Source organism: Hippocampus guttulatus, chromosome 1 (genome assembly GCF_054856545.1).
Source record: "Hippocampus guttulatus isolate MCC_2025c chromosome 1, RoL_Hgut_1.0, whole genome shotgun sequence".
In the NCBI taxonomy this organism is placed as follows: domain Eukaryota; kingdom Metazoa; phylum Chordata; class Actinopteri; order Syngnathiformes; family Syngnathidae; genus Hippocampus; species Hippocampus guttulatus.
In genome coordinates this window covers 4,579,670-5,131,289 of record NC_141261.1, presented here as the reverse complement: position 1 = coordinate 5,131,289, position 551,620 = coordinate 4,579,670, and the positions used below count along the sequence as shown (strand labels likewise).

The window sequence follows — 551,620 nt, the reverse complement described above, 5'->3', positions numbered from 1 at the left end:
TATTATTATTATTTGTTTTTAGGAAGACAAAAACATGTATTGACTTCAGATCAAGCCATTGACTTGGCCAGTGAAGAGTACCGTTATTCCATTTATTTGCCTTCAGAAGGGCTTGAGTTGCTTTGATTTTATATTTTGGGTCATCCGTCTGCCATATCCTCCATTCGACCGTCTGCTTATCGTCACAAGGCGTGCTGGAGGCTATCCCAGCTGTCATAACAGTTTTTGTAGAATTGGAATTACAGTGGTACCGCTCTACTTACGAACGTCTCTGAATAACGAGATTTTCTAGTTACGAGATGCCTCAACAGGAAAATATTGCCTTTTGTTACGAAAGAAATTTCCAGATACGAAAGGTAAAAACTCAGCACGGGCTCCTACTCGCAGCTCCGAGTTTCCTGAGTGCAACATACTTGTAGCTGCTCTGCCATTGGCTATTACCGAGCATCATCCTGGCATCCCATTGGCTAAGAGGGACCTCTATGTTGATAGACAGATCTGTGTCTATGCGGCATCCTCGTCACTCGCCCCTCGGGCCATGAGGCGTTCCGATAGTTTTACGTAAATGTGAATCGCCCAGAGAAAGTGTTCACCGGTCGGGCCATCGTTCACTATGCTGATGTTTGCCTTTGACATTTTCAAAGGATTGACAAAAGCCGACAAAAGCTTGGATCAGTTTCTTTACAAAACGCCAGGCAAAACCCACTTCTGAGAGAGAACATGAACTAAAGAGCGCAAAAAGCAAGTAGGACCCAATTAAAAGTTAAATGACTATAATTTTTATTCTTTATTCTTTGTTTTTTACATTATGCACAACTCTCATTTATTGTGCAATAATCTAATTGTAACATGTATTTGTTACATATTTTGCTGCATTTTTATGCTTTAGGAAACATTGACAATATGTCTGAATTTTAGGGGGCTTGGAACAAATTAGGGCATTTACATGGAAAACGCGTCTCTACTTACAACATTTTCTACTTGAGAAATTTCTTCCAGAACCAATTAATTTCGTAAGTAGAGGTGCCACTGTAACATTTATCTTCTGTCAGCTGATGAACACCAGTGAGCCTGTACGACTAGTGTGTAAAGAACTGCGGGATCCAGAGAGGTTAAGCTGACATCTGCTACTACCTCGGTAAGATTGAAGAGGTACTTGAATCTGTGAGCCAAGCTCTCGGTCTAACCTTGATTTCACTGAGGCACACAGTTATAGAAAATCTTGAACAGAAGAATTGATCAATCTGGCAACTCTGCTTGACCCATGCTTCCGCATTGAATACGCTTGTGAATGTGAGAACAAAGTGGCCCAAGCCAGAGGCTCTTTCTGAATTGGAATTCCTTCTATCAAAGCAAAGTCATAAAGCTGCGTCCGATCCCCATCTTGAAAGAGGAGTAAAAACCCAACAGTTGCACTCAGCCTCCACGAGACCAAAGACGACCCCTAGTTGCTTTTTCAAGAGCAGAGCAACAGAAGACCATTATTTCAGACATCACTCAAGTATTTTGAAGGCTACCGAATAAAATATTCTTCCATGGTCTTACTCTAATCGGTGGCCTCAGGTCAAGTTATCAGTATGTGTGTGTGTGTGTGTGTGTGTGTGTGTGTGTGTGTGTGTGTGTGTGTGTGTGTGTGTGTGTGTGTGTGTGTGTGTGTGTGTGTGTGTGTGTGTGTGTTTAACTTTGTGAATTCAGAAAGGAAGCAGCAAGTCAAGGTGGCTGCAGTGAAGGGCTGGCAAAACAACTCCAGGGAGAAATGTCACAATTTGGTGACGTCTATTGGCTGCAGACTTGAAACGCTCAGTGACTGAATTAAAATTGGCCATAATGGTAAAGTTGTACAGTACTTGGTCTTCTGTTCAAATGGCAAAAGTACATAGATGAATATCGTAGTAATTTTCTTTGCAAATTGATCGATAGCATGTTAAAGCAACCAGCCAACATTAAACTCAAAAAAAAAAAAAAAAAGAGTGGCAAGAACCTGTTCTTAGTCGCGGTGGCAGCCAGTTTAAGGCAACTCCTGAACGTACAGTAATTCTCAAACAACGACATTTTAGTCCACTAGGTGGCAGTATCGCACAGCGTTTTGAGGTCCCGGGGATGAATCCACCAACGGCAGCGTCTTTGGCGAGTTGCAATAAAATGTGGACTCTTCATAAACACAAATAATAACATGAATTGAGTGCTTGTCTTCCTGAAACATAAAGTGAAGACAACAACAGCAACAGAAAACATTCCAACGGCCAGAATGATGGGGGTGAAACAGCTTTGCTGCTTCACATCATTACATAATTACAATTCATATTCGAATCACTGGGCTCAGATCCTCCATTTTGTAAGTTGTATTAGTGATTGGGTCAAGCGTAAAACATTTTGTGAAGTCCTGAATATGCTTTATAAATGAATATGAGTGGTGTGTTAAAAACATGTTAAATGTGTTGTGTTCACTTGTTCTGAACTGTTTAAAAATGTTCAAAATTTGTTTTTATTTGATCAGAAATATCCGTTCATTTTCTGAACCGCTTGATCTCACTAGGGCTGGAGCCTATCCCAGCTGTCTTAGGGCAGTAGGCGGGGGACACCCTGAATCGGTTGCCAGCCAATCGCAGGGCACACAGAGACGAACAACCATCCATGCTCACATTCACACCTAGGGACAATTTAGAGCGTTCAATCAGCCTGCCACGCATGTTTTTGGAATATGGGAGGAAACCGGAGTACCCGGAGAAAACCCACGCAGGCCCAGGGGGAACATGCAAACTCCACACAGGGAGGCCGGAGCTGGAATTGAACCCGGTACCTCTGCACTGTGAAGTTGACGTGCTAACCACTGGACTACCGGGCCGCCTTAATCAGAAATATTCCGATTAGTATTCGTATAGTCGTTTTTTTTTAAATTTCATGCACCCTCTAACCTGATAACATGATAAGCTGTCCACTGTAGTAACCGCTGTCCCTGAAAGGGATAATACATATAAAAACAAATTAGAAATTGTTTTTTAGCTTTCTGCTTTTATTTCAGCGCTTTTACGGATATTTTATCTTTTTGCCGCGGTATATTTTCATGTATTATTAACAACTCTATTTTGGTACAAAGGTTAAAGTGACAAAAAGTATCGGCTAGGTTTTGCTTTTAATCAGGTGCACTTTGTTGTTCATAAACTATGGTAATTTGTAAATCTAATCTTTCATGATTAGATTGTAATTACATGAAACTGATTTGGGTTAGCAGTTCCTTGCATGTTTACGGTTTCAACTGCTGTATTAATGAAGGCACTTATTGAATTTCTGGGTGTTGTCAGTTACTCTTGGTTTTTTGCTATTCGTGCTTGTTGTGTGGAGCTTGGTTCCTATCCCCTGCGAATAACTAAAACAATTTTTAAATGATATATTCCGTGACGAAAGGAATGCTATTTTTCAATTATTTAATTATTGTTTTTTGTCATTGTAGAATTGTTTATTGATGTATTTATTTGTAATTTTTATTAATGTATTTATTTATTTTTGTTTGATCAATGCACAGTATTCATCCAGACAGCTGGTGCCCATAACACCAAAAATACACAATAGCAGGTGTTTCCTGATGGGTGCAGTCAAAGTGGGATTTTTCCACCTTGACTTAGACAGCCATGTCCAACGTCTTTTAAACAGCATTTGTCTGTCGACATCTTCAACTGGTTCAGCACCAGTTTTGGAAGAAAATCAAACAAAACAAATATGGCTGTAGTGTGTCATTTTTTTTCTATAACTAGATATGGTTATAAGACCCAGCTTCTATAATCATCGAAGAGAACCAAATGGTTTAAAAGCTCAGCTTGACGCGAATAAATGTGTTTTACCTGCCGAGACATGCAGACAAGACACATGTCAGCATAGACGGCAGCTGCAAGGACACGCGTCCGTTGCTCATTTATGCAAATTTGGTGTGAAGCGTGACGCCGCAAATAGTCCTAAATCTGCTCCCTTTCTATGACACCCCCTCCAGGAACCACCACACTTGCCCTCATTACAATTGGAGATGTTGCTCCATCTCTCTTGGGGAAACGTTGACCAGACGTCCTTTCGCTTCTCTTCTTTGTTCATCTCTTCATTTTTTTCTGACAGGAGGTATGCCGGATTTGTCATGGAAATCAATTTTCTGTAATGTTTCACCTCATTAGAGTCACAGGTGAGCTGTTGCCTATCCTAGCTGACTTTGGACAACAGGCGGTGAACGCTCTGGACTAGTCGCCAATCAATTGGAGGGCATCTATACATTGGCAAAAGTAAATGTGCTTTCCACTACTCCACCGTGTTTCACCTCATTTAAATTTACTGTATTTCATTTGAACCCTTTCAATGCCAGCCATTTAAAAAAAACAACAACAACAACAAAAAAAAAACAATGAGTACCAGCCACTTTAGAGCTTTCTAAACGGATCTTTCAAAGCTCACAGAGTTTTGTGTTTTAATGACAAAGGAAACAGAAACCGCCACTTTGAAGATTAGTCTTCTTTCATCAAATGAACAAAGTTTGTTTCTCCCTTATTCTATATTTGTGCAATCAACAATAACGCATCACTTGGTTTTACCCACATCAGCAATTCTGGACCAAAAATGCAGAAAACAAGCTTTTTGTGAAAAGATATATTTTATGCACAGCAGTGACTTTTATATTATAATTTTTGCTTTAGTGACACCTCAAACATCTGAACAGTATCTTCTATAAAGTACCAACTACAACAATGAAAATGTGCTTTTGATGGCAAAACAATTTTACATTTGACAAACTGAACAAACTATTTGCACACTATTTAGTATTGTGTGTGTGTGTGTGTGTGTGTGTGTGTGTGTGTGTGTGTGTGTGTGTGTGTGTGTGTGTGTGTGTGTGTGTGCATTCATTATGCCGTGTGCATGTATGTACTTAAAGTCGTCGGTTGTACTTCTAATTTGAAATAATTTCACCTATTCTCTTTTGTGACACCCTTTGTAGTCGAGTTGTTGCCAATCATAGAAGTGGGGGGAGGGGACTTCATTTGAATAATGTCTGTCATTTACATTTTCTGTATGCAATGGGGAAAATCAACTCAATTTGGAAATTGATTATTTTTGGGAGGGGGGGGGGATCATTATGAATAATTATCGAAAGGTTATAAGACCCAGCTCTAGATAGACACAAAAAAAAAATGAATGTAGGTCACAGGAGGTGACTTGTGTCAACCTCCTGAGTTTCATGTGTCCTTCCTGCGGAGTGTGCACCTTTTCTGCATGTGTGTATTTGTATGAATGTGTTGGTCCAATACTCTTGCCGCCTTGAGGCTTTGTGCGTAAACTGGGTCATCCTCCCCATCACTTCCACACTACCGACGGACCCCGCCGCCCTCCCCCTCATTCGCCTCTCTTCCTAATCGTTCCTCATACTCCGCCACATTCGGCTCTGCTGCTTTTGTCTCGTGTCGGTGGGCTCTTTAGCCCGCCCCCCTCTTTGGCATCCACTTATTGACATACTTGCATGACTACGAATGAAAGAGACAGAGAAAAGACAGCGCCAGCGTTAGCTGCGCATGCATAATCCTCAATCATATACAGCCCACATGGTGAGGTCGTCTTTTTCCTGCTGTGCCTCTTTCACTTTTCCTACCTCCTAATTGGCTTCGAGTGGCAGCAGCTCCGGGCTACCAAAAGCCACCGTGTGCTTTGCTTTTGAAATGTCTCCCCCAAGGTCTTCTTGGATCTGATTGGCTCCTCCAAGTCACTCCTACAGTGGCCATGCAATTATTGCGTCAGTTACATAATGAACAGCATTTGATGCAAATATTCAAAGCTCGGATTTGTCTGATCATCTTTTGTCTTTTTTTGGTCATCATCTTTTTTTCCCCCCTTTAGACCGAATGTAAGCATTCATTGTCTTTACCAAGTACCGATACTCGGTAACCTTACATCTTGCAGTTGTGATGAAAACGTTTTTCGTTTTTGTTTTTTGCAAATATTACTCAAAACGGCGTGGTCGACGGTGATCGAGTGGTTCGTGCGTCGACCTCACAGTGCTGAGGTCGTGGGTTCGATCCGGGCTCCGGCCTTCCTGTGTGGAGTTGGCATGTTCTTTCCGTGCCTGCGTGGGTTTTCTCCGGTTTCCTCCCACATTCCAAAAACATGCATGGCAGGCTGATTGAACACTCTAAATTGTGAAGTGTGAGTGTGAGCGTGGATGCTTGTTTGTCTCTGTGTGCCCTGCGATTGGCTGGCAACTTCTTCAGGGTGTCCCCCGCCAACTGCCCAAAGACAGCTGGGATAGGCTCCAGCACCCCCCGCGACCCTTGTGAGGATAAAGCGGTTGGTTGGATGGATGGAAATTACTCAAAACAAAGAATGAAACCATTTTAAAAAATGCGGCACAAGTTTCACTTCACAAAAATACTTAAGAGTAACAACATGGCTTAATTCTCTCTACCTGCCCTGTTACGCTGCAGCGCGTCGCCCATCGAGCCTGACTTGCCTCATGACTATCTCCCTTGGGCTCTATCCCCCAAGTCCGCAGTCGTTGACACCCCCAACACCTTACATTATCAATCTGTGCATTGAAGCCCTTGTTCATGAATGTGTGGGAGGGCGTGCACTACCACCAAGGGCAGTTACACACTATGGATGTGTGATTAAAAACCACCAGAGACCAGCCTTGTGACATCATGCTAAAAGTAAGCTGGTGAGGCGGTAATGGAAGGTCATTTCTATCCCCTCTCTTCCTCTTGTGGGACCCTCGCTCACTCTGGTGGAGGTGCTGAGGGGCAGCTGCATGTCTGGCTGTGAAGCGAAGTGAGCTGAGTTAGGAATCGGTGAAAGGCGTGGCCTAGAGGCAGGGGGGAAATATTGATCGAGTGAAAGGCGTGGCCTAGTGGCAGGGGGGAAATATTGATCAAGTATATGAGTTTTTCGTCACCTTTGATACACATTTGCATAATCAGCAGTCTTCCAAATGTGCAATTGCAGCTGTGCACTGATTTTAACAGCAAATGTGTGTCGATTAAACGATGGACAACGTATATGACGCACTTTTATCAATGAACCCTTTCAGGGACAGCGGTTACTACAGTGGACAGCTTATCATGTTGTCAGGCTACGGGGTGCATGAAAGGGTTAAATTCATTCTAAAAATTCACAACTGAAATAGAATTGCCAGCATAAATCTGATCATGTTTCCTCGTCTCTCTACTTTCTAGAATTGCATCGTCACTTGTTGCAAGGAAGTCAGTTTTGTTATGCTTTGCAGTTTGGGTCAGAGACAGTGGCAGAAGTGGTAGAAGATGAAATTTATAATTGGCAAGACGGTCCCCGCTTTTGTGTTATATTACATCCAAGTAAATGTAAATGAACATCTATTCATGATGAAGCCCTCATTGAACCCAATCGCCTGTTGTCGAAGCAGGTAGGGGGATGAAAAATCTCCCTTAGGTTAACAAACCATCATCTTTAAAAGACATCCAATAATCTCACTTTTGCCGATTTGGATCGCAAGGGAGTGAAAAGATCCAAATTTGTCGGGATTGGTGGTATGTGTGTGCTTTTCTTCAGTAAATGAAACAAAAATCGCGCAATGCACATCCACTTTGCGATTGAACACCTGCTCTGTCTTCAAAATAAGATGCATGCTGGAAAAACAGCCCATTTGCTGAATCTCCTCATAATGATAGCATTTTGCCATGATGTGCTATTGAGGCAAAACAAACTGCTGAGCTAAAATGAAATGAATGGAAAGAGAGCCAACATTTTGGTTTCTCTTTCAATAGCATGAGAAATGATCGGAGTTAATACTAGTCCATCATATTTTAACTGAATTTCGCTCCACTCACATCCATGAGGATATTTCATCGCCAAGCTAGCTTCTTTCTTCTTCTTTATTATTCTTGTTTTGGTACGCTGTAAGGTCAGCTCTTATTGCTCTCCGATCATCAAAAATGGGTGTTTTTTTTTTTTTAAACCAGTTGGTCTGGGCCCAGTACCCTAGGGAGCGCCCCCCCCCCCACCTCCCATAGGGAACCTGCTGGCAAACGGCTGTAAATCACCATCTGTCTCCAATGTGTCCTGAACTTGTCACCCTTGACCTTTAGCCATCCGCCCACACATACGCAGTCCTGTTAGCCTCACATGCACCCCCCTACACACACACACACACCTAATTTATAAATATGAAATGTAACAGGAACAAACGACGTACCGGTAATGAAATGTGAAATATGTTTGAGATACGTGATTTTATTTGTAAAGCCGAATCAAACAATTCCACGCACGATTCCATGTAATTTTGAAAAACCCTTTTCTCTGTTCCAGGCTCAAACACTTGCTCGGTTAACCACTGTTAATGGAGGGGGTGGGTGGGGTTGGGGGGAATAAAAATCTACCTGGCCTTTGAGTAGCAACGTGATGACAAAAACAAAACATGGAATGTGCACTTCAAATGCCTCAAATGTCACCCATGACAGTGAAATTCAAATTGCGCTATTTAAGTCAAGGTTTTTGTTTTATTTATTTATTTTTGGGGCAAGTGACACAGTTTGAAACATCCATCCATCCATCCATTTTCCGAACCGCTTGATCCTCACTAGGGTCGCGGGGGGTGCTGGAGCCTATCCCAGCCATCTCCGGGCAGTAGGCGGGGGACACCCTGAATCAGTTGCCAGCCAATCGCAGGGCACACAGAGACGAACAACCATCCACGCCCACACTCACACCTAGGGACAATTTAGAGCGTCCAAGCAGCCTGACATGCATGTTTTTGGAATGTGGGAGGAAACCGGAGCACCCGGAGAAAACCCACGCAGGCCCGGGGAGAACATGCAAACTCCACACAGGGAGGCCGGAGCTGGAATCGAACCCGGTACCTCTGCACTGTGAAGCCGACGTGCTAACCACTGGACTACCGGGCCGCCCCAGTTTGAAACATCATAGTAATATTAAGAAGTCCAATTGGAGAGTACCTTGGAATTTCATCCTATATGAGCTTATCTGTGGATATTTATAGGTGGGGAAAAAAAAGGTCCCATAAAGTCATTTATTTGCAAAACTGCTCCACAAAGGAAAAAAAAAGTTATAGCCTTGTGATTGATTCAGTCCTACAATACTTCACCCCGCCCCCCCCCCCCCCCGGTCCCAACCCTTCAGTGGTGGCAGACGCTCACTGAGCTGAAGTCTCAGGAGATTTGCTGACATCACACATGAAAGTGGTTTGAAAGTTTTTTTTGTTGTTGTTTTTTTTTTTAAGGCATTCATGTAATTCCAAGAACATTTTTGGTTAAATTACTCCACGCGTTGGGTCAAAGGAGATGCTTGTCACAAGACAAGATCACAGAAAGGCTGATTGTAATCATTTAGCAACAACAACCCAAAAAAAAAAAAAAACGCAGCCATGTTTTTCCAATTTTCTCACATTCCACAGAGTGGAGGAATTGTAGTTGTACGCTACTATTATAAGATCCCCAAAGAACGCTGTGGTTGACTCTGCTGAAAGTCTTGTCTGCTGCCTGGGCCATTGACTCTGTCAAAGCTAACCACACTTATACTGATATTCTAGCCATGTTTCCCCAACTTTTTCTGCCATACTGTCACTTTGAGCACCACTTGTGCCACGGAGAGTTGTTTTATGATTATATGAATTCCAAAGAGAACAGTATATAAAACAATAGTTTTGAAAAAAAAAAATACACCTACAGCACTTTGTGTGTTTGTGTTTTTATGACCACACTGTGACAAATAGGAAGTGGGCAGTCGATCTCAATAGATGGCCACAAGATAGAGAAATTGCGGTCTTGCTAGCGGACATTCACTTCCTATTGCAACATCATGTTGCTATTAAAACATGACATAAGCCAACGTCAATGCAGTAACATTCATCGAGGGGCATAACTAAGGTGACAGAAATGGAAGTCGTACCTCTGATTTTCTTACTTGCTGCGACTCGCCATACATATTACAGTGGAGCCTCTCACGGAGCGCACAATTCATTCTGTCACGCCGGTTGAAGTTGAAATCGTTCTCATTTCAAAACCATTTTTTTCTCCATAATATTGTAAAGTGAATGACAGTAGTTCCAATTTTGGTCGTCATTTATAAAACCTGTGTTGAGCTCTTTATGTTCATTTCAACGCAAGCTGCGGTTGAGATTTTTGCCCTCAACATCAGAAATCTGAGGCAGATGTGCTTGCTACTCGTCCACTGTGCTCTCCATCTACACCGTTATAAAGTGGTACATTGATTTACTCATAGCAAATACATTTTTCCCATTGAAATTGATTGAAATGCTATTGATCCGTTTCAGACCGCCCCAAAAAAACTTTTTTTGTTACCTGTTAAAGAAGAAAAGAAGCACTGTAGTTTAATACAAAGCTTCCAACATAGATAAAACACTGTCAAGAAATAAACAATTTTTATGAGGTGTAATTAAGCTGAAAGTCACACACCCCCATGTAGTGTGTGTATTGGTACGTCCCTTTAAAGGGCGTGGCTAAGTGAGTGACATCAAAAGCTGACTCCAGCTTTGCTTTTGGCCATTTACAGTTGTGGAGCATCTTCTCCATGTTCATTGCACATGTTCATATTTTATAGTTGTGTGTTTGACTGTTTGTCGCGTTCAATAAAAGGGAGGGGGGGAAAAAAGTTGCTAAGCAACTCTGAAAAACTCTTTTAATAGTAATGATGCTTCTACTCGATTTCTATGTCACTGTCTTCAAGTCAAACATTTTCATTTTTAACCGTGTGTCATATCCAATCATCAAATCTGGTTCCTTCACTCCTCGCTGTATTTTTCTCCTTAACTGCACAACTGAACCCAGATCAGACAGGAAATGATGAGAATGGTGAGTGTCCTTCTGAACAATTTCCTTCTGTCAGAAGTCAAAAGAGCCCCAAAGTGGAAGCCCTTGAAAGCCGTTAACAAAAGCCTGTTATTTTTTTGGAGATGAACTTTTTATTGCAAAAATACATTTCCCGGAAAAAGGAGAAGTAGTTGTTGAGTTACGTAAGTGGGCAAGCAGCACTGTTTATTAAAAGACTTAATGTTCAAAGAGCTTCGCATTAATAGATAATAAACGTTTCAGAAGTGATATAATTCTGTTCAAGAGAGCAGTGCATTATTATTATTATATACAGTATATATATATTTTTTATATTTCCAAGGCCGGGCAGACAGGGCTGTTATGCAACTGGACTAATGAGGACCCCACTGCCTCAACGCATCGATATGATCCTGGCTATTTGTGGAAGACGTTATAAACTCTTAAGATGCTACACCCGCATACGTGAACGCTTAAGCATGTCTTGCATGCAAATATTCTTTAGTGTTATTTAAAAAACAAAAAGTGTGTAGAAATAAAGCCTCCGATAGGCACCTCTACCATGCGCAATTGAATAACACCTCTATTTGTAGAACGAGGTACTCTAATAGCAGCACTATGATAAAACAAAGGAATCCTTACTCTTGATGAATTTGTTGTTTTGCACCGCAGCGTCGTGCTGCGTTACTGCCTGGAGTTATCGAGTAACAAATCCAAAAGAGCCATTTGGAATGGGCACGGAACGCAGGCTGGGAATCTTGTTCCTGGGAGGTGAGATTATCATATTGTTATGTACTGATCTGGTGCCACTCTGCCAGTCTCATGAAGGCAAGCGGAGCAGACAGCTCGCTGGTCTGTGCACTTCCACATGATCACAATTGAACAAAGAGGAAGCGTGAATTGTGCCAGTCAGTCACGCACTAAAACAACTTGATCCTTGAAGTTTCCCACTGAGCAAACATTATTGGACAGGAAAAGGGGGCAAATAACGTCTTATGTGACCGGACAACATTGCCTCACAATTTATGACTATAACAGTTTTCTTGGGTGATTTTCAAAGGTTTCACATGGAGGCGCAAGGCTGTGTTAACATTCCCCATTGACACAACATCCCAAAAAAAAAAATACAGTCAAACCTCGGTTTTCAAACGTCTCGGTTCTCGGCCAATTCGGTTTTCGACCAAATATTTCGAGTTTTTAATATGCTTCGGATGACGAACAAATTTCGGTTCTCGAACAAACTGAGTGCACTTGAATGCACCATTTGACTCCTCTCGCCATCCTTACACGAGGAAGTGACGCTTCCTCGTGTTGCTTTCCATTGTGAGCAGACGTGCTCAATAAACATTTTTATTTTAAAAAGAGCGTGGTTTCAGTTTTTGAACAATTTCGGTTTTTGAACAGCCTTCTGGAACGGATTATGGACGAAAACCGAGGTTTGACTGTACTGGAAGGTGAAATGCCAAACCCGTAGTTGGGGATGTCCCTTTGTAATTAAATACTTGTGACCAAAACTGTCCTTGCCTCTTTCTAGTCCTTGTTTCTTTCTAATGTAATGTAAGTGATTGGATGTTGGGTGAACTAGCCATTTAGTAAAATGTACAATGTGATGGCCATTCATGTGTTTTAGTTGTGACATCCTTGCAGTTACCGTATTTTCCGCACTATAAGGTGCACCTAAAAGCATTAAAATTTCTCAAAAGCCGACAGCACGCTTTTGAATCGGATGCGTCATATATATGGATCAAGATTCATATTTTTTGGACGTAGTATTTTAAATGTTCTGTAAAGCGCTTTGTTAAAGCTGCAGCAGTTGCGACAGCTCGATATAAATAAAGCTGTATTGTATTGTATTGTATTCCCTTTAGCTTAGCTCCATCTAGTGGCTGCATAACATAAACACAGCCATTACTGTAGCTTCTATTCTATGCACCTTATAACGCGGTGCGCCATATATGTGAAAATAGGCTTCTCATTGAAGTTACGCGTTATACTCTGAAGCGCCATATAGTGCGTAAAGTACGGTATTTGCAATGAATGTGCATGTGCAACGATTTTTTTGTTTTATTTTGTTTAAAAAAGGGGGTGGGGGAACCACATTTCCACAAAGCAGTGCAGTTCGATTTCGTTTTCCGCATTTGGGTTCAGCTCGTTAAATTCAGGATGCGGTTTGTCTAGCAGCGAAGGCGATCGGTCTCCTAATTATCAACATGGCTCCTCTGAATTAAACTAAGACGAAAAACCAAACTTGCTGCACGGCAACATTCCACCTGCTGCAAATAAGATACAAAAAATGTTTTTAAATGATATTCACCTGATGTGATAACTCAGATAGTAACCAGCTCTTTTGTTCATCACATAACGTTAGCATTTTGTATCATGGCCTCACGACTGCAGAACATTACATGATGGATTAAACATTCCATTACATTGAACCCATACCTTAAAAGAACAACAAAACATAGGTGGACCTCAGTTCACGACAGTCCTGGTATACGGCAACGCAAAGTTACAAACGGTGCACGACGAATTAGTTGGCTGATGCGTCACAAAAAGACACGCTCGGTTACAGCCGTACATTGTTTCCCCATTTAATTGTTCTTACAGCAAAAAGGCGTAACTGGGGAAAGCTGAGTATGTCATTGAGGCGTGTGACTAAATGGACCAATCAGGAGAGAGGATATGTGATGATACGATACTTGATTTATGTGTCGCATCTTTGACATTTAAAAATCGGTTCAGATCCGTTCAAAAATTGTTACGTGTATACTGCACCTTGTGACTGTTTGGAAAGCGGCTTTCGGCTCTTGGCCGTTGTTGTGTGGTCAAATAGCCCAAACTCTCTGCTTTTCGTGACGCTGTATAAACAAAACCTCAGTTCACACCACAAGCAAAATGAAGTCATGCAATCCAATGCAAATGGTCTCATTGTACTTTTTGGGAGTCTTTGAATCTTGATTTAGACACGCTAGCTTTGACAATATCCATCTAAAGATGATGCAGGGACAAAAATATCTGCCCCACGCACCACCGGGGGCGGCTGTTTGTAGCGTGCCAAGCGCACTTATTGCATCACCTGGGTCTTATCAACACCTATCCAGACAGTTAGGCTCCACTATTTAACACACAAATGAGGACATGCTGAGCTAAAACACTTGCGTATGTTCCCATGGGAAGAATGAGAGGCTTATAAGTGCCGCATCCTCTTCTGTGTGGTGAAAGAAGCTGAGGTCACGCTGAAATAGTGAATTAAAACAACTCGTTGCCAAAACATTAGCTCATCATTCCCCAGCTTGTTTTGCCATTAGCCAAACCCGAGCCCCAACATTGGCCCCCTCGTGCAAAGGGTGAAATTTTGAGGGAAGCAGAGAATGTATTCATTTTATATTGCAGTAACTGCAGTGGAGATGTTATTTTCATTTTTGTCTTTTGCTGCTTTTTCCTCATGAACCCTTTAAGGAACAGCGGTTACGACAGTGGACATCTTATCATGTTATCAGGTTACAGGGTGCATGAAAGGGTAAAAGTCGTGGGTGAGCTACAGCTTATCATCCTTACCATTCTGAACCTGTCGTCAGTCAATCGCAGGGCACATACATGCAGACAAACAACCAATCACGCTCACATTCATTTCTACCGATGATTTAGAGTCCTCCTAAAATATATGTTTCGGAATGTGTGCCCTCCGAAAGCCCACACAAGCAGAACATGCAAAGGCCACACAGGAAAGCCGGATTTGAATCCCGGACATGAGAACTGTGAGTTGGATGTGCGAACTACAAGGCGACCGTGCTGCCGGGCTGAATTCAATTTTGTGCAATTAGTCATTTTTGTCATATACTGAAAATCAATTCTGTGTTTTTCATCATTCATTTTAATCCCAAGGTTCATAAAAACAGCAAATATTAAGGCATTAAGTTAAATCTGCATATGCAGTTAAAAATACCTCCTCAAGGACTGTACAACATGTGCAGTATACTTGAGAAATATGTTATCAATAGGGATTTCCGAAACCACTTTTTTTTCAGACTGATACCAGGCATATATTCATGGGGAGGTAGTCAGTGATACGGAGAACCGATACTTCTAATACTTTTGATATCAAATTTAATTCGCTAGTAGCATAGCGCCAACTACTGCCAAGGAGGACTTACTCAATGTCAGATTTTTTTGTTCTGTTTTTACAAAAATGTATTTATTTGTTTATTATTTTATTTTTTTAGCCTTCCAGCGGTTGGTTTCAGCAGCGTCCTCAAGTTCCCCGTAACCCTAAAATAATACTGGCCCGATACTGACACCTGGTATTGCTACTCACCCATCCGAGTAGTCACGATGTTAAAAACTGTGACATGATGTAAAAAAAATCTTTTTACTAAGTGTAAAAAAAAAAATGCAAAATTTGTCTTAAAATGCAAACATTCAGCTGGCTCTACCCTAGCTCAGCAAAGATAAAAAGTTGAAACCAGCACTAAACAAAAATTGTCAGCCCCACTCAAATTTACTCAAGTAGCTATCTTACTTGAGAAATGACGATAAATGTAGACTACAGCTGTGTAGAAAAAGCTTCACAATATTCATGGATTCAGTGCAGTGTCTAAATTACCAGACCAGAGGCAGAAAGTGCACACATCTGTCGCCTCATGTCGTGATCGTTCAACACAACACGACAGTATCTGTACTCGGTGACACAACTAAGCACAATCATCAAGTTTGTCCAGTGGTCAGATCCGCACCAAAATGTAATTTCCACGACAATTTTTTCCCCCACTTCTTTCAAACCATCAAACTAAGTAACTTTTTTGTCTAAGACTGTGCACACAAAGCTTTGTCTCAGCTTTAAATATCCCGAGTGGTTGCTAATAACCTGTGTTGTGCGATTGTCGCATGTTATACGTGAGTCTCTGTGTTAGTGACACAGACATCCCATTCATCCAGTGCAGTTGCTGCTGCTCTCAGTTTTCACAATAGACTGTTGAAAAAAAAAATCAAAAGTTGTGTTAACATCGCTGACTGTTGCATAAAAGAGGAAGTCCACCTCAGCATCACATGGCGTCTTGGTTGAAAGGTCACCCAAAGCGTCACTGACTGGCTGTTGATGGACACGCAGGCCACAACAGAAGGTCAAAAAATTATGTTGTGTGCTTTTGCAGCCTTATTGCTAAGTCTTTGGCAGAGAAACAGACATTTTTCTCACTGACACATTTTGATCAAACATCGGGCAAACATCTAAAAAATGTCCTTGGTTGTCTTTTTTTCATGCTTGGTGGGCGAGGAGGCTCTCTCAACACACAACTGTTTGTACACAAACATTTCTTTTCTAAATATCTCCTTAAGATGCTTTTGTCTCGTAGAAGATTGCATGCATAGTGACGGAGAAGGGCCATTTATCAGCAAAGTGTTGTTAATCTGAACCTAGAAGTGCAATTCGCCTCCACCACTTGAAGCTGAACACTTTGGAAACACACTCTTGAGCTGGCTGGTGTCTGAAAACAAAAAGCACACTGAGGATGTACAAGCTGCTCACCTTGGGCAACGCCACCTTGTAATTTGGACTCGTAATCATTTCCAGGCTGCAAAAGACTTTCCATGTCAGCGTGGACTCTTTTTATACGCTCGGGAAGAGATGGAAAACAACCAGTCCAACGCCAACAGGACCTTGCAATATTTACAAAGTTTTAATGGAAACAACACGCCACTTCAAACCTTAATAACAGTTTTTGTCCAGGCATGTGTTACATGACTGCCTACTGTAATTTGTTGCCATCTGTTTTGTAGCTTAGCTAGAGAAATTGCTCTTACTTAGTTATTTACTTGTGTGTGCGTGTGTACATGCTGCACATTCACCCACGTAAAAAGTGTCACAAGGCTATTAACTGCGTTTTGTGATCACAATTTTGGTAGCCACGATTGAATTAAACAGCTCGTCAGCGAAATTTACATTTAAAATGCGAGCCGCACTGCAAATCTAATCAAGTTCTTTCTCAGTCATTAGTCCGCCAACCAGAAGGGGGCGATCGAATTTTTAAGGCTTCATGAAGGTGCCTAAATAACAAGTGAGCGCAGTCTGCCGCGGGAGCCGAAAATCATTTGGTGGACCGATGACAGACGAGTCACATTGAGAGAAGAAAGTACAGAAAAAAAATTGAGATGAGGAGCATCAAGGTGAGCAGCTAGTGCCTCGAAAGAGATCACATTTGTGTTTTGGGCGTGTTTTGGATTTAGTAATGTGAGCATACTTATTCAGTTAGCTTTTGGCCGGTTTTAAATTCCAGGGGGGAAAAAATTACATTTCAATTGCCTGTTACATGTGTGCAGATGAAAAGGTTGTCAAAACTGGCTTGTTCAGATATATCTGGAAATAAAACGATTGCAAACGCTGTAATATGCATGCCAGGCCAGTAGTTGGTGAATATGAAAAAAAAAACAGTGTGCATGAACAATGACTTGTTGTCCTCACACGTGTTTGTACTTACATATTGAAGACACACGGGCATAGTAGTAGATGTACACTTGGCCGGAGGAACACGGCAAGTACAAATGCTACATTAGCTTTGTGTTTTGCCATTGCTGTTGTGAAAGAAGAAAACAAAAATACATTTTTGCTTGCTTTAGTTTTTGTTTGAGAAAGTAACCATATCCAGTCCGGCTCCATTGGTCTGTTGCCCGTCTTTATTTATGTCTCAGGGTTACTTCAGGTTGTTGCAATCCAGACTTTGGAACATTAAATTACTTCATCCTGACGTGCTGGCGCGTTGACTTGAGGAACCAACCACTGTGGCTAATGCTAAGATGTTTTGATGTTTACTTGAGAGTTAGCCCAGGAAAAGATGCTCATTTTCCTACCAAGTCTGCATACGGCCAATCCAGGCAAGAATCTGTGGCCACGCATGTTGTTCCCCGTTATCTGTTGCACCAGAATAGGTAGACATTTCTAATACAAAGGAACATCTTCAGGCAAATGCTCAACCAGCAATTTAGGTTCTGGGTGAAAATCACCCTAAAAATTGCCCTTATCCCTCTTTCAGAGAGATTCTCTGTGAGGTGGGCTGTACGGGAACTTCATCAAAAAGCTAAGTACCAAATGAAGGGTTTCACTGGAATGTAGTATGTCCATCAGGTTTGTCAAGTGTGTTGCAGCTCATTTTGGGCAGTATGTGCATAATAGAACAATCACACTAAAGTGTATGTATGTATGTATGTGTATACACACCCACACCCACACACACACACACACACACACATTTGAACAGCTCCTTCCCTCTTGCCATGAACTCCATCCTTCCCAGCGTGAGTTAGACTCTGGCCTTTGCCGTGAGAGCCCAGAGCTGTTTTTAGGACACTATTTACCAACATGCCTCTGCTTTGACTGTTATTGATCCGACCACGCGTCAAGCTGGACCGACTGACCCACTGACCAGAAAACTCAAATAAATAGATTTTTTTTTTTTGGGCCACATTCTGTGTTGCAATGTGTTTATGTGCAATAGAAACACATACATACTGGTACAGTATATCTTAGGAGGGCTAAGTTAAAAGGACTTAAATATGAATCGCTGATGGGTTTTTTTTTAATCCAGTTTCTGATTTTAACCTGTTTATTTCCCCTTCACTGCAAGCAAATGAAAGTGACATTAGTCAAAAGGTGCTTTGCTTTTGTGTTTTCCTCTTTTAGAATGTGCTTTATTTTTCTCAATACCAAGCAAGCTTTGAGAATTAACTTCCATTAATTTAACAACAGACACACATTGCCGCTTTGGGCTGAGCCCAGCCGGGTCCCACAGGTGTAGGCCCAGCGAGCCCCACCTCCAGTGCCTAATTCCAGAGGGGGCTTCCGGTGATCCGTGCCCAGACAAGAGAAAACTGAGTCCAATATTTTTATTTGTCATAAGGCATCTGTGAGCCGCGCTTTGTTTGGTCCCTCACCTCGGATCTGTTTGCCATGGGTGACCCTGCCAGGGGCATAAAGCCCCAGACAACTTAGCTCTTAGGATACACAAACCCCCTCCACCACGGTGACAGTTCATGATGGGCCTGAAAATAATTGATAGGAAAAAAAGTTCTGAAAAATAAGCTTTAATTAATTGATGAAATTGATTAATCACCCAGCCCTAATTCGGGAGTGACTGAATTGTAAGATGGTGCCACTGCATAAAGTAGCACCGTCGTTTAAATACTCATATTCAAACCACTTCTCTTTTCTTTCCAGATGTTTTTACTCAATATATTAAATTATAAGACGGCACATAATTCCATCATCTGGTGACGAATGACAACGTGGGTTGGAGGTCGAAAGGGTTTAAAACATTTTCATTTGGAGGGGAAGATTAGACCACAAAATATGGTTATGTAACGATAGATTACTGAAAGCATGGCTGTTTATTTCCTTTGCATTTTCCCGGACCGACAACGTTGTCTCAAAGATCTCCGTTTACACCAACGCTGTTCTAGACTTGCCAGGGTAGTTGGCGCACCCTTTGTGGGCGTATATGTGCAATGTGAATGAAAATGTCGGTAAGGTAATGCGACTCAGTTGGATACAGTGCAGTCAAAGTAAAAGCTTGTTCGTGCTGTATTTTGGTTGTGATGTTATCCGTACATATCTCATAAAAATGAACACGCACGTGTATCCCCCGTTTTTACAGACAGCTCTTCTCGGAGTCTACACGCGAGTCTTCAGAAAGTTTGACAACCATTTTCCAGTGTTTCCACATTCAGGAGCCAAAACGGCATTGACAACCAACACACCACCACCACGCACACACATTTTTTCCCCTCTTTTTCAGTTGAAAACGGTTTCATACCCAAAGCCCCGTGGGGACAAAAATAGTCATTAAAAATAGTCAAACGGTCAAGTGTGAACAGAGCCGTGTTTGTGCTGCTTTCTCACAGAATGGTTTACTTATCTGCTGAATATGTCATCGGAGCGGCCCGAGGGGGCTTAGAAACAAGTCACGTGGTGCCCTCAAGAACTCTTAATGTTTAAACAAGCCCAGAATATTTGCTCGGCTCACTTGCCCCACATTGAAGTATGGGAATGTCAACATAGTCATCCTAAACAGTGTTCGGCAAAAAAAAACAAAAAAAAACCGAAAATAGATTTCATTTTAAACAGGCATCCTCTTATCACCATCGATATAATCATCCAAGTCAAATTGGCAAAGCGGGTGACCGAAATGAAGCCTGTTTGGGCCTGAGTGAAATGTGAGATGTAACGTGAGGGTTGTTGCACTCGTGGAATGTGTGTATGTCGGGGTGTGTGTGTGCGTGTGTGCATCTGTGTGTGTGTATATATATACCAAGTAGTGGCACATGATACGAGAGAGGTGTTCTCGATCTGCAGTGATCTCATCCGCCTCACTTCTTGGCCGTCTCCAGATGAAGGCTCAGAGAATCTAATTGGATCCTGGAGTGTTTGGCCTAAGCGGCGAGCACCACACACTCCACGTAGCCTTCTTAATCCACCTGCCGCTTCCTTTTTGTGGCTTCAATCCAAGGTGTGTGCTCTCATGGGGCCTGTGTTCCCACCGCCTAAGGGACCAGTTTGGAGCGCACACAGGGTCTTAATGTCGAGAGGATTTTCCCTGGGCAGTGAGATCGCGTAGCATGCAAATGAGGTGAGAGTGTTGTTGTGAGCTTTGGGACAAAAAAAAGTGGGAAGCCAGCTTGGAACACAATTGTCAGCAGCAGAAGAGATGTGAGGTTAGAGCTGTTTGCGAGAGGGTCGACAGCATAGGAATGAGAGAGTAGCTTGCGTTGTCAAAGTATTTTATACGTGATAATTATGATACAGCGGCCCGGTGGCCCAGTGGTTAGCGCCTCGACCTCACAGTGCAGAGGTCGTGGGTTCTATCCTGGCTCCGGTCTTCCTGTGTGGAGTTTGTATGTTCTCCCGGGGCCTGTGTGCGTTTTCGCCGGTTTCCTCCCACATTCCAAAATCATGCATGGCAGGTTCATGGAACACTCTAAATTGTCCCTGGGTGTGAGTGGGGATGGTTGTTCGTCTCTGTCTGCCCTGCGATTGGCTGGCAACTGGTTCAGGGTGTCCCCCGCCTCCTGCCCAAAGACAGCTGGGATAGGCTCCAGCACCCCCGTGACATAAAGCGGATCAGAAAATGGATGGATGGATAATTATGATACAAAGGTGATGTGACAATTAGATTCAAAATATATTTATTTAATAATGGCTATCCCATCTTAAGGTATACCCCTGGCTTGGTCCAATTTTCAATTATTGTCATTTTCCTTCTGCACTGCCGACAGTTTTCTTTAATTGATTCTTAAATAATCTTTGTATGGATTGCTGTTGCGAAATTGTGATCACAAACTTGTACAGTGGTACCTCTACTTATGAAATTAATTGGTTCTGGATGAAATTTCTTAAGTTGAAAATTTTGTAAGTAGAGACGTGTTTTCTATGTAAATGCCCTAATCCGTTCCAAGTCCCACAAAATTCAGACATAAACGTTTTCTAAAGCATAAAAATGCATCAAAATATGTAACAAATACATGTAACAATTAGCGCAATAAATGAGTGTTGTGCATAATGTACTGTAATTTAAAAACAAAGAATTGAACAAAGAATAAAAATGGTCATTTTACTTTTAACTGTGTCCTCATCATTTTTTTGCCCTCTTTAGTTCATGTTCTCTCTCAGAAGTGGTTTTTGCCTGACGTTTTGTAAAGAAACTGATCCAAGGACGTTTGCTTTTGTCGGCTTTTAACAATCCTTCAAAAATGTCCAAGGCAAACATCAGCATAGTGAGCGATCAACCAACTGGTCAACACTTTTTCTGGGTGATTCACACGAATGTCGAATGATGAGGATGCTGCATAGACACACATCTATCTATCTACACACAGAGACTCAGACGGTAGAGGTCCCTCTTAGCCAATGGGATGCCAGGAAGTTGCTAGGCAATAGCCAATGGCAGAGCAGCTTTCAGTATGTTGCATTCAGGAAACTCAGAGCTGCGACTAGCGGGCCAGACTGTGTTTTTACCTTTTGTATCTGGAAATTTCTTTCGTAACAAGAGGCAATATTTTCCTGTAGAGATGTTTCGTAACTTGAAAATTTCGTATGAACAGATGTTCGTAAGTAGAGGTACCACTGTATTACAGCGCACCGGTGAAAGTCCAACACACCATCTTCCACAAGGTTATGTGACTTTTTATATGTCGGGATTTTGAGTTAAAGCTCTGCATTGTAACGTTGCCGGACAGACAGGCTGGCGTTAATAGTGTCGTTTTTTTGTTCTTCAGTTTTGCAGCTGGTAGTAACAGGCTTATTTATGAAAGCCCAAATTGATTACAATTCCAAATTTTGATGGGAAAACTGTCTGCCGCTTTGCTGACATCCCATGAGCCAACCGTGAACGGAGTAAATGCTGCGCAGCTACTTAGATGTCAGTGTTCAGTGAAAGAAGTGTTTTCTTCAAGAACGTGTGGTGGGTGCGTCATATGCTGCTTGCTTCTCTGCCCCACTGAGGGAAAGACGACGACAAATCGAGGCGATATTCTGGCGCCGTACGGTCCACGTGGTTATGTCACCTCACATGCTCTGAATTGCTATGCTGGGAGTCACATGTTGCTTTGTGATTGGGAGCAAATAAGAATAGAGGGGATTGAAATCGCTTTCCACCTCCACACATGCCATATTTAAAACCAAACGACCTCTCATACTATTTCTTTTTTGTTTGGGTTCTTTTTGTACCATTCTTTTCCCTTGAAGAATTCTGGCTTTTTGAATTGCTTATGTTGTGACTCTCAGCTCGTCCCATCAGGGGTCACCACAGTAAGTGACTCGCCTGATTTGTTTATTACGGTATTTAGGTGGGATGACCTTCCCGGCACAACCACCATTTTTTTTTCAATCCGGCCTGACCTGTGTACATATTAAAATGCTTTTTGGGGGGGGGGGGCATTGTTCTCTCTTTGTTTCTGTTTGCCTATTCTTTTGTCGTTCACCCCATACCTTTTCTTGCCATGAAGTGTTGACCTGTTAAGAATCAAAGAAGCAATGTGATTCCTTTCGATTGCCTACCGTCTCACCAAAAGTAGACATTGCTATCTTTTTCTTCACGAAGTGAAAGTAGAGTGGAGGCACGGATGTTTTTGAAGCGAGATTGAGACTTATTCTCCTTTGGAGATGAAGATCATGATGCTGTCAGAATTTGTTGACCCGCCGAAATATTTATTGGGCGAGTCATGTCCGCTGGTTCATTTTTGACCCCAGAGCTACCAGTCTGAGTCTGAGAAGTCCCGGTGGAAGTCCACTCGCTCCCTGCCGCGACCTCCAGAGATTGACGCACCAACGCCCGGCCAGCATGTTTGCCTTCCAGACCGTGCATGTGTGCGTGCGTGCGTGCGTGTGTGCGTGCGTGCTTAATGTGTTCACTGTGCACCACAAGAAGGCTGGCATGGTGCACCCCACCCCGGTGCACCCTTTCAAAGCTGTACGCCTGCTCATGTTTGCATAGCGAGAGTGTCTCAGCCAACACGTGCAAGAAATAAATTACATATGGCCATGGAAACAAATGTCTTTATGTATAATTTCCCTTTTGGCTTGACATGACCGTGCAGCCTTTTTCAAGCTGTTTCTGTTGACGTTGTTTCTCCAACCATGTTATGACAGGATATCCTCGACTGCACCTACTTTATACTGTGGATGTTATCACATTTCCCCGAAACTTTCTCACTCACTGGCATGCACCCTTCATGATCGTTAAATAATCTCTTCATTTACAGTTATATGTGGAATTACCCAAAATGATACAGGATTAACCCAACGCATCTATTTACATGACTGGCAACACCAACCGTGCGTAAATCTTGATAGATAAAAACAAGTGAATAACGCTCACAATATTTTTGGTATCACAGAGCGTGCCTGAGTTCCTTTTTATCTTGCTTTGCTCTGATTTTTTTTTTTTTTTTTTTTTTTTTACTCGGATGTGCAGAACGGCAAAATGTAAGTCATCAATTAACCACGAGGACGGAAGAAACATCGGGTCAGGACCGCAACACACTTTAGAAGGCGTGTAACCTCACTATAACTTAATATCCTTTCCCCTCTGTAATGATCTGTGAATGTCTCCCCTATTGCTGTTTTGATTGAGCACGAGTCATTTCCATGACATCGGGCACGCACTGACACGGTATCACCGAGCTGACCTCTCGGGTTGGATTTAAACAAGTGATTCCCTACATTTCTTGACTAAAACTAAGTATTTTACATTGGAATATGTTCAATGCACATACGGTACTAAAATAATGACCTTGTGTTAATTCACTCACAAATGTATTGACCTTATGGGAAATCTAAGCCAGACTTGTTGAAGAAAAGTTTGATTTACTCTCAGAAAGCCACGACTTATTCTGTGAATGGTATGAAGCTTAATTGTACTACTCTGTCATCGAGCAAATTAACATTTCATTATTCGGTCTCTGGTATAGACAAATGAACAAAAATCCACTATTTGTTCTGAAAAAAATATGCACATACGCAGATGCATTTGTGGAACTGGGAGTCGCTGCTTGGAATTGAAGCGGATTTACATGGCACTGGAGATGTGAGCCAACCTCTCTTTTTCATCAATGGACACTACAGCTTCTTGTTTGCTTTCAAACTTAGCTTGTAGCAGACATTTTCAGCATGACGTCTCTGATCCACTGGTGAAAAGGCACTTTGATTCTTTCCTCTTTCATCGATAACTGCTTCAAACAACAAAGTGCATGCAGGAAAAGTGATTAAGATTGCATGACTCTCTGTGTCTTATGTGTTGTGTTGTATTATTTTGTTATTTTATGTTAACCCTTCTGTAAAGCTCTTTGTTACAGCTGAAGCTTTTGTGAAAGCGCTACATTAATAAATATGTATTGTATTGTATTGTATTGTCAGGGAAGCTTATTGAAGATTCTAGATTTCAGCTATTTTTTTTCCCCCTTTCTGAAGTTTTGAACTGTCCTGACACCGTTTTAATATTCACAATTTATTTGTGTCCATTCTGTACACAAGCTTCGAACTATTTTCTCCCTGGTGACATCTCAGCCCAATTCGATGTGACCTTACCTTGAATCTCAAAGGGTTGTGATATGGACTACATATATTAACACTCCTCCCCAACAATGTGTCCATTCCCGGTTAATGCCAGTGTGTGAGATGTAAATGCCAAGGAAAAGAGCAGCCAGGATGACCTATGACAAATTCTTGAAACTTCTCATGACAGAGCAAACAAAAGCTTCCTGCCCCCCTCTCTCAACCTCTCTTCCTGGTTTCTGACAGAGTGGGTGGAGCCTGCCTGACTGTGTGGGAGGAAAAGAGAATCTCATCCTTAAAGAAGCAGAAGGAAAAGCAGGTTTGCCCACACACCACCTGCACCGCCGCCGCGCTTGGTCGGAGCCGCCGCTGCCTCCTGATCAGCTCTCTGCGACTCTTTGGAGAGCAGAAGTCGCTTTCGGGTAGCTTCCCGGTCTTCCCGAGAGGTTGGGACTTTGTCGCTGAGCCGTTGACATCCCGTAAGTAAACATGAGCTTTTGTCTTCTGTTTGGACACAAACTGGTGTGTAGACAGAGGTTGTGCATGTGTACTTTCAAGGAGGAGGGTCCAAGTTAAAGTTACTGTTTCTGTTGCTAATCATGTCACGTGAGTTAAAAACAAAACGCACATCCCTGCTGGAAGAGATGCATCTGTTCCTGAGTTGGAATGCCAATCTAAAAATATGATTGAAACATTTAGCATCCGTGCTCTATTTTCATTCCCGCTCAGCTGTGACACTTTTATATATATATAGCTGCATTACCTTAAAACGCATCTGATGTTTCGAATACCACTTGAGGCTGTTGGCAAGATAAACACAAACTGGCTTTTTCAAGACTTTTCCTCAGGCTCCAACAACTTTATTTAGCAATATTTAAAGCGCAGGTGCCAAACACAACTCCAGGCGCTCATTTTCTGTTGCCCGCTAAAGCAAATCTGTGTTTCTTGCTCAAATCTAGAGCAACATTGCAAATAGTCTTAAGAACAAGGAGAAAATTGACTGAACAGTGCTTGCACAAAAATCTTCATTGACATTTGATTTGAATCCATCGATTTGGGTACAGTTACAGTTTTTAAATTCAGAACTGCCACTTGGTCAATTTCTATGTTTTGCGCTATTTTGTGTTCGATGCAAGTTTCAGATAGGTCACGGCTCGAGTGAAGTGAAAAATAGTATATCTGTCTGTTTGTATTTAATCATATATATATATATATATATGAACCTGGATAGCCATTTCATGTGATTAACTTTTAGCACTGAATTAATCAATCCCGTAATGGGGAAATTCAGTAACAATGTGGAAAAAGTAAAAATCCCCCATGTCCAACTTTACAAAATTCGGCGATGAGACTGAGCTGAATAAGAGCAGCGGTCAGTGTGAGTCACTTGTCCATGAAGAATAAATGATGTAATATGTTAGATACAGATGGGAATGTGAACAGCAGCAATTGTATCGGCATACTAAAAATGATATACTGTACATAATTTTTTTTGTATGACTGTATGTAGCGCAATATTAATCAACTCGATTTGGGGATTTAAATAAACAACATTGTTAATCGTTTGAAGTGGCCTGAGAACTACAAATGAATTAATATCAACACAAAATACGTGCTACTATACTATGCAGTTGTGAATGTGAACAAAAACAGCAAGGGCATGAAGTGTCGTTGTAGATGACGTCCCCCGAATAAAAATATACCGGTAAGCTTTTCTCAGCAGTGAATGAATGACTAAATATCACCATCGCTATCAAGCGTAGTATTGTTGTTACAGCAAGTGTCAAGGGAGTGGTCAGGATGGACGAAATTTCATCACTTTTTTTTTTTTTTTTTTTTACACAAAGGATTTTGTTCTGGTTTGCCCATACATGCTAATGACGTTACCTTGTTTTCTTCGGCCACCTGCTCCATTTTGAAACCTACTTTGTCACAATCCTCTCCCTGACAAACACAGAAAAATAGAGGTCCTCGGGGGGCAGGCGTGCAACAAAAATTAGATCAGACCTGCAGCCTGACCCGTGCGTGGCTATCTAATATTTCTCGGGCCCACAGACGGTGATTGTGTATAACGGAGGGAGTGAAGAGGCCAGTGGTGGATGGAGGTGATAGAGCGGGCCTGGGGGGGAGAGGGGCATATGAAAATGTAATAACAGACTGTTCACGGTTCACTGCTCGCTCATGCAGTTGACTAAACCCTTGTGCAAAACAGTTGCATAACTCTCGTAGTCCAGACATTGCACAGTCATTCGTGTGGGTGATGTTCTCCACCCAGCCACGCACGGTGGGAGCTGATATCTTCAAAGCCAGTGCTTTAAGGGTGAATCCTGTTGAGTCTCTTGCTTTCCAGCTTGCCCCCCTGTCTTCATTAGCTTTACTGGCAGATCCCTAAATCAGCCCTGAAAGGGAGCGGCTGATAACCTTTTGAACTCTGCCTTCAAGCTCCCTTATTGACTTCAAACCGGAAGCTGCGCTGTCCTGGGGCGATTACACTGAGCCCGTGTTGCATGCTCATAAACCGATCGATGTCTCCTCAGCTTTTTTTTTTCCTAAGTTGAGACTGTGAGTCAGCCAGCGAATGTGTTGTCACAAACTCCAAAGTAATGTAACTTTACATGCGTCACAGTAAAAGTTCAGCGTCTGTCCAAACAAGCAGAGAAGCTACTGAATCTTAAAGAAGAGAGTTTAATTTAATTTATTAATTTATATATATACAGTATATAATTCTTTTTTTTTTTTTTTTTTTTTTTTGCTTGGTCTATTGCAAACAATATGTGAAGGCTGTTGGGATACGAACGCTGCCTTTCCTTAATCATTAATCAAAACATTTAAGTCAAGCACAGGAGGTCCTCGGTTTACGATGGTCCCAAAACATGACATTTTGAAGTTACCGTACATGCGACACGCGGCATAAGAGTATGTACGTACAGGTTTAGTTACACACTGTACTCACCATTTTTTTTCATTTCATTCATATTTATGCCCTAGTTTTATTTTTTTCATACAAGTATTTACTATAACGATGACACTTGAAGGTGACACTTGACGCACACAATGAACTAATTAATGCAGTAGCCTATGACCAATACTGTATCGCGAAACACAAGAGGTCAAGCTCAGCTCAGGCCGTGCGTCCTGATTTTCATTTGTTTTAGATTTATGGTCTGGAAGTGTTTTTCATATTAAATATTTCTTTTAATGGCGGCCCGGTGGTTGCCTGTTTAGCGCGTCCGCCTTACACTGCAGAAGTGTACATAATGTAGAGCAATATTTATCCAATAACATGACACAAACATCACGCATTAAAAAAACAATAATAATAAAAAAACGTCCTACTCAGCAGAGATCAGAAAGGATTTTAAATTGGACCGTTTAGATGTGTAAAATATAAGGTACAATTCCAGAAAATAACACGTTTCCAATGCTTGGAGCTGGAAGTTATTTGTGTACGCTCTGATAACTTGACTTGTACTGTAGCAGACGGAAAAGTCCAGGAAAATAATTTCAATAACAGTGGCAACCCTGCCATTTCTTCCCACAAATTTCCCATTTCGAAGGATGGCTCTTCTTTTAGGCAGGCTCTGTTGTTTTTTTGTGTACAATCTGTGGGCAATGTCCTGTGGGATCACGGCCGCTGTGATACGACAGGACATCCTGCGTCACAGAATACACACACACACATGTGCACACACAGATGCACGTGAATGCACTTTGTTCATGTTTGGCAACGTTTATTTGACGTAGATGGATGGTGTTTCCCGTTTTCGTTTTTTTAGCACTGTTTCTTCACTGTGTTGCTAGTGTAGCTATAGTTGGAGGAAAATATGAATTTCTTAACATTTCTGCATCAATTGGTCAAAAGTTAGTCTGATCTTCATTTAAACCACAAGAAAAAACAAACAGGGTCAGTCGGCCTACACTAATACCACACAAACAATTATGTTTTCATATTCTTACGGAGCCTAATGTAAACATTCACAGGACCAGGAGGAAAAACATAAGCCAATCCTTGGATGTAATGATTGCTCTCGTCTCCTTTGGCAGCAATAACCTCAGCAAAACGTTTCCTGTCGTTGCAGATCAGACATATTCAACAATCAGGATGAATCTTGGACCACGGTTTTCAAACAATTTACAATTCAGCAGGATTCCAGGAACTGTCTAATGCCTCTTGAGGTCATGCCACGGCATCACAATCAGGTTGAGATCAGGACTCAAGTTCTTCTGCAAAATATCTTGATAAACTTGTGAATTCATTTTGGCATTGATGATAGCAAGCGGTCTGGGCCCTGAGGTAGCAAAGCACACCCATACAGTTACGCTCTCGCCACCAATTTTACAGTTGGGATAAGGTGCCGTGTCATTTTTCCCTCCAGATGACATTGTGTGTTCCTCCCAAAAAAAATGCAACTTTTGTATCATCTATCCAAAGAATAATTTGCCAGTCGTGCTCTGGAACATCCGAGTGCTGTTAAGAAAGCTTCAACCATGCAGCAATGTGTTTTTTAGACAGAAACGTCTTTCTTCTTGGTGTTCTCCCTTAAACCGCATTCTTGTTTAATGTTTAAATTTGCCAACATGTGTCAAGTACCTTTTATACGTCTTCAGCTGAACCCCCCAGGCCTCTTTTCTTACCTCATTGAGTATTTTGCACTGTGCTCTTGCAGTCGTCTTTACAGGGCGAGCGTTTCTTGGAAGAGAAGCAACAGAGCGGAGTAGTTTTCCGTTTATAAACAATTTGTCCAACCACGGACAGATAAACATCAAAACCTGCTAAAGTCCTTGAGATCCTATAGCATGACCTCAGTGGAGCAAAATTGCTGCAATTCTTCTGAGCTGCAACTACAGGAAACATTTGGTTGGGGTTGCTAGCAAAGGCTAGCAACTAGACTAGTTATTAAATCCACGGTTTGTTCTTCCCCCCTACCCCAACCCATGTTCCATGAATGTTTATACACACCGGTAATTTAAAAGGAAAACATGAAAACACAATTGGGTGGTATTGATTGTGCAGACGGATTATTGAAATTATCAGACCATACTTTATAACCAATATATGCAGAAATTGAAGAAATTCCAAAGGGTTCACATACGTTTTCCTCCCTCTCTATTTTTTCAGCCGCCCTCAAACTAAAGTGTGAGAAAATATAAAGTGGCAAAGTGTTTCCAGGCCCAAGTTTCCCTTTAATTACTCCTATGCAGGCTGGCCAAAATCAGCTGCGCACCTCACGGATTCCTTTCAGTTGTCCTGTACAGTACATGTCTGGTCATAGACATAATTGTAAGTCATATTCTCCCACATGAATATCATCGTCAAAAAGTAACATTAAAAAAGGTTCATCATGGTGGTTCATCATAATAGCATGGCTGAAGAATTGTGCAAATTTCCGTGATGAAATGTCATTCCTCGGTCTGAGACTGTGGTGGGTTCCTGTGGCACGTTTGTCATTTTTGGAGGCGTCGTCTGTTGTAACTGCAGAGGCAAACATGGACTGGCAGACAAACGGGGGGCGGGGGGGGGGGGGGGTGGTTTTGTTTTCTTGGTTATTCATAGTTCTGTCTAGCTTCCACACAAAGACCTTTTGACCTGGAGAAATGCAATTCAGGAAGTTCGCTTGATGTTGGGAAGTGATACTTTTAAACAGTTACATGATTCACCTGGAGGACTGTGCGCTTACATGTGATAGTTGCACCAAGAATAAAGTTCCAGTATTTCATGCCTGGCAACTCTAGCTGGAGCCCTCTTGTGTTTACTCCACTACCTCCACCAAAAGCCAACAGACTGCCCCTATTCAAACGATTGAGAAGGTGAACGTTGCGATTGCGCACTCGTTTTCCAATGAGCTGCCCAACCGGGAACGACGCCTATTGAATGACAATGGCTCCTTTTCACATTCCTATGTGACAATATTTGCATGTTGATGGCTTCTCTAGTTAGGAAGATGTCTCCATTGTACGTATGTATAGATTTTTTAACCCTCGCCGGAGGCACACACCATTTTTTAATTAACTGGAATGTGCCGTTTTGGGGGGATTTTGGACTGAAAAATAATAACAAGAGTGAACCACAGTCCCAGATAATGAGTTGTTCTCCAGCAGAGGGTTTTGTATTTACTGCACCACTCCAGCATTCAGTTGGGGCATGTCAACAAACAACAATATCGAATCAAATTGGAAATTCCAAAGGATTTCAAAAGACACTTTTGACCCCAATTGCATGCAGTTGGTGCGTATTGTTTCTTGACAAAGTGCTGTCACTATCCCCTGCTATTTCCTGCGTATTGCAGGGTTCTCAAGTCATTTTACAGGTACATGTTAATGGAGATTGTTCTCACACTCTTTTTACTGACTGCTGGCCAGCTTTTTATTGGCGGCCCCGATGGATTTGTTTACAATCGTCAATGCAAGGAGGTCTGCTGTTGGACCAGTGTTGATGAGGACGTTGAATGACAAGGCCCAAGGCTTTGTATAACACGCTGAATTACGATCTCTGCCAAAGAATTCGCATCGGCTTTGCGACCAGTGAAAAACACTCAGCAAATATGCGCCATTCTTCTGAAGTAAAAAATGTCTTTCTGGGGGGGGATATGAAAATATGGCCCAGATAGGGTGCTTCTTTTTAAAGGTAAATGGCAAGGTTGTTTTACCTGTTTGTACTGATATAGCAGCCTAATTTACAGTTTTGAATCTTAACAGAATCATTTGTTTTGTAACACTATGCCTCTTAAAGTTAGCCAAACAGTCCTGTCTTTTACAGTCCTCGAGACAAATAAAAGCTCCAGGTCAATCGATACTTGTGAAGAGACGACTGCAAACATTATCGCACACTTCTCCGCAAAGGCGGCACATTGAAGAGAAAAGACAAAGACAACATTGTTCATCAACCCCACAACGAGCCTTGCTTCCTTGTTCGACCTTTACCGGAATCTTCCATTGCGCTGCTATTTGCTGTCAAGCTAGCCAGCTATTAGCTCTAATGGCTAACGCTAGCTACTCCTCCACTAACATGGCACCTTAGAAGGACCAGGACATTTTTGGTGCCCATCTTCATTCCAGAAATAGTGAATAGGCAGGGGTCCGGTGTTTCTTAACTCAGGTTGCATAATGAAGGTGGTCGTTTGATCTGGTTTTCTCCTTCTGAACAGATGGAGGGTGGATTTGAAGGGAAGGTGTGCGTGTGTCTAAGCCCTTTGATTGGCCCAAGGGCAATGCCATCTCCTCTGTGTGTCTTACCAATTAGACGCGTGATTGTCAGCAACTGAATGTTTGTAGTGGACGATTGAAGTTGAGATTATTCCGTTTCTAAATCAAATTATGCAAATCCTTTTTTGCTTCCCACCTGTCTTTGTGCGCGTGCCTGCGTGCTGTCAAGCTTGGTGGATGCTCTTTCTGCTGTTGATGATGATCTCGCTGTGAGCTTAAGACTTGAGAGAGTCACGTGTTGAGGAAGACGGCTGTTAAAAGACTCATTTAAAAAAATGTTTGATTGATCTTTTGGAGGTCAGAGGACGGGGGGGGGGGGGGGGGGGTCATGTAACCCAGAGTGGAGTGCGGCGAAAAGAGTAATGTGGCGCAAGGGATTTTGTGAAAGGTTTCAACAGAACCAGGCAGAACGTTTTAATACAAGTAGGCAAAACGGCTATTTGCAGCTGCTTTTGCCAGTTGACACACACACACACACACACACACACACACACACACACACACACACACACACACTTTCTCCCTTTCAAAGAATCATTTGAATGAAATCCCTCCCTCAGTGCACTGTTGTTCTCACATGGGGGTAAAGGTGTGATTGGTCAGCATCTCATATGGGGTAAACCAATGAATGCGTGACTCCCGCCCCTGACTCCGCCCCCTGTGTGACGTCGACGTCCAAAGCGTGGCGAGTGATTGGAGGGCTGGTGGAGCCAGACGTGGTATTAAGTGCAGTCCCGTCTGCTCCACTACAGTACTGAGGAGAGTCCCGACTGGCTGCCAGAGTGTGTGAGTGTGAAAGAGAGAGCGATTCTGCGCGTGTGGGCGCATGCCTGGAATAGACTTCCCAGAGTCATTTGATTCGGGCTTTTTTCCTCCCACTCATCAGGGTTGGACTTTGTACCCGATCACATCTGGACACGTTTTCTTGGGAATGTTGTTGTTCGCCAGCTGATCCACCTCAGCTGATCTCCGCTTGAAGAGTCTTACCAGTGACCCCGATAGACGGCTTAACCCCCCTCGCCCCCATCTGGGTCACCGCCGAGCCCGACAGCGGTGTCCTTGCTGGGCCCGATGTGGAATTTGACCCAGAGGGACCCTGTCCTCCAGGAAGCCATTCACTGAGGCCAGACTAGGGGTAAAAAGGGGAAGAAAGATAGAATCGGAAGAGGAGTGAGAACATCAGCATAAGAGAGCGGTAAGCACGTTGAAAGGGCTTGGACGGGGGAGGGGGGGGGGCTTGCAAGAAAAGACAAAAGTACAAAAGAGTGATTTTCAAACTGAGAGAGGACATGTGGGACCTTCTTTGTCCATTTAAGCCTCCCGTTTTGTTTACTGACCCCTTCTGTTTGTCACGACAAGAATCTCGAAGCAACATCAAAGCCAAACGTCTCCTCTTATTGACATGATGTACACGTGCATACATGACATTTCACCTCTGCAGCTCAAGGGTAGAATTTGGTTATGTGTTTTGGACAAAAGCAGAAAGCAATACACGGTATAGTTTGGCAGCAGCACAGTGGACTCGTGGTAAGCACGTCAGCTTCGCGGTTGTGAGATTTAGGGTTTGAATATCAACTCGTGTGTGGAGTTTCCATGTTCACTGCCTGCTTGCTTGGGCTTTCTCCAAGTTCTCCGTCCGGGTTCCTTCCGCATTCCAAAAATGTGCTGTTGGGTGTTGCGTGTGGGGTAAATTGACTTGACTTCAACCTGTCCCGAAGTGTGAATGTTTACTCGTCCGGATGTGCCCCAGCGCTGACCCAGCGTCTCAAGGCTCGAGCGCACCTGTGGTGATGACCTGGGCTAAATAAAATGGATGCTCGGTGTTTTCACTATTCACATGTTGCGCTTGCTGTTGACCACAGGAAGACGACAAATGAAAAACGGAGTTCAGTCTTTCATCATCCATTTTCGAAAGTCCTTGTCCTCATGACTGTCATTGATGGGTCTCATCTTATGTTAGGTCGGGGGCGGGGTGCACACGGGACGAGTTGCCAGCTAATCTATGTAGACAAACAACCATTCATGTTCACGTTGACATCAATGGACAATTTAGAGCAGGGGTGGGCAATTATTTTCCCGGGGGGGCCAAATGAGAAGCAGAAAATATTGTGGAGGGCCGGGCCAAAAGTTAGAAATAGAAATAGAAAATAAAGAAGATAGCACAATGTCTTTGTATGCCAGTAATAATGTAACATTCTCGTCCACCATCACACTCGGCACCGGTTCTCCTCAAGGATGTGTACTGAGGCCCCTGTTGTTCACGCTCTACACATTTGACTGCTCTCCGACTCTTATTAGCGATCCAGTTTGCGGAAAGTTTTTAACATGATAACAATCAAACCATTCTAGGAAATGTTCATTTACTCGAGCCACAAGCAATTCACTCTGAGCATGGAAATTGCCAGAATCGGACTGAGTAAGAATCGCTTCCTTGTTTTTCAAAGTCTCGTAGATTTGAGTCTTTCCGACTCCAGGCGTCTCCTGAATGTTTCGTACTTTGTTACCCGCTTCGTTTAATCAGATAGAGTACATATCACTTTCCCTTCCATGGTCATTACGCTCTCCCTCTTTCTTCGTCTTCCCCTCCCTCCCTGTCCTCTGCAACTTGAAGTAACTGCGCCACCTGGTGTTGAAATACCTGTCATTACAAGTCCAAATGAAATGAATGCAATCAAACCTTAATTGTGCACCAATCTTCGGCGGGCCGGATTAAAAAGACCAACGGGCCAGATCCGGCCCGCGGGCCGTAGTTTGCCCACCCCTGATTTAGAGTCTTCGGGGAAACCAACAAGCATGTTTTTCGGGGTCTACTGTTTGAGGAAGCCAGAGTGCCTTTGCTGAAACCGGGATTCGAACCTCACACCCGTGACATAAATATGCCGTTGTGTCTGTTCTCTTTGTTTTGCATGATGCTCGAAATCAGCCCGTGATTAAAGCCAAGTCTTCTTGCTATCTCGCAGCTCCGCCAGTATGCCTGTGGAGACCCTGCGGCCCTCCGACGGTCGCCTGACCGGGGTTCCCTTCACCTCCGCCATGCCCTTCAGGATACTCACCAAAGGGCCAGATTACTTTCGGCGCCCGGCCGAGCCTGCTACCCGCAAGTTGAGCGCCGTGGAGCGTCTGGAGGCGGACAAGGCCAAGTACGTCAAGAGCCAGCAGGTGGCGTTGACGCGGCAGGCGCCGGTCAAGCCGCCGATCATCCGCAAACCCCTCGTCCCCCCGGCCATGATCCTGCAGTGCCACATGGGCGCTCCCCCTGCCCGGAAAAGTCCACGCTGCCTCACTAGCGTGGGCAGCGGCAGCGTGAGGGAAGGACCGGGAGGGAGACCGGCTCTCAATTTGGATATTTTGAACAACCTCATCAATGATGTACGCGACGGCCCACTGCCCTCCTCCCAGTCGTCGTCCTCCACCTCCCCCTCATCCTCATCGCCTTCATCGGGAGCTAAAAGCATCGGCAGCAGCTTGTCAGCGGACCACGAGAAGAGCAGCCGACTCCTCAACAACCTCAAACCGCGGAGCGCCGCCACATCCTCATCCGCCTCGTCCCGCACGTCCTCCCCTCTCAACCCCATCCATCGTCCTCCCCCCGTCCCGACACGGGCGCCCCGCATCTTCGTCCCGTCGGCCTACGTCTCTCCAAATACCGTCACGGTACGCAGGGTGGACGTTCGACCTCATGCGGAAATGAGGAGGCCCCAGAGGGCCCAACTCAGGCCCCGACAAACTGCCCACGGTCAAGTGGCACACCCACAGGTCCCCCCGCCACCTCCGCCGGCCCTCCAAAACTCACTTCAACAGCCCCAAACGAACGCCACCACACGAACCGCCGCCTCACCCCCTTCTTACTTGCCGCCCAGCCCCATGCTGGTCCGTGCGGGGATGATCCCGCCCGCCTCCCCCGCCTTCACCCGCCTGTCCAACGCCAGCTCCAAGGGCTCCGCCCGCAAGCACCCGTCATTGCACCGCTCCAAGTCAGACCTGAGCGACCGCTATTCCCGGGCCACGGCAGACCTGGAGCGCTTCTTCAACTACTGCGGGCTGGATCCCAACGAGGTGGAGGGCATGGGCGGAGTGGAGCGCTTCACCAGGGCCAACTCGGACATCGTGTCCATCTCCAAACTCCGCAGCGTCAGCACGCCCAGCTCAGAGTGCGGGGACGAGGCCGACAGAGGGCGGGAGGATTGCGAGGACGACGACGAGGACGGGCCCGCCGGAGGCAACCAGCGCGTCCCCTACGGCATCTCCGTCATCGAGAGGAACGCCAGAGTCATCAAGTGGCTCTACGGGATCAGACAGGCACGGGACGCTAACAGCGCCGTTTCGAACGTGTAGACTAAAACTCCACTTGTGGGGGGGATTGTATTTATCTGAAGAAGGGAAGTCAGTCTTTTCATCTTTCGTGGCCTTACGTCCGCCATTTTCATCACTTTCCGAAGGAGACTCACATTTCACATTTGGAGACTTTTGAGGAAGTTAGAACGTGCTCTTCCTTTTTAACTTGAACAATGTTACATTGTATCTGTAAGCAATAATAGCCGAGGATGGTTCCTCATGCAAAGGAACGGTACTGTCTCGGTGTGAATCTGCGTGTGGGTGTAGCACAGAGAACCTCGCTAATGCTGTGAAAGTCACAAAAAAAAAAAGCTTCGATGAACAGGTTTTGTACTTTTGAAAATCACTTTTGGCCGCAAGACTGTTATCGTCGTCATTTCTGTTGGCATGCAAGTGGAACGTTTATGTACATTTGGCACTTTATGTCAACAAAGCACGCATGTACTACGAACTTCGTCGCACCAACACACATTTTCAAGTCAGTTAGCATCAACGTGCTTGCAGCTTATATTTGTGTGTGTCTGTGTCAGATCTAACACACACGCACATATACACACACACACACACGCTCATTTTTGGGATTAGTTTGCAGGATAAATCGTGTTTACCTCGCATGTCCCAGCACAGAGCTGCTAAAAGGAAGAACAAGTAGCATGGGAAAAAAAATTCCCTTGCACACAAAACGCTTCGATTGGGGGTGGGCGACCAAACACCTGCGAGAGATTTCTTTATGCCGTGTGCGAAGCAATTCAAAAAATGGATCAACCCTCAGAGGAATTGTTGTAAAAAAAAAAAAAAAGCCTCACGCCATTTAGGACACAAATATTCACAAGACTGTAATATATAAGAATGAAGTCATCCCCCCCATAATCCTTCAAAGGATTTTAGCCCACCCCTGTTAAGAGTTCACTCGTGGATTTTAAAACAAAAGTGTCTCAGGAAACATAATATTTGGCATACTAACACAAATGGACCAATATTTATTTGGATTATTTGATTTAATATATTTTTTTTTCAACACCGTTGTACGGAATTCAATCTGAAGTGCAATCTATTCGTATTCACCACAACAGTTACGCTGGATGAAATTTAGAAACACACACCCAAACAAATACAGTGCAACAATGTGTGAGAATAATGAAAATGTCATTGAGAGGGCCTCTGCATAATTTTACCGCAAAGTTTTGTTTTTCCAGGACATTTCTCCTTTCATGTCAATAGCCCGGAAATGCGGATGCCCAAAGAGGTCTGAAAGGCTTTTAAAAAATTGTGTCTTTGAAACTACAATTAAAACACAGTTGAAGAATATTCACATTGTCTGTGTTGAAAAGAATTTTTTGGGGAAACCTCAATTATTTTTTTTCAAGCTAAGTTCGAATCTCAGCTCTGGCCTGTCTGTGTGGAGTTTGGAAGTAATTGTTCATCTGTGTGATGTTGGTGTGAATGCTCATTTGTCTCGTTGTGCCCATGCGATTTGATGGCGACCTGTCCAGGGTGTATTGCAGAAATGGTTGTATAAATCAATCTCAGTTTAATTTACCATAGGAGAATAATGCTCACCACCAGCCAGCAGCACCTATTAAGGGGCCCTGCACGAGGGATTTCTCCGCATGTTGTTGCAGTGTCTAAACCAGTGCTATATTTTTGTTGTTGTTGTTGTCATTAATAGGGGCCACTGTCCGTCATCTCGGCTAACCTCGGCAATTGCCTCGGTTGCCTGCCCTGTTGGGGCATCTGGGAGTTGGAATCATCTGCTCGCATCAGGAAACCGATTAAAGTGTGTAGGTAATGTTTTAAGCAACATTTTTTAACACACTTGACTCAAAATGCAAAATGAAGACCATCAATGTCAATCTTAAAATCGTCAGCGTTAGCATAACGTTGATTAGTGAGGACCCGCATGGTGACACCGGAGTCATGATTCCTGTGTACGTATAACTTTGTTTGTTTTTTGTTCAATTATTGTTCAAGTGAGTGTGTAAACAGAGGAGCAAAATTATTACAAAATTTCAACATAATTTATTACACATGACAATTTGGCATTTATTTTAGCAAGCATCATGGAAGTTGACACCCACAATTTGCTTTAGCGGGCCATATAAAATGACATGGCGGGCCGAATCTGGCCCCCAGGCCTTAAGTTTGACACCTGTGTTTTAACCCCTTGTTGAGGTTGCTCCTAGCTGTTCAATAAATCAACCAAAAAACCCTCTAGAGACTAAAAAAAGCAGTTATACCTTGTTACAACTTCAGCTGTTATGACAATGTTTTTTTTGTTGTACCGTCGCCAATGAGGACTCAGCAGTTTTTCACTGATGTTTACAAAATACCGCCAAAAATCTTTCCTGCCCAAATCTGGGCACCGTTTTCCCCCATATGACAATGACACACACACACTTTCCGATACATAGAACCGGCCTCCCCAGCTTCAGCAGTCTTCCAAAGAGCTTATCGAAAGCTACGCTCATTTCCCACCATGACATCATGGCACACGTGATTCCCAACGTGTGGTTTTGATCTAACAGCCTTCGTGACATGCGAGGTTTGATCATGCGGCTGCTGCGGGGCGCCTTCACTCCGTCTACTGCCTCACACTGGGCATTGGGACAGGTTTTTTTTTTCTCTCCTGTTACCTTCTCCAAGGGGGTAATCTTTTTGTCCGTGTGCGGTAGGAGGTTAGCGGTTAGCATCTTGAACTATGTTTTTCATCAAAATCAAAGGCAATGTACAGTCATCAGCGTCATTGGGTATTTTTGTAAATTTTGGGAACGTTTTGGACCTGAATATAACCAAAAATAATTTTTGTTTACATCAAAGACAATTTAGTGTCTTTGAAGAACCTAATCTAACTTTTCATGAAGAGAAATTCAAATCCCTGAATGATCATACCTGGGGGGGGGGTTTTAAACGTAAAAAAACGCTTGAGTCTTCGCTGAACCCACCGTACTTTTATTTGGTAAGCGTAAAAGAAAAATATGAGTTCACTGAGCCGAACATGTTTTCATTCACATCCATCCATCTATTATCCTCAAGAAGGTCACGGCCGCGCTGGAATCTGTCACAGCTGTCTTTGACATCGAAGACAAATTTGAATATTCATTGCACCAAACACACTTTTTTCCCCTTTAAACATTAAACACTGTTATTGAAGCTTTAATCAACCTTACATGCATGTTGGCAACATCACAAACCGTTGAGTTTATGTACCTTGTCTACATGAACTTTTACAAACATTTCAAGCCTACTTAGCCAACTTAATGGACAATTTTTATTAATACCAAATTTGTTTTAAATTGACCCATTGTGTTTTCATTATCATAAAAGACAATGCTTTCAATATCACTGCACCTTTATTTCACTCAATTCAGAATTTAATTTTCATTTAGCCTATCATACATTGCCGCCCCCCGCCCCAAAAAAAAAAGCTGTTTCAAGTCTTCATTGATCCTAACGAGTTTGTGAAACTTGAAGACTGATTTTTTTTGCTTCACTTCATATATTTTCAGACACTTTTGATTCTTCAATAAACCTAACTTCATAGTTTTTGGATACACCAAAGGTCTTCGGCGACCCTCACACATTTTTACAAAGTGCTTGATGGAGCCAAATAAATAGTGAACAATAGCAGGATTAAATGAAAAGATGCAAATCCAGACAAAATTCCAAAATAAAACCATGACAAATGAAAAGAAACAACAGTAACATGACAAAAAAAACCCCCCACATTATCTGCAACTGGCTGGCAACCAGTTCAGAATGTCCCGAGCCTTCTGCCCGAAGACAGCTGGGATGGACTCCAGCATGCCCGCAACCCTTGTGAGGAGAAGCGGATTAGAAAATGGATGGATATACATTTTCAAGCTTTTGAAAAGCCTGAGTCAGCATTGAAACCAAAACATGATTTCTACAAGGCGACGTTGCTATCCACTGGAGCTCCCTATCAGGAGCTGTCAGAGATACAAAGACAGATTGCTTATGTTGGAGCCATTTGGCATAACGCTGTGGAAAGCATAAGCTAATTCCAATGTTTTCACACCGTGACAGCGTCCCAGTTACATAACCGCGAGCGGACTCGTCTGACCCGCCGGCTTTTCGGTAAGACGGAACACATGTCCCGGGACGTCTCCGCCTGCTGTGCTCTCCGCGGACAATGCGCTCAAACAAGCATCAACGTCAGCGCCGTGCACTCATGCTTGCTCTCCGGCTGACCGACCATATGTTCATATTTACTGAGAGATCAACTCAGTCCTGGCATGCAGTCAGAACACTCACGCGCTGCCTGTATGCGCTTTGTGGTGTTTATCTGGCCAACTTTGTTGTGAGCAGCCTCTGCTGTGGACGGACGGGCCTGTTATATTATTTCATGCTTCAAATGCTCCGAGCGGCTCGTCATTTGTATGCACTAGGGCTGGGTGATCATTCAATATCAATATGTATCGCGATAGACGTGAGCGATTTCAATCGAAAATGTTTAGGATAAATTGTTCTTATTAAAGACTAACCATTATATGTTGAAATAAAATGACCCAAATTCACCCTTTTTCGCTGAAATTGCCCAGCCCAGATATGGGCAGTTGAGCCAAGCTACCTCGATTGCTTGGTGTAGATTGGACATGCACTGAACGCTGGAAGCTATGCGTAATAACCTGGCTCAAAAAACAGGAGGGGTCCAATTTTTCGAAATAATCTCAGTAGTTTAATACAACTCCAGGTATCAGGTGTGTCTTGCCTGAGTTATCAGTCGTGGGAATGTGAGTGTGTGAGAATGGCGTGGCGCAAAGTAGTTGAAGAGTCTCTTGACTAAGAAAATGGAATAAAAGGCAAATGTGCTCAAGTATCGCGATCCAGGAACAGAGCACCCCATAAGTCACTGGAAGCCAGTACAGCCACAGAGCCAACTTCTCTATATTTCCTTGACAGTGCATGACCACGACCAGCACCTCAGAGAGAACAGATGTTACAGATGTCAGTAGCCCCCATGTTAATCCCACCCGGGGCGGTCACATCTGTAGGAATCAGGACGAACAATTTACGCGCTCACACTTTTGGCTTTTCGGCTTAAATCCCGTCCTGCCCGCATGCACAGGTCGGTGAAAATACCAAAACTTAGTCGATCTCACCCCTATGCAGATTTAGACCACGCCACGGAACAGTCTTGCACTCGGCACAAAAGTTAGAGCCCGTCATGACAACTTGGAAAATGTGTTCAAACCCCAAACCAAGTTGAACTGCTGAAAATAGTGGGCAGCACATCGCACTGTTGGCTGGAGGAGCGAGCTCCTCGTCTTTGAAAATACTTGTTCTGTCCCATTCCAAGTTCCATTCCCATTTCAAACAACTGCCGGGCAAAGATTCTAACGTGAGCCAACTGCTACTACAGTTGACCGTATTGACTTTTTTTGTTTTTTTAGTTGCTGTGTGCACAAACACATATCAATGATCACAATTGGAATGTTAAGATCACCTTTCAATTGGTGCTGATTGCATTTGGGCTAACATGGGTACATCTTAAAACTGCAGTTTCAATAAAAATAGTGATCAGGGTCTGATTTTGGAACCAAATGCTGTCTCCACAGTACATATAATGTATGTCAGGGCTTCCTATTGACATTCTGCATGTGATAAGCTGATTAAGGCGCTAAGCCAGATGGGATCTCAGTGTTTTTTTACTGTATTTGTGTGCGAGTGTATGTGTGTGCGCGCGTGTTTGTTTGTGTTTGCATCTCGTGGGAAAGCGAAAGTGGATTGTCCGTGTTAGCTTAGCGCGCTGTTGCAGCGCGTCACTCGGCCTCCGCTTATCTGTGTTCATCTTTCTTGCCATTGTCCTCCTCATGCCCGTCCATCAAAATCATAGCGGAGCTGGCCTCTCAATCGCGCTTTTAAAATATGGTCGTCCGTGTGCGTAATTACAGGCATGCACTGTGAAGAGGCAAAAACCACACGTGTTTTGATTTGTTCTCTCAGTAGCGACGGTTATTTCCCATGCTTGACAGTTATGACACGACAGAGGAGGTCCATAAGAACAATGTCAACTCTGCAGACTCCGCTTCTGTCTTTTTTTTTTTTTTTTTTTTCCAGGCCAACCCAAGTATTTCTGCTGGAACCCGAACATTTTTTTTCCATCCTTCCTCCGGCACAATTTTGCTGACAAGTCAACGCTGCGGTTGAAGCCATCCAGGACGCTGAATAGATTTATGTTTGAGAAGATCATCTGCGGCCTTTTTTCCCCCCCTCCATGAGTTGAACTGCAGCTTGTATTTAAAACTACTGACATAGGCTGAAATGGGTAGAGTAAAGGGATGTTGACATGTTTTTGTTTTTAAACTGGGGACAGCAGGGTGGATTAGTGGTTTGCACACCTGCCTCACTGTTCTAAAGTTTGCGGTTGAAAGCCTTTTGGCGTGGAGTTTGCTAGCTTTTCCTCTGATACTTCCTCACACAGTCCACTGGCTAAATTAACAATGCCACAGATTTTATTGCTTTTGCCGCTGTTGTTGATTGTTCATTGAAAAGCATATGCAATTCCAGTGGATTCTTAAGATGCTAACCTGTAGTTGAGGGGCGAACAATTGCGACTGTTGGCGAAAGTGGAAAAATGTGCGTTCACGTCAGAGTTCGTCGGGGTTCGTTCAAGGTTGCAAATTGTTCACGAAACTTTCGCCTCATCAGACATTCGCCAACAGTTTGAGTGTTTTTTTTCTTGTCGCAAGGAAATTATTTACAGTACTTCCGGTTTTATTTATTATCTGTGATTGAAAAATATTTAACTTTGAAAGTGACTGGTTTCTCTTTGTTACATCAATCTACAAAAAGACTCTTGACACATGTCAGGATGCTAATTGTCTCGGGCGCGTAACGCTCATATGAAACCCACAAGCTAGCAAAACGTGTTTGTTGTATGTTTAAGCTTTCCCGTGGTGACCATGTTAACGCGTTATTATGGTGTTGGTGCTGCTAGTAAAGGCACATGAAATCACAGTGGATTCACGTTTGCTCTTGTAGCATTTTATTTATCAGCCAACATGGTGGGCCTTTTCTTCAGTGTGTGTGAGACAAGTGTTTCAGTTCCACCTCTGAGATGATTTCAATTATGTGTGAGAGCCTTTCAGGCGTCTGTGAGTGTGTGTAATCCTCAATTGTATCTATATATGTTTGTCCTCTGCCTTGTTTGTAATGTAAATGTGTGAGTTTTTTTGTGGAGGGTTGGAGTACAGCTGGCACTCGGTGATACAACAGCTGTCATTTCAACTGTGGGAAAGTATCTGGAGGAGGCAACCACATCGAGTTGGTTATGACATCATGGAACATTGTAAGAAAATGATATGATAGTGATTATCTTACAATAATCCCCGCCTATTATGGGAGCGAAAGAACATATTTGTGGACGCAGTTTGAGTTTTTCATTTATCATTTATTCTCGGCTGAACAGAGCGAGAAAAAAAGAACAAGTTCAACTGCAATAATGGAGCTTTGTAGTTGACACTCTGGCAGGTCAATATGTCATATGAGACAAGATTTAACAATTAAAATCGAAGCAAACAACATCTGCAAAACATTGTTTTTGTTACCCTCCTTTCATGGTGAGCCAGGGGCACGAAACAATGGAAATAGAAATGATCTGCCCAGGGGTTAAACTGTCACCACCATAACACATTGATGATCCGTACAAGCAATGTTTACATTATTATAAACAGTTGCCAGGTGGCGGCCCGGTGTTCCAGCGGTTAGCGCGTCAACCTCAGAGTGCAGAGCTCGTAGGTTCAATTCCAGCTCCGGCCTCCCTGTGTGGAGTTTGCATGTTCTCCCCGGGCCTGCGTGGGTTTTCTCCGGGTACTCCGGTTTCCTCCCACATTCCAAAAACATGCATGAAAGGCTGATTGAACACCGAAGATGTCTGGGAGAGGCTCCAGCACCCACCGTGACCCTTGTGAGGATAAGCGGATGGCAAAATGGATGGATGGAGTTGCCAGGTGTCTGAAATTCCCTAGAGAGTCAAAATAATTTTGACGCACCGCGGAGAAGAGTGTTGTTCATCATCCTGCCAAATGTGAATGATTACATTTCAAAAAGTAAGACATTATACAGTAAAATAGGGCTTGAAAATTGTGAAATACCAAGCCGTCGTTTGTGTTCTCAAACGCCGTGGGCATGTCTACTGCATGTGCTGAAACCACGCCCTGCTGTTAGCTGTCAATCAAATATCGCTACGTTTGGCATCTCTTGACCACGCAGATCTCATGTTTGCAAAAATAGATCTGTGTGAAGCTCCCGTCGGCTGGAATATTGTATCCCAGCGTGTGGTCACAGAAATTTTGACGGCACAACGAGAAGTTCTAGCCACCAGCTAGCTTACACGCTAACAGGCTTCTGGATGGGGAAAGTAATGCTAAGTAGCTCACAGTTGCGCCGAATAACTGCAGATGTGAACGAAGGAGCTCAGTTCTGATCGTGCGAGAAGGAGGACTCATGCTGGACTCCAAAGTGTGTTTTGCAGCCATGCCCCCCAAATTTTTTGAAATGTGTTACCTCAACATTGATAACAAGTGACAACGCATGAGTCCTTGTGCTCTGTTCTATTTCTCGCATATGTCTTTCTACACTTAACCGTGTCACAAAAGCTTATGTTGATGACTTCTCATGACATGGTTAAAATTCATATTTTCCTCACAGAATTTGGAATTTGACAATGTCAGGGGTGTTGGATGTGTAGTTAGCCACAGAAGCATGTCTACATCGGAGAAAATTGCTCTGTATTTTCAGCAACGCCTCTTGATTTGCTTCGTGGTTTTCCTGATCTGAAAAAGAGCTCCGGGGTAGCGAAAAGATTAAGAATGGACTCCAAATACACCATATAGCCCACTTCAGGCCGCTGATAGAAAAGAAAAAAGCTGCCTGCACAAAGCTGAGGCGGCTCAGTGTTTCAGCTAAGCAGCGCCACGTCACTAATGTGCTGAAGCCGCACGGCACGCTTGTGAGGAACGCACTCTGATGTCGGGGATAAAAGTGACATGCAATCAAATATGCGCTTTTAATAAGCAAATGTGCGTGCGCGCATGTGGCTGAGTGACAGAAAGTGTCTCGTGGTCTCCTTTAGGAATCTGCTTTGTCTAATAGCAACACTTTAGCTCTCCCTTCGGATCATCGAGATTTTAAGGTGATTCTATTTTAATGCTGAATCTATTTTTTTTATGCTGCAGCAATAACGCAATATGCTGCTGGAGGCACGCACCACTACATGAGTGCAGCCAAATGAGAACTAGAGCAGTGTTCATATGAAATAATGCGGCATTAATGTCTGTCACCACTCATCAAGATTTCAGAGGCACCCTTTGCATGTTTTACAACCTTATTTATGCCAATTGTGACCGAGGGTGTTTAATAACACAAGTGCAGAAAGGCGGAAAAGGCTTTTTTTTCCCAGCATTCCATATGTGGAATTTGTATGTTCTCCTTTCAATTTGTCGATCTTTGTAATTCAATTCTTTTCACTTAATTCATTGCACGATACCAGGGGCGTCATTAGGCCTATTTTAGTGGGGCTGAAGCCTCCCTAGAATGTTCTTGAGGACCCCCCCCCCCCCAAATGTAATTGGGCACTTAACTTAACTTTTGGATTTTTTTTTTCTCCCAGGAATTTTTGTCAGCTCTGTTTATAACAATATCCATCCATCCATCCATTTTCCGAACCGCTTAATCCTCACTAGGGTCGCGGGGGGTGCTGGAGCCTATCCCAGCTGTCTTCGGGCAGTAGGCGGGGGACACCCTGAATCGGTTGCCAGCCAATCGCAGGGCACACATAGACAAACAACCATCCACACTCACATTCACACCTAGGGACAATTTTAGAGAGTTCAATCAGCCTGCCATGCATGTTTTTGGAATGTGGGAGGAAACCGGAGTACCCGGAGAAAACCCACGCAGGCCCGGGGAGAACATGCAAACTCCACACAGGGAGGCCGGAGCTGGAATTGAACCCGGTACCTCTGCACTGTGAAGTCGACGTGCTAACCACTGGACTACCGGACCGCCCTTTTTATAACAATAACATGCATGAAATCATGACGTCAATGACTAAACATTTTTCCAAACATTTGTCCCTCTTACTGATCGGCTGATCTCCTTGACTTGTCGATGAGATCTCTGGTGGGAAGAGCTTGCATGTCAGCAGAGTGACTCCAGCTCATCTGTGTGACCCTAGTGCGGACTAGCGCAAAAAAACAAACAAAAAAAGAACGGATCTTCCAAAAGGAGGAGCTGCCAACGGGTGTTAAGAGAGGAAGAACAACTATTCAATGCATCGTTTTGCAGACACGCTTGAACCATATCAGCAATGTTGCCACTGTGAAGGGAAACGCTTGAAGATGTGAACAATGCGGTGGTAAAAGGAGGTGTTTTTACGTGAAGTGCGGCGTGCCTGTTCGTATTTAAGTCTTGTTGAGCTTCTGTAACCGTCTTGTCATGCCGCGCCGCACGCTTCATCTTCAAAAGGAAACGAGTCTCAGTGGCTCAGAGGCAAGGCTGTAAAACTAGGTCGCCGCCATGAGACAAGCACATTTGCAAGACAAGACAGAAAGTTTGTGTGTGAGGGAGCGGGGGGGGGGGGGGGGCAACATTGTGCATTATCAAAGGTGTCATGCCTGAAGCCTGAAATCCTGCTATGATTTATTTGTATCTAAGACAGGTTGCACACACATACTGATTTGTATTGTCCTAAAGGTGAATCATGTTTAAAAAAAAAAAAATCTTGACAATAATATGTAATGTATATGTCATCGGAATCTGTAGTAATGTGTAGCAATCGTCATTTCACGGTCACGGTCACGCGACTTTCGCAAGCTGAGCCCTTAGGGACTGTGACGCCATTTTCAGTCGTCAGCAAGTACAGTAGCAAAATGGCCGCTCGCGAGACGGGTGGATGAATACCGTGTTTAGCGTCATTGGGGTGCATTAAAACTATTTTTGTAAAGAACATTTTTGACTTGATTTCAATCACTTGCTGTCTTGATTGAGTTCCAGCTGCAGCTGGAGCGAAGGGCGTTTCCCTCCAGCAGGTGCACCTGCGCCTCGTTACCCCATCAAGCTTGGCTGTGTATTTAAGAACTCCAACTTCTGCCACTCCTTGTCAGATTACAGTATTGACCTTGCTTGTTGTTGCGCTTCAAGTGTGATTTCCGAGACCTCTCGATACAATTCCTAGTTGCTCCCGTTTGTTCATAGTTTTTATGAGCAGGTTATCAAAAAAAAAAAAAAGTGAAAAGGAAAGAACTGGACATCTCCAAACAAACCCAAATGCGAGTGTCCTACAAGGATGGCTGCGTTACTGGGCTTGGAAAACACATCGGCTACGTCACCGTTCTCACAGAGTTGCCAAGTAAGTTTGTCACGGCTGAAATATTTTTAGTTGATTTTACATAGCAAAAAAATAAACCATGAAATGAGAACATTTCATGTTTGGGACCAAAGTAGCAGTTTTGGCTAACGTTGGCTGGTATACACAGTGCATGCTGTACGTGCAGTGCAGGTTATGTGTTCAGAGTTTTGCTTATGGGACACAAGCATACATTCGAGCAGGTTGAAAACTCCCAACTTCTCTTTTAATACACCATATAACACAAGATGATCTTTCAGAGGTATCCCAAAATTGGATCTTTTCTGTCCCCTATGGGAAAGGAGGGAAAATGCTCAACTATTGCAAAATTTACAGAACGCCAGTTAAGGTGACAAATGTAGAGTGTGTGAGTTGTATTATCCTACGTGACATACGCATGCAAAGACAGCCAAAGAAAATATAAAAAGCCCCTTGAAATCGTCAGACAAGGGAGACGGGGATGATCGGCTGATTCCAAGTGTCTGTCTCGGTTTACATTGCTCTGGTTTTGCTTGACGTTTGTACCGTATGGAAATATGTTGGTCTGACTTGACTAAATTGATGTCCTTTGGTAACTCCATGAGGGAGCTTAAGATCACATGACAGATACTGCCGACGACTGGCCTGACTTGCAATTTCTGTTACGATGTCTAAAGCGAGGCGCGCATAACAGATTTATAAAATGTGAGACAAGACGTGAGTAAAACACTGGCAAGTTTGTGCTTATTTCTCTCCAAGTGTGTTTCCTGTCGCAATCATGGAGTTGAAGACTATATCACACTTTGGTGTTTGTTTTTTTTTTAAATGGCCTGAGCTTGAAAAGTCAATCGGTGAGTTTTTCAGTTTAACAGAATAGTCCCCCCCCCCCCAAAAAAAAATCTGCAAAAAGGCAGCAAATGTCCATCTGCAAATGAGTGGGGGTTGACTGCATTTAAAAAGCAAATGAGGCAGCTCTATATGTAAAAAAAGGGCAACTTGTGATCAAGCTATCCTCCCCCATCCTATCCATTGGAGGTGTTAGACCCCTTTTGGCAAACTGAGGTTTATTGAGCATGGTTACTTAACATTTTAAATCAAGTGTGTGCGAAAGAAGCAATACTTTACATAGAGTTCATGTTTGTGTTTGACCTGGAGTGGCTCAAATGGACTCTAGTGTGTGTGTGTGTGTGTGCACACGCGAAAGCGGTAAATCATTGTTGTTCTAGTTGCACCATTGTTTTGCCAGCCTGCATGGCCAACTTATGAAATATGTAAACATGCTTCTCTAAGTACATTTGCCGTGGAGCTTGCCCTCCTTTTTTTTTTTGGCATGTTGTCTATGGTGGTGGTTGTGGAGTAGTCAGAAAATAAATTATACAGAGGGTCTGGCTTTTAAAGGTAGCTGAACTGTACATTTGGCATTTGACATTCTTGAACGCGCCTTCACTCCCGTAACTCCGTTGTAGTGAGATCCCCTGCCGTATGCAATCGACACAAATCAAGCCATCTAATTCTACATCTGAATACGAGCGAAAATCGAGTACATCATGAACTGGCCACCAACCAAACGCATGGCACATCTACAAACATATTGTTGCATTATGGCCGGAAGAGCATTTACACGGGATTTTGTGTATCATGTTTTGATTGTTCCTTATCTTTGTGTCAGAAGCAGGCTTGGACACTGGACACAGTTGCAGAGTTCAAAGTTAAAAAAAAAAAAAGAAGCTATTTCGTGGTTCGTTTATCGCGGCTTCAGTGCATCGCAGATTTTTTCAAACATATTCATTAATAAAAAAAAATTTAAATTCCATATACATGGAGTACAGTACTGTATATGTTGCTCTATGTGACTCGCTGTTGTTTTGCAGCTTCTCGCGGACTTTACTTTTATTATTTTTTTACCTGTACTGCATATATTTATTGGTCGCTACTTCGCGTATTTTCGTTTATCGCAGGTGGTTTTGGTCCCCATTAACGGCGATAAACGAGGGATTGCTGTATTTGGGGACCGACGACTCAAAAAGGCAGGGCTGTGGAAACAAGGCAAGGGCCGGTCAGATCTGTGGCAAGAGGCTGGAGTGCACGCACAAAGACGAAACACACTGGCACAGGACAAGGGTGGGGGACAAGGACCATTTAAACACAAGGTAAGGGGCAGCTGGGTATTTAAAGAAGGAGTTTACAATAGATTTAAAACTAATCCAGCGTTTCTTTAGTTAAGAATCTCAAACTGCTTCAAACAACAAAGCGTGTGACGGAAAAGTGGTTAGGACTGCACGACTGTCCATGTTTTATGTTATGTATTGTTTATTATTTTACTTTAACTGTTTCGTGAAGCGCTTTGTTACAGCTGCTGCTGTTTTGAAAGCGCTATATAAATCGGCATGTATTGTATTGTAAGAATGTTTAACACTTGCAGTCAATCAAAATATTAAATTTTACAACGCGGCAAAAACCAACCAACCGGGCCGAGAAGTCATTGTTTATCGTACCGTACACAGTCATTGTTTCATGAAACGATGATCTCTTATGGCACACCTCTGTGCTACAGAACCCTGGTCTTTTCACGGGATGGGAATCGTTAGCTTTAAAAGTTACACTGCCACTACTGGCCTGGCATGCGTACTGCAGTACAAACTATCGTCTGTCAGTCAAATGTCCGGAGAAGGTGCCGAGTTTATGTATTTCCGTGCACCAACTGGATTCTACAGCTCCAGATTGATGTTCACTTGGTTTGGAATTTCTGCTCAGTTTTGGCTCGGCATCGACGCGAATGCTTGTGGTGTTGATAACGGAACAAAATACTCCCCGGTTAATGCTCCGACCGCAGTTAACTCAAAGGCTTTGAACGAGGAGCGATGCGAGTGGAAAAAGAGACATTCTAGTGGTCGCTCGTGCAGGAAACCTCAAACTGCGCTGTTTAATAAAATAAGATCGTATTGCAGACACACATGCGCTGTCTGGGAATGGAAGCCAGATCACAAGAACGGTGCTCTCGTATGACACCAGTGCACCAGCAAGGCTACTTGCGGACACGATTTGTTTCACGATGTGTTTGGGTTGGTAAGGGATCATCGGTTGTTTTCAAAAGGCCTCAATGGCTGACAATTGCCGCGACACAGCAAAGGAAAAAGAAAAGATGATTTGACTAAAGCATTACACAAAAGCCGAGGATGGCAAACTAAACTATTTTGGCAGATTATGCTTTTTGTTTTCAAGTATAAAGCTGCTTGTTGGCGCTCAGCTCTTTGTTGATCATGTGATCAATCCTCTTATTCAGCTCAAGCCGCGCTATCGAATCTTTCGATAAATATACAAAGTTTCTTTCAAGCGTTAGCATCTGGACACCATCTTTGCACAGATGTTCGGGCCGTCTGCATTTTAAGGGTGCGGTTATATGGCAGATACAGTCGAACCTCTTTGTTTGTTTCCTACCTTATGACGTTCACGTTACAAAGTCCCAAGTTCACGTAATTCATTTTCCATTTGCTGATTTTGCTTACAACGAAAACCTTTTTAAAAAGTAACCTTCATTATGAAGACCCGATTTTTAAATTGTGAAAAGGCCCTCGTTATAACAAACCATGGGAAGCTAACTGCTGCCGCGACGTTGCTAATGAGCAAAAATGTACAGCGCGGGATTCCCCTCCGTTGGTTTACAACGCTACTGTCCAACTCGTACGTTGTTAGACGTCTGGAGGAAAATGCCTGATCGATCAAAGCACCGCAAAAATATATATGATCATCCGTTTTCGAATACCTTACCGGGACAAATAAAATTGAAAGAAATAAAAATACTTGAAGGGGCTTTTTTTATTGAATGAATTCAGACCTAATGGCAGCCCGTCGACTTCACAGTGCAGAGGTACCAGGTTCAATTCCAGCTCTGGCCTCCCTGTGTGGAGTTTGCATGTTCTCCCTGAGCCTGTGGGTTTTCTCCGGGTACTCCGGTTTCCTCCCACATTCCAAAAACCAAGCATGGCGGGCTGATTGAACACTCCAAATTGTCCCTAGGTCTGAGTGTGAGCGCGGATGGTTGTTCGTCTCTGTGTGCCCTGCGATTGGCTGGCAACCGGTTCAGGGTGTCCCCCGCCTACTGCCCGAAGACGGCTGGGATCGGCTCCAGCACGCCCCGTGACCCTTGTGAGGATAAAGCGGTTCAGAAAATGGATGGATGGATGAATTCAGACCTAATGAAATGACTAATGGCTTCTTTGCGTGTGCCTTCCTGCATGTTTTATGCAATGAAAACTCTTCACTGTGGGTTGAACTGATGCAACTTGCTCATGTGGAGCTAAATGTACTCAGCAAATTGGGCCTGGCACATGTACACCAAAGTGGTACAATTCCTTCTTGTAGGAAAACACACACACACACACACAAAACTAGATGCAATGTCCGGTGTACTTTCTGTTCATGTGTCAGTGTCTCTCTTCATCATTTTGCTGGTTTTACAAAGGTAGTCTTCTCATGTGATCCTCCACAGACGCCCTGTTGTCTGCGTTCTGCCATCAGCAAAAACAATGTCACAAATGTTGCAATCGGTGTGCACTAGGCGATGCATAACTCCCACAGATAAGACGTTAGATACGTCGGATGCCTCCCCTGTGCAGACAGTGATGAGAAGATGAAAACACATTTCAAAGTCCCTGATGTACTGTACACATCTACATGGCGCACCACCGTGTAGTGACAACCGTGTGCTATTTGCGCTTATGGTGAAATTGCCTAATGGCCTCTCTGCTTGTGTCTGCCTGCATATTTTATGTCATACAAAAAAAAAAAAAAAAGCTGTTCATTGTGGTTGGAATGCTGCTACTTGCTGATGTCGAGCCAAATGCACTCAGAAAACTGTCCAATTACAGCTGCTAATCCAAGCACAGGAAGAAGCATACGGGTGGGCACACACATACACAGATACACAAATGAGATAACTGTATCGGACGCCTCTTGGGGCCTTCACTGAAAAATGGATGTTGTGATCTTTTGCTCTTTGCTGTCTTCACTGAATATTTCATCAACAATCTGACTCTTTGTACATTAGCACCGTGACGTCGCCCTGGCTATGTGGGACAGGAAGCCGGCCTCCTCTACTTCCGCTCTGATAACGCCAATCTCTTGGCGAGTGGCAGGAAACCGCACAGAGGATGAGATTAAGACGAGGTGTGGTTGCATGATGACTGCCAGGTGATAGAATGCCCCCTCAAAGAAAAAAAAATTGGTCGAAAATGGGAGAAGAGGATGTTAGAAGTGTTGACAGAAGTGGGACCATCCGAAAGTCTTGTGGTGAGAAGACAGTGAGACCTAGACAGCAACAACGAGGGAAGATGGCATTGGACCCAAGGATATGTTTTGTCTTTGAGAGGAGCCAGAGAGTGTGTGTGTGTGTGTGTGTGTGTGTGTGTGTGTGTGTGTGTGTGTGTGTGTGTGTGTGTGTGTGTGTGTGTGTGTGTGTGTGTGTGTGTGTGTGTGTGTGTGTGTGTGTGTGTGTGTGTGTGTGTGTGTGTGTGTGTGTGTGTGTGAACATAGAAAATGCGAGGGCAATCCTGCTCATCCCCCTCAGAATACAGAGATCACAATTTACAATAGTGGGATGCAACCATCAGAATGTGTGACCTCAGTCTATTTTCAACGTGTTCGATCTTAACCCCCCCCCCCCCCTCCCCCAAAAAAATATATACAGTATATATATATATAAAATCTCCTGCCCTTTTGACATCCCCTCACCTTCATCTGGACTCAAAAATTCTCAAATGCCAAAAAGTGATGAAAAGACAGGACTCCTATAGAATTATTATCCTTCTGTACGTGTCTGTCTGTGCTTTTCTTTCTTGCTGGATCTGCAAATCTGGGATTTGTTTCACCTTTTGTGGACCAAAACCTGGAATTAACATGCATAAGCAACGCATCCCTCCAACCATCCATCCTTTTTCCATAGCTGTTGTCTTCATTAGGATTGTGGCTGAGCTGGAAACCTGTGCCAAGAGTATCCCAACACCCGGAACAAGTTGCTGGTCAATCGCAGGCCGAACAGCAATTGGAACTCACATGCACACTTTGACAATGTAGAGCAGGGGTGTCATTTTTGTCGCGGGTCACTTTCTAGTTACGATGTTCCCCCATGCCGTCATTCTGATGGTGAAACCAATTGAATGTTGAGTCGACTCACCATTTACGCTTTCATACACAACAAGTTGATTGGTGATTACTTTCGAAGTCAAGGGAAGTAGTTTGTTTTATCCATCCATCCATTTTCCGAACCGCTTGATCCTCACTAGGGTCGCGGGGGGTGCTGGAGCCTATCCCAGCCGTCTTCGGGCAGTAGGCGGGGGACACCCTGAATCAGTTGCCAGCCAATCGCAGGGCACACAGAGACGAACAACCATCCACGCCCACACTCACACCTAGGGACAATTTAGAGCGTTCAATCAGCCTGCCATGCATGTTTTTGGAATGTGGGAGGAAACCGGAGTACCCGGAGAAAACCCACGCAGGCCCGGGGAGAACATGCAAACTCCACACAGGGAGGTCGGAGCTGGAATTGAACCCGGTACCTCTGCACTGTGAAGTCGACGTGCTAACCACTGGACTACCGGGCCGCCCTAGTTTGTTTTATCACACTGGGAAATAATTTGAGGGGGGAAAAAAAATCGGTTGAGTTAAATTTTGCTGACGATGAAAACTGATATCGTCATGCTGATTCCAAAATTGCAGTTAGGTTTTTTTCTTTTTCAGCATGTCAGGTTTTCTTTTCCGTAGCTTACCAAAGGTCACAAAATTCCATTGATAAGTCGTCATAAGACTCGCCAGTTGATTTCTATTGGTCTCATCGACAGCCATGTGGCTACTCGTTTGTGAAATTGTCACAATTGAGACACGGCGCTGAGAGGTGTGTGCTGCCAATAGTTCAGTCCTATCAATATCTGCAAACGGAAAGCCAACATCGTTGGAATGAAGAGGATTAGTGCTGGCTTTTCTTTTAACCTTGTAACCATAAGCCTACTGTTGTAAATTCGCTTTCATTTTATGCAGTCGCCCCCCCCCCCAAAAGCTTGTAACTATTCCATCTTAGTGTTTAATTTACATACCGTAAAAACCCAAAATATAGTCCAAAACAGCTGCCAGCTGGTGTGGGATGAGTCTTTTTGGAAGACAGGACAGACAAGAAGCGTTATGCACCTGTGTGTGTGAGGGGGGGGGGGGGGGGTGTGATTGATTGGAAGGCCTCCAAGGAGAAAGAAAGCAGCCAAATCAGCCTACAAAAATCCTTTTCATGTGTGGCTGGAGCTGTACTTCTTTCTGTCTGCCGCTTATCTCCCCACACGAGACGCTGGTATCGTTGTCTCGACAGTTCTGACCATGTAACCAACACCCGGCACTACGTCACCAATGGCAGACATGCTGACATGCGACATGTATCTACCTACCGAGACCTTTAAGCGCAGCTCTACTTACCATTCTGTAAACATCATCGGGTTCGCGTTTCTAAAGTTGCCACTCGTTGAGTTCTGAGAAGGAGGGCGTTTTTGGCCACTCAACTGCAGATGGGTTGGGGGTCTTCATTGGGGGTTGGCCTTTATTTGTGCGAACTCATTTTTTAAAAAAATACTGTAAAATTCAGACTTATAGGCCATAACTTTTGTTCTCACAGCTTTTAACCTTGACTTCATACCCTTCACTGTAGAAACACTCCTCATCATGTCAGTCATACAGAGTTTTAGTTTTGTTTTACATATTTGGTTGCCGCAGAAGATTTTCACTTCTGTGTCCTGTGTGCTGTTTCCGCTTTTCTCCAGACTTTGTTTTCTCTAGAATTTGTGTCTATTCTGCTCTCCATGAACACACAAAAAGCTAACAGTTTGCCAAATTAGAGGCAGTGTTTTGTTTTTCCATTTATTTGTCAGAAATATAAATTCCAACAACACAGCATCATGACTGTTAACTTTAGCCTAATATAACACACACAGAATAATGCTCCCAAATGCCATACACGCTAACGAATATTAGCATTGCTATTGCAGATAGTTTTTTTTTTTTACTTGTGCAATGTGATGGCAGTGAACTCAACTCAAGACACTTTATTTATTAAAGTAGTAGTTTGCAGAAATTCGACAAATAGTGAACAAGACATGAAAAAAGTGGCTTCAAGCAATTTACTGTCAAACTAAACATACAACAAAAAGAATTACACGTAGAATATCTAAAACGACCTTACCAGTTAATTCCACTACCTTAATGCTAATTAGCATACATGTTCAATTTAGGCAATAAGAAAAACTTTGTATTATTAAATGTGCTTTTTTTCCTTCCACAAATTCACACTAAATCTTTTTTTTGTTGTCAGTTTGCTTTTACGGAAAGGCTGGAATGGATTTGTGCATTCCCATTCATTTCAATGCGAAGAGATGATTTGAGTGCTGGGACTCGCGGAACAAATTCAACAAATTTCTCCTGGCACAACAGTATTTCAAATTGTCCAACAATGTACATGGCAATAAAATCCAAATGGAAGATTCAACAGTGCCTACAGTCATATATTCTCTCTGTTCTCTGGAAACAATTAAAACTGCCGCAGTTTTAACTTTCACTGTAGTTTCGGGTGATGACAATGCTACAGTAATACTTATCTGCACAACTTAGTGAACTGCTCTCAGCTTCGTCAATTTGGAGCTTTTTCTCACAGGATCAATCTCACTTCCTCATTGCTGCGACAATGCAATGCATCTTGAGGGTGGAAGAAAAGTAACAGTGGTTATGATATAGATTTTAAGGATTTAAACTGTGCGTAGATTAAATTAAAAAAAGGCATCAAACGGAAAAGAGAATTATTAATATTTAGACTGTTGGATTGGAATGTTAAAAGGAAAACCGAGACTCAGACTTTGATGCTACATATGAGACATCTCCCCCCACCCAGAGCAAGCTTTGATGCATTCAAAGGCTCACGTTGGGCTAAAGGCAGAAATAATGAATTTATTTGTCATAGCATGGGTGGCCCCCGCCCCCCCCCATCTGCAGACGTACAGTAAATAAAGGCTGCCAAATGTCAACTCAGATGTGGGGCAGTTTCCTCATGGGCACATGAGGTCCTGCATCCAGCTGAGTGTGTGGTTACCACGGCGACCCTTGTCTGACTCCATCACCACCAATAATAAAGAAGAGGCTGGAATGCTACAGGGGGGTTGGGGGGGCCGCGAGGCATTTAGCGGAATGTCATGTGGTATTACCCAAAACACTGAGTGCACTTGTGTTGTTTAGCGAGCATACCATGTCACAGTGGCGTCATTTAATTTTTTATTTTTTAAAGCCTTGAATGAGGTCTGCAGTCTTGTGTTGCCATAAAAAAAACACACACATAGAGGCATGATTGTTTTAACACCCGTTTATGGGCTCTTTTATCAGTGCTTGATTTTGGCTTCAGTGGCGATTAACAGCAGCGCGCAGCGCCCGGGGACCTTTTTGCACTGTTGACTGCACAAGCTCACTGACTCATTGACACGGTCCACCGGGAAGGCTTGTTTTAATGGACACATGTGGCCCGCATGCCACTCATTGTGTATGCTCACGAAATGCCATTTCGCCGGCCAACGAATATTACACTCCCTTTTACACGTCGATGCAAATGATAAGTAGCCCTTTTCACTTGCAACAACCCGATGCTTCAAAGGATGCTTTTGTTCCCTTTGATTCCTTCTTCTCCCGTCTCCGTGTGACGAGAGATATTTTTAGGGATTTGTCTCATCTGCGTTCTTGCAGTTCGAGACTCTCTGCAATCTGCATCGTGAAAGTAATGAATGGTAAACAGGCCAATCCATAAACATCAAATTTCCATTGTTCACATTTCCATATTTGTTCACCGAAAGATAATGTGGATGCAAAAAGGGAAAACAGGAGATTAATAGCACAGTACTTGGTATTTTGATTTGAACCCTCATTTACGCCAAACAATGGCCTAATTCAGAACTCTACATTAACCCCAACACAAAACAATTTCAAACCGTGACCCCAAAAACAAGATTTACCTCCTGCTAACACTCTTGTATTATACTTTCTTTTTTTTTATGCTAATGCTGGATCTACTTTTGTGTTGAGCCAACACATTTGCAATTGTGCAGGATGGGTTCAATTAAATGTACTGACTGAAGGCAGTGTTGTAATGGGAATTATTTCCATTACAGTGTTTCTTTTCTTTTTCTTTTTTTTTTAATGCATACTCGGAGGGAAATTTGTTTCAAAGCGCTGTGTCAACAATTTCTTTTTATTTTATTTTTTTCACTAACTCTAATCCTATCCAACCCTTACATAGCCAAACCTAACCCCTAAACCAGGCATGTCAAACTCATTTTTGTCTCCAGACACGACACAATGTTTGCAATATCTTCACTCAGTAAGACTGTTTTAAATTTTTGTACACATTTTAGCAAGGATAATCAAAGTTGTCACACTTGACATGCTTTGGCGAGCCACGTAAAATGATGTGGCGGACCGAATCTGGCCCCTGGGCCTTGAGTTTGACCCAGGTTCCCGAAGCCTAGTTCAAAATCGAACCATTATCATCACCACATCCAAACCACGCACCAAAATTCATTTAAATCTGTTTCCCACATTTTATCGTGATTTTGTTATGTGCATGGCTCAGTATCAGTTCTTTGTGGTGAACAAAGTACAGTTGTGTGGAACTGATGGATTTAGAAAGTAACATCACCGATTTGTGAGCGCTTGCTCCGATATAATTGAAAGGAGTTAACATGCCTTCGCTTTCACACTGTCAGCATTTTGAGAGAGAGAGAGACTGAGACTTGTTGTCATTTTGACGCCCCTCACCTACAATGAAGTAATGGTTGGTGCTCTTTGTGACCTTGGATGGCAAACTAGGAAATACACAAAATAGACTGGACAGGAAAGAGGAAAAGGGTGCATGAACAGACGCAAGGTGTGGAAAAAAAAAAGAGTAAGATGGGATGGATTGATGGCTGGATGGATAGGGTGTTGGGTCAAAATCCTGATGGCAGTAAATATCCCATCGGGAATGGAGATGTCCAGATTTATGGCACCCTGCAAGTGAGGAGCTAAGAGACAGATTGAATCCTTTTCACTCTCGCTCCTCATTGTTTTCTAGTGTCTGCACTCAATATCACATAAAGCACTTTGACGCTCTACGTTGACTTTTACACGCTATTGCTAACATTCGCTACACTATTTAAGACATTGTGGCATACAGTGAACGCAGCTACCCGCTACATAATTTGCTGTCACTGTCTCTGAGGCAGTGGCGGTTCTGGGGGGGCAACGGGGGCCAGTGCCCCTGTAGCACCGATTCTGGCCCCCCCCTGTGGCCCCCCCTCCGAGCGCAGATTACGTAGTCGTGCCGAGTCACCGACGCGAAAGGTGGAACCAAAGTGCGTGATTTAACATTCTAGTCGGACCCTTTAGTGCGCTGCGCCATTTAAAAATGAGCGGGAAAATGAGAAGCAGTCCGCAGAGAAGGAAATTACCACGACACGAGTGCTATTTGCGTGTGTGCGCGCGCGTGTGTGTGTGTGTGCGTGCGCGTGCGTGTGTGTGTGTGTGTGTGTGTGCGCGCGCGCGTGTGTGTGTGTGTGTTTGTGTAACTTTTTTAGTCTCCCTTTTTATTTTAATTTGTATTTAACAGGATCAATATATAAGACATTGCCTTTTAAAATTTGGATAATTATATGCATGTAAAACATCTAGCTTCAGTGTATTTGCAATTTTTGTCCCCGGCAGGCTGGTACCATATCATCCCCTGCCTTGAATATTATCAACAGATGGACACGGCGTATTGTTACGCTTGCAGACATTTTAGCCCTCCTAATACTGTTTTTTTCTCATCACTGTAATGTTATGACTACAATTTCAAAGTCTGAAGAAATAAAAAGTCAAATAAGATTTCGAATCTGTCTTTTTAGCCCTGGGTTGAATGTGCCCCCCCATCAAAACCCCTGGCCCCAGCCCGGCCCCCTCAGTGAAATTGATCCAGAACCGCCCCTGCTCTGAGGGGGCAGTGCCCTGCCAGATGGTGTTGTTTTTCTTTCTTTCCAGTATGCATTGTATACAAGGAGGCCTCCGTTTACATCTGTTCGAGATAAATTGAGTTAAATAATCTCTAGGTGACCTGAATAACTTTCAAGATTATTTAATATTCTTCCAAGTAACGACAACCATGCAGTGAAAGCATTGTACACAGTGCTCTTAGCTTGTCTTTTATACATTTGTCAGTCACGCCCCGTTCTCTTCACGAAACGTGCATTGTGCTGTATCTGACTGCCATTGTCTTCACATTTGCCTTACTTTTTCATCCACTGGATGAGTCAAACAGGAACTATCGTCACAATTATCTATCAACTATCATTTTTATCGATCACACATTTTTTGTTATCTTTTCTTTTGATGGCGGCGCAGACACCCGCAGCGGCTTCTCTTGTTTTATGTTGAGAGGGAAGAAATTTCATCACATTTGACAATAAAGTTGTATTCAATTCAATTCAAATTCAACAACGACAAACATACTAATGGTGTATTTAGTCATAAATCAAAAATGACAGCAACTGGGCAAATGTGACACAGTATATAAAAATGTACAGAAATCATTTATGATTTCAAACTTTTTTTTTTTTTTTGGAAAATAAATTAACAATGGGTTCCATTCTCATTAACCCAAATTTGTACTGACTGTAAGTTGGAAAGCGCCGTCGTCTTATCACAAACCTATACCAACAGTCTTGAAGTAAGACGCATAAAAATAACGACTGGAAATATTAGCATATGATCGATTCACGGCAATAAATGCAAAACAATCGAAGGAAAAGCGGTCGCTAAGCGTGCTTTGTGACGCTTCGCAAACGTGTTCGTTATCGCGCAGGTTTGTATCCTTGAAATGTATTTGTATAAAACACACTTTTAAGCCCCATTTAGTAAACAGCCCATTGAAAAGCAGGACGTGCTGTGGGAGGCGAGCGCGATTTGTTGTCGCTGCATGATGTACGTACAGTATTTTTGCATCGCTTGCAACTCATAACCGTGAAATGAGCAGAATGAAATGAATTCAAAGGAGTGGTGCTCGAAGTGACAAAGCTCTATTAGAACCTATTCTTGGCTGCACTAAGGTTGGCTGTTCTGTGCATCTGTGGCGTGGCTTAGCGAATGGTCACTTAGTCACTAAGACATGGAAGGAAAAAAAAATGTTTTGAAAAAATATACTTTGGTGTAATTCCAGCCATCCAGAGTTATTCAAAGATAAATTGGAAGGAAAAAATGGCACATCAAACAATAAAACAGAGCTCTGCAGGTTTCCCTAAATTATTGGTGCCTAACCAATACCCCCCACTTCCCGCCCATGTAAAAACGTTCCTGCTTCTGCCAACTGTGTGGAGTGATTGTCTGCTGCCATGGAGATGCGCCCTGTTCCATTTGGCCCAAGAGATGTAAAAGTATCCAAACTACCGGTGGAGCGAGGATAAGAGATAATGAGCCCCTTCCTCCTTTCCCTTTTCCTGTTGATACGAGCAGTGTCTCTATCTCACGGTCTGACCTAAGCGAATAAAATTCTTCTGCATTTAATCTCCCAAATATTGTTTGTCTAATTGTCTCGTTTTGTTTTAATTAAATTGACAAAGTATTTGATATTTTTGTTGTATGGAATAATAAAGGATACGCACAAATTGGCTAAATGCAACAGTAGCTTTAAAAAAAAAAATTCAATGAAGACGGAAGATTGAATCGTGGCTTCAGTTCTTACTTGAATACATTACATTTGAATACACGATTTTAAAATATCATCCTAAATAAAACATTAAAAAAATACATTGAACGATACTATTCACATTATACATTCTTATGTTGCACTGAAAAAGAGACAGAAAGAGAGAGAGTCTAGCGGAAAGTGCGGTTTAGTTTTCTTTCGTTTTGTAGTTTCGCAGCTCCACGCAATTACAAATGGTCATTTGCGCTGTTGTGGGGGTGAACATTGCGATTTGATAAGTTACACCATAGTGTATGTGGAAGATTGATTGGACAAAATTCACATTTACAGCTTTTGCTGTTTGTCCTAAAATTTGCTGACCGACCATCTCATCGTGATATCGACTGACACAGATGTGAACTTTTAAGGATTTTGGTTAAGAATTAGCTTTTGCAGGGGAACCATGCTGTTTTGCTACTATTTGGAGAATTATACTTACCGGTACTCTTTGGCAAGTTTCAATTCTGATCTGAGAAAAGGACCAAAGTGACACAGAAAAACTCGCCGTTGATCACCTTCCAAGGTGTTGAGGGCAAAAAAAAAAAAAAAGAATGAGGTAATGCAGTTCAGTATTGTGTGCACTTGTGTATTGTGTGTCTGACGGTTTGTAATTAGAGTTGGTCCAAACCTGAGATTGACAGTCTCCCTCAAGGCAGCCATTGTTCTCAACTTGTGCTCCTATGCTGGTGACTGATCCTTAAAAATTCTTTCACAGGGACATACCAAGGCCTGGGTGTCAGTACATGAAGAATGTCCCTTCAAACAATTTGATTAATCAAGAATTTTAATTTGTTTCCTTTGGAGAGCAGTTGTGATAGTTAACCCGAATACATGTATCTCTCATTCCATCAACAAATTGATGAATACTGTAACTATTTTTGAAATCAAAGGAAATGAACAAATATTATTACATTGATGTTAAAATGGGCGCTGCTTTATTACAATGCTTGCAATATCGCAACATTGTTAAAACTGAAGACAGTTTTCAGTTGTTATTTTAGCGAGAAACATGAAGTTGATGAACATAAGTTGCTTTCGTGGGCTACATAAGATGATGCGGCTGGCCAAATCTGGCCCCCTGATAGACAAAAATGCTACATGACTGCAAGGAAATTCACAGTTTAAGCGTTGCCTTTTTTTTTTTTTCGAATCCAGCGACAGCTCGCATCCTAAATCACTGCTGAACGCTCTGATGGCATTCCGTGCCCTGTAACTCTGCTGACCTTTAGCCGGGCTGTTAACTCAACACAAAGTTTTGACCCCCCCAGAAAGCACTGTCACTATTGGCTGAGGAGAGTTACGATACTGACCGACCCCCGAGCAAGAGGAGTTTGACACCCAAAGCTGATTTTATTAATTTGGTTCCAGGTTACAACAAACACCCCAAATTCATATGAAAACATTTACACATTACCTCAAAATATTTGAAATAAAGAAATTAGGTAGGTAGGAATTGGCCTTTTGGAATGTATTGTCTATTCCTTTCCTATCTAAATGAGTTTCACTTATTGAATTGAACTTCTGCAATAAATGAACTTTTCTAGAATATTAAAAATTGTGATGCACTTATATAGATAGATACATGCATTTATAGTAACAACATCCCAGTGCTTCAATTCCCTGAGACTTAAGTAATAAAAAAAACTTGTGCCCAGGGAAAAGAGAACATAAGGTCACGACATAATGCTATTTCCCCCCTTAGGCCTCTATTGATTGATAGTTCCTCTCTTTGATCTATTCATGGCTTTGCTTCTTTGGCTCATCGGCATGTATCTGGGTGCTATTGCCTCACTGTGTCTACCCTCAAGGTGGAATATTCAAAATGGAGAACGTTATAAACACCGCTGCTGAATCTCATTGTAATGCATTGGGGGGGGGGGGGGGTGTCCATTACCGCTAATGCCATTATTATGTATTTTCCTTTTTTTTTTTTGTGAGTACCATATTTATACCTTTTGTTATTTTAAGCTCTTACTACACTTACCTTTTTTGAGTGGACTGTACCTTGTTTAGTCAAAAAGTGACGATCACTTTAATCTTTGCTGTGCCCAAATAAAAAGCTGGATGTGTGCTCTTCTTCCAAAACTGAAAGCTGAACCTCAAAAAGACGCCACAAGGTGGCTGTACTTACCTTTATTCTGGGCAACAGTGACGACACTGACGACCCATCCGACCCACTTTTATTTAGCATTGTGTCACTGGATTGGATTTCTTGTGCTGTGTTAAAAAGGGCTTCCAGCAGTAATTTACTCTCTTTCATGTGTCAACGAGGTGAGTTTCACATTTAAAACGTGACGGGGGGGGGGGGGGGGGGGGGGAGTCACAATTTGGGGGATTCCAAATTGTGATCAAATGCGGAATTAGTGAGGATTTGCGTTTTAAGAAACCATTACATCTAAAACCGAGATCGATACAAGAGGTAACGTCAAAAACATCCATATGCTGCATTAATTTAAAGAGTTTGCAATTAAACACACACACGCACACACACACTTTTTGTCATATTTGTAAAAAAAATTCAGTACAAACCCATTCGTGGTAGATTTAAAAAAAACTGTGAACCCCTCCCATCCCTTGGCGCCATCTAGTACCCTTAACTTGATTTTTAGTCTCACTAAGTCCGAGGAAAAACAACAAGAAACAAAACTTGTGCCTTGGTGTGCGAAAGTATCCAACTTTTGCCATCTTGTGGGCATACCCCTGTTACCTCATGATGACTTTTTGAGATTTTCTTCAACTATGGCAGAATATCTACCTCCCATTGGCAATAAAATTTAAAGAAGTAATTGGACAGACATGAAGGGGGGGGGGGTTGCCTTTCAGAGGCGGGGGTGCCAGAGTCAGTTTAGAGTATTCAGAACTAACGTAAAATTAGCAACATTTCTGCTTGACGGATTCACCCGTTGCAAAAAATAAAATTTCAAATATCTTGTCTGTCTGTCTATCCATCTTTCTGTCTGCCTGAGATGTTGTCTCCAGGGATCGTTCAGAAGATAAACGAAGGGATTGAGCAATAATTTCATTAACCCATCAGTCGGGTAACTACGTCACAACCATTTGATTTTAAAAAAGTGTTTAAAGTAATTCTTTATGACAACACTTTCAGACGAGGGTCGTTATGGTCTCCTTTCTTGTGAGGACACACTACCATCTCGTGGTCAAATTTATGTTTGCAGCACAGAAAAATGAGATTGGAATAACCAAAGGCGAATTGTTTTAATGACAAATATGAATGTTGTAGTTTTTGCAGTCAATTATTTATGTTTGTTTACATGTTATTGCGACGCGTGGATTGGAACCAAATAGGAAAGGACGTATGTGGCTTGTTTCTGAGCCGGAAGCGGAAGCAGTGCCGAACGAACAAACAAAAATGGCGAGCCAAGAGGATTCTGTACAGGAGTTCATGGCTGTTACTGATGTCGACGAGGAGAGGGCCCGCTTCTTCTTAGAGTCTGCTGGTTGGAATTTGCAGGTACGGGTTTTACACGGATGATGCTCTTGGTTGAGATGTTCTGCGGAATGTAAAGTCAGCCAACATAACTGCGAGCGAGTTAGCACCCCGGCTAATGTTAGCGTGTTTTGCCGGTAATTTCTGCAAGTCACTGACTGACAATAGCCGCGAGTGTTTTTCTGTCAAAAGCGCTGCGGCTGTTAAAAAAGAAATTGGTAAGTGTCGTATAGATATGGATTCTCCAAATGTCACCCTTTTGTTTTTTTACAATTTGTCAAAATGTGGCACCAGTTTCTTACGAGCCCGTGTAGCTCGTTAGCCTGCGATAGTAGGGACAAAATCGTTATTTTGACCGTTTAATGGCTGCGTTTAAAGTACAGATGACGTCAAAAAGCTGAGGCGATCGTGCACTCATCACAACAGAGAACGTATTTATATTATAAATGAATTGCATTCCCCTCTCAGAGAAGCCCTTACTGCCTGGCTCTTTTGCCTTTTAATCCAAATTTCGACAACACTTGCTTGACAAGTAGACAACGTTGTTGCTTTTCCTAGTCTTATTACATTGGTGCGATGATATATTGGTAGGCAGGCATCAAAGCGGCCTATACGTTATCCCCATAAAAGTGTTTTTCCTCTAAACTGCATTCAAGGAATGCCAGTTTTCTCCATGTATTTATAACAGGTTTTGTGTGTGTGTGTGTGTGTGTGCGTGTATATATATATATATATATATATATATATATATATATATGTATATCAATGCAACAAATTAAAAATAAATACATGAAGGTGCATGAAGCTCACGTATTCATTCAAGTATGACTAGTGACTACTATTTAACCAATTTAAGTCCTCATTGGGTCATGCCATTAACTTGCAATTTCAAGTACGAATCTGTCACAGGTCTTCCAGTCCATCTATTTCGATGCAAAATGAGTGCCTTTTTTCACACTGTCACTCAAGAGATGCCAAAAACCTCTCTAAACAACATGAATTGTATCTTGAAAGCAAATCAATCCTCGAGGCAATTATAATTCTACAACTTAATTTGTTCCTGAATGGTGTTCTCTCTTGCCTTGTCCCAGCTTGCGCTTGGTAGTTTCTTTGAGGATGGAGCTGATGATGACATCGTGGCTCTGCCTCACCCTGAAGGAGGTTCCTCAATGTCCAGATCCATTGCACCAAGGTTGTTATTCATTGTAATATATGGTGTGCACACTATTGATTGGGCCTTGGTGTAAAATACCTGCATTTACATGAGAGCAAAAAATGATCATCTCAATTAAATTATAAATAAGGTGAATCCACGCGGGTCCACTGTATCCTTTATTTCAATCGGAGGGGAAGAGTCTGTCTACGCAGTCTCAACATGAATTAAAATTTTGTATTCCATGTATTTACACTACGAGTCAAAAGTTTGGACTAATGTCTAATTTTACTGACAGTTGTAGAGTAATTTACATGCACCGTAGCCCTCTACTGATGCAAGATTTTCATGTGTTCCGTCAGTGTAAACAAAGTCACCTTCACTATGTGTCACTTGAATTACACATTGAAATTGGCAGTAAAAAAAGTCAAACAGGAGTTGGGCACTTGAACCTGAGTGTACATTGCATTTAACATACAGTAACTGTGCCTTTTTTTCCCCCTCATCACCAGTTCTCGGCACCGAGTGACGTCATTCAGCGACTTGATGCACGAAGCAGATGACGACAGTGATGAGGAGGAAGGTCAAAGGTCAGTCAGTAAATCGGTAGAATTTATTTTTAGTGTGTGAAAGCAAAAATGAGTGATAACATTGTGCCGGTTGGTATATTCTTCCACTCGAGCAAAATACAAATTTCCAAGGAAGATTAAAAACAAAAAAGCAGAGCTCTTGCAGACGGCTGCCAACTACGGCGCCATCTTGATTGATCGTCAAAACCCTGTCAAATGATATCATTATAAACTTGTAACAGTCAAGTCAAGTCAAGTCAACAGTATTTATAGAGCACTTTCAAACAGCCATCGCTGCATACAAAGTGCTGTACATGGAGCAATTTAACATGCACAATAAACAGTAAGACAAATCGGTAATAAAGGCGGTAGAAAGCACCAAACAGTAAAACCAAGAACAAATCAAGTCATGCTGAGTCGAATGCCAAAGAATACAAGTGAGTTTTGAGGAGGGTTTTGAAGATTGACAGCGAGGAGGCTTGCCGAATGTTCAGTGGGAGGTCATTCCAGAGAGAGGGACCAGCAACAGAAAAGGCTCGATCCCCTCTGAGCCTCAGTTTAGTTCTTGGTACTTCTAATAAGGTCTGGTCCACAGACCTGAGGCGCCGGGCAGGTGTGTAGGGGCGGATGAGCTCAGAGAGGTAAGGTGGCGCGAGATTATTCAGAGATTTGAAAACAAATAAGAGGATCTTGAAAATAACTCTAAAATGAATGGGGAGCCAGTGAAGGGATGCCAGAGTAGGAGTTATGTGCTCCCTCTTACGAGTACCAGTCAAGAGGCGAGCAGCGGCATTCTGGGCCAGCTGAAGGCGCTTAATGGAGGACTGGCTGACTCCAAAGTAAAGGGCATTGCAGTAATCGAGCCGGGATGAAAGGCATGAATTACTGTCTCAAAGTGTTCATGTGAGAGGAGAGGTTTTATTTTGGCCAGCTGTCTAAGGTGAAAGAAGCTGGATTTAACAACGGCACCAATTTGCCGATCGAGTTTGAAATCACTGTCCAGTTTAAGGCCCAAGTTTGAGACTGTTGACTTAAGATAAGGAGACAGGGGGCCCAAGTCTACAGGATGGGATGTACAAGGGCCACTGGGACCAAACAATATCACCTCTGTCTTCTTTTCATTGAATCTCAAGATATTTTGTGCCATCCAGGTTTTGATTTCTTCCAGACAGGATAGGAGTGGCCTTAATGAGAAGGCGTCTTTCTTGCTCAGTGGGACATAGATCTGGCAGTCATCTGCATAGCAGTGGAAGGGAATACCATGTTTCCTTAAGATGGAACCCAATGGGAGCAGATACAGCGAGAACAGCAGAGGCCCCAGAATTGAGCCCTGTGGAACACCACATGACAGGGGAGCAGTGCGTGATTCAGAGCAGCCAAGGCTGACACAGAAGGTTCTGTCAGCTAAATAGGACCTAAACCACTCAAGAGCACTCCCACCAATGCCCACCAAGTGCTGCAAACGAGTCAGCAGAATACTGTGATCCACTGTATCAAATGCTGCAGTTAAGTCCAATAAAACTAGACACACGTGGTCTCCGGAGTCATTTGCCAGGAGGATGTCATTAGAAACGCGTAACAGGGCTGACTCCGTGCTATGCATCGTCTTGAAACCTGACTGGAAGACCTCCAAGATGTTATGTTCATCCAAGAAAATTTTCAACTGCATGTGCACCACTTTCCAGAATTTTGGAAATGAAAGGCAGTTTGGAAATGGGCCTGAAATTTGACAGCACATCTGGATCAAGACCAGGTTTCTTGATCAAGGGTTGGACCACAGCATGTTTAAACTGTTGGGGAACTACACCAGAAGAGAGGCTGCTGTTGATGATATCCAAGACTGATGCGCCAACACTCGGGAGAACCTCCTGAAAGAAGTGCGGGGGAAGAGAGTCGCAAGGGGAGCCAGATGGCTTCGTCTGGCGAACTACATCCTCCAAAAGCGCCATGGACACAGTTTCAAAATAATTTAGCACAGCTGAACATGGAACATGGACAGAGGGGTCAGATGCGGTATTTGAGACCGGAGTCCTAGCTGTAGAGACCTTATCAATGAAAAACTGAAGGAATCTGTTGCACATCTCGGGTGAAGAATCCGAGCAAGTAGGCAGAGGGGGTTTGAGTACAGAATCTATCGTTTTAAATGGTGCGCGTGGGTTGTGACGGTTAGCTTGAATAAGGTCAGATATGCTCTTTTGGCCTCTTTTACTGTGAGCTGGTAGTCACGCCAGCAGTCTTTCCAAATTTGATAAGAGACATGCAATTTGTCATTTTTCCACTTGCGTTCGGCTTTGCGACACCCCTGCCTAGCTGCGCGGGTAATGTCGTTAAACCATGGCTCGGGTTTAGGTTTTGGGAGCACAGTTTTTGAAGGAGCCACCAAATCCAGGATGGCACGGCATGATGAGTTGAACCAAGAGGTGAGTTCCTCTATGTTAGACGAGGGTACGCAAAGGTTATTAAAGGCATCAGAGAAACGACTAGCAGTGCGAGGGTTAAAAATTCGGCGTTTAAAACTAGGAGCGGCAGATTTCACAGCAGCATGCGATAAGACTACGTCAAATAAAACTGCCATGTGATCAGAAATCCCATTTTCAAGGACTTCCAGATTTGACACCGGTAGACCATAAGCAAGGACAAGGTCTAAAATATGTCCTTGTTCATGTGTCGGGCTGGTCACATACTGCACGAAATTAAAAGAGTCGATAAGGCTTAAGAAGTCCTTTGCTAGCGTTTTTTCCGGACAGCACACATGGATATTAAAATCCCCCATTAGGAGGATATGATCATATCTCAGCCTGATTTCCGCAAGAAAGGTTGAAAAGTCGCTTAAAAAGTCTTTGTTGTATTTAGGAGGACGGTAAATTACAGCACAGAGCACCGGGAAAACACAACCGACTTCAAAGAAGGTTGCTTCAAAGCTGGTGGCCGATGTGGTGAATGTGCACCGTTTACATTTAAAATTGTTCTTAAAGATGCTCACCGTTCCTCCACCACGGCCTGATGTCCTCGGGGTATCGAGGAAACCACAGTCAGGTGGCAACAATTCAAGCAAAGCGTTGTACTCACCAGTACCTGCCCAAGTCTCCGTCAGACACAGGAAATCCAAGTCATTGGAAAGGAAATACTCCCTCAGAATATGGGTCTTGTTCGTCAGCGACCGGGCGTTTAACAACGCGATCCTTGTGGGAGTAGCAACGGGAGGGATTGCCTCTTCCGATCGCCGAGCCTGGGGGAATTCCCTCAAAAGCTTTCGCTGGATTCCTCCCCGAGAAAGGCGTGGGGGGTAGAAATGCCGTGGCGCGATGGGAGAGCCAACGACTGTTAGCAAGCACGAGGCGACGGGGTCAAGGGCACACCACGCCGGAGCGATCGAAGTGTGCCTCAGATCCCGTTTTAGCTTCACGAGCTGACCGCTACGTTTGCCGCAGCGACGGCGGCCGCGCTTCTGTGAAGGGGGCGAGCGAACGCGGAAGAGATTAGCCGGCAGGTTAGCCAAGAACGGAGGTAGCGTCTTTTCACCACCGTCTTGCCAAAACGCGGCCGAATCTCCGACGTGTTGTTGAATCAATAACGATCGGCGATCATAAACCAACCGAGACGCTGTTAGGGAGGTAACAAGCATTGCGAAAAGTAAAAAAACCCGAAATGGCAGGAGCGTCGCCGAACACACTGGCGCACAAGCGGCCATCTTGGGCATTCAGCCCAAGGTTCGCTATGCAGCATCTTCAAACCTGACTGAAAGACCTCAAAGACTGTATGGTTGTCCAGGAAAGATTTTAACTGCATCAAAAAAATTTAGCACAGCTTAAGACGGAATATGAAGAAAGGGGACAAATGTGGTATTTGAAACAAGTCCCAGCTCTAGAAACTTTGTTAATGACAAACTGAAGGAATCTGTTGCACATTTCGGGTAAAGAGTCTGAGCAAAACGACTGAGTGGGTTTAAGTACAGAATCAATAGTTTTAAATAGTACATGTCGGTTTTGCCGGTTAGCCTGAATTAGGTTTGAGAAATGTTCTCTTTCGGCCTCTCTAACTGTGATCTGGTAGTTAGCAGTTCTTCCACATTTTGTAAGAGACCCTTTAGTCCGGTAATCAATGATGTGCCTCCCTTCAGGTTCTTTGCAGGCGGGTCAGAACGCAGTGGGCAGCAAATCGTAGGGCCTCCAAAAAAGAAGAGTCCCAACGATGTGGTGGAAGATCTGTTCAAAGGGGCCAGAGAACACGGCGCTGTGCCTCTGGAGCGCAGTGGGAAAGGGGCAGGAGAATCTAGCAAAGCAAAAGTAAACGAAAGAAACACTTTGAACTGTTTTTCAGTTTTTAGGTTTGGATATTTTTGTTTCATTGTCTCCTCATGTCCTAGGCCTTCGACGGAGGCGGTTACAGGTTAGGCGCAGCTCCTGAGGAGGAATCAACATACGTTTCTGCTGGGAGACGCAATCCCAATGCCCAACAGGATGTGAGTAGCGCGCGATGGTGATTTATATATTTATTTATTTTATCATAGTTGCTCTTATTAACTCACTACAATGTAGTCCCAACATGCCACCCACCCACATTTATTTTTGTAAAGTGCTTTGAGCACCACATGGTGTGGATTAAGTGCTCTAGATGAGCACTATGTGGTGTGGATAAAGTGGGGGGAGGGTGGATATCTATGGACGGGCGCCTTGCACATGAAGCACACAAACTTGTATTGAACATGAATGACGCTTCAATGTTTTTCAATGGTAAAAGCACAATACATTCCTAATTGTATTTCTTTTTACCATGTTAGGTACACGTTGTGCTGAAATTATGGAAGACCGGTTTCAGTCTGGATGACGGCGAACTCCGAAACTACAATGATCCTGGAAATGCTCACTTCCTTGAGGCAATCCGCAGAGGGTAACTATTTCTCGTTGAATGAATATGACATGTTAATGTTTTGGTTGTGGCACGCTGCAACTGTGTACAACACACACATGCACACACGCGAGCATATGCTGCTCCACCTTGACGAATGTTATTGTCATACTGCAGGGAGATTCCATTAGAGCTAAGGCAGCGTTCACGTGGGGGCCAAGTCAATTTGGACATGGAGGACCACAGAGATGAGGACTTCACCAAACCCAAAATGGCCTTCAGAGCCTTTGGAGGAGAAGGACAAAAACTAGGAAGGTGAGATTTAGGAGTGCTTCTTTTATTTTTTCATTCACATCTTTTTATATTGTTGGTGGACCAGAATCTTATTTAAATGACAAAAGTAGCTCAGTCTACACTGCCGTAATACACATTTAGAAAGGGGATTTCAACACTGTCTTCCTAACAACAGAATTCTTTTCACTCGTTTCATGTGATCAGAGAAAATGAAAAAAAAAAGTCGTAAATAAGACTTGTCCAATTTGGGATTTTTACATGCCAATTTAAAATTGAAAGAATGATTGATAAGCAAATTTATTTAGAAGAAGTTTAATGTGGCTTGGTGCTGTTCATTTTATGCTTGTGTATGTTTTCTTCTCCCAGTGCCGCCCCAGAGTTGGTTTCAGCCCCCACCCCCTCTCAGAAGGACCAGGAGGCGAACGAAGCCCAGGCCAGTGCCTCCGTGAGCCTGGACACCTCCCAGCCCATCACCAACATTCAGATCCGACTGGCAGATGGCGGCAGACTGATTCAAAAATTCAACCATACCCACAGGTACCAGAGGGATCTCATAAAAGCAACTTTGGCTACTTCGGATGGAGGCAATCATCCAAATTGATTGCTACTCAATGCTGAAGACATCAGGCTTGAAGGTTTAGCTTTTGTGATGTCAGCGTGCTTTCTCTGCACCCACCAGGGTGTCTGACCTGCGGCAGTTTGTGGTGGCGGCCCGGCCCACCATGGCCGCCAGAGCGTTCGTCCTGATGACCACCTTCCCCAACAAGGAGCTGTCAGACGAGAGCCAGACACTTCAGCAGGCCAACCTCCTCAACGCCGTCATTGTGCAGCGGCTACAATGAGACTGGAGGTGAAGACCACCGCCCAACCCCGAGCGGCCCACCTTTCCCCCCTCCTTGACATCTGCTGCTCCTCCCTGAGGAGGAGGAGACACAGACTTCTGTTTGGACCTCTTAATTTCTCATTTTTGTTTTCTAAAAGGAATTATCTCTAGCATTGATCTCTCGTTCATGCTGACAGCTGAAGAAGAGATGTTGCCGGTTTTCTAGCCTTGACAGCTACAGTACATGGTGCCCATCAGTAAAGTAGCCGAGTTCACACTCTCATTTGGTTCTAAATTCACACGCGCCTACATTGTTGCTTATGTGGAACAAATGGACAAACCACAAAAAATCAATTTTGGTTCAAATTAGCTATGAGTTTTCTTGTTTTGATTTACAGTATATGATGATTATCCCAGCTAAACTGCAGGTTTGGCTTTCACGTGGCATCACCGATGGTTATTGGTTTATTATTAATATGAACTGATTATTGAGTAATAAGTGTTCATCTTGTAGATTGTAAACACTGGCTTGTAGCTGTGGAAGGTGGACATCTATGCATCCTGGGGCAACATGGGAATATGTTTGGACCTCCTGAGGAAATAAATTCATTTTATGGTCAATGTGTAGAGGCGGGCTCTTGTGTTTTCCATGTTATTAGGGAAATACATGCAGATTTCTGGAAATTGTCAGCGTGATTATAGAAATAAATGCCGTACTGTATTTTGGATTCATCTTGATATGTCCGTCTATAAAAATGGGAATGCTGTGAACACAGGATAATATGCAACTTCCTGCTTAGTTTGTCTGCAAGATTTAATCCATTTCAGTTTGGGTGTGCAACCAGATATTGGTATCCAATGTGGGTTTTTATATGGTCATTTAAAATTTATTTTTTAAAATGAACAACCAAACTACTTTTAGAACAGTTGTTTGCTGTTATGTGTGATATTATGTAAATGAGCTACTTGGACAGAGGGAGCTATCTACCACTTTGCAAATTCAAAGAAATGGTGTCCATTTGTACGTTGCAAGAGCTGTCATGTCTTGACATGTTGAAGACATTTGTGCTTCCAAGCTCCAAATATTTTACCTAACCTGTACTACTATAAAGAGGCTTACAGCTCAGTTTATGACAAAGTGTTGGAACATTTACAATAAGTTATGAAAGATGGGTTTGCATACACATTATGACAAAAGGGCCATCATTTTTTTTTTTCTTTTACAATAGGAACCACTTAGTTTCAGAAAAAAATATATGTTCATTATTTCTATTGAAGTTATTACTTGGTAAAACAGTTGCAAAGCTTGTTTGGTATCAAGCGAATAGCATAAGGGGAACCCCCCCAAAAAGCTTGGTTTGGAAAAAAAAAACACATTTGCTTTTTCTATAGGGGTGTAAGAATCGACGGAAAGTTTCGTGAGGGGAAAACTGATTTGATTTTAGTAGAGAGAAATTGTTTCAACATACGGTACAAATTGTTGGTCAAAAAGCCTCACTCTTGGTTTCTGACATTAGAGTTGCTAACGTATTTTCAATGATTTAGTGTAAATTCTGGACTTGGTTCTGTGTAGGATAAGCAGCATGTTTCACGATATCAAGTTCTGCTTTCACTTGACTGTGGTGGACATCAGCGTTTATCTCCATGGACATGCCCACACCAAGATGATTATCCGCTCTTGTATGGAGCCCTCAGCACAACGCCCACGTCAAGTACTGAGCTGCAAATCAACAGTGAAGATGAGTCAGATAAAACAAAAAATAAAGGAAGAAATGATAGAATTAGATATGTTGCGCTACACGTAGGGCAGGTAAACATTTTGATTCTTAACAATGGACATATGGAACAGGTCATTCTCATAATAAAATGTAACCCCAATAGCTTTCATCAATATCAAACCAAATGTTACAGAGTTGGTTAATAATCAACTGGATGAACATAACAATTTTGGCGTGGTTCACAAAGGAGGAATACAAGTTGTTGCTAGGTGCTCATCTCCCCCAAATCCACTGACCTCACTGGCAGAAACGATTCTAGGATTTAATGTGTGAAGGCTGAATAAATTCCAAATATTCTGTTTCCCCCAAAATTGACATTTTTCTCCGAAAAATGGACATATAGACCAGGTGATTCATAAAATTTGTTCATTCCCAAAAAGACCCGAGTTTTTCTTGAGTGGCTGTCTATCATTTTCAAAATAGTGTTTTATACTAGTATTTGGGGTTCAAACTAGGGATCAATTTTCAATACACAGTTTAAAACTGAGGTTCGGGTTTTAGTATCCTGGAAAATTTGTAAGGACCAAACTTGTCTTGAAAATGATTTATTCTTTTTTCCCCCTCCGGGATAGGCACTCCTACTCACAAAAAAAAATATTTTACTTTGAAGAATGAGACCGGAAAAGTTGTGCATCATCAAGGCGACAAGCTACTGTCCACCCAGACTAGTAAAGGCTGCTTGAATGCAGCAAGTGCAGTCTACCGACATCCACCAAGAAGAGGTACATGCACTGTTGGGCCGGTCTTGCCTAGTCAAGATAGATTACGCGACCAGGACATGGGAGTGGAAATAGAAACCATTATTCCCGGCGACGGTAAAATAAGTTCACTTTTTCTTTCCTCTTTTAAAAAAGCATTTTATTATTTAACAAAAGGATGTAACTGCAGCATTCCTATGCCATGAATTACATGACTATTCGTTTCCATAGGAAGAACCTTCCCTAAAAAGGGGCAGACCTGCGTGGTGCATTATGTTGGTAAGCATTATTATTGATTTCAATTAAATTTTGTGAAACCTATCCTCCTTTAATCGCGAAAAACTACTACTATTCTCGTTTTTGTGCTCTCTGGAACACTCTGAGATGCCACAAGATGGCACTAAATCTCCACTTTACAGCCAAAGTCCTGTCTTGGTGCCAAGTAACTTTGTTGAAGTTAACATATCTAACAGGAGAGACAAATCTAAACATTTTAGAGGGAAATGAATTACTCACGTTTATTTTTTGTTGGGGGAGGCGCTAGTCGCGACGTGGCTCAGTCCGTATCTGTCACTGTTTATTTACTACATTGCAATCCTTTGTACATTTGTACATGTACGACTTATTTCGTGATTCATACATACGTTTGTACATGTACGACTTAATTTCGTGAATCATACATACGCCAACGTAGGTTTTTCACAAGTGTGTTTTGGATCAGACCAGAAAGGACGGACTCTTTAGTTCGACAAGTTGACATCGCCAACTACTGGCTTGGCATACGTATTACAGTGCAACGTTATCGATTCTTGCTGGTCCATGCAGCGATCAGCCATTTTGACAACAACGTTATATGTATGTGAAACATTTCATGGCTTAATGTGTTATGCGTGCACTGAACATTCAATGGAAGAATGGCCAATATATTGCTGGGCCACGTTTGGCGTGCTCTGTTTTTTCATTTCATTTCTTTTTTTTTTTCTGTCCAATGAACGTTTACACGATAACTAATCATGTGATGTTGATTCCATTGGTTTACATTTTTCTCCTAAAATTGTTTAATTAAAATTATTATTTTTTCATTACATCTTTGAATTATTGGTTGTTTAGTTTTTATTATTTCAGATAATAAAAATTGCAAATACAGTTATAGATTTTATACACGTGTAACCTTTTAAAAATGTACACTAAATCATTGCTAATTTATTCATAAATACATTGATTATTAATAATACAAATTTTAAAAAAGAATTCTTTATTATTCTTTTATTCAAATAAAGTATTTTAGACATTTTCATACAAGTTTTAACAATTTATTTTACCCATATCTACGAATGACCTGACCCAACTGTCCGTTTTAAAAATCAAATTTAGCCAAATCGTGATGCTTGAGCTGCTTACTTCATATAAATCCTTGTGTGTTGTCTTGTTCTTCACTTCACTTTCTTCTCTGAACACCCCGTGTTAAGGCTGCGTATTCTTTGGTTTTGCTTAAAATAAATAAATAAATAAATAAAAAGACCACTTCCATTCTTCAAATGCCCTTATTCGTCATTCATTTAAATTCTTGGCAAATGTGATCATTAAAAACTGGTGGGTTGTGTTGAATTGTTCTCATTGTGTAGATACTCTATTTTTTTGCAACTGTTCCAGTTTGTAGGAACTGGGCTAGCGTTCTCACCTCCTCCCACTACACAAACGCCTCTTTGCTTTAAGATGATGTAACATGGCCCCATTTGTGCTGCCTTACCCCGTTTTGGGCTTCAGAAAGATCATTCCAAAGCCTCTGCATTTGCCTTTTTTCATTCTTTTTTTTCTTTTATGTAACACAAACGTCATCATATCCTGTGTGGTTCCTCGGCTTTTTCAGGAAAACGAAAGCAACCTTGAAATTCAGCATGAAACAGGATATTCTACTTCATGAGCCTCTCGTGAATGTGAACACCCATAATGAAGTTCAACAGAACTTCATTAGAAGGAGGAAATTCATTCGATTGTATAGACAGGTGCCAATGAGCTCGGTGTAAAAATGGGTGCATCTTCATTTTCATGCCGGTCTAGTTTACTGCCTTTGGTAATTTGTCAGACCGTGTTACACCTCACTGGACATTACAGCAGATAGAGCCTGACTATTTGGCAACAGAAAGAAGAATGCACTTCATTTGTGGGCCGGGGAAAATCTAGTTTATAACATAAGAAACCCTTTCATTGTCTCACGAAGGAGAAATTCCCAATTTACAGCAGCAAAATTATGAAAGGGAGAAGTCGAAGAACAAAAAGTATAGAAATAAACAAATTTAGCCTGGTTGTGAATCTGGTAGACCACGCTACACCTCAGTAGGTGTTATGGCATATTGTATTGCACGCCCCCAGTGTACATGACCATTTGGAGATCAAAAGTAGACTAGAGTTTAGACTACCGGTACCTAAAATGAGGTCTAAGTTGTGGCACAGATAGTGTAAGGCAGTTGTGGCGGATATGGTCAAGGCACAGGCCGACAGATTCTGAGCTTTGTGGACATGTGTGGTGCATGTCATTGTATTTCATTCATGAATATGACAGATCCCGCACTGTCATATTCACTGCAGAAATCAATTCATTGAATGAATTATAATCATTACCACCTTAAAGCTATTATGACCATGCGGCACAACTATGGGTGGTGATGGAGTTGGGGGTGGTGGCACCATCACAGGTACAAGGCAATCTCCAAGTGCCCACTCACAGCGGACAATTTTACATAATTCGCAAGCGGTGATCTTTTGGGGGGTTTTTTAGGCATTTTGTGCACGCCGATCTCCTGCATAGACTCCAGTGACAAGGAGGGAGAATGGTGGTCCAGACTCTCGCGCATTCAAATTCCATCCATTCCTTCCCTGTATTTGATTATTTACAATTTAGTTTGATACTTATTTAATGCATAAAATAATAAATAAATACATTAAAATTGAGCAATTTTTGGAAAATTGTATCGATGAATCAGAGATGTAATTCAACTAAGAATTCATACTGATGTCTAATACATATGTTTAGGCAGCTGCTCTGCACCGCGATGCTGCGTGTTGTATAACTGACTGTATTTGCAGGCCTATTTCCAGACGGACGCAAATTTGACTCATCCCGTGACAGGTCCAAGCCCTTAAGGTTCAAAATGGGCATGCAGGAGGTCATCCGAGGCTGGGACGAGGGGGTGGTGCAGGTGAGATGTGTGTGAATCAACCAACTCTTTTTACCAAGAGGAATATAACAATGCGTGTCTATATGAGGGCGGCCCGGTAGTCCAGTGGTTAGCACGTCGGCTTCACAGTGCAGAGGTACCGGGTTCAATTCCAGCTCCGGCCTCCCTGTGTGGAGTTTGCATGTTCTCCCCGGGCCTGCGTGGGTTTTCTCCGGGTGCTCCGGTTTCCTCCCACATTCCAAAAAACATGCATGGCAGGCTGATTGGACGCTCTAAATTGTCCCTAGGTGTGAGTGTGGGCGTGAATGGTTGTTCGTCTCTGTGTGCCCTGCGATTGGCTGGCAACTGATTCAGGGTGTCCCCGCCTACTGCCCGAAGACGGCTGGGATAGGCTCCAGCACCCCCCGCGACCCTAGTGAGGATCAAGCGGTTCGGAAAATGGATGGATGGATGGATGTCTATATGAAACTTGTATGTCATTCAGCACTTAACCGTATGCTACAGAGCGCTGCAAGGGAAATAGAAATCATTCAACCAAACAGATGCGTAGGAGTAGTAGTAGTCGTTTTTTCACTCTTTTAATTACAAAGCCACACAGTTGTAACACATGCAGAATGTGGCTTAGCATTGTCTTCCTGAACAGGTAATTGCTCAGGTGGCAGCATATATTGCTCCAAAATCTATATGTACCTTTCTGCATCAATGGTCCCTTCATAGATGTACCAGTTAACCTTGCCCTGGGCGCTAGCTAACACATCCCCATACCACCACATATGCTGGCTTTCCAAAAACAATTTGAAATGTGGACTCATCAGAGCACCGCACACACTGTACACTGAGCAATGTTCTTCTTAAAACTGCTGGATTATTTTATCACGCAGTTGTGCACAGAGTGATGAACCTTGTCACATCCTTGCTTGTGAGCATCTTAGCCTTCTGGGGATGCTCGGTTTCGACCCAATCATGACACTCACCCGCTTTCAATAAATCTGTTCATGTGTGGAATGTTCCACATAGGTGTTTATAATCCTCAACTTTTCCAGTATTTTGTTGCCTCTGTCCCAGCTTTTTGGGAACATGTTGACGTCGCCAAATTCAAAATGACCATTTCAGTAGCAGCAACATATTTGCAAACAAATGTCTTGTCTCTGTAGTGTATTCGGTTGAATATAATTTGAAAAGGATTTGCAAATCATCGTAGTCTTGGCCACAACATCATTAATTGGTCCATTTGCTCATATTCAACAATGTTCTGACACATTTACCTTATCTATCATTATTCATCTGACTGCACTGCTTTTTGACAGCAGCTGAGTGTAGCATGGAAGAATCTAATTTGATAAGTCCCCAGTTTTTGTCCTATTGTCTTTTTTATTTTTTTTTAAATGTCTGCCTTCCCCTCCTCGCTTCCAGATGAGTGTGGGCCAGCGAGCCAAGCTGACATGCTCACCTGACTATGCTTACGGAACCAAAGGCCACCCGGGCCTCATCCCTCCCAACGCCACCCTTATCTTTGATGTCGAGCTCCTTGGTCTAGAATGAGATGAAGGCACAACTTTTTTTTTTGTGTTGATTTTTATGTAAGTACACTATGGGATACTTTTGGACACTCTTTAGAGACATGTTTTCTGCCAGGAATATACATGGGATCCTATGTTCATGACCATTTCAGTATCAGCAACATAACCCAAGTTTGTACGGTACCTATAGTCAAGGTAGTCCATCACTAACCTGTGCTAATGCAGTCAGAAAATCACAATTACATAATTACATTACATATTTGCATGAAATCCACTTTGTTTTTTCCTCATGTGCAGTACAAGTGGAGGAAGCAGAATTAGAGTATGGTTGGTTACAGTTTCATCAAACCTACAACAATTTGTCAGGTGCTGACTCTGCATGAGTATGCTAATCGCTTACAAAGGAACAATTAGCAGTGATTGCTTCAACAGTGCTATCTTTAGAATGATATATATTTCATCACTACAGTTTTCTTTATTTCTTATCAGTACAGTACTAACTGAATTGAATGTTAGTTAGGGGTGCAAAGTAGAGCCAATTGTTATTTGTAAATGTGCTTTTTCTGTTTAGTGCCTGTACGTTGACCTCCAACACTCACCCTTGCCGAATTTGCACACAAAGCCTTTCATTTTTTTTGTCTTTGTCTTCTTTTTCTAAATAATCTCAACACATCTTTCAACCCCCGTTTAGAGCACAAAACAAAACAGAGTTAGAATACAATTTGGTGGCATTCACTAGATTTTTAGGGGGGAAATGCTTGAAATGTGACCTTCCCCCTACTATGTTTTTGCAAATGCCTAAAATTGTGTACCGGTAAGTTTTTTTCAGGTGATAGGTTGTTTTTTTTTGTGGATCAGAAAATGGTGAGATCCTGGTGATTATGTATCCAACAATAAATGTTTTAAAAAAGAAAGGAGTATAAGTGAAGAAGGCATTGGTTGTGGTTGCTGCAACTGGTGAAGCAGCAGTCCTCCTCTGTACTATGTGGTTTTACGCTGATATGTTGTATGTAAATGTACTATGTAGGATCGACAAAGAAATAAAAATGAAAGTACTCACCAACTTATGTTTTTCCCCTATCTTTCCTCAAACAAGTAATCATTCGCGTTTTAATATGATTTTTATTTTTTTTTAGTTTGAGACTTTTGGGGTGAGCGTTGGGCTTTTTTGTGCTTGTGAGAGATTTTTGGTGAGTATGAGGCTTTTTTTGGTGAATGTGAGTTTTTGTTGGTGTGTGTGAAAGGTTTTCAGTGAGTGTTATCATTTTTATGGTGTGAGTATGTGTGAGAGTTTTGTGTGAATGTGAGATTTGTTTTTGTGTGAGTGTGGGTTACTTTCTGCCTATGGGAGGTTATTTGGTGAGTGTGAGAGGTTTTGGTGTGGTGAGAGGTTTTTCCATTGCTCTTTCGTATTTGCTGACAAAGGTGGATTCGAGGCAACTGAAATCTTTGGTGGGTTCTTTTTGTTTTAATTTTTACTCCCAAAACATTAAAAATAACAATCATCGTCGTCCTTATTATTATTTATTTATTTTTAAATAATACTATTAAAGGGTAACGAAATGCATAAAAGTCATGTGACACACACACACTGTGGGCGGGGTTTTGAACTTACGTCACTTTCCAGAATCCCCCTTCAAGTCGTCGAAGAAGCGTCGTGAGACCCTGAGCAGTGACGTACTGTAATTCCAGTCTGGCCGACGCCTCTGCCTGAAACTCTTTATATTTTTATACAACAAGCCGACTTCCAACCTCGTCGATACAATACAGGTGAGTCTGTGGTTTTACGGAGTTGATGAGAAGCGCTCCCTCACATCCAGCCTGGCTTCTCTTGGCTAACGGTAAATGCTAGCTACTGTGTTTGTGCGTCATTATTTAGGGACAAAGAAAGGCATGCGATTTTTTTTAGCTAAACGTACACGCTGTTACCCCCTACTAAATAACAACATAATTGCGAAGTGTTTCGTCGAACGAATGTGCAAAAATCGTCCGTCGGTAATTTGCAGCAAAAAGATGAAACTTGTTATCATATGACCCGGACAGCGTTTCTTCCGCATCAACCCACGGCTTTATAAACCTTATTGTATATTGTCATTTGGTTGTCGCAAAGCGATTGTTGCCATGTATGCTTAATAAACCTTATTGTATATTGTCATTTGGTCGGTGTAACGAGATTGTTGCCATGTATGCAGTATTTCATCTTAATCGAAAGACTTCCTATTTGACTTTCGCATCATGTCTCACAGGAATACTGGCCCCTCTTGTTTGCAAAGTCCTTGACATAAAGCGTATGTCGGTTAAAGTGTGAAATAAGCGTCACTGACCCTGTGAGGAGACAGTCTGAACAGGGTTGGGTTGTTTTTGAGAATTACAGTCACAACTTCCGTGCCCATTTCCAGCCCCTCACCCCCATCCGTTTTCCCAGGAAAGCTCTCAGAAGGCCTCCGTTTTGTAACAACCCACATTATGTTTGGGTTTACCGACGTTAATCCTCTTTTACCCTTTTTCTTATAGTGGAACAGTAATGCCAGTTTTAATGTTGTTTCAACCCCCCCAACCCAATCTGTTTTACTTCTGTAGCGGCCAAAAAGATTGTCTCCGAGATGAAGCAGGTTGAGAGCCATGTTTGCTTTTATTGCTGTTTCTACCAGGGCCCGTTTCAGATTTTATGAAGTTTTCAGAGCGCCATACAGACTCAATTTAAGAACAAATATCGTGCAACGATGAGTTAAAAATGTTGTGGGCATTTTAGTTCCTGGATCAAAAGGACTACCGTGCTGTGTATGGCCCATGGACTGCAGGTTCCCGACCTCTGCATTAACACTTGCACAAACTCTGCCAGCAATGGTTAAAGGAACACAAAGCCTCTCTAAGAAAACAAATTACAATTTTGCAAGTTGGCTATCTGCCATTAAAGTAACAGCAGCAACCTTCGCAGTGCATTGTAATCCCTGAGAATAGTGGGACGTATGCAGCCATGTGTAAAATTTTTAAAAGTCCTCTCAGTATATTTTAATAAGTTTTTGTCTGTGATTATTAATAATTACCTGAAAAAAAAAGAGAAGAAACAAGAAATTACTCAAGAGTGGTTTCCCCGTAACTGCTGAAAGTTTGGCAAACTCGACCTCGGATGTAAAAAAAACAAAAGTTCACTTTTATACCACTGTGGTCGTTATTGAAATTGATGCAGTGTAATTAATTAATTGCTGGGTATTCATGCACTTAAATAAATAACCCACCTTAAATGGGTCTCGGGGTGACATCATAGCACGAGGATGTTGTGTACCTTGCCAAGGAATTCAACAAAGTAAAAACACACGCACACACAACATTTTCTGTGACCAAGGCACACAAACGTCTAATCTCATGCAAGGTAGTTGGAGCGTTGCCTCTAAATGCAAATCGAAATTTAATGCGAGGCGGTTACACATTCCAATATGATTGTCGCACAGAAGTTGCAAGTCTGTGATGACCAATCACAGGACAGCGTGCCTAAGAGCTACCATTACCTGTTTTTTTTTTTCTTCAAAATACAGTAAAGGCATCCCTCAACTGAAGCCTGGTATTCTCCCCTATCGGATTGATCATCACTCGTTGCAGCCTGTAACTATTTGTGGAAATAAAGTATGTTTTGATGAATATCGCATGGCCTCCGAGTCGACCGGCCATCTTCTAAAAGACACAAATGTAGATGATACCATCCAATGACAACAACAACAAAAAAAATGCTGTTAATACTGCTAATAACGGTTATAATCAGGATAACGGTGGCTTTATGTTGTTTGTTTCATTTCCATTTTCAAACACAAGGGTTGGTAGTCATCCTGAAGCTTACAAATTATTGTTTGGTCGTACAGGGAGTGTTTATAGATGCATTATGTCATCATAAAAGACAAGCAGCCAAAATGCAAAGTGCATTTCCTCTATGCATTTCCCGTATGGTGCACTTATCCAATAATGGAGGTGGGTTTCAAGTGGGCAAACATAACACAGCTCATGGAAAGTAAACAGTGAGCTGTCTTCAAATGGGCCTCTCTCTCGGCCAAGACAATGCTGTAGTGTGTAAGAGGACAAAAGTCAACGGTTGCAATGAGTGCCTGACCTCGCAGACACTGTTGTGATTGTGGTCGAAATGATGCACTTCATGTAAGGACTCCATGCTTTGGTGATTTATTAGGTTTGCCACTTTTCTGGAGAAATGATTTTGTCACATCTCGTGATTGTGATGTTTTGACGGTGAGGAATTAGTCATGCTTCCTTTTTTTGTTTGTTTGTTTTTTTGCTGCCTTTTGTCAGAAACAGACTGGAGGGGAAGAATCAAAAGCCCAAGCAAAGATCTCATCCAAAAAATATATTCCCAGAAGCTGTTCTGCCTTTTTTTATTTGTTGTAGTTTGCAAATTAATTTGGGAAATAGTGATGATCCTGTCCAGGTGTCGAGACCGTAAAATATTCCGAACTCCTGTATTTCTGTCATTGTTGCATTGAGCTGATTTACTCCGCCTGAAATAGTTGCCGTCGTGTGAGTCTGCATGCGTGTCGGCCTTTGCTGATGTCATTGTTGTTTTTCAGTCCAGTTAGTTGAGTCCGACTCACCAACACCTCTAATGGCCTTCACAGGTTTTAAAAGTACTTTAATGGACTTGAAAGAATTATTTTCAGATTACCAGTTGGAGAAAAACACCGATCAGGCTTTTCATGTATTTATTTTTCTTCTCGTTGGGAGTAAACATTGCTGCTTTGTTACATAAATTAACATCCGCGTTTAACATGCAAATATTCCTGCTCGTTTTTGTGGCAGTGATTGTGGAACCCTTTGAGTGGGAAAAAAAAGATAATACATTTTTAAAACATATGGTTCAGAGTGTCATCTATTCCACCATTCTTTCCCTGACACTGAACATCTGTTTTGTTTTTTCTTGCTTGCGACTGCACGGCGTGCCTCTGCCTGCCCTGTTGTACTGCATGTAATGTTCAGCCAATTGACTGTTTACTTTCATTTCCTCTTTTCATGTCAGTGCTTTTTTTTTTTTTTTTGCGTGCTTGTCCCGCCCGTATTTTATTCTCCATATGCAGTGGCGGTTCTGGGGGGGGGGGCAATGGGGGCCAGTGCCCCTGTAGCACCGATTCTGGCCCCCCCTGTGGCCCCCCCTCCGAACGTAGATTAAGCAGTCGTGCCGAGTCGCCGACGCCAAAGGTGGAACCAAAGTGCGTGATTTAACATTCTAGTCGGACCCTTTAGTGCGCTGCGCCACTTAAAAATGAGCGGGAAAATGAGAAGCAGTCCGCAGAGAAGGAAATTATCACGACACAAGTGCTATTTGCGTGTGTGTGCGTGCGCGTGTTTGTGTGTGTGCGCGTGTGTATGCGTGCGTGTGTGTGTGTGTGTGTGTGTGTGTGTGTGTAACTTTTTTAGTCTCCCTTTTTATTTAAATTTTTATTTAACAGGATCAATATATAAGACATTGCCTTTTAAAATTTGGATAATTATATGCATGTAAAACATCTAGCTTCAGTGTATTTGCAATTTTTGTCCCCGGCAGGCTGGTACCATATCATCCCCTGGTTTGAATATTCTCAACAGATGGACACGGCGTATTGTTACGCTTGCAGACATTTTAGCCCTCCTAATACTGTTTTTTTCTCATCACTGTAATGTTATGACTACAATTTCAAAGTCTGAAGAAATAAAAAGTAAAATAAGATTTCGAATCTGTCTTTTTAGCCCTGGGTTGAATGTGCCCCCCCCATCAAAACCCCTGGCCCCAGCCCGGCCCCCTCAGTGAAATTGATACAGAACCACCACTGTCCATATGCTGACATTTTGACAGAATGAGAGTGTTATTTTGTCCTTTCGATACAACGTGTAACCAAAGCGCAGACACTCAACATTAAAGTGAAGTTCAAGTGTTGGAGCCGATTGAAATAACATAACAGCTGACGCGATTCATTCTGACGTGTACGCGCAGCACATCGATGTTCGTACACTGACACTTTGCTCATGCTAAATTGTGTTGTCTGGAATAATTGCCTCAAGATACACGAGCTCCTGTATCTTGGACTAACGTCATATTTATAGCAACAGATCACCAACCTATTTATGTAATGCTGCACTTTGACTTGGGTAATATAACCATAATGCAATACAGTTGAATGATGTTTTTTTTTCCAATGCAATGCTCATGTCATTGGTTTCTAAGTATAAGTAAATGTGGAGAGTCATTAAGTGAAGCCGGTAAACATTTAAAAATGGAATAATCACCCACATTTGCTCAAAACATTACACTCATTATCCAGTATGGCCTTTTGCAGCCAATCATTAAAAACATGTTTCGATTGGTTGTTGAAATACGTTTCGTATTAAAAAAAAAAAAAAAAGAAGAAGAAAACAATGGCATGGAGGAGCATCCTGATATTTACTAATCTTACCTGCCATTTAGTTTGCAACTGTACATATTTAGACATAAGACAGTAACTGTTGCCATCTGTTTGATATTTGTGTTTATTGCTGTACTCTGAGAGATAGCGTTGCAGTGGCACAATATCATTACTTTATTCCTACCCTTATCTTTTCACCATCAAAGAGCCTTGAAACATTCACATTTGGCTTGCTTGCTTGCTCCTTTGTTGTCCCATAACATGTGTGTCGCCCATCTTGTGTTTTCCCAGGCAGGATGTCTCTGTATCCATCCCTCGAGGACCTAAAGGTCGACAAGGTGATGAAGGTAAGCTGCGCATCTTACAATCTCTGGGACCTGAGTATAAATTGGCCCAAATGGTTACACAGCAATTTTTTTTTTTTAAATCTCAAATGTGATTGAGCCGTGGTTCCAGCAAATGGGTCAATGTCATGCTCGGTGCTCCCAATGCTAACACGAATCTTCTGGCGGAGACGTGAGTTTGAAGCCAATGAAACGCACTCAAGCCTTTTTAATAATGTATGACTTGTTTTGTGTTGTTGTTGTTTTTTTTTAGACGTCCTCACAGTGTTCCTCCTGTCTGACACATCTGTGCTCTCGCTCTCCATATCTCTGCACATTGATGTTAACTGACCCATAATTGCAGAGTCCGTCGCCTCACTGTCTGATGACAATCATGTGATGATTTGGGCTTTTGAACGTAATGCAACCTCTGTGAACTCTTAAGCTACACAGTGTCAACGGGAGGAGACCTCCTGTCGCAACACTGAAGCCAAACGGCCAGTGAAAACCAGTTTTATTTGTGTTCCATGTGTATAATGTGTTTGTTGCTTGTGAATTACAGTATTGGACCGAATATGAGACGGTGTTTTTTGCATTGAAATAAGACTGAAAAAGTGGGGGTCGTCTTATATTCGGGGTCTAGACATTATACCCATTCAGGACGCGAGATGGCGCCAGATATCATTGAAGCGAATGCTGAACTTGACTTCCCAGGCCAAAGTGAACCCCTGCCACGAAGAATAAAAATAAAAATAGCGGTAGCACGAAGAAGAAAAATAAAAAACTGTGGTAACAAGGAAAAGAGAAGAAAATTATAGAAGAGATAACAGAAAATGGAGAGAAACGTAGCGACAATCTGGAGAAAAGTTGGTCAAAGATCGGCCACGTTATAACCGGCAGCTGAGAAGTTATGATGTAATTTACATTTCAAAACCAGAAGCCATTCAGTTACGAATGTGATTGCACTTTAGTTTACATATTTAAATCTTCAGATATTAAGATTTGAATGAGGCAAAATAACATGCTTTTTCTCTCAAATATATTGTTAGAATCATTTGTCTCAGATGTCCTGTAATTATTTTCTGTATAAAAATTAATTTGGTGTTCAAAAAGTCTTTTTTTCAAACTTGAGTCTTGAAAAAGAGGGGGTCGTCTTATAATCAGGGCCGTCTTATATTTGGGCCAATACGGTATGTGTCAATCAAACACACTACAACAAATTGTCGGCAGGTCCCTTTGTTTCCGAAAAGGCAAGGACGTCATGACTGGATCCAGACTCTGTTTTAATAAACCAAGCACACATAACTTTTACAAATTAAGTCCTCGCCAGTTTATGAATTGTCATTCACAAACTCACACTCTCAAATATATATTTTTTGGTAGAACACAACTAAAATGCAAAATCGAACAGTAACACGTCGCCAACGCGGTAAGAAGGCCAACTTCAAAATAAATCTTACATTACCAAATGATATATGGACATCAATGCCTCGGTACGCTTTTATTTTGATGCTGTCCCCGGCAGCGTGTCGCGTTGTGATGGCTGGCTGATTCATCTTCCTGACTGTGTTTGTGCCCTCCACAAACTGTTGTCATTGAACACCTAGAATATCAAATGAAAGTTTAGCATTATTCCATGACCTGACTGCTCTCTCTGATTACCATTCAGGCCCAGGCCCAATTCGCCCACACCACCACCAACACTGCTGCCATGCCAGCCATCACCGAGGGAGGTGACCAGCAACAGCCTGCCACTGCTGGGATGCCTTCATCCTGTAAGTTTGATCTTTTCTTTCAACTTGAGGATACGGCGCAACCTCCAAATTTAAATCATGTGAACTCGTGCGATTAGAGTCAATCACAAAATTCCCTGCACAAAAACTCTGAGCTTGAAATATTAACTGCTGGGCTACAATCTTCTTTTATTTTATTTTATTAACCATGGTTGCCATTTTATTATAATTTTTTTAAATTGAGTACATAAAAAAATGAAATCATTATTGACGGTTCATACAAAGTTCAGCAGTTCTCTGAATGTGTTCAGTGATGATATACGATCATGAAGTAAGTTCTGTGATTTGCTTTTTCATTTGTTCCACTCATTCCCTTGAGTCCTGTGGGCATTGGGTCTTTTGTTTTTCACCTCCGCTAGCTGCGCGTCCCCATGGAGATGGGCCCACTGTTTTGCCTTGCTGGAATGGCGCACGATTGAATAAAGAGAGGGAAGTGGAGTGGAGGATTCAAAAGAAGGGATAGATGAAGGGGCTTGCTGAGGGTGTAAGAGGGAGTTGGAGGTTGTTCAGGCGCGGCTGGTTTTCCCCATGTGGAAGAGGAATTCAAACAGGAAGCGAAAGCGACACATTCAGACTGACATCAATCATGGTCAGACATGCTAATATCGAAGAGTACAGTCGATGTATTCTCATCAACTAGCATGGCTTGTGTATCAGAACAAGGATATATTCAAAATTATAGAAGAGAATGACAGGAAAGTAGCAACTCCACTTTTATGCAAGAGCACAACAACCTGGATGATGACCAGTGGTGCGCAGGTGCGCATGCGCTGTGAATATTCATATCCATGCCAGATTTGATTGCGTCAGTGCGCATTGGCTCAGCCGCCAACGGGACTGTGGTCAAGCCAGCCCCCAGTCGGAAAACAGGAAGTTGAGCCAGCCGCAATATTTGCTGCGAGGGCCAACTTCAAAATGAGCCTAACAAGGCATTGATTTATGTGCCAGTATTACTTGTTAGGTGTTCGTTTTGAAGTTAGTCTATAATGCACCGTATTGAAAAACGGTTGTGGTAGCTGGCCTAACTGACAACTGCAGTCGAGCATGTGCAACACAAGAGACGTATATGGTACGTGCTGTCACAATTGCGCATAAAAAAATTGTCACATTAATTAAATTTACATATCTACACATATTAACATGAAATCATGATTTAATCCACTTTCACCAAAATTATGTCTACAGTCGACATGTTTTTACAGTGTCCTCACAGTAACTTGAATTCTGAGTCTCACAAACCGCTTTTAGCTGCTCTTAGGACTCTCAGAACAATCCCACGGCAAGTTCCGCGCTTCCTTTGATAGAGCAGGAAATAACAATGTTGCTAACGTTAGTACCACAATTGGCTTTGGCGCTGAAAATAGTTGCTAGTGTGGTGGCAAAAAAATCCATTAAATATGGCGACAATATCCCTAAGTTGGCAACACCGAAGCCAAGTCGCTGCTTGTGTTTGCTGACACGCGTGCACATAAAAAAATAAAAACAGCGCATATTTGACGTTTGCTTTTGACTGCATAAAAGCTGCGGAGGCTGGTCAGAAACTGTCGATGGTCCGGATGTGGCCCGCAGGCCCTACTTTGCTTAGGTATGCCGTGAATCAAAAAAGTTCCATTCTTCGATTTGGCCATTACCTTTCCTGTTACTGTGCTTCAAGTGACACAAACACAATTGACCTGCATCTAACTTGTCCCTCCTTGTAAGTGCTGCAATGAACCTGATCCACCCACTGACCAAATGAAATAGCATGCCATGAACGATTTACTTCATGCAAACCCTGACTGTGAAGGTCCAAAGTGATTGGGGGGCTCCGTTTGACACAGTTGAGAATGGCTGCAAAGTGGGACAAAAGTTCTCGAACATTGTAGTCCATAAAGTAATTTTGTGGCAGTTTTCATGGAAATCTATTAGGAATTTGGAATGAATTTGCAATGCTTTTTGATTAAGGCCGGTGTAGTTGAAGGATAAAATATAGCAATTAGGAATCGAGGTGCTAATGTGCCCCAATCATGAAAATCAAAGCTTTCACATTGATGTCTGACAAAACGACCTTTGTGATTTTTAGTGAGACGCAGTTGGAATGGTGTCCTTTTCAAACATTTAACCATACTTGCATATATTTGTTCTGCCCCTTTACAGGCTTGTACCCAAACCTGGAGGAGCTGGGAGAGTACATGGGCCTGATCCTCAACAGCGATGAGGTGCAGAGGAACTTGGCCTTGTTGCCCGCAGCCAACAATGTAAGCGTGAGGCATGTTTTGTCGCTCTCCAAACTCCAATTAAGTCCATTCTTTACTCAACAAGGAGTTTGCCCTTATGGCAGGTCGTTTTCATGTCAACATTCTTCATGCAGCCTGAAACAAAACAGGTCGAATGTTTGTGTATTTGACATTTTGAAAACCACAGCGTGGAAGTTGCAACATGAGCGCTTAACACAGTTGTCCATGAAACTGGCAGACAAGCTCATGGGTGTTAAGTATTCCTCTGGGGCATGTGTGAGTACATGACAGTTAAAACAACAAAGTAGTATTTATAGAACGACTCACTCAAAGAGAACATTGACTGCATTTACGATGTCCGGCTGAGTGACGTTACTTGCACAATATGTTACATTTTAAACCGATATATGATGCTAAGTTCTTTTCTTTCTGGAAGTCAAACAATGCGCATGCGTCAAGTGTTTCCCAGCAAAGTACAAGGCTGACATATTATTGACTTAGGTAGTCGAATAGGTTTTGGAATTGATGAATAATTGTGGCTTCAGTGTCATTCAAATTATGATTTTTCTTTTATAATCTCCCAGCCCTGTATGTGGAAGTTTAGTGTTGGGAAAAAAAAAAACTAGAAAAAACCCCCAACTCTAATCCTTCCTCACCTGCCACCTCCTTGATTTCAATCTCTTCCCCCCCCACCCCCTCCAGCAAGTGGCGGTGCCCTCCTACTCAGGTGTCGGGGGGATGGTGTGTCCAGTGACGGGGACGGATGTCGGCATCAGGAGAGCTGAGGTTCGCCAGGGGCTCCGGGAAATTATTCTCTGCAAGGACCAGGACAGTAAGGTCGGACTCCGCCTCAGGGCAATTGACAACGTGAGTCAGCATTGATCAACGTTTTGATGGCCATTGGAAATCATGTTGCTTTGGGTTACACACATTTGTGTTATTTCTACTTTGTGGTCAGGGTTGTTTATTTCCTCAATTGCAACCATTGACCAATCTTTTTTTAGAGAAAGGCAGGAGTCCTTAATTTGTATGAAGCCACAATTTCAGGAACATTTATTTGCATTCCAAATAGTAGTTCGCGCAAGATGCCTGTTCTTCTCTCCCTTGTGGTCTCAGCCGTCTCTGCATCCATTCTCTCGTTTCCTTGGGCTTATTTGTATTTGCACTGCTGTCTCTGCATTTTAGGGAGTGTTTATCCAGCTGGTGCAGGCCAACTCCCCGGCCGCTTTGGCTGGGCTGCGCTTTGGGGACCAGGTTCTTCAGATTAATGGCCAGAACTGTGCAGGGTGGAGTGTTGATAAGGCCCACAAGGTCCTGAAAGCTGCAGCAGAGACCCGCATTGAGCTTATTGTCCGTGACAGGTGAGATCATCTCTTTGGCTACATTCGCGCTGTAGTAGAGCAATGCCCAATGTGGATTTTTATGTACCGTACTTGTTGACATTACAAAAACAGATATGACTTCAAATTTGAACACAACGCTTTTGTAATATGAGTAACTGTGCACCAAAAAAAATGACATCACGTAGTGCAGTGCTGAGAAATTTAAAAAAAAAAAGATTTCTTGCAAGTTTTCGGGAACCGTTAAAGTCTGAGTCTTATTTCTATTTTTCTTTACAGCAGCTCCTCTATTTTCATAACTTTGCTGCTGTAAATTGGGAATTTCTCCTCTGTGAGACTAATAAAGGGTTTCATATCTTATCTTAAATGTACTTTGGCTCCCTCTGCTGGCTGGTTAAAAACTCATGTCTGTCTCACTAGGCCATTTCAACGCACTGTCACCATGCACAAAGACAGCTCGGGCCACGTGGGCTTCATCTACAAATCTGGTAAAATCACATCGTTGGTCAAGGATGGCTCTGCAGCCCGCAATGGCCTGCTGACTGACCATTACATCTGTGAGATCAATGGACAGAACGTGATTGGACTCAAGGTGGGTCGCACAATTCCATTCACCGGGCCCTCCATTTTATTTGTCTGAAAGCGTTCACCACTAATAACATGGAACATACCCTGTGATGCTTTACATTCAGCTACTTTACCATATGGTTTGGATAATGTGGTATACGTGCCTGTGTACTATTGTTTAAATCCCTTGGATGGTGTAAAACTACCAACTGTACGCAGTGTTAATGACGCACTGTATTCCCCTTCTGAGATGCTGGATGGTGGACCAAGATTTCATTGAAGCCATCCGGAAGTCATTTAACACAGCCACACCGAACTCTTCCCATGCTCGAGTTTTTGCCTCGGTGAATGCCAAGGCTGCGTTTTACTCAGCCAGCCGTTACCCATCAGTTGCCTTCACACTCCCAGAGGCCAAAAAAGGCCTAATCGGACTCCTTCAGCTTGACAACATTCTTTAATTGTCCACCAAGGGGTTCAGGGGTTGCTGCCATGACAGGCCACACAATTCTGGTCGTTCACTATGACTCAATGTTTGTCCACATGTCATCTGATTGATTGTTAATTAGTTACTAGTTCACCCGAAGTCAGCCCGGATAGCCCCCAGTTCACCAGTGACCCAGAACAGATCAAGTGCTAAAAATCGGGACAAATGGCGGATGCATATTTTTAATTGCGGAACCTACCGTATGTGTGGTATTTCCAGGATTCCCAGATTAAGGATATTCTGAACACATCCCCAACCGCCATGACCATCACCATCATGCCCAAGTTCATCTACGAACACATGATTAAGAGGTAAGAAGGCAATTCAGAATGCTGCTGCATGATTACTCTCAAGGCCCAAAAAGCTCAAATCTCTGATCCACCGCTCGAGTGTTTTTTGTTGTTGTTGTTTTTTTTCATGTAGTCATGCATATTTTATGCTGCAGGCATACATTTTTAACTTTGATTGTTCTCGCCATTTTTCAAATGAGTTTCTGAGAAACCCCATTTTTAATCATGCCAAAAAGATGCTGTGTAATCAAAAAATTCAATGTAAAGCACACTCAAGGCAACTTTGTCCGAAAGTTCCATTAGAAGGTTTTCACAGTTTCCCATACTTCCCAACTCATGAGCCTTGTTGTTCTTTTTGTCCACCAGGATGTCCACCAGCCTGCTGAAGTCGGCCATGGATCACTCCATCCCAGAGGTGTGACGGTCAGGAACGGGACACCAAGATCTCTGTCTCTTCACTTTTCTCCTCTCCTTCGTCTGTCACTTTCTGCCTCCTGTATCATCAACGCCTTCATTTATCAACATAAACTATCAACAATGCCTTTGTTATATCATTCAGTAATTTTATGTTTACAAATCTCTTCCTCCGCTGAAACACGTAGTTCTTTTTTTTTTTTTGTAATTTTTTTAACGTTCTCCTTGTAGTCCAAATGGCGACGCGTGTTATTTTTGTTAGGTCCGAGAGGTTTTTTTTAATTTCAAATTTGCAAGTCCAGAGCTTCCTCCGCGCGATGGAGACGATCGTTCATTTCATTCACCATGTCGTCCAAGATGCTGTAACAGTCAGCCACCTGAGCCCCACCGACTGTGCGCACTCGGGATCTGTGCTCACTTAGCGTTGTCCAAAGCGTAGGCGTTCTTCTTTGGTCAGTATGGCTCGCGGATTTTAGCGTGTTGATTTTAAGGGTTTGTCATTTTATCTGTGGGGGGGGGGGGGTTGGGGGGAGGGTAGTGTTGACACTGACTGTGATTGCATGGACAATAAATGAATACAGACCGGATTTTGGGAACATTGGGAATGAGATTCAATCTCCTAACAACGAAAAAAGATCCCATTGTGAGCAAGCAATAAACAGGTTTATGCTGCATTCTACGACAGCTTGGAAATTTGAACTATCCCAATTGAAACCCCGGTGTAAAGTCAACAACAAAAAAAAGTCTTCTTCGTATAACCCATTGTAGTTCTGCTGGAAAGCTCCCGCTTTGTAGATCTGCCAATAACAAACTTTCTTTTTAAAATTTACATTTACCAAATTACTTCAGAGAGAACAATAGGAATATGCATTTAGACGAGTTCCCATTGATATCTACAATCACTAATAATACAGATACCTACAAATTAATCTCCGAATGCTTTAGCAACGTTCCCAATTGTGTAAAACCTCGTCTTCAACACGGTGCGTTTCGATTTCGGTGGCATTTTGTGCCGCTAGTGTATCTTCAAATGACACCGTGGGCTCCAGCTCCAATTCGACTCTGCTCAGTTGTCCGTGGAATCACAGCCGATGGGATGAGAGCTTCTTTTTATGCTGCTTGGATGAGCAAAGAAGTCAAATGATAATGGCTGCAGCCTCCACCGTATTAGCGTTAGCCGTGCCAGCAAAATTGTTCACGTTCCATGTCCAAATCCGCACGTTGTAGGCTGGATCATAGCGCATCGTGGGGTTGGCCATCACAATCGTTTCATTTGCTCCTTATGATCATTTCAAGGGGTGGGGCCGGGTATGTGCTGGGTGGACCCACTAAGTGCACTTTCCACCGACTTTTTTTTTTTTTAAATAGATATTATCTTTCCTGTTTCAATTTCAAAAGCTGTTTTGTTGTCGTCGTTGAAATTATTGTGCGTGTGGTGCCTCTTGTCAACAAAACGACCCTGTAAAACGTTCCCTACAAGAAGCTGCTCATGTTAGATGTTGAAAATTTACCTTTTTAATTGATTAGAAGGGTACAGCTACCCTCTTGCCTCCCTTCCCTTCCCCTGCTGTACTTTTTCCAAAAGATGAGCACAACAAAACCGGGGCAGCGTTCTTTTTTTTCATTTTCTTTCTTTTTTTACTTTGGTCAAGTTGCTCCTTTTTGGGCACATGTATTCTTTCTGATTTTCTGGGTATGCAATATGATAGAAATCCTTCACATTCTGTAAAAAAAAAAAAAAAAAAGTTTATATGAATGTAACCAAGATAATGCTAATGTGAAACAAATAAACAGTCTTTCTGTTCACATTCTCTCAGTAGCTGTTGTTAGTGTTAAGAGTACCGTAATGGAGCCCTGGCCTGCTGAGAATATCTTCAACTCCACTTTTATCCCCAACAGTCTTGAACGGACAACCATTTGTCATCTTTGTATCCTTTTTTTCTTGTTTGAAGTTCACCTCTCTTGCAGTTGATGATTTTGTGACATTTCCGTCAGTACAATGCTGACTCTTGATGGCGCAAATCCTCCCTTATCTACTTATGCTGCAAAATACCAAGGAGCCGTAGTGGTAAGATGGGGGAAAAATACTAATAACAAAAGACAAGGTTTAAGTTAAAATATTATCCGAATAAAGTTGTATGTTTTTGAGAAAATATCTGACATTTTTGGGCAAACAGTTTTGAGCTAAAAAGTTCCATTTTCAACATTAAAATAGGAAAGGTATGATCATGTCGTTGTATATTTTCGGGGATAAATTTGTATATTTTTGAGGAAAAAGTAGCAGCTTTTCCAATTGTATATTTTCAAGAAAAACAAGTTGTCAATTACAGAAGTTGTACAGTTGTATTTCTTTTCGAGGTAATTTAACAAAAATAATCATAGTTCTAAAAAAGATGCATACATTTGAGATGCAAAGTCTGTCGCGTATTTTCAAGGTCGGTTATATAAGACGAATCAAATATTTCTGAGGGAGTGAAGGGATGACATCAGAGGAGCAGTTTGTGCCAGGCAACAATGTATTCACGGAGGAGCTTGTCAAGTAAATGAAGAAAAGAATAAGCAGCTTTACTGTCATGAACACATGCATGTTGAAATTTATCCTCTGCATTTCAACCCACCGCAGAAGGTTACAACACACACGAGAGCAAGGGGATAACTTGGTGCCCGGAGAACGATTTAAGGTAATGATATCTTGCTCAAGGACAACGCAGGGAATGTCGGTGTTGGATGGTGCATCGTCAAATCCTCTCCAACTAGTCCACATTTGCTGATTTAAAAATTTTTTTTGGGCTTCTGCCGGTTGATGATTTGCACCAGCATCCGTATCCCCACCCCACCCACAGAATGAAAAGGATCACGCTCACACAGGGAGACAACAATTTCCTCCATGCCGTTTTAATATCCTGGAGCTTTTGGCCTTCATCGTGAGTGTTGCCAACCCATTTTGTTTGTTTGACTGTACACACTATTGCAATTCAAATATTCTAACGTTATATACGTTTCCAATATATACAGCATTGATGTCCCGATGCAAGGCCATTGGATGTCCTCGGTGGCATGATGTGAAAAGTACGACAGTACATTCATACGGGTACACACATAAATAAGCACAGCGTCGGATAAAAAAAACAAAACTAAATAAAATGACAGTACACATTTATAATATCGACAAAAACACCCTGCTCTAATCTGTCCTCCCAAGAAATGATATTTATATCATAGGTGGTATATGTTATACCGTGGCGAATGGCACTTGAGCAAGGCCAGATGCATTGTGGGACAAAAAAGAGCAAACGGCCACGCTGACGTGTGAGGATAGAGCGAAAGGAAATAGCACATGGTGAATATGAAAATAGTCGATTCCAAAAAATATATTTTTAAACTTAGGGGAAAAAGATCAATTTCAAAGAAGTGCTTGATTTCAAGAGGCATTATATGGCAAAATGAAACTTAACTTCCCCATACTTGAACATCACATCTTAAAGCCATTGGATGATTATAGATGTTTTCAATTTTTTAAGTCTGTATGAGGCATATTGTCACTTGCAAAGCAGAAGTCAACATACACCAAAATAGATTTGAATATAAGTTGGATCAACAATACTCAATTGTAATATTTTTTGTTTAACAGACAATACCACTGCATGGACCCCAAAGTTTTAAGTACATAAAAAAAAAAAGGGAGATACCAATTATGTTAGTGTCTGCTGAAGTACAGTATACCGTACAAGTAGGAGTGGTATTTTCTTGCCGTACTTGAGAGGGCGCCATAACACAGGTAAGCATCTGCTTGACGGCAGAAGAAAAGATGTGACGAACCGACACAATGACATTCATTCTGATTCTATGGCTATTAAAAAAAATATATATATTTTTTGCAACATCTTTCAACTCCATAACCCACATCACCGAGTGGTTTTAGTGCATGTATGTATAAATGTTTGTGTGTGTATACATATACGTATACAGTATATATACATTATATACAGGTATATATATATATATATATACAGTATATATATACTGTATACTGTATATATACCTGTATATATATATATATATATATATATATATATATATATGTGGCTATGGGGGGGGCGGACGTTAATAAAATAAGACTCTCAGCATTGTTGCTTTATTATTAAAAGCAAGTGTGGTGCAATCTACACAAAGGCTTTAATTGTGACTTTCTTTCCATAACTATTGCAGTTCGGCTTCTTTTTACACTTGCCTGCCAATTAAGAGTGTTAAGTGCTATGTTGGGCATTACATCGACATAGAAGTTTAGACTTATTTGTTAAGTGCCATTATGTTGTAATGTATTATTTATTATAATGCTAAGATGCAGCACACGGTTGTTTTATACGCAACACGCAACATGTAAAGTCTCTTTGTATAATGGTTTTCGTGTGACTGCTGCTTGTTGTGAAATGAGTTGAGTCACAACCACCATAAGCGCTCATAACTCATATTTTTACTACATTTTTCAATCAGAGATGCAAGTAAACGCTTCTGGATAAATTATTTGCGCTGATTCCTAATCCACCCTCATTATCCTCTAGCGCATAGGTGTCGAAGTCAGGTCCTGGAGGGCCGCTGTCCTGCATGTTTTCCAAGTCTCCCTGTTGCAACACACCTGATTCAAATGATCAGATCATCAGCAAGCTCTGCGGAAGCCTGACATTGAACCTGTTCATTTGAATCAGGTGTGTTGCAACAGGGAGGCTTGGAAAACATGCAGGACAGCGGCCCTCTAGGACCTGCGTTTGACACCTATGCTCTAGCGCAGGGGTGCACAGTACGTCGATCGACTGCTCGCTTGCGGACTGGTCTCAAGTCGATCTCGAGGGGTGGAGATGGGGAAAAAGACAACCCAAACATTTGTGTGTCTGTGTGCGTGTTATTACTATGATATATTTTTGTGTTGGTGCACACTGAACCCTTAGCATCCTATTAGTCTCACTTTAACAAAAAGTATTAAAAAAAATAAAATAAAAAAGCAGGTCGACTTTAACCTACGGTGGCCCGTGACCTGCATCACCGGAAGTTGTTCACGGTGAGTAGTCTGGAATTGCAGCTTGCAATCAGAGCTGTTGCGCTATATCTTTTATTGTTATTACGGTATCATTCTCATTCAGAGTTTGTTTCATGTACAGTTCATCGAGAGCACGGGCAAAGAATGGGAATCTGGAGTGCCGGGAGAAGCATTTTAAAATGGTACACGTGAGCTACGATCGTTAACACGCTGCTAAAGTGCGACCCGTGTCTCCACATCAAGTCTCTATTAAGGTAGGCAGTGATTTAGTTTTGTTTATTTTAGGGGCCGTCGTGGCTGTTGCTCATCCGGGCATGCGTGTGTATGCGGACGTGTGCGGTAACGGGATGATCGCGGGAGGTTGGATGATCGAAAAGTAAATCTTTGGTCAAAAAAGGTTGGGCACCCCTGCTCTAGCACATCAGGTTTTCGTAATAACAATAATGATCATAACATATAATGTATAACTAGAGTAAGATATTCAGCTATGTTTATGAATGAAGGGTTCAACAAGAGGAGGAATTTTTGGAAAGGTCATAGCTATAAATGAAAATGCATTGTACTTTGTATAATCGGTATTGTGCAAGGTTTTATAGCACAAACTTAAAAACAATACAATTTAAGTACTGTATCTCAAAAACATGATGTGCTAGAGAAAAAGCAAAGACATTTTAAAATCAGCATCAAAAACGCATTTAGGGGCACGTCAAGAATATCTCTGATTAAAATTTGCCGTTGAGCAGTTTTATTTGATATTTTTAATCTCAACAGTGTACACTTTGGAATGGGAAAATGTTGCATTGTCGGTACATTGTTTGTACAGTTGTAGCTCCAGTTGAGCTCGAAAGTTAAGTATCCTGTGATTTTTAATTCTTGGTTTATTTTGATGTCACATGCATCTTTAAGTACATTTGGGAATTGTTTTTAATTGCCGTGAATAATATGTCTCCTTTAATGGATGATGGGTCTTTAACTTCAATTCAAGAATGGATACATTTAATATGAAATGACAGGTTGATGGCATTTAATTACCACTTCCACCCATCCAGTGCATTTTAGTGTTCATTCATTGATGTCTTGCACAAAGCCCACGGCATTGAGATGCCAGATAATCATGATTGTCCCCGATGCCTTTCACAATTTTTCATAGTCATTGCTCCTTTTCCACCGTTGCCGTACACGTTAGCATCCCAAAATGTAAACTGCATAACCAAAACTACGAGGACACATGGCCATTCCATTTACCGTATTTTAAGGCGCACCTAAAAGTATTCCATTTTCTCAAAAGCCGACAGTGCGCCTTATCATCCGATGCTCCTTTTATATGGATCAATATTCTGATTTCTTGGACGTCGTATTTTAAATGTTCTATCACGCGGTTTGTTGCACCTGCAGCCATTGTGAAAGCTCAATATAAATAAAATGGATTTTATTGTATTTCCTTTAGCGTAGCTCCATCCAGTGGATGCATAACGTAACCGCAGCCACTATTGTAGCGGTGTGCCCTACATATGAAACCAGTTTTAAAATAGGCCATTCATTGAAGGTGCACCTTATACTCTGAAGCGCCTTATAGTGCGGAAAATACGTTAAAAGACGTGATAAGCAATGACAACTGTGAAGTTGTTTCGCCTTTTGCAGCCGGAACTGCTTGACTCGGAAGACTTTCGTCGATATTTTGCAGTATGTCTGTAGGATTTTTGTTCACCCATTCATTACATGGCTCTTCTATGTCACGCTCCTCCTTTGCGCACTAAGGGGAGAAATGGCCTTATTTCCCCAAACTGTTCCCACAAAGTTGGAACACATCTAATCTGTCCAAACTGATGGTGATTCGGAAGATTACTAAAGAGATGTGCCTCAATGCTTTTATTCATTTAGTCTACGTTTCACTCACTTGCACGTTGATTTGTGAAAGGCTAAAATGATCACACAAACGATGTATGAGAGAAGGTTCTACATTTAAATACACAGAACAATCAGTTCCACTGCATATACACATCGCACAGCCGCAGTAATTCAAGTAATTGCTTGCAATTTATAAAGTGAACAATAGTGCAAATCAAAAGGGAAAGAAACACATGTTGCTTATTCTGTCTCCAAATTACATTTCACTAGGTCCAAGACTGTTCTGTTTGGCTTTTTAGTTTTTCTCCCTTTCCCTTTTTACATATTTACATCGTCACAAATAAACACATTCACAAGAGCAAAACAAATCACACGTATAACCTTCTAACTTCCTTTTCGAAGTTCTGCTTCAGCAACCTTCGGAATGCAAACGGTTTGGTGGTTCAACAACTCGGAATTCGACTTTAAAATGCCAAGACAGAGGCAATTGGACGAGCTCACCTCCTAGTATGTATTTTGCAAGTCGTTTTTGTGTGTATTGTTTAAACTTTGAGAAGGGCATCAGGACTGCCAGTTAAGAGTGAAAATGGTAATGATGACGTATGCGGTAATAAATGAACTCGGGTAAGGTTTGTTACATCCACATTTGATTGTTTTAGTATTTATTGTAAGTTTTACTCTTCACATGAGTGATGAAACTTCATTTTGCACAGACAGTTTGAAATGTGAACAAATGGAATGTGTTCCACCTCCGAGGGTACGCCGTATAGAAGTGCATTGTTTACTTTTATTCTATGGTTAGTAAGATGCATAGCAGAAAACAATTGCCCTTGAATGACTGACTAGAGGGGATATATGGTCCAGAGTGACAATTGAACAAGACAAAAGGAGTTAAAAACTGTACAGCAGTGTTTCATAGGAAACAAATTGAGCCAGTGAGTGATCTTCCAGCTAGCTATTATCTCCACTCAGTTTGTTGTAGAGTGAAAGGCTTGAAGAGTGAAAGTGCAAATTTGGTTTGGAATGAAAGCATTTGGGCACTGTGACTAATCTGCAACCACTTCAGGATGTTCCCCGTCCAATCGCGCAAAGTCAGCTTGGATAGACTCCAGCTTACCCGTGACTCTCATGCGCAGAGGCGCTATCGAAAATGGATGCACAGATGAAAGCATTTGGGTTGGAAGGCTTAATTTAGTGACACTGAACTTTTATCCAAAGACACAAATGTCTTCTTGTTATCTGGACATGTAGAAAACTGGATACTTGAAGTTTGAGGGTGCTAACCAGCAGCAATGAAAGACACATACGGGGGGGGGGGGGGGGGTCCTCAGTTTACAAGTGGCGTGCCATTCCTATTGACCAAATATTGATATGAAAGAAGCTTCCAAACAATAAACACAAGCAACTGTATGAAAAACAGCCTGAACGGCCGTCACTAGGCCTGTTTTCTTGTCCCACATGACAACGTATGCTTACATCGCCGCACAAGCTACTTCAATGTGCCAGTGTTCATAAACTGAGGGCCAACTGTGTACTGAAATAGACACTGGACGTGACCATACTATTTATGAACCATTTAACCTCAAGTAATGGCCTCCACTCTCGTTGACGCTGGCAATTTACTGCCAGGCGTGACTTTTTCTTTTAGGTGCTAATGCTAGCTAGTTAGCTGTCCAGTTAAATGTGAGCAAGGAACCTGCCCTGTATTGTTGATAGGAACCAAGTATAAAAGACACGCAACAGCGTGAGCCAGTTTACATTCCATTTCCAGGTAAAACTGAGGTAACAATCCTCCGCTGACCAATCAATTGATAAATAAAGGCCTACATACAAATGAATGCCTAGCTTAAAATAATAAATGCCCAGTACTGGTTGCAGTGCTTCAAATAAACGCAAACAGCCACTATTGGAGGAGATAGGATGTTTAGAATTCCAATTTAGAGGTGTGTGAGCTATCATCTAGCATGTTGTATTTGTCTCTCTTAGAGAAGGGACTTTCTAGAACAGTCAAAATGTTGTTAGTATAGGTTGTTAGTTTAGATTTAACAGCATGAGGACAAGCAGAGGTGCAGAAAATGTACGCAGATGTCCAAAAGCCACAACAGATGGCACATTGAAGGCCTATTTTCTACCAAGAAGTAGAGTTAAGGTCAGTTCAAGGAAGATTTTTTTTTTTATTGTTGTTGCGAACACTTGTAAAGGATACCTACAACTCCCTCCAAGGCCCCAAATATAGTAATATACGGCAATATCGTTTCAGAATCCTTGGTCAACCTGACTCTGACCGACCCACTGGAAATATTGAAAAACGGTCGCCTGGAAAAATTCCTTCCTGGGTGTCCTTTAGCAAGACAACAAGAATGTTGGGAAGAAGACTGCAAAGCATTTTCATAATAACACCCCCCATCGCTGGAAACACAAGACACTTCTGGATTTACTGTCCCTAATGGTACCACTGTGAGGTGAAATGGACTTAACTAGACGGCTTGGTGAAAATGTAGCTTGAGTATATCATTTGCAATGGCTTCATAGTGTTTTGGTTTTTGCAACCTTGTTTAGGATAATATATGTCTGCCATTTAGTGTGGAAAGAGCAGAGTGCATGATACCTGATAATGAATACGGAATATTTCAGGACTTTAAGGACAAGGGAGACATGCCTTTTGAATTGACCCAACGAATGGATTTTAGTTTGTCCACCAGAGACAATTTGGTTCACAACATACAACATACACTAATGAGTACATATCCAACAAAGTGCTGTAGTTCCAGCCAACAGTGAGTCGGCGATGTTGACCAAAGAACAAACCTTGAAGTTTTCCCTGCATTTGAAAACGAAACAATCAGCATTGCACATCCAAGTAGTGATTATTCAGTTCAATCAGCACATTCAGCCCGTAGCCTTGGACCAGCGGTTTGGTCAATCCAGTCACTTCACTTCATCTGTAATGCACACAAACCTGGATCTTTTTTTCTTTCTGAAGTTATCCTTCAGGACAGGATGCCGATGATATTCCACCAGATTTTCTTCAATTAAAAGCCATCTAGTGTTGGCCAAACATCCGAAGCGAGAGATTTTAGGAGAACCTTTGTTCACATCTGAGATCCACCAAGGTCCCCCCCGCCCGCGGGGTAATGCCTCAACCCCCCTCCCCTGCGCAGTGAGTGCAGAGCCACGGTGCAGCAGCCCCTCAGCAGTGATCCAAAGTGGTACATGGGCTGCCTGTCTCGAACCGGACCCCGGCACAGCCACGCCACTGTCGGCACCACGGGGATCGCCACTGCCAGCAGATCCACGAGGAAGTGACGACTCCAGTAGCTTTTCTGTACCGGCCCAGAATCGGAAGTGGAATCCGCTTCCTCTGCTGCTGCGCCGCTGCTTTTGTCGCCCTGCTCTTCGGTTTCTGATTTTTTCTCATCCTCCGTGTCATGCACCCCTACAACGATGACACCATCTACCTCCTCGTGGGAAATAAATCGTTTTGGCTGGGAGGTGTGGGGTTGCTCTACACCTTGTGGGGATTCACGGCTACATGGGCTCAGAATTAGGTCGTCTGCTTGCTGGATGTCCTGACTGATGGCTGTTTTCGGCGTTTTCCCAAATGGTCTGTCCTCTACTATCCATGGGCCTTCGTTTCTGTCTTCTGAAGTGCGAAGTGCTACCTCCTTTGAGTCTTCCTGATTTCTCACTAGTTTTGCTGGCTCCATCTCCAGCTGTACTTCTATCGGTTGGCCGACTGACATTTCTCCCTGATTGTCCGTTGCAGCAGGTTCTTCCTCCGTATCTTCCTTCGTGACCTCCTTCCTTTCACACAAAGGGCTTTCCATGGAACAGGCCACAGTGGCAGAACGCGGAATGGAATTCACCCGTGGCAATTTGGAGAATGGAATCGGCTCCGTGGCTGCGCTCATGACAGTTGATCTGGTGACAGAAGTGGTCGTGGTCATGGAGTCGATATCGTCTTCTCCTTCGTCAGACATCCAAGTTGAAGTTGGGCTGCAGGCCTGGGATCTGAAGGTACGTTGTTCGTCAATGGTATCCAAGTCTGATGGGCAACCCGATGTTGCCGGGATGGGACAGCTCTCGGTCTGAATGCCCGTCTCACGGAGGGGATGTAGGTAGAGGTGATGGTGTGATAAGCAGGGGTGGCTCAAACAGCCGCCGCCTCCTAAGCCGCAACGAACTGTTGACATGCGTTCACCCGAGCACAGCTTTTCGTAGGTGGCCGAGTGCGGCATCGCGTGGGGCACCGAGTGTGACGGGTTGTGAGGGAACGAATGAGGTAAGGTTTGGGAGTAAGCGTGAGGTAAAGAGTTGGGTGTGGAGCGTGAAAAGGTTTGCGCGTAGGAGTTGAGCAATGAAGCTGTTTCCTCTGAGAGGAAGGCGGCCTCGAGGAGCAAGTCGGCCCGACTCGGGACACTGCTGCTCTCCCCGCAGCAAACAAAGCCACTGTCCTGAGTGCCATCAGCTGAAAGACAAGGAAAATCCACGCCATTGCCATTTCGGTTTGCTGCTTGATCGCTCAGTTTGGTGTAGGTGGAGCTACGGGTCAGAGAACGGGCTGGCGAACCATCACAAGAACAAGAACCCTTTCCTCCTATTGCTGGTTTTGGTATTCCTCCTGGACTTTCCCCAGACACGGACGCTGGCGCCGAACCCCCAACTCGGGTCCGGCGGCCTGCTATGGCTTCCCCCTCCTTGGCTAATCCCACCTGAGCTAATTCCATGTTGAGCAACAGGCTCTCAAGCTTTTGGTTTTGAGTGTTGATGTCCTGAAAGTACTTTTGGACCCCGATGTCCCCGCTGAATCCCCCGGCGTCACTCAACCTCTCGCGGACCGTGTCCACCGCCTGTTTAAGTTGCTGGATCTCCAGTCGCGCTTCCTTAAGGGCCAGCTGAGCCTCCACGCGGTGGCACTCCTCCTCCACCCAGTCCTCCTGCATTTTGTAAAGCTTCTCTCTCAGTTCATCTATCTCTGTGTCCCTATGGGGGTAAAATGGAAAAATGTCACCACAGAAATAAAGAAATTGAATGAATATAGTGTAAATGGAGAAAGAAAGAACCCGGGGAAGATTCTAACCGCTAACCTGTCTTGCAGTGTGTTGATGGTTTCTTTTAGCCTGGCCCGCAGGTGACGGATGCACACCTCTTTTTGCTGCAGAGGTGTGAGGTACTGTTCTGGTGGTGGGGGCCGAATACCGTGGTTGTCTGTACATGATATGTACTTCTGGTGACGTCTGTGGGACAGAAAATGATCGGAAACAAACTTACTACTGACTTGCTACTGACTTAAAGTCTGATCGGACTTGTTTGGGCCAAGTGTTTTTGGGCCAATTTTTTTTTTCCAACAAAGAAATATTTTTTCCTATATCCTGGTTATCGTGGCAGCGGTCCAAGCAAGGGATGCCCAGAATTTTCAGTCTCAGGCCACCCCCTTTAGTTGCAATGGGGGTAGTGCTGTGCAGTCAGGGCCTTCTCTGCTGACCTACACACTATCAAAAGCACTGACCTACATTTACAAATTACTTGAATTTGTATGAATCTTTTGTCTTTATTTCATGCATGTGTCATTGCTATGTAGCTTGCAGTTATTTGGGGGTCAGATTTGAGCTTCTGTGTTGCCATGTAAATGAAATCTACCCAGGGGCTTCAGAATTATCTGGAGTCGGATGGTTGATGTGGATGGTTGATCATAAATAATGAGCATCTACGGTGACGATGTTATTCAAGGTTTTAGGTTTTAGTCTCGTTATTGATAAATAATGACTGTGAACTGCATATGTTGTACAGCTGCATAGAGGTTTGGACTTATTTGGAGTTGATGTAACTCTCAATTCCCCATTGAAGGCCCACGTCCGAAAGATATCACCCACTGCGGAATAGTCGTATATAATTTCTCAGCAAGCTGTAAGAAACAGTCCCTTGGTTGGACACTTGGTTTATAATGTGACAATGTAGTCCGTATATGAAAATATCTTCTTACCCTTTGGTTGGGCTACAGTCGCTGCCTTTACAAGAGCCGGAGTTGCTGCTACTACTGAGGGAGGCATTGCCATAAGGATCCCTGTTACTGGGGCCCGCAGGTGACCGCCTGCTTCCAAAAAGAAGAGGAGAAATGTTGTTACCTCCTGGTAAAAACACCCTCCGGACAAACCGGTGAAGGTCAACTAAAAGCTGTTGACAAATAAATGAAAAATAAGACCCAAAAAAAAGTGCCAAATGACAATTGACAGTGCCAAGTACACAGAAACTCATTTATAAGGTTAGTGCGGCGACGAAACCGCATTTGTGCATTGTAGAAATAAGGATGAGTTGGTGTCGTGAAAAAGTCAATCAATGCGTATTGAAATGGGCTCAAAACAAAAATCTCACTCGGTGGAATACACTGGACACTCGGTTTTCAAAGACAAGGCTGTTGGGTATTTTCCCATAAGAATAGAAATGAACAGTAATTAATTAGTTGCGGGAGTTGAACTTGTACAACCCGAAAAGTAGCAAATTGTTTTGCTAGTGCCAAACAAAGTCAAATCGATATACTTTTTTAGTTCTGTCATGGCTATGGATCATTTATTACGGTTTGACTTGTATAATCTTTTTTATTTTTATTTTTTAAACCTTGGAATTTCTAAGAGACTAGATCGCAGACGCATTCCTGTTTCCGAGGATCCAGTGTAGTTTGGAAACTCAATTGATGGGGGTTGCAAATGAAGGTGAAAAAACACATCAGACCGGATACAAGGGTGTGATAACGCCTTCCACAATGAATCATTCACACAGTACGACGTGTCACATCATTCCCATGCTGCGGAGTGTGGACCACAGAGAAAGGGGATCTGGACAGACCGGGAGCGAGGGGTAGAGGGGGAGTTTGATGGACGGCTAAGGCGGTCCGGGGACTTGGTGGAAGCGTGTCCTTTTGCAGTGGATGCATAGCCTTTAGTCGGGCGCATTGACACCATGTAACCTGTCTCCATGGGAACGTAGTCTAGCTCTATGAACCTGCAATAGTCAAACCTGACACACCAGGCAGAGATAACAAGGTGTTAGGTCACACATGAAACTGGACCATGTCTAGGACACAACGATTCATTTGGGTTGTGTCCACAAATACACAAAAATGGTTTTATTTACTTCACGACAGAACCACAGTCTAAAATCTCAAGAAAATAAATCTTGTGAAAATGTGTTTGCAGGCATAACAAAGCAGTGCTGTGAAAGGTTTGCAATGTGGTCGGCAAGTTGTTTGTGGAATCTGGAGGTCCCAGTTGTAACCACTTTAAGTAGACTCTTAACGGTTTACACTGACAATCAACATAATATTCACCTTTATCCCAAATTGCATTGGACGCTAATGGTTTCTTTCATAGCCTGTGTTTTGGAGAAACCGTTTAATCGGGTTAATGTCAGAAACATCCGACATCCACACACATACTTGTTTGTCTCTGAATGTGCCCTGCGACTGACTGGCGACCAGTTCAGGGTGCACTCTGCCTTCCGCCTGAAGTCAGCTGGGATAGGCTCCAGCAACTACCGCAACAACGAAAAGGCTTTTGTTTGGCAATCTCCGGCAAGTGACGTCATTTACAGAATGCCGAGTCGCCAGTCAGCCATTGTAATGCCCTACTGATTGTCCCGTTAACTGCTCTTTGCCATTGTTAGCGAGTTATTCGGCAAAATGTCTCGGTGCTGTGTGGCGATGCACTGTTAACATACAGGAAAACAGATGTTTGAGTGGCTAGAAGAAAAGAATAGGGCATGTAAATGGACCAGAAAATTGCCGATATCATGTGCGGAGTGGCCGACAACACAACAGAACTACCTAAGCAATGACAATGTAGGACCAAAGTATTATTTGCTGGTTTTGTTATTTCAACTGTGATTTTGTCTGCTACTGAGCATGGCTCGTTTTATGCACCGATAATATATACAGCCAATTTTATTTTGGAGGAAATTTTTTTTCCCAACTACTAATGCAAATATGAAACGCGAGGGGTTCAGTGCTTCCAACAAGGTTAAGAACCACTGCTATCAATATAGCTATATCCTGGCTAGCAAACTTATAGATGCATCATTAGTGTATGGTACAATGCATTATCTTCTTTTTTCCCTATCGTATTACTTTACAGCATGTTTAGGTATTAATATTTCATGACCTGCTCATTGCCTTTACATTTGACTTCACGCAATTGATATTCGTGGAAATTCCAATGTAGCCACATTTAATAATTCACCATAGGTGTGGCCAGGAGCGTGTAGAAGATTATTACAGAGGATCCTGATCATGTCTATCCATATCGGTAGCATTTTAATGCTTTTAAGACATCGGCCATGCCTATATCGAGAAAGAGTATGAATAATTGTGGGCATATAATCTCAGTAAACATTGCGACCAGGAGCACATAGTAAACCTCCTTCGCTCAACTGGCTAAACATCCTAGCCCCGCTGATAATAATTGGGTTTCACATTCTTAGCCCAATTTTGTTGAACCTTTAATTTACTTTTAAAAGTCAAATAAGTTTAGACAAGTAAAAAACAAAAAAAGAACCCTAAATGCACCAGTGGATTCGAGATCAGTTGAGAATGCTGAAAACGCTACGTCAACATGTCCTTTGTAATGTTGAGTACTTAACTAGTTGTTGTGACTGCTGACACTTTCGCTTTTAAGAAGAAGTCATTCAACGAGCGAAGCGAGCCGAGGGCCGCAAGGGTTGAAGATGTGAGGCAGGGTACACCCTAGACTGGTCGTCAGCCAATCACAGAGCAAATATTAGACAATCATTCACGCTGACATTCAAACCTATCGACATTTTAGAGTTGTCAATTAACCTGACCTGCATGTTTTTCACATGTCGGAATAACCTCATGAAAGCACACGGAGAACAGGCTAACATCCTACGAGGCGCCTACAACTGAGATTAGAACCCAAATCTCATAAATGAGAGGCAGTCGTGCTAACCCCTATTCCACTGTACTGTACAAGACACAGGGTTAGAAAAAAAAAAAAAGAAAATGGAAAAAATGAATGCCAATCCCAACGCTATCATGCAAAGAGACACTTTACAAGTCATTTGGTGTGTCACCGACTGTGAGCAGAGTTGACTGGGCAACTTTGTTGAACCGGTGATCACTAGCAGTGGCGTTTCTTTAAATGAAAACAAAGAGCTTAGCTTCAGTATTCTGCTTAGTAACATTTTCTGCCAAAATCGCCACTGCGCACTCGTGATCACAGTTTTGTCTTCACGGCACAAGAGAGCTGTGCACGAGCCGCTCAACACAAACATGATCGATATGCTTTTGAGCATTAACGTGCAAATCTACCTCGTGCAGATCAACAGTGAGAGGCTCAAGGTTTCCCTCATCGTAGTTCTTGCAGCACAGCACTCGGGAAGATGAGCGTCCCAATTTGTTGCTACTGTATCTCCATTTTAATTTTTGCACATTGGATACTAATGATTCAGAATTGTAAAAAAAGAATCTGCATCCAATCAGTATAGTCTGAGGGGGAAGGAGGCGGCGGGGGGGGGGGGGGGGGGGGGGGGGAAACCCTGATCCTAGATCAGCGCGGCAGCACAATTAGCGTGGTAGCACATGTGTTGTTTTTGTTGCTGTTATTGTTTGAGCGGTTACAACACATGCCACAGCTGCAGCAGCTATGGCGCATGCTTTCTAAGAGGGTAACCGAGGTGTTTCTCACGCAGGGGGCGCCGGCACCGGAATGGCTACCGGCGCCGTAGCAACCCGTGCGGCCGCCCCCGACCCGGACTCCGGCCTGCGGGCCGGGACGGGTGAGGAGGCCAGTATTTGCTGCAAGCGACGTTTGGGTTGCAACGCCTTCAGAGGGTCGAATCTGAGAGAGAGCAGACGAAAAAGAGGAGGACACCAAAGCCACACGTGTTGAGCCATCTGTAGATGCTTGTTGCCATGGCAACACCACCGCGAGTCCTGCATTGTTGTCACGGGTGCGCTACACACAGCTCCTCGATCCACATGCCATGTAGACAAATGTGCGACGGCGAATAGAGAGAGAATCAGGTTTGAAATGCGTAACCAAACAGCTGCTGCAGTATCCGCTTCCAAATGTTTGCCCACTCCGCATCTATTGCAGCCTGGCCATCATAGAAAGGGGGATTCTCCCCTCTGCGGCCCTTTCTCATGTTTCTCATTTTCCCCCCCAGATGTCTTTTTGTTTGTTATTTTTTAGTTTTCCCGTGCCCTCCTAAGGGTTAAGGTCAGGGGATGTCATGAATATTTGTCAACTGTGAGCATGTGAAGCCCTTTGAGACTGTTTGTGATTAAGGGCTATATAAATAAATGCGACTCGACTTGACAAACGTTGTCATACCAAGTAATACATGAAATGAGGTCAATTCAATTTGAATTAAATTACATTTTAATGAAATAATTGATTTGCATTTTAAGTGGTTTTAACTAATTAATTGCAATTAATTAGTAAATAAATGAACATTTGATACATGGAACATTGTTTTATTTTTATTTATTTAAAGTTTTTTTAACTAACATTTACACTTTATGAAAGAAAATAAATGCCATTTGAACAATACCTGTAAGAAAAACAGGATTATAAAACAAACTTGCCGTTTAGTGATGAGCAAGTGGGAGGTGTCTGACCACCAGACAGATTTCGCACTTGTCATCACATTTTCAAAGCCTCAGCTGACACGATAAGACTGGGCAGAGACAAGTCAAGTTGGACCAACCGCTGACTCAATCAAAGAAAGACAGACAGAGAGCTGAGTCAGTCTTGTGGCCGACCCGCTAATGAAACACGTCAAATTAAATAATGCTTCTTCTTCATGAATAGTTGAAGGATGCATTAAAGTCACGTTTAGACTGCCAGAACTGTATTCGTAACGTTGTATGTATTCCTTCCTCTCTGAATTTGCAGTGTTTCGTTTGGCAAATAAACTGTTAGACAAATGACAACCAGATTTCTTGCTTCAAGCTGTTTATTTGTAATAACTGGGCACTGGGACTCTTCCCTCCTCCCCCCGGTCGCGATCATATTTGAACTTTGAAGTCAAGATGGCGCCCGAGTAGGCAGCCGTCGGCAAGTGCTCTCATGAGCCTTGCTTTTTTTGTTGTTTTTTGGTTTGTTTTGTCACTTTGTGTTTGTTGTTACATCGTGTGGACCTGATGTGGACTTTTTTCAGCATTTTTTGGCCACGACATTCATCAAGGAGGAAACTCTGTGCTTGGTGGTTGCGCCTTCTTGGCGGCATGGGTGTACCAGCACTGTTTTTGCCTGGGAGGAATGTCGGCGCCATTTGACTGTCGTTGCTGGACAGTCCGGGGGCGCTTGTGTCTTGCGCCTGTTATGGGCAGCATTTTTCACAGCCCCACTTTGTTCAGCGGAGAGATCGGTGCTGTTGAACGGTCTGCGGCTGGATGGATGTAAGGCTTGAGGTGCCGACGATGAGAAGAAAGGAGCGTTAGCGCGGAGCGCCGATGCGGATGTGGAACTGGGAGTCACGGCTTGGAATTGAAGTGGATTTACATGGGACAGGAGATGTGAGCCAATCTCTTTTTCGTCAATGGACGCTATAGCTTCGCGTTTGCTTTAAAAACTTAGCTTGTAGCAGACGTGTGCACATTTTCAGCATGACGTCTCTGATCCACTGGTGAAAGGACACTTTGTTCCTCTCCTCTTTCATCTATAACTGCTTCAGACAACAAAGTGTATGCAGAAAAGTGGTGAAGCTTGCACGACTGTCTGTGTACTATGTGTTGTGTTGTGTTATTTTTGTTATTTTGACTTCAAAATGGCGCCGCGTGAGTGGCTGCCTTTCCAGCAGCTCCTATATTTTGTTGTTCTACTTCTTCCTTTCATAACTTTGCTGCTGTGAATCGGGAATTTCTCCATTGCGAGACTAATAAAGGTTTTCTTATATTATCTTATCTTATATAGACAGGATCAAGGCTACGTTCATGCTGCAGGGCATGATGACCAATTCGGATATTTTTGTTAAATCAGATCTTTTTATGCGCTTGTTCACATGGAAAAAAACAAATGCAACTGCCAATGTGCAACCTCACATGCACAAGGGCACGACATTGAGTGAGTTGGACCAAAGACGATGTCATTTGGCAGTGTTTATGGAAGTAAATATGGTCCCGTGTATAGGGGCTCATCTTTTTATCATCTCGTCTCTATAGACGAGTGATGCGGGAGGAGGTAGAAATATTTTGAGGAAATGAGGCGTTCGATGTCCTCCATTCAAGGAGACGTCGACTAAAGAGGCCCTCACGTCATTGTCGCTTGGTTATGAATGAACCGTTTGTGTGGCTGAATTACTGCTATTGATGGATGAAGTACGTTTACAATATCCAGATCAATTGAATAATTAACGCTTGTTCTGCTTCAAACCCATAGTTGGGTGAAATAAATCTGCCCAAGTGGGGCAAAGAGAACATTGATGTTAATTATATTATAACCTCCAAGTTTCAGTGTGTTAGTTTTAAAAATCATCTCCTAAAATAATTCTTTCTTAATTATCACATTACAGTCAAACCTCGGTTTTCGAACCTCTCTGTTCTCGACCAAATCGGTTTTCGACAAAAACAAAATTGTTTTTTATGCCTCGGATTACGACCGAAAATTGGTTCTCGACCAAACTGAGCGCACTTGAATGCGCCACATGACTCCTCTTGCCTTCCTTCCACAGGGAAGTGACGCTCCCTCGGGTCGACGAGGAAGTGACGCTTCCGCGTGTTGCTTTCCATTGTGATCAGACGCGTTCAATAAAGTTTATTATTATTATTTTTTTTTTTTAAGAGCGTGGTTACAGTTTTCGAACAAATCGGTTTTCGAACGGATTATGGTCGAAAACCGAGGTATGACTGTAATTTGCTTTATGACGGGTCATTTTAGGATGTTTTTTTAACGCCTGCAGAAAATCAACTTTCAAGCCGCGGCGTGAAGAATTGCTCTCCGGAAACTCAACACCTTTTCTCCGCATATTCCTGGGGGTGCTAGATTATCAATAGGCTATCATGGGTCTATTAGCATAACGCGAAGATATAATAGTGAAACTCCGCGCACTCAGCTACGACTAGCAATTCATTGTACCCCCCCGAGGTACCCAGGTACAACACAATTAACTTGTAAAATGCCCATGCCTTTAATTAATTGCATGCTAATGTGAGCAAGCTCATTTAAAGCTGCATTGGTGACATCAAGTCTGCTGACGACCTACCGGCGAGAGCCCGATGCAGATCTCCGACTGGCTGGAGCAGGGGCAGACATGAGGCCAGGCAGTATTCCAGTCAAGCTTCTTCGGTTCTCACCGTCCTGGTATCCAGCCGGGTGACGAGAGCCTGGTTGAAAAGGAGAAGACGTGAAAGAAAAGTCCCAAGACTAAGCGTTGGTGCGCATGGTTAAAAGTGGTGCCCACTGGGTGAGTCAAATGTCAGAATTTTGAACCATTCATCGCCCCACCCACCTCCCCAAACACACACACACGCACACTGATGGTCACTCTTTTGACTGTGATTAGTTTTCCCCCCAAATATCATTAACAGCACAGGCAAATATTGTTCTGATATCAACCAAATTGGAATGGCTTATAGTGGAAGTTCAAGGTTACCACTTTAATAGAATTGGCTGAATGCAGCACTTTTCTCTCATCAGACGGAAACGATGATGAGTCATTCTCCGCACAGACTGCACTGTCAGTTACACCCTTCGTTTTTACGATAGGTTCTCTTATTAGCTTTTCAAAAATGTTTCGTTTGGCTAAAATGATGAAAGCGTCATATAGTATGTTGCCAATGCATCTGCCATACGTCCAGGTCCCGACCATAATTGCCCAAAAAAATATAATAATAATAATTCACGTGTGGGCCTGAGCCTAGTCGAAACACCCAATGTCCGTCCCTGGTTACGGTGTTAACAAAAAGTAAAAATTAATCTCCATTGGCAGTACAGAGTGGCTGGGTGTATAGTGGCTCATTTGAAAGAAACGGTCACACCCCGCCCCGCCCCAAAAACTAACGAAAACACGAGAGGCCTCAAGCAGAGTTTTACAAGTGGGCCTTAAGTGTATGTTAATTCTTTATATGTGTATTAGGAGCAATTAATGACATCGTCCTTTTATTAAGACACATGGGAACTGTTAACTCATTCACTCCCAAAGACGTTTTTAAACGTCTTTTCAGACTTGGTCTAGAATTGGCTGGTACTGAATGAGTTAAAGGGTGAGAAAAAAAAAGAAAATATTTTGCCTGTGAATCCTGAGCTTGCTGTTTTACAAGTACACAACACTGCCAGTCACAACCACTTATGTAACATGACTCACATGTCTAACTAACAAGGTCACTCAGACATACCGTATAGCGATTAATGAGGTCAGCGACAGGCTGTAGGCTACACGGTGCAGGCGACGTGAACACATTACAGGGATGTGTGGACTAAACAGGCAAAAAAATCCAGACAGGAAATCAATATCCTCAATCCCGTAAACATCCCGTGGGCGAACACTGCACGTGGACGCTTTTCCCTTCATCTGTCATCATTCAGCAAGAGACTATTCATCTTTCCCAGATAAATCGTAGAATGACACAACTTCTGAGGAAGGAGTCCCCCTTTGAAACAGACGGAAGGGTATTTCGCCTGCTTCAGTTGTTTGGAGGACACATTTTATGGTTATCGCTTCACTTGCCTCCATCGATTAGTTTTTTTTTTGTTTTGTTTTTTGTCGTGTATTTTGCATGATATTTGGGAATTTCGATGGAATAGATGAATGTTAATAAATGAGAATATTGTAGAATAACTGGTGCATTGGGTTTTCGTTAGCTGGAAGTTATAAGTTATAAGCCTCAATATTCTAAAGCATAAAGTCAAGAAATATTTCCCTCTCTGTGTAGTGAATCTGTATTTTGCATCAATGTTGTTGGTTTGAAACAGTTGTCTTCAACTGTTATTTTTAACAATTAAAACTGAAAATAGCCTGAGAAGTTTTACCATAAAATGTTTAATAACACCCCAAAATGCATTAATGATTACATTTTGTGTGTGTGTGGGGGGAGGGGGGTATGCTTTTGGAGATGTGAGGATATTAAATGTATTTTGTGTATTAAAATGCAGTAGTGAAATAAGACAAGCTTTCTACGATATTCCAATTTATTGAGATGGACCTGGATATATCAGGGGCATAAGAGGGGTGCAAGTTATTTTTTAATATGAGTAATATGACATTTGAACAATATTACTGTTGTGAAGAGGTTAAGTGCATTGGCAGGAACTGGGCGGAACTCATGAGCCATATACCTCCCTGCAACATATACATTGCCGCCTACAACATTGTGGAGTGACCACGCGTCTGAGTCAATTGCAATATTAATTGCCAATGAAGACGTTCCCAAATAAGAACATTTGCGATGGGAAACTTTCATAATGTGTCTGGAGAGTCAAACTCAGAGACGGAAAAAGAAACAAGCAGCCTTCCACCGCATGTCTATGCTGCTCACGGCCACTAGGGGGCGTAATTTCCTTGCCATCTGGATATTGCTATGATATGTTTGGATATAATCAGCAGCAATGTTTTTGCTCTGTTTTTGTTATTTTGCCTCGGTAAAATCATCTCGTCCATTCATATCACAATTTGTACTCATTCTTAGTGTCTTAAAAACAATTGGTGTCAGCCGTCAGGTGTTGTGTCTCTGGTGGCAGAAATACTGCAAGGTCAAACTGCTGCGCCAGGAAAACTGTCACGACCTGAGGGCCTGCTAACATGGACGACGTTCGGTGTGCGCCGTGCATGCACGAGCGCAGCACTGCCACCAAGCTTCCTCGCCAACCGCTATATTTGTATAATGGTGTTGAGGTTGAGCTTGAACATTCATGACAGTGAGTAAGACATCTCACTTTCAAAATAAACTGACAAAGCTCGAGTGCCTTTAGGGGCTTCCAAAATAAAACATACAGCTCGATGTGCACACTTAAATCGTGTCCTTGATGCACACACGCACACACATGCACGCAGACACATCCATTTTTACTGCATCCGCTGGTGCTTTAAATGTGAAAATGTTTTTTAAAAATGCATCAGGGCTTCTTACCAGCTGCCCACCCCCCTTCTGCGTACGTTTAGTTAGTCCTCCCTAGGCTCCAGGGGCTCCATTTTTGCGGGATGTTTTCCCGTGTCCGAGAGTTCTGCAGGATGCAGAAGGGATGTTAGCACAGGAGGAGGAGGAGGGGGAGGAGGGGGAGGAGGAGGAGTTGTGGTCCAAAGTGGGAGAGGGGAGGAGGCGAGAGGTGCACCGGCTTGCTGGATGCAGACAGCACAAGGAGATTGTGGCTGGAGACGATTACGTCACGCCACGTCACATTATTTAAAGGGCAATGACACTAAAATGGTGCCAGTTGAGCGTTTACTATAATTTTGATATTATTCTTTCAGCCATTTCTGATTTCCTTATTATTTAATAGTTATTAATTTAGTTAACTAACTTTTCTGTCATTACTCTCCGTTTGTTTGTGTTTTAATATGACGTAAAGCTTTTGTTATTCATGACTCCCTGAAAAGAACACCTCCTTATTGAAAAAATGGGGCAAAACCATTTAAATTTATAACAACGACTATGAATTGTTTTCTGTTGGGGTTTTTTTTCATCCGGCTGTTCATGCAGCACTTATTAAGGTTTATTTGTATTCTAGTGTAAATCTCACAGAACAACACTGCAAAACGACAAACCATTTGGCCCGGGAACCAAAAAAAAAAAGGCAATTCATGGACTTTTGGGGAGTGAATACACAACGTGGCCAAAAAAATTATTTATTTTAGTAGTTAATAAATAAACAAAAAACCCCGACATGAATTTAGCATACACAGGCAATGAATGAAATGCTAAATATAGCTAGACCCATTATTAAAAAGGCTTTTTGTCTGCTAATACACTCAATCAGTTATTACATCGCAGTGACGCAATGACCGCCCATGGCTGTTCATAATTTTCATTTCATTCTGGATACATAGAAAAAGAAATTGCCTGTGCCCTCATCCAGTGGAAACATTGAAGTGTTTCCTTTTAAGAACAACAGATGTAAAGCGTAATTGGGCCAACAGAGGTCACTCATGTATCATTTTCCTTAAATGACTGACTGCACTACTGATAATTATTAAATGATCAGTTGGTACATATACAAAGCACAGACAGATTACGTCCAATTCACTAACAACAAATTTCACCACTGATTTTATTATGTTTGTTTTAAAGGTAACTGGACTGCTCATTGGCATAATTTGTGAAGGTAACACGTTCCAGTATGAGATGTCTTGATATATTGAATTCAGTGGTGTTCCATCAGGGCCAGCAAGGCCTTCTCTGCTGGCCTAAACATTCTGAGAATAACATAAATTTAATTTATGTTATTTTATTTTCATAAATATGTAAACAAAATTATTCTCTGTATTCTTTACGTCATATTATTTCCACTTAGTCGAGTGGCTTTCAAAGTTATTTTAAAGAACATTGAAAGCCACTCGATAAATAATTTATTTATTATGGTAGAGTTTTTAACCAATCATATTTCAGATAGCGTGTGTTGCCAGGTAAACTAAACTTGCTCGGGGCCTTCAGATTAAACAGAGCAGGCCCCTGTGCGCTGTAAATGAACGGGCACAGTCAGCTTGCAATAGCCAATCAGATCACGAGTCTGCGTAGCAGGGCCAGCTGGAAGCGTTTACGTCGACACTGGACGTGCGCTTTCGGTGATTGGATTAGCGCCTGTAGAGGGAGCTGTTGCTGAATTTTGACCCAAAATGGCCGAAGGAGAAGACTTGATCTGGTTGCAGGACTACTTTCCACACAATTTTCAAGACGGACCTTCCACTGGATTTACCAATTTAAGTTGTTTTACCAAGGCAGCAAGGAAACATCAGAGCATGGCTGGGCACTTACAAGCTACGGTGCGTTTAAAAACGTTTGGGGACACTCGCGTAGATCTGCAGCTCAGTGAACAGGCACTACATTGGTGAGTAAATGAATTTTATTTTACATTTCTTCTTGTTATTTTATTTCGTTAGTATTAACGGTAATGAAATAAAATGACAAAGATACAAAAATGTATCAAATAAATCATCTCACCTGCAATTTATAATGGCGCATTGTCATCAGCTTCGTGCACTAAAATTCGTTCAATCTCAGCTGCTCAATATTTTCAGTTATTTGCTGTTGTATAGCCTATTCTCAAAATGCAAATGATCTGTTAATTTTATTTTCAAAGAATAGTTTGTTTTGTTATTGTGTGTTTGGTGTCCTATATGAAACTGCGACATTGCACAATTTAATGGACAGACTTGTTTATGATCACACAGCGTAATTTGGGTGGCATTTTATTTAGTATTTTTAAAATCTTTTTATTTTTGACAATACCTGTACATTTAGTTTCCTGCTCTTAATTGTGAATGCATACTTGATGGTTTTAAATGCTCCTGAAATTAAGTGCTGCCTGACGAGCCTATATAGTATTGTGTTAATGTATGTGACGTCACTGAAGGCCTAAGGTTGAAAATGCATGGCCCGCCACTGGTTGAATTATTTTTCATCAAGTATAAGGACATTATTACGGGTGTATAGTTGGTGCAAAGATGTTGCCCCACCCAAAAAAAAAATCCCTTTGTAGTCATGCTTATGAACTGGTGTCACTAAGTGGGCCTTTTGATTGTGTGTTGGTGTAAATTCCCTAAATGGGACATCGGGAATTTAGGTGAGAGGTGTTGGATTTACCTGGGACTTTAAGATGGGGCGGGGCTGCCAGTGACAGGTGACCAATTCACTTGACGTTTAAAAAAAAAGCAGCGGTTTGTTTCAGTCGGAAATCACTCATTTCGTCGTCAGCATAACCCCAATGGTAAGCTATGTCTGCTTTTCTTTGTCGGATCTTTGGAACTATTTTGTGGATTCGGTCATGCTTGCTTGCTTTGTTTGTCTTCCTTGCTTTGTGTCACTTGTGTTACTTGCTGTTCGCAATCGGCTAGTTTAAAGAACGCCAGTAAAAGTTATAACGTTAAGCCTTGTAATTGCAGTGGTGTCAATGCGTGGCTCTATTTTGGTGGAGTGTTGCCATGTCATGTTTGTCCTGCTGAACTGGAAAGTTTGAATGATGATTTTGCGGTACGGCGAGAAGTAATAGTACCGGCGCTTTTCTTCCGTGTTTGACCGCTGGGATTTGTAGTTCTTTTGTTAGGTTCCACTTGTCTGGTTTCTCATTATGTTTCGACGGTGAAGCTTGATGATATTATAAATAAATGTGATTACATATAAAACATTACGGGTAATAATGATGACAATGATAATACCTCATGCTAAAATCAATGGGTTGTGATCCAATCATGGTTGATAAAGTTATTGTTAAGATAAAGCTATTAAGTTAATGAATTCATGTCTATTTTTTAGTGTGCCGCATGAAGATAGCTACACGTTGTATTCAAGTTTACTTTTACATTTTTACCTGCCGTGTGCTTCAATGAATGATCAAAGAGTACATAGCAGGTGATCCTTCGCTGCTGACCATGAAAAAACGGAAATAACTGAACAATGTGTGCTTTCAGCATTATAGGTGTCTTCATCTGGTAGTCAGTCAGTGAGCCTATTTAGAAGTTGTCACTGTGGGGTTTGATTACATGGTTAGTACCACACTAAACGGGGACCAAAACTGAAGCACGTTAACGGTAAAGGCTGTTTCTACCTACCTACCTCTGAAAAATTGCATGCCAAACAATTAAATAAAATGACACAAAAAATGTGTGTTGAAGTAATGATCCTGTCCAATTCACCCACAACCTTGACACTGTTAGGCCTATATGCTAACCAGTCGTCCAATGTGCCATCCTGTTTATATCTACCTTATATTTGGTAGGCCTATGTTCATTTTTGGAAAAATTTAAAGGGAGAATTTCTCATGGTACACCTGATAATCTCTCACAACGCAGTGGTTGGGAATCACAGAATGTATATCTGTCTGTTAATCTGTTCATCTGTCTATCTATCCATAGAAGTATTGTTTTGTCACAACAACATCGCCCCATGGCAATAAAATAAATAAAAATAAAATAAAATAAACTCATCTGTAAATTAAGGTAAAGCGTTTGTCGTTATGTGTACACTGCAAAGTAGCCAGCAAAGAATGTGGGTGTTTTATTTAAGTATCCAGATGGTGTTGCAGATCGTGTTTTTTATATTTTTGTTGGTGTGTAAAATAAAAAGGTGTGTATTGCGCATGCAACATGTCCTCCTCAATCAGCGTTTGCAGAGTGGGTGCTGGCTCCTTATTGTCACCATATGTTGCATTTTGACTGTGTGAGGTGTTGTGTTTCATAAGTTTAACAGAGAATATCACTTTTGACACAAGTAAAACTTTGTTTTTTAGTACCCTAACATTGCACTATTTGTTAAAAATTCAAAAACTATTGCATCTACCTGGTATGCAAATGGATAGCTTGTTGCTGTTGCTTCTCGAGCATTAAAAATCCAAAAAGAAAAATAGGTAGAGAAGCAACTGAACATTTTTACAATGTAACTAGTCCAAACGACTTTATTCCATTTAGGCAAGGAGACATGTACAGTATAAGGTCAATAACATGGAGACATTAGTGACATTGCCAGCCTCTTGAAAATCCTCGAAAGGTCATTTGTGGCTGCTCTATACAATCGCCTATATTGTGCACACACAGTAAATTGTGTTTTTGTCAACCTCATGTTTGGAACCAAACATATGTTGTTACACACGGTTAAGAATTTTGCTCAAAATACCAGGGGTTTCAAAGAACTTGGCATCATTTGAAAAACTTGGCAAAAAATCAAATCAAACGGGCAACATGTTGAAAATGGAAGATTTTTTTTTTTGGGGGGGGAAGGGGGGAGCATTCCAAACTTATTTCCATTTGACCTATTGTTGAAAAAAAGAGAGACTGAGAGAGAAATGCCTTAATACAATGTGGGCCAACTGCGAATACTATTTCCACAACGTTAACTGGATGACAAATGGTCACATTTCAGAAAAATGTTATAAAACGTGTTCAGTGGTTAATGCACTGAAATGTGGATGTCGTTTTTTAGAGGAAAGAAATTGAGAGGGCAGTCGCTTGAACATTTCTTAACACTCAGGAAGAAAGATTAAATGAGCTCGATGTTACTATGGCGCACGTGTGAAGTGGTCAATACGTCAAACTGGAGTCGATGAGGTGACGCACCAATAAATCCTCCTCACTGTCTGGATTGATTGATTTGATAGATTGATTGTCTTCACTCATCTTGCAAAGTGATGAACAAACACACACAAATACCACCCCGGATATTAATTTCGACTTTCTTTTGTTAACATTTGGTCGAGGTGGAGCTCTGTCACAATCCAGTTGCATGTGATCATTACAGAAGTAGTTGCAGTCCACTATTGTCTATTTATTTAGTTATTTTTAGCAATAACACAAAATCTGGAGGTGCCTGCTTTTCAACAAAGGATATTGTAATTGTATTCATGTGTAGGAGGCCTAAATCCGCCTCCATCACATGTTCAGGTTTCATGATCGGCTATTCGAAATATATATATATTTTTTTTTAATAGTTGGTCTCACTGGCGTCTATTTGTGGTGTAATTCCATTACTGACCACTAGACTAAAAATCCCACAAACTACTTTCATATGGTGTAAATTTGATGCTACAGAATTTTAAGCACAATTTAGTTTCTGTTGAAAATTATCTGTATTAGCTGTAATCCTCAACTGTATTTATAGAGCACTTTCCAACAGCCATCTCTGCATACAAAGTGCTGTACATGGAGCAATTTAACATATATAATAAACAGTAAAACAAATTGGTAATCAAGACTGTAGAAAGCACCTGCTGGAAAGTAAGCTCTCCTGTACGCATTCGACCATCACGGCAAATGTAACGTGGTTGTTCCTAGGCTACGATGCAATGTTCCGCGACGGTCAACGTCAAAATAAAAACAAAATAAGTAATATTGTACTGTACTTGGACACCAATGTCTTCATTCGCTTTTATTTTGAAGTTGGACCTCAGAAGCAATTGCTGTGGCGGCTTGTAAATCTTCGAATCCAGGGCTGTTTGACCTTTTTAGTGCGCAAAAGCACGATAACGTTCAATTTCCAGCGCTCCTGGCCTATAAAGAAAGTCACAGCTTAATTTTATAATGTACATCTTGAGGCATGATTATTGATTTATGTCTCCAGATGATACGTGAAGCTTGTTCACATATTGCGGGGATGGTCTGGAACATACCCACCGCGATGGGTGCGGGGATTACTCTACATATGCACGTCTCCTTCAAACACGGTCATGATACAGTGACGGCGTCCTAAATGTGGTCTCAATGACAACGCGCGGGCACCAACACACAGGCAATAAAAGTGAGACATGAGATTGAATGCAAAAGGCCACCTGCATCCCACTTAGTGTCTCGGGCTGACATAATCAGACAAAGGACCAAAAGATCAGAGTGAAGAACATTCATTCATTATTGCGCTTTGTGTGACTGGAGCTGCTGCCGCAATCTAAGGGCTGACCAAGTCCATTCAGGTAACCATCTTCTAAAAGTCTGTTGATTTCTTTTTCTCCCCGCCTTCGGTAGCTTGTGGATATGCCATCAAACGAATGTCACATAAAGGTTTTCATCTAAGGCCACTTCATATTTTCTCCAGCTTTGAATATCATCAGCCTTTGAAAAATACCCGAAGCCCACTTGGAAGTTTGCTGCATTCGCTTTAATCTAGCAGTGCACACAATCTCAGCTGCCCCTGCGAGCGCTGTTCTATAAATCAGCGATGATGCACAGTACAATGCGGAAAATATAGATCAGCCAAGACACTTCACCTGAAAAAGATGAATGAACTGTGTTGTTGAATCTGGTCTTGATTAAAACCATAATTGAAATCGAAATGCTCCATCTTCCAGTCCAGGGCAAACATAGTGGGGCTCAGACTCATACCACTGATGTTTGTCTGCATTGCAACAAGGGCTCACCTGTTTGAATTTAAATCCAGATGATCAATAAACACACAAAGGCACACTTGCACAATCGAATGAAATCAAATAAAAGAACTGTCACAAATTCTCAGTATTCATATCTGCTCTGCTTGGAGCGCACGCCTTTCATCATGCCGAAATGACATCTTTTTGTATTTGGAATTTGTGTTTATTTCTTACAGTAAAGTCGGCAGTTTTTTCCCCCCCTTTCCTATTTGCATGTGTTCTTCTGTAGTTTATAAATCTCCTCTTGAATCCCTGTATCACATTACTGCCACCTTCAGGCTAAATTGTGCCAACCAGAAGCACAGTACAGTACTGTAATTTGCGTAATACTACATGCAGGGTATGTTGTCTGCCCATTGCTCAAAAAGTTAGCTAGAATGTGCTCCAACTGCCTGGAAACCTGAATGTGTGGAGGGATAATCTGCAAAATGATCCAATCGTAAAGCAAGCATGTCGCTTACTGTGCTAATTGGAGTTGTTTTGACAAATCGTAATGCAAGCATGTCGCTTAATGTGCTAATTGTATTTTTTTTTCCCATGACAAATCCGCCTCAGGTCTGTTTAATGATGTTACTCAGAAGCAAAAGAGTTCATCAAAGTAGGAGATGTATGTTTGGGAGGGATAAGGCTATCTCTGTTCTGCTTGGATTCATTTTTATCATGCAATGAAGATGAGAGCTGATAAATGAGTTGGCACAAGGAAATCGGCCGCCTTTCAAAAGCTTGATGTGAAAGGACAAGCTCTGCACTCTCAATTAATCGGACATTGAAATCTGAAAAAAAAATGAAAGAGCACATCCCGAAAGTAAATTTATGCAGACAAACATGATCAAACAAATTTAAAATCGAGTGACATTAAATGAAGGTCACTGATTGCGTAATGACACTGTGGGTTCGGTTCCCATTCAGTGATGGCGTGTCAACAGCTGGTGGTGTCTGAAATGTGCAATACGAGTGGCGGCACAGAGCGGAAGATGGAAATGCACCACCCCCAACCCCCACAATATGACCTGTTAATGATGCGCATTTGCATGGGGAATCGGTGCTCACTTGGGGAGTTTCTCCCTGAACAGAAGACCCACGGTGACACGCGATCTTCCAACATTCTGAGTGAATGAACTGAATAGGATCAACCCCTGAACTGATTTGAACTGACTCTGCGTGTCCGAATGATTTATTCTCTGCAGATGTATGACATTTATCACTCCTGGCGAAAATACGCTTTCATTGGCATCCGTTTCTCGAGGCTAATGACTATCGGAGTCAAGCCACTCGAAAATGAACGCACAGATTTAGAGTAAAGATCGAAACCAGAATAATAACGAATGTGTTTATACATACAAATAAAACGGTGGACTCGTCAGACCACAGGACACTTTTCTAATTTGCATCAGTTGATCTGAGATGAGCTGCTGCCCAGAGAAGCCGGCGGTGTTTGTGGGCGTTGTTGGTAAATGGCTTTTGCTTTGCGGAGTAGAAGTTTAAGTTGCACTTACGAATGCAGCGCTGAACTGTATTTACAGAGATCAGTTTTATGTGTTCCTGGGCCCATGTGGTGGTATTACACACTGACACATATATCTCAATCTCGGTTCTTGGTTTTTGTCCATACAAAGCAGGAAATTGTCGGTTCTCGTCTCTGTTGAAATTTCCAAACTGATACATGCCAGTTACTTCAGTCATCATCTGTTCTTGAAAATCTTTGGAATGTGGCATCTTTTTTTTTTTTTTTTTTTTTTAAGTGTTTTGAGATCTTTCGGCTGACTGTATTTTGTCAGAAAGGTTCATTTTAGTCTGATGTCTATGTTGGTGGCAAGGACCGACACTGAACGTTGGTGTGAATGATCAGCTGCCTCGATACGTGTTGTGGTCTGGTGTTGGCTGTGGCCAATGGCTGTGAAAATGAGAAGCGTTTACAGAAAATGAATGAATGAATGGATGAGACTGTAATAGGTAATCTCCTCAAAACATAGAAATGACACATAATTACATTTCATCAACATCTGAAGTTAATTGCCCCTCTGTTGTGATCATTTCACTTTCGACAAGATTTGTGAGTCCCTGTGTGATTTTCCTTTTTTTTTTTTTGTCCTTTCAACCAACGTCGCCAGCTTTTGAGGTTCCCTTTTAACTGATATGTGGCCAAAGCTCTTTTTTTTCCATTGTCTTTGGGTGAAAATTTAAACCTCCTGTCTCGAAGGTATAAACATTGATCTTTTCTGAGAGTCATGAAGCAGGCTTTATTTATTTCATTACAACTTCAGTCTTTTTTTTTTTTTTTTTTTTTGACTTCCAGACTTCCCTCCGAAGCAACAAAAAGGCTGCTGACATCCATTAACACTCGAGACAGTTTCTTTTTACGTCACCACTTAATCTTCACAATCTGCGGACAAAACTTGGGACCGTGAAATGCCAGTCGTCTCATAGTAGAGTGATTTGGGGTTTGAATGTTGGTCAAGATGTTTGTACGACTTTCTACGTGCACCACTGTACATTCGGTTAATTCACCCACATTTTTCATTACAAAATGCTCCATTTAGTCATTGGACTGAAAATCGACAAATGCCGGAATAACATTTTATGACTTCCCCGAAGTAATTTGGCATTTTAACCTGATCAGCTGCAGAGCAAAATGTATTGCGTTGCCATTAGTGAAGAAGCATGCCTGCCATAATGGACTCTCCATCATCATCCGTTCCATCAAGTTGATGTTGTTTGAATGCGGGCGGTCTTTTCTGATCATTTGTGACTTTTATTTATTTGAATCCGCGGTGTTCTGAGTTGGACATTTTTTCTGTATGTGCAACGACCACGCGACGCAATCCATTGCAAGTCATCATTGCCCGGTTTATGTAGCATACTTTTGAAACCGGGAGGTTAACCATTTCACATCAGGAGAGGAGACTTTGGCTTTGTTAACGATTCATGTGATGTTGCTTCACCAATTTAATTCTAGCCGTGTGTACCATTTGCATGCCGTCAATGACATGCTCAATGTCGTTGACTGCTCGGTTTATTGTGATTTTCAGTATCCACGTGTCATGGCAGTGAAAAATGCATGGAACCGCATAGCCTCAGATGCAAATCACACCTCTATCAAAGGTGGAAATAAATCTGGTATGAATGTTCCGCTTGCCAATGAGACAGAATGGATATACCCTGCCAAGGCAGAATAACGTCGGAATCAGAATCAGAATCAGAATCATCTTTATTGGCCAAGTATGTAGAACACACAAGGAATTTGTCTCCGGTATAACACGCTGCATTAGTATCATCGTAAACAACGAATGAAATGCGTGACCCTGAATCGGATGATTTCTAGATGGTTACCGTATTTTCCGCCCTATAAAGCGCACTTAAAAGCATTCCGTGTTCTCGAAAGCTGATGGTGCGCCTTATATATGGATCCATATTCTAATATCTTGGACGGAGCATTTTATATGTTCTGTAAAGCGCTTTTTTACAGCTGCAACGGTTGTGAAAGCTCTATTTAAAATAAAACTATATTGTATTGTATTCCCTTTAGCGCTGCTCCATCTAGTGGATGTATAACACAACCGCAGCCACTATTGTGACTTCTATTCTGTGCGCCTTATAATCCGGTGCACCCCATATATAAAAATTGTTTTACAATAGGCCATTCATTGAAGGTGCGCCTTATAGTCCAAAACACCTCATAGTGCGGAAAATACTGTACGTTATTACCTAGGTGAAAAATATCAGTTTCAAATTCTGGAACATTTGGAATGGAACAGTCGATTTTCACATATTCAGCAAGGCTCATAATAATTTGTTCCTATAATGAATCTTTCGTCTCCCAAGCCATACATGGCCCAACGCTCAGTCACAAATATCACTTTGATAGCAGCCTAAAACTGCAGAATCAATCTTTTCCCCCCTTTAATTTCCAGTTCAGTCACCTGGAAAATCTGTCACCAAATCACAGTAAAAGCCCACTAATGAGTTCAAACTATCAACATGTTTCTTTACACGCCTTGTCAAACTTGCCTTTGTCACACTGGCTGTTGAGAAAGTGAACTTCAGACAGGAATGGAACCCCAGCTTAAAAAAAAAAAAAAAAAAAAAAAGATTTTCAAAAAGGTTTACACGAATCACATAAAACAATGTACACCAAAATGAAAGGAAAATGACAGAGGCTATACAGTAGCAAGAGAAAGTATGTCAACCCTTTAGAATGAAATGGAATGCAACATACATTGAGCATAAAATGAGATCCAAGTTCTGAACTGATGTCACACATCCGATGATATAGATTGCAGTGTTATTTCAGTTGCAGCCAAGAAGTCGTGCCAACACTTTGTTGCATTTTGTGTCCACCGCTTAGAATGAGCTTCGATTCTCTCTCTTTGCAACTTTAATTACATCCCCTCTTGTCTCGCTTCTTATTGAACATTTGAGATGTTTGTCATGGTTCCCTTGTGTACTAAATGTGTGTCGCTCAAACACAGAGTGGCAAGTACTGGCAGTGGTTATTGACCACAAGCTAACTTTGACTTCTCTCGTGTCAACCTCACAATCCACCTCCATTGATTTCATGCCTGTCTACGTTTGCCGAGATCGACTGGTTGTTGTGAGTTGTAAACAATGATCCCGAATTGTTCTTTATGCAAAGGCGGTCCAAAAAGCAACCACAGAAGTTCCATGCTGACTTTTGCTTTTACTTAGGTATGTTCCGATAAGGGTTTTGTGTGATTGGGCGACACCGATCACGTGGATTGAGTGTAATATTTTTGTGCTTTTAATCGATTCATCAATTTTTTCCCCCCCATTTGATTGATTATTGGCATTGACGTCGTTCTGAATATGTGTACATTTTAGATCAACCCTGACTGTATACGGCATGATAACAACAGATGCACGCAAGTATGGTCGCTTGTCATGTCTTGTCTGTTTGATTTTGTTTTCAGCCTCAGCTGGAGGGAAGGGCGGTTCCCTCCAGCAGGCGCACCTGTTCCGCGTTTACCAATCAAGCCTGCCCTGTATTTAAGGACTGCTAAGCTGCCAATGCTGATTACCTTGCTTGTGCTTCAAGTGTTGTACTCGAGCCCTCTCGATACCTTTCATGGTCGCTCTCATTTTGTCAGAGCGCTTTCATTATTTCTTTTGATCCACCCTGAGCTTTGGTTTCGCGTGATTGTACTTGTGATATTTCGTTTGTGTATTCTTGGCGTTGCCCTTGGAAGGGCTTTTTTGTTTCATGCATTGTTTTCCTGGCTCCTTGTGACCAGCAATTTCAGCTGTACTTTGTCGTTGCGCTTTTCTGTCATAAATATTTTTGGAATTGGCACTTTGTCTGAGCTTACATTTCTGGAATCCGAAATATTATTAGTTTCGATTTAGAATCTGACGGTCACCCCTCCCCTGAGGTGTTGGGTCACCTTGGCAACCCCACTAAAACATTTCTGGCTTAGGTCCGAGGGACAGACGGTATACGCCAATGGCTGGATAAATGAATCGGGACCAAAATGTAACTAGCAACTGTTAATATGAGCTAGCTGCTGGAGCTCATAACGTCTGCACGCTTCAATGCTAAAATAAAGTTCATGTACACAGTAGTTGTTCATTTTTTGCCAATGCTGAATGCTGTCATGTTCATGTTAATAACTGCTGTGTAATGTTTCACCATTTCGTTTCCTTGTTATACGAACAACACTCCCTATCGGCACAAGTAGCATTTTAATTAAAAAAAAAAAGACAATTTAGCCTTTTCCATAAAGTCACAGAATTCATATTTGAACACAATTGTGATTGGCTTCTAAGTGTGGTCCTTGACAACCATTCCAATTTCTCACATGGCCTCTTCGGAAAATTAATTGCCTGCCCCTGATTTAAACGCCGCTGGCGGTTATGCTGCATTAGGTTCCAGCCAAGGCTACATAATTTTTGCAGTCACCACACCATTCATGATGCTTTATTTTTATCTGCTGGTGTTCAAGCATTGCACTGACAAACAATTTCATCATTGAATTTGGAGACTGGCGTCATTTCTGCGTTCTGTGAATTGGCAGGAGGTTTTCTGTCATGGAGTTTGCATTGCTGACTGCAAATCATAAATCCTTTTTTTTTTTTTTCCCAGCACCATTCAGCCTTTAAGCCTTTTTGAAAGATGCACTTCTCCCATTAAAATGAAGAATAGTCATGCCAGCAGTGATGATGACTTTTTCAGTCATCAAATTATATGATCACTGCTTCTTTAAATCAAATAAATCATACCTTCAGCCAGTTTTTCACTGTTTAAAAATGTTTTTGGAAGGTTAATACAATTTCTTCTGAACTGTCTACAGGTGGAGACAATTTGATTAGAAATTCATGCCCAAATTGACTCAAACTTTGAGGAACGGTTGAATCGCTTCCTTTTTTTGTTTTTTCTTTCACCATGGAGGCCTCCTCCCTGGACCACAATGTGTCAACTTTCCCTCCATAAACTATGAAGTAGTCTGCTAATTTTTCTAATTTCCGGCACAATGATAACATTCACAGATGCAGCGAGTGACGTCAGTCACTGTCACTTATCACTGGACAATATCTGATTTATATTAGATTTGTAACTCGTTTTTGGGGAAATGTCTTGAGTCGCCTTGGCATAATCTGAGACCTATTCTATTTGTTTGTTGTTGGATTAGTGAAATGAGACTGCGCTATCTTCAGGGTGGTCTGTTTGCAATGTTCATTTCAGTTAAATGTCTTCCAAAGACTCTGACCATTTTGTAAGAGCTCTTATATGGGGGCACCGAGAGATTTGCTTGACCTTTATAGTCAACAGTCAGAGGTGACAGCTTAGGTTCCTGTGTTTTGTTGTAAACACAAAACATCCTGAGAGCTCGGGGTTGGGGGAAATGGGGGATCAGCATGGCACCTTGCCCACACTGTCACTTAGGTGCAAGATATTTTGAATAGCACACAAACATTGGGGGATAAAGAAAGACACTTGGTGTGTGTGTGTGCGCAGTGATCGTGACTGTGTCGTTTCAGTTTACAATACAGGTGTTTGATGCAGACGTATTTTCATAGAACCATGAAAATAGAAATGAATGACTCGGTGAAAAGGTGGTTAGCGCGTTGGCCTCACAGTGCAGAGGTGCAGGGTTCGATTCCTGTGTGCAGTTTGCATGTTCTCCCTGTGCCCACGTGGGTTTTCTCTGGGTACTCCGGTTTCCTCCCGCATTCCTAAAACATGCATGGCAAGTTAATGGAACATTTTAAATTGTCCCCAGGTGTGATTGTGAGCGCAAATGGTTGTTCGTCTGGGTGTCCTGCGATTGGCTGGCGACCAGTTCAGGGTGTCCCCCGCCTACTGCCCAAAGACAGCTGGGATAGGCTCCGGCACACCCGCGACCCTCGTGTGGATTAAGCGGATTGGAAAATGGATGGGTGGATGGATGGATGGATAATTAAAACGCTTCCAGCAGATTTGTTGGCGTCCGAACAAAGACATGTACAATAATGGCTTCCTATGACATGCACATTTTTGCGAGTCGTTCATGCTTGTCTGAGATGACAAGGACAGCCAGCAAGGCAATGAGTCTTCTTCTGGTTTTCGACATGAAGTGAATATGACACGGGTGGATTCGGACAGGAAGTACACGTTTGAAAGATGGCAGCCAGTGCAGACACTGTATAAACAGAGGGGTGTAAAACATTTGGGGGGGGGGGGGTTTGTTTGTTTGTTTGTTTGTTTAGGGTACACAGTTTACTCCTACTGCAGCACAAGTAAAGGAACAAAGAAAATCTTATGTCAAAAAGTCCAATATCACTAGAAAGTGGATTTATACAAAGAAGGCTATCATTTTTTGACATCACCTTTGTCTTAACCAACATCACATTTTCAAAAGATGTATATCTCATTCGAGACCAATATACAGTATTCCGCACCGATATGAAGTTGAAAATCGGATCAAAAAGGGACGTGCATGGGTTACACTCATGAATCCTATCGATGGTCATCATCTGGGGTAGGTCTTTCCAAACTGAAATCAATCAGGCTCCTGTTTTGACAGTGAAACCCAATCTCTGCAACATTGTGGAAAATTTGTGATTTGGCTCGCCGCTGAGGTGAAGCCTTGAAAACTGATAAGCTGCTTGTGTGTAGCCTTCGTAAATAACCACCAGCCATTCAACATCCTGTTTCTCATTGCGGTGGTGTTTACTGATAGAATCAGTCGCAACACATGCGCTGTAATGAATGGCACCCCAGATAGGAGGATGTTGTAACTCGGCACCATGCTCTCATTAGATTTTTGAGGGAAATTGTAAAAAAGAAAAACAAATAGTTGTATACAAGCACTGTATTCACATACACAGTTCCTATTTTTATTCCCGAGTGGTATTAAGAGCAACATAATCTGCCAATAGAATCTATCCACTTGACTTGTGTCGTGAATTTTGTATGGTTTTGAATAGATTTAGCTTTCTTCCCGACTGACATTGTTCAGGTCTTGTCTGCTCATTTACTTTTTTTGATTCCATCTGTTCTTGTCAGCCATGTTCCCTGTGTCTGCCAATCAGCCCCCTCCAGTCTCTGTCTCTTATCCGGGTGTGCCTCATTTTCCCGGCAATTACTTTCTTTCAGTGTACGTCTGGTCATTGTTTTTGCGGTTCACGGTTGTTTACCTAGTTTTGCCATGTTTCCTGTCGTGTCTCTTTTTTTAAATTTAAATCTTGATTATATGCGGACTTTGCTCATCTTAGTATTTACATTTTGCTCAGTGCGAAATGTAAAAATATTTTGCCACAACTTCACCATGCAAACCCATCTACCTGCAATCTCAACAATGTAGCAAAATTTGTCGTAACATGTAAAAAAAAAAAAAACTTGTATAACTTATTTTTTCGTACTACCTACAACTATGGAATTATGTCATCACCAAAAATAACATAAGTTTTGTTACCCTATATATTATTATGGATCCTGAAGAGCCATGTATCATTGTTTTTTGTTACTATAGTGACAGAGCTGCTTTATTTTGTAAAGTAAATTTGTTATGTGAAAGGTACACTTGATGTTGCGTGAGACACTTCCCTTTTTACGTTGTACAAGGAAGCTCCGAAAGATGGCCTGCAGCTTCGTGGTTTAAGCCAAGCACAGCCTGTAGGTTTGTATTATGTAAATGTATGCCATATTATTAATTAGTGGGGTGTGTTCACTGTAAATTAACATTTGAAAGGCGTTGCAGTTGTTTACGGTTAGCATTTACGTGGAACGGTTAGCACATTAGCTCGCAAACATTAGCGATACTACCGCAGTCACGCGGTAGTATCGCAAGTGGGGCACATTGTTTTGCCACGTTTTATTTTGCAACAGAATCTAAGTGGTTTTATGTGTGTGTTACAGTTTGACACCTTCTTGATTCGCCTCCACAACATTTTGACTTAATTTGCTCTATTAAATCTTGGATTCAAGTTTTTGCACTGCAATTGTAAGACAAAGCATGGACCCATCTTTTCCGGTATTCATCGTTAACTGCGTAATAATTTTGACCAATATTAAACTTGGCAGTTGATCTCGTGTATGTTAACACACTTAAAGATCATTCAAGGAATGTTATTTATTCTTACGTGGTGTTTCTATCTGACCGCTTTTCCCCATGTCGGCTCGACTGCAGCTAATGAGAGTGACGGCACCCTCGTAGAAACCTGTGGGAAAGCCATCTCTTAAGCTCCTGTGCTGGCTTTCAAACAATTTATTCTGCAAATTCCCAACGACTAGATTTTAGTTTCCTCCTGTGTTGGTTTATTCGCCCAGAGTGACTTGGCTGTAGCATGCTGTTCACACGCTTGACCAGGCCTTGCTCTTTCTCTCAACCCTACAGAAATCCATTTTGGAATGCTGCTGGATGGACGATTTTGTTGTTGTCGTTGCTTTTTTTCCACTGTAGAGAAATATGGAAATCAAAGTAATTTGTTCCACGGTTGAACTGTGTTTCCATTCTAAAACCTCGACTATGAACTGTACAAGCAGTTTTGGAAGTCATATTTTTATTCGGCTATATGTGCCCTGGGATTGGTTGTTAGCCGGTCCACAGTGTCCCATGCCTCTCGCTTAAAGTCAGCTGGAAGGGTTCCAGCTCACCTGCAACTTTGATGAGGACCAGTGGTGACATAAACGAATGGATTCAATGTGCATATACTCTGAAAATGGCTGGCGAAGTGTCCAGAGTGCTCCCTTCCACTCATCATCTCCTCTACAAATCTGACAGCTCCAGATCAGTGTTATGGATCAGCAAATCTCCACAGACCAGCACATAATAAAATACATGATGAATTCCAGTCGTCATAAGGCAGAATCAGTGAGAACCCTGAGCATGGACTCCATGTAGTGAAGCAGATTTGGGTGATTTGGATTTGCAGTTACCACATATCTTACATACATACAGTATATAAACAACATAATATCTATCTATCCATCCATCTCTTTTGTTAGATCAATTATCTTTCTAACACTATTATTTGTTTCTAATCCTAGATTATGGAATATTTCCCTTCACTCTAAGGGCCCTATTTTCACACCCAGTGCAAGTCTAGCGAAAAGTGCAGTCTAACTTTGTGCATGGATAGAGTGTTCTTTCTTTTGGTATTTTTGTAGACTGGCATAGGTAGAAAGGGGCGTTTGCGCCATTGTGGGCGTGTACACAATCGACTTGTTTCCCAATCAATGGAAGGGGCTGCGTTGCTTTTAAAATTCAGCACAGGACTGACGCCACACAGTCTTTGACATTGTGCAAACAGAAATAGAGCCACTAAGTCCACAGACAATATTTTGCCCCTGCCTGGTCGGCACTCTTTTAGATTAATACTACTGACCCTGAATTTCACGTACTTACAGTACGTGTTATTACACATTAATGTGTGCAGTCCAGTGGGTGAACCCTGTCTTCACTGAGGGCTTGAAATTTGTCACGGAAATTGAAGGTTCGGCAGCCACCTTCAACATGGTTATTGAACCGACACGTATGCATGTAATATTGATTTGAGTGGAGAAATGTTGCCCGTGGCTAGGTTTGTCTGTTGCTTATGAGCCCAAAATGAATAGCTTGCAGAGAAAAGCGAAAATGAGTGAATGGGTCTCCTACTCATGGTCCCCTACTCAGAAAGCATTAAACAAAAATGTATATGTATATGTACTGTAGGTCTACACCAAGGGTGGGCAAACCTTTTGGCTCAGGGGCCACATTGACTTTTAGGTCAGCATGAGATATGGTACATTAAAAAAAAAAAAAAACATTTGTTGACAGTCCATATCAAACATCAACAGAACAAAAGCATGAAAGTACTGTATTAATATACTTTTTTAAAATGAGAACAGTGTTGTTGATCACCTATTTTAGCCAGTGCATTGCTGCAGATGGGTTGTGATCAGACCAGTAGAAGTAGAGCGATACAGAGGTCCAAAGGTGGTAAATAAGATCTCTTTCCCTCCGTCTCCCCCCCCCCGCCCCCCTGTGCTCAGCAACTTCATGTCAATGCGCCACCTGGCGTTGAACTGCCTGTCTTTACAAGTCCAAATGAAATGAATGCAGTCATTCACATCGAACCATAATTGTGTACCAACTATTGGCGGGCCGGATTAAAAAGACCAACGGGCCGGATTGGGCCCGCGGGCCGTAGTTTGCCCACCTCTGGTCTACACAGTACATGTTAAGTGTGGCGCATCCCTAAACTTGTTTTTCAAATCCAAACTACACAGTGCAAGTTTCCAAAACGTTTTTTGACAAAACAGAGACATTTGTCTTGCCTGATCACAGTGGTCAATAGCTCAGTACCCTTATCCATTAGGGCTGGGTTTTAAAAAGTGATTCATCAAATGGAATCGATTTTTCCTTTTTAAAATCCCAAATTGATTCCTAAAACCATAAACTATGTTCCTTTGAATATGTCTTTTTCCCCACAAATTCATGACGTCTCACGTCGCACTGAGATCTCGCATGAGACTAATGTATCAAAACTGAAATCCGTGCCAACAAGCTTGAAGGCAGGTGTGTAGAAGTTTTTTTTATTTAAAAAAACAAAAACACAAACACACACACAAAGACGGCAATGTGGTGTAACATATTTTGCTCCAACTCCAGTGAGGCCGCATCTCCTAGATAATATTTCACATGCGTCTCATATTTGACGACGTTTTGAAGCTAATCTTAGAACGTTCAGTTTCGGCACAACAGGAGCATTCAAATGTTTGGGTCATCAAATGCAAATTTGAAAGGACGCATGGTCAAATGAGAACCTTATTAACATACAGTAGCTTAAGGTTATTTACAAGGACTTCATGGAAATTAACTTTCTCTTCATGCGAATTCTGTTTCTTGGATAGATGAGTTCCGCCGGGTGGCAAAACCAACAGCCTGTTAGGCTGCGATGCATCATTACCAGTGCGATATCGCTTTGTCTGGTAGAAAACAAATGGTGGAGTATGACTGCATTCTCCCCATGAGGCATCTTTGTAAAATGACAATGTTCGCTGTGATCAGCAGACCAAAAATTTGTGTCGACAATGAAATAATCTTTGGATTATACCAGCTGGCAGCTCTGTGAACTGCTACATGTGATCATTGGGCAGAACAATACCACATTGTGGCTGTCAACTTTTTGTGTGCCATGCACCCCTAAAAAAAGTTAAAGAAAGAAGTTTGCACAGCGACTATAATAGCTTATTACTATCTGAAGTGGTCACTTCAATCTCGACTTCATTGAAGAAAAACATCCAATCCAATGAAAATCCTGGGTTGCCCACTTCCACAAACATGACTTCAACATTAAAAAAAAAAGTCCCTTGTCTTTAAGAAGACACTTCCTGCACCACATTTGTTTCAAAGATGAATAATTACTTTGTTTTAAAGACTCAAGAGAGCCCCTGGGTGTCTTGAAGGGTGCTATATAAATCTCATTTCTTATTTTTATGAAAGAAAAACAGGCCTAATAAGCATTTATGGGGAGGCTTATCAGTGTGATATTTTCAGAGGTTAAAGTGCACGTAAGTAGAGAAGTCGACATACCGTTTGGTGCTAATCGAGCCCAATTTTTGGACATTATATGGGATGTACGTTCAGTGGTTTGGACTGGACAAATTGTTTCATTTAGTACGCTGACGTCACACCAAGTAATGTGGGGAATCATGGGGGCGTGTCCATTTTACTGAGGAAAAAGAGGTGTTTCAAGAGTAGTTAGTTATTTTCTGATTTGTGCAAAAAAATTAGCTAAAATCGAAAATGCACTTTAGTTAAAAAATTTTCTGATGAAAAGACCGGTACAACTGTTGGCGAACGTCTTTGCGGCCGCGTGCGACCGTGAACGAACTCTGAAGAAAACAAAAACATTCGCTACGTGCGCACACAGTCGCAAAGATGCGCCACTCAGTGAGATACATGCTGAATGCTAACATACAATAGGGAATGCCGAACATGGGCTAACAGAAAACACTAAACGGTCATTTTAAACCATGAGACAATTGTAGCATTAGCATAAACACGACATGTAATAAATGGAATACCCAAGTAAATCAAATGGTTACTAATTTTTCTGCTGTGTAAAAAACTAAACAAAATAAAAAAGTATGAACTGCTTGAGTTTAGGTTTAGCTTTTGTTTAGTTTGCTGACCGGCTTCTTCTTGACATCATCAATAAACGCGACGTGTCCTTCTGCTACATCAGAGGAGCAAGTACAGTACGCAGTTTATGAATCAGTGTTTGCGTTAAAAAAAATTTTTTTTAAAAAGGTTGAACTTAGTTTTTGGTTTGTGTTTGCAAATTGTACATAGGTGTGCCCAACAGACCAAATTTTAATCCCTCAGCACATGGCTGCTGAAGAGCTGCATCCATGGGCTTGCTGAGTGCAATTCTTCTCTTAAGACCACTGCTATCGGTTGTCAGGAGTGTATGCCAGAAAAGGTCACAGCCTGCTGTGCTCTAACTGTGGGTTTGTACACCTTTCAATGTCCGAACTGCCGATGTGAACGCTTGCGGGGGGGGGGGGGGGGGGGGGGGGGGATCTGCAGAAGAGGCACGGTTCATGCCCTTTGCTTGCTCATTACGAAATGAAATCAAACTCCATTTATACGGCTGTATGAGATCGTTAGTGGGCGACCGATGGTGAATCATCTGATGGTGAATCATCTGAAAACAATTTCTTTCATATGAGTGTACTAAAACAATGGCGGGACACAAATGAAACTATACTGCACTTCCATAAAACAATTTGTTTTATTTACCGCGACTAACAGATTGTTACCACCAAATACTCCATGTCTGTAGATGCTAAAATTCAGATATCAGCCTTTTTTTTTTCTACTTTCTTCCCTCCAGATTTTGCTGCTGTAGATTGTGAATTTCTCCATTGTGAGACAGTAAAGGTATTCTTATCTTATCGATATGTTCTGCAGCCATATCAAAATAAGAATCAGTAGTGCCGACTCAAACTATATTAGCAACGAGACGGTTAGCATGACACGTTAGCATGCTCCTGTCCACTGGTTGGTCAGAGCAAGACAAATTTGACTATGAAAACACGTCTGTAGCAATCTGCACACATTAATACACTTATCAGTTTCATTTAAAATGTTGTATGTTTTGTCATGTCTGAACTATTGCAGATGATGTACAAGGGAGGAATATTGTTGAGAAATATTGATGGTTTCTATAAATGTGACATGATAGTGTTGGTATCAAGAGGTGGATTAAGTAGGGCTCTTCGGCCCAGGTATAAAAATCTACATCTCGCCACTGAATTGTACCCTTAATAAATCTCCAGCATCACAGTATGTTTTTATTAAAATTCACATTTAACTCATTCACTCCCAAAGACATATTTATGTCTTTTCGGACTTCACACATTCAATCCCATGGATTTAGGTATTCTTTTTTCCTAGCTTTTTATTTCCAAGACTGAAATTGTTTTTATTTTTTTTTAATGGGTCTGAAAATGGCTGGTACTGAATGAGTTAAGGTCGGGTGTTCTGTATCCCGATATTGTACAAATATGAAATAAAGATAAACAAATAAGTATAATTTCAGAACCCAGGTAGTACTTGTCACCAGTAAAATGTTTTAAAAAATAAAAGCCCGGACATGGTTTGGTGAAAAACGATCTCAAGTTTACTGTGATTTAAGTCAACAGCCTTTTTGGAATAACCTCATTAATGAAAAGGTCAATTTGTGAATTTCTATTCATAAATAATAAAATGACACAAAACAATGTAGGGAGACATCAGTGAATACATTAAACATAAATCATTTCAATATACTACAGAGAGGCAACAACAGTAAATTGCACTTTTGATTCAGTATGGAGTCAGAGACACAACAGGAACACACATTTATCTACCGACCCCCCCCCCCCAAAAAAAACGTCATATTTGGACAAAACTAGACAATCATTTACACTGTACGGCAACAAGCAGGCCTGCATAATTTTACATCGGTGCAAATTTGTGTTTACAACATTTGCATTTCATTAATAGGACATTTACAGCCTTCTTTTTTCTTTCTTTTCACAAAGAATAACATCTTAACATTCAGTATAATTATGTAAAAGTAATACGCCCAGTATATAAGACTGCTTCACTCCCAAAAGATGACAGTTTTTATTTGATGGGTACCAAAGTGGGGAAAAAAGGTGAAAGGTGGCAGGAAGTGGCAAGCGTCTTTTTTTCCCGGCAACTAATTAGTTGTCTTGCTGTTTGAGTTTGTGTGTTGAGTGAGCAATAACTTTACAATGTACAGTGGAGAGGGTTGTATTATGCACTACTTTGACATGCATGTATCATTCCAGAATTGGAGGACATTTACTTTACTGTTATTTTACTCATATTGTCCCAAAAAGACATCACTCATTGTTTTTCCTCTCATTTTATCAGAAAGCTTTTGAATAGTTAGCATAACAGCTGCCACAGCTAGCATGTGCTTATTAGCATTGCCTCAATCCTGTGACTTGAAACTTTTGTTACTGGTAAATGGAGAAATACTGTTTATATTTTAAAATAAAATGTTACTTTATATAAAGCATTTACTCATGTTTCAAACATGCTTTTCGCGTGCTTGAGTTGCGTCAAACAAAAAATATGGCAAATAAAATGGGGCAAATCAAGCTCTAAAAGGTTTTTTGAACAACAACAAATGCTGTCTGTGTTTCAAAAGAGATCCTTACAACTATGTAATTGTTTTATTTTGATGAATGTTGAAAGCAACGTACCGTTGATTGTGACCCGTTTCTGTAATTAACGGTACGTATGATGGTTCATCTACCACAATGTGTATTAAATGTCATAAGATATACATTGTGTATTGTGTGTAGATGCTGTATTGTATTGGAATGAAAATAACGCCTCTGTTGTCGCAACTCCTTGATCTTTGACTTGATTGACTTCTTGTATATAACGGAGACCAGCGGCTATTATATTAGCATAACTATCATCGCTGAAGTTCAATTGTTAGCAACACACACACAATCAGATGTTTATGTCACAATTTTTGTCACTGAGGGTCCAAGTTCTGGATCATCTCCAAATCTATGCACATAATCATAAAATGGCAAATGGTGGTGTTTCAGCTTTTGTATTTTAACGCACTCGGATGGAATCAGTAGGCTGTCTCCTTGATGATGTTGGTGGAGAGAGTGTGGTTGCTGGAGATGCTGAGAGAATGTCGAGTCAGAGGGCCGGGGCGTCTCCTGGGGGAGTGATGGCATGGCATGCAGAAGTGCCGCAGCGTGGAGAAGAAGATCTGGCGGAAGGGGGCTGAAACTAAGTTGTAGAGGACGGGGTTGATGGCCGAGCTGACGTAGAAGAGGACGTTGGTCAGCATGTAGAAGTAGTGGTAGAAGTCATACAGGCTACTGGAATCATACATAGAAGGATAGGAGTTAGTTACTTTCTGGATCACCCCGACACCCCATTTTAAAGGTTCTACTTTACGTGAGAATTAATACAATTCGGTCTCCCGTCTCATTGCAACTCAGCCCATCTTTACATTCTGTCATTATCCAGAAACAATGAATGCTACCCATCCATCCATTTTCGATACCGCTTATTCCTCATTAGGGTTGCAGGTGATTTGGAGCCAGGACACATTCACACAAACAATATTCATACTCACATTCACACCCATGGGACATTTAGGGCTCTATATTTGCAACCCGCACAAGTCTGTTGCGAGGCGCAGGCTAAATCTGCGTAACAAATTTGGAGTGAATTAATATTCATGAAACAAGAAATTTGTTAATTCATTTATCAGTCCAGTCCACAAATAAATACAAAGCTAAAACTCGCTGCCAAAATTGCAAAACAATCTGCTGGATGATAACGAGAGCTCTGATGGGTGTGAGCTTGTCCAGGCTTTTATTACCCAGGAGAAAGTCATTTCCAACCTTTACGACCCAATCTCCAGCAGCAACTAATAAAATGACATTGGTTCATATGGAACAGATACTGTACTCCAAGCCCCCCCCACCCCCGCCCCCCAAAAAACCCATTATAGCCTTCTGCGCATATACAAAGTGTTTTTTAAAAGATTTCTGTGAATTGGGAGTTAAGGGATCCTGCCTACTAATTACGAAATGATGAAGTGAACATTGCGGTGTTGAATTTCTTCCAAAATGTAAAATATCTTACTATATTACCAGAGGTATTAAGTACCTCAGTAGAATTTTTGGTTATCTATACTTTACTGGAGTAATTATTTTTCAGCCTACTTTCACAAATATCTGTACTTTCTACTCCTTGCGCACACAATAAAAGCATCCTTACTATTTCATTTAGGATTGTGTTCATTGTCCATGACAACAATTTACAGGTCAATGGTTGGTATTTTTGTTTTTTTATTTAATGTGCTGTTCAGCTCAATGACAAATAAACAAAACATATCTGACAAGTAAACTTGCTCTGCTGAAATTGACCCCAAAAATATAAGGTGTCTGCAAATTTCAGGGTAACAGGAGGGTTATAAATGTTCATCATTCAACATGGGAGAAAAAACAAGAGCCTGGTGGAGAATTTTAAACGGAGGTAATCCAATCGACAACATGAACTGTCTCATTGGCAAATTCTCTCAACTGATGGCCTTCCAAGATGTGCCGACAGCCGTTACGTGCTTATATATTGGTATGTAATGTGGTCACGTTCAGGCATGCAAAGCTTGCTAATACACAAGGAGAAAAAGAGCCCATCACTCACTCGGACCAGTCGGAAACGTAGCAGAACATGAGGCGGCGGGCGTGATAAGGCAGCCAGCAGACCACGAAGGCTATGACCACCGCTCCTAAACATCAAGAATGCATAGGAAACACCAAACATTTAAGAGAGAAAATGTGACCAAAAAATAAAAATAAAAAATCATGGGGGATACTATTGAATGTTATGCATTTCATTTTATTGTTGTTTAACTTATTAGACCTGAAACAATTGTCAATGTAATCAACACGCAATTGAGAACGGCTGTCTACGTTAGCGTTTTGAAATTAACACTTGCACACGTATAACATGTCAAAGCAGTCTAGTGACACGATTCTGTTGCAAATTCATTTTATCCATCCATCCATTTTCTGATCCGCTTCATCCTCACAAGGGTGCTGGAGCCTAGCCCAGCTGTCTTCGGGCAGTAGGCGGGGGACACCCTGAACCGGTTGCCAGCCAATCGCAGGGCACACAGAGACGAACAGCCATCTGTGCTCACACTCATACCTAGGGACAATTTAGCGTGTTCAATCAGCCTGCCATGCATGTTTTTGGAATGTGGGAGGAAACTGGAGGACCTGGAGAAAACCCACGCAGGCCCAGGGAAAACATGCAAACTCCACAAAGGAAGGCTGGAGCCGAAATCGAACCCGGTACCTCTGCACTGTGAGTCAACGCACTAACCACGGGACTACTGGGCCGCCCAATATTCATTTTAAGTGCCACAAAATATGGAATCATTTTCAGTCATGTTAGGATGTGAAAAGCAGTCTGACAGCCTAGCAGATGAAACCAAATGCTCCCAATGTACCAATGTTTTTTAAGTTGTCGATTCCTGAGTTTATACAAACATTCTCCAATCCAATCCGTCAACAACATACTGACATTTAAATTTATGAATTATATTGTGTTTTTAGAAACCCCTCACTAATCATGTCAACACTTGAATGTGTAACCACAACTCCATGAGTTTGTGTGATCCACCTTGCGTATTTTTGCCAAACCTGTTTTGCGCAGACATTGATCTTCCTCGTGGTTTTTAAGCACAGCCTGCTGAACAAATAAACACAACCTAATACCTCAATGAATGACTGCCGCCACGGACCGCGCCTGAAGTGGAAAATCCATGACACTCTATTATAAAAAATACATGAAAATGAAATGAAAGGCAGCACGGGTGAAATAAGCTTAAGTAAGAATGAGCTGCTTGGCATTAAATGCAAATCGATTATTTGAATCACTGAATGGAACACAAGCTTGTTGTACCTCGAGGAAGTAAATCGTCGGTTGGTCAACTGTCTCTCCCTGATGAGTAAGATATGTTGCATTGAAAACCCCTCAAACGTAATTCACCGTGCAAAAGGGGACCTCAACTGAGTTTTAAATGTGTCTGGATTGTGTTTCCTGGCCTCCCCGAGGCAAACGTTCATCATGACGCCGAGGGCAGGTGAGAGGTCTCATTTGTCTGCGGCCTTTTGCAGAACGCCGGCTAGCTGCACGCTCAGATTCTCCCGATTCTCACTGCCACTCAGTTTTCACATTCACCCACGCCATCCTCTCCTCCTGCAGAAGACTGTTACCTTTTTTGGGGCGGGGGTTAATTCGAGCCGTGAAAAGAACATGCGTAGGAAGTGAAGTTGTGACGGAAGCAGTGTAAAGACGCAAGGCAGCATCACCACAGGTCTTGTCGCTCGTCGCAAATGTCGCGATAAATGAGATGCGTGATGTACAACTGCGAGTCACGTTGATATCGGCCTCATAATGCAGAGGTGCAGGGTTGGATTCCGGCTCCGGACTTCCTGTGTGGAGTTTGCATATTTTCCTGGGGCCCGCGTGGGTTTTGTCCGGGTACTCCGGTTTCCTCCCACATTCCAAAAACCTGCATGGCAGGTTAATGGAACACTAAATTATCCCGACGTGTGATTGGCAGTGTCAGTGGTTGTTTGTCTACGTGTGCCCTGCGATTGGCTGGCAACCGGTTCAGGGTGTCCCTCGCCTACTGCCCGAAGACAGCTGGGATAGGCTCCAGCACTTGATGAGGATGAGCGGATCAGAAAATGGATGGATGTATGGATATTCTTCATTTTGGTGCAATGACGTGTGATCACACAAGATTACTGCCTGGTTGGACTCACTTTGACATCGGTGGTGGAAAAGAGTTTATGTGTAGCTGATTGGTTGATAGATTGAGTATAGTGTATTTGGTGCACGCACAATAGACGCCACAAGAACATTTCCCGTCACTCAGTCAGGGATGGCAGAGGATAAAAATGCAGTAAAGTCAATATTGCTTAGTTTAGTCACTAGCAGTTGAGGTACAAGACAACCTAAGGAGTCCTGGAGGTTCAAGTATGCGCAAAACGGATATCAGTACGTTCCCACCCGATCCGTCACGGAATGAAGCCAAGACTTACGAAGAACAAGAACCCCATGGCGAAGTGACTGAGCTCGATTGGGCTCCACCGAGACGTTGAGCATGGTGGGATTGCCGCCAACGATGCAGACACGGTTGTCTTGCTCGGCCTCATGGAACATTCGCAACAGATGATTGGCGATGACCCCGTTCAGTGCCGAAATTGCCACCATGGGCACCACAAAGGACAAGAAGGCATTCACCTGTTCAGAAAGACACAAGAACAAACATATTAGGTCCTTTTTTTTTTTTTACCATCTGTATTTTACCTCCCAAGAAAAATAATCTGGATTGTCCCCAATGCTGTACGCCTTTTGAGACACACATCCAGATTGAGGGTGTGAAAATTTGGTGCTTTGCAAGTCTAATTTAGATATTTCTTGTTTGCTCGGTGTCCCTAAACAAAGTTTCTGATGCAGATTTTAAAAATGCCTTTTACTAATTTTCATGCCCATCAGGTTTTTTCCTTTTGTGTTCTTGAGTTTGACCTGTAAAAGCTTGCACAATACAGATTTTGCCGTGCATTGTAATTCAAGCCACCTGTTGCCGAACCTAATCTTTAATTCATAAACGTTGCTCAATATATTTCGATATTACATATTACTGTTATCTTATTATATGATGTTTCGGATCAACCTTTTTGGGTAAGCTTTATATTTTGGTCGGGCTTGCTGACTTGCAACTGTAGCGACAATGTGGAAGACCGCATGTGACCGATGAGGGATGTTGATGCAGGCAGAGACCACGCGGGGTTGTGATGCAGGGAATCATGGATGAAAAATGTTAATGGCTTTAATGAACAGGAAGGCTGTCTTGGAAAGGTTCTCTGACTCCAAGATGGTGAAGATTGATTGAAGCTGAAAAGGGGGAAGGGGGTGAGGGGGGGGGGGGTGAGGGTAAAGCTAGAAGGACAAATGCTGGCGTTACAATGAGATGGAACCTCAGGTTTGAAAGGAATATTTACAGTCCGCGGCAACAGTAGGGGTTTAGAATAACGAATGACCTGCTGCTACTTGAGTGACATTGCTTGAGTGGCTCCGAAAAATGGCGCCGAGCACTGGTGTTTGGGGTGGGGGACATCAAATCAAGGTTGAGTTGCACTTTCATACCCGTCCCAATTTCACAGGCTTCACACATGTTGATCAAGTGCAGAGGTCCAATTTCTCTAATTTACCTTCTTGTCTCTGAAGATTTATGACTGACCGCCCGTGGCTCTTCGATCATGTGCCAACTCGGATAAAAACACACTACAAGTTAAATGAGAATTTTCTATTGAGGTACTTGGAGTAATGCAATTAAAGATGAGTTCTGCAGGACACGCTTGTTTTATTGTTGTTGTTGATGTGTTGACTATTTCATTAGGGCCTTTTGTTGACTGCCCAGTTTTATTCGTTGAAAACTTACTCCTAAAGTGAAAAGATCTATTGAAAAGAACATTGTTGTCATTTACCGGTACGTACGGAAGCGTGCGACTGCCATTGCGGAGTAAACATTTTACTAGGTTCAAACGTATTTGCTGGAATGTTTAAACATACTTGCACCTATGTTTAAAAGTATTTGTCGGCTAAATGTTAAAATCTTGACACCCCCTCCCCCATCTTTCCCTGCTGCAACACACCTGATTCAAATGATGAAGGTCGTTATCTAGCTTCTGCAGACCATACTCGTTATCTGATCACTTGAATCAGGTGCATTGCAGCAGGGAGAGATGGAAAATTGACAGGACAGACGCCCTCGAGGAACAGGATCAAAGGTCTTCATTATACAGTATTCAATACATTTGAAAATGTAGTTAAGTACATGTAAATATTGTTGATTCATATTTTTTTTTTTTTTGGATCAGCAGAGCATGGTTTCCATTTGGCCCACATTGCCATGTGGCATTATGGGAAATAAAAATGCAGAACGGAAATCATCCACGTCCCGACCTACCCTGGAACTGATTCGGGGATTCGACGTCATTAACGTCGCCATCACCAAATTTACTGTATGCAAGCAGCAATAAGTTCTGAAATGCTCATGGCGACATCAGCGATCACATGATTGCATGGCTAGGAATATTTTCAAATACTCTCCGTCATAAGGTCACGCCTGCATTTATTGTCGCTTCGAACGTATATGCATTAACTCATTCACTCCCACAGACGTTTTTAAACGTCTTTTCAGACTTGGTCCAGAATTGGCTGGTACTGAATGAGTAAATGGCAGGAACAACTGTATCACTCTTAGCGTCTTTGTTAACGACTGTCTATAAATTGTATAGATCATGTGTCACAAATCAACATGTATGAAATACAAATTCATTCCAACTGCCGTAGTAGTTGGCAGTGTTAGACCAGTACTTACTGCAGCTCTAAGTATGATATCTGTTGTGGCGTCTGAGACAAGTGGCATCAATTTTCACAAAAATCAATGAAAACACCCTATCCAGCGCGGAAATAATTTGAAGTTCTTCATTGTTAAATATTGCTGCAGAATATTGTTGTACAATGTTTTGCAGAAGATGTATGAAGCAATTTAAAATAGAAACAGGAGCTGTTGCTCAGAAACGCTGGCGATCTATAATTGTTCTGTAGCCCAAAATCCTGGGCAATTTTGGTCCGAGTACGTCCCTGACCAACAGTCTCTGCTCATTCACTTTTAACAGGTTGCACAAAGTAATTAGAAGCATCATTTTAGTATGACCTTTTTTTCCGATGTGGTCTTTGCCTTTTATTTAAGATGACTGTGAATGAAAGGATTATGATCCATATATTCCAGGTATGAGCCTGAGCTCGATTTGGGTTCACTCAATTTATGAGGCGCTTTCAGAGTAATCCAACTCCCTCTCCCCACACCCGCCCAAACAACAAATCACGGTCGGGTTTTTTTTTTCCTCCTTCCCAACTTCAATACTTTAGATAGTTAAAAAAAAACATTACTTTTATACTTTGTTTTATAAAAACAAAACTGGAATTGATACGTCAACTTCTACTAGTATTTTTTTGAATTCCTATATCGGTTTGTCTACTTGAACAATGAACATGAATGACTTTTGACACCTCTGCAAATATATAGCTAAGCGCAAATTATAATATTATTGACAGTGACGTATAATGATATAGTAAGGACTTATAATAATACACCCAATACGTACGGTCTGTGAAACTATAGATTTGTGTACAGTGTTATCACGTTAAATAATCCCCTTGGCCTTCTTCACTACACTGTGAAGGAAATAAGGATGATGCTAATATTTAGCAATACTGTCATCTTTTTTGCTGGTCTCTTTTTTTGAAATAATAGTTGCAAGATGAATTGGAAAATGCTCTTAATAGAGCAAAACCCACTTGGTGACGCCACAGACACAAGTCGTGGCTCTTGCTCGCTACCTTGCTTGCACCCAAGTCCACACGTGTGCACATAAAATAAAAGCACAACTTTCACAATAAAGGAACTCCATATTTTATTTCTTCATCTGTCACGTTTCTTCGGATGTGTCGCCCGGGCCCTACTTTGCCCATGTCTGCCCTAAAGTATAAACAGAAGTGTTTTTTGCAAACACCGCCACTAAACACACAACTCGTATATTGATCCTCAAGTCCTTTTGGACAACCTCCCATCGTACATGACCCCTGACGCCTGCTGCACATCCTGATACAGATTTGAACCTATTGGGTCCGGATGACCTCTTGATACGGAAGCATTGCATATGTACATATAAAGCGTGTATATATCTGACATTGGCAAGCACCCTGACAACATCCCGCGGATCTGTTGACAAAAGCTGCCAGAGGCCGGCACCCCCTTCTCGACCTCCACATGCCTGTGTTGATCACAGCCATTCGCACCTTCTTTCGACGTTGCCCTCACTCAACTCTTCTTTCACGAGCTGACCACTATCATGGGGGGGGTTGCGTGCAAGCTCGGTGTGAGCTCACTCGCTTCCATGCCTCTGAGGTGTCCGTCTGGACGGAGCTGTGTGAGTATCAACACTCGGTGTTGAACAGCCGGGAAATGGGTGCTGACGCAGACAGCTTCAGGGGGCTTTTTTCATTCTGTTAAATGAGTCATTATGCAATCGGAGCAACGATTGGGGAAAAATGTGGAAAAATCTCATCTTGCGTGTACTCTTGACGAAACCTATTACATACTGAATGTAGCCCCCTCGTAAAGCACGACGGCGCACAGTGAGGCGCATGTTGCAGAGACAACATGTCTTAGTCGACAGAAGTTTCGTGTCTTCACAGTCCGACATGTTTACGTTTTTCTAATACATACAAATGGTTGGTAATTTACACGATTCCTGTTTCCATCCCAAATCAGCCCAAAAAAGTGATGATTATAATCGTATTAATGTTCAAATGAAAGTATGGTGCAACGTCATCTTCACACTGACATGTTGTCACTCTTCAATAAAAAGCACGTATCTTGTTTTGACATCTTAACATTGTTTGCGAACATACAAATGCACTTGTGTGTATTTTCATTTTATTTAAATACTAAATGAAACCATGTTTGTTTTGGGGTTTTTTGTTTTACACTTGCTCAACTTAAAAAAAATGTGTACAATATTTAGGGGGAAACACAATCCATTTTTGGTTTACGGAAGTCTATAAGCTGTGTTTGACATTCTTGAAATACAATACAGTAAAGCCTTTCGATTGCCTTCGACCAAAATGTGTCTTTCATTTGTCTTTGATTTTGAGCAAAACATGTCTCTTAGGTTATTTGAAGAATACAAATGATCTTTGATGTTTACATCATAGTTGGCTCTTTGAAAACTATAAATTGTATTTGCCAAACGTGTCTGTTATTTCAGTGATTCCCAAATAATGCGCGTTGGCACTCTGGTGTGCTGTTCGGCGTGCCACGGAAAATGATCCCGGTTTAATTTGTCCAAAAATGTTTGTTTTTTATTTGTTTGTTTGTTTATTGAACATAAAACATATATACAGTAATAATTTGACAGAAAATAAGGTAGATAAAAAAAAGTAAAAAGAAAGAAATCAATCTTCATTCAACACAGTTATTATGTTCAAGGGAGTAGGAAGAAGTAAAAAACCTATCTAGTCCTACCCCGTTATCTAATAAATAATTTTTATATCAATCAGAAAAGAAAAAAGTAAGAAGAAAGAAGTCTCCATTAAGGCTCATACTTTACCCTTAACCGTGATATTTTTACAACTTTTGGTTTGTATCGGGATTATATACGTCCACACCCTGACACTCTTGTGTCAATTTTCTCTTGTATTCATAATGGATATTTATATACCTTTCTCTATTTATCAACTTAGTTCTGATTTATCATTATATTTAATGTTTTGAATTTATCATTTTAACTCTGATTGATGTAGGTTGTTTGTACTATTTTTTTGAATTTGTTTTTGACCTCGGCAAGCGATTTTCTCATTTTCAGGTCCGTTTCGAGATTATTCCACAGATTAACACCTTTGATAGATACACTTCTTTGCTTGATGTTTGTTCTTGTTTTGAGTTTTTTGAATAAGTTGGTACCTCTTAAATCATAGCTGCTTTCTCGAATTTCGAAAAACTTCTGAATGTTTTGGCAGAGCAGGTTATTGTGTGCTTTGTACATTAATTGGGCGGTTTTAAAGTCAACCAGGTCATAAAATTTCATCATATTTAATTTGATAAATAGTGGATTTGTGGGTTCCGTATATTTTGATCTATTAATAATTCGAATTGCTTTTTTTTGTAGGTTGAGAATAGGGAGTGTGTTTGTTTTGCAGGCATTTCCCCATATTTCCACACAGTAGGTCATATATGGTAATAATATCCATCCATCCATTTTCCGAACCGCTTGATCCTCACTAGGGTCGCGGGGGGTGCTGGAGCCTATCCCAGCCGTCTTCGGGCAGTAGGCGGGGACACCCTGAATCAGTTGCCAGCCAATCGCAGGGCACACAGAGACGAACAACCATCCACGCCCACACTCACACCTAGGGACAATTTAGAGCGCCCAATCAGCCTGCCATACAGGTTTTTGGACTGTGGGAGGAAACCGGAGCACCCGGAGAAAACCCACACAGGCCCGGGGAGAACATGCAAACTCCACACAGGGAGGCCGGAGCTGGAATCGAACCCGGTACCTCTGCACTGTGAAGCCGACGTGCTAACCACTGGACTACCGGGCCGCCCATGGTAATAATAATGAAGTGTATAATGTGTACAAAGATCTCTTATTTAGCAAATGGCTATTTATTAACTCGGAATACATTTTTCCTCCACTTATCTAGCTGTGCGATTAACATAGCGTGTAAGGCAGAACAGTTCAATGGTTTTCCATTTGTGAGTAAACTGATGTGAGCTTATCATTCATTTTGGTGGTGGTGCGAGATTTTTCCTCATTCTTTTCTTTCTTTATCCTTACAAAATGCATGCCTCGCCTCAATCAAGGTTGGGAAACCGTTTGATGAACCCAAATTTTCTCTGATGTTTACAAAGAAGTTCCTCGACGACTGCAACACTTTGGATGTTTCCAAAAATCGGGTTACTTGAAAAAACTAATTAGTATTTCAGGCGTACGAAAACATATTTTGTCCTGAAAAGTCAAAATTGCTTCAGTCAGTCGATATTTTAGAATAAAGTTGCTTTCACGTTGAAAAAAACAAAACAAAACGCCAACAACCCAAAAAGGTAATAACAGGCAGCAAATCCCCCCCTCCCCTCCCCGCAGTCTGTGGCAAGCCATTCCCTAAGCCTGAGCCATCCCTACTCTGTCCCCACCGATTTATAGTCTAAAACGATCATTTAAAGACACTATGAAGCTGAGACCATGCGCCCCTCAGGATACCCCCATTCCATTCACATGGTTTTTCGCCTTCATAAATGCATTAAATGGAGGAAGGGAAAAAAAGAGAGCGCAGTTCTGGCTGTAGCTGTTTTTTTTTTTTTTAAACAGTTTTGACTTGAAAGGCACAGCATCAAATAATTGTCGAATAAAAGGCATACGAAAGGCATCCAAAGTCACCACATAGCTGGGGAAATTGATTTCCTGTTCACCCTGCCATCAGAATCATGAATTCTACCACACATTTGTCTTCCTCCTCTGCATGAGGCGTAAAAAGTGAAGCGTGGCTGAAAGGAAAGCAATTGAGATCGACTGTACTCGGCCAGCACAGACCAAACTGATGCAGTTAGAGGCGTCTGCGCTCTATCACTGTTGCGTGAGGCCAGGCAGTTCACATCGTTTGGGATAATATTTGGAAGGTGTCCATTAGTCACAGTGTTATTTTAAAGGTTTCCCTGGACAAAGCTGATAAATTAGGAGACTCTAACATGCCCACGGAGGCCCTACCTTGTAAAGTTTTACCGTGGCTTAAGTATTCCATTTTGGTAAATGTTTTTTTTTTTTTCTCTGTTCTTGTTCAGATTTGTCGTAAATGATTCCTAAATTATGCTCCGGAACCACACTGCTATCTCTACTGACTGTAGATGCCTTCATATCTTTAGCCAACAACAACAACTTGAACAACAATTGTACTGCATCACTGCAATTGTACTACGTAGAATTATCATTAGTCCCGTCTTTTTATATTTCCATCGAGCCCTTTCACACCATTTTTTTCTGTTGAGTACAGGTGATGTGGGGACTATCCAAAATGAGTTTGGGCTGGGGTAGATAATAGACTGGAGCTAAGATTCAAACCCAGGACAGCTCGACATTGAGGCGGGCATGGGTATCATAATCGATTAATCGATCATCAAGAATTTAGGCTAATTGTTTGTTGACTGAGGAGATATTATGGGCGGCCTGGTGATCCAGTGGTTAGCGCGTCGACCTCACATTGCTGAGGGGCTGGGTTCGATCCCAGCTCTGGCCTTCCTGTGTGGAGTTTGCATGTTCTCCCTGTGCCTGCGTGGGTTTTCTCCGGGTACTCTGGTTTCCTCCCATATTCCAAAAACATGCATGGCAGGCTAATTAAACACTCTAAATTGTTCCTAGGTGTGATTGTGAGCGCGGATGGTTGTTCGTCTCTGTGTGCCCTGCGATTGGATGGCAATCAGTTCAGGGTGTTCCCCGCCTACTGCCCGAAGACAGCTCGGATTAGGCTCCGGCACCCCCCGCGACCCTTGTGAGGATAAAGCGGTTCTGAAAATGGCTGGATGGAAATATAGTCAAATGCTCTTCCCTGTCGAAAACATTTTATTGTACTGGTAGCTTTTGAGGTTAGTTCTCATAAGACGCACTTGCTCACTAGAAGGGGGCTCGCTATGGAGGAGGCCATTTAGGAATCGGAACGACTCGTGATAAGAGGCGTGATGAACGATAAGGCACAAATGGGTACCGTCAAGGGCGTGGTGAGACAGTGAGGTGGATTTGTAGAAGCGCGTCAGATTGGTGAAGGTGACGGGTGTGCAAGCAAACCTCTGCATTTGGGATTTGCTGCTTGGGACTTCACATGCCTTCAAAGAAGTCAATGTGTGTTAAAGCGTTGAAAGCTTCCTCAGTGCAATGACTCCTTGAGCTTCTTGTGTAATGAAGAAATATTCCTCCAGCTAATCTCCATTAATTGTCTAACTTCCTGAGTGGGGGTGTTTGCGTGCTCTCAACAACCAGTTGAGGGCCTATTTATCTTTTCCTGCGGCAGCGTGCTCTCATAAATGCGCTGGCCCGGTTCTTTTTATCCAAATAAACATCGATCTCACTTTTAAGCAGGGAGCAATGCAAATATTTACACAATGTGACATTGCTTTTACAAAAGGCTCCCCGCAGACGATTAGAGAACATCGCATGTAGTGTTTTATTGTCACGTATGGAAGCAAGACCTTTGTAATTGCATCTGGTTGTTGGTGTTGTTGGCTCTCCCAGATTTGTGTGGAAGCAGCGACATTCACCTCATTACTGTCATGTTTTAAAATACAATGGGTTGACATATTCAAAGTCTCTAGCTCTTTGGAGAGTCTGCCCTTTTGAGAGACTTACATTTGATTTATTGGTTGGAAATCAGTTTTGTCATTTTGATCAGGGACTGGCGTGACGACACGTTTCCGTGACAGCGGAGACGATGATGACTTTACTTTTTCGGTGAATGTCTCCCTTGGTTTGGAAACGATCTGAGTGTGTGACAAATGATGATCACATTTAACTGCAACCTCGAAATGACTTAATTCCTCACACTAATTAAACCCCAGCAATCTCCCTTTCCATTTGGTGATCTCAGTACTGCTCGGATACAAATTCGTTTATTCTCCAACCGTTTCTGATCCCAGCGCTAGATTAGTCGGCGGGCTGATAGCTCGTAGCATCTACTTCTGTGCATGTGGTGAACAGCATTCGGTGAAGGATATTGATGATAACAATTCCTCGGTTTATTGGTGCCTTTCAGGGCACTCAAGGACACCGTACAAACAGAGGAAAAGAAAAATGAGCAGTACAATAAAAATAATTGGACATAAAATATCAATCAAATTAGCAAGTGATTTGGACCACAAAGTGGGCAATGATGAATGACTGATGCCAGAGTGAGTGGGCCGTCAGGAATGGGTGTGATTTAAGTCTTGATCTGAAGAGGTTTAATAAGTCTGCATTGGGGATGTCCTGAGAATAATTTGTGAGAGACACTTTTTCTGTCATTTATTGCCTTTGATATGGATTAACCTTGAAACCTTTGGACAAAGATGACACTGTCGACACATGAGCTCTGGATTTGCGGCCAGTAGAAGTCTGGCATGAGGCGCGGCTGCTGGATAGGACTCAGTCTATTTTTTAATCCACTTATCCTTATGAGGGTTGTGCTGGAGCCTATCCCAACCGTCTTCGGGCAGTAGGTGGGGGGCACCCTGAACTGGTTGTCAGTCAATCGCAGGACATATAAACACGAACAACCGTTCATACTCACAACACAATCACACCAAGGGACAAACTAGAGCAGGGGTGTCAAACTCATTTTTGTCGTGGGCCACATTTTAGTTATCGTTTCGTTTGGAGGGCTGTTATAACTGAAACCAAATAAAAAAAGTCAATAACGGTTTATTCAACCATTGTTTAAGAGGGATTTGGTTACAAGAAAAATGCTTTCAAAATGTCTCTTATTTATTACATTTCAGAATTTTAAATTTTGGTGGAGATTTTAGCAAGCATTATGGAAGTTAGCATGTTTGATTTGCTTTTGCGGGCCACATAAAATAATGTGGCGGGCCAGATCTGGCCCCCGAGCCTTGAGTTTGACACTAGTGATCTAGAGTGTTCCATTAACCTGCCACGCATGTTTTTGGAATGTGGGAGGAAACCGCAGTACCCGGAGAAAACCCACACAGGCACAGAGAGGAAATGCAAACTCCACAAAGAGAGGCCGGAGCCGGAATCAAACCCTGCATCTCTGCACTGTGAGTCTTGACATGCTAACCAGTCGACCAGCGTGCCATCCTGCAGAGGACTCATTTTTGTTATTTCTGTAGATCCGTGGTGCAGCATGACACATTTTAAACAGGCCGTTTTGCGCCAAAGTGCGTGTGAACACAGCAGACTTTCGCTGCCAATCAAAGCAGCTCCTTTCACTCCCTGCATACGAAGCGCGCCGTATTGAAAACATACACAAAGGAACTGCAAGCACATCTCCATGGGTGGGTGAGATAAAGTTGATTTGTGCACTTGGGAGATACATTCCACCTTGATCAGATTTGTCCCCAAACCAACCGCCACACCCCACATAGCTGTGCTGCAAATTTCAAAAGATATATCATAAAGATGGTAACGATAACAATACTACCAATATTTAATTCACCAAATTGATTTCTGCAATGATTCAAAGGATGGATGCTTGCTGTTGTCACATGCCATGAAATACGATGACATCCTCCACACAGCTTCTAATCGTTCTGCCTCTTGGGTTAACGTGGCAATGACATTGATGTTATTCTCCTCCTTACAAGCCAGTATAGCATCCACCACGGTTATGAAACGGTTCCTTCTGGCAACAATTAAAATGAATTTGAGGGGATTCATCTGTTTTGCTTGTGATCCAACAAGGTCTAGTCGGGTTCCTGTTAAGGTTAACCACACACGAGGCGACCGGACGTCATGCAGTCAGGAATGATGTTAACACCCACATTATGCACTCGCAACAAAGGAGATTAAGTGTTAGCAGAGGCTATTAGTTTCGGTGACTGTGATGTTTATACACTCTACAGGCACACATGTGAAGGGAAGTATCTGTGATTGTGTTCATAATTTGAATTCAATTTTTTTTATTTTTTTTTATTGAAACGGCTGTTGTGTGTTGTGGTAAACAATTCTAAACGTGTGTTCTTTTTGAATGACTTTCTAGGTGTGTAGGTAGTATTCAGCAGGTGAAAGCACCGATTACTGTATCTCAAGCTGTTATTCCACCTGTGAGCTGGGTCACACATTTGACACCTCTGGTCGTGTCGCCAACGTGAGCTGCAAATCATCAATCAGTCAGTGCAACTTGGCCAATTGGACTGTTGACCTGATTCAGAAAGATTGCAACTATGGATTGAGTATCTGAGGAGGTGTCTTGGTATCTCAAGCCGTTATTCCACCTGTGAGCTGGGTCACACATTTGACACCTCTGGTCGTGTCACCATGTGCTGCCAACGTGAGCTGAGAGCAAATCATCAGTGAGTGCAACTTGGCCAATTGGACTGTAGACCTGATTCAGAAAGATTGCAACTATGGATTGAGTTTCTGAGGAGGTGGCTTGGGTGCAAAAGGGGGAGTGTCGCTTCCTGTCAGTGACAGATGACAAGTCATGGAAGCTTTCCAGGAACGTGGGCGCACGTTAAAGTAGCAGAGTATGGTACTCGTAGCTATCAGTGGTTTACACTCATTTGCATGCTCCTGATGTTCACATATTGTGTCCCCTGTCATGTACCGTATTTTCCGCACTACAAGGCGCACCGAGAAGCATTCAATTTTCTCAAAAATCGACTGTGCGCGTTATAATCCGATGCGCCTTATAAAAGTATGGATCTACTGTATATTCTGATTTCTTGGACGTAGTATTTGAAATGTTCTGCAAAGCACTTTGTTACAGCTCCAAGCGTTTGGGAAAGCTCTATATAAATGCATCTAAATAAATAAAATTGTATTGTATTCCCTTTAGCGCAGCTCCATCTAGTGGATGCAAAATGCAACCGCAGTCACTATTGGAGCGTCTTTTCTATGCGCCTTACAATAAGGTGCGCCCTATATTTGAAAACAGTTTTAAAACAGCTCTCAGTCTGATGCCATACAGTTGTACACCAATGCAAGTTACAATAACATCCAAATTGTAAAATTGATACCTCTGGTGTCGATCGAAACTGAACATTATTGACAAAATATTTCTTCTATTAAACGTCAATAAATTCTGCGGGTTGAATTCATGTTGTCACCAGTGATTGTGCATATCAATATAATATTGTATAACTATTCTATGTGACCTAAAAATAACTACGAAGTTAATTACGGCTACATTGGCATACATAATACTAATAAATTAGATTATTTCTACTTAGGATGGGTCATTGAAGGGCTGACATTTCCAAATAGAAACGGATGTTCTCATTAACCGTGCCAAAATCCACAATGGTAATTCTGATAAGAAAGGTAAAGAAAGATGACTGTTTTCAGGATTGTGGTAAAACAGTCATTGCAGCACATAATATAATACACTGCTTGCCACCAGAAATTAGATAATTAGGACAGAAAGTGCCAAAATCTGCAGAGAATAGAGAATGCACGTTTGAATCTACTGTATATGGTCCTTATGCTTAATGCGCTTACAGCTCCTCTTGTTTTGAATTGGTACTGGACACTTAAAATTTAAAGTCAAGGGCGAATACACGAGGGTATACAGTAAATATCGTGGTATTGGATTTTGTCAACACTTGACATGTGCAACCATGTGTCAAAACAAAACAGACATTTTAGCAAGCCATAAAAGCAATACCTAAATGTGTTTTGCAATTGAAATTCATACTTTTGCACAAAGTGAAGTGAAGTGTGTACACAGCAGGAGTCACTCAGTGCAATAACAACAAACCTGAAGGTGGGCAAGCCTTTAAGTGCACACGGCGGTCCTCGAAACGCACTCCACGTTAAATGGAAACATCATCTGACCATTTTCGATAGCGCATATCCTGCTCAGCGGCGCGAGGAGCTGGAGATTAGGCCAGCTGACTTCAAGTGAAAGGTGGTCAACGCCCAAGTCTGGTCGCCAGTCAATCACAAGGCACATACGGTACGGAGACAGACAACCACACACACACACGCACACACACACAGTCACACTTTCCCTGAATGGGAAATGAACCCACACCGCCTGCAGCGAAGTCAGGCGAGGGAATCGCCACGACACCATCACTGTCAAAATACATTTGAAATAACTTAGCTGAGTCGACAACACTGAGTTGAATCCATTTTAGTTTCTCAAATTGATATTATGCTGTAATTATTACTCATTCTATTCAAAAGAATACTTTTTTTTTTTTTAATGACAAAAGACCTTGCAGGTCCCATAATACTTCACGAGAGCACAGGAGAGCAAGCAGCAATGGATAAACATTTTTGCTTTGGATTGGCTTTTTTGCATCACCTTTTCCGAGACGAAGGAGCAGCCTCAGCGAGGGGTGTGAAGAGCTGAAAATACACCAGGGGTTGAATGACATAAGTAGACTCGCCTTTTATAGCTGGAAGACTCCAGTGACGACATACGCGTCTTAACCTGTTGTGTTTAATTGCTTTTATGTTTTGCGTGTCTTTTTCCATTTGTGTGACAGCTAAAAATGTTAAAAAGTGAGCTGCGTGAAGTCTGACCAAAATCATATTTGCATTAATTAGAGTAGACCTAAGTTTTCTTGTTTTGCTTGTATGACAGTCAAGAATGTTGAATTTTTGCTTTTACCTGTAGCCTAAAGTTTGAAAAATAATGTTTTCTGAAGGTGATAGTTTGCCCTGAACATATTAAAACGAGATCATTACCATGATTGCCAATTGGTAAAATTATTTAGCAGTCAACCTGTGTTCCAAAATGGATTGCTTTGGACAACACAATTAGGGCTGAAAACAAGTGTTATTTATTTTTGACTTATTGCTCTTGTTCAGTAGCATAACATTTTAACGCTTCTGGAAACTACCTTTCTAAAGCTCCGCTGGGTTTGCCCTTCTCTTTACTGTTTTATTTTCAAGTGCTCAAATGCGGTGGACAAAGATAATTAAAAACATAATTCAGACTTTTACACCCTACTGTGTCTGCTTTGTGAGATAGATAGACAGACACCTAGCTAGCTAGCTAGCTGATAGATGGACAGCTAGCTAGACAGAGTGGGAGGTGTGTCAGAAAAATTCCAGGAATCGTGACAAAAGACGGACTGTATTTTAAACCCAAACTGCAATTGAGTTTGCCTCCTCAATGTGAGCCCAACAATCAAACCAGCATTTCTTCAAAGTGCTCCTGCGGCGTTTGGTTTGTTCGAGAAGATGAGAGACGTGGAAGGAAAACTCCTGCCTGCTCACAATGCCTTGAGCATCCCACACTTCCTGATGGGAAAATTAACATGGCGGCGTTGGAGTAACCTCCTTACTTGCAAAACCTGCATCGCCCTGATTTTTTTACCCCCCTCCTCTTTCCCAAGATGGAGGTCTTTCGGGGGAAAATTTTTAAAGATGTGGAAGACATCGAAATTGTTGACGATCAAAGATTGTCTGAGCACATCTATTGTGTTAAGAAGGCAGCAAAGGTTAATGGTCTTTTGAAGAGTTTTTTCAATTATTTATGTTGCCTGCTGCCTTTTCACCTGCCCATAGTTGAATTTTCCCCCACACAAGGCTTCTCTGACCTCAGTGTCAATCGAGGTTGACGAAACATGCTTTGGGGGGGGGGGATCGTACACCAGCTTACACAGCATCCTCTCTTACTCATTTATAAAATGTTATTGCAGCGATTTGATCACTTTCTGCTTGACACCACGGTCCAATAGCCGAATGTCCTCAGCCTGGAATGAAGCCCGAGAGATTTTATATAGAGCTGTTGGACATAACATCAATGTTCATTTCCATTGCATGAAACAGTCTTGTGTGGTCAAAAATGACTCCCTTCGGGTAATGGCAATTTGCTGAACCCAGTGGCCTTCGTAAAAAGCATCGGAGGATAAAAAATGGTTCGCCACTATATTAGGTCAGTGGAGTGATGAGCCGTAGCAAGTTCACATTGAGGTTGTGCGTGTGGGGAAAAAAAAGCTTGTAGCTTTTCCAAGTGTATGGATGTTTTTGTGAAATTATGTACGTCACAAAACATGTCAGCACAATTTTGGTGTGTTTTGTGGAATAAAGTGCTGAGTAGAGCCGTGCGATGATTCATCATCAATATGTATCGCGATCGACAAGTGATCGATATCAATAGAAAATACCTGCGATAAAATTTTCAAGACAAGAAAGTCACAACATCAAAAAAAAGTCCAGTTGGGCCCTCGGCATGACTCTCTATGGCACGTTCGTGATTACTCTCCGAGCGTGCATGGTAACTGCGACCTTTTAGAAACTCAGTTGCAATGCTCAAAATTGCCTTTCGGTTGTTCAGAGTGTCCCCAAAAACAAAGTGCCGGTACTTGCACTAGGCGCTCCGAGTGGATCTTAGTTTTACTGTTTTGTGCTTTCATTGAACTATCGAGGGTACTATCATACTGCTTTGGGGTACTCCGGCAAATAAGATTTTTTTGCAGTGCTCTGCATGAGGAGAAACTTTGCACATTTAACTAAATTACAATGTGTACAAAAACAGTTTTTGTTTTTTGGGTGGAGTCATTTTAAATAAGTTTTAAACAATTTATAATTCTCAATATTAGCTCATATGAAATACTTTTTTCAGCTATATTGCCTAGCCAGAACATTTTGTGTGACGAGGCATATTATTCCGACAAATGTTTGTTGAATTCCAAATCATACATTGACATTTGACTTTAGACTTTTAATTGCGCCTCTCTGTATGGTTTGGTATACCAACATTCAGGAGTAGCTATTCACCTTTTCCATTTATGTGCTCATTGTCCTACCTACCAGTTGTATGAGAGGAAAACAACAGCAATCACAGATAAAAATGACACTTGAAGAACAAACAAACAAAAAAAAAACCCTACTGGAGTAGCAAACCCGAAACGGATGACGGTGATGGAAAGCCCCCTCGACGAACCATTTGGCAGCGATCCTGCGAGTTAATGTCCCATCTCTTTGCCCTCTCGCCTCATCCCAAGGCTCCAGCTGGGTGACAAAGCCCCCACAGAACAAGTCACCTCATCGTTACTTCCTCACTTATCACAAATCTAGTTGGGTTCCTGAGTCGATGTCAAGGGTGTGCACTGGAAACAATATCAGGGAAATTGGAGCAATCATTTCGACACGGCTTCAACGTGTACCAAAGGCACACAATGGCATTGAGAAGGGCCTTGTTTGTTTTACTCGAACGATTGCAGAATGCGATGTGAGCCAGAGAGTGGTATCTACTGTAAATAAAATGCATTTACATAGCATGTAAAAATATGCAGCATGTTATTGGTAGTAAGCCTCCGGTTAATTCCCTGAAGCCCTCGGAAGACGCGACGACGTTAAGGCTTTTATCGAATAAAGGATTAAGTGTAATGTAGGCTGACATGAGCTCATGTCCATTGCGCTGCATTTTTTATTTTATTTTTTATAATTAATGTCTCAATGAATAATTCAACAATCTTGCTGGACAAATTTGAGCATAGCTGCAATATGAAAGTGTCCAGCACATTGATGATCCGAGTTAGGCCTTGGCAGGTGTCTGTGCTCCACTGGGAGTTATTTCTGTTTAGTTACTTAACTGATTTCCCTAAAATGTTAAGGAGGGACCGGGAAGGAACAAAGTCAAAGAGTTCGATTGTTATTATCGTAGGCTAACAACACAGTATGTGAAGTATAGATTTTGAAAATGGATAGCTATGGATCCATTGGTGCTTAATTGTATTGTCACTTCAAGCTTGGACAATTTGGAGTTCAAAACATGCCTCTGAAGTCGGAGCAAAATTTTGGTTGGAGGTCTGACTTTTGACATGCGATGTCATGTGAGGCGCCAGCTGAGTGAGGCGACTGTGTATAAAGTGTCACTAACGGAACGAGAAAAAGGGGCTGCCCCACAGTGAGCTGTCTTTCTGTGGTGCGACTCGCCTCTCAGACACGGGACGGTTGTGCGGGTGAAAGATTTTTCTGATTGACGTGTACACAAATCATTGGTTGGGTATTCTATTTTTTACATCTGAATTCAAGTTAAGAATGTTAACATGTTTACTTGCACATTGCTTAAGGCCTGGTACACACATCAAGACAGTCAGGCTGTTTTTGTCCCGATTTTGCCGCTTTCCGACGTCAAACCCCCTAAATTGCTCTATAGGGGCCCTTAGACAGCTGGGATAGGCTCCAGCACGTACGCAACCCTCGTGAGGATAAGCATTTCAGAAAATGGATGATGGATGTCCTATAAGATTATCTTTTGGACTCAGGTGTGTTGAGGGTGAATTTGCCCCAATAATAGGGTCCGAAAGTAGTCAAGGCTAGCACTCTTAAATGTTAAATGTGTTCAATATGTATAACCAAAAATCTTTTTGTGCGGGGAAAGCTGACGACTCTCAAATCATTCGATGCCATTAAGTGTGACGTGAACGAAATTAAAAAAAAATTGGCCCTACCTGATCGTTTTTTTTTTTTGTGGTGGAGGGTAGTAGTTCCATAGACAGCAAGACGTATTTTCCAAAGCAAGTCTTTTGTTGCCGACGTCGCTATCTTACAACGGTCTTGCCTTCGGTCAACTTCGGAAGGAATTATCAACACATACCCTCAAATGTCGACTTGTTTTCGTGTTCGTGAGATCTAGCAAGAGCCCTCCCTCGGAGTTTGAGATTCTTGACCACTTGTGGAACAGAGTCTTCATAAAAGTGGTGTTCTGTGTCGAGTTTATTGGAGAATACCACACACAAGCCGACGAAAATGGTGAAATACCCCCCCCCCCCCCCCCCTATACCAGATGTGTGGTGTCTGTCACAGATTTTAAAAAAATAATAAGATTTGAAAAATCCTTCTGTGTGTACCGGGCTTTAGAGTGAAATAATTGTAATGTGTAAATTTAGTGAAAATGCCAGGCGGCAAAAGTACTCACACACTGTACAAAAATGTTACTCCGGTAAAAGTAGAAGTACTGTACCGATTCAACTCATTTACTGATGTAAAAATATTAAAGCATAACTCTCAAATGTTTTTAAACGCATTTTTTAAATAAAGGTTAGACAGTGCCTATTCAATTCATACCAACGACTCTGAACACAAAATATAGGTTCCATCCATCCATTTTCCGATCCGCTTTGTCCTCACAAGAGTCCCGGGGGGTGCTGGAGCCGATCCCAGCTGTCTTCTGGCAGTAGGCGGGGGGCACCCTGAACCGGTCGCCAGCCAATCGCAGGGCACACAGAGACGAACAACCCTCCGCGCTCCTGCTCACACGTAGGGACAATTTGGAGTGTTCAATCAACCTGCCGATGCGTGTTTTTTGAATGTGGGAGAAAACCGGAGTACCCGGAGAAAGCCCTCGCAGGCCCGGGAAGAACATGCAAACACAGGAAGGCCGGAGCCGGGATTGAACCAACAACCCCTGCACTGTGAGGCCGATGCGCTCACCACGCACAACCGCGCTGCCAAATACAGTTTCCTTGATTTATTAACTTGCAATAAACGGTTGCCCTGGCAACATGTCAAGTCTTATAAGTAAAACAAAACATCAAAACAAAATGCGAAACGGAATCAACACGTATGAGCAAATGAAAATCTTCTTGCCGTTAACTTTGGTGGTCAGAGAACCAAATAACCAACATGCCAAACCCACGTCAAATTAATCCATAACAAAGCACGCGTAGCCAGATAATTGAAATGTCACGCGGCACGACCCACCTGGAGCACCGTCTTCATGGTGACGGGGGCCACGGTGGCGGTGCAGATGTTCTCGTCCTGGCGCGTCTCCTGGCCCATGATGAAAAGCATCGGCGTGGACAGCGCGAAGGAGGCGAGCCACATGCCGCTGATCAGCTTCTTGGTGCGGCTACGGGACATGATGCTCTTGGCTTTGAACGGGTGGCAGATGGCCATGTAGCGCTCCACGCTCAGCGAGGCGATGTTGAACGCCGTGGCGTACGAGCAGCTGTCGCGCAGGTAGTAGTAGCCTCGGCACACCGCGTCCCCGAACACCCACGGGTGGTGGAACCAGATGAAGTTGTACAGCTCGATGGGCATGGAGAGCACGAGGATGAGCAGGTCGGACACGGCCAGGCTGGCCAGGTGGTAGTGGACGGTGCTCTGCAAGTTCTGCAGACTCTTTTTGCTCAGGAGGGTGTACAGGGTGATGGAGTTGCCCAACGAGCCCACAGCGAACAGAAGCAGGTAGATGATGGTCACGATCACTTTGGAATAAACGTCCGTGTTCACTTCCAAGTCCTCCCTCTCCTCCGGATCGAGGTCGGTGGTGCTATTGTAGAAGACGGAATGATTCCAGAAAAAGATCTGCGCCAGGGCGCCGCGGTGCGTTAAGTTGAAATCCATGTCTCGCCCCTTTTGCGCATGCAAGAATCTCGAACTGAGCTTGTTCTTGAAACTAGGCGATAACTGAAAACGGTTGCCACACATATCAGAGGACGCGGTCCGGTGTGGGGAGGACAGCGTAGAGAGGAGCGATTATATTTTGCACCCAGGAGGCGTGCACCATGCAATTGGGCGCTGCTTTGATGACGCAAGGGTGGAGTCTTGATTATTTGCACTTCTTTCCCATTCAGGACAAACTTCATTCACAGTGCAAAACTAATAATAATCACAAAAAAAACATGGTATTTGTTTTACCCCGCCCCCAATGTAAATGGAACTCTATATTTTTAAAATATATTGAATCATGAACAGCCTACAGCAATGACAACGATTATTTAGAATTCAGTGTGTGTGTGTGTGGGGGGGGGGGGGGTATTTAAGTAGTAAAATTCTGCATTACACAAATGCAGAAAAGGGAAGCTCATTGCAATAATAAACATGTGAGCTGAGGTGGTACATGACTGTGCAACATCTTCAGCGGCGGAAATTTCTGCCCCAATATTTGAGTGATCTGATCTTGCTTCCAAATACAATATCGGTTTGACAGGAAACATGCTTGGACTGAATATGTCAATTAATATGTAGTTAGATGTTACTAGCTCAACTATCTATACAGGAATAATATCAATAAATAGGAAAATGGAGGACTCGCATACCAACATTATTTTTCATCTAAGCACAACTTTCATTTCAACCAAAACACAAATATATTTTGTATTTGAGGGCGGCAGGGTGTTTGACTGGTTAGCATATCTGCTTCACAGTGCAGGGGTGCAGGGTTTGATTCCGGCTCCGGCCTTCCTTTGTGGAGTTAGCATTGTTCTCCCGGTGTTTGCGTGGGTTTTCTCCATGGACTCCCGTTTCCTCCCCCATTCCAAAAACATGCGTGCCTAGATGTGACTGTGAGCACAAATGGCCGTTTGTCTACGTGTGCCCTGCGATTGACTGCCAACCAGTTCGGATGTACCGCGCCTACTGCCCGAAGACGGCTTTGTTAGGCTCCAGCATCCCCCGCGACCCTTGTGAGGATAAACGGATCGGAAAATGGACGGATGGATGAATTTTATTTGAACACGCATGCTAGCAAGCGGCTAATCATGTTTTTTTTCTTGTGAGAGGGTATCGGGAAGTGTATTACATTTTTCAAAAACACGTAAACATGAATGTATTCTCCTTTAGGACCACTTATTATATTTGAAATTAACTTCCTGCTGAGATGTTTATTTTTGCAGTTATCTTAGTCAGAAGCTTGGTCATGGACGGCTAACTTACTCTTTGTCATGATCACGTTCTGTTCGTGTCCAGCAGGTGACAGAGGCGTTCCCGGTTTTCCTGCGGCACACCAGTTTTCTTCTTCACCCCGCCCCATTTTTTTTTGGTCTCCTGCCTCTGCTTATGTTCTTCGTTATTCAAATAAGTAGTTCTTGGTGCGTTTCAGTGTATCCGCGGTTTGTTCTCCACGCAGTTTGATCTATCTTATACTTTTGTTCCAAGCTATTTTCGTTGGTGTTTTTTTTTCCCTTGCCTTGTTTGCTTCACATTATTCCTGGCTTGTTGTCCAGCGTCGTTATTTGTACTTTGTCGGCCTTGCACCTATTTTTTTGTCAAGAAATATTTTTGTTCGATCAACTTTCCTGATTCTACATTTGTAGGGTCCGGTACCTTCCGGCCGCCTTATCCTCTTACTCTTTGTAATGTACTTTGATTTATACCCCAAAAAATGAACTTTATGGATGCATCATCTCCAGGTTTAGCGAATGGAGGTGTAAAATTTACTCAAAAACTGAACTTGTAAATGTACCTAAAATTTATGAGTCAAAAACAGTTGCCTTTTTTTGTTTTTCCATTATGTATCATTGCTTGGGTTTGCATTACTTCTTCGAGGACAGCCTTACTAAATATCTTTGATGATTTAAATGCATAACTACCTTTATACAGAGATCCTTTCTTTTTTCACATCTCAATACTTTTCTCACTGTTTGCAATTATGTGATAGGCTGCCAAAATGATTGTGTCTTTCATACAAATGAGCATCTCTCGCTGTAAAAAACGATTAGAACAAAATGGATGTCTTGCCCGCACTTAACACTGCTGCTCTGAAGCAGCGTTACAAATTTGTTATGGAGGTGCCCTCACATTAGTCTGGATGCGCTTGTGTATGAGAGTATCAGGATAAATAGTACCGGTACATATTTTTTTTAAAAATCAATTTTTGTTTCGAACTGGAGATTCCTATATACCCAGGCAGGAAATCTTGATGATGAATCCAAACAATACAATGTCATTTGCCGCATAAAATAACCACATCACGACATCTAAAATAGCAACAAAATAAAGTAAGGCTTTAACTTTCATCAGGACATTCGATAATTTAAAACAGTCTTAACATGTCTAAGACATGATTTTATCAAAATTCCCCAACATTCAAGAATTATATGACATTTTATCAAACAGTTGTGTCACGTTGCGAGGTGGTGGTGGACCCCAAAAAGCAGGCACGAGAGAGGAGCAGGTTGTACTTGAAGAATTGTATTAAAACTGAGAAAACTAAATCCCAAAACAAAGTCCTAAGAACAAAACAAATCCAAAGTAACAAACAAAACCATGGCAGAAACTAAAAACTCTCAATAACAAAAACATGGCCGAAACATGACTGAACAAACAAGAATGACAGCAGCAAGGAAACAGCAACAAACAAACATGACAGTAGCCAAAAGCAAACACAATGACCCGACAATCAGTGGTCGGGCAGGAGTCCTTTTAAAGAGCTCTAACCAGTGGTTAGCACGTCGGCTTCACAGTGCAGAGGTACCGGGTTCGATTCCAGCTCCGGCCTCCCTGTGTGGAGTTTGCATGTTCTCCCCGGGCCTGCGTGGGTTTTCTCCGGGTGCTCCGGTTTCCTCCCACATTCCAAAAACATGCGTGGCAGGTTGATTGGAAGCTCTAAATTGTCCCTCGGCGTGAGTGTGGGCGTGGATGGTTGTTCGTCTCTGTGTGCCCTGCGATTGGCTGGCAACTGATTCAGGGTGTCCCCCGCCTACTGCCCGAAGGCGGCTGGGATAGGCTCCAGCACCCCCCGCGACCCTAGTGAGGATCAAGCGGTTCGGAAAATGGATGGATGACCTAACGACCAACAGGTGTGCAGCTGCAGGGAAAAGCCCCACAGTGCCACCTGTTGGTCACAAACCAAAACATGACAAGTTGGTTCCAACCAAGCAATTTGATTGGACCAAAGTCAATTCCATGAGTGATGCTGTAGAGTACAACAGCATTGTGGCTTTTATTTTTGTTATTTTGACTTCAAAATGGCGCCGCGTGAGTGGCTGCCTTTCCAGCAGCTCCTATATTTTGCTGTTCGACTTCTTCCTTTCATAACTTTGCTGTTGTGAATTGGGAATTTCTCCACTGCGAGACTAATAAAGGTTTTTCTTATCTTATCTTAATTTTACTTATAATCCACCTCACGGGTATTCTAAAAGGTAAATTTGACCTACACCAACTTTCAGTGGTTATCTAGGGCCCTATTTTCATAGACTGTGCACATGTACTCACAATAAAAACAGGTGCATCCTCATTTTGGTGCCAGGTTAAGTCTAGTTTACTGTGTTTGACAATTTAGAAGCCCCTCGCTGAGTGCCCCGGCACACTGAGGGCGTTTTTTATAACACGCCCCCGGTGCATCTGAAAATTTGGTAACAAAGTAGACTAGATGTTAGACCAGGGGAAAGTTGAGGCGCAGTACACTTGTACTCGTGTTCATTCCACATTGCTTTCCTACTTCACAAAAGGTTCAAGTTCATGATTATCACCACACTTGTTCTCCTTGGCCACTGATACCCTATCAGTCATTTGATTGGCCAAAAATTTCTTGAGGTCTCCTATGACGTGCTTTCTGGAGTAATGTTCTTTAGAATCATATTTTTCCCCAGAGCTTTGTTTGTCAGGATTCCCAATTACACTTCCTCAGTGGCATTTGGCTTTAGATGTTCCACTTGAATTGGTTATTTGTGACAAAGATCAGCGCAGAAAAGCAGATGTTGGTGAAAAGACTCCATTGTACATGCATTAGATTGATTGCTTCGGTGTTGGAGGTGTGTGTGTGTGTGTGTGTGTGTGTGTCAAACACCATATGGACTTTCATCAGCTCACTGGCAATGAGGGAGAGAATTGAAAATGTGAAATGCCACCTGTGCTGTATACATTCTATATATATATATATATATATAATTTATTTTTGTTTAACGTGCAGGCAGAGATTAATCGCAGCTGCCTCTCATGGGTTCCTTGTACCACATCCTGATGCATTCAGATTCTTGACGCATGGCCCTATATTTAGCTCCAAAGAATCCAATGTCAATACAGTATAAGTCCCATTATTTTAAATTGTTGAACGATGTGTGTTGCGTTTCTATTGCCTTTGACAACCTTTCCACTTAATTTTATCCTTGATTCTTTTGAAATAAGAGTACCGCCCCCACCCAAAGTAGCGCGTCCCATTACTTTGCAACTAGGCTGCACAAACCACTACCTTTTCCAAGCGACGGTCAGACTCCACAGAAGAAAAGCCACGTTAAAGGCAAAAAAAGTAGCAGTGCTACGTATAAATTAGCAGAAGCGTTGTCAGCATTAGCTTCTACTACGCTAATTGCCAATGGATCTTCAGCAGCTTAGTAATCAACCGCTGTCTCCAAAATGCAGCTAATGCTTCTACGTCACCTGTATCAGGAGTGTCACACTAACATTTGCCACTTTGTAAATTTGGTTTCCCTCCGAGGGCCGTTATAACTGTGAGAAACATGAAATTGTCATTGTATCATCACAAACTGAATTTGAAATCATGGAAATTTGGTACTATGCAAATATAAAAGCGTAGCGCTATTTTTCAATTTATACTAAAAAGGGATTTGACACAAAAAATGTTTGTAATGTCTGTTAAATTTGAAAGCTTCAATTTCAGAAAAATATTTTCTGCCAAAATGAAAAGTACAAACTCGGCAAACTCTGGGCTTCCCCTGGCCATCCCTGGTAAGAAAAACTGTACTAGGTATTGTACAGTTGAGATCGGTGAACGGGTTCGAGAGTGCTTGATAATTCTTTACCCTGTTGACTGAAGAATTTCAATCACATTTTATTCGATTTTAGCTCGGGACGCTTTTATATCGAAAGAACAGAAGAGTAATCATTGTCCTTTAAGAGAGACGAGCTCTTTACAGACTGCCTATCAATGCTCCTGTGATCTTTTGTCAGCAGATTAATCAAAGTTTGAAACCAAACGAGGACCACAGTGGTCTTCCCCCCAAAAAAGAGCTGAAAAAGGTCAAATGTCACCTGTACTCATGCTGTACATGCTCAAAGCAGTTTAGCTACTGGAACACGTTCTCTTTTGAGTACACACTGCACATCACTTCTCATATTTGCTCTCCCGCATCACATTTACACCACTCTCAATTATTGATAAGTTATTGGAAATTACGAGGCATGTAAAGAAACGACTGGCAGCCGCACTCATAACTCAACTGGCTGCTTATGTAAAACTGATGCATAACATCGCCACATAAGACCCTTCTTGCTGACGTCAGTGTCACAAAAAGTAAGAAGTTGAAGTAACTCTGCACACACACACACACACATATACACACACAATTAGTTTGTGTTCATTTTTTAATGGTATGAAACAGCAAGTCTCTTTTTGGCTTAAAAAGGAGGCTGTGTTGACTAATCATTTCATTTCAGAGACCGACTCGACTGCAGAATAAAATAACAAAGAAGCCGAATGCAACAGCTGAATCACCACTCGACAGCAACAACCAGGCCAACAAATAACAATCTGTTTTTACCACTAGCCACAGGCGTGTTCTTTTATTGTTTCATAGCCTGAATAATATGTTTGAAAAACATGGTGACAGAATTTTATCTCGAAAAAAAATGTAGTACTGTATTGTCATTTTGTCACACAACATTTACTTACGGAGCCTTCATCTGTCAGAAAAACAATTATACTGCCAGACAGTACACTATAAAATCCCAAACTGCCAACTCAGCAAATATTCAACCCTCTCCAGTTGGTTTGTCTGATTCGCCACCATCACCATTGCAGACTTTTGACAGCATCGGCCATTTTAGACAGCCCCGTGTGGCATTTGGACCAGGGTAGACGGTAGTCTGAAGTCATATCAACTTTTTCATCTAGGACAGTTTCCTAACATATTAACCAAAATTGGATTTTTTATTGGCCTGTGTTGAGTTTTAGAATGTGCTAACTATGGCAATGTCCTTTGCTCTCGTTATTACCAAATGCATACATATTTTACAGACATGCATTGCCACATTACACAATGGCACACACACACACACACACACACACAAAAACACCACTAACAATCACATAATGGCCACGATAATTTTTTTTCAGAGCTCCGAGCCTTAAATTGAGGGGTGTGTGCATCTTAGCGGGTGGGCATGGTCACCTCTGACCCACCGGTAGAATTGGGTCTCTTTCACCGGTGCTGCTTGCTTCTCCTCATGGAAGCAAGATCCGTACATAGAGCAGGTGTGGCCACTTGTTTTTATTTATTTATTTTGATTTGAATGTTTGCACAGTGTTTTGGATCTACCAAGTATTCAAATATCTGCAGTTGCCCAATAGCGAGCTAACCGCATGTGTTCATCTGGCATCCGGAGTGTCATTGTTGATCCTTGAGGTTAAACTGCTGCGCAACATAATGACTCCTACACCGTTGATGGATGTCACCGATTGCATCTGGAGTGTTTCGTGGAAGCTCTCCATTGAGACGCTCCACCGTCACACACCTTCCATTGTGTGTGTTAATGAGCTTCGTGTCTCAAGTCTTAGCTCATCGCTTAAATTTGTCAGCCCTTTTTTTCTGGCATGATGAGAGTTACTGTCTTTACGAGCTTGTGCTCAGGCTCATGTTTAATTGGTAGTGGCCATGTAATTACACAAGTGTCATGGGTGCTTTATGTTTATGTTTCTGCTATAACGTGCTGCCTGATTGCGTCCATCAAAATGCTAATGAAGTCACTGATTTTTTTGTGAATATTCAAACCCTTGGACTGACTGGCAATCAGTCCACCTTGTACACCTTTTGCTCAAAGTCAGCTGGGATAGGCAGTATTGAATGGGAACAGCGACGAGCATGTACTCTGAACAACCATTAAGTAGAAATGAAACCTCTTTGTTTTGTAATTTTGTTGAGGATTTTATTCAGGTTGAATTTACAACAGTGGTCCAGATTCCAATTATGATTCGATGCTTTTATCTGATTTTTGTTGTTGTTTTTTTTAAGCGGCCATTTAAATTTATGTATCAAGTGAGACAATGCGGCTTTGTTTACATTCACTGGACACATGAAACAACTCGTGTGCAGACACAAATTACACTTAACTCCTAAAGTGTCAACACCATGTAGGAGCAACACGTATTAAAAAATGATAAACAATATAAATATCAAACGCAAAGCCTGCGATTGGCTGGCTTGAATGGATGGATGATTGTATCAATGTGTGTCATGTGACATAGTCGTGCTCTTCCCATAATCGCTCGTTTTATCTGCCTCCGCGTGCTTGCTTGACATGTCTTCAATTCCAAAAAAATTCCCAAACAAACTACTTTGAGTTATTCCTGATTTCATGTGGGTGCTTTTCTGTAGCCTTTGGGGCCGCCTACCTCCACGAGTCATGAAAGAAGGAACCGATAAAAGATGCATCCAGCAGCAAGCACTTGCCGCCCTCAGGCTGCCTGCAATTCACCTTGTCTGCCATTTATCAAGCCTTCCATTCCGTAAGACCGCCTTCTATTCTCTTTCTTTCCCTGGAACATCTTTTCCAGTGCTCTCGAGTGTTCAGTTCCTATATGCTTAAATCGATTTTGTTGATTCCCATTTTTTCAGGGCTGGGAAATAGATTTTTGACCCATAAGCTCTTTTGCTAGTCTCCAGATTGTTCCCTGTATATCCCCTTAATTCTAGGTTGTTTCTGATGCATCCTCCTATGGCACGTCACTGTTTCTGCCCGAGATTGTTATTTATCTATTGATCCATACCCATTTCCAGTCTTGTTAAGTTATTTTTGATTATTAGTGTGCATTATAATTTACATGATCCATGTTATCATTAATTGTCATCATCCTGTTCTTGTGTGTCTCCAGCAGGTGGCAGAAGAGGGCCTTCCCTTCAGTGTGCACACCTGCTGCCAATTTGGTCATCAAGTTAGCGAAGTAGCGAAGGACTGCCAAGATCCCTTGTCTGTGGGATTATTGACCTTGTTTGCTGCTCTGGCTCAAGTGTTATTTTCTAGACGTCTCGAACTAGTCATTGACGTTTTTTGCTCTGTAGTCTCTCGCCTTGTATTCATATTTTTTGTTGCTTGATCTTGCTCTGTTTTTGTTTCGTGCAATTGCACTCTAGCCATTTTGTTTATATCCTCGAATGAACAATTTCCCTGCCTCTGCAAGCGTTCTTTCTTTAAGTATGTTTTTTCCTGATTCTTGTTGACCAACGATTTCTGTTCCTACATTGTCGGTACATTTTTGTGTTTTTGTTATTAAATAAATATTTTTTGTACGGATTTTATTTGTGTCTACGTTTGTGGTATCCGATCACCATTCAGTTCCTTCCGAACTGTGTCAATAATATATAATCAAATGTCATTTGATAAAATTTGTTATTTCACAAGTGCGTATCGAACTGCATTAATTTGTTTCCAAGAAGTAGCTCCTCATTTGAAAAGGGTTGATGACCCCCTGCTTTGCATTCTATTGTTGCTCCCTTGGAGAAGATAAACTAATAAACATAGCACCAGACAAAAGTGCTCTTTAATTATGTTATTTAAATGAGGGGCGGTGTCAGTGATGATTGTTTGGCAATGTTCTGGAGGCGAACGTATAACAATACCCTCAATGGGCCAATTTTAATCCTGGTTGCAGTCAGAGAGGTGAGGGACCATTCAATGAAAAGAAAATGGCGACACAAACGGTGTGCGATGCAGACAGTTGTTAGAGTGTCTCCCCCCCCCCTCGGATGCTGCTGCGTGTCCACAACCTGTAGTCACGTTAATTCCCGGGGTCCTAAGTAACGTTAATTCCCGGGGTCCTAAGTAATTTTATTGATTACACAGTCATGGATTGATGACGCATTTAATTAAAGGAGAATGTAAAGGCGTGTGCTCACGTGAGCGGCAGCTCATTTGAATTAATAGTATTCGATGTAACATGCCATCGAGCACAAGGTGCCCAACATGAATCATCATGTGATATTTCTTCTTGGCTCTTGCTCGCAGATTTATTTCATGCACTGGTCGGGATCAGCTTTCAGGCGGCTTGATAGGAAATTAATTGAAAGTGGATTAAATCAATAATGAGTTGAACTCCTCAGCCAAGACGTTGCATTTGCCAGTTTAGACACCTCATCCAACCTCTCCTGTCCACTCTATGCAATCACCCTCTGCAAGCATAACCGAGGGCAGTTTTATTTGTACAATCAACTCAGATGTCTGGATAACACTTGAAAACATGCCGATTATGTTTTGGGACTTCAAATTTATTGTTGTGCTTTTCGTTTCACATGAGTTGTCCATATGGATTTTGTGAAATGGGCCATGTGGCGTGTCAAGTTACGACCTTAGCGCAAGTCCAATGGGTTAAAAAAAAAAAAAAAAAAAAAAAAAGAATCCAAACAAAAAAAGGGTGCAAAGAAGGTATGAATGCCCTGGTTTGTATTTTTAATCATGTCAACGTAACACATTACAACTCAAAAGTCATACAATGTACTGTACAATAAGTCAATAGTTTTGTTGTTGTGATCATCATGTCTTTGGATCAACCAATATACAACTCTTGTCACTTTTACATTGCAGCAACTGATTGCATGTGAGCTATGTTCCACAAAAAGAAAAAAAGAAAAAAAGCAAGACTTATTGCTTATTGATATTACTTCCTTTCTCCCGAGCACATCATTGAAATAGTCATTTGTGTAGCTGTATGACATCCTGTAAGCAAATACACCTGTTTTCACCTTTTTTTTTTCTTCCAGAGGTGGCTGTCATCGCAAGTTATACAAATAAAATGATCTATGCCAACAAACAAACAAAAAGACCAAAGGCTGGAATGCACAACTTTAACATTGAACTCAAAATATAGAAAACTACATTTGGATATTGTCTATCAGACAGTACCCAGTTTCTTAATCGGAAGCAAAGAGATGGGACAGAAAGTGTGGAAAAAACCCCCCCCAGCAACAACATTATTTTTATTTTTTTTGCATACACCTGCTAGTTAAAAGGAAGTGTGAGGATAAGTGCATCCCTAGCAGGTGTAGCTTGAGGTCAAAGAGCCAAACGTGAAGTCGAAGAATACAACAGCATCGCTGAAAGGCAAAGAGCCATGTCAGAATGTCCCTGTCAGTGAGACGTTCATAAGGACCGTCCCCAAAACAAGCACTTGGAGCGATTCCATTCAGTGAAACGTGTACCTTCATTGACTATTAAGTTGAGGAGCGCCTCACGTAATTGTCATGTCATCATCATTCCCATCTCTTTTCGATGCTTATCATTCTGGGGAGGGTCTCAAAGTCCTTTTTAAGTGGCAATAATACATTTCTATTGTACTAGCGTTCACAATGGTGTCCTAATTAGCGGGCAGTGTCAGTTCTTTTCATTATTGCCACATACGGAGCCACACCTCCAAATGAGATGAGCCAAAATGGTTCCTTAATTTCTGACGAAGTACCTTCTACCGCCAAAGGGTTTGAGTTGACGCCATTGAATCTTTAATCAAGCTGTTTTTTCACGGGGGTCCCATTTTGAGTGAATAGGCTCCACTCCCCTTTGTAAGTTTGTAAGTGCTGACAGACGGATTGTGAGTTAAAGGGCACTTTTGTCAATACGGCACGACTCGAATATGTGGCATAAGAATAAATGAGCTTGAAGTGCTTTTTTGTTTTGTTTTGTTTTTTGCCTCCTTTTTTTTCTCAATTGTATTTTTGAGCCCTTCGGCGTAAACAGTATGCTGTTGTGTTCTTGTAGCACTTGCCTGGAGAATTAGATCGGGTACATTAATGATAGAAGGCTTATCGTCAGGGAGCGAGTTTGTAGGAAAAAAGGGGTTTCAATGTATTCAAGGTTATTAGTGAAAAGTCTATCAAAAATACTGTTACTCTTTTCTTTTTCTTTTTTTTTTTTCTCTCCCAGAAGAGAAATACACAAATGCTGATAAAAGTCTACACGTTAAGCTAATGGCACATACATATACAGGTTCAATACAAAATTTAAAAACCATATGAACATATAAGCTGAAACTTTAAAAGGAAAAAAAATACTCTTATTTAAAATAAAAAAAAAAAGGTTGAAAGTGCTAGAACTCAGATTAGCTCACAGAAACCCAGGGAGGACAAACTTAATACATGCCAAAAGCTTTTCACTTCTTTTTTTTTTTTTTTTTAATATGTAGAAGGTGTTTTGAGTTTTTTTTTTAATCTTTAGAAATATTTGTTACAAAACTAGAATATGTTTAATTTGATTGCTACAACATTTGGCTTAAGCCAAGGTTTTTTTTTTCTTAGAAACAACCTTTTTATTTGAATCATCACACAGCTCAATTTAGAATCTTGCTTTATTGTTTTGTTTTTGTTTTGTTCCTCAAGACATATTGTCTTAAATACTCAAAAAGGTGCCGTCAGCTAATTCGTTTAGGATTAATAAATCGCGCCATGACTCATTTACAAGAGCCAGTTTGAGAATAAGTACAATGCAGGGGGTAAAAAAACCAAAACCAAAAAAAAAAAAAACAACCCACTTCAAATCAAATTCCGAAGTCGAACGATGAAATCATGAAGGGATGAACTAGTGACAACTGCGGGACAATTATTCTGTGTGGAGCAGCCTGGTGCTTTCATTTCCTCCGGTAAAAATGTCGGACAGCACGTAGCATCTCATGACAAGCGATTGTGCAAAAGTGTAGTTTCTTCTCCCCAGGTTTTGGTAAGAAAAATAAAAATGAGGTGATGTGTTGTGTTTTTTTTTCTCTCGAGGTCCTTTGTACAAACAGACAACAATAATATCAACAAACAGACAAAACAAATAAATGACCAAAAAAAAAAAACAATACCCCGCCATTGTTTTAGACTCCTTTTTCTGTTTTACTCTACTAAGCAGCCGAGAGAAAGAGGGAGAGGGAGGATGGGTTGTGTGTGTGTGTGGGTGTGTGGGTGTGGGGGGGGGGCTGAGGCTTGAGGAGCTGATGTATATTTAGTCAGTTCGGGTTGGTTGTGCGTCCTTCTGTCCATTTTGCAACAACATAACAAACAAATAAACCAGAAAAAAAATCATCTAGTGGTCTACAGTTGTCTGCAACCGTAGATACGAGCAGCAAGAAGTATTTGACTTTTTATGTGCTATGTTTTTTTTTTTTTGTGTGTGTGTTTGTTATTCATCAACAGCTCAACAGCCTGAAGTGGGCGTGGCCTTCTCATAACTCATCGCATGAGGTTGGCCGTAGCTTTAAATGAGAGTACATATAGTGGATAAAGGAATCGTGAGTTGATCAATACGTGAAACAACCAAAACGATCGTCGACACCCTAAAACGTTGACATTATGGGGCCTCCTTTTGCTTTAATGACGGGTTGACCGGGAGCCTTGCAGCATGCTACATCTTCACCGCTCGCTTGTTTTGATTTGGATGTAAGTTTTGGCTTGTTGTCATGATGAAAACTCTCGATTGTTTGATGCAAGATCCCCCCACCCCCCGAAACAAAATTTCTTCCGACACTTTTTTAAAGTTATGTGGGAAATGGGTTATTTGTCTAAAGAAGGTTAAAGTGTGACTCTATTGCAAAAAAGTATGCTTAGTCTAAAAATCCAGTCCTCAAGAGGCCCTATCAAGCCTGTTTTAGATCAGTGATTCCCAACCAAGTGTGCCGCGAGAGCTCTAACGCTGTGCGGAAACGAATAAAACTTCACTTAACTGGTAAGAAAAGTATTTTTGCAAAAGCATCTTTGCCCGGTTATCTATGCCAGCAACTTATAGTGACAGAAAGAACAAATAAATGATCTTGTATCTAATTGACATATGTATCCTCTTTTTGTGGCAATTTTGTTTGTTGGTGTGACGTGCGATTTTTTTGAACTTAAAAAATAAAAGTGCCTTGGCTAAACTAAATGAGGACCCCGATTGTTTGACTCAGGCGCGTTGGAAGAGGGAGACATCGAAAACAGACCGGAATAGGGGCTCTCGAAGCGCAGACATGGCGTTTGGTCTAAAACAAAAGCAGTGGAAGCGTATGCCCACAGTGCGGCATCATGAGGCTTCGAGGCTGTTTTTCTTCCGATTTAGCAGCAGCCTTATAAGTCAAGGTGGAAGCACTTACGAGCGGGTCCAAACAGAAATCAATTTTGACAGAAGAGCAGGCAAAAATTGCCTAGTTAAGATGTCTCATGCTGAACGACCCCATTAAAGCAAAAGGTACTAAAACAAACTTTTTTTTTTTTATTCCTCTCTACTAAACGATTTCCTCTTGTATTTTTCCTTAGTTTCGTTTGAATTTATTATTATTATTTTTTTGTGAGTTCTCATGGCCTAAAACCACATTTCTATATCCACTATATGTGGCCTTTTGAGGCGTAGGGTTAATTTTGGGCTCAGGTTCCTATAGGCTGGCGGTGAACAGGATTGAAAATATCCGGAACAATGACCTACGATCGCGCGTAGTCGGTTCGTCCATGTCAGCATTCTTATCGACACATTCTAGCTAGATCAAATCCTAAGCGATACCTTCGTGAGCCTGCTATAAATATCGCAGCATCCACAGTTCTGATTCCGCTCTCGTAACTCAAGTACATGTGAAGGTAATGACTGGATATGAGAGAAAGCTTAAGGGAAAAAAAAAAAGAAGCTAATACTTCATCCATTGTTTCAGAGAGAGAACGAGAGGCAAGATCAACACAAATGTAAACCTGCCGGACAACCAAAAAGAAACATCATCACTTTGTTAAACTAAATAAAATACGCATTTACTGAGATAAAAGTGTTTACGCTAATCATTTTTGAGATATTTCGTACACTGCAATAACATTCTTGAACACATTTTTTCCTCGTCTGCCTCTGTAACTCTTTTTTTGTTTTGTTTTAAGCATTCACATATGTCAGGGATCCTCATGACATCTTTTCGAAAGAGACGGCCCAACCTAAAGCGGCCGATTTTATGCGCCGTGACATACGAGAATTTAGTCAGAAAGCAGGATTTTTTTTTTTTTTGGAACGGGATCGCGGTGATGTACTCCAGACAAAAAACAAGTAGCATGTCGTCCACTGCGACAGACGAGACATGCCGCTGCGCAAAAAAAGGATCGTTTGCCAATAACAAATGTTATATTTTGGAATTTGCGTCAGGGGGGTGATGGCATATATTTTGATAACATTCAGCGTTGAAAAGAAAAATGCCAAAGCTTTTACAGGGCGAAATATCCGTTTTTGACGTTCCTTGCAAATCCCTACTAAATTCTCGCAAGTACAGGCTCTTTTTTTATGGGCTAGTGAAGAATCCTCCACAAGAACACTTTTTAGCATAACTGTTGGAAGGACGTCGATTCTGGGCGTTTGCGACCTCAAAAGTACGATCATGAGGGATGAAACAAAGCCGATTCCTAAAGATGGAAGTGCCTTCGGCTAAAATAAAAAAGTGCTTCTCTTGATGATTTTTTTTTTTTTTTAAATCTGCATCATGTTTAAACCAACATTTTTCACATTTCTTTCTTTTTTTTTCCCCTTTAAAATGCCAGATGCTTTTTCCGTTTTGCATTCAAACGTGACTGTGACGGACGCCAAGCAATAAAAAGGGGCCATCCGCCAAATTTACAGATTGCGAAAAGAGCACTCCCCCCCCCACCCCCAGAAGGATCCCATTTGTGCGATCAAATGGGAGAACGTTTGAGGTAAATTGTGGATTCCGTAGCTCTTCTTTTCCCTCTCAAGTTGAGACGTTCTACTGTGGTTCAGGGAAAAGAAAAATTAAGTCAAACAAAAATATCCATTTCAAACGGTATATATTTTTTTCTGGGTCACAACAATAAAGATCGTCACTAAACTTTGATATATGTGTCCTATTGCTTGAGAAAGAAAGCAGTACCGTGACTCTGCCTGCTACACTACTAAATGGGGATGCAAATATAAGGGGACATAAATGGCAATGGAGAAAAAAAAAAGCGTTAATACATCATTAAAACTAGAGGAAAAAGGAAAATAAAATCCCAAATAAAAGCAGCTTCCTTTTCTTTTTCACCCCATTTTTCCAAAAGGGCCTTTTGTATACTTTTAGGGATAAATTCCAATCTTGTGTGTGCTTTCATTTAAGGCATCTAAGTTTTCTCGCTTTTTTTTTCTTCTTTTTTTTTTTTTTTTTTAAATTCAAAATCTACTCACTTGTATGTTTTAATCTAGCTTTGAAAACGCTCACTGAAAAGCCTGGTGGAAGCGAGGCAGTGTGGTGGTACTAAGGCTGGAGCTGAATACTGGTGGAAGAGGGTGCAGAGGTCCAAGTCCCAGACCCCCGCCGGAGCTCTGATGCTCCTGAGGTTGTGGTTGCAAAGAGGTAAGAGGCGCCATGGCGGCTGCGGCGGCAACTGCTGCGGCGTGAGGCTCGGCAGCGTGCAGAGATGAAGAGGAGGAGGAGGAGGAAGACGAGGAGGTGGCAGACGAAGTGTAACCCATCACCAGTCCTCCCGTGCTCATGGGGGCGCTGTAGGGAGGGAGGTTGAGCGGAAGGAAGCCCAGCAAGTGGGAGAAGTCCATGTTAGCAGCAGAGAGAGACTCGGCGATCACCGCGGGGCTCTTGGACAGCAGGGGATCTCCGCACAGTTCTTCTGCCAGGCCAGCAGGAGGCTCCAGTCCATCCTTGGGGGGCGAAACAGCAGCGTGAGGCTCCGCGGAGGGAAGCGGGCCTGGCAAGCCACTCTGCAGATCCATGAGGAAGCTCTCCATCTCCACCTTCAAGGGTTTGTCCAGCAGGTATGAGGTAGATCCCAGCTGGTATTTGGGGGCTTGCTGGGAATGGTGCTGCTGCTGGGGGACCGAGGGCTGGTGGTGGGGCGGGGGCGCCGGAGGGGAATGGTGGTGATGGTGGTGGTGGTGATGGTGGTGGTGGTGATGGGAGTGGGGGTGCAGGGATCCAGTGGACTCCATGTGGCAGCCCATGCCCACGGATAGGGGCGCGGACATCAGGGGCGGGTGAGGGTGGGTCACTCCGGAGTTTGACATGGCCTGCAGGTGGTGGGGGTTGTACACGCCCATGGGGAAGGGGGCCCCGCTTGGGAAAGGCTTGCCCATCATGGGGTCCTTATTCGGAGCCACGCTGCACATCATGGGGCTGAGCTCCTCCTTCACGGTGCAAGGAGGCGACCCGGAGGCCAGGAGGCCCAGCATATCCGGGGGCTCGGTCTTGATCTTCAGAAGCTCCTGCGAGTGGCTCTTCTTCACGTGACGCGTCAGGTGGTCCTTCCTGCCGAAGCGCTGGGCGCAGTACTGGCACAGGAAGTCCTTTCGGCCGGTGTGCACCACCATGTGTCGCCGCACGTCCTTCCGCGTGTAGAAACGGCGATCGCAGTGGTCGCACGGGTGTTTCTTCTCCTTGGCCCCGCCGGATGATTTCCCCGAGTGGCTCTTGAGGTGCTCCAGGAGGACGGGCGTGCTCTCGTACCTCTGCATGCAAACTTTACAGGTGAGGTCCCCCGCTGTGGCTGAGTGCATGGCCACGTGGCGCTTGTAGCCCAGTTTGGTGTTGTAGGGCTTGCCGCACTCCTCGCACTTGAAGGCCTCCTTGTTGGGGTCATGGGTCTGCAGGTGGTTCTTCAGGTGGTCCTTCCGGTGGAACATTTTCTCACAGAACGAACACTGGTGGGTCTTCTGTGGAGAATGTGTGGCCATATGCCTGCGGAGGACCAGATTTGATTAGCGGGCCAGAGGAGATTGCACTAACCGCATTCGTGTATGACGTCAGTACAGTCAAACCTCTGTTTTCGAACATCTCTGTACTCGACCAAATCGGTTTTCGACCAAAAACTTCGAGTTTTTTTAATGCCTCGGATGACGACCGAAAATCGGTTCTTGACCAAACTGAGCGCACTTGAGTGACTCCTCTCGCTTTCCCTACACGAGAAAGTGACGCTTCCTTGTGTAGGGCTTCATTGTGAGCAGACGTGTTCAATCATGATTTTATTTTATTTTTTAAAGTGCGTGGTTTCCGTTTTCAAACAAATCGGTTTCCGAACAGCCTTCTGGAACAACCGAGCTATGGCTGTATAGCTAAGTTTCTTTTTCAAGGTAACGGTGGCAACACCGCATCATATCATTACCATTTTTCAAAAATGAAATTAAGAGAAGAGAATGAACATACGGTATACAGCACAAGTAAGGAATAAATACAACATAGCAAAGGGAGTTTTTGGTACCAGTGAAATTCATGAATTCAAAGCCTTAATGGGAGCGGTTCGATGGCTTTTCCGGTTACCCGATGAAAAAATACTTGCGCAGTCTGCTCACTGAGTGACAACTGCCAACAGACAGACAGCAACCTCAATTTTTAAAAAAAGTAACCTTTCAGCTCCATTTTGGTTTGCAAGACAATTTGGGTTGGAAATGCCCATGATGCCATTTTCCAAGCTATTTTTGTTGGGCTTTACTCCCTCCGGCATGTAAGACAGTCGTTTTAGTCATAAACATTTATTATGTAAAAAAAAAAAGCTTTCCTCCGATTGGGTCACTGTTCTCCTTAATGGGATCAGGAAAACACATTTATTCTGATTGGAAGCTTCATCGTGTTATCGGTGTTGAAATTGAGTAGGCCGGAATTGTGGCCAGCCATGATGCACTCTGGGGTGGCCACGGCAACGCGATGGCCCAGTTGCACTCGAAGAAAAAAGCAAAAGGCACGCTGAAAATTCAGATTTGTAAACAAAAACGGTATGATTTGTCAAGTCATGTGGTTCGAGTCAAAGTCAAGTCGAGTCTCATGAGACGTGTGCAGTCTTTCGTAAGTCAGGAATCTTAAGTTGGCATCTGTCATTTGACTTGGGTCCCTCACTTCTGCTATTCTGTGTCTATATTATGACCTTGACCTATCAAGCATGTGATAAACGCTCTGAGTACCTGAAGAGTTTGTATTTGGAGCTGAAGGCCTTGGGGCAGTGCGGCTGCGAGCAGTGGAAAGGTTTCTCTCCCGTGTGACTCACGGCGTGCAGCCGGAGCTTCTCCTGAGAGGCGAACAGAGCCCCGCACACCAAACACTCGTTCCCTCTCCCCGCCTCTTCTTCCTCGTCTTCTCTCTCTTTCCCCCTCTCTCGCTCTGTGCGTGGCAGCGAGCCGGCGCTCCCAAACAACTTGACGGCAGTCCGTCGTCCCTCTTCCTCCGGCGTCAGTGCGGTAATACGGTGTGAGGCATCGGCGGCAGCAGCTGCCATGGCAGCCCTAGAGAGCCGCTGCCATGAAAGTCCACTCGGGGTTCCCCTGCCTCGCGGGCTCAATGTCGGAAGTTGGAGGACCGACGGGTGGTTTGGGTGGCAAAGTGGCGGCTCAGTAGAAGCTTGAGTGAAACATGGAGATGAGCGAGAATCTGCAATGAAACACAAGGACGGATGTTAGTCTGCATTCTGACCACTGTCGAGGTGCCGAGTGGTACCTCTTCTTACGAAATTAATTGGTTCTGGAAGAAATTTAACTTGACAAGTTTGTACGTAGAGACGCGTTTTCCATGTAAATGCCCTAATTCGTTCCAAGCCTCCCCAAAATTCTGACAAAAATGTTTTCCACGACATAAAAATGCATCAAAATATGTAACAAATACATGTTTCAATTACATCGTTGCACAAAAAATGAGTGTTGTGCATGATGTAAAAAACAAAGAATAGAGTAAAGAATAAAAATGTTCATTTAACTTTGAACCGAGTTCTCGGTTTTTGCCCTCTTTCGTCCATATTCTCTCTCACAAGTGGTTTTGGCCTGGCATTTTGCAAAGGACTGATCCAAGGACGTTTGCTTTTGTTGGCTTTTAACATCCATCCATCCATTTTCCGAACCGCTTGATCCTCACTAGGGTCACGGGGGGTGCTGGAGTCTATCCCAGCCGTCTTCAGGCAGTACGCAGGGGACACCCTGAATCAGTTGCCAGCCAATCGCAGGGCACACAGAGACGAACAACCATCCACGCCCACACTCACACCTAGGGACAATTTAGAGCGTCCAATCAACCTGCCATGCATGTTTTTGGAATGTGGGAGGAAACCGGAGCACCCGGAGAAAACCCACGCAGGCCCGGGGAGAACATGCAAACTCCACACAGTGAAGCCGGAGCTGGAATCGAACCCGGTACCTCTGCACTGTGAAGGCGACGTGCTAACCACTGGACTACCGGGCCTTTTGGCTTTTAACAATCCTTCGAAAAGGTCCAAGGCAAATATCAGCATAGTGAGCGATTGCCCGACTGGTGAACACTTTTTCTGGGTGATTCACATTTACATACAACCATCAAAACACCTCCTGGGTGAATGACGAGGACGCTGCATCGACGCCTAACTATCTACCTACACACACAGACACATACGGTAGAAGTCCCTCTTAGCCAATGGGGTGCCAGGATGGTGCTCGGTAACAGCCAATGGCAGAGCAGTTATGAGTATGTTGCGTTCAGGAAACCCGGAGCTGCGAGTAGTGGGCCAAACTGTATTTTCACCTTTCGTGTCTTGAAATTTGTTTCGTAACGAGAGGCAATATTTTCCCGTTGAGGCGTTTTGTAACTTGAAAATTTCGTATGGAGAGACGTTCGTAAATAGAGGTACCACTGTATTTGGTCTAATACAAAGTATCCTACTTACTAATCCTGCTGTCTGTCTTTATTTCCTTGACATGTGTTGCACTTTTCCTCCTCTCACGTCTCCTCCTCACCCAGTTCCAAGAGCCACGCTTGGCGGCGAGTGCCAAATACTCTTCTGCATCTTGACTCTGGGAGGAAAACAAACAGAAAGTCGAACATGACAAAGTTGTGTCAACATGGCGCGATAGATATTTTAGAAGATTTTATTACGATTATCGTCTTGATGAATTGGTTTCTCTTTGCTTTTGAATTTTTTTTGTACATGAAATGTGCGATACAAGTGAACTTGCGTTGCGTTGCTGCGCTGTATTACTTTAAAACAGAAAAACTGTTGCATGTAGCCTGCCATTAAAAAAAAGTTCTCAGTGTGATGCGGTGCATGTCAGTGGGTCCGTGCTCGCTCAAGAGCGTCTCGACAGAACTAAAGAAAAAAAATCACATTTGGAAAGTTTCCACGGAAATTAATAAACTGAAGGTTGGCTTTTAGGGTATTTAGGTAGAGTTGGGAAAAATAATACAGGTCAAAAATGTTGAAAAAATGATTTCATAATAATAACAAAATACTACAATAACAATAATATGTGTAATATAGTAAATAATCGATATTTTTCCGCCTGAAATGCCATAGCTGTAAATTACATCACATGGTAAAATCCACATTGTGCACGCTTGTAAAGGTTAAACTTAAAAACGACAACAAGAGCAAAAGGAAATATCTCAAAAACCTGATGTAATACATTTTTAAAATCAATGTTAAAATTACGTTGAGGGGCACATAAAGTCTCTGATTACAACTGGTGTTGACCAGTGTAATTATTTGCTTGAGTCTGATTAAAACAACCAGATTCCATGCAAGTACGCAATCAAATACACATGGAATTCTTCTATCATATGCACAGATAATAAAGATTCTGGAATGTAGATTTCTTTGGAGAGGGGCTCTTTTCATCAAACAATTTGATACGAAATTTGTTGGGATTTTTGGAAGGGAAAGTGCTTTTTTTTCGTTGATTTTTGAAATAGGTTTTGTTGGGGTTGAGTAGTGTTTAACTCAACATTTATTTATTTATTTTTGTTCTTCAATGAAACAATTCATGCTGCAATAAAATCATCCAAACTTGATCAAGTTTGGATAACAAATATATCTGTTACATTGGCCTTGCTTTTTAGTTGTATTATTTTTGATGAAGTTCTGCTTAGGACAAAACAAAATGGTTATTCTAACTAAACATTCCAGAAATATACTACTAATTGTGCACCTCCAGTCAAGATTCAGTCTCGCATTTCTCCAATGACGAGTTGTCATTTGACTTAATCTACAGTGGAACTTGGACTGTGACCCTCTGGTTTAAGAACTGCAAGTAATTTCCAGCCTAAACTACTTCCGCTCACTAGAGGTCGCTGAATGACAAGTGTGACAAGATTACCAAGAGTGTTTTTATGGCCATAGCACTCCATTACATACGTGTGTGTGTCTGTGTGGGTGTGTGTACATTTGTGTGCGTGTAAATGTACAGGTATGTACTTGTCATGAAAGTGGGCGAGGACGCTTAGGAAAGCACACACATGGCCCAAAGGTTGACAACGACAACCCGAAATTCAACACCAAAACGGATGCACACTTTGAGGTCAACGAAAACAACAACCCGCCTCAAAGTTGAGCAGTCCATCCTTAACCCCATCACCCCTCGGCCATTACACATTCCTTTATGCACCCCGGCTGACCTCTGCGCCCTTTGCCACCGACTAACACGACAGTTAAGTCCAAGGTTGAACGGACACAACAACGGCAGTGCCAGGTACCACGTGAGTCCAGAGCGTCTACTTGAAACCGTGTAAACACGTGTGGAACAAAACACACACTAACTGGCACACTTACACACTCGCACGCTTTTTCTGTGTAAGAGGTCACCGAGTTGAGAGTGACAGATAATATGATGGAATTTGCTGCAAGTGTTTTGACAGATGCTTCGGATGTTGTTTACGTGTACACAAACGCGTCTTCATGTCTCTGCAGGCGTCGTGTTTTGGCGTGCACAGCGCAAAACATGCACGCGCGTGCGCTTACAAGTGTACGGATACACACAAGAAAAAGTGTCTTTAAAGCTCCATGAGGACCTCATGAAATAACCTCTTTGAGAGGGTCACCACTCCCATTTTGACTGCTATGGTACATAGTGCATACCGTACACATAACACACATACCTGTAAATGGTGTATTATTTATATACTGTATGTTGGTTAAAAAAATGTAAAACAAATGTGACACAGAGAGAGAGAGAGAGAGAGAGAGAGAGACGTTTTTTGTGTAATTGTTAATATACATGTATAGAGAAGCTCTTTAACTCAAATATTTTTAGTGATAAAATAGAAATATTAGTTACCCATTAATTACAAAATAATTACCAAAAAAAAGGCAAAACAATATTTCTTGATTCAGATGTCAAATTATACTTAGAAAAAAATGTTTTCATGATTGAATGTTGAGTTTGTATTGTATTGTATTCCTTTAGCGTAGCTCCATCTAGTGGATGCATAAGGCAACCACCGCCCCTATTGTAGCTTCTATTCTATGCACCTTATAAATGCATCCATCCATCCATCCATTTTCAGAACCGCTTGATCCTCACTAGGGTCGCGGGGGGTGCTGGAGCCTATCCCAGCCGTCTTCGGGCAGTAGGCGGGGACACCCTGAATCAGTTGCCAGCCAATCGCAGGGCACACAGAGACGAACAACCATTCACGCCCACACTCACACCTAGGGACAATTTAGAGCGTCCAATCAGCCTGCCATGCATGTTTTTGGAATGTGGGAGGAAACCGGAGCACCCGGAGAAAACCCACGCAGGCCCGGGGAGAACATGCAAACTCCACACAGGGAGGCCGGAGCTGGAATTGAACCCGGTACCACTGCACTGTGAAGCCGACGTGCTAACCACTGGACTACCGGGCCGCCCCTTATAAATGCAGCGCACCCTATATATGAAAACAGTTTTAAAATAGGACATTCATTGAAGGTGCACCTAATACTCCAAAGCGTCTATGTTATATATTATTTACTCACAGTCAGTCTAGAGGCAATATATTAACCTCTTATCTCTGGGCTCCACTGTACATAACACACACACACACACACACACACTAACTACAGTGCGATATTAAAAAAAAAAAAAAAAAAAGACTGTGAAGCAATTTTGTGAATTTCAAATGTTATGTCATATAGTGAAGGTCATGTGTGTGCTCTCCTGTGTATGTGTGTGTGTGTTTACAGTGGTGGATAAGAGGACCTGACAGCTGTAGCATTGTGCAGTGATCATCACCCAGCAGGGAGGGTGCAGGGGGGTGACACCCATCCCATTGACCACCCTCAGGGAGCCCGGCTCCATTGTTGCAGCCTACCCACATCGCACATTCCTGGATTGAACCATGCCGTGTCGTACCGCCGCACAACAGCGACGTGCAACGTATTTAGCCATAAGCTTGTGCAGCATCACACACACACACACACACACTAAAACACAGAAAAACCACATATGCACGGACGTACACACACACGTATATACTCCACCCATATCCCAAGTAAGACTTCCGATTTTCGAATAAAATTTCTAACGTTGGCCGCAATCTGTAATGATAACATTAGGCTGTCATTAAAAAAAGAAAAAAAAAAGATTTGTATTTGAGGAACGGCATTTACCTCCTGAATTTGCAATGAATGTTTTCACCTCATAGATTCAAGCAGCATACACACACATCCCCATCCGATACCGAATTACAGGCCGCGAATTATTTCCTCATATAATAAACAATACTCTCCAACACAACAATCCAAATGTAGATAGATCATCTTCAGATAATACACCTTCAAAGATATTGACAGTATTGTCATGGCCTGTAAGTTCCATGTGCCGTTCACAGGAAAAAGAAGGCACAAGTTGACACAAGGAGGTACCAAAGTATCTTTTTGCCATGATTTAGTTTCTGTTCGGCTCCAGCAGGTGATCGAGGTGTTCCGGTCTTTCCAGCTGCTCACCTGTAACCCATCATGCTCAACAAACTATTTCAGGACTTCCAAGCCGACAACCGACTGTCGGATAATTCGCCTTGCTCAAGCTATTATTCATGTACAACTTTCTAGACGTTCCAGACTTTGCTCAGCTTTTCTCGTTCCTTTTTAATTGCTTTCCATTTTCTTGTAGTTTGTTAAGTTATTCTCGGTTTGGTATTTGTCATGATTTGTTTCTTCTGTCCTTTTGGGACGAGCAATTTCCGTTTGTATTTTCCTTGCCTTCTGCAAGCGCATTCACCCTCACACTCACACCGAGGGACAATTTAGAGTGTTCAATCAGCCTGCCATGCATGTTTTTGGAATGTGGGAGGAAACCGGAGGGCCCGGAGAAAACCCACACATGCTTGGGAGAACATACAAACTCCACACAGGGAGGCCGGAGCCGCGATCGAACCTACGACTTCTGCACTGTGAGGTCAACGCGCTAACCACTCGATCACTGGGCCACCTTAAGATAATTAGTTGCTTTAAAATGGCAGATCTGGGTAAAAGTTGTGTTTGGGGGTTTGCTGTTGCTGAGCCATGGAAAGATGTAATACCAATGTTAACCACAGAATGGCAGACATCGCTCACCAGGTGCTGTAAAACGCATCAGAGAAGAAGAGGAGAGTGTCATGGCCACCGTAACGTGGTCTCAAAAATACACAGACAACAATGATTTAGTTTTTCCACATCACTGAGTGTTGGTTGGGAGTGCAAGAAGAGTTAATTTGATTTGTGTCCTCCAAAAACAGAGATGGATTCAACGCTGAATAGTGTGACAAACGCACATGGTCAATTAATTGGAAGAGCGGCTGTTGTGGTGGACTCTCCTTACCAAGGGCACCCATCGGGGAACAACATGACTGCCCTACACTGTACTCCATTCACACAGGTGAGTGAGGCAACTTATCAATTTGAGCATGTGATTGACATGCATGTACAAAAATACGGTAGTATAATATTAAAATCTTTGAGTGGTGAATATGACATTTTGTCTTGAATCTGGTTTCGAAGTGTACCTTCCTATGTGGCCCCTAATTAGGGCTGATGAAAAACTGTGCCCCCCTCCGCTGTTAAAGTTGCCCATCCCTGCACTAAACTATTGACATTGCTGAAATTCTAACACTAAGTAATCTTGGTTTGAAGTTGACTTTATTTTTGCTTGACTTTTAGAATTGTTGGCATCTTGACATTGTGTTGGCATTGAAGTAAGAGGAGTGTCAAAGCACAGGCAGTTGAAGAGTTTCAGCACAAACGATACAACTGCGACCGTTCCCACCGTCCAATGGCACAAGCCTCACTGCACAAATCATAAAAGCTGAAGCAGGAACTTTGCTTCCAAAATGGCTTCGATGCCCACGTACGTACGTTTGCTGGAAGCGCCGCTCACTTCCCCTAATCAGGAAGGCTGAAAGCAGCATTGAACCGCCACTTTCCGCCTGGGTGTCTTTGGTTTCTGTCCTGGATGAAAGAGCTTCCACATTCCTTTCCAGCAGGGTCAGAGGTCATCCTCTGCACTGCACCGCCTGCCCGCCCGCCACAGCTCCCGCATGCTGAGTGACTGCTATTAACCCCACTGATGCCGGCCCTATCCATATGCATGTGAGAAGAGCAGCGAAATGTTTGTCGGAGGCTTTGTAATGTCGGTGACGTCTACAAACGTAGCGGACGAGGCCGGGTTGGTGCGGGCGAAGCGGCGTGGACCAAGAATGGCGGCACAGTGAGGCGAGAGGCGCTGCTCGACTGAACTTTACGAACAGCCTAAATATAGAGGCTGAGTTCACCATGTGGAGTTTAGGTGACAACAGCCGCTCTTATGAGGAGGGGGTAGTCAGGCAAAGGGGGGCGGTTGGTGGTGGTGGAGTCGCAGAGAGCAGGGGGTGGGGGCTGTGTCGTTCTCTGAGGAGGTGAACGTGCTACACAAACATGCAATTTAAACACAGTCATTCGATTCGACATTAACGTCGCTGTCCAATCTAATGCATCAAGTTCCAAATTGCGTGCGTTTATTTAGTAACAATAAATGTTTATACAAAGTACATCACATGTTTAAAGGGCAATTTTTACAACATTTAACATTCTCAGGAAATTGACTTTGGTTGAACCGTGTTACTACTTCATTTGTTTCATTGTTTTTGAAAAAGCGATTCTTTCATTGTTCACGTTAGAGTAATTTCTTCTATTTCTTCTATATTCTATCTACTACTACTCTTCTTTTTATTATCTGGCAGTCTAAATCAGTGGTGCTCCCCTTGCAGAGCGATCAGCACCCCAAAGGAAAACTTGGCATAATCTTCGGAAGATGGAGCTAGTTTGACAAGAGAAGTTCTTCCCATCATTTTTGCGGCTGTATGTCCAGAGCAACGCGGAGGAGGAAGCCGTCATGCTAGTAGGTCAACAAAAACAAAGCAATACAATAAACCTTTTGAATTATTTGAACAAGTGGCACCAAAGTGTTGAAGTGGAAAGCATAAAAATGCCAGCAGAGTTAGCGCAGCCTGCCCGCGTCGGCATTAGCAGATTAGCCGCTAATAACTAGCCGGCAACCACCGGACAAAAGCATCAGTAAAGCGTGTCATCTTTTGATCAGGCACATTTGCAATTAGCAATGATTTAAATAGCGTGTGTGGGATCATAACTTTAAAATTATATTTTGATGAGTCTATTTTTAGTAGTTCACAAATTCACAAAATTTTGAGATAAAGGGTTTCACTGGACAACACTGATAACTGTTTTCACATTAAATTCAGATGTCAAATTCACCATCATTTTACTTACATTCAGAAATGTTTCACTTTTAAAGTTTAACAATGTTGACGAGCCACGTTTTTTTTTTTACCTTAGGCAGCAAAGCAGCATTTTGGTCCTGTTTTTTTAACAGAAATCACCATCACGAATGATAAAGACACTTTCAACTTGGAGATTGAATGAGAAAAATAGGCGACAAACTTGCAGAGAAGCTTTTCATTGAACAGCCACACTTTGGTGAGATATAACTGAATACAGGAAAACCCATTTTCGTATTTTGTATGAAACAAATCTGCTCCCTTTCACGCTGAAATCCACATGGAAGTCCTGTTGAAAACTAACATCTTTCATTCTTTGTTGAAATCATTATATTTTCTCAGTGGATCACCTCCAACCCCCCACCCCAGAATCATGAATAGTATGGTCCCGTTTGTTAATTAGCAACATTATGAGTCGCCCTCTGAGCCAGTAAGTACTTGCTAGTTAATGTACAGAAAAGCAAATAAACTTGGCAGTGCATCATTTGCTCACCATATATTTTTATGCCCGCGGTCAGACCCAACACAAGCTGAGCGTTTCTCGCAGTGCGTTTCCGTATATAGCCAATGCGGTTTGCACGGTCAGGCACGGTTGCTTGCCGGGCGGTGCATTCGAGGGGAAAATTTTTGCTTCTCCGCCCATTTCGCCGTGTTTGCTGATGTGAACTTTTGGTGGCATCGAGAACATACTTACTACGGCCTGTGGAGGCACAAGCAGACACACAGTGTAAAAAAGAAAAAAAAAGTATATAGACGCACAGTGTAGTGAAAGAAAAGCAATGTGGGACAATATCATTGCGGTCTGTGGGACCGAGAAGCACTGTATCCAGCACAGTCAGCTCCCAAAACCAGCAGAGACTGAGCCAAAAAAGGAGCGAGACAGTTAGCGTACCTGGTGATGGGACTGACTTCTTTACAGCTATTGAACTGCAGTGAAACTCCTCTACAGTGAAATCATGTTTGCAGCAAGAAATTTTTCACAACAGGGCAGTTTTCACTGTAGCAAATTTGATCTCAGATGTAAACACACACACACACACACACCCTCCTCCTTTTCTCCACTTAAACCAACTCCCGTGTCGTTCCCCCTCGGCCCGGTCATGCTGTGATTGTGGAAACTTGCCCCGCATCAGTATCAAAAGTGATACGTTAGTGTCCATGAACCAGAAAGTAGTGTCTATTCACATAATAAGGACGCATTATTTTTTTTCTCATCAAATTGTCAATTTACTACAAACCAAATGCATACAACAGTCACATTTTCAACCCATTGACATACTAAAAAAAAATTAGTATTTCGAAGACAGCTTCAGCTGTTGGTACACCTGTGTACAGTATATGGATAGCGTTTCTTTACGAGGGGACATTGCCACCTGCTGGTTTGGCATACATATTAGATGTTTTGGGACATTTTTTTTGCAGCTACACAAATATTGGTTTGCAATTTTTGCCTTATTGGGTTTGGATTCAATTCAAAATATACAGTCGGCACACGGACTAAAAGGGCTTAGTGTGGAGCCGAAGCATGCAAACAACAGTGGAAATGGGGGAAACTTAGAAACGCATAAAAAGGAGGGAAAACAGGAGTTGTGTGCAGCGGTGGAGTCAAGGGTCTTTGCAGCACTCAAATAAGTCTAGTGTGACAGGCGAGAGGTCAAGCTTTGGTGAACCCATTGAAAAGGAGCAGCCACCTAGGAGGGGGAAGGAGATCCGCCATTGGCAGTGATCCTTTGACCTACAGGAAGGCTTTCTTTTTACAACTGCACATTGCACCGCTCACACATAACAACACAAGAATACAAATGCATATTTGCAATATATTTTGCCCTTTTATCCACAGGGGAACTGCAATGTTGCTCAATTATTCCAAAAGAACACTTTTGCCCTCTAAAAGATTAAGATTAAGATATCCTTTATTTGTCCCACACTGGGGAAATTTACAGTCTACAGCAGCAAGATTGTGGGTAGAAAGAAGAAAAAAAAAACACCGTTCAATTAAGTGCAATATAAATACAAATATGGATAAGGTCGCAGTGCTATTTACAATTGTTTTTCACATCATTTAATTTTTTTTTATTTTTATTCAGCAGTCGGTAGGAACTAGTTCCGTTATTTCCAACGGGAACACATGTTTCAAAACTTAACCATTCCACTGTAACTTGAAAATGATGTCATCCATCCACTTATCCAATTTCTAATTCTAATTCTTATCTTCACGAGGACGTGATGGAGCCTATTCCAGCCGTCTTCGAGCAGTAGGCGGGGGGGACACCCTGAACCGGTTGCCAGCCACTCGCAGGGCACACAGAGATGAATAACCATTCGCGCTCACACTCACACATAGGGACAATTTAGAATGTTCCATGAACCTGCCACGCATGTTTTTGGAATGTGGGAGGAAACCGGAGTACCTGGAGAAAACGGAAAACATGCAAAATTCCACACAGGAAGGCCGGGGTCAGATTCGAACCCACGACCTCCGCGCTGTGAGGTGGACGTGCAAACTGTGTAGCCAAAATCATCTCAATATGCTCACATTTTTTTTGGATTATTTCTTTTTGCAGGAAATCCTGCTTAATTCTCATTTTGATTTCCGAGACAGAAGTGGCTCCATCTCTCAAACAGCGTCAATGCATTGAAAGGTGAACCATTCAGATTTTCTTTCATAAATATGACGTTGATTCATTATGAAAGGACAACGTGTACATAATCATGACATTTAATTTTAAAAAGACCGTCGCTAATTATAAACTCGAGGGCAATGTTACTATTTTGATGATTGTTGAATGCAGTGAGTCGTGTTGTTAAAAGTAGGAAGTCAGCAGTGCACAGAGGTCTCTGTATTCAAGCCAACAATGTAGCCCCCTCCTCAGCCAGGTTTCACTTCCTCTCCCACTTACATCCTCTGACCCCGGGTGGCGCTCTGCACATGGAGGGGTGGCGGCCAAGAGGAAGAGTGTGCGGTTGTTCCTTGCCAAACTCTGAATAGCCTTCCTACCGGTCGCCATGAGATGTGGCTACTAAAACCGTTCTGGCTTAAGCTAGTCCACCACGCTGTGGTCTGACCGAGAGGGGGTGTGGCAAACTGTCACAGTGGGACACTTCCGCCACAAGCCCGCCGCGCGCTTCCTGACGTCAGCCCGCTGATGTGTCCCAAAATGACCTTCAACTTATGTTGTTTTCGCACTGATGATAAGAATTTACTCAACTTCAAATGGATTTAACCCACGGCGTCAACAGTGCACATCTGGTCCAAAAACATCGAAATGAATTTCAGCTTTTTCTTGTGAAAGTTCAGCAAGGAAAGAAAAGATTTAAAAAACAAACAAACAAAATAAAAACAAAAAAACAGCCTTATGTGTCTGTCTATGCACGCGTGTGTGCATGTGTGCGGGAATTCTCGGGAAAGCCCTGGCAGGGAGTCCCGGCCATGACATGGAGCGCGGCGGCAGCCGGAGATGTGGGCACTGTGCCAGCGGGCGTCACGCCAGTCGCACGACCCTCCTGCACCACCGCCCCCCCCCCCAACCCCTTCTTGTCATGTGAAGAGCAAAAAAGTGCAAACATGCACACTTTCACCGCTGCTGCCCGTCTTACTGGCCCTTTAATATTTAAATCACACGCAGTGTGTGGAGTCACCTTTTTACAAACGAATAGCCGCCGGTAAAAATACAGGGCACTCCAACTGTCTGATGTGATTCTTGTTTGGCTTACAATTTCTCCTTCGGCATCAATATCAAATTGAAATTCAATATATGAATTCATTGTCAATGAAAGTAAACATCATTCAGTGTTAAACTGAATTCTGGCAAACACAGTCGTTCAATTGAAAAGAATTATTTTTAGTGGCATGTCACATGCTGCTACGCGGACAGCAATGGTAGCAAACCCACCTATTTTTTGGTGTTTGTTTGTTTGTTTGTTTATTGAACATAAAACATACATACAGTAATAATTTGACAGAAAATAAGGTAGATAAAAAAAGGAAAAAGAAAGAAATCAATCTTCATTCAACACAGTTATTATGTTCAAGGGAGTAGGAAGAAGTAAAAAACCTATCTAGTCCTACCCCGTTATGTGTTTATATCTAATAAATCATTTTTATATCAATCAGAAAAGAAAAAAGTAAGAAGAAAGAAGTCTCCATTAAGGCTCATACTTTACCCTTAACCGTGATATTTTTACAACTTTTGGTTTGTATCGGGATTATATACTTCCACACCCTGACACTCTTGTGTCAATTTTCTCTTGTATTCATAATGGATATTTATATACCTTTCTCTATTTATCAACTTAGTTCTGATTTATCATTATATTTAATGTTTTGAATTTATCATTTTAACTCTGATTGATGTAGGTTGTTTGTACTATTTTTTTGAATTTGTTTTTGAACTCAGCAAGCGGGGAAAACATTATTTTGGATGTAAAATGTGAAAACATAATTTTGAGTTATTTCAATGTCATTTTCTGGTTATTTTCATTTTCTGGTTATAATGCACAGTCAATCAAATAAAAAACATAAATTTTTAAAAAAAAATGTGTGATTTCAATAATAATCAGTAATAACAAAAACTAGAATCAATTTAGCGCGTTGATCCGATTCTCTCCCATTCTGTTGCCAATACTTCATCAATGCTTGTGTAACATACTTCTAAGATTTTCCACAATGACAGAACTACTGCATATGGCTCAGCTGTTCGTACAGAGGTGGATACGCACTCCTTCGAGTGATTGGTTAGGAACCACCGCTCTGAGTGGCAATCAAAAGCACGGCATTTAAAAAAATTTAAAACCACATCTTAGTACACAGTATAATCCTTTGTAGCACCTTTTTATGAAACTAGCGTTGTTGGCGTCTTGATTCATGAACTTACTTTGGTCAGATATATACAATATAATCACATAATACATCCAGCTAGTCCTAGAATTAATCAAACGATTCATTTTATGCTTTAAAAATGTCATCAGGTTTGTTCAGTGGTCTACCACTTATTGCATTAGGTGACTTTGACCATTCAAATTACAATAACAGGCATAGGATTGAAGTGAAACATCCACTCCTAGCTCTGGCAATATTCATGCACACAAAAAAGTCACATTAAACTGTGTGCCAGAAAACATCTTTGAATAAATACAGAGGGGAGAAAAATTAACTGCATTTGATTTATGTAAAGGTTTAAATGGTCATTCCTTTATTGAGAGCGGAACGGAGGGAAGAGAGGAAAATGGGGTTCGCAGAAGGCAAAGTTTACGCCGTCGCGCCAGCTTTCAGTGAGCTTTCTGTCTCGCAAGACACCCTCATCGTGGACGTGTGTTGTGTATTTTGTGATCTTTCGGCTGCCGTTGTGTGTCAAACCGTGTGTGTGTGTGTGTGTGTGTGTGTGTGTGTGTGTGTGTGTGTGTGTGTGTGTGTGTGTGAGAAGGTGTCTGATGGCTGTCGGATGTGTGCCGCTGCCGAAGTTATAAGGATTGACTTTGATTTATGGGTCTGCAAAGTTAAAGCGCACACACGGAGACGAGAGCGTGCGGCTACTTGAGCCATGACAAATCAAAACAAATTCGTGCAAAGTTGTCAAGCGGTCAAACATTAAGAGGATGAATTTGACCCCATGCTTCCAACCAAGAGACAGATTTTCTTTTTTTTTTTTAAATGATGAGACACTGAGGTGTAGGTCATGCCTGCTGCCGCTTATTCATTTTTGAAATACAAAGATATGACATAAATCGGCATTATTCTACTTTTCCTACCTGTGAGCGTGTGTGATCTTAATGAACGCTTCATTTGCCTTTACCTCAATATTCTGTCATGCATCATATATCTGATATTGTTTATGTTTTAGATGAGATTAATTATTAAAAAATACTTGAGAAAAGGACTTTGGGAAAAAAAATGTCAATCGAATCACAATCGTAATTTTGAGGAAAATAATCTCAATGACATCATTTCCCATAATAGTTCAGCCTGAAAAAAAAAATGGGGGTAGCCAGTATTTTAAAAATGTACTGTACTGCCTGATCACATGTGTAAAAATTGAGTGTGTGGGCATGTGACATGTTGCATCGAGCGGCTGCAACTGACTTTTGTTTTAGCGAGCTGCTTGCTGTCTGTGTGTGTGTGTGTGTGTGTGTGTGTGTGTGTGTGTGTGTGTGTGTGTGTGTGTGTGTGTGTGTGTGTGTGTGTGTGTGTGTGTGTGTGTGTGTTTCACATGGGGTCAGCAACAAACAATCTCCAAGTTTGGCAACGTCAGCGTCGCTTAAAACAACAGGCATTGTTCAAGCCGCTTCGCTTGACACAAATCAACAGGTTGCAATACATTCGCGCAGCCCTCTTTCATATTCTTTTGCTCTCTTATTCAAAATTTACTTTCCTACTAACTCACGTACGAAATCATTCATTGGGTCTTTTCAAAGAGTGAACAGAGTATCCACGTGTGTGTGCTAAGGGACGCATTAAATTTGAGTCGACATGAACTGGTCGATGATAACGGCATTCATACTTTTTTTAATAAAGTACCGAAGCGTATTCTCAAACCATGAAAAGACGAGCTGTGGTTGATCAACAACCTCTTTGTTAAGACATTGAAGAATTCCTGTCAATCATAACCACACCTCCCCAAAAAACCCCAAACATTTAACTAATTGCCTGCTCACCTGTCTAAAACGCAAAACACTCGTGAAACAATGTCGTTAACGCTAAAACGCAGAACTAGTGATGAGTCAATTTGCATAAAACGGGCCTTTAAAAAAATTGGGCAATAGGAAGCCTGCATTCCTTGTTATTTCTTTGGGGCGTAATCACGTGCTGTGAATTGGAGGCTGGTAACGAAGGAGGAAGATGAGCAGGCACTTGACCACCTTGCATTATATACGGAACAGTCAGACAAGAAATCCACAATGCGCGTGTCCTAAAAGGAATGCGATCACTTGAACTATCAGCATATTGTAAGTCATAAACCGTGTTCTAAATTTGTTGGCAGGGTTTTATTGCAAATTTATAAAATGCATTATTGAATGGCATAAAAATCAATATTTAGTCATTGTCTCATGATGAGGAACACAACAGACATTACATTTTTATGACCCCTCCTAAAAAATAACCAGATCCTCCGATGTTCATATTGCAAACATTTAAAAAAAAATAATTTTTTTTTAACCACTTTTAAAAACAAATGAATGAAAACAGTGGTTCAACAAATTGTTTCCTCAACCTCGGATTTCAAAATGATTACCGGTAAGCATTTTAAAACTTTTTGTATCTGTGATAATATGACAAAGCAACCATACATTCAAATGATTTCGTCATCGCGGCCTTCTCACGCCAAACAAGGCGCAGCATGCCGTCGACGAACCAATTTAACGTGCATGTGATACCAGGGCACGATAACGGAATGCCTCGAATAGAAAAAAGTTGTATTTGGTAATGTTCGAAGGCCCAGCCTACAGGAAAGTGGCTTGAAGATTGAGCACTAACAATAATATACCAACGGTTGGGAAAAGCCTCCCTGTTACTTCCTGTGCACGTCTCAGTGCATACAAAGTTGATCCTTCACCTTCTTGGGTATGCTGGCAGAGTTGTCTTTCACTGCCCCCCCCCCCCCCTCGCTAATGGATATGAGCAGGTGCAATGCTACTAATTGATATGGATGATGTGATCAGGTGTGGTAGCGGAATAGTTTTTATAATGTTGTCCATCCGAGGTCAGGAAAACACCTTTTTTATGCAAAAGGATGCATTTGTGGTCTTATATATATATATATATATATATATATAGATGTGAGCCAATCTCTTTTTCATCAATGGACGCTACAGCTTCGTGTTTGCTTTCAAAACTTAGCTTGTGGCAGACGTGTGCACATTTTCAGCATGACGTCTCTGATCCACTGGTGAAAGGACACTTTGATCCTCTCCTCCCTGATCTATAACTGCTTCAGAGAACAAAGTGTATGCAGAAAAGTGGTGAAGCTTGCACGACTGTCTGTCTCCTATGTGTTGTGTTGTGTTATTTTTGTTATTTTGACTTCAAAATGGCGCCGCGTGAGTGGCTGCCTTTCCAGCAGCTCCTATATTTTGTTGTTCTACTTCTTCCTTTCATAACTTTGCGAGACTAATAAAGGTTTTCTTATCTTCTTATATGTATATATATATATATATATATATTTTTTTTTTTAATCGCTTCCCCCCCATGGTAGATATTTGCCCACAAAGGGTACAAATCGTAACAGTCCGAATATGTACACTGATTAAAGGGTACAGCAAGTGTACCCTTGAGGGTACTGCCTCATTGCAAGCCACTGGAGCCTTAAAGGTACAAATTTTGCACCTTTTTTTGTGATAGTGTAGGGACAATTACTTTCACCTAAAACTTGTGCCCAAAACATTCCCTTGATTGATTATTTTTTCAAGGCCTACAAAGGCCGTAAAGAGTTATTCATGCAGACGTGCAAAAGTGACTCATAAACATACACAGAAGGTCAGTCGTTGGCTACGGAGCTTTGAAAAGAAACACCGAAGCACACATTGAGGTATGTCGCTTAAGTGTCTCCACTGATTGCAATAGGATATGTGTACTTTGATGGAGAAGGTCTATCAAATGTATTAGCTACAATTCTGATGGGTTGTTGCTTTCACCCCACGCTTCACATCGATTTGCAACGTTCTTTGCCGCTGTTGGTGCTGACACCCTCTTTTTCAAAAACTTCTACTTTGAGACCTATTTACAAGTGCTCCAAAATGCGATGTAAAAAATGGACCAAGGTTTAGTTCAAAATGGCTTTGTGTAGGGTTAAAAGTTCATTTTGTAGCTAGCTCCAATTTGTTTGAGATGGCTGCCCCTAGCGAGTGTCATTGAAATGTTTCGACTTTTCACATATGGGTCGTCTTTTATCAAACAGTCAGCAAGTTAGGAATCCATAGCTGTACCTTTGTAAATGCTGCACTTTGTTGCAAGTTGAAGGGGTGGGGGGTTTCCATCAAAGCTCCAAAATTGTTTGCATGTGCTTTCAATTACAGTTCGCAATAGACCAAAATTGCAATCGGCAGGTTAGACTGGACTAGAAAATTGGAGCGCAAGAATCTCAACATGGCGGTACAGGCAAGCGTCATGTGCCTGAAAAGGAACTTACCAGTGACAATACACTGAACAAAAACATTATCAACAAGTAAAGATTGTATCATTGGCATTTATGCATACATACATACATACATAAATCAATAATGTGGTTGATATCATAATGGTAACAGGGGATTAGGAACACTGAGGGTATATTGGAGATACAGACAGCAAGATACTGCAAAGTCCCTTGAGGTCTATCCATACAAATCCAAGATGGTATATTTACGAATGTTATGCATTACATCACTAGTTAGTGTCATTTGAAATCATCCATCCATTTTCTAATCCGCTATCCACACGAGAGTCGCGGGCGTGCTGGACCCTATCGCAGCCGTCTTCGGACGCTAGGCGGGGCGCACCCTGAATTTGTTGCCAGCCAATCCAAGGCACACATATGGATGAACAACCATTCGGAATCACACTCACACTCACACTCACACTCACACCTCGGGACAATTTAAAGTGTTCCATTAACCTGCCATGCATGTTTGTGGAATGTGAGAGGAAACCGGAGTACACGGAGAAAAAACTCACGCAAGCAAGGGGAGAACATACCATGCCGTCCGTCCATGTGAAATCAATTGAAGTATAATATTATCCATCAATTTTCTATAGCGCATGTCCTCATTCATGTTGTGGGTGAGCTCAAGTCTATTCCGGCTGACTTTGTGCGAGAGGAGAGGTACGCCTTGGACACAAAAAAACAATAGAAACAAACAACCATGAGCACTCACATCCATAACTGTGGACAATTTAGAGTCTTCGATTAACCGAAAAGGCATATTTTTTTGTATTGTGGGAGGAAGCCGCAAGACCTGGAGAAAGCCCATGCAAGCAGGGATGTGACAAGAATATCTCAAGATTGTAGCTCAGATCATGTCAAGTGTCAAGCAGACGTGCTAACAATTACTCCAGTGTGCTGCCTGTTCCAATTTCACTATCGTCACCTCAACCGAACTTAAGCGTGTCACTAAACTTGAACACATTGATGGCTTTTCCCATGACATCAATGCCACAATAGATTGCAATTTATAGAATTTTTTTTATATGCTTATTTTCCATTTGTACCTTTTTCCACTAATTCTATTGAATTGAAGATTACCTTTGACTCAAGTCATAATTCATTCAATTCAACATTTGACACAAAATAAACTATCAGGTCACTGCAAACAAGAACTCAGGAGGTAATTATCATGTACACACAATAGTAACTTTGTCACCAATCATTGGCGCTCCACTTCCCAATTATTGCAAACAGGGACTGAGAGTCTAGCTCAGAGGTGGGCAAACTACGGCCCGCGGGCCGAATCCGACCCGTTGGTCTTTTTAATCCGGCCCGCGGAAGGTTGGTACACAATTAAGGTTCGATGTCAACGACTGCATTCATTTCATTTGGACTTGTAATGGCAGGCATTTCAACGCCAGGTGGCGCAGTTACTTGAAGTTGCAGAGCATAGGGAGGGAGGGGGAGACGATACGGAAGCCCGCAGTAGCGCCGAGTCAAGCAAATCCCGTTCGATACGACGGTATTTTCTATCATTGGATCCAAAACAGCGACATGCAAGTGACTCTTTATTGCAGTGAGTTTTACTGGAATAGCGAAAATTTTTATGTCCTGTAGATCATGGCATCCAAACGAAGAGGAACAGTAATGGCCGCGGAAGAGAAAGTGAAGTGTATCTGATTAAACGAAGAGGGTTACAAAGTATGAAACATTCAGGAGACGCTTGGAGTATGAAAGACTCAAATCTACAAGACTTTGAAAAACGAGGAAGCGATTCTTGCTCAGTCCGATTCTGGCTGTTTCCATGCTCAGAGTGAATTGCTTGCGGCTCGACGGACAGTCAAGTAAATAATAAACGTTTCCTGGAATGGTTTGACTGTTATCGTGCGAAAAACTTTCCGCAAACTGGACCACTAATAAGAGAGCAATCGAGTTCCATAAGCGCTAAGACTTCGAAGCGTCCCGTGGCTGGGTTCAAAAGTTCGTTGCACGACATCAGCTGAGCAACGCTGTCTTGTGTGGTGATCGAGGGGAGGTCAAGTTCGAGACAGTGAGTGAGTGGAAAGAAAGCCACCAGGTCTTTTACTCATCTCATTTTGTAGCAAATAGTAACTAAATCTGTTAGATTTTGTCATATACCTGTACTGTATGCTGCAGTTTTTGGACAATATCAATACATATCAGTTTTTGGACAATATCAATATATTGCACTTTGTTGCTTGTGTTGTCACACATGTATGTTGTTAACATACTTGGACGTTCATACAGGACATATACCATAGTTGTTTCACTGTTCTCATTAAAAAAAAGTATGGTAATACTTTAATGCTTTTGTTCTGATGATGTTTGGTATGGACTGTCAACATATACAGTTTTTTATACGTACCGTATCTTGTGCTGACCCGGCCCACCTGTCAAATTTAGAAATCAATGTGGCCCCCGAGCCAAAAGGTTTGCCCACCCCTGGTCTAGCTTGAAGGTATGTTGAAACCAAGAAGACAGTAGTCAAAAAAAAGTGCAACAACACATGCACAAACCATTTTTTACATCACGGCCCGGACACTTTTTATCGGTCCCAAAAAGTGGCTCTGTCTGTCTTGCAGAAAAGGAATGCCATTGTAATGCAGTATTATCTAATATAACTAGAACAGTAATGCCTGACATAAGAGCATCACAGAAAAAAAAGTCAAAACTTTTTGTCACACGTCGCTCTTAACACATTTATAGTTATTGGACTTTTTCCAGCGCCAAATATAGAATACAGAATATGCTGCAAATCCAACACTTAAACTTCAGAAACCTAAAGTGTTAAACGTGTTGTCAGATATGATCAAAGTGAGGCAGCAAGGATGATGATGTTATTTTGGGATGGACGTGATGCAGACATTAAAAATGTTTCATGTCCAATTATGCCGAAGTACAAAAAAAAAAAAAAAACAACCAAATAAACAAGAAACTGCCGTCGTTGCACATTAACATAGCACTTTCCTTCTCAATTCGATAAGACAACATTACCAGCACCACCCCTTCCCAAAAATTAAAAATCACTCATTGAATGACGGGGATTCCAAAGGGTGGTCTTCCACTTCAGTCCCTCGTCAACACTTCAATGTGTGAGTGTAGGAGGGGGGATGCAAGGCGCTGTGCGAGTCTCTCAGGAAAGCTTTAGGTTTCAAGATGGACAGTCAAATGGCTTACAGATTGTCCAGCATCCGTCCACGGTTTTCCTCAAAATCTCAACGCCCTTCTGTGTGCTGCGAGCCATGCAACCAAAAATTAGACGGCCAATATCCTCTTGTTGTACATATCATACTACCATCATATACTGTATATTTATGAAATACATTGATTGGATGATTGTGGCCTTGCTTTTAGTCAGTCATTATTTTGGATTTGTTTATTTGTATAACATGTTATACCAGTACTCATTTACTTAAATAAAATAAAATATTTGTAACGCTAAATTCATATTATTTTTGCTCTCCATTACTTTTCGAATTGTACTGGTTTACGAAAAAGGCTAAAACAAATCTAAATGTCAAATTACTATAAAAAATAGTTGTTTTGATGGATGAATGTTATACTTTAATTAATTTCTCACTTCTCAGAGAAGTCTACTGAGCTGACCCAAAAAAGGACTAAAAAGGTCAATTCAATATGAACTTCCAATAAAAGGGCAAGATTGAACTGAAATCGAAATAGTCCACACCTGAAAGATGTTCCATGTCCTCTCAGACAAATAAGTGGTAGTAGTTTGAGCTCATCCGTGACAGAATAAGGCCAGTTTGAAATACGGAAAATTTTATACAATGTTCATCACACAAGCCATGTTGTATCGTTTGGAGACCGCAGCAATGATCAGAATTGCTGAGAGATCACTGAAATTGAGAGTCCAAAGTTGGATGGTCTCATATGAAAGAAATCTGAAGCATTCTGTATGTCAACAAACGTGTTGTTTTGACCTAGCCTGCCTGGTTAATTTTGTAAATACATCATTTCCATTTTTTCATATGGGGAAAATGTATTTCAAAAATAGTTGATGGAAAAGTTGATGGATCTCAACATTTGTTTCTCTCATGTATCTGTCGTCTCACACGCACACTTTGTTTTAATAGGCATGTCCAGGCCCACAAACAAATGCACGGTCCAATAGCCGATGCCGAAAGATGCTTGCTGGCAGAACGGAACAAGCCAGCCAACCCGAGCAGAGCGCCGAGTGAGCCTGTAATGTGACAGGATTGGCCCAGCTCGCATTGGGCTTTGGGAGAAGGGGGTGGGGGTGGGGTGGGGGGGGGTGTGGGGCTGGTTCAGAGAGCGGAGGTTGAGGGAGAGGGTGTCACGTGACCGAGTCCAGCAGAGAGCGTTATAATAGGCCCCCTCTCGGAGCTGAGAGGCAAAGGCTGCATGTTAACCAGAATCCCTCTACCACACACAGGCAGGCCATTGTTGCCTATTCACTGCACTCCATCTCGGGCCACTTTATCATTCAATTAGGACAGCTTTCACAACGCACACCACAGAAAAGAGGCCTTCAATCAAACTGAAAACTTTACACTGGCCTCGGAGGGGACGCCGCAAAGGGGACTCGCCGTTGTCGGCCCACTTTCGCTTCTTCAACTTGTTGTTGGCGGAGCACGGAGTGAGGGAGGAAGAAGAGGAGAGAATGGATGCAGAGATGTGAGGGATGAGTGGGAGAGAGGAGGAGGTGGTCCTGGACACGTTTGGTACCACGTGTGTTTATGAAGCCAGTGGAATGTGTGGGTGAAGGGTTAAATTTGGTCATCGCTATGGGGTAGTGGAGGGGAAAGGGAGGGATGGGGGGAACAAATTAAAGCTGGGGAAGAAGAATGGCACAGAGGAGCCCTCTCGAAGGAAGTAATGAGATACAGAAATATGCTTGAGAAACGAGGCAAAAGTGATCAAAACATGGGCCGGGTCCATATACACCTCAGAGAAACAAATAACTAGCAACTAGGGATGCGTACAGAAAATGGTACTTCTTTTAGTTTGGATCGGCACTACTGAGCTCTAATTCATGCGAAATCAAACAGTGCCATGTTTGGGTTCCAAAGCGCAGCTTTCTAAGTTAGGAATGTGCAAGAGGCAAAAAAGTTGTGGATTTTCCATGCCGTACTTGAACGCAGCACTGCAAACACACCAATACAATTCAATATACCGTAAATTCCGGATTACAAGCCGCTACTTTTTTTTCCACACTTTCAACACTGCGGCGTGTAATATGAAGCGGCTTTTTAAATTTTTCTTTTCCATCGTGGGAAAAACATGGACCAATAAAATGAATGAGTCTTTCACTGAGGTCCAATGAGATTGTATGACTAATCACAACTTCTGCTCTTTTTGCCATAGCGGGGGAAAAATGTGTTACCCGGCAACAGTCGGCCAATAAAATGAATGAGTAGTACACAGGGGTCCAAAGAAATTGTATGATTATCAGTAATCACGACTTCCTTATTTTAATCTTTCTTCTAATCCTGATCAACATGGAGAATACCAGACGAAAAGCATATGATGCAACTTTTAAACTAAAAGCGATCACTCGGGCAGTTCAAGAAGGAGGTGGGCCGTCGTGGTGTTATAGATTCATGAAATGGAAGCCTGTCTATTCGGGCACGTACGACGTTATGTCAGCAGCTCCCTCCCAATTACGAGGACAAACTTGCTTCGTTCCGCACATTCACACAAACAAAGATAGCGGAGAATTCCATCAGCCCAGATGAAATAATAAATATGGACGAAGACCCTCTGACATTTGATTTGCCTCTCACTCGGACTGTCAATAAAAAAGGTGACTCCCGTCATACTGAAAACAAGCGGCCACGAGAGAACACATTTTACCTGTGTTTTGAGCCGCGCAGCATCAGGCCTAAAGCTGCCAACGATGATCATTTTTAAGCGGCTGACTATAGAAATAATTTCATATATCTTTTCCCATTTATATGATTTGCATTATTCTATTTAAAGCCTAGTGGGCTGCAGTATTTCTCCTCGTAATTACGCAAATGCGCATCAAGATCTCTCTTTGTCTGGCCTCTTATTATGTGTTTCAGCGTAATTTCGTTGTGCAAATGCATTTATCATGCTCGTAGAAATATGGAGATTATTTTCACCGTATAAGAAATTTTGCGTCTTTTTTTTCTGCGGGGGTTCAGAGGCGGGGGTTCAGAGGCGCTCCACGGTGGCAGGGACGCAGAAGCAAACCCCTGCCTACTCATTGGCCAGCGGTTTATAGTACGGTGCGGCGCATATATTTACAAATGTGATTTTTCTTCATAAATCTGAGCATGCGGCTTTTAATCAGGTGCGGTCTGTAGCCCGGAATTTACGGTAATTAATCTTTGTTAATCTAGCGCTTTCGCAACTGCAGCAAAATGATTGATATATATACGTGTGTATAAAAATATATTACAGGGTTTAAAAGTGAGCGAGATTTGCCAGCTACTAAGCCAAACAAATCCAGTTTATGAAGTATGTTGTAGTGACGGTGACGCTTCGCAATTCCGAGCATGCTTTGCTTGAGCATGGAGGTCGACTTCTCGGTGCCGGCGTCGAGCGGTGGCTGGCAATGTCCTTGTTTCCCCGCAATCGGGCTGAACGGAGATCGCCATTCTCTGACCCGGCACCGACACCGAGAGGTCTGTCTTCCGGGTCAAATTGAATCATGGTGGAAGAACAATACTAATCTCATTTTGTATTCTGTAAGATGAATTTGTTTATACTTTATGAATAGTAAAATGTGACAACTTTATTTTTACTCCATACCCTGGCTCATTTGTTTTAAATTAATTTCGCTATTCCTCAAATCTTATATATTGAACATATGTTACAACCAACAACAGAATAAAAGTACAGAAAATCGAAATCGGTACTACTGAGTACGGTGTCGATTGTGAGAATCTGAACCAGACCGATTCAAATGTGTTCACATATCTGAGCTGACCTCCACCAAGGCTTAAACATTTGTTCCCAGAAAAATAAATGTTTTTTTTTTTTAAGCTCTTTATCCTTTTCAGATTTGCGAGCAAGCAGCTGGGTACAGCCTGGGATGGTCACCAGTCAATTTCAGGCCACACATGGACAGACAACCATTCACAATAATTTCACACGCCAATGAAACTAATACGCATGCTTTTAATGTGGGAGGAAGCTGAAGTACCAGGAGAAAACGCATGCAAGCATGACAAGAACATGCACACACACAGACCTGAGCCAATATTTGACTGTGATGCAGGCTCGCTAGCCTCATGCAACATCATCCTGCAAAACCACCGTGTAGGATATTCAGAGCTAGAAAGTGGTTCTGTTTTTCATCAAGTAATCTTTTATTCAGATTTCACACATCAAAAAAAGATTTTCTGAAATATATACATTACATTTTTTAAATTGAATCAGTCCATCCATCCACCCATCCATTAACGGAACCACTATCATGTCATAAAATCAAGCCATCGGCAGCTTAGCCTTTGTTAGAATAAATCTTGATTCATCCAGTTTGCGTTCCAATGAAAATGCATGGCAATAGCCTTGAAAGAAAACTCCATCATAAAACCTCCAGCTTGCTCAAACACAATCATTTGACAGTTGAAACTGATTTTTATATTTGTCCCAAAGTAGTCAAGAGGTTATTGGGTTGAATCTTGCTCGTTCTCCCCCGTGGAGGTTTTCTGTTGAGTATTCTCCATGAGTGTTGATGTGAGTGTGGATGCTTGTTTGACGATGTGCCATGCGATACACAATTACTCGATTGCAAATATTTTATATCGTCCTTAAAATGATCTTTTGCATGCCAAGAAGCAGGTTTAATCCAAACATGCAGAATACCGGGACGTGTAGATTGAAGAAGCTAAATTTAACACGCGCAATGTGATTCACCAAACCCGAGACGAATTATGGCAGCGGATTTTGCGTTTCTGAATACCGCGACTGAAAGTCAGCGCTGTGCGTCATGACTGCGGTTTACTGCGGCCGGGACGAGGCACAAACAAAATGAGAGGTGACAGGTACAACTGATCTTTTCCATTTGTGAAAACATATCTGAAATGCCAGAAACAGAAATCTCCAGGACACGGTGTTGATCGGGAAATGCGGTTTTGGAGTTTCAAACTGATCTATGGACTGACTTGAAGCCACTCACCAGGAGTCATGTCATATTACCAGTGACAAAACTTCTTTCAACTTTACAAATCCGAGCATCTGTGTGATTTAAGCGCGTGGTGACAATCCGTGCTGGCCTCTCCCGGAAAAGCATCCAATGATACATCCAATTTCCATGCACTCGAGTGTGCAGTGAAACAAAATCAGCACGATAGATTTTTCTTCTCTAACTCAGTAATATGTTTGTCTCTTCCACTTCCAGTTCCAATTCCATCACTTCAAACTTCATTTTGAACTTGTTGGGCTCCCCTAAATGCCCATGGAGGAGAATCCATCAGAGCTTGGTTAAATGCAAAACCTTCATTTTCACTTTTACATCTGTTGCCAATCGCGAAACGAGCAACAACAGCGCCGCGGCCGCTATTTGAAATATTAGAACAGTAAATCAGACCAACGCAGTGAGCACAACTGTTAACAGTAACATTAGCACACATGTGATAACATAGCATGACAATTTGCCAGAACCACTAAAGACGGTGCCACGAGGATCTCATTTAACGGTTGGATGTAATTGCTTGTTAGCTAATGGAAACGTAACACTTCCTATTTTTGGCTCTTTTCACTTTTGAGTTGATTTCGGCTAGGATAAGTAAAAAGGGTATTTATTAAATTGTTAAGTTGCTTCATGAAGAAATATGTCCAATGGCTTTCAGGAAGTTGTGACACCAAAGGGTTTAGAAATAGCCTACAAGTACATATCTTAGTCAGTGAAAGAAGTTTTATTTTATGAAGTGCAGGATGGTGAGCAGGGCGGGGTGGCCAAGACGTTCATAAAAAATCACTTCCGAGGAAGGAAGAAGGGATGTGGTATCAGACATGGAGGCAACATTCCGCTCCCCTCATATTTTTACACAGCTTGCTCTTATTCTGCAGGACAGCAGTCACTGGACCCAACTATGTGCGTGAATGTTTGGGTGTGTGTGTGTGTGGGGGTGGGTGTGAGTCATGTGTTAATCCGTCTATGTATCAACTTTCATTCCAACTTAGCTGAATCATAACTCAGCATCTCCGCTACAGTAGCGGGCATCCACATAAATGGGTGCTGAATCACATCTTAAAACCAAAAAAAGAATCTTCAAAGTCCAGATGTTTGAGTCCTACACGTGCACCAACATCAACCACTCACTAGGCCGCCAAACACAGATTTTCACATACTTTTAGGTACAGGTTCCTCGGATGTCAAATTTGAGTACATATTTTCTTTTCGCAAACTTGAAGCATTAAACTGTGAAATTGCCTGTAGGAAGCAAACAGATATAAAATCCCAGATTGTCAGGGTGAAAATACAGTACTTGCAATAATATTTTCTATGCGCCTCCACTAGTCTAAACGCGGCAATCTGATTAATATTGTGTTTGTGGAACATGAGTAAAGCAGCAAAAGCCCCCCTTTTTTAGCCATTTTGCCACTTTTTGTCGAGTGCAAATGACATCTGAAGCTGAGCCATGTGATTGTTGTATGTTTCCTTGTTGTTGTTGTTTTTATTGGGATTGATCAAATATAAAATATTCAAATGTTTAAAGTGATTTTGTATGCTATCCGTACATGTTTGGTGATTTGAGTAAATTAATAAAATAAGCTGGTTAATCATAAAATAAGTATATCGCTTGATCCTCATGTGTTCTAATAAATTAGACAAAGACAAATACACAATGTTTTTTTTTTTTTCAGCAACACAACATGAGAAAGAACCAAGATGGGGATATTCAGATGTCCACCAAGGCTAAACAGTTCCAGTTTGGATCAACATCAAGAGTTTGGCTCTCAAACTGAGTAATCCACCACATTCAAAATCGGAACACTTCTTTGGAATGATTTGCGTGTTGTAAAAATTCCTAATGCAGTTGTAAACACAACCTCCCCTCCTAATAGTTGCACTAATAAAGCTTAAGTCAATTAACTTCTTTGAATGAGGCCAATAAAGTCAATTTATAGCCATGTATTGATCCAATTCAGTCATGTACACTGTAACCAGGACAACAAGGTGCATGCGACGGTATGATAGCATCGCTTTTCAATTTACTTGCCAAAGTGCTGTCTGGAAGTTAGTCTCTTGTGCTTTTTTCTTTTTTTTCACTTGGAGCTAAGTGACATATTATCTATAATTATAAAAGCAACAACAAAAAGGACAAAAAACACAGATCAAGTGAGAAAATGTTTCGGGGAATATAATGTCAAAATTTGGAATGACAAAAATGAAAAATTAAAATGAATTACAATTATTTTATTTTCAAGACCTTTGAATACATGATTTGTCATAAATGCTTACACAGATACACATCTAGGCACTATTTAAATTGGGTATTTCTAGGGTTAAGATTATGGATTACTGTGTAATTGTAGTCGTTGATGATGAAGTGGGAGACTCGCCGGACTTGTGTGCGGGCAGCGTAGGATCAGTTTCCACTTAGTGACGGTGTGCATGTGGCTGTGAATGGTGATTTGTCTCGATATGTGCCCTGTGACTGACCGGTGACCAGTTCAGGTTGTAGTCTGCCTTCCGCCCAAAGTTAGAGGCGACAGGCTCCAGCAACTCCACGCGACTCTGTTCAAGATAAGCGGTGTTGAAAATGAATGGGTGGATGTCTAATTGTATAGATGTATGAATTTTTTGGAGTGTTTTTCATAAATCTGCTTGAATTGGGATTTATCTTTTTTTTTTTCCAGGTCACTGTTCTGCCAAACTGCTTTAATCCATCCATCCATCCCTCCATTTTCTGATCCGATTCTCCTCACAAGGGTCTCGGGGCGTGCTGGGGCCTATCCCAGCTGTCTTCGGGCAATAGGCGGGGTACACCCTGAACTGGTTGCCAGCCAATCGCAGTTAGTCCATACATATTTTGTAAATTATGTTAAAGGCTCTTGCGGTTGAACCAAGGTGTGAAGGTTCACACCCAACACCAACATGGTGCTTACGGGCGCCAGGTAGGCTCCAAGGACCACATGAATAGTCCACGTGCCTCCTCTGAAAATAGCTTCAAGTAAATACTTGCAGATATTTTAGGCAAATAAAGAGCTGCATATCGAAATCCGACTTTACGCTATTCCCTTTCATACAGGCCGTCCTGCCTCTGCTACCTCAGAAACCAGGAAATTGCCCATTTACAGTATGTGTTGGTACTTTTCTCACAGAATTATGTCATTGGTAATTAAAAAAAATATAATAATATAATTTTAAAAAGGACTTTGACGGTTAGGTGTGAAGGGCCTATTTGATGAATTTCATGTCATGATCGACATACTTTGGGTTGCTTTCACTACTCTCAATCCAGTGAAAGTGACTCACACCGAGAGCTCTTTCTCCATTGCCCACGTTAAGTCTGAGTTTAAGCCGGTCCTAACCTCTTTAAACTTTAGGTCCTAAAGTAGCGCTGCACTTAGAGCAGGCGGCCTATTAATAAATGTGCTGCAGACAGCCTGGCGGAAGTGGCCTCGGGGGTGTAAACTTAGCCTCGGAAGAGAGGGATGCATGAAGGACCAAAAACAGAAGGACTGGATGGATTGACTTCAACGATGTGGAAATGGACTAAAAGATGTTGATGACTTTGGGTCATTAGTGGAGCTATGACTTTTGTCAAGGTGCTTTTTTTTCCCAACATGGCCCCTGGCAAAGGGGGCGGGGGTTATTTTCCTGTTTGTTGGCCAATTTACATTGTAATTTAAACCTTAGAAATGTGGGAATGGTCCAAATGGAAAGCTTTCCATGGGAAATATAAGATTTGAGAGTTGAGGATAATTTCATTCGAAGATATCTAATTCAAGCATCAATTCAAACATTTTGTTTTGTCATAAACAGACATCAGGCAAAGTAGACAACTCTCCTTGCCCACATGTGAGGGCATTAAAGTACCTTAATTGTACCTTTTTCTTATTGAGTGGCGGCATATCTGAAGCTTGCTAGTTCCTGAAAGTTTGGCTGGCAACATAAAACAAAAAAAAATGGCCAAGTACCAGTTCATAAATCCTAAAAACATTTTGTTTAAACTCCAAAGTTGGGTCACTCAGAAGTACACCTTTGACATGTTAATTTACTGGTATAGACAAACAAGAGTAGCACATTGTTTAAATGTAATAATCTCCTGCAAAAACACTTTTATCCTGCCTGCTTGAATGACTGGTCATAACAAAATTGGGCTCGCCCACTATCTGGTTCATGAAAACAGACACAAGATAATTCTGAGGCGAGCTGTTTCATTTATCCCGTAGGGACTCAAAAAACCCTCAATGAAAAATCGATCAATTGCACCTTTATGCAAGACGAAATTTGAATTTGAAATAAATGTATGGGTTGCTCCCTGGCTCAATCGCTATCTCACTACCAAATTTAGAGTGAATCCGTCATCAAGGGATTAAGTGTGTGTGTGTGTGTGTGTGTGTGTGTGTGTGTGTGTGTGTGTGTGTGTGTGTGTGTGTGTGTGTGTGTGTGTGTGTGTGTGTGTGTGTGTGTGTGTGTGTGTGTGTGTGTGTGTGTGTGTGTGTGTAGTCCTGCGTGTTAGCAAACAAACGGGAACTATGGGTTATCAAACTAGATTGTGTGACAATAAAAGGGAGATAGTCATCATCATATTCTCAAATACTGCAGGTCAGTTCCTTAAAAAGAAAGCATGTTGGAGGGAGGGGTTTGCTCCCCAACCCTTCAATGCCAGCCACATCGGCCTGGACAATGAGTGAACATCCGGAATATGTAGATTGGGGTAAAGCAAAGGTGGCGCTTGATGGATGGAGGTATGTTCTGAAAAGCCACAGCTGCCAAGATCTTCCTAGAAATAGAGCCACAAAGAAAAAGTGGCAGTATGCGCTTCAAGCATCTAACATCCTCTTACTATTTCTGACTGGCATACTGCAGGGTACGGCAGAATGCAGGCTGCACCAAAAAAAAAAAAAAAAAAATCTGTGTTGTTGTGAAGGATTTTGTATTATTGAGTAACCAAATAGTTGCCTTTCTTGGAGAAAACGACTCCACTTCTCCAACTTAGTCACCACGATTAATTACAAGCTTCACAACTGAAATCAATTTGAGCTGGAAAACGTTAACTGTTACATAATTGATCAGAGTCGCAATACTGATTGACATAACTAGCGGTACTGGTTGCTAGAGTTTTTGTGGACAATGTGCATTTGATTATTTGGGCGCCCAAATATGCCAGTAACACCCACTATGCCGTCTCCTTGGCAACTTCAGACAGAGGGGCTCTGCTGCGTGTAGGAAAGGACAGAGAGAAGTGGCAGAAAAAACACAGTGAGAAAATTACACTCGCCCCTTATGGACTGGCCACAAGATGGTGTTTTCCCCCTTTTTCAAATAATTGCTCAAATGTCTGTATGAAAAACACTTCTAGACCACTTCTAGAATGTAAAACTTTAAAAAAATTGTTTTAAACAATCCAATGAAAATTCTGTGAAGTGCAAGATAACACACGGATGGATAGACGCACTCAAGAAGAAGTTGTCCACATGCTACTACATCATCCGCAATGGAAGATCTTGCAGTTTACCTGTATAAACGCATTTTGCCCGCCTCTATCTCATGCACAGACCCCACGGAGTCAATATCTGCTTGCACAATGTTCAAGTTTGTGTGCGCCTCGACTGCACTGATATTAAACAGAGTGAGGGGAGCAACTTCGATTGATCGGGAATCGGCTAGGTTCCGTCCCACAGCGGCACAAAATGACATAAATGCCCTCTTCCTCCTTTGCAAATGGATGAAAATCCAACAGCATTCTAAAATGACCACCCTGACGTGGTTGTGTATGGGGGTCTACTGTTTAGCAGCCATCAGCCATAAGTTTCCTAAAATGATGACCAAAGTGGGGGTTTTTTTCAGAAAAACTGAACAAAATATTTCTTACAATATATAAATGAATAATTTCATCTCAGGGGTAGAACTGAATGATCTGTTTAACTAAGGATGTAGCTAGTGTTCAAGTTAGCATAAGCATCTAGCTTCATCGCTGCTCAGCGCAGCCTGTGATCGTCCCATTTTGGGCCTGTACCAGATCTTCAGCTCAGTCTTGTATTTCTTTTTTTTAATGTACTTTTTTACAGCTTTGGACACATGTATTACAATATGTCTTACAGGTGATCTCCGATAATCGTTAGGAATAGCAGCCACAAACATAGCCCGCAAATAGCGAAAATCTGTGTCATTTTGACGGCAATTGTTTTTTAGTTTTATATATCATGATTTTACCGATCCGGACCATTTAGGAATAGGTTTTCCTCCATTAGGCCCTGAGCTAAAATGAGTTTGACACCCCTGGCTTAAGCCATGAATCTAATCGGGTGGCGATTAGATTCACACAATTATGTCACTTCCAAAGGCAAAAATTGTAAGGCACTTTAGCTTGTCATCTATCATTGGAGTTGCACAGTATTTAATAGACATATAGCAAACGTACATTTCAATCTTAGTAATTTCATAAATCCCTCAGGCTAGCAGGTGAAAAAGTGGTGGATATTTAACTCGAAATAATTCCATTTTATTTGTAGAGCACTTTTTAAAAAAGCAGCTGAAACAAATGGCTGAACATAGATTTTAGTTTAGATTAGTTGCTCCATGTACAGCACTTTGTATGCAGCGATGGCTGTTTGAAAGTGCTCTATAAATACATGTACAGTTGAGTTGAGATTTAAAAAAACGAAATCTGGAATGAAAAGAGCACAATGACAAGTGTAAAAAAAAAAAAAAGTGAACATTAGTCACTCAATAGTAGTCTCTGGCAAAGTTGAACAATCCTAATTTGGATCAGCAAACAAACTGTAAACGGCCAGAGTGCCCTCCAGCAATGCACATAGTTCAACAAAAATAAGGGACGTGGCTTTAGTGTGATGCTGCTATGAAAATAAAGAAGCAGCCACAAACATAACCTCATAAGAGAAGGTCAAACATGGTTTACAATTCTTGACTGTCCCATGACACAGAATACACGCGTGTAAACACTTAAACCAAATATGTTCACAGCACGAGTCGACAAACTCATTCTGGGATGCAATCGCTGCTTCTCGCTGCATATTCCATTTCACTTCTTCATAAACTTCCCGTGTGTGTCGCCGTCGTGAGAAGACAACAAACACCAACAATCCTCTTGCAGCCTTTCAGTGAAGAAAAAAACAAAACACAGATTCTCACATGAACCCGTTGTCCTTTCTTCCCTTGGCCACCTCTTTTGCTCCGCTCTCCCCCCCCCCCCACCCAACTCCCCCCACCCCTTCTTTCCTAGCCCATCCCGGCTCGCAGAAGGTGAAGCAGTGCAAAGAAAAGGGATTGCAGCTTTTCCGATTCTTCGCTGTTATTAACTGCCATTTGTCCCCACAGAGGGCCGTCCATTCCATTAACCCAACCGATGCTCTTTTCTCATGGAAATCAGCCTGCTGTTGCCTCTTCCACCAGCAGCCACCACCACTGCCCCCAGTGACAGCAAGGAATTGTTGGGGATTTTTCAAAGACGAAAGACCTCCCTCCATCTCAAAAGCAGCTTTAGCTCAGACACAAACACGCGAACACATTAGCAAAAGTGCCGCGCACCATCCATAAACACGGGTGAGATCTCAAAAACGCCCGCGTCACGAGCTTGCAAAGTTCCGCCTCCGACCACACGAGGCAGACTAGTGCAGGATGCAACTTAATTAAATGCAACTTACAATAGATGCTTTCATATTTGTCCGAAACAGTAAACGCAGGTTAGCATTCGTTGCTAAGCTAGTCAAATTTGTGTTTATTATATGAAAAAAAAAGGAAAAGGAAAAAAAGGGAGGGTACCAACCAAATTTCTTATTTGGCGTTCATTTCTAACGGCAAAGGGTAAATTATTACTCAGTTTGAGGGCAGACTTGGTCCAAGCGTGACATATTCGGTAATTTCATTAGTCACAGGCGATGTGACTATGGGTAAGTCTATTGACGGCTTGAAGCTCGTCAGTAAAAATTAATATATAAACAGCGTCAAATTCAAAGTTAAGTTAAATATTTATATATTTTAAATTCCATTTGAAATACAATTTAAGACTGACTGTCTTGTGTTGTCCCCAATTTCTGGAGTCCACAAATGATATATAATTGCGTTCGAGTCCCAACTCAAAACACATCACTAGTTTGTGACATTGTCGCGATTGTGTGATGTTACCACAAGAGTCATTTGGGGTTTTTTTCTTTCCTTTTTTAAGAATGTTAATTTACTTCGGAGTTTGAAATTATTTGCCATAAACAACTAATGGAACTGAACTTGACATCACAGTGTAGTAGAGTGCAATGTTCTAATCGCAAAAGGCCGCAATTTCAGAAAAAAAACAAAAAGAATGCTTCCTTTCGAACAACAAAGTTGTTGATACACTGTCAAACTGGTCTTTACCGACTGACTGCTTAACAGTTGAATTTTATGCTCATTAGCCTGCCAGTTATTCCCATTTCCATATTCGAACGCTTCAGGGGGTTGTGTTTGAACGCAGTGCTTTCCCCGCGTCCATAGATTACATCGAGACGTGGGTGCCAGTCAAACATTCCTCTGTGACAATACAAGCGTAATATGCAATGACCCGTTCTGACTCGGATCTGAAAATTCTCATTTGGCGTTCATTTCTAACTGCCAATTTCCATCGCAATTTGAGTCACCAACCCTTTGTGCGCAGCCCTAATAGTAATACAGATTAATTTATTCCTTGCACTTCCTGCAAATATATCATATAAATAATATGACATCACAAACGTGGAATAAAAATTGCAATTTGGTCATTCTTCAAACTTGTTCAGTCCTACTTTGTACAATAATGTCTTGACATTCTTTGAGACTTTTGAAATCTCAATTTAAGACCTTTTCATGCCAATTAAGGCCTTGTTTTTAGATTCATGGCTTCACTGCCTGTGACGACGAATCTGCAGCAACCCTTGTGGAGTAACAACGACCAAGGCACTGTCTTGTAATAATAACTCACTTCCATTTCCTTATTTTGTCACTGCAGGCCTCAACGTGAGAGGAGCGAGTTAGAGCAACTCTAACGCCCCTCATCTTTATGCACCTCCACATACTGTTAAAGCATACCATGTCAACATTTTTAGGGAAGTGTTATCGTTTTCCTTTGGATGCCATCAACCAATGATATATACGCAGTCATGCAGCTTGCTTTGAATTGCTCGCAGATTAGATGGCTCTGTCTTAACTACCTTGCCTTGACATCAGGAGATTGGGCATATTTATGGAAAGAACTACAAGTTGCACATTCTGTCGACAGGCCAGAGCAAGTGTGCGCGCATACGTGCATACATATGACGGCCATCTATGACTGCATTTGCAAAATGGTAAATATCCTCTCTTTAGGAGGAAAAAGGGGCCCAATATTGCCGACAGTGAAGAAAATGTGAGTAATTGATCCCCCCAATCCCCCGACGATAATGTTAAAAATTACTCACATAAAAATGATCCCAAAACACTTGAATTTCATTTCAAAATTATTCTTACCATTAAAAAATGGAAGGCTTAATATTTGATTAAAAAAGAGGCACTGGATTGCACATATATTTGCCTTTGCAACTTTGAAAAAAAACAGTTGTCAAACAATAATGAGACCTTTGTCGTTTGTTCAGAGTGTACTTTTCAAGAGCAAAAAGATAGAGAGCACATTCAAAGCCTCTCTGGAATTTCCAATAACAACCCAGACTAACCTCAGCTCCTCACTCAAAGATCTTAACAGATGAGATGATCTGTTCGACAGTAAATCTCCCTTCATGTTGAGGGTATGCGGTCCCGGTTATTTCACTTTTTTTCTCCTCTTTTTTTCTAAGTGTTATTAATTTTGCATTTTCATCATTTTGCATCATCATTTTTAGTTTAAATCGCATGCGTCATGAAAAGAATATCCAAATGTACTGTTCCAGCCAATAAGAGTGTCGTTTTGCCAGCCCCTGATTGACAGTTGTGTTCTGTCAGTGGACCACCAGCCCGCTGCTCACCTTGCTGGTCACTTCAGCGTTTCCCGTGCTATAATGTAATGATAGCAGAGTGGTGTCCAGACATCTGTTGTGCACCCAAGTTCCAAAACAGCATTAATTGAGTCACCCAGGTATAAAAAAAGAAGAAAAGCAGACCTTCAGCAGGCATGTTCAAAACAAAACAAAACAAAAAAAAAACAATGTAAAAGGCCCGAGTACATGTTAATGGTTAAGGCAATTTCATACTATATGCTTAAGAGACATTTTCAACACATGATGATCAAGTTTGTTTAGCATTGAGCATTTCAGCATTGAAATGGCAATATACTGAATTACGGCAGCTTCATCAACGTCATCGTCGCTGTCGTGAGGACACATTGTTGTGTTGGTGGGTTTGTGATTCATTGATCTTACTTTCTCAATATATTATAATACTGTATATTTTTTTTTCAATGTGTTTTTGTATTGTTTTAATAGTGTGTTTAAAGATCTTTAACAAGTCTACCTGTATTCCTATGTCACAGTTTCTGGAACATATCTTTTGTGATGAGGGGATTTACTGTCCTCTACTTCTTTGAAACCAATTCCTACTTTGCTTTCACCAGGGACGATGACGCCATCTCGTGACCTCTTTGGCGTTTCAGAAAGAGCACAAAAACTACGAATAAGTGAGTTTTTCAGCAAAGAGTTGGGATAGGTTGCACAGAAATAACATTTTAAATAGGGGAATTTATGAGTAATCGCGAACAAGCTGGGATTTACTGTACAGTTGTGAAATACATAATTACAGGTTGCATAACTTAAAAATATTGTCATTACTCCTAAAATCCCAAGTAACATAAACAAATTTTATTTTAGCGCATCAATAATTGTCATATGAATGGACAGAATATTTCCATATCCACAGTGATAGATTACATATGAATACAAAATATAAAAAACATTTCCAAATATGATCTAATTGTGGTCAACCAATGCCCTGGAACAGACTGTGTTCAACCTTTGGGAAAACTTTGTTAAAAATAAATAAATAAAATGAAAATGAAAAGCTTACATTGGTTTAAGTGGTTGCATAAACGTGTAACTAGCCATATTATAAGCAACATCTCAGTATGTATGTAAATATGTAGCTTGCAGCTACAAAAATAAACATGTAGAACTGATACAATAATACTGCAAATGACTACTGCACTGTTAAGACACCCTCCACTTGTTCTACTTCCAAGGAAAAAAACACCGTCGCGCACACGCGCGTGCACGCGCAGGCCAAGGGAACAAAAACATCCGAGGAGCCACAAACATGACACAAGCCACGAGGAGGACAGTTACATACGTGTGGTCCACATATCTTTCCAAGCTTAATGAGCAGCGTGACAAGTGAACGCACCATCACCACAAAATAAATCCCACACTTTAATAAACTGCTACCAACGAGCCTCAATTAAAATCCACTTTTAACATACTTTTACACCCTCCCATAATCTCGAAAATGCACGGAGGGACCTTATATTCCCAAAATGGCCTGAAACTCAACAACTTGACGTAAAATAACAACAATAAAAGGGCTCTACTAACGTGCCCCAAACTTGTCGCGATCACTTTTTAGCAACTTTAGCGCTGTTGTTAAATGTCTAGTCACACGCACACACACAAATACGCCACAAATGACGCAAAGGCCAATGGCGCTTATTTAGTAATACCAACACATTCATAACAAGGCAATCGTCGCGCAAGTCGAAGTGCACGTCAGCTGGACGCCGTCAAAAGTTGCGTAAAAGGTTTCCCAAACACGCACAAGGACAACAACGTGCAAACACAATACGCGAAGGAGGGGTAAAGGGGGAAAAAAGAGGCAGTTTACCCACCAAAAAGTTTCCAGCACTGCATTAGTCAACTTTCACTTGGAGCCCCGGTTAACGTCCATCCCGAGTAGAAAGCCACCATGGGAGAGACCCACGCCGCCAACTCCACGCTCTCTCTCTTCGATGTCTTCTTTACTTGTTTATAAAATAATTTTAAACGACTTTTCCCCCCTCCCAATAATTTAGATATTCGGGGCCTGGGAGTGAGTGTGTGTCACTCTCCTCAGGCTGCAACCGAGTTAGGGGGCGGTAAGCATTGTGGGAGTGTGACGTCAGGCCACTTTCACAAACTTTTTTTACACTCGGGGATAGATTACTGTGTTGCTTTTTTAACACCCACCGGCAGACAGGCTCGCGTACGATCTTGTCAGTTAAAACACCTGCACATTGTCACCGCATTCTGTTTCAAACAATACATTTGTAATAAATCGGCAGCGTTAAAACTCAACACAAAATTAAAATTCATTTTAGGAATCACTTGACTTCAGACCTCAGTCAATCCACACGAACGTATTTTGAAATATTCCAAATATTCCGATACTTTAGCCATGATACAATCATCACCGGCCAATGACAAGCATGCCCAGTATCTCAAGTTATTAACAAATTATCACCATGTGCGTCAGATAAAAATAACAGTTCGCAATTACATAAGCAAGCTTTGTAATAACAATGACCTTTACTACCCACACTTTTAATATATATTGTATACTGTATACACACGTGAATTAATCACCTACCAAATTAAGCATAATTACGGATTTATTGGAGTACCATTTTTAAAATGTATGTTTCAGAATTTAAAATAAAATATGTAAATAATAGCTGATAGGACACCATAGAGGCTTCAATTTAGTTTAAACTAAAAACCAATTTTAACATGCAAATCTTTCACCTGCTCATTGTCTTTGCATTGTGTCTGAAATTATATAAAATGTCACCTTCCCAACAGATCAATAAACAAGCAAAATAAATAGACTCACTATGGTTGAATTCAGAGTGCAGAAAAATCACAAGGAATGCTGGAAAATTGCTCGAATTGGTCTTTGAGTAGATTGCACTGAAATGTCTGAGATTATTGGATGAAAGCATTAACATAACCAATCAGACGTTGTAATAATGATCCGATTTATTTCTATTACTATTTAGAGACTTTCACATTTCAAGGCTCTTGTGTTTACATTTTAATTAATAGTAATGAGTAATGCATGAATTAAAATCAATTAACGTGCTGAGCCCACATTTTGTCCCACTTTGCCTGCATAATTCTTGTAGTTCTTCAGTGTACGTCAGTGCATGTGTCGTGCGACTGTGTTGTAGAGGGGGTGGGGGATGGGGGGGGGGGGTGAAAGAATTACTTCCAGGGCACATCAACTCGTTTCCTCGTCACCCCCTCCTCTTCGAAGCCCACCACAAGCTGATGGAGCCCGCAAGGGGAACATGTTTGTGCAGCCAGGGAGCGTGGGGGTGGGGGAATCTACTGTGATGCCTTCAGGCTCCTCCAGTTTACGCAAAATTAAAATCCATTAAAAAGATCCATTAATTAAAAGATTTCTTAAAAACAATTCCACCCACTTGCGTTTTATATGTTCACGTGTATTTTTCACACATTAAGCGCAAATAACCGAGTCTATACTCTGAGATTAGAATCTTATTTGATGAGCAAACATTTCTCTCTTTTTTTTTTTTAGAATTACACCTCAGACCCAGATTTCTGCCACAGTTAGACACCTTCATATTTCTTCAGCATACGAATAATAAATATATTCGTTTCATATTTGTCAGATTCATGTCTTTTTTCTTTTCAAAAATCATATGAAAATTTCATATTTACGACTGTTATTGAAGGCACCGGAGGCCTCTTTCTCTAGTAGACACGCCCCCAAAAGCGCGACAGCCGTACCTGGTGCTGGCAACTAAATCCTGCTTTTTCACGTAAAGAAGTGAGAGAAAACAGTGACCGTAGTCAGTATTTGGGACTTAAAATGTACAGGTATTGTTTTAATGGATTTATTCTGTATTTCTACTTATGGAGGGGTTGTTTTTTGTTGTTTTTTAAAAATCGGAAGTCGTGTTAAGTGGTTCAAAGTTTTCGTTCCGTTCCTATTTAATATACAATAGAAGAAACATCAAATGAAAAGGCATCTTCAATTACCACAGTGATGGAGTAAAGACGTTTTAGAAATTTTGAGGATGGTAGTTGGATTGTTTTAATGTTATTAAAAAATCAGATTTTTGATAAACTGATTTTGATTAAATGGAAATTAAGAACATTTTAAAGTTGAACACAGGATGGAATCTTTGTTCGATTGTGAGAATAATTCGCACTCAATTTAAAATAATATTTTTATCAAACCAGATTATTTTTACCTTTTCAAAAATGGAATATTAACAAAAACATATATTAAAGTGATTGTTCATACAAAATGTAAAGTGTAGGAAATAAATGTTGAAATCTTCAAATGACAAATACAATCATATTACTCATTTCCGGAATTCAATATAATGACATCACCATTTGACGTTCAACCTTAAATACATTTTTGCAATAAGTTCTTTTTAAGGAAATCATTTAAAAAACAATAGATGAAAAGGAAGACATTAAATGCATGACATTATTTTAACACAAAATATACAAAGAGGATTTTTTCTGATATGAAAGGAAACCAACAAAGTTTTGAAAACAATATCATGACTAATTAATTTGGCTTTTGAAAAGTCAAACATATAATCCAAAACTTGCTAAGATTTTGGAATGTAAATGACATTATACAGTTAAATCCTGGCTCTAATTTCTACTTCTAGTCCAGTTGCACATGGACATTTTCATTTGTCCAAGCAATCCTCCACGACTAAATTATTCTTACGCCATAAAAAATGAACACCTCCTCATATATCGGACTTTCATTACAAATAATTCTGCATTAATGATTGAGAAATAACGGAAAATGTAAAATTCAAATTTCCCCCTTTGATTGGCACAAAGTTTCAAATAGTTTCAAGTAGTTTCTACCTGTGTGTGTGTGTGTGTGTGTGTGTTTAAATATCCTCCTATGGTGGAGGTAACAAACAACTATTGTGGACAAAAATAATTGGCAGGGAAGTAAAAGAATACATGTATTTGTTTTTAATTACAATGCTGATATCTTCAAGGTGAAACTTCCATTCTGCTGAAACAGTCTATTTTGTTTGTGTTGCACATAAAGATCACAAACACGTAGGCATGAGAGGAGGGATGTCAGAGTTGGGTGGAGTCCAAAGAGTGCTGCCCCGCTGTGAGCGACAGAGAAAGAAAACATGTAGAATTTATTCGACATTATTTCATAAAGTAGCTGTGCGAAATAAAAGTACAGTATATGGATCCAAAAAGACGCTTGCGACCATCATGAGGATAAGTGGATGGATGGATGGATAATGGGAAAATTGGCTTTCTGGCATTTTCAAAAAACAAATAAGGGTTTACAGGCCTAATTATTCCTTCTCTGGTCCCCGAACTCAAAGATATAAGTAAAAAAAAACAACAACAACAACTCAGCTTTGTTGTGCTAACGAAAAGTACTGTTTTGCCCGAAAAAATACAAATTGTTTTTTTTGTTCTCTCAGCGTCTGACCTCTATTGCCTCGTTCTTTTCAGATCGCATGTTGCTGATCGAACAGTGTCGTTGCAATCACACAATCAAACACATTAAATGAATTTTAGCCGGCTTTTTCTGAAGAGTTCAAACTTGGCAAAAGGACTGTGCTCGATTGTTCTTTTTGTTTTTCCACTTTGTCATATTCTTGTCACATCACTTATGTGTCTTCATGTAGTCTAACGGCACTGATGTCAGTGCTGAACTGAGGAAAAGCGAGACACACCCTGCTCCAGTGCTGTCGTCACTCGTCAGAGGTATTAAATGTATTTAATCCTTCATTACATGAATATTCTTGTGTGTGATGATGACAAAGACAATTCTTCTCCTTGTCTGACAACTTTCGGCTATGCAACCGGCAACATAATGATGGCACTGAATTTCTGTTCTTCTTCGCTGCAGCTTCCACAGAAGCTCCTTCCCTCCTTCACCTCTCTACTGAGCAGGTCCTCATCAGTCGTGATGTCTTCCAAGCAAGTCCCCCGATAGGAAAGCGTGGTGAGCTCCCGAAAAATAAAGCCCTCACGTCTGTGTCTGTTTAAGGTGACTCTTCCTCCTGTGTCATTCCATCTCACCTTTGTCCTCGTACCGGCTTTCTGCACGCGTCTAACCGTCCTCATAAACACACACAGGTGCACGTCGCCGCACTCAGCCCCTCCTTTGCTACAATTAGGTCACATCTGGAGTTTGTTTGCTCGCCAGCAAAATAACCCGCAATGCCCTCAAAATGAGGACGTGTATGTGCGTGTGTGTTTTTGTTTTTTTACGAGTTTTGTTTTGTAAAACAGTTGGGTGGCTTGCTTTAATGGAGACTGGGTGATGAACAGCCACTAAATGTTGGTCAAATGCTGCGGTTACACGAGGAGGGATTGGATGTCACTGTTACATGTATACTCTATGGACAAAACTATTGGAAATGAAAAGTGAAAAAAACCTTTTGTGTTGTTCTCCGTATGCATTTTCAACAGCTTCCACTCTTCTGGAAAGTCTTTCTCTAAGATCTTGGAGTGTTTCTTTGGGAATTTTTGTCCACTCGTGTGGTCAGTGGTACAGATGTTGAACATGAGAGAAGCTTTGTACGCGGAGAAAACTAAAGGCCTTTCCGAAACTGTTCCCATTAAATTGGACACATCGATCCATCGATTTTATATAACGTTTGCTTTTTCAGTGTCACAAATAGACAGTCTTTCACATTCACACAGTTGCAAAGTTGCAATGCAGCCTGCGTAGTTTTCACAGATGAACCAATACACTATCAGGGACAATGCCGGAAGCACACAATAGTCCAAAGTTGCTTGCTAAGATCAAGAATTAAGACCCAAGGACAACTGACTGTTGCAGCCCATAATTGTAATTCATTGATTAAATTTAATTTACTGTGATTGGATGGCGGCCAGCCCAGCGGGTACCCCATCTCGCTCCGAAAGTCAGCTGGTATAAACCATAACGTATCCATGACTCAAATGAGGATAAGCGTTAGAGATTACGGATGGGTGGATAAACTAAGCCAAATAAAATTAACTTCAACAAAAATAAAACATCCAAATAGAGGACCCAAACAAAGAAATGACACATGGCATAGAGTATATACAGTGGTTCAGTTCAAAATGTACAGTATTATTTGCACGCTGTGTAAAACACAGTCAAAAGCTTGCGAATTTTTGATAGTTATTTTTTTATTATATTTTTATTCATTTAATTTTGGTTTGTTTGTGCAGCAAGGCAGAATAATGGTGAACACGTCTTTGTCATTGTTGAGAGGTCCTGGATTCAAATCTTGCTTCAAGTTCAGCTCCTTTAAAGTTCGACCAAACTTAACCTCTCATCCTTTCAAAGAGTAGAACTGGCCCGTACGCAAGCATTACACAACAGGTAAAATCATACAGTAGCCTAATGGCTGCTGACGCGTGAGCATCTGAAGTCTATCTTAGCCCAGCACCGTCTTTTCCGTCATGAGGTGGACCATCAGGTTTCATCGGGGGCTCTGCAGCATGTTGATAAGGATGGGTGGAACGTTTTTATGGGTTTAGTCCTGCCGAGTCACTAAAACGCCACCTGCTGGGTGGTAGATGACCAGACTGGATCACCATTAAAGCTAACAATAGCCTTTTCATCCTTGAAGAACACATGGAGGGAATACCACGGACAAAAGATACATCATAGTGTCGTGTTAGCCTCTAAATCCACCTGTCTAGCTAGCTTATAACTCATTTATTTGGAACATTTTTTTTTTACTCCTGAGCTCCACCTATTGTTGCCAAATGTCGCTTAACCCACTGTTGTCTAAGAGATGAAGGATCGAGGCAAAAAGAACAAAACTGGTGTGTTGTGATGTCATGCCTTCAAAAAGACTCGCTGAACACGTTGACGTTAGCACTGATACTCGTGCTTAAACAACATGACTGTCTGCTGTGTCAGTCGGCTACTATAGGCCAATTAAGTGGGCTGCAAATGGTTCCCAGTTGCTTTCCGGTTGCCACTAACATTGTCAATATGGTTGTTTGCACTGATAGACAATTATCAGCTGATATTTGGCATTTTTGCAGCATGTCGGTATGATCAGGCTTTTGGGAAATTCTAACAGATGGTCAGAGATCAATTAAAAACTGGATTCTTTTGGCACTGCATCAGAGCCAACATGCTGGGAACTTCCTGCACTTTGTTTCTTTTGTTTTTCACTTAAAAGATTAAAGATGTGAAACATTAACATTTCCCTTAGAGTGAAATTTGAGGGTGACACCATGGCTAACTAGTTAGCACATCCACTTCACAAGGTCAAGGGTTCTCCTTGCGCCTTTGTGGGTTTTCTATGGGTACTCCGGTTTCCTCCCACATTCCGAAAACATGCATGGCAGGTTAATGCAACATTCTAAATTGTCCCTCGGTGTGATTGTGAGCGCGAATGGTTATTTGTCTACATCTGGCCTGTGATTAGCTGGCATCCAGTTCAGGGTGTTCCGCGCCTACTGCCTAAGGACAGCTGGGATGGGCTGCAGCACGCTCGCGACCCTCGTGTGAATAAGCGGCTCGGATAATGGATTGATGGACTGGTGAAATTTTGGAAAACATATTTAATCTTGAAAGCTGTATGGGGCCATTTATTTTTGGAAGTATTCATTTAGCTTTCTAAGATGTGCTGTTGTTTATCTTTGGGTTTCAAACAACTATTATTATTATTATTATTCTCAAAAAAATTAACAATCACCTTTACAAGTTGAAATTCTGAAATCCTATTTAACAAACTGTATGCTTGAATGCGTACAGTATACTGTAATCACATTTAATTGTTGAAGTTTTGATACGATTCAAAATCACTAGCGGTGACGATTTAGCACATTTTACTTTGTACATGTTGCTCATCCTGTCAAATGAGGCGTCCTTTAGTGGTGTAAAAATGTATTGGTTAAAAAAAAAAAGCCTTGGTATAGCAGAGAAATCGTCTGCCAAATACCATTGTTTGTTAGTAACTCCAGTTTAAGGCATTCAGCGTATAGACTACAATAGTGATTTATTTGCATTAGTTTTTTTGGGTCGTTAATTCACCTGAAGAAAACTGCCCGCTGCTGCCCCCTAAACTCCTTTCAAGAAGACTGAGAGTTACGTCTCTCTGCATTGTTATCACTGCTGTCATCTCAAACAATGAAAAACAGTGTGTGTTGCAGGGGTGGGGGAGGAGTATGCACAGGAAAGGAGGGAAAAAACAGCCAGCTGCCGAGCATCACAGAGGAGGAAAAACAAGAGTTATTGAATGCAAAGAAAGAAAGAGAAAGTTTGACGCTGGGTCATCATGGATTGCATTCAACTGCTTTCAAGTCAACCAAACCTATTTGATGGTATCACACTCAGGTCTAAATTGAGTCACTCAACATAAAAAGCAAATCTATCTATCTATCTATCTATCTATCTATCTATCTATCTATCTATCTATCTATCTATCTATCTATCTATCTATCTATCTATCTATCTATCTATCTATCTATCTATCTACCTACCTACCTACCTACCCACCTACCTATTTATTTATTTATTTATTTATTAGGGAACCTCATCTATCTGTTAGGCTGCTCCCATTTAACATTCCGGCCATGTGTTGCCATGGTTATCCAGCATAGTGAGTTTGGGCATTTTGAGGACGCATACGCAGATGTGAGGCAAGAGTAGCTGGGAACGAACTACCATAGTCGTATACTCAAGGCGGTGCAATGCAAAACAGACATTTGATGTTGTTGTTTATTGCATTTTGATTTCTTCTTATTTTGTAATGTGGAAAGGAGCACAATATATTATAGTTTTGGGGTGGACGAGCAAAAAGTACAGTACAGGACAGCGCATTAAAAACGATGAAATCAAAGAAACAAATGAACAACAGGTTGTTGTCATTATCATTGATTGGTCACTGGAAAAAATACTTGATTTTTGGGGTGGGGGGGATTTTTTTTTTCTGGTAAAGTTTGTATTATCTTGCAACACACTGACACATGTATTCCCAAAATATCAAAAAGGAAATTTTGAAAGGTTGTTTTGCTCAACCTGACCTTAACAGTAGATTAGTCGACAATTCCTGTAATTTACAGGAGCAATGTCCATCCATGCATCCATTTCCTATAGTCATTGTGAGCTGCAGCGTCTCTCAGCTGACTTTGGCCAAGAGGCGTGGCACACCCTGGACTGGTCGCCGGGCCATCACAGCTGCTGTATATTGAATATGAGAAAATACAATACAGGAAAACCGTGGACTTAGTAAAATGACCACGCTCTCATTTCAGTATTTAGTAAATATACTGTATTTTGACAGAAGAAACTAAGATATGAGTTTAACTAGAAATAATAGATTGAATACAATATTATTTTAGTGAGTTAAAGTCACAAATGAATCCGACTGAGGTTGTTTGTTTCTGCCTGTTTTCTCACTAATTGTACTTGTAATTGATGAATGTTTTGTTCAACCACACTTGTTTTCATGACAGTGTGTAAAATTGAATCAAAACATCTACAGTACTGTATACTTTTTTTTTCTCCGTTTACAACGGAACCAACAGTATGCTTTCTGGCCTGCAGATGGCAGCACATACCTTAACAGTCTGAACCGTCTCCACACCATCAACCAAACAAAGATGTAAAATGTACGCATTGCATTCTGGGATATGTTTTGGACTACAATGGCGCTGTGGAAGCGACAGACTCACCCTCTCACGCTGGCCGGTTTTCTTTGTTCATTCTTTCAACAAACTTGTCTGGCGGCTACCCGAGAACTGCAGTGGGATGATAACGGATATGTCTTGTACTGTCCGTGCATGGGTAATAAACGGTTTTAATTTAAGGCAGTTTTTTAACTGGACACCATTACCCATCATAGTTAAAACCTATTGTAAGGACAGAACTTTTTGGGGGAATAAAACAATTTTTTGTAACAATACATCGAGGCCGAAAGTTACATTTTAGTTCCACTATACATTTTACATTCAATAAAACAAAATATTCCGCGAACATTGAAACGTGTTTCTGTGTTCAGGTCGCTTTGGGAACCAGGCAGACCATTTCCTGGGTTCTCTGGCTTTTGCGAAGATGTTAAACCGAACACTGGCAGTCCCTCCGTGGATTGTTTACCGGCATCACAGCTCGCCTGCCACTAATGTAATTCTGTTCTCTATTTGCTGTCGTGTCTGATCCACGTTATGGACAAACGCACTTGAGTGTAAAAGACAACATAAAGAGACAAGGAAATATGAAGTTGGGAGAAATGATCTTGCCATCGCCACAATTATTATTTTTGCTTGCTTTGTTTAATAACCTTTACAATACATATACATTCATGAACAGTTGGAGGATGACTTATGGGATACCTTTGTAACAAGCCACGTAGGCTCTACTACCTTGTACCTCTACTTTACTTGGGGCATTCCAGTTTAAAGAATGTCTAAAAATCAATTTTGTGCATAATGTCGTGAGTTTTATGATCTATGATTTTTTTTCAATGACTTTTCATCTAGGTCCATGTTCCATACAGCGAGTTCTTCAAACTTGAGGCCTTGTCGGCCTACCATCGCGTGGTGGCTTTGGAAGTCTTCATGAAGGAGCTTGCTGACAAACACTGGCCTATAGGACAGAGGAAAGCATACTGCTTTGATGCAGCAGCTCAACGGAGTGCAGATGGACGATCCTGTCCCATGAAGGTGAGGAGGGTACAGTGGAACGGCAAGCTTGTGTGTTTAGGTGTGGATGAGGAGGGATCCCAAAATGGATAGCATGGCCGACACACAAAGCTGAATAACCCTTAACCCTTAAAAGAGGCTTAAAATGTCACATGACAATAATGTTCAATCAATATGACTAAAAGAAAACAGCACATACTTAATAATATCTCCACCAACAATCAAGTCAAATTACTTCTTATGAGGATATTTTGAACGCTAATTCATTAAAACCTAAATTAAGACTCTCGTTCCCCAACCAGAAGTAAAACAGATTTTGCACTGACCTGTGAGAGACAACATGGTCCCATGGGCAAATAGAGTAAGCAGTCGTAGAAGTAAAAACTTCAAATAACTCTCTTGTAAAGTGACAAAGAATGGAATGATCCCACTCAAGTTTTAAGGGCTTCGTTTCAAAGGTGGGGACAGAACAGGGCTATTAATGGTCCAAATTATCTTCATGTTTACTGTACGTGGTTTCTGAGTGAGTCATTTGCTTTGGCATTTTGTGAAATGGAGTCCAACGCTGCCCTCTAGTGGTCCGTCCATCACCTCACATATCACTCAGCCCATCCTCGTGCTTCTTTCAATTTTCCTGCCGTACGACCGCGTGACTTATTTAATTGTGTCGATGTTAACATGTGGAAACACAATTATCTACCTTCTGCCATCTAGTGGAAGAACATTTAATTGTTCGGCTTTTTATTTCATTTTGCAGGCAGTCATAGCTACAAAAAAAGAGTCATACATAAAAGTTTTTGAACCATTGAAGAGAATTTGGATAATGTGCCACGGCATAGTTGTTAGAAATAACTGCCCCAATGTGTGTGGATGGTTCTGCTCTTTTCAGGATGGTAATCCATTCGGTCAGTTCTGGGACTATGTTGGCGTGGAATTTGACAAGTCTGTGTTATTTAGTGGTATTTCCTTCAGTGCATACCACCAGCACCAGTGGATGGAGAAGTGAGTAGGCCTTTTATTTGACTTTCATCAATGTTGTGAGCCGTGATGGGAATTGATGAATTGTTCAATGAGAACTCTTGTCACTTGTTTAGAATTCTTTGTGATTAATTGTGCCTTCAATCAAGTGAGTGGTTGACTTGGCTGCAACTAGCAAAGGTGCTGTTGATTTATTTTAGACAAGAAACTTGGTGCGGGTGATATTGTGTAAATCTGCATAATTACAAATGGCTCTCTAACAGACACATTTTCAGACAGATAAAAAAACAAAAACAAAGATTGATATGTTTAGATGAGTTATGTTGTTTAGGTTAAAAGTTGATGAGTAGACAGCCACGCCGGTGAGACGATTTTAACAAACACCTTTTTCATAGTGTGTAGTACCTGTCAAACCATCTATTGATTTTTATTTTCCTCATAGTCAAGCATGACAACTAGTGAAATGTTCATCCCGTGCTTTAATTTCTTTGTTAAATGCTCCTTAAGTGTTGTTCTCAATTAAATTTGTCAAGGTTCCAATATAACCCTTCCCCTCCATGGTCTGCTAGGTTCCCACCCAACAAGCACCCAGTCTTGGCCCTGCCCGGAGCTCCTGCCCAGTTCCCGGTGGTGGAGGAGCACGTTAGCCTGCAGCGTTACGTAGTTTGGTCCGACAAGATGGCGGCAGAGGGACAGGAACACATCGCTGCCCTCCTGACTCGGCCCTATGTTGGCATTCACTTGAGGATTGGCAGTGACTGGGTGAGATGCCGTTTGAGGTTCGGCTCCCACGAGCATTTGACTACATTGTACAATGTTCTTTAAAAAATAAAAATCACTGAGGCTACGTTTACATGATGATCATCTGAACAGAAGACGCAAAAGTGGCGTCTGTTTTCCACTTTTTATTTTACATTTATATGAGCCTTCATCATTGAAACTATGTATGCATACGGTGTTTTGGAAGGTTGCTATAAACACGGATATGTATCATCATTCTTTGTGCTCCTAAAGCAAAACGCCTGCAAATTGCTGAAGAGCGGCGATGCGGGGCCCCATTTCATGGCCTCCCCTCAGTGTGTGGGCTACAAGCGGCAGACGGCGCTGCCCCTCACCATGACCATGTGCCTGCCCGACTTGGCCGAGATCCGCAGGGCCGTAAAGCTGTGGGTGGAAAGGACTTGGGCTCGCTCGGTCTACATCGCCACCGACTCGGAGTCCCACCGCAGCGATATTGAGAAGCTCTTCAAGGGCAAGGTGATGAAACTTCCACTTTCTCATTCCAACTAGCTTACAGTATGTCTGTCGCACCGCTTTCTGGAATGATTGTAAAATGTGTACATAGTAGTTGATCATGTACATGTTCCACAACTGAATCCAGCCTTAAATGAGGCACACTATGCATCATTTTCCACAATTTCAAACTATTGCTTTGAATTTCTTCTTGGGGGATTCAATAAAAATGTTGTCATCTCTCTGCAGGTCAAAGTGGTGAGTCTGCGGCCTGACTCTCCCCAAGTGGATCTGTACATTTTAGGCCAAGCGGACCACTTTATTGGGAACTGCGTCTCATCATTTACTGCCTTTGTGAAGAGAGAAAGGGATGTGCACAAACTTCCCTCCTCCTTTTTTGGCATGGACCAATCTGGGCATGGTGAACCAGTCTGCACCAGTACTCAATCTGCATCAGAAATGCTACGGCAACACCACTTGGACGAACAATATTGCGGCAATCCAGAACTGCCTCTGTCCTCGAGCTGCAGCAAAGACGTGAACTAAATACAGCCGTATTAAAAAAAAAAAAAAAAAAACTCTGCGGAGAAATAAAAGGGAAAACCACTCTCAATAGACACTACACAGGGGAAAATTGCTACGAGGTCAATACAAACGATCACAACAGAAGTAAACCCAAAGATAAATATGACGCAAATGGTGCGCCTGTTTTTGAAGTGGATCTACCGCGTGCTCGGTTGAGCATTCAATAACAGCTCAACAATAGCTTGACACTTTAAACTAGTGATTTCCAACCGCTGCACCGCGGTGAAAGAGCATCACGCTTTTTTAAAAAAATGATCCACTTTTCACTTAATTGGTCTGATAATTATTCACACATTCCAAATACTGTAATGTGTCAGTGTTCCGCTAGCTGTGTGTCTTATTAGCATTTTGCGACAGGCAGAGCAATTACATGCGCTTCCTCTAGATGGCAGACAATATAATTAACCTGGGGATCCACCTGTTGCCGTTTATTCAACAGGGCCGTCCAAATTTTTTGCTTCGGAGGCCGCATAGGGAAAAATCGAAAGTGGTAGGAGTCATTTTGATATTGTCGTACAGTATTAAACCATTAATACAATTAATGAAACGATTGTGTATTATAGTTATTTTAGCGTTTTTGTTGTCGTTTGCTTTTGTTTAGTTATTTTTAACACCCGTTAAAGGTGTCAAGGCCCACATCCCTGAGGAACTGTTTACATTCAGAACCAAATCAAGAAAAATTGGTAATAAAATGAAAAATTTTAAATGAGTGTTTTCTTGAGGACCTTAGTTATTAATTACGGTAGTCATTACCCTTGACACAGAAAGCAGAATGTGGAGGAGTATTGGACTTATGTCCTGACGATCACGTTTCATAATGTGTTATGTTTAACACGTTTTACAATAATAGTCTTTTTTTTTTAAACCCCATTTAAAATGTTGCCAAACAAGTTTGAATATTTGAAATGCCCCACAAAAAAGTACATCGTATTTTCTTTTTCCACATGTGACGCTTCATTGCACAAGCGGACGATGAGTTCCAGTCAAATCTGACTTGAAAATGAATAATAATAATGATGCAAAGCTTGATTGACACTGTCCCAGAGGTGTTAACTGACCAATACGGAGCAAATATTGTCGTTTGAAATACATCATACTGAGAGCTGTTGCTCAGTACAGTAGCTCATATAGCTAAATTGATGGCAAAAAAAAAAGACCATTACAATTATACATCACTGCAAACTAAAAACATCAATAAACATTGTATATAATGCAGGTGTATCTCAACAAATTAGAGAATGTGTGTGTGTATATATATATGTATATATAAAACGATTAAAGCTTGCAGCTAATCCCCTAATCATCATTTTAGGAAATTACATCAAATGTGACTCACCAAAATTAGGTAGAAATTGCCCTTCTGAAATGTTTTCCTATTCCTATATAATAATGATTTACACGTTTTAAATTGACTTTCTTATGGTATGAACACGAATTAAGACGCACGTGATAACACTTGATTACAAAAACAAATTATGTATTATGTACATATATGGCCACTAGAGGGCATCATAAGCCCACTTGTGTTATTCCGCCCATCAGGGGCCTAATTTCTTGCAGCACAAAATCACATACATTCATATCTGACTTTTGGATTGATCGATAATATATACAACGAATATTATGGTAAAATAAATCCACCAGTATTTACTATGGTCCGTGGTTGAAGCCGAGGGAAGCCGCCGCTGTCTGAAGTGTTGCTGTGGGCTCGTCTGGAGACGTTGGAGACGTCCACATCAAATATTCATCCCCTACAAACTCAAGCCTTCAATAATTCTCAAAGAAGTGTGCTCAGAGAGATCCCCTTTCATCCCAGGCAAACAGCATACCTGGACAATGGAAGCAAGAGAGCGTCAAGAAGTGGAGGGGAGGCGGGGTGTTACTGTGGGTAGACGAACATTAAAAAATACCCCAGAACATTCTTCATGAGCTTGCTGGCAAACGAAATCCATGGAAACTGGAAAAAAACACCGTGTGGCTCAAAGCAGTGGCAAGGGCTCTCTTCCATTAAAAATACAATTTAAGGACGGCACAAAACTTCTGAACAAGAAATAAACATGAAGTGCATGACGTGTGAAGCGCCATAAAGACACCTGTGCCATCTAGTGGTCATTGATGATATCTTCCTTCCGAACCGCTTTATCTTCACTAGGGTTGCGGGCGCTGGGAGCCTATCCCAGCTGTCTTCGGGCAGTAGGCGGGGGACACCCTGAGTCGGTTGCCAGCCAATCGCAGGGCACACAGAGACAAACAACCTGCACGCCCACACTCACACCCAGGGACAATGTCGAGTGTTCAATCAGCCTGCCATGCATGTTTTTGGAATGTGGGAGGAAACCAGAGTACCCGGTGAAAACCCACGCAGGCACGGGGAGAACATGCAAACTCCACACAAGGAGGCCGGAGCTGGAATTGAACCCGGTACCTCAGCACTGTGAAGTCGACGTGCTAACCACTGGACTACCGGGCCGTCATTGATGATATTTTTTTCATATTTCAAATTTTTCACAGGTTTTTGGGATTTTTTTTGGTGTAGTATACTGTAGCTTAGTATTTGTGTACGTGTGAAGAACTAGAATGTGCGGTTTTACTACCAAATTAGTCCATACTCACAACACTGTCAATATGAAAAAGTTCACTACAACAATGCTAGAGGTAGCATCAGACTTGAATGTTTCCATTTTTAAGAGGCAAACTGGAAACATAGTCAGGGCCAACTTAATACATACATCCTTAACATGTCACAGCTAAATGTATTTGTATCAAATTATTTTGATGATCTAATTCAAACGTTTGATTTCATCCCAATCCAAAGTAGTACTTTTTGCTTTAGTGAACATGTACACGAACAGAGGGCAAAAATATAATTTACTCGAAAAACTATTTGGTTCTTTTTTTTTTTCAACTGCTCCTTTTCCACTTTGAATCTAATGTCCCTATCCTTTGTTCATTTATCCCCTTTGGTCCTTCCAGTCGTTCTTGTATCTTTCTTATTTCCTGAGACGGGATTCAAATCCACAACCTAGCATTATGTGGCACACTTGCTAACCACGCAATCCCGGTGCCCTCCATCTCTGTTTCCAGAGTTTTCATCATTGATACCTTTCTTATTTCCTTTTCTCTTTCTTAACTGGAAGGATCCAAATGCAATGACGGCCACATCATTGACGATGTCATACTTTAACCCCTGTGGATGTGACAATGAATGACTTTGCCGCCTCTGGTGAGTTTTTTGGCAGGTGGTGTGTCGACATGACAGGCCCGCCCTGTCCCGCCCTGCCCCAGCAGATAAAAGCTTAGCATGGAGAATCAGACAACGGCGAGCAGGAGGGAATGAGCCATGAAGGAAATGGGAGGTGATTATCTTTTATTGTCAGCCGGGGGAGTAAGTGTGCAAATGACGACTTGCGAGGGTGGGCATCAGGGGTCCTTGGAAGAGAGGCGTGTGATGCTCAAGCTGTCGTGGCATCCTGCTGATTGGCCTGCCGGTAATTAACATCTGCATATGCAAAGGAGTGATTCAGCTTGGGAAATATGCCAGGATTTCTCTCCTGAGCCCCGAAAGCAGCAGTTAAATTGATGAGTTTAGGTGCGAAGTCAGTAAAGGTATCTGGCCCGGATTCGGCATGAAGCTGGCACAGCTGGCCTTGAGTCGGCACTGGCATAATGCATGTGGGCCGAACACGGCCCAGGAGTGGCAAAGGAGGCACTGGCTTGACTCTGGCAAACCAGATGAGGGCCAGTTGTGGAGTGAAGTATTTGGGCCAAAAATCAATTTACAACTCCGGCCCGTATATGGCCAGCCAGTATTGAGCCACCCTTAAATGCAGTTTCAGATTTATTTTTTCAACACACAGCCTTGTTTTACAATTGCACACCGATGCGGAATTCCATTCATCACACACACACACACACACACACACACACACACACACACACACACACACACACACACACTCGCGCGCGTTTAAAAATGAAAAAAAAATGCAGAAAAGACAGAATGAATATTTTTAATAAGGTGTAATTCATTAAGTGTCCGCTAGGGCACACTGTTTTGACCAGAGAAGAAGACAACAGCAGCCTCAGTCCGCCACTGAGACAGACCCATGTCAGCAGACAATATCAATAGCCCTCTCACATTTACACATTTAATAGCACTCTCCTTAGTTTGTAAGGTGTAGGCAGGGATTACATTTAGATTTTATATGCACGTGTAAATGGTTTAAAACTTCCTTTCTTTATAAATCTTGTTTAATCATAAAGTGTATTACTATATTTTTCAATACCAATTACTTGTTAAAAGTTTGTACAATCAATGGGATCAGTTGCAATGCATATATGTGAATGATTAAAGTAAATTGCACATTTGTTGAAGGAAATGTAAGGTGCTTCATGAAATGTTTTGTAAAAGATACGTTCACTAAATTTCAACATTTTCCAAATGTTCTTGTGCTTCTATACCAAAACAAAGGAAATAGATATTGTTTTGGTTGTTTATAGCAAAGTATGGTATCATTTTAATGGTCCGGCCCACTTGACATCTACCGAGGCCGTATGTGGCCCACCATGTGAAATGAGTTTGACACCAGTGATGTATAGTAAGGCGTTTTTAGACAAAAAAAACACCACCATGTACAGATAGGCGTTTTTAGCTGAAAAAAACGACCATGTATAGTAAGGCATTTTTAGACGAAAAAAACGACCATTTATAGTAAGGCGTTTTTAGACGAAAAAACGACCATGTATAGTAAGGCGTTTTTCGACGAAAAAAACGATCATGTATATAAGGTGTTTTTCACCGAAAAACACCGACCATGTCTAGTAAGGCATTTTTAGATGAAAAAAAACAACCACGTATAGTAAGGTGTTTTTAGCCGAAAAAAACGACCATGTATAGTAAGGTGTTTTTAGCCGAAACAAAACCGACCGTTTTGTTTGTTACTTTGGACTTTGTTTTGGATTTAGTTTTCTTTGTTATAATTACAATTCGTCAAGTACACCCTGCTTCTCCCTCCTGCCTGCTTTTTGGGGTCCACCACCACCACGCAACGTGACAGAATGACCCGACCACCTGGACCCCGCAGGTACTAAGGACTGGTCCCTATTCCACCATGTGCCTGGCGCGTCTGCGGCCGACACACCTTTCCCTTTCAGGCAGCGCTGGTGATGCGGCTGTCCTGTTTTCATCTCGTCAAGCCGCTTCTATGGTGGGCTTAATGAAAAATCGTTTTTTTCGGCTAAAAACACCTTACTATACATGGTCTTTTTTTTTGTCTAAAAACGCTTTACTATACATGGTCGTTTTTTTTCGGCTAAAAACGCCTTACTATACATGGTTGTTTTTTTTTGGCTAAAAATGCCTTACTATTCATGGTCGTTTTTTTCGGCTAAAAACACCTTACTATACATGGTCGTTTTTTTTCGGCTAAAAAAGCCTTACTAAACAGGGTTGGTTTTTTTCGGCTAAAAACGGCTTACTATACATGGTCATTTTTTTCAGCTAAAAACACCTTACTATTCATGGTCGTTTTTTTTCAGCTAAAAATGCCTTACCATACATGGTCGTTTTTTTCGGGTTAAAATGCCTGACTATACATGGTCATTTTTTTTCAGCTAAAAACGCCTTATTATACATGGTCTTTTTTTCCGTCTAAAAACGTCTTACTATTATTGGTCGTTTTTTTCAGCTAAAAACACCTTACTATTATTGGTCGTTTTTTTCAGCTAAAAACGCCTTACTATACATGGTCGTTTTTTTCGTCTAAAAATGAATTACTATATACGGTCATTTTTTTTCGGCTAAAAACGCCTTACTATCCATGGTCCTTTTTTTTCGTCGAAAAACGCCTTATTATACATGGTCTTTTTTCCGTCTAAAAACGTATTACTATACAGGGTAGTTTTTTGGGGCTAAAAACACCTTACTATACGTGATCGTTTTTTCGGCTAAAAACGCCTTACTATACATGGTCGTTTTTTTTCCAGCTAAAAATGCCTTACTATATAGATGGTCGTTTTTTTCGGCTAAAAAAAACGGGTGGGTGTGTACACACAAAGAGCTACGTCTCCCAACCTTTACTGAGAAAAGGCAATTATTTGACATTAGAAACGACAAAATGTTGTAAAAAGTGTAACATGGATGATTTCTAGGAAATAACATATTTCGGACCCAACTGTTTTTTCTGGAGCTCGCGTCAATGGAAGAGACGTGCCCTTTGATGGTCAAGAGTTGATGTTAGCGAGCAGGTTAGTGGTTACATTTTGCGAAATTACTTAAAGACAACCCAAGAATTTTTTTTTACAGATGCACTTTGTACAACTATTTCTGATGTTCACTTAATTTAGACTCTTCACCAATAGGTAGCCTGAACCTCAGAACTGTGAGACAGCGATGCTAACGGCTTGTATTAAGTATCAGAAAGTGATATTTGAGTAAAATTACAAGGATCTTAACAGAAAATAACTTGGTAATGGGAAAAGTCAACTTGTAGAATATTAATTGGGTAAAGATCTTTAAGTATCTGTATTTAATACAAACCAACAGTAATTTTACAACATGAAATGTCCTTTCATTTTGCAAGTAAAAGTATTGTTAAAATGTGAGTGTTTAGAAATGTCATTATTGTTCACTTTGCTTGAACCTTTTTTTTAAACTTAAATAATGGTCAGTCGGTAAAGGTCTGTTTTGGCTAATGAGCTAAGTTAGCTAGCACACGTCAGCATGGCCGTCACACGAGTCATACGCCAAAATCAACCAATCATAACGAAAAGAGCATTGCCATTTTGACTTCAACAGATTCATAGAAATGAAAGATATGCTTTTTCAGGTTGGCTGGGGAATTTTTGAAGCTTCATAAATGCCATTCAGTGTATGAAAAGCATTTCTGTTAACACGCCCCTCGGTGTGTAACGTGATCCTCGTTATCGCCACAAGAGTTTCCATTCTAGATGTTTTGGTCGCCATCTGCTTGCTGGCGGTGTTGTGTGAGCAGCAGAGTCAGCGGCAGGTGCTTTCATCTTATCAGTGCTCTGCACAGGTAATTTGCATGCCTGGTCCTGGACAGGCAGGCAGGACTACTTTTTTGCTTAGTGCTCTGCGGGCAGGTAGGCGGGTTACACCCTGAACTGGTTGCCAGCCAATCGCAGGGCACACAGAGACAAACAATCATTCACGCCCACACTCACACCTCGGGACAATTTAGAGCGTCCAATCAGGCTGCCATGCATGTTTTTGGAATGCGGGAGGAAACCGGAGCACCCGGAGAAAACCCACGCAGGCCCGGGGAAAACACGCAAACTCCACACTGGAATTGAACCTGGTACCTCTGCACTGTGAAGCCGACGTGCTAACCACTGGATGACCGGGCCGCCCCCGGTTCAGGCATTTAGGCAATTAATAATTTCTTGATAAAATGATTAAGGGAAGTGTAACTGGGTGGCAGAGGGATCGACTGGTTAGCACGTCTGCCTCACAGTGCAGAGTTGCAAGGTTCGATTCCGGGGCTGGCCTTCCTGTGTGAAGTTTGCATGTTCTCCCCGTGCCTGTGTGGGTTTTCTCTGGTTACTCCGGTTTCCTCCCACATTCCAAAAACATGCGTAGCAGGTTAATGGAACATTCTAAATTGTCCTGACATGTGAGTATGAGCGCAAATGTTTGTTCTGTTACGTGTGCCCTGCGATTGGCTGGCAACCAATTCAGGGTTGTATCCCGCCTACTGCCCGATGATGGATCGAAAATGGATGGATGGATGAATGAAAGTATTATGGATTAAAAATAGCCTGCACTTTTTATTGAGGAAATGTATTGGAGTCAAAGTAAACATTTCACGAAATATCAACAATGAAGTATAGAATAGGTAGAGGAAAACCAAAGTACAGTAACAAAATATTTTATATTCTGTGACATTAGGTGACTAGAACTGTATTGCTCCATCCACCTTTCTGTCTGGTGTGAAACACCAGGAGGCCATCAGTCAACCTGCCTGCCTCATTTGCATATCAGGTCGTCACGATGAGTCCGAGCAGGCAAGCGAGACGACAACCGTCACACTCGCCCGCTGAAAGGTCAGCGGAGCTCAGCAAAGCACGAATAGCTTGTCACCAAATGTCAGTGGAAAAGTTTCCGTACGCTTGTATGCATTATGGAAACAGCTAATTAATGCCACTAGCGCAGCTTACTGTCACAGGATTTTGCGAGATTGCCGCTTACGTCAGCGGCTCCAAGTTGTTACCAAGGTGACTGAGTGGGCTCCCAATTCACAGCGATAAGACTCGAGCTACACCATACGTCGCTTGTTAGAAACGCTAAGGTACATGCTTATTGGGTTTACATTTTAGTGACTAATTTCTTTTGGCACTTGTGACACAAATTACCATCATTTGCCGTGAAAGTTTTGGCAGTGGTTAGAACGGTTGCCTCACATTTTTGAGGTTGGGGGTTTGAATTTTGGGGCTCCGTTGATGAGTTTTCATGTTCTCCACATGCTTGCGTGCCTATTGCATATCCAGTATTTGGTTTGGTTAAGACTCTAAATTGTCCACAGATGTGAACGTAAGTGTAAATGATTGGTTGGCTCCTGTAAGCGTCGTGCGATTGATGTAGAACCGGTCTTGGGTGTTCGGTACTTCTCACCCAAAGTCAACTGGGATAGGCATCAGCCCAACCGCAACCATATAACGAAGATATGCGCTACGGAAATTGGACGTATGGATGGTGAACTCAAACCTCGTGTTCCCAGCTCGTCAACATAATTAATTTGAAATTCGCCAAGTAATCGGCCTAAGGATTCAACCTAGAATAAATGTAAATGGCAATGTCATCCTTTTGTGCTGACTGCTTGTGAAGGCATTACAGGGTGTTAAGTCCCCCCGTGGATTTGAAGTGGTCTCAGTGGAACAGGATTAGAAGCAAAAGGGGATTTGAACCCCTCTTGTGGAAATATAAGAGAAGCGGGAGAAATGAAGTCAAGACGTAGAATGCAAAGGGTTAAGCGTGGGAACATTACCCAGCTACAAAACTTCTACTTTTCAGAATTTTATCGGGTAGATCCCAATTTATGTCTTTTTGTCGATATATTTAAATGTCACTTGAAACAAAGTGACATTTACAAAAATAAAAACAGGGTCATTACAAATGCTGTTTATTTCGTGCCACTCTAGCATATGTCTAAACATGGTAAGAATCGCCTGCTAAGATAATTAGCTTCAGAAAAAAAAAATCAAACAAAAGAATATGAATGCACTTTTTAACCAGCAAAGTTTATTCATATATAACAACGGTATAAAGTGAATCCTTGGCTTGCAAAATAGGTGTGCTTCATATTTACAATAGGTACACAATAATATATTATCAGAAAAATCAAAGCAAGTAAAAAAAAAAAAAAAACGAGAGAACAACCGCTTTTAAATACCTTGATTTCTTACAATTTTCACAAGACCTTTATAAAATAACACAGACAAACAACCATTATTATCATTGCCAGTAATTATTTTTGTACAGAACTCCAGTGTCGACAAACATTTCTTTTTATTTATTTTTTTACAAGGTGTGTCAAATCTTTTCTAACTTGGGAGTACGACAATGAGCGATCTATCAACAAACTGCAGAGAAACGTGTTGTTTGGCGGACGGAATGACAGGAGCTAGCCAAAAGCACAACATCAGCCCTTTGACAAACCGAGAGAGTAAAAAAAAAAGTGCGCAAAACATCTTTTTTGAAGCGAACAACTCCGGGTGGACTTGTGAAGCAACAATCCAGATCTTACGTGAGCATCGAAAAAGGAAGAACAAAGCAAACAAACAAACAACCAAAAAAAAAAACATTCCCCGCTTTTCAGTGTAGCTTGGATCCAAAGCGAGCAAGGAAACACACTCGTTGAATAATTACAACAAAAAAAGAAATCTCTGAGCGGATAGGTGCATTCAGCTATTGTATTTTTTATTTTTTTTTGTGGGTTTTCAGGAGGCGCAGATGGAGCAGCGGGCCAAACCAAAAGCATGAATTAAAAACACTCGCAGCTGACAATCTCAGGAGGATGAGATGAATCGAAGCCTCGGAATGCATTGAGACGAACGTTTCATCCCTTGGAAGAGGAGAAGGCATTTAGGTCCTGTTTCGAATGATAAAAAAAGCATGACTCTGTACAAGCAACGTGAGGTATGAGGAGGATACGTTTCGTATTTGCTGAGGTCGGGAAGACTGATTGACTGATTCTAGTTAAAAACAAGAAAAAAAAATTGGAAATGGATCACGATCTTTGCTGAGCGATGTCATTATTGTTTCTTCAAGGACACATGGATAAATTCGTTTTTAATTGCTCATATGCAAAGATTTGGGTCTCTGGATGGCCTGTCCACACATCGAAGTTAATCTTTAGTGTGTGATTTCTGAAACTGTTTAAGTGAGCTAATGTTCAGAATTTCTGCTCCGCCGTGATGCAACAGTGGCCGAGTTACATAATAGCCACTCCCACACCGAGTTTCTGCGCCCATAACTTGGCGACCAGGCTGGGCAAAGCTCAGTGAAAGATAGCCGAGATTGAAAAGCCTGAGCGCTGGCACTTAGTCGCCATGGTAGTAAAAGTTGTACTCAGCATTGTCAGGAACAGGCAGGCAGAGTGACCGTGTGGATCTTTTCAATGCAAGAGAATTGTTAAATGTACATTAGATAGTTAGTTGGGCATGGATTCTTTAGCCTTTCTGTATTTTGACCCAACATGTGAGACCGTTTATTAAAGTGGAAGTCACGTCAAAAATTATCTTCTTTGCGGCCCCATTCGTCTAAACATGGCATTAATATTGCATTTGTGGAATATGAATGAATCAGAAAACCTTGCAAACATCACATGACCAAGCCTGGAAAACAGGTGAGCCGTAACGGTCGTTACCTGAGCCCTTCGGTACAGGGATGTCATTTTCAGTTGACAGCAAGAGGCAGTACAACTTGTACTGCCACTTACTGTACTTAATGAGCAGCCATTTTGCCTTGTTCTGTACAAAATGGCCGCCCCCTGAGATGGATAAAAACAGTTGGATTTTGCTGCTTAACTCATTCAGTACCAGCCAATTCTGGACCAAGTCTGAAAAGACGTTTAAAAACGTCTTTGGGAGTGAATGAGTTAATTCGAATTCCACAAACACAATATAAATCAGACTATTGTGTTTCGACTAGTAGGGCACATAGAACAGATCATTGGAGAGATTTGTTTTTTGGGGGGGGGGGTTTGACTTTCCCTTTAAATTGTGAAAAAAAAGCAAATATTTCTCCTTTAACGTTCAGTAGAGATGTTCACTTAGACAAACGTATGGAGCAATGTTGACAGTTTTAGCGCATTTGAGCCTTTACACACTTTGCAATATTACTTTTATTGGCGCTACTGTTTTACGAATAGGCCTTAACGTATTTATGGATAATGTTACGTTACAATTACCCGAGGGATTTCTACATGGTAAAGCAAAGAATGTAGCGAAAGGACCGCATCACAGGTTTATAATGAGAAATGAGTAACCATACGCAGAGGAAGACATCAATGAGACTTGCGAGAAAAAGTGTGCCAAAACAGACAAACAAACAAAAATGTTAGCATGCAGGTTTTTGATAGTTTGTCAAAAATTCAAATCTAATAATTAGAAACAACCAATACCATCAAGCCAAGTTTAAAGGTATTTACAGTACATTGGTTTGAATATTTATTAATGTACAAGGTCCCTTTTATTTATTTATTTTTCCTTTTTTTTTTTACAAATAAATACATCCAAATAAATATAAAAATATATATGAAACCTAATCAGCTGTGGTGGATAGCTGGTATCCAGTATGACGGCAGCATTATTTTCACATCGTTTGAAATGATTTCTTGGACCTATTATGAGTTTGGTGAATACATTTGCAAAGATGTAGAGATACAGGACTCCGTATTCAAACGGAAGTTGTCTGACATAGCAGAGAAGAAGAATGTCGCCACATAACCCATGTGCGCCCCCTACTGGCAGGCCATGGCCACAGCATCGCAGTCATCGCCAAGCCCTGACTTCCTCTTGCCTGTTAGCTCTTCAGGTCCGGCGCAAAACCAGCAAGTCTGATCAAAGAGAAGCATCAAAGCAGGAGCAGGAAGATGAAGGGGAGTCTCCCGCCCATCCGTTCCCTCCTTCCCCATCATTATTCCCCGACGCCTGCCTTCAAACGGTGAACCGGGCAACGTCTGCCTGAACCTGCCCATGCTCTTCTTCACCTTTACTTTGTTGAGGACGAATGATATTGAAAAAAAAATGGAGCAGGATTATATCTAAGGCCACCTTTCATAAGTGATGTCAAGACTATGTGCCATGAGCAAACACATTCAGCCCTAACACCAGACTAAGAATAATCCAAATTTTGCCTCCTTGAATTTAAATTAAATGCTTTAAGTCGGTGATTGTAAACGACTGTACACATGGTTTGAACATTAAGGTGCTGTGAGACATGATGAGATGTGCCATCGGAAATGATCCAATTCATTTTAAAGTGCTCTATAAATACGGTTGAGTTGACTGGAGCAATTGGTCAGACAACAGCAAAGGTATTTTTGACACCAATTAAAAAAAAAAAAGTCTTTGTTTTCGAACATTTTTTTTTTTTGTGTGTGACAGTTACTGATAGTGTAGCTTGTCTCAGTCCTGTGCGGGCAGCGCGGGATCGGTTCCCACTCAGTGACGACGTGGGTGTTAATTGTTCTTTGTCAATATGTGTGCCCTGCGACTGACTGGCGACCAGTTCAGTTCAGTTGTGTGTGTGTGTTGTAAGTAAATAAGAAATGGTCATTTTCTTTATATGTGCCTTTAAGGCGATTCTGATTCCGATTCCCTCAATACGGGTTGGGAAATTCTACTTTCAGCCATTTGATTTGCAAAGTGGAACCTTAACTCATTCAGTACCAGCCAATTCTAGACCAAGTCTGAAAAGACGTTTATAAACGTCTTTGGGAGTGAATGAGTTAATAGATTGGACATATTCCAGTGGATTCATGTTCTTTACACATATCTGTTTTATGTTTGGTTCCTAGTGTATGGGGGTTAAAGTAAGTTATTTTCAACTAAAAAATAATTGTGTTTCTGTAGGTTGATGCATCTGCGTTAGTGCGTCAGTGGACAGTCTAATATGTTTTCAACAAAGTGAATAGGAGGGTTGGTAAAGCGCTTTGGACAACATATATGTATGTGTATATAGGTCAGACAATATACCGGCAGATAGGAAGATTACTGTTGCCTTGTTGACTATCTGGAGTAATTCTACAGAATGAGTCTGATGTTCTGGTTTCATGATTATCTCCTTCCTTTGATGTCTTGTTTCGTACCTCTAGCATCACATCTCTTTACGCTAGCAAACCTTGGCGCAGTTTGAAGTTCCACTTTTAAAGCATTAACCGATTTTTGAACAAGAGTCTTTTGGCACTCGGTCAAACAAGACCCACACATCTTGGCTTCTTGCTGCAAAGACGACGGCGGAGGTCCTATCGAGGCCTGCGACCGGTCAGCTCAACGTGTTGGCACTTGGATTGATCGTTTGAACAGCTGACATATGTGATGTGGCACAGTATGCAAACAAACCACGATATGAAAACAGGATGCAAACGGAGGATTTTGGCTTGGTATGAGCAGCGATGCAGGGAACTGCTTAAATCTTGGGTTAGCTGAAAAAAAGAAAAAAAAACGTCCTGCAAGCCCACTTCCATTCGTCCTTCAGGGAAAAAGAATATTCTACATTCACATTGGCCTTATCAACACTGCTACATTTACAGATGCATGCCGTCTGCCCTCTTCCTTCGCTCCTTGGTCCTGTACACTGTCTACGTCATGTGACTCTTTCATCCGAAGAAGAGTGTTGGACAACACCAAAATTTAGCGGTCCCCAGGTGCTGATTCCAATGATAACTGATCATATTTAAAAGTCAAGAGTATAAAAATAAAATCTGAATGCAGCAGCCTAGCATGAGATCTCGACCGCTTTTCTCCTGCGCGCGCACAAACACACGCACACACACACACGCACACGCACACAAGTTCCATTTGGACAATGTCCCAGGCGATGACACCAATAAATAAATAAAGTCCTGTTGTGGCCTTCCATGCTGGCATCCCTTTCCAGGTGAGGGGCTCAGAGTTCCAGGGTCATGTGCCATGATGGCGGAGTCTGAGACACAAACTAAAGCAAGCGTACGCCCGTATTGCACGACCGGTCGAGAAAGCATCGCTCCACAAGTCCTTGTCTGATGCTCAGCTCTCGAAGGACATAGCGGCGATGAGCTGCTCCACCTTGTAGGCCAGCCTCTGCTTCCTGGCATGGTCGTCCTGGTCCAAGGCTGCCGTGATCTGTTCGGAAATATAAAGAGAAGAGATCTAGGTCCAAAAAAAATCGTCACAGAAGCCAAACCGTGTTTTCCATTTTCCAGAAGTGTCAGAAAAGAACCCCCCCCAAAAAAGCTGCTTTGTCTTTGTTGAGTATTATTTATCTATTAGCCGTTTATTTTTTATCCTTTGAGTGCTGTCGTGTAAATGCGACGTTTGTCAAGGTCCAAGCGTCAGCTTGAGACAAGCGCTGTGTTTGGTTCTCTCATCTTTCTCTTGCCTGTCAGGAGGAATCTCAATCAAGGTGACGGCAGCATTCAGGGCAAAGGGTAAAAAACAAAGCACAGAAGTGCGAATAGTCTTCTTTTTCTACATACGTTGATACTTCTTGTCACTTGTCACTGGGGAAACTTTTGTATTAATAGAATCGTTTTTATTCTTATTCCAATTACATTTGGTTAACTTAACTGTTGAGAGGGTTCACATCTTGGCTCACACCCTCTGTGGAATCTTGGCAACCAATCATTGCCCTATCACAGACTATAATGTATTTCTAATTGAGTACAAGTATTCTGTCCCTGGAGCTTAACATCCATGTACTGTATAATACAACGCAGCACAGACAACAAACATGAAGGGCCAAGATGGTCAATCATCTATTCCAAAACTTTGGTTAAAGGTCAAGAAATTCTTAATTGTAACTCGAAGCATTATTGTATACAATTGAATTCTTTGCACTTCTCACTTCAATCGTTTCTATGCAAAACAGGCATTGAGTGAACAAATGGAAAAATGGTAATAGAACATTGCTGTTAATTTTGCACAATTTTTTTGAAGGAAAAATGCTAGATTGGAAGATATATAGGTCTTACTTTCAGACTACTTTTCATTGGTTTAATACAAATTGTATGTATCTACTAATAGTGCTTATGGTATCGGTTACTTAGTATCCGTGACGGTGAGTACTAAAGAGTTGAGTACTCATACTGAGATCCATCCATCCATTTTCCGAACCGCTTGATCCTCACTAGGGTCACGGGGGGTGCTGGAGCCTATCCCAGCTGTCTTCGGGCAGTGGGCGGGGGACACCCTGAATCGGTTGCCAGCCAATCGCAGGGCACATAGAGACGAACAACCATCCACAATCACATTCACACCTAGGGACAATTTAGAGTGTTCAATCAGCCTGCTCATACTGAGATTGTTCTGGGGAAAAAAAAGTAGCAAACATCGCTAGTTTTGACTGAATCTTGTAAAACATGCCGCATGTTTGAATCTGTTGCTCAGAAGCTGCAAAACTCAACGTTAAGTGATCCGTCGAGAGCAAAGGGGCAAGCCGACTGGATAATGGACGCAAAGAGAGGAGGCATACAAGGAAGGAGGACGAGATAGAGCAGTGCGCTGTTCCAACGTAAAGGTCAGACTCCCAAAGGAGGAGCTGACATTAGAAGCAGTGAACGTTCCCATAAATGCTCCCTTTTCTCTTTCCTCCCTTTTATGCTTCCTGTCATCCAATTTGTGTGTGTGTGTGTGTGTGTGTGTATTGCCTGTGTGTAATCCTGCTCCTGCTTTGTATCCACATGATGTTGTGTAGTTGCTATCTCTTAAAACACATTGAGTCATAGAGGAACAGATAATTCAAACCCAAACAGTGGTGTTTTTTTTGACCCCCACTTAACATGGACCAGTGAAAACAACTGGAAACGACATGCCAAGATTGAACGTGAATAATTATGTGTACTGTAAGGCTTCCGTTTTCTGTTTGTTTTATAAAAGGTCCACTCTGAGACCTGTTTCCAAATGCTGGCCACAACAGGAGAGTTTTTGTTTGCGAGGCGGTTTTCAGCAGAATGGTGTCGTTACTAATGAGACGCATTCATCCCAACCACCTTGTCACACAGGCAAGCGCCGACGTACCTCCTCGCTGTACTTGCTGATATACGAGTAGATCTCATTCAGGGCGCTCAGCATGTTGAACTCGCTGGAGTGGAGTCGAGCCTGTTCGGCCAAGTAGGCGTTCATGTCCTGGTCGCTGATGGCTGGCAGCCTGTTGATGTCGGCGTAGTACCTGCGGGACAGCACTTGTCATCGTTTGCAACTAACAAAGTGAACTCGACCTCAACTTTTAAGGTCCCAATTTCAGAGGCCTTAACCGTCAAAGAGTGCATTTCATGAGTCGTCGCGCACAACGACAGAATGTGAGATGTGTAGGCCAGCAAAGAGAGTCCAAGTTTGATGTATCCAAGAAGACTTTAACAAGAACGCATTGGGAATGGTGTGTGAACTATAAAGCTTACCTCTCTACCCAGCTCTTGTAATTGGGGATATCTTTAGCGTAGAGGAGCTTATTGGATGGGGAGTCTTTGCCCAGGCGGTGTTCAGACGTGGAGCAAGAATCCATGAATGTCTGAGCAACCACAGACAGACAGGCGTCCGTGATGCTGCTCTTATGGATGTCAAACACAAACTGTGGGTTCTTGATCACGTTCACCCAGAAACGCAGCGGAAGGCTGGAGGATAGACACAAAGGGACTGGCTAAGTGCGATGGCTGCTCACTTTGTGGGCAAATTCTCTGTGTTCTGATTTCACAATACAAAAGGTGACTTTTAGGGCCCTCGGTCTGCTCTCTTACCAGTTGCTCTTCCACGTGTGGCGGACATCCGTGTCATATATGCCGTGCTTGTCAGCTTGTTCGTCCAGGAAGTCGAACATATACTTGATGGCTAGTGGCAGCGTGCTACCTCGGTGAACTGTACTGAACAATGTTTCGAACAGGTCGTCAACAAATTTTTGGAGCGTTCCCTGCGGGGGATATGAGAGCAGTAAGATGAATGATTTGCCTTAAAAGATCAGCCATCTAGTACACCCCCGCCCCAAAAAGAAAGAAAAAGCATGATCTCTGGGTTCATATATTTTCAGTGCCTACTTTGGTAGCGAGTAGCCTGGTCAGGTAGATCTCCGAAACCATCTTGCTGCCGCGATCTCCTTCCTTTTGGTCTCCGTGCTCATGGTTCTTCACCAGGTGCCACACCTTTACACCACTTTCCAGATCCGGCGTGATCATGGGAGCGCGAGAACGCAGGCTGTCGGGACTGCCAGTGTAACGGAACGAAGAATCTATTTGAAAGATTAAAACATTCAGCAGTTAGATATGTCAGTGCTATGCAGGTCACCGGAAATGCATGATTTTGTGATACTTTATAGGCAAACCCAAATAAAACCATTCAGAAGTGATGACTTGGCGTGAAACTATAGTTACTGGTTGGCAGGATTCCGAACTTCTCTTATGGGTTACGAGAGTGAGTTATGATTCTTTGTCACAGGTTTTGGACCGCTCATTGTTATTTTACCGTATTTTCTGCACTATAAGGCGCACCGTATTATAAGGTACATAGAATAGGAGCCAAAATAATGGCTGCGGTTGCGTGATGCAGCCGCTAGATGGAGTTACACTAAAGGAATACAACACAGCACAATAAAATACAGCTTTATTTATAGAGAGCTTTTACAACCGTTGCTGCTGTAACAAAGCGCTTTCCAGAACACTTAAAAATACTATGACCAAGAAATCAGAAGATTGATCCATAGCATCGGATTGAAAGGCGCACTGTTGGCTTTTGAGAAGCTTGAATTCCTTTAGGTGTGCCTTATAGTGCGGAAAATACGGTACTCTGGCATCAGCTTGCATCTTGAGAGGCAAACAACTTGAAGCCCTGTATGCCATTTGCTCCTACGTGTTAAAACCTACTGAAGTGATTTCCATTAGAGCATGAGCCAAGGAAGAAACCATTAAATGGCTTTGTGAAGCATTTTGTTGTCACTTTTTGCCATTTGAGTCACTATAGCATAAATAACAGAACATTCCATCCCGAAAGCGAAACTGCACAGAATGACCTCCACAAACGAGGAAGTAGAATATAAAAACAATATCATTTGGCTCGGATGAGGTCTAGTGGTCGAGTGCCATTCCGTTTTTTTTTTCTTGTTTGTCACTGCACGGGCAGTATCATGATCTATGAGTCAATGACTAGAATATAGTGCCAGATTTGTTGAGTGGAACATGTACAGATGAGCTGGTCTTAAAAATAGCACCTTATTACTCCTCTTCTTCCACAACGAGAGGAAAAACCGGCTATCACGTTCAAATCACGGCACCTAAAAATGTTGCTAAGCACCCAAAGGCCCCATTGTCCCTCAGCATGTCAACTGTGTTCTCACATTGCTGCCTCCTTGCTCCTTGGCGATAACACATCACTTTCTCAGTCACTAATTAGCAAGAGTCTCCCGGCACTGGGATCCCCGGAGATTTGGGATCTGAGCATCGCACGCAGAGAGAGAGAGGCGCTCAGTGAGGATCTCTCTCACCTTGCTTCAAAGGCTCGGATGAGCTACAAAGACCTTTTTTTTGCTGCCAATACAGCCACACAAAGTGTAAAAATATGACCGGGCGACATCTGGCTCCCCAAAGGGAACTCGGCCTCAAATGATACACAGGGTGGATAGCGGTTTTAAATCTTAATCGAGCTACTCCGTTTGAACACCTCTTCTTTTTTTGAGGGAGGGGGGGGGGGGGGGGATTTCCTTCTCAAGGACACTGAGCTGGCTCAAAGTTCTCTTGGTATGGTGGCAGATTCACATCTTGATGGTGAGATTTTTAGAACATTTTTTTGGACAAATTGAAGAGGGTACACATTGAGTCAAGGCACCGTGTGTCAAATGTAATTGGATACAAATCCATCAACGAGTGTCGAGGTGTAGCTTTGTAGGGTCATGATGGATGAGGGTGCACTTCCAACAACAGTAACAGAAGAAATGGAAGCAAGTTGAGTGCACTTGGTCCATTTAACCCCAGCAGTTGATTATACTGCTCAACAGCAAATCTTAATTATATGGCTTTGTGTGTCCCTGAATTGACAATTGACAATTGATGATATTGGTTTACTTTCTTTTCTAGAACATCAGTTTTTAGATATTTATTTATTTAAATAAGATATCCTTTATTTGTCCCACACTGGGGAAATTTACAGTCTACAGCAGCAAGATTGTGGGTCGAAAGAAGAGAGAAGAAAAAGAAATGCACCATTAGCTAAACCTAACCTTGAATTAAATATGACTACAGTAAATACATCGCATAACATATTATAATGATAATAATAATGATTATTATTATTGCTATGCTAAAAGCCTGATGTGCTTGAGGGGGAAAAAAAAAGACAAGGGCAGAATCAGAAATTGCGACCAAAAAAACCCCAATCTAGTTTACTTGCATCTCAGATTATACAATTGTGAAATAAAATTGATGACCTGATATCATAAAATGAATTGATATCATAAAATTTAAGGTGAGACAGTTTGGCTTGTATCAATGCCACCGTCATGAATCATGCCACACGGGATATCAACATCCCTCCTGAGACCACAATCGGCAATGATGTAGTGCCGTGTAGGTTGATGGTCTTGAATGTGCCCACGTGATAATACATGCTTGCGTCGGTCATTTCGTCAGGCAATGTTGGCAGCAAACAGAAAAGAATACATACATTCATGCACATTTTGAAAAATTATTATGGTTCCGACATACAACTCACTAGTTTTTATTTAATTGCTTTATAATTACATATATATATATACATACATACATACAATTTTCCATAAACACTGCATTTACCGTAATAACTTTACTACTGTGTAAATGTGTATGATTAAAATATGATATAAATATTGTCAAAGTTATTTTTGACAAAACATTTTGTTTATTGTTCTTGACTTCACCCGGTCGTGTGGGTCACGACTGGGTGAAAATAGGAAAATGTGGGTCGCTGGGTGCCAGCAGTCGAAAAACATTGATCTAGACATCATTGTCTATATATGTATCACGGCAGTCTGGACTCGGGACTCACCATATCTACTGATGGATGATCGCGATATGCTCGCTGAGGGTGGGATGTTGTACGACGACGTCTGTTTGGGCACCAAAGCCACCACACAACGATCCGACACCTGCGAAGGCAAACACGAACATCTTCACATACATGTTTGCAAGCCACCTTCATGCGGCTCAAAATCGTATCGGTGCACGAGATCTTTCGAAGGTCTGCGATTCATTCAGTTAAAATTCAATTAGCATCCGCAGTTTGCTTTCAGTGTCACGGATCTCGTGGCTTAGAATAGCCCGTACGGAGAGCCCATCATTTAATAATACCCGCTGATGTCTTCATGTATTACTAACTCTCTCAAAATGTACAAGTAAAGAAGACATTACATAAGGCCTGCGTGAATAATCCAAACATATTCCCGCTTGTCATGTCTGTTCATTACTTTCAGGCAGTTTTGGGCATGGTGGCTGCACTTGACATGACTGCAGCAACAGAGATGTGAAGTAAGCTTTGGAACTGGGATATTAGAGTGCTCTCGGGGGGGGGGGGGGGGGGGGTACTGGCGAAGAATCTTGTGTGGATTTTGTATCCTTAGAGGAAAAAGTATAATGTCACCATATGGAGGAGAAGAAGAAGAATGTTAAGAGGGCAGAGTACATGTTAAGGAGAAGTTAATTCACTCTTTTTCGCTAGCGCTTGGTCACAAGTGAGCTTGGAGCCGATCACAGCTGACTTTGGACGAGAAGCAAGTTAAACCCCGGACTGGTCTGGAGTTCATCACAGGGCGGTTGTAAAGGATCATTCACCCAAATGGATGATTTTGAGTCTTCAATTAGCCTAACACGCAAGCTTTTGGCAAGTGGTCCCCAGAGAAGATGATCTCCAAAGGGAGACTGTAGCCCAGATTCGAACAAAGAACTTCTCCAGTACAAGGCAAAATGTGCTCACCGACATGCTACCTTCCAAGTAGGAGTCAGAACTCAAAAAGCCTCATCACAAAACTGATGAATATCAATCAATTTGATACGATCATGTTTCTCGACAGCTTGCAATTTACAATCACATTTTAGAGACAATGTGGTTTGGAATGATATATCATGATAACAGAAGATGGACAAAGTCACACCAGGACATGCTACTTGGAAGATACTCAAATGGTTGTCGTGCCAACGTCAAAGCAACAACTTTGATGAATTTAAAAGATTGAAAAGTTGGCATGACAAAGGTGTCAGTAGTTGCCCGTCTTGTCTGTGTTAAATGTTGCCCATTCTGCATCCATTACAGCCTGGTCATCCCGGAAGGGGGATATCGCCTATCTGCGGCCCCTTCTAAAGATTTCGCATTTAGCCCCAGATGCTCCCCCCCCTTGCCGTCCTGGGGGTTAAGATCAGAAGAGATCGTTAATATTTGTCAACTGCAGGCGTGTGAAGACATTTTGGAATTAAGGGCTATGTAAATACATTTGAGTCTGGGAAAACTCGAATAAGATATTTTTAGTGTGTCTGTAGAATTGTTTGTTCATTGGTCTTAATGCCTTCCATAGCTGAATTCTACAGTCAAACCTCGGTTTTCGAACGTCTCTGTTCTCGACCAAATCGGTTTTCGACCAAAAATTTCGAGTTTTTTATACCTCGGATGACGACCGAATTTTGGTTCTCAAACAAACTCAGAGCACTTCAATGCGTCACTTGACTCCTCTCGCCTTCCTTCCACGAGGAAGTGATGCTTCCTCGGGTAGACTAGGAAGTGACGCTTCCTCATGTAGCGTTCCATTGTGCACAGACGTGGTCAATAAAGTTTTTTTTTTTTTTTAAAGAGAGCGTGGTTTCCGTTTTCGAACAAATCGGTTTTCGAGCAGCCTTCTGGAACGGATTATGGTTGAAAACCGAGGCATGACTGCACTGTATTGCCTTTGCATCTCGTTTCAAAGGATCCTAAATCCAATGTTGCCGTGTTTGAAATGAGTGAACATGAAAAACATGCACGACCCACCCAAAATGGGGCAAAGTACTACACGGCACTAATGTAAGTGTTGGGGGACAACAACAACAGGGGCATCAAACTCATTTTTGTCGTAGTTGTGGTGTCCTTCGGAGGGCCGTTCTAGCGCGTACTATGGCCTCATACCACAGACACAATCATCCAAACCAATCTGGCTGCGCTATCAGCCACATTAGAGAAACTCATGAACCTGCGGCGGCACCTGAAGAGGAATCCTCAACGTTCTGGAGGGAAAATGAAACCGTGCCCCTCTTAAAACATCCTCCCTTTACCCTTTCAATCTCGATCAAGACAACTCTTCCTTATTTGTCTCCCCAACCTCTTGCATTCGCCTCCTTTCGGCCAGCGCTCTAATAAACCGGCAGCATGGACCTCCCGTGCTATTATTCCAGTGATGAGTTCCCTATGAAAGGCGTGAAATAGCCTCTGTGTCGGCGTGCGCCCGGTACGCTTCCCTCCATCTCCGCCAGCGCTTTCCCGACACAGACGCGGCGGCAGAGATGGATCCTTGTGATAGAGGAAATGATTGAAGGCGTGCACATCGGGGATAATCCAGTATGGGTGCGATAGTGGGCAGGTGCGTTAGGAGGCTACGGGGCCTCCCTGCGATAACACCTTCCATTAGACTGAGTGGATTGTGCCGAGCTGTTGGCATTTATCTTCCGTTCCCAAAGCAGCCGCCTCAACCCCGGACCGAACCATTCCCCCCCTGGAGTGACTCCTTTGGTAGACAACTGCCCTCAGATCCTGACGCTAATCCCCCAGTGAACATGTGACCTTTCACCTTGAAAGTGAGAAGGAATGAGACTGAAAAATTGACTTTCAACTTTGGTATCTGCTTTCACCATTCGTTTATAGTTCTCGACAATCATTCTTTATATTACAGCCGGTTTGCATTTTTGAAAGTCACGATAGCTCCAAACCCTAAGGTCTAAGCTTTTCGGTTATTTTCTTCCACACTTTTTCGGGAAACAAAGCATTTGACGTTTAACTTGATGATAAGAGATTTGTTGGAAGATATTTTCTAATTGTGGGGGGAGGGGGGGGGGGAACACACTTTCGTCTGTATTCTATGAACGTAAATTTGAATGAATTGATTATTCTGAAACCCCGTCATCCACGACAGTTTGTCCAAGAGCACGCGCGGGCTAAGATTTCTGAGCTGAATGCAAATATATGCATTCATGCTTTCACTTTGGCTGCGCAGCAGCTGGGAAGGTGTGCAAATCCAGGTTATGTAAACCAATAGCCAGAGGGAGAAAAGTAGGTAGGGAGGGCTTCCCGGGGATGGTGGAATATGAATTTTAATACCTCGATCTGGGGAGAAGGAGAGCATTAAGCAAATACTCAAAGTGGTACTCAGTCCGTGTCCCCAAGTTGCCTTTAAAATACAAGTCTTTCCTTTCTTTCTTAGCAATTTATTTTATGATGCTCCTCGCTGAAGTCAGTTAAGTTGTCGCCATGCAGAGCCCATACAAGGGATAGCAACAGGCAAAGCATTAACGGTCCTTCAGAACCAATGGGGCGGACGCCATAAATAACAGAAGAACACAACACAGCGGCTATTATGCTGTGGAAACAATAAAGCTGCAGGGCTTCATCAAGGATTAAAGCTCTGCAGGGACCCATCCAGAGGGAGCAGGATGAACGCTCATTCAACAGCGCCGCTTTTAATGCGGAAAAGAATAACACCGCAAATGGACACTAGACATTTCTCATATGACTGGGTCATAATTACGCCAACTAGTCAGTTTGCGGGCGCTTCAACGAGAGTGTTTGAAGAAAACTTTGTCCTGCTCGAAGACCATGGCAAGTCACCGAGATTAGATGGATATCACTGGGAACTAGACTTTGCACAGATCTGATCGGCCCGGATGGGACCGGCAGATCTTTTGCATTTTATGGTAAATCGGTGATCAGTTGTCATGTCATAATTTGTACATTGGCCAATGACGACATTGATCGGATTAGTAAAATAAATAAAATTGCAGCAAACATAATCGTGTTGACATTCTGTCCTGCCATTGTTCATAACGTTTCTCATCATGTACAGCCGAAAAATTTTCCCCAATATTTTTAAATAGCTTTGGATTTTCTTTTAGAGGAGTGCCGTATTTTCCCTCCACATTTTCCGTGTATTGAATATTGATCAATGGTTTGAGGAGAATCTTTAGGATTTAATTGTAATCACCCCCTCCCCCTCATGCATTTCAATGGTTGCCAAGTACACGTGAATTTTGGCTATTTATAGGCTGGGCCAGCCCCAAAAACCCACGAATGAGCGGGAGTTGACTTTACAGTAAATGTATACATTGTTAAAATTGACTGGATCTTCTGATCGGTTCTTGCTTTTTTTAAACAAGTTAATCAGCTCCAAAATCCTGAGCTTTCAAACGCAAGGCCCGGGGGCCAGATCTGGCCCGTCACATCCTTTTATGTGGCCCGCGAAAGCAAATCAAAGATGGCGACTTTCATGATGCTTGCTAACATCGTGACCAAAATTCTCATTTGCAATAAATAAGAGTGATACTGTAAGCATTTTCTTGTTACCAAACCCCTCATACAGTAACTTAAACAATAGATTAAGAAGAATAAACATTTATTCTTGACTTCTTAATATGGTTTCAGTCCTAACGGCCTGTCAAGGACACTTGCAAGTAACTAAAATGTGGCCTGCGACAAAAATGAGCTTTCACGCCCCCGGTGTAAAGCCTGTTTTAAACCATCTTAAATTCTATACTAGGAATCTGACTACTGCCTCACTTTCTTCCATGTGAAATGTCATTAGGTACTGTATTGCGCTACGAGATGTCTTGAGTCAAGACGCTCGATGCCCGAGACCTCCTAGCGTGCTCCGAGCTAACGCTGACCTGGTAGTGCAAGAGCGTGTTCAGTCGCTTCCAGTCGCTTTCTATCTTGGTGGTGATGTCTTCGTCCTGCAGCACGACGCGAGCCATCCGTCCCTGGCGCCACTCTGACGACACAACAAAGGCACATTTTCCAGGCACCCTCTAAAGCTATATGTGTATTTTTGTGTTGCAAACCACACAGAGAAGCAGGTCACACACATTCAGGGATGCAATGAGACAGCGAAGGGCCGCACAAATGCTGCTGCATCTCTTGAGCTGGGTGTTTGTGTTGAGTTAGGCATAACAATAAAGATCCTAAATTAGTATTCATTCAAAAAATCAGTGATCAGATAAGTTGGTGATCGATGGAGGGAATGATGCAACATTCTGATGTTTATTCTCTGCTAATACGTGCACGCCATGGACTTCATCTGGTCCAGATGACGTGTGGGAATCATACCGAGGTCCATGTCGACCGCCCGCGGCCGCTGAGAGTAGGGCATATTCTTGTAGACGGCATCCAGGATCTTCTCTTTCACTTGGGTGATGGTGTCGCAGTTCAGCACTTTTACCGGAATCTCTGGACTGTTCTCGTTGTCCGGGTTCACACAGTTTAGGATCTGGATCGGGATAGAGAAATGGCCAAGTATTTTTTGTGGGGGAGGTGTCAGGGATTAGACCAAGGCAGACTTCTGATAGTACACTCACTTCATTTGGTAGAAGAAAATATTTATATTGAACAACTTAGAACAGTGTCCAGTCTGAACAGTTTGCTTTGCAAATCACCTTTGCTTTGCATCTTGGTTGTGCCCGGTGACAACCCATCTGGCACGGACAGATTTCATGTCATTCCCTTTCATTTATTAAGATCACCATTAGCTTTGGCGGATTAGATTAACATGATAAAACTAAAACAAAACCCTGTATTGTTTTGTGTGCGGCCCCTTTACGGGGCAATAGAGCCACAGAGTAGTCGAGGAAGCATTAGGTATGAAGGAAGTTTCGCAAGCGCACAAATAGAATAGTGCGATGAAATGTGTTCCTCTTTTCTTTTAATATTTCGCCAAAATTAATAAATGTCAAAGTCCCAATCCAATTTCACACTTTAGGTGTACAGTTGATAAAGATACTACTATTAGGGCAAAGATTTATTTTCGTCTATTTTCATTAATATGATGTGAATATACATTTTTTAAAACAAATCCGAGGTCAGCAATCACAGACTGTGTGCAACCTTAGAGGTTACACAGTAGTTGGTGCTGCTCACACGAACCACAGCAAAGACCAGTTTCTGATTTTTACTGCAATGTGAGTGGAGCCTAAACAGCTGTGAGGTGTCGAGCTCAGGGTTTTACACACATTAGCCTCTCCTCGACCGCATAACGGCGGTCTGGAGAACCCATATCCACTTGTGCCAGTGTCCTAAAATCAAATTTCACACCTTCATCGAAACACCAATTTCCAGTTCTGCCACATAATGAGGCAAATTTCCAGTCGGAGCAATCAGAGCGTCGCCATTTCACATGCCACTTCTGGCCGTGATTTGTTCGAGTGTGTGTGAAAGCTAATCTCCTCAAACAAGGCCTGATGTTGGACCAAAAGGGAGCCGATGGGATCATTAGTTAATTTTACTCTCACAAGGGAGGAAATTGCATACCTCCATCTGTCAAGGAGCTCTTAGTAAGAAACTCAACACTTCTTACATATGTAACACACTATTAAAGACTACAAGAATCATTCAGAGTGACTTTTCAACTGTGGGCGATTAGTAGTTAATCACTAACGTAAACTACACAAATGAGATTTGAAGGAACATGTTTTCCAAGTGGACAAAATGGATGGACCAAAATGTTTTAGAAAATATCTGCGCACCTGTGACATGGCCCTCAGACGCATCGAGAAGCGCAAGACTTATTTTGACCTACCAGTGTTTTGTACTCGATCTGCTGGCGGATCAGCTTGTCCTCGCTCAGAGAGTAGCGGGCCTCTCCGGTGATGGCGTCGATGGGCCCTTTCTCCATCTGCTGCTTGATGGCGCAGTAAAGCATGAAAAGAGGTTCACCGGCGCACTCCTGCCAATGCACAGAGAGGGGCGGCATGAAAGAGCGCCGGGTTCATACACTTGAGAGATTCTGTAAAAGGAAATTTGTTGCTACATACAATGATGTTAGACCTATGAAAGTCTGAAAAGACCAAGATGCCTGACTTGAAGAACTCGAGTGCTTTTGGCCATTTTTATTTTCAAAGAACTTGAGCACTCCTCTGCACGCATCAGTGGTCATCTGATGTCATTGTGACATGGAGTTAGCAAGATACCTATGCCGACACCCCAAAGCCCATTGGCGTGGCTGCTTTAGAGTGCCTCATTGTCAGCCGTTAGTGTTCGCACACCACAGAGAAAAAGGTGGACTAGGTAGAGGCGGGGGGATTTTTCATTTTGACATGTTTTCCATGTGATTACGTTTTTAGAGGGGGTTTATTCATTTTTCCCCCCTTTGGAAATACATTAATTTAATTTAATTTATTTTGTATTGGTGTAAATATTTTAAATATATGGAGTATTTGTGGGAGATAAAAAAAAAAAAAGGCAAGAAGGGTCCATTAAGTATTGAGTAAACAAAAAATCCGAAATGAACTTCTGTCAAGCCAAAGCTTAACACCAAAATAAAAACATTTTACAAATGTTGTAAATATGCACTCATTATTTATATTTCCATTAATTCATTGCGTCTGCAATATCCATATGTGTGTGAGCGCCGTTCAAACTGACCTTCAGGAACCTGTGCAGCAGGAAGGCGAACCAGTTGGTGAGCATCTTCTCTGCAACCGACTCTGTTCTGCGGTGATAACAAAGGGCACAAAAAGAAAACAGAGTTGGTCAGGACTTTTTACAAGAGAATAGTGATCCATAATTCATGGAAAGGTAGTGCTGGAGCCTTCGGGCGGCTTCCTGTTGTTCCCTGTGAACTTCCTGCAACTTCTGTGGCGGCTGAAACGAAACTGGAGAGGGCATTCGTGTGTGTGTCTATGTGGACGTGGGCGTACATATGCATGGTTGAGCCCGTCCCTCATGCCCCCCTTGACACTCAGCAACCTCGCCCTCTCTTTTCGACACAATGTGGTTGTTCCCTTTACTGAGGATGAAAACTGGAAAATGACCCCCTTGCCTGGTTCTTCCAGCATTCACACTCACCTATGGCAATGGGAACATGTGACTATAGCCAGCACGGTGAAAGATACATTCAGAAAGTTGGCCTCACAACCAGCCGGTTTGAGGTTTGAATCTCTGTGTGGAACTTACATGGTCTACTACAGGTATTCTGTCTTACTCCCACATTCCCAAAACAATGGACTTCAAAAATGTACAATGTTGTTGTTGACAACTTTGATTAGGGGAATGCGGGGCACAGTTGAAGTTTATATTGTTTATTTTTTCATAGTGACCAGTCCGGTGGGTGACTGCGTGTCGGCCTCACAGTGCAGAGGGGCAGGGTTCGATTCCGGCTCCGGCCTTCCTGTGTGGAGTTTGCATATTCTCCCCAAGCTTGTGTGGGTTTTCTCTGGGTCCTCAGTTTTCCTCCCACTTTTCAAAAACGTGTGTGGCTGGGTTAATGGAACACTCTAAATTGTCCCTAGGTGTGAATGTGAGCGTGGATGGTTGTTCATCTCTGTGTACCCTGCGATTGGCTGGCAACCAGTTCAGAGTCGCGGGGGTGCTGGAGCCTATCCCAGCCGTCTTCGGGCGGTAGGCGGGGTACACCCTGAACGGGTTGCCAGCCAATTAAAGGACACACACAGACGAACAACCATCCATGCTCCTATTCACACCAAGGGACAATTTAGAGTGTTCAATCAGCTTGCCATGCATGTTTTTGGAATGTGGGAGGAAACCGGAGTACCCTGAGAAAAGCCACGCAGGCCCGGGGAGAACATGCAAACTCCACACAGGGAAGCCGGAGCTGGAATTCAACCCGGTACGTCTGCACTGTGAGGTCGACACGCTAATCACTGGACCACGGGGCCGCCCTGTAGATAAAATATCAATTAAATTATTTCATCCCATTTTTTTTTTTTTTTTTTTTACAAAATTACAATGTAACATTTTTCTTATTGTGGTCTTATTTATAGTTACCTTGCTTGTGTTTTTTAAAATATATATAACAGTATTTGTTTTTACAGAAAAAACTTCAACCAGTCTCCATTCCAAAACAGCACATCCCCCGGGTCCCCCTCACCCCCCCCCCTCCCCCCATATCTCCCTACCATGGCCCCCCTACCGACTAGCATGAGAATGTGCTGGAAGTTAATGGTACCCATTAAGCATTTTAATAAGCTCAGCAAGTCCCAAAGATGGAAGTCAAATAAAGGCTTTTGTGCAGGGGCTTTGCCGACTCCTTAAGACTGTATCTTTACTTTTAAATGTCGGGGACGTGGGGTTGAGGGGGAGGGGGGGGGGGGTGGTTCTGGAACTCTGCTCTTCACCTTCTCCTCATCCTCTGCTTCCCTTTAATTGAGTTTCATTAAAGAACATCCGGATCTCATTACCCAACGCAGCACTGAAGAGTCGTCTTATACGTTGCTGTCTCTCCTAATGGCAGCTAGGGTGCAGTGAGGATATGGGGGGGGGGGGCTCCCTTAGTGAAACTAATGAAACAATGCACTTGCAATTAATAACATTGTACTCCATTGCTCTGCATGGGCGGGAAACCTCATTACAAAAATGCTGAGGAGAAAAAAAAAATAATGCAAGATTTAAAGGACTCTGGGTGATTGAAGCAGTGTTCTGCGATTCCATTAAAATAACATTACGCTGGGTGAAACTGCAAAATTACTCAGGGTGGAATTTCCTATCACGGATTGTTCTTCCCATGCAGGCATACAAATAACAGCAAAAAAGGAAAAAGGACTCTACTGGGGAAAGGTTGGAAACTATTTTGTTAATTGTGCAAACAAAGTAATGCATGTGCAAAATACATCGTTGAGCAGCATTTACTGATTTCACTTTTGAGCCTTGATACCTCAAGCATTTTGCAGTGGTGTCGGGATGGAGGAGGTTGGTCATGTACGACGGGCCAAGAGTGATTTTTAAGTCATCAGGCAATTAAGACAAACAAAGCCTCCAAAGCAACCATGGTAAGGCACATCACTTTGAGCAGAAAAAGACAACAGATATTTTATTCAATTTGACCTAGCCAGAAAGTCACACCCACCTTTTATTATTATTATTATTATTATTGTGTTTTTTAAAAAACTTTTCAGGGACAGCGGTTACTACAGCGGCCGGCTTATCATGTTATCAGGTTACAGGGTGCATGAAAGGGTTAAATCCAAAATGTGAAACTGCACATATCTGCAGGGATGGCTCTATTAAAGCTGAGAGTGTTAACCGATAGAGGCACATTTATTCTATTAAAGAGCAGATAGCGCATCAGCAATTAAACACTCACATAGGAGCAAATACTATCAGGAGATAATCAGCCACGCCAACCTGCCTGAACGGAATCTGCAACGAGGTGGGTTGATGTACAGAGGAAAGGCGGCGGTGCGGCGCGAACGCTAATAGAAATCTTTGTTGTTCAGCCCATGAAATGTCTTTTCAGACTGAAAGTTGGCAAATTAATTCTTTGAATTTCAAGAACAATCATTTTCTTGCCCTGAATTTACTGTGCATCGCTGGTGCAAATATAAAATCCTTTTTGGTATTACTGCGACTGAAAGAGGTTGTGCCTTCCTCACATTTATTTGTCTTTCTCTTAGATGGTTATGAAGATTCGACCCAAACTTTGAAAGTTTGCTGAATTTCTTTTAATATAATCATCCATCCATTTTCTCATCCGCTTATCCTCACGAGAGTCGCGGGCGTTCATGAGCCGACCCCAGCTGTATTTTTATTTTTCGACAGTGCATCGTGTTCTGCATCCTGATTGGCTAAGGGACTGGAGACTAATGTTAACAGTCTCCGTGCCCCATCACTGTAGTTTGCCAAATTTTCTCCATGAGAAAACCCACAATGTCGACAAAACGTTTTGTGCAGTATTTCGAAAAAAAAACTCTTAGTTGTTTGTTCGAAAACATTTATTCTTGTGTTTTTTTTTTAAGTGCTTGAGCCTGAAATAAAAAAAGATTTAATCTTTGGTTTGAATCAGCGCAGAGAAGACAATTTAAATTTGAGGATTTGGTGCTGGGAACTTGTACTTGCGTGCAAGTCACATGACCGAACCCATATAAACCATGATTGGTCGTTACCTGAATCTTGAGCAACAGTGATGTCACTTTCAGTCAACAGCAATTGACAAAATGGCCGCTCCCTGAGATGGATAAAAGCGAGTGGCTTTTGCTGTTTAATTGATATTCCACAAACGCAATATTAATCAAAATGCCGTGTTTACACGCGTGAGGATGCATAAAACAAAGAAAATATTTTTTTTTTGTTGCCTTGCCTTTTAAATATTGTTATCTCGAGGACTACTACTCTGCAAAACAAGATCCTGATTGATTTGGATTCCTAACCAAAAGATACGATTTATTTTGGGTGATAACAGAATACAGAGAGTCACGGCAACTCGTCATCATTGTATTATACAACAATTCAGTTTAGATGCTCGACAAAAACACAATTGAAATCTCTCACTTATGTGAATTATCGCCATGCGAGCGTTTGAGTCAATGTTGACGTTGAGGACAAGCAGCACTCAGCCATATCTAATCACTAATCCGCGGGAACCTTCAGAAACCAGCAGGGAAAATAAAAAAGAAAAGGAAAAAAAAGCCCATAAAAGGCCCTCCGGGCAGTGGCCGAGGATGGCGGACTGCCGTGCTCCTAATAATAGCCAATCCTAAAAACGGAGAGATGGTGTGACGCCCCGCTGTCATAAGAAATAACAGTTTAATCCAGGTCCACTTGTCACCATGTGTTTTCTACGCTTCTTTCTTTTTCTCCCATTTACAGTATTTAGCCGACTGTCAATGTGGCCTTTTCAAACAGAGACGCTTCTGGAACATTAACATCAGAGTGAAGGCCCTTGAAAGCTTACCCGCTGCCTCGCTAGCTCCGAAGGGCAAAACACCGCTTAGAACTGAAAAACAGATGGGAACTACGCCACGAGAATCGAACGGGAGTCGAGTACTTGATTAAATTTTACACATGGCTTTGAAAAGTTGAGGCAGGTTTCTGACCTATTTTCTCTGTGTGAAGACAACGGTGACAGTGGACATCCACTCGCTTGAGTCACATTGTGTTCTCCAAACGCCACCCAAACCTACTGTGGAGGGGGCAAATGCTCAGTCTGTCGGCAGTCAGCTCACTGACGGTCAGATATGTAGACGGTGCTTTAATAGATGATGCCTGACTCTATGCAAATTATCAATATCAGTTTTCCTATTTCAACCCTTTCAGGGACAGCGGTTACGGGAGTGGACAGCTATTCAAAAATTGTTTTCTCTTTTATGAATTAATCTTAATGTCACAGTTGTGCATCCACCACCACAATGGACCCTTATGTCTATTGCCATACAAGGTGATTATTTTTTTCATGCCTAAAGACAACTAAAAACACTTGCGGAAAAAAATCCTGATGTAGGTTATCATTATGTGTCCATGAAAGGGTTTCCGTTGGTTTTACTGTGTTGATTCTCCTTTATTTTGTTGTTGTTGTTGTTTTTTTTTTTTAATCTCTGAATTCTTTAACGAAATTAACGATTAACCCTCAACTAAATTGCAGCTAGTGAAAATAGCAAGTGGCTTAATTGTAACGCTGGGAAGTGGCTAGTTAATATCAAGACCAGGTTGGACGACAGCAACTAATGTTAAAATGTTACCTGCCTGCACAGCGAATTGTTGTTGTGATAATGACAGACTCAACGTCTTCGTTTATATATACTGTGTGTGTGTGTGTATATATATATATATATATATATATACTGTATATGTGTGTGTGTGTGTGTGTGTGTGTGTGTGTGTGTGTGTGTGTGTGTGTGTGTGTAAATGGGCAGCCCCAGTGTTCCAGTGGTTAGCACGTCGACCTCACAGTGCAGAGGTACCGGGTTCAATTCCAGCTGAGGCCTCCCTGTGTGGAGTTTCCTTGTTCTCCCCGGGCCTGCGTGGGTTTTCTCCGGGTACTCCAGTTTCCTCCCAATTTCTAAAAACATGCATGGCAGGCTGATTGAATACTCTAAATTGTCCCTAGGTGTGAGTGTGATCATGGATGGTTGTTCGTCTCTGTGTGCCCTGCGATTGACTGGCAACCGGTTCAGGGTGGCCCCCGCCTACTGCCCAAAGATGGCTGGGATAGGCTCCAGCACACCCCACGACCCAAAAACCATTCACATTTTTACTGGGATGTGGTCAATATAACATTGCGTTTCTCTTCCAGCTTATTAGTTACGCCAATGACATCATAAGGTGCATTCTACTGTCTATGTTTCTACCCACAATTTTTCTATCAGATCTATTCAAGAAACTTCAGCAAAAGTGCTGATGACACAGAGCGGTCAGGACCTCGTTGGTGTTTAAAGTTTGAGCAAAAGCATGGCTTCCTCCGGAAAACAATGTGAAGTGGAGACGCGAAGTGGAGTGGAGGCGGGGTGTGGGCGCGCTACGAAGTAAAGTTGAACCACTTGTGAATGTTTCATAAGGAGTTGAAGCCTGGAGAATAAGTGAAGCCGACATTGAGAGCGAGGCCACGGCACAAGACAGAATGCGGAATTATGTGGACCATTTAGATGTTTTCTGCTGGGGCATGTGCACATGCAGCGTTTAACTCGGTGTACGCTAACCCTAACGACTCGAGGGAGGGAAACCATACCGAATTCCGCACGCGATAAAAAATTGAACGACATGCAGCTATACTCAATCGCCTTCCGTCGGTCTGTACGGTATGCGTTCTTCTGCACAAATGTCTTTTCTATTACTTTTCTGAGAAGAAATATGCATGATGTTCATGCCTTTTTTGTCTTGAACAAATAAACTACCAATTGTGTTTAGAGGAGGGCTGGGCTACATGCCAAAATAATTTGTCAGATTTTCCACAAAAATCCAATTACTGATATTATTCGCATTTTTGGGGCCTCGCAATGAATGACATGACAGTTGACCCCTCGCATATTTGCAAGTTCAGCACCCACGGATTTGCATATTTGCGGATTTTTTTTGTCATCCCCTTTTTCATGGGGTTAATATAAAAAATATAAAATAATTATTTTGTCCACCCCTATGCATTTTAATGGACGTCAATTATATACGGATTTTCACAATTCAGGCCTGGTCCTATCCTTTGCGCATAGTTGAGGTCGACTTCATTTTAAACAATCCCGCTCGACTGTACAGGAATTAAACATGTCGCTGAAATTGATTGGATAGACTAGTCCATCATCTGATGGGATCAGTAATCTGTTATTGTTATTTTTAAACTTGCTGATCGGTGATCGGCTCCAAAATACTGATCGTGTAAAGCCGACTGAACAGAATTTACCTTGAGTGGTCGCTACAGGGGTCAGAAAAGTGACTAAATATGCAGACCAACTCGCCAAGTTGGAAAAATTGACTCAGTTTTTGCAAACTAGCTGCCAAATTCGCAGCCACGTTGTTAGTGTAAGTCGCGGATATCAGCGGGGACACACTTTGAACTACAACAAAAAAAAAAATCTCTTACAAAATATCCTGACATGTATTGTTGTAGAATCCATTGGTAAAATCAGTTAATCTGACAACTTCAGTTTTGAGAGATTGGCCATGTCCTGTGTAGCTGTGCCAACCCCAGTGGCATGGTGCAGGAACCTCAATTGGAAACGCAGACCAAAATTAGACTAGGCACCATGCAATTCTGCCAAAAAATGAGGCCAAACAATATTGACAGGCCCTTCCCGCCATTCCATTTCGAGCTGAAGCATGCTGGCCTACCTCCGCAGCAGCAGCTTGGGATGATTCTTGCTCTCCAGGTTGCGGTCGATGAGATCCGACAAAAGGTGCTTGAGGACGTCTGTCGCGTACTCCAGGCGTCCCTGTAAGGCCGTCATGATGAGCGAGGCCACGTTGCCACGGTCCCTCATTGAGAAGGAGCGTTGCATCTCCAGAGTTCGGATGAAGGTGAGCAGGAACACTTTGTTGTTGATAAGCTGACCAAAGAGCTTCAGGGCCTTTTCCACATTCTGCTGGCCATTCCCTGACACCTAAATAGAAAGAGGGAGGGATTGTTATGACCCACATGGCGTCGCATTAAACCAGATTTATACACAAATTGCAACGACACTGAAAAAAGCTTTTGATGAAATGACTCTATTTCAGTTCGTCAAGATGAAATAGAGTCCTCTGGATCCAAATACATTTTTAAAGTCGAGGATACATCGACGTAAAAAATATATCTGGCTCCAGATGATTTTGTTTTGCGCAGCCACTTGGCAAAAGACAATTGAGTAAATTCAACACCCCCTTTTTTTCCAGTGTATTATTGGGAATGATGGAATTGATATGCCTTTGGGTGTTCAGCTCTTCCCATTCCAACTTGACCTTGAGGCACCAAACCTACTCCAGTTTCAGTCCATGCAGGCAGACAGCCCCACTATGGTGAGTAACTGAGAAGTTCCTAATCAATTATTGACCAGCGTCTATTAAAGAGTACGGCATCCAGATCCAGCAAATGTCAAGTAACTTGCACAAGTAAGACGATCTCAGAATAGAAAAGATTATGGACGTTTGGAAACTAACCTCAAGCAAAACTGTCTTTCGAACTGTTCATACAAGAGCTTTCATTCATTGACTAAATACGCGTTTGTCAGGGCTTTTGCACACAACTCCACTGGACTGTAAACAATCTTAAGATGGCCATCTATTGACTTTGACAGATATTGGGTGTAACCACCAAGTACCGTATTGGCCCAAATATAAAATGGCCCTGATTATAAGACGACCCCCTCTTTTTCAAGACTCAAGTTTGAAAAAAGACTTTTTGAACACCAAATTAATTTTTATACAGAAAATAATTACTGTACATCTGAAACAAATGATTATAACAATATATTTGAGAGAAAAAACATGTTTTTTTCCCTCATTCAAATCTCAATATCTGAACATTTAAATATGTAAACTAAAGTGCAATCAGATTCGTAACTGAATGGCTTCTGGCTTTTGAAATGCGAATGACATCATAACTTCTCCTCAGCTGCCGATTAACCTGGCCGATCTTCGACACACTTTTCTCCAGATTCTCCATTTTCTGTTATCTCTTCTATTATTTTCTTCTCTTTTTTTTCTTACCGCTATTTTTATTTTTATTCTTCGTGACAGGGGTTCACTTTGGCCTGCGGAGTCAAGTTCAGCATTCGCTTCAATGATATCTGGCTCTATCTAGCGTGGTGAGTGGGTATAATGTCTAGACCCCAAATATAAGACGACCCCCACTTTTTCAGTCTTATTTCAATGCAAAAAACACCGTCTTATATTCGGGCCAATACGGTAGTCGATTTTGAGGGATATTGCTATCTGGGATTCTGAAGACCCACATTAAAAAAAAAAAAATACCTGCAACCTTTTATCCTCACCAAAATATGCGGTAATAAAACATTTTAACGACAATATTTTTGTGTACTGCCTTTTTAGATATTACCCTTGTCAATCAATCAATATATTATATCATTGACATTTATTTCATTATACTGCGGTATAACTGTCATTCTATTTTTTATTCACTGATGGGTAGGGACTTTTGACTTTTTGAAATACTTTGCCTCGCCCGATCGAGAACAACTGCGCAATTAAAGCAAGTCCTACTGATTTTAGTAACAGCCAGCGTGCCAGCCTGACATTATGCTTTGCTGCTAAGGAGTCACATTTCAGATTGGGACGGACGGGGCAGACAGGATAAGTGGCATGATGCTACCCTTTACTCTTCTCTTCAAAGTGACACCAATGGGAGTGCAAAAGGACACTTCCCTCAGCCTCAGTTCATTGTGTGTCCCAGTTGTTACCTCCAGCTCTCTGAGAACAGGATGATCCTCAATACCGGGGAAGAGCACCCTCATGGCATAGGTCCTGTAGTCCAGATGCGGAATGCCAGCTCTGTCCAGGTCGCTGGTGAGCTCATTGATGTCGGTCTGCAGCTCGGCAAAGGCTTTTTTGAAGAAAAAGAAAGAGATGCCAGTTAGGGGGAATGTAGGAAAGAACGATGCTCTCATCGCTCTGATCTTCACAGTGTTCACGACCGCTATCACGAAGCAGACAGTTCAAGCCCAAGGTAGTCTTAACTTCAGAGAAACTCAATATTTCACATTTGAGCTTTGGCAAAAAAAACACAAAGTACCATCTCCCTCCTCGACTACACCTCCCATTCTCACCCCATTTTTTTTTTTTATCAGGGAGACAGTAAATTGGCCCCAGCAGTGTGTGGATCATCTCAGCATGAGGCTGCAGGTGAGTGTCAGCTAATTGGCTCGATCCTGACTTCAGTCTCTAGTTCAGGACCCCTCCCTCACCCCCATTCTCCCTGCACGTCTCAGCCTTGCCGCCCTGGGGGAGAACCCCATCATTCTCCACCGTCCGAAAACTATCACGGGAGCAGCGGCTGTGTTGCCGCCCCATGTCATTTCCCTTCCAATTCCCTGCGGCTGGTGTCCCCATCTAAATCCAGGCTGCAGGGAAACCGTACTGCGGCTTTTAATGACGAGAACATTAATCTTCTGCTTTTCCAACACTGCCGAGTCTCTCATCAATGTGCCCACTGAAGAAGTTTCAGTGCAGCTTTGAAGGCGGGAAGATTATATAACAAACTCACGTAAACACACTCACTATTAGAGGAGTGAAAATAAAAGGCTGATTTAATTGATTTCATAGTGAAATGTTCAATACAGGCGTTTTCAATATTCTTACCTTGCCAAAGACTATACCGTAGAGGCTCAAAAGCTGAACATCCCAAAAGGTTTACAATTCAAAGGAAATGTCTTTAGAGGTCGTGTCCAGTCTGTACAGGTCTAAATAGGCCGCCTGTACCATCCCACATTTCAGGAATAGTAGCGATATGGTACGGTTGGCTTGTGTAGGGTTGAGCAAGACACATTGTTGTGTATTGATCGAGAATTGTTCCTTCTGCGTTGAAATGAAAATAACAAGCAGGCATTACTATGCCGTCACATTTATCTTCTTGGTTTGATTCATTGTGTTACATGCCGTCTTACTGCTTCGATGTCACACCATTTTTCTAGGTGACACAGCGATTGCTTGCATTTCCCTGCGCTGGAAAAACGCAAGTGTGATCAAAATTTACTGATCTGAATCGTACTGAGGGGGAGAAAACTTGATGAAAGTGGGCGAGATTGGATTTGGCATGGCAATAGGTTTAACACTTTGAACCGCGCAAAAATGAAATGCATTGTATGCAAGTATGGATATGGATAAATAATTCCAACGATAACGTATCTTTTGTAGAGTCTAAGAACATGAGTCACGATGGTTGACTGCATGACACGCCGGCCGAGACGACTGTGTCGCTGCATTATTTAAAACGCACAGACCACGAGGGATTTGGTTTCTATATGACACACACACACACACACACCCACCCACACACACACACACACACACACACACACACACACACACACACACACACACACACACACACACACACAAATACAGTTACATAAGAAATAGGACAGCTTCACAAATGCATAATGTGAGCAAAAGTCACATGTCCAGCAAGCTGCCTAGCCCTGCTCATTAAGTTTTTTCGAAGGGTTAGTCCTGAGCCTTCTTTGTTTCCAGCATGGTTCATGTACAGTAGGTGGGATATCTGTTCACAGCTGTATCAGCTTGGAAAACAGCAAAACATCACCGCAGCGTTTCCAATTAATTCAAAACAAGACATACTTAGTGTTGATCTTTTTCCCATTTTGAAAGTGACCTGCGTTTGACCGCCAATCCACACTTGGTACTGAGTCTCGAGCTACATTTTAGGTATCTTGTCACTCAAGGTACTCCCCGAAAGGAGGGTTTTTAAAAATGGTACCAATCTGTTGATTTTGTATCTTTAGCATAATAGATATACACGATAGATGTGAATCAAACTACACTACTCAGAGGAAACTTGGCTGCATACTCCCAGATATTGGACTCCACCACCCATCTACCAACCTTCTTTACACTCCAGGGCGACTCGTGACTCCAGGTTGTCCATTTGCATCTGCAGCCGTTTGAGCGTGAGGTCGTTCTCACGTGACTTTCGCTTGTAGGCAATCAGGACGAGGATGACAATGATGAGGAGTAGGCCACCGCCGGCGGCGATGCTGACGATAGCTGGAAGGGTCAGTAGACTGTCTGACATGATGTGCACGGTTCCGGGTGAGACATGGAGGCCGCCGACTTGAACCTGTGGAGTATCATCGATGTGTCAGTCAGTCTGCCTGTCTCTCGAAGTAATAAACTCTCAATCTCATCTGACCATCTCTCATTCTGTACGTCCACCCATCCATCGATCTATCGATGCATCCATCCACGCATGCATCCATCAATCCGTCAGACTACCTTTGTGCAGGTGTCCTCAAACCTACCTAACTTCAAGTCAATCAAATTAGAATTGTATATGACTGTTAAATGATATATTTTTCATCATCACTTCTCTTCCGAATAGTAAGGATAACTGGTTCTACTGCCTCATAGTGGAGTAAGCTTTAACACTCATTGGATTTGGCAAACATGTTTCTTTGGACAATATGCTGAAAGATCAGCACAGGGCAATGACAGTGAGTGCATGTTCAGTCTGAAGACATGGTCTGCTCTGTGAAATCTGGACATATATTGCATGCTTAAATATTGTATAAACACACACAGCTGCATACAAAATGAAGGAAAGCACTCAAATGCAAGTAAGCAATTACAAATTCTTGCAGTGGATTACAGAACCTTTTGGCGCCTCTGAGCCCACTCATACTGCTCTCCCTTTAACCCCTTTCCCTCGGCTGAATGAGCAATGATGAAGGCATGAATAATGGAGTTTGAAATTATAATGAAGATAAAATCCCCTATGTGGGGACAGATGGGGAAAAAAAAGTTGGATGCTAAGTGGCTCTGGGTTTGCACTGACCATGACTTTGTATTGTCCAGTGAAGTTGGGCGGCTCACATAGCAGCTGGCTCTCGGACACGGTCACAGAGCAGGGGGTCTCTCCAATCAGCACTGTGTAGTTAAGCTTCACCCCTCCTGAAGCTGGAGGAAGCAGGTTTTTGCCCTGTGGGTACATAAGGGGATTGCAATTCAGATGTGCCACATCAAAACACATGGCCTGGTGAAATATGATTTCAAAAGGCTGCCAAAAAAAAAAAGAAAAAAGAAAATGGCCCTCACATCGCTTGTCAATGAGATACTTGTGTGCAATTTACCGTATTTTCTGCACTATAAGGCGCTTCAAATTATAAGGCGCACCTTCAATGAATGGCCTATTTTAAAACTGTTTTCATGTATGGGGCGCACTGCTTTATAAGAACAGAAGCTACAACAGTGGCATCCACTAGATGGTGCTACACTAAAGGGACTACAATACAATACAATACAATACACGACAGCTTTATTTATAGAGAGCCTTCACAACCGCTGCAGCTGTAAGAAATCCATGAGAACTGGTCACAAGCACGGACATGAAACATATAAATACAAATGGCATTACAAAACAAGGAATGAAAGACAAAAGTTATGAAGACAACAAAAAGGCACACACACCTCGTGCGCTCACATCCATAAGGGGCTAAATATCCTTATAAGGCTTGCTTGTCTCCTTCCTTCGTTTAGTCAGTAGTCAACTCTGCTTTTGGTATTATTTTTGTTTCATAATGGCTCCACAGAGCTTACAAAGTTGTCTGTTTGAGTGCGTGTTGGCCAATTCGTGTTAGGCAGAACCCTTTTAGGTTACAATTGGTTCCTGCTGATAATCAGCATGACCTGGCATAGGAACACTAACAGGGAAAAAACTAAATGGAATATAAAAACACTGTAACTCCATCGCATTATATGGCGCACTGTTGGCCTTTGAGAAAATTGAATGCTTTTAGATGGACCTTATAGTGCAGAAAATACGGTATATAAAACAATGTACAGTGGCGATGGTTTCTCTAAAGGGCAAAGTCAAATTTGAACCCACGATAATTACTGGAGTAAATAGTGCTCTTTACTCGCATTCCGTTTCATACTTTCAACGCATCTGTAAGTCACACGAAGTCAACTCGTCAGATGGGAACTCAAGACTGTGCATACCTTGAGAATGATGGGAGAGCCCGGCTTTTGCTCTAGGACCCCGGTGGTGCTCAGAGGTTCAAAGTAAGGGTTCGGGTAATAGAGGAGGGTGGTGGTGTTGTAAACCAGCAGCGCCTGCACGTTGTTGAAAATGAAGCCAAATTCGTCCGCGTGTTTCACAGTGTCCAAGCCTGGATGGTAGTCTTCCACCAGGGAGGGAGCGGAGCAGCTCATGCTGGTCGCATTCAACCCTTTACACACCTGTTGAAGATAACCGACGCAAATGTGAAAGTCACGTAGATCCTAAAATTGTGCAATTCAAATTCACACATTTGCTCCTCTGGAAAATAATAACAAGTAGTTAGTTCAGTAATAAAACAATACCATGATCTCACGGCCTTGCAACAAGTACAAACTGTCCGCTGTCGTTTTCAATAGTTCAGTCAGTAAATCCCTGCCATTATTTGAGCAAATACAAAACAAAAAAACACATTCCAATCCAATTTCAAATCAATCCAATTATAAGTACATGTATGTGTAAAATGTACAAAATTATACATATCTGGTGTGTGCATTGTTCTGCGAGGGCCTTTGCAGGCTGAAATGAATCAATTCAGGTCAATTTTGACATTTGGAATCACTGGGGATTACACAGACAGCCCAACATATTTGGCATATAAAGTCCTCTTTCTTTGCGCAGAACCAACTGTCGATCATTAAATCAGTCCCCATTGTTGAATAAGCCTTCATGAGATGAAAAATAAACAGCCTCTGGTGCTCGAGTGAAAAACATCAGCCACGAAGCATGGAGAAGCTCGCCTCCACTCCCTTCTCAGCCAGAGACTGAGGCTGAGCTACGGCTCTTTTATTACTTCTCTCCAGTTTGCCCAGATGAGAGAGTTGTCTCCCATCTATCCTCGCTGGCGCAGCTCTGGAGAGGGGAGGAAGGGAGGAGGGAGTGAGGGTTTGGAAGGCGAGGATTGATTGCTGAGCAGCAACTCCGCTCACAAAGGTTTTTTATCTGCTTTCATTCTCGGGCTGCTCCCTCTCTCAGGGGAAGAAACTTAATTAGAGGCAAATATCACCAAAGATGCTGAATGCAAGCAAATAGCACGCTTTCTACCTGTTGTGTGTGTGTGTGTGTGTGTGTGCGTGTGTGTGTGTGAGAAAGAGAGAGAGAGAGAGAGAGTGTGCGCATGGTGACGCAACCAGCCAGGGAGATCGATGCAGAGTTGTTGTGTGTCATCAACATCATACGAGTTGTGTTCTCAGGAGCAGGCGTTCTCTTAACATGTAGACTATCAAACTTGTTTGGACCAGGGAAGTGAACTGAGGCGAAGACTACAATTCCATTATGTGATTACAGAACCATTTCATTCCTGCATTCCAGTTGTCCTGCCCTGAAGCGACACAGAAAGGACTCAGGCTGCCATTTTCTAACCCTATCGTCGAGTGGCATGTCCTTAAAATTGTGAGTGATTTCTGGGAAATGTCGCCGAGCAGAAACGGTGACAAAAACATATTGAGGACCATAATGGTGGCTAATATATCAGAGCACGGCATGGTAGCTCCAAAGGCTAAGACGCCACCGAGCAACCGTGACGAATTTATGAATAACATCTGAACCATCCTTCCTGCTACCTTCAACGACGCCATGACATTGCTTTTGTGCATATGAGCTCACCTTTTCTTGTAGATACAAGTACCGTATTGGCCCGAATATAAGACGGTGTTTTTTGCATTGAAATAAGACTGAAAAAGTGGGGGTCGTCTTATATTCGGGGTCTAGACATTATACCCATTCACGACGCTAGACGGCGCCAGATATAATTGAAGCGAATGCTGAACTCGACTCCCCAGGCCAAAGTGAACCCCTGTCACGAAGAATGAAAATAAAAATAGCGGTAGCACGAAGAAGAAAAATAAAAAATAGCGGTAAGAAACAAAAGAGAAAAAAAATAATAGAAGAGATGACAGAAAATGGATAAACATAGCGACAGAAAGTGAGTCGAAGATCGGCCAGGTTAACCGGCAGCTGAGGAGAAGTTATGATGTAATTTACACTTTAGTTTACATATTTAAATGTTCAGATATTAAGATTTGAAGGAGGCAAAATAACATGCTTTTCTCTCAAATATATTGTTATAATCATTTGTTTCAGATGTACTGTAATTATTTTCTGTATAAAAATTAATTTGGTGTTCAAAAAGTCTTTTTTCAAACTTGAGTCTTGAAAAAGAGGAGGTCGTCTTATAATCAGGGCCGTCTTATATTCGGGCCAATACGGTATTACTTTGGAAACGACAAGTGTTTGGACTGAAGATCAAGGAGCTCGACAGAGCTCTATGTCTCCCAATCCTGCAACATCCTCTATGAAGGTTTTGGAGTTCTTCAGTCATCTGCAGCAGGCCTTTGACAGGCAAGTGGCAAGTCCGCTGCAGAGATGACGGTCCGTAACATTAAACTGTCAGAAATGACTACTGTCAGTAGTTTACTCTCCTTTCTCTTATCGTGTCACATGCTAAAACCCCGTCAGGACCAAAAACAACTGCTACTTTTTTTTTTTCCTGGCTGTGGAAAATGGAATCCAAAGTGAAGAGCAAAAATAAATAGTGATGAGCAAAATGGCCATTGAACAATGTGATAAGCAAATGTGTTGTTTGGCTCTAGGATGAGACTGCCAATAGCTGTCAGTCATCATACTGACAAAACACTGCGCGGTAACTGACTTGGAATATTAGCCGAGGATGTTCTTTTTACCTCTTGCAACAAAACACGAGCAGATGCACTCATGACATGGCACTTGCACAGCTTCCAAATTACAACATTGTAGTTTGTCAAAGGAACCTGGCTCCTTATCTGCAGCTCGATCTGTGTCTTGCCAAACACTGAGTGCACAACACATTCCTTCAGGCCATGCAGAGAGGGAAGCTTCACATTGTTCTGTGTTGATAACGTGGAATGAGGTCAACTGTTCGAGAAAATAATTGGAATCGTGGCCTCATCGGTTTGCACTCACCAAGAGAAGCAACATTCCCAAGTGCCTCTGGCTGCAGATCGAGTGTAGTGTCTTCATGCTGCCCAACAAACTACGCAAAAGGATTGCGGCCGGGGTAGCAGTGAGAAAGGAAGGGAGGATAGGATATGGCCTCGTAGTGATGTGTGTAGGATGAGGGGGGTCAAAGAGTCAGGGGTCATCCGGAGGCTAGTATTTAAAAGATGGCTGGCTCTGTGCTGCGTTACTCCTACACTGTTTTCCTGCCAAACCAACTGGCATAAAATCCAAACCTCCCATCCACACGAGCTTGTGTGTGGTACACAAGCCAACAAGCCTTTGCCATGTTCACCGGGCTAGAGGTTAGTGAGTCAACTTGTCAGCATGATTTAAAACAAGTCAACGTGAGCCAAGTATCATTAGAAATTGAAGCCATCTCAGCATTGATACAAACTGCAATTCCCCTCAGAAATCCCATGCAAATGTTGAGAGATACAATCGATGGACTACAACGGCAGAGAAATAAATACACAAAAATAAATAGTTGCAGACAGTCACAAAATATCCCGACGGGCATCTTCCACAATCGGGCTCCAATTATAAAGTCAGCTTGAATGAAACTATGAAGAAACAAACAAATACGACATTTAAGGGTACTGACTAAATGACTTTAATTACCAGATGTCATCCCTGTGGCTTGTTAGTCACAGACGTGTCACAGTTATTTAGCGCGGAGTCGAGTACTGCAAAGTTAGCCGTGCAAGTGGAGCAGCGCAGCTTTACTTACCCTCAGAGACGCACAGTGAACCCATGATTCATCTATTCTAAGAATTTCTTTTTAAAGCCACCATTTGGGAAAAAAAATTGAGAATAGTTATTTGTACTGTATTACCCCAAAAAACGATGTGGACCATCAAGCTCACAGACATTCAAGAATGTCAATCAATCCATCAAAGCAATGCGTTTGGCCAAAGTGTTCAATTCCAGCTCCGGCCTCCCTGTGTGCAGTTCTCCGGGCCTGGGTGGGTTTTCTCCGGGTACTCCGGTTTCTTTCCACATTCCAAAAACATGCATGGCAGGCTGATTGAACACTCAAAATTGCCCGTAGGTGTGAGTGTGAGTGTGAGCGCGGATGGTTGTTCGTCTCTGTGTGACCTACGATTGGCTGGCAACCGGTTCAGGGTGTCCCCCGCCTACTGCCCGAAAACGGCTGGGATAAAATCCAGCACCCCCCGCGACCCTTGTGAGGATAAGCGGATCAGAAAATGGATGGATGGATGGAGTCTCTCTATGAAACCTCACACCAAATGTCACACAGACCGGTAGCGGTCCCTGCTGACTTGGGGCTACTGATCTAAATGCAAGCGGAAGTGCAGCGGAAGACGACATGCTGATGAATGAAATTCCAAAAGTGGGCATGTTACATAAAGCACATGCAAATTCTTGTGGTTATTATTCTTTCCAATGATACAATACAGTCCACCATAAATCAACAAACATCAGTGTGTGTAAGAAGCGCTGCAGTCTGACACTCAAGAGGCTGCCTTGACTTAATGAACCACTCATGGATGGCGCTATGATGCATGGCAGTGCATTCAGTGCACAAAAGAACAACAATAAGAACATATAATGGTGCAATTATTGAGTATCCATGATGGTTGATGGACAATGCTTTCTCTTTAGGAGCCGTATGCCTCTGACAGGCGCACAGTCACTGATCGGATACAATCACAACCTTCTCTTTGTGCATGAATGCAGGTGACACGAGGCAGATAGAAGCAAGGAGGGCATCTTGCGCTACAGACACCTGATAGACAGGCGCTCAAGTCGAGTTGAGTATTACTCAAGAGAGATGGTGACCATCCTCTGGCAACAATGGGAGCAGAGACCGGAGGCATATGAAAGATGTGTCGTGGTAACCTCAGCGTTACAAATGCATCCTCCGCATGTGTAATCAAGGCAGTGAAGCTTGCAGCTTTTGCGAGGTTGAAGAGACGAACAAATCTCTGTCAAGGCTGAGCAGAACAGCAGACACCAAGACGAGTCAATCACATTTTAACAGGCCACACAGGAAGTGTTTATGTGCCCTTCCGAATATAAAACAGCCCACTTGCAATGTACACAGACCTTCATATCTCACAAAGGGCTTTCAGGGAAACGGTGTCCTGATGCGGGCAAACATCCTTGGGATAAAAACTCAAGGCTGAATTTTGATCTCCAGCACTAAACGAGCAACACACTTGAGGCTAATTTTAGACCGCAGTCAGCAGTACGAAACAGGACTACAGATGGGGGAAGGCTTTTTTTCCCTGAGATACTATAAAACAGTGATTCCCAATCTTTTCGGCTCGTGTACCCGCGAACCTTTTTGTCATGCAATGACACCCCCACTCATCCGTGTTGATGATTCTCTAAAAGTACAACAGAATAGAGCTCATGATTAAATGAATAAATACCATTTTGTTTCCTTAAATTCAAACAAGTCTTATAACCTACCTACCTATCTATCGACCGACCAAACCATCTATCCACGAATATACAGTATATTCCATAGTACATGTACTAAAATATACATCATGCTGCTGCAGCTGCTGATTAAAGCATTGTTCCATGTGTAAATGGACACCGGCACTCTTCTGTATTTTAATCTTCAGTTCCAGTCTACTTATTTTACCCCAGCCATGCTACCTCCTTCTCTTTGTCCAGAGAGCCCTAAGAACAAATCCCATCCTCTTAATTAAAAAAAAAAAAAAAAAAAGTCGGCAGGCCGGAGACTCAAACGCAATTTGTGGCGATTTCCCAATGCTGGGATTTTGATTATGTGGGGTATCTTTCTGCTGACCAGCGACATCCTGCAGTGCTTAATCTTCTATTGAAACCCATTAGAGGTCCACTTGGCCTCAATCATGCACACCTCCAACACGCCCCCAACCACTTTTCCAGACTGTAATATCCGGGAGACAGTAAATGCTTGTGTGTTCACTGCTAAATGCATTATTCTAAAAGAGCAGAGAGGTGGACAGAGTGATTTGATTATTTGTGTGATGGCATATTTGTTTTATGAGTACAAAAGAAAGAAGTGGCAAGTCAACCGAGCAATGGCAATGACACTTACATTGACTGACTCTTTGCCGGCATACTTGACTCGGATCCTGGGCTCCTGAACCACATCCAGGTTCGTGCCGGTCACCATCAAGGGGGTGTGGCCACTGAGGACAACCAGAAGCGGACATGTATACAACGTTGACAGATTTGATTGATTCCTGGCACAATCATATTGACATAGTTCCTTCTCAATGTCAATTATGTGGATATTATTATATAGGTTTATATTGCATTTCTTCACCCAAAAGTGAAATAATCGAACCTTTAAATGTCGTACAGGTCGGAATCCTCTAGCTTTTGAGCAAGACTTTTTCGCCACCGATTTTTATTTTTGGTATGTCTACATTTTGTGAAATAAAGACTTCACTCGTTACCAAGGTAGATAACTAGTTAACTAAAATGGCTTCCGTCAATTCATTTCCACTCTGATATTTCTTTAGAAAGCAGAGAAGAGCAGAGAAATAGCTCCTCATTTTCTGAGAAATACTCCAATCAGTTCTCTTGTTGTTGTCATACATTTTGATTTGATTGCATTTTTTCCCTTTTTTTTTGCAGAGTGAGGAGCTGTAATGCAATGCTAAAACATTTAATCTGGATATGATTTGGCATTTAAAAATGCCACTTTTTTTAGACACTTATATAGGTATTGATCAGATCTAATTAAATGAGGTTAATCTTTGTTTCAATTGTTCATGTAGGACCGTATTCTATTTTCACTTGGCAAAGGTTTGCCCTCTGTGGATGTTCCTGTTTTTTTAAATTACATTTCATGAAAAGTAAAACTTTAATTGTAAAATAGCTTGCAGGACTTTTTGTAAGATTCCCGACTAAATTCAGTCGAGTACACAATTTAATTCCTCGGCTCTAAATTAGAAGTGCATTTCAAGATTACATTCAATGAGAGATTGTCTGCGGACCGCGTGAAGCGGCAGCTCAATCACATCCAAACTAATTTAAGGAGAAGTAATTGAAAGTGCAGTATTGACTTACGCCGGCTAACAACCGATTGCTTGATGGCAAAGCTTCAGAGGACTGAGTTGATGAGAATGTGAATGAATGTATTGACATGTATGTGGTGCGACCCACAGGTCAGGTGTGTGCGTGTGTGTGTGTGTTTTTTTTTTACCTGGCAATGCTCCAGTCGGGTTCAATGCGCACGACAGTGGGATCTTCAATGTACTCGAAGGTGAGACTTTCCCTGATTTGGGAGTGGTCCACGCTGACGCTGATCTGGACCGGGCTGATGCCGGACAGAGAAGGTGCGGAGCAGCACACAATCTCTGTCATAGTTCGACTGCAAGAATTATAAAGAGCAAAAATTATTAACATTAAATGGGCGCGCCTGGATACCCTGCAGAGGGAACTCATTTTAGCGGCTTCCATCCAGGATTATTGTTCTTTCGCCGCTACTCGCAGCATGTGACCATAGGTGAGGGTGGGAATATAGATCTGCACCACAATGGACCAAAACAAAGTCTGCATCACTGAAGATGCTGCACCGATCCACCTGTCGATCTCCCGCTTTATTCTTCCCTCACTCGTGAACAAGACCCGCAAGACCCTTGGGCTCCTCCATTTGGGGCAGATCTCATGCCCACCCCAGAGAGGGCACCCCATCCTTTTCTGACTGAAATTTGGAGGTGCTAACTTTCATTCCAACCGCTTTACACTTGTCTGCAAGAGTTGGAGATCCCGACTTGAGGAAGCCAACAGAACCACATTATCTTACGCTCCTCTGCCCGATACGTTCTAAGATTTTTTTTGGATAGATCTTGGTGACCAGAAGTGTTTTCCAATGCAGCTGCTGATTATTTTGGAAACCTGGTCCCAGCGCAATGTGCGTAAGATGAAGTAAAGCCGTCCAATTGCTGGCTGCACGTTAGTTGAATGCGTCATGACTCAAAACTATTTTTATATAGTTTAATACCATAAAATTGCACCATGGGAATGAATTATATACAGAATGAGGAAAAGTCAAAAGGCCAGGAGCATGGTCAATCTAAATATACAGAGTAATAACACATCACATTTTGAAAACCGTTCAAGTGAAGGCTCTGGTAGTTCCAGTAATAGTTCGGACTTGGCCTTATGGCCTCACCCATTTAAGACAATTACCACATTCCAGCCTTTCAAAGGATCCATTATCTACAAATGACCACATGTATGATTGTATCATATCTACTTTGTCAACATACGTGTCCTCATTCCATGAGTTCAGTTCCTATCCAGCCCAAACCCATTAACGGCATTGACCTCCCGTGGCAAGTATTACAGGAAAGAAACACAAGCCAGTCATTAGGCTCGCATCTCATTAAAATGCAACTTACTTCAACCTTACTGTGTAGCAGTCAGACCACAGTACAAGGTCTTAAAATAGCTGCCGAAAGATGGAAAAGTAAAAGGGGGGGGCATGTGGGAGAATCCAGCAGAATGAATGTAAATGTAAAAGGTTTGAGAGTCGAAGCAAGCCCGCAGGTGCACAATGTTTTCACAATGTAAGCTATTATTATCCAAGTGATGCAGTACTGTAGGTCTAAAATTTATGCAGGAATGAGAGAAAGAGGAAAGTAGGAAATATTAGATTTCAGTTATGAGAAAGAATCCAAATTGAAAAAAAATAATCCGCAAAATAGTTTAAAATATTGGGACAAAAAATCCGCAGGTGCGAAACCACGAGAATGCCGGAGTCGACTGGAATATGTTCAATGAATTCGAAGGGTTCGATGCATGCTGTTGTCATTTATGAATGAAATATGATGTCATCCTGCACACGTGTCCGCGGAGCTCAGAATCTGTCTGGAAGCACCTCGATCAAATTCACAAACATCGCGTTACACTCGCAGTGCCAAGAGTTGGAAGTGGTCCCAGCAGGCGGAAAGGTTATTTGACTTTCTGCCACCAAACTGGAAAGTTGCGCTGGACTCATGACATGGTGCAGAGAGATGACCCGCATTCCCAAACAAGCGCGGAGGAGCTTGAGTCGGCGCGACTGCACTGTCTACGAATATAGCGCCCATCGTAAAGTTCACCTTAGGAAAAGAGCTGATGTCATGCATGATGATGGTCAAATTCCGAAGTGTCGTGTGACTTTTATGAGAGATCGTAAAAGAATCAAACACAAACATACAAACCAAAATCAAACTAAATCCTTCCGGCACTCACCTGAAGAACTCACACGACTGGTTTCCAAACTGAACGTTAACGCTGCTGCCAGCACCAAGGTTTTCTCCGATGATCGTAACTTTGGTGCCGCCGGACTCTGGACCTCTGCTGGGTGACACACCTGTGATTGTGGGTGTCTACAAAATACAAAATATGGAGATTAGTCGAGGAGAAATGGTGAATGATGGCTGGTTGGCTGTATTCTGTAGTTTTAAAGTACAGTATACCACAAAGGAGTAGAGTTGATTAGATCGAGTTCTGAGTTCAGGTCGGCACTCGCTGACACAAAGCTGCACTGGACCAGGTTGACTGGCTGCAGGGGCAGCATCCATCTCGCACACAATTCTGCAAAAAAAGAAACACAAAATATCAAATAATGGTGATCAATAAAAAATGCAACAGTAGCAGCGTAACAACTTTTAGCTTTGCTACACCAAGCAGTCACGAATGACCAAATGGACAAGGCGGGCCAATGAAATGTTACCACTTTTTCAACATACACACGATTTTGAAATGAGAACTTAATTCCAAAATGTTATTTACAGATTTTTAACAGAAATATCAAATGAACATTTGATACTAAATGTTTTCCACTTCTATTGTTTTCGACACAACCACACAAGTGCTCCGTGTTTTGCTGCAACACACTCAAGGTATCTAACTGACCATTTTCAGGAGGTGACAAAATGGCCGCCTTCTGAGATGGCTTAAAGCCGGTGGATTTTGCTGCTTAATTTACATTCCACAAACTGAATATTAATCAGAACATTGTGTGCAGACTAGTGAAGACATACAGAATATATTATTTTAAAGACATTTTTTTTACGAACTTCACTGCCCCCTTTACGTTGACCTACAAAAGCTTGTGCAGTACAGATTTTGCCACGCAGTGTAATTTATAACTGACGTTTCAGAGAAAAAAATCCTCCTGTTGCTAAACCTCACCCTTAATTCATATAGATTACTACTATTATATTATTTCATTTAATTGTTTATTTGAAAGGGACAATGTACATTGATGAACACTGGTATAATTTGCTGTGACATTACCCAAGTTATCATACAACTCATTTAAATTTGTAGACCCTGGTCTTATTGTGATTATATGATTATTCTTGTCAAAACGTGATGAGGGCAGATTGAGTTCAAAAATTGGAATGGAAACGGTTGCTTGATGACATTCTTGACAGCAGCAACAAAAATAAGCCAGTGAGCCGCAGTTTAATTCGTAAAGAGTTCAACCGGACGGACTTGAACATGATCTGTGCGCAGTGTAAGCCAATTAAGGAAGTGAACACGGGCATCTGCTTTGTGATCATTGCTAACTGGATGAGTGACAGAGAGGTGGTGTATCAGTGTACTTCACGTCGGGGAGCAGGGATGCCAGGGACAAAGAATTTACAAATCAGGCTCCGTAAAGGATGCATGTGAAGTCAACCTGTGTCACTGTTCCTTCACTATCTTCACTTTAAGAGTATTTTGGCCTCGAACTGTCCACATACAAAGTGTTCATCTGTTGAACATACTGCATGCACAGCAAGGTATGTTGTAAACAAAATGAGAAAACAATGTTACGGTATAGCGTAAATGACTTACTGCTCAGCAATGATGTAGCCATCCTCCACGGGAGCACACCTTACTCCTGCCACCTCCACATTACCCACAACGTCCGAGAAGGCCAGACCGAGGTTGGTTCCATGGATGGTCACCCGTGTGCCTCCTTCGGGGGGACCAGCCACCGGGGTCACCTTTAGAGGGCAGAAGGTAGCCAAAACTTACAAGCCATCACAAAATCATGATGTTTGTCTCAGTTCATCGTGGTATCGCCGCTCACCGTAATACGAGAAGCAGTGACCTACAGTTACAGTTTAAGTTCTAAAATTTTGTTCCATGAAACTGTCTTCATTTCTTCCCAACATTCCGTTCTCTTCATTTTGTTGCGATTCTCTTTGCTGCCCTGCCTTCATTTTGGATGTGGATGTTACATTTGTTTCAGTCCACTAAGATTTCAGCCTCTGCGTACTTTCATTTCAATCCAATCTGCCCGCAGCTTTCAGAATCAGTAAAGCTGCCAGATGTAACATAAACTGCAGTGGATATAAAAACTTTACACACCCCTTATTCAAATGCCAGGTTTTTGCGATATAAGAAAATGAGACCAAGGCAAATAATGCCAAACTGTTTTCCACCAGAAATGTGATCCACAAACAGGAAAATAAACAAACAGGAAGTAGATTAATAATAGGGAGTGTGCACACCCTCTTATAATTGGGAAGCACGACGTTGTCCCCACCATGCTTCACTGTAGGTACGGTCATCTTTTGGTGGAGAATCATGAACACTTCCATGTACCAGTTAGCGTTAGTACAGAACTTTCAGGCTTCTGCTGGACTTTGACTGCACCAATTACACATTTTAATTGAGTGCGAATTTGAGATTGTTTAGTTGGCGTCCGGGCGGCCCGGTAGTCCAGTGGTTAGCACGTCGGCTTCACAGTGCAGAGGTACCGGGTTCGATTCCAGCTCCGGCCTCCCTGTGTGGAGTTTGCATGTTCTCCCCGGGCCTGCGTGGGTTTTCTCCGGGTGCTCCGGTTTCCTCCCACATTCTAAAAAAACATGCATGGCAGGCTGATTGGACGCTCTAAATTGTCCCTAGTGTGGGCATGGATGGTTGTTCGTCTCTGTGTGCCCTGCAATTGGCTGGCAACTGATTCAGGGTGTCCCCCGCCTACTGCCCGGAGACGGCTGAGATAGGCTCCAGCACCCCCCGCGACCCTAGTGAGGATCAAGCGGTTCGGAAAATGGATGGATGGATAGTTGGCGTCCATTGCAAAGGTCAAAGGGGAAAAAAAGTTTTTCCTTGGTGTTGTCATGTAAATCGCCTCGAAATCAAACCGAAGAATGAGTCGCTGAGAGGTGTGCAGGGGAGTAGAGATGCTCGAGAAATAAAAATCAATCCGCAACTACCTGCCATGCAAACGAAGTCAACCCCCCCACCCCCCCTACCCACTTCGAGGTCCGCAAAGAGCCACTTGAAAACCCTCCCGCCTGTTCTCACCAGGGGGGATCGCGACGTCCCTGTGGAACAGCGGCATTGTAATCTCGATCCAATGGACATTAATTGCTCTGGATGTAAAGTAAGTGTGTCACTGCGCCGCCTAAAGGGTCTGAGTATGTATAAATCTTTCAGGACTGTTTGGGCATTCAGAGTCTATCGGGTGTGTTTGTGTGTGTGTGTGTGTGTGGGGGGGGGGGGGGGGTGTTGCGGCGTGGCATAATGGCTAAATATATCCCAGTCAAGAAATGGCAGCTATTTGAGTCGGCTTAAAAGAGTTACATAAGCAATAGAGGGAAGGAAAAAAAGATTGGAGTTATCACCAAATAGAAAGTAAACAGTAGACAGTGGTGGCAGAAGTTGAGTGGTATTATGGATGGATGCCATAACTCATTTGTTTTATCGTAAGCAATTTTGTCAAAAACTACGAAAGCTGACATTCACATCAAGTAGGCTGTTGTAAAATCGCCACATTTTGAATGAATGGAGGCCCGACAGGTTGTATTATACTTGAATGGTTTTCAGGCCAAGTCGTTTGCAAACGAAATTGTCTGCTGTATGAATTTTGGGTGAGCATTTTGGACAAAAATAATTATTGTTGATCTAAGTCTCTGATCGATTCAGTCTTTATTAAATCATACAATATCTAACAAGGAAGTTCATGTGTAATTGCTGAGACAGTTGTACGAGGTGGAAAATACTGGCCTTTAGTATTTTCGTTGCACTTCTCTAATCAGTCCCAAGTGACAATCCAAACAAAACAACCAGCCAGTGGGAAACAATAGAACCTTGATTGAGGCCAACTAAGGCGAAGAAGGATAAAAACACCACCATTAAGATAAGAAAAATGTAGGGTTGTTGCAAAGACTTGTCTAGACATGTGTTTTTTTTGCAGACCCTCCGACCAACCCTTCGTCCAGCAGCTTTAATGTTTGACTTTTTCCAAGTCTTATCACAAACACACATGTCCACCCCCGCCACCCTTACCCCTCAATTTATGTCAAGTACGGACATGCCACACTTTCTGTGTAATCCATTTAGGGAGCAGAACTGTTGCCTTGCCTCTATCGTCACACTATCAATATAGGGTAATTCCCAGCAAACAGCCAATCAGCTTGCACATTGTAGGAACCGGCTGTGACTGTGAAGCTTTCTTCGTCTAGCTCACGCCAGCTTTAGGGGATCAAAACTCGGTCCACTTAACACGGCTACTTCCTTCGTTACTTTGCAGATTTTGCCAGCTATCACAGCAGGGCTTAAGCTTGATGTGATGACCCAAAGTGAACAGCGAGCCGGTCCAATTTTCAGGGGAATGAAACTTCCAGGAAAGTAATTGGGCCAATTTGAGAAGATAATATGTTTGTTTGCATCAAATAAAGGAAATAACGAGGTACAAAAAAGTGCTTAGGGATGTCCATTGGAGTGCTTCGGATGAACTAATGGTGGGGAAAGTTATTTTGAAATAGGCGAGACTAAACTAAATGCTGAGAGGGATAAGCAATAACGCACCACGCAATGGCCAACAGGATTATTGGCCAAAACGGCAGTGGCTGACTGAGTTCCGTAAAAAATCTAAAAGAGAAATCATGAATCAAATCAGGATGGTACTCACTTCAATTAATTCCCAATACAAAATTAAGGTTTACTGTATCTGCTCAAGCCAAAGCCAGGAAATCATTTGCTCTATTAGGTTAAAAATAACGCCTCTTGGGACTCGATCTCACTTCCCTGATCAATATGCCAATAAACTAATCAAAGTGCTTTCATCTACAAAGTGTTTTCTGGTGTACAGTGAAACCTTTAAGCGCTGCAGTTTGGTAAACTGGTGGAAGGCTGCCAAAGAGAATTATAGTAAAGATCAATAATCTTAATTTATACAATATAACGACAGAAATGTTGTTGTGTACCGAGTCGCTTGGTAGACCCGAGCTTCAACTTTTATAGTCTACCGGCCCTTCCAGAATCAAAAGGGTGAGTTTCTTTTTTTACTGACAGTCCCACTTGCCTTTCGTGTACTGTAAACACCATGTGAAGAAGTGAGAATATTTTGTCTTGCCTGAGGCAAAATTTGTATTCAGTGCAAGGCCGGCTCGCCTCTTTGCTGTAGCTGTAAAATGTAAAAAGTCGTCACAGGTTCGTCTTTGTTCAAAAGCCCATCAAGCTTCATTTGATGTAGTTTCCCTGTGTGACTCACGGCATCCCCTTAATATTAATGGCCCGTGATGGGAGGTGCCATAGCACACAATAGAAACATTCATTATTGAGATCTGAGCTTGTGGTGGGCACATCTACTAATATGCTTGTATGTATACAAATGAGCTCAGTGTGAGGAGCTTTAGTGCATGCTATCCAAATCAAACATATTAATACATTCAGTACACCAGAGGGATGTCTGCCACCTTCAAGAAAAAAAGGGGTAGGAGGGTGGGGGGGGGGGGGGTGGTTGTCTGAAGCAATGAACTTGTGCTAGGAAGGTGTTTCAGAAGTGAAGAGAAAGTAGGCCAAAGGACGTTTCTGCAACCCTTGCAAAATTTGCTAAGAGCCACACAACATTGTCTGCCATTGGTCAGGGAGTTATCTATTACAACTGGTTGTAATTCCTCTTGCTACAGGACAACATCTAACAATTTGTTCAGCGACAATGGCGGACCGCCGGTTGTTGGGATTTTTCAACAATGTCCATGGCAAATGGAAAAATAATGTTTCATGGTCAAAGTGCGATGGACTAGAGACATACAGAGACGTACATAGTTTCTTCATTTCATCTTTGCTGAAGCTACCTCATAACACATTTGATATATCGATGTCAATCCGGTTGCATTAGCTCTTGATTCAGAAACAATCAGTATCTTTACAACATATTTCTAACCATGGACAAGTCCTGACTATCCATCCATCCATTTTCTCATCCGCTTTATCCTCACAAGGGTCCCGGGGTGTTGGAGCCTATCCGAGCTGTCTTCGAGCAGTAGGCGGGGGACACCCTGAACCGGTTGCCAGCCAATCGCAGGGCACACAGAGACAAACAACCAATCGCGCTCACGCTCACACCTTGGGACAATTTAGAGTGTTCCATTTATCTGCCATGCATGTTTTTGGAATGTGGGAAGAAACTGTAATACCCGGAGAAAACCCACGCAGTCACGGGGAGATCATGCAAACTTCACACACGGAGAGGCTGGAGCCGGAATTGAACCCTGCACCTCTGCACTGTGAGGCAGACATGCTAACTTGTCGACACCGTGTCGCCCGCAGACAGAATAAGTTCAGTTAAATTCTGACAAAGGGACCAAATAAACAGCAGGCCTATGCCTTTCTGATAAGCATGATCCGCTAGCATTGAATCTTATTGAGCCTTTCAAACTGGGGTCTGAAACTCACAACCAGCGGGCCATTTGGGCGGCAAATAGCGGCCCTCTTTATGACATCCAGGTTGAATGTTAGTCTGGTCCCCATCATTTTTGCTGGGTCGTTGCCCTGGTCAGTTTCTGATTATTTCTTTATTTTTTAATCACTTATGGGCAACCATAGCTCGGACTCATTATAGTTTTCAGCGAAAGGTAATTCTGAAGTTGCACCAAGTGAAGGGAAATGATATCCTTTTACCAAGTCTCAGTCATGCCTTTTTCAAAAACCTGCCGTGAAAAGAAAATGACCAATTTCAAGACAAACAGGAGACATCATGTTTTTTTGTTGTTGTTGTTGTTTTTTTTAAGCACAAGGGCACCCCGACATGTCTTGAATGCACAGAGAAAGTTGCGGTGCTCTAGAAATCAGATGTCATGACTCAGTTAGAGAGGTTGAGGAGTATGCACGATACCAGGGCGATGAGAGACAGGCTCAGCAGCCTTTTTCCCATTCTGAAGAACTGCTCATGTTCTGAACTGTTAAAACAATTGACAAGGTAGGATTAATTGTAGTTTTTTTGGAGGTTTGATACTCTTTTTGATGGAATATTTGACACCCAGACTCCATCTCCAGCGGCACCCACATACCGATAAATTGAATTTGAGACCCCTGCTTTAGAAGCACTGAGTTAGTATTTGGACAAAACAGATCAAGTGACCCATTTTCTTTTCTCCCATGTGGCCCAACTTGCATTTGCAAGGTTCCATAAAAAACACACACACAGTCTCAACAATGCTCAAATCTGACTCAGGCCTTGGTGACATGAATAAAAATCCTACAGGAATGGAATGTTTGTTTATGTCGTTGCAGGTTAATGAAATGGCGATCGGTGATATAAACATCCAAAACAACAACACAACAGTAGTAATCCAAACTAGTCCGGTGGTACTAAACACAGACCTTTAAAAAAAATGCAAAAACAATGTGAAGCAAAATGGAGGTTTTGGGACTTTTGAAACCAAAATATATTTGCGATTGTTTACTTCCATGTTGTCACTGCACAACATTGTCAGTACTGCATGTCGTCGCCCGTATTTCGGATGAGTGTACATACATGTTGTCTCAAGTGTTGCGTAACTGTAAATATAGTGATATCGAATATGTGTCAACAGCACAGTAGATGAGAGACGTCACATTGGAATTTGGCATTCAAATGGGTAATGTACTGACCTCAGTGATGCGTGGGTTCGTGCACTTGACGTTTTTGCTGGAAAGGTTCAGCCAGCGGGTGGTGTAGGGGTTGATGGGAGGGCAGTGTCGACGCAGGGTGCACTTCCCCTCGCTGCTGCACCAGCCGCACTGGAACTTTCTGTTGGCCTTCAGACACACGCCGCAGCTGTCCCTCTGGGCGGCACACTTGTACAAGTGCACTGGGAGGTACAGAAAAAGGCAGACACACATGTAAACACGTGCGGTGCGCACGCACTTTGTGAAACCTGGACAATTGCTTTGCAATGTTTGGTGACATTTAGGGCGCGCGCACATTAGGCCAATTTTACAGTGACAGGCTGAAGCATAGTGAGCCCACCCTCCTATCAACATTCATCAAGCCCGTTTGCTTGAGTCATTTCACTTGATGATACACGACAATACATCCTAACATCATGGCTTATTTTGAGTGTTTCTATTATACAAATAGGATGACAGAAAAGTGTTCTAGTACTCGGGGGGGAAAAAAATCATTTGTGAGCTACAAAAATAAGGTTTTCTTTTTTTGCAAAATAATAAAAATAAAGTAAGTGAGTAAATATTAAGTAAGTGTAATAATTTGACATGAAAAAGTCGATAATAACAATAACAATTACGATACATCATCAATCGGGATAATTTTAGGGGAAAGGAACGTTGAATAATGTAGTAACTTTAAGGAGTAAATGTCAAAATTCCTCACTAATATACAGTAAATAAGCAAGTTATTTTAATAGATATAATGTTCCATTTCATAATCAGATCAGTGATCAGGTATCACTTTTTTAAAATTCGCTTATCAACAATTAGCCACAAAAAAAAACCCCAAGTCCACTTCCTCCAATTATGCTGGGGCCCGGGAAATGTAGCATGCAGGCCTTTTGACTGAACTCACCCTGAATGTTCTCTGGGTTGTCAATAATGAAGTTGCCGTTCCACACCACAGAGAAATCCACGGGCAGCTCACTGATTTTCATTCCCTCGTACAAGTACTGCAAATAAGAGAGTGCAAAAGAATGGCAGGATTTCAATGTGAGGTAGCTAAAAAAGAAAAACTCGTACATGCACTGGCACAAGTATGTCATTCCATTGTTACCCCACAGTTACATCATTCCATCGTCAGAGAGTTGCCAAAGTGAAAAAGCGAAAGAAATAGGACAGCTGGGCGGACACTTGAATCCCCCTCTGGCCTTGAAAGATGCTGTCCTGAAGTGCCCGTTATGTCCTTATTTCCAGTCTGACTTTCTTGTCAAGACTGGAAAAATCTGCGTCGGCGTGTGTGGGAGTGGGAAATGCGGGGCATAAAATGTCTACGTCCATGGATTGGATCTCCGGGGGAATATAATGCATGACTGTCGGAAAGGTGTAGTTTTTCCATGCTTAATTATGCACTCATATTATAACACAGACTGTAACCAGGGTTTTTCCTCCATTCAATTGCGTGGCGATCGCTTCCAGCTAATTTTGTGCCATCCCCAGCCAGACCGGTTGATATCGCTTTGATGTCCCTCTGCGGCAGCTTGGTATTTTAACTGCATTTGCAGCATTGCGCCACTAGAGAGGCGCTATATCACTAGCAGCGCATCAAGAAAGACTTGAAGCAACGATCGAAGAAGAAACAGATCGAATAGTGTTTTTTTTTTCTCCCACATTAAGCGATGTTTAGATTCCTACATTACGGGTTTAGGTTGTCATGGTGTGTCACTGTACGGCAAGTGAGAAAGGACATATTACATTAGTGTCAGCAACGAAAGAGCCACTTGAACGGTTTAATACAAGATTCATAGGAGCCACAAACTCTTTGGAAATGTAAAATGAAGATACATATCTTTTTTCTTTGTCTTATAATTTCAATAGCAGACATGCTAGCCCATCCGCAATATTCTATGTGGTTTTAATATTAGCCAGAAATTCGGCAAATAATATCATAAAATTGAGCTACAATGACCACATGCAATCTAGAGCAATAATTGCGTATTAGTTTTTGCTTGATGATATATCTCCAAAGACCAAGTGAGGGAGGCATCATCACAATTTGCTTTACTTTGCCACATCCAATACGGATGGAATGTTAACTTAAAGTATGTTTCTTGTAAAAGAAAGTGAGCAAGTTGAATTTCCTGAATACAGGCACGTCATGGCACATGTTCAGGAACTTTGTTTTCTAGAGATATATACTCTTCAACGAACCAAGCCGGTTCATTATAGCTTGCCACTGTATGATTTGAAAAGATAGAGCACATTCTGATGTGTCTTGTGTTCCCAGAAATAGCCCGACATTATAGTGTGGCGACACAATGGCAGGCACCGCTGAATTCACCAACAGAAGAGGAGGACAACAATGGGGAAGCCAGCCTACCGAGCTGTTCTGGCACTGCACGCTGGAGCTGTTGAATCGGAGGGCGGTGACGCGGTGGCTGACCCCCTGGATGTGAAGGACGCATTCGTAGCCCCGCTGGCCAGACTGCGGCTGTGGCAGGTTCTTGGCTTTGAGGGTGATGGGCTTCACCTCCCCCGCCGGGATCAGAATCTCCTCGGAGCGCACCAGCTGTGGACAGTCCTGCAGGATGGACACAAAAGAACGCTGGTGCCAACTCGTCTTCTAAATAATCACGCAGGGTACCACTGTGTATGGAGTGGGTTGGCATCATGCTGAGTTATGGACGGTAAATGGAACTGAGGTGGCAGGGTCCAAAGTAAGAACAATGGCTGACTAACGAGATACATTTGTGGTACTTAATGCTGATGCTTTATAGTCCAGACAGCTCCAACTAATATAATTGCGACAAATGTTTTTTTAAACGACTATACAACACATTACATACTGTATTATCTACTGTATTAACCATATTTTAAGAATAGACTAACAGAAAATCATAACCCTTTATTCGTCTCACAATGACTTTGATGAGAGCTGTAGTGTGACGTAGATGTAGCGTGACATCAGTATAGGGCCTCGGAGCCATGAGGTACGTACATGTTGTTAATTATTCAAATAAGTTGTCACCATAACTTGATCTATGCTGAAACAAATAATTTATTTCTATTATTCCCTATATGGAAAAACGTATCAAATCGGAACAAACTGAGATTGTTGTGACACTAACTTTTTATTTTTTTAATTACATTCTACACCAGGGGTGTCAAACTCATTTTGTTGCGGTTGTAGTTACGGTTTCCCTGAGAGGGTCATTATGACTGGGAATTTTGTAAAACCGTGTAAATGTTTAATCACCTCCACACATTACATATTCAGTGCACAACAAATTGGTGGTTAAATAGTTTTGAAATCAGAAGTCAAGAATAATGGTGTGTTCAGCCATTGCTTGCGTTAATGTGATAAGTACGTAACAATATAATGCTTGCAAAATCTCTGTTATGTGACAATTTGAAATTTTGGTTCAGATTTGAGCAATTTTCGTGGAAAAGTTGGCGTGCTTGATTTGCTCTCGCGGGCCACATAAAATGATATGACGGGCCAGATCTGGCCCCCGGGCCCTGAGTTTGAAACCTGTGCTCTACACTGATCAACCACAACATTTTTAACTCATACACAATCAAAAGATATCCAATGAAAAAGCAAAACAAGTAATAAAAGTTAAATGCGCACAGGTTCTCATCCTGTGTGTGTTGTGTGTGCTTCTCACCAACCTCGGAGGCGTTGACCCTTCCCTCCTGGAAAGAACAGCTGGACGGGTCATGGGTGCACAGGTTGCGGTACTTGCACCAGTGGCAGCGGAAGGCGCTGTTCACACATGACAGACACCTGCATGGGGGACACGCGCGCACACACGCAGAGTGAGAGGGGTAGAGTCCAAAGGAGGCGGAGTGGAATGGGGGGGGGGGGCAGCTTTGTCAAAGTTGGCCGACACTCGACAAAGGAAATGAGTTCTGATCCCAACTGAACACCTGCTGTTGTGTCCTTGTGCTTGGCACTGGACCTGATAGCCTCGGGGCCAAGTTCTCGCAGCATGCAATTTTATGCTGCTTTACATTTGAAAATGTATAGTGTGGTTTGTGTGAATGTATGGGGGGTGGGGGGTGGGGTGTGAGTGGAGTGGCATATTTAGCCTGCTAAAAAGCATCTGTCATGACAAAAGAGGGTGGATGACACAGTATGGCGACGTCGAGTAATGAGGACAAATAAGACACTGGCACAGTTTGATCCTGCAATTACCATTAGCAAAGCATTGTGGGTAATAAACAGCTGATGTGTGTGTGTGTGTGCGTGTGTGTGATTGTCTCGGTGCAATACATACGATTGGTGTTCATATTGTGGGTGTGTCTGAATGTGGAATCGCACAAAGCCGAACAAAGGCCGCAAGGCTACGGTTAAGCGCGTGCCAATATATCACTTTTTCACTCACACGACATTTTCAGTCCACGATGGCTTCGGTTTCTCTTTAGACCTTCAAGATCTGACAGCACTTGTCACAGTTCATGCAAACATTGGCCAGTCTAGAGGCCAATCAGCACTCACAATTTGAAAGAAAGAATGACATAAAAAAGGAAGAAGTAAACAACACGAAGAATGTATAGACTAGAGAAATTCGAGCTGTGAAATCGTATGGTTTTGCCAGATTAAAATTCAGTGTGTTTATTGTGCTTCTTGTTCCGAGCCTTCCAGCATGTACCGTATATCTGCTTAATACCTGCCAGGCTGCATTTAATGCAAGCGCCCAAGTTATCAGCAAAAAAAGTACTTATCATGCAGCAGGCAGACCCTGTTTGTGTTGATCCCGGTTAATCTTTCAGACTATTTATATCGTAAAAAGCCTTGAAATCGTGGAGCCTCTCATCTATGCTGGCTTAATTTAACATAAAGTGTACTAATTGCAGTTTCATGATTTCTGTTTTGAAAACACAAGGTCAAAACGGATTACAGTGGAATTAGGTTAAGGTTAAAGGTTAAACATTTAACAGTCAGTTTCTGTGCTGGTTGACCTCCAATTTGTTTGGATTTCTACACAAATTCCCCACGGGAAATAATGGCGATTGAATTCACTGTCATCATCTTCAAGATTAAAAAAAACAAAACAATAATAAAATATCCAGGCTTAACTGTAATGACAAGGCTGTATTTTGTCACAGGTAAGTATGAAGATAGGTAAATCACTGTTTATAGTCAAAAGTAACAACACTCAAACTTTGATAACCAGTAGCGAATCGTCAGATTATGCTAGCGCCTCACTGAATGTGAGTCCGCCTACTTTACCACAAAGTCTCCTCTCAACACCCCATGTTGAGGACACTCCTTCTTTTGGATTAAGCGTTGCACAAAAAGCAAAAGAAAAATATGAATTTCCCAATTGTGTCTGACTTCGAGAGGCCTTATTCCAAAAGCTTTTGGTCAAATCCTAATTTGTTACACCTTAGGGACATTTATATTCAACGTCCCATTGTAACACGATCCCATCTGAAACGCGCATCATGCAAAGAGTGTAAGACAATGACACGTGTTTTAATGACAAGGCAATGTTTTTTAACGATGATACTAATGCAGCGTGTTATACCGGAGACAAATTCCTTGTGTGTTCTACATACTTGGCCAATAAAGATGATTCTGATTCTGATTCTGATTCTGATTTAATCGATTGCAACGACATTTACTACACTGTGCATTCAGGCACAGTGGATAAGAGTGTTGTTTTTACAGCTACGCATTGGCCGCTTGCTCTCCTCCTGGCGCTCAAAGTGAAATATTCATGGGTGCAAAAAACATGGGAGGGATCTCTGACTGAGCCCACGGATGCAAAAGAATAAGGCCGACTCCCCCTCAGGCTAGCGGAGAGCTCACAATGTGCGAGAGCGCCAGTTGGCATTCGATGGTGTGCGAGGCGGCACGTGCCCTTTTCTCGTTATGTGTGTGTTCGAAGTGTGTACAAGTTTGTGTCATTGCTGCTATGAAGGCTGGTAATTGCTTTTTCTGTATCGCTCAGACAAGGTTTTCATAGAGTCGGAAGATATATGGAGCTATAGGGTGAGCTCTGAGACGATGCGTGTTGCATGCGAACGCCACAACGACAGAGCCTGCCTTTGATTTAGCAGGAGACACGGTGACTCCAACATCCTGTTTTTTTTTTTTTTTTTATGTCGAGGCGGGTAAAGTGTTTTTGGATTCATGCGCATCTGTTAGCACGGCCGCTGTGAAACCACCCTAATCTCCCGCTCTCAAAATTAGTGACACTTCCAAATCAGCAAGTGCTTTGGAGCTCACTCAAAACAGCACAAACTGCCACAGTCCAGTGAAGCCAGTAAATGTGCTACACAGAGATCGTTTCAAACTAGAATGGCCTTCAGTGGAGCACATTTCGTCTACACACCAAGGTCAAACAACAATGCTAAATAGCCAGTGTTTCGTAAAACGTATGCTAGCATAGCAGCTAGTGCAGTGTTGCTGCTGTCGTGTTTTAGTCAGTGTTTCGAAAAGCGTATGCTAGCATAGCAGCTAGTGCAGTGTTGTTGTCGTTTTTCTAAAGGTGTATATGACATAAAGTGTGGGGGTCCACTTTCACAGATTATCCGGGAAAAAACAGTCATCTGTAACGCTATGGAAATAAAATACAAAATACAATGTGATCAGAAAACATTTCAGCGCGCGGGGGGGGGGGGGGGTGCTTTTAAGGTATACAGTACATTCCTCGCATTGACCCAAAGTGGTTTTGTGGAGCTGAGAGTTACTTACAGTTGGTGGACACTGCAGTTGTAAAACTTGACCTCAGTGCTAATGAGCATCTGACCCGTCTCCTTTGAATTCAGTCTGAGCTCAACACCCGACCAATCTGAGGGAGAAAAGATACAAGAAGATGCTGAAGACAATTTAGTGTAAAATAACTTTCATTCATGTCACCGTCAAGCATGTTGTACTTTCAGAAGTTTAGTAAGGACAGCTGATATTTTGCATGCTGTGTGTATAAGTTGGCAAGTGGTTGCTTTTTCAGAGGTGACTGTTTATTAGCCATCGAGGTGATCTGTTGGAAATTGCAATAGGTTCATTAAAGTTCATTCATATTATTGAGCATGTTTTTATTTTGCGCAATGTACTTTTTAATTTTTTTTCAATCAATAAATCAATGGTGAAAATGTTTAAAAAGCGACAATGTCATGGCATTTCATTTCAAGTACCATTTAGACTGCTGTTTACCGAAATTGCTACTTTGGATGTTATCCCACCTTAATCAGGACTCACCTTCTGATCTGTGTTAAAGTAGAGAAATTTCATGGAAGTATGTGTTGTGGATATGGGACTGTAAATCACCCTGTCAGTCATTTTTTTAAGACACTGTACCACTTGTGAATTTACGGGGTGTTTCAAAAGAAATGATATATCCAAGTAATGACTGTACTTGAAAAGAACAATGAAAAAAAAATGAAAAGAAAAACGTTTCATGTTGAAAATAACACATTCATTTATCAAAATTCCAACAACATATTGATGTGGATTTTTATAACTGATTTCTCAAAGTTTCATAAATTTTTGTTGTGTGTGTACTTTTTGGCTTTCCTGTTTTGTGCCATGTACTAAAATACGATAGGTTTGTTTATTTCTTTCTTTCTTTCTTTTTACCCTGAAATGCACACTATGATTGACTATGCTTGCGCCTGTTTTGACAAACAAAATATAATTCCTCAATTAAAAATAACAAACGAGCTAACATTAAATTCAAACCTCAGTTGAGCAATCAACTTATTCGTTCTTACACATCTCTTGAGATTTTAGATAATTTGAGCGATAACTGGTTAGGTTATTCAGTCACGGAATTCTGACATTTTTTTGGAACACCCATTATATTTCCAGAAATTGTAAAACTATGCTCAGACTTTGTTTTCTTTTATGTATCCAAGCAGTGTTCTGGTGTACTGTCTGTTCACAGTAAAACAGCCTCTCATCCATCTCATCTTGCCGCACGGGAATACAGACTCCATAAATCCTGAGTGTGTGTGTGTGTGTGTGTCTGTATGTGTGCGTGTGTGCGTGTGTATGTGTGTGTGTGAGACTGAGATGTGTACACTTGTTTGTGCAGAGCAGCCTGAATTACAGATGACATTCAGTGTGTAGGAGGCTGGTGTGACCCTCAATGCCCCGTTCTCTCCATAGCACCTGTTGGGAATCAGGCTCCGGTTTCACACAAGTGTGTAGATACGTTTGCCTGCGAAAATCCGGTGCAGTGTAGTATACATATTAGTAACGTAATCCTCATGAATAATACACACCCTTATACAACATGACCACCCCCCCCCCCACCAAATCACCCGTAAATTATTATTTTTTTCTCTGTACTTGTGTATAATGCGGTACGTTGCCTAAAAATATAATGCACTACTGGCATTCCCTAAACTTGTACATTTGGATCGTAATAACAGACAATGACACATTCTCGTGCATAGTTGTCCAACGCCGGTCCTCGAGGGCGGCTTTCCTCCATGTTTTCCAATCTCTCCCTGCAGCATCACACCTGCTCCAAATGATCAGCTCATCAGCGAGTGCCGCAGGAGCCCGATAACGATGCTGATCATTTGAAGCAGGTGTGTTGCAGCAGGGAGAGATGGAAAACATGCAGGATACCGGATTGGAGTTTTGACGCCTGTGATCTAGTGGCTGTAACGTAATTAGACACAGCGACGCCATGAAAAGCTCCACACCCTCACACAGTAACTTCACAAGGAGCAACAATCGGCCCAACCTTAAGTGACTTTACAGTAAGCAAATAGCTAACGTCATGCCCTTACGTGCTCATACAAAGAGCCAGGAACGGCTTATGGTCAATGCTAGCGGGCTAACGTGGTTAACTGATGCAAGACTATACGGAATAACTGCAGGATACGAGCACAGAACATGCACAAGTAATGAGGCGCTATAAGGGAACTGAACCCTTATTTAGGTGTACTGCTACAACTGCCACCATAAACACAACATGTAATGTCCGTAACAACAGCTCATTATATTACATACATTTTATACTACATACATTTGTTACATTAGATATTAGTTAAAATTTTGCTACAACCTCGAGGTAGGTAGGGCTCTTAAATGTGAATAAATTGTGGATTTTTTTTAAATTTGTTATTAATTAATTAATTTTTTTAAATCAATGAGGGCCAGTTTCGGATCTCTTTCTTTCTTTTTCTTTTAAATGTTGCATATTATTCACAGGAAATTACGGTAGATAATACCTGACGATTAAAATAAAAATTCCGACTAATCCATCCATCTCAATTGCTCGGGTTAATAATTTACAACAGTATTTTTGCATCTTGAAAGTGGCTCACATTCTAAATCTTGACGGTCCTTTCCGTGGTAATTTGCATCACACATCGGATCCTGCATGGAACCTAAACTTATTTCACATTCAAATGCATTCATGATGCAAGGCAGCTCCAAAATCTGTCTGTAACGTGAGTAATTTAAATACAAAAAAAAGTCAGGTAAAAATTCAAAAGGTCAAAAGGTCTATTGACCTTTTGATTCAAATTACCATCAACCTGCATCATTGGCTGTAGAAACTTTTTTTTTTTGTTTTTGTTTTTATTGAGTACCTGGGTATCATTACAAACTAACAGCTGCTGATGGACCCTAAATATGTGTTTTTGGCGAGACAAGATGGCCACAGGGTGATGAAACCAAACATGCTGAATAATAGATGATGTGCAGTGTTGTGTGAGAATCACTGTGTGGTTTGAGGAGGCTGGGCAGTGGGGGTGCTAATCTTCCATCCTGCGAGTAAATGACAGCTCTGTTTGCCCAGAGCTCCCAAAGGGAATGAAGCATCGGGGCCCAGATACGGATGTTCTCCCTCAGGTAAATGTCATTCGCATCCCCCCAATCTTCTCTTAATCCACACAGCTATCTTACTCATTTTGCAGAACAGCAATGGAAGTGTGGGGAAGTCAAACTAAAATAGGGAAAACCAGGGAGCCAAGACTAAGGGACCGTATCCATTGCCTCGCACTGCCAACAGCTTTCACTTTCTGGGGAAGATAAGGTGTTGAAGATGTCCATGATCTGTTTTAATTCGTCTCTGAAGGTGTTTGATGTGCTTTTTTTCTTCCATACCAAACTCATCCTTCATGGACATTGCTTTTTCCAAAGAAGTAATTGGATATACATACATTATACGTAAAACAATATGCCGTACTAGAAGGCGCTTCGGAGTACAAGGTGCACGTTGAGTGGCCTATTGTGAAAAAAAAAAATTAATATATAGGGCGCACCGCATTATAAAGCACATAGATTAGAAGCCACAATAGCAACTGCGGTTGCGCTATGCAAACACTAGATGGAGCTACGCTAAAGGGAATGCAGCACAATACAATAAAGCTTTCACAACCGCTGCAGCTGTAACAAAGTGCTTTCCAGAATATTTAAAATACTATGTCCAAGAAATCATAATATTGACCCATTTATAAGCCGCATCGGATTATAAAGCGCACTGTCGGATTTTGAGAAAATTGAATGCTTGTAGGTGCCCTTTATAGTGCGGAAAATACACTAATTACATTTATTTAACAATTCAAACTTCCTTTTCTGCATCAAATTGAGATCTCTTTTTGAATTCCCATTCAAGTTACCCCAATAAAATGTGATTTTCTTTTTCCAGGTAGTATATTTCTCAGGGGGAGACGGGATCTCAGTGCCAGAGTGCTAATCCACCACATTAACTTTCCTGTCAGCCCCAAGTCAACATATTAGAAACCTTTGCGTCCGCAAACACCCGGAGGGCCCTAATGTCCTCAGCCGCACCATCAGCCACAGGTCGGAGCGTACCACTCTTGCCCTCCATCAGGTACTAATGCGGCTGGGCCCCTTGTCGGGCACACCTCTCAGCCACTCCGCCATCGCCGGATCAGTGTGAGCTTGATGTGCACTGGTCTAAAGATGATGCCGAATAAATGGCGCTTCCGTAAGTGTGTGTGTGTGTGTGTGTGTGCGTGTGTGTGTGAACTGATTGAAAAAGAGGTGGAAAACTGACAAAAGGCACTGTTGTGGGCAACTGCAAAAACTTCAGACTTCTACTTCGAGTTTCATCATGAGGAATGACCATGGTGAAATAAAGTACCGGTAATGTTGATCTCTGGTTTTTATTTTAATAAATTAGCAATAATTTATCTAACATTAACATTAACATTAACATTGTTGCATCTATAGATAATTACAAACTTTTGTCAATGGACATCGATTCCTTGCAGATTTCCCTCATGTAGTGGTGGTTTGCTGTACCGTAAAGCAAGGATAAATGTATCTACTGTACCTTGGTCGGAAGGAATGACAGGGACGTCCTTGGCAGCGGGGGACACGCACAGGATCTGGTTGCCATTCACCTGCCCCTCCACCTCCGTAAGATTACCAAAGGAGCAGGTTATTCCTGCTGAAAGGTCCGGAACATCGCTGACCTTCACCAGCAGCTGAAAGTGGAAGGGAGGATATAAGAAACTTTATATTTGAAAACAACAATCACAAAAACGCCCAATTATGTTCTTATAGTACCGGTAGATTATTAAATGCCAAGATCTGGAAGTATGTATTTGGAAAAAGTGTTCTGGCAGCCAGTTGAGATACATGTTATGCACGTGGCTTCTTAAACATGTTTGTTGTTTAGCTACATACTTAAAAAGCAAATGCTGAAAAGGTGGAAAATCTAATAGTGAAATTGTTTATGTAACAGCACCATAAAATGGAGATCCGGCTTAGTGTAAGGTTAGCACGGAACAGTAACAATATGGATGTTGTGCATTACTGATGCGAAAAGCCACACATATGCACATATGGAGATGTGCCCCTTTGAAGTCATTCTCCGGAGAGCAGTGACACGGGCGATGCAGTTTTCAGCTGCGGTGCCTGTGAATAAACTTATTTATAAATATCATTTTGCAGACACGTGTCGTGTGATCGCGCTCTCATCCAAAAGAGACAGCAGCCTGGATAATTATCACCATGGCATTTCGTAGTCTTGTTCCATTAGCAGTTATATATGGGCCATGCTGTTTGAAGTTTCTCTTTGTTTTTATCTGCCTCTGAACTAAACGCCGCAGGGCTGCTGGGACCAGCGAGGCAGCCGAGCAGCTTAACCGTCGGCCTTTTAAGAGATGCACAATGTCCCAGCAGCGGATGACGGGGCATCCCTTGTTCACAGAGTACAGTAACCGTCAAAAGGTTGCTGAAAATATTCCCATTTTAGCATTTTTTACTGTTAAGAATCAATGTTGATCAGCTGAAATTGGATCATTGTAACATTTATCTAGCAGATGGTGTGTAAAATTATAGCAGCAACCAGCAGAGGGTGCAAGGAATTCACACCCGAGTAGTTTACTGCCTAGACAGGCTGGGGCGGAATGTAATGAAAGCCACTGGGTAGTGAGTGAGGTCGGCTCTGGGCAATTTAGAATTGCTAGTGAAATTTGGCATGAGTAAAGGTCAGGAGAAAAGTCAGGTACACTGAACCCCTGCTTGCTCACGGTTCAGGACCAGCATATCGCAATACAACCACACATTGGTTTCCATGTCATACATTTGTCAAGTTATACTGACGAATGCTTCAGCTTTGCCTCAGTAACACAGCATCTATACTGGGCCAAAGATTTCTGCAAAGTTTGGTTCCAATGCCCTTTTATTTATTTTTTGAAAGTTCAGCAAGGCAAAGCAACAATCGGCGTGACATGACTCATCTTGAATTAAAAAAAAAAGCTTATTTCCATGATTGTTGTTTTCGGAAAAATTTAAAAATAAAAACACATTTGCAAGGCTGGAAATAATCTTTTTTGTCTCTGAGGAGCAGTTTTGTTACTCAATGACTTTATTTGAGCTGCAATTTTACGCAGGTTAATCCAAGTGACCTGAAGCAAAAATGACAATGTAGTGAATAAGCAGGTGGATTTCCCATTTTATACAATTAAGAGTTTTCATTTATTAAATTCATATTGTGAATCATACATAGCAAATGGTATTTTCTTGTCAAGAAATATTTTCAGTTAGGTGATTTCAAACATAAATATTACATATACAGTATCCGCAGTATTTTTGAACATGTTTTATGGTATTTTAGCAGAGCTAAATTGATTTAAAAAAATAAATAAAAAGATCTACTGTTATGTTGATAAGATTTATTTTGCAGTTCTCCAAGATCAAAATCAAAACTCGGGACTGTTGTGAGAACAAATAACATTACTGAGATTGTAAATCTTCCTAGGTGACGTACACTGTGATGTAATGTAATTCATTTGCAGGTTCCGGTCCTGTTCATCTTTATTATGTATAAAGTTCTCTCCAGACAACTTTGAAATGGTGTGCTATTTTGCTGTTCAAAGTTGGATACCCACCACTTGAACACAGTTCCAGACAGATTTCTGTGAAAAGTGTACTCAATCACCGAAGTTTGGTGTTTGAAAGATTACATGTCTATGTTAGGTTAGCTTAGAAATTAGCATTGGTTTCTCTGTCTTCTGTTAATTACGTCACATCATCATGGCGTGGGAATGATACTTGTCAGAAGTGTAGCTTATTCGCCACCATGGAGGCGATGATCAGGGGTGACTAGTTATCGTACTTTGGATTTAGCTCCACGGGTAGCCAGCCGAAGCTCGTTGCTAGCTAGCTGGCGCAGCATAAGAAGCACTGTGTTTGCCTCAAACTCCTGCGCAAAGTGTGTCACGCCACGTTTTTGTTACCCTCTCTGCTAATCAAGTACAAGAAATGCTCCTATTTTTTTTTTTTTTTTGTAATTTGATTTTTTTTTTAAATGCAAGAAAATCATGTTTTTAAGTGAAAATACGATTTTTCTACAGTTGTATAAAAGCAGTGTAGGGTTAGAGGAGTACTTGTATTTATTTGGCATAAAATAATGAAGATAATGGATCACTTTATTTCTTGACGAAAGGATGCACATGGACATTTACTCACACTTCGAATCAATACAGAATGTTCTATGAATTCTTTGCAGTTCAGGCAACATTGGAGATGTTTTATTAATTGAAATTTTAAAATGTAAAGCTTTCTGATTCTCAGTTCTATTCTGTTTTGATGAGGTGTAAAATTCAAATTTTGTCTCACAAATTACTAGTTGAAACCCCTTATATAGTGTTTACCTCTCAAAAAAAAACTAGCCTTAAAATGTCCCTCTCCATTCATCATGTTGGGGATGCTTGATTACAGCAGGCGCGACAATCAGTGCTTTTTGTCCAACATGGAGTTTCCCCGAGTAACCTCTCACGTTAATTAGCCTCTCAGCGTTCATGCTGGGAGACAGGTCTGTATCTTGGATAAACACTCCAAATTTTCTGCTACACAAAGTAGACTTGTCTCTTGGCTGTCAAGCCTTTTTATTTTTATTTTTTTGTTTTTTTTTGTTCCCTCGGCCGCCTTGCCGGTGGTGGAGTGGGAGGCTTTTTAGATTCCGGCAGCCTAATTGGCATGAGGTGTAATAAAGGTGATTGGATTGTTTCCTCTCTGTTTCTCGCGCTCAAGCGAGGAGGTGGCGTTGCCATGGAGATATTTAACTGGCCCTTTGGAATCTTGTGAGATTTGCCAGTGTGTTCCGTGGATAGTTAGTAACAAACATATTGAGCGAAGAAATGAGGAAGACAGTGAACATAATTGACAAAAAACAAACATATTGAGCGATAAATAGACATCATGTATTCTGCTGTCCAAACAAAAGCTTTAGCTAACATTAGTGTTGAACAACATATACCGTATTTTCACGACCATTCGGCGCACCGTATTGTTGGGCGCAGTCAGGCATGGTAAAACATACGCCAGCTCACTCCGCCTATTCTCTATATAAACAGCGTGTCGGCCAGAAGCGCTCTCAGTCATGCTTTGTAACTCGGCTCATACACTAGACGCTCCGCATTATAAGGCGTCCTGTCCATTTTGGAGAAAATTTAAGACTTTTAATGGCGCCTTATAGTCGTGAAAATACGGTACTTGGATTCCAGCTTCATATTCCAGCTCCTCGAGATGTTCCAAAGTGCAGTCAGTGAATCGGTCATTACCAACATCCTCTCTTAGTGTGATTATAATGCAGCGACAGCAGACATGGGAAAAGGTTTTTGTTTTTTTTCATGAGAATCGCAGCATGTTGTTTGTGGTTGTTTGTAGTTGTATAAAATGATAACATGGTCATCCAGTTCAGTCGCGTTCAGCGGCGTCACTCGCTGTGCAAGAACAAACATGCGTACATCTTCGCCCAAATTAGCGCCCAAATGCACTCTGCACTTGGGCAACTTTTACCACCCACTCAGCCTCCTACACAAACACATCTTGGCAACCGTATTAGTTTCTCCGCACCATGCAAGCAAGCGTATGCGGGTTGAAACGCCAACACAAAGCTCTTCTGAACCTTCCCGTCTCATGTTTATGCATCACACACATTCAAGACAAAGAAGTCATTTCATGTGACTCTGCTTCTGTACGTGGGTAGCAGATATGCAGATGAGAACTATTTTATTTGATTTTTTTACAATTATGTTCAAGTTCTTTGGCATTATGTTTGTACTGTGTGTGAGCGTGTTTGGCACGTGTGTGCTCGCAAACTTACCGGTACGCTAGGCTCAGACACGGCGATGCTGTCCGGGTACACCGTGATCTTCACACACTGGTCCAGAGAGGCGGCGAAACGGTACGGCTCGTGCGCACGATTGCAACGGTTCCTCTGGGAGCATCTGAAGTAGGGAGAACACATTTTTTTTGTATTTAATGTAAGAAAATAAAGGTGGTTGGAGGTTAATGTAAATCAAGAACTTTCAGTTGAAGCATCAGGATAACTGGTGTTGGGAATTAGAGTTCATCTGTGAATGCCAACTGGTTCGCTGCCATCTGCTTGTTACTTGCAATCAAAAGGAAGATGGTTATACTGTATGTGTGTGTTTTTTGATTTTTGTCCCATTACATTTGTGTTTGATCCCATTTTACACGTGTGACAGTTAATGTTCGTGTCTGCTTTTATTTTTATGGCAGGAAAATACACTCATGTAAATATGTTCATTTCATGTGTTGAAGGTTTTATCAGGGTTGCAGTCAGTTTGGAACACCGCAAAACATTATTCAACATGTAAGTCGCTGTAAGGGTTTTTTAAAAAATTATTATTATCATTATTTGGCTTTCAATTAAATCGTACTCATGGTTTTCTATTAAAAAAATATGGAAAGTTAGATAAGGTCAGTTTATGTTAATATTAGAGTTGCAAGGATCCATTGAGTAATCAACATCTAAGTTATTATAAAAGTAATTGATAATTATTTTTAACAATTTTGTTTCAAGACTGTTAAATATTAACTTGTCTAAATCCTGAAAATTGAAGGTGCTCAAGAGTGAATATTCTCACATTTCTGTAGTTTCCCATGAAAGCAGGCTGATTTGTCTTGAAAACCACACCCCAAAATAAGACATTTGCCAACATCTGTGTTTGCTTTGAAAAAAAAAATTAGCAAAAGTTTTGGCCAATTTTTGTGACACATTAAAAAACAAACCAGGTATCGAATCATAATTATTATTTTTCATATTGACATAATGTCCAATTTTTGAAAAAGGGGATGGAAATTAAAAAGAAAATTTAAATCCAATTTATCGATGAATCGACAATTATTAAAATCGTCATTAGTTGAACCTGTAAAATTGTAAAATGTCTTATATTAAATATCAAGTGATGAACAAATCAACAGGGTCCTTTCAATCAACACAATGCTTGAAAGTAAGCAGTTTTTTTTTTCTTTAAATTGAGACTGGTCGCGTGCTGAAACTTCTGAACAGAAAAAAACCCCGTATTAAATCTACAAATGAGTTGTGCTGATCATGAATGGGAACGATGATGAGAGGAAGAAGCAAAATATAGGAAACAAAGGAGTTTTTGCCATTTGTTTACACGATGACACCTGACATTTGTTTGTTTGTTTGTTTATTGAACATAAAACATATATACAGTAATAATTTGACAGAAAATAAGGTAGATAAAAAAAAGTAAAAAGAAAGAAATCAATCTTCATTCAACACAGTTATTATGTTCAAGGGAGTACATTTTGAAAACGCGTTGAAAAATCACATTTTTTGTTTCCATTTCAACCTTAAAAATGCAGAACGTGGTTTCGGAGTGGAGGATGCTCGCAGTGAACACGCGTTTCGCATTGTTTTCAGTCATTTTATCTGCTCATCGTTTTGTCAACAATGACTTCTGAATGCGAAACGTTTTCTAGCTCTCTGACCTTCCACGCACAGCTCCGGTCGAGTGTAAATGACACTGCTCCCTCCTAATGGCAATACCGTGCGTCTCCCACACAACGTCCCTCCAATCGACCACGTCCCTCATTAAAACTCCGCTTCCTTCCTCCTTATTAAACGTGTGTGTTCCCTCCCGCAGTCCATCCTCATCCATAGTGTCTGGCCTGCTTGCTGGCTGTCTGTCTGGTCGCAGCAGCTTTAATTGGACTCTGGCGGGTCAGCCCCTGTCCACAGCGTCGACTGATGGTCCATGACAAGCTGCGGGCGTGCACGCGAGTCAATAGGGCCCATATCATGCTTCTGAAGCACACGTACTCACACCTGCTGAGTCTCAGTCACATCTCTATCCAACGAGTCCACGGGCAATTACGTTGCCAGAACTTCAGGCGGCATCCAGCGCATGATTAAGATTTTGCACGCACACACACAGCAGGCATATATTACAGTGACAGGCACTGCACTCTCCATGGAGTGGTGGGAGTTGAGAGAGCAGCAAAGTGCAGACTTCGTGTAGCGCGGTCATAGCGTGAAGGTCCCACTGGGAAAGGAGTTAGATCTCACTTTTCTACGCATGGGTGTTTATTGGTGCAGTCTTAATGTCTCTCTTTTCATTTTACATTTTGAATATGAATTTAAGACAAGAAAGATGAGGACAAAATTTGATCATACTGCAGATGTATCGACGGTGGTATCTTATCTGACGGTGCCTCAACTTACACGTTTTTCAAGCTACAGCAAAGTGCAGTATTCAGTGAATGCTGAGTGGCATTCTGAGTTGTGGCTTTAGTTTTCTTCTTTTTTTTTTTTGGAACATAATTGAATGTGGTCGGGCAAAATGTGATGAAAGAGTGCCGTTGCCATGGTTTTGGGCCACGGCCATTATCTCTGTGTAGTTAGAGGCTGACCCCTCGTCTCTCTCATTAGGCGAGCGGCAAACGTTGACGAGAAGCCTTACTTCACACAAATAAGGTGCAGAATAAGTAGCAGAAAGGTGTACTTTGATTTTTTAAATAGAACTCCTATACGATCATGCTTTGCGCCTGATATGGAACATAAATAAGTGCATACAACACAAAAGGATGAGTACACGTCTCTCGATTTAAAATGGGCTTTCATAAATCCTGCTGGCAATGACAAAGAATGGCAAGAAATGAAGGCATCTATCAAGTAGATATAGCAATGGAGAGCAATAGAATTGTTCAGATTTTTTTCACACCGCCCCGATTGCTTCTCAACAGGTACTACAAGCGCCGAATTAAAGAGAATATGTATTTTAAAAATGACAATGTCTATATATCACGGAGTCAAAAATGATAAAAATTAGCTCAGAAAAATAAATAGCGCAGGAAAGTTTGCAAAGCGGCCGTGTACATGCAAGCATGCTTCCAATGTCGGTGTTCCTTTTTTAGAAATCAAATTATCTTTAAGTCATTTATATTTGAAATTATGAACACACAAGTCTTTTGGGATCAAAGTTTGGGGTATGGTTAGAGTTTAAAGTATTAATGGAGGCTGGTATAAACATTACATACACATACAAGCTCTTTGCTTTATTAAGGGAAGTTGCAAAACCAACAGTTGTAATTTATTGTAACATAAACTCCCTCAGACGATGAACACATTTTTAAAATATTTACAGCGGCTCCACTGCTAAATTTTATGCAGGCTATGCTTAATTTGTTTGTATAAAACATTAGAAAGCAGAATAACAGACTGCATTTGTAGCTCCTGCATGGGATCTATGGAAATATTGACAGACCTGCATGCTTGTGGTTAATAAAACAATAAAAACTGGTGGAAGGAGACAAATGCAGTCAGACTGCTGACAACCCCTGCAACAAGTCCCCCTACATGCACTTATGCTTAGACTAATTATTCTTGTCAATTAATAGGAACCCTGGCTTGACTTCCAAAACAAATACAAATGTCACGAGGAAAAAAAAAAAACGTACTCTCAGCTTGACTGGGACAATGAAACAATAACCCTGTAAACCAATCAAATGCGCAGGAGCCTTGAAAGCAAAATGCCAAATCATTTCATTCAGTTCATTCCAGAATAGAAAAAGGCAAATGTTAACTATTTTTACACTCATATGACAGTAAATATATTATTGAGAGCTCTGCCTAGAAATACTGCAGATTTTATGGTTGTGACAGTTTGACCCATGAAAAGATTTTCATTATTCCACTGAAAAATAAAGTCCTCAAAAATTGGAGTTTAAGCGACTTCTGGAAGTAGTTGGACCTCAGAGGTTCCGATCACTGTATATGCAATTAAGGAATAGAAAAGAACATGATAGACCGTGTCGGGAAAATATTAACTGTACAATACACGGACGGGAAGTCCAAAATTCTCGGTCAATGATGATGTTTTAGATGGTGCCATCTGTCACCAGTTAAATACATTCGACAAACAGCTCCAACCATTTGGAACACGAGAGCATCAAGAGAACCCGTTGGTGCAAATGAGACCAGAAAGAAAGAGTGTGGACAGCAAGGTTGACTGACTACCAAATTCGACAGGAAACCCGCCTGTAGAAATGATCATCATCATCATTCATGATCAATAAAATAAAACAAATTAAATCCTCAACCCAAAGCAATGAACTCAAGAAGAATCATGTTCCAAAGGGACAAGAAAAAGTCATGACAACTTTTCCAGTCTGACCTCCTTCCATTGTTCATCGTAATAACAGTCTCTTGCACTTGACTTTATTCTTCCATCCCTTATAGTTACTGTCATTTCTGTTAAGTTCAAAGTCATCACACAACAAAAACAACAAAAAGAAGAACAACAAAAGAAACAATAAGCACTGATTTTACAGCACACACAAACCCTTTGACCCTGGTGGGATTAAGTCGAAGAAAATGAATGGATGGATCTTTACTTCAAAATAAAGTACCGTGTTTTCCGTACTATAAGGCGCTTTGGAGTATAAGGTGCTTTACAGTACATACATGCAAATACTATCTCCAATAAATTAGAATATTGATCCATACAAAAAGTGCATTGGATTGTAAGGCGCACTGCCGGCTTTTGAGAAAATCAAATGCTTTTAGGTACGCCTTATAATGCGGAAAATACGGTACACTGATTTTCTGAAGACTGACTTATTTAGGTCTAGTGTGGGCTATATATCAAACACACGTATATTTGATTCACTGGAAGCGGTGAACAATATCACGCACGTTGAGACCATTGAAGACTACATTGTCTTGCAACATTGGTTTGCTCAACAATCAATAACTGGCCACATCTCTCGACGGATAAACATTCATACTCATGCTAACAGTGACTAAATAGCTTCCATCCCACAATGGGCCTATGCCAGCTGTGTGTAACACGAAACAACATCAGACTTGCCACTGTGTCGCCGTATCCCCCCGTGTTTGACCACAGGGGTAATGAGGTCTCTCTCCCTCCAGGTCCACTTGACATATGACTGGAATAGTTCAGGAGAGAGAGGTTCCGAAAGCACCTCAGCTGGCACCTACCAATGTGCTCTACATTGAGTCCCTCTCCCACATTTTAATAGTACCCAATGTCAACAAAAACAACTGTTGGGTTGTTTGAAAAGGAAATGGCAATTGTTCCTCTGTGTTAATGTGAGGGTCAGTGCTTGTCAATCTGTGACTGATGGGTGATCGATCCAAAGTTTATCATTCCCCCATCTGAAATGAATTCAGCTTGGACAGACTGTGCTTGCTGCAAGGGACAACTTCTAAAGAGAACGGACAGGTGTGTTGAATCCATCAATCATGGCATGCATCTACTGATCCATAGATGCATCGATCCATCTATTCATCCAAGCATCCATTTCCTGTAGTGTGTGTCCTCATTAGCGTCATGGGTGATCTCTGCCTTCTGCAGCTGACTTTGGGAAAGTCAATGAATAGCCCCACCCAAGCCTGTAAACATAGCACCAAAGAAATCCAGACAAACCCAGCCACTTTCTTCTGAAATATGGCAGCATTCCTAAACGACGGCCCGGGAATTAACATACGGTACTTTCCATCCATCCATCTTCTACCGCTTATCCGGGGCCGGGTCGCGGGGGCAACAGCTTTAGCAGGGAAGCCCAGACTTCCCTCTCCCTAGCTACTTCTTCCAGCTCTCCCCAGGGGATCCCGAGGCGTTCCCAGGCCAGCTGGGTGACATAGTCACTCCAGCGTGTCCTGGGTCTTCCCCGGGGTCTCCTCCCGGTGGGACATGCCCGGAACACCTCACCAGGGAGGCGTTCAGGAGGCATCCGAATCAGATGCCCAAGCCACCTCATCTGGCTCCTCTCGATGTGGAGGAGAAGCGGCTCGACTCTGAGCCCCTCCCGGATGACCGAGCTTCTCACCTTATCTCTAAGGGAGAGCCCGGACACCCTGCGGAGAAAACTCATTTCGGCCGCTTGTATCCGGGATCTCGTTCTTTCGGTCACGACCCAGGAGAGAGGAGCGTTGGCGCAGAGCGCCGATGCGTATTTGGAACTGAGAGTCGCCGCTTGGAATTGAAATGGATTTCCATGGGACAGGAGAAGTGAACCAATCTCTTTTTTCGGCAATGGATGCTACAGCTTCTTGTTGACTTTGAAACTTAGCTTGTAGCCGACGTGTGCACATTTTGAGCATGACGTCTCTGATCCACTGGTTAAAGGACACTTTGATTCTCTCCTCTTTCATCTCAAACTGCTTCAAACAACAAAGCGTGTGACGGAAAAGCGGTTAGGACTGCACGACTGTCCGTGTTTTATGTTATGTGTTGTGTTTATTATTTTACTTTATGTTAACTGTTTTGTGAAGCGCTTTGTTACAGCTGTCGCTGTTGTGAAAGCGCTATATAAATCAGCATGTATTGTATTGTATTGTATAGCTCGTGACCATAGATGAGGGTTGGAACGTAGACCGACCGGTAAATTGAGAGCTTCGCCCTTTGGCTCAGCTCCTTCTTCACCACGACAGACGGATACGGTACTTTCCACAATGTAAAATCCTCTTTCGGGGCATGCCCGGGAGACTACTCTGCAACCTAACAACCTACGAGACACTGTCGATGACGGAAAGCGGATGCTTTTTGGCTCACGGTCAAATGAAGACTCAATTACACCATCAGTGAGAACTGCCAATGAAGAGTGCTCAAGTCTCCCTTTGAGGTGCAATCAAAACGCATGTTGGGGCTGATGAGTGTGCGTCATCAAACACTCATTCTTCTGCTATCGTTCTCAGACCCCTTTCTTTTTCTTCCGAGCACATAGGGGTGAACTAGCAGTTACGGTTGATTAGAGGACCTCATTGCTTCCTGTGAATGGGACAAAGAAACTCGAAGGCAAAAGGAAGGGGACAGCGACCCCAAACCCACGGCTATCTTGTCACCTCACTTACAATCACGGCTGTAGAGCAGGTCGATAGCTCTCTGGGTTCAATTAACTACCAATGAAGGCAAAAGAGCGAGAAAAATATGTGGTAGGACGAGAAGAAATAAGGATGGATTTGGTGGAAGGCAGCTGGGAGCTGAGTCGGGGGTTGGCGGGAGGGGGGGGGGCGATCAAAGAGAGTGATGTTTACGTGCGGGAAAGCAAGCATCTCTGGCGTGCGGAGGAGCTCATTCAAGAGGGGGAACGTATTCAGCGCGAGATGAGATGAGTGGCATATCTTAGATGTGAACTGTGCTTTGGCAGGGGGTACTCAGACATGGGAAAGATAATTTAGGAGAATAAACAGCTTGGGGTTAGTAAGGGGTGGGGGGGAGTAGGGATCAGGGGGTGATCACAGCTGTGGGTGGCAGCACAGCTGGCGAGACATGTCATCTCAAATGCTAGAGATGAAGGCACACTCTCGACGAAGGCGGAAGGGTGCAGTCGCTCGGGATTGACTCGTGCTCTTTGTTTGTGAGCGCAACCAAGGGGACTTTATCATTGCATCGCTTCATCCACATCCGCTCTGAGTTAGCATACCTTGCGGAATATTACAAAAAAATAAGTGTATGCGCGCTGAACATAACCATCAAACTTGAATCAAGCCGCATTGATGCCTGAAATATGTCGGCAACTGTTGGAACAGAGCTGACAAGAATGTTCTACTTACTTCAGTTCTGCGATTGTTCAGGCTTTTGTTTCTTTCCTGTAGAGACGAGTCTATACCATAGACGAGTAAAACTCTTGAGCTCATATGCCACATTTGATTTTTAAAATTGAGAGCTCAATGGTACGAATCAGCCACCAATTTGATGGCGTGACGGTTTATATTTAAAACCCATGAGGCTTTTCAGCCCAATGTGCCTGCGCAAAGTGGATGATCGGTAAAAGCAAATTACGGCATAATGATGTTCTCAGAACTTCTCCTTCTACATTGTGGGTTTAATGGCTCATTACGAGTCATGAGGGGTCCATTTCGAGCGAACACAATAATAAGGGATCGCATTTGTAAAATTTGCACAAAATGTGCAGTGTCACCAAATTGCTGTCAGAAGAGTTCATCATCACCGTCGTCACTGTTCCTGCAGAAACCTTCTGGGCTAGTGTTGACAGGGGCGCTGCCACACTCATGGAGGGGTCAGGACGATGTGAAGGGGATTAGGGGCAAGGACAGGTGGTCTTTGAAGAACAGATGGCTGCCTGTTAACCTTCTTTTCCCCCCCAAATGTACAGTACAGGGGTCCGCACGTGTGTTTGGACACGTGTAACGGCAGACAGGCCGACAGATATGCACACACATACACACATAGCCAAGCTAATGAGACAGACAGCTTTTAGCACTCCACAGCTGCTTGACCACTTTAAAATCATCACTCTCAATTCTAGTGGCAACTCTGCCTTAGGGGGAGAGAGTGGCACCCTGACAAAACAGACCATATGGCAACATTATTTATAGCCAATATGTATTTTGTATTTCAGACAGCGCAGGGCTTTAACTGCAAAGTAGACAATTCTTCTTTCACAGTCCGAGTGTCGTTTTACACACATCACAACATCGGTTTTTGGCAAATCCTTATTTCTGTGATCAACACTTTCTGAGTTCAGCAGAACTGCAGACTGGTAAAAATTGTGACATAAAATAGCATTTGTATGACAACAGACATTTAGTGTATTATTCCACATCGAGTGGTGTCTGCAGGTAGTCTTACGAGCCGGTTATTAAATTAGCTCGGGAATTTGGTAGAAGTGATCATTTGAAAATGGAAACACTGGCAGAGAGCAATATAACTAAAGTGTTCACTAATTATTGTGACAAATCTTTTATAGATCATGTCTTCACATAAATTAATGTCAATAATAATTACCCATCTATTTTATTTAACCGCTTATCCTCACAAGGGTCACGGGGGGTGCTAGAGCCCATTCCGGCTGTCTTCGGGCAGTTAGGCGGGGGACACCCTGAACTGGTTGCCAGCCAATCGCAGGGCACACAGAGACGTACAACCATCTGCACTCACACTCACACTTAGGGACAATTTAGAGTATTCAATCAGCCTGCCATGCAGGTTTTTGGAATGTGGGAGGCAACCAGAGTACCCGGAGAAAATCCACGCAGGCACGGGGAGAACATGCAAATTCCACACAGTAAGGTCAAAGCCGGAATCGAACCCTGCACCTCTGCACTGTGAGGCCGACGCGCTAACCAGTTGACCACCGGGTCACTCTCATGAAAAATTAATAAGCACAAATAAAGGGTTTTTCTTTTCCCAAAAGTGCGTATCAAACAGGCACCTCTTCACATTAATCAGTACCCAAGAAGTCGTGCTCACTTTAAAAAAGTTAGTTATGCCTGTTCTACATTAAAATGCAGATGAAGTGGCAGATTGAATTTTGGATTGATTGATTTTTTTTTTCCCAATCTTTAATTCTTTTGTCAGATTTTGCTTCGGCTCGTGCTGCGTTTGACGCAAACTCTACAGTTTTATCGAGCTTACAGTATACCTGCCGTAACATGATGGTATTAGACATATGGCACCACCTGTTTATTTGAGTTGCGATATTTATTCATTCAAATGGATGGTGCATTAAACGTCTATGAATGGGGGGGCCAATTGAAGAAATGCAGCAGGTAATGTCACCAGGATACTTCACTGCGTTTTAACTGCTATGTGACCAAAATTGTGTACTTTTGTTTCCCCTTGGTATCTTTCAAAGGCAGCAGATGTAAAACTCCCAACCACCTGAGTTGCTTCACAGCTCCAGCCCCTCCCTCACCCGCACAAAAGCATATGATTACCATGCAAGCATGGAAGCTAATCTGGTACTTAAATGATCTCCATGTAAAGGCAAGCAGACAGTAACGAATACAGAGTTCCCCAGCCCATGACCCCGCCCCCCCCCCCCCCCCCCCCCACCCCCCTTCCCACCTATGCAGGCACATTTTGAATTACCCTGTCGCTAGGCAATTATTTGTTCTGTCCCGGCTTTGGAGTGATGCAAATTACTTTAAGTGCACTTTGGGGCCGCCATCGCGATAATGATGATTGCAGCTATGCTCTGACACACACACACACACACACACATGTAAATATTCGCCTATACCTTTAGTGAGAGGGGCTGCTTTTGCACCCCTCAAACCTTAAAAAAAAAGTAGTATTCAAAATGTGGCAGCTGACAAACAACTCAGACTGATGACTGTGTGCTCAAGAAACAAAGACCAGACAAGATAGGAATGGTTTTCAACCTTTTTCGGGACTGTGCCCCATTCAAATTCGTGCCTGACTGCTTCACGATATCATCTCATCAAGCCCACTTACCTTTACAACAAATGGAAGCAATCATTTTCCCCCCTCCCTACCTGTAATTACATCTCTGAACCAGGAGGTGTCACACCATCATTCGTCGTTCAGCCTTATTGAGTCACACTGATTATACAGTCAATCAAAGTGAGTAAATGTAAGGGGATGCAAAAGTGGTCTCATTTCCTCCTTTACTGAGACTTTAATGTTTGGGACTTACATGTTGTGCAGCACACACCAGCCACAGTGCGGGTCCCCGGAGCTTAGACACTCTCCACACGTCCCGTACTGCTCACATGACTCGATGGGAACTTGGGTCACCTAGAAACAAATAGGAAAGCCAGGAATCAATTCAGTAATCTTTGCAAACATGTAGACTTGACAAGGAATTTGTATTCCAGCTCGCGATGAGCAATGGGCTTTTTTCAAGGTGATATATTCGAAATTAGTCCGTCTGTTAAGGTCAAAGCTGATGGTCCCGCACCAAACGAAATAAATTTATGTATTCACATTTTTGTAGAAATGTACACCAAAATGAATGGTTTTTATTTTCATTTTTTTTTAATGTACTATACTTTTGGAAATGGTTGTGCAGTTTTTGCAGAATAACTAACAAACCAACCAACAAGAAAATCTTAAATGTTTTTTTAAAAAAACAACAACAACGCAGAATGGCAAGAGAGTCTGCAGCTCCAAGCAAAATACCGCTTCATATTCATCTACTCGAGTCAAGTAAAAAAGCAATTCCAGTCAGCTCATTTTTGTTGAGAAAGTCCACCAGATAAAAACAATTATTTAGACAGCCGTCTATGTTGCACCAATAAACACAATATTTCCATTCCAAACATCATCTTTTGTCTCCCCACCCCCCACCCCCCCCTTTTTTCTTCTGCCGATCTCATGCCAGCCTTCTACTGTTGGTGCCGATGAGATGAAATATACAACCACAATCACATTTCGCAACGACATTCTTCACAAACCGAATGATGGCTCTCATGCAACTACAAATGACAACACTGCAACAGCGGTTACCATCATTCACATTATGCGGTCATTTTCCTGACTCAAATGATCCACTTCAACTCACTGTTGATTCTTTTCTTCCAGTGAATAATATGAATGGCTTGGCTACTTGTTTGTACGTCGCTGTCAACTAGCAGGCAACTGTCGCCTCGATGGCCAGCCAGAGAACCAGCAGTGAGCAGCTGGGATCAGTTGGCCTGCAGAGCAAGGCTTCTCATGCCATCACTTGGCTTTTGTCTGCACCACGGCATCTGTCCGCCAAGGTAAAGGCTTAAAAAAACAAAACACAAAAGTGTCTTTTTACGAGATTAAGATGTGAGAACACAAAAACGAGACAGCCATCCAGTTGTCAGAGGGCAAGTTTAAGATCTTACGAGGGAGGATATTCTTGTTCATACCGGAGAAAACACAGTGACACCGCTTTAGATAAAAAAGATGGGAAGGATATTTTTTCAGAGTCTGATTATCATCTCACTCCTGTCTGTCTTTCCTCTCTATTGTCTCGCAGGCTAATGACAACAACCTCTGACAGAGTGCAGCCACGATCAATAGCGCTTGAGCTGCTGCTCTGCAATTGACGATGGATCGAATGAACGGGTGAAAATAACATTTGGAGTCATTTTGGCACCCTGTGCACAAGGCTGACGACTGTGTGAAATGTAATGAGGTGAGCTTTTCTTGCCTGGAAAAAAACGAGAGCGCAAAGGAAGAAAAATACCTGCTTTGCTCCGGTGAAGGCAGTTGAGAGGTTTAAATAAATCCAAACTGCATATTTCCATAAATAGTTCAATGAACACAATTTTCCATCTTGCATGATTAATATCACAGCTCTTTTTGTCAACACAAGATTTAAAGTTATTGAATTACAGTTATTGTGCATGTGCTTTGGTAATCATCAGAAAATTGAGAGCGTTTGAAGAATACATGAATCATGTTTTTGTCAATATCAACAATAGGGGTGCGCCGGATTGTCTGATTTTAACCGGATTTCTCAATTGCGTGGTTGTAACCATTTTCGATATCAAATAGCTTTCCAGTAGTCAAGCCCTTATAGCGACGGAGCATTAGTGATAGCAGATGCTACATTTTCCCCGAGCAGCTTGAAACCTTAACTGCAGCTCATCTATTTGACATCCCGTATTTTGTACTGTCGCTATCTTCTGTCTGGAGCTCCCCTCTCCCAAGAAAATGTCTGCAAATGATACTGACTGGCATGGATTATGGTAAGCGCGCAACTAGATAGCAGTGACACAGGAGGGGGCTGGGGTGTGTACATCTCGTCATGGCCAGACCGTAACAAATACACGCCAGTTATTGAGTATTGTCGGAAAAATGAGAAGACAGCATAAGAGGCTGAAAAGTAACTACGAGCCAGCTATATCATTCAGATATTCATTGCACAGATGATGTATAATGAATATGACGTGATATCTTGTGAACAAATAAATCACAGACGAGACCGATGACTAAATCTGTCATATAATACATTTGTTTAACGCACACCGTTCAGTTATGTTAATAACAGCAGTGCTGTGACTGTGCTGTGACACTGATACTGTATTGAAGTGTCGTAAGAAACACAAAGAGTTTCGATTGAGCAAAATTGTGATGTCTTTTTTTTTTTTTTTGAGGCTCTCCCCAAATAATGTAGCTCTGATGTAATTTTCAAGTGTCAAGTCAAGTCAACAGTATTTATAGAGCACTTTCAAACAGCCATCGCTGCATACAAAGTGCTGTACATGGAGCAATTTAACATGCACAATAAACAGTAAGACAAATCGGTAATAAAGGCGGTAGAAAGCACCAAACAGTAAAACCAAGAACAAATCTAAGTCATGCTGAGTCGAATGCCAAAGAATACAAGTGAGTTTTGAGGACGGTTTTGAAGATGGGCAGCGAGGAGGAGTGTAGTAAAAGTCACTTGTCCAATGCTGCAGTCAGGTTTTTGATGATGCAAACAAATATGTTGACACATGTATCTATGACGACGTTTGAGTTTTTGGACACACATCACGTTTCTAAAAATTAATTTTGAGTTCTGAACAAACTTAAGATGTTTTGTTTAGTCTTGAATAAACCTAATGTAGAAGTCTTTGATTTTCCTAACTGCACACCGGGTACACCAACTGCAATACAATTTAGAGACTTCAATGAATCCAACATATTGTACAAACAAGCAGAGCTGACATACTGTCCTGAATATTCAAATCCAAGACCTTCTGTTTGGGGCAATAAGGCTACGCACTCATCCACCGAGTCGCTCCATCTCAATATCATATTAAATGTAGCTGACAGCAAACGCTGGCCTCAGCTGCCGTGAAGAACACTCTTCCAGACTGTTATCATATCAGCTCTTTGTTCAGACCTTGCTCCTCAGAGGCTCAATAAACCCCCCCCCCACCTGTTTGAACCCCTACAGCAATAGAGTGACGAGACGAGGGAGGAGGGACAAAGGGGGCCATTGACACAGCAGGACAATCTTCACACTGTGCTGCCGCTCCGCCACGGACGCTCCTGTGAGACGAACTCCCCCCCCCCCCATCACCTCAAGGAGGACTCGCTTGGGGACAAACAGGTGGCACGCTGTAATGAGTTGCAGACACGGTGACATCAGTGGCAGAGGCGGTGACTGATGACGAACACGGCCGCCGGCAAACAGCAAGTTGCAGCAAACGCAGTTGGACTCATGCACAGCCCGGTCTGGTTCAATTTATCTGACCCATTAGCTAGACCACAAGTGTTGTCCTAGAATACACACACCTTTGGGAAATTTAATTACCAGATCCTGCATAAACCTTGTTTTATATCCACAAAGGGTCTTTCCTTAGCAGTTCACTGAGCCCATACACTCCATTCACTTGACTGCCTCTTATTAATCATGTTTATCACTTTTCCAATAATAAAGTGATTTCTTAGGTGACCATGAAGAAATGTGATTTATTTCGGTGTGACTGCAGAGAGACATGAACACATATTTCTTCCTATCCTTGAAAAGCCAATTTCAGTCGGACTAACGCGATAATTAAAGTACTCCTGAGTGAGGAGGCAGCTCTTGAAGGTGTGGGAGAAAGTGGAACATGGTGTTAGGGGGCAGCCAGACACAAAATGAACAGGGGGCTGTTGCAGGGACACAAATAAGAGAGAAAAATGATCATGAAAAAAAAAAGAGTATTTACTGCCGCATAGTGTTCTGAGCGCAGCATGGGCCAGTAGTGCTTTAAGAGTGGGGAGCCGGGCGGTGTTGGGCGGAATACAGCAGCTGTTGCCCAGCACACGCTACAGTCACTCAACACAGCAGGGCTGCACAATGATGCCACTTCCCCGGTGCGTATGTGTGTGTGCGCACAAAAGTCTGCCCAAATCATTGTTTTTGGGGCAGATGCACAGTAGTGGCCCGGATCACCTCTGGTGAACTGTGGGGGAGTGTCAGCAAGAGAGCCCTCCACTCCCGGCAAATGAATGCAAATACAATACCAGTTGAAGACGACTGAAGCAGGGGGTGTTATTTAAGAGCTGGAGTCGCACTCTTTGGCAATGTCAGTGATTGGCAGCAGAAGGGTTAAAACAACAGTGTACTCAAGTTCAGGCTGAATGGGCCTCCGATGTCAATGGGGCTTTAGATGTGTCAAAAAAGTGACAGTGCGCTGTCATGTGGGAAAACAGCTTCAGTTGGATGCCACATTGGCTTTTAATATGGTGAACAGGGGCTTTCTTTTCTATTTAACTCATTCACTCCCAAAGACGTTTTTAAACGTCTTTTCAGATTTGGTCTAGAATTGGCTGGGACTGAATGAGTTTTAAGCATAACAAAAATGTGGGGCGAGTGGAAACATCAGCAAGACAGAGTTTTAGGTCATTTTTTGGGGGCGTTGGTTTTTCAATCCAAAATAGCAATCTTTCTTCATCTTTCATGAAGCCATCAGATCCCTTCCTTCCTTTCCAACTTCCTCTCTTGCATGGTGACTAATTAGACCTGACGTGAGTGAGCGTCGTCTCACGTTACAGGATTAATCAACAGGAGTTCCCTGACGAGTCTCCAAACGTCCGTTCTCCAAACTTTGTTTTATCTCTCAAATTCACTTCACAAGACAAGCACCCCAAAATGTTCTTTCTATGCAAAACAAACACAAACAAGGTTTTTTCAAATTTGGTCCTGAAATGAGGAACGATAACATTACCATGAACCACCAACCCCGGTGTAAGATCTCATTCAGTCAAATTCTCACTCCGCTGTTTATATGATAGCTATGAAGGCAGGAGTGTCGGCAGTGGTATGAAGGTGTTTCAGCGGTGGCGCTGACAATGTACGTGCTCTGGAGAGAGAGGCTTTCATTTGTTTCGGTGTCTTTGTGACAGAAGACAAATGACTCCATTTCAGCCCATCCACGCCGCTGTCGTGAGACCCGGCCAATGTTCGTCGCGGCTCGGTGATGGATGGCTGAGCAGCGGCGGCCGAGGAGGAGAAGAAAGAGACGGAGAGAATAAAGGTGGATAAAGGAGGTTGAAGTGAAGTGGAAATGTCCCCTCGCTCTGTTGTTGGAGGAGACCTGCTCTATGCGGTGCCATATGCGCCTCTCTGTTACGAAGCGAGGAACAGAAGAAGAAAAAAAAAGTCCCACTGTCAGCAGTAATGTGCAGGAAGCTATTTTGTGGGCTGTTTCCAAGGCAACGGTCCCGGTTCTGACCTCAACGAACAATCCCGCACATACCCCGCCGCACCTCCAACCATCAAAACCCCTCGGCACTGCATGGTGAAACAGCTGGCACCTACGGGATCTCCTTTACCTCCTTTTAAAGATGTATAGACATGCACATCGACTCCTCCGCCCCACGTGTTCTATTTTTAATGAGGGCTAGCCAGGCTACCACATCACTGGAATGAGCAACATCGATCACCAACACAATACCATTGCAGCAGAGAGGCCAGTGGGGCTGAAGAGTATCAGCAAGTGTTTGCAAAGGACATGAGCACAAAAGAAGAGCAAATACTCCCAGCTCAGAAATCTAAGGGCCCCTAAAGACCCCCCACCGCCCAGAAGCCAGCATTTTCTGCTTTAATCTGCACTTCTTGTGCCACTGAGAGTCCAGAGAACAATGTCCAAATCTCACATCTTCCCTCTGCCACGCAAGCGAGCATGGTGCCGCAGAAGATGAGGTACAAGTTTAGAGCCTTCTGTGGAATGCAAGAAAGTCACTGGAGAGCCATTCTAATTGATACACCTCCAGTCAAGTCATTACTACAAATCAAAAAAACACAGCGACAAAACATTACTCTCCTTTATGTAAGCCAATGCAGTCTCAAAATATTTGATGCCCCTATTTTAAGGCAAGCGGCCCAGTGGTCGACTGGTTAGCGTGTCGACCTCACAGTGCAGAGGTGCAAGGTTCGAGTCCGACTCCGGGTTTCCTGTGTGGAGTTTGCATGTTCTCTCCGTGCCTGCGTGGGTTTTCTCCGAGTACTCCGGTTTCCTCCCACATTTCAAAAACATGTATGGCAGGCTAATGGAACACTCTCAATTGTCCCTCGGTACGATTGTGAGGGCGAATGGTTGTTCGTCTATGTGTGCCCTGCGATTGGCTGGCAACAAGTTCAGGTTGGCCGAAGACAGCTGGGATGGGCTCCAGCACGCCCCGCATTCCTCCGCGAAAAAGCGGATCAGAAAATGCATGGATATTTTAAGGCAAAATAATTTTGTATTGTAACAGTAATCGATACAACTTTTCAGTTCAAGCTAAACACTTTACAAAGCTAAAGTTTGTGTTGAGCTGGATGAGAGAAATGTTTGGCCTCGAGAGGAGTGACGAGAAGTTCTTCGGAATCTTTGGACAAAATAGCATTTGGATTCATACCAATTAACCGGCTTGGATTTAGGGACAAAATGGGCATAAGTGGTGTATAGGTCCACTGAGCCCTTCGTGCCTTGCTTTGCCACAACCGCTGGGATGTTTGCTTCCAAGCCACATTGTGGGAGCAAGTAGGAAAAAGTAATTAACGGCATCCACATGTGGACGGAACAGGAGGACATCAAGATCCAAAATAAAACAAAGAAACTCAACGCGAGGTCAGAAGTCCAACTGTCTCCCTGCCCGCAGACGGCTCTATTTCACAGTACAAGGAAGTGCTTTCACAGCGTTGCTGTTGCAGATGTCAGGGGGCTCACTGACAAGCCGTTTGACACAAACACTTTTTGTCTCGAAAAATACAGCATTGATTTTCTTTGTCCTGCTCTTCATTAAACTGCAGTGTGGGGAGTCGGTGTAGAATGGGTCGGCGATTTGGGGGTTGAAGGGAAGGTTAGGGAATTCAAAGATGTACAGTAATACGAACACAATTGTTCGATCTCCCTTAAGATTTGTTATTTTATCAATGCTAGAATGACCACAGTGTCCTCCATACCGATTCTTTGGTAGCGAGCATTAAGGATAAAAGAACTGTTACAACTTTTGACTAGGTGGCTGTACATGCAGGCAAAAACGGCTAACTATGCTTAAATCTGATATAAAATATTACCCCTATTGTATTTAAATAGGTTATGATGACAAATACTTGACCCTGTTGTTTCCTACAGGATCATTTAATTCTCATGCACCTTTATCAGTAAGTGCCCTACAAAGGGTAAGCGTATATTGACAGGAGACCATATTTCAAAATGATATGGTTAAGAAAAGGGCAGTGTTTATTGTGACTGCCAGCTGCTTTGGTCCTTGTCTATGTGACAAAATCAAAGGGTAAACAGACATACACATGAATTTTGTTCGTTGCATTTGATCAAGGCTTTGGGATGTGGGGCGAGTGGAAACATCAGCAAGACAGAGTTTTAGGTCATTTTTTGGGGGCGTTGGTTTTTCAATCCAAAATAGCAATCTTTCTTCATCTTTCATGAAGCCATCAGATCCCTTCCTTCCTTCCCAACTTCCTCTCTTGCATGGTGACTAATTAGACCTGACGTGAGTGAGCGTCGTCTCACGTTACAGGATTAATCAACAGGAGTTCCCTGACGAGTCTCCAAACGTCCGTTCTCCAAACTTTGTTTTATCTCTCAAATTCACTTCACAAGACAAGCACCCCAAAATATTATTTCTATGCAAAACAAACACAAACAAGGTTTTTTTTGGGGGGGGGGGGGGTTTAGAAAGTATTGAATGAATTCCAACCGAACGTGTCGAGAGAATTTAGTACCCCCTCTTGGCACGGCAAGGATGGTGGGGACTCCTCTGGAGTATGAGAGCAGAGAAAAAAAGGGAGGAGGAGGTGAGACGTCGGCCTCACTGACCGCCGTTTGAACTCAAGTGACGGTGCCGCATTAATGCTGACCCTCAGGTCATCACGGAGAATATAAAGAGGTAATAATACAGTTCAATGTGTTCTGATAGGTGGCCCGGTGGTCCAGTGGTTAGCAAGTCGAACTCACAGTGCAGAGGTTCAATTCCAGCTCCGGCCACCCTGTGTGGAGTTTGCATGTTCTCCCCGGGCCTGCGTGGGTTTTCTCCGGGTACTCCGGTTTCCTCCCACATTGCCCCTAGGTGTGAGTGCACTCATTAGTGTCTCGTCTCATCTGGACCTAACTTTTCTTCTTTTCCCAGGTCCAGCATGAGAATTTCTCACACAAGTCAGCACTCCGGAAACAAGAGATGCAAATTCACCTTGAAAAGTTTGAAAGCCGACAGAAATAAATACTTGATGAACAGCATGGTGGCATGAAGAGACGCTGCCTTAGTTGGAAGAGAAGAGATGCGGGGATGCAGGATTTCGACTCAACTGAAGATTGAGGGGCAGATACAGGAAGCAGGAGAAGAACAAGAAAAAAATGTGCGGCGGGAGAGGCAAGACAGAAAGCGAGTGATCAGGGAGGAGAAACAAGAGGGGGGGGTGCAGACAGAAGAGGAGAAACAGAAAGAAAAAAGGAAGGAGATACATGGCATGGAGAGAAAAAGAGGGCGGAAGACAAATGGTGAGAAATAGTCGAAGTCATAGACCCAGGAGGAGACACAGCGAGAGGAGCAAGATCGGAAATAGAAAACGTTCAAAGAGATGCAGGAGAACACAGAAAAGGAGGAATAGAGGAGGCAAAGGGGAAGACACATGAGGAGACCTGGGAGGAGATGCAGCGATGGGTGGGGGAGGGGGGCAGAGAAAAGCAAATGGGAGGAGTCACAGGATAGTCAGCAGGATGAGACAAGTTAATGCCCATGGGGGGACAGAGAGAGGAAAGCCAGGCTATAAGCAGGAGTCAAGTCTTGGGGAATACAGAATCGGTCCAGAATACAAGACATACTGCAGCGGGGGGGGGGGGCAGAAAAGTAAGCAAAAGTATGATGAAGAGACACAAGAATGTATAACACAAAAGAAGAGAATGAATCATGCTGCGTGCAGTATATAAAAAAGTCAAAGCCGTCGATGCTGTCAGGAGCGTATCAATTATTTATGTCCTCAATCATCTTTTTGGACAAGCAAAGGATACTCCAAGACTGAGCAGTCCACCCAAAACCTCCTTTCCCTCATCCTCTCCCCAACTAAATAAGGCACTCATCTGCAAAATTAAGTCAATGGGGTAAGTGTGGCCTGTCGCAGAATTCCTGGATTGGTTGACATGCGTATGTCGCCATTGGTGATATCAGTTCGAAACATGATACAATAAAGCGTGTATTAGTTGTTTAGTTCCACACCAAGTGGACTCGTTGCCAACGCACGGCAAGCATCATAAGCGGGCATAAAAGCCAACGACAACCGGTACTCAAGCAAGATCACATCCTTTCTTCTTAAAGGCGTTTTATGACTGTTTACTTTCTGTCAGTCCGCCCGTCACACATGACCCTCCTCCAGCTTGCCGCGGGCTTGGCGAGGGTTAACTCCTGACACCGGAATTTCGATGAATTTTCGACTGTCTGTCAGCGTGTGTCTCTCGCTCTCTCTCTCACGGCAGGACGCCCGGCTGTCAATGCGGCCGCTAATGAGGAAGCCGTCAAGGCCATCGCGCATCAACGCGCGTGAGAGTGTGTAGTTGTTTTGCGTGCGGTATATAGGAAGTGCGTGATGGATCAGGGGTTCTCCTTGGTACGCTTAATGGATGCCTGTCAATGAGCACGTGTATTGATCAGAGGGGGGATGGTCCACAGAGGGTCTGATGGTGTTACTACATAATGCAAACTGGAGACAAAGTGCACACAAGTCTCCGTGGACAATCGTAACCTCCCCCCCCCCCCACACCCCCCATGGTAAAGAAAGGGCACGTACAAACATAGAGTACAAATAGGTGCATGTGAAATGACATTTTATTCTAGTACAGAAAAAAAAAAGTTCCCTAGGTTCAACACCTGCGCATCGCAGTGCACCCCCACAGGGGGGCCCGCCCAGCTATTTGAGAAGGACTGGCTTGGATAGATGAACAAAGATTCATTATTTGCAGTAAATAAATCATTTTCGGATGAAGTGAATTGGATAATTTCCTGCAGCACACCTGATGCTTGATCGTAATGTGCACAGTAATGTGCCACATGGCACTTGGTTTGAGAATCAGTGCTCGTCTGTGCTGTCCTAGTATAATTAACTGGTTTTCGCCCACCATGCTTCCTTCCATACTGTGTAATTCTTCACAGACATTGGCCAGAAAAATACTTCACAAGACAATTTAAAAGGGCGGCACTTTTAAAATTAAATTCCACAAGGTCATAAAATAAAAAAATATTAAAATCTGGGAAAATTATGACCCTCCATGTGACCAACATGACATTTACCAAACCACTACACATTTCACGACCTACTGCAGTTGATGAATGTCGAACTAAACAGAGGATCAGCACCTCAAGTTTTCGAAATTCATCATCAAAACTCATTTTCAACCGCTTGCTACAATGTAATGTGTTCTATTTTTCATTGTGTTGCTGGGTAGTATTTTTTTGGCGTAATTTCTTGAGTGCGTCTCACATATTTGTGAGTGTATGTCTCCATCACACTCCTTTTTACTGTTGTACATTGTTAGCATTACCTTATTACAATGGTAGAGATTTGAACAAATAATTGCCAGTTGTGTATAGCGATGATTTGGTCTCCCTGTGAAGAGGCTCTGTCGGTGAGTAGAAGAAGAAGATAGCCACTGATCTCCAGCAGTGAGAGGTAAAAAGCCGACATGTCTTTGTTTGGCAGGAGGAGAAAATCAACATAATGTGCCCAAACTGCCTTGGGTAAGTGTGCACGTGTGTGTGTCTCAGACAGGCACTGCCAAATTAACTGCTCCCCATTTGCTTCAGCTAGAATAAATAAGTCCTTCATCTGTGAGTTCTCCCGCCTTTCAGGGCAAATTACAGCTGTTGCAATGGATTTCCGACCTAAATCCCGCACACAGCTCCGTGGGTCTATCTGTTCCAGCAAGGTGATACCCATGTGGCTGTAGATATCTGATTTACAAGTCAAGAAGAAGAGTAATATTTCAACAGGCTGCCTTATCTGGCCTGTGTTCTTTCAAATATTCCTCCTGCAATATTGCAGAGAGATACGCCATGCATCCATCCATCCTCCTTCAGTGTGACTACAAGCATTCAAAAGCAGGTGTTTTTCTCCCAGTATTTGTCAAGACCAGTCCACAAAAGTCAATTTCGTCGCAGTACATGAATCACATCAAGACGCCGCCCTCCCACTCGTGATTAATGGGCTCCTAGAGAACATGTGGGATGCTGCCCCGCCCCCGAATAACCACATCCATTGATTCTAACAGCGTTCTGATCCTGTCTTTGAGTTGAAAAGCCACAGTAATGTACACGAATTGACGCCTATAAGGCTTAGCCCATCGCAACATATCATTAGTAATGTACCAGTTTGCCCCCCCCCGGTGGCTGTAAGAGACTTTGAAATGACAACGGAACAATGTGATTGGATGCAGAAAAGGTGATCTTTGTTGTTATCATTGTTTTATGTTTTGCGATTGGCTGACAACCAGTTCAGGTCTCTCATGAGAAAATCAGTTGAGATCCAGCTCATCCGCAATTCCAATAATAATGAAAAAGAAAAAAAGAAGGCTAAATCTTGTGTTATGTGTTAATATAAATAAGACTTATTTTTGATGAAATATGATCTCTCACTCTAGGGAAAAGTGGAACAAGTGAAAAATTAGTTTCTCCAAAACTCATGTTTAATGTTATAGGTGTCAATGGAAATTATTGACTTATGTCGTTACTTGTAAAAATCAGACAATTTTTTTTTTTTACATCTCAAACTTCACAGCAAAGCATGCAAAATCGACAAGGAAAAAAAAAAAGAACTCAAACTGCAATTAAAAGGCAGCAAGCAAGCCCTCTCTCAGGTCCAACATCCGTGGCCTCTGACCTCACAAATGGACAGAAACTCCCACTGACACACTCTGACATCTTGTACAAAGTCTAAAAGGGAAAGGAAAAAAAAAACCTAGCGAACCAGGGAAAGATGCAGACACACACCGAGTCTGCGACATTGCATCCATCACCAGAACTCACACTGACAGCTTTGCCAAAGGGAGCTCCAGGGGAGAAGACCGGCATTGTGGGTTTTGAGACCTTCCCGTGGATGGTATGTTGACAGGAGAGAAGAAAAAGGAAAAATACATGGTTGGAAAAGAGGGAATAATACATATACATGCTGATCCATTGGGGAGACGAAAGGATCGCAGCCCGTCAAGCAGAGGACACATAAAGATTATATTCCCCACGGCACACACAATGCATCCGGTGTACCCCATGAATATGTCCACACACATGGAGCCTTTGTTTCTCTCTCTCTCGGGGTAAAAGAAAAGAAAACGAACAAATACGTCTGCAGTAAAACACAAAAAAGATCATTTTTAACCAATGAGAATGAAACATACATGTGGACTGACAGTGAAGTGGGCTACTTATTCTATCATATTGGAATTGATACGTAATAATAATATGAACAACCGGGCCTGTATGGAGGAATCTGCGCAGGGCTGCACTCTCCACTGATGGGGACCGCTTTGAAATATAGTGCATCCACGACACTTAAATTCAATTATCACCTTGTCATACACACGTACTACGAACAATACAGGCCGGCCATGAAATTATACATAGCACTGATTGCATACATTAGTATCTAAGGGTGTAACCAAGTCATATTAATTTAATGCCAAACGTATAATTTAACACACGACAAGAAACAACAAGACAAACTATATTAGACCCAGTCTTTACAAAATGATTATATACATTCAAGAAGCATAACACAGTCACAAGTGCATTGAAACAAAATGGCGTGTTGAATGCATTCAATTTTATTTCGTCAAGTGGTTGCATGAAATGAAATCATCAGTGAACTATTTGTACAGCTTATAAAAATGCATCTAAATCCAGAGGATTCTATTGTGGGCCATATGACCCCCCCCCCCCCCCCCCCCCCAATAAATTCAACACACCATTTTCAGTGTGTTACGAGTGACAGCAGCACACAATCATGAAAAAGCCCACTCTGACTTTTGTTGCGGTCGCAAAGTTAGCATCAGTCCACTGTAATCGCCAAAACCAAAAATATGCTCTTATTTGGGTTTTTAAAAACCTGAATAAGACCCCTGGGCTACCCGTTTTCTAACCCAAATATTGCATCATGCAAATGGAATCTGGGTTCCCTTCCAACAAGGCATTGGTTTGTGTCCTGCACGTATGCTTGCTCTTGGTCTTTGTAGAACAAGAATTATTTGAATGCTCATCATGCTCGCCATAGCGAGCCTAATTTGACGGCATCAATTTCTCCACAGCGTTTTCAGATTATATTCTGTCTCTATGGCGAAAATGACAAAGTGTGTACCCAGACACGCATATACATGTGCATAAGTCTGCACGTTTGGTGCGCAACTCAAGCAAAGACGCAGCACGGCGGCACACTTGTGAAGCTTGTATGAAATCGACTGCTTTATTCCTGTCGTGAGGGACATGAATATAATGTGTTTTATGATGGTAGAAAGTAACAAGGGGATATGATGTCTATCTGTGTCACCAACCTCTGACCGATTACATCTATTTCTATTCTTTCCACGCTAAGATGATAATGGAAGACACTGTAGTCTGACTAGATCAATAAACGAGTGTAGAAATACACAAATGGTAACGCACACTAGCATGGACATGGTCTTCAATGAGATCAACCAACAAGCAATCGCACACGACCACACATTTCGGCACCGAAAGCCCGGCACATCCACCCCCCTTCCCAATCCAGTTATGGTCCATTCAGCTGCTCCTGCCTGTCCGACACTCTGTGGGCTCTAATTAGGCTTGTAAATAATTATTGCAATTAAAGCCTAAAATTAGGAGCAGTGAAACACCACCATTAGTCCCACAATAAATGTCACCTCCATTCAGCACGGGCGAAGGGAGGGGGGGGGAGACATATATGAAAAAAAATATACTGTGCCATTAAATAGTCAGACAGACAGAAATTAAAGGGACGGGAAGAGGAGCATGCATGAAGGTAGCTGACAGACTCACAGCTCTTAATTATAAAGCTGATTAATGTGGCAGGATGGCTCCTTAGTATTGGTATACACACGCACACACACACACACACACGCACGCACACACACACACACACACACACACACACACACACACACACACACACACACACACACACACACACACACACACACACACACACACACACACACACACACACACACACACACGATGAACACTGGCTGCAAATGAAACAAAAAAACTGACAAAACATAAAAATGTATGTGGCAATCTTAAACAAGTTTCTGACATGAATGATGTTTGATTGTTATAAATGTCCATCCATCCATTTTCTAATCCGCTTTTTCCTAACAAGGGTCGCGGGGCGTGCTGGAGCCTATACCAACTATCTTCGGGCAGGTAGGCGGGTTACACCCTGAACTGGTTGCCAGCCAATCGCAGGGCACACAGAGACAAACAATCATTCACAGTACCCGAGAAAACCCACGCAGGCATGAGGAGAACATGAAAACTCCACAAAGGAAGGCCGGAGCCGGAATCAAACTCTGCACCTCCGGACTGTGAGGCGGACATTCTTACCAGTCGAGCGCCGTGCCTCCCTGTTATAAATGTGATTTTGAAAATTATTATTATAGTAACATGTGCTCTCTTCAATACATTCGAGTACACAAGGACAAGAAGTTTACTTGTGGCGACAGTATGGACAATTGTGTGTGAGTTACAAACACCATAATAACACGCAACATGCATGACAAAGAGTCTGACCGTCACATATCCTTTCCTTCATTATCTCTTATTATGTCACTGAGCCAGCTGGGTGGAGGTTAGTCTAGTGTATGTGTCTTTGTTCAATTTAGTGCCTCGAGGTCAGTGCTGGTAGTCAAGAAGCGCACACAGTCACACATGACGATGAATATATATCATCGGACACTTGGCAATTGTATACTATACAATACATCAACTACATACTACATTAGACAACTAAATAATACAACAGCAACTAGATTACATGTCTACGACCCTACAGGACACAACAATCATGTTTTGAACCACATAATAGTCTTCAAGCTACAGAATACATTACATGCAAAATACATACTGCATCCACACCAACTACATACCACACAACACCTCAGACCGTTTCAGTGTTAAACACCTACCCTTTATTAGTTGTTCATCAGTAATGTTCATTTGCACATCATAGGCAATACAAGTACACGGATTTCTGTAAGCCAAGAAGCCTACATAACACAATACAGGTCAATTAGCGAGAGGAAAACAACACTAAATCTAAAAATTACAGACTACACACGGCGCATTAGCTACATACAACACAACAACACAACCACAGATTGCCTACATGACAACTATATTCAACACTGCAGGCCAAATACAGTTTGTTAAACTCAAACGAGATACTATACACACAATATGACAACTACTGTATTTTCATGACCATAAGGTGCACTTAAAAGTCATTTTCCAAAATGTATGGGGCACCTAATAATGTGGGTCGCCTTGTGTATGCACCGAGTTACAAAATCTGTGAATGGTGTTGTGCGACTTCGATGAGGGGTCTGACTGACTGATGTCGTGCCGACACGCTGCTTATATAGACGAAAGATGGACGTACTGATGACAGCATGCGGACTTTAATGTGAGGAGGGTGGGCGTAAAAGAGGACGTGAGAGGCACTCCCCCCAGTATGTGTATACCTGTACAGTATATAATACGTGCATTGTGTAAAACAACATCCCAAAAATGGGACCGAGGAAGACATGCTTCCAAAGCACAGTTTAAACGGCAAGCTATCAGTTACGCAGAGGACCATCGGAATCAAGCAACCACGAGAGAATTCAAGATCAACTAATCCATGGCGCTTCGTGCTTTCGTTTTATGAAAGCGCCATCTATCCATTGGGCAAGGACAACCATCAGGCGCATTACTATTGCAGTAGAAAGTGCAACATTCTGCGTTACATTAAATAAAGACGCTTTCTTGGAGGTTTTAATCCTTTATTCTGCCGCTCTGCTGGCCTCACTTGGCTTCGATTGCCGACTGTTCTCTCAACCAAATCCCCACATTCCTATATACTAGCTTGGGCTACGGCAAGTGTTGAGGGACAAGCACACTTTGCATTTTGAAATACAACGGAAAGATTGCTGACAAACACATCCAGCCCAACAACATCACCAACATGGATGAGGGGCCGCTCACTTTCGACTTCCTGGTGAATCACACTGTAGAGAAGAAGGGGACTGGCGCGGTAGCGATACGCACAACGGGGAGCGTGACGTAGGCTTTTACTGTTGTGCTTGGTTGGCATAGAAATGGACAGAGATGGCGAAAGTGAAGTTGTGAGGGGCATGGGAGCGATGGCGAACCCAGCTTTATTAAGACTCGGAGGCAGCGCCGGGCTGGTTAGGCCACAATTTGTGAATCGATTGCGGATGATTGGGTTTATATGCCTGCTTGCGCTGTTGTCCAAGCTTACGCAAAAGCCGGCATCATTTCTGAGGTGCTGCACGGCAACAAGGCTGCCTCTGACAAAGATGCGATGGAACCTGGCGTGTTTGATTGTGAATTTGCCCAGCTGCTCATTTCGGATACAGAAGATTAGGACTTCGATGATTTGAGGATGAAGATTGATCCAAAAAATAACATGAGTCCATTGTTACATCTTCAATAAAATACAACCAAACTCAAATTTTCTCCCGCTGCCTTTTTAAAAATATAGTGTGCTTGCATGTTACCGTATTTTTTAAGATACCGTATGTTTTACCATGCCTGCGTCAATAATACAATGCGTCTTGAGTATGTGTTGTATACAGAAATATCACCCGTAACTGACACTACACTCTTGAATATATGGTGCGCCGTATGGTCGTGAAAATACGGTACATCCCGCTACTACACTGCACATGAGGTTCGACTCACCACTCAGGTCTCATTGACATCCACAGTGTTGCTATCTCTCACAGTCGAATTAACACCTCCAGTCTTGCTAATATACACAGTCTGGCTATGATCCAGAGGCTTGCAAATCCACACAGTATTGCTAACACACAGTCTGAATAAGAAAAGTTAAAGAGAAGGCTCAAGATGGGGAGTTAGATGAGTTCCAAAGTGGGTGCTCAGGTTTCTATCAATTAACTGCCTGTCGGGGGGCTGATGGGATGCGTTCCCCTCGACTAATGAGGTTAGGATTGGCCACTGGTTCCAGGGCAGAAAACCTGATTAGCACTAATCCTGTCTTAAGTTAATTAACAATGCCTACTCATGCAAATGAAGCGGTTTTGTCTGATGGGCTGGTACCCAGGGAACAGAGGCCAACACGCAAGCATGTACAACACGACTACGACCCGCACAAAAGGGGAAAGGACGCTTGAATCGATCATCATGAAATGAATAACAAGCGGTGCTGAGTAGACTGACGCTATACGAAAGTGAATCAGTGAGAGGTCTGTGAAATTGACTTCGCCCACCATGTGGTGACCCCCTTCGGTTTGATGAACGGGCTCAATTAACACTGAACTTCCCTTAACCCTTGACCTTCTTGAAACCATACCAATGTACGGTACATACATTAAACCAACCATGTTGCAATGCAGTGACATACCTGCAGACAAACCTGAACGCAACATGTAATATTTTTTCCAGTTCTGTAAGAAAGTCTGAGTTATTGACATATACCACGATATTATGATGTTGTAGTTTTACAAAATAATACACAAAAATGTAATAATGTGTGGCAATAGAGAGAAAGAGAGAGCGAGAGAGAGAGAGAGAGAGAGACATACTTGAGTATGAATACTAGTGTTACCAAAACAACATTCATACATAACTTCCAATACATCACCTCCTAAAAACTTCAAATCACTCCACTACAATACACCAGTTCACAATTAATATTTATCTAATAACATGAAAAATTTTTAAAAACCTCCAATGGAAAACAGATGGGTAATTGTCATTGACTTGTGGAGTTATAGCCGTGCTGTGTCGGGAGCTAGCTAATAGTTGCTGCTCTGGAAATGCCAACAAAATTGTTTTCAATGTCCAATTTCTCTTGAAAGGTCATCCATAAAAATGACTTTTTAATTGACTGGTTAATCAGAGGACGGAAAAATACCAAAATCACTCTGAGCCTTCACAAAAGGCGTTGAGTGGTGAATCTAAAATCTAATTGGATTAAAGAAAAAAAAAACATGTACCGGGTACTTTCTATGTTAGCCAGCATTCAGGATTCTTGGCAGATCATGTTCACATGGCAACACATAGAAACTGACATCTGTTTGGACCAAAAAAAACAACAAATCTATGCAATGCAGATAAGAGACTGTTGGAAATAAACTGTTACAACTGATTCAGTCTGCCGCATCCCCGGAGGGCCTCTGGTCCAACTTCAAGTCCCTTAGAGACTGCCGGCAACACAAATGCGAACAAAAAAAGGCTTTGGTTCACGGGGTTTGACCAGAAGAACAACTTAAAAAGAATGTGGTGTCATTACAACGGAAAGGCAAATGACATCGTTAATAACAACGGATGAGCGTATCGACGGGGGAATTTGTCCTAATTTGTTCAGGTGTCAATAGCAATGTGACCCTGTCAGCAAAATTGTGGAGAATGTCGCAGGAAACCCTCGATCTTCAAGCAACTGGACAAGCAAGCGGCAGTGCGATTGATTTGCTGACCCTCGTCTATTAAGGCCACCAAGCGGAGCGCATGCACGCTACAAGCCGATGGACTATCAATCAAAGAGAGGAGAACCTGCTGTCCCAGAGAGATTGTTGTCTCTTCCGGAAAAGGCCACACTCAGATTGTGCTCGATGACTACGCAAATGGACTTTATATTGGCACATACATGTCTATTATGAAATCGCAATAAAATGCACTTGAGCAGCTTTGGCACCAGAAATGTTCATTGACGCTCTCTTAGTCGTCACTACATGTTGCATGTTTAATGTTTTACAAGGACTATTTACATGTTCATTTTAGCATCACAAAACAACTCTACAGTTTTTAAAAATATTTGTATTGATCATTTATAAGAAATGTTTATTTTAAATACACAGAATTATAACTCAACTGTTTCATACCACTCATAAAGAGACAATGAAGCATTATGAATGCAGAAGAAATTCACTCAATTTCAGCATGATTAACAAGTCGTAAGATGACATTCATTCGCAAAAAACAACAACAACAACGCAAGTAAATAATTATAATTTAACATCTTATGATTATGCACTTTTGTTTTGCATTGCACTTTTTAAATTCATACATATACCTATATCAGCCATCAGGTTCAGTGTTGTAGTTACATTAGCCTACAATGTCAAATAAATAAATAAATATATAAATACATACATAAATAGCAATAAAACCAATAAAAAAAATACTGACAGTGGTTATTGTAGAAGTTGTTGCCATTCCAAAATCTTCCAAATAAGTGAGCGGCATAGTTGCAGAAGTGCCCGGATTAGCTGACAATTCTGGGAGCCAATATAGACAATTTTTAAATGAATATTATTTTATTGCTATTTTTCTGACTGTACTCAAGGAGGATATTCATTTTAAAATGTCACCTAAATCATCTGTCATACGGTGGACAACTTTATGTAGACAACATGGGAACTAGAAAGACAAACATGTAACAGAGTGACTTCTGACCCCGGCTACTAAAGCAAAATTCACATTCCATTGACCTTCTTGTGTGTGTGTGTGTGTGTGTGTGTGTGTGTCGTGGGATGTCAGCTCAGTGAAACTCTTGTCAGAACGTGACAGAGGCCAAAGGTCAAAGCCACTGGGTTTGTTCACTCTCTGGCAGCTGAAAGCCGGCCACACTGCCCTGGGGCGCGAAGAGGGCAGTCTGTCGTAGGAGTACCAAGGACAGGCCAAAATGAAATAGACTTGTACCCTTCTCTTGTGTCCCTTCATTGTCAAGGGGGCTCTTTTTTTGGGCCTCAAAGCCAGCCAGTTTGAATCTTGAATCTGGTTTTGGAATGAACAAAATATACAATCATAAATACCTTTGGTACTTCCCCCGGACTGAGTTCTGCGCCCTATGATTTTAAATTAGGGTAACCTTGGCATTACTCGGCTGGCTGCTATCTGCTCTTATTATCATCCTATTAAAGTATCGATACACCTCTAATTACCAATTTAGATCATATTGTATGCTGTTGCTGAATGTTTAATTTACAGCAGCTGTTTCTGTAATATTTGGGCAGGCGCTAGTGTGCATATGTTCATGATTGATCTATTCAAATTATGTCAGGGTCGCATTGACAGGGTATAATCTGTTTACTCTGCAGCCACATTGGCAGATATCCAAGATATACTGTATCTGTTTTTAATTCGCAATTGTAAAGAGATTTGATTTTGAGGATACCAGCCGTCATTATTATTTTTTCTAATTATACCACCATGACTATTGGCAATGACAAACTACATTTTGTGTTAATGTAGTATAAATTCGACTTTGATCAGGGTTACTGATGGTTTAAAAGTTTGCCTACAGGAAGTCAAGGACAGGGCAAGAAGATTAGAATTAGATTAGAATGAGAGAATAGATTTTAAACTAGCTGCGTTTATGTGTTGTAGCGTCAATGTACAATACACTCATGACATGACATATTCATTTGACTCTTCCCGGATTGTGATTCATCGTCAGAGACACGTCATCGTTGATTTTGTTGATTACACTAGGACACAAGTGTTTCAAGAACGTAAACATATACACGATGAGCCTACCAGCTCTAATCCTGGATAATGTGTGAATGAATTCTATTTCCTCATGCCTTAGTAACTGCTGAACCAATTTCCTTCCAATCAACCTACACTGACCAAACAAAGCTCATAAGGTGTGTGTGAGTGTGAGTGTGGGGTGGAGGGGGCTGTTCCAGGGGGAAGTACGGTCGATAAAGGGAACCTACAATGGGAATGGCTGTGGAGCTTGAAAGGGCGAACAGGTTGAAGAAGCCTCATACAAAATGTCTAAACCAAAAAAAGAAAAAAAGAGAGAAACCATGCATGGATTTCACATTTCACAGCTGAGCACTCGGGAGAAATTGCCATGGTTGGGGGAAAAAAAGGTCCTTTCTTTCCTGATAATCTTTCAGTGGGAATGTTGGCATTTCATGAAACCAGGTCAGGAAAGGAGGATGAAAACGGTGAGGTGGTTTAATGTGTGCTAAAGAGATTGACAGCAACACTTGGATAAGCAACGTGATAGAGTGGCAAATGTGTCCATATTATAAGCCAACTATGCGTCTTCACTTTCAACATAACATACAGAAAAAAAAATACCCACACCGATACATGAACCCCTCCTTGAGCCATCACCTAACTATGGAGGAGGTCTTTGCGTGTCCCTATGATCTGGGAACTATGTTGCAAACAAGCCCTGAGACAAAGCATACCTCAAAGAGACAAAAACATTGGTCTTGGTTTTCCATCGCCCTGATGCAGGTTACCGGGGGCTCACATCCAGAGCCAGACCCTGAGGTGAGACTTGTTGGCCAGATGGCCGGGGCTGCACCCAAGGGGCCTGGCCAGACACATCCCAAAGAGGCAATATGAGTCCTCCTTCCCATGGACTACTTCACACTAGGACACCCGAGGCCAATTTTGTGATTGTATCATCTGACTTTCAGCCGCATGTTGGACACTCGGGCGGAGGTGTCAACTGATCACCACTTGGTGGTGTGGCTGGATATGATATGTGGGGAAGATGTTGGTCGAACCTGGTGGACCCAAATGTATTGTGAATCTGCTGAGAATGTCCAGGAAAGTCCTGTCAGAAGAAGTTTAAATTGCCGACCCTTGTAGAACTTCACCCACGTCGCGGGGGAGGCAGAGACATTGAGTCAGAATGGACCATGTTCTGTTCCTTCAATGTCGAGATGGCCGATCAGAGCTGTGGTCGTTAAGGCATTGGGTGACCATTGTGGCGGCAATCCCTGGACCTGTTAGAGGACACCAGCGGTAAGGGACACCGTCAAGCTGAAGGAGCGGATCGGTACCGGCTGGTCAAGTGAAATGTAGCTTCAGGGGTCACCAAGGCAAAAACCCAGGCATGAGAGGAGCTCGGTGAGGACATGGAAAACGACTTACGGACAGGTTGGAGGAAATCTAGGTCCGCCATCGAGTGCAGGGAGTAGGGAGGGACCTAAAACAAGCAGGATATGGCTCTCAAAGAACCGGAGTTCCCTACCCCTGGTCTAGTGTCTCAGTAGAAAGAAGTGTGACCACTCCCACAGCAGCGCAGCACTCCTAGTATGCAAATTTAACAACATCAGGTCTAATCGCATCTGCATAGATATGCCACACGAAGTGCAGGATTGACACCGGTCACAAAAATCGAGCTCTGTACGTCTAGTTTGCTTTTTCTTTGACTTCTTTGTGATCCCACCATACACCTCGCTCAAAAATACAGAGGCTAACTTTAAGCAACACATTTCAGAACAATGGTACAATGTTCTTTGAAATCCAGTGTGTGCAGTTAATCAACAGTTTTGACCCTAGAATGGATTATTTCTATATACATGATGTCCTAGTCCACACCCAAGACTATGACTTTTTTTCAAAATATTGCAAAACTTAAAATATCACATCAATCACTAAGATATATTACAAATGTGCTTCAAAAACCTTGTGGTCCGTCCTGCGTGTATCACTTCAGAATCCTTTCAGATGTAAAAATTCTCCATGAATAATACATCACAGCCCTGGCTCGCTGCACTGGCCGCTGACCAAAGCAACCGACACTTAACACACACACTGATTATTCTCCACCGTGTGCGATTTGCCAGCAGCCATAAAAGCGGAGAACAGGCGCCACAAAAGGGAATGAAAAACATCATAGGCATATTGACAGTCTAAAGTCCGATAGAAAGCAAGCAGGAGTAACTGGAGCTATTTATCCCACCAGGCCACACTGTGTTGAACAACAAAAGAGCCGAGTGGTTCTTGTGATAAAGCTAAATTTAATATTGAGATGTGAATACCAACCCAGTCGTTGGCAGTGTAACCGTGTGATTAAACACCACACAAGAGCACACAAATTGTGAATTGTCCCTTCCGCGTTATGACAGAATGCAATGGAAACAAAAATCTATACATGTCGACCCACATGTCTAATAATAATAATATTAGGATTATTATTATTATTATTATAATACAAATACCATATGTAATATAGCAATATATTCAGTAATATTTATTAAAAAAAATATCTCCAGATGCGTGTTGGGAAACAAAGTAACCATTTTTAAAAAATCTGTGTAAAAAATATGCTTAGGTGTAGATGTAATGATATTAGAAACCATTGTAAATAGATCTCGTCTCTTACATCCATATTCAACATAAAGTGATGGCGCAACTATTGAACCCATGAATATTATTAAAACCCAATACGTCGACGTGGCTACAAGTGTGGTGCGTTGCCAGAATGCAACATGAGTGGGATAAGAATTAGAAATTGGAATTTTTTAAAAAATTAATTTTAAATTAATAATTTACTTCAATTAGTCATAAAATAAAAGCCTGGGCATTAATCTGTTACATCGAGGAGCACATTTTATTTGGGAAATGCTTTGGCAACAGATAACTGGTGTAAAGTGGAGATTCTAGATTATAACAAAGCAACATCCAAAGCTAGAGGGGGCAGAGGATGCTGATCCTGAGCAACGTGTTTATTTTGTTATTTCTATCTGTCGAGCTGCAAATGTTTATGCTACACTTACACAACTGACAAGTTACAACAAATTGTCCCTTGTTGTCATACGTGGCACTTGTTTTTGACAATGAAAAAGTCTATAACTGTGACAGAGGTTCAATGCTCAGTGGGTTATTATTATTTTCACCTGTCAAAAAAAGGACAGCTTTGTTTTTAAGTGTACAATTAAGTTTATAATTCTTCAGATGGGTCCAGTTATTGTAAAAAAAAAAGCCTAAACAATGGGTCAAATTTGCATGTACATGATGATTACAAAGAAAAAAAAAAGGTCTTGGTCCTAATTTGAATAGTGAATGTGAATGTGAAGAGGCGGCATGTGTGCGAGCCCGTGCACTGTGTCGGTATCTATGCAAATGAAAGCAGAGGGCCATGTGGTTTGTGGTAGGTGTGTGTTGTTGAGGCACAACACACACACACACACAAACACACACACACAAGCAAGTGTGAGAAGCAAGTGCATATATCTCTCTCTCTCTCTTTCTGTACCCAGTCCTTCCCACTGTGCCGGGCACACAGACCCTCTTTGTTATCCCGAGTAGGAAATGCAACTGGAGCCAAAATCTGTCCTGCTTTGTGTTTGATATCATCCCTGCTTTGTTCTCGCCGCCTCCCCTCAGCAAGCACTTGGCCTCGCTGGCTCTGAGATATACACAGTGCAGCTTGGAAAAATGATGGCACTCGTGATGTTGTCCTCGATGTCAGACTTCTTGAGCTGCTGTCCGATATTTGAAGTGACCAGTCCGAAATTTGAGATCATAGAACAAACGGGATAACCCATCATGTCTTGAAAGGCATGCTAACCTTTGCCAGGAGAATCCAACGATTCATCCACGCCAGATGTACGGACTTATACACACATATTTGTGAGTCTGTATACACATTGTGTCACTTTGGCCGTAGAGCCAGAAAATAACTTGAAAATCATTTTTTTTCAAATTAGGTTCACTTAGAAAGTGGCAACACAAGACAGCTGCCGGCAGCTTCGTTTAACTTCACACTACGGTGGATAGCATCGTTGCTGATGGCCATGCCTACTTCCTGTACACGAAAGACCGAGATTCCTTGCGAAATACAGCATGTGTATAACACAAACCAATGCTCCGTTCAAAGGAAATAACCCGATCGCATTTATGTGACCAAATATTCGGGTTAGAAAAGGGCACAGGAGTTTTTATTTGGCTTTTTAAAAACCCAAATAAGAGCATATTCGGATTTTTGCGTACATTTACATGGCCTTTCAAAACATGAATACTGCCAATATTTACTGCATGTAAACATAGTAATTGATCACTAAGATAATCATCAGAGGATATACCTGAAGTACATTAGATAATAGTACTACATTGAAAGAAGTATATGTAAATCTGATGCAATATTAATGTTCCATTATATAAAAATTCCTCGTCTCACCCCCCCTCGGGTGGTGTCCATCCCTCATTCAGCTCGGGTCCTCTACCAGAGGCCAGGAAGCTTGAGGGTTCTGCGCAGTATCCTTGCTGTTCCCAGCACTGCACATTTCTGGACTGAGATGTCCAATGTTGTTCCCGGGATCTGTTGCAACCACTCATCTAGTTTGGGGGTCACTGCCCCGAGCGCTCCGACCACCACAGGCACGACTGTCACCTTTACCTTCCAGGCTCTCTGCAGCTCCTCTCTGAGCCCTTGGTATTTCTCGAGTTTCTCGTGTTCCTTCTTTCTGATGTTTCCATCACTTGGGACCGCTACATCCACTACAACGGCTTTCCTCTGCCCTTTATCTATGATCACGATATCTGGTTGGTTCGCCATTACCGTCTTGTCAGTCTGGATCTGGAAGTCCCACAGGATCTTCGCTCTGTCATTCTCCGCCACCTTCGGAGGTGTTTCCCATTTTGACCTTGGGGTTTCCAGTCCATACTCCGCACAGATGTTCCGGTAGACTATGCCAGCCACCTGGTTATGGCGTTCCATGTAGGCTTTCCCTGCCAGCATCTTACACCCTGCAGTTATGTGTTGGATCGTCTCAGGTGCCTCTTTGCACAACCTACACCTTGGGTCTTGTCTGGTGTGGTATATCTGGGCCTCAATGGCTCTGGTGCTCAGGGCCTGCTCCTGAGCAGCCAGGATGAGTGCCTCTGTGCTGTCCTTCAGGCCAGCCCTCTCTAGCCACTGATAGGACTTCTTCTATATATATATATATATATATATATATATATATATACACTGTATATAATTGACACATCCATAGCTGCTTACAAGAATTACTGATGTGCACGTATGTGAAAAAACATATAGTACGTATATCAAAATGCTAGCTGTCTTTCTCTGTCTGGCGCAACGCTTGAGTGGTACCCTTGAACACAAGCCTGAACTATATGCGTGCGTTTGTCTGCTTCTGGAGAACTAGTCTGGCAGAGGGAGTATATGTGATGAATGCTAATGCCACATCTCGCTTCTCATTCACGCCACTCGCACTTAGCCATTCCACATCAAAAGCTTGTTTCATCCCCCGAATAAACGGGAATAAAGGATTTTGTAAATACGAAAAAAGGCTTCAGAGTCAAACTTGTCTTTGTTTGGCATTCTGCACAAATGTCATGCAGTTCGATACATGAACCGGAATTTCTGCCCCTTTAATGACCTGTATAATCTTAAAATGCAGGGGAAATGCTCGGTAAAATAACTTGACTTCTTCGAAGATAACGTCAAATCCACATGCAGTGCACAAGAACTAGTCTGCAATAACTAGTCTGTAAAGACTCGGGATTTGAAAACGTAAGGTCACACTTCGAGTCCTGCTGTGGACCAATGCAACGGAAAATGCTAGCGTGACTACTTTTGAGTTGCCCTTTAGCGAAGCACTAACACCAAACCCCAACATCTGAAGTAGTGCTCTCCAGTTTGTCTGCCATTTATATACAATTCTTATATTCATTTGAAGAGGCAGAATTCACTTTCGTTAAAGCAATTCAAGGCAACATTTGGGGTCTTGCGTGAGGATTTATGGCTTCATCCGACCAGAAGTTTGGTTTTGTTCACATGAATGGCTGGATAGTTTTTATGCTGCTACAACACTTCCTCATGGCTGAGCCTGCATTGCTATGCTGGCAGTGTCGCCTTCGGGCTTTACCTTCACTTGCGGTGCTCCAATATAAAGTTGAATCGCCATGCATTCGACCACAAGTTCAACAAAGATATGCAAAGCCTGATGTGCAAAAAAACTTGCGTTAGATGATGCTGAACCTATCAAGCTGTGTGTGGAGGTCAGGGATGAAAACTGATGGAAATCGCTGATGGAAAGTGGTAAAAACTGCTGCCTAGTTTTCATACAACAGCTGGAACGTTAGCAGCATCCCGCTCGAGCTGATACCAGTCGACTTTAGAGAGAAAGCAGACTACACCCTGGAGTGGTCGCCAGTCAAGCACAGGGCACATAGAGAGACAAACAACCATTCACTTTTACATTCACACCAGTTCTGGGGGAACTGGACACATATTGCTTGCACTAAAGTCAAGTGAATGTATCACAACAGCATCAGTGACCATCTTTGTTTCGCCGCTTGCTCCTGTTGACACATCCATCCATCTTCTAATCGTCTTAGACACACAAGGGTCGTGGGTGTGCTGGAGCCTATCCCAGCTGTCTTCGGACACGAGGCAGGGGACACCCTGAACTGGTTGCCAGCCAATCACAGGGCACACATTCGCGCGAACAACCATTCGCGCTCACAATCACACCTAGGGACGATTTCGAGTGTTTCATTCACCTGTCATGCATGTTTTTGGAATGTGGGAGGAAACCAGAATACCCGGAGAAAAGCCACGCAGGCACGGGGAAAGCATGCAAACTCCACACAGGGAGGCCAAAGCCGGAATCGAACCCTGCACCTGTGCACCGAGGCGGACGTGCTAACCACTTGGTCACCGTGCCGCCCACCTGTTGACATTTCTTATCTATCTATCTATCTATCTATCTATCTATATCTATATATATATATATGTGTGTTTTTTTTGTTTTGTTTTTTACTGTATCGAAGTGCAACATACTCAACTCTACGCAGTTATATTTCCACCACAATTTGAGCCCCTCTACAAAAATATCGAAAGAAAGAAAACTTCACCAATGCACAGTCAGACTGCACTTGGCACGAGGCTTATGCTGGCCATAAAAACAGGGCGCAGGATCTTCAAAATTCAGCATGACATTTGTCTGTAGTTCTCAACAGTTCTCAGTCCATGCGAGTTTTCAACAATCATTTATAAGGATGTATAATATTTTTTAGAGTCAAATCTAGAATTTCACTCTACAGGGACTTTAGTTGTATTTGTAGACCAGTTGCAAAAAAACAACTGCTGTTTGTCCATTGTCTGAACAAGGTTGTGTCTTGCTTGCACCACATTTGAACCACACCCCACTGCTGCCACCTCTGTCTCCTTAAATAAATGAGTTATTGAGATTAAATACCTGCATTGTCACTAATCCAGCTGCCTCATTACATTAGCTGTCCTTAACTGTCATTGTGGGTAACACAGGCTCTTATTCTATTGGGGGCAGCATGGCTCAGTGCTAGAGTGATCGTTTCCCAACCTTGAGGTTGGCGGTTCGATCCCTATATAAGTGACAGCCCATTTACAGCCTATTCATTCGAGCCAACATCACATTTGATGTGCTCCACCCATGCAGACAATTGCAAGCATATCGTCTTTAACTTGTATGCCCGTAAAACCAACAGAGACTCTGCAGCATGCGTGTATCAAAGAGATTCGAAGTGCAAAATTGTTTGTTCAAGTCAACACCGGCGCAGGTTGCGGCCGAGCTGCCGCAGATGTGATTCAATGTGACACTGTTATATTTTTACACTCCCAGCAGGCAAACACTGACTAAAACAAAGCTGTGTGTTTTTTTTTTTTTAACAGTGTAAAATCTTTTTTGGGGGTAAAAAAAACAAATCACACACCCCACAGCTATTTGTGTCAGTTGCTGATCTTCCGGGAGATGATGAGGAAGTAGAAGTTGAAACTGCCACTGCCATGCGCTAACCTGTTCACTGTGGGCTGTTGGTTGCTACTTTAAGATGATCTCTCTGTCAATTCATACACACCCATTATTTAAACATTAGCCGGCCCATTCACACACACACACACGCACACATACACACACTCATACACACTCATAATGTAAACATGTCGCGCTCTTTACTCAGGACTCAAAAGGTAAACTTCTGCCTGTCCAATCACATATTGTAGACACAATTGTATGCTCAATCAGCCTTCCATTGTCCCCTCCCACCGCGTCTGTCAAGTACGTCAGCGACGGGTTGCTCTTCACCTGATGTTGCTGTGTCACTTGATAAGACGAGTACATGGACGACCTCTGGCTGTCCCTTTTCCCATCATCCCTCTTCCTCTCATCAGGCTCCGCCAAGCAGTCGCCCTTCACTTCAGCTTTCTCTCTCTCTCTCTCTCTCTCTTTCGTTCTTTGGATCACTCGTCTCCTCATCTCTATTTCTTTCTTCCTGCCTGCCCTCATTGTTCGTCTTCATTATCAAATGCTGCCACAATGTCCCCTGCTGTGCCAACCCAGATTATTTATAGCCAATGAGAGGCCGTCGGTGGCACCCATGTTGAGAGGAGAGGCCAAGGCGGTTACTTGCGCTGCTCACACTTTTTACTACAACGCAAGCAAAGACACACAAAGCAAAGCTGCTTTCCCGCAACACTTACTTGTCTTTCAGACATGACGTAGAGGTGAGCTCGGTCCAGCGAGAATGCCATATCTCGGAGAATTGGGCTGCTGTCCTTCATGATCGACACCGTCTCGTACTGGACGCCGCCGTGCGGAGGGCCGTCGATGCGAATCTGAGGAGGAAGACGGAGCCGAGCGTTAAGGACAGGGACGACCGTTGTCGCTTTGCTTGAAATTTGTTGATCAATTCAATTCCCGTTTTGACATAGAACATCAGTAGGTGAATTTTTGTGTGTACACAGTATATTAGTGATTGTCACTTGGACAACGTTGACAAAAAAAAAAAAAATCAAATAAATACTGATTAGTTGCTCTAAAGTCCTAAAAATCTGAGGGATTCTTGTGAAGACACACCCAACAACAATATCTGGAATTGGACCTGTATTATGGTGCTGTCAGTACAAAAGTGAAAATAAAAGTCCCCTTTTCACTCCACGACTGACGTTATCTTACGCTGCTGCCGTGTCTAAGCTTTTCCAGAGTCTCACATTTGCTTCAATGGTCCTTTTTCCTGCTGCCTTTACTTAATACGGAAGACCTTGTTTTCCCACCACTGATGTAGTTTCTCAGCCTGTCTTGTTCTGTCTGCTGTGTACAATATGGTCGATTTTTTTGTGGTTTAAAGTAAAGTAAACTGACCACAACACACCGTGGCTACGTAGAACTGAGTCAAGCTTGTAGGATGCGAGGGAAAAATAAAGATTTTTCATCAACTATCTTCATTCATCCATCATTAGTAAATTAGTTACAAGAAAGGGTGTTCCTTCTTTCATAGAGGAACAGATGATAGACGATAATCTGATTCTGACAAGAAACATCTCCAAATCTTGTTTGCTCGCACCATCGACATTAACAAATAATCAAACCGTATTCCTCATTTTATTTCTACAGAGGCCATGTTTGTAAGAAACACAAACATCTTTTTTTTCTGGTTGATTGCACTGATGAGAAGAATATTTGCAAGTGCCATGATATGTTTAATCCACTTAATTAGTACTCCACTGTCAAAAGCCCAACATGCGTCAACACAAGCCAAGTAAAAGCTTCTGGATTGTGTTTCGTATGTGTGTGTCTGGGTGTGTGTGTGTGCTCTTAGAATGTGCTCTCGTCTGTTGTTGCAAAAGTGAAACTAAAGATTGCAAAGGGTGGGGGAACTGTCTCCATCTGCAGAGTCTGTCAACGGTCTTTAAATCTTTTCGAGAAAGAGCATGGGGAGTGGAGGGGAGGGCAGTTTTATGCTTGGTGCGCATTCACTTTTTGTTTTACTGATTTACTCTCAGGGAGGAGGTGACTGGCTGACCCCTGCGATGCAAGATGGGGTTACCACTAAATTATTAGCTGATATTATTAGGCCTTTGAGAAACCTTAGCTCTGTTTATCTTCCGTCGGCCTGATGGATGATGGGCTCCCCCAATAAAATTTGGAACCAGGGGCTAAGTTACCACAAAAACAGTGGGAAAAGCCACGTCATATAAATTCCCCCCTCTTGGACCCACGTAACCTAATGCCAGCGCAGTTCCCAAACTAGTTGGATGAATGTAAATCTGAAAGGTCATCACAAGGTTACCAATGCATCAGCGATGTCTCGCGATGTGAAATTTGCCCCTCCCCCCCTCGATGCGAAAGCTGATGGCTCCATCATTCGCCGATGACCGTCAGCATACCTTCACCCCAACGTTCATCCATCTATTCAGACGCTGACAGCATCAGAAAGCAGGCCGACACTCAATAAAGCATCACAGAGGGGTAAGTCAAGGTTGTAAGTCAGTCAAGAGAATATGTAGCGATAAGGTGGGACGGTGCTGTTGTGTTTGCAAAAATGGTATCCAATAGCTTAATGGCCATTTCCAAAAGCTGATGAGTGGCTCACATGATGAAAAGTGCCATCATGTTGGAAATAAAAATGACACATAGAAGAATAAGACACACACCCAAAAGTGAAACTTCATGGGAAGGAAGGAGACATTGAATTTTGAGACAAATTATAAGAAAGATACATTTATTTTCACCGATAATGCAATCATTATGGGAAGCATCCACCAGAATCATCACGGCAGCATTTTAAAACCATTTTCAAATATAGGGCGCATCGCATTATAAGGCACAATGAATAGAAGCTACAATAGTGGCCGCAGCTGCGTTATGCATCTACTAAATAGTGCTATGCTAAAGGGAATACAATACAATACAGCTTTATTCAATACAGCTTTCACAACCGCTGAAGCTGTAACAAAGCGCTTTACAGAACATTTAAAATACTACGTCCAAAAAGTCAGAATATTGATCCATATATAAGGCGCATCGGATTATAATGCACACTGACAGCTTTTGAAAAAATTGAATGCTCTTAGCTGCGCCTTATGGTGCGGAAGATACGGTGAATATTTTTTCTTACGCTTTTTGTCTGGGTCTAGTCTTCCAGACTCCTGACACTTACCTTATTCATACTGTTATATCTAGCCTTAAGTTTATTATTTATGGAATCCTAATGTGAATAAAATGAGAGAGAAGGAAGGCTTTCAGACACCTCTGGACTGTTGCGGTACCTTGCCTGGCCTTGTTACATTCAAAAACCCACATCCCGTTGCTATTCATAATACCGCCCTGATCTTTTATAGTTGCTGTAAGTTATGGAAAGAATGTTTCATTCACACAGACACGCCAATGGCCGAAGAAGTACACACGAGAAAGGCGTATTTGTAGCATGTGAAGGCGTTCTGCGGGATCACCTCTGAGTGGGCGACACAGGCATGCAAGGGGAAAATGGAAACGGAGGAACCAATGTTTAACGGACCATTGGACCAAAAATAATTCAGTGCAAAACGCACTCTTAACCACACCACCTACCATCTTGTACCTGTGTAAGTAAATCTGGTGCCGCCACCCCCCCCAAAAAAACTTCCATTAGCTACACGTTGCAGCCACTTCAAACCATTTCCTGTCCGCCCCATTAGGCTTTATTTTACACACTGGGTGTCAAGGTTGTTTTTTCTTTTTCTGCAGTGCAGCCCCTTTGCTTTTCGAGAACACAACCCTAAAGAGCCACCCAACGTGTTCCGTGGTGAGTCCCCCATGATCCTCATAGCCCAGTGCAGTTGCCAGTCTTACAGAGCACTAGAAACTCTAAAAGGACATAAAACATCATGTTTCTCCTCTATTGACCACAGCGACTGTGAGATGACTTTTGATTGGATTCCTCGCTTGCCGCACGACAAGAATTTTAATCAAGTGTTAGGTGAAGTGAGCTGACTCACATCCAAAGCAGTCAGACTATTGCGTATTTAGGCAAACCGTTACTGTTGTTAACAGCTGTGAAGCTCCCGTTACACTTAAAACATATCCGTTGCCCAATTCGAGGTTCCATTGAGCAATATTGTGATGACGCCGATCACTGTGACATATTCAGTCGTATGCGGGACAAGAAGTGGTGCGATGGGACGGGCAGCAGGAAAGGCATGGCAGCAGCATCAGAGGCACCCTCCTTGTGGCTACGGGCGCCAGAGCCAGAGGGGTGCTTTTGATTCGAGCATGTAAGCACCACGCAAAAGCTGTTTGAAGGTTGACCAAATTCCAATTCAGAGTGGCCTTCTCTCACTTCCCATTTCCGCTCCCTCTCCCTTTGCCCGTTTTGAACAGCGAGCCAGACCGTGAATCCCTCCCCCCCACCGTGTGAAGCAATTTGCTGAGTGGAAAGCAGTAAATAAAAGCAAAAGTAGCGGTGCCTCCAAATGCGTGTCTGAATTTTGCTTTGTGGAGGTTGCCATTCACAGATAAAAAAGAAAATAACTTGCGGCAAGCAAATGTATTGCGCTTATTCAAATGGAAATCATAGCGCAGAAGATCTGAGCCTCAGATTGAGCATTCTAAGAATTTTCTTATTACTTATGATAAAGTGGTGATTCGTTTTCGGAATGCTTGGCTGATGTTGCAGCTTGACTGAGCAGACACTCTCGTTTGTAAAGAATATTTCTGCTTTAAGAAGCACAGATGCTCAGGATTACCTTCAGCGATGTTTTCTCTTCAGATTTAGAAAAGTCTATTTTCTCACCTTGGCCTGGAGGGAGGTTCGCGTTTATGCATGCGGATGCTGGTGGACACGGGTGGTTGCCAACAACAACACAGCCATTTGAAGGAGACAAGTACTAGGCCACCGGGTTTTCGCGACTCAAGCAGATTGTAAGCCGCAAAGGGTTGACCTCAACCAAATAACAATATAGAAGACATTTAACACTGACATCTCACACCGGGAAGCTAGTCAAGCAAAGATAGAAAAACAAAAACCGACAATTTGCTCTGGAATTGTACAGATGGTACAAAGTATACTGCCTACAGTGGAACCTTTTTTGCTTTTACTTTTTTGTGAATATGACAAAGACCATGGAAAGACAAACTTAACTTTGACAGAAATGATCTAAATGGTCGAAATGCAGCCACCTTTACACTTTTTATGTGTCCACTGCGTTGAAGGGAACATTGAACAATTAACCCACCAGAGGGTGCTGCTCGAAATGCTAAATTGGATCCAAAAACAAAGAAGAGTAACATTTCACAAGGGGACTAAATCAAAGCTTGTGATGCTCTGTGAGGCCATGAAACACTGCAATCGTGTATATATGTTTTGCACTATACGATTATCTGTTTCAGGAAGTACTCCTATGTTTGGTCCAAATTGTAATTCCAAGGTTTGAATATTATTACAGACCATAAACCCAAAATAAGGATGGAGGGGTCTTTAAGTATCCATATGGTATTCTAAAGCATAAATAAGTACTCAAACTAAGAGTTTTGGAAGTTTTCATTTCAGTTTCAAAGACTGTTGAAAATTATTTGTTTCTACGTCATAAAGGTTTTATGATGCTGCCAGTCATAATTTCCAATGGCAAACATTGATTCTAAATTCAAGTAAAGCGGATTGTATTCTATCGTTTTGTTCTGTTGTTGCATGTTAGGATCTGGATATGAAAGATTCCCATTGACACGTCTGGCAGCAACAGTATCTACTGCATCTGCGCTAATCCAGTCCAGCCATCTTGGGTGTCAAAGTGAGAGACATTCTCCTTGCCTCGCCAATCCCACGCACTGGATTATACTCTGTAAAAGAACACTGTGCCACCTTTTCTTTCTTTTGCTCTCAATGTACGGACACCTGACACTTGTAGTTTCCCAAAGAAGAGGCTTAGCTGAGGAACATATCTCGTTTTGAAAGTCGAGTGATATCTTGAAACTTGTGAAGGACACAAGTCAGAAGGATTTGACGGTGCTGACAATAACTATTTTACCGAGCAATTCCAGCCAATTTAACAGAAGAAATTGCGTTGAGCCTGAGTAACAGACATTGAATGGGACACCGACAGGAGGTTGACAGGTGACGAGTCTGTGTATGTATGTATGTATGTGTGTGTGTGTGTGTGTGTGTGTGTGTGTGTGTGTGTGTGTGTGTGTGTGTATATATATATATATATATATATATATATATATATATATAGTATAATGAGCTCAAGTGTGTATGGACTTGGCTCCAGATGGTTTGGCTTGAGTCTATGGAAACCCAACGTCGACCCGATTTAAAACAACAGACAAAAATTATCTCACAGTTTGTTTTACACCTCAGCTATGCATGAAGTGGACTTTTTCAACTGGAGGGTCAGTGGTTAAACTGCAGTGACTTTTGTGTGCGTGTGTGTGTGCGCTCGTGTGACCATGCCACTGAAGGTTTGCATCAAACTGTGAGGGGGAGCTGGTAGGCAACTTGTCAGTTCGCCCTACTGGGAGCTACAAACAGTGACAGATGACAGCGTGTTGTATGGGTACTGATTTCACCTTTGACTTCAACTATCACAGGCACCTTGGGCCGTATATTATTTAACATCTGTTATGGAGTTCATGCTTAGGGAAAGTTCGAGAAACTTCCCATGGTAAAATGAACCTAAATTAAATATTTATGGAGTTTTAAACTTATACAATATCTGGACCATAAATGGAAAGGATTTGTCTTATATATACAGTATATGTATATATATATATATATATATATACTGTATATGTTATCGCATCTCGCCCATCTCCGCTTTGTTCCAGTAGCCCATTTTTCATCAAGGTGCTCTGGTTCCCCAGCACCTGACGCAGACCTTGTTTGGCCGGGCGACGTCTGAGCCGACATCGAGATGGAGGACGGACACCACCCGAGGGGTGAGACGAGGAATTTTTTATATAATACACAGTATAAACTAACATTCCTGCATGGGTTAGAACGTACATTTTTTGGACATACTGTATATGCTCCGCTACACTAAATATATACATAAAAAAATATCAATTTTTAAAATTTTAAATATAACGGGGGGACTGTACCAAGTGGCCCACAGACTGGCAGTTGGGGACTCCTGACATCAATCATCGAGGGTTATGGTGCACATTAGACGTTTTGATATTCTTTCGTATGACGTCACGCATTTTTTGACGTACACAGAATTGATAAGTTGAATCATTAGGCGAGCAAAGAAAAACCCCTCGGAACACTTTCTCGGAACTGGTTCTTAAAAAAAAAAGAAATGGTTTTCAATTTCCATGGCAAGAGATAGATGACCACAGCGCATTCCGTAGAGATCGTCTGGTGTCATTGTTATACCAAAGATTTTTCTTCATTCCTAAACTGAACCACACAAAAATGGTGTAACAAACGAAACTATGAAGCCATCTGATCCCATTCAGAAAAAAAAAATCATACTCGGAATGCAGAAGCATGAAAAGTTAACTCGCGTAGCATCTAATAAGATGGCAGGATCTGATAGTTACATTGTAGCGAGCAAACCCCGATCTCTATCGACAGACCCAAACATGCCTTTGCATGTAGCTCTTGTATTTCTTGACTTCAGGTGGACTAAAGTACAGACTACGGCTGCTTCTTGTGTGTATTTCTTTCTCTTTCCTTCACAGTGAAGTCTCGCTCCGTCTCGATAACGCATCTAATCCATCACCGCTGTCAGGTTGAAGAATTTATGTGTCAGTGGGGAGAATGCCGTGTAGAATTGGCCGTGTGTGCTGTGTGGGATGGCTCGCACCAGCGCAGCGTTTCTGTAGTACAAGATACGATCCCATAAGTCATACTGTTGTTAGCCTGATTCTCATCGGCGAGGCTTTTACGTGGTGATACAAAGAAGAAACATGGTGTGGAGAGAGCAAAGGCGGTCAAGGGGGACTAAAAGTCCAACATCGATTTGACCTTTTATTTGTGCCTATCTTTAATATTTTCTTTCACGCCTTAAAAAATATTAAATTTGCAGATAAAGAAGACACATTTGTAATATGTGTGAGACAAAATGTTAATGCATGCTCTCATGGAAACTTGAGATTTTTTTTGATGTTTGATGTCTCGGGTTGAGAATGCTTGACAAAGGAATAATGACAAAAGGTTAGAGGAAGAACGATCATCGATGAAGGCAGTGAGCACGTGTACTATTTAATATTTAAAGCTGTACCCTCAGGTAGCTATCGTGACCATTTTGTGTGTAACATGTACCAGAAACACTTCACTTCTAGCTTTGTCAGACCCCAACAATCATAAGACATCAAAAGAGAACAGTGAATAATGGACCACAGATGAGGCACATCCAAAAATGCCCCAATTGTGTCAATAACAAAGTTCTTGAAATGAACTAAATGAATTAAAGAAAAAAAAATTCAAAATGGAAGCTAAAATTGACAAAAACATCACCGTCAACAAAATGCAATAAAAATAAGAGGTAAAAAAAACCCAACTAACTGAAACAACATTTTGTGTTGACAAAACTAATAAAAACGAAACAACAAATATAGCGCAACGTAACGTAATTTGCTCATCAGTCCGGTCACTAGCCCCATAAATAGCGGCTGTCCACTACAAAGCTAAATTAAATCTGTTTCAAAAAAAAACTAAAACTAATCAAAAACCAACACATCAGCTCTAATACGAAATACAACAAACTGAATTTGAAAAAAGTCAGAATGAAATAAAGACTATCGATAATGAAAAATCCCAAACTCTAATAACCCCTGGTCCATCTGAAGGAGGGTTGCAATTTGTCTTGGTCTGAATCAACACTGAGGTGCATTTCTCTTCTTAACAAATTCCAATGCCACTACATCTACTGAAATGACCTTTGGTCAATACCGAGTAATTACTTCATATTTTTGGCCAGGCACCATAAAGCTTATTGATTTGCCTCCGAGCTTTACGCACAAAGTCTTTAACCCACTTTACATCTTCGCTCATGAATGCCAGATTGGAAGACAAGGACTCCGTAGGCAAGTAATCACGTGATGGTCTTTCACTTTGTCTATTGATTTCCGTCAGAATCGGAACACATCAGCTTAAAAGGTTAAATGTAGTTTTTTAATATCGTACAGTATATTTCATTCGATTAAGTACGGAAAAGGGCTTTAACGGTGTCCTCCACAAACTAAGGCCGTTTATAGTCAGGGGTCATGTGATTGTCAGTTCTCAGGCGGTCGTAGGATGATCAGATGGTTTTCTAGCAAAACAACAATTTCAAGATTCGCCCGTTGAAGGGTTGACGCATTATGAGTTGGCGTTGCAGGTCATGACACAAATGATAAGAAAAGCGCATTATGTTTATGTTGCAAATAGAAGTATATTTTGATTGATTACGAAATGTGCATTACCTGCGAGACTTAAAGGAACATTGCTAATTTGAAAGAGCATAAACAAGTGCAGTGTGCTGGAATTTTGAAACAACATTGTGAAAAGTATGTGGTACCGGGTTTGATTCCACTTCCTGTGTGGAGTTTGCATGATCACCCTGTGCCTGTGTGGGTTTTCTCCGGGTGCTCCGGTTTCCTCCCACATTCCAAAAACATGCGTGTCAGGTTAATGGAACACTTTAAATTGTCCCTAAGTGGGAGTGTGTGCACGAATGGTTGTTCGCCTACGTGTGCCCTGCGATTGATTTTATCCACTCAGCTTTCAAAAAAAAAAAAAAAAAAAGAATCAGCCGATTAATCAGTTATCGTCATCGATTAATTCAAGACCTTACACTGCACAAAAGTGTTGATGTGAATGATTGCTTGTCTATATCCCACTGTTGACCAGCAGCCAGTCCGGGTTCTATCCCTCCTCTCTTTTAAAGTTAGTAGGGACAGGCTCCATCTTTGTGTGAAAACAAATGAATAATTGACGTCAGCATGATATCAAGATCAAAATAATAAACTGATTTGAGGATTCACCCCCACAGGACAGCAGGACAAAGGGGTCTTAAAGCTGCAAGTTATGAGACAACCATTCAACCATGTTATTATCCAAGCCGCCTGCGCAAACATCCTTTGGAACAAAGTCTCACCAAGGTTTGACAAGGAGCCATCTACGTACATCATGTCCATAAGCCATTCAATTCCATTTGAGTGCTGTAATGTTGCTGTCGCTGCCGTAACTTACAACCTAAAACATGATTACATCAGCACTTTCTGCCTCATCACACCCCCCCACCCCCCACCCCCTGAGTCGAAAGCAGAGACCACAGAGGCCATGTTTGGATGAGATCAGGCCTGAATACTGGTAAGCCCAAATACAGACATTACAGCACAGCAGCAGAAGAATGAGGCACCACGTGAGGTCTATATTTAGCTCGAAACACCTACCAGAGGGCCATGCGCTCGTGATGGGCGCGGGCCAAGGAGGTCCACGGGGAGGGAAAATGGATGGATAGTCTTCCTCTTTAGTACTCAGTAGTGTCTGCATGGCGACTCTATATATAGAATACTGAATGTCAACACATGACACCGCAATCTGGTTGTAATATCCATTCCAGGAGAGGGGTTACATGAATAACTTTCAAATAATTTTACATGTCACTCCTAATATGAATCACTTCAGTCATAATATAACATTGGAACGGCAGAGTCAATTCTTTTGTTTTTGTTGGTTTCAGATCGAAAGATGAATATGAGAGCAAAGTTCAGAATTCCAGATTTCATTTCCTAGTATTTGAATCTAGATGTGTTCAACAACCCGGGATGGAGCACTTTTGGTTTTGAAGCCACACACTTTTCAAGTAAGAATTTTTTTTTGGAACAGACATTATTAAATGCAACGAAGAACATTGAATCATTGGTAGCATAAACCTTTCACTTACAATAACTGCACACAGGATACTCACACACATATTTCTAACAGGCTTTTCCAGGCCCTTACTGCAGCCTCTTTCGGTTTTCGCTTATTTCTGGGGGTATCGCTCATCAATCTCCACTTCAGGAGTTGAAATGCATGCTCTCTTGGGTTATGGTCTGGTGTTTGAATTGGTTAGTTTCTGACCCTTCACATCCCTTTCAACACCTCTCCAACAGAGTTGGACATCCTTTGCATGTGCCAGAGTGATACAAGGTCCAAACCAGCCGACCTGCCCAGAAAAAAAGTACTGTAACCATATTGTCGCCATACCTGTCTGATCCTGAATAGCGTTTCATATCGTGGTTGATGTCACTATTAAGAAACAATTCCCATGGATGAGGAGCAGCGGTTGATTAACGTTCGATGGCTCGGAGGCTTTCGACGGCCAATGATGTCTTCATCAAGGCTGCATTAAATTAATGTAGGTCACCTCACGGAAGCGCATATGTCCTCTATATGCCTCCCTCCCTAGAAAGATCAAAGGATGCGGATGGCAAAAGCATGGCTGCGAGAAATATGGATAGCCAGGGAGAAACAATATACCTCTTCATTGCAGAATGTAAAAAAGAAAAAAAAAGCCATTGGTTTTGTGAATGTCTGGAGCCATTCTCCTACTCTTACTATCAATGAGTTATGAGTTTCTGCAGAGAATTTTGTTGGCTTCTGAGTCTTGACGATGGAAAAAAATGAAATAATCACAGGAATGAATCAATTAGGGACGAGACCTTTTAGTTCCCCTTGAATTTTAATCGTTTGGACAGTTCAGATTTTGGAAATGCATGAAAGGCGCGTAAAACACAAATGATGCCTGCACTCTCCTTGTAGCACACAGTAGCGCTCCACAGATGGTGAGGACACAACCTTTTGCCTCCCCCCGTAAGAAATCGACCAGCCTTTGATAAACCCAATGAGACTGGGATTAAGAAAGCAACACTGGTGATCGTCTCACCTAGTTAACCAGCAGAAGCACAGTAAGAGGGGACAAGAGAGTGGAATGAACTGCAGGGGGCCCGGGGTTATCCCATCAGACCTTTGCAAGGCCACGATTGGAGGGAAGGATGTATTGTCTGTCTCATGCTTTGAGACTAACCCTTCCGGTTGTCATGGCAACCCATACCAATATGATCAGCGGGGAACCAACTGAAAATGGGCATCACGAGATTGAGTGGTATTCTTTTGATAGGCAGACAGACAGAGATGAGAGACGTCTTAAAACAACCAAGTGCGGTACTTTGATACTTTGATGACCTTTGTTCGTGGAAGTCACACATGTGGTGCTATTTTTGCGGAATGTGTGATTCACTGTAAAACATCCCAACCAAAACGGAGTTGGACTTATCGAACAAACACAGCAAATCACATTAGCGGAATTGAGTGAAAAGTAATATGTTAGAATGGATGATTCGTCAATTTTACATGTATCCCATTACTAGAAATCTAACAAATTATGAGCATTTGAAAGACTGACAACCGAAAAATAACCCAACTTTTCAAAAGCATTATTTCCCAATGATATGGACACACAACTAACCATAAAATTGTCAACAACAAGGGATGCTGGGTACCACTTTTTTCAGATTGATTCAGTACGAGTACAGTATTCATTTGAGTATACTCATCAATCCCTAGTACTGATACCATGATGACATTTGATATATAAAATTTCATTTCACACAGTGATAAAAAAAAGACCTTGCTTTCTGACGCAGACGAAGATTTGCCGACGTGTAAAATTGACTCACTATAACACCAACGACTGCCAAGGAGGACCGACTTAATATCAGATTTAGTTTTTTTCTTTCAGGCTAGTATCGGCAGCCTCCACCAGTATCCAATATATTAAAATAAGAGTGGTATCGGCTCAATAACGATACCTGGTATCAATACGCACCCATCCCTCTCAACAATATCAATAAACCCCAACGAATAGAGGCCAGGACATTTTCCTCTTAAGCATCACGGATATTCATAAGTGTCATACATTTTTTTAATGATCTCATAATCGATTCACAATAGAGCAGTACACAATGTGGACAGATGATGAGCATACAAAGCCACTGATTGCGTTGAATAAAGAGTGTGCACGTCAGTGTGCGAGTTGGCTACTCTATGAATCTCCTCTAAAGCTTTTTAAAATTGCTCAACAAACTTGCGCCAGAATTTAATGCCAGACTCTCTCTGGCAGGAATAGAGCGAAACGGTTAAAGTATGCTAATTTGGTGGCACTAAATACACTGCTTTGAATGTCAAAACCACACGCGCACATGCACACACGCACACACACACACACACACACACACACACACACACACACACACACACACACACACACACACACACACAGTCTGCCTTGGGCAATGAACCACAAATATAGACTCACACAGACTCACAAACACAGGTGGTGCACATGTGCAATGCACAAACCTGGCCTTTGTACAAGGACAGCAGGAAGAAAATAGACAAATGGATCACAGCCACTTCATAAAATCAATAAGTGAATCAACAAATGACATTTGCAACAAAGTGGCGTTATCAAAGCGGATCAGGGTCAGTTTAAAAGAGACGAGCAGCGAGCGGGATGCAGCCCAACATGAACAAATGCAGAATATAAAGGGAACAATAACAGTTAATAAAAAGAAAACATCAGCCAGGAAAGAGCTTAAGGCTCCACCCACCAAGCAAGGGCGACAGCCACATTAATTCCATTAAGTCCATTAGTATTCCATCCTCATCGCCTCACAGGGTCAATAGCCACCTCCATCAAACCACAAAGCGTCTGTTTCACTCTTCCACATGCAGACGGGAGCAGTGAAGGATTTAGAGGCAAAATGGATGAATGGAAGCCTGCACAAAAGACAACTCCCCACCTCGGTTTGGCACGCTGCAGTTCTGTCCGGTTCGGACAGGAGCCGGGAACAAGCTAAGGTGACCCTTATGGGTCAGTCACCTTTTTGTTGGAAGGCAACACATGGCTGCCGTCCAATGAAAGACAGCGGGACGTCTGCAGTTGAACACAATGCGTTCCACTCGCTCAGAACCCAATCAGAATCCCATATCAAATGATGGAAACGGAAAGTGTTTTATTCAGGATCAATCTGTCCCAATCATGAAAACCTAATTAACCTGCACAAGCAAAAAAAAAAAAAAAACCCACAACAACAACAACCCCCCCACAAAACCCCCCCACCTATGATGAAGTAATGCTAGTGCCAGTTCGGAATCCCCTTTACTTCAAGCTCTTGCTTTTAGTCATTAACAACATGCTGATAACTGTCAACTTAAAAATTCTGGCCCAAAAGTTATTTGGAGTTAAAATAGAGTAACCTGTTTTTAGAGTGGCAAGTGGGGGAGGAGAACTAAATTTCAGCCTGGAGACAAACTTCTCCTCCCATCTTGTTGCCCTCTTCTTCCAGTCTGCCTCCAGAATGGGGCAGCTGAGCGAAAAGTGGCCAACTGACACTTGCGGAGCAAATATGTAGGACAACGCCATTAGAGCATTAGTGCCGGTCAGTGTGTGCGTGTATGTGTGTGTGGGGGGAGGAGAGGGGGGGGGGGGGAAGCTGCCATGGATGTGCAAGACACACACAGGATTTGATGGGATCCTGGATCGATGCGTTTTGCCAGGGTAACAAAAAGTACACCTCAAAGGTGTGGAAAAAAACAGGTTCTCATCATCATGTGAGGTTTGTTTGCAGTGAGGGAGTCTCTTTACATTAAACCAGTAAGGCCCTTCAGGGCTGAACTGTCAGGGTTTAAACCAACAAGACTCCAACCGCTTCTCCCTTTACGTTCAAACAGTGTGTGTGTTTATATGCACAATGATGATACTGAACTGGGCTACTTTTGTTGTCCCAGTTGCTAGTATGCATGTATGGTGCAGAGTTTTATTTATTCATTTATTTTTTTGGTATGTTTTTCCTCTACTCCCATCAAGAGTTTTGCCCACATTTTGTCTCCTAGGTCTCCAGGCTTTTTAGATTTTGAAATATTATTATCACATGCTGTACACTTTACACAAAAGTATATCCATTTTATTTGTTCTGGTATGTGTGTTGTAATGGTGTATAGGCTTTTTTTGTTTTCTGTTCGCCGGTCAAAACTTGTGGGGAGCATGTGCAGACCTGGGTAATCAATCGGGTCCAGTTGTAATGTCTGAACACGGCCTGTAATCAATTTCCATTATTGCTTTATTTCCATCTGGGTGTGTTGTCTGGATTAGAATTAAGCGTAGAGCATACAACTTTGATCTATTAATCAAATGCAAGCGGGCTTTTGGTCGTTGAATGGTTTGATGGTAAAACAACTTTGAATTCTTGACATTTTCAAGCAAAAGTCAAACAATCATCCCAAAGCGGAACGAAAATGAGATAAGCAAAAGCAGCTCGGCCTTTGTTGCCTATGTTTACTTTGGCATTTTTATACTGTGCATACATAAATTGTAATCCTTTCAAAATGTTTGCAAAGTGAGACATTCTTAAAACATCAGGGGAAAGGTTGGCAAGTTTAGCTTCCAAGAACAACTAGAAGGTGCTCTGAGATAAGTAAACTTTTATCCTGTGTTTTAAAGTGTTTGTAAAGTGTCTTTGAGTGTGATGAAAAGCGCTTTCAAATAAAATGTATTATTATTATTATTATTATTAAACTGGGTTGAGGGTTTTGCGGGATACGAGCTCCACCGATTTTTGGCTCGGTGGAAGTAATAATAATAATAATAATAATGCATTTTATTTAAAAGCGCCTTTCTTGCCACCCAAGGACACTGTACAGACAATAAGAAAATACAATGTAAAAATTAGTAAACGAAATATATAAAAACAGGACATAAAATCATAATCAACATCATCAATCAATCAAATCAAAATCAAGTAAACTTAGTTCGCTTTCTAACAAGCAGCAGTTTGGCAGGTGGGGAGCACTTCAAATTTAATTCAAAAAAGTGGCTTCAAGCTGCTTGAATTTTGTTCCCACTTTAAATTAACTGTCAAACTAAGCATAATAGAAAGTAAATGACACATTTAGTACCTCAAAACGACCACCCTTTGACGAAGAAACATCTGCTAGCTTAATGCTAACAATGCAAAATGGAATAGACCAGCGAAAGAACAGCATCTAAGAAAAATAATTTAAAAAACTGAGTCGAATTGGTACAATGTGTTTGAACGTTGTTGTCACAAACACACATCTACACAAAGAGGCGCACGTACGGTTTGACCGACTACCACAATCAAAGTCTGAAGGGTTGTGACAGCTTGTCTCCGTGCGCACAGTGCGGCTAACAGAGACTATCTGTGCGCTGATGGACTCTCTGAGGGGCGAACATGATCTTTCCCGCTGTCTCGTCTGACTGACTCATTCCCGTATCACCGGAGGGATTCACTGATTCCTTCAGATGAACCAGTTTTTGTGACTAATGTCTTTCAGTAATAAACTACACAGGAAGCTTGAAGATCAAAAACAATCCAAAACAATCTGCTTCGGGTGATGATCGTCCTCCAACGTCCGCATTTAGAAAACATTTTATTCAGTGGAATCTTATGAAAACGTGTCTTTTTGTTGCTGTAATCATACTGCACTGAGACTTTTGCCGCAAAAGCTACCTTGACATCACAATAAACTCTATTTTGATAGCCTCCATCACTATTTTCACTATTTTCCTCTTTGCCATCACTGCTACCCTTTGTCGGGAGCATCATATAAAAATCCAGAGAGAAAGCAAAAGACACTTTGATCCAATAGATGCCCACTCAGGTGGAGAGTGGCATAATATGTTGACATCTCTGCAGACATCACACTTTATGACGGTTCGACAATAAAGCGCTTGTGTTACTCTGTGCGATACATTTTGTGTTGTGTATTCTTCCACAAGTCTGTTTACCAATTGTGAGACTTTTTGGACAATCAAAAGGTGAGGTTCTACTGCAAAAAAAAAAAAAAAAAAAAAAGAAGCGTGAAACTGGTGTGAAACACTACAGTGATGCATGTTACGGGTGTCACTTTGTCTTTCTCGCCCTCCCATCCCACGAGCATGTTTAGGGATGAGATGATCCTGCTAATCGGACATGCTGCTTTCACGCTATCAATTGGAAACATTCAAGGTCTTTGGATTCTTTTGCTGAGTGACCTATCAAACACGGGACAGACCGAACAACAAGGGCCTCATGTCAAACGATTTTAATTTTCATTGGGAAGACCACAGACTCCGTCCAGACGGCTCCGTGTTTGGGTTGTGTGAATCAAATCCCCCTTAGCTCTGTGGCTTCTTGTTATCCCAACAAACGGGCTTTAAACCAAATTCTGGAAAAGTAATCACTTTTCTTTTCCTTTCTTGTCCCTTTATTTTGTTTTGTTTTTTTTAACCAACAAAAACCACACAAATGGTTGAGAAAGCGAGCGGCTCTGCTTTCCAGCTTCACAGCACGTAGAGCATTAAAATAGTGTCATCCGATCCCCCTCCCAACTTTCCCTGTCTTTGTCCCCCCCCCCCCCCCGATGACAATAGACTAACTGTGTCCATATGGGGGAAATGACTAAGACAGAAGACAAGGAGAAATAACGCTTGTTTACTTAGCTAACGGTTTTTGGCAGACGCAGGGAGTTTTTTTTTTTGTCTGAGGGGCCAGACAGCCAAGACATACACAAACATGTGCGCCCTCCCTCCGAGGTTTTATTACGAAGGAAAGGTCAGAGTTCAACACGAGCGAGCCGCAAGCACTGTGCTCTTGAAGCCAGAGTCAGCGATTGTAATCAAATGCATTTTTTGTCAAAGGCAGCGAATATCTCCTCATGGTACACTAGCTGTCTCCTGCGTGCGGACCACATTTCTCTAGATGACTCACAAACAACAACAAAATGGCTAGAACAAAGCCACAAACCATTTTGGGGTCTGCATGGAGCCCTCCATCATTATGTAGTACCGGATTTAATCACTATGAACTATTTTCAAATGATGAGGTAGTGTCTTGCGTGGAAGTCAATGAGAACAAATTAGGGGCGTGCATCTCTCCAATAGTATGTGGGGTGAGATACATTTCAAGGACAGTACCTTTCGATTCGGTTCGATTCAGTGGGATCACGATACGATTCAATAAGGTTCAAATTACGTATGTGTAAAATCTTGAATTTCTTCTTGAACCTAGACAATATGAATCTACAATATATCTAGTAAATTAACCCGCCCATACTGTGAGTGTAGCATTTGCTACAAAGATATTTAGTCTAAAGAGGAAGTGCGTTTGTATCTTTTGTCATGATTATAAAGACCACATAAAAGTCCTCCAAAGCCTAAGCTATTTAAGTTAATTCAAATTGAAAGAAACAACAAATCATCAGTAACATCAAACCGATTTATACATTTTTGATGGGTCATCGGCCGGTTCAAGCTGTATTGAGACAGATTCATTCAGCACTCTTTCAAATGACAACCGATTTTTCTATTCAGATCAGTTTTCATGACGACAAACTGTGTTGTTTAGCCAAGCACAAGGCTGAAGAAAGTCATTCGTGGAAAAGACACGTGCACAGGTATAATTAAAGATGGATTTCCCCACAGTGTAGAAAACATCTGTCCACATAAATGCCCATTTACAGGCTGCTAAGTGCATGCCAAAGCAACAAGTGGCGCTACAGCTTTAATCTCTGCCGGAAGAAAGTCATTCACGGAAAAGCCAAATGGAAAATGGATTTTTTAAATTCTGATTCCTCATTGGAAAATTATTGATAAAAAAAAAAACTAAACAAAAGCTTTAATGATTATAATACTACATTTTTCAGCAGTTAATTCATTTAAACTGTAATTGTGTTTCCCATCGGCAGAGAACATTTGTTTAGGTGGTTATAGGTAAATGGAAGAATAAATACCGTAACGTCGGATACAGTGAGATGACCGAAACAATGAAAGAAAAAAAAGACATTTATATTAAATTAATTGTCATAAACTATTTAACGGAAGCTTGATATACATCAATGAATACAACATACATCTCGTGATAGACATTGTAGCTGTAGTTGCACATGCCTTCTACGCTGCATACAGTTATGTCGAATTACCATTCATTTTCTATCTGCTGAGTCGGAGTCATAAAATTCTTTAAAGATGCCTTGTAAAACCTCCCACAGCTATTGCATGGTGTGTCAGACAAAATTGCAGATGGCGAGAATGACAAGAAACCATTGTCAATGCCAGAATAAACCAGGGGACTTTAGTCTCCTGGCAGCGAAGAGAGCAATCTGGATTCGGGGAAGCTATCATTTTTTTGTTGTTGTTGTTATTTTATGTGTATTTTTTTTTTAATTCTGTAAAAATGTTATTATAGACAAAGGAAATGTGGAAGCATGATGTATTTGACACTGTTGTCCCCAGACAATTATTTATGTGTTTGGGGGCTCAGGGGTGATAATTTAGGGCAGCGGATGCCATATGTTTTTTGTTTTTTTTTTAAACCGTCTGGAGTGAGGGGCAGAGCAAAAGGGGTCATGTAAGGTCAAAAGTGAACTTAATTCATATTTCTGAAAAGAAGATTGAAAAGGAAGCGTCGATCATGGTTTTCATTGTTCCTTTGGATTCATCCAATAGTGTGTCACGGATATAATGTTATCTAAATCTCCAGTGTGCACAAGCTACATACACCACCATTAAAGGGCACGTGTGCGTGTGTGTGTGTGTGTGTGTGTGTGTGTGTGTGTGTGTGTATAAGCGTGCTAACATTTATATATGCATAAATGATTTACAGTCTCTTGGGGGTCTCCTACCCTAGTGTGTCCCCCTTCACTGAGCACATGCATGGGGTCTGGTGGGGGTGTTCTGGCTAGACAGCTGCATGTGGGGGCTGGGCTGATTTTGGGAGGAGGTGTCAGTTGGGGTTAGGTGGACGTGAGGAATGCAGCATCCTGAGGGCAGTAAGACTGGGTTGAGCAGACAGGCAACGACATGGAAAAGTGAGGACACCCCCACCTCCAAACACAAAACACCCATCTGATCCCCCTCATATGTCTCATGTGTCCGTCTCACACTATCGCCACCGTGCTTGTAAAAGCAGCCAAAAGGCAAATGACTATAAATGGCGTTCTGCTTTGCCATCCGAACAGGGCATCAGATGTTTGAAAGTTAACTAAAGACGGGGTGGGGCCAGGATGGGCGGCGTGGTTCGCACGTCACAGCTCAGCAGTTGCAGGGAGGCCCATGGCTGCTGCCACAGATGGGTCCAAAAAGGAGGCCCTCCATAATTCAACAAACAATCATCTCCAGTGAAAGCTCAATAAAAGCAGGCACTCTGCTGGGTGGAACTAACCGGGCATGTACTTCCCTCTTAGAATCTAGGAAATGTGGAGTCCAACCTCGTACTGGGGAAGGGGCCTGACTGAAAATGCTGCGTATGGGCATCAGAGTGCCAGGAAATCATCAGTATTTTCTTCCATTTTATTTTATATTATTTGCTTTAAGCCGTGCTCTGGGGGTATGGCGGAATGAACCTCCCTGATACGGGCTGTTCGGGCCCTATAGCATCGATGTCATAGTTTGGTTCGTATTGCTGGCAGTAAGTTGGATTCGTTTCCATTGAGGGATGGACTACACCAAGGTCCTTCGTCACAGATTCTGTTCAAAATCTTGATGGACAGAATTTCTAGGCACAGCCTAGGCATTGAGGGGGGTCCGGTTTGGTGGCCTCAGTATTGCATCTCTGTTTTTTGCAGATGATGTGGTGCTGTTGGCTTCTTCAACCCGGGGTCTCCAATTCTCACTGGAGAAGTCCGCAGCCGAGTGCGAAGCAAAACCATGAGAATCAGCAACCCCAAATCTGAAACAATGGTCCTCAGTCGCAAATGGGTGGAGTGCGCTCTCCGGGTCAGGGATGAGATCTTACCCTCAGTGTAGGAGTTCTTGGGGTTTTGTTCACAAGTGAGGGTAGGATGCAGCGGGAGATCGACAGGCGAATGGGTGCAGTGTCTGCCGTCATCCGGACTTTGTATCAGTCTGTTGTGGTTGAGAAGGAGCTGAACCCAGAAGGAGAAGCTCTCGATTTACCGGTCGATCTACGTTCCTACCCTCACCTATGGTCATGAGCTCGTGACCGAACGAACGAGATCCCGGATACAAGCAGCCCAAATGAGTTTACTCCGCAGGGTGTCTGGGCTTTCCCTTAGAGATAAGGTGAGAAATTCCATTATCCGCAAGGGGCGTAGAGTCAAGCCGGTTCTCCTCCACTTCGAGAGGAGCCAGATAAGATAGCTCGGCCGTCTGATTCGGATGCCTCCTGGATTCCTCACTGGTGAGGTGTTCTGGGCATGTCCCACCGGCAGGAGCCCTCGGGGACAACCCAGGACACGCTGGAAAGAGTACCGGTATGTCTCCCAACTAGCCTGGGAAGGCCTTGGGATCCCCCGGGAAGTGTTGGAAGAAGTAGCTGGGGAGAGGGAAGTCTGGGCTTCCCCGCTAAAGCTGTTGCCCCCACGACCCGACCCCGGATAAGCGGTAGAGAATGAATCGATGGATTTTTTGTACGTTTCAATCACACCTAATCTTCACTGGCTTGACGTGCAACCCTTCATATTTGCTTCTACGTGTGTGAACATTGAAATCTTATGTAGGTCCAGACCAAGTGGTCCTTCGTATGTTTCAAAATGAACAGATATGGTGAGAAACCAACCAACCTCCACCTGACCCAACAATGCAGATTGTAGACACAGAACTTTTTATTCACAGAACATACTTATGCCATAAATACAACTATGAACAGATGATACCATTGAATAAAAAGCCTTGTGTGAAAGCATCCTTAAAGATGCCGTAGGTCGGCCACTTATCTTTAGGGGGGTCCATTATGGACCTCAGTAATCCATAACACACTAACCCACATTGATGCGCCTAACTGGTTTTAAAGGGGAACAACTACTAACAAATCATCTCATTGTTTGTGCTGTTAAATCTTTCGCTCTTCATTAAGACTCGACAAAAGCATTTGACTTTCCGTGTGGTTGCTCGGCCAACCCTCATCCAGACTCGGGCACTTTTGGAGTTACTCAACTGGGACATCGTAGACAGTGAGTTTGAAATTGAGACCGACCACAGTGAGGCCAAGAAAAGACAACAGATGGCGACTAAGGGATCACAGGGTGTAATTAGCAAATGAAAGCATGGGTGTTTGCTAACTGTAAAAAGATCAATCAAGCAGAAGAAGCTGATCTGGCGATTTGCGCAGTTTGATTCGTGAAGACGCAGCACTTTGAGACTCAGTGGCCACAAATCAGAGTCTGGATGCCCTCTAACCAGCCGAAGCAGTGAAGCACGATGAAAAGAATGTGGATAATGACAGCATGTAACTCACTTGATATCAAATAGATTGCCCAACAAATGACATGGAATGCATGTACAGTGGCATTACAAAGTGTGTTTCCAATTTGGCGTGTTTGTCACTCTTTGTGTCTTATCTTTACATTTGTTTGTTGAGCTTCAAGTGGGTAAACTCTGCAAAAATAAAAATAATAATATTACTAATTTTGAAGGGGGGAAATCCTTTTGCATGCCACCGTAGTCACTACCGCATACAACAGTAGAGTGTCAGCCAGGACGAACTCAAGAAAATATTTTGACAGCTGACATTTTGTGACAAAGGGCCGAGATTCAGTCCTTGTCTGATGCTTGTAATTCCGAAACGAGAATGGCTAATTTAGCAAATTGTACATGTTAATAATTTGTATATCTTTGTAAATACCTCCACCTCTTGCATATGTCTGCGTTTGTCATTAGGTTCCATACAGTATTAATTTATCTTAGAAAATGAGAAAAACATACTGGATGCATCATCCAGCTCGGGACCAAATTATATCAGATTCTATTTAGGACATTGTCCTACCGAATAATGTATATTTTAGATTCCATTAGATGAATCAACTGCTTGTAGCTAAGTCAATGTTGATTTGGATCTTTCAGTATTTCTTTGTAAAATAAAAATTACCACATGTTGGAAAATGTTGCATTTTCCAATGAACGTCTATCCACATTTTCCCAATTACATCATATCAAGTATTTCGGCTGTGTTGCTTGTTTGCAAGCAAGACCTTGTGTGCTACTTTGCCTCAGCCTCACTAACCGTGTGTCTGCGTTGACCTCAAGACGCAAAAGCGTGGCCCTGACCCATGCCCTCGCGGCGCTCTTGCTTGTTTGTGCGCATGCATGCTTCTGTGCATGTGAAAGCACGGCAACCTCCGTTGACACATGAGAGCGCTGCGCTACAAGGGTGTCCAAGAGGCCTGGCAGATCTGTGTGCCTGAGGAAAGAGGCTTCCATGTTAACCCACTCTCATACAAGTTAACTACACATGGAGAGTTCGCGCTGAGAGGCTGGTATAACACCATGCAGTGTCACCTTTGCGTGATTGGACGATTGTTTGGGAATTTGACTAATGTAATGTTTCAAAGGACAGGGAACGCTCATCAGTCACAGGGGTTATGCTACGTTTACCCGATGTTATGGGCGGCTACGGCAGCCTCCTTTAGGCTACTGTGGACGAAACGGAATGGTCATGAGAATATGTGGGGGGAAGGGATGGGCAAAATTGCCATAGCAGTCATGGTGCAGATGACAAAGCTAGTAAGTTGTCGTAAGACAGGGTGAACGCAAAGACAGTTGACACAATGTCATTAGTGTTTCCGCAGCTTAAGGCAAATTAAATTCAAATCCATATGGAATTAAATTTAAGACCATTTGGAAATTAAATTAAAGACCACCTTGACAGTATCCCATATTGTCCTAAGTTGTTATCGTACAGTATAGTATTTTCCGGACTGGAAATCGCTCTTGAGTATAAGTCGCACCCGCAGTAAAATGCATTATAAAGAAGACAAAAACATATACAGATATAAATCACACTTGAGTATAAGTCACATTTTTGGGGGACATATTTTTTGATAGAATCCAACACCAAGAAAAGACATGTCATCTTAAAAAGGCAAATAAAATTAAAAATAGAGAGCAACAGGCTGAACAAGTGTACTATATGCTAACGCTACATGACGCATGAACAAAGGAAGGAGAATGAGCCTGGTATGTTCACGTAACATAATAAGAGTCATTCAGATAACTTTTGCATTAAGAACAGGCTAACAAGTTTACCAAACCATCAGTGTCACTGCAAATCACTAAATCCAATGAAATCTTCATCCTCTGTATCACTTTTAAACAACTCCGCAAACTCCGGAGGAAGAAGATGCGGCGCTTCCTCTTCCTCGTCGCTTACGTCAGTCGTCGTTTTATGAGTTCCCACCAATGTGGAAAGTATACCATAAAATACAGGCCCTCTTGCGGTTTAATATGCTAATAATTTCACACATACAGTAAATCACTCCAGAGTAGAAGTCACACGGCCAGCCAAACTATGAAAAAAAACAGTGACTGAAAGTCCGGAAAATATGATCCTGTAAATGACATGCATCTGCTTTCAAGAGTCCCGACGACAAGCACATCACTTTTATTGGTTCTGCTATCGTGACTGCAAGAGTCATTTGGTATATTTTTTTTGTTTGTTTGTTTTGATTTTAAGGACACTCATTTGTTTTGAGATGGTGGCTGACATGAGCTTATCCTAAACTAACACCGTGCCTTAGAAGGGCCAAGGCGTCTGGTTTGATTTTACGCCATCAATGATTTTTCAGTCATTAGGTTCTACAGAAATAAAATGCAAGCCAGTGAGTTCGTGAAGGATGAATCGCAAATCAGTGGGGGTTCACGATTAACTTCATCATTAAGGCAATGGAGGTGTCATGGATTTTACGACATACATACAGTACATTCCTCCAGCTATTGAAGAACCATCTTAATAACTTAGGCATGCTTGTGAGAGTTTGCTTCCATTGGCTGGACATCACGAGACTGCGTTCACACGTGAGCTGCTCTGAGCCGATCAGTTTCTTTGTACCAGTTGTCATATGTAGGATTTCGGCTGTGCAAGGAAGACTACATTTTCAGCTATGTGCTTGTCAATCTCAGGATTACTGTGGTTGCGGCTTTGATGAGGAACTGCATGTCAACTATGTGAGCCACAATATAACTATGAATACTGTTTTCCTCGTGATGGATTAAGAAGAATGCCCCAAGTGCCTAGAGACCCAAACTATGCCGACGAGGACAGAAATGGACCTCTGGAAGATACAAGGTCCCCCACGTGAGCTCCCCAGCGCATGTGCCCGCCGTCATTACGAACAGTGAAAGGCTGTTATTAAGGGCTCAAACTGTAGACGTTGAGCGAACAAAGCAGTCGGGGAAAAAGAAGATGGCTCACTTGTACTGTCTTAAATTAGCAAGGACCTGTGCAATGATGACGCTTGTTTTTATTTTGATCTGCAGGCACTTGAATAAACCAGTAAGGCTGCTTCAGCCAGCATTGCATATTTGCTTACTTCCTCTCTGGTGGGCGGCATATACAGAACCGCCTAGGCACTACATTTAGTAACACTACATGAAATTAAAATATTGCATCATGTCAAAGGTACAAAGAAAAACAAATTATTTTTATTGTTCATGGGGGTGGGGGGGTTATCTGCTATCCATTTCATGGTGAGAGACGAGCCACATCATACAGTACAAAATGAGAGTACATATTGACGTGAAATATAATTCAGTACTCGAGGCAGGGCAACCATTCAAAATATTAACAATTAAAATGCTAACTTTATTTTACGGGAGTAAAAGCCCTTAAGTCAAATGCCTCTAAGGTCAGATGATTTGGAAGTCAAACAAAATTTGCGGTAAAACCCGAGGCAAACATTTTTTGAATCCGTAATGGTTTATATTACACTTTAGAGCAGGCGGGTATAAAGTTTTTCGTTTCAGTGCTGCATCCATAAAAATTCAAGGATGAATGATAATAATAATCATCATCATTATTATTATTGCTCTTGTTATATTATTATTATGTATCACAAATTCGATGATAATAATAATAATAATAATAATAATTGTTATGTATCCGAAACTAGATGACGATGATGATGATATTAATAGGGATTATACTACTACTACTACTGGCGGGGGCACATATAGACACACGCCACCACCCTTTATAACTAGAATTTAGCTTGCTGTTTATTTATTGTACACGGGAGCAGTGAGGGTGTGTGGGAGACTTGCCCATTGGAAAATTGAGTCGTAACTGCAATTATTGGCACGGTCGATCAAATTTCAGATAACCGTTTGGGAGGTGACAGTCGGTCAATGCACGACAAACAATAGTTGACGCAACTTGAAATCTGCATTCAGGAAAAGTATGTTGGCTGGAAACAGACTCGACTTGCATAGTGTGTGCTCATTTGAAACAACGCACTTTGTTTCAGTTTTAGGATGGATAAAAAATGTGAACAGTACCAAAAAATGACGCCCACCCTGTTGATGTGCATCTCTTTTAGACCTTTCAGTGCTGCATCTCTACCTTAAAATCGAATGAATGAGCTTCCTTGTGATGTGCAACCTTGGAAGGTGTGAATGAGTGTGTGCATGTGTTTGAAATCATGGCACTTGTCTTTGTGGAAAGACTCACAAATTGAATAGCACACTGAACAATCGAGCCAATCAGGTAAAAGCCGAGCTCACAGGACATGGGGAAAAGAAGGCCAATTCGTAAAACAATTGAAAATTTTCAATCATGGTTTAAAAAAAAAGACTCGAGTAGAGCAAATGGTGTAGTAACCAAGTGCTACCATCATCATCCTCATTGGTGTGCAAAAAGAGAAAGAAGCTAATGAGCTAGTTATTCTGGCAGCAAATGTCATTTTTCCTCCGGCTGCCCACGGGCAGCAGCACTAGCACGAGCCATTACCTGTGCAGGGATGGCGAAAGAAATCACGTGTCAGCACTTTATTGTGCTGCTTGGCATTCTAACATACCGCACGAAGAGACGGAAGCACACAATGAGCAGCACAATGTAGCACGCATTTCATTAAAAGCATGAGTGTATCACGCTGAGGGGAATGCGCTCGAGTCTTGAGTTGTTTTTAATCCCTCCATTGATAGAAAGTGCAATGAGTAAAGAGCTTTTCTGGCCACTTTCCACCCAGGTGTTGACCATGGGCTGCCGCTGGGCTTGCCGCTGACCTTTAGCAATTTTTTCAACAAAGCATTGCATTCCAAAATTGCATCAGCGCTTTCTTGGCCAAACGAGGGCAAACGCTCAGCCACAAAAAAAAAAAAAAAAAAAAAAAAACGGCATGAAGCCAGATTTGCTGACGCGCTTTCACAATCAAGTTAGTGGAGTGTAATGACTTGCAGACATAAAATATACATACCAGTGGTAATATTTTAATAAGTGACTGAGCAATTAGAAGTGAAATGGAAGCTAAACAGACCTCCAACAAAGACAGTGGAGGGGAAAAAAACATGTTTTCCGTTTGCAAGTTGTTTAATAGCTTGGCGCCCAAATGTGTAACTACGGCCTTAATGTTGAGACTGAACCTATTTGGGCATTTTAACAGTGGCTAACTTCTTTTTACAAAAGAGCGACGGTGAAAAATGTTTTACTTATAACACTGCCAATGCAGCCAATAAAGGTTTTATAATGGTGCCCGTTTGAGACCAGAACACTTAATTTACTTTATGAGGAAAATGTCTTTTGAGATGTGATTTATGATTGTAAATGATGTGAAAAGTTTTCTTCACTTGTTTATTTATTTATATTGGTCAAAAAAAATTTAAGTTACAAAATATTTTGTGGACGAGTCATACATGCAAACATGTGCGTCTAAAAAAGAGGCTTATTACATAAAATACTCTGGCAATATTCCACAACTGGCTTCCGTCCAGATTTGAGTTCAGTGTACGGAGTCAGACAGTCGCCCATATGTTCCCCACTGGATTAGAAATAAGTGGCTCTATAATGTGTGCTGCCATTAAAAGCCAATTTATTTCGGAGTTTGAGTCTCTTTTCAGTGATGAGAGTTTTTTTTTTTTTTGCCTGACTAAAGAATGCAAACCAGACAAATGATACAGTGACCACACTCAAGAGAGGGAAGGTGAGAGTATATAAAAATACAAAACAGCTCTAGGTTGCAGAATGAAAGGGAAGGCAAAGGAGAGACAAGGTACAGCCAGTGAGAAGCTAAGAGGTCAGTGCCATTGGAAAACATGGAATGGGATGTGGAAGTGATGCAGTCGTATGTAAGCTGCGTCAACAGCCAGGAATAGGTGGTGCAAATGTAAAAATGGAAGAGAGCAGGACAGATGGGAGGGAAACCTGAGGGGAGGGAACTTAAACACACAGGGACATGTTAAAAATTAAACATGGACGGGAGCAAAAAAAGCAGCTATCTGCATATCATCTGATCTTCCAAGCTTTTGATAGCGTTTATGTGGCATGGTCAGGTGGCGTTGTGCTTTTTGAGTTTTGCTTATCTCTGCATGCCGCCGTGGTGCGAGAGGACGAGTGAGGGCATTAGAAAGGGCTAAGTCTTTGCCAAGCTGCTTAACCGCTGCCAGCCAGGGAACCGCCACGCAGATTTGCGATGCATTGCCCACACCACCAAATAAGATTTAGGCTTTTCACTGGCAATTACTCACAGTGTGCATTTCAATGGCCGACCTGGCTCTAAAGAGGACTTTGGCTAATCTGAGTCTTGCAACTGCACCAGAGGCTTACAGTGCATTTCCAGCTAAACTACGGCTGCTTCCCATGCATTCACGATCCGTCACTTTAGATTTCTTCTCAAGCCTGCAAAGTTGTTTTAATTACAGACAAAAGGAACACATCTACCATATTTTTCGCACTATAAGGCACACCTAAAAGCATTCAATTTTCTTAAAAGCCATTAGTGCACCTTATAATCCGATGCGTCGTAAATAAGGATCAATATTCGGATTTCTTTAACGTAGTATTTTAAATGTTCCGTAAAGCACTTTGTTACAGCTGCAGCGGTTGTGAAAGCACTATATAAATAAAGCTGTATTGTGTTGTATTGTGTTCTCTTTAGCGTCGCGCCATCTAGTGGATGCATACAGCAACCGCAGCCACAATTGTAGCTTCTATTCTATGCGTCTTATAATGCGGTACGCCCTATATATGAAAACAGTTTAAAAATAGGCCATTCATTGAAGGTGCGCCTTATACTCCAAAGCGCCTTATAGTGCGGAAAATACGGTAATCTAAAATGTTAATGCAGGAAATTTATTTTTTAAGTCTGCGGGTAAGATGTGACAGGAAACATCAATTTGAAACTCGATCGCTGATACTTGGACTGTATTGTGGTAGATACTATAATATTGTTTTACTTTGTTTATGAACATGCAAGCAGCAATCCGACCTGAGACATCAGTGACTGTTTTGGGTGACTTCTGTTTCTAACCTCAAACACCGCTCGAGAAGTTGTTCAATCTTAAGGCCACAACGCAAGATGGTAAGAGAAGAAGAGTAAGAGAAGATCAAGGCAATCAAAGCAGTGGGACTCTCATCAACATCATATGTGTTGTCACTTGTCAAAGTTAAGATTGTTTTTCCATGTTATAATTAACCATGATATTTTTCTACTCCCTTTTACCCGTGTGAGACTATTAAGATGAGATGCGTGAGGCATGTGCAAGTTCACACCTGTCCCTCTAATTTTATTTGTGATTGTTTGTGCATTCTGTCTGTCTCTCCGGGTACTCCAGCATCCTTCCACATTTAAAAAGCACATGTAGGGTTAACTGGGGACTTGCTGTTAATTGCCAGGAGATAGGACTGTGCATAGAAAAATAATTAGTATAGAAAATGGGTAGAAATTTCCTTCCCCCAAAGGCTCTGTACTCCCAATATAGTGTCTTGAGGCATCAGGATTAGTTTGGAATGTCACATGGAACATCCCAGCAGAGCTGAGTGGGGAGAAAAGTCAACACTTCAACATCAATAAATGCCACCATTACAAAAAGAATCCCAAAGGGTCACTATCTGAGCCCGGTAGGCCGGGGTGTAATGAGTCCTTCTCCCAAGGGTGTTAAGGATGCTGATGGAGAACAAGGAGCCTGGACGTGTCGTTTCCTTGTTGGGCCCTCGGGAGCCAGGTGCCTCCCTTTAATGGAAGCATGTGGATACTACCGTCGGGTTAATGAGCTTTGCGAGAGCTCCCGGAGGAGACAAGCCTTGTAGGCTACATGAGATTCCCATCTTATCCCTTCATCCGTGTATGCGTGTTACACCCTGGGAGAGGTGGTAGGAACCCGGCAAGAGCGTAGAGGTGCTTTAAGAACGCGGTATGAACAAAGGACGGAAAGACACGTCTAAAGGAGCAAGTCAGGCAGCAAGTCACCCCTGCCAGCCTTTTTAAAACAATTAGGGCCTTGGATGAAATTCACTGACGGTTTACGTCGCCAAGCAAAACCCCCAAATGTGGCGGCATAGGGAATGCTTAGTGAGAGTGGGCCCTAATCAGAAACAGAACCTCTGTGACAACAAACCACACACACACACAGACACAGGCCGCGTCTACACTACATATTTAAGCTCCGCAGGAAGAGGAAAGGCCTGTGGAAACATCAAATTGTAATGGCAAACATGCTGAGAGAGCGCAGACTGACAGAACGATGTAAGGATGGCAAAGGGAAAAAAAAGGGCTTTTGAATACAATGGATGCTGAACCACAGATTCCTCCGAGGCTGCTTTAAGAGTGTTTGCTGGAGACTTGTACTATGTGGCTTTACTGCGTTCCTCTTTTTGTCTTGCGCTCAGACGCGGCTTAGTCTTTTGTTTGCCTTTCTGTATACGCAACTGGCTAAAAGTAAGCAACCATCTGGAAGTCAACCCCCCCCTCCGAACACAAGTGAGTCTGGAGAGACAGCATAGGGGAAGTGCAGTGCAGAAAGACGGAAGCAAAAATATGTTTCAGGTGAAGTACAGACAGGGCCAGTGGGAGTAAGTTTAGGAAAGTATGCATCGCTGAAGGTATGTGCCCCAACTAATGAGAGGCAACGTGACATTCCAGGCTTAATCCCAAATAAACCGTCCCTGTTACTGGAAGATCTGATTTGGAAATTAGAGGCCAGATAGGGGCTTTGTCTGGCCTTATAAGGGATTGCTGCTTGGCCTGCATGTACCGTGGCTGATGGAAAAGCTGTGGAGAGTGAAAGATGGGAGGTGGGAGTATCAACTGGGCATTTTTCAAAATATGAGATGACTGCTGAACTTGATTGATGTAGAAACTGACCTTTAAAAGTCAAAGAACTCATTGACTGACTCCAGAAGTATGCTTTTCTGCTGATTTGGAAGGATCCTTTTTAGTGAACATTTGAGACATCCTGAAGCTGATTTTGTCGACGTGATGCTTTATGGAGATAATTATTAGAAATTTGGAAAGCCATCCTCATTTGCTTTAATTTGAAGCGCAAATGTTTTGTTCCAATTGTGTTTTGACAGTGCTACGAGTACACCGTGACCTAAGATGCTCCTCTTGAAATTTAAGGTCTAACCAATTTACACGTCCAGCAAGTTTGGAGAGACAAATAAAACTGCAAAAATATTTTATTGTGCGTTCGTCTCGGTCGATCTCGCATTCCAGCGGACAGACAAACCAAAGGAGATGTAAACATCGCTAGCAAATTAAACATTTATTATTCACGTTAATGTCTTTGTGTCTATGTTAACTGCACTATCTATCCATCCATTATCTGAACTGCTTAGTTACAGCTAAAAGATGTTGAAACTGCCGCTCTTGACTCAAATGTTGGCTGTGATGTGACCATATTTGTTGAAGTACCACTAGAAGTTCTCATTGGAATAATCATCTCCGTCAAATCTTCATTTCATGTGTTAAAGCCTATTAGTACTTTTACATTTTCATATTTTGCTGAGTGCTCTACCGGCTGCAACTTTCACTCATTTATTTAGTCGACTGCATGTGTACAGGATGACCCTCTTGATTGGCCTCTAATAGTTTTGTATTTAAAAAAAAAAGATAATCATGACGTGTATGTAGTGACGAGCAAAGTAGACCCTGTTTCGCATCTTCTCGTCAATAGGCTCGGACAGCCAGATTCTGACAACCGGCGGAGGATGCCGATCCGCCCCGCAAATCTGATCAGCGGCACTTTGTTCGACAGCGTCTCATTTAAAGAGATGAGCATTCCCGGCATGTTGTAACCCAAACATCCTCTTATCCCCCTTCTGAGCCGACGGGCCCAGCGAGACGATTCAGTCATCCGATCTGCCGCACCTTCCGGGCTGAGCGCCACGACCCCCCTGGTCCAGACACAGCACATACCTGCCCCTCAACCCCCACCTCCCAAATGCTCACCCAGCCAGATCCAGGCTCATTAGGTTAAAAAACCCTGTGACATCAGCATTTCGAGCCCTCCTCTCCATTCCTCCCCAATGTATCCATGCGTGCGGGTGCATGCATTTATGTGTGATGAAACACTCTTGAAAGAGAGTGAAACGCAGTGTCTTTCAATGTATGATCAAGGGAGTTCACAAACACCTCCCTCATACAAATAGGTGACTACAATTGGAATGTGCAAGCACAATAAAGATCTACTTTTTTGCTATAGCGAAATTATAAAGGCAATGCTCCATTTGAACCATTGTTTGTCGTGTTAAGGAAATCCGTTTTGGAATCGTCTTATTAAAGGCCATCAATGGACTGAAGGGGACACATGATTGATAATTGATTTTTACCAGCCTTGATTTCACCAAGAAATGATACATAAAGCATGCAACAATTCTGTATCCGTGGGTAGGAGTGTAACAAAAAAAAAAAAGATTCGGGGGTTAGGATTTAACGAACCAAAATGTTACAGTTTAAAATCGTCGCAACCTTGAATCGTAACGCATCCCAGGTATCGAACCATCTTTTGTGAGAGATGCTGATTTATGCTCTATTGGAATTTGATTAATTTGGATGACTTGAGATCTGGTGAGCTTTTATCAGTTGTCACGTATTAACCCTTTGGTGCACAAATAATAATAACCTACAGTACATTAGGATTTTTTTTCTCAATTGCTTTTATTAGTCTTTAGGAATGAAAAAGAATTGGGTTGGCAACACACATAAGGGTCCATTGTGGTGGTTGATGCACAACAGTGACATTAACATTAAATAATATAAGAGAAAACAACATGTGAATAACTGTCCACTCTACTAATCGCTGTCCCTGAAAGGGTTAACGCACACAAAAAAAGCGACAGCCGTACCATATCGAATCAAATCACAATCCCACTATTTCGAGCTGAATCGAAACATTACATTGAGGGTATTTTGCCGAAAGCCAGCCACGGACATTATTAAGACACCAGTCTACATGTCGAACTCTTCTTTTGCATTTCCATAGTTTGCGAACCATCCATCCATTTTTTTCATACCTCTTGTCCTGAGTAGGGTCGCGGGTGAGCTATCCCACCTGAGTTGGGCAAGATGCGCTTTTAGAGTGACTTTCAAATGATCGCAACTGGCAATATAGAATATAAAAACCCTGCTGAAGGTTGTGTAAAAACAAACACACCTTTGGGAAGCAACATGCAAATGATCTTGACAAGATCTTTGCCCTGGGGAACCTAACCGGCAACAACTCTCGCCTGGAACTGGTTCATCTGGCTTACTGCTAGTCCATGGTCCACAGGTGCACAAAAACATAAGACACAAGTCCTTGCAACCAGCAAGGCCAACAGCTGCTGTCAACTGAAGCTGCAGATCGCAACGCAACACTTAGCAATTTATTCTGAGAAGGTTTTTTTAACTTGTCCTTTGAGTCACAGACAACTGTTGTTGGCCTGCAGCTGTGTTATAATTTAAACAAATCATCACATCTCCGTCTTGGGGATCTCTGACCCGTACCTTTGGCCTTGACCCCTACCTTTAGTCAAGTTTCCAGAGGCCCCCACGGTGTTTTCCCAACCGCGAACCATTAGGGTTTAATGAGTAACAGTGGTGACGGTGCTGACCTGTGAAGGAGGGAGGCTGCTCACTGCTGCTCTGTGCTTTGAAAACCTCGACCTTGCTAATAATATGTCAGCATCCGGGCACTGGCGCTTTGGTGAGGCAGGTGCCTTTCGCAATTGCAAATATTCCCCATGTGACTTTCACTTGTCTGACAATCATTATGGAAAATCTCCTTCGTAAGGAGCCTCCAAAGCAATAATTGTAGTCGTTCAAAAATGACTACTAAATGCAACAAAATACAACAAACTATTGTTTGGATCTTACAAAAAGTATACATACATACATTTTCCGAACCGCTTTTATCCTCACTAGGGTCGCGGGGGGTGCTGGAGCCTATCCCAGCCGTCTTCGGGCAGTAGGCGGGGGACACCCTGAACCGGTTGCCAGCCAATTGCAGGGCACACAGAAACGAACAACCATTCGCACTCACACCCACACCTAGGGACAATTTGGAGTGTTCAATCAGCCTGCCATGCATGTTTTTGGAATGTGGGAGGAAACCGGAGGACCCGGAGAAAACCCACGCAAGCACGGGGAGAACATGCAAACTCCACACAGGGAGGCCAGAGCTGGAATCGAACCCAGTACCTCTGCACTGTGAAGTCTATGTGCTAACCACTCGACTACCGGGCCGCCTTACAAAAAGTAACTGTCATCCAAAAAGACTGGCGCTCGTGACTACTTGAGGGTTGAATAGAAAAACAGTTGCACTGGACTCAGGATATAATGAAGTCCTGTCACAAACGATCTATGTTACACATTTAAAATGTGGCCAGAAACAAGACGTGTGGCTATAATGCCGACGTTAAAGGCATAATCAGCAGCTTTTGCTGAAAGAAAGGCACAGCACAAAAAATAAAATAATAATCATTGCGAAATGGAGCCTACACTTATCATTAAAAACTTGCCCGTCTCATTTTTAAAACACACTGGAAAACGAATGTTTCTCGTAACTGTTGAAGTGGATGACAGAATTTATAAATGAGGTCTGAAACGTCTGTGTAGACTCGCACAGTGACAAATATCTCCGCATACTAATGTTGAAGTGGTGAACAGGTAAAGGTTGCGGGAATGACTATCCCCCTGGTGAAATATTATCACATGCTATTATCGCTTTATCACACTTCATTAGACTGATGGTCGATTGGAGTGGTGGGTGGCAGGCTCTTCGGTTAGCCCGGGAGAAAGATGAAGCGTTGTAACGACAGCGCGAGAGGATGTTAGCGAGGCCTGCTGGAGTGAAAGCCAAACAAAGAAAAAGGGACAATTGTCTTTCCCCTCAATCTGTCACTGTCAGATGACGCGATAGACAGGAAGATCTCAAGGCTGTGGTATTTCATCTCCTAACAAGAAGGAACGTGGCGCTTCAGCGCTAACCCTAATTGTCATAATCATGACACATGACCAACTTGCGGAGCGTAAAGCTTCGGCGTCCGGTCAGAAACGCACGAAGGCACCCGCTCAGAGGGGCCCGTCTGGAGACGTGCATGAGTCGCTTTGCCTGTGGTGAGGCAACACTTGTTTGTAACATTTATCACATCCATCAAGATGAACCGACACATGCACATTAGGAGGAAGCTACTCTCATCCTTGAAGTAAAATACGTATTTTATCACTTTAGCATGATGTCTAACAAACACAAGAGTGAAGGAAACACTTTATCCATGTTTATTTTTCTTTTTGAACCATTTCAGGGACAGCAGTTACTACAGTGGACAGCTGATCATGTGATCAAGTTACAGAGTGCATGAAAGGGTTAAATCGGTTTTACACAATGGAAAATTAATAATGTTAAACAATTAGTTGATTGTACACGAAAACGTTTCATGATGTCGACCCCGTGCGTCCTTGTGCTCTATCTTTGAGTTTCCACTCTATCTGTGGTCAAAAATTGCTTCAAGTTTACCAAGTATTAGTTTACGTCTTCCCCTTTTGTCCTTCCAATCACCCCTTTAATCTAATTTGGGAGCACTCAAAAAGGCAACGGTAATGAATTAGCTAATCACAGTTATCTGGCCCGTTCAAGTGCTTTGTAAAGCAAATCAATATTGTCTGGCACTGGGCCAGCCATCCACTTTGACAACGTGGCTTGCTAATCTATTTTTAGGATTTTGTTTTCTTGACTCCAAACAAGGCGTACGTCGGTGCCTTTGCGTACGACAGCAAGGTCAGGTGGGAAAATGACATCAGAGACATTTTTTATTCATTTCACTACAGCTGCGAACTGAGAGGATGTTTAATTGACAGATTTTTTTTTTCTTTGATTGCTGAAAATGACTGCAACTTTTAAACTTCGGGAAAGGAAAAACATAGTGAGGGCTACACCATCTCGGAGACGTTATTTATTTTTTATTTTTATTTTGCAGCAACAGATCAATGAGAAGAACACCGGCTGATAAGAATTTCTATGAATTTCAAATGTTCTCCCCTTGGTAACTCCGTTGGCTGCAGACTAAACAAAACATGAATAGGCAGCCAAGTGCTGGACTTCCTCATTCTGGATGTATTTTGCAGATTCTGAATACAAAAATGCTAAGAAAAAATATACAGTTGGGCTCTGAAGTTTTCATACCCCCAGAGCAGTGGTTTTTCAACCTGGGTTCGATCGAACCCTCGGGGTTCGGTGAATCGTCTCAGGGGTTCGATGGAGCCCCTGCCATGAAGGTTAAGACATACCCGACTCAAGATGTCAATTAGTTATGACACGCCTGCTTGGCCATCACTGGCTGCAGATGATCACATTACATTGCTTGTCCAATCAGTACTGCAGGAAATTAAATTTGTGATAGTATGTCGTACAATTAAAAAATATATATACTTAGGCCATGTAATTGTATTGACTTTTTTCTGTTTTTTTTTACGTGTCTTGAATTTGTAAAAAATCTCATTTTTATTTTTCACTCATGAAGGGTTCGGTGAATGCGCATATGAACTGGTTGGGTTCGGTACCTCTAACAAGGTTAAGAACCGCTGCCTCAGAGTATGTAAACTTATGAGCAACCTATAACATAAAGAGCAATGTAAATTAAAAAAAACAAAGTAAAAAAAAAAAAAAGTTGAACCTTTTCAGGGACAGTGGACAGTTTATAATGTTTTCAGGTTATAGGGTGCAGGAAAGGGTTAATTCAATAAATAATAAAGATGTATATAATGAGGATTTAGGCAATAGCCAACGTGAACACGGATGTAAAGCTCAACGTACAGGAACACTACAATCATGCAAATGAAGAAAAAAAAAGAATCAACGCAAGCTTAGCCACTGCTTACCCTGTTGGGTGAACATCAGCAAGTTGCATGGCTGACAGTATAAATGATCACATTTCAAACAAAATGAAACAGTAAGGGGAATGAAACAGAAAAGTATGTTTATATAAGGCAAAGATATAAAATAACATGTTCCCAGTTGTAAACTTTTGACAATATCTTGTAAATATGAAACAAAGACAACTCGTCAAATTGCTGGCGAAATGCGTAATAGTTCGTGCCAGAACAAATGAAATCGCCTTCGGTTGCAGTAGGCGGTCCTTCTGAAGTCCCAGAGTCATAAAATGTAACGCGATGAACCGGCTCAGTTCGTGGAAGCACGGATTGAATGAGTTGCACAGCAATAACATAGTTGTGGATTTACACGACTCTTGTCTTCGCGTCCTTTGGGAGTCGGCTACGTTTGCTGTATGTCTTTGGGCTAAATGAAGGCTGCGATTATAGAATCTGTGTGTAGTAAAAATGTAGGCACTGTATGAGCATTAGTCTCCTGTTGTTAGATAATGAAAAACGCTTCCTTGGAGACACCGGCAGAGAAAAGAGCAAGCAATTAGTGGAGGAGAAAGGAACGGGAGACGGATCGGAGGCGGGAGAGAGCTGTTTGAATGCGATTAATGAGATCACTGCAGGGTAGAATGTGCCTCTGTGATAGTCGCAGCAGAGGAGGAGAAGACGGAGAAGAGCAAGAAGATCCAGAAAGGACGGGGCAAAGAAGAGGAGTGAAATGGAGAATCAAGAATGAACGCAGCCAGCTAGAGTGGAACACGTTTAAGGCCTTGCTGAGAAAATAAAAGGCTGAGCAAAAGAAGATGTAAGGCTAGCTTGAGTGCAACTGCGGGGGCTCACCAGACCTCCACTGGCCTGTTTACACTCAAGTGTTTGGGGGAGCCTGGGCCAGGTCTGCGAAATCGAGATGATGAATGATGTGGAATAATGTCTGACGCTCTCCTTGGCCTCTTTTACTGGATTAAGGGTGACAACCAAGTGGAGGTCAAGAAGGAAATCAACCAGATCAATTGGAGGGCCCAAACTGTTTAATAAAGAAAAATTCCCTTTTTATAAACTAGGGCTTGTCAACCATCGGCGATGACTCGAATTGAGTGGCGAGTTTGGCCGTCAAAAATGAATACCGTATATGTGCGACGAATGTATGTGGAAGAAGCTCGTGTGCCATGTGAAACTCTGCGACATTGAAGAACCACACACGGGTTGCATTGCGTGTCTATGAAATATTTATCTGACTATCGAGCATTAAATTCAACTATTAAACAGTCACTGAAGCCCAACTGGACAGTCACTTCATTGCTGACCTCTTGCGCCATCACAGCGGTACTTGCACTCTAGAGGGGTGATGAAAATAGAGTTTAGCTTAGTGCTAGCTAGCAGCTAGTCCAAGCTAGCTGATGGATTTAAAATTTGGTCCAAAAAGATAAGTGGTTCAGAAAATGGATGGACGGAGGGTTGGAAGAACACCCAAGCTTCTGCCAATCATCAGAGTACGGCAGGGGATCCTGGACGTGAAAGTAAGTTATCATAAACTAAAGGCTGATGCTGCATGACTGTGGTTTATTTGTATAATCAAACAGTGCATTGGAGTTTACTTGCTCTGCCACATTGTCACTGAACTGTTGTAACATTTAAATCAACAATTTCAATGGATCTCAAGTGCACATTTTGAAACTCAAGTAGGCTTCTGAAAGTCTTGAATGAATTCTATTTTTAACAATGTCACAGGGACGACTACAGAAGAGAGCTCGATGCTCAGCAAAGTAAACAATGGAGAATATGGAATATTTAAACCACCATTGCAAATGCGATACTGCAGGATATTTACACTGCAAACAAAAAAGGTTGACGTGGAAACAAAGTGACTCATTTTTAAGTTGTTTAGTTTTCAGTTGTTAACCTAAGACAATCTAAGCCATTTGGACCATATTTTCAATATTATATTGAATACTGTAATAACCTGATAACATGATAAGCTGTCCACTGTAGTAACCACTGTCCCTGAAAGGGTTAAAAATAAAACACACAATTTCCTTTTTCGCATTTGGCATTTTGCTACAACTAAATCGCCTTCTTCAAATAAGAACTGCCAAATGGCTTTTGATGTGCGTGAGGTTGATGATAAAGGTAAATATTTTGCACTGGACTATTAAGTCGAAAAATCCTCTCTGACAGAACAAAACCAAAGAGCCTTAAGAGTGGAGAGAGGAGAAATTGGTACTTTGCGGTGATTCCGACAGTTTATCTTGGTCGCTCCAAGTTCATGTAAGCCATGCTGTCACAATGGAGGTATTTCAAATGCAAATAAACATTCAAATAGGTAATTGTTTCTTCGCAAAAGGTTTGTTGTAATTATTTGCATTTGAAGATGTCATGCTTTATATTTGCATTAAGAGAATATATATATTCCTTCACAAAAAAATGATTGACATTCATTGTGCTGTTAAAGGAACAGTGGTTGAGGACTGCCAGTCCTGAGCGGCGTCGCCCCCACCCCTTTGTTATGCCACATCTTACTGCTTTTTGTTCTTTGAAACAAGTCATTCAATTTCCTCATTTTTATTGTGTGGTTTTATGGTTTTAGTGTCTCACATTCTTCAGTGCTTTGCTCAACTTTGCTCTATAAATGGAGCCGCCTTATTGGGATGAGCAATAAAACTGTGGGCATGCTTTAAATTGATTCATGCGGACTGTACTCCGAGTGTATAGAATCGAGTTTTGGTTTTTGTTGTTTGTTTTTTAAATTGGATTCTTACTATTATTTCCCTTCTGAACAGTCCGATTTTCATGGTTAGATAATTTCCCATTTGCACACATTAGTTATAACCAAATAAATATACTGCATTAATATGTTGGCGGCCCGGTGAGCCAGTGGTGAACAGCGTCGACCTCACAGTGCAAAGGTACCGGGTTCAATTCCAGCTCCGGCTTCACTGTGTGGAGTTTGCATGTTCTCCCCGGGCCTGCGTGGGTTTTCTCCAGGTACTCCGGTTTCCTCCCACATTCCAAAAGCATGCATGGGAGGCTGATTGAACACTCCAGATTGTCCCTAGCTGCGAGTGTGAGCGCGGATGGTTGTTCGTCTCTGTGTGCCTTGCAATTGGCTGGAAACTGGTTGAGGGTGTCTCCTGCCTACTGCCTGAAGACGGCTGGGATCGGCTCCAGCACGCCCCGCGACCCTTGTGAGGATAAAGCGGATCAGAAAGTGGATGGATGGATATTAATATGTTAGCGGCCTCGTGACGTTTAGTCCAGCAGATGAAAACAAACTCTCACGATGTAAAGTACTGACACACTAATTTCCCGAGCATAGGTGAGCTCACTCCATTTGCACTCAGTGCCAAATCCACCAAGAATGAACTGTGGCCGTTGATAGCACCGACAACAGCGCGTCATTTGCACCTACGCTATGCTCCGTCTTAACGCGTCCTATTCACAAAAGATATTGCGCTAATGACATACCAGCGCAGACGCCCACCAAATTGGACGGCTGAGTGCAATTTGCAGCCGTTTTCACTGATTGCACATATCGCAAAGTCCAAATGCTGCTTTGCGCCAAGAACACCGTGGCAGAAAAACAACAGCTAGGAAGAGACTCTTTTGCAAATCACAAGTCAAACCGCAACCATTTAACCCTTTCATGCACCCTGTAACCTGATAACATGATTCAGATTCAGAAAACTTTATTTATCCCCGTGGATAACACGTCCACTGTAGTAACTGCCTTCCCTGAAAGGGTTAAAACAACCTGCTCAATTTAATGTCATTTTTTCTGTGCACCTTTCTGTTGTTTTTTTTTTAAATTTTAATATATTTTGGAAATTTGGACACCATGTCACGAGTATATCGAACCGAACAGTCAAGTCAAGTCAACAGTATTTATAGAGCACTTTCAAACAGCCATCGCTGCATACAAAGTGCTGTACATGGAGCAATTTAACATGCACAATAAACAGTAAGACAAATCGGTAATAAAGGCGGTAGAAAGCACCAAACAGTAAAACCAAGAACACATCTAAGTCATGCTGAGTCGAATGCCAAAGAATACAAGTGAGTTTTGAGGAGGGTTTTGAAGATGGGTAGCGAGGAGGCTTGCCGAATGTTCAGTGGGAGGTCATTCCAGAGAGAGGGACCAGCAACAGAAAAGGCTCGATCCCCTCTGAGCCTCAGTTTAGTTCTTGGTACTTCTAATAAAGTCTGGTCCACAGACCTGAGGCGCCGAGCAGGTGTGTAGGGGCGGATGAGCTCAGAGAGGTAAGGTGGCGCGAGATTATTCAGAGATTTGAAAACAAATAAGAGGATCTTGAAAATAACTCTAAAATGAATGGGGAGCCAGTGAAGGGATGCCAGAGTAGGAGTTATGTGCTCCCTCTTACGAGTACCAGTCAAGAGGCGAGCAGCGGCATTCTGGACCAGCTGAAGGCGCTTAATGGAGGACTGGCTGACTCCAAAGTAAATCGAGCCGGGATGTGACAAAGGCATGAATTACTGTCTCAAAGTGTTCATGTGAGAGGAGAGGTTTTATTTTGGCCAGCTGTCTAAGGTGAAAGAAGCTGGATTTAACAACGGCACCAATTTGCCGATCGAGTTTGAAATCACTGTCCAGTTTAAGGCCCAAGTTTGAGACTGTTGACTTAAGATAAGGAGACAGGGGGCCCAAGTCTACAGGATGGAATGTACAAGGGCCACTGGGACCAAACAATATCACAATGGCAGAACAGCTGTCATTTATGGTCCAAAATTATTTTATCAAGGGGGGAATTGTTTTTGTGTGTGTTTGCGTGTCCTACATAATTTAGGACAACATGTCCTGTACGTGTTTAATAACGTTCCATCACGTTGCTCACGCGTCGCATGTCCTCATGTGTCCCCTCAAAAAAGAGGCTTCCAAAGAGGAGCGTCAAGTTTACTGCGGCTTATTCGCGTCACTCGACAAACTGTGTGTGGCTATTAGCGTTGGCGTTGGTGAATTAGAAGTTGTTTATCAATAAGGCTCATTTGCATGGAAGTGGGCAATTTCGCCAGCAAATATATGCATATTCCCTCGTTTAAATATGTGCAAATACCACCGGCGCACAAAGACACATTCTGCTTGGTATCTCAGTTAGTGGACGCATTTTGCCATCTGCGCGTCGTTTGTGATTTGGATGCTATCTCTTTGCTCCATTATTTACTGGTTAGCACCACAAAAAAGCCACGCGATCATTTGGTGCATTCGTTCCTCATAGTAAAACAAACATTGACAGGTTTTTTTTCCATTTTCATTTTCGGTGTTATTTTGGCTCTGCAGGCAACTTTGCCATGCTGCGCTTCACTTTAATCTTTGTTTACTTTCGGTTTTGATTTCTGTTTGCAGCCCATTTAGACAGGAAATGAAATGAATGAATCGACTCGTCTGCTGGAAAAATCATTATGTCGCCGTCGCGTCGGACTGGCATGAAAACGCAACCTAACTTTAATGACGGAATTTTTACCTTGATCAAATTCCACATGTTCAACACGGCAACCAATTGCTTGATCGGGCCTGTAGGAAACGTAATCATAATTCTTCGGCATTTCCTCTCCAGGTTGAGAAGTATTAAGTTGAAAGGGGGCTTCTGTTCAAAGGCATTTGGACCACTTTGCCGACGGGATAAGATTTCATTTATTTGTTATTACAGGCCTCAGCTGTTGTCGCGAGCCTCACTCCACGTTTCCCTTTCTGCTGTCGTCTCAGCGGTAGGGCAGGGTGTAAATTGGTGGAAGAAAGGGTTGTTGACCACTTGTTCACGAGCGCTCGGTGGGAGCAGCTGGGTGCATTTACGAGCCTTTCAAGCACCCCGACCCTTTAAGCATCGTGATCAGCTGCGGCCCTCGGCAACGCCACGCTAATTTACACTCTCCCAATCCTGATTTGGCAGCCGAGTGAGCTGGCCATTAACCCGCTGCGATGCCAACCAGCCCGACAGGAAACGGGCCCAGTTAAACACCTGAACCACCCTCTGAAGTGGTCCAGCTCAGCTGCCTGGCGTCACGTCCAAACAGACTGCAAATGACTCATCAGCGCGTGATGGGAAGGATTAATTAGCCCTGAAGATGCTCGTCAAGGCTGAAAGCTTCCTGGATAAAGAGCCAGAAGTCTTTCAGCGCAAGGCAACTTCTGACTTGTCAGCAAACATAAACACCCAGCGCGCAGTGTGTGATGAGAGAAAACCTTGGAGTTTCCAGGCAGAGCTATTTGTGCTCTGAATGCTGCTTGCCACATCAGAAATGGACTTTCGTCATGGGCCAAAACATTACGTGCGCCCATGTCATCAAATGAGAGCCAGTACGAAGGGCATGTCAAACGATTCACAAACTCAGAGAAGTAACAAATTAACAATAGCAGAAAAAATTGTGTCAAATGAGCTGATCTATTCAGATTTAAACGACTGGCATCGTAAAACAGATTGTATCATATACCGCAGGGGTGTCAAACTCATTTGACATTGTGGGCCACATACAGCCTCGGTATATGTCAAGTGGGCCGGACCATTAAAATGACACTATACTTTGCTATAAATAACCAAATTATCATGTATTTCCTTTGTTGGCAAAAGCTTGTCGCTTCTCGGGACATACAAGTTCAGCCGCTTTCATCAAGCATCGTTTAACAAAGTCACTGCCGGAATACGGCATTGAGGCTAATGCTATTTCACTAGCAATTAGGTAGCTGGCTTTTACTGCTGTGTTGGGTCTATCTCAGTGACCGACTGAGACAGCTGTTGTCTCCTTCTCTGATCAAAACAGCGTTCCCTCTAGCGGATGATCCATGAATTGCAGCTTATTAAAAATATTCATTAAATTATCCTGCAGGCCTGATCAAACCTCCTTGGGGGCCGGTTCCAGCCCGCGGGCCGTATGTTTACGGGGATATACAGTATTGTACATTCTTTTATTGTAGTCAGAACAATACTTTTATGAACCATTTTCTGTTTTTTGGTCATCATCACATTTTTGGGAATCGCTGTGTTGATGAAGGCGTGACCTCCAAATTTGTGTTGTGATTTATTGATTTGATTTCCCGTTTGTACAACCTGCAGGGCGTATTTAACATTGAGGTTCCCCTGTAAATGTTATGATGGAGGGAGTAGTTACTGATGGTGCAATGGTTTACTCCGTTGCAGGCAATGCTGGTTCTGTTTCCACTCTGTGACAGTGTGAATTGTTGTCTCTGCTGAATAGGGAGAACTGTACAGCATAATAGCGCTCGACCGATTTTTTTATTTTTTTTTTTCAGGACCAATGCAAATTATTAGTCACTAAAGTCTGTGACCGAAATTGTCCTACACAATAGACATAATTGTTTTCAAATTCTCTGAAAAAGTTGAGGTCGTTTCCAGGGTCGTCAGCATGTCTTAAAAAGTCAATAGCTCCCAATTGTTGTTTTAGTTTCAAACAAAACCAAAAGATGCAGAGCGTTCCCGGAGGCGGCAGCATCTCTTACAAAGTTAACTGAAAACGTGAAGAAATAGTTCCCTGAAGTTAACATAGTTTTAAATTCATTTCTTATCAGCCGTCTGATTTTTAATTTTTTTATTTTAAAAGGCTGAAACCAAAAACTCTTCACAATGACGAATATTTGCGCCATCTGATAATCCGTCTATCCCTCCTGCATTATGACAACTGATTACCATATTAAGGCTTTGGGGTTCGATGGTGGGTGTTCCAGAGCTCCTTGTGACAGAAAAGTTCATAATCTGTGAAAGAATGAAGTACTACCATGCTGCCACGTAACCTACAACATTGACAGTGCTGTCATTTAACACAGCTCTTGTATGAGATTTCCTGGACTCGGGCAAGTAAGTTTATACCTAAAAGAATAAATAGATTGCCAGACGCACCGCAACAAATCCCGCTACATCTTGAACCCTATAACCTCCCAGGTTGAATAGCGCTTAACCTACAGCGTCTACACGAGGGACACACACACACACAGGATGGATGATGTTGTTTGTCACTGTCGAGCAGGGGGAATCCAGAATGCGCCTCCGCTGCGCTTGCCTTTAACGCCCCCATTCATCTATCGCCGGCATGTCTTTTAACATCCAATTTCACATGCGCAGCCGTGGCCCCCGTCACCATCCGTATCAAAGGAAGAGCTCCCAACAGCTCGTCTCCTCCTTAATGTTGTCGTTACTCCCCGCCAGTGTCAGGCCCAGCGTGGGATATGTCTGCTTTGCGCACCGCACGCAAGCACGACTCCAATTTGCATGATGCAATTCTTGGCTGATGTGTTACTGGAATAAACCGCACAGCGAATTGCTACTGGGTAATTTGACCTGGGGAGATTCCTCTGAGTCGTCTTCTTGTCTCCGGGTGACTATGAAGCATCAGTGCAAGTGTGAATTTAAATAGAACATTAAGTGTAAAGCCTTGCTTATGTAGCAGCGCTGTCACTGTCCTGTTTGGTTGCGATTGTGGCTTGGCTTGCTCTCCATGTTACAACAACAAAAAAAGCGCTATGGCCCATAGTATTGATTTTTTTTTCCCCCCTTGCTGCTTTCTGCTGAGGTGAACACCTTCTGGCCTCCAAAATCAATCAGCGCCATGCACAAGTTTCTCAACTGAAGTTACTCCAGGTTGAAAATAAATTTACTCCCACATACATCATCACTGCATGGAGGTGTAGGGTTCGGCATGAGTGATTGGGGGAAAAAAAACATCACATTTCCTCAGGTTCTGAGCTAAACCTCTTAAGATTTGAATACACTCGCCAAGTGTTTAAAATAAATCCAGCCTACTGATTTTTACGGAGAAATTCAGGGTGCCATCAGAATGCAGTTTTGAAAACAGAAATCCTTTCATGCACCCTGTAAGCAGATAACACGATAAGCTGTCCACTGCAGTAACCGCAGTCCCCGAAAGGGTTAATGCGTTAACTTTGCAACAACTTGATAGAATTAGAGGAGCATTTTCTTTCAGACAAACATGGTCTTTGAGTCAACTGAATGAATATTTCATTGATTTAAAAATGTTCTTCATAAGCTGCTGTATCATCATACCAATCACGAGTCAAAAGAGTAAATTTTGGGCGGGCCAAAAGCTCAGACTTGGAAGGGATTTTAGTGATGAAGAGTTCTTCTTACAAAAGGCGGGAAATGATCGAAAGAATGAAGCATTTTAAGGCTGCTTGATCTCATGTGAGACATCGTTGTTGAGCTTGAGCTTCTCCATGCATGTCGGGTCATGGTCCGCATCCTCAGACAACAAAATAACTCCATTGATAGTGTTGATGGAGACATCACCTTTTAGCTTCATTGGCTTGACCGTTACCAACGTCATTTTCACAGTGAGATTTCAGCATCCAGTATAAAAAAAAACTGCCTTAAATTAGGGCTCATGTTTGTGTCAGTTTTATTCTTAATGCTAACCGACTCATTTTCCTCACCCCGCCTTCTGAGTGACTGCTAACTCTTAACGCCTCAACCTGAAACAATCCCCGGCAAAAAGCCTGCCAGGAACCTTGCCCTTTACCGCCTTGCCTTTTGCAAAGCTCCTGCACAGCCCTGGGAGCAGTTACAGTACATCCTGCAGCCAGTCTGCTGGGATGCGGCTGAGGATTGAATGGGGAAGCGAGGGCTGTAGGGCCAGGGGAGTGATGGTTCTATGGGATGGGAGCCAATCCAATTACAGGCAGCAGTGCAGCCTCGCTTGCTTTGGTAGCGGCACTGAATTTCGATGCTGTTTCCCCCGTAAACCCTCTCCTCAAGCACACGCACAACATTCCACCTTCCTTTTTGCTCTCATATCTTCCTCTGATGAGTTGTTGGGGCTGCTCGCTCCCTACCTTTACCAATGCTGCTGCTCTTGATCCCCCAATAAAAGCGGCGGAGGGGAGTGAAGATCATCAGCACAGCATTGAAATGTTGTCACCCTACAGCTGTGCCTTGTGAAGGAAGCCGGCAGCGTCCAAGCACGCTCAGTGGGAGCTTATCATCCCCGTGCAGGGCCTCCTGCCCCTCTGGGACACCTGAGGGAATGTACGGATAACACCCCCGATAAAAACACATCCACATTTTTGACATTGGGAAACACAAAGAATGTGTCATTATTCATAACCCGCTGCAGAGGTCATATTTGCTTTTGCACCTTTCTGCAATTATATTTGGTCACTCTGTTTCATTGCAGCGTGCGCTCGCATGCAAATTGTGACTAATCCGCGTCCAATGATGTATTTGCATAGAAATGTCTACACCACAGGGGGGCTGCTGTCCAAGCTCGACTAATTCAACACGCAACATAAAAAGCTAATCCTACGCGCCTTACTTAAATTGTTCTTGGGACTCAGATCAAAGAAAAAGTAGTTTCGAATGCATTGTTACAGACAACCACCACGTATCTCACATTCCCGCTCAATTGCTAATCATACTGAAAATAAAGTGCATATGCGAGTCCTCTTTAAAACAGTGAACAAAAAAAAGTTCTTGTATTGTCAGCTCACACCAAACTGTTAACTGTTTTGAAATTATGAGGGGGGGGGATCATTAACGTATCAAAATTGAAGAAAGAACGAACATTTTTGGCCCAAGTATTGAAAAAAAACACACCCAATTTGACCAGTGGTCTACAAACAAAATTGTTTCTGCAGTGTGTGGAGTTTTTTTGCAAACCGTCATACCCAAGAGGGCAAAGATTTGAGGATGATGCGCTGGTGTATACATCACAGGGTATAATAGCAATTACCAATTAAATGGATGCTAATGTCATGGCAATTTCATCATTTCATGTCCGTGGTCTCTCATCACTCAGTCTTTGCAAAACAAATATTGCAGAAAATCACTTTTTTTCTAATTACACCTTGTGATTGACTGGCGATCTTTGTCCCAAAGTCTGTTGGGTTAGGCTCCAATTTACATTTGGCACCGGATGGAAAAACAACCGCTGTCCTTTCCGCAAAAGACACACATTTTCTCCCTTAACTGACACATAACTGGTTGAAAACTGATGCGTTGCGCCGTCACCGAAGTAAGTGAATGCCAAATATCATTAAAATAACAACAATTGTGGTGGACTTGAATGAGAACATTTAAATTACGGTCATATAATTTGGAAAACAAGAACAATTTTCATGGGGGGAAAAAAGTGCAAATCTTTCCTACTGTGAAAAAAAGATATATTCGAAATTGAACAAACCTGGGTTACCATGACAGTTTGTGTTTGACCTCAGATGTCCGACTAGATATTTAAATAAACCATTGTTGGGCAAATTGAATGATCCATCCTGTGTGCTGAAGCCATTTGGAGGTGGAAAAGCTCAGCAATCATTTCCTGCTCTGTCTACTGGAGCGTGTAAAAACACTTCCATTGTAGGTGGCCTTCTCCCATCATGGTTAATTCCTCCCGGTGTTGGTGTTACTGTGGTTACAGTCACGCCCCTGAGAGCAGCCAGCTTCAGTACACAGCAGCAGGCAAAGCTACTTTGCATGGATTCCCAAGCAGGTGACAGCAAATCGCAGCTGTCAGCCTCAGGAGAACTCGGGCAAGTCAGACAATGGAGAAAAAAAAACCCCTCCACTCTGGTGTCTCATCTCATTTAAGCAAGTATGAAACAAAGCGATGTAAATCATTTAGCAGCACAAACAGCAGAATACATCCAGTGAATATTCTTCCCTCCACAGCCCGATGTATTGATTAAATTATGAATAAGCAGAGACCAAAAATAACTCGTGCCGCGGCTACTTGTGCAGAGCAGCGGGTTTGGAAGATTTTTCCGAAAACAGGTGTCTAGAAACCTTTAGTGGAAATCGTTTGTTTCCATTGCAGCTGTTGTGGGGTTGGTGGAGGGAGGAGGGGTGGGGGGCAGCTGGGACACACTGCTGCTGGTAATTAAAAAGCAAGCATTACGTGGAAGGTGGAGCAAACCACTCGCCCGGTGGGGTAAATGTATAGAAAGCTAGTGACAGCAGGGAATAAAACATTTTCTTGATTAAAATAAATGACCCCCCACACACACACAAATAAATAAGAGTCTGTCAGTTGGATCAATAAATGGACGATAGGGCTTCTGTGCTTGCTAGAGATGCCAGCGTGAGTGAAGTATTTGCATGCCCTAGCCCAGGTCGACTCGATGAGTTGAGTATTCAAACTGTTCAACACTTGAACGTAATACATCCATCCCAACAATGAACATGTCCATTGTAGTAGATGTCAGCTCGGAAGGAAACAAAAGTTGCCTCACCCAAAGACAAGCTAGCAACTTACACAATCCGTAACACATGAGCATCAGCAATGACATTAGTTTATCAAGAACTTAAACCACACACTTCAGCAAAGATTTTTAAAAAAATGGATACTACCATTATATTACACACTATTCCTCCACACGAGGGGTCCCCAACCGCCGGTCCGCACAGAAAGAACTTGCCTTATTTCCATTTTATTTATTTCGGAATATGAAAGATGTTTTATTTTGAAAAATTACCGGATTCTCCGTTACATCCGTCTGTGTCACGCTTGACTCACATCAAGCCACGCTTCTCGGTCACGTGACCGATGACGCTCAAAAACAAAACGCTGAAGCCCGCAAAATGAGTAAAAAAGCTGCTTGGAGATCGCAAATGACGGCGGCCTTAAAAGTACGTTCGAGACAACTGGATTCAAGTTATGGCTGAATACTCTGAGATCGCCACAATAGCACTGTTGCTATTTCCGACATCCTACCTGTGTGAAGTGGGGAGTTTCTGCAGCACCGGCGACTAAAACAAAATTACGAAGTAGACTGGACATAAACCACACACTTGAGGTGTCATTGGCTCCTATTACCCTGAGATGGGACTGTCTGATTGCAGAAAATCAAGCTCAGGGCTGTGGTGAGTCATCATTTTCAATCATTTTGAATTTGCGTTGTATCGTATTTTGAAGGCATTAAACATTACCATAGCGATAAGAGTGTTGTGACCAGATTAGACGCTCCTTGTGTTTATTATTATATTTCGAAAACACCACAGTTTTCATGCAGCTCATACCATATTTATGTGTGACATTGTCCAGCACATGTTCAACCTGAGCCTGAAGCTGGGCAGAGCTCCACAGCTGTGGAAAACTTCGTGCCTGGTCCCAGTTTCCAAGACCCCCCACCCTAAGGAGCTGAACAGCTACAGACCGGTGGCGCTGACGTCTCATCTGATGAAGACGCTGGAGAGACTCATCCTCACCCACCTTCGACCGCTGGTGAGCCCGGCACTGGACCCGCTGCAGTTTGCCTATCAGCCTGGCATCGGCGTGGAAGACGCCATTATCTACCTCCTCCACTCAGTGCTGTCACACTTGGAGAAGGCTGGGAGCACTGTGAGAATCATGTTCTTTGATTTCTCCAGTGCCTTCAACACCATCCAGCCCAACTTGCTGGGAGACAAACTGCAGAACGCCGGAGTGGACCACCATCTCACAGCATGGATCACAGACTACCTCACAAATCGGCCGCAGTACGTGAGGTTGCAGAGCTGTGAGTCGGACAGGCTTCTCTGCAGCACTGGAGCGCCGCAGGGGACTGTTTTGGCTCCATTCCTGTTCATCCTCTACACCTCGGACTTCAGACACGCCACTCCAAACTGCCACCTTCAGAAGTTCTCCGATGACTCTGCGATTGTTGGCCTCATTACAGAGGGGGACGATCGGGAGTACAGGGGAATGACGAAGGACTTTGTGGACTGGTGCCAGCAGAATCTCCTCCAGATCAACCCTAGGAAAACTAAGGAGTTGGTTGTGGATTTCTGCAGGAAACAGTCCTCACCAGCACAGATGAACATCCAGGGTATGGACATAGTGAGGGTGACCTCCTACAAGTACCTAGGTGTTATTCTGAACAACAAACTGGACTGGTCTACAAACACGGACACCCTGATTAGGAAAGGACAGAGCCGACTCTTCCTACTCAGGAGACTGAGGTCTTTTGGGGTTCAGGGGTCGCTCCTTAAGACTTTCTATAACTCGGTGGTGGCCTCGGCCATCCATTATGGCATTCTCTGCTGGTCAGGCAGCATCTCAGCCCGGGACAGAAAGAGACTGGAGCGACTGGTCAGGAAGGCCAGTTCTGTCCTGGGCTGCTCCCTTGACACTCTGGAGGAGGTGGGCAACAGAAGGATGCTAACTAAGCTAAAGGCTATGATGGACAGTCCCTCCCACCCTCTCCAGCCCGCCCTGACAGCACTAGGTAGCTCCTTCAGCCAGAGACTGTTACACCCGCGCTGCAAGAAGGAGAGATACCGACGCTCGTTCCTACCAACTGCTGTCAGGCTGCTGAATAAAAAATAGCAACAACAATATTAATAATAATTAAATGATGTGGAAAACAACTGTAAATAGCACTGCGATTTATCCATTTTGTATTTATATTGCACTTAATTGAACGGTGTTTGTTTGTTTTTTTTTCTTCTTCTTTCTGCCTACATTCTTGCTGCTGGAGGCTGTAAATTTCCCCAGTGTGGGACAAATAAAGGATATCTTATCTTATCTTATATTTTGTTGTATTAATCCGCCACACCTTAAATGCCGGTCCCTGAAAATATTGTCTGACTTAAACCGGTCCGTGGGGCAAAAAAGATTGGGGACCCCTGCTCCACACCATTGCACCCTTCAAGTAAGCAGGTCCTGTGGAAAATTGTGTTTTCTGTGGCCTGGGTGAGAAGTCCCTCATTATAGACTGGCCTGCAGCCATTTACACTTACTGACATCCCTCATCCAAGACCGTAGGGGGTGAGAGCAAAGGAGAAGGGCCAACTTTCAATGGGCCTCAGGCGGAAAGGTGCCTATTAAAATTAATCGTCCATTGCGGTTTATTCAACGCGGTGAGGTGACACCGGAGCTCACTTCACTAGCAACTAGAAATGACAACTACAATGAAACTGCCATCATCATTACACCTAGCTGGTGTACTGACAGCCAGCATTAAAAAGGAAGGAGGTAAGCATGATCCATCTGTGCAGAGTCGGAGCACTTTACAAGAGTCGCATTTCAACTGACCAATCATGTCCGGTAGTTTGCCACGGTATGGTTGGAAACAGCAGACTGCAAGTCTCCACTCTCCACGGTAGTCCTTGTTTCACCCACTCACAGTGAAAGAGGTAAAGAAGTACTCACCTTCTTCAGGCGCCCGCTCTTTGTCCCCACAAAGGCCACGCAGTAGCCATTGTAGACGTAGGAGATGACTGAGGTCATGCGGTCGCGGGTCTCAGTGTAGAGGGTGTGTCCGGTCACCAGCTGGGAGCCGCCGAGAGGCTGGTTTATGTCCAGACCGCAGAAAGAGTCGTCGATGGGTACCGGCTACAGATTGGGAAGAATCAGAAAACAGATGAGATCAAATGTGGTTCCTCTTTGACATGTCACACACCGCAGGTAAGTGAGACAGAAATACTTCAGTGAGACAGCCTGAGAACCAGGCGAGGCACAGAAAAGACGACAACTCGGTGAGGAGAGAGGATGAAGGTGGCAGGGGAGGCAGAGTTGCGGTTACAGTGTCAGACAATTGAGGGGTAATGAAGGTGAGCTTTGGAGAAAGAGGCATAGGCAGTTGCGAGCAACAAACGGATGGACAAAAGTTTGCCTTCCTCTGCCCCTTGGAAGACGTGTTTGGTCTCCGCCTGACTGAAGATCACCTTGACCTCACTGCAGCTTCTTACGTCAACATACAAAAGCACCTCGGATGGAAAACAGCTTTTTTGATAACTATGAGCTGATCCACGCTGACTTTTCTTCACATTCGATGCAAGGATGAAAGTATTCTACTGAACTTGGTTGAACCGTTGAGAGTGGCTTGCGACAGAAATGATTCATATTTAGGGATCAAGAAATATTATGTGCCATAATAAGATAAGATAAGATAATAATATATGCATGTGAACACACACTAAGGCCCTATTTTCATGTGCAGTGCAAGTCTAGCGCAAAACTCGGTCTGACTGTGCACATGTGTGTGTTCACTTTCTTTTGGTATTCTCATAGGCGTGCAGAGTTAGAAAAGGGAGTTTGCACCATTGTGGGAGCAAACAGAGCCAACTTGTTTCCCACCTTCCACCCCCGATCGTGTGCCCGTGAGTGACAACCATTCCCCCCAGAATTTGGTGAGAGGTCGGATAGACCCTTGCCAAGTCACAAATATAGGTATCCATACAACCTTGAGGTAGGTTCGGGTGAAATAAAAGTACCAAATAAATTTTGACACAAATGACATTTCTTGGTTTAAATCGCTAATTGTCCTTCCTTTCTGAATGCCTTCTTGGCATCATCCAAGGACCAGGAAGTGGCTGTATTATTATTTTTCTCCCACTCTTGCATGGGGCCATGCTGTAGTCACTGAGTGCTATTCTAGTTTTCGCTTTCAAACTAATAACTACGGAGGAGGTCATATGAGCACAGTTCAGTTCAGCCGTCTAGCTTTTGCTTTCAGATGGTGAGACACATTGTGTTTTGTCATTGCTAAACTCTCTCTGCAAAGCCTTGAATGTGTGTTCTGTCTCTTCTTCATCCCTCCATATGTGGCTCCGTCACAAAGGTTTGTGAAGGGAAATGAGGGGATTTTTGGAGTAAAAGCTGAATAGCTACAGGGGGAAAATTGCCTAAGTGTTTATGGCCACGCCCTCCATTTGTCACATTAGCCAATATTGCTACGGGGACGTTCCACATCAGCGTTCTTGATTATAAAACACAAAGCTCTAAGTTTAAATATTTAAAGTTCATTTACATCATGTTCACAGCAAATGAATGTGATGGGAAATCTTGCAGCTGTTTGGGGGGAAAAAACCACACGTAACCAATAGCAACAAGCTAAAACGCACGCAGCAACGTATGGTGTTTTTTTTCAGGGCTCCAGACCATTTGGTTGCGATTACATCGGGATTGTTTGGATGATGCATGCTTTTGCACACTTGGCAGTGTGGAGGCAAATCCCGATGGACCCCATGTGGTTTCGCCTCCCCCCTCTCCTGCTTTATCACAAATCTTTCTCTGGCAACATAGCAAAAAAAAAAAAAAAACTCCAGCCATTATCTTTAGTGGGGCTCTGAGGCTAAAAATAGCACAGAACTCTTCATCAAAGAGTGGTGTAACATTTAATCCAAGCAGAGACCATGGTGTTTGTCCCCCATCCTCCTTCATGTTCAAGTAATCTCATTTAAAAAAAAAAGTTTTTCATTCGGAATGGAATTGGAATTAAGTTTGTGCGAGATGTGACAGGATATGGGCGCTCGGAAATGTCTCTCCCTGCGTCGTTATCAATCTGAGCATCCCTTTGCTCTGACTTGGTTTAATTGGTAGCCGTCGTGTACGATAGTTGATCGGCGTCAAGCTGTCGTGATAAGACTTCCACAGAGCAGTCTCTTCTCTGTAGGACCAGACTATATGGAGATATTGTGACTCTCCAGATGGCACAAAGCTGGACGGCGGGGTGATAAATCTTTGATTGGCTGCTGTGTGTGAATCCCTCAGCTCAGCCTCAGCTCCATTTCCCAGCCTTCAGCCGCGCGGGCTGAAGGCTCTGCAGGAAAGAAATGAGAGCTGGGGGGATAATTAAGGAACTAGGAACTGGCTGCCTGACGATTGTTAGCAATGAAGCTGAGGAAAGATGTTTTGACTGCGTGCGGAAATTAGGGGAAACCAAGCAAAGTTTGAAAAGAAAAAAAAAACGCATTTATAGATTTACTTTGATGCCTGGTATTCTTGACTGGCATATTTTACATGCCAATGTTTTTTGCCCAATGTTCATGGGTGTCGATTGTGAACATGGGTATCCTCCCATGTACTGTTACACTTCATTTCGAACAAAAACGAATGACCCAATTATCACTGTTTAAATACAACCTCACATCTCCACTTCAGGACAGATTTGATAATATGACTCGTATCTTTTGCACGCACTGTTAAACGTGAGTATTTCATCAACACAAGATAATGTGGAAACTTAAAATGAGGAAACTACTTTGAATACAAAGGAATACTTTATATTTGCATTACAGATATTATGTCACCTAACCTGTAAAAGCTTAATAAATTAGAATTTATCAACGATGCAGAATCATTGATAGAGCAGTAGAGCAGAATCATTTATAGCGTGGCTGTTCCATGTGCTAGATTCAATTACATATTTATTTTTCGTGACTGTGAGAAAAAAACGAACAAATCTGTAATTTATGTACAGTCAAACCTCGGTTTTCGAACGTCTCTGTTCTCGATCGAATCGGTTTTCGACCAAAAATTTCGAGTTTTTTATGCCTCGGATGATGACCGAATTTCGGTTCTCGAACAAACTGAGCGCACTTGAATGCGTCACTTGACTCCTCTCACCTTCCTTACACGAGAAAGTCACGCTTCCTCAGGTAGACGAGGAAGTGATGCTTCCTCGTGTGGCGTTACATTGTGAACAGACGTGTTCAATAAAGTTTTTTTTTTTTTTAAGAGTGTGGTTTCAGTTTTTGAACAAATCGGTTTTCGAACAACCTTCTGGAACGGATTATGTTCGAAAACCGAGGTATTACCGTATATGCAGTATATAATGCTACACATATATAAATGTGTATATATGCACACTTAGCATAAATTCATCCAGTATAAATATATATTAGTACATTTACAACTAAATAAGGCACATTTATCAATTGATATGAATGACGTCATATCACATCATCTCCATGGCAGACTTCAGTGGCGCAGCTCCGTTCAACTCGGGGATTTAACAGCATGTCGACATTGTTCGCGAGGCTCACATCCTCTTGTTAAACGTCATTTGTATAAGCTTCCAGACTTCCTCATCCATTGACACCCATCTGCATAATCCATAATATGGGAGGGATTTATGGGTAAGAACAGGGTTTTAAGGACGGTATTATTTTCTTTGCGCGAATATTGTGCTTCTTGGGATGTGTCATGTGACATCAGAGCCCTGCGACGATACAGCTGGCAGAATGTAGTGGGCGGCGCAGCATGGCAGGTGACGCCTGGCGCCCTTCAGCACATGCTGCGATGATTTGAGATTGTGCTGGAGACTGGTGGGAAAAATACGCGCTAATTTGTCACTACTGGCACTGCGGTTTCTTCAGTCCCCCCACGTCGCCCTTCCTCTAACCTCTTCTCGCACATCAGAGACAAGAAAAGCCAACAGTGCCCATTTATGAGAACCAACAAGTCATTGATTTTCATAAAAGTGGGCAACAAATTGCCCACAGGGATGGATTAGCAACAAAGTAAGACCGATTAGTGGACTTGATCAATCACGACACCCTTACGACACATGTGCACCTCCAGCACGGATCACAAGCCTGTACGAGAGCAGCACACACAACTCGTGATGATATTCTTAAATATTTATTAGCAATTAAAGACAATGTAGGACTGAAGCCTCCTGGGGAATGAGGGAAAAATCAAGAGACTCAAGTGATGGCAAATCAGTGGCCTCCAAAAAGATAATTGGGCTTTTCACAAGGAACGGCGTCGGAAGCACTCACTGCTGCTTCCTGAGCCAGGAAGGCAATTGATGATTTTAAACAAAAGGAGAAAATTGTCACTGTGTAATTTTAAGTCCATTTTATGACAATTTGCTTTTTTTTTTAATGAAGTGAACATCTATATTACAGTATCTTCAAAGGACTGCTTAAACTGCACACCGAGTGTCGAAGAAGTGTACGGGTAACTCACCGCTTTGGTGCACTGCACATCCTTTCCAAGTAGCCAGTTGAGCTCCAGGTGTCCCTCGCCTTGGTAGCAGGACTGCAGGCGCTCTTTGATGCGTGTGTTGATGTCACGGATAGTGAAGGCGCAGAGCGCAGAGTCATCGGGCGGACGGTGAAATTGCTTCTGGCCTTTGGAGAAGACAGCGAAGAGCACATCGTCTTGAGCGGCGATGTGAAGCGACGCCGCCAGCACGCTTCCCGGCTTGCCGAGGTAGGCGGCCTGCAAGAGCCGGTACTCCACACCGTTTTTCACGCAGCCGATGGGGAGGGAGACGTATGAGTGAAACTTGCGGTCGTCCCTGCAGAGGCGAACGATGCGAGAAGTGTAGAAGAGGTCGCTGGCGGAGCCGCTTGACGACATGCCGTTTTCTGGCGTCTCCGGCTGAACGGTCAAAAAGTACACAAAGCTGCCGCTCGCGAACCCATAAACGTAGTAGATGTCAAAGTGGGACACCAGAGCTAGCGTGTCTGACGGTATCTTGATTAACGAGGAAACAAAGTCGGTATGCAATTCGTAGTCAAGCATCGCGGACGATTCTGGGTCGCGTGGAAGCTTGCGGCTCGATATGGTCGGGAAGTAGTCCTGCTTTCCATCAACCGCGGTCCCGATAAACAGCGTGCCATCCTGGCCTTGTGAGGGCACGATGACCCCATACATGGTCCCAGTCTGATTGACACTGGAGAGGTAGTGCTCTTTCTTGTGAGAGGGCTCTACTAAGATAAAAAGGTCATCCAGTCGGAGGAGTTTGCAGACGCCCTGGTAGAGGCTGCCGCACGCCAGCAGACGGTTCTGCGAGTAGTCGATGAGGAGAAGCTTGTTGACGTTGTTGGTTGAGACCAGAGGCTCCGAGCAGGGCTGCACTATCAAGGGCGGGTAACAGGCCTTGTTGTCGTCCTCTGGGCCCGTGTCATGGGACACCAGCAGGGTCAGGTTGCCCGAGAGCTTGTACACACGGTTCACAGCGCCAATGTACACGGACCCTGTGGTTCGGTGAACAGTCAGGTGGTTGAAGAACCAGTCCCGCCGCTCCGGGTGGAAGCTAGTGAATGTCTGCCCGCTGCACTGAGCAAGGCACGCTAGTAGCCAGAAGGCTAGCAAAGGAGCTAATAATCCCATTCTGGCCTCAGGCGATGAAGTCCTGTGCAAAGCCTTCATGTTTACCAGTTATTTTTTGGGGGTGGGGGGGTTTGTAGGAAAAGGGTGGAAAGTGGATGGATGAACAACGGAAGACTGTTGGAGACCTTGTTTTGACTGTTGAAGGTTAACTTGTCCGTCCAAGAGTCACCAGCCTCTTCACATCTTTCTGGAGAAAAACAGAGGAAAAGAGTGTTCATGAGTCACATTTTGAGAGGATCAAGGTTCATTCTCGATTAAAGAATCGCGCAACAAGAGTTGGGCCGAGAGGATTAAAAACACAAAGGGAGGAAATGGTTACAGTGCGCATTCAAAAGGAGCTGCTTGGACACCGCATGAAACTCGAGGCAAGTTTCGGCAAGAGAAATTAGCCTGGACTGACTTACCCAGCAGTCCCCATACCCACCTGCCAATATGACACGATGACAAGAACACACATTACTCACAAGCCTCATTCATGTCACTGTGACTCATCACATTCCAGTTATTCCAAGAAAAACTCATTTCTCAAGAAAGGAAATCACCATCCTTTCCCTTTATCATTGGTATCCGATATACTAATATACACAACGAGGCCAATGATACCATGAAGATAGTTGTGCGCTTCAATGTCAATTATTTTGATTTGAATTTATTGATATAGCTCCGAATCCCAAAAGACGTCGAAAGGCATTTTACATGTAGGAAAGGTCTAGAAACATACTGCTCAATCCACAAAGAGATCAACTGACAAGATTAGGGAAGTTTTCGACCCCATTATCCGTCAGAGTACTCAACTCTCACTGGTATTGATGCTAAGTCGCTGATACGCTGTGTACTTTTGATCCATAACATTTCTATTAAACCAATGAAATATAACAATAAAAAAAGGCCTTTTATTCATTTCTGACAAAGGGCAGAAAAAAGACTGCAATAGAGAATTTAAGTCCGAAATAAAACACAAATTAACTTGGTATTTAGGATTCAATTGTAATAAATGAATAAAAGTGCAAAATAAAAATGGCATCTCCCGGATTTTTAGTCTTTGTTTTAAAATAAATTGAAGTTCAAAATAATACAGTTTCAACTATGAACTCAACTCAACTCATGTATTTATAGAATGTCAAACATGACACTGTGGAAAAAAGGGCTAGTCATTACAGTGGAATAATAGAGTTTTTTTTTTTTTTACTTATTGCAAATATAAAATTGATTAAATATTAAATACAACAAATGTAACTATACAGAGAAAAAATATAATACAAATTATGACATACAAATTTAAAAAAAGAAGAAACAGGAGAGTTTAGCACACCGTATAATACACGACAAGTAAAAGCTGCCTAAACTATTCAGCAGGAAAAAAAAAATGACCTTAAAAATGAACTGAATAACAACATTATTTATTTTTTGTCTCAGTTGATGAGAAGCAGGTAAAGGTAAAATATATGCATGAAATACCGTAATGCAGAAAGTTATACCACCACCAAGTGAGTTAACAAATAAACGTATCATGTTGGTAGCGGCACACTAATAATGCACTGCAAGCGTTATTATAAACCTTATAAAAATACATATATCTATAGATATTGCATCATATAGGGAATATGAGAGATCATCGATGGAATGGAAAGGAGAATTACCGGTATGTTTTGTCAAACTAGGTAACCGTACATCCAGCAACAGCAGTATCAATATTTGATGCCGGTGTACTGTAAAATTAAACAATACATGTGCGGCATGCTGATTTGTAGAGATTTACTGGTTCCCTCATGCTGGCGATTGTTTAGGACTAAATCCCAGACAGGGCCTGGCTCATCCCTAAATGTTTGCATTTCAGACGCAAGCGGCATGGTTACAGCCACATCACAAAGCATTTATCAGCGCACTCAATCATAAGCAGCAGTGCGAGGGGTGAACAAGTGGAGGGACAATGGCGGCAAATCCCGAAATCAAGAACGATTAGGCGTAGCGATCCAACAGGGGTAATTACAGAGGAGCTGAAGGAGGTGCGAGGGGGCGAAACGGGGGTTTGGTTGGGCTGAACCTGCGTCATTTCACCAAGCTCTGAATTTGCATTTCCACCAGCGAGGCTGCCACAAATCAAAGGTGATGGCTGTGTTTGGAATAATCAGAGAATTAAGAAGCACTTTAGCCATGATGAGGTGGATTCATTCAAGCCCAGTTTAATTCCAAGATTTGGGATTTCCTCTGAACCTCATCAAGGTAACAATGGCGCAATTCACCTTTACATTGCTTCCATTTTACATATATACACACAGTATTTTTCAGACCATAAGGCACACTTAAAATTTTCTCAAAATTCTACCGTGCGCATTGTTCTCATCCGCACATAATCCCGAGCAGGCGTCTATGTTTTCGTCACACTAGAACTAAAACAACTTAGAAAAAACTCTAATGGCATATATAGCTTTGGTTCATAAATGATGGTTCAGTTAGCAACGTAGCATTTTTTCGTTCGAGATCAGCCCACAGTATGGCTCAGATAAAGTGAAAGTGCGATTCGGAAGCCCCGACACATGTTGTGGAATCTGGAACAGATGAATTATATTTCAATCCATGTTAATGGAAAAACATTGCTTCGGCTGAGGAACTGAGGCTTCATTATACAAACAAAATGCCTGAATGTGGTTTGCAGACTCAGATGTAGTAGTTCACAGTGGGTGGTTTGCTATTTATTCAGTATATCTCTTCCTAAAGAGCGAAGCAGGCTTACACATTTAACAAGGTTTTGCGTGTTAACCAGTTTTGACATGTGAGAGACCCCATACAAGACAAGGAAACTATCACTGTGTGTGCCTACTGCTCGTCCTCTTACTATTCTAGGCTATTAGCTTAACTGATCTTACACTGTGGTGAATGGCCTTTGAAAGACGTTATACAAACTGTGGCACAATCAGTTGCTCTTCCTACTTGTGCCTGGCTGCCGTGCAAACTTCAGGTCGCTTTCTAATTGGTTATAGTTTGTAATAACCTGTTTTTAAAAAAAAAAGTTTGTTCTTATTTCTTTATACCACAGTTATAATATCCGTAGCTCAGCCAAATTTAACAATTGAACAGTTTTTTTTTTCTTTCATGACTTTCAGCCGGATCGTTTTCTGAGGAAGTCAGGAAGGAAATTTTGATTTACATTACCTACACCACAGGATAATTGCCGAAAATAATCTTGTCAGAGACATCTAAGAACAGGGCCTTTGCTGCTTTGATTCGCAAGAGAGGGAAAAATGCAAATATTTGGACTGATTGTCGCAACATGTTGTATTTTGGTGCCCACGGCAATTATTTTCTGAACGGTATCTTAGCCATAATTGCAGTCACCTCATCACCTTTTTCATTCCAGGTCAGGACATGAATATGTCTCATGAATCATTCTTGTTGCATTTATATGGTAATTTCTGCCTCTGTAAAACTGACTCACCATAAAGAAAGAGCGGCACTTTGAAGCAGAGAGTGCAAACGCTTAGAGCGCCGTGTTTTCATTCTTTTCAAATCCAATACTCAATTGCTGAACTCGGCGAGGTCGGCCTCGAGTGTGACAAAGACGCAGTCGGGCTATCAACCAAAACAAAGATTTAGTTCAAACCATATGAATGGATCAACTTGGCGGGGGCACATATTCACACCGTCCATTCAAGTCAGTGTGTGTAGCATGTAAAGGGAGTAAGCAAAGACGGATGAGAGTCAATGTCATACACGAACCATTAAAGGGTGTTGGGAGAGTCGCGTAAAAACTCCCAGGGGGTAAACGGCCGCGAGATTCGTGTGGAAAAGCTGGCTCAGCAGCTGACTGATTCTGGCTCCAAAGGGATCTACATTGCACACCGTGTGTACAAACTCAAACAAAGAGCATAGTAGAGTACAGGCAAGAGTAAGACGTGGGCGGGCCGGGCCTCGTCCTTGCCATTTTTTCTTTTTTGTAAGTTGCTCTTGCTCTTTCATGAGGATGCAAATAAACGGCTTCTGGGATAAATGGAATAGAACTCCTACGCGTTCAAAACAGCTTGAGCAGCAGGCCTTAGGACCTGTGTTCATCGACACATGAGTGAATAAACTTCCAATATGCAGAACATCGGAGACCAATTGTGTCCCTGCAAATTGATGGGACGACTCAGGCCTCAGTATCCAACTTGCAGTTTAATGATATGTATGACAGCACAATAGCACTAAATGATGATTTAGTGCAATATTTAGGGTATATCAACAGTGATTGGGTATCACTATAGATTTTTTTTTTCAATGTTGCTTGCCACCTTTTAATGAAAATTCTACTTTGACGTACTCCAAATTGTCAAGGACTGTATTTCGCTGTCATAGCTACAAACCTATTTTGAACACAGTTTAACAGTGAAGCATTTAGCACCATCGAGTGCTTATATGTCATTCTTTGCTGTGTAGTAAGTGTAAAAAGAAGTTAAGCTCTGGTTATAGCAGAATGTACAAACAATCACAGCCTCTAAAAACTTTATCACTGTGCTGAATTACTTTCCTACATTTTGCAATCATTTGAAGACGAGCAGACAGTCTTGGGGTTATGTCCCCCCCCCCCCGTGATTATGAGTCTGATGAAAAAAACAAAGGCAGGAAATTCGATGTCCGGAATGAGTAGCTGCATGAGATCAGCAGGCGGTGGTATTTAACGGAGACAAATTCCAAGAAAGACAAATTCTGCTGTTGATACCCACGAGATTTGCTGAGAATAACGCAACTGCCGGCAAGTCTAAGCATTCGATTTAGCCGTACAGTGGCACAAGCATACTTGCGGTTTTGGCACTCACGGAGTCACATATTTGCTGGGGGTTATTTTTGTTTGTTTTTGCTTTCCAATATTTTTTCATGGTTAATTTTTTTTTTTGCCCCCCGCCCCCAATTTCACCCCCATTTTTCATGGAAAACACAGTGAATGTTTGTTTTTTAAAAGATTTGTATTAATATATTTGTAAACGTTTTTGTGTTCCCCAAATTAATTTCAATGAGCCTCAATTATGCGCTGATATGTGTGGGCCGTACGGATCCCCCGCGAATAACGAGGGTCCACTCCATAACTTTTTCCGTCAAAATATGCACACGCAAAGGTGAATTCAAACAAAGTAGTTTCTGCATTTATTGTCCAAGTATTTCTCAGTACTACGGTGAAAACGAGATATTTACTTTGAAGTGTTTGCGCCCAGACATTTTGAAGTGAGGGGCCTACAATGCTCCTGTTAGTTTCGAGTCCTGTAAATGGTCAATGTAGTCTTCAAAATAATCTCACATGCTTGTTTTTGAATGTCGGAGGAAGACGGACCACGCAGAACACCCAACGTAAGCACAAAAAGAACACACTGGCAGCAAACTAGAAGGCCAGAGCTCAGATTCAAACCACAAACCTCAGAACTGTCAGGCAGACATGCGAACCACACAGACGAACAATAAATCAATCAATAAAAAATATATACCTGTATATTGCATGACGTGTTGTTTTCCAATAATACTGCATTTTCTTTCACACTATATCAGTGAGCAAATTTGGATGCTTCAATCATGACATCATTTTGATCACAAACAGTTTCAGGCTTCTGAAATGCGCTGTGGCAGCAGACAAAGGTTCCGACATGCCACCGGGCTCCACAAACTTCCCCCCTTCATGATGAACAAGCAGCCGTGTCAATGAGCTCTCATTAAATAAAGCGCTGGCTGAAAATGATGTTGATTTTCTCCCCGAACGGCACTCAAGCAAGTCAGAGGCGGCCGCAATGTTTTCCGGCGATGTGACGATAAAGAGCATCGGGAGACCAAAAAGAAGCGGTCATGTGAAACTATAAGCAAGTGAAAAATGTCAGAAGTGAAAACCTCGTGGTGTAAACTGGCGTCACCCATGGAACGCAGCTCGTCTACTTATTGCCTTTTTTTCTGTACGGCCTAAGCTTCTTAGTGACGCAGCCAAAATTTGTCTTGAGCTCCTCAATTCATACAGCAATTGTCTCGCGGGAGATAAAGAAACATCAACACGGAAATCCCTTCACAGGGTGTCTGTTGTCAGACAGGAAAAGGAAAAGGCAGATTGTAATTTCATGCCTCGGATTAGTGCGTTATTCCCTTAATGATGACAGTGAGGCATGAAATCTTTACGCCTAAGTAAACTCGATGCGTTAGCGATCAAAACAACAGCAATAAACCGGTTTGTCACTCACGACAAGTAGATACTGTTCCAATAATTTGATTATTTGGACATCCCGACAAAATAGCTTTGTTTCTTTTGAATGTTGGAACATTGTCTATGGACATGGAGTATCATTTTAAAAGCTCAATTTCTCCAAATGAGACCACCCCCCCCCCCAACAGGATTCTTGAAGATTCTGCTACATTAGCTCTTACTCTCTCACGAGCTGCAATAACGAGGGGACTTGCTGGCATGTCAAGCTGAGTTATATTTGTACATTTCTTTGTCTTGCTAGGAAATGACTAGTTCTGCTCCAGTGCCAGATCCATCCGTCAGCTTCCAAGCTGCTTTGCGTAACTTTTCCCTAATCCGTCCAGCCATCCTCGCAGTCTCCACGAGGGAGCTGCACCAAACGAGAGGTTTAACCCCCCCCCCCCCCCGCCCCCTCGCTCCCAGAAACCACAAGTGGCTTCAGTAATTGCCGTCATTTCATCTGGTCTGGTTTCCTGTGTTGAGGTCACAATGAAATGTCGCCATTTATGCATTACTGCAAACCACACATTTGAACAAGTCGACATTTTGGAACCAGAAATGTGTTTCCACTGAGGAGCAAAGGCTGTGATGATGACATTGAGGCAGAGCTCAAAAATGAATCCAACTCTGATTTCGTTTCAAAGCAAAGTTGCGTGGGTTTGAGTGGTTCCCTCGCATATTAAAGGGACCTTTTCCTGAGCCAAGATCCTTAAGACAACTCCTGATGTGAACTGCCAGAAGAGGATCTCAGTTCAACAAGGAAGGATGCGTCATATTCAAATCTAGAAATGCATGGTAGCAGACGAACACAATGTAACCCACAGGACATGCACCATTCATTACACTGGTGGAAACATTTTCAGTCCATATTTTTTTAATCAGAGATGCACGTAAACATTTCAAGATTTTTTTTGTTTTGTTTTGTTTTTTGCACTGATTCCGAATCTCCTCATTTTCCCCCCGATCACACCAGGTTATCACCCATCCATCCATCTATTTTCTAATCTAATCCTCATAAGGGTCACAGGCATGCTGAGACCATTCACGCTCACAATCACACCTTGGTACAATTTTGAGTGCTTCAATAACCTGCCATGCATGTTTTTAGAACGTGGGAGGAAACTTAGGGAGTACCCGAAGAAAACCCACGCAGGCACGGGGAGAACATGCAAACTACTCACAGGAAGGCCAGAGCTGGACTCGAACTCTGCACCTCTGCACTGTGACTCGGGCATGTATTTTAAATGTTCTGTAAAGCGCTTTGTTACAGCTGCAGCGGCTGTGAAAGCTCGATATAAATAACTCTGTAGTGTATTGTATTGTATTCTCTTTCGCGTAGCTCCATCTAGTGGATGCATAATGCAACCACAGCCACTATTGTAGCTTCTATTCAATGCGCCTTTTAGTGCAGTGCGCCCTATATATGAAAACTGTTTTAAATGAGGCCATTCATTGAAGGCGCACCTTATACTACGAAGCCCATTATAGTGCAAAAAATACGGTGTTTTTGTGGGTTAAGTCATTAAAATTTGACATTTAACAGCATCCTCCCCAAACCCACGAGTAGAATCAACTGTGACCAAACACACAAAAGGTTTTTTTCTCTCTTTTTTTTCTGAATGGTTTGGCCATGGCCCCGGGTTTGTTGCCTTCTATTTTCTCGTCTGATATCATAATAAAGGGGTTATTATGGCATTATGAGACAGTCAATCGAACGCTGGGTTTCGAACTTTGCTCCGTATAGTGACTTTGCATTAAAACAGCAGCAATTTTGTAATTTATGGCAAATAATGTGCACTTGCACACAATTAGGTGCGCAGTCAAGTGCACTTTGCATGCAGTGTTTCATTAGTGACCCTCACCGTCCTCTGACATATCATTAAAACACACCCATGTTTTGAGAAACAAGGAGCATGTCACGGTGAACGGAGGGGGTAATTGAGTCTCGGCAGCGCAGATTATCAAGGGCATGTGAGTGTATCGCATTGCAAGACCCCAACCCATCGGCCTCCCAACGCTACGCTTCAAGCAAACAAGCAATGCTTTATGTGTGAAAGATGACACACACCAATGGGGGCTTATGATGCCACTCTCATGACTTTTGTTCGACTTCCAGCATCACCCCCATCCAAAACAAATTACTCTCATGATTTCTGACATGTGTGCACACAAACCAGGAAGTGAGGCAGGGTTGCGTCAACCCCCACCTCCCGCCCCACACAGCGTATTTTCCTTACTGACACAAATCATATCCTCTTCCTATTACGCAGGAGGCTGAATCTGCAGAGGTGTGATCCCCTGATCCAAGTCTGTCTGTCATCATAGCAGAAAAAAAAAAAGCTGACGAGTTCCCTTTTGTCGTCCTTTTCCATAAATCTGAATTGTAATAATAAATAAATAAATAACCTCAGCCAGAGAAGAGGGAATCCTTGGCGGGGGGGGGGGGGGGGGGCGGACAACAGTGGCATGTCACTGGAGGTGAACGGATCAAACGCTCTCACGTGAGCGTCACACTAACACAAACGTAGTTTCGATCGGTGCCCTAACATCAACAAGCTGGGGGGCATCGAATGGCGCTCAGGAGTCGATACTGAAAGAAGGTTGCGTTCAAAGTCAAGTTGTGTATTCAGTCTGACTCAACTCCAGTGAGGGTATTTGTTTCCACAAAGGCATCACTTTCCCAACAAGAGAATCGAGCGCGTACTTTCACACTGCCATTCTGTTCCATTAAAAAAATGTTGTTAGCATATGAATGAGCACAAAAATCAGGTGATCCAAGCCCTAACTGAAATTGTTTCTGTAGATAAGTGAAATAATGGAAGTGAGCCAACAAAAATACACATGGCCTCTGATTTTGGGGCGACTCGTTCTCGCCTTTTGCCCAAAGTCAGCAAAGAGAGTATAAGTACTAAAAAAAAGGATCGAATGAATGAATGAATGAAGGTTAGCTGGACATCCATGAAGCACGATAGCATTGCTACAACTAATAGACTAAAACATTGTTTCTCAACCAGTTTTTGCAAAATGACAGCACGGTTCTCCTGAAAGCACCCCAAAAGTGGACAAACTTTGGAACGTATCAAAATGGAGGGAAAACTGAAGCTACCTCTGCTCCACCTCAGAATCTAATCCTATCCTCTTCGGCCCAGTGATCCACTTTTGGTTCCACCAGAACCACTCTGGAACTTTGTGAGACACAAATGTATCTCATATGCAAATCTATTTCTCATATACAAATGAGAAAATGCGTTGTCTTATAAAAGTAATGGCCAGTGCGGTTTAATAAATGTCTTACTTTAGAAGAGCCGTTTGTATAAAGGCACTTTGTAATAAAAGTCATAAATTAGGTGCTGCGGAGTGTGTATATTTTAGCCTTGAGGAGATGTGTGGTGTCACTATACGTTATTAATAATCCACATGAGCAAGAGCGTTTGTAAAACAGGATTCCTGCTGAGGCGCGGCGAGGCTGCTAAGGCAATAATGTGAAGTTGTGCACGGACTCTCTACAGCAAATAGAATCAATTGCGAATCAAACATGACAGGCAAAGGGTGTTTCACAGGTTTTACAATCCTCACAAATTCACTTTGAGGATTACAGGAAATGCTTTTGTCTGATAGTTCAAATGAAAAAGAAGCACAACGTCCTGACCATGCGTTGTCCAAAACTGTCTGAAATTATTCATTCTATAAGTATATAACAGCCAGGTTGAGTAGGTGGGGCATGCTACTGATGCTAAGATTAGTGGAAAAAAACAAAACACCTTACTTTTCGTATCTTTAGTGACCATTGTCCCTGTCGCGATTCGGGCACAAGGAACAAGCCAAAGGACGCAAAGCACGACCAACACCGGTGGGTTAGTGCGTGCGCATTCAAACTCGTTTGTGTATTTTGAGGTCAGATGTATTTGCTTTCTTAATCGACGCACGCTCCCCGACCGAGGCGTTATCTGTCTGCAGCTGTAAACATTCGACTCTGACCTTTGCTCTGCATGACCAGAATATTCTACAATAGATATCTTTTGGATTTATTTGATTCTAACATGTACATCTGTAGCACGTGATTAAAATGTGGGAAACCGAGGGAATTCTTCTGTGTTTTCCAAAAAAATAAACAAATATGTATTACTTTAAGACGTTTTAATCATGTGCAACTGAAAAACAATTCCTTCTTTTTAGTGTGGCTTGTAAAAAGGACACTATTGGTTGCTTACGAGGCAGCAGGAAAGATGGTAGCAAAAGACGAAAAGGGGAGCCATAAACCACAACCTGGAAAGGAGTCAAGATCAGTAGAGGTTAGAAACAGTGAATGATATCCCGTGAAAGTGAGAGCGAAGGGAGAAACAATACAGTGCCCGGGGGGAAAGGCAGGAAGGAAGCAAGGAAGGAGGAAAGGAGGGAAGGAAGGAAGCCATGCAGTCATTACTCTCACTGGCTAACAAGCTCTTTGAGCAGCAGCAACAACTCCCAAAAGCCGAAGGGTCATATTGGCTGTTAACCGCGGCAAATTTACACAGCCCCAGCATGCATCCTCCGGCCAGTAGAGGGGGGCATGTTGCCAAGGGGTGAGGGTCATGTTGGCAGGGACATCAAGAGACGAAACCGTACTATTTTGGTCTATTCATGCCAGCATACACAGCACAGTACAAAAATATGATTTCTGTCAAGATGTACACATACTGATTTTTAACATTTGAACGTATTTTTAAAATGTGAGCGACTCCTTACTTGATGAGTGTGAAGTTTCCACGCGTTCTGACTGCGCTTATATTGTGTGGTGTACTCAAGATGACCAGCACGACACACCACACACATTTGAAATATATCTCCTCTGACATCACCAGTCTCCTTCCACAAACCATATTCCTATCGTAGTACCAAGAGTGGCCTCTGAGAGGCAGCACAGGACATCAGCATATCCAGTCTACAAAGAAGAAGAAAGTATATCGAAGAACTTGAAAAAGCCAGGCTAATGGATGGTAAAAAAATAACGTGTGGGTCATCTTAAAAACCCTCAACACGTCATACAAACTCTCAACTCAAACAGTGGCTCCTCTATTCAACAGCGCCCCCATGAGATCGCTTCACAGAGTCCGTAGCTCAGCCGAAACACACACAAGGATTTGTGATTATAAAAATTAAACAGGAATAAAATTTACGATCGCTGGCCCTAACCGTTTTTTGAGCAGATCAGGTTGGAAAAAAAACTCACTCTGAAGGCAAACCACAACACAGGATAATCTTTCAGAGCCATTTGAGAATCTGGCCTTTGCTGACTTCGATCAGAATTTGGCCTGAGTGGTATTTGTGTACCCCACTTAACAGAGCCAGAATCGGTTATGTAACTGTTCCTGGTGGTGGCTTTCGGGAGAAGATGATGGCAGGGGGATCATGCGAGAGGGATCTGTCAGTCAAAATAATCCCTTCATTTTCTCCCACTACTGTTTGGTTCAATTTCTGATCATGCGCAGCTCGACCACTGGAAACACAGCAGGGAAACCAATTCTTCCGCTAAGCCTACCAAAAAGGCCCCCCCAGATGAGGGGCTGGATGTTACCCACTGTGATGTAACCATGAAGTGAAACCGTGAAATGCTCTCCTGGCAGGCCTCGGCATGATCCATGCTAAAGTCAATTAGCCATCAATTCAATTAACAGCACGACGGGGTGCATGTAATGTCAATACCCCCCACTCTCCTCCGATTGCCAATTCCGAGCAGCTTGCATGGAAGGGAAACAGGAAGGATGGCAACCATAAAAACGAGATGGTTTGCGTTTCAGGTTATTTTAGCGATACCATACACATCGAAATGTCAAGAGGTGGGATACACTCTTGACTGGTTGCTCGTGAAACACCTTTTTTAACCATCGGGGATGTCAACAATCAAGCTCATTAGCTTCCAGTTCAGATCATCGGAAGCTGTAGAAAAAGCCTCAGCCTGCTGCTGCAAAGCCAAACTTCTTAAAATAAGACTTGTCTGGGTTTTTTTTGTGGCCTTTTGTTTTCTTCAAGGGCAGCACACAACAGATTTTTTTTTAATGACAAATTTCACAGAGACCCACTGTCTTACGCTGAATAGTCCGACTAACACACGTCAATCACCGCACACAGACTTGCGTGACTCAAAACTCAGCTGTGTGCCTGCTTTTGGGTCAAAGCTCAAGCAGTAGCTCCGCGAATACCATACCAGTCTTATGCTGACGTCAGACTACATGAATGGAACCCGATTGTGAGCCAACAGACGTGTCGTAGACAAACGTAGTGTCTCGTTGTCGATTTTGAATTGTCTTGATGCGTCGTAGCTTCATGTGATACACTCAATAGTTGGTCGTGAGGCATTTGGGACACTTCACGATGACGAAATTCCGGCATTTTTTTCATCTTGCTGTCTAGCGTGACATGTCCTATGTCACAGGTGTCAAACTCCGGTCCTCGAGGGCCGCCGTCCTGCATGTTTTCCGTTTCTCCCTGTTGCAACACACCCGATTCAAATGAACAGGATCCATATCAGGCCTCTGCAGAGCTTGGCGACGAGCTGATGAGCAAACGTGGTGTCAATCAACACATTTGTTACCTCAAGTTGTGTTTGGAGAATAGATGGTCCATACTGCCATCTCTGAGTATGGTCTGAAGAAAGCCAGGCAGTTTTAAGAAAGGCATGGTCACTTGTGGCTTCACAGCAGCGATACTACAAAAACACCTACGAATGGGGCCGAGTTCTTCGTATTCCTCACCGAGGCGACAATAATAGAGGACATTGGTGTTAATAGAATGTACTGTTTGTTATGGAATCAAATAACAGGAAGCAGGAAACATATTTTGTTCCAAGCCGACGTGCCCACTATTACAATACCCGAGGCTTGTGCCCGGGCTTGTCTATTCTTCTTCTCAACGCAGCCAAGTACGCATTCCTCTAATTTCATCAGGGGTGATAAAGTGCTGCAAAATCAAGTCTGTGGCTACTTAGTTAGTCCAATCTAGCCTCGGATGAGTCGCATTAGCAGCATGTGGTGAGGAAAGTGGGCACTTAGCCATATTAGGAGCAAACATGGCCAACAAGCACAAGCAGGCCAAACTGTGGATTTGAAATATAGTCTCACAAGTAAGAAACAATCCTCTTCTTTAGCCCAGTTTTCAGACATCTTAACTTTTCCCAAAATTTCAGACAAGGGTCAACTACTCCCAGATGTGTGTTGCGGCATATTGACTCCAGATCAACAACTTATGAGCAGACCAGCCTGGATATTTCCTTACGAATGTGCCCAATTGTCAAGAATATTCCCGAAGATGTAATAATTTTATTTAAAATCTGAAGTACCGTACTTCGACTGGGTTTGACACTCACTTAGATGCCCCTAACATGTACTCATACAGAACACTATTGTTGCCCCAGCAACCCGATTCACAATCTCTTTCAATTAATAATATTGACGGACCAGCCAGCACCACCTCTCGTGATGTGCTCCCACTGGCGTCTGTGCCAAGCTTGCTTTTCAGTTGTCTGTGTGCTGATGCAAACTCTTTATTTGAAGTCATCGGCTTAAAACACAGATGAGTGATATGTTAGCATTTAGCATGGTTAGCATTCCTTTACCTGAGCTCAATACCTTCTGACCATGGGTTTGTTCATAAATGTGTGTTGAGGACTGTCTACTTCTATTGCCCAATTGGCTTGAAAACGAATTACACTTCACGGCAAAAGTTGTTTTTTCCTTGACTTAAAATGAGAAAACTTTCCCGAAGCATCAGTCTAATGTATCTGCTAAATGAAAATCACATCTCTCCAAATGTGTTTCCTGACCAAAAAAAAAACCTGAAATACTGCCCAAGAAGTCCATTAGAGCAGGACTATCCTTGTGTACCTTCCTATGGACCTCTTCCTCTTTCCGTCCTCATACTCATAATCACCTCCTTCAAATTTTACAGTCGATGTTTACCGCTTATGGGATTGCGTGCTTCTGTCTCTCTGCCAAGATGTCTCGGTCTTTTGTTTTGTGTCACTCCCACCTTGCATGTCCACCACCTGAAGTCATGTTCTATAATGTTTTGTGTGAGCCAGCTGCATTTTAGCACAAAATTGTACTACCTAAAAATGCTGTACATTGAAATATTACAGTGTGACCTCTTTTTATTTATTTTTCTCCAAAAGAACAATCGAGATGGCAGCATGCCTGCCCCATTCTCATAACTTGGGTTCACAGGAAAGCAGCCAGCTCTGATTTTCCACCACGTCCTGGCCAGAACTCCGTCCTGTTCGACCTCACACAGAGCAGGCCTGGAAGGCGCATGCATTTACAACTCAGCAGTGATTTCACAGAGACACAGAGACTTCACCAGTTAGCTATGGTCCAGCTCAGCCAGGCTAATATTGTCTCGTCCTATTCTGACGCCGGCTGGCCTGCAATCGCAGCTCAATCGACTTACCCAAAAGAAAGCATGTATCTTCAGATTTTGTCAGTTTTATTTTATTTGGAGTGACTATTGAACAACTTTAGTGCTTTAGATAATATTTCATTAAAAACTGCAGACAGATCATTTTCATCGACAGCAACCATTAAACGTTTTATTCTCTGTCGTAGGACTGTTTCTAAACGTCATCAGGAAAATATGATATGATTTCTCGATTATTAATATGGTCAGACTAAGTATGCCTGAAACAGCTGAGGTTAAAATTCATTCTTAATGGTCACAGAGCACGAGTACTTAGTTTTAAATAGCCGGCTGGGATACAGTGGCACCTCTACTTGCGAAATTAATTGGTTCTGCAAGAAATTTCTAAACTAGAAAATGTAAGTAGAGACGCCTTTTCCATGTAAGTGCTCTAATTCGTTCCAAGCCCCACCAAAATTAAGACATAAATGTTTCCTAAACCATAAAAGGCTAACCACTTCAGCCTGAGGGGGTGGAACTCATCGTAAGACCTCACACTGTATCAAAATCACCGCTGTCAGTTGCACTCTGGCGCTTCACTGTTACACTCTGCAGCATCTATAGTCTGTCAGCTACATCAGAGGAACGCCAAATAAGAGCTCTACTCTCATTTTCACAGCCGAGCAGCTCTCGGGTGGTTCCGCTGGCCGCTCCGCAGACATAACACAACCATCCATATTCTTTAGGCCTGACATCGGAGAGCTTCATGCAACTGTCTCCAGGCATTGCTCTGGTGCTACATCTTGATCTAGTGGACCTCGAAGAGAGACTTTCGAGAAACCTTGTCACTGGCATAATTGCACACATAATAAGCGGCGCTCTGTTGGAATTGCTCAGCCTCTGCTCCAGTTTGATAGAGAATAGGCCGGCAGAAATACAGTGCATGAAGGGTTTAGCCTAGGTATTAAAATACATTTATTGGATCGATTATTGGGGCTGGTAACAATAAATTCAACAACTTGATCGTTTTGAATACAGTGTCGGTATAATGGAATAGCTGATCAGAGTTTTTGTCATGCAATTGAATTAACAGCAACTCCGCTGCTGTTTTGTCTCAATTGTTCCATGATAGAAATAATCAAGAATACCAAATTCCCAACCAATGAATTAATCAACTCATGATGTCCATTCCAATAAAGTCACCAGTTTAAGAGAAGTGACACTTTCTGTCTCTTCCATCCTCCCTTCCCACCCCTCTGGGTGTTAAGTTTGATCAAAGACTAATCTCTGCTAGTAAGATGATTAAAATTAGCATCTGTTTCATTGTTAAGCGAAACGAAGATCCCACAGTGCGAGTCGAGTGAGCCAGGAATACAACCGCCAAAAACAGAAGAAAAAAAACCCAATGTGGCAAGAGGGGGAAAAAAAAGAGAGAAAAAACAGCATGTAAGAACAAATGACAGAAAATCGCATCGCCATGCTCAGCTTGGTCAGTATTGAAAGATGGCAAAGCCAGGCAATCATAATTACAACGTGAACGCTTGCTGTAAAAACGTTTTTTCTCCAGTGAGACCGCACACTCGGACTATGATGGCGATGATGAGATGAAGGTTTAAAAACCGATCATTCCGCGCGAGTCGTAAAACGAGCCGCCTCTCCATTCAAGTGAGCGATGTAACTGCAACCTTTTGATGATAAGTGCGCTGTGGCGGAGAAAATGATGAACAGTCAGCATAAACATGACATTGGCCGGCTCGAGCGTTTCCCTACATTTGGGCAACATCGTCGTGGTTGGGGGGGGCAGGGGTGGGGGCTAAAAACACAGCTTATATCCATTCACTGAGCCAAACAAAACATCCCCGCGGCTCCATTTAAAACCACATCAGCAGCGGCATGCAAACATATAATCATACTCCAGCGGGAAAAAAAGTGCAATAACAGGAAGGAGAAAAATGATAAAAATCAACTGTTTGCTACCCTCGAGAAAATGTACAGGGGGGGCAGGGGGGAAAGTCTCCATTCAGCATTTCATCAGCAACACAAACCGGAGCAGCTGGGGCACACAAACATGCTGAAGTGGGCTAATTGGGACACTTGGAGGCTGTTTCACTTTGGATGGGCGTCAGTTAGAGATTTTAGCCCTTCTGTATCACTGCTCAACAAACACGCGCAAATGCTGTATGACTTTGTACAAAATAATACCTTGCCAGGCAACCTGACCATGACGTTGGGTATGGAAACGTGGGCCGTTTCTCACCTGGTTGCTTTCCACGTGGTACAAAGAAGAACCAAAATGTGTCACGACAAAACCAGGACACATTGCTCGATTGTTTTAGTGGCTACAATGATGGAAACGCGGAGCTACTTAAAGACAACAAGCAAAATTGTCCTTTGGTAAATTATGATGTCGACATCCTAAAGATGAAGTGCTGCTATCAGATGACGCGCAGACCCAGTACATGCTAATACATGCTATGTACTCCCAACACTAATGACGTAAATCGACGGTGGAAACGGTTTGTCTGAGGAAACTTAAAAGATGGACTTGGATAAAGAAATAATTCGATCTCGATCCTCTGTAATGTTATCTCAAGCATATTTGTGTTTCACTCTTTATTTCAGTCGGCATATAAAAATTGCCTCACAATCACAACATCCATAAAAAAAAATAATAATAATATGGAGCTGCTCAAAAAGCGCTTGACTGAAGCGTAGCTTGTACATGCCAAACTCTCTCTTCTCTTTCTCTTCAGGTTATATAACATAAACCAGTTAAACAAGTTATTGCTTGGACATTGTAAAAGGACCAACCAGTCCAAACTGCTATCTGCCTTTATTCATCTATTGGACAGGAGAGTCGTGCCAATGCTGTAAATTCCCTTTTATGCATATTTCAACATCTGCTTTTGCTGGGCTCATAAAAATGGAATCAAATCAAATGGAATTGAGTGCGTGCATTCATCAAGTCCAATCAGGATCTGCTCTGTTCCCGTTTTCGTTTCAAGCCAAGTAGTGTTTTGAACAAGTTTCCGCCACATGATTGTGAGAGCCACTGTGCCTTCATGTTCCCTTCCACCTTCCTCTCCACTTCCTGTCTGACTCAGTGTTGCATTCCCAGACCACCCTTTTTCCTCCTGTACTTTATTGTTGGATTTCAGCACATTGTCAGCGGTAAGGCTTGTAACACGTTACTCTAATATGGCCAAGTTTTTTATTTATTTTTAATAATATGCCATCCAGTGTGATACTATTTCCAGATTGGCAATCCTGTGAAAATGACTTGTCCAAGTGACTGTGGCTTACTATTCTGGTCATTTTCCTTTGAAAAAAAGATACTTCCGTGCTTCATCCGCCTTGGGGAGTGGCATCACCAAGTCACGTTTTCGGCATGACAAAACATGGACAAGCCAAGCAGCCAGCGACATACACAACAAGGCAGGGAGGAGAGAGAGTAGCGGTTTTCAAGAGACAAATACAGTCAGTAATTTGAGTTTGTGTCAGCTAAATATGAAAATATTAAGGTTTGATGTACACGCTGTACTTCCAATAGGAGTATGCAGCATCAAAAATACGTCAAATTTGAAGAAACATTTGGAGTGGAAGCCCAGCGTGGTCAATATCGTAGACCTAGTCCCACCAGGTTATGCGAAACAGAAGACTGTCGAAGGTCAGCCAACACTCAAACAAAAGATGGATTTTAGGCACACAAAAAAAAAAAAAACTTTAAGAATTAAGTGGGGGTGATTTGAAGAAAATGGCTGGACAGTGTGGTCTATTTTAAAAACGATTGATTTTTAAAAAAAAGTTTGTTTCCAGTTTTGTACTCATCTCTACAATTTTCTTTAGGCTCCGATGGGAACATTTATAAGCAGTCATCTTCGATATCCATACTCAGGGAGTGAAATTGGATTTAACCAGGACTGCTACAATGCGTGTAATTGTCAAAATGAAAAAAAATGATGACACTTGTTGACCTACATTCATCATGATAAGTTGTGACTCAAATTGTCGCCCTGGCTACAGTAAATGAATGATTTTCCACGCAACTACCGCCGCCGCTGTTGTGCTTAGTGCATTTGGATGGAGAATATGACAAGCATCGGCACTTATTTTATAGTTGTGGACTTAAAATCAATGTTATTCGTAAAAATATTCCTGCAAAATGACCCAGTCGTGATTTTAGTCTTGTTTTTTCTGGTATTTGGCAGCTTTAAAAATGCCCATTTTCAATGGCCAGAAGGAGTGAACCTGATGATGTAGACACAAGAAAAACGACAGCTGAATGCTATTGTGTACTTATTTTCCCAGTGTCATTAATCTCATGAAACACAAAGAATTGAGCACAACAAAACAGATGGGATGGACCAAGCAGAGGAGTGGAATTTGCAGCAATAATTTCGGTGATTCTGATTTGAATAATGAATTGTTTGGATTGGAGTTTGGAAGAAAATGGCTTATTTTAAACAAGGATGGCCAGATGCTTTCTCCTTCCTTCCGAGAACATCAGTGTCTCAGTATGAAGGCTACTTCCCCGTCTTGCTGCGGCCAAAGAGGCATCAGCAGAAGATGTCGCCTAGTGTCTGAAAACCGAGGCCAATTGTCACCAAAATTCATATGCACATCCCTACTGATCTCCACTTCAAACTCTGACAATATCAAACCAATCGCCCCATTATTTGGGATTTTATGAACATTAAATGTGAGCTGCTCGTCAGCCAGCCCTGTGGTTTGGTGGTCAGTGAGTCTGGCCCGGCGGACAGTGAGCCCGGGGGCACAGACAGTGGCTCCTGCAGCCTCCCATTCAATACTGTACAATCGACGTCGCAACCACTGGGATGGTTCAGTGGTTTAGTGTGTGCTAATTGTGTCCAGTTCCTCCGCTAACGTCACACCAAGATATGGAGGGAGGAAGTGGAGTGATGTCATCGTGCCAATGAAAAATAGGTCTTCCCAGACTAGTTATTTACTGATTTCTCCAAAACAAATTGATATACAGTACTTGAAAATACAAGCTAGCTTTATTTTCCTAATCAAAAAAAATTTTTGAGCCAAAAGCCGGTATGTATCTGGCACTCCTTCGTAATTTGATGGCACCAAGCTTGCAACGATGGAACTGATCTGTTCATTTGCATTCGTATCGTCAGATATCCAAATTTGGAAAATGCCTGAGTCCTTCTTGAGGGTATCCTATTTTCCTCATTACGATGACTTGAAGAAATCTGATTTCTGTCGTTCAAAGTAAAATATGGGAACCATGCACATTAACTCAAGCCTTGGTAGACAGGTCAGATCAAAATGTATTGATTTGTATCAGAATCAGAAACAAAATCAATTGGCCGAGTATGGAAAACACGCAAGGAATTTACTTTCTCAGTTACAAACCGTCCAGAACGGGAAGCCTGGCGATTCGCTGTTAAGAGCCCCGTATCTTATATCAGACGTCATTAAAACTGAATGAGGTTCTTCTTTCATGTATAAATACACCTGATATTTAGGTTAGCTAAATGCTATATGCTAGGTAGCGATAACGATAGTTTCACCAGCTCTTTTCAGTTTACCATTGTGAATGTGAAATCACGGACGGAAAGGAAGACCTCTATAATGCAAAAAAAAAACCCAAAACAAAACAAAACTATATGAGTGCTGATGTTAGCATATTTAAGTCTTATATGCTCTTTTTTTTTTTTTTTTGCTAACAGTCCAGCTCTTCGATGTGTTATCTTGGCTCCTCATTTTAAAAAGGATCAGTCACTCCAGAAAGAAAATCTGTTGATGGGCAAGAACAAGCGAACAAGAGAGATCAACCTTGGCATTTAGCCCCTATATTGACACTTTGATGAATATGGGGGCTTAGGTAAACATGTTTGGTGCCTGGTAGCACTTACGCTAGTCTCACCAGCAAATGCTGGCCAACAGCTGAGCATCTTGAATTTGCATTCACAGAAAATCACACAAATCGCAATACGAGTCATGTGTTCCTGGGGAAAGCAACAGTTATCCCGGGAAAGGCTCTTGGGTCCAGACTTCCAGTGATTCACTACTCTTAGTGTGCAGTATTACTGTGTCAACATGACTTACAAAGAACTACACTTGAGGTTACCTTTAGACAGCAGCCGTTTTGCTTCAGTCAATTTTACAAGGAAAACAGGACAGCACATCTAACCGTGGTTGTACAATGTCTACTTTTGAAGTTGAAACGGTGGAACAAAGTTTATCAAAGACAGGATACATTTGAGGGAACACACGGGCCCTTGTATCACTGCGAAGGAATGACGATTGGTTGGGGTTCCAATGCATTTGGATTGAAGCCAAATTAATGCGGTTGAACCTTTAAAGTCCAACACTGTTGAGGTGGCACCATTCAGAATGTGAGCCATGACAAATAAGTCAGTAAAGTAAAAGCAGCGCGTGGGAGAAAAATGGAAATGGAGACTTTAGCAGACTCTCATTCAAAGCAGTAAGTCTGCAGTGGCTACCCTGTTTTTCAGCATACATGACACTCCAGAATGTTCAAACGTCAGCTCGCGACCTTCAATGTGGAGTTAGAATTTTTTCCCCCATGCTTGCGTGGGTTTTCTCCAGGTACTCTGGATTCCTCCCCGCTGCAAAAATATTTATGTTAATTTCATTAAAGACTTGAAATTGGAAAAAGGTGTGAACGATGTCCTGCGACTGACTGGCAAGTTGTCCTGGGTGTACTACGCCTCTTGCCCAAACTCAGCTGATATAGGCTCCAACTCACCCGCACCCTTAATGAAGAAAAGCTCGAGTGAAAATGGATGGAATTTTCCTCACTTTTGCCCACAAAAATATGCAAAAAATAAATGATGGCTTAAAATGCTTTCTTTCATTTACTGTAGTTGCATTCTCAGTTCAAGAATCATACAGTAAGTTCTCTCTGGTAATGTGGCATATGTAACTAACCTGAGCATGCAACCATCCCTTGTTGCAGTCACCATAGCAACAATAGTGGGCACGGGTATCCTTATCCATAGGGGGCAGTGTTGAGGCGAACAGCATTGTATTGCTTTCCATATGAACAAACACACATCTCTAAAAGACACGTGTCATGCACTCAAACAAAACAAAATTCAAATGAGCACAATTGCACGCAGCCATGCACAAATCACACACATACACACGCGCGCACACGCACACACACACACACACACACACACACACACACACACACACACACACACAGTCATCTGTTCCTGACAGTTGCCCCTTGGCATCCAATACGACACCGCCCGCAGTCTCAATTGCTCCCCCCCCCCCTCCCCTTTTTGTTCTCACTTCTTGTCAAGTTGCCACAAACAAAACAAGCGCACCCTCCCATGGTACCAACTAATTGATTATTGATGGCGCCGGGGCACCAGTGACATAAATCCGAGCCCACGTGAGAAGTGGGAAGAGACCAGAACATAGGAGGCTGGTATGACACTGGGATGACATAATTATTATGTTGCTCTTGTTTTTGATCCTTTCAATGTTTCGCCTGATTTTCGACTGCTCCATGACCAAGGAGAGCAAACAAAAGAATGGGGATAGGACCAAAGATCCCAAACAGGCAATCCATGAGGTAAAACTAGTAAGCATATCATAAGGGCACCGACTTTCAGATCTGAATAAAATCTTCCCTATGCTGCCTCCACCACTCTCACGGAGACCAAAGGCGTGAACAAAACATTTAACTATGAACAGTATTTGCACTGTGAGAGTGTTAGGGCTTCCCAACGGAGGTGCTGAAAACAAGCCCGTGATAACTTCCTCTATCCTTGAGCATTTCACTTCCTCTTACACCATTCATGTTCCCATCTGTTCGACTGAGCGAGTGCTTTCGGGACAACAAGGGTGATTCGAATGGGTTTGTCACTAGCCCCATGAAAAGATGACTTGATGAGACATGTCCGTTTGAAGGGAGAGGCCGTTTGAGGGTGATAGTAGGTCAGGTTAAGATCTTCATCAAACACTGTAATCCTCAAAAAAATAAATAAATAAATACATAAATAGAGTTTCATAATTGATTTGTCATCTCATCAGCAAACAATGATGCAAATATCAGAATTTTTTGGAAATAATAATCTCATCCAAACTTTGCAAGAAGACTGTTGAATCGGAAGGATATTTGACACAAATTGCCGATGGTAGCTCAGGGCAGTAAACATTCTTCCATTTTGAACCAATTGTCTGCAAACATTCAGAAGTTATTCACACTCTCAAGTGAAGAATCCAATTGCTTTTGAATAGATACAAAGTAATATGCTCAAGACATTTGAGGGAGGTCATACGGAAGCATCTTCTATGTTTTTTTCCTTCTTCTTTAATTATGTTGCGTGCATTATATGTACCGTATTTTCCACACTAAAAGGCGCACTGGATTATGAGGCACAGCTTCAATGAATGGCCGATTTTGTAATTGTTTTCATACATTGGGCGCACCGGATTATAAAACGCAATCTGCAATGCATTCACTAGATGGAGCTACACTCAAGGAAACACCAACAGAATGATCAGATGTCAGTAAAACTTGTTTAATCAGGCAGCGACACAGTTCACTTAACCAACAGCAAGTTATAACATTGACTCGTTAAAGTTGAACTCTCTTGCCACTGCTCTATTTCCGTGTTCAACTGCGAAACCCATCGCCTTAAGTTTGAACTCTGCGTTGTAAGCGTGTCTCTAGCAAGGAGCCATTTTGGGGTTGACATATTACCGTAACAACCATACACAAGGCGCATCGGATTTTAAGGAGTGTTGTGAGCTTTTAAGAAAATGGAAGGCTTTTAGGTGCGCCTTTTTAGTGCGGAAAAAATGGTATCCTCATAATAGTGGAGCAAAGATAATAAAATCAATCAAATCAATATCGGGAAGCTCTGGTAATGCTTCGCAATATGAAGCCCAGATGAAGCCCATCAAGCTCTTCCTCCTTCGATAGCAGTCGCTTCCCAGACAAAACCTCCCCGGCCTCAACTATATTCCACGCGATCAACTCCACCAACAATGCAGACCTCACATTTTACGGCGCACTCTGGCCTAACAAGGCGAGGATTTCGGACAAACGAGCACATGGCGAGACTGCGCGGGAGTGCGGGATAGGAGCATTCCATAGTGACAGCTGGACATTGGATCGGGGTGAAATCCACAAAGTGAGGGAGGGGGGATGCAGTTGCTTGAAAATAAACCCCCTTGACTATTTGTTCACTGGCTGAAGCAGAAAGTAAAGACAGAAACTAAATCTGAGGGGCCGAGTGAGTCAGTCAGTGGTAGTACAAAAGCGCCATTATCTTACATGTGCGTGTGTTGGAAAAGACAGTTGGGGTAGAGTGGGGTTGCAATACGATGGAAGGAGGGGGCGGAAGGGGGGGGGGGGTCAAAATACATAGCCACACATGCGTTTGCAGTATTCATTCATTAAGATATAGGTCAAGGATTCTGCCTCCATGCGCAGCCACTTGTCAAAATCTCTCAAGCTACACAGCAGTGAGTCTGGCTGCCTGGAGCGTGCGGGGGAGTCTCAGGAGGGGGTGGGGGGTGGGGGTTCAGAGTATAGTGAGGGGTAGGGGGGGAACTTCTTCTGGGGTTTGACACGGCACCCAGAGGAGCAGCGATGGCTCACTCGGCAGCAAAGTGATATGCTTTATGATCATAATGAACTCACGATAATGAACTTGGTGTGCGGGGCTCATCGGTTGCCCTTTAAGAGCGGTTTGCTCTCCAGCCAACGCGACAGAATTCGGACTACTGATGGCCATGCAAACAAATTGTCCTTACCAGGGATCACGACAACTGCATTTTTTCACCATCACTCTCTAAATGGAAAGAAATACCATTCAGAGAAACGCCGAAAATGATCCACTGAAGCTAAGATATGTCACAATTAAATGCATACATCGTGTCGCAACATAAATTGAAGTCAAATCTTCGTGGGGCATAAAATATCAACAGCAACATGGAAAATCAGTCTCATAATATTCAGGCCAGCGTATGAAAACAAATCACAGCACCACAGTTGGTACGACGCTAACGTCACCTGCCTCTTCTTTTTACTTACAACAATCTGTGCATAGTAACGTACAGGACAGCAACATTTGAAACTAACTCTGAGCATTTATTTTCACCACAAAGCATCAAATGTAAGTCTCTTCCTGTTTACTTTGTGTTTTGAGTCCTACTGTAGCCCATTTAGGCAGCTCACACCTTGGCCCCGACTTAGTTTCGCCCTCTGCTGGTTGCTGCCAAATAGTAAAAGCTCTCATGTCGCAATTTGCTTCGAAAAAAAGGGGACTGTATAACCTCCCTGATAGGAAAACTTTCCCGATCGAATTCGACATGACTGACTGGAATCTCTGAATGGATCCATCCTGGACCTTGTTGCCAGCAAAAACGCAGGGGCAGACAAATAGACAGATGATCATACACACTCGAAATCACAGTTATGGCCAATGGCCAACGCGGGAAGAAGAATATGAAAAATGAGTCAAGATTCAGATCCAAAACTTCTCGATTGTGAGTCAACACCGATTCAAGTAAATCCTCAAAAAGTCAACAATGACTTCCCGTTAACCGAGCTCATCACCACGGCTAGTTTAGAAAGTACCTTTCAAAAAAGAAAAATTGCCTCTTTTGTTTTCGCCATTACATTACAATGTAAAACAGCACGAGAAGAATAGTCAAGAAAAATAAGGAAAAGCATCCAACCATAAACGAGCTCTCCGCTACGTTGCCCTTGTACAGTTTGTCTTGAAAAAGTAAAGGTAATATAGTATTCTAAAACAAACCGCATTCATCACTAAAAATTTGATTCCGTGACAACGCAACGGAGCTTGAACATTAAATAGTGACACTTCCTGAAAAATCACCTTCGGCATTGCCAGCAGAGCTGCCGAAAACAATAACAGGTTGCGTCTATGTGTGATTTTCTGAATAAGAGTGATGATAATTAGCTTGACCCAAATGAGCTTGGGATAATCAGTCCGATGCTGCGAGCTGGTTTGTTCTCTTAAACGCAGCAATTTGCACCCTGACGGCTGTTGTGTCCAACACACACACACGCGCGCACACACACACACACACACACACACAAACACACACACACACACACGCACACACTAGCCACTGCACTGTGAGGCGGAGTTAAAATGATGATGACGATGTGCCGGCTTTATAAGAGAGCGTTAAAAAAAAAGAGAGTGCGTTCTCAAAGACAGACTAAGGTTTGATTGCAAGGGCAGAAAGATTAATATGCTCACCATCCGCCCAAGCAGATGTACATTATTTTCATGCAAATCAAGTGCAATTTTCAAGCGGAGACAAACTTTATTTTCTTTGGAGGCGTTGCAGTGGGAAGATTTGTAGAAAAATCCACTGAATAGGACAGATGAGGCTTGAGGTCAATATGGTCAAAAGTCAGCTGCTGAGGAAAATGATACAAACTCAACTGAGCTTTATCATTGTTCCTTTGTGCGCATCATAAAAAACATTTTATAACAAACCCTCGCAGCCCCCCCCCCATTTTTTTCCATTGACACAAGTGCATCAAAAAAACGCTTTCATTGTACAGTATTAAATAAAGTCGAATGCAATATTTGAATGAGAACTTACAGCCGTTTTCAACAAGTGCAGGCTTATCAATTGGCGAAGTTTAAGCATATCACACTTTTGTAATCAACACTGATGAATGCATTTTCTCAAGTCAATATGAGCTCCGACCGAAGTCTTCTTTTCTTAGTTTATTGTATCTGTTAACAAGCTAGGTAATAACCACTTTATAAACACGTTACAAGGCTACAATTGATGTAAGGTGCGAAAAAAACGAATGTCCGCTCATTACAGCCCATTTGTGAACAATTTATTAGGGTATCAATTTTGGAAAGACGCGTGTCAACAAGATTTAAGGTTAAGGTCACTTGCTGTACTCAAATAGCACGCAGGACCAATTTGGTTGGATGCTCCATGTAAAAAAAAAAAGTGCCCCCTTCAAATGAAAGACTTAAGTCATCTTGTAGTTGGAGCTTGGAGAGCACCAAACCAATCGGAAGCATCGACACTGTGCAGCGTGCATGCGGGCTGCAGCCAACTTTAACACAATTTGAGAAATAGATTCAAAGCTGCGACAGGCATTTGGTTGATTGGAGGGAAAATCCAACGTGAAGCGCGCACAGCAAAAGTGGAAGTGCACGTGGATATCGCTCATGTAAAATGGGAGCTGCAACGAAAGCCCCGACAAGCTAGTGGCCGCGCACGGTGCACGGCAGGCGGGAAGAGAGCGAATTTGTTTCCCATCTTTTTTTTTTTTAACAGCACATGGAGCGGAAAGCTCACCTCCTCATCCCGTGTGTTCCGATATTCCCTCTGCGTCCCCAATACGCCTCGTCCTGCTGCCCCTCCAGCCCAGGACGTGGGAGCAGATGCCGGCGGAAGGACTCGCATCCACCGATTAAATTTAAAACGTCTCCCAACCGCGAGCAAAGTGTCGCCTTGTCCGATGCTCGCCTCCTCTTCCTCCTGTGCGCTGCTTGACGCCCACCTGTTTTAACCGTCATTCAAAGCACAGCCGGTACGGTCGCAACCACACGCACGCACAAAATGCGCAAACTTAAGAAGATCATTGACAAGGTCGCGCGAACAGGAACGAGCGAATTCCTTCAGTAGTGCGCGGTGGCAAAAGTCCTCGGAAGTAACGTGGCGTGACGTGGGGCTGTGAGACACGGGTGGTGTGCGGGCATCGTCGGAGCAGCGGCGCGCCACACTGAGCCCGACTGACTCGGACGCGCGGCTCCATCATCATCATCATCATCGTAGTCGTCGTCACCATCATCATCACCGTGAGATGGTGCGCGCGCACACTCACTCACTGGCGGCGTGCACACCGCCAATCCACCACCCCTTCTTTACACCCCTCTCACCCCTTCACACACGTACCATCCGATATAAAGTAAACACACACACACATACATGTATGTGTGTACGTGTGTGTGTATATATATATATATATATATATATATATATATATATATATATATATACTGTATATATATGCAGTATACACACAGACACATATGTGACTTTGTACAATCAGATATCAGATGCAACTTGAAATGTGCATCACAATCCAATTGATGGGGGGGGGGGGGGGGGGGGTTTGTCCAGGTCCGTCTTCTGTCCACATTCCAAACAGCATGCATGTTAGTTTGATCAAAGATTCCTATCTAAATTGTCCATTAATTAATATGAACAGGGAGGCCAACTCTTTTCATTTTGATGTAGACTGAACACATTTGAGGTTGAAATAAAAATAATCGAAGGGATTGATAGTTCAGCGTTTAAGTCTGACAGCTGGAGCTGCTACACAACTTATAGGATAGCCTTATATGTGAAGAAGCACCAATCTCGATCGTTGCAAGAGTATTTGAATATGTAAAAGACTTAAAAGGACAGTTACCGAGTTTCCTTATAACATATCTGTGATATGCTTTTGTCAAATTAGCCAAGATCTCCAGCACATTTTACTTTACGGTTCTTCTCATGCTCACCCTTCCTCTTTCTGGTTGTACGACTTTTCTTACTTGTATTGGCAGACCGACTTGTCTTTGAGCCCCATAAAGATTTTAACTCAAGGAGGCAGCACTTCATCGTCAGTCAAATTACACAGTGTAGATCTGTGTATGTGGTGCATGCAGCGGATACATGGTCCAAACACAGTTATCTTATAAGTTGTGTATCAGATTTACATGCACAGTAAATGGAGAGGGGTTTTTTTTTCCAACTCCTGCTCAAAGCTACTCACGGTTCTCACAAATAGTTGTTCATGACAGATTGATGAAGAGACACTCGAGGATGTGTTGGAAGTGGTACCAAGCAATCATCAAAGACAATCTTATAATACTAGTAAAATACAGTCGGCTACAATACAATGCCAATACATTTTATTTTCCCATCCTATAAACTAACCATTTAATCAGAATACTCTTTATTATTAAAGGATAAGTTCAAGCGCCTATTAGAATTCAAGCAGAAACAGGAATATTCCAGCCATTTCAGGAATTTCAAGCACCCTTCGGGAGCCTGTGTAGTATCAGAGACACTCACCATTCCACACATTGGAAGCAAATGAGTGACACGCTCCACTGCTGCCCAGTTTCTGTAGGAACACTGCCATCTATAGGTACAGATGTGAACAACATCTGCATTCAACACAACTGTCTCCAGTCGTCTTTCTTGGCACCTTTCGTTTGCTCTATTTCAAGCAATTACATTTGATTTTACCTATAAATAATACCCGAACAGAACCATGCATATATTATTGAAATGCTATCGGCCACAAGACCTATCCATCCATCAATTTTCTTTGTTCTATGTGCAATCAGTTGCATAAGATATCATGACAGTATAAATGATCTGGCAAATTGTCGCAGTCATCAAATCATTATCGTCCTCGGAACAGGTTTAGCAACAGAAAGCACAAAATGTTTAGAAAATGTGCAGGTACAAAGAAGAATGATTTAACTGACAGATATTTACGGAAGAGGATTAGGGCCAATGAAGAAAAAAAAAAAGGTTGGCAAGATTCCCACTCCTCTTCCGTAGATATTAGATACGCCCCCTCAAAAAAAAAAACGTCTGAATATTTCAATCATATCAAAATGAAATGAGGCAGAGGCTTTCGTCAAAAATCACTAGTAGGAATGTGATGAATACCAAAGGGCTAAGCCTGCAACGTGTACAACTATGAAGAGGCAACAGGAGCAAGAAAAAGGAAACACGGACACGAGGGCAAGACATCACCAAAATAAAGCTATGATGGAAATACTGAAAGTCGTTTGTCAAGTGTCAGAGGTATGGAGGTTCCAGAGGTTCCAGGGAGAATACACAAGACCAACTGAAGGAAATCTTAAATTTAATTTTCATTAAACAAAAATACCGGTAATGTTTGGAGATTTGCATATTAACCCTTTCATGCACCAATAATGATAACCTGTAACCTGATAACAAGTTGTACACTGGAGTAACCGCTGTCCCTAAAAGGATTAACGACAGTGTAGAGAAATTTGGGTCAGTACTGAAACTATCAAAGTCGCTTCACTGACGACAAAGGTCAACGTGGATCATCCTCAACGGCAGCCATCTTGATCCCACTCACACCCTTTTCTTGCAGTAAAATGATTAAAATGAGAAGATAAAAGATTCCTATTATTATGGAAGCAGACAAGATGCAAAACTGAACAGAACGATGACAAGTATGGTGATGCTGGTGTCTTAAGCGGGTCACTGAACACGCTAAGCTATCCACGCAGCACTTTCGTGCTTGGTGTAAGGTGGCATGTTGACTTACGGTCGGGCACGTAAACGCTTAGTGACAACATGGGAAATGTGATCAATTCAAAACCGAGGGGTGGGGGTGGAGGGGGTCATCGTGGGGGGCCTCTCACAAATTTTAAAATCATTTGTTAATCGTTGTTATTCATTTATTGTTTTATTATTTTTGCTCCATGTACAGCACTTTGTATACAGCGGTGGTTGTTTTGAAGTGCTCTATAAATACAGTGGTGACTTCACTTTCCTAATTTAGTATTTTCTTAGTATGTTATTTAGTTTTTCTTCTCATTCATCTGTTGAGTTTTTTTCTATTGAAGTGTCGCAAAAAAAGTCACAAAAAGCTGCGCAAAAAACAAAACTCTGATGCCCACTCAATTGAAGCCCTGCATGGTGTAACGCTAACGTATAGTGCAACTTTAGAAGTGTTTCTTTTCGAAAACCAAATTAATTGCTCGACTTCCAAACTGAACAACCTTTCACCGCAGTCTGAATATTTCCAAATTATTATTATTTTTTGTGTGTTTGGCAGGTATCACTCAATCAGGTCAACATAATTTCATTCAGCTGTCCATCATTGTGAGGCAACTCAAGAAGTTGGCTATTCACATTCTCTGACTCGTCAATAATGGATGAGCCAGGAGAAGAATCCGATGCGGGGCACCAGCACAAGTATTGCCCAGCTGCCGGGAGGCAGAAGACGGTCAACAACAACGGACGAGCACGCACTAAAAGCATGGCGACCATTTACAAAGACGGGGTCGATAGCTGGAGGGCGTCCATATTGGAATTCCGCCATGCCGCGCCCTCAAATGGATCTCCGTCAACGCAAGACAGTAATCAAATAGTGAATTTGTAAATCGCCTGGCCCATTCGGTACAAGACACGGGGTTTGCTTGATGGGAACATAACTCGATTCCTATTGAAGGGATGGGCCACACAGAATGTTTTAAGGCGAGTTGTCTTCGCTTTATGCAGAGAGAAATGAAAGAGTTGTGGGTTGAGGCAACATACTGAGCTAGGTCAGCTATTAGGGGATAAGATAGATATCCACGCACTGACTCAGACCACTTGCTGAGAGACTAAAGAGACAATGAAGTGAAGGTCTGAAGTAGCAAAACATGCAAGTATTGTTATGAAGTGTCAGCGCAGTACAAGCATGAATCCATATTTTTGACATCTCATTAGACCAGTCTGGCGTTTGTTTCGCGCAGAACTGAAAAGTCAATGCAGTCTTACCCACTTTGAATTTTTGTTTACCTTTGCCGGACAGAAGTGAAGCAAGACACCCTTTGCACTCACAGGGAGAAGGGTTAACATTTAGTGCACTTACAGGACAGAGGAAATCAAATCACTGGGTATGTGTGTCTGGGCTTCTAAGGTACAGAACATGTAAACGTGTTAGTCCGACCGAAATCGTACCAAATTACATTTCTCATAATGTGGTTAGAAGTGAATGTTATTCTAGCACGTATACAGCTAAAAGAACCGGACTGGACTAATACTATCAGCATGCTCCCCTCAAGGGTTGACAAGGAAGTAGACAACAAGAAGCTATTAGACAACAACACTGCATTACCAATACACATCGGCTGGGCATGACTTGTTTTTACGAATCAGGTTCGATTTTGAACAAAGTGGTTCTGTGCCATTGTCACGTCGTTGCATTGTGGACATTGGAGATGAAAGTCATCGTTATATACTCGACACTGATAGTGCATGATTTGCTGTTTATTGTTATGTCTAATGGGAGCGAACTGGCTCACTCCGACCATTGAGAAATTCAAATGTGCAGTTTGGTTATTCCGACGCTATCGGCACTCCAACTGGGGGCACGGAGCGCCAATGTGTCAGGCAGTACAGACGGGAACAGTTGAAGCACGAGCCACTGATTGGTTTAGAACATGGGCCGCGTGCATGAATTAATGGGAGGGGAGAGCACTCTTGTCTCTCCGAACACACACGCAACTTCAGAGTCATGTCAGAGTGAATTTCCAAACATGCCCTGTTAGCCTGTTAACAATTGTGTTTTCCATGATGTGTTCGCCTTAAGCTAGCAGGACATCTTCAGGCTAAACTGTTCCATTGTTTTCATACACAACATGTAATTTTATTTGTTTTATGTTTAGTTTGATAGTTAACTAATCTTTAACTATCCGACGATGGTCGTCAGCCGACGATGAGAAGAAAGGAGCGTTAGCGCGGAGCGCCGATGCGGATTTGGAACTGGGAGTCGCGGCTTGGAGTTTGAAGCGGATTACGTGGGACAGGAGAAGTGAACTCATCTCTTTTCGTCAATGGACGCTACAGCTTCGTGTTTGCTTTCAAAACTTAGCTTGTAGCAGACGTGTGCACATTTTCAGCATGACGTCTCTGATCCACTGGTGAAAGGACACTTTGATCCTCTCCTCTTCCATCTAGAACTGCTTCAGACAACAAAGTGTATGCAGAAAAGTGGTGAAGATTGCACGACTGTCTGTGCCCTATGTGTTGTGTTGTGTTATTTTTGTTATTTTGACTTCAAAATGGCGCCGCGAGAGTGGCTGCCTTTCCAGCAGCTCCTATATTTTGTTGTTCTACTTCTTCCTTTCATAACTTTGCTGCTGTGAATTGGGAATTTCTCCATTGCGAGACTAATAAAGGTTTTCTTATCTTATCTTATCTTTACTGGGAGAGGCATTAAACAACTTGGAGCTTCTTCTTTCTTTTTGTTGAAAAAGAAGAACTACTCACTATGTGCCAAACTGCTGCTCGTTGTAAAGTGAGTTGAGTTCACTGCCATCATACAGATCTCGTACCTGAACCCTTTCATGCACATTCTAACCTGATAACATGATAAGCTGTAGTAGCCGCTGTCCCTGAAAGGGTTAAGTTCACACTTGCAAGTCATAGCAAAAAAAATAATAATAATAATAAGTCAAACTGACAAACATATTTATATATCGTTGGGTCACATGAATCTCAAGGAACCACTGTACTCGACATTGGGATAGGTCCAATGAAATCAATTTCTAAGTTGAGCTGCACTAACTACAGTGATTGTGTGATGTGTACTACCTGATATTCATCGCCGGATGAAGCGTGCGAGGAGGCAGAGCAGTGCAGTGAAGCATGTGTGAGTGAGACTCATTTGCGGCGGAGCTTATTTCCAGGAAGTGGGCTCATCCAGCAGCAGTCAGGTGGAATGGAGTCGAGGGCCCAGGCTCCCCGCAGCCATGTCCGAGAGCGGAGGCTGATCAAAGCGCTCGAATGCGACCGTCTCACAGTAAGTTTGAAGCTTTCAAAGCGGCCTCTCGTGATGCCGCTAATTCCCCCACGCCCGGCGGCCATATTTCTGGGCGTCACGAGGGCGCGTGGCAACCTGTCGACTACAGAAGCACCATTCTTTCTCCTCGCTGACCCATGTAAGTTGTCAGTCGGACTGCGAGGGAAGGCAAATACAAGGAAGCAATTAGATGAGAAACCAGAGCTGTCAATCTTTTATATGACACCAATTATCTTCCTGGGACACGCTGTTGGATGGAACGGTCTGAAAATACCTTTGCCCAAATCGCTTTTAACACCAAATGGGTTTTTATTTTTGATGTAAATCACTCGTCAATGTTTGTTTAAAATATCCACCTGGCAGACTTCCAGCACGAAACATGAACCCTTTACCTCTTCTATTCGAAATCCCAGTCGGATTAGCCTTTTCAATCCAGAGCGTTCTTGCTTTTGACCCCAATATTTCGAAAGCATTCAAGGAGCAAAGCATTGGGAGAACGTAAAAATGTGAACTTTGACCTTATTTGTAGTTATTGATATAGAAGCACTAAAAAGATAAACTTAAAATTACAACTGACCAAGCTCTCACCTTAGCTACCACAAATATATTCAATCAGACTGTTTTTTTTTAAATTGATTTCATGCTGCATTAGAATGGAATTTCCAACCAGCATATCGCTAAAAGCAAGTATTTACCTAGGAATATACACAAAAAAGGATGAACCCAATTTTTGGGGTTATTTATGAAATGAATAACCTATAAACAATCTGAGTTGTTTAGTACAAAACACCCTCTTTTTTTAGGGGGCGAAGGGTAAAAAAAAACCCCAACCCAAATCAATTATATTTTTCCATTTTTAAATAAAATGTTATTAAATTGTCCGAGCACGACCAGGAGGGATGAACACTCCAATCAATCTCTGAATCAAAAGCAAAATCAACACTTTATGTCGATTGGCAAATAAACATTACATTTCTTTCTTTGAAAAGGAATAATACACCTCAAGAAAATAAATGAACACTGCAGTAGGGCATATACCCGAGAATCTGATTACAGGATTTATTCAGCTATTGCAAATCTCTGGTGGCTTTTTATTAAATATGCAGAGCAATTTTTATTTCAAGTATTTGTAAATGAAAGAGTACTGTATTTTCCGCACTTTACGGGGTTTTGGAGTACAAGGCGCACTTTCAATGAATGGCCTTTTTTACAACTGTTTTCATATATAGGGCACACCACATTATAAGTTGTATAGAATAGAAACTACAATATTGGCTGAGGTTGCGTTATGCATCCACTAGATAGAGCTACGCTAAAGGGAATACAATACAATACAATCCATTTTTACTAATATTGCACTTTCACAACCACTGCAGCTGTAATAAAGCGCTTGACAGAACATTTAAAATACTACGTCCAAGAAATCAGAATATTGACCCATATATAAGGCGCACTGTTGGCTTTTGAGAAAATTGAAGGCTTTTAGGTGTGCCTTATAGTGTGGAAAATACGGTAATCCTAGAAAGAAACATTGGAAATTGCAACTGTGGACAGCTGAAAAGGGGACATGTATTGAACTTTAACATCATGACATAAACATCTTAGCCTTCATGAGAAAGTGAGAGTTCCGGCATTGACACCTAGAGACAATACTTTTGACAACCAAGAATGGTGAAACACTAACAAGAAATATCTCGAGCTGCCACACAACAGAACCAAATCCTGTGCATGACCAATAAACATGACCCATCTTCCTATTTACTCCAACCTACTTCTGTCTGGCTGTCCAAATAGTGTTTTGTGCACAACATAATGAGAACAGTGTCATTTAATGGTGTTTTTCCGTAAGTACGTTGCTTCTCGAGAGACCACCTTGTACATAAGAGCCCTGATCTGTGGCCCAAAAGCACATCTCTGACTGGAAGAAAGCTCATCAGATTAAAAACAACATAAAAATGGAAATTCATTTCCACACAGGGGGGTGCAGTAATTGCGAATTAAATGAGCCATTGTGTTAAATTATTCTTCATTATTATTATTATTATTATTGTTATTAGTAGTAGCAGTAGTATTTTGTCTTTGCTTGAAGGCATTCTGCAATCTCGCGCAAGAGTTGTGGCAACAAATCATTGGACTCAGATGGCATCGGTATGGAAACAAGGCGGCACTGAAATAGCTGCAGAGAACGAGGCAAACATACAGATGGTCCATCTCTCGGCACATCAGCGCAGCCATTCAGACTCAGATGAATTATGTTGGTATGAAAAAAAAAAAACAACAACCCAACAACAATTAAGTACTTTGTGCCAACAGCACTGTGCGATTTACTCTGCTGCTATAAGTGCAAGTTAAGTGAAAATCCAACATGTCTTGCAAGCACCCAATATGTTGGCTACACGGCCGGTACCATGCCAAGCAACACAATCAGAATTGACTGTCTGACTCCAAATATGCATAGTTCTACTTTTTATATGAACCTCTGACAAGAAAGCAAAGCGCAGAGAGTGTCTGTCACCAAAATACACAGGTGCAGTCAGTGAACGGTTCAATTGTGGTTCAATTAAAAATATATATATTTACAATATACAGTAATTGTAGAATATATTGTCGGTGGAGCTTTGAACCCCGAATAGAGAGTTGCAGTTTTTCCATTGCAGCGCCTCGGTAGATGTACGGTGTTCAGTTACTTAGTTGGCAGGAAAGACTCGTTCGGCTTTTGTTTGTTAGTTTTTTTTCGCTCGGTGTATGGCAGTCTTTTTTGGGTTCATTCCCAGTCTCGATTAATTGGCTTTATCTGATTTTCGGACAGTCTACTTTTCAAGTGACGTATGATACGCCTGAGGTTGATTTCACGGAAGACCCGAAACAACATGCGTGCCCCCATAACACACATGACTGTGAACAAAGGCGGAAACAATCAGTTTGGTTTGTGCTGACTTTTGATTTACTGGATTGTGTTTAGTTTAAAAACTGGGAAATTCCGTCAATACAAGATGTATCCGAGCCGTCAGCTTATTCTGCAGGCTCACTGGCTGATATCTCATTCATGGGTGATTTTGATCAAATATTAATGGCCAAATTAAGATGTGAGGATTCCAAGCATTAATGAATGCTTACACCGCCTTCATATATATATATCTCCCAACTGGGCCACAAGAGACAGAAAAAAAAATTAGATTAGAGAGTAACATCATTTGAAAGCTGTCAAAACATACAAACGACAACATGCCCTTATAGATAGGTCCTTCAACCTGCTCCAGCGTGTTTGTTTAAAATCAAATATTCTTTAAAGTTGATTAGAATTTTGCATTATTTTGCATTCTCTATTATTATGAGGATATTTTTAGTGCAGATACGGGAAGAGAAATTGGTTGGTCGTTCGTTTCTACTCTTCTGGAAACGTGTTCTACGATAATGTGAAATGTCTGTGGGAATTTTGTTTGGATACGAGAGAGAGCCTGCTTAGCTTTGTTCCAATGTTGTTCTTCCACAACATACACACTCACCATTTAAGGGTCTTGCTAGCACTGGGAGCAAAACATGGCCGTCACAAAACTGCCCCCTACGAAGTTGGAGCCAGATACTTTTCTAAATTCTTTGACTGGAGCAAATACGACATATATTGATTGTTTAATCAATGCATGTCTCATCGATTTGTCCATATCGTGAATGTTGTTCACACTCAACACGAAGGGATGTTGCAACAAATAACAAGGAACACAGCCATTACAAACATCCTTGTTTTAATAGAAAGCTTTATCAGTTTGAGAAATTTCAGGAAATTGCAGGCTCCTTGCTTTATTAGCGCTTCTGGCTCGCCAAGACTCTTGATAAAGCATTTTGTTTTAATTAGGCCCGATTCCACACTCCAGCAGGGATGACCTGGTATTATGCTGAAGTGCCTGACGAGCCAATGAGCTGCCGCTCCTTCGTGCATTGCAATCATTCCTCACCAGCGCTCATCTCAGGGGCCCGGGACCAAATCAAAGGAGTCTATATTAAGCAGAACCAAATTGTTCAACACAGTAATCGCCTACATATTTTTTTCATTCCTTTACCCAGTCACACTTGGAAAATGAAATGCTGGGCGGGTGGGGGAATTGAGTTGAGCATTATTCTGCATACCAATGAGAAACCTTGGATATCCTTCATAGACTTCATTGTTTTAATGTATTTAAATAATATAAATTATTTTCCTCAGTGATTGATTGGCAACCAGTCTAGGGTGGACCAGCCTCTCGTAAAATGGGAGGGGCTCATGAGTGACCCTGGACAGGACAAGCGGTAAAAAAATAAAATAAAATAAAAAAATAAAATAAAGATTGATGGACGGCTAGAGTATATTACTGCCATTTTTTGTTCCACTGGGACAGTATGTGTCCTAAATCAATTTTTGATTGGCTTTATGAGGGGGAAAAAAAAAATCATTGAAAATAAAAAGTGTCCCTTTCTCCACAGAGAGAGAAAGGCATTTATTGCTGTGCTGCAATCAGAAGAAATTGTGGTTATCTTGGACTATGAATGGAACGCTAGTCAAAAGCACAAATTTGACTCTACAGTCTGAAGTCTGTAGTGTGACTGCTGCAGGAACTCCATACTAAAATACTGTATTTGGATTATGATTTAGCTGACTAACTCTGTGGTCAGTGTTTGTGTTCGATAGCAATACAATTCCAAAGACAAACATATTAAATATTAAAAAAAAAATATATATATATATATATATATATATAAAATTCCTCGTCTCACCCCCCCTCGGGTGGTGTCCGTCCCTCATTCAGCTCGGGTCCTCTACCAGAGGCCAGGAAGCTTGAGGGTTCTGCGCAGTATCCTTGCTGTTCCCAGCACTGCACATTTCTGGACTGAGATGTCCGATGTTGTTCCCGGGATCTGTTGCAACCACTCATCTAGTTTGGGGGTCATTGCCCCAAGTGCTCCGACCACCACAGGCACGACTGTCACCTTTACCTTGCAGGCTCTCTCCAGCTCCTCTTTGAGCCCTTTCTCGAGTTTCTCGTGTTTGGCCGGGCGACGTCTGAGCCGGCATATCATTCATTTTATTGTCTCTCATCATTGTATGAGGTAGGCATTAGCGTGAAGGATCTTGCCCAAGGACCCACACTGGATGGTGTTATGTGCTCATTTTTTGCCCCAAGCGGGATTCGAACCACCGTCTCCCGTATGCAAAACCGATGCCTTACCAACTGAGCTATCCAGCCGCGCGCGCTCTCTCTCTCTCTCTCTCTCTCTCTCTCTCTCTCTCTCTCTCTCTCTCTCTCTCTCTCTCTCTCTCTCTCTCTCTCTCTCTCTCTCTCTCTCTCTCTCTCTCTCTCTCTCTCTCTCTCTCTCTCTCTCTCTCTCTCTCTCTCTCTCTCTCTCTCTCTATATATATATATATATATATATATATATATATATATATATATACACACTGTATATATACACAGTATATATATACACTGTATATATACACAGTATATATATATATATATATATATATATATATTTTTTTTTTTTTTTTGGGGCGGGTTGTCATGTCGGCGGAACGGCACTTGACTGGTTAGTGCGTCCGCTTCACAGTGCAGAGGTACAGGGTTCAATTCCAACTCTGGCCTACCTGTGTGGAGTTTGCATGTTCTCCCTGGGCCTGCGTGGGTTTTCTCCGGGTACTCCAGGTTCTTCCCACATTCCAAAAACATGCATGGCAGGCTGATTGAACACTCAAAATTGTCCCTAGGTGTGAGTGTGTGTGTGGATGGTTGTTCGTCTCTGTGTGCCCTGCGATTGGCTGGCAACCGGTTCAGGGTGTCCCCCTGCCTACTGCCCGATGACGGCTGGGGTTGGCTCCGGCACCCCCCGCTACCCTTGTGAGGATAAAGCGGATTAGAAAATGGGTGAATAGATGGAGATGTAAAACTAATTATTTTCACACCACAGCAGGCAAACAGAAGTAATTGTTTATCATACCACCCACAGTCACAGTTTAATGAGAATAGAATGCACACATATCTACGACCTGGCTCAACATATTCCTAATACAAACAGGAGCAGTAAAAAAGAAGCATTTCGAATGATGAAGAATAAAGAGATGTTTGTGTCATTGTGCGCTTTAGTTATGATGTGAATGAATGGACCATTAATTGCATCGTGTAAGCAAAAAAGGCAAGTCTAATTTTTGGTGCCAGTCCAGCCCTGTTAGCAACTCGTAACTTTGTCACTTAAAAGACGGTGTCTGCACCTTAAGTTATGAGCAAGTTGAAAAAGAAATAAAAAAACACTAATTGGCAAAAATCTTCATAACAGTTTACATTAGAACATCTCATGTGTCACCTCATCTAATTTGCTTCACTCCAAATCAGAGAGGATAAGATAGTGAGAAGACAAGGCCTCTCCAATGTTACACCACCACCGTGCTTGATCTTGCAGGTATTGGGGGTTTGCGGTGGACTGGTGGTGGGAGACGATGACTGATGAGAGCTTAGCAGCATCTTGAGAGCCACGCTGTTCCAAGACAGGGATTTAGTAAGTCTGCCTGCCTACCAGCCCGTCCACAGGATAGCGCCCAATCACTGTGATACCTTAATCCAGCCTGGCCTTTCACACGGGGGCAGCCCCATCGCTTGATATGAAATGTAAATGGGAGGGATTGAAGGTGTCGATAGGGAAATGTCACCATCACAATCTGACATACTCATTAAATCTCGGTAAAAAAAAAAAATACAAAGAAAAGGACACAGGGAACGTGTGTCTCCCAATTAATCTGTCACCACACCACATAGGGAGCGGAATCAAGGCTCTAGACCGAATTGAATGATGTCAAGAAGGAGTGTGGCCTCGTGGGAAGTACTGCATTTCTGAGCTCTAACATAAGCATCATGTTTGTAAAAGAAATCGGAAGAAAGCTGAGTCAACCTTGTTCTTGTGTTCATTGCAAAATAAGAACAGTCATTACAACACTAGAATTGTCATATCACTCCACGATATGGAGCAGTCTCAGCACTCTTCCATATTTTCCTCAATGACTTTTTTTTGTTTTATATGTTCTATTAATCGGGCGGCTCGGTGGTCGACTATAGTTAGCACGTCGGCAGTGCAGAGGTGCGGGGTTTGATCCTGGCTGCGGCCTTCCTGTGTGGAGTTTGCATAATCTCCCCGTGCCTATGTGGGTTTTCTCCGGGTACTCCGGTTTCCTCCCACATTCCAAAAACATTCCTAGCAGGTTAATGGAACACTCTAAATTGTCTCGAGGTGTGAGTGTGAGCGCAGATGGTTGTTCGTCTATGTGTGCCCTGTGATTGCTTGGCAACCAATTCAGGCTGGGATAGGCTCCAGTATGCCCCGCGACCTTTGTGAGGATAAGCAGATCAGAAAATGGACGGATGGATGGATTTTTATCATGTTGTCACGACTCCATCATAAATTTGATGAATATTTGTCATGTTGGCACCACGGTGGACCATGTGGTGAACACATCTGCCTCACAGTTGAGAGGTATCAGGTGTGAACCTAAGCTCAGTGCCCCCCTGTATGAAGTCAGCATGTTTTCCTCATGCTTGTTTGGGTTCTGTCCAGGCACTTCCGCTTCCTCCAAAATCATGCATGCTTCATTCTTTGAAGACTCTAAAGGAAGACTTGTACTCAAAATGACCAACAACTAACACCACACACCAAAGGATCTCCTACGACACTGTTGTCAAACTCAAGGCCCGGGGGCCAGCTCTGTCCCGCCACGTCTTTTTTTGTGGCCAGTGAAAGCAAATCATGTGGGTCAACTTCCATGATCCTTGCGAAAATCTGTAGCAAAATGTCAAATTGTCATGTGTAATAAATAACGTTTGAGATTTCAGTCACCCTGTTTACGCTCACTTGAACAATAATTGCACAAAGAAAAAACAAAGAGTTGACTGATTTCAAAACTAGCAAACCATCACATGTTTTCATGTGTACAAGTAATAATATATGTTTAATTATTATTTATATTGGTTCTATGAGAAGACGTAACTCCAAAGTGGGCCGCGAAAAAAATGAATTTGACACCTCTGTACCCTACATTTGAAAGTATCACCCCTGTTTATCACACGTCCGCAGCAAATTGATGAATAACTCATGTTGAAATCATGATTTGCTTTTGTGGGCCACAAAATAATGAGGCGGGCCAGGTGTAGTCCTTGAGCCTACAGTTTGACACTTACAGTCAATGTAGACCTGATTAATTGCTCGTATACCTAACAGACACTTTTTGTGACAAGCTAAGATGCATGTTCATTAAAAAAACAAACAAACAAACAAAAAAACATCTTTGCACAACAGTAGAAGCAGTTGTTGTGCAGCAGAGCATATTTTGGTGCTTGGATTCTAAAAAAGTATATGGTGGATATTCCATATACCTGTATTTAAGAAACAGATTCTAATATTTATGATCTTTTTACTCTTTCAGAAGTTGAGCCTCTTCTGAGGAAAGCTGTGTGCATCTTATTGATTTTTGAACCAAATCCCTCAATCATTCCGCTCTTTGCTCCAAAAATCTAATTCCAATTAATTCAATGCGAAGTTTCACCCCTCAAACACGCGCGGAGGTCCCTAAGGTATCCTGCCGGAGTCGTATGCTATCATTATCAATAAAAATGACATTAATATCATACACATAGCCTGAGGAGTGCCTTTGAAATTCCTCATTTACTCTCCCAAAAGCATTTCTTGCACATCTTGGCTCCATGGCGAAATTTCAAGGAATGCACTGAAAGAAGGTCAAAGTGTATCATTCAATGCAGCACTTTCCAGTGTGTACCACTTTCACACGTGATGGATGAAAGTCTTACACTCAATTGATTCTAACTGATGGCTACTATGAAATACTTTCTCATCTGGTTGTGTCTTCGACAGTGAATAATGTATTTTTAGTTTGTGCACGGTGGGATTATTATGATCAATCTTGCTGCAACTCATTTCCAGTATACAATGTATACGTCTACTGGTAGATTTTGCACTATGCTACATTGCGGCCTTCAAAAAGTAAAACTGGTATTTTGTATTTGAGACCTATTTGGTTATTGTCTGAATTCATTTCATAATCAGTATTGTTGTCATATGTGCGTTTTAGTATATGCAGTATAATATTATTGCATATACTGTAATTTCCCACTATATTCAATAAATAATTAGTATGTGTTGAATAAAAATGTAATTTAGATATTATAATAATAATAATAATAATACATTTTATTTATAAGCGCCTTTCAAGACACCCAAGGACACTTTACAATAACAAAAAACACAAAACAATACGGGTTGAGCAGCGGCAGCCAAAACGTGCCAGCGTTCACTCAACCCGGAAGTCAGAAAATATTCCTTTCACTTGCCAATACCAGAACACTACGCTACTTATTTTATTGTATTTTTTTTTCCAATAAAATCCCTTTACTGTGCTAGATAAGGAGTCCCAGCATATCAACATGCACTCATCAGATGCATTTTTTATTTTATTTTTTTACACTTTCCGGGACAGCGGTTACTACAGTGGACAGTTTATCATGTCATCAGGTTACAGGTTATCAGCGTTAATTAGCGTTTATGTACTTCCGGGTCAGCTTAGCCACTGTAACCTCCAATGCGAATCTGTTTGACAAACGGCAGTACGTCGAAGAGAGTTAAAATGTCATGGAGGAGGGCTTAGAAGTGCAGCTTTTAAATTCACGCTGAAATAAAAGGAAATAGGTTTCTCAGATATATTATCCGGAAATATATAAATGCTTGTTCAAAAAAATGCATTCCCCCATGCAATAAAACAAAAACGATCGTGTAATCTCATTAATTGCGCGGGAATGCAAATCTTTGTGAAGGAACACAAAGGTTTTGTTTCTATTTCTTCCATGTCACCTGGCTCCATACAATCATTATTGCATGGACTTTGTCAAATCTCCTGATCTATTACATCTTCGGGATTATTGTCCAGTTACTGCAAAATATATTGGTAGCATGAATGCAATTCAATAATTTCTCCGCTTTGTGTCTGATTGTTTTTTTACTTCCCTCAAGTAGGTAATGTTGTCATCTACAAGGGTTTATTTTTGTGTGCAACTTTGTGATTTACACTCTTTCATAGTTGTGTTCAAGTTGGATGAGCATACATACATCATAAATGCTTTTAAAAATGGTAAATGTTATTTGTTTGCAGCTAACAAACTTAAGAAGAGGTCTCACTTTTCCTGTTTTTATGTATTCATGTTTGGATGGACCAAGTGAGCTACATTCGGCAGATAAATCAACACTGAATTTGCCCCATGCATGCACGTATAATTATTTTGGCTATGTTGTTGTTGTGTTGCTTCTTACTACTGCAGTTGCATTCTGAGAGGTAAATTATAGCATCAGTAATTCATAAAAAGCAGCTTGTTGGAGACACCCAGTGTGTCTGTGCGCCACTTGCACTCTCAAGCGCTGTATGATGGCACTAAAATGTTTATGAAGGTCATCAGGGCCAGATTCTTTGCGACTCTAGCAGGAATCGCAGAATGATCATTTCATCCGTCTTAATTTTGTTGTCAAATGGTTAAGTTACGCTGGGCCATTTGAGATTCATTTTAGCCCACCTTTCTACACCATGAAGACGTGAAGTGCATTTTGAGGCAAAGCACAAGAACCATGCTCTTTTCCGACTTCAAAGTCAGGTCAAAGTCAGAAGATTACTGGTTCCGAAATATACCTTGTGGGTCGCTATTCATTCGGAAGCAAATCAGATCAGACCTCTGTCTTTGTTTCCGACAATAATGTAGTGTAATTATCTGACCTACTTGCATTAAACAAACAAACAAAAAAAGTCTAATCTGATCTTTTCAGGATTTAAAAGATGGAAGTGGAAAAAAGCCCATCAAAGAAAGTGCAATGAAAATCCAATTTCTACTTGCATAATCTCAGCGAGTAAAGCAAAGTGAAAGAAATGAAGGTACATTTTTGAAAAACGTGAACAAGCCAAAGAAAGATTATAAAATATTTTCATTTGGCATACCTCTGATTTCCTGCATATCGCTCATTTCTCCAAAAATCAGCACTTTTCAGAAACAGCTGTTTGTTCAACCATGAACATTGTATCGGTAAAAAGAACAGGGCATTTTCAACACTTTAGATTGGTGGAAAATTTGTACAATGTAAAATAACACCCACACGTGCAATGACGAATTACACAGACTTGTGATAAAATACGAAATTTACCAAATTGTGAAATAGAAGGTTTCGGCCTAGCGCCAGCAAATTGGAACATAAGATACCTGTAATGATAGGCAACTCCGTAATCTTAAACATTTTTTGAATGCTGCGTTCGTCCACGAAACCTTCCATTCATGTACACCACCGACTTACAACTCACCATGTTCAATGATATTTTGCAGCTGTATGAGACGTAAAACTGGGAAACCGTCAAGGAAATTGAGGAGTCTACAGCCGGTAATGTTAAATATTTGTTATAAGAGGTTATCTCTGCCAGGAAGAAGAAACCGCCGTAGGCGTTGATTCGCCCAACATCGGCTTGAATCCTGAGTGACGGCTTGAGGCTAGTGATTGACGTCATGATTACTACTCACATGCTCCGTTTGTCAGTGCGCCGGCCCTATGGCTCTGACCTCTGATAAGAAAACAACCCACATAAAGAGGCGCACAGAGAGTATCGTGGCTTGCTGCAATGTCAAATTCCTTATTAAGTTTGAAAATTTGCCCCAGAAAGTCTTTTCATGGCAGCTGGCTCGCACCACATTCCTAATGAGAAAAAGCATTGGAGCTAGCTAGTCTGTGTCCCCTCCGAGAGTTTTTGAGTTAATGAAGCCGCCAGTACATTAGCGGGTGCACGGCTACATGTGTGCACTGTCACAGATACAAGTGTATGGCACATCTTTTGACAGTGTTGTAGATCATCCATTTCTGACCCTCCCCTCCAAACCCTAGTGAGCATCGGACTATAATTGAATCACTCACAGTCATTACGACTATACGCCCTTGGTTATGTATTTCCCCATAAGTGTCATGATGACAGTGTCAAACGAACATTCACACATATAGACAATCTCACAAGATATGACACTTGGGTTTCAAGCAAACAAGTCGATATTGTGGAACCACATGTTGAACCTTTATGTATTATATGTCCAAAAGAGACACAATAAAGCAGGCTATCTGGAATATCATTCGCAAGGAAGTCACTCTTTCAACAAAACACATCCACAGTCCGTGCCCCAGTAAAATATTATCCAATTGTTTTGGTGGGGTAGGAGGAAATTTTAGACAACAGCAGGCAGAAAGGTGCGCAGTACACCTTCGAGGGTTATAGCCATCATATCAAAGTGACACGAGGAAATGATGAAAAACAAATAAAGATCAAAGCCAACACATAGAGACCACAAAGCTAAAGAGAACCATTGTGTCACGCGATAACCGAGACCAAGAAGAACAAGATTAAAAAGCAATTGTTCTGGAGAAGATGGCTCGCTGTACTATTTACTATTCCAATCTATTAAAAAAGTTAAAAGCAATAGACCAACTATATGCATCCATTGGAACCAGGAGCTTGTAGCTAGTCTTGTTCACGCTAGCTAAGCTTGCCAGCACCACAGACTATGCCACACGTTAGTGGCATAACTTTAGCCTTTTGGTTAATTAGCTAACAACAGCATACCATTATGTTATTGATAATACAACTACGCCGCTTTCCTTGGAGCAGACATAGATAAAGGCCAGGGATGGGCAACTTAATGCTGGAGGGAAGCACAATGTTTCATCATTGCTATTCAGGGGCTACATAGGACCATACATCAAGACTAGCTGAGGTCCGCTGTACTACAGTTTTCATGGGAACGACAGTTTGACATTGGCACTGACTAATTTACCATTTCTTCTATTTCTATGAGGAAAAAAAATAATAGAAAATTGGAACAAATCTGAGTTCCACTGGCATTCAACAGGAGTAGTTCTGCTGAAAATTGTATCACGCGAGCAATGACAACTAATCTTCTCATGGCATAACTGGTGAGCAATAGCTTTAATAACTAGCAAAACTGAAAAAAAAAGGTTGTACTTTGCATAAATTTGAAGAAAACATGATAGCAACAAGAAAATACAAGTAATGTCACCATTAAGCGATTACCGGTACATCGCTTTCAGCTATGGTTCACCACCTCTTCATTTAACCCTTCCCATTTCCTAGAGAGCAGCTAATCACTGGAAGGTTTCAGGTTGCCAAGCAACAAACTACCCACTATTTCTGTACCAATGCTGGAGATAAACAGCATGCCTTGCAGGAGTACAGTAATTGAAAACACTAGCTCAAACCCGCTCATACTGCGACGGACTAGCTGTTTCATGCATAACAATTTATGACAAATATAAAGGGATAGAGGATTCAATTAATCCCGAGGACCCGATATGGGTAGTAATGCATTACACTTGCTTGGTTACAGTTGCTTAAGTAATTTTTTAGAAAACACAATCAACTGTCAGAATAGTTTTAATGCAACGTTTATTGTTGCTTGAATATTTTTGTTAACTCATTCACTCCCAAAGACGTTTTTAAACGTCTTTTCAGACTTGGTCCAGAATTGGCTGGTACTCAATGAGTTAAGAACAAACACTATTTTTACTGTGAAAGTGAGCAACATTCCACTTTTATTTTGATCAATTGTTGATTCTCTTTATCAGAGCGATTTCTACCTCTGGCACTGTTACGTGACGGCTCCGCAAATCTAAGGTTACTGCAAGTAACGTTTGACTCCATTTCACCAATCAAGCAGTCACATGACAGCATAAAATGTATCCCCGATGTCACACGAATTCAACGTTTTCAAAGTGACTCCTTTATGTGAAGCATGACGATATTGCAAAACTGCGATCCAATACGAGGGCTTAGGTTAAAATGTAACTTGATCTGTTAAGATGTTATGGATGGAAATATCTTGATTTCAGTAATTACAAGCTTCATTCAACAAATGGCTATTTTTGGTTCTTTACAACCAATAAAATGCCTAGAAACACTGCTGGGCATATTCATTTAGAACAGTGCATTTGAACAAAAAATAATGTTTTATTTTTTGAAGAAAAAAAAATACTGTTTTGATTGGGCGTTTTGTTTAAAAACATTCAAATTATTATAACAGTTGATGACTTCAAAAATGCTAACGTATTTCTACTTGAGTGCAATTTTTGGCTATTCTACTCACCTCTGCTAAGAACACTTCTCTTTCAGCAACAGCAACCAGGCCTATTAAGAATCAATACAACTGTGTAAGCAATTCGGCTGAAAGTCCGCAGCAAGTCCCTATTTCTTTTTTAAGGAGTCAGCCTAATCCTATTTCAGCAGACTGAATTAAACAATTGAGTTACTGACCATTTTCTTCAGCGGCTGCATTGACCCAGAGTCATGCCAAGACGCTCTCTGTGAAAACAAAATGACTTGAAATTAAAACAGCGCTTCAGACACTGGCATGTGCAACCATCGTTATGTATGTTTCTGCCGGAGGTCATACAGCAAATTCTTCAACATTACAACCACAGTAAAATGAAATGGTTACTTCGGCTTGAACATGAAAGAGAAGGCCTCTGTGCGTGGTTATATACTGTTTAAAAAAAACTGTGGCAACACAAGTCAATACAAACAACAGGCCTAAGTCAAGGACACAGTAGCTTGCAGGATGTCTTCTGGTTCGTGGGGAAAGGCCCTACCTTCAATCTTTGCCAATCTTCATTGAGCCAGGGCGCATATTTTACATCAGACAAATAACATGGCAAACCATCCACCCATCCATCCATTTTCTGAATCGCTTCATCCTCACAAGGGTCGCGGGGCATTCTGGAGCCTATCCCAGCCGTCTTCAAGCAGTAGGCGGGGGACACCCTGAACTGGTTGCCAGCCAATCGCAGGGCACACATAGACAAACAACGGGTCAATTATGTACCTTATGCAATCGAGTGGATCAGCATTGAATTGTCTGTCACAATACTTTGCTAGCATACATAAAGACCATGTTTTAATAGTAAATACATGATCATCTTCAGATCAATTTTGTGGACAATTTCTTGTAGCCCACCTGATCTCTCACAGCTCAATAATGTGTAAACATTTGACGATTACTTACTCGGCACTTTCAAGCATTCATGATCATGCCATCTTTGCATAAGTAACAAACAAACAAAAAAAATACTGGCAATTCTTTTTGAGATTGACAATAGAAAATATTGAGCATTAAAGTATACATTCAATAAAAGCTCCTACAATATAAATACACTGCATGGTTGCATGCCAAGCAGGAGAACTAAAGTGTCTCCTAAAGGAACAAGTGAGGTGTCAGATTACTCGAGGAGGACCTTTTCTGTTTCTTTGAGAGCAAATACGCAGGAGTCCACGCCTGAGCGAGCCATTTGACAGGTACATTTGTTTGCCTTGGCCCCCTGGCTGTGACCTCGGCTCCCTCCATGTTTTGTGCAACCATGAAACCAAATCCCTTAATCAATCTCTTACAAGTTGCCCCACACCTTTCCCACCATTAAGGCAATCACACACATAAAACGTCGCTCCTCAAAGCTGCTAAAAACAGTAGGGGTGCTGCACACCTCGTTTGTTTTTGGGGTTTTTGGAGGAGGGGTGGGGGGCTGCTGGAGCAAATAAGCAGCCATACGAAGCATATAAACCCTTGAGGCAAAATGTGAATGTGTTTGTATATAAAGGCATTTAGATCAGGAGTGGTCAACACAATGAGCATAATAAGAAAAAATTAAAAAATTAAAAGACCAACAAAAGAAATAATCTAAAGAATTTAGAACCACCTGTGGTCTGGTTTGTTTAATCCATTCATACGTGCAAATGATTGCAACAGCAGGAAAAGATTGGAAACAAATAATAATAATAATAATAAGGGGTACAATATAGTTTTAGTTCGCCACTCACCAGGCAAAGACTGATTCAAAATGATTCAAAGAATGAATGAAGAGTGTTTTGTCTCCAGAGAGTAAAGTATATATTTTGTAATCTGCCTATTCCTAAAAACATGTCTGAGAATGAGCTGTACAGCATATCTGCCATAACAGTGGAGCTGATTTACATAATGACATAATGAAGCTAGGCTGGCTGAAGAGCCAGAGCCACTTTCAAGCGATGGCCACAGTCCGGGGTTTGGTGTTTGTGTTTGGAGATCTGTTGACTGCTGCACAGGTCTGCACGGTAATTGTTAAGAGTAATTTGCTGGCGTCAGTACTGCATCCACACGGGAAAAAAAAAAAATCCATGCTATCTTGTCAGGCAGGGCATATGCTTCACAGTTTAGAATCAAGTGCAGAATCCCCAATTATAGTCCCATGGCAATTCAATCCATACTTGCCACTGGCTCAACAGTACATGGGTCTGGATTTAGGCTGGCACACTTGCATGAGGCTAATTTCAGCAAGGCAATAAAATAAAGAGTCTATGCAGTGTATATAATTCTTGTTCCTTGGATTTTTTGGGACCATATCCGGACACAGACAATTTATTAAGACACCTGGGTGTGAAATTGTGAAGAAATAAAAATCGTCATACGTTGCTTTGTTCACCAGTGAACGGAAATGAAGCTCCAAGTTTGAAATGTTCACAGCGAAGACAGTCATAGCAATTAGACGTTCCCCATGTTGCGCAAGAGAAATATACAATTTCTCTCATTCCCATAAAAAACCGAAGGCATGTGCTCCTCTTTGCTTTTGTGCTTTCCTTTCTGTTTTATACACCGCATGAGTAAAAAGCTCAGGCCAATTTTATAGCTCCCCGGCTAGCAAACAAAAAAAAAGACCACCTCTGATCTATATTCAAGGAAAGATACGAGACAAAAATGCTATGAAAAGACAAATTTCAGCCTTTTTATATGAATGATGCCCTGAATGATTTGAGGCATACGTAGTCATAACATAACTACATCCCATTATGTTTTTCCTTGGGACATGTTTTGGCATTCTAAAAAGATCTACCATATCAATATCTCAGTCAGCATGTATTCCTACACTGCGCTATGGATTGCATTTCTCTTTAAGTCCCGTCTTCCCGCTACAGCATCGTTGGACAACGTTTTAGTCACTGTTCGTGTCGTCATTGTGTGGTCTGACAGGCAGCACCGGTGATTGGTTGTGGTCATCTTCTCAGCAGCTAATGGATCATTTGGATTCATTGTTTGTCCTGGAACTAAATCTTAGATATGTTAAATGTTATCTTTTGTTCTCACTGTCCTAGTTTGGCTCTCTTGAGTGGATCACGTGCAAAGGTAGGTTTATCCCACTAACTCATTCTACAACTGGACAAGTTGGCTTTAATCCACCAGGGCTGTAGAGCTTTCTTGCTAGTGTTCCAATGAAAGGTAATTTCAGGTCATTAGTCATAATTATTAGAGACAACAATCATTCCACTTTTTCTGGTTTATGAGAAACCATTCTCCGAATCTCTGGCCTGCAAGAACATACTTTAGAGACAATGACCATTAAACCTCAGTTCTTTTGATTTTGAAACCCAGTGGGTTCAATCTCAAAGACTACTTCCACAATCATTTCCAATAGTTCCACTACCGCTGTTTGACAGTTATTCATTCTAGAACCGACCAACCACCAACTCAAGAATAGCATTAAAAAAAACACAAAACGTTCCATTAAGACAGAAAGCAATTTGAAAAAAATCGGACAAAAAGATGGCAGAGAAATAAATCCTAAAAAGACCAGTGACTACAGAGACATTTTAAAGTACAAACTGCTTCTTAGTACTGTATATGAAGGTCCTGTATTTACAACTGTCTGACCGCCACTACAATCTCATGCTGCACAGTTGTTACGTGGCACAGGCTGACTTTTTGTGACCTCTGCCCGACACGGTTCATGCGACACATATCGACTTTCGGGATGAGCGCCTCCGCTAACTGCACATTGGTGTGCCCGCTCACACAAAAGGAGCCGCTTGCCTGTTATCCAAAGTCAGATCCAGCTGTGACGACAATCCATTTCCGCCTTTCCTCTTTGCTACCTGGTGACAGCAGCTTTTCCGCTTCATTTCACCTGAGAGGTCCCCGCCACGCACCTCGCCTCTGCGGGCCTCGACCCCACCTAAATCAGCCATCTTGCATTTAACTCCCTCCTCCAGGAAAGAAGCAGGGAACAACAGATATCAATGTGGGCTAGTAAGCAGAAGCTAAGGAAGGCACTAAGGATCCAATGAATACGTCAACATGAAATTTTGACTTTTGGACCCTTCAAGATAAAACTTCAATTTACACTCTGCTGTATATATTTCTCAGACAGCATACATTGAAAATTTTTCAATTTACTTTTGTCCACAGTAGGACTGGAACTGTGATAACCCGGTTCAAAAGCCCGAGTCCTTCCTTATGGGTGACTGAAATCCGCTCCAAGCAGGGCTGGACTGGCCTTCAGGCAAAGCACACAGATGCCCAGTGGGTCTTCAGGGTGGCTAATACAGTGCAATTCATTAATTGAATTTTTTTTTTTTTTTTTGCAATTATTGTAAAAAAAAAAAATTACCCCTGTTTTCCACAAGAGCTCAACACATAAGCTGAGAAAGCAGCTCATCAAGCTTGTTACGAACTAGACGGTAAATTGTATCAATCAACACACAGTTGCCATGAGCGGCACTGGCCAGGGGGCACATATAAATTCCACTGCTGATATATTATATCTCATGAAGAGAATCATTTGATTGTTAAAGTCAATGCTCAATAAATTCACGGCAAGCAACATGGCTGGGAGGTCATTGATGTGTGGGCCACAGTCACGGATTCATCATGTGGAATGCCCGCCTGGACAAAAACAGCAGCATGCAGATGTTTTGACTTCATCCCGTGACAAACGCGACAATGTTGATCAAAATAACTGCTCGTATTATTTTTCCTAGTCACACCACACCTTTGCATGAGCAGTTTTTGCTCAGCGGAAAAAGTCCAACAGTCCATCCATTTTTTCATAGCAGTGATTTTTAATTGAACAGCATGGTGACCTCAAGATTAGCGTGTACGCTTCCTGGGTTTGAATCTCGGCTCAGGCCTGTGTGGCGTTTGCCTATTCTTTTCTAAGCTGTCATCGCACATTCCAAAAACATGCATGTTAGGTTGGTTAAAGAGTCAAAGTTGTCCATTGGTGTGAATGTACTGTTTCTACATCCATCCATTTTCTATTGGTGTTTTTTTTTGGGGGGGGGGCATTTAGGTCACCAGTGATCTTGAACCTATTTGAGCTAACTCCAGGCTGTAATGGGGGACACCCTGGACTGGTCATCAGTCAGCTCAAGTTTTCAAAGGTAATTTTTGAAAAACATCATCGAGGTTTTTGGTTTTGTTAAAGTGATTTACGACTTGATCTCTGAAAAATGTGAGCCCCGAGGCGGTTGATAATCTTTCACGCAATACCTTTTAACGTTCCTAAGTCTCGGAACCTAGCTAACGCTATGACGGTCATCTTCTCTTCATTTTTTCAAAAAAAAGAAGCGCAGGCCTTGTCGTGTCGAAGAACTTTACTTTGAAGGTTTCCAATCAGCTGTTTAGACACGTCACACAAGGGAGTGCTGACAGCTCGGAGGAAGGGTGAAGTGACAACAAAAACTGTGACCAAGGCAAGAGAATTTTCTTTCTACTTGAAAACATTTTCTTATCTTCTATGTCTTATCTTCAAACCTATAAACCTGGCTAACCAAACACAAGAGGTGGGGAATACCCTTGATCATCTGTCAATCACGGGACTGGAAAAATGGCGCATTCAAAGCACCGATGTAAAGAAAATCACTACTGACTCACAGTAAAAGTGATTTGATAAAAACTCTGATGAAGCCTGTTTGACCTTGAGACAACCAGGGTGCTGAACACAGATGGCGCCAACAGTTGACTGAGCAAATTAACGACACAAGTCAAGGTCAAGTGGGGACTGATTATGCGAACCATATGCAACCAAACAGGCTGAAAATTCTCTTCGCATCTGTAGATCGGATTATGCACATAATCCCATGTCGCATTTCTCTTCGAAGCCTGCGAATGCATTTGGTGTTATGTTTGCGGCCCAGCAGAGGGAAAGGGGATGACTCGCAGAGGCTGAGCAAGCAACATCATTTGGAAACGTGTAATCAGGATGCTTCTGATTGGAGATGTTAGCTCAGTGGAGTGGCTAATGACATACGAATGTTGCCTTGTTCCCCCTACAGATGGACCCAAGACTCCATCATGCTCGCGTAAACAACATGGCCTTGCTATAAGAGGAAAAACATGCTCGTTTTGGTGGCAGTGAGTTCACATTCCGCCAAAGCAGTGATTGTCAAAGTACCACAAGAGTGGTACGACTTCACTCATACTCTTGTGACATACAAATTATTGCCCATCCATTCATCCATCTATCCATCGAGTAATAAAAAACAGACTAAAGTGAAATATTTTATAACCACACCAACAAACCTGCTAATTAATTCAAACGAACAGAATTTGAGGACAAAAAGTAACAATAATATATACCCCGGTTTAAGAGTGAGAGATTTTTGTCACCTCATGTCATTTTCATGCTCATTTCCAAAGCATTTCACAGAGATTACGCAAAGGCGGTGTGGCTCATACTGCAGTCTTGAAAGGAAATCACTTGATTATCGTTGCAACTCATCAAGTGTTGTCATTGCAGAAATTGACTGGCCGCAGTAGATTCCAGGAGACAAAGCTGCGTGATGCTCGCCTGAATGGAGACTGATTGCCTCCATGTCGACCAGTTGATGGAACCTCAATCATTCCCAACAAAATTAGCTTGACTTTAGCCGTTTTCTCTTGCTTGCTGAAGGCGACTCTTTGTTGGGTCGTTTACACCTCAACAAAAATCACAGAAAACAAGGGACGCACAAAATTTGATGCCGCCACCCATGATGTGTTGTCCTGTCACACACGTTGGATTCAGCGCTTAAACTGCAACGAGGCGAGAAGGAGAAGAATGAAGTGTGGGCCTGAGTCTCAATCACACACACACACACACAGACTGCAGTGACTGAAGAGTGGGTACACGTTGAGGACACCAACAAGTCATATTTCACCAAAAGGTCCTGATGTATCTTGCGCGTGTCAGCAAGATGGTGATAGCCGCATGACTACGTAAATAACAAGACGTTATTTTGTGGTGACACGGTTAGATGCTAATCAATTGAATAAAAAGGCAGAAAGGTCACACACTAAAATGACAACAACGAAGAACATCTTTCTTCTTGATATGTGGCTCTTTAAGACAATGTGAAGACAAGCTTTGCGCACGCGCGCACACACACACACACACACGCGCGCGCACACACACAATTTTCAACAATGCAAACAATAACTTTTTCTTACGATGAGTTTTAAACAAAACATGTTTGAGGCCGATCTAATGGGAATGTTAGAAAGAATAATAGCCGACAAAAAAATAACAAATAATAATGAGCAATACAAAAAAAAAGATTAAAACACAATGAAAATAATTTACTGACAATATAAAGTGCAACTGGTTGTTTACACTTGTCTAATGATGGTCGACAGTGGAACCTCAAAAGATTCAACAGTTTTTGGTCGAAAATTTGAGACTTCCGGAGACTTCAGTTCAGCGAGCTTTAAAAGTCTGCATCTGTGTTTTGCTTTTTCGTGGATTTACGAGTTACATAAGAAGGAGAAGTCTCAACAAGGCATGTTAATAGAAAAAGAGCATGAGAGGAGAAAAAGAATATACACCAAAAGTGACATGAAGACCGCGCAGACTCGCATTAAAACCAGTAAGACTCCAGCGTCACCATCACTCGTTTATCGAATTGTTCTTGCATTTTTATATCATTTGCGGTGGCGTACTTCGTTTTACTTTTGTTGCAGGTGTTAATGAGGATACAAGAAGGTAGCAGCAATCGCCACCCCTAATAACTCTAATCAGTGACAAACGCTAGCAATTTAAATAACAAAAATAAAATGCTGTCAAAGGGCTAGAACGATGATTCTCTCACATGAAAGAAAACCAAATGAAACCCACATCCAGGTACTTTGGCAACAGAGGCAATGAAAAAAAGCGCCCAAAGGAAGAAACCTCACAAATGTGGCGGTGGAAAAGTTATTTTCTTCTTAAACCGTACCATCTGATTTGAAATCTAACTTGCTCGTATTACTGCAATTTTTGACTAGTGGGACGAGAATATGTATCTTCCGCACATGCCCGAGCGTAGATATTAGCTTTCTGCTTCCACTGTTATTTCAATTTATTTCCCATCGCCAGAGCAGCCGGACAAGTGTCGCAGACGATAATGACGGCCATTTTGGCCAGCAGCTCGCGATGCCTATTTTCTATAAAAGTTACTCCTTACCGGGTACTATTCAGCAAAATGGCCCATCATTACAATGCAATTTATAACCCTTGCCCGAAAATGTCTGTGTAGAAAAAAAAAAATAGCATGTTGTATTTTGGAACCAAATAGGCCCATGTAGGCAGTGTGCCCAATGATGAAGTAGCCGCGGCGGGCACAGGAATGAGAAGAATGAGGCAGAAAAGCCCAACGATGACGGTTGAGGAAAATTACCTTGTAATTGAGGTGCATGGACATGACAGATAAATTAGCCATTGTCAAGGCAATCAGCTGCGATTGTATGTTATTTGTGGCGAGACTCTTACTTCTGTTTGTGCTTGTCAAAATGCTGAATTTTGTTACAACTCTTTCTTTGCTCAGTGGATCTATTTTTTGTCCATCATAACAAAACTTTTATTCTGGTTTTTGTTAAACTGTGAAAAAAAAGTATACAACACTAAACGCTTGACACCACTTGATCTCCAGGTTGCTCCAATTAAAAAACAAACAGTTATTCCCGCATATGAAAAAAACGGGTGAATTGAAATGAAATATTTTGAGAAATCAAACTTTGACAAAATGTACATTTGACATTCGGTGTAATACGTGTACTTGCTTCATGTACATTTTAACATTTCTGTCACACAAGTGCACTGCATGACATTACATCACTTTTTTTTCTTTTTTTGCTGAATTTACTCAATTTTATTGCATCAATTGGTTACACCAAATAAAACCATCTGGATCCGTACACATTTTTTTAAAATAGATGTACAGTTTACTTTTTAAAAAATCTATTTAAATAGATGTACATTCTACTTTTTAAAAAATGTATCTGGCTCCAAATGATTTTAGTGCAACCACGTGACCAAATAAAATTGAGTACATTCAACACACCATTTTTTTCTCAGTGAATTCATCCTTTCAAGACATGTGATAGGAAGGTTTTTGCTGAGCATTACTGTCAAATTCCATCCATCCATTTTCTGATCCGCTTATCCTCCTATCCCATCGGGGCACACCCTGAACCGGTTGCCAGCCAATCGCAGGGCACACAGAAACGAACAACCATCTATGCTCACACTCACACCTGGGGACAATTTTGAGTGTTCAATCAGCCTGCCATGCATGCTTTTGGCATGTGGGAGGAAACCAGAATACCCGAAGAAAACCCACGCAGGCCCGGGGAAAACATGCAAACTCCACAGAGGGAGGCCGGAGCTGGAATCGAACCCACGACCTCTGCACTGTGAGGTTGACACGCTAACCATTGGATAAAAGCGATTTTACTCTTTTCCTCAAAAATAAACTAATGATACGTTTTTGTTTAGCCCATTTCAATCATATAGATAGACTTTGGGTTATAAGTTTTTTATTGCGCATTTCCTCTTTGCCTTTTCGTATCAAACATCAATATAAATTCAATACATCCAGGTGAGTGACAATAATGTAAATACTACTCAACGGGAGTCTTGACACGTTGAAGTGAAACATGAGATCAGGCTGTTATATGTGTCATGTGTTGTTAGATAGCCAATGGCCTCATGGCGTCCCTCGCTGGCTGGCAGTCTGAGGTGTGAGTGTTTCCGAAACGTAAGGAAGTGTAATTACAGGAGGATATAGGCAGGTAGCAGCAAACCAGGCAATCATTCCCCCTGATTGAAACACAACATAAAGAACCAAAAGGCCATCGGCACGCGAGCTGCTGGCGGTTGCAATGTGGCACCTCGATAAACTCGGGTGAAATGAGAAACTTCTCGTTGGGAGACTCGTTACTTTCACTGATGAGGAGCCTGAGCCGACATGATGCGATCTGCTTTCATGTCAATTAGCGTTTGGGCAAACTTTAAAGCTGCGTTAACTTGTTAGACGCACACTGGATGCAAGTAATTCGTTTATGTAGTCAGATGTGTTTTCTGCGCACGCACTTAAATGAGATTGGCTGAGCACAAACAAACATTTGTAATTTCTTTGCGGAATAGCCCACAATAATACAAAGCTTTGTGACTAATTAATCATGGCTCATCTACATCTCAAGAGAATTAGAAGCCGAGAGCAATAAGAAATTGACAATGAGGGTGCTAATCCCTTTATTTACCAATTTGTGAATGTCTGGATTAGCACTCCAAAAGGCAGCTATGTTGAAAGTATTGAAACACAGCTGTTGAATAACGGGTGAGGTTAAATGGAATGCCTAACATATGGTGCAGAATGGGTCCATACAGAAATTCTCATACAGTTACTCAGTCCAGCATAATTTAGAGGGACATTGCCTATACCAAGCATAGCTATAAAGACACAGCAGTGATAAAGTGATATTTAGCAATGTCGTCAAGATACACAGCATCAGAAATGCACGCACTTGATGTATCCTGTAAGTGCACAAAAAGGTGACTTTGACATTTTTATGTGGGTTTTCAAACCATTTACTATCGTCTCTAAATGTCTTGTGTAAATGTTTCACTGCAGTTGTGCTTTTAACAATTAGATGCTCCTCCTCAGTCCTTTCATTTTGTTGAGTCCCACCTATTAAAAACAGCTAAAAGCAAAAAAAAAATAATAATAATAATAATAATCATGATTCAGTACATATACCTATATTGTGTTTGTGGAATATGAATTAAGATGAAAAATCTATCCATTTTGGTGCACCTCAAGGGGCGGCCATTTTGCCACTTGCTGTCCACTGAAAATGACGTCAGAGTATGTGAGGGCTCAGGTAATGACCGTCGCGGTTCACCTTTTTTCTGGGTTTGGTCATGTGATGTACAGAAGTTGAGCCCTGAGCAATCGTGCTGTCATTTTCAGTCGACAGCGAGTGGCAAAAATGATGTCCCCCCCGAGAGGGAGAAAAATGGATGGATTTTCCCAACTTCATTCATGTTCTACCAATGCAATATCAATCAAAATACTCCGTTTAGACAAGTAGAAGCACATAGTACATATTGTAAAGAAAAGTGTGAATTTGACTTCCGTGTTTGATGCATTGCCAAAACTAGCGAGCCATATTGTTAGCTCGTCAGAGGCTGAGGTGCGATTTTTACTTACAGAGTAGATGGGTGGATTCAGAGTGAGGTAGTTCCGTACACTTAACAATCCTTATTATTGTCGTGATTCTGTTTGTGACCAACAGGTGGCACTGTAGGGCTCTCCCTGCAGCTGCACACCTGTTGGTCACCTAGTTATTGCCTTAAAAGGACTCCCGGCACCACCACTCAGTGTCGGGTCATTGTTTGTTTCTTTGTTGATGTCATTTACTGTATGTTTGTCATGTTTTTGGTCATATTTCTGTTATTGATAGTGTTTTGCTTAAGTCATGGTTTTTGTTGGGTACTTTGGATTCGTTTCGTTCTTAGGACATTGTTTTGGATTTAGTTCTTTTTTATCAATACACTTCTTCCAAGTTCACCCTGCTCCTCCCTCCTGCCTGCTTTTTTGGGGTCCACCACCACCTCGCAGCGTGAGTATTATGTTCCCGCGTGGAAATCGGTAGGCCTCTGTGCCATACAGAATGTTTCCGTACCAAAATATCCAAATACAAACACATCAACTCTGACACCTTGATCCAAATCTCGACTACAATTATTGGAAATCTATTACGCAATTCTTCCAGAATCCTGCTAACCAAACAACGATCCAAATAACACCCGCGATCCAAGATGTGTCTGAACACACGCACGTTTTGCCCAAACTGTGTCGAGTCAAGTCAAGTACAACTTTATTGTCAAATGCGCTGGACAGCAGAGTTGAAATGGTTCAACTACAACTGGAAAGATTGTATTGATTGCTTAGAATGAAAAGTGAAAAAAAATTCCACTCTGAAAGTAAATCAGATTTAATTTTACACATCTCGGGACATATTTGTGTTATTTAGCAGCACATGACAAGCAAGTTCGAAAGGACCGCTTCAGACATTCGCCTCCCCAGGCGACAGGTTGTCTTGTCTATGAACCCCCCACTGGTGGAGTGGATGCTGAGAGACACAAGAGGCTGTGATTGTTTAAAATTGGTCATCGCCAAGACGAAGCTGTGTATTACATCGACATACTGTGAATTTAAATTGCTTTATCAGACGCCTCTGAATGCATGCAGTGATTCATTAGATGGAAATAAAACTGTTGTGGAATTGTAGAGAATCATGCACCACATGCTTCCTCCAGATGACAGCATTTAAAGGCCTCCCGCTACAAAAGTCATCTTAAAATGTTTTGGGGGTTTTTTCCGGTGGCTTTCCTCACGTGACTTTTCCCATCAGGCTTGCCGTTGAATTCCATTTCCAGAACAGCTATTCACATCTCAGTCTGAGCTATTCAACTAACTGGCAGGCTCGCTTTTGCTGATTAAGGAATAGCAGGTGCTGGAAGTGCATCTTAAATATTTAGTAAGGACTTTAAAATGCCATTATTCACAGCTTAAGTTGTGTGGGCATGCTGTCAAAAAGCGACAGCTTGAGGAGAAAGAACCCGGCGAATTTTCGACAACCACCTTTCCAATTTTTTTTCATCACCCCCCCCCCCCCCCTCACTAGAGAGGAATTTATGAGCAATGGAGTTTCAAGGCACAAATGACAAAGACACACTAGCGGCGAATCTATGTAAAAGAAAGATTGTGGTCAGACCAGACACACACACACTGTGCATCCAGCTGTCATGCACGCAGAAAGACGGGCGTTCTCTTCAACATCTTTTGAATTTCACATCAACAGGAGCCACAATTAAAGTTTTGGTAGGCGGACAGTTGAAACAAACTCTGCCCACCAGGCAAACTGTCTCTTCATCGTGTGTATTGCATGATGGGAAAGACCGTGTGTGACTGCACACGTGGGTGGTACAAACAACACGGACGCTCTTACGATTGCGATTCGGGTGACTAAATGATCGAGATTAACGTGGGCCGCCAAAAACTGACTTATTTGTTTGAGCTTGTGTTCACTGAACACACGGACGCATGTACTCCATTTTCACACGATTCAGCCATGGTTTTCAGAATTATACAACAAATTTACAAGGTCTAAAATGCAGCAGTTGGCCAGCACGTGGGGTAGGAGTTGGCACGTCTGCCTCACTGTCAAGAGATTCTCGGTTCAAATCTTGATATTCGCTTGCACATGATTCAAATGGGCTAAACAAATATACATAATTTATTTATTTTTTTAGGGAAACAGTAAAATCGCTTTTATCCAATGGTTAGCGCATCGAACTGACAGTGCAGAGGTCGTGGGTTCGATCTCAGCTTCGGCCTTCCAGTGTGGAATTTGCATGTTCTCCCCGTGCCTGTGTGGGTTTTCTCCGGGTACTCTGGTTTCCTCCCACATTCCAACAACATGCATGGTAGGCTGATTGAACACTCAAAATTGCTCCTAGGTGTGAGTGTGAGCGTGGATGGTTGTTCGTCTCTGTGTGCTCTGGCGACCGGTTCAGGGTGTCCCCCGCCTACTACCCCCCCCCCCCCCCGTGACCCTTGTGAGGATAAAGCGGATCAGAAAATGAATGAATGAAAGAGGATCTTTGCGATGTATTGACTTGAAGAGAGCTTGTTTTTATTTACATTTTACACAATGCCCCAAATCTTTCTTTCGATAAATCTGACAAACACTATGTGACTCTGATCTGCGGCAGTTTGCATTCTTAGTCCCCCCCAATCGAATTGTTCATGTAATTTTCCTGACATTTCTTTGGAACTGGTTCCACATTAGCCACTTTCAGTCCAATGGGCCTAAGCCACATTCCGCACATTAAACCTGGCAAAGAGTGGCTATTAACACAAATGTTATTTTGTGCAAAGTAGAGAATGAGAACACTGACAAAGGGCAGCAGTGACACAAACATAAAGTGCAATAATGGTTTCCCCCACTGAATGACCAGCTAAAATGGCAACTCAGGAGGCAGTTAAGTGACTCCTTTCTCAATGCATGCCCGGGGCGAAATAAGATGCAACAAAAGACACTGGAAAAAAAAAAGGCTTGTTTCTGAAACATGGTTGTTAGTTTGCTCAAACTTCAAGCCCTGGGGCCTCTATTTTCCACTATTAGGTGAAGTGACCTGGACAAGATGAGTGCAAACATGCTGAAAGGACACAGTGAAGAGGAATGCTGCTCTTTTACTTTTTTATTGCAGGAACATCAGTCAGTGGGGACTATCTGATGGACAGGAAGAGTTCATTAAGTGTGTGTGTGTGTGTGTGTGTGTGTGTGTGTGTGTGTGTGTGTGTGTGTGTGTGTGTGTGTGTGTGTGTGTGTGTGTGTGTGCGTGTAAAAAGTCTGGACCTAATTTTTTCTTTTTCTGTTCTTTTTTTTATTTTTATAACATTACTTATGTTGAGGGTGAGAAGGGGAAGCAGAAGGGCGATTGACTTTATAGCCTTAACGCATCACCTGTTACTCACTGGACTTGCACACTGAGCCAAACATACATTTTTTTAGGAAGTGAGAAAACATACTTTCATGAACACTGGAAAACAATTTAAGTCAGTTAAACAGAAACCGACCGATTAGATCGAAGTCAGTAAAGGTCTCGAAAAGATTATAAACCTTGGTGTGCGATGTTTTTAAGGGTAAATTCTCCTCTTGCAAAACAGCCGGGATCAACAATCCCAAATGTTTAATATTTACACAAATCCTTATGGGTGTAGTCGACACCGGGTTTGGTGAGTCACTGACTCTTATACATACCGTGATGTGAAACTGATGCATAGCTAGTTAGGTCACTAGCACTGGCATTCTCCACAATAAAATTGACTGGAACAGTTTATATAACCGTAATGAAGTTACCAGAAAAGCTCACAGTGACCCAAATTTCTTCTAGTTCTTCTTCACCTACCACTCTTCTCTTTTGTATCTTCTCAAGCAGGGTTAAAAAAAAGTTTTGGATTTTTCAGTGAAGTTATTTTTCATTTTATTTAGTTTTTTTTTTTTTTAGGTTTAATTAGTTTTTTTGGTTGTATTAGTTTAAATTTTATGGGGGTGTTTTTTCCCCAAAAATACTTCGCTTTAAATTATAGTTTTAAGATAAGATAAGATAAGATAAGAAAACCTTTATTAGTCTCGCAATGGAGAAATTCCCGATTCACAGCAGCAAAGTTATGAAAGGAAGAAGTAGAACAACAAAATATAGGAGCTGCTGGAAAGGCAGCCAATCTTGCGGCGCCATTTTGAAGTCAAAATAACAAAAATAACACAACACAACACATAGGACACAGACAGTCGTGCAATCTTCACCACTTTTCTGCATACACTATGTTGTCTGAAGCAGTTATAGATGAAAGAGGAGAGGATCAAAGTGTCCTTTCACCAGTGGATCAGAGACGTCATGCTGAAAATGTGCACACGTCTACTACAAGCTAAGTTTTGAAAGCAAACACGAAGCTGTAGCGTCCATTGACGAAAAAGAGATTGGCTCACATCTCCTGTCCCATGTAAATCCACTTCAATTCCAAGCCGCGACTCCCAGTTCCAAATCCACATCGGCGCTCCGCGCTAACGCTCCTTTCTTCTCATCGTCGGCTCCTCAAGCCTTACATCCATCTAGCCGCAGACCGTTCAACAGCACCGATCTGTCCGCTGAACAAAGTGGGGCTGTGAAAAATGCTGCCCATTTCAGGCGCAAGACACAAGCGCCCCGGGACTGTCCAGCAACGACAGTCAAATGCCGCCGACATTCCTCCCAGTCAAAAACAGTGCTGGTATACCCATGCTGCCGAGAAGGCGCAACCACCAAGCACAGAGTCTCCTCCTTGATGAATGTCGTGGCCAAAAAAGGCTGAAAAAAGTCCACATCAGGTCCACACGATGTAACAACAAACACAAAGTGACAAAACAAACCAAAAAACAACAAAAAAGCAAGGCTCATGAGAGCACTTGCCGACGGCTGCCTACTCGGGCGCCATCTTGACTTCAAACTAATTACGGTAGTTTTTGTAGTAGTTTTTTTGGACGGGGGGGGGGGGGGGGGATTGTGTGCAAGATTTTTAAAAAAACATTGCGTAACTATTGTGTAGTACAAACCAAAATATTTTAAAAGCAATTTACAAATGACACAGGTTGTATTGTACAATAAGTCAAACACAGGTACTGTATGAAACGGTGCACACTTTGAAACACAACAACAGGTATCTGGTTTGGTCATCTCAGCTGTATGACACGCTGTAAGAGCAGTAAGCACACACCTGAGTCTGATTTTGTTTTTCTCCATCATGTGTGGTGTTTAAAAATTTGGGTCTTCATTGAACCTAAATATGTATTTTTTTCTAAACATTAAAGGCGATTTAGAGTCCTCAATTTACCGCATAATTGTTTTCGTAAACATCAAACAGTTCAGCGTTGTCAATGAACTAAGTGTAGATATCAAACGTCAAAGAGTCAGACAGACTCGCCACAGAAAGACAAGTCAAACCCAGCTCCTTCTTCCGCTGCTACCCGCTCTTCCCCTGTGCCCACTTCCTCCCCCACGTTTCCTGAGACCGCATTGGACATGACAAACGGGTGCAGGCTGAAGAGGCACCTGCTTCCAACATGATCAGGCCTGTAATGTTATGTTTGTGCTCCTCATGTGTGCCGGGGTACATGGATGCTAATTACTGCCGCATCCCTGTGGCCGAGTATGACAGATGTAGCTGCGAGGGCGTCGGCCGGCATTTCCAATTGGCGTGAGGACGTCCCTAGGATGAGGCGACCGCGGCAACTGGATGGGAGGGGTATGAGTGGGCAGAGTGACACACCGCGCAGCATGGTCTCCATCCTAGCCTGCAGCCTCCTCAATGAGGCTCTGACTAATGAGTCTCGTCAGCCGCCGTCCGTTGCCACTCGCACCAATTAAGACAAGAGTCTTTCCGCATGACGCACTGTGGCGTCCATCCTCTCTCCCTCTCTAACCCAGCGGGCGCTCATCCTCTTTCCCAATCACTGTCCTGCTGGACCAGCGGGACTCACACTGTCATGCCGCTGGTCTGAACTGGCTCCCTTTTAGCCTCCTGCAGTTGAGCCCAGCGCAGGAAAGTGGAGCAATCAAAGCAGAGTAGCAAACAAAAATCCTCCGTGACAGACAACCCTCTGCTGGGATCTCTTCCTGACCACTTTGTCTCTGCCGCAGGGTGACACGGGGTGCTAATTGAATCAACTAACAGGCTTTAGCAACGCATCGGGTAGAAAGCAAATCACTGGCTTGATTTGATTGGACGCTTTCAACCTTGGTTCTCAGACAGACCCTTGAAAGTTAATTGTGTCTGACCCGTCGCTGCCCATGTCGAGAAACTCCTGCAGACCCTGATTGGGAGCATTGTCCTCCCTTTGAAGTGGACAGAAAAACACAACGTTCCATTTGTGTGTGGATGAAATCAAAAAGGAGAGTCCTTGCAGTAACTATAGAAAGCTGCCCACTGCTGTGCTGGTTGCATTATGGTAGAACTGCCAAAATCAATAAGAATTTGTCCTGAAAGGCTGGCGGACCTCCAAGGTGTTTGGACAAATTTAAAATGCCTAAAATGTCGGAACCTTTGGAGAGAAATACTCATGCTCCATTGATATGGCACAAAATTTAAAGGCAGCATTTGCATACATCTGTTCTTTGCGTTTGCTTTATTAGTTAAAGCAAGCATTAGTTAAATTAGTTAACTGAGGAATGTGATATCAATCATTGTTGGTTGTGAAATTGCATCCATTTTCTTCAGCGCTCGTCTTCATTAAGGGTATGGGTGAGATAGGGCCTATCCCAGCTGACTTTTGACGAGAGGTGGGGGACAACCCGGGACTGGTTGGCAGTCACTTGTATGACGCATATGGACAACCACTCATTCTGCCATACACACCTACTGTACTTCAATGAATCTAACAAGCATGTTTTTGGAATATGGGAGGAGGCCAGAGTACACTGTTACCTTTCTATGGTGAATAAATAACACCGGAAAGAAAGCATAAAGTATAAATAGTTTAGGACCAAGGACAGATCCTTGGGGGACTCCATGAGTTATCTTCAACTTGTTTGATTTGAAATTGTTAAACTGTACATCTTGATATCTGTCATTTAAATAGCGTTTCAACCATGTATATGCCAAACCTCTTACAGTACACCATATGTCTGTAATTTTTTTCCATTAACATATTGCGATCTATCATATCAAAAGGTTTTTTAGGTCTATGAAAACACCAAGGGTAATTATTTTTTTTTTTAATCTATCCCCACTGCAATTTCGTCCACAACTTCCATGGCTGCCATAGGTGTTGTCCTTTTTTTTCTGATTTTCGCTGAAAAGATTATGTTTTGGTCTGTAATATGTAAAGTGTGTCTCGCCACTATCTCTCGCCTCGCGCTTGCTTGCCATCGCTCGCTCACGCTGTTCTCTCGCCGTCACTCGCTCGCGCTTGATCGCTCCCATCGCTCGGTCGCTCCCATCGCTCGGTCGCTCCTAAAATATTGGTCGACATGTGTTGTGATGATATATAAACAGGGGAAAACATTGAAGTTGGGCGTTGGAAGTTGTCAGGAAGTGTTGCCATACAACCGCTTGTCACGCATGACATCAAGATGTGAAATGGCATCAAGGATTTAGCTCGATTGTTTGTTCAGTTTGCTTTTTCTTTGGCTTCATCCAACTCTTAGAATGTGCTCAGAATGTAAATAGAGGAATATCAACAGGGAGCGAGCAGACTTGCACTTAAAGCAATCATCATTCACATCTGAGTTGAAACCATAATCCGGTAACAGCTGTTTATAATTCCATTGTGTAAATAATGTTTATTGGCGCTGGCCTTGGAAAAAAAGTGGATTCAACCTTTCGCTGAGACCACCACTGTATGAACGTGATTCTCTGTGCCGCCTGGGTAAACAACTAATGTAGGAAGGCTTTATAGTCATGTAAAGTGGTGCAATATTAAGATGTTTCTACCGAGGCCTTGCTGGGGAATGCAGAAAGCAATAACCTTCAATTTTGAAACATAAGTCTTCCTAGAATCTCTCGCGTTTTCAACTTTTATAAGAGTTGAGAAAATGACATCGTTGCTCTGTGTCATTCACGAGTTTAATCATCAGCCCCAAGTGAAGCCATTCACAATGCTATCCTTCCCTAGCTGACTCCTGGGAAACTTTGTCAAATCTTTTGACCTCTTATACAATGAAATGCGAGTCAGGTATTGCAGCACTCAGCAGCAGCAAGGAAATTAGCAGAAAGGCAAAACAGCGAATGGGGCAGGGAAGCACGGAGCTGTCGTCCAGACGGGGGGAGGGGAAGGGGATATTTTCTGTCACTGACATCCCACATTGTCCCCAGAAAATGTCAGTGTACCCTTGGGACTCGGCGCTCTGGGGCGAGAATCATCTGTCTGAGCGCATTTACCAAGACGCTTTGTGGCCACATCTCGAAAAGCCTGGAAGCTTCTCTGCTACACTCCGCCCACCAACAACCCTCAGACCACTGTGAATGACTATGGCCGTCATACAATTAGTCAGACAGCGCCGCACTAAATGTGTTGTTTCAGTCATGCTACTAAGATCGTACATTGGTAGAATGGGAACATGACTGATGTGACAGGTCTGCAACAATAACGTATTATTGAGCAAAATGTAAGATAAAAATGAGATCAAATATAACAACTATACAGAACTATGACAGTAACTTCCACCAAGTCATATATCTCGTTAAATGGGATTTTATGTATATGTACTAAATTGAATTCCTTAGCTCAATGCAGTTATTGTACGGCTATATGCAAAGGTGAGGAAGATATTTTGATATATTTTATTATTAACACATTCAGTTTCACTGGAGAAACACTGACAGAGTAATGTCTTCCCGTTTTTGTTTGACAGTTGTCCACCAGTTTTGTTGTGTGTTACTGCCACCTACAAGACTGGAGAGGCACGGGGTAAGGCACAATTTATCGTCAGGCTCAGACTTACAAGTTTCAAAGTTTTTACTTGGCAGTGTTTGAATAATGTCTCAATGTATACTAGTGTACACCAGTGGTAAGCAATCTGGCCCAGCAAGGTCATCAATGGTGTCAATGAATTAAATACATGGACTGATTGATGGATTGATGATTCCAAGATTTAACCAAAGTGATGGAAAAGCCAAAGTATCACACCAGCTCATCTGTGAAGCATGGTGAAGGAAATGGCACTGCTCAGGCTTGCATCGCTGCTTCTGGAAATGGCACACTGGTCTGTATTGATGACGTAACCCATCATGGGAGCAGCAGAATAAAATCTGAAGTCTGCAAATTGTGTCTGACAACTTAAGAAAAATGCATCCAAACTAATCAGGAGAAGCATCATCATGATGACACAAATGACATCATCATGATGATGACCCAAAACACACTGCCAACACAATAACGTACTTCATCAGGCGGATTCTGAGATTGGCCAATTCAAACACCGGATCAGAACCCAAGAAAGTATGCATTTCACCTCCTGAAGAGTAAACTGAAGGAGGAAACCCAGAAGAACAAACAAGAACTGAAAGAGTCTACAGTAAAGGCCTGGAAAGCATTTCAAATGAAGAATGCAACAGTTTAGTGAAGTCAATTGTTCGTTTGAATGGTGAGTGGCTCCAAACGAAGGGTGCTCTGTCCTGAGTGATGACCACATCTAGATGTAAATAACATGAAATAAAATTTGGACTTTTGTCTGATATTCATCTTTTGATCTGAAACCCAAATGCCTTCAGTAGACTGTGGTGCCTCACTATTTCACGGATTAGTTATTGTGGCTTCAGTTCATCACAAAGTTTTCCATTCATGACCATCATTTATTTCGGGTTTACCTTGCTACTTTTGGAGGATTTTCTTGCTATTTTTGTTACTCGTCGGCCGAGTCAAAAAAATGTCTTTTTTTTTCTTCTTCTTTAGGGGAAACTCGTTTTACATATACTAAGACAATGAACATTACATCGGCCCCAAAATCTCCATTCCCTCATCGTGGGTCAGTTGAGAAATAAGCTCTGAGCGCAATGCTTCACTCAGACCGCTCTGAGTTTCAGAATCAAAGATCCAACATAGTTCTCCCGCTTGCCTTAACCACTCGTAAACATTTCTACCTGCTCCTATTCCCAGAAGGACGAATTCCCTTGATGAATCCCCTGAAGCGGTGATGTCACTATTCGCATGGCACGCCATTGTCAAAACATCCCAAACATGTCAACTCCCGGAATGGCTTGTGTTCATAAATGAGTACATGAATACAAAAATGCGAGTAATCCTCTAATCTAGCGCATTTCTGTCATGCCGAGAGGCGAGAGGCACTAGCTGGCGCGGATTAAAGCAGCTCATTAGAGAGAGGCATCCATGATTGAAAAGAGGCCGAGAGCTCTTTTCTGTGTACCAAAAAGAGAAGACAAAGGAGCTCAAGGAAATGAACGCTTTTTATCAGGCCGAGGCAGAAGCCTCGCTCTGTTGACTATAAGCCCCAGACAAGACATCGGTAGCATTGACTCGGCTCAGCGACGAGATTAAATGGTTTATTGACTGCGGCAGGGCCAAGGCATCAAAAAAAGTCCAGATGTCACGAGTCACCTTCAGATGTCAGCCGGCTGACAGAATCTTTGAGAATGCAACTTTCAAAATAATGGTTTAAACAAAAGAGATTGCACCCTTTAGTTCTCACTGAATATGGCTGTAATGCCCCCGAAGCATAATACGATAAAAATAGTCGGACTTTTGAGGAATGACTATCGAATGCTGAAATGCCATCGTTTTCCCTTCAGTGCCGCACTGAAAGACTGACAAAGGCCATTTAACAATTGTGTCAGTACTGAGGGTCGTCAGACCGAGCTCGGACATGTGATGTGGGAGTAGTGACTCGTACCCATTCCTCTCTAAATCTTTGCTCTGCTCCACAACGACATAGTGAAGTCTATAAGGGTGAGCATATCTTGCAAAAGTTGGCAATAATGAATAATTCATAGACATCCATTTAAAAAACATGAATGGAAATAATCTTATCCAGAAGGAAACCGATTTTGAACAATTTTTTTTAAAAGGAAAAACAAATCACCGTGTTCTTATTGCTTTTAGATGTGGCATTCTCGAGATGACCAGCACGGCACATCATGCACATTGCATTATCACAGTGGTGAGATCCTTCCCTCAGACTGGATGTCTGTCAAAGTACCAAAGCTGACCTGTAGGAGACTGTCAGCAAAAAAATAAATAGTAGTAGTAGTAGTAGTAGTAGAAGCTACGCTAACTTTTATCTTATCTTGTACATTATTGCATTGCAGCTGCACTCTGTACACAGGAGACACATTATACAAACATTCAACACAACCAAATGCTCCTCTATATGTTGTCCGGCAACTGCATGAGCTTCAGGTTGCTTCCAGATAGGCTTTTGCACCGTTTCACGTCACAAGCGCAGAGTCCACAGCTTGGCCAATTAGGTGTTAAGCACCTCGACAAAAGGATTTGTGCTCGTAAATATTCAACCAAATTAACATTCAATAATTGTCTGAGCAGAGTAAAAATAATCACTGTTAAGACATGAAACACCAGAAGATAATCATTCAGAATAATTGTTTAGCAATGTCAGATAATCAGGAATATGCCAACTTTGATTAGAAGAAAAATATATATATATTTCTTTTCAAATTAAGCCTTTGCTGCTCACGGAACAGAGGTTGTGATGTCACTAACAACAATAGGACCCATGTTTCTTTCAATTTAGAGGCATATTATTCCTGGAAAAGTTTCCAAATTGGAAAAACTCGAGGGTAGGATTTGACTGGCATACAAAGTAATTGATGGTTGCAGAAAAGGGTTAATAACATGGCCTGAGTGGCATCTCTGAGGGCAAGGTAGAATATTCCAGTGCTTTTTATCTGGCTCTTGCAGAAGGTGAAGGTGTCGTCTGCAGCTTGTCAATATGCTCTGGTCATACTGACTGTGACATTTGATTAAATATATTATTGATTGGCAGTTGGGCTGGCAATACCGACGCCAGACTGCAGACCCACTAGCGTGCTGACCCGACCTGCCATGGATCAGTGCTCCATAAATCAAGAGCATAATAGATGCAGACCCAAGACTTGTTCTTCCTCCCCTGCAACCTTTATTTTAATTGGAGTCAAAGTTAATGCACCGTTCACCAATATGGAAGCAATAACATTGGGGATGCTTCAACGTGTACCTTTGCGGACGACAAGCGAGTCACCATTATTGAAAATGTACTTGTTTTAATAATTGTGTACAAATAGTTGGGTCTCTGGAGTGCCTTCCCAAACATCAGGTGGGAAATAAACAACCAAGTAAATCCATTGTTAGCTGCCTACTTGTGAAAATGCTGTGCATCTGTTTTGCAATTTCGGCCCTTTGTTACAGAACAGGATGGCTAATTAAGATCATGACCACACCACAAAGAGTTTCTTAAAATAACCACTTTGAGCCAGCACAGATTTGGCCTCGACAGCTAAAGCCTTTTGAAAAATAAATCTAGGGTGTAGCCCTATTCTGGCAGATGATCAAGGATTGTTAACCTAATATGCACAAAAAATAAAAATAAAAAATTGTACACGGTGCAGTAAAATGCCTTGATCAAGTGGATAAAACATTTGGGGCAAAAAAGTAAGAATGTCGGGCTGGGCAATGTGGCCTCAAAATCATAACGTTATAAATGGAATCCGTTCAGGTTAACAGTATATATCGCTATATTATCAGATTTAATTTTTCTCACAGAATGAATAAAGTATTTTAACTAGCAGCCAGACATCTGTGAAAAGTGGACTGTATCACTTCATCACTTATTTTTGCAACTACATTACACAATAGTTGAGCGGTTAACATGGCCTCTCTGTCTTCTACTGTTAATTACTATTCATCCTTTTAAGGTGATAACGATCCATCCATCCATCCATCCATCCATTTTCTAATCAGCTTAACCTCAAAAGGGTCGCGGGCATGCTGGAGCCTATCCCAGCTGTCTTCGGGCAGTTGGCGGGGTGCACCCCGAACTGGATGCCAACCGATCGCAGGTCGGGTGAGTACAATATTTGTTTTACTCACTGCCACAAAGGCAATGATTAGTGACCGCCTTTGTACCATGTTTAGCTGCACTAGCTCGCCAACTACAGCTGCGGCACTGTAGTCAGATGTGCTTGAAGCCATTTTCACATAGAGGCAGATACAATGCCATTGTCAGCAAATATTATTGCGAGATGCATATCATCTATTGAAAATACCCTCTGTACTGCACACCCAAAAAAGAATGTGTTGATTTCATCGTATTTGTATCTCCAGTTTTTACTGTGGTCTGGTGGTCTGACACAGAGCAACACTGGCCCTGGGCCATCGAGCCACCATTAATGTTGGACCCTCCCATGATGCCACACCATAGATCCGATGATGACCATAGAACTGAGGACTTCTTTCTTGGCTCTCGACGAAGGCGGACGCTTTTGCTTTCTGCGCTGTCCCCCACCCCACCCCCACCCTTCCCTGCTCGCCACTCAGTCCTTGTGCTGTCTTTTGTCTGACTTTTCCTAGCCTCCTGTCGTATTTTCATCCTAAAAACAAACATGGAATTGGTTGGCTGGTCTCTCGATGCCTTCGACAACATTTTCTCGATGAGAAGAGCAGGCAGTGGGGAGCCTACTTGCCCCTCGGGGACTTTTGCTGCTGGGTACACCCTAGATCCTTGGAGGAAGCGGAGAATGGTGTGCCTGTCAACACTGTCCGTTGAGGATTTGGACGACATCTACATTTTCGGCCTTCCGATAACAGGTATGCTGGTGTTTGGTGTGAGCAGTTTCCTGATCTATCGAAAATTCAACCGACGGGAGCGGCTCTATTGGACGAGGCTGCCGGTCTAAGGATGGCATAACGCGGATGTCCAACACTCACTCAGACTGTGCTCAACCACAAACTGTTGCGGGTTTGGAGCGTCACAGCAGGATGGACAACAACTTGGAGAAAACTGGAATCCGTGTTCAATTACTGACTGAAATCATGGATTTGGCTGATCGACGCCACTAAAGAGACATAAGCCACGGACTCAAGGCTGTCTTAAATTCTTGGGCAGCCTGCTACCAAAACAACATCTGCTATCTCGACCTTCCCCTGATGAAAATATGCACGGAAGCTAGTCCCCCACCATCACCCCCTCCCTCATACATTCCCTTGATTCACCGTCTTCATTGTTTGTCTTGTGACCTGTTGTAACTGTCATATGCTTGTGCAGGAGTTTTTTTTGCCTCACTCAAATTATCCTCAAAATTAGGGTAGTTCGAGCGTGGGTTTTTTTCTCCCTCTCTCCCTCCCCTGTGGTTTCTTTCTGACCTTCGGGTTGAGTGAACGCTGGCGCGTTTTGGCTGCCGCTGCTCAGCCCGTATTGTTTTGTGTTTTTTGTTATTGTAAAGTGTCCTTGGGTGTCTTGAAAGGCGCTTATAAATAAAATGTATTATTATATTATTATTATTAACTGAAAATCTGACTGTTTCTCTGCATTGCCATGGAGACAGAATTGTCTGAAAAGGAACAAAATGGATCTTCCAAACAGTGTTGGCTTTGTTTGATGGATGCAGCCCCAAGTGCCAGGCCAGCCTCACCAGGCAGACATCATTTGCCTAATGTTGTGTGGCCATTGCTGGTCAAATGACAGAATATCACATCGCAACTTCTGTCTAATGAACCACGGAATAGGAACCAAGCATCCAGTGGCTGTGAAACGAGCGTGGACCATAATGGCCGCATGCCCGTATAAACTTGGAGACTTCTCTACAGGCAGCAGAGTGGTTTTGCGCGTCTGCGTCAAATGTGTTCTTAGAACACCAGAATATTTTGTTTCACTCCAGCCTTGATGTTGAGCAAGGTGGGGCTCTGCGCTCTTTCCTTCTTTTCAGCTCTTCAGCACAAAAAGTCAAAGTACGGAGGAGCGACCTAGCCCTGTACCCCCTCTTCACCACCACTCCATTCTTTTTTTATTTACTTTTAATTTGTATCGATCTTTCCGCCAGCGCCCACAATCCTGCAGATGTCAAGGAGGTGAAGGAGCATTACAATATACAATAGCAGGTCTCCACTCTTATCATGGAGGAAATGAAAAGCAAATGGCACCTTTGTCTGGGACGTGAGCCCGTCCAGGCGGAAGGACTTTGAGGCGAAGGGGTGAAATTGAAAAGGTTGTGAGTTCATATCCCTGGACAATGACAGCCTCTCTGCTGCTTCCTCTTCTGCAGCTCACAAGAGATTAGAGGAGCATGACAGATAAGAAGCAGCATTGGCTAAATGTTTTTTTTCCTTTTTTTTCCTGAACTGAGGGGGACAGATCGAAAAAGCTGAGGCGGGCTAGTTAGCCAGAGGACGACAAATAGACGACGACAGAAAGGCAGAGAGGACACAAAGTGAATCACTCACGGCTGACCTTGGATTGGATTTGTTGTGCTTCAAAGATAAAACAGTCTGGAAAGATCAATAGAAACAAACAAAACATCAGAGTGCACCGTTTAATGAGTAAATGCTAGAACTTATGGTTAGCTGGGTTACAATAACTCGAACAAATACTTGCTTTTTATGACCTAAATCCCCTTTGCAAATGCATGCAGTTTGCCCGTAGCACAGGAGAAGCTTTCGGGAAATGATGCACCGCAGTGACGCGAAGGCCACCGCGCGCGCTTTCACTCTGTGGGCATTCCGCTATTCCCCGGAGATACACGAGCCACCCTCCAAGCTCACTCCGCAGAACGCTCAGCCCCCGAATTGAAAAAGTAATGAGCCACAATTGTCATTCCGTCAGCGGTGCAACACAAAAAAGGAATCCCACAGATTAGAGTCAAACAGGATCCGTCCAAGAATACTTGTATGAAGTTGGCCAATATTTTACCCATTGGAAAAGAAATAGATGTAGAAATGAATAATTGATTGATTTATTAAAGATAGAAAGATAAAGATGTATAATATAAATTGAAAGAAAGGAAACGATCATCTCGCATTTTATATGTTCAAAATGAGTAGAAACTTTTAATTATTACTCATATCGTGTTAATACGCTAGTAGGTTATTAATATATGGTAACCTTTTGACATTGTATCATTTTATATTTTTTACAAATATAGTTTCATTTAAAATAAATTCATAATGACATTGACTTAGTGTTTATGTTGTCTGATGCCAAAAATTGTAAAATTCTGATGATTATTTTTCTTAATTCAAAGATAATTTCTTCATCTCAAACTAGTTTTTAAATATATTCTTCTAAATATGGATTTGAAAAAAATAATCAATTTCAGGGTCAAACTATGACCAAACATTCATTAACTAGACAAACAATGTTTTAACTCATTTTGACTGTCGTACAGTATAGAAATGACGTCACTTCATTAATATTAACACTGCTCTTAGCTTGAATAAGGAAAGTGTATTAAATGGCTCGAGATTTAGAGAATTGAACGCAACTTCATGTACGTAACTTCCTGTTAGAATTTGTCCCCTTCTTGTCTCACGTTGTAATTCTCTTGATATCCCTTGTTGAGGCTGATCTTTGGAATAAACACCACATAAAGCCCAAGAAAACGCAAAACGGAGTCAATCATTTGACGCTCACTTAACCAAAGCCACGGTTCAAACTCAATTTTCAAACTTCAATAGTCACGTTCTGAATTCCAAAATGTGACGTGGGAAGTGAAAAAAAACCTTTGTTTGTGGCAGCTGACAAGATTTTAAGGAATACACAGGATGTAAAAATACATTTGCCAAATGCGCTTAGCATGCAGATAGAAATGTCGCACTTCTACCGCTGCAGTTTTGTGCCACCCCATTAACCGAATTTCCTGTCACAAACAGCTGGATCTCATTACTCTTCCACTACACTACTGAGGAACTATCTGGATAAAAAAAAAATGCCCAAGCACTTTCCATCATGCAGATAGCCAATCAATTACAGAGAGAGGAGAGAAGGAACAGAGGGAGTGCGGGCTATTAAAAATGCATTTTATTTGCTTTTAAAAGGAATTATTCAAGTTGAGCCTGTGGCTAGTCTGCCCACCGGTCTGCATCCTCCGGTGGCCTTGCACCCACCTAATGTTTGAATTAGACGCTTTTAAATGACAGAGGCACCCGCAGGGGCCCCTGCACTCCCAAGGTTTCAAAGGCCCCGCCGACCTGCGAGCTGTCGGCTGTCAGGAAGGAGACAGGAGTGTGCGGCAGTGAGATAACCTGCACGGGACACAGCCCGGCGCCACGTGCCTCTTTGACAGGCTTATTAACGGGGAAAACGCAGAGCAAAAAAGAGCCTTATCGGGCGAGGGATCTGGGGAAAAGAAACCTTCTCTTATCACTAGGACACCAGGGATTAAAGCCTGGCTTGCTCTGATAAATTAATTATTCCCTCTTATCTGTCATGTTTAAAGACTGTTAGACGAACCCACCTCCAGCAGCGGCGCTGGACAGACTACGATTCAACTGAAGAAAATGCTTCGGATGTATCTGATGTACGCTTGAGTCGCTGGATGTTTTCGAACCTTAGCGACTCTCAAAAGACAAATCCAAGAAAAACAAAGAAGACAAAGTAGTTTGATGAAGTGTTCACTTTCTACGGTGGCAGCTACTAGAGTAAATCAAGTGTGTTTCGCTATAGCGCTACGTCCCATACAGGCACCGGCTACTCAGAGCTAAACCTTAAATTGAAATGCTCATGCAAAGTATAACACGACATCGAAATAAAAAAAAATAAAAAAAATAAAAAAACAGCCTGCTGAAAGGGTATAAAGCAGATATGCTGCTTAACTGATATGAGCTCTTATTTTGTGATGACAGTCAGCGCGACACTCAAGAGCAAACATCAGAAGAGGAAAACTGAAATGATAACAGAAGTTGCTGTATGGATTGCTGATTCAAGAAAAACCCAAGTAACAAAACTGTCTTCTGTATGGAGAAAGGAGGGGTGATACTAGCTTTTAACCTCACTTCGGGGTCTGTCTTCAAGCAACACGAGGACTCAAAACTCATTTTCCTTCATTCTATTGGGCAGTGTGCATGAAAGTTAAAAATGCAAATATCAAAGGCATCTGATTCCCTGAAAAAAGGTTCAAGAAAATTACATTCGAAAATACAGTATTGGCCCGAATATAAGACGGTGTTTTTTTGCATTGAAATAGGGTGGTCGTCTTATATTCGGGGTCTAGACATTATACCCATTCACGACGCTAGATGGCGCCAGATACCATTGAAGCGAATGCTGAACTTGACTCCCCAGGCCAAAGCGAACCCCTGTCACAAAGAATAAAAATAAAAATAGCGGTAGCACGAAGAAGAAAAATAAAAAATAGCGGTAAGAAAGAAAAAATAATAGAAGCGATAACAGAAAATGGAGAAACGTAGCGACAATCTGGAGAAAAGTGGGTCGAAGATCGGCCAGGTTAACCGGCAGCTGAGGAGAAGTTATGATGTCATTTACATTTCAAAAACCAGAAGCCATTCATTTACGAATGTAATTGCAGTTTAGTTTACTGTACATATTTGAATGTTCCGATATTAAGATTTGAATGAGGCAAAATAACATGCTTTTTCTCTCAAATATATTGTTAGAATCATTTGTTTCAGATGTACTGTAATTATTTTCTGTATAAAAATTAATCAGGGCCGTCTTATATTCAGGCCAATACGGTAATGACATCGCCTATACTCTGCCATGTTGGATGTTTTTGACCGGTCACGTCATCACTGTGACGTCTTCCTTGATGCAACAGGTTACTGTTCAATTTTGATTTGCTTGCCTGGTCTACTGAGATATGAAAAGTCTGTGTGAAGTTGCCAAGTATTGTCATAATTTAGATGGAACTCCTAACCATCGCAGGTTTCATATTCTTTCTTTGAGACAGGAGTAAAGACATTTGTTGCGGGAGGGACTGGCTTGAATTTTTATAACTCAATAGACCAGGAAACAAGTCCAAAATGAAAAGTAGCGCATTACAGCACAGAAGCCGTCATGGTTGATGACATAAGAGTCAAAAACGTCCAATGTAGGAGGGTATGTCATTATCTTGATCTTCTTCAACAAATTTCCAGCAAATCAGATGCCATTGATATTTGCATTTTTATTGTTCATACACACTGTCTAATAGAATGAAGTAAAATTAATTTCGAGCCATGTGTTGCTTTAAAGACCTGACAATCACCAAATAAAAGAATAAGTGAAGGCGGTTAGAGTTTATCACCAACATTCCCCGCTGTTGATGACCTTTTATCGAGTTAAGGCTGAGGCCAATCTTCAAATACTCAACAGTTAAGAACAGTAGGGGACATTTTTAGTAGTGAAAGAAGAACAGCAGCTGGAAATGACAATTAAAGGCTTTAAACTTCCAAGATAGATAAAAGAGTTTAAACTTCAAATAAACGAAATAAGAATGAAGATAACCAGTGATATGACGAACAAATCAGTTGAAGAAAAAGAACAATGTTGTTTTTGTTGTGTTGTTGTTTTATTTTGCCAAGCTAGCTAACCATTTATCACGAAAGCAGCAACTTGAACAGAGTCAGAGCTCAGACAAGAATTCATAAAACTCTCTGCTAATACATGAAAAGTGAATAAAACCAATCACATTTTCATTCTTTTTCCTTGAGGTCCATAAAAAAAAAAAAAAGACTGGAGATGGAAAAGAAGCAGTCTTGATGAAAAGCTAGAGGCAAAGCTAGAAAACGTTCAAACAGATAGTGACCACAAAGGCTTGAGGAAATCAAAAAAATTGTTCGTCAACCTTTGGATAAGGTATGGGAGATGAAGTGGTAGCTGCATTTGCACAGACAAGAGAACAAAAAAGTCGGTGATTATGCATTTAGAATTCCTCTTCACGGTGAAGGCTATCTAGTTGCAAGAGAAGCGATCTTGGAGCCATGAAAATTCGGAACTGTGACCTGGACATGAATAAGGGCTGATTTATTATTTATTTTTTTTACTCTGGAGAAGAACCATTTAGCAGTTACAGATGGAATAGCAGAATTTCTTGGACTAATAGGAGGGTTGATAATAAACATGACCGAAAAGTGCAGGATACATACTGGGAAAAATGACTTTCAATCTATAATATACTACAAAGCTAATGACAGGAAATGAAGAATCTTCAATAATAATTTTGTAGCCAACAAAGAGAAATTGGATCATCTCTGGTGACATTTTAAGAAACATCATAATCACACTGATGAGTGACAACATTTTGGTTCAATACGTGATGTTAAAAGTCCACCCTTTTTCATCTCTGAATGGGAGTGGACAGTATCATATTAGGAGCTGCCTTCTGCCGTACATCGTATTGTATCGTTTGAGGTTTATCATGAGGGTAGCGGCCTCAATGATGTATGATTATAGGTGGACCCTTTCATCTCCAAGGATAAATTGACGGAGAATGGACACTACTGTGTTTAACCCTTTCAATAATGATAACCTGTCACCAGATGACATGATAAACTGTCCACTGCAAGTGACCGCTGTCCCTGAAAGGGTTAAAATGGGATGTCAGAGTGTAATAGAAAGGCAAGCCAAAATTGCAGCGGAGAACGGAATTTACTGTTTGTGGATATTGTCAGCAATTGGCACGTACTTGTTTGTTTTACTCATCAGTCGTTAGTTGCATGCCGTCACGTCATTCCGAAAGCTAACACCACGATTGACATCCCACCTGCACACCCCCCTGTCTGATTAAGAAAATGAGCTGTCCGCCTTGTGCAAATGTGCCACAATGTAATATTGCAGATTCATCAAATTCCCCATGGACAGCAAACTGCTCCATGATCAATGACTGACAATTGTCGAACCTCATCTCAAGTCAGTAAATGCTATCGGACGACACCTGAAGCGATAGCTGTCGGTTAAAAACGGAGCTCATCAATAGAAGAACGAGCACCTCCTTAATGCAGATACACGTTCTGCCGCTGTCACAGTCTGACCTCTAACGTCCTTGAGAAAGCTGCTTGATGTCTGCCGGCAGCACTCGCCCTCAGCTTGACTGGGGCAAAGCTGTCACATGATTGACAGGAAGGGACGATCGGGAGGTCTATACTTGCCTCTGTGCAATAATAACGATGAAAGTGAGCGTCAGGAATACAAAGAAGTCTTTTGTATTTTATTCATTCGAAGAGCGGGTGATGTCAGCGTGGAGTATTACGAAAAGACAACAGCAATCTGGTGAAGGTAATGAGGGTGGGGATAATTTTCGGGGATGAGGGAGCTCAACTGGAGTGGGGAAGGTACGTGAACTCCCTACATGATAAACCGAAGGAGAAAAACAATATTTGGCCATACGTTGTGGGCATTCTGTGTTCAATGGCTGGACATCACTGTTACAAATATAATATGCCGTTGATTGATATTTTACAACAGAGAGTTGTTTTCTGAATTAAAGGCATAGGCTTCTGTACTTTTTTTTGTTGATTTATTTTGTCCTTTGCAGCAGTCAAAAAGATGATGTGTTTTTGTTGTCATAAATCCTAACATTTTGAATGCACTCTTAGCAACTTCAGCAACAATTAAAAACAATTAATAAATAAAATTCCACATATCATATTTATCGAACCCGTGACCTGGATAGTGGGCAACAAGGCACAATTATTGTTGAGAATGTGTTGATCCTGAAAGGATTTGGCCACACCGTTTCAAACCAACACAACCAAAATGTGTTGCAGAGACACCCTTGTTCGGATGAGGAAGATGCAGTGACGATTGTAAAGTTTTCAGTCACAAAATACGTCTGTGGTCAAGACCAGGCACCACAACAACTTTTCTTGGTATGTACTATTGCAATACGCCACACATTTGCAAGGGTGTATTTCAAAATCAAAGCCAAACCAATAATTAATGCAAATCATTGCTCTGTTAAGCTTTTCTTCATCTTTTATTTTGATGTTAGCTCTGGCAGCGCGTTGGCAGCATGTTACAGTCATGATGGCTGGCTTGACTCGTCTTTTCAACTGAAATTGCCAAGATAAATAAATACAGTCCATGTAATGTAATGTAATGAATTTGACCTTCCCACACTGACCTTTGTCTTCATTATGGTCTCTCTTATGGAATTTGCACATGAGATTGTCAATAACTGCTAGGAATATGTTGCCCTGGATTAGATGACTACACACACGCACGCACGCACGCACGCACGCACACACACACACACACAAACACACACACACACACGGCTAGCATAGCCTGACTCATCGGTCTGTGTGAATATCCTTTTCATGGCCTGTGTGCATGTCAAAACTGTACAAAAAGTTATTTGTTTTTTTTAACACATTTTCTTTGTTTAAACTAGTTTGTCTTTGAAGAATCTGGCGAGTTCACACACCTCCGTGAAAATGGATGTGCCCATTCTACTGAATGTGTTGCTGTAAAAGTGCAATAAATCAATATATATATAAATATAAATCAATATAATATATCCCCAGTGTGGGACAAATAAAGGATATCTTATCTTATACAATTGTAGTTTTCATCTTTTGGGTGCTTTTCCGAGCTAAACTAATTACATTCAGTAATTACTTCCAATCAAGCCATACATGCTAGTTTGGCCAATGACCCTTTAAAAGCATAACAACACTGTGGCAGTTTTTGGGGGTGAAGGAACACATTAAAGGCATTTCAATTACCGCTACTGATTTGATATACTGTGTAGCAAACTAAATTACACTATTGCAATGGAACAAATTAAACCCAAGTGGGCACTGTATATTCAATGGAGAAAAAAAAAACTTTGGAGATTCCACTATCCACCCTAATTTGATCATCCCTTCAAATAAATTCTAAGCACAACTTGGAGCCCTAAGTGCACCATCTTAAATTTATATGGAGAATTCATTTGGTGCCTGGGAACAGGTCACTTGGGTTAAACTGCACTGTAAATAATTTAGGATCCCATTAACATTTAAATGTGACATTGATTTGACTCTGGCAAAGTTGGGGAGGAAAAGAAGATATGGTTGTATCGATCAGTTGTTGTCGTGTATTTAATGGCCTTTTTAAGGTGTGTGTGTGTGTGTGTGTGTGTGTGTGTTCTATGGCAGGCTTTAAAGAGGTAAAACACCAGCTCCCTCCCATATGTGGACATGAGGATGCTCATAATCCTGAAGACTTGTCTGCAACTCTTGTACCTCAACAGAAATAACCTTTCCAAAGGCCACAGGCAGAGTAACATGAAGTCAAACAGAGTATACTGTACTGTATAAATGTGTGTGTGTGTGTGTGTGTGTGTGTGTGGTAGATCATCACCTACAAACAGCCGTAACTTTGTAGGCCAGTTCAGCTCAGCGCTAGCCATATAAGGCTCTGTTTGCAGAGACAAAGACCTTTTCATAGGACACGCCTGCCACTTGCATTGAGGTCAGCGCATTCACAAGGCTTCCGTGGATCTTATCGTGCACTTAAGATGTGAAATAGCTCTGAACACTGTGATGGTTGCACATTAGGATGGAAATAATGAAACCTGCAAGGTCAAACGCCCCTGAAGTTGCATAATTCAGAATTTTACGACGGGGCTTCTTCAGTCGCATGAAACTTTAGAGTTTGACAGCAAGAGGTTTAAGAAGAGACAAACATGAAAAGAGACTCGCCCTGTCACAATAAATAGTGTAGCGGCTTATTGCTCGCCGAGCGAAAATGGACACAATTGTTTTTTCCAACTCGATAAATGGTCATTTCAATGCATGTTTACGCACATGATGGCCATTAAGTCACGCTGCTTTGTTCCCTCTCCTGTCAGTCACCTTGCTTCCCGCTGTGTGTGAGTTGGCACACCAGACGTACACATACACATGGAACGGCTCCTGAAGATCGTTTAAACAGTTCATTTCGACTGTTTCTGTTCGGTTTGTGTGGACCAGTTCCGAGGCACACGCAACTCTTTTTCTCATTTCCCAATGAGGCGTAGCACTGAACACTAGCGCAATAATAATAAGTAGCACTAATGCTAGCGAGTGCAACCTTGCACTTCGGCTAACAGCTGTCCTCTGCGCCACTGCTTTTTAAAATGTTTAAAGGTATTTCAGTTCTGTCAACATTCCCTACACCTGACAGGAAATTAAAGTAACTGGCAACAGTTACCAGTTACCAGGCGTAGCACTGAACACTAGCGCAATAATAATAAGTAGCACTAATGCTAGCGAGTGCAACCTTGCACTTCGGCTAACAGCTGTCCTCTGCGCCACTGCTTTTTAAAATGTTTAAAGGTATTTCAGTTCTGTCAACATTCCCTACACCTGACAGGAAATTAAAGTAACTGGCAACAGGCACCAAATACCCGTTTCGAGTGCCAGAATTGACAGAAAGACAAGACAAGCGAACCGAGTCTGTATCTCGCCAAAACAAAATCTGTGGTGCAAATTGCCTAAAAAAAGGTGACTTTCCCTAACAGTCATTTCAGCCTTGTACAAGGTGAAAAAGATTGTGAGGGAGATGAACTTCATCTCATTTTACTCCAACACTACAGATAGTATGCAGTGTTTGTTGAAGTGAAGAACCTGAGTCATATTTATCCATCCATCCATTTTCTAATCCGCTTCTCCTCACGAGGGTCACAGGCGTGCTGGAGCCTATCCCAGGCTGAAATGGTTGCCAGGCCGAAATGATACAAACACAAATATACACAGGAATTTATGTGAAGAAAGCAGACTCATATTCCAAGATCATTTGTGATATAATCCAGTAAATTATTTTTAAACCGTGTTTAACACTTTGGTGAGGCATTTATTTGGCAGATTACACTATGAAGGCAGATTTTTGTTTTCGTGACGACCTGTGAAAAGCACCTTTCCAAATCTGAACAATTTGGAGATGGAGCAGCGTCCCACAGTGGATTGTTTTGACTTTAGAGGTTTTGGATTTGAATGTCAATAATGAGGGGTCAATCTCATCTCAGCTCTATAAAAGAGCATATTTGTGCCAGTTCAGCGGTGCTCGACAAGACTGTTTAGACCAAACGAACTAATTAGTTATTTAACTCGTGCATTCATCACGCAGCAAATAATCAAGCAGTAAAACGGCTTTTGGGGCTTGATGATGTGGTGAGTCATCCGCCATCTGTGATATTGCTTTCCATTGGGAGGCCAGTGTGACAGTTTGTTTGTTGTTGTTTCTTCCACTGACATTTCATCAAAAGCGGATCAGGGGTTTTTTTTCTTTCTTTCTGGGTTATGAAAAATGTTTGTCCAACAGAATCAAAATTATGACTCGGTGTCTTAGATAACTTTGGGAATTGAGACTTTTATGGGGGAGGAGGGAAAAGAAATCAGTCGAGATCCTGCAATATGATATGATTGTGTGACATGATGAGGCCCCCCCTAACAATGTTTTTAATTAGTTCCTGTGTCTGACTGTTTATTTGCCACATGATTATCACTCGTCAGAGAGTTTGTTGACATGTCATTCTGTTCTTTGGTTTTGTTGCTGTAGCAAAGTTTTCAAACTTCTGATTTCAATCCAGTCCTCCATGACTGTTTTACCAGGCGCTGTAAAATTAGATTGAGATGAATAATACATGCACGGTATTAAAGATGATCTGAATTGTGGTTGTACGGCAGGGACGCTGAATAGATCTGTTTGGGAAAGATCTCCTTTGTTGATGCAGAGTGTTGTGGAGGGGACGCGAGTGATTATCCAAGACGATCCCTCACCGACTCAAACGTCTCCATTTTCAGTCCTAAGGTGTCACCAGCCTTCTTGATGAGTTAACTGATCCTTTTCTTAATCCTTGGTACTGATTCCACTCCCCCAGCAGACAGCAGCAAAGCAGACAGCCCTTGCTACCGTAGAAATCTCCTGTACACGCTGAACGATCTGAGCTTCCTCAATTCTCAACCATTTGATGTTTTTAGGATTTGAACCTCTGACGTTATTACAGGCTAAAGCGAAATTACCATGTATATTCGTATTGTTCTTATCGGGTGTGGTGCGAGATGACAACACAGCGCAAAACAGTTATTGATCCATCCACATAAAAAACAAGAGCCTCCGACAAACAATTGGATATCTTGTGTGAACATGTGTCACCTGACGTAGGACCCCGACTGACTTGTGAGGAGCAGCGGCGCCGGAACACGTAAATAAGAAGCGAGCAATTCCAGTTTAGTTTACCTGGTCAATCCATTGTGGGTCCACAGTTTGAAATGATTTTAAACCGGTGGCAGACAATGTCGATTAAATAAAGATAATCATCAACTGTAACACATTCATTTTCACTTTATGGTTTGTGTAAAGCCCTGTTTTTCATATTGCAGGAAACCCACGATGTTTTCTGTAGAATGACTTTCATGACAACTAACATTGGGAACAAAAATGTATGGCGAATTGATTTAATATTCAACAACATTTGGGAATTTGTTAATTATTCTAGAGCACTTCCAGACTGAGCCAATGAGGTGAAAGCACAATGTTAATGTTTGTGGAATTTGCAGGCCTGGGTAAATAAATCAATGTCAAGTCAATTTTCTCAAAATCATGAAAATGAAGTCAGAGATGTTCCAAACGACCAATCAACGATGGCTTGGCGCAATGTTGTGGTGGGAACAGTTTGTTGGCTATTTTCACAATAACTAGTTCAAATCACATGTGGTCCTGGGGGCCCGATGGAGGGGAAAGGACGAGAAACATTTGGTCACGGTCCCAATTGCACATTCCCATCCCTGCGATGGCTTGCACAATAATCATGCCCGTGGCCCCGGTTCCAACCGAGGCGCTCGACCACAGATGGCGCTGACAGGTTCCTGTAATTATATTTGACTCTGCACTAATATCTTGTCGGTGTGTCATGGAGGGCCAAGCGGAGACTTCCTATCTCGCTGAGCACCTGAGCAGCAGAGCTTATTACGGCGCCGAAGACAGAGCATGCAGGAATACCCTTTTAGCCCAAAGAAAAAAAAATAAAAAGGCGGGTCCCCGGTGGGGGCCGACAGTTGTCATTCCCCGTCAACTGGAGCTGTGTTAATGCCATATAAAGCTCCATTTGCGGCAGAACCTGCCGAGGACCCGGGGAGTGACAATCATCAGCGGGGTCTTCCAATCGGGCAGATAGGGTTAATTTACTCTAACCTGAGGAGGGATGCCAGGTTCCCTGTTGTCATTTGTACAGGAGGCTCCTGCAGCAGATGACTACTTCTTGCAGAGGTAAGCTATATTAGAAAATGGACTTCAAGGCACCCCCAGTAACCGGGCCTGTCACGTTAACCCAATCAAGACGGTAAATCGGCGAGCGGACTGCATTAAAGGAATGCCAAGTTTGCAAGTGCATTTCTACAAAAGATTTATTATCTTGCCTGTTTTAGATAAATCACTGACATTTGGGATTAATGGCTTTGTGGGATAGCCCCGAGCTTTATTGCTTATCTCAAAGAACAAGATACTTTTGCAGCATTTAAATGAGAAGGGCTCGTGAACTCCTGTTGCGTGGAACCATAAAATGTCATGACTTCTTCGCATTTAATCCATCAAAAAAGAAATGTCTCCGTGACTTGACCACTGTTGCTTATCAGAATACGCGCTAAAGAAAAGCCGAAGACGCAAACAATTGACTCTTTCGGGATTATAAAATGCTCACATGTAACGCAACTACGAATGCAAGGAGAGAGGTGAAGGTGAAACAAAATGTCTTCTGTGCCCTTTATGAACTCATCACATGCAGTCTTTCCACGTTATTTCATGCAATTGCGTGAAGGAAAAAAAAAAAAAAGATGCGCTTGCAGTTTTCTCCCCGGAGCTAAAATAGCGAGCCACGTGCCATTACTGACATCGAGAGCAGATTCAGCAAATAACGCTGACGTGTTCAATGCATGCTGGTGAGAGAATAGCAACCTCTGAATTCAAATTGTCAATTCACATTCAACAAACATTCAGTCGGGAATAATGGATAGCCTGATGTATTCAGTAGCTCGCGCCACACAGTAAAAACACAGAAACCAAGTCATTTTCCATTTCTGTTTGAAAATTAAACTTCCTTCAATTTAAATGTAAGTTGAAAAAGTTTTGCTTGTTTTTTTTTGTCATGGCACATACACAGCACATCCCAAATTGAAGTAAAAGTCAGCACCCTCCATCACTGATGAATTCTTTCCTGTCCGTAGAAATCTGTACTGCCATGAACTGGACCCATGCGAAAAACAAGATTCTTATCTAAAAATTACAAAGGACGGGATAGGCTTTAGCTCACCTGTGACAGTAATGAGGGCAAGCAATATCAAAAATGGATATGATTTGACTGTCGGTTACACTTTACAGTAATGAAGGCTATTGATTTTCATTTGATATCACCATCCTCAGGTTCATCATTAAAATTTAATAAAAGTCTTGGTTTACTACAGCACAATTATTCTTTGAAAGTGGGGAAAATGACTGGTGAAAAATCATGACGGGGTTGAGTGCTGAAAAGGAAAAAGGAAAAGAGAAGCATGTCTGAGCCTACGTATGTTGAAATTGTAAATCCAGCTCTGTGGCTGGATGTTGTTTGAAAAGTTCTACTCAACACCTCCTGTAAGTTTTATTTTGCTCACAAAGTGTGTTTGGTCCGACTCGTCATCACATCGGGACACAGCAGACACGGACGGGGGCAACCACACATTACTGCTGGAGCTTCATTGGCTAAAGTACAGTCAAAATTGTCATTATTTATAGCTTGGAAAACAACATGAAGCACCGTCCCTGGCATTGCCTCTTGCCAGCCTTTCTAGACTGTCTGAATAAGAAATAGTTTGCATAAATGAGAGCATAACACATCTGTAGGAATCACAATGCATGTGAATATCATTTGTCAATACATATTCACCTGGACAACCATGTGATGGATGAGAAGCAGCTTTGAAGCCGCGCTGTATAAAAAGGCAAAGTGACAGCAAGTGGGAGGAGGTTTGTGGAGAGATGCTAATGATGCGGTCATAAGTATACTGCATAATGGGTGCTCGGATACAATTAGGGTGATGATATGATGGGGAGGAGTGGGGGGGGGGGGTGTCAGTGCCCGGCTTCATGACTAATGCACTGCGATGGAATTGGAAGAGACAGCGGTGTCAGGCTGAAGTGGAATAATGCCTGCAGCCGCTTTAGTGGCACACATAAGGAACTGTCACAGCGAGCTGCCTCACAAGCACAAATTGTCGCAACTGCAATTAGCCTTTGCCGCAAAAAAAAAAAAAATACACTGAACGGAAACTGAGACTTGAGTCAAGTAATTTTTTGGGCATGTGAAAAATGAGAAAAACAAGCATTTAAGTAGAGCTACTGTTGTTGTGTCATATGGAACTGATACAAAAACAATCGGCAGAATGACTCAACCACAAGTGGTTTGGTGTATCGCAGAACTAAGCAGGTAACGACATTACGCACAATACCCAGAGGAAATCTACACACACTGCTCCAATTATTACAAAGATACCAGAGACAAAAGACCAAAAAAGTATACAAAAGCTTCAAAGGGGGTATATTCTGGAAAATTGACTTTAGAATTGCTTTCAAACTAAAATCTGGGTCTGTGGAACACCTGCTCCGTAAGATTATTCTGACCATCTGGGGCAGATGTCAGAAATATACTAAACATGTTCAATTTCTGCAACTACCGGTACATGTACACGTGCACAGATCTACAGTCAGTCTAAAAAAGCACATTTGAGTAAGCCTGGTTGCCAAAAATTGATCACTGAGAACAGAAACTGTGTCAGGCGGGTTTGTGTGCAGTCATTTTTGCCTTTTAAACTGCCTTTGAAAATAAGTCCAAGAGCTCTTTGCAGCCCTGATCGGGCAATCGCCTAGCAGCTAGCTGGTAGCCACTAGATAGTATTGCTACAATGGCAGCGTAATTAAGTACAGGCTTGTTAAGAGTCCTCAATCAGCGATTGAACATGTTTTAAGGATGACATTGATAGTGGCAACAATTTGTGACGGCCAAATAAACTTTAAATTGTGGACCGACGAGCTAGCAGCATCCAGTCGGGTAGACAAGCCACAACATGCTACCAGAAACAACTTCAAAATAAAAGTGCACCAAGGTAACGATGTCCCTGTACTATATGGAAAGATTTTATTTTGAAATTGGCCTTTTCACTGCGGTGGTGCTGAGTTAAGGTCATGCATAGCATGAGCAGTTGCAGCTGTGGCTGGCTTGACATACTAATTAGACTGACACCTGAGTCAGGAAAAGTTCCTTGAGCATTTTTTTTTTTAATTAATCGAGGTACTTGAATTGTTGAAGAACTTGTTTAATAATGTATTTTAGTTTTTTTTTTAAACACAGTTAATTGTCAAACTATCATTTTCACAAATACTGCAATCAAATACAAGGAGGCAATGTAACTGGCCATCCATTTTATTATAGCGCATATCCTGTTTAGGGTCGCTGGGAGCTGTAGTCTATCCTCACCAATGTCGGGCTAAAAGGAGCTTGAAAGCCAGTCAATCACAGGAGACATATAACTTTTGGCAGACAATGAGACACTCATATTCGCATGACCGCTGACTGAATGACTGCACTGTAAGTGACCACAAGAAGGTCATTGATCTTAATTAAAGCCTAGAATTCACACGTTCAGTTTGTCTGAGTTTCAAAACAATATTCAGACCATTCACAAATGGTTTACATTGAAGTGACATACTGGATAAACAAAATGATCCAAAACTGACACCTTGCTGAAAATGTAATGCAAACAAAGACAAAAACAAAGGTCAGGTAAAGTTTAGCTCCATATGAATGGCCAGAGCCAATGCCCTGGTTTTTGATTGCCGCTTGGCCTTTCAGCAAAGCGCCGCTTGCCTCAATCATAACTCTCTGCATACATAAAAAGCTGAATCCGAAGCCTCACGGAAAGCCAGTATTGTTTATGACCACAATATAGATTTTTATAAAGCTCCCAGGAAAAAAGGAATTGCGCTTTAAATTACGAAGATGTCTCCGTGAGTCGTCACCGGAGAGTTATTCGAGCCCCGAGGCTCAAGCAGCTCTATGGTTGCGGATGGAAGGTAAGAGAGACACAGGGGAGCCGAAGGATCCAGAATGGCCTTGAGCACGGAGGGCCATTCATTGAGTATGCTCGGAATTAAAGTTATCCAATCCAATAAAACTATGGCCATTGTGAGACTTTTGTGTGTGTGTGTGTGTGATATAAAAAAAGGACAATATAATATATGATCGAGATTTGGGATATTATGTGACCAGCGGCGCGCTGTGAGCATATTTATGCCATCAGACGTGATAGAAACGTGTGCGACTCCAGCTCATCTGAGTCCCCATTCCAACATCGGTTTGCAAGTTCAAATAAACAGCATTGGCCAATCAATTAAAGAAGCAGTACACAGAAAGTAATTGCAACAAATTGACGAAACGTACATCGAAACGCTCAGCTCATGGCCAGCCACGACGATGAAGCTATTTTGACAAGAGAGAAGTTCCTTCCCTGGCGGTATCTCCAGAGCGATGTGGAGGAGGGAGCCGTTGTGCATGGTACGTTGTCCAAAACAAGACAATACAAGACACCTGTTCAATTCCTTGAACAAGTTGCACCTAACTGATCAAGTGGAAAGCATGAAAATGCAAGCAAAGTTTGCACAGCCTAACCACATAAACATAAGCAGTTTAGTCGCTAATAGCTCGCCGGCACATTATAAGGCATATTATTTCTTATTGGTCCATTTCTTCGTAGTTTAATCTGTTATTTTATAATTTTCTCGATTTGTTGTACTGATTGTGGCTAATGACCAGGAAAAAAACAAGTTTATGATGCATAACCTTCAACTGAACTTATAAGACCTACTGGACGTGACTTATCACTTTCCTGTCACAGTTTTTAATCTGTTTTCACGTGAACCTTTTGTTGCAGTACTTGACCTGCAAGCTTTCCAACGCCAAGTCTCAAAGACAAAGTCATGTGTCAGCTAGCATCAGTGAAGCAAAGCCGGGCAGCAGTGTTGCTCATTGATGCGATGTGGCTGCGTGGCGTGACTCCTGTGGCCGCGGAGTCGGACGCCAGGGGCTCACTGCCCCCCTCTCCCCCCCCGGCTGGGTAATAAATCACTGGGACGACAGCCATAGTGACCTTTACATTATTGCGCACACCAACTCAACGCATGTCCTGGACGTGCACACAATGCACTACGTTTCACAAGTGTTTATGCTGCGCTTGTGAAAAGGTTACTTTATTGATCCAGGCAGCCTTATAATCACGCCACGGTCCTACTTTTTAATATAAAAGATGTGGGCTGTCGAATGAAAGGAAAGAAAAGAAAAGCCAACGCCCGACACCCTGAAAGTAACAATATGTGGTTGGTGTCAAGATTAATATCATACTCAAAACAAATCAATAAGCCAAAGCATCACATTTTCCAAGACGGCACATCTAATCAGAACTATCAATCCTTCATGTCTTGCTCGGCTCATAGTCATTACCAGCCGGCGGAGCCCAAAGCCATTAGCTCCGACGCTGCCTCGCCAGCGAAGCGGCGCACCTTGAGCGGAAGCGTGGTCAGACGCCCTCTGCGCCGTGGAACGAATGAATGGCAAGCGCAAGGCGCGTCATCATGCTAATGGGCCGTAGTAAATGGAGCAGCTTTGGGCGGTGAGGGCTGAGTGGTCTGCTCCGTGATCCAGAGGCGTACCTATTTCACGGTGTCTGCCCGGGACCTGGCCACACTCACTCACGGTGATGGAGAGCTCCATGCGGTGTCCACATTTAAAGGGTTGGGTCAGGCACGGAGGGTTAGTAGGAGGTGCCATCATGGAAGCCGTCTGTAAGCATTAACTTTCAGGGGTCTTGATCCAAGCATCATGTCATACTCATTTGTTTAGCGGCTTCTAGCTCTTAGCAACACATTACGGACGTGCCAGTTCCACGGCAACAAAGGATATTAAGACTCATCTGCATGCCAATCATGAAAATGGATCCGGTTGCCAGAATGTGCAGGTGGGAAATCAGCGTTTTCTTCCTGTTACAACACATTTCACAGGAACTGACCTTGACCCGTCACACGACAATGATTCATTTGAACGTAAACCTCGCAGGTCAATAGATGAAAGAATGCTGTTAAAATGATAAGTGTTTGGTTGTAGACAATCGCAATGTTTCTCACCAAACATCAATCCAATCACCTTTTTTTGTTGAGAGGTGCCCCTCTTAGTTAATGCTGTAAGGTATGCCAAGCTTTCAGCTGCCGCATGATGCATCCGGTGGCTGCTCTCCCTGGAGGAACATGAATCAATTTGCAAAAAATATATATAAGGCAGAAGGCTGCACAGTGAGTCTTTGAAGGTGACTTTCAGCATTCAACAGGAACACGAGGAAATAGAGAGGGTGCCTTCGGATACAAGTTTAACTTTGACCGTCGTTGGAAAAAAAGTCAAATATGTTTAAAATATGTTGATGTACTTTTTCAGTTTGTTTAAAAAGAACCTGGAGCCAAACAAAACAAATGAATCTCTCAAATTAAAGGGGTGTTGGGATTCCATTTCAATTGCTAAATCAGAGACATTACCAAAAATGCCTCTGGTTTAGCAATGGTTTATTCGATGACAACGATGGTGAAGATCTTTCGACTCAAAAAACCTTAATGTGTTGGCCATCTCTAACACAAGTTACAGTAAGAGAGAAACAAAATTCTAAAGAGAATGTGTGAAAGCTAAGTCATATGATTGCATCAGTGAATCAATGCTGGTTCCGCCAGTTAAAAAAAAAAAGATTCACCCAGGTTCCTGAGCGAAGCAACCAATGCTGTTATAGCCTCACTCAAACCCTACTACAAGAACAAAAAAATAAAAATAAAAAATGAAGTGACACATCGCCCACAGCGGCGCCTCTGACGATCCGAACAAACTCTGGACGCTAACTGAAGCTGACGAGTGCACAAAGATGATCAAGCCTCAACGGGAAGGACAAGCGCTCCTGGTGCTGCTTTGCTTCTGCCTTTCAACACAATTCTATTTGTTGGCTGAAATACTGGTTTGAAGCAGCTTGTGTCAAATGTCATTCAAAATTAATCGGCTTCTTGTCTGAGTGTCAGATGACATTCTCTTCAGGTATGAAAATCTAGCAAGTTGACTGTTGCGCCTGGAAATGCACTGACAATAAGTCGAATGTCTGTCAAGAACTCACGAGGTTCACGTTATGTCCAAACCATCCGCAAAGCAGGTCGGTGAGAAGTGAAGCCGTTAAACCACCGATACAACACCAGAAGGTGCATGTTGCTCTGCTTAGCTATTGAAACATTTGTTAGCTTTGGCCTCCTTTGGATTAGATAATTAAAGTTCATCAGCAAGCGCTACAGAAGCCTGGTGGCAAATCTGATCATTTGAATCAGATGTGTTTGAGGAGGGAAATATTTAAAACACGCAGGATAGGGCTCCTTGACTTCCGGGGTTAGTGACCCCTGCGTTAGTGTATTCCGGAGTTTGGGTCTGGGTTGCACAGTTCACTGGCAACTTTTGCAGAAGACCCCGAAGGACGCGTTGGATCTCAAGGAAATTGATTCAAAAATAATGCACGTCAGAGCCTTGATTTAAACAAAACAACCCCCCCCAAAAAAAACGATAAAAACGAAAATAATTAATAAACTAGTACAATGAAAATATTTACACACAGCAAGCAACTTCACTTGAAAAGGGAAACAGCAACAAGCTCAAGGTTGCAAGTAAAACATGATCATCTTTTCGCCCAAACACTTCTGCCCCTTCGTACAAGAAGGTGATTAGCTCGTTCAGTACCAGCCAATTCTGGACCAAGTCTGAAAAGACGTTTAAAAACGTCTTTGGGAGTGAATGAGTGAGATGAGAGTAAATTCGCATTTGTCCCGGAAACCTTGCAGAAAATATGCTTCTCATGTCACAACACATGCTGGATGTCACCATATCTTGTGAGAGTTCAGCTCATATTTGATGCCGCTGAGAATATGATGAGACACCGTGACCTGTTATTTACGAGCCTGAGGGACTCTGAGACAATCAATTTAGGAAGCAAACAATTAAAGCAGAATGTGAACCCTGTCAATGACAAATTGTGTTGAGACCATGCACGTGCATTGAAACACGGGATTAAAAGCCCGTGAAGTGCGTCACTCTATCAATGAGAGGTCACGGGGACCCTGAGCAGGCATCCATCAGCCTAAGAGGCACATGAAAAGACGAAAAAGGCTGACTGAGCCATAGACGTTTCTCTGGATGTTTGCTTTTAAAACTAATGTGGGGATGGAGCACACATGTAGTATATATATCAAGATGTTAGGATTCAATTTTCTGTCGGCATGACTTTTATAACCAGATCAGAAATATGAAAAATATGCTGTATTTAGGAATTATTCATCCAGGTCTGATGTGTTGATCGGAGTTGATTTCACTATTTGGTGGTCATCATCAGATTCCACTATTTTAATTTTTGACAAAAACTAAATATATTAGCTTAGTTTTTACAAAACGACTCGGATCTAAAACCAACGAAATGTGACTCCTAAGTTGTTCATTATGTTCATTTATATTATTCCTCCACTGTACAGCAAACTGGTCACCCTACGGTACAGTGCTGCAGATCTTTGCAGTAGCACTGCTGAATAGAATAAATAATTCATCATTCTTGTGCTGGACCCTGTAATAAAGGCGCCGTCTTTATGTGCCGTGTCTAAGTGAGACGGATGGTGTTGAAACTAGTGAGGGCTGAAGTGAATGCGAGGTTACCAAAAAAAAAAAAAACTTCATCCTTCTACTCAAGGAGCTCACATAATGAGTCTTGTTCGTTAATTTAGTCCCAATTCACAGTCTATCCCCACTTGACTTTGCGTGATAGTGGCGACAAAACATATGTCTTTCTCAAATTTCTGGGAACTCTTGCACACAGGTTAATTAGCTTCCACTACCTGACCCTCAAATCCAAAATATATTTGAATATCTCCATATGCACCATGCATTTGTCTTTTGGATCTGCAAGTGTTTTGTGTTTCACATGAATCCTGAATACAAAAAAAAGAATTTTAAAAAATGTATCCTGAAGGTGAGAAGTTTGTCTCTTTCTTGCTGGTTGCCTTCAACCTTGTGCATGTTTTACTGTATTTCTCAATCTAACAAACTGAGAATTGAGTCAAAACTTGGTTGTGATATGTTTATAACTTTAATTTCACTTCAAAACAATTTCTTGAAAATATTTGGCAATATTGACACGTGGCATAGTATATCATGGACTGTCATGAACGGCTTTACTTGAGACATGCCATCCTGTCTGCCAGGACTGGTGAATCATAACAAGATGTAGTGATTAATTCTATTCATATCTGTGTGTAACATGTAGTTGTGTTAGACATATAATTTAGTCAGGAACTATGGGACTCCACAAAGACACATTTACAGAAATATGGTACTTTTCATTTGAAATAACCCACAACGAACTCCTGTGAGAGTGGCAAGTGATAGTCTCGCTCCGGTGACAAAATGTCAGAGTCTTGACTTGCTCCATTTGTGCAAGCCTCATTTGATGCCGCCAAATGCATGAAGAAGGCTCGGGTCGCATTTTAAAAGCGTAACGAGCTGACCTTTAGCTGATTGCTGAAGCCAGACAGGTTGGCAACGTCCGTCCCTTACAAACCGCAACATTTGAAAAGTGATCCGATGGTGCCGGAAACAAATTAGTTCATGCCGATCAACCCTCCAGAGATGTCTCGACTAATAACGGATAAAAATGCAACCTGAATTGAACTATTTTGCAACAAAAAAAAAAAAATTTTAACCAACCAATTTTGGTCTCAAAGAGATTCAGGATTTATTATCTTGTTTCAGCCTCAAGTGGACTAAAGTGGACAATAATATCCTCCTGCACATTACTGTCCCTCGGGTACAATATTGAGCCAGACACTTATCAACTTAGAATTAAAGTTTAAAAGAAAAATAACAGCGAGTTTCTATATTCAGATAGACTTCCTGCATGCAGAATGTAAAGTGTTAGCACAGGCAATAAGGTGATTATTTGGGTAGCACAATGTGCTTGCTACAGGATATCGATCTCAGTCTATTGAGAACAACAAACTATAAATGCATCACGGTCAACACGTTTTTGCAAACATTTTTTAATCTTGAAGGGCAACTAAACTTTAGGCTTTCATAATAATAGTGAGAAAATAATAACATCCATCCATCCGTTTTCCGCCGCTTATCCGGAAAGTAATTAAATAATATACAGTATTGTGTCGGGGCGGCCCGGTAGTCCAGTGGTTAGCACGTCGGCTTCACAGTGCAGAGGTTCCGGGTTCAATTCCAGCTCCGGCCTCCCTGTGTGGAGTTTGCATGTTCTCCCCGGGCCTGCGTGGGTTTTCTCCGGGTGCTCCGGTTTCCTCCCACGTTCCAAAAACATGCATGGCAGGCTAATTGAACACTCTAAATTGTCCCTAGGTGTGAGTGTGCGCGTGCATGGTTGTTCGTCTCTGTGTGCCCTGCGATTGGCTGGCAACTGGTTCAGGGTGTCCCCCGCCTACTGCCCGAAGATGGCTGGGATAGGCTCCAGCACCCCCCGCGACCCTAGTGAGGATTAAGCGGTTCGGAAAATGGATGGATGGATACAGTATTGTGTCATATGCTGAATATGAATAAAGGATTCTGTTCAGAAACAGGTGGATTTTTTTTATTCTAAAATATGATTACAACACATAGTAAAATCTGTATTGTGCTTTTTTTTCTTGGTCAAACGTATAAACAAAAAAAAAAAGATTTTTTTTTTTAAAAACCTGATGTGCTAGAAAAATCTGAATTTGAAATCCATATTTGGAATCTGCTTCAACAATTTGCTGTTGACCGTCATAATTCTCTTCGTTGTACCATATTTTCACATCTAAACATTTGGTATTACATTACATTGTACTGTATTTCAGTTGTATGCGAAGGACCTCCATTGCTCATCCAACAAGTTGACCTCGACCCTGATCACTTCAATTAGACAAAGCACAAAGACTTGGAGCGTGAACATAATATTTACGGTGTGGTGTATTTCATGGAATATTTTGCGGGAAAAGAGTTTGTTTTCTGCTTGCTCTCAGCATTCATTTTGTCATACGACAGTCGCCTCTTGCATCATTATTGATCAAATACTGTCCAAGTGAAAGATAAAAGGTGCTAGTCATCGCGCAACAGTGTTGCATACGGCAACCCATGATCATGAATAATTTGAATGAATTCAATTCATTTGAAAATGAAAACGAAAAAAGAACCCAGGGCAATGACCTTCACCAGCTGTGCGTCATTGTCACTGCCGCCACCCCATCCAGCCAGTCACAGTTCCACATCAGAACATAACCTTTGTGTCGTCAGCGGGATATTCGGTTAAACACAAAAGTCAGAATCACATAAAATTTTGGAAGGCGACACGGGCAGGTGTTTGGTTTTGGTGCAATCGAAGGTGCCAAATGGTAGTTAGCTCGCCCAGCGGTGTCATTAGCTTTCAGCCAAGCAGACAGCTTGCTGGTGGCTGGCCCCTGATCTCGGCATGCTGGTTTCAAGCCGCCATGTGTGCAGCTGCTTCGGACTCACTCTCCAGCTCACCACACAGCAAATGCCGCACTTGCCACACAGCAAAGTTCCATCATGCAAATTCAAATTTTAATCTTGACATGCTCAATCTCGCAAGCTACTGCACACCATTACTTGGAAGTCTTGATGGAAATCAAAGACTTCATCATCAGCAGTCGCCATTGTCTCATCGAGGGCCGAAGCCAATCATTTGCTCATTGGAAGCGGCCGAGGAGTGCTCAACAGAACTGCACTCAATCATTTGGAAAAGTAGCAGCTGATTTAGTCTGCAACCAAGTTGGAGAACTGTGCTCAAACGTGACAAAAACAATAAAGAGCTGAATTCCTTTATACCTAGTTTGAGTCTACCTTATTCCATTTTTTTAGTAATCAGCGGGAGAACAGAGGTTGGTTTCACCCAAATGACCTATTTTGCACCCAAAAATGCAGAAAACAAGCTTTTGGTCAAATTATGTATTTTATGCATACGTGACTTATACGCTAATGTTTGCTTTAGTGATGCCTCAATCATCTGAATAGTCTTTTTATAAACAACCACCACAATAAAAATGTGTTTTGATAGCACAATCACATAAATGAACAAAATAATAAAATAATACATTGACATATATTCACCAGTGTAACATTTTTACATTTAACAAACTCAACAAATGATTTGCACGTGTGCTATTTAGTATTAGTAGTATTCAGCGGTGCGTATGTGTGTGTGCGTATCTCTTTCCTCATTTCTCTCTTTTGTGACACTCTTTCTCGTCGACTCAGCGAAAGAAAACATTTTGATCAATCACAAACTGCTCGTCAAATTTCATGTTTACATGCATCAAGCATTGTTTTGATACACTGTGATCTCATCCACAAGAGACCCAGTGCTGCTATGTGTTGGCCATAGTGTTTCTTTGTTTTGTGTTTTTTTAACTTTCCCATCTCAATGACCATACCAGAGTTGGCCAGGGCTTTTTTTCTGCCCATTCCCATTCAAAAAAAAAATCTAGTTGACGATAAGTGCCGTCACTGGCACTTCACATTTGGATTCCCATTGACATTGATATGAATGGCACTCAAAGTGAATCATGAGGCACTTGACCCCCTGGAAAGTATCGTCATACATAATTTCTACATTAAAAATTATTGTGATTGGGGATGTCCCGATCAGGCTTTTTGGGCGCCTGAGTCCAAAGGGGTGTTCACACGGCACACATTTGCTCCGGCGCTGCACCGATGTATTTTGTTGCGATATATTTTGCACCGCAGCAAATTGTGTGGAGCGTTCACATGTACAAAGCCGCTGAGCGTGTCTGCACCGGCACAGCGTCGGTGCAGCCCCACTTGCGTTCAGACGGCAGTTTCTGCATCGGAGCAAAACGACAGAAAACAAATGAGCTGTCGTGTTGGTTCTTTTTAAAACGTATACACAACTCAAGCGACTACTGGACAGGTACGTCCTTCTCCTTCTCGGTCTCCGTGCCTTTTGCTCGAGAGTGACCGCCCCCGAAAACGTAAATCAATGATGACTTCAATGACACTCAGAAAAGCAAACATGTAATGCGCCAAACAGAAAATCAAGAGAGGAAATCACAAAATAAATTATATGGGGGGCGGGGGGTTGTGAACACACAACAAAGGAACAAACTACACAAACAACTCCGAGACAGTCCAGTCTCCTACAAAAGTAAAGATGTTACCAGCCAAGTCTTGTGTCGTTATTAAACAAACACATGACGGAAGTCCGACAGAGCGCGAAAGCAACGCATTCTCGCCGTACGTACTCTTCACAAGCATTTGCTCTGGAGCAAATTTAACCCAGATGCGTTCACACGTGCAAATTTACACCGGTGCTGCTTCGCAAACAAGCATTTGCTCCGGAGCAAATTTTTAAACCACCTCCCTGAGGTGGATCAAATTTGGTCCGGTGTAAGCCGTTTTCCGGGGCTACGCCGGAGCTAATTTGCACGTGTGAATGCTCTACTGGGGCAGCCCCGGCGTAGCACTGGACCAAATCTTGCCGTGTGAACACCCCTCCTGTCATTGGTTTTAAGTATCTGCCGATACCGAGTCCCGATCTAATACCTCGGCAATGCATTACAAAGCAAAGAGCGCTCAATCAATTTTTCTCACATAATTATAGAAATATACATAGATCAATTTTATTTAATGTTACAGACCATTCCATCAAATAAAAGCCATTTGCTCCCTGTAATACCGGTACTCTCAAAATAAACTCAAAAGTACTCTATTTGTATTCCCCTCTTTTTTAAGCACTAAATTTGATGTTATACTGTATATATTGAACATTTCAATGTGTATCTGTTCATCTGAGAACTTGTTTCATGTCAGTTTTTGGTTCTGAAATTCTTAGTGGGTTTTTGGCATTAAAATTGCAAATGGTAAACAATACATGGACATCATTTTTACAGTATCGGCTTGTGCGGACTAAAATGACAAGAACTTTGGGTGTGCGTGAGCAGTTAACTATCATCTTCAAAACGGCACCATCAGGCGCAATTTTCCTCTCACCTTGATCTTTCTGTTTCTGAAATGATGTTGTTTGACTCAGCATAGCTGACGCGGCTGAGGTTTGAGGTCTCGACAGGTTGCAACTTTCAACACGTTTTTGCCACTGCTCTTCACAGACGGCTTGGCACGACAACACCCTGTCAATGCGTAACGTGTTCACAATCAAAACCAAATTACATTATCAATTATATTATCAATGTATACAGTATACAGCCCACAGGAAGACCAATTGTACCTTAAAGTGCACCCCTTTACATCTTCAGACATCACCATGTGAGGGAGGGTGGGTATACAGAAGGCCATCTGTTGCCATGTCAGCAGCCATGCGTCAGCACTAAAGAGGCACAATCTGTTTGATGTTACCTGCCAAAAGCAAAAGCGGCATTCAACATCTAGATGTGTATTTGGACAGTAAATCAAGGACCGCCACCTTGAGAAACTGCCTTTTTTCTTTTTTTTTTGAGCAGCAGCCAACAGCAAAGTGCGTCAACTGCGGCAATGCTTCTGTCTCTTTTTTTCCCCCCTTTGCACACTTTTACCTGGACATGATGACAGATGCAAGAAGCCCTCCCCCCCCGCACCCCCTGAGTCCAAACATATGGAATGTCAGTTGGATGGGCGACACTTGTCAAGGATTTATCATTTCTGCTCAGAGTTTTCTTTCCCCCAGGTGTTTAGCCGAATGCGATATTGAGTTCCCTTATTGCAGGCCTATGATTCATTTGTGATGCAAGACAGCTGCATACTGACTAGAAACCCATTGACTTTGTTGTTTGACCTAAGATGTTATGTTTCATTGTCTGCAACTGGCACGCGACAGGTCCAGGTGTGGGTTGCTTAGTTAGTTTGCCAGATAATGCAAAAACACCAGAACTAATTATTTTTTCTAATTACAGTCCACTTGCATTGGGGCCAACTGGGGCAAGTAACAGCCGAGAATCAAGAGAAGGTGAGTCAACACATTTTATACGATATCATACTATATCATAGAACCACCACTGCAAAATTGTGAGATTACAACCACAATTTCCAGGTTTTTTTTTTTTAGTAGGTTCAAAATTGTGGCCGCCTCCAATTAGTTTTGTACCGCCAAAACCAGCCTTTTTTTTCCAAGTGAAAGAGAGCAGAGAAGTGACCGCAACAGGAAGCTAAAAATATAATCATTTGTGGTGGTGACGACATGTGGAAATTTGGTTTGAAACACTGTTGATAGCCAAGGCCAGAATGCAGGACAGGATGAGTAAGCAAAGTGAGGCAACGTAAATCCGTCTCCAATTAGGAGCATAACGTGTATGTGATTGAAACATTATTTTTTATTCCTCTTTCCAGATCGTCTTAAAAACACTTTGAAAAATGTGCAGGACTCTCGTATGCAACCATTGACATATTCATCACATCTACGCCTGCGTACGGAACCTTATTTTCAGTAAAGCCATGACTGGCTGTTGCAGATCAATGACATCACTGTGACTTTATATTTTTAATATCTTAGTGAAAAGCAACTCAACATTTAATATTGCAAAACACAAAAATAGCTATGATGATATAATAAAAATAAAAAGTTTACTTTTAGAAATCTGTGCCTCAAATAGTGAAGTCGAACCATCTTGGTGGGCAGGCAACGAGAGACATACAACACAGCCAGCTTTCTTGACCGCTGGATTGATCGTTAGCGGAATGGGTGTCCGTAGGTACTTTGTTATGTTCTCTGACTGTACACTTGGTGGCAGTGTTGCTCTTAAAATCCTGTTGAGGTGAAAAAGGAAGAAGAGTTGTTCTGTCAGGGCGACTGAGTGAGTTGTACAAACTAGTGTTGTGTTCTTAATAGCCTGTGAAGAAAATACTGTGTTTGGCTCCACTCTGGCCTTGTTATTTTGCCTCCCAACACCACATAGATAACCCAGTTTGGGACAATTAATGGTATGTATGAAAACCCAATTCAGTCCTGCTTATCCTTTTAATAAAAAATAACAATAAAAAAATAAAACCTTTTCATCCTCCGCTCTGTCCCAGGGTCGGAAGGCCCATCTCGGCGAAAAAGTACAGTATTTGCTCTTTTGACATGTTAGGTTTCCTTTTCATTTTAAAATTGCTTCTTTCGATCTGTCACGGCTCTGCAGGTTATTACTGTGCAGGGGAAAACAAAAAAGAGTTGATTGACTCTCTGGACTTTAACTTTAGTTTGAAAAGTTGCCTTGAGGGCCCTTCACAAGGACAACTGGCTTCATGCACCACCTGTCAATAATGTTAACGAGGGCCCGCAGCACCACACTGGCGCGGTCCACTCCAGCACCGGAGGGCTAGCTGGCAGGATAAAATGCATCTCCCACATGGTGTCCAGCTTGCAAAAGCTTGCAGCAGCACTCGGCCTGCAAACAGCTGCAGGAGGCCACATACGCGCATGCCCGCACACACAGCAAAGCACCGACTTGAAAATGTATGCCATTGTTAATTCAAACAATAATGAACACGTTTGGGAGGGAGGTGGAAAATAATCTATTTTCATGACTTAACTTACTAAGATAAGATAAGATAAGATATCCTTTATTAGTCCCACCCTGGGGAAATTTACAGCCTCCAGCAGCAAGAATGTAGGCAAAAAGAAGAAGAAAAAACAAACACCGTCCAATTAAGTGCAATAGAAATACAAAATGGATAAATCACAGTGCTATTTACAGTTGTTTTCCACATCATTCAATTATTAAATATTATTGTTGCTATTTTTTATTCAGCAGCCTGACAGCAGTTGGTAGGAACGAGCGTCTGTATCTCTCCTTCTTGCAGCGCGGGTGTAACAGTCTCTGGCTGAAGGAGCTACCTAGTGCTGTCAGGGCGAGCTGGAGAGGGTGGGAGGGACTGTCCATCATAGCTTTTAGCTTAGTTAGCATCCTTCTGTTGCCCACCTCCTCCAGAGTGTCAAGGGAGCAACCCAGGACAGAACTGGCCCTCCTGACCAGTCGCTCCAGTCTCTTTCTGTCCCGGGCTGAGATGCTGCCTGACCAGCAGACAATGCCATAATGGATGGCCGAGGCCACCACCGAGTTATAGAAAGTCTTAAGGAGCGACCCCTGAACCCCAAAAGACTAGAGAGGTTAAATCGATTTTTCCGGAAAAGTCTGATACACAACACAAGCATTTGTGTGAAATCGTGGAACTGCCGATGTGGAGGAAACATTTTTGACTGGCGCACTCATCGGAATGTATTTGCAAAGTATATTCGAACGTATTGCTAAAAATGCAGGCTAAATGCGAAATAGTTTCTCAATAATGTTACGGGGCATTGACTTGCGCATGCGCAAGTAAAAAAAAAAAAAGCATTTTAGCATTTGGCCTAGATTGCACTAATATGTTTCAAAATTAAGTGAGCATATCTTGTTTTTTGGTTATTTTTTAAATGGTTTTATAATTATGTCTGCAGTGCATGATTTCCGTTCAACAATTCTTCCATTAACGCCACTGCGGATTGACAAGTTGCACATGTCAATAGCTTGTGGCATGATGGGGAAAGAAATACGATTTTTAGCATTTAGCCGACATTTTATAAATATATTCGCCCATATGTTCAAAGACAGTTAATACACTAACTCTGCAAGTAACCTTCACAAATGCACACGTGCTATCGCTGCAGCACAGACACAGGTACAGGAAGCTCGTGAACTTTTTAAATGAATAAATGGGGGCATACTCTTGTGTGACAGTCAAACATTTTTATGATGGCAACACGTTGCAGATCTGGAATCTGACATGGATTGCGTTCGAATGTGTAGTCAACCGTATACTACGACTGGTCATTTTATTTGCAGTTCCTTCTTCATCAAATTTTGGTTCGTAAATAGCTCAAATTGTTTGTAAAGCCTGGAGGGTTCGCACCCAAGTGGAGTGTCGTTCACTTTCATAGCCTGCGTTTTACGCACTCCAAACCTTAAACAAAAGTGTTATGAATGTTTGTTGTGGACGCGGACCTCCCGTCACATGAGAGCTAATCAGTTTTAATGGATATGTGCAGCATAATCGCGGCTGTGGCCCGCTTACGGAGCATGAGGCTTATTACGCTGGTAAAACATTAATGAGCAACTAGTAAAAATGGTTTAAAGGGCCTCCCAACTGAGGTGGGAGCCCACAAATCTTTACTCACTTGAGGGTGTTCTCTGTAACATGTCCAAAAGACTAAATGGACTAAACGTCAAGTCATTTTTAGAAAGATTTTAGAGGACCCCCCCCCCCCCCCACACCCAATTTAAAATGCCTCCCTGGCAGTATTGGACAGAGTTCTTCAATTAAGAATTAAAGGATCCAGTTCACAAACATTCTCTCAAGATGAGTATCATATTGGAGCATGCATGATAGTTAAATAATAGAGATGCATTTCTATCATATTTCAACAATTATTGATTTCACTTTGAGGGAGTCTGTTGGGCTATTGAATGTGTAAAGAATAAAGCAGTCACATGTCCTTGATAGTGTCTGCTGTGTTGGGTCTGTCTCAGTGACAGACTGAGGCTGCTGTTGTCTTCTTCTCTGATCAAAACAATGTTGTCCTTTACTCTGATCAAAACAGTGTGTCCCCCTAGCGGATACTCCATGAATTGCACCATATTAAAATATTCATTCCATGTCTTTTATGCATTTTTTCACTTTTAAATTATCCTGCGGGCCTGATCAAACCTCCTGCGCCGGTTCCGGTCCGCGGGCTGTATGTTTGACACCACTGGTCCAGTGACTAGTCAATCAGAAATAATCACACCGAAAAAGTTTTGCCAAGCATCTTCAATGTTGCCCTGTCATCGAGTTACACTGGACTTTTCTCCTTCAAAATGTAAACATTTTGCACGAAGGAAAATCATTCCATGCACGTTTGCACCCACGACCGCGTAACTGCACTTTCTAAATGCCAAACGGTTTGAACAGTAAAGTCATAAGGGTGGGTAAAGTCAGCACCACTTAAACTAGTGAGACGCTTCAACAGTCTCCCATTATCGTAGATGACACAAGAGGTTGTTTCCAAAATGGTTGTCTCGATGTGTAGGACGCAATCAACACATCATGAGGGCAACAGTCATCATGATGGCGGTGCTCACAGCCTGTGACATCTAGCCAGCCATGTTAATAGGACTGGCCGGTTAAAAAACAAATTCAAAATCCTATCCCTCAACTTCACATATTCAGGAGCTTTTGAACTACTTGCTTGTTACAGATCATTTCATTCTAATTAATAGTGGGCTTCGTGTCACCATTTGCTTGCAGTTAGAAGCAAAGCAAAAATGTTGCTGTGCTGAAGTGCATCACCTCCAATTTTCTCTTCAGTACCCTGGTTTGTTTGCTTATTGTATTTTAGACAGGAGCAATTAGTCCACCCATCCAGAGTTCCCAATACAGTCCATTAATCAATATTGACACAGTGCCTTTGGGAGACGGACTGAGGGTAAAACCTGCTCTTATGCCGTGTCCTTCGTTTGTGGGCATTGACGAATATAAAAAAAGAATACTGATCTTCACTCTGCAGTTGTGTCAAAATCTGACCTGAAGTTGTTTATCTCCCGCATTTTGCGCACGATAAGGCGCAGCAAAAAGCATTCAATTTTCTCAAAAGCTGAAAGTGCGCCTTATAATCCGATGCGCCTTATATATGGATGAATATTCCGATTTCTGGGACATGGTATTTTAACTGTTGTGTAAAGCGCTTTGTGACAGCTGCTGCGGTTGTGAAAGTGCAATATAAATAAAGCTGTATTGTATTGTATTCCCTTGAGTGTAGCTCCATCTAGTGGATAACGCAACCCGAGCCGCTATTGTAGCTTCTATTCTACTATAATCTTATAATGCGGTGCACTCTATATGTGAAAACTGTTTTAAAATAGGACATTCGTTAAAGGTGCACCTTATACTCCGAAGAGCTTTATAATGCGGAAAATACGGTATTTGTGATCAACACAGTACATGTAATAGTATGTGTTCTCCTGCAAGGATAGAACGCTGTTCTTTGATAAAAAACATTTTCAGAAGTTTCAACGCAAAGTTCTCTATGCCAGTTTGACTTGGTGACACACCAACACATTATCTTCAAAAGGGTTCGATATTTCACAAATCTGTATTGCATGGCAAATTGTACTGTTTTAATAAACGTTAGCTTGTCGAGAAAAAGGATATGTTGTTGTCATTCGAAAATTAAATCTTAAGCAAAATGTCGAAGCAGTCCTAATACATTTACATACCGTAAATACACACATTAATATTTCACAGTTTAATCAGCATTCACAAAAATATCAACAGTGTGTCTAATATTTTGAACTTTCAAGTGTGCTGATATTTTAGGCAGCAATTCCTTACTCATATTTGCCATTGCTGGTTCCAAAATCAAAAACAAGGCAAATCCCGCCATTATTTCGTGCCATGCAAGAAATAAGAATGTTGCTATCATTACGGACCACTGTTGACATCGTAACAAGTTGCTTGAGAGGTCACGAAAGTTGATAAACCTAGTGACAATGTTGTAACGCCAGCAACACTGAAGACACCTCATTGCAGACACGTGCCCTTCAAAATAAAGCACCACTTTCAAGATAAAACCACTCCAGAGTTTAGCTTTAATTTAGACTTTCTGAAGATTGTGCGACTGCCTGTCAGAGACTGTGGAGTGGCCGTTTGTGTTGTGAGAGCTATACTTTTCCCAGGCTTGACTGAAAGTAAAGTGGCAGATGACTATGAGTCAGCCTTGAGAAAATGATAATGAATAGTACTCTTTATCCCAGCGAATTCAAGCATCTAGTGCAGTGGTCCTCAACTAGAAATGCTGTAGGTCCACTTTTTTTTTTTTTTTTTTTTATAAGACCAAGGTCCCATGCACGGCGGTCATGGGGAGCAGGGCTATATCAGAATCAGAATCAGAATCATCTTTATTGGCCAAGTATGTAGAACACACAAGGAATTTGTCTCCGGTATAACACGCTGCATTAGTATCATCGTAAACAACAAATCATTGAACCATTTTAGAGTAACCAGTAGCAGTATTTGTAGTACAAGAAGAGTGACTACGTCAGTGACTGTTTAAGGAGTTAATGGCTAGAGGGAAGAAGCTGTTTAAGTGTCTACTGGATTTGGTGCGCATGGATCTGTAGCGTCTGCCTGAGGGGAGTAGCTGGAAAAGGTGGTGGGCAGGGTGCGGGGGATCCAGGAGGATTTTCCGTGCCCTTGTCTTGATTCTTGCAGTGCGCAAGTCCTCAAGAGTGGGTAGGGCGGTGCCAACGATTTTTTCCGCCGTCCTAACTGTCCGTTGAAGTCGGATTTTGTCCTTTTTTGTGGCGGCCCCAAACCAAACCGTGATGGAAGAACACAGGATTGATTCGATGACTGCCGTGTAGAACTGTCGTAGCACCTCCTGTGGCAGGCCATGCTTCCTCAGCAGCCTCAGGAAGTACATCCTCTGCCGGGCCCTTTTCAGGATGGAGATGGTGTTGACTTCCCACTTCATGTCCTGGGAGACTGTGATTCCCAGGAACTTGAAGGTCTCGACGGTTGACACAGGGCAGTTGGATAGTGTGAGGGGCAACTGTGGAGAAGAATGTTTCCTGAAGTCCAAGATCATCTCTACAGTCTTGAGCGTGTTCAGCCCGAGGTTGTGTCGGCTGCACCAGAGCTCCAGCTGCTCCACTTGTTGGCGGTACGCAGACTCGTCGCCGTCTTTGATGAGACCGATGACCGTGGTGTCGTCTGCGAACTTAATGAGTTTGACAGCTGGATCTGTTGAGGTGCAATCGTTTGTGTAGAGAGAGAAGAGCAGTGGAGAGAGGACACATCCCTGTGGGGCTCCAGTGCTGGTGGTGCGTATTGATGATGTTGTTGCTCCCAGTCTCACCTGTTGTGTCCGGCCCGTCAGGAAGCTGAGGATCCACTGGCAGATCGTAGGGGACACACCGAGGTGGAGAAGTTTGGGGGTGAGGAGTTCCGGGATGATGGTGTTGAACGCAGAGCTGAAATCCACAAACAGAATCCTTGCATAGGTCCCTGTGCTGTCGAGGTGCTCGAGGATGTAGTGCAGACCTATGTTGACTGCGTCTTCCACAGACCTGTATGCCCATTTAGTATGGTCAAGCCAAGCTTATACAAATCAACACTCCTCACAACCAACCAATAATGGGGTGCATGAAAATAACAATTATTCACTTTGCCAGTACACAGCAAATAATGAGAGGTATTGTGTTGAGGCACAGGAACTCTTTTATTTTGTTAAGTTGTGCCTGCTTAATAAGAGAAATAGCCCTTTTAAGATAAGAAAATTTTCAGGGAAATAAGACATTTTTACTTTAACTTTGTTAAACAGTAGTTGTCTTTTTTTCCCTTAATTTAACAAAGGCAAAACAAATACTCATTTTACCAAAATAAATACTAAACATGATAACAAAAATATTATTTTCATTTGTACAATTCACCTTTTCACATCCCCTCTGAAATCACTGAAAAATACAGTATATCAGAAGAGGAGTTAAGAACCATTTTAAATACTGACACAAGGGAGCACAGGAATGTGCAGTTGTTGTTCCTCCACTAAAGGTGAATGCAATGTCTGAGGCATGCAAATATTATTTGAGGACGCCATTGGGATGTTCATTTACCATGTTGCGGTGTTCTGCTGTTAAACAGCTGCAAAGATCCCCGGGTAGACGGGAGCAAAACTGCACACAATCGAAACCGAATCAAAACGATTCGTCTTGTCTAATTGTCTGTGTGCGGCTCTCCTGGGCTGAAGCTGCGAGCACACTGTGGCGTCGCGCATGCGTCTGTTTCCTGACACAATCATCCATTTTGAATACGTGTGTATTGGGATGGACGCGTGCTGACGCTTATGTATGGGCACACCTTAAGTTCAGAGGAGCCAATCAGCGCATCGTTATCGCCGACATGCCCTGCTCAGCCAGGGTCTCCAGTTAGTCAAACATTATATACACACACACAGTCGCGCTGCTGCGGTCCTCTGCAATACATCTGTTAGTGCACGCAAATAATACAACGGATAATTTTAACGAGCGATCGCGGTAATGCGCAGATTATAGTCCAAAAATATAAAATGTATAACGTAAAAATCACTTTATAATTTATTATTTTATACAATTTGCCGAGGGTCCGGACAGAGGAGGTCAGCGGTCCGGTCGTGGATCGCGGTCCGCTAGTTGAGGAAGACTGATCTAGTGTCAAGTATCAGCGATAGGGTCTGAAAAGGGATCGTACATCCTTGTGGTGCTCCGATCATGATGGGGCGATTTCCGTGGAAAGGTGCGTGATCGGCATGTGTTGATTGAGGCCATTCATTGCCAAATACAGAAATCGATCACCGGCAGATTGTACTTTGCAGCCTGCTGCCAGCATCCCCTCACCTTTTCATTAACACTGCAAAGGTGCGCGGCCAACCAAACATGCTGCCGTGTGGAGCTTTCATGTGATTTGAGGGTGTGCGGCTAATCCACGTGATCATGGAATCGGTATCAGCCGATCTCACTCACTTCGGGATAATCGGAAATTTGCACCATTAAATCATGATTGGAAAAACCCCAAGTACATACAGGTCAAGTAAAAAAAAAAAAAAGTGAAAAATATTAAAGTAACACCTTTCTGTTCACAACCTTGCCATATACGGGCACACTTCAGTACAGGAAACTTATAAAGGATTGACTGCATGTAAAAGAGTGAGGCAGCACACATACAGCATCTCTGACCTGGCTGCTCACTATGACATGGCAACAATAATCGGACAATAAAGAAACCGAAAAGAATGTACATCGGAAGACGAGCGAATGGAAGTGCTTTTCCTCTCCAAATTTGTAATGGCCCATTGCTGTTTTTTATCCATTTTAAAATAACCAGTGCCACACGACATTATTCCACAGTGTCTCTTTTAATATTTTATACTTAAATACTACTTAAAACATTGCTTGAAGAGTTTTATGATGGATTATGCTGACAGTTTTTCTCCTGGACCAGCAGACCTTGAAAGCTTTCGCACAAAGAAAATGCAATGTCCAACGTGTTATTCCAGTTTCACAAATTTGCTGGCAATGAAAATAGCTCTCACGTTTTGCTTTCTGGAGTGAGATGGTGGCTGATGTAGCAAAAAACGACGCACTGATGCGTGGCATTTTCACTGAGCTGCATTTCTACATCAAGTGTATTACGCGGGTAATATTTCCCGGTTTGCAACTTGAAGAACTTAGCAGCATCTACTGTACATATTTGTATGGTGGGGTAGTAAAAACGACACTAAAACCTCTGAGCCGTGTCAATTTAATTGGAACGTTTGTGCTTCGCGTGACGAACACAACGGCAGAGTGACGCTGGATGTGATGACAATGAGACGAAAGGCACGACAAGCATTATATAAACGGCAAGTTGAGCGTGATGGCATCAGTGCCTTTTGTTAAAACAATTGATTTCAGCGGTGTTGCTTCCATCAACGGCAACCGTGACAACATTGCCACGTCGCATTTTGACACTTGAAAATACTAATCTGACTCCGTTGGTGAGCTGCTTTACAGTTATAAACATAGTTCTTCATGGAAAATTATGACTTTGATAAACATTCAAATACCCGGCCCCACTTTAGAGAGATGTGGTTGAGTCCACCTATTTCTAGCGGGAGATACATTACAGACCAACCCGCGGCAGATTAAAATAATCAACGTTCAGGTTTCGAAATCTTTTTCATCACTTTGCTCCATTTCAGTGACTTTAAAATGATTGTTTGAAAAGCTATTTATTCAAATTAAATATCAGAAATGTTTAATTACTTCTTCCGCTTCAGTAATCAAATGAACAGTTAATATAGTTGAAATATTATCACGGTGCAAGCATAAAATCATGATGCAAAAACTATTGAATTCTTCACATTCTGTTGTTTGTGTTATTGATGTAGACGTTGACACTGTATAATACTGTCGAGTGCTATTTTTCCCTCAAAACACTGACTGTTTAGGCAATCTAGCTCCTCCCTAATCGCAACCATGTTGTTCGTGGAAGCAGTGCACATTGGTGAGACAAGCCACAACAACAACAAATCATTCTGACAATGAACGATTGCTCGCACAGCTCCAACAGAAGCTTACCAACACTGGCAAGTCAAGTAGGAAATTTCGGTCAAAAATCGTCATGTTAAACAATGATGACATAAAAGACGAAGAACATTCAGAGGTGCCAAAATCCCAGAACTGAACATCCTTATCGAAGAGATTTGTTAGCACAAAATTCACAGCGATGTGTTGTGAGAAAATGTTTGGCCTCATGCGGCGTACACGGACACCAAGACGAGGCCTCACAGGGCGGTGGGTATTCGCTCAATATTTCGAAGACTCCGCTTTCATTTCTACGGATGTCGTAGTGGCTTCTGGGGCCGTGGGGAGCCTCGACTTCATACTAAAGGCCTCGCAGCTCCCAGCAGGATTGTCGACTACCACTGCGTCAGTGTGCATAAGCCTTGTGAAAACCCTCGGTGGTTTCTGTCAAACCGTACGAGGGGGCCGGGGGGGACTGCGAATTGATTCACGGCATTTTTTAATGTTCTGAATCCTGAGCATGTCTGCAATCCCTTTTGTGGAGGGCTTTCCACACAGATACGGTACGTGGGGCCATCATTATTCCTCGCCACATGCACTTCCCCTCTGAGTCTTCCCTTGATCAATCTGCAATCATGTTATTATTGCCAAGCTATACTTCCAACAATGAAAGTGAGATTGAAGAGCCGGCGTCTTTGTTGAATGAAAGCCTAATGGATAGCTGTAGGAAGCTGCCACAGAGACACATTAATTAGACCTTTTGCCGTTATATTTCAAGCCTTTCCTCTCCATCTCACTTCTTTGCTACAATACTTATTATCCCTTTAGAGAGCTAACCACTGATATTCTCCGCATGAACAATTAGCTGAAGATTTTAGTGCTGCTAATGCGCTCTCGCACGTCTTCTCCAGCCCCCCCCCCCCCACTCCCTCTGTGCCACATTTCACCGCAGTGATTAATGGCAATCCTGAGAGGTTGGGATTGGGACGGGTGAGCCTCTCAGTCGGTGATCATCAGTCAGGACATTTTTACATGCATAGTTTAGTTTCACTCCTGCAAAAACTAAGACAACAGATCAGGGTACCTGTATTGTCTCAATAAACATGCACAAACAAGGGAATCCATTTATTGACTATGGTATTATAATACAGCATCATGTGGTCAGGGGTGAATATGCAAATTTTGGCATGGTTCTCAAATGAGCACCAGTAATTGAAATTTTGTACTTCCCCCCAGAACAGAAATCGAAACAGGAATCGTCCAAATTCCAATGATGCCCAACCCTACTGGATAGTGACGGTAAACTGAATTCTATTGCATTTTTTTTTTTTGACAGGATGACAAATGATCCATAATCATGTCAACCCTTCTGTCCAGTTTCCCTGTTATGAGGCACATCATCCTTCCTATTGGTTTATTACGGCCATTTTTCAGTTATTTTATTTAAAACCCAAAATGTGGCACCTTTCTGTCTTGTGTGTGAGTAAACATTTAATGAGATTCAGCCAGTCTGGCCTTGGGCATTAAAATAGCAAACTGGCAATATGGCTCACTGCCAGAGTGGACCAGAAACATCTGTTCACATTATTAATGAATCAATTATATGTCACACATGTGCCAGGCCCGCGGGCCTTCACTATTGGGGGCGAGCAGGATATTGGGTAAGGGACTGCAGAGTCGGGATATGCAAAGCTGCCCATGAGGTCACATGGCCTGCAGCCGCTGCGGGGCATCAGTCATGACTCATAAGCAACCTGTCAAGACGTCATGTCAATCACTCGGTGTGTATGTAAAAACCTTTTTAGAGTTGTAAATCCTTGAAGACCTCAAATGCAGAATTTGGCCTGCATTTTTGGGAAGGGTTAACAAATGCTCAATTTATCCTAACAAAAGACCTTTCATACCCATATTACCTTATTATTACTGATTATCACCTTCTAATCTAGCAGATAGAATTTGATTTTAATATTCAGTTGTTTGGGTTTACGTGAACCAAGAGCTTAGCAACAAGCATCAGTAAAGCTATGTCAGCTTGATAGCTGCTACAGTCAGCTGACCATGATCCATCGAAAACCATCCATCAATCCATGCCTTTTCTACCGATTATCCGGGATCAGGTTGCGGCCCAGACTTCCCTCTCCCCAGCCACTTGTTCCAGCTCTTCCAGGGAGATCCCGAGGCGGTCCAAGCCCAGCTGGGAGACATTGTCTCTCCAGCATGTCTTGGGATGTCCCCGCAGCCTCCTGCCGGTAGGACATCCCCGGAACACCTCACCAGACAAGTGTCCAGGAGGCAACCTAATAAGGTGCCCGAGCCACCTCATCTGGCTCAACTCCGAGACCCTCTCGGATAACCGAGCTTCTCAGCTTATCTTTAAGGGAGAGCCTAGACACCCTGCAGAGGAAATTCATTTCGGCCGCTTGTATCCGGGATCTCGTTCTTTCGGTCACGACCCATATCATGTGATCATAGGTGAGGATTGGATCATAAATCAACCACTTATTTGAGAGCTTCGCGCCTTTTGGCTCAGCTACTTCTTCACCACGACAGACCGATACAAAGTCCGTATCACAGCAGACGCTGCACCGATCCGCCTGTCGATCGCCCGCCCCCTCCTGCCCTCACTCCTGAACAAGACCCCAAGATACTTAAACTCTTCCACTTGGGGCAAGATCTCATCCCCAACCCGGAGAGGGCACGCCACCCTCTTCCGAATGAGGACCATTGTTTCAGATTTGGAGGTGCTGATTTTCATCCCAACCGCTTCACACTCGGCTGTGAATTGCTCCAGTGAGAGTTGGAGAGCCCTGCTTGAAGAAGCCAACAGACATCATCAAGTCCATCAAATGGCTTTGCTTTAAAAGGCAACAAAGCAAGAAGGGACGATTTTTTTTCGAACAGCACGTGTCTGATGTCTGATGTGTTAACAAGTGGCAGGTGGGAGATGTTTCAGCAGGAAGAGTGCAAAATGAGCAGCACAAAAGTTTGCTGACTGTTATCCCCTCACTAGACTTGGAGGCAATTTGTATGTTGTCCTGTTTGTAAAACCTTTCATTCCTTCACTGTCACAAGTAGTCACCCACAGTAGTGGACAGCATTTCCTAATGTTTGCAACTACACACGTGAACTGATGAATAGAATATGTTTTGTTAATTACATTTACACACCTTTGAGGAACCAACCAATTGCTTGCAGATGAATTTAAGAACCATCCTAAATTGTCAAACATTTTGTCACGGAAGAAGAGCAAATCAAAATGAATACAATTCAGGTTATTCAAGAAGCTTTTACCTCAGCCGAGATTTGTGTCGCTCAGCGCTTTTCTCACAAAAGAACTGTCCTTTTCCATTAAAAATGAGTGACCCTCCTCCGCCATACAAAGTTGCGCTCAGACCTACATTTCTGTGGGTGCTTTAGGCAAAATGACAACTTGCTTTTTTTTCTTTTTTTTTTTTGACCAGACTTATTTTTTTTTCACCATTTTTGTCCAGACACAAGGGGGAAAATTACTTCCACTTCAGTAGCCATTTGTTGCCCTTCCAGTGATGTGTGACCCTGTTATATTTGATTTCATTTGTTCACTTTCATCACCGTTATTCCCTCTGATTCACAGGGATGGCGGCACAGACAAGTTTGACATCGATTTGGAATGGCACAGTGAAAAGTGCTGTCATCAGAGCCGTTGTGGAGGCATTCCAAAAAGGAAAGCCATCAGGAATTCAGGGAATGTTAATATTTGGTGGTGGTAAAGATTACACGACTGTCTGTGTCCTATGTGTTGTGTTGTGTTATTTTTGTTATTTTGACTTCAAAATGGTGCTGCAAGAGTGGCTGCCTTTCCAGCAGCTCCTATATTTTGCTGTTCTACTTCTTCCTTTCATAACTTTGCTGCTGTGAATTGGGAATTTCTTCATTGCGAGACTAATAAAGGTTTTCTTATCTTATCTTATTTGTATTCCGTCAACCTACCTACTGTGACCCACAGCACACTTTTAAAATACTGAACGCCTTGCTGATCCTGCTGGTGCATCATCAGCTGGTGAATGAGGAGACGGTGTTCAAGAGTTTTGAATACCTTGCAGGTAGAAAAGCGCTACGGCTGGGTAATATTTTGTTATCGTCCGATATTACTTATGCAGACTTTTCACCCTCGTGCTGTATCTACAGATCAGACCGGCCAACTACGTAGATGTTATATATTTTTTTCAATTCATTGTTGATTTTGTGAATGTAGATGACTGTCAGTACAAAATATGAAAATTTCCTTTCCATCTCCTCTTGGATTAATATTTTTCAATTAAAAAAAAGGGCTTCATTTTCACTGAACCCTGAGTAATATCGTTATCATATTCTTATCGAGATATCTGACATGAATATTGAGAGATGCAATTTTGTCCATGTCGCCCAGCGCTACACAAGTGAATGCCTATTTTACCTCTTCAGAAGCAAGTAGGCTAAAGGCCATATCAGCACATACATAGCTGGTTTGAAAAAAACTGATCTTTTCTTTCCCAACTTGTGGCTTTTCGTCCACACGTAAATTGAGGTTTGGTCTGTCAAATTTTGGAAAAAACTTTTTGCATGTCATATTGAAGGATTTGCATGAGGATAAGAAAAGTGTGTCGGGTCCTGAAACACATCTGCCATGTACTCCATCAATATGTGGAAATTGTGAAGAAGAGGGAAAGAGGAATCATTTAGTTAATCATTTAGTTAGTTAGTTAGGTTTGTGTGGTCTCATTTAAATGTTCATCACCACCCATGAACCAGGACATCAACAAAATCTTTGGTAATATGTGGGCCTTTGCAAAGCTTTGAGTGACATTCCAATAACAGTATAGAGCATAGATGTCAAAGTCAAGGCCCGGGGGCCAGATCTGGCCCGCCACATCATTTAATCTGGCCCGCGAAAGCAAATCAAGCATATCAAGTTCCATGATGCTTGCTAAAGTCTGAACCAAAATTTCAAATTGTCATATGTAATCCACAATAACAGTCATTATTCTTGTCCTCTAAATTTAAAACTAGTTATTCATCGAATTGTTGTGCACTGTGTCTGTAATATGTGGAAGGGATTAAACATTCATATGGTTTCCCCAAACTCAGAACGGCCCTCCAAGGGAAACCGTAACTACGACAATGTGGCCCGTGACAAAAATTAGTTTGACCCTCCTGGTATAGAGTTGTACAACATATATGTGTGTGTGTGTGTGTAGAGAGAGAGAGAGGAGAAAGAGAGCGAGAGAGACATAACATTGCTTAAAACACATAATGGTGTCCTGTTACTTTTGCACAGTACTGTACTGGATTGTATGTTCATATCATTGTAACTCAATAGTGAATTGAGGTGCAAAAACGGTAATTATTTAGATGTGTTCTGTCGTCATTTCTGTCCTATGTAAAGCGTCTGCTCAAATGCATACGCGAAAACAGGGATTGGATTTCTCCTGTTGTTAGTAAGAAACCCATCCAAGCATTGACTGCAGCGTACAATAAATAAATAGAGAAGAAAAGCAGCACCAAGTAATCAGTCTCTGTGTCATGGTGATTAAAAGCTGATCGAGTGTGTATGAACGCATTTGTGCACGTGTGCTTTGTGTAAAGGGCAGGGGAGCTTGCATGCTTCACCGACCCTCCACCGAATGAACACTAGGCAATAATGAGTAATTTAAGTCACCTGATTGGTTCTGTCAGTGACCTTCACACTCGGGCTGAACATGGAGCAATTAGTGGGTGTCTCATCACCAAAGGAAATGTGGATTAGATGCAGGAGGGGTGAAAATGAGCCACAGGAGACAAGGGTCAAATATAGAGGAATCATCCAAAATCAGCATCTGCTTCCAGGAGATGTTTTGGACGGATTGTGTTTCTCGACGACCGGTGGCATTTTTTAATTGTATTTTACTTACGGTTCATTTTATCGGTGACTTATAATGTCAAGTTTTTCAGCTGCAGTTGCCCCGTTTTTCTCACCGTCTACAATTTTCAAACACACACCGTCTTCGTTGCATTTCATTGAAAGCCTTGAAAAACCTTTTGTACTCTTCTCCTTACAGGTATCTTTGATTGTTTTGTTTTGTTTTTTTAATCCTGTGATGCTGTTTACAGTTGCTTGTGCAGGAGGATTTGACCAAAAATAAATAAAATATGATTGCATCATCACAACTTCAGATTGTGGTCATGGTGATAAAAGAAATTCAGGCCAAATCTGAAAAAAGCACCTTTGGGTGATTTTCAGCCTAACATTTTGGGTGATTTTGAATTGGTTTTTGAATGATTTTTTTAGTTTAATCGTGATGCGTAGCATGACTGCTTTGTTTGGATCGGGGGATTTATATAGATCAATTGTTACAGTTGTGTGTAAAATTGCTGTTTTTAAACATAGTACCTGTGTTTGTTTTCCTCTTTGTTTGCTTATGTGTTTTTCAATGTAACTGTCTTTTTTTAGTACTCACTTTGCCTTGTTCCTTCTGACACAGAGGACTGCCAATGGAAATTAGCCTTTTTGGCTATAAGTGGGTGTGTTTACATTTGATGATAGAAATGTTCATGAATGTGCATCGTCTCTCCATATGAAAGAAAGAAAAAAAATGAGACGATTTTGCTTGCTGATTATATAACATTTGGTGCGTTTAGTGTTCTCTCAAGGCTGGGAGATCTTCAAGTAAATTCAGCTCATTGCGCAGTTTGAACTTTTTACATCCACCGACTCTATTAACCTTTGCAAAGAAGTTGCAAGAAGTTATAAAATGTCTGCTCAGCCCTGTTCAAACACCAGATTATTCTAATATAAAAAAGTGAGACCCGGATAAATCATTTCGAAACATTTTCCCACCATTAATGTGACCGCTAACTTATACAACTGAATCCATTTTTTTAAAAATCTTTCTGAGTTGGAAGTAAAACCAAACTAAAGCATGTGCACACAGTCTAATAACTGCGATTTTTCAACATTACGTTCAGAATAAACCGCAATCGCTCGCACAACTCATATTAAACGGGAGTCTGCACACACCTGCCACCCTTTAAAGTGCCACTGCCCGAACCCCATATAAAGTTCAGATGTGTTTAAAATTTCTAGCAGACGCCTGAAGTTTGGGAAGTAATGCCATGATGCAGTCAAATTATCGGTATTCTAATTGAGTATGGCACTTGTACAATTAAAATAACAATTTAAAATGCAAACAGGTTATGGTGTTGCGCATTTTTAGCAGGGAAGCCCAGACGTAAACTTGTGGTTGTGAAACATGTTATAGCTGACATGGTCACTGCAAGAAGGTCGATCATAAAATTAAAAAGTGTTGGGGCGTATTGGTTGAAAACATGTTCTGGAAGACTTGTGAATCCCAGCTTCCATCCGTCCACTTTCTGTAACCCAATTCCTTTTTAAGGTCGAGGGCTACTCAGAGTACACTCAGATCAACAGTACCGGTACTGCAAAATTACTACACTAAAAAGAAAAGAAAAAACACACAATGCTAATTTACAATGCTATAATTGATTTGAGAATACAATAGGAGAAAACTGTACCGCCGGCTGCTTCTCTCACAACAAGCCCCGACTGTACCAACCGTTCTTCAACTTCCCTCAATTAATCCATCCATTCTCCACACCACTTATCAAGGAATAGTTTGTGTTACATCATCTTCCCCACTCTTGTTCAAAACCATGAGCAATACAATACGTACACACAATGAAGTACGTGTATTTATATCTAGCGCGGTCAAGCTGTGCAACAGCGGGGAAAATGAATCAGCAAGCACTTATGTTATTACGCCGCAGGGCTTTCTTCCGCAGAACACGGAAATAGGCGGCATTTCTTCGCAAACAATTTTGAGCATTCAGGAACATTGAAGAGTTCAGTCAAATTTGAGTACCACGCGGGGCTGGAGAAATATTATACCCTGATCTAAACCCCCACAACCGGGCAAAGTCAAACTGAAAACCCCCACGTGGGGGAAAAAAAGAAGAAATTTTGAGAAGGGTCCATGGATGGGGGGAGTGCCCCTTCCAGAGTGACCAGGGGGCATTGGATGCTGAGTGGGCAACCTTTAGCACATCATGTGGCGCTCGGAGCATTTATCGATTTGTTCTGAAGCTATTAACACCACTTTTAGTTGGCTAATATTCCGGTAAAAATAACAGAACAAGTGGAAAGAGAAACGCATGCTACCATGAGGAATGGGCTTGTGTTCTACCTCTGATGTCGGCAGATTCACGCAGGCTTCCACCTACGGGTTTTCCAAAAATCTGCCAAAAATCGGCAGGAAAAGAATGCTAAAATTACTATTGGGTTTGTTTAGGGGGGGATTTTTTTCTGCATCATTTTTAAGTTTAGAACTACAAAATAAGTGCCAATGTTGAGACTATTTTTGCTGGACAAAAGCATGTTTTGTCACTGACCCTCCACGCCCGCCCCCCACATCTAAGACCACGTTGATCCGACTGTACCAGATGGGAGTGACTTTTCTGCCTGCTGGCTGGCCTTTGCGGATCCCGTCACCCGCCGCTACAGGGGCCTAGCGGTGGATGGGGGCAGTCAACCCACGGTACACTCAGAGTAGATGAGCTGTCCGAGATGCAAATTTTCATTTTCTTTCCCATGCAATGAATACAATGCAAAGAGGTATCTCATGTTGTTGGGGCATCACCAACTCGGGTTCAGCACCGTCTGTTCAAAGGTAATCGGATAAAGCCATGTTTCTGCCACGCAGTATGTCTGATTTTATCAAAACAGGTAAAACTTTTGCCCAAGTTTTAATCGCTCGTCCCTTCTCATGTATGTATTTGAATACCTTCTCATGTACTGGCACCGGGTCGTTTGTAAAGTACAAGTGTGTTCATTTGTGATGAAAATGGCGCAGAGGCCATTTCAGCTACCAGGCAAATAACAATTTGCTTCTGTCCCCTCATTTTTCATGTACACAAAATATGAACAAATGAATCAGACGTAATGCTATAAACCGGGCGTCCGCGACCGGTCGAAATTAATTCGGTCTATGAGGTTCCTCAGTGGCAAGCTCATTACAGTACTGTTCATAATTTATTACTGTTGATTTTCTAATGGCTTCTTAAAAGACTTTTACAGAAAGCAATTCTTTTACGGCCCATTTGTTTAAGAGAATGGAGTGCCAGCTATAAAACAGGAGCCAAACCACAGCAGATGAACCGGAGGAAAATTTAGTCTTCTCAATCCAACAAACGCATATCTCCCAAACTCAAGAGTCCATTGTCCTTTATCCCGAAGGGAAATTACAACAAGGGTCAAGTCAATGCTTTGCCAACCACTTCACGCAACCAAACTCCAAGATCTAAAATCTCTAGCATATTTTATGTTTGATTGCTACCATCCACAAGTTGAAATTGAAGATGGTCACACTGCTGGTTTAATGGTTCACTCGTCTGACTTCTGTGCGGGCAGGTCTGGTTCAACTGCCACTCAGTGACGGCGTGCTTGTGAGTATGAATGCTTGTCTGTCTGTCTACATGCGCAAGCTGTGACTGACCAGCTTGCAGGTTGGGGTTTTGTAGTCTACCTTTGAGCCTAAATCAACTTGGATAGGCTCGTACTCCACATGTCGCCGAACAGAAACAGCCATATACAAAATGATGGACGGCTAGATGGACCAATCACCCAATTAACTCATTCATTACCAGCCAATTCTGGGCCAAGTCTGAAAAGACGTTTAAAAATATCTTTGGGAGTGAATGAGTTAAGAAAAGGAACCACCCTTAGGTGCATATAAAATGCATATCGTAACAATGACTCAAATTTGACTGATGGCTAGCCACAGGCCAGGGATGACCAGAAGCGATTAGTTACATAACCTGTCACCACTTGACCGGTCTTTTTAATTTTGCACGGGGAATTCGCATTAAAGTGCAACTTAAATACATTTAAAAAGGAGCATTTTGCTGAGACTTGCATCAGAGTTCCCAGAACAGGTGAAATAAAGCTGCGTGCGACCTTAGGCAATTTTCTTTTATTCAAGGCATCGATTTTATCAGCAGAGAACTTTTAAAGTAGGATTACAAAGAACCTTTGCAGGAAAATGCAGGATGCTCTGCTCCAGATCTCTTTCAACTGAAGTGAAAGCATAGAACGAACACAGGAAGGAAGGTGAAAGTTTGTGCCTGCCTTCGGTGTCTCGGGAAGAAGACGTCTTAGATAACGTGAAAGGATGAAAAGTTTTGGGAGACGACAAATGGATGCCTTAGAATGAATGCAATATAACCGAAATTGGAGGAAAAATGATTCCTCGCAAGTTGCATGAAACCCGTTGAAACACAGTCGTGCAATACGTGAAATGGCAGCAAATCTTAAAAGACATCAGCGTTCCCTTTTTCTCTCTTTGTGGTTGGTTCCAGGGTTCAAAATATTGTGTTTAAAGCATCATGTCAATTCATCTCTGTAATGTGCACATGTGGCACGTTGGCATATGAATAAATTCTTGCTTTCCATCTACTCAGGCTTCCGACGCCGACGTTCAATCAGTCATTTTCACGGATCTCTGCAGTCGTCGCCAGGAGGCTGGAAAAATTACGCGCGGGAAGAAAAAAAAAAAAGCACAAGTCAGCAGAGCCCGCAAAAATCCCATAGCAAATGGCGTTACACTGAAGCGGAAGAAAACAAGCAATTACAGGTAGCCAACACAAATTTCCTTTTTCACGTGGCACTTTGTCAAAGAAGCCCCATTGCGGAAGCACGGTTTCATGTATTACAATGTCTGAAATGCCCTAGGAAGTCATGAATAATCGAGCAGTTGTCCCTCATATTTCCGTGGCTGGCTAGCTAAGATGCAATAACGAGTGTTGCGTCGGATGCAAAGCTGATCACGAAGCACCGAGAGCACAAACATCTCCGGCATACGACACTTAAAAAAATCTAGGAATGAATCTTTCAAAACAAGCTCAAGCCCAAATGATTGAGAGATTGTCAGTGAGGAGGTTCACAGGTCAGTTTTGCTTTTCGAGACTTAGCATCCACTGCAAGACCTAACATTATGATTTTCATCTTCTCACAACATGGAAACAGACTGTAGCCGAATCCAAATCAGCATGTCAGATGGCAGAGCTGGAATTAGATTGGGGGTTGGGGGGCGGGGTCCTCATTCTCTCGCCTTGAGGAGATGATCAATTAGAGATGCTGATTGAGTCTGGAGCCAGCTTGCCATTCAATTCCGCTTTAATTGGATCTCCAGCTTCTAATTGACTTCCTAATTTTTCAATTAGCAATCAACATTTGAGGATTGATTTTTTTTATTTTTATTTTTTGAAAGACCACAACACATTCGGAGTTGCGAATCACCATGACTATGAGGAGACAACAAAAACATGAAGAATCCTTTGCCAAGCACTTGATAGTGCAATTAGCAATCTGACAGAACCGTGCCCTTAATAATCGCCATCGGTCACCGGCCATGCAGTCTTAGCTAGAAAAAAAAAGCTTTTTGTTGGCTGACCTAAAATAGTAATCGTGTGATAAACCTAATGGCCAATGCAGGGCCCAAGATTAACGTTTTCCACAGGTTGAACTAGTCCGCCCAACTTTCTTTCTTTGCTGCACCAAGACAAAAGTTAGCTGTACGCAAATTCAGAATCTGAATCAAATTTATTCGCCGTATATGCGAAACACACACGGAATTCACATTCCCAATTACAACCCGTCCACAGTGGAGGTAAACAAATAATCACCAACAGAGGGAGACAGAACGGAAGTCTGAAATTCTCCAATTTTCAAAGGGTTCAAGTGGTCTGTGTCAGCGTTGTGTCTGACATTTTAATACATCAAGCCTTCATTTAACATTAAAGAAGTTGTCAGATGTTCTTCTCTTATCAACTGCAACTATTTACACTTGATGTCTGATGGACGTGGATCACTCATGTCGGTCGGTCATATCAGATGATTTTGTGGAGTATATTTCCGAAAAACTATTATGATCAACAATAATCTTGTTGGGGTTTTTTTTTTGTTTTGTTTGTTTTTGTTTTTAATGCTGTCGATAATATTCGTGTGGATGGCACAACCCATTGCTTCAGTTCGGTGCAAAGACAGGCTCACAACAAATGGGAGAGACACGCTTGCCCGTTTATGAGGGACTGACTGGAGCTGCTGCACTCTTCGCCTTCCAAGTCCCGCACAGCGGAAGTGCAGCGGAGGGAGTGGAAACAGAGCAGGGGGAAATCTTAAATGGCCACTCTGATCATTTTCTTTTTTTATTATTATTTAAAACAATCAACACGTTACAGGTGTTCGTGTTCAGGGATTTCTGTAAAATTTGGCACCTTTGCATTTCCCCGATGCAAAAAATGCACATTTGCAGTTTTGCATTTCAATTTGTTTTATTGAGGTGGAAATTATGAATTGTGACTCACAAACTGCAATGCAAAACCGCAAGCACTGCAACAATTGCAAAGCCGCTATCAAATAAGTCCCATGTTTAAATGTAACTTAACCTGTTAAAAGGTGTTTGATTGAGGTAGCTTTTGATTTCAGCTTCCTAATGCTACAAATTCAACAAATGAATTTTCATAATACGTTGGAACTGTGTGTTTTAACAAAAACAAAGTTTTTAATCATTGAAAAAAAAATTGAAAAAAAATACTTTCATCAAAGGGAATTTCGTTCAAAACATTCAAATGATTCTCTAGCAGTTGATTGATTGAAATTTATGCCGAGTGCCATTTGCATCGACTATTTATAAATATCAGAGAAAAACATCCTTTGTATAATAATTTGGAAGGCAGTGTAAATTTGGCCCTGGAGCAACACAGTAGGTTGACTTGACTCATGCGTGCCTATCTTAAATAGATATTGTTAATATCTTTAGCATATTTTGTTCGTCCTAAAGTGATGCTAACTAACATTTTTAAATCAGCAGTATCCTGCTGATGTGCTTGTTGGCCATTGCAGACACTTGGTGTTCCTTCATGAGCGCAAGATATTTGATGAAGTGGGACCACATAGGTCAATGGGCGATCAGACATCAGATGGGAGATCAGTGGAAGTTCAGGGGCCACAGTATCAAGGGGTGCTCACATGATGGTCAGAAAAAAAAGAAGAAAAGCAGCCCCCAAAGGGCACTTGGCTCTTGTGCCGTTAATTGGATTACTGAACAGCGAAAGGGTTCAAGTAGTGGTGAGACTTTTTTTTTTTTTAAGTCTTTGGTGAGTCGTCAAACTGCATTCAAGGATAGAGAATGAGATAGCGGGGGAGAAATTATGCTAATATAGGGCAGAATTTGAGCTCGGCTACATGAGGCGAAGGAAAAGGAACTAGATAAAACCCTCATTAGTGTGTTTGCGTTTGGCCAAGATGTGTTTGGAGAGGACTTGACCTCTCGGGGATAGAAGCGGTACGCGACAGATTTAGGTAGTTCATTTCTTTGGGGAGATTCGAAAATAACAGTGCATTTGGTGGGTTTGACTGAATGAGATGATAATTATTCCTGTAGTAACCATTAGGCCAAGACTGAAATCCCCGTGGGCTATCTGGACTCACAGTGGAAATGAAAGACATTTCTCTTGGGATAGCGACATTCTCAAAGACAATGCGTAGAATTCCGGCGATGTCACAATGAGTTATTGTCAGTTCAACTAAAAACAAGAAAACTGGGAAGGGTGACTTCCAACAACGTTCAAGCTCACACCAGTGGGTTTTGTCAGGACTGAAATTCATTCTGGTCCGCCAATTTATCCAACCTTTTTCAGGCTTGGTCCATACTTTTTTCCATCCAGAGTATTTTTCGGATTAAACGTAGCTCCGGAGTAGGAATCGTACCAGTCCAAAAATACATCATTCATCTTCCGTACCGCTTGATCCTCACGAGGGTCGCGGGGGGTGCTGGAGCCTATCCCAGCTGTCTCCGGGCAGTAGGCGGGGGACACCCTGAATCGGTTGCCAGCCAATCACAGGGCACACAGAGACGAACAGAGTGCATCATTAACATGCCATGCATGTTTTTGGAATGAGGGAGGAAACCGGAGTACCTGGAGAAAACCCACGCAGGCATGGTGAGAACATGCAAACTTCACACAGGAAGGCCAGAGCTGGAAACAAACCCGGTACCTCTGCACTGTGAGGTCAACGCGCTAACCACTCGCACACCGGCCCGCCCACATTAATAAACAAAGTCATTAAAATATCGCATCGATATTCAACATGGAAAGCATAATTTATAGTTGAGTAGCCAATTGGTCATTTCGATGGCCACCTGGTCACGTCGGTCGTTCATTCAAGGTTGAACGCTTTGTTCATTAAAAACCAAGGTTTTCGATTCTTGTTTCGACTGTGCGGTGATTCGTCGCTTGTCGTAAAAAGAGGTGTGGTCGAAAGCGGAAGTGTGTTTTGAAGGACGGTTCAGACTATCTGTCAAAACATGGTTTTATAAAACATTTTCCATTGGTTGTTCAGCCAAATTTTTTAACGGTACACACAGGAGCACATTAAAAAAAATTGCATTCTGCTTAAAAATTGAAAATTGTCACAATTGTCACATTGTCGGCTTCAGAGCCTGTCATCGCCACACATCATTCCATAAGTGGAGCTGTTAGGATACTCCTATAAATCTCCGTCTACTGCCAAAGGACTTCCTGTGTCATCAGCATGTGAGCATTAGATCTGCATGCAGCAGCACATCAAGTGGTGGTCTAGACTGATGCATCCTTTTTTTGCACAACATAGACAAAGTCTCTTTTACAAGGAAGAGAGAGCACCTGTGACCTAAGACTGTTTTAAAGAATAGAGCATCCATATAGCCGGCAAGGCACTTTCTCTTTCCAACCGAGAGACAAACAGAAGTTATAAATGCAGAATCTCGTTGGCTTCAATCCTAAAATACCGAATTGCGTGGCCTTTTTGAATTTATCTGAGCGCGCCGAAATAAATTCCCAAGCAAAACATTTTACAAAGCAGCCCATTTTATCAAATACTTTGCCGAATTGAGCAACCTTCAGGGGCCAATTTAAAGGCTGCTTCATTTCGAGGGAGATATTGCGCAGCATTATTCATAGGCAATAATTATATTGGAGCGCTGTAAGATGGCGGTAATATTTGGAGGAGTGATGGCGATGTGTCCCAGTCACATCCTTCTCAGAAAACATATTCCCACTTGGTCTAGTTAGACCCAAGGCATCGCAGCGAAATTGATATCTCATTGCAAATAACAGTAATAAGGGGTTGGGGATGAATAACTGGTGTGGCACTAAAACTTCTGACAGTAAACAAAGTCATATATTACGGTAATGCTACCCAAGTGCCTCACACGCACCAAAGATGCCCAAATTGAGGCTGTTATAAGCCGGAGTGCTCCATCTCTCTTGAAAGCAGCTTTAAAATTGTAGGTTTTGGGGATTTTTTTTTTGTTTTTTTTTTTTTTAGTCGTGCAGTGTACAGGGGAAACAAGGAACAATGTTTTCTGTTACCGGCTCTATGATGAATGGTGTCCAGTCCATGAGTGCTATGCCGCTTCTGATTGTTGGGCTCGTGAGGATAATTAATTACGATTAATTAATTATATTTATTTTTTAATTAATTGTATTATATATATATATATATATATATATACCGTATATATAGATATAGATAGATATAAAATTGTATTATTATTATTAATTAGATAAGTAAGAAACTGTTGTTTAAAAAAAACAAAAAAATTTGTTTTGTCTGAGATCACGATTTCAATTCAAAACCGATAAATCGTCCATGAGTTCTCTCTGAATGGTACATCGGCTGTACATTTACAGTTCTGCTGGCCCGATTAAACAGCCAAGCAGTGTGAAAGGGACTACTGTTCTACAGAAGAGACAACCACCAAAAACCTGACCAATGAAATCTCATTGAGGGCTTACTAGAGTTCATCGCTGAGTAGATCACACCTTGCTGTAAGCCATCTGACCTTTAAAGCAACTTGAGGGAAGCTTTGAGGGCCACAACTCACTTCCGTGTCGTTGAGAGCTGTACTCTAGTGCAGACGTGTGTAAGAGCTATGACGCTGGTTCCTACTTTGAATGCAGAAGAAGAGAAATTATATGCCTGGAGTGAACCAGACTCATGTTTTTGTCATCCTCAGCTCAGCCCTCCTGCTTGCAAAGTAGTAGGGGGGTGCTGCGTGTGCGTGCGTGTGTTTGTGTGTTGGGGATAAAATTAAAGAACAACAAATATTAATGAGGTGCTACACAGAGAAATAATGATGTGTGCACTCCCTGATAGCATCTGTACTTTCTTAATGGCATGTGCAATTACGTGGGCTACCATTAATATCACAGGCGGGAGCTGTCATCGCTAAGGGCCTCACTTCAATCATTGTGTGCCTCTGTAAGTACATAGAATAGAAATATACGTGCATGAAATATAGCTGCGGTGCTTGGCTATCAAGCCACATAAACAGCTACTGGTGGGGGGGTAGAGCCAATGGATCATAATAGATTATTTTCCATCGTGAAAATGAAAATTATCCAAACACTGTGAAACATGAAATATCTGAGGGGCATAAAAGCCCAAGCGCAAGGCATCAATAAAAGTCCAGCTGTCACAAGGAGCTCAGGAACCCTGTAATTTTTGTGGATCGACTGTCTCTCGGGGAAAAAAAAAAAAAAAGACTACGGTATTTCTGTTTCTTAAAAGTCAGTTATCAAAAAGCACAAGAAGTATTAGTTACACTGAAGTGCCTTCTACTCATGATGATCCCGCTGGTCCACCAGCCTTGTTGGAGTTGCCGAACTTGACTAATATTTTGAAGTCGCAACACAAAGGGGTGGCGAAGAAAAAAAATATGATGATGACCATCCATCCATTTGTTCGTTCATTTTCTACGGTGCTTATCCTTGGACAGTGGTCGCGAAATTTCCTATATTCCTGTTGTGTCTTATAAGGCAATTGAGTAAAATTAATTATGGTCATTTGATTTAAATTTCCTGATGTAGATGGGGAGTATGGCTTTGCAATAAAGCAAAGGGCAAAAGAGGGTAACTTTTTGTCACTTACATTATTTTCAGCTCTGAGTTTACTGGTTCTGCCAGTGTGTTTGAAGAGATATGTTTAATTGTTTCAAATTATGAGGGGGGTTTTAATGAACAAAATGTCTCCACTATAAAGGGGTCCCTGGCCCCAAAAGGTTTGAGAATTCCTGGAAACAGTAAGATAGTAATGGCTAGAAACAAAGCAGATTGAGGTTTCCATGAGGAAAATCTTTGCGGAATAGCGTTAATAATGCATGGAGAGCTAGTCAACAAGTGAACAAACCTGCACTTTGTAAAACAACAGCGTGCGGTAGTTGATGTTGTGGCCGGTTCTGCAACACAGTAGCTCCTCGCTATCGTTTTTTTTCAAAAGAAACAAATAGCTCTTTGATGGTTGCATTCAGTAACGTGCTCTAACGTTTTCCACTGAACATATTTTTAAATGAAAAATCAAATCAATGGATCACTGGTGAGCGATGTGTTGATCACAAACACGTTTCTCTATTAGTATGCTAAATTAAGCTCATGCTTCAAATTGCACAAGGTGAGTCATACACATGTATCCATATTCATTGATCTCACTCACTATCTTGTCACCAGCCAGTTTGTTGTCTTTATCAATAAAAGTACTTTCATTTCAAAAGAAAAAAAGAAACAGTGTGGTGTCTCAGTCCAACACCGACGGGTACTACAGAGGAGTCTCTAGATGGAGGCAAAGAAAAGATACGAGGGTAAAAAAAAATGAGACAAGTACGAAGGTAGAAGAGTGTGTTGGTGAAGGCTGGAAAATTTGAAGCTAAAAGGAATTGCAAGCGTGTTTCTTTGAAATACAACACATACACACTTCACAAGTCTGCCGTGCATAAATCCGCTGCATTATTTCCTACTACTGACATAATCGATTGATTACCTTTTAAAGTGGTTTTAAATGGATATATTTCATCTGAAAGGCCAACGTGCCGAGCACAGATGGATGTTGTTGGATTGTAGAAATATGAAATTGATACATGAATCAATACTCTTGTGGGTATTGCATCAAAATATGCAAATGCAAACTTACCGAGAAAATATATATGAATTAACTTGTTTTTTTTTAACTTGACAAAATATATAAGAATGCACCCCGCCTAATGCCGTAGACAGCTGTGTGTGGGGTATTGTTTTATTTTTGTATCTTTAGGTTTGTAAGTGGCAGCCCGGCAGTCGAGTAGTTAGCGCGTCGATCTCACAGTGCAGAGGTACTGGGTTTGATTCCATCTCTGGCCTACCTGTGTGGAGTTTGCATGTTCTCCCCGGGCCTGCGTGGCTTTTCTCCGGGTACTCCGGTTTCCTCCCACATTCCAACAACATGCTTGGCAGGTTAATGGAACACTCTAAATTGTCCCGAGGTGTGAGTGTGAGCACAGAGGGTTGTTCGTTTCTGTATGCCCTGCGATTGGCTGGCAACCGGTTCAGGGTGTCCCCCGCCTACTGCCCGATGACGGCTGGGATCCGCTCCGGGCACGCCCCGCGAAACCTTGTGAGGATAAAGTGGATCCGAAAATGGATGGATGGATGGAGGGTTTGTAAGTTAATTATAGTAGTTAATTTGTATTGGGTGACAGTAAGGAACATTAAATGTGACTTAAAACATCGCCAGTACAGTCCATTAATATTTTAGAGGGTCTAACGAGGCCCATAAATTGACAATAATTGCTATGAAATCAGAACAAATTAGAGGTCAGCGGGCGTTCCAAAACAGGCTGTGTTCGACTTTTCTGTATATGCTCAGTATTTACACAGACAAAAATATGGATCCCATCCAACTAAAAGGATAAGGCAATCAGTAAGAATCACTTCTTCATGTCTGCCAAGGCTGGTCAATATTGGATTATAAATAAAATAATCTCTGGTCAATATTTGAGAAAGTTGAGCGCGCCGGAGGGTCGAAATCCTCTTATCAAGTAAAACAATATTAACACAGGACTGAGAATAAATATTAGCAAACAAAGAGGTGGCAATCAAAGATAAATATAGTTGTGTAGGAGGATGAAGACTGAAGAAATACTGAACGGGGAACATTTCCAAGAGTTGTCGGCAAAAATAGTTTCATGATGATAAGACATAGAAATGGAATCTGGTTTGTCCACTAGAAGAACGCAATGAACCTCACCGAGCTTCGTGGCCTCAATTAATTCAATTATTTGAATCAGATTACACTTATCTTCAAGACAGTAGGGAATCTTTGGAATGAGATAAGTGCATTGTGTACGCTGTCGTCAGCCCAAGCGCCGCTTCACCAATCGAGTGTGTCCTCGTTTATGAGCACCAAGACGCAAGCGCATCCCTCAACCAACCATCTTAATTAGCTTCAACTCTCCGGTGAGGACAGCAGCTGAATAAATCTCAAGGACAATATGCAGGATTGATGCATTGATTTACCAAAGTAAGTGCAGCCAATTACATCTTGCCAAGTCTTCATCTTGCAAATGCATCTTTACATTCCTTTTTTGGCCACCGGGTTTAAAAGTTAGGAAGGTGCGCATTATTTTACGATACCGTATTTCATCTTATAAATTAACTGCCCGGCTGAGACAATCAGACGGCGATATCTGTCTGGACCGAAGAGAAACGCTTGCTATCTATCGGCGATCACGTAAGCGCAACAAAAATACAATTTGAAAAGGAAGCTATGAAAACATGCCAGATGGAACGCTTTCTTACCATTCCGTTTGTCTTTATCACGCTGGAATTTTGACGTTGTGTTTTTCCAACAAGGAAAACTAATGTGTCAAGCTTTAGTTTTGATCCAAATCAAAGTTCGAAAGGAACAAAAGCATGTTTTGTCTCATTGATCTCGAAGTGAAAACGGTATGAAGTATTAGCACCACAGAGTAAAAAATAAATAAATAAATAGATAAAGAGATGCAACCTGATGTAATCTTCTGAGACTACAATTGTAGCTTTTTTCTGCTTTTTTTTTTTTTAGAAAAACATTTTATGAGAATACATTTGCAATTTAGCTAGAAAATTTGGAATCTCAATATTGAAGGAATAAAGTCATTATGCAACATTCTGCCAAAGCATACAAGTATCAGACTGTCAATACCAACACATAGAACCAATTGTGAAAGCATTTGTGAGTCTTGCAGAAACAACCACGCCTGTTCATTAAATACCTCGTGACTGTATACAAATGTGTATGACTGTAGTTTGTTATTCAAAAGGCTGCATAACAGGGAATTCACTTGTTACATAACACTTTTTTCTTCTGTTACATTCCCACTTCAATGTCATTCAAAAAGATATTCTTTCAGATTGCTTTAATTATTCCCATGAGGCAACAAAAATGGTTTGCAAAGAATGCTGGCAACCAGTTCCGGGTGTACCCTGCCTCTTGCCGAAAGACAGCTGGGACACGCAGACACCTGATTAACGTACAAATCTTCTCCATGGCACCGTATTTGATTCTGCTGAAAATCAGCAATGTACAACCCCAAAGCTTCAAATGAACAAATAATACAGAATGCGTGAAAACACCAACTTGCTGTGACTAAGGTAAAACACCATTTGGGAGAAAATTAGATAAAGAGCTTTTGAAAAAGAAGTAATTTAATACTCCCCCAGTTTGTTCTTCACTCTCCTCTGCTGCTGCGGTGTGCAGGAACATCAGAGTGATGTCACTTTTTTTCCCCGTCTATGCGGGAAACAGACATGGGCATAATGGAAATTGCCTCCTTCACGGACCCCTGTGAAGAAGAGTGTTTTCATATTTCCGTGCCTTTATCAGTTCCTTTGAAAAGCTGTGGAAGGAGGAGGTGGGGGCTGGGTATTTGCAATTCCTGCTGTATTTGATGCGTTTACAGCAGATCAATGGAACAAGCCAAGACAGACAGAGCTTGGCCGTGCAGCGTTTTTACCCGAGATCGAGGTGACGGTTGGGAAGGCCAACGGGACACGAGGCAGGTGGCGGTTAGCCATGCCACAAAGTCAGCGGCGGGGCCTTTATCTACACCGACCCACCCCGACTCCATTCTTCTTCGCTGTGATTTGTGTTGACCACAATCAACTGGGGGAAGATTGCACGCTGATTTCTCGCCCCACCCCACTTTTCTCTGAAGTGAGATATGAGAAGTTGCCTCATAGCCATGCCTAAGCTTTGATATGCGACACAAGTAATCACTGTCTCTCAGACAGTCTTTAGGGGTCATGCAACACGGGAGCGTTATGTATAATTAATGTCGTTAGCACGTACTGCGCATACATAAAATAAATCAGAGTCAAGGTGGCTTGTGGCAACCCCCTGACTAGAAAGATGATGATTCTGGTTGAAGAAGGCCAAAACGAATACAAAGAGCCATTAATGTTACGTTCTGGGATATTCTGGATAGGAGTGGATCCCACAAACATAGACAAGGAACAGTTAATAAACAATAAAAATATGTTTATTAACATAAACAATGCAGGACAGACAAAGTACAACTCAGGATGTTGGTAAAAAAGAACCAGGGAAATCCAAAGGTATTTGTAAAAGGCAAAGAATGAGAAAACATCAATTACTTGTCAACTAAAAGGACAAGAGAATCCAAAACACAAGAATACAAACGCGAGACTACACTGTAATGAAAAAATTCATGAGAAATACAAAGTACATGGCAAAAGTATGAGGCAGAAAAAAATCAAGAATGTCTACAAGATGGAAGCGCTTGGAAACAGATTCGTGAGCAAGGCTTAATAATCCGACAAGCTTTTGTCGGCATGGCATGGCTTTTAAAGCAGCTGGTAACGAGGCATGATTACAGACAGGTGCGGCTGAGGAGGGAAAGCTCCTGTGCCACCTACTGGTGACAAACAGAAACAAGATCATGACAGCTAAGCCCATTCGGCATGTAGCTAAACATTGCCCCCCCCCCCACCCCCCGAAACAACCGAATGAGTATCATATCATGTATGTACAGAGGAACTGCGTGTACACACACACACACACACACGCACACACAAAGTCATAAAAAAAATAAACACCCGTCTTAAATTTAATTTAGGTTTTATTCCTAAAACTATGCACTGTAACAGTATGCCGTTTGAACAGTAACATTACTCTCACACAGTGGTTCTCAAACTTCTCTCCCTATCTAATATATTTATTTAAAATGTAAACGGGCTGTATACTTTAATGACAAAACCCAAATATTTTGAAGAAAAAAAACACAAGTGAAGAAGCCTTCCTCACATTTCTTTTCCAAATTTGAACACGGAAATAAATGAGTGCATTTTTTTTTATGTTGATGTAAAGTCGACTAAAAAAAAAATGTATCTGGATCCAGACGATTATAATTTGTGGATCCACTTAATGAAATAAAATTGAGTGAATTCAACAAAAACTCAGCTAGCATAGGCTCCAGCTCACCAGTGACCCTGCAGGCAAATTAGGTGATGATGAGTACAGCTTCAGCAAAATGAACCGTTTTCTAAAGCAGTCTGAGGAAGAGAAGCAAGAGACTAATAACTAGCGACACTGAAAGGCACATGATTTTCATACAGAGGGGTTGAAAAAAAGACAAAATGCACGTGAAGTCATGACATCACCACTTAGGGGATGCTGGTCAGTAAACGTTAAATGGCTAATAAATTATTTTTTCAATCCTGAAAGTCGATGATCCAAACTCGCCTCTAGCTGCTCAGGGCCACACGGTGGTGTGAGAAAGACGCACACTAAGCGACTGCATAGCAAGAAATCAAATTAGTGCACTCTTATCCTGAAACGAGAATGGCTGAGGACCCAGCAATAGCAGAGATAATTCCTCAATAATAACTAAGCGTCTGCCACCTCTGTGAGATAATTTAAACCGCATATAATAACAACAGTGCATGCATTACCTCTGCCAAGGGGATTATGTTGGCATTTGTTTATTTGATGGTTAACAGGATTACAGAAAAAGACCTTGAGCAACTTCCATAAAACTTTGCAGAAGGAAACAATTTCATCTATAGTTTGTCTTGTGCCTCTCTTTATAAGGGTTATGAATTGGATTACGGAATGGACAAAAAAATAAAGGCATGAATAGAACGATGTGGTGTGACTCTGTAGAAAGTGATATTTACATCGTGTCATATTGTGTCGCGATTGGCTAATGAGCTGATAGCAGGTGACGCATATAAGATGATTTATCACAGTTTGTGTAACTGCAATGCATGTGTTGCAGCCCGTCTTTGGTCATGTACCATTAAGCTGGTTTGCACTCTGCCAATAGACACCAAAGAAGGAGCAGTACAAGGAAGAAAACATTAGGTCTTGTCATACATTGGGGCGACATTTTCCATGTTCTGCAGGTTATGTGGAGAGCAAATGTTATTACTGTGTGCTTTTCTATGCAGTAAAAAATACTGTTGAGTCCAATTTTTCTCTTGAGAAAAAATTATATATATATATATATATATACAGTACATATATATATTCTTTATTCTATTTTGTGGGGCTGGAGCGAATTAACTGCATTTACATTCATTTCAATGGGGAAAGATGATTTGAGATATGTGTGTGTTTGCAATATGAGCGTGGTCAGGTCGAAAAACAAATTAAACTCTTATCTTAAAGCACCAGCTTAATGCACTTTTGGGGTTTGGGGAAGTTTTGAAGGGTGCCCTACAGTCTCTCGGAGCCAATGGTTTCATCTCTGTCCAACAAACTGTTCGACGGAAACATACCTATGCTTCATTATCTCACTTTTTTTTTAAAATTCTTTATCTTCTCTAATATGTAAGTTAAGCAACAAATTAAAAATGTTATTATAATGCCATGTTTTGAACAGCTGGCTCTGGAATGGTCTAAAAATACATTTCCGTGATAGACAACACCTCGCCAATTTTCTTTGTGTGGCAAGAAAAGACATTAAAAGATAGAGTTTCAAGATCTCAATGTCAAATGCTAGAAGAATGTCAAACGCTTGGATTTGTATTTGTCAAGTGAAGTCACAACGTTTTAATTGGGCTTTCATCTTTTACTGTGGTGAGATCCAGCAAGACGTGCCTCATATTTAATGAGTTACGATGGGATACTTTGTTCTCATCCAGATGTGTCTCACATTCTTTCCATCTGAGGCAGAAAGGGCTCGCTCTTTTGTCCTTCAAGATCCTCGTATGGTTGCATCAGTTGCTGAGGCACATGGGAAACGACAGAGCAGATGCAAACCCACAGAAAAAAATCAAATGTATAAAAACACACACAAAAAAATGCTAAATGACCACACAGAGACACGCAATCATCCCGGCAACCATGACAACATCAGTCACACACCAGCAGCAATCTCATGCATGCATGTATTTTAATTTTGGAGGTTTGTATTATTCCAAGCATGAACACCTGGCTTCCTGAACAGGCTGTTAAATTTGGAAGTGCATGTACAAAATGACGTGAGAATTTGGAACAGGGTTTGTTTATGCACATGGTTTTGATGGTGGAATCCGCCACAAAGATTCGAACCTTAAAAGAGTGTGTGTGTGTGTGTGTGTGTGTAAGGAACGTTGGGCGAAAATGTCCTTGGATATAGGAATTCATACTCCTGCACTAGTGTAGTCCACCTTCGCTCTAAGTACAGTCCACCGTCTCATTTGTATTGATCTGCACGATGTACGTTGTAACCGTAACATTATTAACCTCGCAATTTGGGCTACATGACCTCCTTGGCAGGTCGGGGTGGGGGGTTGAATGGGTAAAGTGATGCCTTTACCACAGGAAAATTTCATTAAGGGTTGAGGCGGTTAGAAGGTTTTAAGAAATTTGTGCCACTGTGAATAATAAGGTAAATATGCAAGTCAGAGATGAATAAATTCGAAGCTTGTACAGTAAATCATCACAGAGTGAACTTTTGACCTGCAGAATGGAAATGGATCATGTCCGATTGATTTTGCAGCTGAGAGGATAATCAAGACAAGACAAGCAATAATGGCTATTGACATCTTGATAAAGTTAACGAGGAGTCAATAGGAGAGGCGCTGAAAGATTAAACAATGAGGGCTCTCCCGTGCAAGATTTATCCTGACATAATTGTTTCAATATGAAAATTAATTGGCTCCTCAAACAAGGCCTATTTTTGCTTTAAACCATAGACGTGGGTTTAAAATGGTGTTGCCAAAGATAATAATAATAATTAGAGGGCATCCCATTGTGTAATCATTTGCACTGCATGACAAATATTAACAGGGTTCATTTATTTCGGGGGCTCGTTGTGTTTTTAGCGTCGATACATGTGACATTTGACAATAAAGAATTGTTTTCTGATCTAAAAATGGCATTTTCCTTTTAAATGCATGCTGAGATGTTTCATTACCAAAATGTCAAAGAAAATGACCGAGGGCTTAAACGATGACGAATAAATCACAACATAACATAGTCGTGCTCAGATACCACACAAATACTCCCCAAAGTGGCTGTGACTACTCGCTGGAAGCAATTGCCAAATGAAATTATTGCTTTCCCATCCATGAGCATTACAAAAAAAAGTTTGTTATAAATTTACCATCCTAAAAAAAGACTGTGTAAAGAAAAAGTATTTCAGTTGTTTTGTCACAAGTACAATGTATAACAGAACTTCTCGTTGACATCCTTTGCAACTCTGAATTTGATCAAAATTTAGATGAGGGTGGAATATGCCTCAAGGGTTGCATAAAATCCACAAAACGCAGGCAGTCATTTCATTATGTTCACTTTATATATCTTAAAGACAAGTATTCCCCCCTTTATTTTTCTCTTTCGTCGCATTGCTGTCTCGAACTGATCTCAAGATGTCTCATGTTGAATGCTATTGAACATATTTAAAAAAAAAAAAAAAAAAAAAAAGAAAAGCAGAGGAAGGAACACAGAACAGATGGTCTCAAGAGATTTCGCACTGCAGTAACGTCACATACGCTCCTGCCAGAACTCTGATCGAACTAAACAGGTGCATTAAAGTGGAGACATGTCAAAGATAACGATAATGATAAATCCACAGGGGTTTTTTTTTCACCGCGCCAACGCGACCAATAGTAAATAACGCGGATGCCTATGTTACAACTTATGAGTGTCAACAGAAATTCCCAAGTAGCGCTGCGTGAGTGTTTTTTTGGGCAAATGATAAAAGGCTACACCAAGTAAATGTTGATTTCGAATGATTTTCACGAAGACAGGTTTGATCTTCAAGTAACTTTGAAAATGATTTGCCGTTCCACGGCCACAGCTTCACCTGATGAACAAGTCCTTGACGGCAAACAAATCTCTGACAAGTCCCTTTTCCTTGCCCAGGCCGTTTTTTTAATTTTTTTATTTTTTTTTAAATAGATAGTCTTAAGACTTTAATCCGGATGCGGTGACAGACTCATCCAGTCAATAGGGTAAAGAGAAGCTCATGCCAGGGATGTGTGTGCTTCTCCAAAGGCAGGCTCCACGGGACATGCTCCGCATCTCATATGGGGGCTCACCGCAGATGAAGACTATTGGAAAGAAGGATCGATGATTTTGAATAAGTCTCCCCCACTCACATCTTTCTGTCCTGTCGACTTTTATCTCCGTGGGTTTCAATCAAAAGGCGAGGAAAGAGGTCCGAGGTTTGTTTATCATCATAAAGGCGATGGCAATGAAAAGATATGTTTCATGGTTTTTCTTCTTGATGATTGTGGCGTTGCTGTATTGAAGTGAACTCTTACTCTGCTCTATTCACAACATCCACTAACACATCTTGACAGATAATGGACCACCTGCACCGGACTGCGGCAGCCATTTGCAACATTTTGCATGCACTTTATCACAAGTGGCAAGTGTGTAGTAGATCACTTCTCCAATTTCACCAGACATGTTAAATGTGAAGCAATAAATTCTGAGCCCCATTTCAATTGCCTGAGATGGGATTGGAGTTAACGGGTGATTGGATTGTTTCAAAATGGACGCAGATGAGCAAAACATGTAAATCATTGTGAGGCAGACACCATTTAACGACGTTTTTATCTCATCAGGCAACTGCAGTCCAAAAGACTCCGTTTTCATGATCTGCCCAAATAAATAATGTGACGTTGAAACAAAAAACTTGAATTGGATACGGGCAATTCAGTTGACAGCCCTCTAGACGTGACCAATAAAAGACAATTAAAGCTGCAAGTAGTGATAGCAGGGCCCTCCCAGGCGCTTTAAATGGCAAATCCTCCATAATGATCACCAAATTTGGATGCCATGCTCCGCCCACATTATATGACGTCGAAATAGAAGTTTTGCAATTTAGCACTGGCCATCTGGCTTGTATGCTTGGTTTTGATTGAGGGAATACACTTCTTGGACTGTTTTTTTTTTCCGATCATTGTCTTTTATGAGTTCTACTTTGACAAGCTGGTCACCAGACTTACGCACGATACACACACACACACTTCATATATTGACTGCATAATAAATCTTATTGCAAAACTCCGGGGGTTCTGTAAATAATTTATTTCAATATATCAGGAGTTATATATGATGATTTTTACATTATTTGTTTATTTTATAGCACATGTACATAACTCATAGTTTTTATGATGCGCTGAATTGTTTTGTTTTTGTTTTTTTTATGTATAGTGCAACCTCAATTCGACGGATCCAGAGCGCCGGCCATGTTGTCATTTTGCAACAGTCCCAGAAAAGGTCATGAAAGCATGGACATTAGATTTGCATCGCCGCATCTATAAGGAGCGCATTGTACCTACTTATTCATATTTAAAATGTGGCTGTTGTTAATGGAACGGGCTCTCGTCATGTCGTATGTGTTCACGTCTCTTGAACATTCGTTCAAGTTTTTTTGTACAGAATATAATTGCTTTTGTCAAGCCCTCATGCATGGTATCGAATCCTAGCAGAGGTGAAAAAAAGGGAAGCACGCTAACATTGCACCCCATGAATCCGATCAGCTGTATGCCACCCCACCCACCCCCAAAAGCACGAGCGAAGTGGACAAACCAAGGCTTTTCAAGCAGTTTAAAGCTTCTTTTTTTTTCATATTTAGTTACAATAACTCTGCAAATGAATTGTTAGCCAGAACGTTGTACTATATTGGGTGTTTTTAAGCCACGAAAAAAAAATAACTTCAATTTAACGGACACTGTACACTGATCTATTTTTGTGAAGCAGGGATGGCAATGGCTAGTGATGAAAAAAGCGGAAAGGGACGTGGCCTGGATGGGGCAACCAATCACAACAAGTAAGACATCATACACGTGCAATCGCAGGGCTGTTTACAATCGGAAGATGGAAAGACTGATCGGGAGAGCTCGGGAGAGCTCGTGAAAACTCGACGATAAGGTACCTGACCCCCCCTAAAATTTTCTCAACGGATTTAGACGATTCACAAAAATGATCAATTTAAGAAATAAAACGGCGGATTTCCGCGTATCCGCGGAAAATTGCCATCCCTGGTGAAGGCAATCCGCAATTTCAATAAACACGTCATGTTTTGCCTCAGATATCTTGCAAAAGTGGAGAATATGCACATTCATCAAGTAAACTTGGCAAATGTTAAAGGGAGGACCCCTGGAAGGCTTGCAAACCAAGCAGCAAGCCCTCTCCTGCAAGCAACATGCAGATTACCTGCATGTCAACCTGTTTGTAATTATTATTCATGTTTACAAACTTGCGTCTCACGGGACGGGCTGCTCGACCAGCCGCATATGCGATGAGCAAACAGAGGCGGTGCCGGCACACAAGAATGGACATGAATTTATTCATGGTGAAAAAGCGTCTCCATTCTTCCTCCCCGGAGAGGAGACATTTATGAAGACATTCCATCAAAATCATTACAATCGCATTAAAATTCTGAGCAGACGCTGCCTGCGTCATAATGTCGCTCGCCCAAAAGCCTCCACCCACCCTACGACCACCGTTTCCATCCTCGAGATGACGGACGGAACTGAGCGAGGTGAGAGAGGGAGCAATCCGCCTTTCCCTCGGGATGCGCTGAGAGCTACTTTGTTGCCGCTGCTGGGAAAATCGGGTGAAAATTGCAAAGCAGTAAAAACCTATACCGATATGACTTTTGCCCTCTGCTCAGTGGAGCAGCCTTGACTGAAAATAAGGAAAAAATCAGCTGTGATTTTTCTTGAACGGCAAGAAATGACCCCTGAAAGTTTGAGGCATATCATCTTATCATCTGCACTGATGAGACTTAAGAACAAGTTAATTCAATATTCATTCACTCAAAAAAAATATCAAATAAAATGCTGAATAAGAACACACTGTAGGTCAAACAGCGTCCCATAGTGGAATTACTGTAAAATCTTTGAACTTTTCTCTAAAATAATATACCATCCAGCCATCCATCCATTTTCTGATCTACTTATCCTCATATGGGTCGTGGGGCTTGCGGGAGCCTATCCGAGCCGTCTTCGGGCAGTTGGCATGGTGCACCCTGAACTGGTTGCCAGCCAATCGCAGGGCACACAGAGACAAACAACCATCCGCGCTCACACTCACAACTTGGGACAATTTACAGTGTTCAATCAGCCTGCCACGCATGTTTTTGGATGTGGGAGGAAACCGGAATACCCGGAGAAAACCCAAGCAGGCATGGGGAAAACATGCAAACTCCACACAGGAAGGCCAGAGCCACCCATAATACTCCAATAATGAATAAAAGTAGAGCAAAGATTAGTTTAAAACTTTTATCGGTGGAATACTGATGGACAGGTATAGCAATATGAAACAAAATGGACTCATTTCACCATTGATGATTGATCTTACCTATTTGAGCAGTGAAAAGAAATCTTGATGGATGGCGCAAATTACGGTCTGCATGATCCCATTGTTTTGCATGGACAATCATCAAGGTGCTTCCCAAAAAGTTTAAATGCACAATAAAATGCAACTCCAAACCCCACATGTTGAGAAACAAACTTCAAAGGCAACCTTCGGTTGTCTGTGGGCCGAGGCTTCCTGCAACGCATTTTTCAAGTGGTTGTAATTAAAAGACATCTTTCTTTGTGTTGGTCTTGTTTGCTACGCTTCAGGTGCCTTTGACTGTGTTCAGCCCAATAAACTTAGACAATGTCGGTGGCTTCATGACTGACGGCAGCCGCGCACCCTGTCAGATTTGTCAGCCGCATCAAAACACGAAGCGGCGGGCCGCAATTACGGTTCGCTGTCACCGCTTGATGAGGCGTTAAAACAACAGAACGCGCTGACAGATTGCCGCTTACGCCGCCGCCGTATTGTCGACATGACATACGTGATGCCTGCTTTTCGTGCTCCCGCATCGTGCCACACGGCAGCCACGCATCCCGATCGCAAAGAGAAGAAATTACGTGTCGAAACTTGGAGCGATACTTTCAATTTGTTTAAGTGGATCTGTGGATATCTCGAAGTTGACGCAATCAAACATCGATGCAGATCTGTTCACAGCTGTGGTCGGATTTCACCTTGGTGTTGGAGGGCATGAAGTCAGTATCTAAATTCACTTTCGAATTGGGGTCAACAAATGCATTCTTGTAGATGTGCTGGTTAATCGTCTGGCCCAGAATGAAAGTTCAAACTCAAAAGTTTGTCGTTTGAAATACTGTTGTGACCAGTCCTGGGACTTTCCTGACATGCACAGTATAATCCACGATATTCAACAGTGCTGCGGTCTCCCAGCTTGACATGTCGGGGGCAAATTACTTTTGTTTGTGCTTCCTTATTCTCATTAGCTAAATGTCTGAGTAATGCGCTAATGAAGCATAAAAGAGCACTCTGACTACACCAACTCATCAAAGTAATTGCTCTCCATTAAGTCAATCTCTATTGGGCTGCTGGCCTTGCCGTTGCAACGCCTGACCACCCTCTGCTTTCCCTCCAGCGCGCAGCCGACATCATCATGTCGGGCGTCGCCGGCGGACTGGTGAGCGCGGATGAACCCCCACTTTGCGGGTGAAAGCATGCGTCGTCAAAATAATGAGGCACCCCGAAAACAAATCGGGACTCATTTCTAGCCGAAATGCAACAAGGATGTACCGCGGGGAAAGGAATCAATTCCACCTGACCTTCCGACTTAATCACCATTTGCTCGACTGGGACTCTGTTGAGACCTGCGGCACGCTGACATGGTGACATGACGCAGGCCTGTGAGAGGAAGTCTTGCGATGCATCTTGATAGCCACTTAGCCTTATATTTGAAACGGAATTTGTAGCAGAAATGACAGACCGGTCATAGAAAGCTCGCGGTTCACATTTGTGAATACTGTGGTGCCTCAAAATACCAATGTCCGAATCATTTTACGATTTCGTGACAGCTCTGGTGACAGTGTACTTTTTCCAATTTTGTGACTTTCAGTATTACAAAAGAAACACTAAGGATTATGAGAAGATCTTTTGACACTTCGATGACAATAATGTTAAAAGCTTAATTACCTTTGCATTTGCAGTTATAAGATAAGATATCCTTTATTTGTCCCACACTGGGGAAATTTATCCATCCATTCATTTTCCGATCAACTTTATCCTCACAAGGGTCGCGCGGGGGGTGCTGGAGCCTATGCAGGCCGTCTTCGGGCAGTAGGCGGGGGACACCCTGAACCGGTTGCCAGACAAACGCAGGGCACACAGAGACGAACAACCATCCACGCTCGCACTTACACCTAGGGAGAATTTCGAGTGTCCAATCAGTCTGTCATGAATGTTTTTGGAATGTGGGAGGAAACCGGAGTACCCGGAGAAAACCCATGCAGGCCCCGGGAGAACATGAAAACTCCACACAGGAAGGCCGCAGCCGGGATCGAACCCGCGACCTCCGCACTGTCAGTTCATAAAGCTTTTATGATTGAGTTTGTTTTGACCTGCGGCCTAACTATTTTGATTATTTCCTCTGAGAAAATTTGTTATGAAAACCAAGCGGAGGTCGATCAGCATCCCGGAATGGACTGATTTCAACCTCATGGGTTCCACGGTCCAATATAACATTTCATGTTGTTATATCTTTGAAAATGAATGACTTCTTCCACATATTAATCACACACATTTTTCAGCTGCCAATTAATAAACCAGAAAGCTGTTTGGGCTTTAAGCAGCTGGTGCAATGCAAAATCAGATTCGAAATGATTGGACCATAGACAAGCCTTTGAGGTAAGATAGTTTTGTGGAAGTGTGAGATAAAATAAAGTGATGGTGCATGTTTCGAATAAAATTCAAGCTAATATATTGCCTTCCAGACATGATATTGACCACTCGGTCCCACTAGACTGTGTGTGTTTACTCTGGTAAAAGCATCTTCATTCAGCACAGTCGTGGCAGCTGAGGTAATAAGTGGGTATTTTTGCACACAGCAATACTTTGTTTGCACCGGCGCACCGAGACATTGGCGTCCCTTGAGAACGAGGAGGAGAAAATTGGAGAAAACAATGTGATAGCTGCCTCTTTATCTCTTTTATTTGGAAGGAAATGAGTCTTCTCCTCTCCATAGCAACATGCGATTTTTTCCGCCGACACTCACCTGAGTCCGAGCCACTCCAGGTGCGCTTCACGAGGGGGATCTAGAAAATTTGCCCTTTCTGTTGGCTGATAAACAGATGGGCCACCTGAGACCCGAACGCTCAAGCAGTGAGATGCTCTGCATAGGGACAGCAAGGGAGGAGGCCAGGTTGCGTTTAGCCTGCTCCGAAAACAACATACCGTGATGCTGTGGCCTTAAAAATTGTAGCTGGAAAGGTTGAGTCAATTTTAAAATGGAACCAAAAGCTAAACACTTTGCAGAGTTACACAATTACTATGACACTATACATACAAAATGAAATACTTGTAAACAAGTTCGCGCTTCATAGGCGCCAAGTCGTTTTTTAATGTAGAAGGTCGTGAAATCAGGTGAGTCAAACTAGGAACTCAAATAGACACTTTTATTGCTTTTTAATTTTGTTTTTATGCAACCATAATCCAAAACCTTTGTTTTGCTTCACTAATATGCATAATGCGATCTACACATTCAAAATTTGATATGCACCTGGGAAAAAAAAACCCTAAAGATTCGGAGCTGTGTCTTTTTTTACTGTCACGAAATAGGTAGGATCTGCGTTTTATGATTTGCGTTGCCGTTGAGGGCTTGTGCAATATATATCATTTCCTGTGACTTGGAGTGCTGCTACGTCGGAGTTCATAAACGCAACATTCTGTTTCACCTCGAGGGAGCTTCTGTTCGATGTCAATCACATGCAAACAAAAACAGTGTTTAGGTTCTCCATAAACGTGAGTTTGCTCACTAATGCCTCTGTTATCAATAGAAGACGCTACAATATGTTAGCTAACAAACAGAACATCACGTGGCATCAAATATGAAATCAATGAACTCACGCATATTTAAAGAAACGACTTGTCGATGACTAAATGGATTTGTCGACCCTTCTGATCGTCGACGTGACTCGTCGACTAATCTTGGCGGCCCTATCAACGAAGTCTGCTCGACTGCCCATTCCAAGAGACTCAGAGACGACTTGGTCAAACATGTGACATGTGAAATGGAGGCGCTGATTGCCTTAGGAGTTTTGAGGCCCCTGCGGCTTTCCAAGCACATCTCACAGATCAATATTTGCTGGATGTATTGGCTTGAGTAAATACTGCAGTCCACACACGCCACTCATTCCAGCTGGGAATGACAATCTTCCGCCAGCAGCATAGTACGTGTCCCGGTAATTACGTGACACAGAGGCAGGCAGCTGGTAATAAAGATTGTCTTTCCGCAGATATGCCAGAGATACCTTCACTCAGCCTTAATTTATTCCCTAAGGTACAATGAGTGATTTTGTCTGTTCTCAACCTCATATTAAACATTGTGCCCTATAAAGCTCTCAATAATCATTTGCTGCAACCCAGGACACAATGATTTCCCAGGACACATAAAAGTGCAATAACGTCAACTCAGAAATAATATTGCCAGCATTCTTTTTTCATGTGTCTCCCGCAGCCGGAAAACATGCCACAGCGCAGCTCTTCCTTGCTCTGGATGTCAGAAGGGAGATCGCGCAAGCCATCAGTAACTTTCGAGAGTCACGCAAATCTATTTTCTCTCCATTTCTCAGAAAAAAAAAATCAATGTCTGACTTCCAAGGGAAAAAAAAAATTAAGCTTAATTAAAAATAGTTTTTCGCAAAGAGCAAAGACCATCTTACCTCTCCCAATACTAACGACAATATTTTCATTTTTACCAACAACAGGAATTATGTGCTCCAACGCCAACCTGAACATTCATTAAAAACTGTTATCAAGTCATCTCTGTACATTGTGAGCAATTTAAATCGTTAGGTTGGACTTTCCATTCATCCATTTTCTGAATCGCTTCATCCTCACAAGGGGCGTAGGGCATGCTGGAGCCTATCCAAGCCGTCTTCAGGCAGTAGGCGGGGGACACCCTGAACCGGTTGCCAGCCAATCGCAGGGCACACAGAGACGAACAACCATCCGCGCTCACATTCACACCTAGGGACAATTTAGAATGTTCCATTAACCTGCCACGCATGTTTTTGGAATGTGGGAGGAAACCGGAGCACCCGGAGAAAACCCACGCAGGCACGGGGAGATCATGCAAACTCCACACACGAAGGCCGGCGCCGGGATCGAACCCATGACCTCCGCACTGTGAGGTTGACATGCCGGGCCGCCCAGGTTGGACTTTCCATCAGATGTAATTAATTTGTGTAGTATGAACTGGAATTTGAAAACAGGGCACGTTCATCTCAAAGAGGTCTGAAAAACGATTACATCTTGCAGAAGGCTCAATTAATTAAAAAGTCCATATTGATCCAAATTAATCCCTGTGCCATCTTGGGTCATTCAACTGTAGGTAATTTTCAATAACAAAAAAAAACAAAAAACAATTGTGTGTTCACTTCGTTTTGGACTTACACTTCTACTTCTTAAAATACTATACCGTACTTTAAAATTGGGTAAAAATTGCATAATACCGGCTCGTCTTATTTTTCCTCAATGAGAATCTCATCGATTTGCCAAAAACACTTTGTTGGACGAGAGAATTTGACATTTTTCTTAATCATTCTATTGTGTTTATTTGTCCCCTCATCCATGTGCTTCACTCCCTTCCACAGCAGATGGTGCAAAAGCATGTTTTGCGTCTGTGTGTCGGCCTGCTGATCATGTGGACGATGAGTCATGTTGTGCTGGCCCCGCCAGAACCGGCAATGGGTGTGAGTATATTCATGATGTAGAATCAGGAGGATTATTTCAAATTTTAGCCCTTTGATACTGGATGATGTAAGCCTTCAACATAATTAAACTTCTATGTAGTTATTTTATTTATTTATTTTGCAGATTACGTTTTAAAATCAAACCAATTTTTTAACAGGTGACATTTTCTGGGCTTCAGATCTTGTTCGAGCCATTCCTCAGGGGAGGATTAAACATGGCTCGCAAAAAAAAAAAAAAAAAAAAAAGATCAATGATGATTGATCACTTGAAGGGGTTGAAAATTGGTTGGTAGATATTACACGTGTTGATCTCTGTTTTTTTTGTCCATCCATCCATCCATTTTCTGATTGATTTATCCTCATAGAGGTCGCAGGGCGTGCTGGAGCCTATCCCAGCTGTCTTCGGGCAGTAGGCAGGGGACACCCTGGACTGGTTGCCAGCCAATCACAGCGCACACATATAAACGAACAACCATTTCCACTTACAACACCTAAGGACAATTTAGAGTGTTCCATTAAGATGCCACGCATGTTTTTGGGAATGTGGGAGGCAACCAGAATACCCGGAGAAAACCCACGCAGGCAAGGGGAGAACATGCAAACTCCACACAGGAAGGCCGGAGCCGGAATCAAACCCTGCACACCTCTTAGAATACGACTGATGGAATTAACCTCCACTGCTTTGACACTCACCTTTACCGCCATTAAGGCTACAACTAATACAGCAACTGATATAAGTCTTCAAGCGTAACTAATCCATCCATCCATCCATCCATTTTCCGAACCGCTTGATCCTCACTAGGGTCGCGGGGGGTGCTGGAGCCTATCCCAGCCATCTCCAGGCAGTAGGCGGGGGACACCCTGAATCAGTTGCCAGCCAATCGCAGGGCACACAGAGACGAACAACCATCCACGCCCACACTCACACCTAGGGACAATTTAGAGCGACCAATCAGCCTGCCATGCATGTTTTTGGAATGTGGGAGGAAACCGGAGCACCCGGAGAAAACCCACGCAGGCCCGGGGAGAACATGCAAACTCCACACAGGGAGGCCGGAGCTGGAATCGAACCCGGTACCTCTGCACTGTGAAGCCAACATGCTAACCACTGGACTACCGGGCCGCCCTACCGTAACTAATCCATAAACTTTCATCCATTGTGTTCTTTAACAGGGGGACTCCAGTCCTATCGCCGCCACTGGGATGACACACCGAGACGGCACACCACATAACAAAGAGTCAAGTACTGCGATCGCGACTCAAATCACAAACACTGTATTACATTTCAATTTGAAAAGACAACGTGGTGACTGACTCAAGTTTCACAGGCGGTCAGATCGAGTGATTTTCAGCGGAGCTGATCACAGAGGAGAGGTAAAAGGGAGCTCACGTTGCCTCACGTGGTTCGAACATGAAGGCATTTTAAAGACATGAGGCGACATCCTAGTGCAGTCAGCGAAAGTAAAACGGCAACCCGATCTCAAAAAAATGCCCGAAATGACCACAAGCCTCTCATTGTAGTCCAACATGGTTGCGCCTCATCAACGTTTGGGGTCTTTGAACTCGAGAACGACTTGTGACTACATGTCCATTTTTCCTTAATTGATGATGGGGGGGGGGGGGGGGGGGGTGTTAATAATGTATCATACTGAAATGAACGTTTCCCGAATTCATCGTTGACAAACCCACTTCAATGACTTTTAGGTGAGCAAGGCCATTTCTCCAAATCAAATGTCCATATCCGTACTATATTTTCTCTCCTTCTGCCAAATTTTAACTAACTTACACAGACCTTTTTTTTTTTTTACTATTTGAGGCTTAATCAACAGCAAATCTACTGGTTCCATACATTTGCTTGGTGCAGTTGAGGGTTACCTTTGTGCAAGCACCGATCCAAAGGGGTGAGCTGCTCTAGAGGAAGTCTCAGAGTGTCCAAAGTACACAACACCTTAGAAAATCACTAGATTCGTTATTTGTTGCATTTCTGAAAATTTGTTGCAAAGGGAGGTTTTCTCAAAAATTGGCAACACTCTTGACAAGTACTGGAGGTCTGCGATGACGATTTAACAGCTCACAATCACTGTATTCAAAGAGTGGTTGTGTTAAAAAAACTGTTTTGGTGTCAATCAAAACTGCATTGAGACGACACATATTAAACAAGGTGTGTACATATTTAGCAAAAATGGTCCTTTATATTTTCAAAAGCTTAATTTCTGTTCCAGGTCTCACCCTAGATCGTATTAGACTGTTCAGGCGTACTCACGTTGGGGGCAGGGACTGTTTGTTTATCCGAGTTTCCTCAGTGATCTTCCCCCTCAACTATACATGTTATTTTCTCAGTCATAAAACTGAAGATGATGTGTTTGAATAAAAGATTGTCTTGTATTGTATGTATTCTGATGACTTTCATCATCTCCGGTAACCACTCCTAAATTGTCTTTGGGGCATTTTGCTGAGATGTCGTGAGACAACCTGAGACATGCTCCATCTTGTCGGCATTCCACAAGCTCACGGAAACACTCCTAGAAAATTCCTCCTTGACAATCACAGAAGCAGGGTATTGCTGTGGAGGCTGGGAGGGTGGGGGGGAATGAACCAAATGTCTTCAAAGGTTCAAATGAGTGTAAAATAAATATTTCACTGCAGGCTAAAATCAAGAGTATGGGACGAGCTTGAACGTGCCGCTCTTCAGAACAAATGTGATATATCCTGTCAATCACACCCCAAACCAAGTTGTCTGTCCTTATTCACATTTAGAGCAGAACGTATGCACAATTGCGGCAGCAGGAAAGATAGAAAAGATGTGGAGGAATGTGTCAATACAGAATTGATTCCCGGTTATGCGATTGAAACCTTGCGCAATAAAACGTACAGTTGGCCGCAGCAAAGTCAGTCATTTTGCTCTTCATGTACTATTCAAATAATGAGAGGATGCAATTGGC

At 42.2% G+C, this 551,620-nt stretch overlaps 10 protein-coding genes across 13 annotated transcripts; 5 read left to right on the top strand and 5 right to left on the bottom strand.

The window, feature by feature from the left end:
• The first annotated feature begins 25,136 nt into the window (after positions 1 to 25,136).
• LOC147210129 (protein FAM110A) lies at positions 25,137 to 37,683 on the top strand. 2 transcript variants are annotated; one of them, XM_086105484.1, is made up of 2 exons: positions 25,137 to 25,316; positions 35,001 to 37,683. In XM_086105484.1, exon 2 carries the CDS (start codon positions 35,011 to 35,013, stop codon positions 36,373 to 36,375), a length of 1,365 nt encoding a protein of 454 aa, XP_085961610.1. In that variant the 5' UTR covers positions 25,137 to 25,316; positions 35,001 to 35,010; the 3' UTR covers positions 36,376 to 37,683. The 2 variants fall into 2 exon arrangements, with proteins under 2 accessions (XP_085961610.1, XP_085961601.1); XM_086105475.1 differs by lacking the exon at positions 25,137 to 25,316 and adding an exon at positions 32,793 to 33,235.
• A 27,120-nt stretch (positions 37,684 to 64,803) lies between these two features.
• On the top strand, positions 64,804 to 73,348 carry nsfl1c (NSFL1 (p97) cofactor (p47)). The gene is made up of 9 exons (XM_086105460.1): positions 64,804 to 64,959; positions 66,027 to 66,127; positions 66,601 to 66,678; positions 70,778 to 70,943; positions 71,024 to 71,119; positions 71,438 to 71,547; positions 71,683 to 71,820; positions 72,166 to 72,336; positions 72,479 to 73,348. The coding sequence occupies exons 1-9, from the start codon at positions 64,804 to 64,806 to the stop codon at positions 72,639 to 72,641; spliced, it is 1,179 nt and encodes a 392-aa protein (XP_085961586.1). The 3' UTR covers positions 72,642 to 73,348.
• Positions 73,349 to 75,073: 1,725 nt separating this feature from the next.
• fkbp1ab (FKBP prolyl isomerase 1Ab) lies at positions 75,074 to 80,860 on the top strand. Of its 2 annotated transcripts, XM_086105447.1 has the most exons (5): positions 75,074 to 75,215; positions 75,330 to 75,377; positions 78,186 to 78,298; positions 79,691 to 79,857; positions 79,950 to 79,967. In XM_086105447.1, exons 1-4 carry the CDS (start codon positions 75,179 to 75,181, stop codon positions 79,817 to 79,819), a joined length of 327 nt encoding a protein of 108 aa, XP_085961573.1. In that variant the 5' UTR covers positions 75,074 to 75,178; the 3' UTR covers positions 79,820 to 79,857; positions 79,950 to 79,967. The 2 variants fall into 2 exon arrangements, with proteins under 2 accessions (XP_085961573.1, XP_085961564.1); XM_086105438.1 differs by having other exon boundaries at positions 79,691 to 80,860.
• Positions 80,861 to 81,405: 545 nt separating this feature from the next.
• On the top strand, positions 81,406 to 93,727 carry sdcbp2 (syndecan binding protein (syntenin) 2). Its single transcript, XM_086105427.1, has 9 exons — positions 81,406 to 81,567; positions 86,466 to 86,521; positions 88,167 to 88,272; positions 90,427 to 90,527; positions 91,209 to 91,373; positions 91,692 to 91,867; positions 92,267 to 92,438; positions 93,117 to 93,208; positions 93,554 to 93,727. The coding sequence occupies exons 2-9, from the start codon at positions 86,471 to 86,473 to the stop codon at positions 93,606 to 93,608; spliced, it is 918 nt and encodes a 305-aa protein (XP_085961553.1). The 5' UTR covers positions 81,406 to 81,567; positions 86,466 to 86,470; the 3' UTR covers positions 93,609 to 93,727.
• A 6,851-nt stretch (positions 93,728 to 100,578) lies between these two features.
• On the bottom strand, positions 100,579 to 109,958 carry snphb (syntaphilin b). Of its 2 annotated transcripts, XM_086105415.1 has the most exons (4): positions 107,328 to 109,958; positions 106,468 to 106,575; positions 105,572 to 105,721; positions 100,579 to 105,467 (listed from the first exon to the last, which is right to left on the bottom strand). In XM_086105415.1, exons 1-4 carry the CDS (start codon positions 107,456 to 107,458, stop codon positions 103,577 to 103,579), a joined length of 2,280 nt encoding a protein of 759 aa, XP_085961541.1. In that variant the 5' UTR covers positions 107,459 to 109,958; the 3' UTR covers positions 100,579 to 103,576. The 2 variants fall into 2 exon arrangements, with proteins under 2 accessions (XP_085961541.1, XP_085961530.1); XM_086105404.1 differs by having other exon boundaries at positions 106,468 to 107,447.
• Positions 109,959 to 138,861: 28,903 nt separating this feature from the next.
• Positions 138,862 to 144,279, bottom strand: LOC147210124 (neurotensin receptor type 1-like). The gene is made up of 3 exons (XM_086130082.1): positions 144,090 to 144,279; positions 141,676 to 141,760; positions 138,862 to 140,339 (listed from the first exon to the last, which is right to left on the bottom strand). Exons 1-3 carry the CDS (start codon positions 144,259 to 144,261, stop codon positions 140,084 to 140,086), a joined length of 513 nt encoding a protein of 170 aa, XP_085986208.1. The 5' UTR covers positions 144,262 to 144,279; the 3' UTR covers positions 138,862 to 140,083.
• Positions 144,280 to 162,971: 18,692 nt separating this feature from the next.
• ntsr1 (neurotensin receptor 1 (high affinity)) lies at positions 162,972 to 163,694 on the bottom strand. Its single transcript, XM_086129224.1, has one exon. The coding sequence runs from the start codon at positions 163,632 to 163,634 to the stop codon at positions 162,972 to 162,974; it is 663 nt and encodes a 220-aa protein (XP_085985350.1). The 5' UTR covers positions 163,635 to 163,694.
• A 14,910-nt stretch (positions 163,695 to 178,604) lies between these two features.
• plagl2 (pleiomorphic adenoma gene-like 2) lies at positions 178,605 to 219,674 on the bottom strand. Its single transcript, XM_086130069.1, has 4 exons — positions 219,461 to 219,674; positions 183,548 to 183,674; positions 181,827 to 182,289; positions 178,605 to 180,609 (listed from the first exon to the last, which is right to left on the bottom strand). The coding sequence occupies exons 3-4, from the start codon at positions 182,135 to 182,137 to the stop codon at positions 179,136 to 179,138; spliced, it is 1,785 nt and encodes a 594-aa protein (XP_085986195.1). The 5' UTR covers positions 182,138 to 182,289; positions 183,548 to 183,674; positions 219,461 to 219,674; the 3' UTR covers positions 178,605 to 179,135.
• Positions 219,675 to 228,233: 8,559 nt separating this feature from the next.
• Positions 228,234 to 232,743, top strand: pofut1 (protein O-fucosyltransferase 1). Its single transcript, XM_086105391.1, has 7 exons — positions 228,234 to 228,387; positions 228,602 to 228,723; positions 229,080 to 229,262; positions 230,131 to 230,243; positions 230,789 to 230,981; positions 231,234 to 231,476; positions 231,702 to 232,743. Exons 1-7 carry the CDS (start codon positions 228,234 to 228,236, stop codon positions 231,996 to 231,998), a joined length of 1,305 nt encoding a protein of 434 aa, XP_085961517.1. The 3' UTR covers positions 231,999 to 232,743.
• An 8,531-nt stretch (positions 232,744 to 241,274) lies between these two features.
• Positions 241,275 to 430,577, bottom strand: plxna2 (plexin A2). Its single transcript, XM_086105377.1, has 32 exons — positions 430,058 to 430,577; positions 402,025 to 403,363; positions 397,480 to 397,662; positions 346,046 to 346,180; positions 316,340 to 316,440; positions 305,742 to 305,865; positions 301,458 to 301,611; positions 296,894 to 296,990; positions 293,860 to 293,974; positions 292,568 to 292,768; positions 291,104 to 291,200; positions 290,191 to 290,390; positions 284,155 to 284,306; positions 282,786 to 282,903; positions 282,559 to 282,695; positions 280,523 to 280,690; positions 279,407 to 279,500; positions 273,318 to 273,557; positions 272,155 to 272,298; positions 271,206 to 271,440; positions 269,048 to 269,190; positions 266,985 to 267,253; positions 259,857 to 259,923; positions 259,012 to 259,158; positions 257,547 to 257,706; positions 257,108 to 257,211; positions 252,261 to 252,360; positions 249,287 to 249,477; positions 248,993 to 249,162; positions 248,657 to 248,869; positions 248,277 to 248,427; positions 241,275 to 246,383 (listed from the first exon to the last, which is right to left on the bottom strand). The coding sequence occupies exons 2-32, from the start codon at positions 403,213 to 403,215 to the stop codon at positions 246,288 to 246,290; spliced, it is 5,697 nt and encodes a 1,898-aa protein (XP_085961503.1). The 5' UTR covers positions 403,216 to 403,363; positions 430,058 to 430,577; the 3' UTR covers positions 241,275 to 246,287.
• Positions 430,578 to 551,620: the final 121,043 nt, after the last annotated feature.

What these genes read in the sequence shown, in the direction of transcription:
- LOC147210129 (XM_086105484.1), top strand. Translation starts at nt 35,011, where the DNA reads ATGCCTGTGGAGACCCTGCGGCCCTCCGACGGTCGCCTGACCGGGGTT.
- nsfl1c (XM_086105460.1), top strand. Translation starts at nt 64,804, where the DNA reads ATGTGGCTTGTTTCTGAGCCGGAAGCGGAAGCAGTGCCGAACGAACAA. An exon ending in GAGAATCTAGCAAAGCAAAA is followed by an intron (nt 70,944 to 71,023) that starts GTAAACGAAAGA and finishes CTCATGTCCTAG; the next exon opens with GCCTTCGACGGAGGCGGTTA. An exon ending in AAATTCAACCATACCCACAG is followed by an intron (nt 72,337 to 72,478) that starts GTACCAGAGGGA and finishes TGCACCCACCAG; the next exon opens with GGTGTCTGACCTGCGGCAGT.
- fkbp1ab (XM_086105438.1), top strand. Translation starts at nt 75,179, where the DNA reads ATGGGAGTGGAAATAGAAACCATTATTCCCGGCGACG. An exon ending in CTGCGTGGTGCATTATGTTG is followed by an intron (nt 75,378 to 78,185) that starts GTAAGCATTATT and finishes CTGTATTTGCAG; the next exon opens with GCCTATTTCCAGACGGACGC. An exon ending in GGGACGAGGGGGTGGTGCAG is followed by an intron (nt 78,299 to 79,690) that starts GTGAGATGTGTG and finishes CCTCGCTTCCAG; the next exon opens with ATGAGTGTGGGCCAGCGAGC.
- sdcbp2 (XM_086105427.1), top strand. Translation starts at nt 86,471, where the DNA reads ATGTCTCTGTATCCATCCCTCGAGGACCTAAAGGTCGACAAGGTGATG. An exon ending in TGTTGCCCGCAGCCAACAAT is followed by an intron (nt 90,528 to 91,208) that starts GTAAGCGTGAGG and finishes CACCCCCTCCAG; the next exon opens with CAAGTGGCGGTGCCCTCCTA. An exon ending in TACGAACACATGATTAAGAG is followed by an intron (nt 93,209 to 93,553) that starts GTAAGAAGGCAA and finishes TTTGTCCACCAG; the next exon opens with GATGTCCACCAGCCTGCTGA.
- snphb (XM_086105404.1), bottom strand. Translation starts at nt 106,739, where the DNA reads ATGAGTTTCTGTGTACTTGGCACTGTCAATTGTCATTTGGCACTTTTT. An exon ending in GACTGTAGCCCAACCAAAGG is followed by an intron (nt 105,722 to 106,467) that starts GTAAGAAGATAT and finishes TCTGTCCCACAG; the next exon opens with ACGTCACCAGAAGTACATAT. An exon ending in ATCAACACACTGCAAGACAG is followed by an intron (nt 105,468 to 105,571) that starts GTTAGCGGTTAG and finishes TTACCCCCATAG; the next exon opens with GGACACAGAGATAGATGAAC.
- LOC147210124 (XM_086130082.1), bottom strand. Translation starts at nt 144,261, where the DNA reads ATGGTGGCAATTTCGGCACTGAACGGGGTCATCGCCAATCATCTGTTG. An exon ending in CCATGGGGTTCTTGTTCTTC is followed by an intron (nt 141,761 to 144,089) that starts GTAAGTCTTGGC and finishes CTTGATGTTTAG; the next exon opens with GAGCGGTGGTCATAGCCTTC. An exon ending in TACGTTTCCGACTGGTCCGA is followed by an intron (nt 140,340 to 141,675) that starts GTGAGTGATGGG and finishes GTATGATTCCAG; the next exon opens with TAGCCTGTATGACTTCTACC.
- ntsr1 (XM_086129224.1), bottom strand. Translation starts at nt 163,634, where the DNA reads ATGGATTTCAACTTAACGCACCGCGGCGCCCTGGCGCAGATCTTTTTC.
- plagl2 (XM_086130069.1), bottom strand. Translation starts at nt 182,137, where the DNA reads ATGGCAGCTGCTGCCGCCGATGCCTCACACCGTATTACCGCACTGACG. An exon ending in TCCAAATACAAACTCTTCAG is followed by an intron (nt 180,610 to 181,826) that starts GTACTCAGAGCG and finishes GGTCCTCCGCAG; the next exon opens with GCATATGGCCACACATTCTC.
- pofut1 (XM_086105391.1), top strand. Translation starts at nt 228,234, where the DNA reads ATGTTTTGGACTACAATGGCGCTGTGGAAGCGACAGACTCACCCTCTC. An exon ending in CTTGTACTGTCCGTGCATGG is followed by an intron (nt 228,388 to 228,601) that starts GTAATAAACGGT and finishes TTCTGTGTTCAG; the next exon opens with GTCGCTTTGGGAACCAGGCA. An exon ending in AGAAGCTCTTCAAGGGCAAG is followed by an intron (nt 231,477 to 231,701) that starts GTGATGAAACTT and finishes ATCTCTCTGCAG; the next exon opens with GTCAAAGTGGTGAGTCTGCG.
- plxna2 (XM_086105377.1), bottom strand. Translation starts at nt 403,215, where the DNA reads ATGAAGGCTTTGCACAGGACTTCATCGCCTGAGGCCAGAATGGGATTA. An exon ending in ACGTCATGTCTGAAAGACAA is followed by an intron (nt 316,441 to 346,045) that starts GTAAGTGTTGCG and finishes ATTTGTTTCTAG; the next exon opens with GTGACCCAAGTTCCCATCGA. An exon ending in CCCGACTGGAGCATTGCCAG is followed by an intron (nt 279,501 to 280,522) that starts GTAAAAAAAAAA and finishes GGTTGTCCTCAG; the next exon opens with TGGCCACACCCCCTTGATGG.